At 44.5% G+C, this 559,642-nt stretch overlaps 27 protein-coding genes, 5 non-coding genes and 4 pseudogenes across 88 annotated transcripts in view; 19 read left to right on the forward strand and 17 right to left on the reverse strand.

Moving 5' to 3' along the window:
- Window positions 1-307: 307 nt before the first annotated feature.
- Window positions 308-45,156, reverse strand: UBAP2L (ubiquitin associated protein 2 like). Of its 16 annotated transcripts, none has more exons than XM_024573474.3 (29): window positions 45,038-45,156; window positions 40,529-40,658; window positions 38,992-39,069; window positions 38,322-38,432; window positions 33,402-33,570; window positions 32,920-33,015; window positions 32,459-32,504; window positions 31,810-31,922; window positions 29,682-29,741; window positions 27,854-27,906; window positions 26,183-26,268; window positions 24,001-24,172; window positions 18,776-18,974; window positions 17,440-17,717; window positions 17,132-17,304; window positions 14,738-14,927; window positions 13,978-14,032; window positions 13,395-13,569; window positions 13,017-13,089; window positions 11,643-11,838; window positions 11,462-11,550; window positions 10,277-10,330; window positions 9,571-9,652; window positions 8,612-8,829; window positions 8,051-8,156; window positions 3,274-3,341; window positions 2,207-2,404; window positions 1,740-1,790; window positions 308-930 (listed from the first exon to the last, which is right to left on the reverse strand). In XM_024573474.3, exons 2-29 carry the CDS (start codon window positions 40,616-40,618, stop codon window positions 835-837), a joined length of 3,375 nt encoding a protein of 1,124 aa, XP_024429242.1. In that variant the 5' UTR covers window positions 40,619-40,658; window positions 45,038-45,156; the 3' UTR covers window positions 308-834. The 16 variants fall into 16 exon arrangements, with proteins under 16 accessions (XP_024429242.1, XP_071075879.1, XP_024429251.1 ...); XM_071219778.1 differs by having other exon boundaries at window positions 2,207-2,401; window positions 44,973-45,064; XM_024573483.3 differs by having other exon boundaries at window positions 44,973-45,064.
- Window positions 9,736-9,871, reverse strand: LOC112318477 (small nucleolar RNA SNORA58). Its single transcript, XR_002976220.1, has one exon. It is a non-coding gene; the product is annotated as a small nucleolar RNA SNORA58 (small nucleolar RNA).
- Window positions 45,157-45,395: 239 nt separating the features above from the next.
- C12H1orf43 (chromosome 12 C1orf43 homolog) lies at window positions 45,396-55,264 on the forward strand. Of its 3 annotated transcripts, none has more exons than XM_024573452.3 (7): window positions 45,398-45,575; window positions 46,086-46,187; window positions 50,656-50,773; window positions 50,985-51,038; window positions 52,423-52,589; window positions 52,676-52,734; window positions 54,628-55,264. In XM_024573452.3, exons 2-7 carry the CDS (start codon window positions 46,125-46,127, stop codon window positions 54,821-54,823), a joined length of 657 nt encoding a protein of 218 aa, XP_024429220.1. In that variant the 5' UTR covers window positions 45,398-45,575; window positions 46,086-46,124; the 3' UTR covers window positions 54,824-55,264. The 3 variants fall into 3 exon arrangements, with proteins under 3 accessions (XP_024429211.1, XP_024429220.1, XP_024429204.1); XM_024573436.3 differs by having other exon boundaries at window positions 45,400-45,677; XM_024573443.3 differs by lacking the exon at window positions 46,086-46,187 and having other exon boundaries at window positions 45,396-45,677.
- Window positions 49,206-49,302, reverse strand: LOC112318441 (U6 spliceosomal RNA; annotated as a pseudogene).
- Window positions 55,265-55,410: 146 nt separating the features above from the next.
- On the forward strand, window positions 55,411-59,152 carry CFAP141 (cilia and flagella associated protein 141). Its single transcript, XM_024573463.4, has 4 exons — window positions 55,411-55,661; window positions 55,953-55,993; window positions 57,621-57,750; window positions 58,309-59,152. Exons 1-4 carry the CDS (start codon window positions 55,629-55,631, stop codon window positions 58,408-58,410), a joined length of 306 nt encoding a protein of 101 aa, XP_024429231.1. The 5' UTR covers window positions 55,411-55,628; the 3' UTR covers window positions 58,411-59,152.
- A 5,922-nt stretch (window positions 59,153-65,074) lies between these two features.
- On the forward strand, window positions 65,075-92,434 carry TPM3 (tropomyosin 3). 13 transcript variants are annotated; one of them, XM_024573357.4, is made up of 10 exons: window positions 65,090-65,253; window positions 65,865-65,990; window positions 77,339-77,472; window positions 79,114-79,231; window positions 79,350-79,420; window positions 80,070-80,145; window positions 81,623-81,685; window positions 81,853-81,922; window positions 82,944-83,022; window positions 89,866-90,007. In XM_024573357.4, the coding sequence occupies exons 1-10, from the start codon at window positions 65,140-65,142 to the stop codon at window positions 89,885-89,887; spliced, it is 873 nt and encodes a 290-aa protein (XP_024429125.2). In that variant the 5' UTR covers window positions 65,090-65,139; the 3' UTR covers window positions 89,888-90,007. The 13 variants fall into 13 exon arrangements, with proteins under 13 accessions (XP_071075933.1, XP_024429105.2, XP_024429138.1 ...); XM_071219832.1 differs by lacking the exons at window positions 80,070-80,145; window positions 82,944-83,022 and adding an exon at window positions 80,693-80,768 and having other exon boundaries at window positions 65,075-65,253; window positions 89,866-91,097; XM_024573337.4 differs by lacking the exons at window positions 80,070-80,145; window positions 89,866-90,007 and adding an exon at window positions 80,693-80,768 and having other exon boundaries at window positions 65,076-65,253; window positions 82,944-83,026.
- Window positions 92,435-92,590: 156 nt separating this feature from the next.
- On the forward strand, window positions 92,591-183,227 carry NUP210L (nucleoporin 210 like). The gene is made up of 40 exons (XM_024573299.4): window positions 92,591-93,652; window positions 95,120-95,256; window positions 102,061-102,192; window positions 103,107-103,197; window positions 103,790-103,940; window positions 110,142-110,274; window positions 110,915-111,073; window positions 114,965-115,033; window positions 115,523-115,629; window positions 116,333-116,473; window positions 118,705-118,842; window positions 121,865-122,020; window positions 126,559-126,757; window positions 130,259-130,404; window positions 135,452-135,673; window positions 136,958-137,131; window positions 137,850-138,042; window positions 141,039-141,127; window positions 146,549-146,653; window positions 147,343-147,444; window positions 148,492-148,620; window positions 149,182-149,309; window positions 150,168-150,300; window positions 151,047-151,109; window positions 151,631-151,810; window positions 152,160-152,240; window positions 152,329-152,460; window positions 155,507-155,665; window positions 156,597-156,688; window positions 158,052-158,226; window positions 160,247-160,422; window positions 162,869-163,086; window positions 164,908-165,044; window positions 170,238-170,364; window positions 176,408-176,557; window positions 178,258-178,508; window positions 178,951-179,155; window positions 182,372-182,473; window positions 182,935-183,009; window positions 183,101-183,227. Exons 1-40 carry the CDS (start codon window positions 93,453-93,455, stop codon window positions 183,199-183,201), a joined length of 5,658 nt encoding a protein of 1,885 aa, XP_024429067.2. The 5' UTR covers window positions 92,591-93,452; the 3' UTR covers window positions 183,202-183,227.
- On the forward strand, window positions 156,863-156,925 carry LOC112318465 (U7 small nuclear RNA). Its single transcript, XR_002976217.1, has one exon. It is a non-coding gene; the product is annotated as a U7 small nuclear RNA (small nuclear RNA).
- Window positions 183,228-183,638: 411 nt separating the features above from the next.
- Window positions 183,639-185,451, reverse strand: RPS27 (ribosomal protein S27). Of its 2 annotated transcripts, none has more exons than XM_024573319.3 (4): window positions 185,348-185,451; window positions 184,926-185,034; window positions 184,233-184,343; window positions 183,639-183,729 (listed from the first exon to the last, which is right to left on the reverse strand). In XM_024573319.3, exons 1-4 carry the CDS (start codon window positions 185,351-185,353, stop codon window positions 183,701-183,703), a joined length of 255 nt encoding a protein of 84 aa, XP_024429087.1. In that variant the 5' UTR covers window positions 185,354-185,451; the 3' UTR covers window positions 183,639-183,700. The 2 variants fall into 2 exon arrangements, with proteins under 2 accessions (XP_024429087.1, XP_024429095.1); XM_024573327.4 differs by lacking the exon at window positions 185,348-185,451 and adding an exon at window positions 185,115-185,323.
- Window positions 185,452-192,129: 6,678 nt separating this feature from the next.
- RAB13 (RAB13, member RAS oncogene family) lies at window positions 192,130-196,410 on the forward strand. Of its 2 annotated transcripts, XR_002975781.4 has the most exons (9): window positions 192,130-192,379; window positions 193,887-193,947; window positions 194,784-194,844; window positions 195,075-195,152; window positions 195,252-195,341; window positions 195,464-195,529; window positions 195,630-195,683; window positions 195,856-196,018; window positions 196,303-196,410. XR_002975781.4 is itself a non-coding variant. In XM_024570816.4 (8 exons), exons 1-8 carry the CDS (start codon window positions 192,256-192,258, stop codon window positions 195,931-195,933), a joined length of 612 nt encoding a protein of 203 aa, XP_024426584.1. In that variant the 5' UTR covers window positions 192,130-192,255; the 3' UTR covers window positions 195,934-196,410. The 2 variants fall into 2 exon arrangements, 1 of the variants encoding a protein (XP_024426584.1); XM_024570816.4 differs by having other exon boundaries at window positions 195,856-196,410.
- Window positions 196,411-200,274: 3,864 nt separating this feature from the next.
- Window positions 200,275-204,689, forward strand: JTB (jumping translocation breakpoint). The gene is made up of 6 exons (XM_024573287.4): window positions 200,275-200,379; window positions 200,471-200,681; window positions 200,831-200,868; window positions 201,068-201,150; window positions 203,634-203,713; window positions 204,353-204,689. The coding sequence occupies exons 2-6, from the start codon at window positions 200,599-200,601 to the stop codon at window positions 204,507-204,509; spliced, it is 441 nt and encodes a 146-aa protein (XP_024429055.1). The 5' UTR covers window positions 200,275-200,379; window positions 200,471-200,598; the 3' UTR covers window positions 204,510-204,689.
- On the forward strand, window positions 200,827-218,135 carry SLC39A1 (solute carrier family 39 member 1). Of its 4 annotated transcripts, none has more exons than XM_045203984.2 (5): window positions 200,827-200,868; window positions 201,068-201,150; window positions 214,887-215,105; window positions 215,278-215,408; window positions 216,552-218,135. In XM_045203984.2, exons 3-5 carry the CDS (start codon window positions 214,919-214,921, stop codon window positions 217,206-217,208), a joined length of 975 nt encoding a protein of 324 aa, XP_045059919.1. In that variant the 5' UTR covers window positions 200,827-200,868; window positions 201,068-201,150; window positions 214,887-214,918; the 3' UTR covers window positions 217,209-218,135. The 4 variants fall into 4 exon arrangements, with proteins under 4 accessions (XP_045059919.1, XP_024428993.1, XP_024428984.1 ...); XM_024573225.3 differs by lacking the exons at window positions 200,827-200,868; window positions 201,068-201,150 and adding exons at window positions 214,020-214,144; window positions 214,410-214,626; XM_024573216.3 differs by lacking the exons at window positions 200,827-200,868; window positions 201,068-201,150 and adding an exon at window positions 214,039-214,144.
- Window positions 201,362-201,785, reverse strand: LOC112315405 (putative small nuclear ribonucleoprotein G-like protein 15; annotated as a pseudogene).
- On the reverse strand, window positions 204,829-210,048 carry CREB3L4 (cAMP responsive element binding protein 3 like 4). 2 transcript variants are annotated; one of them, XM_024573245.4, is made up of 11 exons: window positions 209,523-210,048; window positions 209,206-209,377; window positions 208,709-208,955; window positions 208,430-208,551; window positions 206,341-206,433; window positions 206,100-206,206; window positions 205,906-205,974; window positions 205,723-205,807; window positions 205,450-205,546; window positions 205,106-205,295; window positions 204,829-205,014 (listed from the first exon to the last, which is right to left on the reverse strand). In XM_024573245.4, the coding sequence occupies exons 2-11, from the start codon at window positions 209,374-209,376 to the stop codon at window positions 204,885-204,887; spliced, it is 1,311 nt and encodes a 436-aa protein (XP_024429013.2). In that variant the 5' UTR covers window position 209,377; window positions 209,523-210,048; the 3' UTR covers window positions 204,829-204,884. The 2 variants fall into 2 exon arrangements, with proteins under 2 accessions (XP_024429013.2, XP_024429027.2); XM_024573259.3 differs by having other exon boundaries at window positions 204,829-205,295; window positions 209,523-210,047.
- Window positions 218,136-218,477: 342 nt separating the features above from the next.
- CRTC2 (CREB regulated transcription coactivator 2) lies at window positions 218,478-229,066 on the forward strand. Of its 5 annotated transcripts, none has more exons than XM_071219767.1 (15): window positions 218,478-218,767; window positions 221,928-222,029; window positions 222,105-222,218; window positions 222,799-222,863; window positions 224,093-224,161; window positions 224,315-224,418; window positions 224,519-224,548; window positions 224,720-224,784; window positions 224,885-224,934; window positions 225,065-225,309; window positions 225,656-226,059; window positions 227,379-227,648; window positions 227,848-227,928; window positions 228,124-228,310; window positions 228,414-229,066. In XM_071219767.1, the coding sequence occupies exons 3-15, from the start codon at window positions 222,189-222,191 to the stop codon at window positions 228,632-228,634; spliced, it is 1,821 nt and encodes a 606-aa protein (XP_071075868.1). In that variant the 5' UTR covers window positions 218,478-218,767; window positions 221,928-222,029; window positions 222,105-222,188; the 3' UTR covers window positions 228,635-229,066. The 5 variants fall into 5 exon arrangements, with proteins under 5 accessions (XP_071075868.1, XP_053772190.1, XP_053772191.1 ...); XM_053916215.2 differs by having other exon boundaries at window positions 218,484-218,862; XM_053916217.2 differs by lacking the exon at window positions 218,478-218,767 and adding an exon at window positions 218,925-219,139.
- A 960-nt stretch (window positions 229,067-230,026) lies between these two features.
- On the forward strand, window positions 230,027-245,307 carry DENND4B (DENN domain containing 4B). Of its 6 annotated transcripts, none has more exons than XM_053916213.2 (28): window positions 230,027-230,585; window positions 231,632-231,696; window positions 232,484-232,823; window positions 233,434-233,686; window positions 234,102-234,377; window positions 234,457-234,701; window positions 235,150-235,216; window positions 235,312-235,370; window positions 235,549-235,693; window positions 235,975-236,150; window positions 236,296-236,396; window positions 236,789-237,004; window positions 237,516-237,661; window positions 238,020-238,159; window positions 238,250-238,376; window positions 239,030-239,236; window positions 239,582-239,710; window positions 240,678-240,876; window positions 241,103-241,270; window positions 241,521-241,909; window positions 242,081-242,203; window positions 242,406-242,575; window positions 242,658-242,799; window positions 242,999-243,235; window positions 243,753-243,870; window positions 243,958-244,123; window positions 244,212-244,276; window positions 244,365-245,307. In XM_053916213.2, the coding sequence occupies exons 2-28, from the start codon at window positions 231,687-231,689 to the stop codon at window positions 244,508-244,510; spliced, it is 4,560 nt and encodes a 1,519-aa protein (XP_053772188.1). In that variant the 5' UTR covers window positions 230,027-230,585; window positions 231,632-231,686; the 3' UTR covers window positions 244,511-245,307. The 6 variants fall into 6 exon arrangements, 5 of the variants coding, with proteins under 5 accessions (XP_053772188.1, XP_053772189.1, XP_024428945.2 ...); XM_024573177.4 differs by lacking the exon at window positions 230,027-230,585 and adding an exon at window positions 233,944-234,013 and having other exon boundaries at window positions 230,615-231,696; window positions 234,208-234,377; XM_045203950.2 differs by lacking the exons at window positions 230,027-230,585; window positions 231,632-231,696 and adding exons at window positions 231,703-231,821; window positions 233,944-234,013 and having other exon boundaries at window positions 234,208-234,377.
- Window positions 245,308-249,869: 4,562 nt separating this feature from the next.
- GATAD2B (GATA zinc finger domain containing 2B) lies at window positions 249,870-337,547 on the forward strand. Its single transcript, XM_024573157.4, has 11 exons — window positions 249,870-250,109; window positions 320,586-320,921; window positions 325,613-325,742; window positions 327,001-327,132; window positions 327,492-327,623; window positions 328,077-328,247; window positions 328,763-329,078; window positions 332,150-332,352; window positions 333,293-333,403; window positions 333,564-333,681; window positions 334,360-337,547. Exons 2-11 carry the CDS (start codon window positions 320,587-320,589, stop codon window positions 334,491-334,493), a joined length of 1,782 nt encoding a protein of 593 aa, XP_024428925.1. The 5' UTR covers window positions 249,870-250,109; window position 320,586; the 3' UTR covers window positions 334,494-337,547.
- Window positions 337,548-341,749: 4,202 nt separating this feature from the next.
- Window positions 341,750-348,945, reverse strand: LOC112315470 (immunoglobulin superfamily DCC subclass member 3). The gene is given in 19 exon segments (XM_024572189.2): window positions 341,750-341,809; window positions 341,900-342,033; window positions 342,410-342,535; window positions 342,685-342,721; window positions 342,723-342,793; window positions 342,912-343,100; window positions 343,186-343,268; window positions 343,270-343,341; window positions 343,663-343,910; window positions 344,211-344,380; window positions 344,529-344,579; window positions 344,582-344,623; window positions 344,626-344,685; window positions 344,764-344,817; window positions 344,820-344,900; window positions 347,523-347,719; window positions 347,800-347,915; window positions 348,459-348,729; window positions 348,851-348,945. Coding segments are annotated over 19 exon segments (2,157 nt in total).
- Window positions 348,946-356,602: 7,657 nt separating this feature from the next.
- Window positions 356,603-356,667, reverse strand: LOC112318373 (U2 spliceosomal RNA; annotated as a pseudogene).
- A 5,456-nt stretch (window positions 356,668-362,123) lies between these two features.
- Window positions 362,124-366,865, reverse strand: SLC27A3 (solute carrier family 27 member 3). The gene is made up of 10 exons (XM_053915109.1): window positions 365,936-366,865; window positions 365,373-365,582; window positions 364,888-365,046; window positions 364,267-364,391; window positions 363,804-363,998; window positions 363,585-363,675; window positions 363,272-363,470; window positions 362,929-363,026; window positions 362,691-362,821; window positions 362,124-362,385 (listed from the first exon to the last, which is right to left on the reverse strand). Exons 1-10 carry the CDS (start codon window positions 366,543-366,545, stop codon window positions 362,209-362,211), a joined length of 1,995 nt encoding a protein of 664 aa, XP_053771084.1. The 5' UTR covers window positions 366,546-366,865; the 3' UTR covers window positions 362,124-362,208.
- A 330-nt stretch (window positions 366,866-367,195) lies between these two features.
- On the reverse strand, window positions 367,196-404,509 carry INTS3 (integrator complex subunit 3). The gene is made up of 31 exons (XM_045203947.2): window positions 404,250-404,509; window positions 403,698-403,892; window positions 396,351-396,434; window positions 395,486-395,569; window positions 390,654-390,767; window positions 390,409-390,493; window positions 388,999-389,065; window positions 386,508-386,652; window positions 385,453-385,582; window positions 384,071-384,168; window positions 382,190-382,381; window positions 381,176-381,263; window positions 380,588-380,667; window positions 379,940-380,031; window positions 379,495-379,601; window positions 378,639-378,758; window positions 378,186-378,315; window positions 377,683-377,737; window positions 377,361-377,464; window positions 376,834-376,878; window positions 376,515-376,634; window positions 374,125-374,278; window positions 373,021-373,089; window positions 372,149-372,224; window positions 371,487-371,600; window positions 371,064-371,112; window positions 369,866-370,033; window positions 369,425-369,525; window positions 369,181-369,253; window positions 368,836-368,992; window positions 367,196-368,731 (listed from the first exon to the last, which is right to left on the reverse strand). Exons 1-31 carry the CDS (start codon window positions 404,466-404,468, stop codon window positions 368,654-368,656), a joined length of 3,393 nt encoding a protein of 1,130 aa, XP_045059882.2. The 5' UTR covers window positions 404,469-404,509; the 3' UTR covers window positions 367,196-368,653.
- On the reverse strand, window positions 380,119-380,225 carry LOC112318418 (U6 spliceosomal RNA). The gene has a single exon (XR_002976212.2). It is a non-coding gene; the product is annotated as a U6 spliceosomal RNA (small nuclear RNA).
- A 6,184-nt stretch (window positions 404,510-410,693) lies between the features above and the next one.
- Window positions 410,694-410,796, forward strand: LOC112318426 (U6 spliceosomal RNA). The gene has a single exon (XR_002976213.2). It is a non-coding gene; the product is annotated as a U6 spliceosomal RNA (small nuclear RNA).
- Window positions 410,797-430,898: 20,102 nt separating this feature from the next.
- NPR1 (natriuretic peptide receptor 1) lies at window positions 430,899-444,017 on the reverse strand. Of its 2 annotated transcripts, none has more exons than XM_053915807.2 (22): window positions 442,811-444,017; window positions 441,848-442,047; window positions 441,373-441,486; window positions 440,823-440,958; window positions 440,367-440,458; window positions 439,478-439,613; window positions 439,193-439,277; window positions 438,247-438,367; window positions 437,751-437,825; window positions 437,530-437,607; window positions 437,020-437,124; window positions 436,696-436,770; window positions 436,437-436,593; window positions 436,003-436,158; window positions 435,567-435,735; window positions 434,718-434,864; window positions 434,514-434,637; window positions 434,295-434,363; window positions 433,804-433,978; window positions 433,506-433,604; window positions 431,715-431,806; window positions 430,899-431,559 (listed from the first exon to the last, which is right to left on the reverse strand). In XM_053915807.2, the coding sequence occupies exons 1-22, from the start codon at window positions 443,520-443,522 to the stop codon at window positions 431,497-431,499; spliced, it is 3,180 nt and encodes a 1,059-aa protein (XP_053771782.1). In that variant the 5' UTR covers window positions 443,523-444,017; the 3' UTR covers window positions 430,899-431,496. The 2 variants fall into 2 exon arrangements, with proteins under 2 accessions (XP_053771782.1, XP_053771783.1); XM_053915808.2 differs by having other exon boundaries at window positions 436,696-436,767; window positions 442,811-444,016.
- LOC112315453 (large ribosomal subunit protein uL11-like) lies at window positions 443,561-446,748 on the forward strand (annotated as a pseudogene). The gene is made up of 2 exons (XR_002975900.3): window positions 443,561-443,760; window positions 446,139-446,748. The product of XR_002975900.3 is annotated as a large ribosomal subunit protein uL11-like (transcript).
- A 6,717-nt stretch (window positions 446,749-453,465) lies between these two features.
- Window positions 453,466-453,537, reverse strand: TRNAM-CAU (transfer RNA methionine (anticodon CAU)). Its single transcript has one exon. It is a non-coding gene; the product is annotated as a tRNA-Met (tRNA).
- A 147-nt stretch (window positions 453,538-453,684) lies between these two features.
- On the forward strand, window positions 453,685-461,315 carry ILF2 (interleukin enhancer binding factor 2). Its single transcript, XM_024573124.4, has 14 exons — window positions 453,685-453,806; window positions 454,441-454,500; window positions 454,708-454,750; window positions 455,240-455,344; window positions 456,247-456,324; window positions 456,581-456,683; window positions 458,041-458,106; window positions 458,500-458,616; window positions 459,089-459,167; window positions 459,424-459,511; window positions 460,108-460,169; window positions 460,243-460,357; window positions 460,571-460,661; window positions 460,812-461,315. Exons 1-14 carry the CDS (start codon window positions 453,802-453,804, stop codon window positions 460,970-460,972), a joined length of 1,173 nt encoding a protein of 390 aa, XP_024428892.1. The 5' UTR covers window positions 453,685-453,801; the 3' UTR covers window positions 460,973-461,315.
- Window positions 461,316-461,712: 397 nt separating this feature from the next.
- On the reverse strand, window positions 461,713-463,921 carry SNAPIN (SNAP associated protein). The gene is made up of 4 exons (XM_024573134.4): window positions 463,719-463,921; window positions 463,404-463,450; window positions 463,037-463,155; window positions 461,713-462,472 (listed from the first exon to the last, which is right to left on the reverse strand). Exons 1-4 carry the CDS (start codon window positions 463,859-463,861, stop codon window positions 462,371-462,373), a joined length of 411 nt encoding a protein of 136 aa, XP_024428902.1. The 5' UTR covers window positions 463,862-463,921; the 3' UTR covers window positions 461,713-462,370.
- A 7,516-nt stretch (window positions 463,922-471,437) lies between these two features.
- CHTOP (chromatin target of PRMT1) lies at window positions 471,438-481,625 on the reverse strand. 4 transcript variants are annotated; one of them, XM_024573077.3, is made up of 6 exons: window positions 481,326-481,625; window positions 479,888-479,969; window positions 478,282-478,435; window positions 475,646-475,829; window positions 474,694-474,831; window positions 471,438-472,668 (listed from the first exon to the last, which is right to left on the reverse strand). In XM_024573077.3, the coding sequence occupies exons 2-6, from the start codon at window positions 479,950-479,952 to the stop codon at window positions 472,463-472,465; spliced, it is 747 nt and encodes a 248-aa protein (XP_024428845.1). In that variant the 5' UTR covers window positions 479,953-479,969; window positions 481,326-481,625; the 3' UTR covers window positions 471,438-472,462. The 4 variants fall into 4 exon arrangements, with proteins under 4 accessions (XP_024428845.1, XP_024428837.1, XP_024428861.1 ...); XM_024573069.3 differs by having other exon boundaries at window positions 475,646-475,832; XM_024573093.3 differs by lacking the exon at window positions 474,694-474,831.
- A 203-nt stretch (window positions 481,626-481,828) lies between these two features.
- Window positions 481,829-496,104, forward strand: S100A13 (S100 calcium binding protein A13). Of its 3 annotated transcripts, none has more exons than XM_045203890.3 (3): window positions 481,829-481,997; window positions 488,239-488,432; window positions 495,876-496,104. In XM_045203890.3, the coding sequence occupies exons 2-3, from the start codon at window positions 488,280-488,282 to the stop codon at window positions 496,017-496,019; spliced, it is 297 nt and encodes a 98-aa protein (XP_045059825.1). In that variant the 5' UTR covers window positions 481,829-481,997; window positions 488,239-488,279; the 3' UTR covers window positions 496,020-496,104. The 3 variants fall into 3 exon arrangements, with proteins under 3 accessions (XP_045059825.1, XP_024426561.1, XP_045059824.1); XM_024570793.3 differs by lacking the exon at window positions 481,829-481,997 and adding an exon at window positions 487,058-487,176; XM_045203889.2 differs by lacking the exon at window positions 481,829-481,997 and adding an exon at window positions 487,767-487,866.
- S100A1 (S100 calcium binding protein A1) lies at window positions 482,911-486,478 on the reverse strand. Of its 2 annotated transcripts, XM_024573049.4 has the most exons (4): window positions 486,326-486,442; window positions 485,028-485,069; window positions 484,177-484,329; window positions 482,911-483,238 (listed from the first exon to the last, which is right to left on the reverse strand). In XM_024573049.4, exons 3-4 carry the CDS (start codon window positions 484,315-484,317, stop codon window positions 483,095-483,097), a joined length of 285 nt encoding a protein of 94 aa, XP_024428817.1. In that variant the 5' UTR covers window positions 484,318-484,329; window positions 485,028-485,069; window positions 486,326-486,442; the 3' UTR covers window positions 482,911-483,094. The 2 variants fall into 2 exon arrangements, with proteins under 2 accessions (XP_024428817.1, XP_024428799.1); XM_024573031.3 differs by lacking the exon at window positions 485,028-485,069 and having other exon boundaries at window positions 486,326-486,478.
- Window positions 496,105-498,783: 2,679 nt separating the features above from the next.
- S100A14 (S100 calcium binding protein A14) lies at window positions 498,784-501,603 on the forward strand. Of its 2 annotated transcripts, none has more exons than XM_045183234.3 (4): window positions 498,784-498,961; window positions 499,885-499,996; window positions 500,451-500,597; window positions 500,821-501,603. In XM_045183234.3, the coding sequence occupies exons 2-4, from the start codon at window positions 499,967-499,969 to the stop codon at window positions 500,956-500,958; spliced, it is 315 nt and encodes a 104-aa protein (XP_045039169.1). In that variant the 5' UTR covers window positions 498,784-498,961; window positions 499,885-499,966; the 3' UTR covers window positions 500,959-501,603. The 2 variants fall into 2 exon arrangements, with proteins under 2 accessions (XP_045039169.1, XP_024428608.1); XM_024572840.4 differs by lacking the exon at window positions 498,784-498,961 and adding an exon at window positions 499,489-499,549.
- A 1,032-nt stretch (window positions 501,604-502,635) lies between these two features.
- On the forward strand, window positions 502,636-508,387 carry S100A16 (S100 calcium binding protein A16). Of its 3 annotated transcripts, none has more exons than XM_024573005.3 (3): window positions 502,636-502,837; window positions 507,176-507,353; window positions 507,631-508,387. In XM_024573005.3, exons 2-3 carry the CDS (start codon window positions 507,201-507,203, stop codon window positions 507,787-507,789), a joined length of 312 nt encoding a protein of 103 aa, XP_024428773.1. In that variant the 5' UTR covers window positions 502,636-502,837; window positions 507,176-507,200; the 3' UTR covers window positions 507,790-508,387. The 3 variants fall into 3 exon arrangements, with proteins under 3 accessions (XP_024428773.1, XP_024428781.1, XP_024428787.1); XM_024573013.4 differs by lacking the exon at window positions 502,636-502,837 and adding an exon at window positions 506,373-506,490; XM_024573019.4 differs by lacking the exon at window positions 502,636-502,837 and adding an exon at window positions 506,627-506,759.
- A 23,595-nt stretch (window positions 508,388-531,982) lies between these two features.
- On the reverse strand, window positions 531,983-532,348 carry LOC112314252 (ubiquitin). Its single transcript, XM_024570792.4, has one exon. It carries the CDS (start codon window positions 532,265-532,267, stop codon window positions 532,034-532,036), a length of 234 nt encoding a protein of 77 aa, XP_024426560.1. The 5' UTR covers window positions 532,268-532,348; the 3' UTR covers window positions 531,983-532,033.
- Window positions 532,349-549,230: 16,882 nt separating this feature from the next.
- S100A2 (S100 calcium binding protein A2) lies at window positions 549,231-551,252 on the forward strand. The gene is given in 5 exon segments (XM_024572157.3): window positions 549,231-549,315; window positions 549,318-549,341; window positions 549,344-549,369; window positions 550,797-550,901; window positions 550,904-551,252. Coding segments are annotated over 5 exon segments (291 nt in total). The 3' UTR covers window positions 550,955-551,252.
- Window positions 551,253-557,902: 6,650 nt separating this feature from the next.
- The window catches only part of S100A3 (S100 calcium binding protein A3), a 2,769-nt gene continuing 1,029 nt past the window's right edge, over window positions 557,903-559,642 (forward strand). The window contains exons 1-2 of one of the 2 annotated variants that reach the window (XM_045183208.2): window positions 557,903-557,943; window positions 559,570-559,642. The exon at window positions 559,570-559,642 is cut by the window's right edge and continues 73 nt beyond it. In XM_045183208.2, coding sequence (XP_045039143.1) covers window positions 559,575-559,642 — 68 coding nt within the window. In that variant the 5' untranslated portion in view covers window positions 557,903-557,943; window positions 559,570-559,574. Of the gene's footprint in view, window positions 557,944-558,757; window positions 558,935-559,569 lie in introns of those variants that run through there. The other variant, XM_024570784.3, reaches the window with a different exon arrangement.

The raw sequence follows: 559,642 nt of genomic DNA on the forward strand, positions 1-559,642 counted from the left end.
GGACCCAGCTACATTATACTTTTAATTTTACAAAGCCATTTCTTTCAGCTCCTTCTTAATCCCCTCCCCCTTCCACCCAATGTTCACCATCCCACTCCCTTTATATTGCCTAAAATCTGCCATAGACGTAGCAATTTCTGAAGGAAAGGGAAGCCCCTCAAGGTCAGAGGTGTTCTTCAAGGGCGAAGATTTTATTTTATTCCACTACCTGCTAGGGGAGGCCTAGTTGGTACAGTAATACTTATTCACCAAGCTGCTAATCGACGAGACTGAGGATGTTCTAGACGGTGCAAGAATGGGCAGAGGCTGAAGGTAGAGGTTTTCTTTTTATATATACAAGACACATTAATCCATTAAATTTGAGAACACAGTACAAAAAAAAAAACACTTCAACTAATTCATCTGACAATGCTGTTCATATTCATGACGCCATTTTGTTGTTGTTGTTTTGTTTCCTAATAATAAAGGAGGAGACACAGGGCTGTTGGGCTGATATATATTTGGGGCCCCCCCTCCGCACCTCACCCAAACACCACCAGGGTGAACAGGAAGAGAATGAAGGGCAGAGCCCACAGCAAAGTTTCATAATTTTGAATGCAAGGGGGGGAGGAGGAAAGGAAGAAAAAAAAGGAGAAAATACAAATCCTATAATACATACAACAGAGTGGGGATGGTATGGAAATGGACAGACATGAAGCTGAGGCATGGGGTGGGCCACTGGCGTGGGGGGGTGCAGCGGAACTCCCCCACATTCCTCTCTTTGATGCTGTTTCCATAGTTGCCAGGCTGAGAAGCCCTCTCAGAAGATGGGACCAGGAAGAGAGGGTCAGGGCCTCAGTTGGCCCCCCAGCTGTAGCTGTTGTAGGCAGACTTGTTGGTCTGGGGCTTCTGCGGGATGGAGCTGGTCTGGCTTCGTTGCCCGCTGCCCGTCTGCAGGGGAATGGGAGGATGATGGGGAGGAAAAAGGTATCTAGTTAGTGGGACAAATTTGTGACATCATAAGGTGATCTGGAAATCATCTTGCTCTCCCATCCCCCTTGCTTAGAATTACTCAACCACAGAAAATTTGATTTATATAGTTGCTAGAGCACCTCTGACAAAAAAAACAAAAACACTTCCAACCTTTCAATAGGGGAAAAATGAAGAGGGTAAGATACCTTCAGAGATCTGACAGTGAATCAGTTCCACTCATTTTCAATTCCACTTTCTCCCCACCCCCATTCCCCTTGCCGCTCTGACAAAAGGCAACTCTCTAGACATCTAGAGAGAATCATGGTCTCTTGGTACTGAGTGATCACAGGTGACTCCATTTTCATTGATCCCCAGGAAGACCGCAATTTGGAAAGCTGTCTTTGAGAGGAAAGAAGCCCTTCTTCCAGTATCCCAGCCACCTTTGGTGGAGGAGAGGTCACTTGTACCACCCCCCATGGCTCCCCACCACTACCACTTATGTCACATCTGAGGGAGGAGAGACAGTCTGAGACCCCAGGCTCCAGATGCTGCCAAGAATCTTTTCCACTGCAGTAACCAAGTGTTGAGTCGGGGAAAGGTAGAAAGAAAGAGGGCATTGAGGAGGGGAGGACAAGAGAGGAATGGGAGGCCAGAGAGCTCAGCAAGGTGTGTGTGTCTGTGTATCCCGATTTGTGATTGTACAATCTTTTCTCAAGTTCCCTAAGGCTGTGGAGGTGAAATGGGAACTGAAAAGGAGTGGGTTCAAGCATATCATTGAGTTTCATTACCTGCTCCTCCTGCTGGCGCTGGCAACAGAGAATCATCTGCAAATATGGTAGCTGAGGCAGAACCAGGATATATGGAAAATAAAGGGACAAACTTTGACAATAGAACTCCACCATTATTAGAAGGGAAAGCTATAATGTGAGGGAAGGGGGAGGGCTGGGTGAGGTAAGAGGGGAGGTGTGACCCAGATTTGATGGGATGAGGACAACTGTGCTACAGGAAGAGGTGGAGGAGAAAGGCACCAAAGAACTGGGCAAAAGAGGTTTCAATCTGGCCCCTTCTCTGACATCTCCTTTGCCGGCCACTCATGTTATGTGCGCTTGTGTCTGTAATGTGCTGTGTGCCCGTGGCTGGCGCTGGGGAGGACTGGGTGGAGGTGGTGGTAAGGAAGGGTAAGAAAAGGAAAAGGGCGGCAGTTTTAAGGGATAGGAAGGAAGACAAAGGAAAAGGACAGACTGAGGGTTATTACCTGGCCATCCTGCTGCAGGTGGTGGTGAAGGATCTGTGAGTGAGGCTGCTGATGGGGTGTCAGAATGTGCATAAAGGGAGCAGGTGGGTAGGCAGCAGCTGTGGCTGGATTGATGGGCCCCCCACTTCCTAGAGCTGAAGGCAAGTTGAAGGAGGCAGCAGGAGTACCGGAATGAAAACCTTGCTTCTCAAAGGACTGCTATCCAGGTGGAGGAAAGGAGAGAGAGTAAAAGGGATCAGCGAATGAATCTTTGGGATTTCAGCCCAAGCTCTCCCACCCTCAAAAAGCAGCATGGTGAGAAGAACACTGCACCTGAAGTCAGATATTCAGGTCCCAGCCTCGTAAGGACCAAAAGAGAGAGGATGGGTATGAAAGCACTCCAGAAACTCTGATGTCATATATGAACATAGTGAAATCTGCTAACTACTCTTAGCATCCCCACCTCTGAACTTGTGTAGAAATGAGAACTCCTTGGACAGTTCAAAAGAAATGAATACACACTGAGGTATCTTGAGTGTTAAAGATGTTGGCCATGAAGCACTCCACCATAACTCCTAATACTTTATATATATCAAACTTTTAACTATTCATGGTGGATTTGGGGGGGGGGGGGTGGACACAATACAAATCTGAGGATAATTCAAATGCCTCACTTTAGTTACTATGCTGGGCTCTGCCCCCTGTGTTATAGCTATAAAGAATGAAATGAGCTAGTTTTCTTCATTCCATACTCATTCTTTTGGGAAGTTACAAAAAACGTTGTGAGTGGGTAAATAAAGAACCAGGACAGTTACACAATAGATCACGACACTAAGTAAAGGACCAGCAACAGTTATGCAATAAATCATGACACACTACAATTTTCCAACCTTCCTATAACATATCTTGCACCACCCCTCAAGAGGGCTAAATTTAAATTTCCTCAAGAAACTGAAGTCTAGAGACCAATCATTGTCTAGTAGAATGGGTTTCCTAACATTTTTCTTAGGGTGTTCTGCTCCTATCAATGCAACTCCACCTTCTCTATGTCTCTCTTTTTCTACTTTAATCCAGAGCCAGGTACCTACCTGGGTTTTGGAGTACACAGAACCCGAGATATCTGGCACGCCCGTGTTACTGGAGGTGACTGATACACCTGGGGAGGAGGAAACAGATAGGAGTATTAGCTCAGCTAGCTGCCTGACCCTCTTCCTGGGAGGAGGTGACATGTGCCGTCTTTCTAGCTATTGCACTGCAAGGGAATTTTGGTCTGTTTTTTTCCAGCTTCAGTTCAGTCCTGAGGGATAAGAGCTCATGACACAAAGGCTAGCTAAGGGTTCTCTTGTCCTTTTCAGGTGTGTACTGAGTATATATGTGTGAGTGAGTTTTTGGGGGGCCAAGGGGATATAGCCAAAACTCACTAGCATGTACTTTTCAAAACACCAATCCACCCAATTCACTCACTCCTGCTCCAGAAGACAGGTAATCTAGCTCTTTCTGTTCATGAAGAGACACTTCTGGGCTCAATATCCATGCTTTCACAGCATAAGGGAAGTACTAGAGGAACAGTCCATCCAATTCAGCCCCCAAGAGCACTTTCATTCTCAGAGCTTCAGCTCACTTAGTCCAGCTTCTCCAGTCCTGGAGCTTCTAGGCTTTACACTTACGAGCTGGCACAAAGATGAATTTCCATTTACGCATTTTAAGGGAGGGGAGTAAAGAAGGTATATAGGAATAGGCTATCTCCTACAGTCTAGGTGGAACACAAAAATCTAAATGTTATTCTGGTTTACAACTTTAGCTTCTCCATGAGACAAAGGCTTTAAATTCATACACTTTCACAACTTGCATGTTTCCTTTGGAAAAACTCCCTACCACCACTACAACTTTAAGGAAACCAGAGTAATACAATTTCTCATTTTAATTTGTACTCCTTGAACTGAAATACACATACTCTACCTCCTGGGGCAAAAGGTCAAGGAGATAGGAAAAAGCCATCAGGTAAAATAAACCAGCAACTTACTACAGAGATTTTATGCAAAGATTTGAGGTAAAGTAACTCGAATTTAACTAGGAATTTAAAGCATGCTTTTCAGATACATTAATTCTCATGAAATGAGGTTAAAAAAAAAACTTTGCATTTCAGTCTGTGTCCTTGGATCCTTCTCTGCTGTCAGGAGCACTTTGATGGAAGAGTTTTTTAAAAGCACTATACTAAAGTGACCAAATCACAAATGAGGAATCCTCCATTCACCCACAATTAGGAGCAATCCCCTTTCAAATGCCAGAACCCAAATCCTCCCAATGCCTAGGACAAAGGCAGCCATCAAAAGTTAAGCCCACCTTAGACAGCCACTTTAGAATCTTCCCAATAGAAGTGGCATCTTAACCTGGAAACCCCTCCCACATCACAAGTCCAGATAGTTCCAGGGAGGAGCAAACACCAACTAGGAAAAAGAACAGAACTACAGAAAGCAAGCATGAGAAAATACTTTCCTGTGTCAAAGTATCAACTCTATACTACTTTCAAGGCACTGACGTAAAAGACAGGGACAATACATGAGCTGATAAAAAGTATTTTTTCCCCTTCCCTTTTCAAACCCCAGGTGCTCATCTGGCAAATCACTGGTAATAGGCCTCACTTTAAAAATATGCTCATTTACGGGAAGAGGCTAAGCCAATGAGGTTTGTATGGAAGGGTTGAGAGTAAGGTGAAATATATAGGATATAAATAGACCCTTTTTGAGGGAGGCAAGAGATGATTTGTCTTTACTGCAAAGGCTCAAATGGCTTGCCAACACCTCTTGGTCATCCCATGTAAATGGGAGAAATGGCTAACCTGACTCAAGTTGTGTGGTAGGAAGGACTTTAATTTCATTGTGCCCCTAGCTGGTCTCATTCTTTCCTGAGGTTGGACTAGCTTAAACCAGTTTATATAGTCCAGAGGCCTTAACTTGGATATTGGTTAAAGGGACTGGAAACGCAGAAGGGAAAAAAGAGAGTTCTCTTTGTAGTAGCCTTAATAGCCTCAGCGTAAGCATTAGAGGCACTGGAAAATAACGAGTATTGGTTTCCCTGCCTGCCCTTCACCAGTTATTAAGAAGCTCCTCAGACTAGTTTTCTTGCTTTCCTTCCAAGAGTCAAAATCCCCCTCTATCCCCCACTCCCGAATAGTGAAGATCATACAAACACCATGTGGATGGTAGGGAGGAGAAACAAGAACCAATTTCTCCCTTGGAAAGTTGGTCACACCCCCAGGACAAAATTACTCCAGAGGGCCTATTCTCACTGTTCAAGTGAACTCCGTAAACAAAGGGCTGGTGGTGTACTAGTTGGATTGAGTGGGGATGAGAATTCCATAGTCAAGATGTCTAACCAAACCTCTCCCACACATCCTTAGCTACACCCACAAGTGCAAAACGACTTAATAATCCACAATCCCTGAAAAGCCATCGAGGGACTAAGAACAATGTTCCAGGCTAGCACAGTTTCCACAGCCTGAGTCATCCACTAGCTGGTCACAAGACTTTATCAGATCTCCATCAGCTACGTGGCCTTGGGTAACCAAATGTGGGAATTAAGCCTTGGAAGATATTTCCCCATCAACAGCTCTGAACACCATCTCTTCTACCTTTCACCATGACATGACACTCTAAACGTTTTTCCGTACCCTCCCTGCTATGTCAGAGGCAAGGGGAAGATCTAAATGGAAAGTGAAGAGCTCCAATAAGCATGGAGAATCAGGGATTTTCTACAAATAGCTTTCTTTACCCCAATCAACAAGGTTGGAAAATGAGACTGTTTCTCCTCCCCCACCTTTATAAAATCACCATACTGAAAAGTTACCAGTTCTTTGGCTATGCTGGGGTTTGATTGAAAAGGCCACCCTCCACCCTTCCACTGCACAACATTGGCTCCTAGTGTCCAGAAAGACATGCACGGAAAGAACGCCAGAGTTAGCTAAAGAAATACCACAGTTTATTGAAGACTACAAATATTTTTGTTACAAGTTGAAACTACATGCCTTCCAGAAAACAAAAGCAACAGCAGGTGTGTGCATTGATGCTTCGGAGATGCTGCACCGCTTGAACTCGAAATGGGTAAGACAGGGTCAGACACATGGGGGAGAGGGAAATGGGGGAAGGGCAAGTTCAAAGCCCAGAAGGTATCCACCAACTCATTTCCCCAAGCCACGCAGGCCATGGCCCCAGCTCAGCAGGCTCTCCTCAGTGGTCTGGTTTCTGAAACAAGACTTCAGTGCAAATTTATACACACACACAAAACATAGCCCCCAGCCTTGGGCCAAATTAGCTCTCTGCCGTCCAGAAATGCTTGTAAGGGGGTGGATATTTTCTTCCTAAAAGGAATCAAATACATAAAAATAAATGAATTTAGAGGTTGATGAGGAATGGGATGACTAGAACCCTCTGTGGGGTTGGGAATTGGGGGTTCTCAAAAGGGATGTTACAGGAAGTTTCTGAAATCTTAAGGGAGTTAAGAAGCTAGAATTTCTAGGATCAGGTATGCCATCTCTTATGTATTATCAGTCACCTACCTCTTCAAATTCTTGAACGTGGTACAGCTCAAAACGTAAATCTAATATTCTTAGAATGGGGCCACTCCAAATCAGTGTCTATAATCCCTTCCCACCAAGGATTAGGATGGGTCTTAGTGAGAGGGACAACCACAAGAAGTCTAGGTATTAAATCTCAATGGGTATTTCAAAATTTTTTTAGTTTAAATCTTGACCTAACCATGTAACACCATTCAAAGCTTCACCTGGCTGTTAGTTCCCAGACCAACTGCCCTCTGTGCTCAGCTCAGAGTTCCCCAATTATTAAAAACCTTGGGCCCATACAAGGGTGAAGAACACATATGTAGTTCCATCCAAATCATCATGAAACCATAAATGAGGGGAGAATTTTGAAATACAATACTCAACCCCAACCTCCTCCCCCTCACTCATATTCACCTACAAATCACTGGAAAAAGTAGTTGGATGTTGTTTTATTCTAAATTCCTTTTCTTACTCCCTGTCCTCCAAAAGTGGAGCACAGGTGTCAGGTATAGGAGCAAGGGATGGGCTGAGAATTTTTTAGGTCAGTATCCATTCAGAAGATTCCTACATCTCCCTCCCTTCCATCACATGTGCAAATGGATTTTGAAAGAGACCAGCCAGGTCCAACTCTCCCATCCCAACTCTCACTTTATTGAGTTCAGGCATACCTCGTTTTATTACACCTCACAGGTGTTGTGTTGTGTTTTTTTTTTTTTTTTACAAAGTGAAGGCAAGTCCCTCCACCATCAAAGACTACTATTCACTTTATTATGGTAGTCTGGAAGTGAACCCACAGTATCTCTGAGGTATGCCTATATTCATGCCCTAATCCATTCTCCCCACATCTTAGCTCTCCTAGCTAGGGAATAAAAAGGGTCCACATGAGAATAGTAGTACTACAAAGAGATTTAAGAATGTTAGCGAAGAACCCACTTAACCCTCCTATTCAGTAAATATATCCCTTTTCATACTATCCGTACCATACATATTAATACCTCTACTGACATCTCAGTAAAATTTTGGGACCCCTTGCCCTGCTTTCCACCCAAATATTAGGCCAGCCAGCATATGCTAATAGCCAACACGTGACCCAGGGTATCCCTGTCAGGAGTACATGTGAGTATATGGTCTAGAATCAAGCTCCTCTGCTGGTGCTGCTCAGGCAGACACCCAAGTAGTCAAACATTAACAATCATACATGGAGCAGCAGCACACCATCACCAATGCTATTTTCTCAAGCACCAAGTTTTCCTCCCTGAAACTCATTTAGTAACACACACTGACAGCTGGGGTCAAGGTAAGCTTACCAGTGTTGTATCCATGAGACCCATATCCACTTGGCTGTTGAAAAGGGGTGGCTGATGCATTCACACTGACATTCACACCATGCTGCTTGGAAGAGGTAGGAGCCACCTGAAGAGCAAAAAACAGAACTACAGTGAAATGGCAACAGAGGAGCATTCACCCCACCCGCCTTCCGCCAGGGAGTGTGCATTCAGATGGCTACGCATAGCGATATAGGCTGACCACAGTTTGCTTAGTGAAATGGACTCTCCACTGAGCTTTCAAAAATCAAACAGTAAAGTCAAGAAATGGTTGTTTTAAAAGAAGTGGCAGCAGGGAATGAATGACAGTCTGTGGGAACAAAGCTATATGCTATCACCTCTCTCGTTCAATTAATTCTAAGAACAGGTAATCCCTATTCCAATACCCCCAAGTCCAGCCCCACTCCCTCTCCCCAGGCCAGAAACAGGCCAGAGGTAGAAACTGTTCCTCTTCATCCATTATTGAAGTCCTTGAAAGCAGCTAGGATAGTGTCCGGGGCTGGGATGCTTTACCACAAGGAAAGACCAAGCCCAGGTACTCACAGGGAACACAGCAGGCCCATACTGGAAGGTGCTGGGGAGGCCCGGAACCCCTGTGTAGTATGGCAGGCTGGTGTAACTGTAGCCAGGAGGCAGCGCCGGGTTCAGGAATGTCTGCTGCGTGGTGTGATGAGTCTGTGTCTGGTTCTGTTGGGGTTGGGCCAAGGTTGTGGCTGGGGCTGGGGAGGAGGCATCTCCACGGCCGAACTTTGTGAGGTCACCTGTGACAGGAGTGGCTTAATGTATCTGCCTCTTTTACCCCCACACCAATGCAGAATTACTACTTCTGGTTTCATGTGATTCCAGAAAATCCTGTTAAAAGGACTATTAAAGTTCAATTCTTTGGATTATATTTCTTTGCAGCTCCACTTAGCATTGCTCAGCACACAGCAAGAAGAGTGCTAGTCAAGTGCTAATGTTGAGTAACTGTGCAATGCTATGGCAGAAACAGGCTCCCAATATAAAATTCCTGCATGAATGCCCTGCCTACTTGTCTTCTTTCATCCTTCCCCCGCTCCACTACCTCTCCACAGGGAAGACTCCATTCTGCATTTGAAAAACAACGATAGATCAGTGAGGACAATAGGTCAGGCAAAAAAAAAAAAAGTCCATGGCCAAGCAAGGCAATGAGACTGCTACTGTGTATAGGGTACAGGAGCAGAGATGAACAGAGGAAGACCAGTTCAACCACTGCATTTCCTGGAAAAATGTGGAGAATGGCTGAGGAAAACAGTCAAAATGTCATCTGGAATCACAAGGCGACAACAGAAAATGAGATAAGGAAAAAATTGCCCCAATTCCATCTTTAGCAGGTTTCTGAATCTACCAATACTGACTCATCACATCCATTCTATACTTCTGCCAAAGATCTTAATTGAATTGGGTCCCCTCCTGCTACTAATCAGGTTTCTGCCACTGATCTCAATACAATCTCCCTTTATTTAGCCCTACCCCAGTCTTACCAGAATAAGGGTTGCTGGCCAGGCTACCATCCCTCCCAGTCAGCGGCGTGGTGGGTGTGGGAAATGGGATGCTGTAGTAATCCTAGAAGAGAGAAATTAAAAAGAGCAGAGATGCAATGTCACTCATTCTCCAGCAAGAGTAACTTCACAGCTTCAGAAGCAGGAGAATGTTGAAGCAATGCAACTTATCCAGCCATCAAATAAGATGGCTAGAGCTGGCACAAACTCCAAATTACTCTTGCATACACTGTCCCCCCTGCCTGGCCATGAGTACAGTCAGGCAGGGTCTACGGGTATGCCCAATGGAAAACACACCAAGTCCATCAGCACCACTAATATTCTCAAACCTCTAGATAATTATCCCTAATAGTCTACTACTACTGAGAAAATGGATCATTCTGGAATTTGAAGTTCTGAAACATACAGAAAGTATCCTGAGAACTCCAGGGTACCCTTAAGCTATAGAGTGCTTAAAATCTGTTTACTTCAAAGATGCCACAACCCTAATTTTTTTCTTTAAAGTTACCTTCTGTTAGAACCACCCCCTGAACTCCTCCCTATGTTCTGATATATCTTAAATCAAAGTGTGCTTATGAAGGTGTGGGAAAGAGTTGTCTATGACTTATCAACTGAACATGTGAAATAATCCCCACAACATTAATTTTAAGATTGCTCTCTTTTCCTAAGCTCTACACCACATACTCACCAATGGAAACCTTGTCTGAAGCATCTGCAAGTCATCATAACCATATACTTGTGGCTGAAAGATACAAGTATGTAATACTAATGTTGACTAGTCATAATGGTAGCAAACGAAAAAGCTAGGAGAGAAGATAAATCAACAAAACATTCAACCTCATTTTTAGGAAGAAGAGTAGTGATGCATGAAAGGTCTTGAAGCTTTCCTTTAGTTACATACCACTGATTCAACTAGACTGGAATCTGAGCAGCAGTGGGATAGTCACAAGTCATACATGAACAACCAGCTCTTACTTTCTATTCCACCAGTTTGCCTCTTACAGATTTCAAAACATAGCTTAAAATTTATCTCTTCAGAAGGATTTGATTTTTACTCATTTTTCTGATGTCTGGGTACTAAGGTGGCATTTGTTATTAAAAAATGTGAAGTACTATTGGCTATTCATCTAGACACTCTGGGAACAAGAACAGGTGTCTTTTTAAAAATTAATATATACTCTTGCCATGGGCAGTGTGGCTCACTTGGTTGGAGTGTTGTCCTGTACCCAAAAGGTCACCAGTTCAATTTCCAGTCAGCGTACATACCTAGGTTGCAGGTTAGATCCCCAGTTAGGGTGTGTATGGAAGGCAACCAATCAATGTTTCTCACATCGCTCTCTCTCTCTCTCTGCCCCCTCCCCCCCTTCCCCTAGCTCTAAAAATTGATGAGCATATACCCTCAAATGAGAATTAAAAAACCAAAACTTTTCATTTGAGAAAAAATTATAGATACTGTTCATCTTAACAGGCACTGAATACCTGAAGCTGACAGAAGATATACCAGGGCAAAAGAGCTACTGCTTTCAGCCACCTATTCTCAGTCCCAATCGTCAGGGAACCCTGCTCTGAACAGGTCAGAGCCAGCAAAGACCCTCAGAGATAGTGAATTGTCAACTAGAGAAAATAATTCTCTAAGAAATTGAAAGAGATTCCAGGTGGGACACTCTGGTCTTTGGCTTATGAGGCCCAGAATATGTTTCACAGAGAAAATCCACAATAGAGGGCCTGGTCTCAGTTCAGTCCTTCCTCTCTAAAAACTTATTTCCCCCTCAAACTACAAAGATTAAAACCTTGCTTTCTTGTAACAACCAGAGCTATAAAAAGTAGCTATACCACCTTCATCTTTTGGAGAAGACCTTTCAGTCTCACTTACCGGGTAGGCATGTAACAGCCCTGGAGCCATAATATACGGGTTAGGCAACAATGGCGGGACCCCAGGAGGGAGATTAGGAGGAGCTTTTCCTAAAAAAGAAATTACATTTTTTTATCCCATCACAGAATTACTTCTCTCCTTCATCCCAAAGGAATGCCCATCACCAACTACTCGGGGCTACCTGAAGTTGTAGCAACTGAGCTTCGAGTCGAGGCTGTGACGGTGGAGTTGCTGCCTAGGCTGAGGCCCAGGCTACTGCCACTATTGAGACTGGAGGAGACACTGACCACTGGGGGAGGTGCAGAGACTGTGCTGGATGTGGTGGAGAAAGTGCTGGAGGAAGAATGAAGATTCGCCTCACTCTCCACGCTTGTGTGCTTTAAAAAGATGGAGTGGTAGAAGAGGGGTGGAAATAGCAATTAGCCTAACAGGTTAGGAAAGATAAACAATCCCTGCTGTTGATTATATCATGTTAACTTCCCAATTTAAAAGGCTGAGGGAGGGTACCAGGGTGTCCGCTGTCAAAATAGTTATAAGAAATACTAAACACACTCCAGGTACACATTCCCTAAGATTCATTTGGCAAGGATGATAATGAAAGACCTACTGCAAACCATCAACCTGTTCAGAAAGGCAGCAGAGCCCTGGCTGGTGTGGCTCAATGGACTGAGCACTGGCCTGTGAGCTAAAAGGTCACCAGTTCTGACTTGCAGTCAGGCCTGGGTTGTGGGCCAGGTCCCTAGGTGGGGGCATGCAAGGCAACCAGTCCATGTATCTTTCCCTCTCTCCCTAAAAATAAATAGATAAAATCTTTAAAAAAAGAAAAAAAAGAAAGAAAGAAGTGAGTAAGGACAAACTCCCATAAACCAATGCTGGTTGGCCAGTAAGAAGATGAAAATAGTTTAAATGTGAAAAATGTATCATAGCTTTCTCTCCTACACTCTTCATTACATTCGTTCAACACAAGACCACCTTGTGGGATAAAAAAAGCACAAGTTCCAATAAGTTTAAACCTAAAGGCTCAGCCCAAAATTATCTTTCCCTAGGCTTCTGGTAAACTAGACACCTTTGCCCAAAATGGGTTCTTAGTTGTCTTCCTTACTATCTCAGTTTTTACACAAATAGTTGTTATACATCACAACAATGAAATTAATTTTTTGACCAAAAGCTCTTATCTGGTCTCTACTGTTATAGGATGCTCAGACTCACATGTTATTTTCAGGACTCCCATTCAGCATATCTCAGACCAAGGAATAAAAATGGCTGTACCAGTTAGAAAGGGATATTCTTCCAGAATTTATCATAGCATACAAAGCCCCATTCAGCTTCAGTGTTAACTTAGATAACTGACCCACAGCTCTGCAGTACTGGATTTTTCTGCCTCTCTTGTCTTCAAATATCCTTTCACTCTTTTCCTGTGACCTTAGATCAATTAGCATTTTACCACCTCAGAATCCCTTCTTAGGAAGAATCTAATGGTTGGATAGCTGTAAGTGTGAAACCCCCCCCCCCAAAAAAACACCACATTTCTTTGTTTAAGGCACTGTGCTTTTACCAAAAGAGTGGATGTTGAAGTGCGCCCAGAAGATGTTGATGATGAAAGGGTATTCTGCTGAGTAGGTAACGTGCTGTAACAAAAAAAGAGGTTGCCATAAGCCACAGTGACCTGAAAGTTCAGTCAAGAATACAGCCAGGAAATAAAGCAGAATATAGAACCAAGGAAATCTGAGATCGTATGGTAAGCACAATAACCAGCCAGGGGTAGTGAGCAGTTAAAGCTAGACTGGATGTTAAACAGGGAAAATAATCCTCCTCTGTCTTTACTTCCAATAGCTTTTAGATCATCCACTTAGCTAATGTGATCTCTGCCAGGTAGAGGGAGTAAGATAGATCCAAAGAGCTCTCACTAACCCCAATCCTCACCCCAAATCACCTGCTGTGTTGTGTGGTAGTAGTATTTGGAATCTCCTCACTGTGGCTCAAGCCACTCAAGGAAGATGAGTGCTGATTGGTTGTCGTCAATAAGGAAGCTGCAGACACCGTTTCACTGAGAGGAGGGATACTAGAAGTGGAAGGTGAGTCAGATTTCACTGCAGAGCCTGTAGCACCTGGAAATGAAAATAGAAAAGTCACCTCACCAGAGGAAAGGGAGTGTTTATAGGAGGAAGTGAGAGGTGACTATAGTGCTAGGTTGTCCCAAAGACAAGAGTGTGAGTTATTTAATAATGGATCATTTGTGTTTAGGTAGAATCCTTTCCTGTTTTTCAATTCCAAGCATTTCACAGTACTGATCTCTTTGTTCAGTAAAGGGAACCTAGGGGAATATCACCATTTTAAGACAGAGAACCTAAAATTTAGGATGGTTTGAAGTTAAACAGAAAGGTAGAACCAAGCTAAGACCAGATGTTTTGATCATTGAGTCAGGGCTATTTTCACTACAATCTAGGAAATGCAAAAACATTGTAAGGACAGCATAAACACTACACCTGGGAGGAGAAAGCCTGGAGAACACTCACCTTCAACAGATTGCGTGGTCTGTAACTGCGTGGCCTGCACAGAACTGAAGCCATTCTGATATGAAAAACAGAGGAGTAAGACACAAACTCAAGGGAACAGGATCAAGTTAGCACTGACTGACTTAGCTTACTAACCAGAGAAATTCTGTAAATTAGCCAAATGATTAACATAGACTAGCTAAACAAAGTAAAAACAAAAATTAAAAAAACAAAAACAAGATATGCCAACCTAGTATAACCAAAAGCAACAGAAAGCAACCCCAAACTGCCAATAGATCCCAAACCCAAAATAGATTCAGGAAAAGGCCCAAATCCAGTGATTCCCTGGGGGAGGATGTGGGTTACACCGGTTCAGCCAAGTCACCTGTTCTTCCGGTTGCATTTGACAGTCACTCCCCATCACCTCTGGCATATGCTATCCACCTCACCAAGCCAAGACATAGCAAGGTGAAGTCTACTGACATGCACCCAGAACTCTAGCAATCAGATCTTCCAGGAAGAGAAAACCAGTACTTGAGACTGATTCCACTAGAGAGAAGGAATCTTTAGTGCAAAGAGAATAGTTGTCTGGTTCTGAGTCTCCAGGCTTGCTAAAAATAACTTTTTAAATTTCATCAACCACAGAAATGTGTTTTCAGCTTCTCAATCAGCACTTCTGAGATGTCTCACACCATTTGTCAAATAAAATAAACTTGCCAGTATTAAAGGGACTTTGCCCACTATTTCCTAACCAATGCCCAGGGGCTTGTGAAGCCACTACCTTTGCCTGAGTCAGGTCCTTTTGGGGTGATGAAGAGATGGAGCTGGGGTACCGCCGAGTCTGTGTGGATCTCTGTTCATATAGAGGGCCCTGAGCATTGTTTTGGGAGGTATAGGTTGTCGACTGAATTGGGCCACTCTGATAACCGGACTCCTGACTCTGGTTAGATGAAATTGTGGATGAAGATTCACTGTGGGTAACGAAGAAGGAAACTCTCAGAGAAATGAAATAAAGCAGATCAACTGATACTAAGGAAATGGTGGAGGATCTACTACTAAAGTTCATTACAATCAAAAAGGAAATTTCCAGCAACAAAGAAGCTATCACCATTTTCTCCCGACAACAGAAGGCATTTTCATATTGTATAGAACCAGGTATCTGAATTTAGAATGGAGCTTAAAAACATTTTCAACTCTTGCCCTGGCTGGTATGGCTCACTGGATTGAGAGCCAGCCTGCAAACCAAAGGGTTGCTTGTTTTATTCTTGGTCCGGGCACATGCCTGGGTTGTGGGCCAGGTTCCCAGTGGGGGGTGCGCGAGAGGCAACCACACACTGAGGTTTCTCTCTCTTTTTCCCTCCCTTCCCCTCTCTCAGTAAATAAATAAAGAAAATCTTAAAACTTTTTTTTTCTACTCTTAAAGGAAGAGGAAAACCTCTTGTTATCCTGCCTTCTAAGAAAAAAGAGTCTAAAGGTCAGTAGAAAGAATACACTACTCTTGGTCCCTTCATAACATTTAGTGTGAGAATGTCATCTTTTGCTGTATGCATTTTAAGTAGCACGGGCTCTCTCAAAAACCCCATTAAATACGCAGATAAGGTTACTGGTAGAACTCTTTGACAGGACTTTTAAAATATTCTCATGCATTAAGTCATCTATATTTCTAAATCCTAAGGATTGAGAAAAACAGCCCAGTTCCCTGAAATTCCTCCAGTATTTTCTACTGTTTAAGGGCAGCCCTCCCTGATAGCTATTAGATGAGGTAAGAAAGTTTCTACTGTAAAGGTTCCTTTTAATCTGTGTAATACAAGGTCTGTCCGGAAAAAGGGCGAACATTATTAATATAATGAGAACAGTTCTCACAACATCAATGTAACCTGGAAGCCAAGGAGAGTGGACTGGAATGTGCATGCCTGAACAATGACGACTTCACTGTACTAGTCAGTGAGGGCTGTAGATGCCCTTGAGTGAGCACGTGTACTGTGTGGCTGTTGCACTCAAAATGACTGAGCGAGTAGAACAATGAATCTGCATTAAGTTTTGCATTTAAGCTTGAACATCCCTCATGGACACTATTTGGATGATTCAGAAGACCTCAGCTATGGGCAATTAGTGACTGGCAGCTTCTTCACTATAACACACCCACTCATGCATCACGACTTGTGCAGAGTTTTTTGGCAAACTATCCAAACACCCAGTGACTCAGCACCCCCTATAGCCCACATTTGTCATCCTGTGACTTCTGGCTTTTCCCGAAACTACAATCACCTTTGAAGAGATTTCAGACCATTAATGAGATTCAGGAAACTACTACAGGGCAAGCTGATGGTGATTGGGAGAACTGTGTGAGGGCCTAAGGTGCTACTTTGAAGGGGACTGAGGAGTCATTGTCCTATGCACAACGTTTCTTGTACTTTCTTCAATGTCTCTTATTTTCCACATTACATGGCTTGACACTTTCTGGACAGACCTCGTATGTCAATGTTATCTAGAAATTCAAAGTTATACCCTTTATAGGCCTAAGTCCCAAACCAAAGGACTAAAAGCATCAAAAGTATTTTTAGCTGTGGCAGATTCCAAGGTACTTTCCATTAGAAGTGCTGTACACATCTATAAAAACCTTGTTTTGCTACTACTCTAGAAGTACCCATGGGTATGGTATTTTGCCCTGTATAACGTGCCCTTTTTTGCCCAAATTTTTCAGGGAAAAAATGAGGATGCACATTATACATGGGTAGTACTAATTCCTCATCTATATAAATTTTTAAAACTTCTTATTGATGTTTATGTGTTAAAAGTGTAACTCTAGAAAAAAACAATATAATAATATCTGCATGCAAAATAATACTCCGCAATACAACATTTGGTTTTGTTCCTAAATATAAGTAAATAAAAAAAATGAATTAAAAAATTAAAACGGAAGTTTTTTTCCCTGAAAGTTTGGGCCAAAAACGTGGTTGTACATTATACACAGGAGCACATTATACATGACAAAATATGGTATATTTCTACCTGTTTAGTTACAGATAATCCTAGAAACAGTATTTTAAAGTGTTCAACAAATGCTACATTGGCTAGAGACTTGGTATCCCCAGAGTTCAAAGAATCAGCAAGATACTTATAGAAAGTGCCAAAAGCCTAATAAAAGCAGCCTTATGACTGACGTTTTCTCTACCTGGCCGTGCTGGTATAGAGGCTATTTGGAGCCTGGCTTGAAGAGGCGCTCGTGGTGGGAGTGGACTCATAATCAGAAAGGACAGGCTCTGACCCAAACTGCAGTGCCCCAAACTGTAGGTTTAGCCCTGAGATATCTGCTGAGCCAGGCATCTCCACAGCCAGAGCAGGAATCTGAAGAGAGGAGAAAATAATGGTTTAGTGCAACCTTATTCTAAAACTAATAAATTTTTGCTTCAATTTTCTAAATCAATTCCCAAATCACGCACCCCTCCCCCTAAGATAGTATCTATCTATAATTTCAAGTACCTTAGAAGTCAAGGAGGCTTTTTTCTTCTGCTGTTTCAGTTTTTGCTGAGCCGGCTGAGGGCTGGAGGACTGGTTGTCAGAAGACCCAGGAGACATTTGAGGAGCCGAGGTGGATTTGCTTGGCAGAGGAGAAGAGGGAGGTGGAGGTGCAGCTGTAGAGGTAGCCACTGCAGGTGGCTTCTCCTGAAGGAACACCTCCATCATGGTTGAAGATGGGGTAAAAGCCTGGCGCTTTGTAAAGGGGCTGTGCACTGTTGAATCGTTTGGGTTCTTCAAATCTGCATGAGGAAACCCAGCAGATACTAGTGAACCTCAAGAAAACGCTATCATCCTGTTCTAGAGCCATGAACTAGGGCCTCAGGAATCAGAGCCTCACAAAACAGATACTCTTTTAAAAGACAGTATCATTTCTGTAGGTGAAAACTCATTGGATCATATTTCTTCTTATGTAGAGCCTAGGAGCCCAACTGAATAAACTCTATTACCCTAACTGTGTAATCTAGGAACTGTCTATGTTCAGTGTATAAAGCCCTAAAATGACCAAGTCCACGAACCTTTCCAAAGGGAATACGATGTTCTCTTTTTAAATTTTTTCTTCTATTCTAGCCCTGGCTGGTGTAGCTCAGTGGATTGAGTGCAGGCCCATGAACCCAACAGTCGCTGGTTCAATTCCCAATCAGGGCACATGCCTGGGTTGTGGGCTGGGTCCCCTGTGGGGGGCACGCGAAAGGCAACCACACGTTAATGTTTCTCTCCCTCCTTTCCCCTCTCTCTAAAAATAAATAAAATTATTAAAAAAATAATTTTTTCTTCTGTAGTTTTCACTTTTTAAAAAACACTTTATTTTTAGAGAGAGGGGAAAGGAGGGAAAAAAAGAGGGGAGAGAAACACTGATCAACTGCCTCTAGTACATGCTCCATCTGGGGACCCAACCCTCAATACCGGTATGTGCCCTGACTAGGAACTGAACCGGCAACCTTTCACTTTGTAGGACGTCACCCAACCAAACCAACTGAGCCATATCCGTCAGCGTAGGAAAGAATATACTGTTTTAATTGCTAAAGATAAATCTATGGAAATCCAAAAAATCCCCAGGTCAACAGAAGACTACACCTATGTGTACAGCTGAACTTAATGAAAGAAATTTATAGCCATGACTTTTTATTACTCCCCTGCTTTCTGAAGTCAGCCCATCTGACCAGGAAAAATCAGTGTGGAAAACTAGCCAGTTGGCTGCTCTTCTTCAGAACACATGCTCCACCCTCTACTCCTGCCAGCCTCTTGACAGTAATGCTCCAATGCTTAAAGAATTCACTTCACTTTCCATCTTTCTCACCATACTGCACCAGCGATGGGGATTGTGTGGTGGAGCCCATGTCCCAAGAGGAGGTGGTGGTGGTTCCAGATTGAGAATGCTGAGCTGCCAACTGAGCCAGGGCCTGAGCAGTCTTGAACTGCTCCAAGAACTGGGAGCCTGTGGTGCTGCCACCTTTCGCTTCACCGACATCACCAAATCCTTTCCCTAGCATGCTCACCTGTAAATCAACACAGAGATTAGAGAAATCTACAACCAACAACGTTGTTCAGCTATTCAAAAAGACACTTATCCAGGGTAAGAGTCAGTATAAATGAGACAAGTAAAGACTGTCACCAGAATGAGTACACAGAATAGTCCATTTAGAGAGCAAGCTCCGGAGTCACTGTTTAGATTCAAACTCTGGCTATGTAACTGTGGGAAAGTAATTTTTCTGTACCTCATTTTCCTCATCTGAAAGTAGAAATAGAAGTAGTACCTCATAAAGTTGTAGGAATATGAAACAAATAATGTACGTAAAGCATGTAGTATGTGCATGGCACACAAGAGAAGTAAGAAGTATTAAAATTTATACCTTTAGCCCTCAGGACTACTACATCCCTCCATCTCAGAGATAAAGATCTAATGACTAGAGGATATTTTTCCCTTTTAAAGTTTTAAATCAACCAATACTTGATAATTAATGTGAAGTTAATAAAAAATTTCATTTTAGACATTAAGGTCCTTATTCTTAGGTCACTGCACAGCTAAATAGGAACAAAAACAGCTAACTGGAGCTTCATTTCAATGCCACTAATAATAACTAACAGAAGCAAAGGCAACTTTAGGGGCCATCCCAACTTCTGCACTAGACAATCAAATAACGAGTCAATGGTTTGATTGTCTTCCCTGTCTGTATCCAAATTCCATAGGGTAATCATGGTAACAAAACAAAATTTACTCTTCATGTTTTTGGGAGATTCTCCCCATTCCCTACTACCAAGCAAAATTATCAGCCTAGCCCAGAAGATAAACCATGTGACCTTGACTCTTCTAAGAAACCTCCAGGAGATTTATTCTCATTTTCCTTAAATTCTAATTTAACCATACCATCATCATCATGACTAAGCAATGCTTCTTATACAGAACCAGTCTGTCCAACACAAGGTTAAGACATTTTTTTCCCCACTTCAGTCTATATTCTAAGATTATACAAACAAAAACCATCAGAAGTCCAACTGAAACTATGGGATTGTGGCAGAGATGATCTTACACAGCTATGATTACCAAATATTCTACAAGCACGAAGCACTATAGTAAATGCATAGAAAATTACTTACACATATTGTACATGATAATAGGAGGCTTCTGTATTATTCACGTCTGTTATATTTTAAGGGAAATTAATCCTCTAACATTTATTCTCAATACAAAAGAAACATTAACTACCATAGTAATACAAAAAATCAGAAAGAACAGAAAAACATTTATGTTTAGTTTAACGTATCAAGCCACACACCTTACATAGAATGTTAGGATGGGTGAAAATATGCTGAAAAGTTTAAAAAGGCAATATAAGAGATACAGCCCTGGCTGGTGTGGCTTAGTGGATTGAGCACTGGACTGTGAAACAAAGGGTCACAGGTTCAATTTCCAGTCTGGGCAAGTGCCTGTGTTGTGGGCCAGGTCCTCAGTATGGGGAGCACCAGAGACAACCACATACTGATGCTTCTCTCCTGCTCTTTAAAAAAAAAAAAAAAAAAAGATACAGAACCCTTAACCACATTTTTAAGTCATATGCCTTAAGAGGTTAGTAGTTACTTCCTAATCTTTGTTTCATCTTCTTATGACCTTTGTCCCATTTTGTTTCTCTTGTCTTTTTAACCCGACATTCCTTTCCCTTTCACCTCTCCCCTACTTTTTCTCACCTGCCGCCTTTCATTTACGGCATAATATCAACCACCAAATTAGTTATTATCACAAAAAAAATTTAAGACGACAGTTAAAAACTGATAGAATTCTGGATCAGACACTAGATCAGCAGTTTTCTAGTTAAAATAATTACTATAATTCTATTACTGAAAAAATAAAATTATATGTACATGCATGGTTTTTTCTCTTAAATCTACAGTATCCCTACATCAAAAAACCAAAGAGACAGGAAAGGAAAAGCAAAGGAATAAAAGAGAAAGCAGTATTTCTTAATATTTACTGATTATAATAAAATTGGTCAAGCATTACCTGTTTAGCTTAAATGGTTCCGTTGCCATAGTTAATGACTTTCCACTTTAAAAAATGTCCTGAATCAACAAGTTACGTGCCATAAATGTTCTAGGTTATTTCATTTTATTTATTGATTTGAGAGAGAAAGAAAGAGAAACACTGATTTGTTTTTCTACTTATTTACAAACATTAATTGGTTGATTCTTGTTTGTGCCCTGACTGGGGTTCACCCCGCCCTTTGCCTTTATACACAATGCTCCAACCGAGCAACCCAGACGAGCAGTGCTCTAACTTATTAATAAATAACCCTACTACTGTCATCACATTTGTATAACCCTCACCCATTATCTTCCTAAGGCCAATAAGATAGGCAGAGCAAGCACTTAAAAGATTTTATTTATTTTTAGAGAAAGGGAAAGGAAGAGAGGAAGATAAATATTGACATGCAAGAGATACACCAATCAGATGCTTGTAGCATGCTCCCAACTGGAGACCTGGCCCATAACCCAGGCATGTGCCCTAACTGGGAATTGAACCCCCAACCTTTTGGTTTGTAGGCTGGCACTTAATCCACTGAGCCACACCAGCCAAGGGCAAATTTTTTAAATTAAATTTATTGGGGTGACACTGGTTAATAGAATTATATAGATTTCAAGTGTAATACATCATCTGTAGAGCAACCACTCTTCTCCCCACTTACAGAGTAAGGGAGAAACAGCTATTAAGTAGGCAGACTCAGACTCTTTTAGAGACTTCCAACCAAGATGGAGGCATAGGTAGACACACTGTGCCTCCTTACACAACCAAACGAAGGACAACAATTTAAAAACAAAAAACAACCAGAACTGACAGAAAATCCAACTGTATGGAAGTCCAACAACCAAGGAGATAAAGAAGAAACATTCATCCAGACTGGTAGGAGGGGCGGAGATGGGCAACCAGGCAGAGAGGACTTGCAGCAAGGCGGCAGCTGGTGGACCCAGCGAGGTGGCGGACTGTGGACCAGGCGTGCAGATAAACCAGGAAGAACAACTGGGGAGCAAGACAGACTGCGCACCCAGGGCTCCAGGTGGGGAAATAAAGCCTCAAACCTCTGACTGAAAACACTGGTGGGGGCTGAGGTGGAGCGGGAGAAACTCCCAGGCTCAGAGGAGAGTTCATTGGAGAGACCCACAGGGTCCTAGAACATACACAAGCCTACCCACATGGGAATCAACATCAGAAAGGCCCAATTTGATTGTGGATAGTGGGGGAAGTGACTAAAATCTGGCAGAGAGCAGAGTAAGCGCCACTGTTCCCTCTCGGACTCCTCCTCCACATACAGCATCACAGAGCAGCCCTTGTGAACATCTAAGGCTCCGCCCCTTACTACATAAGAGGCACACCGAGACCAAAAAATATGGCCCAAATGAAAGAACAGATCAAAGCTCCAGAAAAAATACAACTAAACAATGAAGAGATAGCCAACCTATCAGATGCACAGTTCAAAACACTGGTAATCAGGATGCTCACAGAATTGGTTGAATATGGTCACAAATTAGAGGAAAAAATGAAGGCTATGCAAAGTGAAATAAAGGAAAATGTACAGGGAACCAACAGTGAAGGGAAGGAAACGGACTCAAATCAACGGTGTGGACCAAAAGGAAGAAATAAACATTCAACCAGAACAGAATGAAGAAACAAGAATTCAAAAAAAAATGAGACAGCTTAGGAACCTCTAGGACATCTTTAAATATTCCAACATCTGAATCAGGGGTGCCAGAAGGAGAAGAGGAACAGCAAGAAATTGTAATCTTATATGAACAAATAATGGAGAACTTCCCTAGTTTGGTGAAGGAAATAAGACTTCCAGGAAGTTCAGGAAACTCAGAGAATCCCAAATAAGTTGGACCCAACGAAGCACACACCAAAGCACATCATAATTACATTACTCAAGATTAAAAATAAGGAGAGAATCTTAAAAGCAGCAAGAGAAAAGGAGACAGTTACCTACAAATGAGTGCCCATAAGACTGTCAGCTGATTTCTCAAAAGAAACCTTACAGGCAAGAAGGGGCTGGAAAGAAGTATTAGAAGTCATGAAAGGCAAGGACTTATATCCAAGATAACTTTATCCAGCATAGCTATCATTTAGAATGGAAGGGCAGATAAAGTGCTTCCCAGATAAGGTCAAGTTAAAGGAGTTCATCATCACCAAGCCATTATTACATGAAATGTTAAAAGGACTTATCTAAGAAAAAGAAGGTCAAAAATATATGAACAGTAAAATGACAACAAACTCACAATTATTAACAACCACACCTAAAACAAAAACAACAAAAAACTACGCAAATAACTAGAACAGGAACAGAACCACAGATATGGAGATCACATGGAAGGTTATCAGCAGGGGAGGGGGAAGAGAGGGGGGAAAAGGTACAGAGAATAAGTAGCATAAATGATAGGTAGAAAATAGACAGGGGGAGGTTAAGAATAGTATAGGAAATGTAGAAGCCAAAGAACTTATGCACAACCCGTGGACATGAACTAAAGGGGGAAATGTGGGTGGGAGGGTGTGCAGAGCAGAGGGGAATAAAGGGGAGGAAAATAGATGGACAACTGTAATAGCGCAATCAATAAAATAAATTTAAAAAATAAAAATAAATTTTAAAAAAAGACTTAAGGTTTTTGAAACCTAGTCCAGAAAGTTCTGGTTTAAATAAATATACATAGTAATTCTGCTTATCAAGAAATAGGGAAGTGCTACAACTCCCATCAAGGTTTAATTAGGACTGCAAAATGATTAAAATTTGTTGAGGTCATTGATTTTCTCTCTTCAAGAACAGTAAACAATGAGTACTCAATTATGTTAACTCATTTTTCTAAGGTTTAGTATGTCTAAAGCTAAGTCCTCTCCTAGAGCTATCCCTAACTACCCAACTCAGCATCTCTAAATCCAGGGCTGCTTTGGAGGACAAAAGAGGACCCTGCCCCAAACTTGTCACTGGAAGGAATTACTGTATGTATGGGTAGAATTTGATAGGATACACCATGTTTCCTACTTACCATATTGTGATGAGAAAATGTGTTCCCTGAAGCAGGCTGTGATATGGTACTCTGCTTCGAGTTACTGAACACCAAAGGCTGGGCAAGAGAAGGAGCCTGAGATGGATCCAGGTTAGATGAATCATTCTCCATTGAAGATGGTGTCTTCCCCAACAGAACAGCAAGGTCAATTCTAGTGGAGAGAGGCAAGTAAGACTGGCATTATAGTATTCCCCAACACTCGACTCAGATTATGGTTAGATTAAAATGAAGTCACATGTCAGAAATATAAAGTCCTGACTGAAATTAATTCACCAAAAGTAATTGACATATAAGAGCCACTATACTGCCTAGCTATGTTGTAATGATGTTGCCAACCATAGTAATGTTATCTAAATTTTGTATGTGTTTATTTCTTTTTAGAGAGAGAAGAAGGGAGAAAGAGAGGGAGAGAAACATCAATGTGTGAGAGAAACATCAATTAGTCGCCTCTCACATGCCCCCAACCGATGCATGTGCCCCAACTAGGAATTAAACTGGTAACCTTTTGGTTCACAGGCTGGCACACAATCCGCTGAGCCACATGAGACAGGGTTCAAAATTTTATTTTAGTGAAATTAATAAAATGACAAATGTTAGTTTTAATAAAGTAGTTCAAAATCTAGGACAAAAGTAACTTTTACCCATGATTTTTTAATACTGAATACCTGCTGTTACCAATTTCTCGTATGTGAAACCATATATTAAAATGTTGGCATCTTCAAGCAGCTATGGAACAAGAAAGGTTCGGGGCATTTTTCCCCCAACTTTTGTAAAATTTCAAAAATTATCCATGGTATAGTAAAAATGTATGTATTTCTGCTTTGCTCCCAGTTCTTGACACAGCTCCTAAAACCCTTAAAAAGTTCCTGAGTGATAGTGGTCTCTTGTTAATTAAGAGACCAACCATGAGGTTACTCAGGGTGGGGTCTCCCACACAGCTTCAAAACATGATCTGGCAACCACAAACACCAATAATGTGATAAGATGATTAGAACTTTTAGTCCTATTATTCTCCACCCACTTCTAAGGAGGGACCCCAGTGACTTAATCAATCATGTCTATGTAATAAAACTGATAAAAACTCTTGAACAATGAGATACAGTGAGCTCTGGGCAGGTGAACACAATCAATGTGCTGAGAGGGCAGCACAACCAGAGAGGGCACAGAAGCTTTGTACCCCACCCCCATACCCAGCTCTATGCATCTCTTCCACTAGACTGTTCCTGAGTATGGGTTATAATAAACTATTAATGGCAAGAAAAACTCTTTTCTGAGTACTATGAGTTATTCTAGGAAATTACAGAGCCTGAGGAGGGAGCTATGGGAACACCCCAAATTTGTAGTTAGTCGGGAAGAAGTGTGGGTAGCCTGGACATCCACTTGCAACCTGACCTCTGAAGCAAGGGCAGTTTTATGGGACTAAGCCATTAACTTGGGTCTGTGCTAACTCTGAACAGTTAGTATCACAGAACTTCAGAATTGGTGTGGATAAAATGATAGATATTTGGTGTCAGAAAGAAAAAATATATATTACCACTAGTAATGATATCCCTAACATACCATTCCTAAGACACTTCTCTTTAGGACCTTGTGAGTCAGCAGCTATCATACCCCGGTCTAGAAATAATCCAGGAGACTTTCGGGGAATGAAAGAATTCCCTGATGAGTGTATCTGCTCTACTGACCCCAATACCTAGGTTCATGTTCTTAAAAGTTCATTAGCCAGATCCTAGAAGAAAGAAACGATCACTATACTCAGTGGGCTTAATGTCCAAAGATCATAATTATAAAGCAACTGAGAAGCTACTGAACAGTTCTGCAAATTCAGAAATAAATGAAAACATGTGCACTTTTAGTTTTTCTGTGCAAGACAAATTATAGCATGTTAAGTTTTAATCAATGCCTCTGATACCTATCTATGCAATTAAATGGCTATTTGGGGGAGAATCCATTTTACAATTGTAATGCCTGGCTTTCCATTCAGTAGATTAACTAGTATCAACTCTTAAAAATCTATCAATCAACTAAAGAAGAACCTAATCTGGTTTGGTTATCGTAACTACCAACACCAAGGGAGCTTGTAAAGGCTCAGTGCCACTCTTCCTTAGAGCTGTCTCAGCAGATCCCTTCAGGTAAATAAGGAATTTTAGCACACACTTGCCTCTGACCAGCAGTGATTGTCACATTCTCTGCAGGCAGAGGCACTGAAGACACATTAGAGGCAGTGAAGATCTTGGTCTCAGAAAGCTAGAAAACAGAGAAATTAGTCACTCCTGGTGTTAGGTACGTTATAGTCAGAATCCTGATGTAAATATGGGGGAATTACCAAAACAAAACGAAAAGAAAAACCCTTTGAAGAGGAAACTACTCTGAGGAATCCTGAATGGATTAACTTTGAAGCCCCTTATATATATGCTCAATAATTTTATCAAAAGAGAGAAACAGAATTAAAAAAACCCAAAATATAGTCATATGATATGCACACTAAACTTAGAGGAAGGTGAACTAGACAGAAAAAATCCCATTATATTTCCCCATTACAATTTCCCATTCTCACCTCTACCCACCCATACTTCAACTTCTACTGCTCCTCTCAAAGAAAGTAAAATGACAGCCAAGATGAAGACAAATAAAACAAAAGTTAATTCTTGGCTTTTGAGCAGTCAGGGCCAAGTGCTGGTGAGTTAAGGTCTTTTCAAGGATCATTTTAACTATATGCAATTTTTGCCTTCATACTGACTTTATTACACCTAATCTTTCCACTACTAGAAACTCAAATCAGGAAAGCATTTATAGGGAATAATTCTTCATACTATGCAAAAACTAATTTGGTTTTGTTTTGGCTTTTTGATTAAAATCTCTCCACTGAAAACAGGGGATCCATTTCCCCAGATATATCATTCTCTGAAAGTTGCTTCAGCAGACAAGTCAAATCTTAGAAAATATTCACAAAGCAGTCTAGCTCAGCTACAACAGAAAATAACCACCCTGATGCTGATACACCTGAAATTTTTAAAACTCAGGCCTAACAACCAAAACAGTTTGACATATCATTTCCTCTTACCATAAAAGCTGTCTTGCCTGAACATACGAGTATAAGTAGGTTAAAAAATGTTAAAATGAAAGCTCATCCATGATCACTAAAAACTTTAACAGCAAAGCTTGACTGTGACCAGGAATCAGCAAAATTTTTTTACTCGGGTTCTACTCCAGTGGATTCAAAGCTTGTTTATGTGCCACCTTATGCCACCCATCCACAGGTTTCCAACTTGAGTAAAGCTGGAAAATAGCAAATTCTACATGTTCATCTCAATTACACTTATAGAGTTGGGCTTCAAGTAGCTTAAAAGGGTTCCAGGGCCAACCAGATTATAGACTTGCGGACTTGGCACTTTAACTCTCTCTTTGTACCCACCTCCAAGCCAATTACAGGATCATACACCAAGGCTTAAATATGAACTAAACAGCAAATTGTTCCAAGTAGAGTCATGTGCCACCAGCAGCTGTTAATGCACTACCTGCCTAACTCCGTTTCCAGTGCCCTACCCAACCACCATCTCTTCCTCGGACAAATCCAACAATCAGATATTTGGACTTACACAAGTGCACTTGCCCTTTCCATAGTCTGGTTCCACAGAGTCCTGTTCATGCCCAGTCTCCTTCATATAACATATGTGAAATGTTCTGGCTCAGAACACTATTTTGGATGTAAAAGTTTTGGGTCAGAATCTTAAGGATGAATTTTGAGGGGTAGAAACATACCCATTTTCTATCCCTAAACACCACTTAGGGATAGAAGGCACTGAAGAAAAAAAGACCTGGAAATACCTACATCTTCATTCCAATCTTCAGTTCCCCACTCCTCTGTTGTGGTCCTCCATGCACCTGGGAATAAAGGAAAGGCAGTGATTTTAAGTGCCAGTATGAAGCATGTGCAGAAAACACTAATGTATTAACAGTTTTGGCAGCTAAAAGTATAACCAGAATTAACCAGAAGGGATTCTTGGGCTTCAGAGGGAAGAAGACTGTTTAAAAAGGCATACCTCAGAACACCATGGTTTTATAATAAGATTATGATTTCACAGTTACTTTGTTTTTGTTACATGGCTGTACAGCAAAAAGAGCAAGAGTGAGAAAACTTGAGAGAGTGCAAGACCTCAACAAATCCAATGCTCCAAGTGATCTTTTAAGACACACAACCCTGTGAACTCAGTAATTCAGTGGAATGGCAGCAGCCAATTTAAATCAAAAAAACTCCACTATTTATCTGGCATAAGACAATAATGGGGCCAGTTTGAAGAAATGGCAGCAGTGAGAGAGGAACACAAATGGTGGCCCACATGACAGTGAAAGGGCAGTGAAGAAGGAAGGCTGGAATCCACAGTGAGCACTGACAACGTATCTGCTATTGGAACTGTATTTAAAAATGCACACTCAGAAGTTTATAAATCTTAGTGGTTTATAAGGGATCCCTACGGATCTGCCCTTTTCAGAAGACACTGGACAAGACTGAAAAATCAAGTATGTGTGATATCCTCCTAATTCCAATCATAGAAAATGTGAAATCGGACCTGACAAGGGCATAACGCAGACAATGGGGACCTACACACTCTTCATGTTGGTAACAACAAAGTCTCTCAACTTTTCCTACAGGAGAGATCCATAAGCAATCAAACTACCTTCCACATTCCCCTTGTTTTTGCTTCATGTATACATATATCCTCAGAAAAGGGAACTGCACTTTCTTAAGAAACATGGATGAGAGTTTCCATGAGAACCAGGATTCTTCCTTTTGACCAAAAGACCATGGTAAGAAATAAAAACCTGTCTGTAGAAGGGACAAGAACACACTTTATTTCCTTCTCTAGAACAACAGTATATACTGACATATTGAATAACTTAAAGACTTCTTTAAAATGGAGAAAACTTCTTACAAATTGCAAGTCTGGCATTCAGGTAGTTCATTGTCACTGAAGAGAACTATTCTAACACGTACAAAACACATCTGAAAAATCCTATTACCTAGAGAAAAATACGTTCGTTGTAATGCCCTTCCCAAGACAATGTTAAAATTGCACCAGGGAAATTCCAAATAGTTTACTAATGACAATGCTCTCCAAATCAAACGGAAATCCAATCTCAGTTTAAACAAGTTACAAACCACATTTTCCTCTCCCTCTCTAGTGATATCACCTAAGTTCTGAATTGAGACATACACACAATCCTCAAGTTGGAAGTGACCTGAGAAGTTATCTATTATTAAGAAGCAATCTCTCAATGCAAGAATTTTATTTTCTGCACTATGGCAATTACACCTGGGATAGAAAAGAATATAGATTCCTAGTTGATATTTTCTTATGTAGGATGTATGAAAATGACTGAGTAAGAGGACTATATTAGGAAAAAATAAGGAAGAGAAAGAGTACAAATGCCTGGAACAACAGATTAGGGTTTCCATTCCATCAGCAGAAAGCACAGTCAATGTAAATGTTAAATACTCATTAAATAAAATTTTTAAGAAGCAAAAATGTGCAGAAAATACAGAAGGAAAGGTAGAATGAGGAAAAGCGGAAAGACAAAAATGACATATCCACAGATATTTCAGTTCATAAAAATCTATAAAAATATCCGGGGCAGTTAGGCGCCTGGATGTATCATACCAGGAGCAGTCTCAAATTTTCGGGGATAATTTGACCCCTCAACCCCAATGAAATCAAGTCCTGAAACAAAAAAGAAAAGAAAAGAAAAAACAACCAGTGAAACTTTGCTTGTGAATGAGAACATTTGCCCCCAATACACAATTCCCAGTGTACCTGTGGATATTTTAAGGGTAGATTTGAATTTCATTTTAAATTAAACAGGGAATTTGAGGTTGCTATCATGAAAACACAAAAAGAGATTATCAAGGTAAGTACATATTGTGAAATTAACAATGATGAGAATGCGTGAAGCTATACCCAACACTTTCACACTAACAAGATAATAGCAAAAATCACATACATAATTTTTCATTCAGCCACACACCACCGATTTCTGATTCTAGCGTTCCAATCTACTCAGCAGAAATATACACCGCAACCTTCTGTTTTTTTCAACCAGGTCCTTGTTAAAAACAGATAAGGCTTGCAATCCAGGACTGGGACTCCATGCCTGATTTTTTTTATCCACAAGTGCAAATAAATCCCTTAACTTCTATCATCTTTTCTGATAAAAAACCAAACAAATACCCAAGCACAAAATAGTGGTAAAAAACAGTAACTTGTTATTCAGACTCCTAACACTGCCTCTTACAAAGCCACCGAGTGATAAAGAGCAGTTCTAATGCCCCCGGCATATAGGAATTTAAAACAGAAAAGGGTATTTCATAGCCAAATGGTCAAGGGAATTCTAACCTGCCAATTACATAACTTCAGCCTCCACCAGTTGTAAAGCTGTATTTCAAATGTGTTTATAAGACAAGTTGGTAAACAAAAAATAAGAAACATTCAGGACCTGAAGTATATGTATTATCTTGTGGACAGTAGATGGGAAGCTGTGCCAAAGACCCTACTAAAGACACAGATATAAATATCACCAATCATTAAAAAGGGGCAAGACAAATTTAAATGGAAAATGAGTCAAAGAGCTTATTTCATGTTCTACTATTAACTCATCACCCTTTAGAAAAGGAAAACAGTCTCAGGCTCTGTATGTGCTAGCTCAGCCAGAAGGAGGTAGCTGATCTCCTAAGAGGAAAGTACTCTGGAGCCCAGAGGCTGTATCTTACTCCCAAACACATTTTAGTGTATCCCATGAACCTAATGTACCCTTTAATATATACAGCCTATCCAGATACAGGCACCAAAGTCAGCTAATGAGAAAAGAAAACTTATTAAAATCCTACTGCCCTGGCTGGTGCGGCTCAGTGGATTGAGTGTCAGCCTGCAAACCAAAGGGTCGCCAGTTTGATTCCCAGTCAGGCACATGCCTGGGTGGTGGGCCAGATCCCCACAGTAGGGGTGCACAAGGGGCAACCACACATGGATGTTTCACTCCCTCTTTCTCCCTCCCTTCCCCTCTCTCTTTCTCTAAAAAAAGTAAAATCTTAAAATTCCCTAACACTCTACCACACCCAGAAGATTGTCCAACAAAGAGAAACAGCATATCTTGAAGTTTCCTTCTTTCTCAGATATTGAACTATCCTAAAAATGAAGGGAAAAAAGATACTCCTATCTTAGTATCAGAACACAAACTTGACAGTGGGCTGATTCTGGACCCTCTTCATCTCTACAAGTAGTGGCTTGCTTAATTTATTCAAGATTATCTTTTCAAACGCCAAAGCTAGGTACCCTAACAGGAACACTAGGAAATACAATTGGAGCCTAATGACAGCCACATGGTGTAATGGAAGACCATGGGCTTGTAGGCTCAAACAATTCTGAGTTCAAATACCAGCAAATCTCTTCACTGCTGTTTTTTTAAGATATTTTATTGTTTATGCTATTACATTTGTCCCACTTTTCACCCTTCTCATTGCTCTTTCAGTCTAAGTTTTGTCATTTGGAAAGTGATGATACATAACATCTATTTCATAAAATAGGGATGAAGATCAGGTGAGATGCTTTGTATAATATGTCTGTAGAGAAATAGTAAATATAGAGAATACATAGTAATTTCCATTGTAATTTTATCCCTTTCTCCCCTATCTCTGCACCCAAAAACTATTCTTCCACTTAATGTAACTATAACCTCAAAAAATTTTTTTCCTTAAGCTCCCAGACACAAAAAATTAATAATAAAGTCACTCACTCGTCCCATCATCTGGCTCGAAGTGGCCAGTGTTGTTCCATGTATTGCCGCTATTATTGCCATAGTTATCATCAGTATTGGCTGGCTCTGCATAATCAGCTGGGTTAAAGGTTCTAGGGGCAGGGGAGTGAACAACAAAAAAGTTTAAAAGAGTCTCCAACATCTAAGCAACACCAAGAAAAAATTAACTCAAAGAAGAGGGCAATCTTCACTGTCCTTTTCCTAGTACAAATCACACGGCCCCTTTCTCTTACCTAGGCTGTTAACTTCTCCTCACCTATCAGTATACCTAAAATTTCATGGTATACTCTCAATTTATATCTATTATCCATTTTGGGTTAGAATACCAATAATCATAATAAAATCCACATGAAGATTTTGAGGGGATAGTAGGTACATGCATTCAAATGAAGCTGTAAGATACAGACAATGATCCAGGTAGTAAATGCTTATCCCTAAAAAATAAGCCCTAAGTCTACACACCTTTCTGATTAAATACTCCAGATATCTTTATGTAGTCTTTTTAGACTACATTTTGGGTAAGGCTGCTTACTATTACCCTCAGGATATCAGGATATTAGCCACCCCAAAATATCATGGTGATAGAGGAAAAAAAATTAAAGACTAACATTAGATCAATGAAACTTACCCCATTCCTTGAGCAGAAAACCTTCCTCCCCGCCTACCAGACCCACCTAATCAAAGAGAAAATAAAGAAATATTTTAGAAGTTGACACAAAACTATCTTGTCAACTGAGGCAGCTCTGGAATATTAAGTGGTTGATATTATTATATGTTCTTTTTCTCACTCTGTAGTACATCAGTTAATGTAATGCAGTAGGACAATCATTACTATTGACAGATTGTTCTTTTGCTGATCATACTGCTGGGTCCTCAAGCAAATACAGTTAATAGCAATAATAAAGACTAGAGAAAATAACATAAACCTTCTCATTGCCCACTCAATAACCTCTAGAATTCACACGACACCTTAACAATTAAGGTACCTAGACACCATGTGAATTTGTTTTTAAATAATGTAGACCCCTACAAAACTAATAAAAGAGTACACCAAAATCCAGCCACCCCCCACCCCAACAAACTGATCACCTCTGCCTCGTCCACGACCTCTTCTGCCTCTTTCTGTGCCTCTTCCAGAAGAACCTCCACTCTTGGTGCCATCTAATCCATTTTCCTGACCTCGAACTGAAAAAAACAAACACAGATGCCCAGACCAGAGTCAACAGAATATATAAAAATATACAAATGGTATGTATATATGCTGGTGGGAAGACAAAAGCAAGACAAAAGGAACTAGAAGAATGGGACATGATGGTTACTAGAATAATGGTGATGATCCACAACAGCTATTTAAGTCAAACTTTACAATGGCTACATAATTTCATACCAAAATGGTGCCTGCTGCTAAAAAAGGCTCATGTAAGAGACACCAAGGTCTCAAAACAGATAATGGCAAGAAAAACCAAAAGTGTGTTATAATGGTTACTAGGTCCAGCCTAGCACAGCCTTGACATCCCTGAAATCTAGACATTACTGACCCACAGCTAGTTTTGTTAAAGCCCCATGCATACATTCTCGTCCACGGCTGGCACCTCTTCCCCGTCTTGGTGGCCCACCACGTCGCCGACTATAGTCTCTGTCCCGGTCTCGATTTTCTTTGCCTTCCTCGTTGGATTCCGTTTGGCCACCATCCTTCTGTCCTGAGACACCCTTCTTCTTCCCAACCATCTCCCAGGAATGCTAAAGAAGGGCAGAACATTCATATCTAATCAACATGAGTTGATACCAGGAAACCAGAGACAACAGCTGGTACAACCATTAACCATTCTCCTCCCAGCATCCAAATCTAATTAAAATACTTCTAACTAGTTAGTTTACTTACGTTTAAATGCAGGATACATAAAGTATCCTACAGAAAGGATTCATTCCTCAAGAAAGTGAGATTTATATATTCCAAGTATTAAACATACACATTCCTTGATTTACACGTATTTTTTTTTTCAAAAAATACATACAAATAACAGATTCAAGTCAAACAACCAAACCCAGATACTATCTAACTCAAACCACAATGTCCCTGGTGATCAGCAACAGCTATATAATATCAAATAGCTTTCAAGAATATGAGCCAGGTATAATGTGAAATTACAATTAATTTTCTCAGGGTTGATAATGTTATGGTCATAAAAAAGAGGAGCCCTCTTTAAGAGAAGTGTACTGAAATATTTAGGGAATAAAACAATATGCCTACAAGTTACTTCCAAATAATCCCAAGTGTCCATCAATGGATGAAGTGGATCAACAAAATGTAATTATCTACAAATATACTAGACTATCAAGCCTTAAAAAAAGTGGAATTCTAGCCCTGGCTGGTGTGGTTCAGTGGAATGAGTGTCAGCCTGCAAACCAAAAGGTCATTGGTTCGATTCCCAGTCAGAGCACATGTCTGGGTTGCAGACTAGGTCCCCAGTAGGGGGCTGTGAGAGGCAACCACACACTGATGTTTCTGTCCGTCTCTCTCTCTCTCCCTTCCCCTCTGTCTAAAAATAAATTAATTAAAATATATTTTTTTAAAAAGTGGAATTCTAATATATGCCACAATATAAACCTTGAAAACATTACACTGACATAAGACACAAAAGGACAATACTTACGAGGTACCTAGAATAATAAGCAATTCATAGGAACAGAAAATACAAGAGGCTACCAGGAGCTAACAGGAGGGGGAAATGAGGAGTTATATTCAATGAACACAGAAACTCCATTTTGAATTTAGTTTAAGAAATGAAAACGCTCCTGAAAGTGGAGAGAAGTAATGGTTGCACAACTCTATCAATGTACTTAATGCCACTGAATTATACCCTTAAAAACGGTCAAAACAGAGGATTTTACCACAATTTTAAAGTTTTTCAAGTTCAAAAAACCGATTTAAAATTATAGTAAAAACATACCTACATATTTTAAAGTATACAATAGTAATTTTAAAAAAAATATTAAGTATCTACCTAGGACTTAGAAGCTCCTTGCTGCCTACTCTTCCAACCCAAGCTGATTCCACATTATAGCCAGTGGATGTTTTATGCTCACAGTGGCTTCAATGTATAAGTTATCATAACCCTATAGCTAAATTTGCTATAGAGTTTTTGCATCTGTCTCAAAACCTGGCAAGTTTCAGAAACTTGCCACCTGACTTCTATAAAAAGAGAATTCCTATGATCGTCTCAAAGATACTGACAGTTTTCTGATATGTTCTTGTACAACCAAATATATCCAACATCCCTGGAAGCTGATTTTGCTTCCACTGATTTCAATAGTAGCTGGTTTATTTGTGGCATAAGTCTACATTCCTCAGTTTATTTTCTTTTTGATACTGTGGAAGTTCATATTTAAAGCACTAGGTAGAAGATGCTAGAAGGTGAAATAAAATGTGACTTGTACAAAAAAAAAATTAGACTTTTAAGAAGCATGAGTAGTCCCACCTCTCCACCCATTCCCCCCAAAATATCTTGAGACAATTATTCTAGAGTACCCTCAAAACGAACCAAAGGTACTGTTACTTAATTGTCCAGGCAATAATTTTCGAACAAGGTCAATAATGTAAAATCTAACCAAGGACCACACTTTTTAAGAGAAAAAAGCCACAAGTTTAAATACAATGATTAAAAAAAGTTTTCTTTCCACTATGATTTCCCATTGTTTCAAGGAAACTGAGAAACCTCCAACATTTAGTTAAAGTGACACTGTAACATCAGTAAGTTGATCACTCAAAGGATGAACTCTGGTTATCAATCCCAACCCAAAGTCCCCAGTGTAAGACCAAGTAAATGAAAATTACTTCAAAATGTTACACTGTTTGTTAAAAAAAAAAAAGTAAGTAAAATTGGGACTTCTGGCCAAGATGGAGGCGTAGATAGATAAGCTATGCCTCCTTGCACAATCAAAAGCAGCAAAACAAAAAATAACCAGAACTGCCAGAAAAATCGAACTGTATGGAAGTCTGACAACCACAGAGTTAAACAACAAACATCTATCCAGAGTGGTAGGAGGGGTGCAGACGGGCAGCTGGGTGGAGAGGACTCACAACAAGGGGGAGGCTGAAGGACTTGAGAAGGTGAGATGGTGATTGGCAGATAGGGCAAGGTGGTCGCTGGTGGAGCGGGTGGTCTCACATTTATGTGCAAATAAACCGGGAGGAACAACTAGGGAGCAAGACAGATAGCACAACCCAGGGTTCCAGTGAAGGGAAATAACGCCTCAAAACCTCTGACTAAAAAAACACCTGTGGGAGTTGAGGTGGCAGAAGAAACTCCCAACCTCACAGGAGAGTTCGGTTGGAGAGACCCACAGGGTCCTAGAAAACCACCCATCCAGGAATGCCCCTTACTACGTAACAAGCAAGTCAAGACCAAAAAAAAAAAAAAAAAAAAGGTCCAAATCAAAGTCCAGAAAAAATACACTAAACAATGAAGAGATAGCCAACCTATCAGATGCAGAGTTCAAAACAATGGTGATCATGATGCTCACAGAATTGGTTGAGTATGGTCACAAAAGTGAAGGCTATACAAAGTGAAATAAAGGAAAATGTACAGGGAACCAACAGTGAAGGGAAGGAAATCGGGACTCAAATCAACAATCTGGAGCAGAAGGAAGAAATAAACATTCAACCAGAACAGAATGAAGAAACAAGAATTCAGAAAAAATGAGGAGCGGCGCAGAAACCTCCAGGACAACTTTAAATGTTCGAACATCTGAATCATAGGGGTGTCAGAAGAAGAGGAACAGCAAGAAGTTGAAAATTTGTAATCACAATGAAGAACTTCCCTAATCTGGCAAAAGAAATAGACTTCCAGGAAGTCCAGGAAGCTCAGAGAGTCCCAAAGAAGTTGATTCCAAGGAAGCACACAAGGCACATCATAATTACAACATTAGCCAAGATTAAGATAAGGAGACAATCTTAAAAGCAGCAAAAGAAAGAGACAGTTACCCACTAAGGAGTTCCCATGAGACTATCAGTTGATTTCTCAAAAGAAACCTCGTAGACAAGAAGGACTGGAAAGAAGTATTCCAAGTCATGAAAGCAAGGACCTACATCCAAGACTACTTTATCCAGCAAAGCTATCATTCAGAATGGGAAGGCAGGTAAAGTGCTTCCCAGATAAGGTCAAGTTAAAAGAGTTCATCATCACAAAACCCTTATTACATGAAATGTTAAAAGGATTTATCTAAGAAAAACGTCAAAAATATGAATAGTAAAATGACAACAAACTCACAACTATCAACAACCAAATGTAAAAAAACAAAAACAAAAGCGAACTGAGCAAACAACTAGAACAGGAACAGACTCACAGAAATCGAGATCACATGGAGGGTTATCAGCGGGGAGGGGGAAAAAGTACAGGGAAGAAAGTAGCAGAAATGGTAGGTACAAAATAGACAGGGGCAAGTTAAGAATAGTATAGGAAATGTAGAAGCCAAAGAACTTATATGTCAAATCTATGGACATAAACTAAGGTTGGGGAAAGATGGTGGGGGCGGGGGGTATAGGGCAGAGGGGAATAAAGGGGAGGGAAAAAATGGGACAACAGGAATAGAATAATCAATAAAATAATATTTAAAAAAAGAAGTACAAATAGGCAGTTACAGAATAGCCACGGGGATATGAAGTACAGTATAGGAAAATGAGTAGCCAAAGAACTCACAGGCATGTCGCATGGACAGGACAAAGGTGGGGGGACTGCCTGAGGGAGTGGGGAATGCTGGGTGGAGGGGGTCAAAGGGGAAAAAAATCAGGACAACTGTTATAGCATAATCAATAAAATATAATTAAACAAACAAAAAAAAAGTGAAATTACAAGTTCTCTACTAAGCACTACAGAAATATCCCAAAGGTTAGTAAGGCAGAATCTCTGTTAAGGAACTTACAATTTGATACAACAGTAAGACAAGCACCAAAAACAATTGTGATTAAGTGGGAAGGAGAGGTCCTCCAAGATATCCCCTATCATCTCCAGGGATACTCAACAGACTGTAAACATTTTTCTCTCTGCCTCATCAGAAAACATTTATACGATGAAAAGGTATTTAAAAATACAAAGCTGATACTGATGGAAAAGTGCTGAAATCAGAATCCAGGAGCTTGTGACTTTGCACAATAGAAGTAAAAATGAGTGAGCAGAAATCTCCCATGATTAGCATGAAATAGCACCTCTAATTCAGACTAACGCAGGCCTGAAAACAGTCACTAGCGTAGAATGAATAATTTATCCCAGGCCATTTAGAAGAGACTGATTTTTATCTGTTTTCTCCTATTTATTGTACATTAATTTTAAGTATTTGCAACCTGCAGCAAACAATCTCCAAGGTAGTTCCCAGTTCTATTTAGAGAATAAAGTACTCTGCTTTAAGGTGAGTTACCCCACCTGCTATTTTTAGAATATTACTAGCCTCTAATCCAGGGACCCACTTTCTAGAACACTTTATTAGCATTGTACCGTATCTGGGTTTCCTTCCAGCAGTACATTGATGGCTCTGTTGACATCTCCATTGCAGTCATGCAAAGCAATGACACATTCATCCTGGTTCTTGCCTGTGATATCAATCAACTGAAAAACAAAGATCAGCAGTGATCATGAATAAGCTTGTACTACCTGCAAAAGAAAACTAGGTGAAGAAAAGGGAGAAAATACCAAGTGAATCTGAAAGAACCAGGCTTGAAAAAGCAAAATATGCAGTATTTTGGTGTTCTAGTTCCAAAAGCAAATACCTGTGACCAAAAATGGAGCCGAAAGGATTTACATACAAAGCAATCCGACAATAAAACATCTAACAGAGAATCAAACCCAGATACACACAGGCTTCAGATACCACAAATTTCCGCACTTCCTAGATGCCACAATTGCTCAAAGTTGCTATAAAATGACATCAACAAAGTCATTCATTAAACGAGAGGTTAAAATTAAGACAAAAACCTCTGAACAAGGTATCTGTCCAAAAGGATACAGTAAATCAGACAATGAAAGTATTTATTTATTGGCTTAACCTATATTTCAGGTCGTAATTCTTTTAATACCCACAGTAATAAGTGCCTCAGTAGGTATCTATGCATTAATCCTGGTATTTTTTTTTTCCCCACAGCTTACATCAAATTAGCAATATACTCACTTGTTTCACCTTTTCCTCAAAGTCAGCATCATTATGGTCCGAAATCATCTGTGCAAGTCGAATTTGTTCCGCAGTGGCCTGAGAATTCAGACAAGTTCAAAAAATCATGATCTATAGACAAACGTTTACAGAAATAAGAGGGACTCTACAGTCCTCTTATTTCTTTACCTCCCACCCCATTTTCCTTTTCCTTGTTACACAGGACCAAGTAATACAACACTACCAGCATTTAAGATGCTTAAATCAGCCCTGACTGGTACAGCTCAGTGGGTTGAGCATCATCCTGCAAACCAAAAGGTCACCGGTTCGACTCCCAGTCAGGGTACATGCCTGGGTTGCTGATCAAAGTCCCCAGTTGGGGGCGTGTGAGAGGCACGCAACCCATCAATGTTTCACACATCTATGTTTCTTTCCCTCTTTCTCCTCCCTGTCCCTCTATCTAAAAATAAATAAATAAAATCTTTAAAAAAAGAGTAAGATGCTTAAATCAGCACAATGACAAAAAGAAAAAAAAAGGATAATGCTATCATTATTTCACTGTACAATTCCTAAAAAAGCAGGAAGTTTTTCCACCAACGTTCACCATTAAGGAGGCTTTCACACTGGGAATTACAGCACCATTTTGAAACATCTACATTCACATTAATGTATTTGCAAAGTCATGTGTAAACCCTGTTCCTTTTTCTGCAATGACCAGTACTACCCTCCTATTCCTAGGTCTGACAATAATGACTGAGAGTAGACTCAACGTATTTTTTTGGATATCCAGTATATGTTTATAAGATACCACAAATGTACTGTTCCAGTTAAAATACTAAACTACTTAAGTACTAAAATTCTGCTAGAAGTTCACTTGGAAGGAAAAGTCAAGAAAAATGAATAAAAGGAAAATTCTAGTCTTATATATTTAATTCATCTGACAATAACCAAATAAGGAGTAAATTCACATTATATACCAACCAACACCAAACTGGTTATAGAAAACACATCGTACCTAAATTAAACTCAAAAAAACAAACAAAAACCCATAAACCACCACACCCAGGAGGCTAATTTACTCCTTAAAACTAAGCAATACTCTACGATGTCTCATTTGTTAGTTCTGAAGGAAAATAACCTCATGGAAAAGGAAATATCAGATTAGGCCTCAATGATACCAGACAGGAAGATAAAAGTTAGGAAAAATAAGAACAAAGGAAAGGGGAAAGGTGGTGAGACAAAGGTGGGCTAGAGAGACATCAAGGTGGAAGGCCTAGGAAACAAACGAATTGCTAAAACAAACCAGATAAAAGGGAAATGCTATCTTAGTCATACAAAGCACAAGAGCCATCCTTTCAAAGCCTCATAATTCAGTATTAAAGAACAAAAAGCAGGCACGTTATATCACAGCACGTCATTAACAGTTATCAGGCACCAAGTAAAACAAGGGCTGGATAATCAGAATGAAGAACCCAAATCAATAATCCAAAGCACAGAATGATGCTGCATGGGATGGAAACCAGAATCAACCCATATCCCTTGGGTTCCCCCCCTTTACCTGTGGCCGCTGCTTGTGCTGTGTCTGGTTTTGGTTTTGAGGTTGTTCCCAGTTTCCCCGGGCTCGGTTAGTGCCCACCGATGTCATCATTTACAGTATATACAAATAACAGTATTTACAAGGTAGAATACTGCAAGATTAAAAAAAAGTTTAGATGTTAAATGTGGGCAAAATGTTTCAACCTCTTTCATCAGCACCTTTAACTTTCATTTCTTCCAGGAAACAAACCAAGAGGATCCACCTTTTCTTCAGACATATTTAGTTTGATAAATTCCTTATGGAACTATGGATGTTAGCATTTTTATATAGTAAAAAACATATAAAGCACATGTGTTAAGTGACAGTTTTGTTTTTTTAGTTATGGGTACGGTTTGGTTACTAGTCCCCTACAAGCAGGTTTTCTGAAGTTTTGCTATCTTGATAGTAAGCCAAACAATGTTAGTAAGTCAAAAGCCTTCTATATAGGTAAGAATATTTAATGTCCCTTTGACAGAAGGAAAGATAATCAAAGCCTGGAAACAAAAGTCTTCCAGGAAGAGGATTGGTCTATAAACCAAATTTTAAAAAACTTTAAATACTGTATTCAATCTGCCTTATAACCCTTTAACTTGAATGTGACCTCCATCATTTGGAAAAGCACAAGCTCAAGTCTAGCCTCTTTCTCCCTTAACTTTCTCTCAACGTGTTGTGGGGGCTCCCACAGGCTTCCACAAAGCTTGTATTGGTCCCAGTTACTTTGTCCGGAATCTCAGTTCTCTGGAAAATAATTCCAACACATTGCTTTTGCAGGTGCTTCTGTAAGTCCCAAAATCCACAGTTCCAAGAAACCAGAGTTACAATGAACCTCCACCACTCACCTTAATGTATAAAGAACTCCAAATTTGTCCCAAACCCAAATCATCTAGCACAAGTTTTATTTGGAAAAAAGGCTTCTGGAAAGTCATTTTAAACTTGAGACATTACTGCAGGGCAAGAGTCACACAACACATAGGACCTTCCCTAAACCAGCAGTTTTTGTTGTAACACTTCTAATAAGCAAGGATTCTATAGAATTTAAGTTCTCTTCATTCACACTTTGCTTTATAATGCAATCTCAGCTACTGCATTTAGTAAACAAAGAAAACATTCTTATGAGGGAGTGCTAACAATAAGAGGTTACTTTGCACTGTATATTCCCTTCCAAAGAATACAAGTTTATACTTTTATGCTCTAAATTTATGTATTTACTTTTGGTTGATACTTTATACAGGGTAATTCTAGACTGCTCAGAAGATATTGCTGGATTTAAGGGCAAGTTAAGGTGGGCTCCTAAAGAAATATGTGAAGATTAACTATTAGGAAAGTAAATTTCACCTGTTTCTTGGTCACAAAGAAAGCTGACTTTTTGGGGATAAATTCTTCAACAAGTTGGGTCAATAGGTTGCATAGGTCTTCGATTTTTAATGCAGTAATTAAGAATTCTACATATTTTGCCCTGGCTGGTGTGCCTTAGACGATCGAGTGCTGGCCTGTGAACCAAAGGGTTGCCAGTTCAATTCCCAGTCAGGATACATGCCTGGGTTGGGGGCAGGCCCCCAGTGGAGGGGTGCACAAGACGTAACCACACATTGATGTTTCTCTTCCTCTCTTTCTCCCTCCCTTCCCCTCTCTCTAAAAATAAGTAAATAAAATCTTAAAAAAAAAAAAAAATTCTACATCTTCTATCACCAAGAGTTTTTAAGGGACTAATTTTTAATCATTACCCCTCCCCCTACATAAATGTATACACAAAGGCTTATAAATATTTCTAGCTAGTACAGGATTATTTGCTACACAGTAAGTGGTCCAGTTTCCCAGGCTGGCATTTTATTCAAGTTTCAACACCTAATTTAAAAAAAAATTTTTTTTTAAACCAAATACCCCTAGACTCAAATCAAAGTGGAAAAAAAATTTTAAACTAGAGGAAAATCGTTATGGAAATAATTGGCTCTAAGATGTAGTTTCTAATATGGGGGTAGCCATTCCTGTAACTTACAACTATTGACTTTCTACTCCACATATGATTTTCAATTTGTGAGCATGATTTACACTACAGCTATGAATTGTATGACTAGCTAACTCTATGGATAACTGCATATACTGTACTAATCAATATAAATATAAGTCAACTTGAAAGACGCATAAACACTCAGGAAAGAATAAATGAAATCCTCCTGATCACTCTTGCTATTAATTCCTATTTTCCTCTTACAAGTGATTTGAAAAGTGTGTCTAAGAAAATTTTACCATGTAAGCAGTTAAGAACACTGAGCAACAGGTAAGTGATCTGGGATGGATCACCGGAGGGATTTTCAGAATTCAGAGGGAAATCACAGAACTAGTAGCCTTTTAGCAGCAAGCAGAGGCACATACCCAAAGTTATCATAGTGGAGATGAAGAATCTTGTTAAATTTTCTTAAAAAAAAATAAAAATAAAAATTTTAAGGGTCCCTGGCTGGAGTAGCTCAGTGCTGCAAACCAAGGGGCCGCCGATTTGACTCCGAGTCAGGGCACATGCCTTGGGTTGTGGGCCAGGTCCCCACTGATGTTTTATTCCCCTCTTTCTCCCTCCCTTCCCCTCTCTCTAAAAATAAAATCTTAAAAAAAAAATGTTTAAGGAAGATAGGTGAGAAGTATTGGAGACCAAGGGTCTAGTGCAGGAACAAATACAGGTTTCAACAGGAGTGCCCTTGACCATATTTTGAAAACCAGCTACTTAAAAAAATAGCCAGAGAAATTTTACAGGAAAAAAAATAAATAGTAAGTATTTATTTATTGAGTATCTACTGTGTCCAGCACTTTAAGAAATACAAAAGCAATGTTACCTGGTTGCTGCCCTCAGGGAGCTTACAATCTAATTTGAGAAGCAATTCATAAACTCTGAAGCTGGATTGGGGTAAGGTTTACTACCTCTAACAGTGTCACTAACTCCACTGGAAGTTTTGTGTTAATGACCCCTTCATCCCCTTCCCCACCAACACGAATCTAATATTTAAAGAGTACTTCCCAGTTAGGACATATTAAATAAGGAGGGGCTTTAAAAAATAAAAACAGTACATTTTAAGGCCTTTCATCATTAGTTTACATGCCAGAAGTACTTCCTGTTCATAACGGAAATAATCACTGGCATATTCTAACCTGTAAGGACAATGGTGTAGGATCTCAAAGCAGTTTTATCAACCCTTACACAGCCAAAACGTTCCAGTTCTCTAGAAATGCTAGTTGTCACTGGCCCTCATCACCTCCCAGCAAGTTATATCAAATATTCCCAAAGCAAGAAATGGACGGTGGGAGGTAGATAGGGAGAAGACAAAAAGGAATTTCTCCATCTAATAATAATCAGGGACAGTCAAAGGCAACACGGTAACAATAACAAGAAAAACGTCTGCTCCTGTGGTGTTTTTCTTTCCACAATATCCTACACCAGCGGTGGCTACAATTCAAGAATGATGGAAAAGGAGCAGTCTCCTGTTTGTGACATCAGTTTGCAAAGCAAATTCAGGGACTGCCCTTAGGGTGAAGGGTCTGAAGAAATTTGGAATTCCTGTCCCATTATGAAAAGAGTGAACAAATATCCCAGTGCGCTAGTGCGTCCCTTAGGCGTAATGCATTCGATGGGGGCCTCCATGTCCAGCTTCCCAAACAACATCGTAATTGTTTGGGATACCCCAAACTACAGTATAAAAAACAGAAAGCTGAAGACAGAAGCAAAACATATATTCCAAAAGCTGGGGCGGTGAGAAAAAAAGGAAGGGTAATAAGAGAAGCTGACAAAGACGCTGGAAACGGAGAGGGGACGCAAGCCCACGCGTGGAGGATGGGAAGCTCACCCGCTCAGCGGCGCCACATCTCCTCCTTACCTCCCACCCGGAACAATTTAATCCCCCGCACTCCAAACTGAGGGCCACATGGGGGAGTTCGGGGCAGCTCCACCCCATCACCCTCCCTCAGCTCCGCCACCCCCCAGCCAGGCCGGATCCGGATAAGAGGCCCACAGAGGGTTGAAAAGGGAGAAGGCCCCCTCGTCTTCTCCACAGGAACCGGCCGGGGTAGAGAGGGCCCCACCTCAGGCGGGGCCCAGGCCTGGCTCGCTCGCGCTCTTTCTCGCTCTCCCCCACCTCAGGCTCTAGCCGCATGCCCCCCCCCCCCCGCGGCTGCCCCAAGCCCCGCCCCGGCCACGCTCCCAAATCGAGGCCCCGGCTCTGGTAAGGCCCACTAGGCCGCGAACCCAACCATAAACAAAATCTCCGGCAGCCGACTGGGGGATGGGGGTAATGGCCAGGGTTCGCACGACTGAGGGGGATGTACAGTGGGGGAACACACGGTGCGGGGGGGCCTACCAAAGGAGGGGAACACGGCGGGGTAAGAGAGAAAAGAGGGAGGGTAAAAAGGGGGATCGCGGATTTAAAGGGGCCGCGGACAATACCCGGCCCCGCCGCGCTGCCGCTGCTACCGCCGCCGCCGCCAAGACCGCTGCGCTCCCAACTTTACCTCAGTCTCCTCCACACTGACACCCCGGGCCGCGCCGCCCCTGTCACGTGATATAAGGTTCCCTCCACCCCGCCCCCATCCCTCCTTTTCCCTCTCGCGCTCGCTCTCGCGCCTTCCCCCTCCCACTTGCCTTCCTGCGTCCCTCAGCACGTGACGCTAAAGGGACGCGCACGCAAGCGTGCGCGTGCCGCCTCGCCACGAGACACCTCACTCTGGCTCCGCGTGTCCCTCTCCCTACCGCCTCCTCCACGGCGGTCACGCCCCCCACCACGTGACCCACGGCGCGGCGTGCGCTTCCTCTTACTGGCGTAGTTCCGCAAGACCGCGATCTCCGCTCCCGGCTGCCATTGCGTGCCTAAGTCACGTGTTGGGCGAAAGCGGGAAGGTGTCGTTCTTTTTTCCCAGAACTCCCTAATCCGCCATGTTTTCTGGCCGGGTCAGCTTTGGTCTTTCCCCGTAAGGAAATGGCCGGGGAGCTTCGGGGGACCAAGGCGCCTTTGCCCCGGAAGAGCCCGGGCTGACGAGGCAGGGCAGCAGGGTAAACTGGAGCAGTTCTGCGCGGGGTGGGGAGGCCATGGCGTCCGGCAGTAACTGGCTGTCGGGGGTGAATGTCGTGCTGGTGATGGCCTACGGGAGCCTGGTGAGGAGATTGCCCTAACCCATTCCTGCTGTTGGGTGTGACCCCGTAGACCTCCTCTTCGTAGAGCTCCTGCTTCGATTGAGGCAGTTCCTTGTCCTCCTTCTCTACCCACTCACCTCCGCTTTTTCTGGGTTTTGACTCCTATCCCAGGAGTACACTGCCCCACCCCCGGTCGAGAATCCTCCCTCTGAATTGTAAGGCTCGGACCGCGCCCCCCCCCCGCCACGCCTCCGCGCTCTTGGCTTCCTTTTATACACCCCATCTTTAATGGCCTTGCTACCCCAAGTTATACCCCTGAAACCTCCCTGAGAACCTGAATCTGGGGATCTAAAATGAGGGCATGATTTTTACTTGTTTTCACTGCTTTTTTATTTAAGATTCTTTATTTTTCTTACATCTTTTGGACAGGTGTTTGTACTACTCTTTATTTTTGTGAAGAGACAAATCATGCGCTTTGCAATGAAATCCCGAAGGGGACCTCATGTCCCTGTGGGACACAATGCCCCCAAGGTAGGTCCTTAAGGCACTGGATAGGCCTGGTTCTCCAGATCTGTTAAGGCGCAGAGTGAGATTTCTTTTGCCTTTGGAAATGACTTTTAAGTCCCTGCTTCCCTGTCCAGTTATCCACGTGCTTACCTTAGTAGATGGAGCAATAAAGGTTAGCTTGGGGCCTGGCTCACCAGTTTACTGCTCTGGCATAGCCTGTAGCTTACCCAGGAACTTGAGTTTTTGCATCTGCAGAATGAAGAGCTTGCAGGATTGAACAACTTTGGTGGTGGTTCCCGGTTCAGCTTAAACTACCCTGTGTTTTCTGTTTGTTTAAATTTTGTGTTAGAATGGGGTGAGGGTGGTAAAATTAGCCCCAGAATGATGAGAAAAGTTGCCTCCGCAGTATTTTAGATTTCTAAGGGCTCCACATACCATCTAGTTCCAATTTTCACGTTAGAAACTAAAACCTAAGAAAATGAAGCAGTGAATTACTAAATGGTTTTAAAAAGTGAATTACTAAATGGTTTCTTTGTATTTGCTTCTTAGGTAATTGCCTTCCTTTCCTTGGCCTGGTTATTTATGATGAAATTTTATCTCTATTCCCAACCTCTTGCCTGAGTTACATACTTACATACCCAATGGCCTACCTAACATTTAGATGTTTGATAGGCAGGCAGGCAAGTAACGTCTAAATCACAGCACTTGATAATCTACCACCAACCCCATCCTGCTGTTTCTGTCTTCCACTTCCAGGTTAAAGGTGCCTGTTGGCCTTACCAACATGCTTTTATATGATTCTCCCTTCATCACTGGGGCCTGGCTACAATGGTTGAATTTCCCACTTTACCTGTGCTGTTACTCTGACCTAGAATGATTTCTGGTCTTCACTTGACTAGCTCGTTTGTTCCTTAGGTCTTAGCATCTTAGCTTAAATTTTATTTCCTCCAAAGAGGAGTGCTTATTACCTATTTAAAATAGGTCATCCCCTTTGTTTTCTCATAGTCCCCTGATTTTTTTCTAAATAGAATTTTACCACAGATTTTCTTTTATGTTTAATTTTCTATTTATTTAATGCTTCTCTCACTAAACTGTAAGCTTCAAGAATGCAAGTACCATACCAGTTTTGTTCACCACTGTAAAACCAGGTCCTACACATACTAGGTACTCAATAATTTCTTTTAAGTGAAAAACAGGTTATTGGGAGCACTAGAACTAGTGTACAACTCCTCAACTCCTAGACCACTGTTCTTTCATTTAGCAGTGCTGTTAACCCTTCCCTCCATGTTCTTAGCTAATACATTTCATAGAAAACTTCAAGGAAGGTGGCATGGCCTGAAATGTCAACAGTGCTTCTTCCACATTCCCACAGTTCAAATGCCTGCTGCCTCCCATGAGAGGGATATAGGGCTGACTTCCAATACATTATTAACCAATCAGAACTTTTGACTACTGTATTTTGTCATGTATAATGTGCACTTTTTTGCCCAAATTTTTGAGGGAAAAATAAGAATGCACATTATTTCTGGGTAGTACTAATTCCGAATCTATATAAATGTTTTTAATTTTTTTATTTATGCTAATGCATTAAAAGTGTAACACTAGAAAGCAATGACAATTATCTGCAAGCAAAATAATACCCTGGAATACAATAATTGGTTTTGTTTCTAAATATAAATAAATTCATTAAATGAATTAAAAAATTGAAAGATTTTTTTTTCCTGAAATTTTGGGCCAAAAACGTGGGAGCACATTATACCCAGCAAAATACAGTATTTAGGAGCCCCCTGGCCTAGATGAGACCAAGGTTCCTTTTGCTTTTAACAATTCTCTTTATCTGAGTTCACATCCATTGTTGGTGGAAGTAAAAATTAGTTAAACTGCTGTGAGAAATAATTGGGCATTATCTTGTAAGATTGCACGTATACCTAATCCACAGCCCAGCGGTTCCACTCCTACCATAGAGAAATTAATTTTTACTCATGTGTACAGAAGACATGTATAAGACTATTCATGTTAGCATTCTTTGTAATGTTTTTAAAAGAAATTATTAATCCAAAGGTCTACTTGAGAAAGGCTATATAATTATATATTTGTATTTTGAAATACTATAAAGAATGAAAATAACCTTGGCTAGATAGCTAATTAAAGTTAATTAGACCAAGGTTGCGAGTTTGATCCCCAGTCAGGGCACATATAAAAATCAACCAAAGAATGCATAAATAAGTGGAACAACAAATCAATGTTTCTCTTTTTCCTTCCCTCTCTCTCTAAAATCAATTGAAAAATAAATAAAGCCGTGGCCAGTGTGTCTCAGTTGGTTGGAGCGTCATCCTGTTAACTGTAGGTTTGTGGGTTCAGTGCGTATGGCAGGTAGTCGATAGGTGTTTTTCTCTCACATCAATGTTTCTCTCCCTTCCTCTCTCTCTAAAAACAATGAAAAAATATCCTCAGGTGAGGGTTTAAAAAAAAAAATTTAAAAAGGATGAAAATAAACTGAAGATAAATGTATGAACACAATGAATCTCCAAAATATTTGTGAATGTAAGTCACAAACAGGAATGAATCTCAGAAACATGAGTGAAATTCAGAAACGAACACGTGCCATATGGTTCTATTACATTTATCTAAAATTCTAGAACAGGCAGAACTATATTGATAGAAAGCACATCACTGCAGCCTGGCAGGGAACATTAACTGCAGAAGGATATGAAGAATAAATGGGGGTAATGGAAATGTTTGTACCTCGATTGGAATGGATGCATTGTATTGCATGTAAATTCACACTCAGTAAAGGCTATTTAAAATTTTAAAAGACAGGTTGCAGAGGAATTCAAAAAGTATTTTACAATTTTATAAAGTTCAAAACTAGGCAAAGTTAAACATCTTGTTTAGGATGATGTTATAAAACTGAAGAAAATTAAGACTTGACAAATTAAGATTGGGGGGTTGCATTCAGAGATGGGCACACAAGGCTTCATACTCATCGGTAATGTTTCAGTTTGTAAACTGGGTATGGGATGCAGGTGCTCATCTTTTCTTTAAAACATGGAATGCTTCATGAATTTGCATGTTATCCTTGCACAGGGGCCATGCTAATCTGTGTATTATCATTTTAGTACATGTGCTGCCAAAGCAAATGTGCAAGTGTTTGTCTTGATATTTAAAACATACATACATGTATTAAAAGTTATCAAAAAAACCTTATTGGGGCTCTAGCAACCCCCATAAGTAAGAGATGAACATGAAATTTAACTGATTGCTTCTGGATAAGTGGCGGGGGCACTTTCAGTACCTTTTTTTTTTTAATCCTCACCTGAGAATACGTTTATTGATTTTGGGGGGGGGGGGGACACTGATGTGAGACAGAAACATTGATCAGTTGCCTCCTAGATGTACCCTGATCAGGAATGGAGCCCACAACCCAAGTATGTGCCCTGATGGGTAATTAGATCTGCAACCTTTTGGTGTAGGGGACAGTGCTCCAACCGACTGAGCCGCCCGGCCACGGCAGGTACCTTTTTAAATTTTATACCATGTACATGAGTTACCTACTTAAAAAATTAAATGTGCTCTAGAAGAAATTCTGTAGAATTTCTGTGGTCCACCTGATAAATGGTAGTTCTCAAATTATTATAAGACATATATAGGGCTCCTTATAGATTTTCAGAGTAGATTATGACTTCTAGTTGCTGATTTTTTTTTCCACCTTGGGAAATTCTTTTTTTTTTTTTTTTTTTTTTTAAATTTTTTTTTTTAAAGATTTTATTTATTTATTTTTAGAGAGAGGGGAAGGGGGGGAGAAAGAGAGGGAGAGAAAAGTCAGTGTGTGGTTGCCTCTCACACGCCCCCCCCACTGGGGACCAGACCTGTAGCCCAGGCATGTGCCTTGACTGGGAATCAAACTGGCGGCCCTTTGGTTCCCAGGTCTGCACTCAGTCCACTGAACTACACCAGCCAGGGCGGGAAATTCTTTATAATACCCAAACAGGAGTCCTCTAAATCCAGTTGAAAGTCAGAAATAATGTTGATGCTGTAGAGGTTGAAGGAATTCTGGCAAGTTAAAAGATCTAACTTAATAGACATAGTTTGGAGAAGTTCTTAAATCCAAATCCCATTGTTAAAATTTTTTTTTTTTTGTTAAGATTTTATGTATTTATTTTAGACAAGGAAAGAGAGGGAGAGAAACTGAATCAGTGTGTGGTTGCCTCTCGTGCGACCCCACTGGGGACCTGACCTGGTCCGCAACCCAGGCATGTGCCCTGACTGGGAATCAAACTAACGACCCTTTGGTTTGCAGGCCAGTACTCAGTCCACTGAGACACATCAGCCAGGGCCATTCTTCAGTTCTTGAGTCTTGCAATTTCATTAGCCAAGTGAACATTTTCTCTGCTCCTCTTGTCTTAGTTGCTCATTCGCTGTGCTCTATTTCCAGACTGATGAAAAGCAGAGTACAGGGTAAGTGATTGTGTGTTCTTTTCTCTGTGAACAGGATTTAAAAGAGGAGATTGATATTCGACTCTCCAGGGTTCAGGATATCAAGTACGAACCTCAGCTCCTTGCAGATGATGATGCAAGACTGCTGCAGCTGGAAACCCAGGGAAATCAGAGTATGTGGCATGTTCTTGGAGGATACTTCAGTGAAGAATCCCACAAGTTCAGAATTCTTTGCTCTCAGTTATAACATAGCTGTTTGCAAAACCAGCAGCTGTGGTTCCTCTGTTATTGGGTATATGACATGTGGGGAGGCAGTTTATTACCTTGTTGGAGTTCAGAGACATTTTTGAGGGTTATGTCTGAAACCACTCTCTTTCTCAACAGATTGCTACAACTATTTGTATAGGATGAAAGCTCTGGATGCCATCCGTGTGTCTGGTAAGGTCTACTTGACCAGCTATTCGGGATCCTGAAAGCTTATTTGGGGAAGACAGGGAGGAACTGACTTTATGTATGTTAGAATTTGTCATTTCTGCACACCCCTGGCTGGTAGGAATTTCCTAAGTTTTGAGAATACTGGGTAACTGTTTTGCATAAGAAAAATGATGTAGAATTCAGGGTGGGGGGAAGAAAAAAAGAAAAATGATGTAGGCAAGCTATTTCTTCTCCGGAGAGTCTGGGTTTGATTTGTTCTTTAGACCTTTAGTTTTACGCATTGGATGGTGGTAATTTACTTGTTTTCCACAAGACAAGCAATGTAAGCTTTTCTGCTAAACCAAAGATAGATGGTTCTTGAACGTCTTTTAGATACTTTATTTATTTTAAAATTTTTATTTATGGGGAGAAAATGCAGACAACTGTAATTGAATAACAATAAAAAAATTTTAAATCCAGAAATGCAAGCAAAAAAATTTTTTTAATTAGCTAAATAAAATCATTTTATATATAACAGGAAAAAAAATTATTTAAATTTATTTTCAGAGGGAAGGAAGGGTAAAAGAGAGGGAAACATCCATGTGTGAAAGATACATCTAACTTAGAGACATATAGTTTGGAGAAGTTCTTAAATCCAAATCCCATTCTTAAATTCTTTCTTTTTTTAAAGATTTTATGTATTTATTTTAGACAAGGAAAGAGAGGGAGAGAAACATCAGTGTGTGGTTGCCTCTTGCACACCCCCACCTGGGGACCTGGCGCACAACCCAGGCACGTGCCTTGACTGGAATCAAACCAGTGACCCTTTGGTTCACAGGCCGGCGCTCAATCCTCTGAGCCACACCAGTCAGAGCTTGAACATTTTTTATTCTATGACCATCATCATATATACTATGTCTCAACCAAAACATGGTTTATCAGGGGTGTCAAACTCATTTTCACCGGGGGGTCGCATCAGCCTTGAGATTGCCTTCAAAGGCCCTAATGTAACTTTGGGACTATATAAATGTAACTACTCCTTAACAGTTAAGCGAGAGCTTGGTGCTGCCACCAGGTAGAAACAAGGTGCCAGGCTAGATAAAACAAGGTAGAGGGCCGGATTTGGCCCATGGGCCTTGTGTTTGCCACCTTTGGTTTATATCTTAAAGGTAGGGTAGGTAAGTAGGAGGGTAAATTGGACAATGACACTATTGTGTATGATTGGTATAGTTTAGTGGGATTGCCACCACCAAATAACAACTCAGATACAGCTCTATACCTCTGGTCTTCTTAATTCTTTAGAATTTCCCTCCAACTCATTCATTGGACTCATTTCAAAGTTTGGGAAATTAAATACAAAGACTAACAAATAGAAGAAGGCGTATCATTGTGCTGTTTATCTTCTCAGAGATCCCATTTCTTGCTGAAGGCCGGCATCCCCGTTCCTTATTGGGCAAGAATTTTCGCTCCTACCTGCTAGATCTTCGAAACACTAGTACTCCTTTCAAGGGTGTGCGCAAGGCCCTCATTGATACCCTGCTGGATGGCTATGAGACAGCCCGCTATGGGACAGGGGTAAGTTGTGTGGCCACTTTTTCCTTCAGGGAACTAAAGGGATCCCCAGACGAAGAGAGCCTCACTCTTCCTTTGTTTTCCCTCAGGTCTTTGGCCAGAGAGAATACCTGCGCTATCAGGAAGCTCTGAGTGAGCTGGCCACAGTGTGAGTTTACAGAGGAACGTGTCACAATACACACAGGGTCTGGTTAGAGAATACAGTAGTGCTGGACTGTTCCCACAGTGTGATGGGTTTCATAAAACAATAGGAACAAACTCCATGATAACGTAAAAGTTGTTAGGTCCCAGACCACAAGTGGCAAACAAGGCCCTCGGGCCAAATCTGGCCCTCCCCCTTGTTTTATCGGTCTGGCACCTTGTTTCTACCCAGCGGCAGCACCAAGCTCTTGCTTAACTATTAAGGACTGGTTGCATTTATACAGTCCTAAAATTATATTCAGCCCTTTGAAGGCAACCACGAAGCTGCCCCAGTGAAATGAGTTTGACACCCCTGTCCTAGACTATTAGGACTGCCTTTCACCCACATTGGAAAGCAGATGCTGCTCTACAAGCTAATAAGGGAAACTTCTACTTTTGTGTACCTTTTTTTTTTTTTCTTGTTTTTGGCCCAGCTCAGTAAAATATCAGAATTGGTATTAAGAGAAAGTTTTTCAACACACAAAGATTCCTTGTCTTCCAGGGTTGTCCTTCAGTGTGTCCTGGTCTGATAAAAATAAGAATGAAATGCCACCCCCCTCCCTTTTTTTTTTTTTTTTACCACTTCAAGCATTAGTAACCCTCTTCTGAAACAAAGGACATCACTGCAGAGGAATCACAATTTTTGTCTGGGAATGTTTTAAATACATACTAGCTTCATTATATTGTTTGTGCAAATGTTAAAATGAAAGGGTAAAGAAGGAAGTCCAGTCTAGAATAAAAAGTTAATAGCCATGAAAAGAAAGAATACATGTCTTCTGCTGTGTTGAATGTGGATCTCCTCAAACGATAGTGTGTATGTCTATCCTGTTTTTTCTCCGTCCCTAAAAATAAACTACCTTGTTCCTAAAGATGAACGGTCCTAGCAAAAACTACTTACATGGGTAATGAAAATGAACATGCAGAGAGGATGGAAAATGGTATTTAGTCCAGAAGTCAGGCAGAAGGCCTGTTCGAAATTGCTTTTTTGAAAGACAAATACCATGTGATTCCGCTTAACTTGAACTGCCTAGAGTAGTCAAATTCATAGAGATTGAAAGGAGAATGGTAGTTGCCGGGGGTTGGAGGGAAGGGAGAATAGGGAGTTGTTTAGTAGGTAGTGTTTTTCAAATTGAAAAGAACTCTGGAGATCGGTTGCACAGCAGTATGAATTGAAATGTTTAGTGAATTGTAAACATTTAAAAATAGCTAAGATGGCAAATTTTATGTTTGTTTTACTACATTTTTCTTTTAATTTAGTCTCTGATCTCTAGCTTCTAGAAAGGTTCAGTGGGTATAGGGAAAATAGTACAGGCTCTGAAATCTGACAAACTTAGGTTTGACTCCCAGCTTTCTGTCACATACTAGCTTTGTGACATCAAGCAGGTTACTTAATGGACCCTCAGTTTCCTAACCTGCAAAATGGTGGTGATACCACCATGAAGGGATATTGGGATGGTAGTAAATTAATATTGGTAAAGCACAAAGTTTAATGTCCTAACATGTAAGTAGTACTCAGTAGTTACTTTTTTTCTTACTGTTTCATATTCCAATTTCAAGTGTGACTCTCTCTGGACTGGGAGTATATTAGCAGCGTACACATATTAGGTGACTTAAGAAGAATTAAAAGTTTTCTTTAAGCATAGTGAGATGAAAAGGTTGAGCCAGAGGCAGGAACCCAGTGGGAAAATTGGTTTCTCTGGTATTTCTAAGCTATCAGATGGGATTTTAGGAACTAGTTTATAAGATAGGACAAGAGACCATTTGTGGCTACAGCTGCATTTATGGGTTGCATGAGCCTTGAATTGTATCCTTCCATTAGTCCTTATCCTGTTTGTCATGATCTGTCCTCTATATTCTTCAGGGTCAAAGCACAAAGTGGGAGCTCTCAGCGACAACATCAGTCAGCAGCCAAAGACCTAACCCAGTCTCCTGAAGTTTCCCCAACAACCATCCAAGTGACATACCTCCCCTCCAGTCAGAAGAGTAAACGTGCCAAGCACTTTCTTGAATTGAAGAGTTTTAAGGACAACTATAACACACTGGAGAGTACTCTGTGATGGTGCAGAAGGACTCTTGCTGTTGATGGAGGCTGAGAGACTGAATTGTGCTTGCCAGTGCCCCTCAGGTCCTCCGGCTCAGCATGTCCAGACTGGATCAGCTGAAGCTCACGTGTGTCCAGAGATCTTAGAGCTCATCCCTAGAGGATCATTCTCCAAGCCTTTCTTATGGCCAGTTTCAAAACATCGGTTAAGACTTTTACTTTCCGTTGGTAGCCCTTTTTTCTGGAGTTGAATTGAGATATTTTTCTTAATGTTTCCGTCAAGCTTCCTTAAAAAATTCTCACTTGGTTTTGATCATAATTCATCTGCCCTTGTCCAGACTATAAATCCCCAGGGTGAGAGAATTGGGGTGATAGGACAAGAATGGTCAGACTGATACACTGGTCTGACTTCACAAATTAATAAAATGAACAATTAATAAAGCATATGATTAATTCATCTACAGTTGCTTTTTAGTAAAACAGGCATATGATACATTCTCTGCATCTGCCTAGTAAGGTACAGTGTGAGGATTTGCCTTCAGAAAATTGGTAGGACTGGGTACCGCACAGATACTCCATGGGATCCCAACAGAAGAAATCCTAAAATTGGGACTGTGGTTCTTGCTCATAAGATTGCCTGTGTCACTAATAGAAGCCTGGAGAACCAGGATTCCCTTCAGATCTCCAGGGCAACAGGCCAGGTGACCAACTAGTAGGGTCACTGTTGGAAGCGGAAATGTTGCTATGACAACTGAAACCTTGGTGACTGAACCAAACAGCCTGCTCAGTCTCCCAAGACCATATCAAGCAAGTTTGTAGACATGTCTACAGAAAAGGTGACAAAGGTAGAAGAGGTATGCACAGTTGGAAGGAGGGGTCAGATTGAAGGGGATTTCCCTTAAGGTTTGTGAGAGAGGCCCTTGATGTAACAGGGATGGGAGACTCTGTCTGGCACATACTAGGTATTCAAGTATTTATGCCATACCAAACCCTACCTATTCTCTTCGATCCATTCTGAAAAGAGCAGAGCTTTCTTCCCACCTCCCTTAGGAAACTGATCCTTCTCAAAAGAAAGATCTGTGTGTCCCCCACTAGGGGTGAGGTACTGGAGATAAAGACATCATCATAACTGCCTTTTCTTGCAGAGTTTTCAAAGGTCCCTGGGACTTAACAAGATGGTTGACAGGTAATCTCTGCTTCTATTTTTTCCCTTACCCTTCAGCTTGACCTTATTACCCTCCTGTCCTTGAGCCACCTCTCAGCTCTGCTTCATCTTGCTAGGGGCTCATCAATAAGGAAAGCAGGTATGGGGGGTGCCAGAAGCAGCTCTGTTCTCACTAGCAGAGATCAGCTTCCTAGTGCCTGCAGTGCTCGCTAGGTTAGGCTGTATAGACAATGGTTTTTATTGCCCTTTGCCTACCATTCTCTAAAGGAAAATTGGAGCAAGTAGTTGTTGCCTGGCATTGTACTAATCGTGTGGTAGGGATGCAGTATTTGTTGAATGAATGAGAAAACTCAAAAAAACAGGCTCTATATTTCCTTTACCTGGGGTTAAGATTTTATTTATTTTAGAGAGAGGGGAAGGGAGGGAGGAAGAGACGGAGAGAAACATCAATGTGTGGTTGCTCTTGCATGCCCCCCAACTGCGGACCTGGCCTGCAACCCCGGTGTGTGCCTTGACTGGGAATTGAGCCGGTGACCCTTTGGTTTGCAGGCCCACATTCAATCCACTGAGCTACACTAGCCAGGGCCCTGGAGAAGCTTTTTATAATACACATATTTAGGTCTTAACTCAGAAGATTCTCACTAAAATGATCCAGGATTAGATAGGATAAGTCTTTTTTAAGGTTTCACAGGTATACCCAGAGATAGCAAGGATTTGAGGTAACAAGGATGCATATAATTTTAGTGGGATTTGAGTTTGAGGTAGCCTTTTCTACAAAGGCAGTTTGGTAAAATTGATCGATTTCAATTTCATACATCCTTTGAACTGACAACTCCTAGGAATTTACCTTATATATACCTTCAGAAGCACTAGAATGTACATACACAAGCATATAACAGCACTGTTTATAAAAGTGAAAAAGCTAAAAATCACCCAACTAATATTATGATACAAAAATACTAGGCACCTTTAAATAGAATGAAGGAAATCTCTGTGCTGATATGAAAAGTCCAACTTGTTAAGCAATACTGCTTATATAAATACAATTTTATGTAAAAAGATACTTGCTGGTATATGAAAAAAACTTCCTAGAGATACACACACATGAAGCTGGTAACTGAGAAGGACTAGAGCAGAAGAATGAAGCTTTCACTTTTTATTTTATTTCTGTATGGATTTAATTTCCTTCTACTCTGTAAAAAATACTTGATTTTAAAAAACTCCACGGGGTTATCTGAGCAGAGGATACACACTGTATGATATATATGTATATTCCTTTTATGTATTAAAAACCTCAACAAATCATTCCAAAATGTGTCTAGCCAGGGTTGAGAATCAACTATATGATGGGAGGAATTAATCCTTAGATTGGATTTGATACCCAGGTCTGCCATTAAATGACCCTAGGCAATTCACCTGAACTTTAGTTTCCTTGTCCGTATAAAGCAAAAATTAGTATCTGTGACACATGGTTATGATGATGATTAAAGGACATAACGTACCTGATACTAGGTTTTAAGCCAGTTCTAGTTACCTTTTCAAGGAGTTTGCAGTCTTCTGACTCTTACTTCTGACTCTTTCTGGTGACAGGGTTTTTGTCTCCACTCCTAACTAATCAATTTAACCCGTACTGCTATACCTGAGGCAGGTGGCGAAATTCACATACTCACTGTCTGTGGCAGATGACATTGAGCCAGAGAAGAAACCCTTATGCCACCCTAAGGATGAGGGATATCATGGTACAGGAGCTGGCACTGGCAAACAAGCAACTTCTGATGGTGAGTTCTAGCAAGGGTGACCTTAAGTCTCATCCACTATTGTTCTGTGCCTATGCCCATTGGGATTCCCAAGCCCTTAGTCTCTGCCATTACTTACCCATTGTATTTTCCACTAAGGTTTTCACTTTTACACCAGAGCATTAACTCTTTAATTCTAAATGCCTAAATTCTCTTTTGTTAAGAGACTCTTTGCATTCAACTGAGGATGGAACATTATAAAGTTCCAAAGTTCAGTCTAGCCCTCATCTTGGTGAGATTCTGGGGTCTTCAATTGCTGTCATATCACCATCTTTGCATCCCAAGTGCTTGGCAGAGTTCCTGGTTAATGGTATGTTCTCAGCAAATGTTTGCTGAGCATGGGGCTTTGCCCCTGGAGAAAAATTGGCTTCCCCTCCAATGGTTTTGCCTCTTAGCTGCCTTTCTTTATGTCACAGCTAAGTGCAGATCCAAGAGAACATGATAGAATGATGGGAAAACAACCTGGGAAAGAGAATGAGAAAGGGGGAAGGGGAGGAAATAGAGGGCAAATATCACACTCTTTTCTGCCCTCCCCGCCAGGTCCGGCAGGCTGCTCTGCACCAACTGTTTGAAAAGGAGCATCAGCAGTACCAGCAGGAACTAAATCAGATGGGAAAAGCTTTTTATGTGGAGAGACTCTGATGCCATCCGAAACACTGACCTTCCATTTTCATCATGCGGAGTAACCTACCCTTCTTGAGCCCTTACCACCTGGAACTTCCTTTCTAAAACACACCTGGAGCTAGTCACATGCCCACTCACACCTCTCAAACCCTGGTGATATTTGGAAAACAATCTATAAAACTGGTAAAAACAAGAGTGACACCTTGTGGTCAGAATGAGATATGCAGTGTTGATGTAAGTGTGAGGCGGGGAGGTGGAGAGATGGACAATGGGAGAGAATCCTGATTTGATTTAACAAATAAAGTTAGCTCTTAAACGCTTGCAGAAGTATCCAACCCACGGCCCACCATAGCTATGAATGCAGCCCAACACAAAATCGTAAATTTACTTAAAACATTAGGAGATCTTTCTGTGATTACATGTTGCAGTGTATTTAACGTGTGGCCCAAGACAACTCTTACTCCGGTGGGGCTGAGATGCCAGAAGGCCGGACGCGCCTGTAAGGTTCATACTTAGACCACTTGACTCATTCTAGCAGCCCTAAATCTTGATGTATTTCAAGAGTTCTCATTCACTGTTGCCATAGTCTTAAATATCTAACCTGAATTTGGTCACCACCTCTCAGATCTCAACTAAACTGATTTTTTTCTGTACACTTGGACAAATAACTCCGAATGTAGCTATCAACTTACAGGCACTGTGGTGCTTGAGTGTCAGAAGGCCTGGGTTTTAGGTTTTGAGCCAGGCAGTTATTGTGGGATCTTGGGATAACTCTGTTTCCTCTGAGCCTGAATTCACACCTCTGCAAAATGACAGGGTTCCAATCTCAAATGCCTTCAGGAATCAGGCAGGTAATATAACAGATGTAAGGAAATAAGTGGTTGTGGAATTTATAGGGACTGGAAAGAGCATTAAATCTAAAGACATGCAAAATTTGAAAAATACTGAAAAGTACTGCATGTATGTGTGTGTGTGTGTATGCCACAAAGTACCTTATTTTACATACAAATGTATGTAAAGAGACACTTTACATTCAACTGACATCCCAAACCAGAGAAACATCCCCACTCCCCCCACCACTAAATAAAATAAAACTCCCATTTCCCACCCCTCCCCTTTGGGAACCATTAGCTTGTTCCTTATATCTATGGAAAGACCCCCATTTTGCAGTCAGTAGCAGTTGCCTCAGCACATCATCGCTCTGATGTAATCACTCAAAGGCTTTTCCTGTTCTCTCACCTTACCATCTACATCCAAATTGGTCACTGGTCCTTTCACATTGATCTTTTCCTGCCCTCAACTTGTGGCTATGTCTTCACTGCAAAACTCACACTTTTTCTTCCCTTTTTCCCACAAGTCTGTCTCCATCCCTCAATATATATTTTTCATGTCAACTTAGAGCTGCTCCTTCCTGCTCCCTACACACCCTACTGATGAGCACAGAGAAGCAGCAGGGTACAGGGGGAAGAACACGGGTTGGAAGTCACGTATGGATTCAAAGTCTAGCTTCCCCTAATTGTTGTCACCATTTGTAAGTTAATTCTCTGAGCCTCAATTTCCTCTTGTGAAAATGGGGACAATATCCATCTTATAGGACATTAAGAGGATTAAATAAGATAATGTATGTGGAGAGCAAGCCCAGTACTTGGCACACAGTAAGTATGCTCCCTTTTCCCTCTCAGGAGATTCCCTGTGACCCAGGCATACCACAGTTCCCATGTTAGTCCCTTTACGCAGCTCAAATGAAATTCTCCATTCTATGCCTGCCCCCATCTCTGTCCTATATATCCATTCATTCATCCTCTAGCCCCCATCAGCCCTGTTTCCCAAGCCCTCTTATCTATAGTCAATAACTACTCATGAGGTCTTACACCAAGCACAGGCTGGTGCGAAGGCAGGCGTTGAACAAGTAATGACAGGTATGAGTTGTTTTATAGGGGATGGAACCACATGCGTGGGGCCTGGATTCAAAGCACAAACCTGAGACAAGTCTCCAGTTTCTTCTGCCTGTCCCCCTGCCCTTGATTCCTGGCAGGTCCATCTTGCCTTCACTTTTCATCATCTCTCAAATCTCTCCCAGCTGCCCTCTGTCTCGTACACACCTGCAACATGGCCTGGCGTTAGAAGAGGCTTTAACATAACACATCTGGGTTTGAATCTTGGCTCTGTCACTTATTGCCTGTGTGGCCTTAAGCAAATTGCTTTAACTTTCTGGGTCACAGAAGTAATGCCTACCTTTTCGGGTTGCTTGTGGAGATTAAATAAAGTATTTAGCAGAGGGGTGGTGCATACTGTCCAATAAATGGTAACCCAAAATGACATTTTCTTGTTGAAGGGGACCAAAGTTTTGCCACTCAAAATGTGTCTTGGGATTTTGACTGTATGCTGATCATTATGAAACAAAATACTCAGAAAGAACCTTTGACCCTCCTCCTTTCCTGCCTAAGAGATTCGGATGGAAAAGCTGCTCTCAGAAGGAAATCTTAGCATATGTTCCTTAGCATTAGATAGGAAGGATCCAGAGGCCTGTTGCCTAGATTCCCCTGTGTAAAATCAATATCCCAGTGTGTTCCACTCTTCTCATCCACCTGTAAATTGCCCGTTTTTCCCACATGAAATCCCAGACCCCTGCTCCCTTTTCTCCTTTGTCCAGAATGGCATATAAGCCCCAACTGCCCAGTGTGTTTCTTGTCTCATTCTTATGGCACTCCCCAGCATGTGCATTTGTATAATAAACTTTGGACATTTTTTCCTGTTAACCTGTCTCTGTCAATTTATCAGCTCAGCTAGACTTAGAAGGTAAGAGGGAAATTACTTTTTTAAACCTCATCCTACCCCATGGTGAGTTTTCCTTTTTATTTCTTCTCCATTAATGGCTACCCCTCATCTCCCACCATACTTCCTCACCGACCCCTTTTTATTTCTATTTCCTGTGTTCATTTGGACCCACAGAATACCCCACCCTCTCTGCCTTGACCTTGGCCTCTCTCCCCAGGGCTTGTCAGTGCCAGGCTGGCTCTAGTATTGGCAGGCTGGCCCCCTACAGAGCCCATGGCCTCTGATCCTCTCTGCTCTGTCTGTTCTCATCACATCAGCTGAGTAGTTCACCCCATCATACCCATCCACTCGCTGTTCCCTCTGTGATTGGTGCCTTACCCAGCTCCTCTCGTTCAGAATGGCCTGGTCTTGTTTGAAATAGCTGCATAGATGGTAACTCCCAGGAGAGCTAGGAAGCTTTCATCAGAGGCCATCTGCTGTTTCTGCCTAGTTATGCCATCCAGAGTCTCCTTTTAAGAGAGCTGTTACTCTCCTACATCAATATTCCTGTCTCTACTTCTGTTCTCCTAGTGTTCCAAACACTGAAGTCCTTTCAATTCCTGCTAGTCCTTTTCCCAACCTCTCCCTTCAGCCTCTGGCTCTCCAGGATGGTTAAAGGTTCCCAGAGAAGAGAACTACAACTTAAGGAGTAAGGGTAAAAAGGAAGATCAGGAAAGTAACAATTACAACCCCCCACTGAGAGCCATAAAGGAGCCAGGACATTAGACAACACCATGGGTGCCTACCTTGGGGCTTATATCTCCATTTGTTAGTCTTCGCCTGGAAGGCAACAGCCACACAACAGGAATTGACTGGGGCTTGGGACAAGCTATTGATCTACATCAAGGGCACCTTGGAATTGGGGTGTGTGTGTGTGTGTGTGTGTGTGTGTGTGTGTGTGTGTGTGGAGGGAGGAGGGTGTTCAGACTAATGGGAACAAGGACTCATGGAACAGGCCTGGGGGCTAAAGCAGAGCATCCTCCTCCCACACCCAGACTCCACCCAAGTCCCCCAGCGCAGCTATAACTTGGGCTCCTCCCTGCCACAGTAGAAAGAAGCATCTGCGTGCCACATGACATTCAACAGACCTGATTCTCTTCAGAAGAAAGATCTCCCAGAAAGTAAATAGGCTGGAAGACCCTTAGAGAACCCAACCCAGGAGTTGTAAAAAGCCTCAGAAGAGGAGAGTCCTAAGGATTGCAGGTTGCTTCCTGACAGAGGGGGTTTCCTTCCTTACCTTTGCTCTTCCAAAGTCTTAGTTTCAATTAGCCAGGCAGAGGAGACCGTAAATCTTCTTTGGAGCCCAGGCTGGAGCCTGCCAGTAAGACAGGTCACTCTTCTCTTCTGGACATCCAAGGGTGACTTTAAGGAGGATGCCTGGAGGACATGGGGAGAAGGTGAGAAGGGACGAAATGATGGGAAGAAACAGCCAAGCATTCTAGAAGTTTCTCACTTTTACAGCTACTCGTTTGTAGTACTGAAGAGCAGAAAGGTTCCAGGACGATGTCCACTGGAAGGTCCTCAGCTATCTTGTGGAAGTGATTTGGAAAGGTTAGGAGTTCTGCTGGAAGGATAAAGTGGGATGTGCAAGCCCCCAATTGCCCCACCCCCAAAAAGCCCCAGGACAGCTGGAAGGGAGTTAAAGAGAGCAGGTGGCAAGGCTGACAAGGAGCTGCTGACACTCCTGATCCTCTGTGTGCTGGGGCCGTGACATCAAGGGGAGAAACTCTGAGTGGGAGCTTTTGGGAAGGATAAGTGCCCGGATGTGGAGCCCTGCCAAATCTCCTTCCTGGTTTAGGCCAACGTGATCTAGCAAAGGCCAGGCACTGGTAAGACAGGAGCTGAGACAGGGATGGCATGAAGGTCAGATGAGTAAGAACGGGCTGTCTTGGGAGGCAAAGGGGAGTCAGTGCCCTTCCCCAAGGAGATGGCCCTCATTTAGCCATGCTTGGTTCCTGGGGTCTCTTCTCTGTCCTTCCTTTGCAGTGGGGAAGAGGCAGATGACCACTAAAGCTCTCCTGCCTGTTTCTGTGTGATATGTTTGATATTGGGTTGTTTGACAGGAACCAACTAAATGTCAAACATATTCTTACAGCAGTGGGCAATTTGGCATCATACTCTCTTCTACCTCTGGGGCTTCTATCTTTTTTACCAAACCTCTTCTCTCCAGGACTCCTTTGGGAACAGCCTACATGGATTTCAGTCTTAAGCTGGAGGGCTGGTGTGATAGCAGGAGAGAGCTGGCATTTATCTGAGTATCAAATCTTCCTATATCTTGCCCTGGCTGGTGTGGCTTAGTGGACTGAGTGCCGGCCAGTGAGCCAAAGGGTCGCCAGTTTGATTCCCAGTCAGGGCACATGCCTGGGTTGCAGGCCAGGTCCCCAGTAGGCAGGGGGTGTGAGAGGCAACCACACATTGATGATTCTCTCCCTCTCTTTCTTCCTCCCTTCCCCTCTCTCTAAAATTAAATAAAATCTTTAAGAAGAAAAATCTTCCTATATCTTTCCCTTGTACCAAAAGTGATATATCTCTGATCTTCCCCTGTACTTGTGTTTTCCTCCTCTTTATTCAGTGTCTAACCCCCCACCTCTTTGTTACCCACCACTTCCTGAACCTGGGACTATCTTGCTCCTTAGTCCCACAATAGGAGTCTTTGGTTTCTCTTTCCTTCAAGAGTCAGACGATGGTGGCCTATCTGCCAACTACCTCTATTGACTGGAAGCTCTGAAGAGTGGACTCCAGTTTTGCCTTCTGTCTCAGTTTCCCCCATTGCTGTGGCTTAGTGTTAACACTACCCATCTATCCGTGACATAATGACAAATTAGAGCACTTACATTCTTCCCTCATAGCTCTGGTCACCTTGAAGAGTGTCTCCCTCTCCCCTGGCATATTCTCAGATTGCATGGTGCCAGTATGCTGCAATCAACTGCCACCTGTCAATAACAAGGCTCCAAGTGGAAGAATGAGCATGGCCTGGAACTGAGCTGGGGAGAACAGAACTGGTAATGATGATTAGGATGATGAGTGTGTGCGGGGTTGGGGTGGAGGATATGAAGGGAGCAGAGGGTGAGAAGAGTAGGGAGTGATACAGATCTTGGTCTGTGTGAGTATCACCATTCTATTTAAAGATCACTATGGGGAAAGAGGACATGATCCTATCTGGATTACTCTGACCCTGCCCTGATTCTCTCTGCCACCCCACCTGAAGCTCTGGGATGATGGCCTTCCAGATCTCCACCCTGCCCTGTTACTCCTCCCCTGTGGCTCTTAAGGGGGAGGAACATGTCTCCCTGCCAATTAAAGACTCTCAAAATAACACAGTAATTTGATCTGGGGGATCTGGGGAAATTGTCAAGGATCATGAGTGATCTCCCCTTTCACTATTGCTCAAGCTTCCTGAATACCAGGAATCAAAAGGTAAAACCCAACCAATGGAGTTTGATCAGATCCAACAGTCCAGGTGAGGGTAAGAGGAAATTGAAAAGCAACTAGGACCCTCTGAGTGAAAACTACCATTCTGGAATTGCCAAAGTACTCTCCTCTCTTTCAGTGTTCTCCCCTCCCCTCTCCCTGCTCTTTTAAAACACCCATAGAGTTGCCCAGAGTGAGTGGAAAGTCTCAGGGTCAGGATGAGCCTGTCCCCTCCCCCACTTTCCATTGTCTAAACTCAGCCTCAGCTGTTCTCAATTTTTTTCTTTGCTGCTGATGTCAGTCCATCAAAGTGTCTCACCCTGTGTTCCCCCAGGAGAACAATGATGGACTGGAAGGAGCCCGAAGGACCATATTAGGAACAAGAGGTGGAGCCATGAGCAGGGATAAAGGCTCAAGTCTGGGGGACTCCTAGTCACTCAGCCAGCAGCACCTCCTTTCTTGCCCTAGTCTCCAGTTCCCTGTGTTCACAGGTGAGCTCACCAACAGTCACTGCTCGTGATGGAGGCCATCAAGAAAAAAATGCAGATGCTGAAGCTGGACAAGGAGAATGCTCTGGATCGAGCAGAGCAAGCTGAAGCTGAGCAGAAGCAGGCAGAAGAAAGAAGTAAACAGGTAGGCACTGACATTGGTGTCTCTCACCTACTGGTGAGCAAGACTGTGCAATGGAAGAGAATTTTCATGGAAAAGGCAGTGACCACTGGTACCAGCTCCTTATTTGGGTGGGAGAAACTCATCTGCTTCCCTAGGCTTATTGGACAGGCAGAGGACAACTAGTGTATGTGACTCAGACTACTTGTGTGATCTTGGGAAAGTCAGTGGCTCCCTTCTGAGATACAGTGAGTCTGTCTCCTTGATTTAAGGGGGAGTAGATCACATTTTGGAAGAACACTTTTCTAGAGGAAAAGGTGGGAGCTTGGCATGCAGCATCTCTTTGCCCTTAGATGGAGTTATAGGCACCTACACCTTAATGTATTTATTATCCTATAGTCTTAGAAACCCAGCATGGCTTGATCATCTTAGGATCAGAGATAATTGGGTCATAGGCCAAACAAAGCCAGCATAATTCCTGGGACAATTGGCTAGAAGTGACTAGAGAGAAAGTATGTCTTTCTGGGGAAGATAAAGTAGAAGCTCAGTTGAGGGGTCTGTCAGGAAGATCCCAGGGTCTGAGCCTGAATTATTGTGTGTGTATGTCTTGTGTGTGACTCTTGGGCCTCCTATAGCTGGAAGATGAGTTGGCAGCTATGCAGAAGAAGCTGAAAGGGACTGAAGATGAGCTGGACAAGTATTCTGAAGCTTTGAAGGATGCCCAGGAGAAGCTGGAGCTGGCAGAGAAGAAGGCAGCTGATGTGAGTATTAGAGAGGTGGGGGGTGGGTTTCATCTACACATGTAAGATCTTCATGTTAATATGACTAAATTGCAGACACACTGGGACATATATATACTTGTGAATTCACAGAACATAAGACATAGATACCCACATACATTCTTGCGTATAATCACATGCTGACATACCTTTGTAATGGCATATACTTTCTTTCTTTAGACACAGAAGTATTTCTTTTTTGTCTCACTCCAACCTAGGAATTTAATTATCTTTCCAAGGACCTGGACAGAGGGAAGGGACTCTAAGTCCAGACTGCTATCACTTATCCCACCTCCTCCCCCGCACCACATTCTTAGCTTTTGTTTCCAAGGCTTGGCACATAGATATGTGTATTAATAGGGAAACTCTCATCTCTTAACTGCCCAGCAAAGCCAGCTCAGATTTCATAATGGGACAAAGAAGGTCACATTGACTCTGGCCCTATCTGGGTTTATGTATCTTGGCCAAGGTGGACATCTGCTTTTATGCTATGGAGATGCCATAGGTAGCATTGGTCATGGGCAGCAGAGAGGACCTTAGAATGACAGACTGTAATAGAAGTAAGATGGAATCTTAGATGTTGAGTAATCTTAGAGGGTAAAGGTATTGCTACCAGACCTTACTCTGTGGTCTTGACTTATTATTCAGCTTCTCCAGGGCTGAATTTTCCCATTTCAAAATAAGATAAATTCTCCATCCACTTTATTTTCTCCATAATCACCTACTTTCCTTCACCTTCAACCTTGAAGTTTACCACAAAGATAAATGAGAGACTACATAGAAAAGTACCATAGGAATCTTAACAGCAATAACACAGAAAATGTCCTGGTATTGATGGAAATAGTCACTTCTCAGTACTGAATTAATAGGAAAATAGGGCTCTGGCTGGATAGCTCAGTTGATTGGAGCATTGTTCCGATACACCAAGGTGTAGGTTTGATTCCCAGTCAGGGCACATACAAGAATCAACTAATTGATGCATAAATAAATGGAACAACAAATCGATGCTTCTCTCTCTCTCTTCCTCTCTCTCTAAAGAAATCAATAAATTTTTTAAAAATAGGAAAATAGGAGCATGTATTTTTAAAATTATATTTGGTTTTGGGAAATAGCTAGAAAGACAGAGTGGGACATTGACAGGTGTTTTCGAATCCTCACACTTGGCCTCTTTGCTGTTAGGTTTCTGATCTCCTCTGTGGTTTTCCACCACTTTCAGTGGCCTGGGGAAGTGGTGATGACTGTTGTTAAACATGCCATGCCAGAGGTCAGAGACACAAAGCAGATCATATACATTACACGTATTCATAATTTCCACAAAGTTATGCCACTATCAATTCACCCTTCTTGTAAAATTGCAACCCCCCCCCCCACAGGTTATACCCCTAGGGCTTTGGGCCAGTACTTGATGGCCTGCTGCAGTTGCCTAACCTAGGTTCTAGGTATAAATGGATAGATCGTTCCGGTTCTAATAAACAGGCATGGGGATAGTTTCTGCAAACTGGGACAATGCCAGGTTAATAACAGTTTTGTGAGATGTTGGGTAACAGATCTCTGGGAAAATCCTTAGGCTGAAATAGTATGTGGGCTTGAGTCGGTGTTTACAGGGGCAATGAAGAGAACAAATAAGTAAGTCTAACCTTGGGATCTTGGGAGAGAGTGACCTAGAGGCTCTAGACAATATGTAAATATCATTGGAAAGATACATAATTTCCTGGGGATGAATTCTGTCCTGTTTTACATGTGTGCACATACACGCGCACACGTCTTCCCCCATCTAGGTATACTCAGTATATTTGTTTGATATGCTCATATATGTACAGCAAATATATATATATATATATATATATATATATATCTCAAATGAATATACATTTGAAAAAAACTCATATTTCCATAGGACTCTACCAAAAACCATTTAAAAATTTTTTTAAAAGATTTTATTTATTTATTTTTAGAGAGAAGGCAAGGGAGGGAGAAAGAGAGGGAGAGAAACATGTGTGGTTGCCTCTTGCACTCCCCCTTCTTGGGACCCGCCCGCACCCAGGCATCCAACCAGCGACCCTTTGGTTTGCAGGCCGGCACTCAATCCACTGAGCCACACCAGCCAGGGCCAAAAACCATTAAATATGTAAACTGTGTTAAAAAGAAACTCATTCAACTTTTCTTGCCTTTGTTAGCTTTCCCACCAAGTCAGTAGGTACCCTCAAAGACATGAGGTACATGGAACAAGAAATGGGAAAGGAAGGCAGAGGGCAGGAGGCAAAAATCTCTTAGGTCTGGTTAAGATGCAGGAAGAAAGGTTTTTTTTTCTCAAAGCTGGGGTCAGCAAACAACCACCTGTGAGGTATTAAATCCTGTCCCAGCCTGGTTTTACACAAAGTTTTATTGGAACATTGCCATGCCCATTCACTTACATATCGTCGATTGGCTCTCTCCCTATGAGGGAGTAGTCAGCACACCCTATGGCCCACAAAGCCAGAAATGTTTACTGTCTGGCCCTTTACACAAAAATTTGCTGACTCCTGCCTCAAAGGGTCAAAGAAGGAAAATGAGGTGTTTATAGCAATTGGGAAATGCCCTGGATAAGGAGAAGGCAACAAGGTTTAAAGTAGACAGCAAGGGTCAGTCTTGCTGTCCGTTTGATACATTATGTTGCATATATCAGCAACATAATATATGCATCTTTGCGGGGAGGGTAATCTGTCCAATACAAAGGAAGTTCACAGAGCAGTTTCTGCCCTTGAGATTAATGAACAAGTAAACAGAGCATATTGCTTTGATACAGATAAAGGGAAGAGAGAAGACAGTCAATAACTGCATGTTTATACAGGGAGTTCTGGTTATCTGAGAAACCTTGCTGGAAAGCACAGCATTTGCTAGGTCTGCTTGAACAAAGAAAGGACAAGGGTATGGCAAGGTTAGTCCAAACATTTTTTTCTTTCCTGAGTTCATCTAAGATCCTCTTTTTTTTTTTAATTGTGGAAAAATGTATATAACATAAAATTGGCCATTTTAACCATTTAAAAATGTACAGTTCAGTGGCAGTTAGAACATTCACATTGCTTTGTTGTATAATCACGTCTAAGGTCCTTTTAATACAAAATGAAATCAGAAACCCATTAGGGTAAAACAAGGCCAAAGAGGAATGCAATGCTTTTGACATGGAGTCATTACGCCCTATTTTAAGTACAGGAGATGGGAGGGATGGGGAGAGGAGGGACAAGGACAGACCTGTTGATATATTGTTGTGTTGTTGGTCACCAGGAAAACAATAGCACTGGATACCATTCGGCCCATCCATCATGCTTTTAAAGGCTATCAGATTCAACCCACCTGTTTCCCTGGATCAAGAGAAGATTGTCCGTCTGTTCAAATCTAACAGCCTCAGGAATGCATGGTGTTCTCAACACCCCCTCTGGTTTGTCTAAGATGAGGTCTGCTTTTTTACTAGGGCAAAGGGAGGTACTATAGTACTCCCTACTGACCAGCACTCAGATGACAGACTTCTCTGAAGAAAGTTGGAAAAACCCTTAGACTATCAGGGTAGAGTTTACTGAGGCTCAGAACCCTTCTCTACCTTCTCAATTCCTGGGCTGGAAATCAAAGTATACAGGTTTCTCTACCCAGAAAACTAATTACTGTCTGTCTGAATTGACTCCTCTGAATAGTCTCATTGCTCAGTATTTCTAAAAGGAGATAGGAAGACAGAATCTCCAGAGGGAGTATCCTCAGAACCAGGCACTGAGGGCAGCAACTATCTTACCTACTAAACCTTTCGGGGGCTAGGAGTCTTAATTCCTGTTCCACACCCTAATTCTCTAGGGCAAAAGAGAGCTGCAACAGCGGAGAGATTTATTACTATTAGTTATTGGGAAGGCGGGAAGAAGAAGACAACATTTTCAAGTCTGTTTACCACTGTGCTTTGAAAAACCCTGCATGGCAGTGCCTGTATGGGCAGTTTCTAACTCATCCATAGCTCCTTGGAGTACCTGGAAGCAGAAGTTGCAGTGAAATGGGTGAAGGTTATAGCACAGAATGGAGACTCAGTCCCCCAATACAGTTTTCCAGGCACTCATATTTTGCTGTTGCACAAAAGATCTGGCAACAGTGATCCATCACAGAGGACCCCTTCCTGATAAAATACGGACATAAGATCTTCCTCACCCACAAAAGGAATTGTAAGCAATGATTAATTACCAAGTCCCAAGTCATTTAAGGTACGGAGGGGCTGGCAGGTTGGTAAATCGCTGGTGCATATTGACTCTATAAAGTAACAGGGGAAAGACTAGTATTCTAAACAGAAAACTTAAGTTCATAAGTGATGCCAAACAGAATGAGAACTTTGCCAACCTACCCATCTCTTCCACACCCATACTTTCCTTCACTGACTTTAAGGAGATGGGAGAGAACCTACCTGAGCTGGGTTTAAAAGGAGGTTGCTGAGTTGAGGCTCTTTTGAAGTCGAAGCCCAAAATGTCTAAGCTTTTTTTTAGCACCTGGTTTTGGAGCCAGCGTGGGATGAGTGGAAGCAGAGGCCTGTACGATATTTAGAGTATAGAACTACAGGGTGCCCTAGCGGATAGGTGGTTCTGGGTCAGCATTGGCTGGGGGTATGGGCAGTACAGCGGTTGGCCAACCATTGTGGGCAGCCTGCCTGGCCAGTGAGGCTAGACCACGCGCCTTCGGGTTACCATGGTAGCTTTCCTTCTTCCCAACCCCGCCCCCCTTTACTGGTCCAGGGAAAAGCCCGCGAGCGTCGCCTAGGACGACTGGGAGGCACCGCCCCTCGCTCCTCGCCGCAGGGCTCCCTCCAGTGGTCTACCTTCCCGCCTGCTTGGCGGTGGGAGGGCGCGGCGGCGGTGGCGTCACATCCGGCCGTGGGTGAGTTCCGGTATTTCAGGGCGGAGCAGGCGGAAGTAGGGTGAGGAGCGGCTGCAGCGCCGAGCGGAGGAGGCAGGAAGCTGAGCGGGACCAGGAGCTGGTTGGGCACCATGGCTGGGATCACCACCATCGAGGCGGTGAAACGCAAGATCCAGGTTCTGCAGCAACAGGCCGATGATGCAGAGGAGAGGGCTGAGCGTCTCCAGCGGGAAGTGGAGGGAGAAAGGCGGGCCCGGGAACAGGTACCGAGAGAGCAGGGCGCGTGAGGGAGGAGCAGGCGCTGGAACAGCTGGGACATGGAACTGGGTCCCTTTATTTGCAGTAGAGTACAGCCCTTAAGGGGATTGTAGAGTCCGGGATGAAGTTGGAGCCCGGAGGATGGGTGGGGCTTGGCTTCAATTGGACCTCAACTGGGCGAGGGGGAACTGGGTGCTCGGGCAAGCAGCCTTGACTTCCGAAGGATTCGAGTCTTACGGGGCCTGGGAAGAGATTTTCCTCTTCCTTTTCCAGCTCATTCATTCAATTCCCCGAAGCCGGGCGCGGCCGGGGGGAGGGGCTCAACGGCCTCTCCCTCCCCCACTCCCTGTAAAGAGGTGGGGGCACTTTGCTCTCCTTTGAGGTTTCCGGCCCAAGGGGTTAGAGGTGGGTTTTTCTCAGGTCTGGGATGGGCAGGGCCTCACGTACTGTGAAAGGGTGGGGCTTAGGGGTGGGAACCGCCGGAAAGCCCCCGGCCTGGCTCGCTGGCAGCTTTTCCGCTCCCTCCTCCTGCTCAGGAAATGAGGCAGCAGTCGGCCGAGAGGAAGCGCGGCGCCCTCCCTGAAGGAGGTTGAGGCCACAGCACCGCCTCCCATCCTCCGGTCTGGGGCCCTTTCCTCTAACTGGGAGCTCTTGCAGTAACTAAATCCACTCTCTCAATCGACTTGAAGCGAGAGGGGAGGAGGTGGTACTTCACCCCGTACGTTAGTGCAAATGTAGGAGCCTAAAAAACTGTGGCCCTACCCATGATGACCTGGAAGGCAGGACGTTCTGCCACATTCAGGCCTTTATTGCTGAAGTGTGATTGATCAGTGCAAGCTGAACCGGTTAAGGACACTTCTTCCAAGCAGAGCTGATAAGCGAGTGTATGTGGCAGAGAATCGGATGGAGTGCCAACTTACGTCAAGGTTTCTGGTTGACTAGGCACTTTGGTTGATGGAGACAGACTGATGAGTTCCTGGGCAGCTCTAATAGTATTATTTTCCTGATTATCTACCAGTGCCTTTTAAGTTCAATAAATACTTGTCAACGGAGAGTTGGAACATATAATGTTAATGGAATGAATGGTTATTCTTGAAACTGCTTTCTGTTTAGAAGAGGTGTAGTAGTTTTAGTGAGCCTTAAGATTTTCCAAGTTCTAGGGTGTAGTCTAGTGGGTGGAACTGATCTGCAGTTCCTGAGTTGAGGCTTTGGTTTTGGAGGATTGTGAGGGTGGAAACTTGCTAAAATTTGAAGACCCAATGAAAGAACTCTCTTATGGTGTTACTGGTGTTCCCTGTTGTTTTTACCCCTGGTAGGGTTTTTTTTTTCCTTTTTGGCTGCTGCTCTGGGGAGTGCCTGAGAATTAATTTTTTTTTGAGGGGGAAAAGGGTGGGGACAGCTGCCCTCTAGGTTAATGCTTAAGGATTGTTAGAATACTCATTTCTTTTTACAATTGGGCATGGAAATGCTGGGAGCCTGTCTTACTCAGTCACTTTTTTCTCAGTGGATTTTTCCTCTGTTCATTTTGCCAGTAACTTCTAATTATCAACTCAGTGAGATGGACTGGCTGGGTGACTTTATGACTAGTGACACTTTCTCATCTTTGTTTTGGAGACTAGATCCCCTTAAAGGGGAAGAGAAAGGGTGGCTGGAGGAAGTAGCCATAATTGTTCAGCTGCAGCCTTAGGCTCAACGTTTAAGTATAGGCATCCTAGAAAGGGTCTAGGATGTATTGATACGACATACACACACGCCACGCTTTCCAGGGTTTGGTAATTTCCCTTGTAGGAAAATCTGGCTCTCTTTTTCACCTTTGGTGATTTTGGGGTGACAGATGGCAGCTTCAGATGTTTCTTCAGCTACTCCCTCACTCAGAGCCTGTCACATTTGCTTACTGAACTGAGATCTAGGGAGGAAGTCCTCAGATGGGGAAGTCGGGTGATAGTTAAATATTTATGAAACTAGTATCTTTTACTCCCCAGCCTGAGGGAGTCTAATCTCTTGATTTCCTGCTTTGGTGCACTCTGAACCCCTCCTGAGGAGGAGACATCTGTGGGAAGGGTGGTGGGGTGCTTGGGCTACCTGTTACTCTCTTAGGACACTCTGGAATATGGATTTTGCAGGCACCTCCCTCTGGCACCAGAAGCTCTACACATCCCTGATGGCAGGCTGTTAATGAGATTGTTACTTAATGTTCTTTATGATTGATTGCATTGTGTGAACATTCAGCCCTTGTTGGGAAGCTGGCTATCTCCAGGCTCTGGAGTTGTTCTGGGATCCATCTTTCCTTCCTGCTTTGGCGCGGAGATTGATCTTTTATAATGTAGCACCTTGTCAGACCCACTTTCAATTTTTTAAGATTTTATTAAATTGATTTGAGAGAGTGACAGGAGGGGGGGGGAGGAGAGAAACATCAATTTGTTGTTCCGCTCATTTATGCATTCATTGGTTGAGTTCTTGTATGTGCCCTGACCAGGGATTGAACCCGCGACCTTAGCCTATCACCATGATGCTCTAACCAACTGAATTATCTGACCAGGGCCCACTTTCAATTTTGAGTCTCCTTTGCTGAACTTAAACAGATGGCAACATAATATTTAAATGCAGTCTTTTTTTCCTTATCTTTTTTTTTTTTTCCTGTGATGATGATGTTAAAAATACAGGGTCCGGCACAAATAACACCCCTTTTTTTATTATGAAATCGTAAGCGTGTAATTCCGTAACATAACAATATCACACTCAAGCATACCACATGACATTTTAGGTGAAATGTTCAAATTAAAACTATAAATTATTATACCCATATTATTACCCTACCAACCATAATCAAGTAGATGTTACTTCTGCCAGACCCTGTGTATACAACATAAAACTTACCATTTTTTTAGAAGATTTTATTTCTTTATTTTTAGGGGGAGGGGAGGGATAAAGAGAGGGAGAAAAACATCAATATGCTAGAGAAACATCAACTGGTTGCCTCTCGCACATCCCCAACTAGGGACGTGGCCTGCCACCTAGGCATGTGCCCTGACTGGGAATTGAACCAGCGACCTTTTGTCCTCTGTCAACGCTTAATCCACCAGCCAGGGCAGAAATTTACTTTTTTAAGCACTTGATTGTATTGTTCATCTTACATCTCTCCTACCCTCCCCTGGTATTTGTCTCTTCTTTTTGTGGTCTAAACACTTCAGGAATGCTATTGAGGGAGTCAGTGGGCTTTGAGCAGGAGCTTCGATTCTGGCCATATTCCCAAATTCCTAGTCTCTGGAGGGGTCGGGATGTCTGGAGGTTGTGTGGCTCTCTCCTATATGTGGGATCTGGAGGGCTAAGCAACAGGTTTTATCACCTTTCTTTGGTTCAGATTTGCTTTCCTGCTGATTACCTCACTTTTCCCTCTACTAGAGCACATACTCATAGGGGAGAGGCAAATAGCCCTTTGCTCTGAGTGCCTCCATTTAGACTCCACCTTTGTTTACTCTGGGGCTGATAGCTCTGCTCCCTTCCAGCTTGCCTTCCCCTTGGTGAAATTAAAGTCCCCAAGGACACAGTATCTCCCAGGATAGATATATTTGTGAACACAGTGAACTGGAGCAGTCCTTCACTCTCAGGGCTCAAGCCTAACTTCATTACTCATTTCCTTTGAGTTTTATCTGTGGCTTTTGTCTAAAAAGAGAAACCCCAGAGTAGCAGAACGCCAGATTTAGGCTAATTCCCCTTCTGTCCTTGGCCCTGATCTACCTCCTAACACCAGTGCCCTGTTGGTTTTGGTTTCTTGCCTTGCAGGGTGTAGTGTGCTGGGGGAACTTCTTTAGCATGGAGGATGGTAGTGTTTAAACCAAACTCATTTCACGCCTGAAGCTGTTGTCAGTCATCTTCTCTTGTGACTGAACTGCTTCTGTTTCCCTCCCTTTCCCCTTGGGATCTCTGTTTCCTGGGCAGTGGAGAATTCTATTCTTACCTATAGGAAGGATCTCGGAGTGTATCCTCCAAGCCGGGCAGCGGTGGGGGCCTGAAAAATCAAACTCACATCTGGTATGTTACTCGTAGGATGATTAGAATAGCATAAAACCTAACGTTTCCCAGGGCCACGTTCCCCGTTTCGGTTTGCAGAAGTTAGTCCCATTCCAGTCTCAGCAGGACTTTGACAGCCCTTTGGATAGGTCTGGTTTGAAGGAAAAGTCAGGTGTCTTTACTTTTTCCCTTTAAATATAGTAACAGATCCTGATTCAGCAAAACTTTTGTTTCATTTTAAAGAGAACTGATGCCTTGGGAGGAGGGGGTTGGGAATGGGAGAACAGCCACTGCACCCTGGGGGCGCGGGGTGTCTCTGAAAACTTCTGCGGGGACACCCATCCCATCCCGCCTTGGGTTTTGCTTTTGACACAGGCTTATTTAATGTGTGCATGCTCTCGCCAGGGCACCAAGATGTGTTTTCTCCTCCTCCCTTTTCAGCCTTGAGAAGAATTCTATTGTCAATGCTGATTTGTGGGAGAAACTGCCAGAGCCAGCTTGTTGTCATGGAAATTTTGCACCCCCGCCCCCATAGCCTGTTATCTTCTACTCCTTTTGGGTAACTACTGGTGAGCTGGAAGGGGACTGAGATACATGAATTTCCTCCAGATCTGGGTGGTTGGGTTTTTTTTTTTTTTTTTTTTTTTTTTAGTTCTAGGCATGGGGGTGGGTGAGATGAATTATACTGGCCATGCTTCATAGTTCTTGCCTGATAGGCTGGCCTGCTCTTGCGATCATGATTTTCTGGGCTTGTGGGGTGACATGGGTGTTGTCCTAGGAGACATCTGCTTTCCTGGAAGAAACACGGCCGGAGGATACTTGTCTTTGTGGTAGTTTGAATTGTATAGTTAGAGACACAAATGGTTTCTTAGTACATTCTGCTTATGTAGACTTCTCAATTTTCTTTGGCTGTAGGTTGGTGGTTATATATCCATCTAGCCCCCGCCTGACCCCTTGAATCTCCCATGTTTGTGTCAAATAACCTAATTCTTAACAGGAGTCTTTTTGGGCTATATCCTTCCCGATAGGGGCTCGTGGCCCAGATTATTTCTGTAGCTGCCCCCACCCCTGACTGCCAGGAAGAAATCAGGGTAATAGAATTCAGGCACAATCTGGGCTGTAGAAGAGAGATCGTGTTTACCAAGCACTTGGATAAGCATCTGAACTGGGTAGTGTGCAGGGCAGATTAAATTCTTCTATGGTTGTGGCAGTCAGCATACTTGCCACCAGTAAAGGTGTGGGGAAGGGAAAGGCAGTCATAGGAGGGAGGCTTTTCTACCAGTAGAATTTACCTACCTGCGGCTGCCTCTTTTTCTTGTTTCTCATTCCCTTACCAAGGAGGAGGCGTGGGATTTCTTGGACTCTAGTCTGTGCTTGATTACAGGGTGGAGGCCGGGGAGAGGATTGGCCTAAACTGTACTTGGAGGGTGAGGCCATGAGGCTAAGGGGACAACTAGTGGAATAGAAAGGAGTCAAAATTCAGAAATTTGGGAGCATGGTGGTGGACATGGAGAAGACATTCTCTTGCCCCCAGTTCTTTTTTGAAATGTCATCAAAGCAGGTAATTTCAGCCAGAAGAAGTTCCTTGTTGTCAACTTTAAAAAGGTAGGGAGTAGTAGATATCCCAGTGGACCATTCTTTCACTTTCTGATTTGGAAGGATATTTTGGAAACATTCTCTTGGCTGGTCATCCTTCTGCTGGGTTAGGGCAGGATAATCAGAGGTTAACAACTTGAGTTAAGTGCAAATTAGATAATCCAAGATTCCCTGTTTGAGAAACTTTGCTTATTTATTCCCCCTTTTGAAACACTTAAAAGAAAGTCACTGAAGTGTGAGAACACTTCTAAGCCAGAACTCAGAGACAGTAGGAACCCTTCACTGGCTACCATTTCTGACACTTGGGTGATGAGGAATTTGAACTGAGTCCAGAAAGGGGGGTAAGGAACTGAGTTAAAACACTTCCTGTGAACATCCAGGAGTTCGTTGATGGAAGAAGGCGGGAAATGCTGTGTGTGTGTGTGTGTGTGTGTGTGTGTGTGTGTGTGAAGTCATGTCTGCTAGATCTTACATCTAAGAGCTGAGACAGGTTCTACCCTGACTCTAGCTTCCTTCATGGTAGTCAACCCCAATCTTACCGTCATAGTTAGTTCTATCCTTTTCACCGTGTTTCTGCTTCCTTTTTCTGTTTTATTCAAACACAGGCTGAGGCTGAGGTGGCCTCCTTGAACCGTAGGATCCAGCTGGTTGAAGAGGAGCTGGACCGTGCTCAGGAGCGCCTGGCCACTGCCCTGCAAAAGCTGGAGGAAGCTGAGAAAGCTGCTGATGAAAGCGAGAGGTGTGTAGAGGGGATTGATAAAGCGTGCGCGTGTGCATTTCAACAAATTTCATAATGGCTGTAATCAAGATTTCCTTATAGATCTGCTTTTTAAAATAGCTATCTTGCAGGATCCTCATTCCTTCTGTTCTGCATATTCTCTGCACTCGAAGACAGAATAAGGGTTACCTGACCCTGTGACCCTTTTGTAATTGGTGTTTCTCTATGAATTGATTTTTTTTTAATTTTTAAAAGATTATTTTTTTATTTATTTTAGAGAGAGGGGAAGAGAGGGAGAGAAACATCAATGTGTGGTTGTCTCTCACAGTGGCCCCTACTGGGGACCTGGCCCACAACCCAGGCATGTTCCCTGACTGGGAATCAAACCAGTGACCCTTTGGTTTGCAGCCCGCGCTCAATCCACTGAGCTACCCCAGCCAGGGCTGAATTGATTCTTAAATGGGATCACTAGGATGACCTCCACTTAGTGAATCATAAGCTTATTTGTGAGATTAGTCCCTCTAAAGCAGTGGTTCTCAAAGTGGGATTCCATACCAATAGCACCTGGGAATTTAGTAGAAATTCGGATTCTCAGCCCCTACCCTCATCTGTGCGTCAGAAACTGGAGGTAGAGCCCAGCAGTCAGTGTTTTAATAAACTGTTGACTGCAGCTACACTGTTGGACACATGGGAGTCAGGGATGGGGATTATTGGGGGACTTTTAAAAGATCAAAATGCCTGGATCCCACCCCATTTCACTTAGAATCCATTGTGACAGGAGCCTTGGCGTGGATGTCTTTAAAGTTCCTCCAGTAATTTTAGTGTGTGCTCAAGGTTGAGAAGCATAGTCCTTGAACCAAAGCACAACTCATCTTTGTTGAAAATAGCCACTTGGCTGCTTGCCATACGTGACTTAAACTAGAACAGAGGTATGTGATGTCTTGCATGGGATCAAACTGAGGCTTTTCAGAATTCAAAAGGCCCTACTGGGAGTGCATTAACACAGTGCGGCTCATACGTGGCCCGCTGTGTATGCTGTTACAGAGTGGTGTCCGAATTACAGAAGTAAGGAAAACAAGTTGCAGAACAGTGAAGCATATGATTCCTTTAGGCAGGGGAAAAGTGGGGATGACGTTTTTGCATCTTATCTATGGAAAACACTTCTGGAACGATTGAGAAGTGACTAATTCTGATAAGCAGGACTACTTAACTTTCGCTTTGTGCCCTTTAACTACCACTTAAGTACTTAATTTTTTGCAAGTGTGTATTATTTTTATAAAAGTTTAAAACAAAATGAACTAAGGTGGGGATGTTATGGGAATTCTTTTTGAGTGGCAGAGAGGAGTGGTCTTTTTTTAAGATTTTGCTTATTTTTACAGAGAGGGGAAGGGAAGGAGGAGGGGGAGAGAAACACTAATCAGTTGCCTCTTGCATGCTATGGTCCCAACCGGAGGACCTGGTTGACAACCCAGGTATATGCCCTGACTGGGAATCGAACTGGCAACCTTTGGGTCTGTGAGATGATGCCCATCCAGCTGAGCCACACCAGTCAGGGCGAGAGGAGTGGTCTTTTATACATGCAATTCTGGGTCCCTTGGAGTGGAGCTGATGACAAATTCCTGAGACTATTGGTGCCACATTTGTCCTTACTGTTTCTCACAGAGGTATGAAGGTTATTGAAAACCGAGCATTAAAAGATGAAGAAAAGATGGAACTCCAGGAAATCCAACTCAAAGAAGCTAAGCACATTGCAGAAGAGGCAGATAGGAAGTATGAAGAGGTAAGACACTATTATTTGTCTTCCCTCGTCAGTGACATTGGCCTTCTGAAAAGAACCATGAGAAACGAAGTAGCTCCTCCTTTGCTTTGCTGAGCTGTACCTTGGTCTTCTCCCGTAGGTGGCTCGTAAGTTGGTGATTATTGAGGGAGATTTGGAACGCACAGAGGAACGAGCTGAGCTGGCAGAGTCGTGAGTATCTTGCTCCCCAAATCTTTACCCTACATTCTCTCCCTTCGCCTTTGGCTTGGGCACTAATGTGAATAAGCTAGCATTCATTCAACCTTGTTAAACAGGGCCTAGAGAGTGGGCATTATCTTTAGTCCTTTTATAGGCTCTATGAATGGCTTTGGACTTTTTTTATTCTTGGCTAGCGACAGGCTTTTTTATTTCTTGCAGGGAGGATTTATAAGTTGAAGGAAAATAAAGACTAATAAATGGTGAACACTTAATTGGAAGGCCCTACTGGGTTTTTCCATCTGAGAGTTGGGGGCTGTTTTCCTTGAGGCAGTGAAGTTGCCGCACTGACTTAAGGTCTGTCTGTTTTTACCACTTTGCCGGTTTGCTGGGGAACTTTAGGGCAGGGGCAGGCATGAACGGCCTCCCTGCTGGCACCTCTGGGCCTTGTGTAACAAAGTGCTGGTGCATATGTATTTGTGCTTACCTTGTATTCCCCTCTCTTCAGACATGACATATCATGACCGTTGTGGTGTTTTCTTCCCATTTTTTGAAAAAAATTTTTTTTTTCCGGTTTGCTGCTTGTTTTCTTGCTGTGTTCCCTTTTGACCTTTCTCCCTCCCCACAACCTGGCTTGTGCGACCCCCGTGACTATCACTAACAGCCGTTGCCGAGAGATGGATGAGCAGATCAGACTGATGGACCAGACCCTGAAGTGTCTGAGTGCTGCTGAAGAAAAGGTACTAACCATTAAACCCACGGAGAGGTTACATGTACGGTGTGGTTTTGTTTTTGTTTTGCAGCCGCCTCCCCTCCACTGGTTGACTTGTTGAGTGCTTTCTCATCTCTTCATGGAATGCTCCATTCTTTACCACTTCTTGGCATCTTTCTCCTTTTCTTTCCTAGTTGCTTCACTGCGTCTCCACAGGGTCTCTTCCTTCCCTTGGGCAATCTAGGGGACTCTTGGGTTGGGCATCTGTTCCTACCTCCACCCCAGGTAGAAGTTATGACTAGTTCCTGGTAGTGATTTCTCTCAAGAGTTTTCTTTATTGGTATCCAAACATTCTGAGTCCACACCCGTTGAGGGTCCAGCTCCTGACAGGGTCTGTGGCAGAGGGAGGAGGGTTGATGCTTGCTCAGATCATCTGGGACTTTCACTTTTCCCTGGTATGCCTTCCAACTCTTTCTACATATAGGTTCAATTCATGTCTGTGTGTCTCTCTCCCTTTTTTTTTTATTCTTTTCTTCTTCCCCTTTCCTCTCCTGCGGTATGTAAAATATTCACAGTAAGTGTTCTGAGCTGGAGGAGGAGCTGAAGAATGTCACCAACAACCTCAAGTCTCTTGAGGCTCAGGCGGAGAAGGTAGGGGCTGGTTTGTGAAAGTGACAGGCTTTGGGGGCCTGGGCCCAGCCCTACCCTTTTTTAAAAAAGATTTTATTTATTTATTTTTAGAGAGGGGGGGAGGGAGAAAGAGAAGGAGAGAAATAGCAGTGTGTGATTGCCTCTCGCACGCCCCCTACTGGGGACCTGGCCTGCAACCCAGGCATGTGCCCTGACTGGGAATCATTCCCATGACCCTTAGATTCACAAGCCGGCACTCAATCCACTGAGCCACAGCAGCCAGGTCCCAGCCCTACCCCTAATGAAAGACTGGAGAAACTCATTCCTTATATTATCTACTCAGTAGTGTTCTCTTCCTGAATGCCTGCCTTCTATCTGGGTTCTGGGTTTAATGTTAGTTCCTGTGCACTTTGATTGCTTTAGTTAAAATAACTTCACGGTCTCAGGTGCCTGGGGTCATGTTCTCAGGCTGTTACTGCTGTGCCAAATGGCAGTAATCATGGGTCCTAATAGGTTTTCTAGCAGACAGATGGGGGCAACAGATAGTATTAGATTGAGACCTACTAAGCAATCAAAACAGAAGACTTGTCTTTATTATCATGTGGGATTATTTCAGCCATGTGACTTGGGGTATCATTGTACCTACTCATTTAGTTGGTTGATCTGAATAAGATCAAAGCTTGGGTCCATTTAAAAAATAAGGGTATCATGGTCTGAGGACATTGATTAGTGGATTTTAAGGACCTGTTGTCCAGAAGTGGGCCTTGTTCAGCCCATTAAATCCAAGATATTCGATGTAAGAGTAAATGTGGGGCTGGGGAGGGTATTGTCTGTATAATTTCTACTCTGAAATTTTTATTCTACTTACCTTACAGTACTCTCAAAAAGAAGACAAATATGAGGAAGAGATAAAGATTCTTACCGATAAACTCAAGGAGGTGAGCTCAGGGGAAGAACCCAAACATTTAGACGTATATAAGGCATAATGTAGACTGCCTGGCTTTGGTTCTGAAAGGTATAAAAGTAGGCAGTGAAGAGATATAGACATTCTTCTCTCACTTGTCCTTCTCATCTCTCATTCTGACTGGTTTCATATTTCCCTTAGGCAGAGACCCGTGCTGAGTTTGCTGAGAGATCGGTAGCCAAGCTGGAAAAGACAATTGATGACTTGGAAGGTATGGAGTCTGGGAGAGGGATTAAAATATGGAAATATAGAGGAAGACCTTGTCCACTGACCATTAACCCCTTTCCCTGGACACCAAGGGGAGTCAGTACTGATGTGGCGTGCATCCTATGCCCTGTTACAACTAGCTGGAGTGGATCAAACCCTAGAATAGAATTGGCATTCTACATTTAATCTTTTCCTTTAGTAAGACTTTACCTAACATTCCGGAATTTGCATTCTTTTCTTGGATACTGATAATGGCTGCATTCATCACTAATTTAGTAGTCTTAAATCTTTAGTTTCTAGATTGAAATGATAGCCATATTTTAGGAAGGCAACAAGAACATGTGTCTCTCCATGGTTTCTTTTGGCAATTCTGGTCACCACTCAAGTTGTGGGGGACCTCTGCAAGAGAGGCAGCTGTGGAATAACCATGTCTCAGAGCTGACCAATGCCGGGGGCTTCTAAATACTTGCTGTGCCCACAATTTGGCAACTGTGTCTGCTTTAAAAAGGGTAATGTACTTTGCTCTGAGAACTATGAAATATGCTCCTTTGGTTGACTCTGGGTAGCAGAATATTCTTCGGGAGAGTTTGAGGAGGCAACCCATAGGGCAGAGGGGCCAAAGATACTGGTCATGCTTGGTAGCTAGAGAAGTATCTGATATTATTGTGTACTTTCTCTATTTTTAATTTTTGTTAAATTAAGCATTATCACTGCTAGAGATTGGGTTAACTGGATGGCAGTGGTAAGTGCCTAAGTGCCTTTAGTAATAGGAATTTCTATGGCTATGTCCAGGTTCTCAACCCTTGTTACAGTTGATTAGAGGTGTCAAGAAGTCCAGTTTGTCCTGGGGGACAGTGGATCTGAAAATGGCCACTAATGGCTGCCAGTATAGTTGTGCCCTTAACTGTGGTGTTAGACCCACAGTCATACTTTCCCTAATCGCTAATGATTCCCTCTCTTCATCTGCTTTTGAAACATTTCACTCTGTCCCCTCGTTCCTCCCTGTGGTTCCTGTGCCTGTCCAGATGAGCTCTATGCCCAGAAACTGAAGTACAAGGCCATTAGCGAGGAGCTGGACCACGCCCTCAATGACATGACCTCTATGTAACTATCTGACAGCAGATTGGGGCTGGGACCTTGGCTTGTGGGTGGGTGGGGCTATGGACTATGCATAGTATGCTTTGGTTTTATTCTTTGGACACTAGACTCTCCACCCTTATCTCTAAAACATTGGTGCTGGTTACTTATTGGCAAAAGCTGGGAAGGTATTTAATCTTGGATCATCTTCATGTAATTTGTATTCATGGTGCTTTCGTTAATACACTGATTTTACTGTTTCTCAAATCTGGTCTCAGAAGGGATATTGCTGAAGGTTGAATCATGTCATCATACAACTAAGGAAATAGGGCCCGGAGAACCAGTGACTTGGGCCCTGGCATTATATAACAAAACACAGGCTTCCTGTGTGTATTCGATTTGTGCCCTGATGCCAAAATTCAGAGGAAACACCCATAATTGGAAATAGTCAAATTTACCTACAACTTGAAGATGATTCCCAAACTTTAGGCCCAGAGCAAGCCAGGTAGTAAAAAGCACCAAAAAGAGTTGTTGGGAACCTCACCTGTTTGCCGTGGATCCCTGATCCTGATGCTAATCTGCCTCTGTGTCTTTCCCACTAACCCTGAAAAGCAGCCAAATTACTCAAGCTGTAGTGTCTGGCTCTCTTACCATTCCTATTGCTATCTCTTCCTTTTTCTCTGCTTCCTTTCTCCCAAATTGTTGCGTAGATTGATGCTAGTCCTTCTCACCTAGAGTCTCCTTACTTTTTTATACAGATAACTTTCCACCGTTTCTGCTCTGTTCTGGATCTGCCCCCGCTCTGCGGGGAACCCAACGCCCCACTCTCACTCTGGATTCCCTTTGGGTCAGCCTGACTCATCCCCAAGGTGTTAGGATGGGCAGGGGGCCACAAAGCAACTTATGTATTCTTGTTCACCCCCACCCCAAATTAAAATGTTAAGATGCTGGAAGCTTCATGCCACCCTGCATTTGGTCATTGACAAGGCTGCGGCTGTCCCTAAGAAGGAGCCTTGGTGTTCTGATGTGGGGAATAGATATCATAGGTTCTCCCTCCTCTGACTTACATAATCAAAGCCACTTTTGTGTGTGTGTCGATTTTTTTCTTGACATTTAAATTCAGCTAATCTGAGTCTATCAGAGAAGTGGGTGTGAAGAGGCACTCTAGTCTTACTCTTCAGGCTGAATAAGATGATCTAAATCACAGGTGGCAAACACAAGGCCCGCGGGCCGAATCCAGCCCTCCACCTTGTTTTACCCGGCCTGGCACCTTGTGTCTACCCAGCAGCAGTGCCGAGCTCTTGCTTAACTGCTCAGGAGTAGTGACATTTATACAGTCCTAAAATTACATTAGGCCCTTTGAAGGCAATCTCAAGGCTGATGTGGCCCCCAGTGAAAATGAGTTTGACATCCCTGATCTAAATCCTTTACTTCCAGGGCCCTAAATCATGCCATGTGGAGTGGTCCATCCTCTATTCAGGTTCTCCTCCTTTGTTAGAGTAAGGGCAAGAAACCATTGAAATGCCTCCCAGTACACATTTTCTACCTTTACCAGTGTTTCAGATGGTGCATTCTTAGAACATCTGGTGGACCCAAATATATTACCACTAAAACTAATTATCCCAAATCACAGAAAAACACATAATAGATAGAATTTTCAAGTCTTACATTTTCTTATTGAAACCATTCTTGGATATTTGAGGCTTACTGCCATTAGCCTCCTGCTGTATGCTAGGGGGCTATGAGACAAGTGGGAAATGATTATTACTGGAAAAGCTGAAACAACTGCCCTGGCTGGGTAGCTCAGTTGGTTGGAGCATTGTCCTGATGCACCAAGGTTGTGGGTTCCATCCCCAGTCAGGGAGCACGCAAGTGTTGATCTATGGGTGCATGAACAGGTAGAAAGTAGATTGGTTTCTCACCCTCCCTCCCTCTAGAATAAATAAAAAAAACTTTTTCTAAAGAAAGAAAAACTAAAACCTAAGCATACCTATTTCATGGGTGGTAGTGATTTATTACGTGTGTTAATACGATAAATTTGTATTAAAACAGAGATCAGCACTTTGGAAACTCCTAACCAGGTACAGGCAAGTAGAGAGGTTTTCCCGGATCTAAAACTTCAGGTCTCACTGAATTCAGGTTTTTTTCTATAGCATTTCTTCCTGCCACCCAGCCTTTGAGATTAAGGTACAGATTCAGTTATTCTGCTGACACTTACTGGTATCTCCTAGGCACAGGGTATTACGGTGGGGACAGAAATAAGCAAAGATGGAGACACCATCCCTACTCACAGGTTGTTCAGAGTCTAGTAGGGGAGAAAACATGTATAAAGCAAAAGATACATTGTAAGTGCCATGAATAATCAAGTGCTGTGGGAGGTAATGGGGGGAGGAGAATGACTTCTGACGGGGTGTTTAACAAAGACTCACGGAAGGAGGCACGTAAGAGGTACTTAATAAAGGGGTTAAAACTTGCCCCTTCATTTTTATTGGGTTCTAAAAGATTGGATTTTTGACGGGCAAACTTCAGTTGAGGTGTAGTGGACATTGAACATTTCAGTCAAAAGGAAGCAGAAGAACAAAGGCATAGAGGTGGGAAGGACACAGCGTCTGTAAAGGTAGACATAGAAGGAACACATGTATGCTGAAATCAAGCTAGGGGGCTTAATCTTATTTCGTAAGTTGGAATGTCATTAGAGATTTCGAACAAGGATATGTTCCGGTCTGTGTCGTATATGAGAAGAGTTAATTTGGCAGCTGAGTTAAGAATATATTGGGGGGGGAAATAAAAGAATATATTGGAAGCAAAGCAGACTATCAAAGTGACCCATTAAAACAGCAGCTTTCAAATTTCAGTAATTTGTATACCACTTGGAGACTTGCCATATTCACTTGCTGCCTACATGATTATTTTCTTTGAAAATTTACTCTTGTTTTCGAATTTGTTTTATTCTTACTCTACACAATTCTAACTTGAAATCAAAGGTTTGATGCGTGCTAGTGTTTTTGCTAAGGCGCATTAAAGTAATACAGCTAATAAAAATTGACAGATGCCTACTGCTTGACATCTCACCTACCATTAGCAGTGACCGTACACTTCGGGAAGTACTGGGTTAGTTTGTTGCAATTTCCCAGAGATGATCATCTGAACTAGGGTAATGGTGGTAAAGAGGTGGCAGTGAAGATGGGTATTTTGAAGGGCTTGGTTGCTAAATGTGAGCAGGAAAAGTCAAGGAGGACTGGTTTGAAGCATAGGAAAATGGCAAGGGTAAAGGTATAGGGAGGCCCTTTGGTACTAGTTTGGGGAGGCATGGAAGGGGGAGAAGAATGTACGCCTGAAAAACTGGTGAGTGTCCAGGAGAAACACTCCTGAGGCTTGTGGGGAAGGGGTTCATGAAAGATTTGGGAATTTACAAAGGTGACAGACAGTTTAGGCCATGGAAGTACATTGTAATCCTAAAAGATAATTGTAAATGTAAAAAGGAGAATTAAACAAGGAGGAAAATCTGGAGGAGGAAGCCAAATAAAATTGGTTGAAGGGATAGACCGAGAATGAGTAGCTTTGATACTTGACGAAGTTCAAGGCTGGATGATTTCCAGTGATTCCCTACTTTGACAGGTTAAAAAGGAAATGAAGTAGGATGTTGTCATTGATACTTTATTAATTTGAAGTGGTACATTTTGAGCCTTAAGAACAAGGAGAGGAGCCCGATTTCAAGGAGCAAAAGAGTGAGTGGTGAAAGTAGAATAGATACTAGTTACATATGGCTGTTGAGCATTCAAAATGCAGCTAATGTTACTGAGGGGCTAAACTTCTAATTTTATTACGTTTAGTTCATCTAAGTTTTATAAGCTGCATGTGGCTATTGGCTACTGCATTGGATAGTACAAACCTAGATGTTTTAGTATTTGGGCAGGAGTTGACTTTGACACACAGAAAGGCTTCTTAGAAAGGAAAGGAGAGAATGGGGAAGAGGTAAGGAGAAAAGTGAAGTGTTATTCTTCTGATAGCTCCATCTGTCCCCATAGCCATGACTGGTGTAAGCAAGGGTAGAGATCTGCAAGCCAGGGAAGCTGAGTAAAATTTCAAATACTGTGTCGTGTTAAATTCACTCATTTGATACTCTGTATCCTGTGATACCTAAGCCTGGCCAGCTATGGGAAGGGGGTCAGGCATCATTGGTAATTTCAGAGTAAAGTGTTTAACCTCTTAACTTTTTCCTCTTAATTTGTAAGAAAAAATCACAGTCTGATAATGCGTTTTCTTCACTTTCTCATTATCATTGTTGGGATGAAAAACAAAATGTGGCCGAACCCCAAGTTACCTGTTGGGTGGAACTGGCCTGTTACTTTGCAGCCTTACCTTAGCCCCACCCAAGCTCTTCCTTTTATGTGGTATTTGAATACTCCCCAGCCTTAACATAGGGCGAGGGGAGGGGGGGAACCCCCAAAGCAAAATTTGTTTGTTTCTTCTTTCTTTGAACTTTGAGGCTTTACAGCTGATACAGTTCCCTTTACTCTGAGCCTCTCACCTCTTCCTTTTATAGAATGAAATTGACCTAATTCCGATGATGAAGCCTAAGGATGTCTGGCATTCATAAGATTGATCCCTAATTAATTAGGCACAGCTAAAATGAACATCAGACCAAATGGATTCTAGGGATTGCCTTTTATTGTTTTATTTTGCTGTTACCAGAGAGCCAAGAACTTTAATGAGCTGGTATCTATCTGATCCTGAATTTTTGGTCACTAGAGAGATAGTAGAGTTAGAAACTTACTAAGTTCTGTGAGAGAACAACCACATTTACCTTTCTGACCCCATGTAGATTTTAGGCAACTGTGCATTCTGGAAATGAATCAGGCGATAAAATACTCCCACTTCTCTGTCTCTCTATTTCTCTTTTAGAAACCCTCATTGACCAGACTGTTTTGAGGGATAAGATTCTGATTACACCTTCTTTCCAAGACAGGAGTGGTAGTCACACTAACTTGGATATGGGTGCTACAGAGGAGTTCGGCTGCACATGGAATCTGTGTGTGGGGTGTCCCAGTGAATAAGACAGACCCAATTCCAGGCTTCACGGAGCTTATAGACTAGTATAATGTTTCTCAAAGGTGAACTTGTGTTATTGTGACAATTAAAGCCCGCCTCCACGCATTTCCAAATTTCCCTTTGTCGGGAGAGGTGGGGCAATATCACTTGTATTGAGAACCACAGGTTTAAAGGACAGTTCAATTTTAGAAATTCACTCTTAAGAATTCCTGCCCCTTTATAAAGCTACTATTTTGGGGTATTCCCTTCTAGGATCTCTTTTATACATACATACATTCTGTTTTGGTAGTGTACATAAAGTGGAAAAGTATTATTGGAACCATACTGGCCTCAGCTTCCAGGTGGAGCTGGGGAAAACCTCAGCCAAGAAGGCAAGGTGCCTGAGCAATGCCAATAGTCAGCCCACGTATCCAAATGATTTTACGGCAAAGAAGTTTGGGCTTTTTTCCATATTGAGATCTTGAGATAATTTTCAAACAGTCTGTAAAACATAGGAAGAAAAGTGTTTGTGAACTTCGAAGGCCAATACTAGTAGATTAGGAAAGAGTTTAGCCTTGCTGTCCCCCAAATTTCTGTTACCCCTCTGCTGGTCAGATGTATTTGGATTCTTCGTGACCTCTCGAAGGTGTGCTCCAAGTAGAAAATCCAGACAAAGCCAAGGGACTTGAGCACTTTAGCTACTTGTATTGGGAATGCTTTGGTGATAAAGAAACAGCTTAACAGTAGCCAAAATAAATGTAGGATTTATTTTTATTGCATAATTAAAAGTCTAGACTTGAGCAACTGTAGCCTGATATAGCTGGGCCTTCTGTGATTCTTTCATTCTTTTAAGGTTGAAATATGTAGTTCTAGTCATCACATCCGTGTTCAAAGGCAAGAAGGAAGGCTACAAATTTCCCAGAAGCTCCCAGCAGATTACCCCTACATCTCATTGGCCAGAATTGGATCACATGATCCTCCCTTAGCTGCAAAGGAGGTAGAAAAAACAGAATTGGATAGTTTTGATTGGCTTGTACCAGTAATTCACCTTCCCTGAGGCTGGGCACACTGTTAATGCCAGGGGAAGTTGGACCCTGACCAGTGTGGCTCAGTTCCCAGTCAGGGCACAGGCCTGGGTTGCTGGGTTTGGTCCTAGGTTGGGGTGTGTGCGAGAGGCAACCAATCAATATTTTTCTCATGTCAACGTTTCTCTCCCTCTCTTTCTCCCTCCCTCTCCCTTCTCTAAAAAAATAAATAAAAATTTTAAGAAAAAAGAAAGAGGAAAGATGGGTTTTGATTGAATTAATCACGGTGGTGGGTGGTCTATTCCAACACCCACAAGAAGCATTAGAAAGTATAGGATTGAGTAGGTATAAGGATATTTGTCCCAATCTACCATTCATAATACTGTATTAAATGTTTTTACAGAAGAAATGATCAACTGTTCACTTCAGTCCTTTCAAACCCTTAATTATTACAAATGTATGTCTTATACTTCAACTGTATTCTTTGCTTTGCCCTGTTTCACTTGTCTGTTCCTCAACCCAAGGAATAAATACTCTGAAGGAGATGTTTTTTCTCCCTCAAAATGTTATCCTTCCAACTTCTCGGTCTGAATTTTTTATTTTACTCCTCGGTTGGCCTTTCAGTTGGCTGACTGACTCTTAATTGCCCTCTGTCTGAATTCTGCTTGCATCCGTTCTGCCTTACAGATGCATGTTATGTATGCCAGCTAGTTGAAAGTCTCAAATTTATGTCTGGTACTCTACTAACCCTCCCTTTTTCTCTTTCTCCTTCTCTTTCTCCTTTCCTCTTGTCTTCTTCCTGTTGCTGCTGCAGAGCGTCTCTACAGCCAACTTGAGCGAAACCGCCTGCTTTCTAATGAGCTGAAGCTAACGCTGCATGATCTGTGTGACTGATGGCAGGGCTCCCTGATGCCCATTAAACTGAGCTTATTGCTCACACCACTGACCTGGACCCCAGCAAAAAAGCTGATTGTCTTTTTTAAAGTTACTAAATTGCCCTAAGCAAATGGCTTTCTCATTGGGGCAGTTACAGTATTGTTGACTTCCTAAGGGTACTGTTGGCGATAAAAGGGAGGGGCCTGAGGGATGATAGTGAATTGCCTGTTCTACACCCGTATTTGCTGCTCGTTCACTTGTGTACTGAATGTAGGATGCGTTCCTTTGCATGGATGTTTTCTAACAATAAAAGGAATGACTTGACAAGGTGTTGCAACTGCTTCATTGGCAGGCCCAGTGATGGGCCTTCTGACAGTACAAAAAAGGGAAGGGAAGGAAAAGGGTGTGGAGTATTAATGGGTCTGTGTGCCATCATCTTCTCTGAATTAAAGATTTGAGTATTTTCCTACCTCCCTAGAGCAGTCAGAGAGGTTTGCTTTCTGGGCAGATTAGATTTTCTTGGACATGTAGCTGCTGGTTTTCTTACTGACATTTCCCTCTTGCTTTCTCCTGATTTTGTGTTTAATTTTAAGTGTGTCACAGAGTAGTTTTGGGCAAAAACCTGGCAACAGTCTCAAGGTTTTGTTTACATGTGTATGTTTGGTAGTATCTTGGCTTTGTTTTCTTTACAGATTATTTAAATTAAATTATCTATGGGGGGTTCTTTTATTTATCCTATCAATTATTCCTTTCCTCTCTACCTTTTGGGGAAAGCTTGCAGTACATGAAACCCCCTGTATTCTTTTTCAGGTTGAGATCCTGATGTTTTTACTGGTAGAAATGTACCCATCCTTATTCTCAATGGTTAAACACCAGTAGGTTTTGTTCTCTGGGAGAAGCCTAAAGGAGTGGATGACTGATATTTAAGGCTGCATCCTCTGAAAGCTGTAAGGCTTGGTTGGGTGTGGGAGGGAGAGGAAATGACTGTGATAAGGTTCCCAAGTCCCTTTGAAGTACAGCAGCATCTGCAACTTCAGTAGGTTAAACCTGAGGCCCTGCAAAATGGAGTGATGCAATAGTTCACTTCTGTGGCTGAGAAGGCAGCTGCTTTATTAGTCTGCAGCTTCCCTGCAACAGGAGCAATTCTCAGAGTGGGTAGATCTTGAAATGTACTTCTGATTTTGTAATGTCTCTTTTACCCCCATTAGATAAACTGAAGTGCACCAAAGAGGAACACCTCTGTACACAAAGGATGCTGGACCAGACTCTGCTTGACCTGAATGAGATGTAGAGCACCCTAGTCCTGCCCTGCCGACGCTCCTCCCTCTTACCCTGACTCCGCCTGAGGCCAGCCTGCCAGAAGCTGACCTTTAAACTGAGGGCTGATCTTTAACTGGAAGGCTGCTTTCTCCTTTCGCTTCCCCCCACCCCACACCCCCACCCAATGTCTTTTTCGCCAAACTGTCTCTGCCTCTCCCAGAGATTCTGGTTGGGCTAGAGGCTGAGCACCTTTGGGAACAACATTTAAGGGAATGTGAGCACAATGCAAAGTGTCTTTACAAGCATGTTGTGATGTGCACATTTTGTAATAACCTTTTTTGTTGTTGTAGCAACCATTTGTAAAACATTCCAAATAATTCCACAGTTCTCAAGCAGCAGTCTAATCCCTTTCTCACTTTTAAAAGATAATTTTTCAACTTCATATTGCCTTCTCCATAGAGGAGGGAAAGAGGGAAGGGCCTGCCTTATTGAGAGCCAAACAGAGCCCAGAGAAAGACTCCACTAGGGGGTCATTGCTTTGTGCAGAGTACCAGCCAAACAGGAAAGGTGATTCCAGGAGGAGTTAGCCAAAAAAAAAGACATTCAGGTTTCAGCTTTAAGGTTGTTTTGTTTTGTTTTGTTTTTTAATCAGAAGTGACCAAACAAATTAAAATGATGATACCTCTCTGAGACCAAATCCTTGTCCCATCTCTGCCCCCTTCTCAGTGGTTCCCAAAATGGATTGTGTTGAAGTGACCAGTTATTTGTCTCCTTGAAAGAAAGAAAATTATGTTTTGCCACTGATTTAGCCATATGAAATCATCTCATCACCCTTTTCTGGGTCTGAAGCTGCTGTGTCTGAAAGTGCCATCTCATTGTGCTTCGCGTCAGTTAGTGCTGGAGAAATCTTGAATAGTTTATGTACAAAACTTTTTAAATTTTATATTATTTTGAAACTTTGCTTCTTTGGGGTTGGGGCACACTGGCCACCCCATCTGGCTGTGAAAGCTCTGGGCTGGCAGTGTGCTGATCTTTTAAGTTTCTTTCCTTACCCAGTACCCCCTTATTGGTGAGGTTTCTGTGAGGTCTGTTAGGTTCGAATCCTGCAGCTTCCTGGCTTAAAATGTCCTCTCCTTTGGTGTGGTCTCTTTGGGGGCCGATCGAGAGAAAGAGAAACCAATAGTGCAACTATTTTGATACTGAAAATTGACAAATGTCTTTTTAAAATAAAGAACCAGTCCCTCCAACCCTCAGACCTACTTGACTTTTATTTAACTAATCCAAGTGTACTTCTTCCACAGGAACTGAGGTTTTGGTTAAAAATCAAGAACTTTGTGAGTGGCAGCAACAGGACTTACGAGTGTACACTTTGGTAGCAGACCAGAACTGGGTTTGAAGCTAGGCTCTGAGATTCCCAGTTGTGTGTTCTGATATAAATCATTGAGTTTCAGCATCTAAAATAAAGACAATGTGTATTATGTAAATGTGATGTGAAACCATAATGTGCCAGACCTTTTGTAGGTTACTAAATTTAATACTGCATCTTCAGGGTGAGCAATACATTTTTCTTTACAACTCTTATTCTTATAAACCATGGAATTATTAGGCTCTGTGCTGCTTGAACAACTTTTAAATATATGACATTGATCACATACGCCTGTAATGTGTGGTTTTAGTAAATTGCCCTGAGAGCCTTTGAGCTGATACTCTGTTGGATATTTGGAGGAAACAAGTTGATTTGACAAGAAGTACTCTCAGTATTTGCTTAGAGACCTGCTGTGTGAGTGGATAACTTTCAAAGTTGCTTTTGAGACACCAGTGCCTGCATTTCCTACACCATGGCCTGAGGTGGACATGAACCTGACATCGTAGTAAAAATGACAGCTTCCTTGACAACGATCAGTTAAGTGTTTGTACTCAAGACTGGAAATTTTTTCTGTTAATAGGCGCAGACCAATGCTGAATAGAAATTAACTGCCAAAAAGAAAAAAGGTGGGTGGGGCTAGGTGGCAAATAATAAGGTAGGCAACAGAAGTTAAAATGGGAGAAAAACATTTTTAGATATGCCATCCAATATTTAAGTGGGTACCGTGGACTGTGCCTAACGTTCCTATAATACTGGCTAGCTGGAACCTTTAGTAAAGGGAATCCCACAATTCCCAGCCAGGAGAAGGCCCCACCTCCTGCTGACGTTTCGCCTGAGGATTGGCTGATGGAGCAGAGTGCGGTCGTAGTTGAACGGGGAACCTGAACGCAGCAGTCGCCATGACTAGCTCTGGGGTACCAGCATCCCGAGACTTGGGACTGGTTTTCTGCTTGTCTCTACATCGCCTCCTGTTGCTGCTTCTGGTTTTGCTTGTGACCCTGGCCCACAAGCTTAACGTGCCACAGGTGTTACTACCCTTCAGCCAGCAGCCCGGCCGAGTTCCCTTTCTGCTGGAGGCTCAGCGGGGCTGCTACACTTGGTGAGGGGGGATCCCAAGGGTACACATCCCACACCATCCAGTAAGGATGGGAGATTCACCCAATGGAAGACCCCACGGGAATGCTGTGTGCTCATTTGGTAACTTTACTGTAGGGAGGAGGGTGGAGTATTGGGTTGGAGTGGCCAGATTTTCTGCATGTGGCCTAACCTCGTTGTGTGCGAGATCTTCAGGTCATGTGCGGGGCCTTATATGAGAAATGTCCAGGATGTGACATTGGCCTGTTGTGTGTGTGTGTGTGTGTGTGTTGGGAGAGGTGGTCACTGTGGGAGTCCAGGGAAGCCCTGTTGGTAGCCTCAGGTATGGAGGCTACCAATGTGGGGAACTTCCAAAGTAAATAACTAGAGCGAGGAGTTCCCAAGGCCAGAGGAAATTTATTTAGGAGCAGAGAGGCTTGGGGTATGAGGGTCCCCACTAACTAAATAAGCTGGCGTTTTCAGTGTGAAACTATGTATTGTGCCCTTAACTAAGCACTTTGCGAGTATTAACTCATTTGGTTTTCAGTCAAGTAAGTACTATCACTCCCGTTCTACAGATAAGGGAACTGAGGCCCAGAGAACATGAAGTATAAATTCTTGTAATATGAAAAGATTTATTATGGGTGAAGACGAGATCTGTTAGATATGTTTCCCCCTTAAATGAGAGTACCCTCCTGAACTGTGAGGACGAGTGGTACTCAACTCTGGGGGGATGACTTCCTGACTGAGGATGGAAAGACATGATTTTCTTCTGTGGAGGACTCAACTACAGGGGGTGTGGTTACCTAAGGTGTGAGGGAGCCTAACTGAAGTGGGCTCCAAGGTATCAGAGGGTTCATCTTAAAAAGAGTAGATTTCCCTTTATCATCTCCTAAGAGAAGCACTAAGTTTTGTTCAGAGTGCAAGAAGTTCACCTCCCCCTTTTTAAAGGAAGTATAGGGGAAGAAAAATTGTAAGATAACCCAGTGTGATGTATTTTTTCAATGAGAGGATGATGCAAGGAACCTTTCCTGCATTCAAAGGCATTCCATCCATCCAAAAATATTAATGATGTTTTTTTTGAGGTGGACTCATACCTCATAATTTTGGCAACTTTTCCATCTTAGATACCAGATAGCAGCCAGTTTCTAGGACTGAAGGAAAATCATTTTCTCAGTATAAGAAAGCACCTTCTCTCCTTACTGGAAACAACATCAATCCTATTTTTATATACCGAGGGAAGAATGTTGCGATCTAATTTTAAATATTGAGGAAGAAATGCATCTTTGCCCATGGGATCATTGGGAAAACGTTCTGGTCAGTCTCTCCCACTTAACTCTTGTTTCCTAAGTAATGTTTCTGTTTTGAAGAGTGTCATTTAAATACACATGGTAGTATGTAATATGGACAAACTAAAGGAATCTGTGTTCCATCAAGTTCATTTTAACCCACTTATTCTTATTTCATACCCTTAAGCATTTTATTCTGACAGGCATTCCACCCATCATGATGCAGTAACTGTTGAGCCTTTATATGAAAACAGTACCTTGTGTTCCCAAAAAGCTGTACTCATTGCTGAATCTACCCAACCTATACGCCTAAGCAGTATTATTCTTGCTCGAGAGATAGGTATGTTGAGAGAAAACACACTTAAGTAACAGTAAAATGATTGTGGCGTCCTATTCTGTGATCCTTCCTTTCTTCCTTCCTCCCTCCCTCCCTCCCTCCCATGACATGGGGCCTGATACAAAGTAGGAATTCTAGTTGTTTGAATTGATGAGGAGGGGATAGCTTAGGTGTTAAGGTCTGAAATTGGTTTTGAGTGAGGCAAGAGGCAGTAGTGTAAAGACTAGTACTTCCCAAAATGTGTTCTTTGAACCGATATCATTAACATCACCTGGGAGCTTGTTAGACGTGTAAATTCTTAGGCCCCCTGTCAGTTCTGCTGTATCAGAATCTCTGGTGTGGGCCCAAAACCAGCTTTCTGGGAGAGTCTCATACATACTAAAATTTGGGAAGTACTGCACTAGACCAGAGCAGCTCAAGAAATGCTATTTATATCCAGAATCAGAGCAGGGCTCTTTGTGTCCCTGAGTTTGGCACTTCATCGCCATATCGATAGGCCAGAAATATCTGCATGACTTTTAAATATTTTGATAAATGACTATGCGATGTTATTAAAGAGAAGTTCAGGATGTTTGTTATACCATACTTCATATAGTTAAAGATGCCATCTGTTGTAAAGCTATTTTTAATGTACTCTAAGAAAGAGAAATATTGACAAACTATGCTTTTCTTCACTTAGAATTTATACTTTATGCCTACTGAAGAACTCTTTGATTTAATTAAATGCTTTATTTTATTTTGTTTTCTTCATTTCATTTCATTTTTTCTTAGAGGGAAAGGGAGGGAGAAAGAGAAACATCGATTGGTTGCCTCGCACACTTGACCTGACTGAGGAGAGAACTGGCAACCCAGGCGTGTTCCCTGACTAGGAATCCAACCAGCGACCTTTCGCTTTGTGGGACTGTGCCCAACCAACTGAGCCACACTGGTCAGGGCTAGATGGTTATTTTTATTATACATCACTCTCATGCCTAAGAAAAAGGAAAATATAAATAAAATGAACTGGTTAAGGTACTCCTAAATCCATCTTAACATTTCTGCCTCATCTGAATCACTTTTTGACTGGGAATCAACATCTGTGTTTATTCCCACGACATCTTCCTCTGTGCCACCAAGACTGTTCATGATGTGGCATTTATTAAAAGAATCAATTAAAAACAAAATCACCTAAAAGCTCTAAGTTCTGAACCCTTAAGTTGGCTTTGCAATCACAGAGAGCTAATGACTTTTTGTCTGCAGCGTTGGGAAGGCTCCTAGCACATGAGTCACTGGCTTTCCCACCCTGTCTCCCTACTATTTGGTTCCTAGGGGATAAAAAAAGTGTCCACTATTGTCCCCCAGATTTTCTTCCAACTGCTAATACCCAGTCTACAAGTTTTGGCGCTGGCCCTTTTCATGTTCAGTGACAGCTATGTCATGACTACTGCCTGGCTGGTGAAAATTGTAAGATGTCATCAGTTGTAAGATGAAATTCCAATTTCAGAGATAGTAAAATGTCAAAAAGTGAGACACTCATGGCTTAGAATCAATGAAATATTGCATGATATTTTCAAGGGTGAGACTCTGAGGATCATACCATGCAGAACATCTGCGGTGGATAGAGGAGAATACCAAGGTCAGAAAAGGAGCCTTGCTTTGGCCACATGGGCAATTTTTAATGTAGTTACTCTTAACTACATGAATTCTTTCTAATATCCAATGATTCATTCACACAATTGCTAGGAAAAATGTCAAGTCAGGCTCTTAGCTTAATTTTATCTGACTTGTAAATATTCCAAAGTTAAGTATCTTTTAAATCAACTTTCCCAAGATTAATATTTTGCTTTTAATACACTTGTGTATGTAGATGATGGAGCCTCCCAATGATCAGTGCCAGTGTCCTCCCAGGTGCACCTTCACCTGAGTGGGAACTGGCACACGGAAAGGGGAGGGGTTGGGGTGGAGAGGGAGAGAACATTTTGAAAGGGAAGTGCATGCCTGAAAGAAATTGTCCATTCATCTGGCAAATTGAATTGCCTGTTAATTATAAGGTATCTGTAAAGGTAAAAAGATTGAAGCACTACATTGGTATTTAGGTGCTTAGAATTTTCTTTACCTTTTTGGTGATAGTGTAGTAAAGAAAATTAGTGCCTATGACAGATATGATGGATAGAGGTGAGAGACTTGAGGTGGGCATACTCAATTTGCTAAGAGTGATGGATCTTTTCATTTTGGCGTGTGTGTGTGTGTGTTTTGATTAGGCATTACCTTCATTTGATAAAGCCTTCAAAGAATATAAAAGGTTACATAGTGAAGAGTCAATTTTTCTCCAGTTTCATTTCTCTAAGAGGCAACCACTTCTCTGTATTCTTCCAGATACAGTCTATAAATATATTAATATGCCTTTTGTAATAGGAAGTCTGGACTTTTGACCTTAGATTCAGGATAGTAGAGGAGTTTGAAGATAACTTTAGGAGAAAAATCTCTCACACCTACGATGAAAAAAGGGTTTGTACACCTGCAGGATTTCATCGAGGTGAAATGGGGTGATCAGTACTTTTTGCACTGTGCTCAGCATGTGGTTGATGTTTAATAAGTACTTACTGATTGATTAGTTGCTGCAGTAGCTTCTAATCATATTGTCAAGAGGAGTTGATTGGAAGCTAGAATAAATGAGAATCAGGGCAGCAGGGAACATTTGCCATTTCTGCTCCCTCTTTTTTTGCCTCTGGCTCTGCATTTCTTTGATTCTCTCATCCCGAGTTCATTATCTTTTTTTTTCTCCTTCCTTATTTATCTCCCTGGATTAACTCTCCTCCTCTCTATCTCATCCCTTTTTCTTTCTTTATCACCTCACCTCTGTATGGACCTGAAGTAATATGGACATGTAAATAAGAATATTCATTATATTATTTAATAAACATTTCTTTAAAAGTAGTTAAATCAAATGTTTCATAGTTCTCCTAATCACTCTCAGTTTACTTGTAATTCTCCAAGATAATTTTTTTCTTTTCTTTTTTAAAGATTTTATTTATTTACTTTCAGAGAGAGGGGAAGTGAGGGAGAAAGAAAGGGAGAGAAACATCAATGTGTGGTTGCCTCTCGTGTGCCCCTAAATGGGGACCCGGCCCTCAACCCAGGCATGTGCTGTGACTGGGAATTGAACTGCCAACCCTTTGGTCCACAGGCCAGCACTCAGTCTACTGAGCCACACCAGCCAGGGCATGCAAGGTAATTTTTTTCTTTATGGTCAGTGGCCCTGTATTGAAAAGCTTTCTGCTATTGAAGTAGTCAGGTAAGCAGACACTATTGCAGAAAGTTTTTCATATTTTATGTGAGCTCACAGCTGCTTCTATTTTGTCACTGCCCAGCACAATTCTCCACAGAAGAAAGGGATTTAATTCCCTATTTAATTAGTGCTAGATTCTCTAGTGCCTAGTTATATTACCTAAGCTCACCCTTTCTTCCTTTGTCATCCTTGGAATACTTCCTTAATGGTATATTCTACCAGCAGATCCTCTGAGATTTATTTTCTTGGTTCTTGTCCATACAGCATATATTTTGATCTTTAATTATTTTAACCTCAGGTTCTGTTCTTCAGGTAAATGTTAATTAAGTGGAATGTCAATTTAAAATATGAAACATTTTATTTCAAAGTAATTCTAGACTCACAGAAGAGATGCAGATAGTACAAGAGTTCCCATATACCCTTTACCCAGTTCCCCCTAATGATTCACTAATGTCCCTTCTCCCATTCTAGGAGTTGATCCAAGACACCACATTGCTAAAGTAACTTGTCATGTTTCCTTTGTCCTCTGATCTGTGACCGTTTCCCAGTGTTTCTTTGTCTTTCATGACCTTACATTTAATGTCTCTCAGTTTGGGTTTGTCTGGTACTTTCTGATGATTAGACTGAGTTATAGATTTTTAGGAAGAAAACCACAGAAGTGAAGAGCCTTTCTCATTGCATTATATCAGGGGAAATTGCATTGTATTAAATCTGTATATCAACAGATTTATTACTAGTGATCACTTGCTTAAGGTAGTGTCTATCAGGTTTCTCCACTATAAAGTTATCATTTTCCTCTTTCCATATGCTATTCATTAAAAAAAAAAATTCTCCAAGGGCCTTGACTAGTGTGGCTCAGTGGGTTGGGCTTCCTCTTGCAAAGCTTTGACGGAAAGGTCGTTGATTTCCCAGTCAGGGCACATGCCTGGGTTGCAGGCCAGGTCCCCAGTTGGGGCTTGTGAGAGGCAACTGATCAATGTCTCTCACACATTGATGTTTCTCCTTCCCTCCCCCCTCTCTAAAAATAAATAAATAAGATCTTTTTTTTTTTTTTTTAATAACCACCAAGTTCAGCTCACATTCAAAGGAAGTGAAATTAAGCTTCAGCTCCTGGAGTGAGAAATGTCAAAGGATTTGTGGATATATATTAAAACTACCACAGGAATTAATAAATATTTGGGAGAGACACTTTGATATATCCTGTTCTTTTAAAAGTTTCACCCACCAAGTTTAGCATTTATCCATGCATCTTGCCTGTAGCAATTATTACTGTGGTGTTACGGGTGATTTTCTATTTCCCTCATTCTTACCACACTTATTAATGGCATTCTTCTGTAAGAAAGATGTCTTTCAAATAACTTTTCAATTATTTATCCATTCATTATATAGTATGGACTTGTGGGTATTTGTTTTATTTTATTTTTTTAAGAATTTATTTATTTACTTTTTTAGAGAGAAGGGAAGGGAGGGAGAAAAACATCAATATGTGAGAGATACATGGTTGCCTCTCGCACACCCCTACCTGTGGACCTGGCTGGCAACCCAGGCAATGTGCTCCGACTGGGACTCTAACCAGTGAGTTTTTGGTTCATAGGCCGGTGCTTAATTCACTCAGCCACAACAGCCAGGGCTTATTTTTTGTTTATAATTCCATACTATCATATTTTGTTATTCCAGTTTTCCTAGTTTTGGCTATTGGGAGCTCTTTCAGGTTGTCCCTGTGTCCTTTGGGTTTGCCCTTGTCTTAATTAATTAATTAACTGATTGATTGATTCATTCATTTTAGTACTTTCTTACTTTTTAGCATTACAAAATGAGCCAGGCCCATCTTGTGTTTTCCCTGCCCATCCTTTTCCTCAAGGAATCCTGGTTCTTTTTGTTAGAGAACTGTATTTAGAAACCAAAATCTGGTTGGTGGTGCGCTTGTTGCTACTGGAGTGTCACTGCTTCTAGGCCCTCTCAGCAGACAGTGCTAGGAAACACATGTCTGTATACTAACCCATGTATATACACATATATATATTTCTGTGTCTGTCTACATATATATTAAAATAGACATGAGCTCATACAGATTTCTTTGGTTCCAATCCTTCACCACAGGGTAACATCTTTCTCCAACACTGAGAAACCAGACACTCATTTTCTACACTATACTTGTTGAACCCTAGTATAAATATAAAGTAGTTTCAGGATAATTAATTCAATTTTTATATTTCTTGTGAATGAAAGTATAGCTTTTACTGAAATAGCATTCTGATGCTTTTTACCCTTTTTTGAGGGGGTATTTACCTGTATGATAGCTGGGGATAGAGTTTACCCCTGATGTCCATTAGTAATTTTGGTATTACAATGGTAGTTACTTTGCTTTTTGTTTCTTAAAGATGAAACTAAACCTAAAAATATATAGTTAAAACAGCAGGATGGGGTGGCTATGTAGACGGTTCTGTGACAGATGGTAAATGTAACAGGAGGGAGTATTATTAAAAGATATAAAACAGCCCTAGCTGTGTAGTCAGTTTGTTGGAGCATCATCCCAATGTTCTAAGGTTGTGGGTTCAATTCCTGGTCAGGGCACATATAAGAATCAATGAATGCATAAATAAGTGAAAAAACAAATTGATATTTCTCTCTCTCTCTCTCTCTCTCTCTCTCTCTCTCTCTCTCTCTCCCCCTTCCTTCCTCTCCGCCTTCTCTCCCTGCCTCTCTCATATCAATAAATAAGAAAATTTAAAACAAGATAGAACAAAATTTTTATTTTGCCCTTATTTCATTCTGTACTGTTTCAAATATGGCTATATTGACTTAACTCTTGTTGCATCTAATACATGGTTCCCAAGCTTTTTAATCTCATGGTCCAGAAGGGAAAAAACTGAAAAAGTAGAAACTTTTTGGCAGGACTAATATATGGTTGCTACCATTTTACTTTCCTGAACACGTTTTTGAAATCTATTAACATAATTTCATAAAAAGTAAAACATTTGCCCTGACTGGTGTGGCTCAGTGGATTGAGTGTCAGTCTGCAAAACAAAGGGTTGCCAGTTCAATTCCCAGTCAGGGCATGTGCCTGGGTTGCAGGCCAGGTCCCCAGTAGGGGGCGCATTAGAGGCAACCACACATTGATGTTTCTCTGCCTCTCTCCCTCCCTTCCCTTCTATCTAAAAATAAATAAATAAATTTTAAAAATAAAGAGAAAAAGAAAAACATTTTAATACTTCAAAAGTAAGAACGTAAGAATAAAATAGAGTCCTTTAAAGTGAACAAATTTAATTCCTTGCTATTTTAAAATTACTTTCTTCATTTTTCCATGGATGAATGAAAACATCACAGTACATCAGTGTTTGGGAGCTACTGGTCTAGTGTCTCTTATTACAAACAGAAGCTGTTATATTTTGTCATTATGCTGTTTTCTTCCTTAGGGTGAAAGCAACTGTTACGACCTTTCTTTTTCATAATATTTAGAATAAGCTTCTGAATGTTTAAGACATTTAATAGATTCATGACCTGTTGAATTAAATTGTCAGTTTTTGGGTTCATCGTAGTGACTGACCACGAACTGCGCTGTGATGTTAAGGTTGATGTGATAAACAGCATTGAAATTATATCTCGAACTCGGGAACTGTATGTAGATGATTCACCCCTGGAACTGATGGTGAGGGCATTGGATGCTGAAGGTAAAGAACTTCATAGGATTCAACAAAATTACTTAAAATAAAGTAATACTCCTTTGTGTCTAGTACTTGGAAACAGAAGCTTGAGAGATAAAAGTTTTGAAATAATATTTGTTTTCTCATATATAGCCTATTACATGAAGAGTTAATAATTCTGAGTATAGTTCAGTGCATTAGCTAATACTTTCATAATTTTTCCTGCTATATTTAATTATTGGTTATCTTGGAAGTTTTCTTGAATATCCAAATTCTGCCACTTAACTTCTGCTAATGGTCCCTACATCAGCAATTAAGAACATTTTCTGATATTTATTGCTAGCTTTGTTCTGACCAGTCCATTTTGTATTGGCCAGGAGAATAAAATGTAAACCTGTGAAAAAGTTTTATGATGTTAAATTTTTCTTTCTTGACCCTGATTTTATATTGCTTTTAATACACTATGCTAATGTAATACATTTAAAACATACAAAGTTACTGCCTCTTTCTAAACTATTCAGTAAAGAATAATTTTTGTTTAAATCTGAAACATGAATGCATTAAACTATTCTAGTATCTCAATTTTATAAAATTTTTCTTGAAGGGACCAGAATTTAAGGGTGCTTATAAACCCTGAGGTAGACGACAGGTGGCCTTTATGTAAAAAGTAACAGAAAAAGTGGCATCATTTTTGTCAACCAGAAGTTAATCATCTTGAGTCCTTTTTGCTTTCAGAAAGGTTGTGCAGCAATAGCACTTACATTGTTTATGTGGGGATCTTCCTGGCATAAGTGTTTTAATTCATTAATGACAAGTGTTTCTATTTGTTAATGAAAGAGCCCTAAAATAAGTTTCCATTTAGGTTTTCCTTTCTAGCTAAAGATGCCTGAATGTTTTTGTATATGTAATTCTGTCTTGTCTGCTTTTGACTTGCTCTGCAGGAAATACTTTTAGTAGTTTGGCAGGGATGATGTTTGAGTGGCGCATTGCCCAGGATAACGAGTCATCAGGAGAACTGTCTAACAAAATTAGGTAACGCTGAAACCTAACCTAAACCATCTGACTCTGAAGGAGACACCAGCCTTTGTGGCACACTGAACAGCAACCATTTGTGTGGGCTTTGATAACCCTGTTGTCTAGACTTTTTTTGGAACATATACATTTACCAGAGGGAAGTGTCTTGGATACATATAGTAGGATGTAGGATATAGGATGCTATGGATATAGGTATGTTTATGACAGTTTAATTTACACTACTGCACCGGAGTTCATGCACTCAGGACTGTGCAATTATTTGAGTCAGGTGTATCTTGGGGCCATTCTGTTGTTCAAGCTATCTGTATGTGCTGAAGTACAATAAGTGGGAAATAGTATGAAATTTTGTCTTCAGTATCAAGAAATAGCTCTCAGACAGTCCAAGTTTTGGTCCAACAACAGTTTTAGCCAGAGGTACATTTTCTTCAGTCTAGTTCTTGTGAGAAACAAATTTAAAAATTTTTTACACTGTATAGATATTGAAGAGTACATGTTTAAAGTTGCTTAGTGCCTTTTGGAAGAAGACTGATCGATTGTTTGCTTTTAATAGAAAGGAAACAATAAGCAAACTTATTTTGAATCTCTTTAGGATTCTAAAATACTCTGAAGCAGAATATTCTCCCCCAGCGTATATAACTGAGATGGAAAAAGAAGGGAAACAAGGAGATATAATTTTAGTGTCTGGGATTAGAACTGGTGCTGCTGTTGTAAAAGTTCGAATATATGAATCATTTTATAAGGTAAAAAGTTTATGCTATAAACTTTCATTTACTAGTCTTGCCTACATAAAATAGTTTCTTATGTTTATCTATAGTAGAAGCTTTCTAACCTGATATAACTTGGGCCAATAGTTGTTCAATTAAAAAAGCTATTTGAGGAGGGTAAACATAAAAAAAAATTGTCTTTACATTTTATTACCTAATTACAAATTCAACTGTTGTTTTCTGTTAAAACATATAACTGCATTTTATTCACTAATCCTTTGGGGTACGTCCAAGACCTTTCTTTGACCACGAGTTCACTGGTTAGAAATAAACATACTCTTTCTTGCATAAATTACAGTTTCTAGTTTCTTTATGTTTTCATTTTCATTTTATTTCATAGTCAAGTGAAAAATTAGACATGTGTGAAGCAATTTAAGTACATAATTTTATATTCTTCAAGGATTTTTACATTTCTCACCTACACCTAATTTGATAGCAGCACATTTTAGCAACTTTCTTTTAGAATTTCTTTTTCTTTTTTTAAATTATATTTTATTGATAATGCTATTACAGTTGTCCTGTTTTTTCCCCTTCGCCCCCTCCACCCAGCAACCCCCACTCCCTCAGATAATCCCCACACCATTGTTCATGTCCATATGTCTTGCTAATAGGTTCTTGGGTTACTCAATTTTCTATACTGTACTTTATGTCCCCATGGTTATTCTGTAACTACCTACTTGTACTTCTTTGTTTTTTTCTTACTATTTATACTTCTTAGTCCCCTCACCTCTTCAGCCATTCCCCCACACCCCCTCCCACCTGGCAATCATCAAAACGCTCTCTGTACCCATGATACTGTCTGTTCTTCTTGTTTGCTTAATTTGTTTTTTAGATTCAATAGTTGATAGATATGTATTTTTTGCCATTTTATTGTTCATAGTTTTGATCTTCTTTTACTTAAATAAGTCCCTTTAACATTTCATATAATAATGGTTTGGTGATGATGAACTCCTTTAGTTTTTTGTCTGAGAAGCCCTTTATCTGCCCTTCCATTCTAAATGATAGTTTTGCTGAATAGAGAAATCTTGGCTGTGAATCTCCACTTTTCATGACTTTGAATATTTCTTGACAATCCCTTCTAGTCTGCAAAGTTTCTTTAGAGAAATCGGCTAACAGTCTTATGGAAACTCCCCTGTCGGTAACTAATTGCTTTTCTCTTTCTGCTTTTAAGATTCCCTCTTTATCTTTAACCTTTGGCATTTTAATTATGATGTGTCTTGGAGTGGTCCTCCTTGCATCCATCTTGTTTGGGACTCTGTGCTTCCTGGACTTGCATGTCTATTTCCTTCACCAAATTAGGAAAGTTTTCATTCATTATTTTTTCAGATAGAGTTCCAATTTCTTGCTCTTTTCGTCTTCTGGCACCCCTATGATGTGAATGTTGGAACTCTTGAAGTTGTCCCAGAGGCTGCTTATACTGTCCACATTTTTTTGTATTCTTTTTTTCTTCTTGGTTTTTTTTTTAAGATTTTATTTATTTATTTTTAGAATGATGGGAAGGGAGGGAAAAGAGAGGGAGAGAAACATCAATGTGTGGTTGCCTCTGATGCACCCCATACTGGGGACCTAGCCTGCAACCCAGGCATGTGCCCTGACTGGGAATCGAACCACCGACCCTTTGGTTCACAGACTGGCACTCAATCCACTGAGTCACACCAGCCAGGGCTCTTCTCTTTGTTCTGATCCAGTGTTTTTTGTTCCTTACATATCAAATCTTTGATTTGATTCTTGGCTTCATCCACTCTACTGTGGTTTCCCTGTAAATTATTCTTTGTTTCAATTAGTGTATCCTTTGTTTCTTACTAGATCTTTTTTATGCTGTTGAGATCCTCACTAAGTTCCTTCAGCATCCTTATAATCAGTGTTTTGAACTCTGCATCTGATAGATTGCTTACCTCCATTTTGTTTAGCTCTTTTTCTGGAGTTCTGATCTGTTCTTTCATTTGTGGCATGTTTCTTTGTCTCCTCATTTTGACAGTCTCTCCATATTTGTTTTTATGTATTACGTAAAGTTGCTATGACTCCCTGTTTTGGTAGTGTGGCCTAATGTAGTAGGTGTCCTGCAGGGTCCAGTGGCACAGCCCCCTTTATCACCCAAAGGGTACTCAAAGTGTACTCTTTGTGTGGGCTGTGTACACCCTCCTCTTGTAGTTGAGCCTTGGTTGCTGTTGTCAGGTCAATGGGAGGGATTTACCCAGGCCAGTCAGCTGCAAGGACTGGCTGTGACCACTGACCACCAATCTCTGCCCTCTGTGGAGGATCAGTTGTTTGGGGTCAGGGTGGTGGTTCTCCAACATGGTCTGTAGCTGCCCACTGAGTGCACAGGATCTGGGGTTTCCCAGGTAGTGCAGGCCATGGTCAGCCCTCACCTGTGTTTTGCTGAGGCCACCCTGCCTGAGCTATAAAGCAATATGAGATGATTGCTACTTGTGCTGGGCTTAGCAATTCCCAGGTTAAGCCAAGTTGTGAATCTAGGCTGGCAGCTGCTAGTGCTGGACCTGGGGCCACTTAGCAAGAGGTATGGGGGCTGGGGGCTCACTGAGACTGGCTGTTGCTCATTTGATAGGATTTAGGAATTGTGAAGCATGAGCCAAAGCCAGCCATTCATATGGAAAAGCAGTTTGGGTGGGCCTGTAAGTAGAGTGGAATGGAGTTTCTGGGGATCTCCAGGGTGGGGCAAACAGTGTTGGCCAGGTTGATGGAGTCTCTTATGACACCAGCCTGCCAGCTCTGTGGTTCCATGTGGGGAGGGTTCAGAAAAGGGACAGTGGCCTCAGCCTGCCTTTCTGTCTGGGAGAAAGCTGACCCCCAGCTCTTGCCTTGATGCCAGACACTTCAATTTCTCCCTGTATGCCACCTGTATCTTTCAAGCTGCTGTCCCAGTGCTGGAGCTCAGAGGGAGTAAGTCTGAGTAGGTCTTTGTGTGGGATCTTTAGAAGAACTGTTTGGGACTCCAGAAGTTTCTTCCACCAAGTCAATCCCTGCTGGTTTTTGCAGCCAGAAATTATGGGGACTTACCTTACTGGCTCTGGAACCCTGGGCTAGGAGACCTGGTGTGAGTCTGGGACTCCTTGGTCCTGAGATATTCTTCCTGAGATTTTATCTACCACACTTGGATATGGGTTCCAAATCTCTGCCTCTTCTACCAGTTTGGATGGATGTGGTTTCTTTAATTCTGTAGTTGTCAGACTTCCATTGAACTGAATTTCTGATGGTTCTCAGTGATGGTTGTTTAGTGATGGTATAGTTTAGTTGTAATTTTGATGTGGTTGTGCGAGGAGGCGAGCCATGTTTACCTATGCCACCATCTTGACTGGAAGTGTCTTTCCATAGGGCAGGTTGCTTTTAACTTTTCAAAACATTTAAATTTTTTTGTAGAAACAGCCTCTCTATTTTTGCATTCATGGTTTATTTAAATGTAATTATAATTAAAAGTGCAACTGGCATAAATCTGTTTGGGAAAAAACAAATGTCTTTGGGAAGCATTTAATGGAAGTGGAAGGAACACAAGTGTGTGGACATCCTAGAGAGCAGCCTACTATTCTTGTGTTGGGTAAGCCTTCACAAGAATCAAAATGTTCAACAGGGGATAGAGGGTAACTTAATCTGGAAAGTCAGTTGGAGTTTGGTTAAAAGAATTTCTGTGGTGTAACAGTCAAGTCTTACTTTTTCTCATTTTAGCATACTTGCCTTTTTATTTACCTACTCTTCTCCTTTAGAATGCTCATCATTTTTTTATTCTTAGTTTGAGTGACTTAGAAAGTTAATACAGTAGTCCTACGATGCTTGATTAATACCTCCACTGCAAGTATTTGAGGTTGTGGGCAGTTCCATGCAAAAAAACACCATTAAAAAGTAAACATTTTGAACTTCCAGCCAATATGGAGGCATAGGTAGACCCACTGTGCCTCCTCACACAACCAAAAGAAGGACAACAACAAATTTAAAAGCCAAAAAGAACCAGAACTGACAGAAAATCAAACTGTATGGAAGTCTGACAATCAAAGAGTCAAAGAAGAAACATTCATCCAGACCAGTAGGAGGGGCAGAGTCAGGCAGCCGGGTGGACAGGACTTGTGGCAAGGTGGTGGCTGGCAGTCCCACATTCCTGTGAAGATAAACTGGGAGAAACAACTGGGGAGCAAGACAGACAGCTCAACCCAGGGTTCCAGCAAGGGGAAATAAGGCCTCAAACCTCTGACTGAAAACACCTGTGGGGGTTGAGACAGCAGTGGGAGAAACTCCCAGCCTCACAGGAGAGTTCATTGGAGAGACCCACATGGTCCTAGAACTCACACAAACCCACCGACCAGGAATCAGCACCAGAAGGGCCTAATTTGCTTGTGGGTAGCGGAGGAAGTGACTGAAAACAAGCAGAGAGCAGAGCAAGTGGTATTGTTCCCTCTCAGACCCCTCCCCCACATACAGCATCACATTGCAGCAACGTGGGTTGCCCTGCCCTGGTGAACACCTAAGGCTCTGCCCCTACTACATAACAGGCGCACAGAGACAAAAAAAAAGGCCCAAATGAAAGAATAGTTCAAAGCTCTAGAAAAAATACAACTAAGCGACAAAGAGTTAGCCAACCTGTCAGATACACAGTTCAAAACACTGGTTATCAGGATGCTCCAGAAACTCACTGGGTACTTCAACAGCATAAAAAAGACCCAGGCAGCAATGAAGGTCGCATTATGTGAACTAAAGAAAAATCTACAGGGAACCAACTGAGATGGGAAGGAAACCAGGACTCAAATCAACGGTTTGGAGCAGAAGGAAGAAAGAAACATTCAACCAGGACAATGAAAAAACAAGAATTCAAAAAAATGAGGAGAGGCTTAGGAACCTGTGGGACAACTTTAAACGTTCCAACATCCAAATCGTAGGGGTGCCAGATGGAGAAAAGGAGGAGCAAGAAATTGAAAACTTATTTGAAAAAATAATGCAGGAGAACTTCCCCAATCTGGCAAAGGAAATAGACTTCCAGGAAGTCCAGGGAGCTCAGAGAGTCCCAAGGAAGCTGGACCCAAGGAGGAACACACCAAGGAACATCATAATTACATTAGCCAAGATTAAAAATAAGGAGAGAATCTTAAAAGCAGCAAAAGAAAAGGAGACAGTTACCTATTAAGGAGTACCCATAAGACTATCAGCTCAAAAGAGACCTTACAGGCAAGAAGGGACTGGCAAGAAGTATTCCAAGTCATGAAAGGCAAGGACCTACATCCAAGATTACTGTATCCAGCAAAGCTATCATTTAGAATGGAAGGGCAGATAAAGTGCTTCCCAGGTAAGGTCAAGTTAAAGGAGTTCATCATCACCAAGCCCTTATTATATGAAATGTTAAAGGGACTTATGTAAGAAAAAGAAGATAAAAAATATGAACACTAAAATGAAAACACAGCTATTAACAACCAAAACTAAAAAAAACAAAAACAAATTAAGCAAACAACTAGAACAGGAACAGAATCACAAAAGTGGAGATCACATGGATGGTTATCAGTGGGGGAGTGGGAACAGGGGAGGGGGGTAAAAGGTACAGAGAATAAGTAGCATAAATGGTAGGTAGAAAATAGACAGGGGGGAGGTTAAGAATAGTATAGGAAATGAAGAAGCCAAAGAATTTATATGTCTGATCCATGAACATGAACTAAAGTGGGGAATGCAAGTGGGAGGGGGTGTGCAGGCCAAAGGGGAATAAAGGGGGGGGGAATGGGACAACTCTAATAGCATAATCAATAAAATATATTTTTAAAAAGGTTAATACAGTATTAAGATTTATGATCATTTTTTAAGGTTAACTCAAATTATGATTTGTGATTAGGAAAGCATTTTTTAAGTCTTTATAAAATATTTTATTTTAAAAAATATTTTATTTATTTTTAGAGAGGGGAAGGGAGGGAGAAAAAGAAGGAGAGAAACATCAATGTGTGGTTACCTCTCATACACCACCTGCTGGATACCTGGCCCATAACCCAGGCATGTACCCTAGACTGGGAATTGAACTGGGGACTCTGATTTTCAGGCCAGCACTCAATCCACTGAGCTGCACCAGCCATGGCTCTTTATAAAATATTTTAACAGAAACTTACAAGAAGTAAACTTTAACAAGGAATATGGCCTTTAGGATTTTGCCTCAAGTTTGGAAACTTTGTTTTTTTTTCCTTCCTCTTTTAGAAGAAAGTGGCAGCAGCCTTGATACGTCTGCTTGTTTTGGAGAATGTATTTCTTATACCATCCCATGATATTTATCTCTTAGTAGGAACATACATTAAATACCGAGTTGCAAAAATGGTTCAGGGAAGAGTGACAGGTAATGTGATTTATCTTTTTCTAAGACTAACATTTCCCAAATCCTTTCTGCTGACAAGAGAAGCAACTCCATATTATGTATGCAAATGTTTTCAGATTTTGTTTTAAAGGATTCCCTGATTGCTATACTAGAGCTAATACTATACAGAGATAGTCCCCATAGCTTCAGTGATCACAAGCATCTGAATTCTGTGAACCAAAAATTTACTAGCTTCTATAAGGCAAGTGAAGAAACTTTACCAGAGGAACTTGAATGATCTTTGCAAATGTTGTTTCTTGAGAAATTCAGTTTATTAACTAAAAACTTAATACTCTATCGACCCTAAAAGTGCTATTGAGTTTATAAAGTGTGCATTGACTCCATTAACATTAATCTTTTTCTAACTTGCCTAGTGGGGATTCCTTCTGCTACTCTCAGTTCACTGGATGTACGAATACAAGCAATACCAACAATGAACTCATGCAGTAACCGCCCCCACCCGCAATGGCTACATGTAGAAATTCATCATAGTGGGAAGGAAATTGGAAGCAGATCATACTCTTCTCTAGGCCTGCTTCCTGATTTTCCTTGTATAATGCAACAATGTTCTATTGTCTGTTGGAATGGCTGCTCTCCTATTTTTGTTTCTTGTGTCTTACAGATATGGAATTTCCCCTGGAACATTATACACTGGAATTACAAGACCATAAAGTTGCATATAATGAGTCTCTTTCTGGAAAAGTGGCTTTACTGGATGAGAAAACAGTTGTGGTGACTGCTGTCCAACTGGGCCAAACTAATCTTATCTTTGTCCATAAAAGTATCCTTTTGTTCAAGTTTGGGCCACCAATCTACCTTTCCCTGAGCATGCTAGACATGCTCCTTGGTAAAATAATTTGTTGAAAGATTATAATGCTACTACACTTATTTTCTATAGGTGTTATTTTTAACAAACTATAAGTGATTATTGTCGTAATTTCTAACAAAGTGTAGGTACAGAAAAGAGTAGGTGGAACTTAGGGTCTGTTGCCTTAGTGCTTATTTGCAACCTCAGTCAAATTATGAGGCTGGGGAAAACAGAGTTTGGAGGAACTTATATGAGTTTTATTAATCTTTTCTTTACTATTTCTACATGAATAATTCAGAAAACATGGTTGGTTAATATTTGTTTCAGTTGAGAGTAATTTTTTAAAATTTACTAAACCTGCTGTGTAAGGGTATAACAAAGAAACATACATAGAACTCTGATACAGTTGATGGAAACAAAGCAGAATGAATGTTTAAATTCTCAGAAAATGGAAGCATTTGGATTCCATACCTCAGTGTTTGATTTTGAAATATTTCTTATTTTTAATATCTGTATCTGAAATGAATTAATTTTTAAAAATTATTTATGTATTTATTTACTTTTAGAGAAAGGGGAAGGGAGGGAGAAAGAGAGGGAGAGAAAGTACCCCCAACCTGGGACCTGGCCTGCAACCCAGGCATGTGCCCTTGACTGGGAATCAAACCGACGACCCCTTGGTTCACAGGCCAGCACTCAATCCACTGAGCTATCCCAGCCAGGGCTGAAAGAAATTAACTTATTCAGCAAATATTTTATTCCTACTATATGCAGAACAATTCTAAGCTCTGGGGATACAGACTACTATTTTACTGAGGGTAGTTAGGGGAGTCTTCTTTGATAAGGTGACATTGGAGCAGTAAGCCATTCAGATGTCTGGATGAAAGAGCCTCAGAAGGCTCTTCCTCCTCAGAAGGAGGAAGTAAAACTTGGAAAGGTTCTGAAGCAGGGGCATATTTGGCATGTTTAAAGAAGAGCAAGGAAGACACTGAGCCTGAAGTGCAGAGTCTGGGGAAAGTAGTAGCAGATGAACTAGAACAGGGGAGGGAGTGAATTATGTAGGGTCTAGTAGGCTCACTCAGAGTTAGAACCCATCAGACTTGAAAGACACAGCATTTCTTCTAGAATACTGTTAATTAGCTGATTATATTATCTGTCTGAAAAATATTAAGGAAGGTGTTTGAGCCAAAGTGCTTTGTTCTCTAGTAATTTTAAGGTGCCTAGAATATTAGTCAGTAAATACAATAAGATCTACAAAACAAAGTCATTAATATTACTGAGCCCAAACACACAGTTGGGGCTCAGTAACTATTAATGACTTTGAAGAGCCCCACTTTTCTGAATTCCCCAGGCAGACTTACAAGATCTTTTTTAAAAATTCTGTTTATATTTATTTTTCCAAAGTAGTAAATATTCAAATACATTATATTTATCTATTTATGTGTTTCTTGAGGACATGGATGGTGACTATTTATAATTTGTTCCAGCACCTGGCTTAGGGTGCTGGTGGTACTATTCATAAAGACGAGCAGTATAAGAGAAGGAACAGGTTTGAGGGAAAAGAAAACTAGTTCAGTTTTTTTGCATGTTGACTTGAATTATCTGCATGGCATTCAAGTAGAAATTTTTACTAGGTCTGGAGGAGAAAAATTCAGAATGAAGATAGATATTTGAAAGTTAATTAGTTTATAGATAGGTGATAGGTGAAGTTGTCGTTGTAGACAGAATCATCTATGAGGGATATAGAGTGGGAAGAGGAGAGGGCCAAAGACAAAACTGTTTCATACCAGCTTTTACGGTTCACATGGAAGAAGAGAAACTCTAGAGGAGGCTGAGAAGGAACGTTTGAAAAGTAATAGGAGAACCAGGAGAGAGGAGCTTCATGGTAACCAAGCGAAGAATGTACAGAGAATGTTCCTCCAGTGAAGCAGGTAGAGATAAAGACCGAGATAAAGATAGAGACTAAAGTACTAGGAAGTCTTGGCTTACTTTGTCAATTATAAACAGCTTGGCTTTGAAAAGGAGGAGAAAAACAAGGCAGAAGTTTGAAAAAGACATGAGAACTGTAAGGTAGGGGAACCTTGAACATATCTGTAAGGTAAATAGAGAGATGGCCGAGATATGGGAGAGAAGTGCAACATTTCTGAGGGGCAAGAGAGAATGAGATTCAGAGTAGGTGGAAGGATTAGATGGAAGGAAGATGTTTTATTTTGATAATAAAGAAATGAATTGGTTTAGAGACCTATGGAGATCTGTTTCCTCATTCTGTAAAATGAAAGGAATGTTGTATTTCTGGATTTCTTCTACTCTTATATTTTATGAGTATTATATTAGAGTATCTAATCAGAATCCAACCTAGATTGGTACAGAGTTGTTTATATAGTCTTTCAAAGATTTGCTTTAGCCCTAGTTGGTGTGGCTCAGTGGACTGAGTACCTGCCTGCCAACCAAAGAATCACCGGTTTGATGCCCAGTCAGGGCACATGCCTGGGTTTCGGGCCAGGTCCCCAGTGGGCGGCACACAAGAGCCAATCATACATTGAAGTTTCTCTCCCTCTCTTTCTCCCTCACTTCCCCTCTCTAAAAATATATAAATAAGATCTTAAAAAATTTAAAAAATTTTTTTTAAAGACTTGCTTTAATAAATAGATAAAAAATAAATAGGTAAAAATCATCTTTAATTAGCATATCAATTGTATGTATATCTGCAGCTCCTCTGGAGTACTGAGGCAGCTTTAAAAGTTTCATCCCTCAAGTAGATTAAATATTTTATTTCCATTATCACCATAGATAATGTAGTGCTAAATTGTAGCTTAGTGCATGACTGAATTAATACAACATCTAAATTAGTGTACTTTCAATTAATGAGTGTTTTCTGTTCAGTCATCTCAGTTATATATTTTTCAGAGCAGAAATAACTTCTTAGCTTTTTTTTTGTTTTGTATTTTTTTAGAAGATCTCATTTTTAAAATTTTTAAATATTTTATTGTTTGTGCTTTTACCGCTGTCTTCTTAGCTTTTGGATGCAGTATATTTTGAGAGGGAACTATGTTCCTAATTAGGTCTGTATATATGGATAGCAGAATAAATTTGTATTTCTGCTAGAATTTCACTGAAGGGAATAATGGGTAGTATAATGTATAAGTGACACATTAGTAACTTTGGTGGCAAAGAGAAAACATTTTGGTATTAAAGATTTGCTGCAGATAACAGAAAATCAATTAGTGATTTTTTAAAAACAGCCTGCAGAGCACAGGCTAGATGGCAAGTCATGCTTCACCATATTCCTCCATCTCCAGCGCTGCTCATCCCTTCAGCCAGCGCCATGCCACTTTGTCCTGTTTCCCACTGTGGGCTCCTGTGTAAGAATTTATTTGGAGAAAGGATTCTGCAGCTAAATGAATATTAAAAGCACAGAGCATGACCATTTTTCTCTCATTCCGTCTTCCTCAAATTTGAAATTCAAGAATACCTGATTCCGGTGATTACTGAGTCCCTCAGATTTGTCTCAGAAGTTCTCAGAAGTGTACAAGTTTTTGCTTTAATTTTTAAAGATTTTATTTATTTTTAGAGAGAGGGGAAGGGAGAGAGAAAGAGAGGGAGAGAAACATCAATGTGTGATTGCCTCCTGCGTGCTGCCCACTGGGGACCTGGCCTACAACCCAGGCACGTGCCCTGACTGGGAACCGAACCGGCTACCCCCTGCCTCGCAGTCTGGCACTCAGTCCACTGAACCACACCAGCCAGGGCAGTTTTTGCTTTTCAAAGGATAGAATTTTGTTGGTGAGTTTATTTTTTTCCTTTGGTAGCTCATGTTTTCTTTTCATCCAACTCTGGCTCATATGATTTCCTTAAGCAAAAATTAAGATGTCCATATGCGATCTGTGTCTGGACTTCCAAACTGCACCATATATGTTGTAGAGCCTGGCTTTTTAGGTATTTTTAGATAATGATTTTCTGAAAGCTAAATAGCTAAAGTGAATGCATTAAAAACTACAATGCTTCTTACACCTTCATTTTGAGACCTAATTAACTTCAACTTCACTTTGACATGTTTTCACACATTGTTCTGGTTATATGCTGTCTGCAAGAGTGAAGCACCTTGAAACAGATTGTGGAAAAATATAAAGATTCATGTATTAAAATGTTGTGTTAGGAAAAGAGACTTTATACAAGAGAAAGGAATCTGAATATCTTTAGACCATTCAAAACAACTTGACTGAAAATAGCTAAAATCTTTCTTGACACATTATGAGTGAACACAATTGTGGTTTGTTTTTATGTACAGATATAACAGAGTATTTCTTTGGCTCAGTTAAGCCAAGGATCTTTGGAACCCCAAATTATTATACAATTTGATAGAATGAAGTACAGGATTTACTTTGGAAACTCTCCTAATATTTTCATTTCTTGATTTGTGTATAGGTTTCACAGTCCAACCTGGAGACCGCTGGAGTCTAGAGGTGGGACAGGTGTATGTGATCACAGTAGAAGTGTTTGATAAAAGCAGCACGAAGGTCTACATTTCAGACGTGAGTCTCTCCTTCGTGTTTTTTCTGGCCCCTCCCTTGTATGGATAACTCTTTGAGTGAGGCTTTGTGTGTGTGTGTGTGTGTGCATGTGCGTGGCTGGGGAGCCAGTTTTTTCTTTTGCTTCCAGATTTTACCTTTGGAAATGCAAATTACTACATTATTATTATTATTATTATTATTATTAAATAGTTCTGTCCTTGAGGAATGCTAGTCAGAAGTAAAAGATAGGATTTGGTCAGAACTATAGAAAAGAACTGAAGGGAGCACCAGTGATGATGCTTTGGAGGGTACCCTCATTCTACAACTGCGTCCAGAGATGGTCACCAGTGTTGTAGTGATGAGAGTAGTAGTGTGAACATCAGATATGAAGTCTTCTACTCACTCTCCAGGATTCTTTTTCTTTTCCGGGAGAACTGTGAGATTATGGGATGGCAAAAACCGCATTAAAATTTACCGAAGCTTTGACTCTCTATTTCAGATTACTTGCCATTAACAAGTCTTTCAAAAACTGGTACCACTTTAAAATTACATCTTTCAAGCTTAGAATTTCATGAGAGAGAGCGAGCAAAGATTTTGTTCTTATTTATTTATTTTATCCCCAGAATGCATAGCCACACTTTTTTTCTTTAATGCTTTGGGATTAAGATGGCTTTAGGGAAAAAACATTTCTTCAGGTTTGTGTTGCTGTTGGGCTGATTTTCAGAACATGAGGATTATGTGCCAGTTCCTAAGGGAGTACTTTGAAGAGCAGCTAACTACTGTGAATGGATCTTACCACGTAGTGAAAGCCCTGAAAGATGGGGTCGTGGTGATAAATGCATCCCTGACTTCCATCATTTACCAGGTATGAGCTGACAAGGCTATCTTTAAATTCTGAGTACACTGATGTGGGGCAGGGGAAAAATTTCTGAGAACACTGATTTTTTTTTTTTTTTTTTTGGCTGTAAAAAACTAGAGTGGGCAAGGCATTCTGATTCTTGACTTGCAAGCAGATATATGGCATATCCCCCCTTTACCTTCCACATAAATACAAAACTGATAAACACTGCACTCCGTAGTTTATACCTCTGCCAGTTTTCTGTTCCAGTCTTTGTTATTGTACTTATGTGCATCGATGGTCACTGTGTATTTATACCACTTGAGGTTCCTTTAAATAATTATTTCATACGCACAGTTGTCATTAGGTCCACATAGAGTACTATCTATTCTAAAAAGCCGGAGGATTAATCTGCCAATTTAATTAACCATGCCTCCCACATTGAACTTTTGCCTTATTTCCAGTCTCTTACTATTGTAAATGGCATAGCAGTATTTTTCTATAATTTTTTCCTTTTGGTTAATTTTCATGTTATATATATAATATCAGAAATGAACTTACTGGGTAAAGAGATAGGAATGAATCAGTTTTTAAAAAAATATATATTTATTGATTATGCTATTACAGTTGTCCCATTTCCCCCCCGCCCTCATTCCACTCCATCCTGCCCACCCCCTCCCTCCCACATTCCCCCCTATAGTTCATGTCCATGGGTCATACTTATAAGTTCTTTGGCTTCTACATTTCCTACACTATTCTTACCCTCCCCCTGTCTATTTTTCACCTATCATCTAAGCTACTTATTCTCTGTACCTTTCCCCCCTCTCCCCCTCCCACTCCCCTATTGGCACCCCTCCATGTGATCTCTATCTCTATGGTCTGTTCCTGTTCTAGTTGTTTGCTTTTGTTTTTGCTTTTCCCCCCCAAATTTGGGAGGAAAACGGGGGTGCATCTTATAGTCCGAATGTAGCTTACCTGTCGGGGTGGGGGGTGGCCGTGTAGCGGGGTTTTTTTCCCTATTTTCCTCCTCTAAAACCTAGGTATGTCTTATGGTCCGGTGGGTCTTACAGTCTGAAAAATACAGTACCTCCTTTTTCCAGTTTGTTGTCATAGCTCTGCTTTTATCTCTTATTTCACATCCATATTTTCTAATGTACCAAAGCAGACACTGTTTAAAATATATGTCCCCTGCAGTAAAAATTTTTCAAGAGCATTTCATCCTTTGCCTTTTTAAGTACTACGTTCTCTCTTTTTCTATGTGTTATAAAATGTCTTCCCAGGACCAGCCCGTTTTGTACTATTACCTTCTTTTTGAGTGGTAAGAGTTCTATCCAGGCCCAGCATATGCTTCCTGTTCCAAATAGATTATTTCTTGTTTCTCTCAGTGGTCACCTAAATACCATCAGAATGATTCTCTCTGTCTTTCGTCTTAAGACAACACAAATTTATTCTCTTACAGTTTTGAAAGTCAAAAGTCTAAAATTAGTTTTAGTGGGCTAAAATAGAATAATGTTCTTTTAAACTGAAAGACTTATGGTATTGTCAGTTTATGACCCAGTTACCTTAAGAGAGTGTAGAGAAAATCCGAGCCACTATTGCACATGTGAGACTGTTGATAAATATTTCAGGGCTTCTTTAAAAGACACGCAGATAGGTAGGTAAGTAGGTAGGTAGGTAGGTAGGTAGGTAGGTAGGTAGGTAGATAGATAGATAGAGAGATAGAGAGATAGAGAGATAATAGCATTTTTGCCTTCAAAGAGAAAATACCAGTGTAGTTGAGTGTGAGGACTCTTTTTACCTGTATAGATTCCCTTACTCCCCAAACCCTGCTTTGTTTTTAAAAATGAGGGGGATGTCTTACCCCAGCATCTTTAAATGTTCTCTTTCTTTTCTTCTGAATAGCTTGTCATATCCCTTTGCCTTTACAGTTTATACATTTAACTGATGGATGTCCAAGAGTCTTTCTTTCTGAAACTATGATTTCCTTCCCTCTCTTGATAAAACTTTTATTTCAGGAAATTTTAACTACCTTCCCTGATTGTGATACTTACTTTAGGTCTAGCAAAATTCCTTTCATTATTAATGAACCATAGTAGTTGTGCTTCTTTAATGAATAGAAACATTTATTTATTTCTTTTATAGATAGAAACTGGTTGAGTAACTCATTAGCACACCATTTTGCCGATGCTCTATGAATGTGTATCATAAGAACAATTCTCATAAGATCTATTTTGCTCCCTTTTTTTCTGGCCTTCTAGAATAAAGATATTCAGCCTATAAAATTTTCAATTGTACATCAGCAAGAAGTGAAGATTTATTTTCCTATCAAGCTTACACCCAAGTTTCTGGCATTTCCTCATCATCCTATGGGAATATTATATCGTTATAAAGTAAAGGTATGTTATCCTATAATACAAGAATGCACAAGGAGATAAGTCAGTTTCTCTGATACCTTAATTTATTGATATTAGGCTAATTTAAAATTTTTTTCCCCCTAGTCCTAATATTGGGTTGGCCAAAAAGTCCATTTATTTTTTTTTGAGTAAAAGACACATATTTCATTTTCACCCATAACTATTGATTTAGATATTTTGAGTATGTTGGCTATCTCCCACATAGTATAATGTGGGTTTTTCTTGTTTTTTTTTTTCCTTTTGTTGTTGTTTTTTTTTTTACTTAATTGAATGTCTTTAAAATTCATCCATGTTGTGTCATATGTTAAATTTCCTTCCTTATTTTTTAATATATTTTATTGATTATGCTATTACAGTTGTACCATTTCCTCCCCCTCCCACCCCTTTATTCCTCTCTGGCCTGCACACCCCCTCCCACCCGCATTCCCCCCCTTTAGTTCATGTCCATGGATCATACATATAAGTTCTTTGGCTTCTACATTTCCTACACTATTATTAACCTCCCCCTGTCTGTTTTGTACCTACCATTTATGCTACTTATTCTCTGTACCTTTCCCCCCTCTCGCCACCCACTCCCCTACTGATAACCCTCCATGTGATCTCCATTTCTGTGATTCTGTTCCTGTTCTAGTTGTTTGCTTAGTTTGTTTTTGCTTTTTTTAGGTTCAGTTGTTAATAGCTGTGAGTTTGTTGTCATTTTACTGTTCACATTTTTTATCTTCTTTTTCTTAGATAAATCCCTTTAACATTTCATATAATAAGGGCTTGGTGATGATGAACTCCTTTAACTTGACCTTATCTGGGAAGCACTTTATCTGCCCTTCCATTCTAAATGATAGCTTTGTTGGACAGAGTAATCTTGGATGTAAGTCCTTGCCTTTCATGACTTGGAATACTTCTTTCCAGCCCCTTCTTGCCTTCAAGGTTTCTTTTGAGCTGATAGTCTTATGGGAACTCCTTTGTAAGTAACTGTCTCCTTTTCTCTTGCTGCTTTTAAGATTCTCTCCTTATTTTTAATCTTGGGTAATGTAATTATGATGTTCCTTGGTGTGTTCCTCCTTGGGTCCAACTTCTTTGGGATTCTCAGCTCCCTGGACTTCCTGGCAGTCTTATTTCCTTTGCCAGATTGGGGAACTTCTCCTTCATTATTTGTTCAAATAAGTTTTCCATTTATTGCTCCTCCTTTTCTCCTTCTGGCACCCCTATAATTTGGATGTTGGAACATTTAAAGTTGTCCCACAGGTTCCTAAGCCTCTCCTCATTTTTCCGAATTCTTGTTGCTTCATTCCGTTCTGGTTGGATGTTTCTTTCTTCCTTCTGGTCCACACCATTCATTTGAGTCCCAGTTTCCTTCCTTCCATTGTGGGTTCACTTTATTCCACTTTGCATAGCCTTCACTTTTTCCTCTATTTTGTAACTGTACTCAACCACTTCTGTGAGCATCCTGATTACTAGTGTTTTGAACTGTGCACCTGATAGGTTGGCTATCTCTTTGTCACTTAGTTGTATTTTTTTCTGGAGCTTTGATCTGTTCTTTCATTTGGGCTGTATTTTTTTGGCTCAGGGTGCCTGTTACATAGTAAGGGGTGGAGCCTTAGATATTCACCAGGGTGGGGCAATCCATGTCACTGTGTTGTGGCACTGTATGTGTGGGAGGGGTCCAAGAGGGAACAAGGCCAGCTCTCAGTCACTTTCTCAGCTACCCACAAGCAAATGGCACCCTTCTGGTGCTGATTCCTTGGTGGGTAGGTTGTGTATGTTCTAGGACCCTGTGGGTCTCTCCAATGAACTCTCCTGGAAGTTTCTCCTGTAGCCACAACCCCTACAGATTTTTTTCAGTCAGAGGTTTTGAGGTTTTATTTTCCCGCACTGGAACCTGGGTTGAGTGGTCTGTCTCACTCTCTAGTTGTTCCTCCTTGTTTATCCACACACCAATGTGGGACCACTGGGTCCGCCAGTAGTCACCTTGCCCACCCTGGTCCTCCAGCCACAGCCTTGCTTCGAGTCCTTTCTGCCCTGACTGCCCATCTCTGCCCCTCCTACCAGTCTGGATGAATGTTTCTTCTTTAACTCCTTGGTTGTCAGACTTCCTTACAGTTTGATTTTCCGGTAATTCTGGTTGTTTTTTGTTTTTAAATTTGTTGTTGTCCTTCTTTTGGTTGTGTGAGGAGGCAAAATGTATCTACCTACGCTTGCATCTTGGCCGGAAGTCCCCAAATTTTCTAATGTTGATTGTTATCAATTAATGTCTCAATTTGCTCGCTATCAACTTCAACCTGTCTACCCAACCGTGGAGCATTGTCCAATGAAAAATCTCCAGCATGGATCCTCACAAACCACTTTTGATACATTCAATCAGTCACAGCACTTTCTCCATATACTGCACTAATCTTTTTTTGCGTTTCAGTTGCATTTTTACCTTTTTTGAAATAATAAAGCATAATCTGCTGAAAATGTTGCTTATTTTCTTCCATCTTTAATATTAAAATGGCTACACAAATATTCAGCCATTTTGGTAAGTTTTTTAATGCACACTGATATGACAGCTGTCACAATACAATCTAACAAAATAGTTTAGAATGAAACTAAGACAACTAAGCACTAGTAGAGTCATTGTACAGAAAAAACAAATGAACTCTTTGGCCAACTCAATAGTATAATTCAGCTTTTGGTGACAACCAGATCATGCTCTTGAATACTGTCATCCTGACAAGACTCAGTGTACTTTCTGCCTTCCATTTATCCTTTCCTTGTGAGTTTTATAAAGTTTTGTCAAGCTTCCTTGTACCCTTTTTTGACATTTTGTGATACTGCTATTACATAACCTCCTTTCAGCATTTCCCTTTTGTTTTTTACTATAACATCCCAGTTTCTTCATGTGTCTAGAAATAATTAATTACATATTTTGAGTGTTTCTTAAACTTTACTTGACTGATTTTACAGCTTCACTTAAATTACATTTTTCACCTATAGTAATTCAATGTAAGTTGGCGTTTTTTCACAGGTAGAGGGTGGCAGTGGCAACTTCACCTGGACCTCTTCTAATGAAACAGTGGCCATGGTAACCACGAAAGGAGTGGTGACTGCAGGTCAGGTCAGGGGCAGCAGCACTGTTTTGGCCCGAGATGTACAAAATCTCTTTCGATATGGAGAAATTAAGGTAAACAATTCTCCAAAGAACCTTATTATGACCCCTGAGACACTGCTGTCTAATTTCTTTTTTCTTTCTCTCTCTCTCTCTCTTTTTTTTTTTTTTTTACTTTTTCTGCTGTCTAAATTAAGAATAGAGTAACACATTTAAATTTCTTTCTAGTCCAAATTGGCTTTTTTAAAAATGATGATCAAATTCAATCTGGAAGTGCATATTCCTTAAGTATTCTTGACCTGGATTGAATCCTGCTTCACTTAATAGCCAGTTATTTAATGTCTACGTTTGTTTTCTCCTCTCTAAAATGGAGATAATGATAGTATCACATCAGAGGATTATTGTCAGAATTAAATGAGAAGAGCCCTGGCTGGTGTGACTCAGTGGCTTGAGCACCGGGCTGTGAACCAAAGGGTCGCCAGTACATTGCCTGGGTTATGCGTCAGGTCCCCAGCAGGGGACACGTGAGAGGCAACCACACATCGATGTTTCTCCCCCTCCTTTCTCCTCTTTCTAAAAATAAATAAATAAAGTGTTAAAAAAAATTAAATGAAATGATGTTTACCCTAATGCTTCAGATATATTTATAACTTAATGTTACCTGTTTTTATTGTTGTGTTATGTTGTTATCATATATATGGCTTTTACAGTACCATGTTTTACTGTGTATAATGCACACTTTTTTGCCCCAGTATTTGAGGGAAAAATAATGGTGTGCATTATATATGGATATAATGATCACATATCATGGGAATAATAATTGGGGTACAATAATCCCGTGTATAGTGCGCACAAAAACGTGGGTGCACATTACACACACGACAAAATACAGTAACTTTATCTCTAATTCCTTTTTGTTTTTTACTTTTTTATCCTCACCTGAAGACATGCTTAGAGGGGAAGAGAGGGAGAGAGAGAGGGAGAGAAACATCGATTGGTTGCCTCTTGCACACATCCCAACTGGGAACTGAAACTGATCCTGACTGGGAATCGAACCTGCAACCTTTCTGTTTATGGGATGATGCTCCAACCAACGGGCCACACTGTCCAGGGCTCTAGTTTCATATTTTTGTCAGTCTTATTTCTAAAAGGTTGAAAAGTCTTTTTTACTATATTATATATAACTGTTTTTCTGGTTTTTCTCCCACTTTTTAATATATGTCAGTGTATGTTGCTGTTCCTTGCAGTATTTAGCATTTTGTTACCATTCAAATATTTATTGAGTACACTTAATACCATGCTAGGTATCATAAGACCTTCAAAGACACATATCCCTATTTTAAAGAATCTAAAGTCTAACTAGGAAGATATGTTTGCATGAAAAGTTAAATGACATTTTAAGAAAATGATATATGAGGTATTTTACCCTGAAAAAGTTAGACTTGATAGTTACTTGAATTAAAAAATAAAAGTATCATTAGTTTAGAAAAGAAAAATCCTTATAGATGTGACCAGTTGGAGACTGTCATGAAGAGGTGGGAATTTGAACAAGACTTCTAATGATGGATCTAAACTAAGGCTAAAGAGTCAAAAACTCAATCTGCTGCCTTTTGGTAAATAAAGTTTTACCAGAACACAGACACTTTCATTCATTTACATATTATCTATAGCTGCTTTCAAGCCACAGCTATGGAGTGGGTAGTTGCCATAGAGACCCTGTGGTCTCCAAAACCTAAAATACTTGCTATCTAGCCCTTTACAGAAAATGTTTGTTAGTCCTGGCTGGTGTGGTTCAGTGGACTGAGTGCCAGCCTGAGAGCCAAAGGGTTGCCAGTTCAATTCCCAGTCTAGGGCACCCACACAACTCAGGTTGCGGGCCAGGTCCCCAGTAGGGGGCGCACAAGAGGCAACCACATGTTGATGTTTCTCTCCCTCTCTTTCTCCTTCCCTTCCCCTCTCTAAAAATAAATAAATAAAATCTTTAAGAGAAAAGAAAAGAAAACATTTGCTGATCCTTGCTATAGACGGTGGGAAGCCAACACAGATTTTTAATAAGGCCAATATTATGGTAAAACCTGTGTTTAGAAAGATATGTAATTATTTTTATAGTTAGATAATAGCAACTACATTTTAAAAGGAACAAAAGATAGTTGCTGGTGCTATATACTAGTAAAGTAGAATGGATTAAAGGGAAAGGTAAAGGCAAGGTATCCAGTTAAGCCCGAGCTAATGAAATTGAGGGTTATTTAAAAGTAGCCTTAGTCAAATTTGATACCCATCGGGGTGGGGAAAAGTGAAAGATTTAAAGACACAGAGGTTTCCAGCTTTGGCAACTAAGTGGATAGAAACACAGGAAAAGGGAAAAAGAGGAAGGTGATGAATTCCGTTTCGGATACATTAGTGTGATACACCAATGGAGCAACCACGAAATAGGGTAAGCTATGGCAGGGTAGCTCAGTTGGTTAGAGCGTCGTCCCAATATGCCAAGGTTGCAGGTTTGATCCCCAATTACGGCACATACAGGAATCAACCAGTGAATGTATAAATAAGTAAAACAACAAATTGATGTTTCTGTCTGTCTCCTCCCCACTTTGTCCATGTCCCTAAAATCAATAAATAAAAAAAATTTTAAATAATAGAAAGTAGGGGTCTGAAAGACAACTGAAAGATTAAGGCTATAGATAAATATTTAGAGTTATCAGCATATGATTGGTTATTGAAGTTCTGGAACTAGATAAGATTTCCCAGGAAAGGCATATAGAGTCAAAATATGTGTTACTTTAAGAGACATAGGCAGAATAAGAGGAACTAGCAGAAGAAACATAGAAAGTGATCATAAAAAGACTTTGGGCTGCAATGATAAGATACCAAAGGCTGGGTGGCTTATAACCAGCGGAAATCTCTTTCTTTCCTTTTTTCCTTAAATCCTCACCCATGACCTGGCTGGTGTGGCTCAGTGGATTGAGTACTGGTCTGCAAACTGAAAGGTCACTGGTTTGATTCCCAGTCAGGGCACATGCCTGTGCTGAGGGCTGGATCCCCAGCTGGAGACATGCGAGAGGCAACTGATTCATGTTTCTCTTTCACATCAATGTTTCTCTCCCTCTCTTTCTCCCCCCTTCCCCTCTCTATAAAAATACATAAATAAAATCTAAAAAAAAAAAGTTAAATCCTTACCTGAGGATATATTTATTGATGCCAGAGGGAGACGAAGGGAGGGAGTGACAGAGGGAGAGAAACATCAATGTGAGAGAGAAACATCGACCAGTTGCCACCCATATATGCCCCAATCAAGGACCAAACCCACAACATAGGCAGGTGCTCTGACTGAGAATCAAACCTGCAACGTTTTGGTTTACAGCACAGGTGGCAAACACAAGGCCTGCGGGCCGAATCCGGCCCTCCACCTTGTTTTATCTGGCCCGGCACCTTGTTTCTACCCGGCGGCATCACCAAGCTCCTTGCCACAAGTTAAGGAGCAGTTACATTTATACAGTCCTAAAATTACATTTGGCCCTTTCAAGGCAACTGAGAGGCTGATATGGCCCCCAGTGAAAATGAATTTGACACCTGGTTTACAGGATGATGCTCCAACCAACTGAGCCACGCTGGCCAGGGCCAGCAGAAAGTTCTCACAATTTTGCAGTCTGGGGAGCCCAAAAGGAAGGCACCAGCAGATAGTGTCTGGTGAAGGGAAGCTTCCTGGTTCATAGAAGGCTGTGTTTTTGCTGTGAACTCACATGGTAGAAGGGACTAGGGATCTCTGTGGGGCCTCTTATATAAGAGCATGCATCCCATTAATAAGGCCTTGTCACCTCCCAAGGGCCTCACTTCCTAATATCATCACTTTGGGGATTGGGATTTCAACACATGAATTGTGTGGGGAACACAAGCAATCTATAGCAAAATCAAAATAAAAAATATTTTAAAAAAGACGTCAAGAAAGAGGAATATCTCTGTATCAGAGGTCAGCAAACTTTTTCTGTAAAGGGCCATATAGTAAATATCTTAGTATTTTGTAGGTCACATACAGTCTCTATCTTACATTCTTTTTTTTTAAGATTTTATTTATCTATTTGTAGAGAGAAGGGAAGGAAGGGAGAAAGGGAGGGGGAGAGAAACATCGATTTATGAGAGACACATCAATCAGTTGCCTGTCACACGCCCCCTGCTGGGGACCTGGCCTGCAACCCAGACACGTACCCTAACTGGGAATCAAACTGGTGACCCTTTGGTTCTCAGGCACTCAAGCCACTGAGCCACACCAACCAGGGCTATATTCTTCTTGCTATTGTTGTTGTTTCATCTTACAACCCTTTAAAAATGTAAAAACCATTTTTAGTTTACAAAAGCTAAGAAAATTGTACACTGGCCATAATTTGCCAGAACCTGCTGTATGATGTTAGACACTTTAGAGAGATCAATTGATCAAGGAATGAAATGAGTCACGTGTTCAGCACCTACTATACACACACATGTATATCTTGAACAGTATTTTTATATAAAACATATATACATGAACGTGTATGTATGTATTTAAATATTTACGTGATGTTTTCTTCTAAGACTTTTCTAATATAAATTTCTAGAAAGATGAATTTTCTCCCCTCTAGATATATGTCCTGAAACTGAGCAAAATGGAACTGTTACCATTTCATGCTGATGTGGAGATCGGCCAGCTTATAGAAATCCCCATTGCTATGTATCACATAAATAAGGAGACCAAAGAGGCCATCCCATTCACAGACTGCTCTCATTTATCCTTGGATCTAAACATGGATAAGAAAGGAGTCTTTACTCTTCTCAAAGAAGGTAAGTGTAGGCTGTTTATTTTCTCTTTGTCTTTAAATTAAAGGACAAATCATCAGTTCAGAAACTAAAAATTATAGTCTAAAAACTAAAAACTAAAAAATTCACATATTACCTTTTCTTTACAGTAGTTTTATTTATTCTGTCAACCCCTTTGTGGTCAGTGTTATAATGTGATGTAGAAAGAAACAGGCACAGAAATTGAATAACATGTGTAGGGTTCATTGTGGTCAGACAGTAGCAGTTTTTAGTTCATAGTATGGTCCTCTGTTTCTAGCTTCTAGCTCTTTTCCTTTAATATATGTACCATACTTCTTCTAAGAGTAATAGAGTTCCCTTTAATATATGTATGTATGTATGTATGTATGTATATGTATATACTAAATTTATTTTTAAAAGGAATTATTTGTATTTTTCTAATAAAGATGTGAATAAGTTATTCATGAAGATCAACATCATTTTCTGATATTGAACTTCATATTTAACCCTGATCACCATTGTTTTTCATCAATACGATGACAGTAGTAGCATCTGGAATTTACTTAGCATTTGCTGTTTCCTAGGCTTTTTTTCTGAATACTTTCATATATGAACTCATTTAATTCTCACAGTACATCTGTATGAGTGCCATCAACTTGGACTTCTCCCTTGCCCTTGCTAATTATAATACAGTGTCATTCATATCTCTCTCCTCTCCTCTATTCTCAAGTTATCTCTCCTAATTTTTAGACCCTCGTTATCTCTCACCTGGGATGTAACAATGTCCTCCTAACTTATTTTTGAGTGTGATACTCATGGCTATCAGATGGATCTTCATGAAACTTAACTTTGATATTACTTTTCCTGCTCAAAAATGGTGAGAGGGGGAGAACCAAGATGGAGGCGTAGGTAGACACACTGCGCCTCCTCGCACAACCAGAACTGACAGAAAATCGAACGGCAAGGAACACCAACACCAAGGAGATAAAAAAGAAACATTGATCCAGACCGGTAGGAGGGGCGGAGATGAGCAGCTGGGGTGGAGAGGACTCTCGTTGCTTTGGCGGGACTGAGACTGGCGGAGTGTGGGACAAACGGGGTAGGCAGTCTGACCACTAGCAGACCCTGCGGCCCTACATTCGCGCACAGATAAACCGAGAGGGCCAGACTCAAAGTGGCAGAGAACGGGGCAGGCAGAGCAGCGGGTAGCACCCCGAGGCCCCACATTCGCACAAAGATAAACCTGGACGAACCGGCGGGGAGCGAAGCAGACCTCACAACCCAGGGCTCCAGTGCAGGGAAATAAAGCCTCAAACCTCTGATTGAAAACACCCGTGGGGGTTGGGGCGGCAACAGGAGAAACTCCCAGCCTCACAGGAGAGGTTGTTGGAGAGACCCACAGGGGCCTAGAGCATGCACAAGCCCACCCACTCAGGAACCAGCACCAGAGGGGCCCAATTTGATTGTGGGTAGCAGAGGGAGTGACTAAAATCTGGTGGAGAGTGGAGTGGCGCCATTGCTCCCTCTCGGCCCCTCCCTCACGTACAGCGTCACAGCCCAGCGACCAGCGTTACCCCGCCCTGGGGAACACCTAAAGCTCTGCCCCTTTACGGAACAGATGCGCCAAGACAACCAAACAAACAAAAAAAATGGCCCAAAAGACAGAACACTTCAAGGCTCCAGAAATAATTCAACTAAGCACCGAACAGATAGCCAACCTATCAGATGCACAGTTCAAAACGCTGGTAATAAGGATGCTCACAGAATTGGTTGGATTTGGTCGAAAACTAGATGAAAAAATGAAGGCTATGCTAAGAGAGACAAAGGAAAATGTACAGGGAACCAATAGTGATGGGAAGGAAACTGGGACTCAAACCTATGGTGTGGACCAGAAGGAAGAAAGAAACATCCAACCAGAAAAGAATGAAGCAACAAGAATTCGGAAAAATGAGGAGAGGCTTAGGAACCTCCAGGACATCTCGAAACGTTCCAACATCCGAATTATAGGGGTGCCAGAAGGAGAAGAGGAGGAACAAAAAACTGAAAACTTATTTGCACAAATAATGAAGGAGAACTTCCCCAATCTGGCAAAGGAAATAGACTGCCAGGAAGGCCAGGAAGCTCAGAGAGTCCCAAAGAAGCTGGACCCAAGGAGGAACACCCCAAGGCACATCATAATTACATTACCCAAGATGAAACAGAAGGAGAGAATCTTAGAAGCAGCAAGAAATAAGGACACAGTTACCTACAAAGGAGTTCCCATAAGACTGTCAGCTGATTTCTCAAAAGAGACCTTACAGGCAAGAAGGGACTGGCAAGAAGTATTCCAAGTCATGAAAGGCAAGGACCTACATCCAAGATTACTGTATCCAGCAAAGCTATCATTTAGAATGGAAGGGCAGATAAAGTGCTTCTCAGGTAAGGTCAAGTTAAAGGAGTTCATCATCACCCAGCCCTTATTATATGAAATGTTAAAGGGATTTATCTAAGAAAAAGAAGATAAAAAATGTGAACAGTAAAATGACAGCAAACTCACAGTTATTAACAACCAAACCTAAAACAAAAACAAAAACAAACTAAGCAAACAACTAGAACAGGAACAGAACCACAGAAATGGAGACCACATGGAGGGTTATCAATAGGGGAGCAGGAGGGGGAGAGTGGGGGGAAAGGTACAGAGAATAAGTAGCATAAATGATAGGTGGAAAATAGACAGGGGGAGGGTAAGAATAGTGTAGGAAATGTAGAAGCCAAAGAAATTATAAGTATGACCCATGGACATGAACTATAGGGGGGGAATGTGGGAGGGAGGGGGTGGACAGGATGGAGTGAAGTGGGGGGGATGGGACAACTGTAATAGCATAATCAATAAATATATATATTTTAAAAATGGTGAGAGGGTTTCATTGCCAGTGGAATAGGGCTGGAACCCTTTTAATGTAGTATTCAGGGCCCTCTCCACGTAAAGCAATCTGCTTTTCATAAGTATATACTTTGGCTTCATATATGGCTCTAGCTAAACCAACCACTTTAGTTTGAATCCCATATATCTCTCCTATATATTCATTTGTGTCACATTTATATTTCTTTGTTCATTCATTTGTCAGCTTGAGAAACTCTCTTCTACATATCTAAACTTTCCTTGATCCCTCCAGCTAGAAATAACCTTACTGTTTTCTAGGCTTTTATAATACTTATAATTTTCTACTAAAATTTTAATTTGCATAAATGTGTACTCTCCTCTTCTAAGCTGTATATATAAGCTGTATACCTTGAGGTTAGGATCTTCATTCAAATTTGTATCCTCACTGTGCATAGAATTGTGGCTTACGTGATAAATACCTGTTAATGATAGGAACAGATTTTTATATCAGCTTGGTGCAAACAATTGGGGCCTAGTAGTTAGAGTGTGATATCAAGATTTTTAAAAAATGTATTAAGATTCTTTTATTTCTGTAGACTAATTTCCTTGGAAACTTACTGCTTATTTGATTTCCTACTGAAGTCATGCTGTTTGATTTGCAGGTATTCAAAGACCTGGGCCGAAGCACTGTTCCAGTACACACATAGCAGCCAGATCTCTGGGTCACACGCTGGTAACAGTGAGCGTAACTGAATACGAAGAGTACTTGGAAAGCACTGCTACATTTGCTGCTTACGAACCCCTAAAGGTGAGCTACTTCATGGTAAGGAACTGGCATATCTTTTCACGGACCCCATTATGCCCACTTTGGGGCTTCCTAGCTATCTGTGATCTCTATTAAAGATCAGTGATGTGTGTGTTCTCTTTCCTTAACACCCTCCTGTTTGTAGATCTACAGCTCTCTCACCAAACCTGAGTACCAGGGAGTTTACTTCCTCATTTTCTGCCACAGGAATATTTTTAAGTTGTATCAGCAAGTTTTAGATATTGCTCTTTCTTCTTTTTAATGAAGTATAAAATATGTATAGTAAAATACATATAATACACTAATCTTAAGGTACTATTTACATTTTTACATATGTGTGTATTTCTGAATAAGATACAAAATATTAGTACACTCTCTTTTGAAGAATTCTGAAATATCCTAGGGAGGGAAGTCATCATCTTTTACCCTTTGTACTTATGGATTTTTAGTACAACAGTATTATTTTGGTCCCTAAGTATTGATCCATCATACAGTCACACCTCAGTGCTCGTCGCTTCAGAACTCGTCAAACCCTGTACTCCTCGCATTTTGACGAGAAAAAACGTGTCAGCACTCGGTGCTTGCTCAGTGCCCATCACACTTGCTATAGGCAAGACACCGCCCCACAAGTGAAAATGCTTCATTGTTTGGTATTTGTCAGTTTTGGCACTTGTCACGAGTTCCAGAACGAATTAATGACAAGTACCGAGGTACCACTGTACCTCTGGTTCAGAATAAAAGTAGATAGAGCCTGGTATGCTTTCTCCATACTTGATCCCTTCAGGAACTAAAACTGATGTCTATAAGTTCATGCTGTAGACACTGGCAAACCCTAACTTAACGCTCTCCGCGTATGGAGGCACCCATAAGGAAACAGTTAACACTAACGCAAAAAGCAAGGTAAGTTATTAATTTTAAAAGGATAACTTGCTCATTAAAATTTGCATTTTAAATTGGCTTCATCACACATTGTGCATAAGTATTAAACATGTGGGATGGGTGTATTTCATTTGTTCTTTTAGTGAATTGCCTAGGTTTTTTCTTGCCTTTATCATCATCCATAGCCTTATTTCATATTTATTGTCCACAAATCAGATTTCCACTGAATAAAAACTATCCTTAAAGGAAAAGAAGTAGGACAATGATTTTCTTTCTCCACCTAGTGCTGTGGTTACACATAATTCCCTTTACCTGCTGAAAAAAAATATGTTCTGTCTTTGTTATCAATATTATGTTTCAGTACATGATATAGTTCCCAATTTGTCCTTTCACATATCATGCTGTGTCATTCAGCTGATCTGATTAGTTTTGGACTATACAGTAGGAGAAAGGAATAATTTTTCTTCCACTTTCTCAAGGAGGCCTTCAGTGAAGCCTCTCCTTGTATCAGAGGTTTGTGTGGCACACTGCACTTGGCTTTTCGTACCTCTCATTATACTCCTTACCTACTTCAAATCTGTCTCTCCAAGACTGTGAGCTCCACTGTGAGACACAGCCATATTTTTTAATTTATTTTTAAATCATAGTTAACATACAATATTGTATTGATTTCAGGCATGAAATATAGTGATTAGACACTTTCATACAGACAGGACCCTATTTGGCTTTTTTTAAATAAAGATTTTATTTATTTATTTTTAGGGAGGGGGAAGGGAGGGAGAAAGAGAGGAAGAGAAACACCGATTGGTTACCTTTCGAACGCCCCCAATGCACACCCCCAACCTGGGACCTGGCCTGCAACCCAGTCATATGCCCTGACCTGGAATCCAACCGGTGAGCTTTCGGTTTGCAGGATGATGCCCACCAGTCAGAGCTGACTTTTTGTTACTATATCACAGTGGGCTGTCAATGAATACATGTTGAATGGAATTATATGTACCTTATTTAAGAGAAAACTGCCATTAGACATAAGAATGTTTAATTTCAATCATGTTCAATGGTAAATGTGACTAACTAGTTCAGGAAAGAAATACTAAAGCATGGTTTGCTTACATTTTGAGTGATTGCTTCAACTCTGTACTTTATTTTGTGATTTAGTCACTCTTATAGACACTGTGCCACACAAAAATAACCTACAGTTTGAGAATACTTCATTCTCCTAAAACCCGTTTCCTCATCTATAAATGGGATATAACTGCTCTGTATACTGGAATGAGTAATACCTATCATGACTACCTTTTTTTGTGAGAGATCTTTGAGAAATAGGGTGTATGTATAGTGTATAGATATATTATTTTTATATTTTAAGGCAGAATTTCTTTGGTACTTTAGTAAAATATCCATTTAAGCCCTGGCCAGGTGGCTTAGTTGGTTGGAACATTGTCCCGTACACCAAAAGGTTGTAGGTTCCATTCCTGGTCAGAGCACATATGGAACGCAATTGATCGATGTTTCTCTCTTTCTCTCTCTCTCTGCCTTCCTTTCTAAAATCAATTTTAAAAAAACATGTCTTTGGGTGAGGATTTAGAAGAAAAAAATTGAAAATTCCATTTAAAATACTTACTCGGTATTTATTTATTCAATACCTTTTATATACACAACATTGTACTAAATCCCACTGAGGAATTGAAATTCTTTTTTAAAATTTGGATATAAGATACTTTCTTCTTTTAAGAAGTTTATATAACTAGAGAACATAACAAGAATTGTCAGACTTATACATATGAAGCATTTGACACATCTAAATAGCATTAGAATGTGAATAAGTATACAAATGAATGCTAGAGAAAAATACTGTAGGAGTTTAAAGGATGCAGAAGTAGGTGTGGTCTGGAATAATTAAACATAATGTAATGGGTAGTGACACATGAATTAGGCTTGAATGATCAGTAGGATCAAAATTAGTATGGAGAAAACCGAAAGAAAAATTATTTATTTATTTTTAAAATATATTTATTGATTATGCTATTACAGTTGTCCCATTTCCCGCCCCCCTCACTCCAATCCATCCTGCCCACCCCCTCCTTCCCACATTCCCCCCCTATAGTTCATGTCCATGGGTCATACTTATAATTTCTTTGGCTTCTACATTTCCTATACTATTCTTACCCTCCCCCTGTCTATTTTCTACCTACCATTTATGCTAATTATTCTCTGTACCTTTCCCTCCTCTCCCCCTCCCACTCCCCTGTTGATAACCCTCCATGTGATCTCCATTTCTGTGGTTCTGTCCCTGTTCTAGTTGTTTGCTTAGTTTGCTTTTGTTTTGGTTTTAGGTGTGGTTGTTAATATCTGTGAGTTTGCTGTCATTTTTACTGTTCATATTTTTTATCTTCTTTTTCTTAGATAAATCCCTTTAACATTTCATATAATAAGGGCTGGGTGATGATGAACTCCTTTAACTTGACCTTAACTGAGAAGCACTTTATCTGCCCTTCCATTCTAAATGATAGCTTTGCTGGATACAGTAATCTTGGATGTAGGTCCTTGCCTTTCATGACTTGGAATACTTCTTGCCAGTCCCTTCTTGCCTGTAAGGTCTCTTTGGAGAAATCAGCTGACAGTCTTATGGGAACTCCTTTGTAGGTAACTGTGTCCTTTTCTCTTGCTGCTTCTAAGATTCTCTCCTTCTGTTTCATCTTGGGTAATGTAATTATGATGTGCCTTGGGGTGTTCTTCCTTGGGTCCAGCTTCTTTGGGACTCTCTGAGCTTCCTGGCCTTCCTGGAAGTCTATTTCCTTTGCCAGATTGGGGAACTTCTCCTTCATTATTTGTGCAAATAAGTTTTCAGTTTTTTGTTCCTCCTCTTCTCCTTCTGGCACCCCTATAATTCGGATGTTGGAACGTTTCGAGATGTCCTGGAGGTTCCTAAGCCTCTCCTCATTTTTCTGAATTCTTGTTTCTTCATTCTTTTCTGGTTGGATGTTTCTTTCTTCCTTCTGGTCCACACTGTTGATTTGAGTCCCAGTTTCCTTCCCATCACTATTGGTTCCCTGTACATTTTCCTTTGTCTCTCTTAGCATAGCCTTCATTTTTTCATTTAATTTGCAACCAAATTCAACCAATTCTGTGAGCTTCCTCATTACCAGCGTTTTGAACTGTGCATCTGATAGGTTGGCTATGTCTTCGTCACTTAGTTGTATTTTTTGTAGGGCTTTGATCTGTTCTTTCATTTGGGTCATTCTTTTTTTTTGTCTCCACACACCTGTTAGGGGCGGAGCCTTAGGTGTTCACCAGGGCGGGGTAACGCTGGTCGCTGCACTGTGACACCGTACGTGGGGGAGGGGCTAAGAGGGAGCAGTGGCCCTTGCTCCGCTCTCTGTGGGATTTCAGTCACTTCCCCTGCTACCCACAATCAAATTGGGCCTCTCTGGTGCTGATTCCCGAGTGGGTGGGCTTGTGTATGTTCTAGGCTCCTGTGGGTCTCTCTAGCAAACTCTCCTGTGAGGCTGGGAGTTTCTCCTGCTGCCGCCTCACCCCCCACAGGTGTTTTCACTCAGAGGTTTGAGGCTTTATTTCCCCCGCTCTACAACTCTGGGTTGCGCGGTCTGCTTCACTCCCCCGCCTCTCCTCCCGGTTTATCTGTGAGCAAATGTGGGCCGCAGGGTCCCCCAGCCACAACCTTGTGGGGTCTTCTAGCTGCAGCTTTGCCCACCCCATTCCACAATCTGCCACCTCACTGGGTCCACCCGCCGCTGACTTGCTGTGAGTCCTCTCCGCCCGGCTGCCTGTCTCCGCCCCTCCTACCAGTCTGGATGAATGTTTCTTCTTTATCTCCTTGGTTCTCGGACTTCCATACAGTTCGATTTTCTGTCAGTTCTGGTTGGTTTTTGTTTTTAAATTGTTGCTGTCCTTCTTTTGGTTGTGAGAGGAGGCACAGTGTGTCTACCTACGCCTCCTTCTTGGCTGGAAGCTCAAGAAAAAATTTTTAAATAAAAAAAAATTAGTACAGAGGTTGAGAAGCATTCAAAGCGAGGCATGATGTGTATGTTTCTTAGTTTGGGAAATAAGTCTAATGTCATTTTCAGCAGAGTAAATAACCAGTTTTTCACTTTAGAAAACTGTTGCATTCCCTAACCAATGAGGAATTAATTTCTTTAACTGTCATCAGGCTGTGAACCCCATGGAAGTGGCATTGGTGACATGGCAGTCTGTGAAAGAAGTGGTGTTTGAAGGGGGCCCTCGGCCATGGGTCTTGGAGCCCTCCCATTTCTTTTCGGAGTTGAGCATGGAGAAGACAGAGAAAATTGGAATAACACAAGTCCGGCTGCCAGCGAAGACAAAACAGAACCAGTATATCTACCAGGTCCAGTGCCTGGATTTAGGGGAACAAGTAAGAAAATTGTCTTTTTCTAACATTTCTTTTAGCAATACGAATTCCAGCCTTTTGTACTTCCAGCCATTCCTTTTCATTCTAATGGATTTGGTTCATGGACTAGATAGGGTAATTCTAATTATTGATTAAAGGATTTTTTTTAAACCTTACTATCCTTTAAATATACCCAAAGGTTTTGGTTTGCTCACCTGAGGATTCTAATAGTTCATTAACTAAAAGGTTCAAGATCTTTTTGTAGTAATGAGCTTATTTCATTTACTTCATCACTATGATTTATTTCCTTGTTGTCTAGACTGAAAAACATCGGTTTTCCACCTCCAAAGAATGTGAGGAAGGAAAACTTAGTGTCATCTGTGGTTAGCAATTTTGAAGAAACAGGTCTGTGCTGATAAGAGTAACAAGTGTGTTGCCCTTTATGAGTTGAATTAGTTTTGATTATTTTGAGAGGTAGTGATGGATCAATCCACAGCTGTGCCCTGCTTCTGGCAAAACCAGTGTATTTTCGGTGCGGCTCAGTCAGTCGGCGTTGTGCTGCAAAGTGAAAGTTCGCCAGATCAGGGCACAGTCTGGGTTGTGGGTTCGGCCCCCTGACGGGGCACCTATGACAGGCAACATATTGATGTTTCTCTCACATCAGTGTTTGTCTCCCTCTCTGTCTCCCTCCCTTCCTCTCTCTAAAAATAAATAAATAAAAATCTTTAAAAAAAAAACAGTAACAAAGGTGTACAGTTTGACTAGTATTGAGAATGCACTGTATGGCTATGAAACAGCCCAGCTACGCAGGCTAACAGGACTATCAGGTATGACTTTAACTTAAGAACTATGCTATAATCAATTGAGCTTCTTTTTTGTATCTCCAGTGAACTTTATTGTATATTTGGCTAGTGTTAGTAATTTGAGGCCTAATTACCCCATTTTGAAGCTAACTTCTTATTTGTTTCCACATTCTGTTATTCATTAGTATTGCTACCAGAGACGAGTTGAAACAGAAATTAGTTTTTCTACTCTTTACCAACTGGTAACAAAAGATTTGGTGGAGGAAAAGACTTATTTGGTCAGTTATATTTGGTTAATGTTCCTTTTGTTTTCAAATTTCCATAATACTCTTGTTTCTCTTAGCACCAATAATTAAGAACTATAATGTCTTTAAGGAATTTGCCTGATTATAATGTCCAAAGGGACTTTATACCAGAATTTGAATAACCCTAACACATTTAGTTTAACACAACTGACGTCAAGCGTCAACCCACCATTATCTCTTGCTCTGGTGTTTCCTTAAAGGTTCTGACATTTCAAATTGGAAATCACCCAGGTGTCCTGAACCCTAGTCCAGCTGTAGAGGTTGTGCAGGTGCGCTTCATATGTGCCCACCCTGCCAGCATGGCAGTAACCCCTGTATATAAGGTGCCAGCTGGTGCCCAGCCATGTCCTCTGCCACAACACAGCAAACAACTGGTAAGTACGGTGTTTCCAGCCAACTCGCACTTTTGTCTTCCACGATGTAGAGATAAATGGTCTGAAATAATCTTTTGTCATATTAAACTTAAGGAGACTGTTTGGTTATTCACTCTCTGAAAGTGTCTGAGAAGATGTGATTGAACTAGGCCAGAATTGTCTGTGCTGAGTGACACAGTGACTCGATGACTTTGCTTACAGTACTTAGTCAGCTTGTAATTATTAGCAATAGACAATTGAGATCTCTTTAAATAACTTCCAAATAGTTTTGCCAATTTTCTTCTCTACCAAATCTGTTATTAGCATTATCAATAAGTAATAACATTTACTTCTACTCCAAATCCACCATGAAGAATAATGATAAGCAATAACATAGTTAGTAGGTCAGCAACTTAGGAGAATGTTCTCATTATTAGGAAAGGCATGTTGAAATATTTAGGGCAGCGTGCCATGATCCTTATGTAATTTCACAAAAAAAAATACACACAGACACACACAAGGAGGGTGAGAAAGTAGAGGAAGAGATAGAGAAAGCAAACGGTGATTCCAGATGAAGTGTGATAGGTATTCATCATCCATTCTTTCAACATATCTGGAGATTTGAAAATTGTCAAAGAATGAAACTGGGACAAAACATAATCCCCCTAGCTTCAGGGTTAGTTTACCACACCTCTTAAGATAATTTTTTTTTCTTTTCTTTCTTTTTATTTTAATGCAGATTCCTGTATCAAGCCTAAGGGACACAGTCCTGGAACTGGCAGTGTTTGATCAACACAGGAGAAAGTTTGATAATTTCAGTTCACTGATGCTAGAATGGAAATCTTCAAATGAAACACTAGCTCATTTTGAAAATTATAATTCAGTGGAGATGGTAGCAAAGGATGATGGCAGTGGGCAGACCCGATTACATGGTATTTTGAAAATTTATGAATGTTTTCATATACCTGCTCAGTGGTTCTGCATTAAGTATTTCCTTATGGGTGATGGTTTATTTCAGATTTGATCATATCTCACCTTTCATCTTTGATCTTTGTATTTTTTTTTTAAATGTAAAGGTAGATTTCCTTGTCTGCCAAGCTAAGGTTTAGGGTCCAATATTTCTCACAAGAACATAAAATTAAATTAATTTTAAGTATATTGATTGCCACTATTTGCATAAGATTATGGAAATATTATTCATTTGTCAGCCAATATTTATTGAATGGCATATCAGACTATGTGCTAGGCACTTGGAGATACAGTAGTAAATGAAGCAGTCACACCCTCTGCCTTCATAGACTTACAGTCTAATTGGTGAAGCCAGACTTTAATCATGGTATTTGTGTTAGTGTTTTGAAGGGCAAATACGGGGTGCTTGAAGAGCTTATAACAGGAGAACCTAACTTAGTTTAGAACAGAAAAGGCTACCCTGAAAAAGTAACATACATGCTGAGACCTGAAGGGATGTTGGAAAGAGAAAACAGGAAAAAATGAGCTGAATAAGGTAAGTGAGACTGACTGACTGACTTAAAGAGGGGACAAGAGTCACTCGATGAGGTTCTAAGAGGACAACGAGACCTCATGTGCAATCTGTCCTCAAGCCATTTGCTGATGTCCCATGCACCAAAGCAAGCCACCTGGCCAAAAGCAGAGTCAAGGTGGCTGAGAACCGCTCCAGGGCACAGATACCAGCAGGGATGATTCACTGCAAGCCATGAATACAACAATCTACTTCCCGAAAGTGAACAAGCCAGTGGTACAATGGGTAACTTTTAGTTTTCTGCCAAGAGCATTTGGATAGATGGTGTAACCATTCAGTGGAACAAGAAACACCAGAGAAAGAGAAATAAGATTTAGCCTTTCTTTACCCACAGGATCTTACATTCAGAACAAGTTTAAGACTTTAGATAGAGAACATGACAACATGATACTAATATGTAGCTAATAATGTAACACTATAATATTCATAGTATGATATAGTTAGTGTAAAAAGTGATAGAGAAGAAAAAGATGTCCCTTATATCCTATAACAATCAATTACCAAATAGCATCAGTGTATCTTGTGAATACTTTTTGATTTCATCCCTTCCTCTCCGCCGTTGGTGTCCTTATCACCTCTGTCCTGCATCACCACAGTAGACTCCCAACTGATCTCATTGTATCTGTGCTACTCTGTAATCCATCTCCACACTACTGTCCAGAATGATGTTTCAAAAAAACAAATCTGAATCTCTCTCTTAAAATTCTTATTTTGGCTACTGTCTACTGAACTCTTCTGAAATGTTAGATATAGCACTTAAAAAGCTTATATGCTTTTTCTCATATAATCTTCATAACAACAATGAGAGACTGGCATTATTTCCCTGATTTTTTTAAGTTTACTTATTCACCAGACATGTATTGCATTCTTACTATAACCTAGGCACAGTTTTAGGCCCTGAGATTATTACAGTAAATACGTGAAGCAATAAGCTCTCTGACATAAAGGCCTATACTCATGACCACTGACTCTTCTGCCATCATTTTGTCTCCAGGTACTCCCTGTATCTTTCAAGATAAAAATTCCTGTGTTGCAGTTTAACATACTGACTTGTGCCGTCTTCTTCGGCTTCACCTGTTATTACAGCCCACATATACCCTACACTTTTCTCATAGTCAACAACCTTATATTCTTAACCATGACAAGGTTTGTCATACCTCTTTCCTTTGTACATGTTGTATGTTCTCTTTTCTTGCATCTTCACTGGACTAAAATCCTCTAGTGACCTGGGAGTTTCCGGTCCTTCCGTATTCCCAATCTAAGGAAAACATTCCTTCCTCGTGCTGTTATATGTATGTGCTCTGTTCATACTTCTGTAATAGCACTGACCGCACTGGATCGCAGTGGTTGGTTTCCCTCTCAGTTGCCACACTGAGCTGTGGGCTTCTTTGAAGTGAAGTGTTACCAGTATGTTGTTTTCTTCTTCATCTCTGTATCCTAATTATCTGGCATACTACCTAGTATGTAGTAGGCCCTCAATAAATCTTTGCTGAATGAACGAATGAATGAGTGGACGAAACATCATGAGAAAGTGCTTCAAAGATTTAGGCATGATCGTCATGGGTTGAGGATAAAGTAACTGACCTATGTAAAGTGGCAGATTCATGTTAGTGAAGTTTTTGTAAAAAATGGAAAACACCCTGGCTGGTATGGCTCAGCGATTGAGTGCCGGCCTGAGAACCAAAGGGTCGCTGGTTTGATTCCCAGTCAGGGCACATGCTGGGGTTGCAGGCCAGGTCCCTGGTGTGGGGCATGTGAGAGGCAACCACACACTGATGTTTCTCTCCCTCTGTTTCTCCCTTCTTTCCCCTCTCTCTCTCTAAAAAAAAGGAAAACACAGTAAAGTAGGGTCAGATTATGAAAGGTTTCAAAACTAGTGTAAGGAGTTTGAATTGTTCTAATAAGGAATAGTTAGCCATTTTAAGTTTTTGAGTAAGGAACTGACATGACATTTACATATACAAAACAGTTTAGAAGAGCAAAAGGTCCCAAAGGACTATCTCTTTATTTCTCACTTCCATTTTTAAATCAAACAAAAATGTCCTCATACATTGTTGTCAGCCTAATTTTTGGACTCACAGACCATCAGAGCTGGAGAGACTTGGATTTTGCCTGGCCTAATCCCTCATTTAGTAAAGGAATTGAGAAATTAAGTGGTTGCTCAGGGTTTCATAGGAATATAGTGGCAGAGTCAACACAAAAACGCATTGGTGGGTTTCTTTGAAGCAAAGGGTTCCCGATTCTTGTGTGTTTCCCTATTCAGTGTTTTTTTTCTCCCTGCAATAAAACACCATTTGAAATAAATTAGGGTAGAATTTGGTTTTCTGGAGACACTTTTGTATTCTAAATGTTATTTTTCTCACAGGGTATTTTTCTGCATGTCTCCAGGTCATCAGATCCTTAAAGTACATCAGATAAAAGGGACTGTACTCATTCGAGTCAGTTTTGTGGGCTATTCAGAGAAGAAAAGTCCAAAGGTAAGTGAAGATTGTTATATAAGAAATACAGCATTTCCTGTTTCTCTGCGGTTTTCCCCAGCTGTGGGTGGTGGCCGCCGCTGGCCTTAGGCTTCCTGTTGGCGGAGGGCCAGGCAACATGGACGGTGCCCCAGCACTCCTTACCCCGCTGCCCTCTGGCCATCACCACACTGTTGTCTGGGTCTGTGGGTTATGCACGATGTTCTTGGCTGATCCCTTCACCTCCTTTCACGCATATCCCTGCCCCCCTTCTCTGACAGCTGTCATTCTGTTCCATGTATCCATGCCTCTTTCTGTTTTGTTTGTCAGTGTATTTTGTTCATTAGATTCCACACATAAGTGAGATCATATGGGATTTGTCTTTCTCTGACTGGCTTATTTTCACTTAGCATAATAGTCTCCTACCATCAATAAATGAACAAATAACAAGTGCTGGTGAGAGAATGTGGAGAAAAAGGACCTTACTGCACTGTTGGTGGGAATGCAGACTGGTATAGCCACTGTGGAAAACAGTATGGAGTTTCCTAAAAAAATTGAAAATGGAACTGCCTTTTGACCAACCGATTCCACTTCCGGGAATAGATCCCAAGAATTCTGAGACACCAGTTTGAAAGATTATATGCACCCTTATATGTTCCTAACAGCATTATTTACAATAGCCAAGATCTGGAAACAGCCCAAGTGCCCATTAGTAGATGAGTGGATAAAAAAAACTGTGGTACATTTACATAATGAAATAGTACATGGCTGTAAAAATGAAGGAAATCTTACCTTTTGTGACAGCATGGGTGGACTTGCAAATGTATTTTTCTTTTGTAAGATTTTATTTATTTATTTTTAGACAGAGGGGAAGGGAGAAAGAAAGAGAGGGAGAGAAACATCAATGTGTGGTTGCCTCTCGCGGGCCCCCCACTGGGGACCTGGCCTATAACCCAGGCATGTGCCCTAACTGGGAATCGAACTGGCAGCCCTTTGGTTTGCAGAATGGTGCTCAATCTACTGAGCCACACCAGCCAGGACTGCAGATGTATTTTTCATTTGCTTTTCTATTGTGAGTCCTGCATCATTTGAAAATGTTTGTGCAAAGTGGTATCCTGAAGTGAGACACCATCGTCCCAACACTCCCATTATCCTGGCGGGAGCTAAGCTTGATCTTAGGGATGATAAAGACATGACTGAGAAACTGAAGGAGAACAAGCTAACACCCTTCACGTACCACAGGGTTTAGCCAGGGCTAAGGAGATCGGTGCTATAAAATACCTGGAGTGCTCGGCTCTCACACAGCAAGGCCTCAGACAGTGTTTGATGAAGCTATTTGAGCCTTTCTCTAACCACCTTCCCACAAGAAGAGGGAGAAAAAATGCCTATTGTAAATGTCTGGGTCCCTCTCCCCTGCTTGCTAGTCCCTGGGAACTTTTGTGCGCTTTGCTCAAAGACAATGGAGACTTCACACTCAATGCCAAGTTTTTGTTACAGATTAGTTTTTCCATAAAATCTTGTTGAAGCAATCAGTACTTTTTAGGTTTTATTTAAACAAATAAGTGTAGAAGGTCAAACTTTCACATTCTGTTAAAATTTAAGATGATAAGCTTTCTTTTAAAAAAAAATAAATAAAAGGCTTTATTTATTTATTTTTAGAGAGAGGGGAAGGGAAGGAGAAAGAGAGGGAGAGAAACATCAGTATGTGGTTATCTCTCCTGCACCCCCCACTGGGGACCTAGCCCGCAACCCAGGCATGTGCCCTGACTGGGAATTGAGCTGGTGACCCTTTGGTTCGCAGGCTGGCACTCAATCCATGAAGCCACACCAGCCAGGGCAACAGGCTTTCTTCAAGCCTTAGTTTTCAAAAGCCCCTATTCTTGCTCAGATTAGGAGCTGCCAAAACACCTTGTGAACTAAGTTGCATTGCTGTGCTAAAAACACTGAGCACTACACCACTTAAAGAACTGTAAGAAGACTGTAGCTTCTGACGTTAGGGACAGCAGGCACTTTTTAATCAGTGTCATGTACAAGCAGCACAGCCTCCTTTATGAAATTTTGCCATTTAATGCATTGTTAATTTATCAGCCCATGTTTGTTACCTAACATTGTACTGTACATAATGGAATGAGTGTAACAACTCAACTCTTTGGATCGATCTTTTTGATTTTGTAGTGAGATTTTTTAAAAAATTAGTGTATTAGCTTTTGCTGAGATTTTGAACAGAACTCTTATGTTTTCCTTCCGATGAAGTGTTCAGCTCTAGCCATGGGGTAGGGTATGTGGGTCACTTGACATGATCAAAGGATGAAGACAATATTTTCACAAAATAGAAGTGGAGATTAGTTTACACTACATTTTACACATTAAATGAAATAAAAATGTCACGAGTAAAAATATATTTTTTGGATGAGAAGTGACCACCTTTTATTTTGCAGGAAAACATCCTGTCCCATCTTGGAAAACTTTTTTTTAAAGTATATTTTATTAATTATGTTATTACAGTTGTCCTATTTTTTTTCTCCCCTTTATTCCCCTCCGCCCTGCAGCCCCACTCCCACCGGCATTCCCTGTGTTAGTTCATGTCCATGGGTCATACATATAAGTTCTTTGGCTTCTCCATTTCCTATACCATTCTTAACCTCCCCCTGTCTAGTTTGTACCTACCAATTATGCTTCTTAATCCCGTACCTTTTCCACCATTCTCCCCATTCCTGCTCCCAGCCAATAACCCTCCATGTGATCTCCATTTCTGTGATTCTGTTCCTGTTCTAGTTGTTTGCTTAGTTTGTTTTTGTTTTTTTAGATTCAGTCGTTGATAGTTGTGAGTTTGTTGTCATTTTAATGTTCATAGTTTTGATCTTCTTTTTCTTAAATAAGTCCCTTTAGCATTTCATATAATAATGACTTGGTGATGATAAACTTATTTAGTTTTACCTTGTCTGGGAAGCACTTTATCTGCCTTTCCATTTTAAATGATAGCTTTACTGGATAGAGTAATCTTGGCTATAGGTCCTTGGTTTTCATCACTTTGAATACTTGACAGTCCTCTCTTGCCTCCAAAGTTTCTTTTGAGAAATTGGCTGCTAGTCTTATGGGAACTCCTTTGTACGTAACTCTGCTTTTCTCTTGTTGCTTTTAAGCTTCTCTTTATCTTTAACCTTTGGCATTTTAATTATGATGTGTCTTTGTGTGTTCCTCTTTGTGTCCAGCTTGTTTGGGACTCCATGTGATTCCTGGAATTGTAGATCTATTTCCTTTGCCAAAGTAGGGAAGTTTTTTCATTATTTTTTCAAATAAGTTTTCAGTAGTTCTCCTACTGGCACCCCTATGATTCGGATGTTGGCACTTTTGGAGATGTCCCAGAGTCTTCTTTTACTCTGCTCATTTTTTTTTGAATTCTTGTTTCTTCATTGTGTTCTGGTTGAATGTTTATTTCTTCCTTATGTTCTAAATCATTGATTTGAATCCTGGCTTCCTTCCCTTCACTGTTGGTTCCCTGTGGATTTTTCTTTATTTCACTTACTGTAGCCTTCATTTCTTCCTTTATGTTTTTGCCGTACTCAGTGATTTCTCTGAGCATCCTGATCATCAGTATTTTGAACTCTGCATCTGAAGTGGGCTATCTCCATTCCGCTTAGTTCTTTTTTCTGGGGTTTTGTTCTATTCTTTCATTTGGGCCACGTTTCTTTGTTCCAGTCTTGGCAGCCTCCCTGTGTTTGTTTCTGTGTATTAGGTAGAGCTGCTTTGACTCCCTGTCTTAGTGCACCCGTTAACTTGTAAGGCACTGAGCCTTAGGAATTTGCCAGGGTGGGGCAACCTGCTTTGTTTTGTGGCGCTGTGTGGGGGGGAGGGATCACAGAGGGGACAATGCCACTGCCTGGCCTCTGGAGCCTTGCCCTACACGTGCCCCATTTCCAGTCACTTCACTCACTTCCTGTGTGCAACTGGCACCCTTCTAGTGTCTGCCCTGGTGATGATTCCCAGAGTGGGTGGGTTTGCACACGTTCTAGGACCATGCGGGCCCTTTAAACGGACTCTCCTGAGAAACGCAGTTTCTTCCACTGTCCCAACCGCCCTGGTTTTTACGGCCAGAAGTTATGAGGCTTTATCTTCCCAGTACTAGAACCCTGGGCTATGTGGTTTGGCCTAGGGTTGGGATCGCTCACTCCCAAGATATCCCTCCCAATTTTTATCCACCACATGTGAATTATTCACATGGGACCACCTGTTCCAATGCCACTGCCATCTCTCCACGTCACCCCATGTCCTCTCTGCCCTGGCTCCCTGTCTCTGCCCCTCCTATCCTTCTGGATGGATATGGCTTCTTTAAATCTTTGGTTGTCAGCCTTCCAGTTTGATTTTCTGGCAGTTCTGGGTGTTTTTTGCTTTGAGGTTAGTTGTGATTCTTCTTATAGTTGTGCAAGGAGAGGAAGCATGTCTGCTTATGCCTCCATCTTGACCAGAAGTCTAATCAGTGATTTTTTAAGCTTTTTCTTTTTCTTAAACCTACAGTCCTTTCCAAAATTGGGCATTTAATTCATCTTTGAACTGGCCATTCCCATAGTTGCTAACTTGAAAAGTAAGTGCTTTTCTTTTTAGAAGCCCCTTTCAATGAGCAATATGCTTCCTTTATTATAAAATCTTTCTTTAAAAAAAAAGATTTTATTTATCTATTTTTAGAGAGAGGGGAAGGGAGGGAGAAAAACATCAATGTGTGAGAGATACAGCAATTGGTTACTTCTCACATGCCCCCAACTGGGGACCTGTCCTGCATCCCAGGCATGTTCCCTGACCAGGAATCAAACCAGCAACCTTTCAGTTTGGCAGGCTAGCACTCAATCACTGAGCCACACCAGCCAGGGCTAAAATCTTTCTTGATAGTGCATTAGAAGTTGTTTTGTAGATTAATAAAAATGCATTCATGTTTTCATTTTCCTTTATTCAAATCTAGTAGGGGCTTTCCTTAGTTTTTTGGTAACTAGATGAAAAAATCACGTGTTTTATCTTTACGGTTTTTAAAATATTTTAGATATTCTTAAACTATGAACCTTCTTAACATCACTGTCTTGCCACATCCCCAACTTTGTACCTTGACTGATGCTGGCCCTCCTCTGCCTCCCCCATGTGGACATGCTGTAAACTGACAGTTGCAGAATTGTGGAGTGTTTTTACATGATCTTTTGCTGATGCAATCAGCACCATGTTTTGCATGTATGACAATGAATCCTTCAATCATAAAATTATATGTGTGTGTGTGTGTATAAATTAACTGAAGTTTCAGGCTCTTCTTTAAAAGTTGTTCATAACTGATGTAAATCTGGCAACTGTGTACCCCTGTGATTCTGTTATCTTTGGCACTTGAACAAATAATAGAATCTTATCTCACCGAGTTGAATTAAAAGATTATATTCACCTTTGTTGTTCTCACTACATTTCCAGGAAATTTCCAGCTTGCCCATATCTGCAGCTGTGGAGTTGCTCCTGGTGGATGATGTAACTGTGTTGCCTGAGAGTGCTATGATCTATAACCACCCTGATGTGCAGGTAGAAGCTGTATGGGTCTAATTCAATGGAATCATATTGGACAGGAGAGTACTAGGTTATTAAAATTAATAGTATAACAATAGGAAAGCTAATTTATGTGTTCATTTTTACTTTATTTTTTTTTAAAATATTTTATTTATTTATTTTTAGAGAGAAGGGAAGGGAGGGAGAAAGAGAGGGAGAGAAACATCAATGTGTGGTTGCCTCTCCTGCAACCCAGGCATGTGCCCTGACTGGGAATTGAACCAGTGACCCTTTGGTTCGCAGGGCAGCACTCAATCCACTGAGCCACACTAGCCAGGGCTCATTGATTTTAGAGAGAGAGAAGGAGAAAGAAACACTGATTTGTTGTTCCACTTATTTATGTATTCATTGGTTGCTTCTTGCATGTGCCCTGACCAGGTATCGAACCTGCAACCTTGGTGTATCAGGACGACGCTCTTAACCAACTGAGCTACCAGGCCAGGGCCTCTCACTTATGTGTTTAAAATCACGGATGTACATATGCATGTATTGTAATTAGCTACAATGTCCTTAGGAGTTATACTTTTATAATCATATTTTGCTTTTAATCCATTTTTCTTAATCTTTTAATCATGTACTCTAGTTTCTTAGGTGGATGAGTTATTTTCTTTGAATTATTTATAAACCAAAGGGAATGGAATATTGTTTATCTGATTTTTCCATAGGAAATATTTAGCCTTGTGGAAGGGTCTGGTTACTTTTTAGTCAACAGCAGTGAACAGGACATTGCCACCATCACATACATGGAAGCAGAAAGCTCTGTGCAGGTGAGTTCTAGAGGCATTCCCAGACTGATGGCCTCTAGTCAAAGCCATTCTTAGGCGAACAATTGGGAAAATTCCATTGTGTGTTTCAAACTACTTACAAAAGTAACATTTGTTTCTTTTTTTTAGCCTATGTAAGTTCTTCAACCAAAAATGTGGGTTTTTTTGTTTTGTTTTGTTTTTGTAACTAGCTGTCGTCCTGGGCAATTGTTGGTTCTGGTTGAACTGAGACAGTATAAGAGACATCTAGTTACAAGATTTCCATTAAGAGAAGGTTCATTTCTATAAATGGATAGTTAGATATACTATTGACTATATGACTGGAGTATATGTTTTTAGGCAGAATATGACAACTCAAGATTTTAAGTTGACTCCGTAGTCAATGTGAAGGATTTGCTTTTAGTTGACTTATAGTAAAAGTAATACCTTACATTAACATATGCTTGTAATTCCTTTCCTTCTCAGAGCTCAAAGGAATTTAACTTACTTTAGTCATAATGTTTGTCCTTAAAAGGGGAGACTGAGGCACTAGGTGCAGGCGGGGGATGTGAAAACGTGCTGTTGTGCAGGAGCTGTACTTCAAGAAGGAAACAAAGTATCAGTCTGCCCAGTGCTTTCTCCCTCACTGACAACTGCAACATAAATGAACTTGATTTGTCTTATTTTATTACTTTTTTCCATCACCATTTATCCCCCCTATCCTCTCTCCCACCTCCATCCACCTCCCTCCCCCTGGACTTGACTTTCTTCATGAAGTCCTTTTTCCCTGTTTATAATTAAGAGCCTAGACATGTATGTTGGATTCTGCTTGAATTCAATCATCTTAAATTCTGCTCTTTATCAGTTATTAAAGGTACACATTTTGCCATTAACTGAAATATCATGTTAAGAGTCTATATTGTGTTATGCCTGAAACATGTAATGTGACCTCCCAAAGTATCCATCACAAAGGAAGTAAGATACTATATTTCCCACTTCGGATGAAAATAGTTGCCATGATTATGCTTAGAGCATGTTTTTTTCCTTACCTAGCTACCATCTTCTTTCTAGTTAGTTCCAGTACATTCTGGATTTCTCACACTGGAGGTCTATGATCTGTGCTTGGGTTTCCTGAGTCCAGCAGTAGCCCACCTCAGGGTGTCAGACATACAGGAGCTGGAGCTTGATCTGATTGATAAGGTAAGAGATATGTGTTTTATCTCATAAATGAAACAGGTCTCATTTTCACTGTCTAGCAACACTTAATATAATTTCTGCCCAACTACTATGTGTACACACTGTGTGTGGATACCAGGACCTTTGGTAATGCTGTTAGAAATACCTGTCCTTAAAGAACAACATTCCAACATTAAACATGGTACAGATAAATACAGTACGTCTACGTTAGTCTTGTTTGAACAAGGCTGACCAGGAACATTTAACATGAACAAAAAAGTTTACCACCCTCGCCCTGGCTGGTGTGGCTCAGTCGGTTGCGTGCCTGACTGCGAGTCAAAGGGTGGCTGTTTGATTTCTGGCCAAGGTACAAGCCTGGGTTGTGTGCCAGGTTTCCAGTAGGGGGCACGTGAGAGGCAACCAAACTTTGATGTTTCTCTCCCTCTCTTTCTCCCTCCCTTCCCCCCTCTCTAAAAATAAATAAATAAAATATTTTTAAAGAAAGTTTACCACCCTCTGAGAGTTAGGCTGTCCTTGGTGAATGAGACACCTCCACTAAAATTACCTTTTTTAAAAAACTACTAGGTTGAAATAGGTAAAACTGTGTTAGTAACTGTGAGGGTTCTTGGCTCTTCCAAATGTCCATTCCAAAATAAATACTTCCGAAACATGGAGCTCCAACTGCAGCTGGCGTCTTCGATTGTCACCCTGACGTGAGTACCATTTCAACACTTCTTTCTCCCTCTGCTTAATACCCTGAGAGTCTGTCTCCCAGTAACGTGGTCTGCTCTTCCTTGGGTTATTTCAGATTTTCCTCTTTCCTTTTTTGTCACAGTACCTTTCAGCCCTTACTCTTCCCCCGTGTTCAGCTCTCTACAAAGTACGCCTTCCAAGTCATCAGATGCCTTGTTTGGGGGCTAAAATCATGAGTCTCATTAATATTTCCATTTATGAAACTTCTCCCTGGATCGTATCCTTTGAGGGTGCTTCCAGCTCAAGGACGTTCAAAAATCTATTTAGAAGCAGAGGCACTGGTATTCCCCTCTGCAAAAGGGGAATTACAGGAATTCTAAGGCAGTTTAATATTTGCACTTTTGCCTGTCTATATTTATAGTGCCCTTATTTCTTTGGAGCCTTGCAACAAATTTTTACCCTTCAGGACATTCCTGCCATTGCCCTGAATTGTGTCTTCACTCTGGAAATTTATTTTCCGGCAGATATCCTTCTAACCAGTGTTAAAATTAGCAGAAAATGTTAGGTATTTTAGAAAGATGCATAACCGACCAGTTAAAATCAATTCTTTCTCGCCCTGGCCAGTGTGGCTCAATTGGCTGGAGCATCGTCCAGTACACCAAAAGATTGGGGGTTCTGTTTCTGGTCAGGGCACATAAGGGAGGCGGCCGATACATGTTTCTCTCTCTCATTTCACTCTCCCTCCCTCTTGGCTCTTAATCTCTCTCTCTCTCGCCCCACTTCCTCTCTAAAACCAATAAACCTATTTCTTTAATTTAAAAACAAACAAACAAAGAAACCCAAACCTTTCTCATCTGAAAACACATGGATCTTTGCAGGCTAATGGAGGAACAGGACAAATACTCTGAAAACTATGTCCTTCAAGCTGTCACTGTTGGGCAAACCACACTTGTGGCTATTGCCAGGGACAAGATGGGGCAAAAGTTCACGTCAGCCCCTCGGCAAATTGAAGTAAGAAAATTATCTCATCCAAAATTGTACTTCATCTTATTTAGCATTATTTATCTTTTTCTGTTTAGTTTGTACAAGTTGAAAATCACTTGACTGAAAAAAAATACTTGTCTAACTTTTGCAACAATATGTGATTTGTTTCAGGTTCTTTTTTTTCCTGTATAAAAATAATACACTTCTTTTAGAAATTGGAAAGCACAAAAATGTAACGATGCAGAATGAAAATCACCTATAATTCCACCACTTAGAGTCAATCATTTTTAAGATTTCAGTTTATTTATTCATTTTTTCCCTATACTTTGTGTAACATGGATGAATCATTCTGCTTTTTTTCATCTTAATCTTCTATCAGAAGTATTTTGTTATGTGCTTAAAAGCTAATCTTTAAGCCCATGTTGATAATTGTTGAAGCTGGGTAATAGGTACTTGAGAATTCTTTATACTGTTCTCTCTACTTTTATATATGTGTGAAAAAAACATAAAAAAGGAAGATAATTGTAAACATAATTTTAATGGACAGTTTTATTCCGGTGAGTGGATATGTAAGGGCTTATTTAAGCATTTTCACTCAAGTAATTTATAATTTTTGCTATATAAATAAAAGTTGTATCTGTAAATAATACACGTCTTTGTGTATAACTTTATTGTACATAATTAGGATTTTCCCTTAGAATAAGCTGCACGATCATCTGTTGTGAAATTGACTCTAGTTAGTCACTGTAGTCCTTTTGGTTTTCTCCTTCCAGGTGTTTCCTCCATTCAAACTTGTTCCAGAGAAAATGACGCTGATTCCAACTAACATGATGCAGGTGATCTTAAAGACAGAAAAATAAGATTTACCCTTTCTCCTCATCCCACCTCCGCCCACCCCAACACACACATAGACACACACAGCTCTTCCTGTTGGCGTCCTCCTGTGTACTCCCAGCCAACTACAATAGGGTCTGATAAAGAACGTTAGTGCCGTATTTTACTGTATATAATGTGTATCCACATTTTGTGCACATTATACATACACATTATATTACTCATAGTATATAAACATTACACCCATGTATAATGTGCATCCTCATTTTTCCCTCAAAAATGTGGGCAAAAAAAGTGTGCATTATACACGTCAAACTACGGTATTTTCCCAGCTCCATAATGAACGCCCTCTTAGAATCCCATGGATCCTGTGCAGCACTTCCATTTTTTCTGCACTTGAGTTGATGTGGGATATTGGGCAGTGGGAGAAGATGAAGAAGCCAAGTTGTTTGGACAAAACGTTCAGAACAGAGATGTGACTTCTCCCCATGCTCAGGCATTCACTGGTGTGTTTACATTCCAGGTAATGTCTGAAGGTGGCCCCCAGCCCCAATCTATCATTCACTTCTCCATCAGTAATCAGACTGTGGCTGTTGTTAATAGGAGGGGGCAAGTTACAGGGAAGGTGGTTGGCACAGCTGTGGTCCATGGCACCATCCAGACAGTGAACGAAGATACTGGCAAAGTCATTGTGTTTTCCCAGGTATTGGTTCTTTGTTCTGCTCTGCTTCTACTTCATCTGGGAATCATACTGGGAGGTGGGGGAAGGAATAATGATGAGGAAAACCTGTTTAGTCCCCTCATCTGGCATGCTTTTAACCAGGCGTGGGAAATATGTGATCTGCAGTGGAAAACCCACAGAGAGCTTGGCATTGTCATAGACATAATCCCTATCCTTAAGGAGTTGTTTAAAGAGCAGAAACATACTAGGTCATGCTTTGTTGTTGCTGAATGCCCAAATGACAACAAACCAACTAGTTATCACAAGCATCTCTGTCCACCTCACAGACACTCCCTCTTAGCCTAAACTGGTTCTCCACCCTGTTGAGCAGGATGAAGTGCAGATTGAGGTTGTTCAGCTGAGATCTGTTAGGATCCTTGCAGCTGCAACTCGACTCATCACAGCTACTGAGGTTGGTAGATGGCTCCACTCGGGGTTCGTTATCTTGATAAAGCCAGTTAGGCAAGATGTATCGCACAAAATCACTTCTTTCTTTTCAGATGCCAGTTTATGTCATGGGAGTGAGCAGTACCCAGACCCCTTTCTCTTTTAGCAATGCCAACCCTGGGCTCACATTCCACTGGTCCATGAGCAAAAGGGAGGTACTGGATCTAGTACCCAGGCATGCAGAGGTAGGAATTTATCTGTTCATTACATTATCTTAGGAATCTTAAGTTTATTTCATCATAAGTTTTGGATTGACTCACTTTCTAAACTACATAATATTATTACTTATCTCCTTTTCCTATTGTTCCATGAATGCTGGAAAACTGTAACTCATGAAAAATCCAAATTTGAGTACTCACATAATGTTATATGATTTTTAATATACTTTGCTAGAAAGATCTCTTGAAAGCAACGATTCCCTTAATATGTATTTGTTGTTGCATTTGTAAGCAGATGACTATGTTATATAAATAACACATTATTAATATAAAGTATGAGGGGAGACCCCAAAAGTATAGAATTTATTTATTTAAAAATTGTGTATTTATTCTTATATATTTAAACTTCAAAGTACTCTCCACTTGATGCAATATGCTTATCAAGACATTTTTTCCACTGCTCAAACAGTTTTTAAACTCATTGATTTTGATGTCTTTTAGTGCTTCTGCCATTTTTTGTTTCACCTCTTCCATATTGGCAGAATGTTTCCCTTTGAGGACTTTTTTCCTCCGGGGAAACAAAAATAGTTGCTCACAGCGAGATTGGGTGAATAGGGAGGAAGGAGCATGGGGGTCATGCTGGTTTTGGTCAAAAACTGCTCAACACTCAGTGCAGTGTGGGAAGGTATACTTGTAAATCACCCATCATGAAATGGGCAAACACGATGAAAGAGTCTTAAAAAGAATGCACTAATGCCAAATGCAGCCTCTCACAATGCCAGCTGGTGCACTGATACAGACGGGTTCCTAGAACACTCACCTAGCGGGGGAAGCCTGTACCACAAGGGGCCTGTTCTCCAGAAGATAATTCCATTTGGGGGGGTTCCCCCCTCATATGTATACATAGAGTTTAAATATTAACAATCTTTTTAACATGTTGAGACATAATTATAGTAAGAATCATGTTTGTGCTGCATTATGGGCAGTTGACATTAACAGTACAAAAAGTGGGTGCTGAGCAGATTCCTGGGCATGTGCTACCCAGAGCCGCATTCCTACTGTGAGCATGTGGAGTGCAAGGGGTGCCATGTGGCTGGTGTGGGCCACCAACTGGCAGCTGATTCCGGACTGAATGCCTTCTATCAACAACAAATGTGAGAAGGATGATTAATTAAACCGCTCCTCCATGTTTCCCATTAGTGGTGCTGGCTCCCTCTAATTCTGCATGTCCTGCATCTGGAATGGCTGGAGCCCTCAGGATGAGCATGGAGGAAATCCACAATGTGACCTAAGTCTCTGTTTATGAAAATAGTTTTGATGTCTTAATACACATATTTGAACCTTTACTCTGAAACTTGAGAAAGAAAAGTAGATGCTGCAGACAAACTTTACCTGATTCACAACATTGTTACCTGATCGTCATTTGGATGAAACCCACCCAAGGTGGTCTTGGGACAGTGGCAGCCACCTAGGTCTGGCCTTCACCTTAGGAAGAAGGAACCTGAGGTCAAGGTATCCAGCAGGTCACAATTCAGTGCCTATGAATACCAAGAATTAGAGTTAGACCTTGGGAGAGAATGGAGCATTTGCAGAAGCTAGAATTAGGGTATTTCTGGAGCCAGCCAAAATGAAAAGAGCAGGGTATGGGAAAAGTAAAATACCTATTTGTAATCTTTCTAAAAATACCCTAGGTCTATAACCTAGGGACATTCTGCTGGTTGGGTCTATCTGTCATGGGCTGCCCAAAGACGGGGTATAGTTGGAACTGAGGAGAGATTGAACTATACTTAGTTTGTAAAGTTCTGCAGAGGGATTTGCCTTTTTTTCTTGAAGACCAAATAAAAATTGTGTGAACGCAGGGGACAGCCTAGGCCTCCCTCAGCATCGGTTCTATACCTCTCTTTCCCCAATTTTCTTATCTAAAGCATCACTCTTTCCTCTAGGAGAAGAAATGACTAGAGCAATACAAAGATTTCTTCTGCTGCAGACCTGAATAGGCAAACTGTGTATGAAATAGATGATAGCCCTGGCTGGTGTAGCTCAGTGGATTGAGTGCCAGCCTGTAAACCAAAGGGTCGCCGGCTCAATTCCCAGTCTAGGGCATGCACACAACTCAGGTTGTAGGCCAGGTCCCAAGTAGGGGGCGTACAAGGGGCAACCACACATTGATGTTTCTCTCCCTCTCTTTAAAAATAAAAATATATGTATAAAAGAAATAAGCTCTAGCAAGGTCTCCAGTGCACCACAAGGTAGAATAGATTTCCTGTACTGCGGTGTCACCATTTAGAGATTCACTTGTATTAAACTATTATAAACCTCATTTTTTGGCATAAAATTCTCTTCCAAACAACTGATTGGGATCTGCTGAGATTTTCCACAAAGAAAATGGGAATTTTTATGTGGGGAGAAGGGAAAAGTGATTTGGAGCTTGGGGCGCTATGTGAGAAAGGAGAGCTAAAGGAAGATAGATAGTGAGGGCTCTGGGCAAACAAGAAGTCATGGGAGATAAGACGAGAAATGCATACCGAAACGTGTGCATTTCAGCATTTGCGTTAGTGGTCGCTCTACCTTCTCTGTCCCAGAAATCTGTCAAGATCTAGTCTAGAATTTTTTTCAATCTAGGCTAGAATGGTGAGTGAAGCAAGTTGGGAGATAGCCAGTTTTAGCATAATCTTAAAATAGAAGCTTCCCTTTCTTGTCTTCTTCCCTGCTTGGTACCAGTGAACTCCAGGAGCAGATTGCCTCACTTCTCTCTCATCTCACGTTCTACTGTCTGAACCCGTTTTACAAACCCCTTTCTCCATTTCCATTCTTCCAATCAATTGACTTTGAGACAACTTAAGGATTTTACAAAGGCATTCCAGAACTAGCTGAGCCCTGCAAAGAGAGGTTTCTCTAGGGGTGACTGTGTTGCTAAGAATATGGAAGGAAGTAATTATGAAAATAAGCCCTGGTACTCTAGTTCTTCTAGAGAGCTACTCCCCACATACATTTTCCTTACTGTTACAAAAAAAGAGAGATGGACACAGGGTTTATTCATAAATAGTTCTTAATCGGTCTCCTCACTGTCTAGGTGTTTCTACAGCTCCCAGTAGAAAATAACTTTGCCATGGTTGTCCACACAAAAGCAGCTGGTCGGACCAGTATCAAAGTCACTGTCCGCGGTATGAACAGTTCGTCTGGGCAGTTTGAGGGGAATTTGTTGGAACTGTCTGATGAAGTTCAGATCCTGGTAAGGATCCAAACCTAAATCTCGTATTTGTATATCAAGGAGAAAAAGTTTATAATTGCTTGTCATCCAGGAAGAGTTTTGCCTGAATAGACATAGAGAAATTGCTAGAGATAACCTAGAATGGGTTTATAGTTTCTAGATCTTTGTCATTTCTGCTAATTGCCTCCACATAAGTGTTGACATTAGAAACTATAGTATAAGCACTCCTCTCAGTTTCTACAAGGAGCACAGGGTGTGAGCACCATGACACCTAAAGAGAGATTAATTTGTGACTTATTCTGCCTAACATAGATATTATGATACAGTCCACTTAGTTATATTCGTAGGTAGAATGGAATCTAATCCTCACTTCCAGTAAGCTTTAGAGTATGAAAAGTTTCTACAGTGTTCTCAAGCTGAAAGTTAACTAACTCTACTGTTTTTAGAATTCAAAAGAAAATTTATCATTTGAGTGGGCAAATAAAATTCTCTCCCTCTGAATATGGGGCTGATTTCTTCTGTTTTGTTTTGGTTTTTTCTCCTTTATTTTGGCTTTGGTGCTCTGTGCAGTGGGACATAAAGGAAAAAACACTTTACTAGATGGAAGGCCTGAATAATGTCCCTTGTTAATTTAATATTATAGGATCTTTTTTTCTCAAATCTCTTTTCAGGTTATAGGAGCTAAAATTAGAAATTTCAAAATTATTTTACACCTTACATCTAAGTAATACAGAGGATGTAATAAGTGTAACTTGAAGCAGGGCTAATATTAGGTTATATATTCTAGGATACCTAGATAATGTTTTAAGTTCCTGACTCATTTTGGAAAGTACTGTGGAATGTTAGGCTAAATTGAAGTCAGGCAGACAGTTGATTTGTAGTTGTCCATATGTGAGTAAAGGTTACCATTTGTCTTTTCCAGAAATGAGGAAAAATTATTTTCTCATTATAGGTGTTTGAAAAACTCCATCTTTTCTATCCAGAGTGCCAACCCAAGCAAATTCTAATGCCCATGAACTCTCAACTGAAACTTCATACCAACAGGTAAGGATAACGGAGAAGAAGGACAGGCCAGGTTCTAACTTCACCCTCAGTAGAACATTGCACATGGAATGGACTATTGCCTTCTTGGTGATTTTTCTTACCAACAAATAATTTTGGGGGGGTTGATGAAAAATGCACATAACATAAAATTAACCGTTTTAAAGTGTACAATTCAAGCACTTACAGCTCTTTTTGAATTTGTCTAGTAGGTCTTCCAGTCTTTACCAGAAGACCCTCCACAAAAATAAAGTGTACAATTCAGTGGCATTTAATACATTCACAAAATTGTGCAACTATCACCTCTGTCTAGTTCCAAAACATTTTCATTACCACAAAATGGGATACCAAACCCATTAAGTAGTCACTCTCTAGCTCCCCTCGTCTCAGCCCCTGGCAACCACTAATCAGCTGTCTCTATGAATTTAACTGTTCTGTGTATTTCGTATCAATGGAATCATGCAATATGTGAGCTTTTGTGCTGGCTGCTTTCAGTTAACATAATGTTTCCAGGGTTCTTCCATGTTATAGCATGTATCAGTACTTTGTTCTTTTTTATGAGTAAATAATACTCCATTGTATGGATATAACATTTTGTTTATCCATTCATCCATTGATGGACATTTTGGTTGTTTTCACATTTTGGCTATTGTGAAGAGTGCTGCTATGAACATTCATGTACAAGTATTTAAGTACTTGTTTCAATTCTTTTGGCCAAATAATTATTAAAAACATTTATTTTCAGAGAAAGGGAAAGGGAAGGAGAAGGAGAGGGAAAGAAACATCAATGTGTGGTTACCTTGTGTGCACCCACTACTGGGAGCCTGGCCCACAACCTAGGCCTGTGCCCTGACTGGGAATTGAACGGGCTACCCTTTGGTTCACAGGCCAGCACTCAATCAACTAAGCCACACCAGCCAGTTTGGCCAGATAACTTTTAGTGATAAACATATAATAGGATTTGACTTTTTAAAAAGATAAGCCCTGGCCAAGTAGCTCAGTTGGTTAAGTGACATCCCTGATACTCCAAGGTTGTGGGTTCAATCCCCATTCAGGGCATATACAAGAATAAACTGGTAAGTGAATGAATGGGTGGACCAGTAGATTGATGTACTCTCTCTCTCCCCTCTTCCTCTCTTTCTGAAATCAGTCAATTAAAAAAGAAAAAAAAAAAAGGTAAAAAAAAAAAAAAAGGTAAGCATAATCCACAGGCAGACTTCTACCTGAGGAACAAATAAGCACACAATATGGAGAATGCAAGCAGGTTCCTCAGAGAACAGCCTTTAACAGTGTTCCTGGCAGTCTCTGCTCCTTCATTTCTGGTCAGAGTCCCCAAGAGATACCACTTGCTCTGTTTGCTCCCTAGGGAAGGGGCTGCCTTTGTGAGTTCCCGTGTTCTCAAGTGTTTCCCTAATTCATCTGTCATTGAAGAAGACGGTGAAGGGCTCCTGAAAGCTGGTTCCATTGCAGGTACTGCTGTGTTGGAAGTCACTTCTATAGAACCTTTTGGAGTCAACCAAACAACCATAACTGCAGTTCAGGTGAGTTCAAGGACTTACTCAAAACAAATAAACAAATAAGAGGAATACCATGGCCTTAAGAATCAGATTTCTTTTTTTAAGAACTAGAAACTTCTCTGGATGTCCAAAATGAACTATAAGATAAGAGGATAATATTGACATGATTCTAAACCATCAAATTAAAGTGAACTTTAGAGTTCGTGGGATTAACCTCAAATTGGTATGATTTTCTTCTAACAACTTGGTCAAGAGGGTTGGTGTGGGAGAAATGTAGAATTGTTGCTATTAAAATTTGGCAGTTTCAGAATGAAAAAATTTAGAATTAGCCCTGGCTGGTATGGCTCAGTGGATTGAGTGATGGCTTGCCAACTAGGGGGTCGCTGGTTCGATTCCCAGTCATGGCACATGCCTAGGTTGGGGGCCAGGTCCCCAGTGGGGGGCGCATCAGAGGCAACCACATATTGATGTTTCTCTCCCTCTCTCCCTCCCTTCCCCTCTCTCTAAAAATGAATAATAAAATCCTTTTAAAAAATTTAGAATTAGAAGATTCCTCAGCCCTGGCTGGTGTGGCTCAGTGGATTGAGTGCAAGCCTGTGAACCAAAGGGGTTGCCGGTTCAATTCCCAGTCAGGGAGATGCCTGGGTTTTGGGAAAGGTCCCCAGTTGGGGGTGCATGAGAGGCAACTACACTTTAATGTTTCTCTCTCTCTCTCTTTCTTCCCTCCCTCTCTCTCTGAAAATAAATAAATAAATAAATCTTTTAAAAAAAAGAAGAAGATTCCTCAGAGATAAGTTAGTCTAATATACACATCAGAACTGCCACCAAGAGCAGCAAGATGCTGCAGTACATCAACTACAGGATGAGGTGCATCCTGCAAGATGGTCCTATCTTCGTTGGCACTTTCAAGGCTTTCGACAAGCATATGAATTTGATCCTGTGACTGTGATGAATTCAGGAAGATCAAGCCAAAGAACTCAAAACAAGCAGAAAGAGAAGTGAGTCCTTGTCTGGTGCTGTTTTGAGGGGAAAACCTGGTTTCAATGACAGTAGAGAGACCTCCTCCCAAAAAGCTGCTGGGGGCCCAGGGATCAGCAGGGCTGCTGGCAGAGGAATCCCAGCAGGTGTTCCCAAGCCCCAGGCCCCTGCAAGACTTGCTGGACCAGTTTGTGGGGCTGGTGGGCCATCCCAACAGGGCCTCCTCCCCTAGGAATGTCCTCAACCAAGGCCCTAGACTCATCTTGGCCCTCCTTAGCTCCCTGTCTGTTTCCTGAAAGACTGTACATAGTCCTTTTATTTCAATGTGGTCTGTGAAACAAATTTATAATAAACTCTTATGTTCACCCTTTTATGTATATTATCTCTTCTAACTACCACAAAAACCCTCTATGAGGTAGGCATTATTATCCCTATTAAACTGAAGCTATGAAATGATGAAGCTAGGACTCAAAGCTGGACTTCTCTTACTGTTATCATAGCTTATCTCTTACAGTGTAAAAACAATCTATAATATTCTTTTTTTTTTTAAACATTTTATTTATTTATTTTTACAGAGAGGGTAGAGAGGGAGATAGAGAAGAAGAGAAACATCAATGTCTGAAGGAAACATTGATCGGTTGCCTCTTGCACTCCCTGAAATGGGGACCTGGCCCACAACCCAGGCATGTGCCCTGACCAGAACTGAACTGGAACCTTTCAGTTCACGGGCTGGGGCTCAATCCACTGAGCCACACCAGCCAGAGCTATAATATTCTTGATAAATGATCAATTATTTAACAATATTGAGTACTCTGCACAAAATAGATGAATTGCAGTCCTTTCCTCAAAAAGCTCCAGCTTCTCTTCACATTCCCACAACTTTTATAATTAAAAGCTATTTCTTGTAGTATCCTATTTTTCACTCTGATTTAAGTCATCTAAAATCAAGAGCTATTTCCTGTAAAAGAGAAACACTATTTTTATCATTGCCTATAAATCTCAGAGTATGGTCACAGCTCCTCTCCAGTGCGTTCTTGTCTGTACCAGTAAGTTTTATCTCCCACAGGTGGCACCTGTGACATACCTGCGAGTAAGCAGCCAACCCAAGCTATACACAGCTCAAGGAAGGACGCTGTCAGCCTTTCCCTTGGGCATGTCTCTCACCTTCACTGTTCAGTTCTATAATAGCATCGGAGAGAAATTTCACACACACAATACGCAGCTTTATCTGGCTCTAAACAGGTATGGAGGTCAAAGGAATGGTGTTGACACTGGTAGAAATTCTTTCAGAGTAGGCTAGTATTATATAGCAGCTCCAGTAAATTGCTCTCACATTCTGCACTTTGTTTGAATCTAATCTTTGTTTCTTTCATTAAAATGGAAAAAGACCAGAATGGTATTAGTTGTTCAATGAAGAAAAAGTTCAGGATATTTTGAATCTGGCAAGTCCTAGTTCACAGAAAGCTTCCATAGGGAGCTAAGTGGAGTATTATTAAAAGCCGTGCTGGGACTTCCGGCCAAGATGGAGGTGTAGGTAGACACAGTGTCTCCTTGCACAACCAAAAGAAGGACAACAACAAATTAAAAAAAAAACAAAAAACAAAAACAAAAAACAAAAAACAAAACCCAGAACTGACAGAAAGTCGAAGCATATGGAAGTCCGACTACCAAGGAGATAAAGAAGAAACATTCATCCAGACCGGTAGGAGAGGCAGAGATGAGCAGCTGGGCAGAGACAACTCGCGGCAAGGCAGCAGCTGGAAGACCCAGGGAGGCGGCACCTGGCCGAGCAGGTGGTCCCACATTCATGTGCAGCTAAACTGGGAGGAACAACTGGGGAGCGAGACAGACAGCACAACCCAGGGCTCCAGCGTGGGGAAATAAAGCCTCAAACCTCTGACTGAAAACACCTGTGGGGGTTGAGGCAGCAGCGGGAGAATCTCTCAGCCTCACAGGAGAGTTCCTTGGAGAGACCCACAGGGTCCTAGAACATACACAAACCCACCCACATGGGAATCAGCACCAGAAGGGCCCAATTTGATTGTGGGTAGCAGGGGAAGTTACTGAAAACCAGCAAGAGGGCAGAGCAAGAGGCATTGTTCCCTCTCAGATTCCTCCCCCACGTATAGAGTCACAGCACAGCATTGTGGGTTGCCCTGCCCTTGTGAACACCTAAGGCTCCACCCCTTTACGTAACAGGCATGCTGGAACAACAACAAAAATGTCCTGAATGGAAGATCAGGTCAAAGCTCCAGACAAAATACAACTAAGCAGCAAAGAGAAAGCCATCCTATCAGATTCACAGTTCAAAACACTGGTAATCAGGATGCTCACAGAATTGGTTGAATATGGTCGCAAATTAGAGAGAAAAATGAAAGCTATGCTAAGTGAAATAAAGGAAAATGTACAGGGAACCAATAGTGATGGGAAGAAACTGGGACTCAAATCAATGGTGTTGACAGAAGGAAGAAAGAAACATTCAACCAGAACAGAATGAAGAACTAAGAATTAAAAAAAAAATGAGAGACTTAGGAACCTCCAGGACATCTTTAAATGTTCCAAAATCTGAATCATAGGGGTACCAGAAGGAGAAGAGGAAGAGCAAGAAATTGAAAACCTACTTGACAGCATAATGAAGGAGAACTTCCCCAATCTGGCAAAGAAAACAGACTTCCAGGAAGTCCACGAAGCTCACAGAGTCCCCAACAAGTTGGACCCAAGGAAGCATACACCAAGGCACATCATAATTTTATTACCCAAGGTTAAAGATAAGGAGAGAATCTTAAAAGCAGCAAGAGAAAAAGGAGACAGTTACCTACAAAGGAGTTCCCATAAGACTATCAGCTGATTTCTCAAAAGAAACTTTGCAGGCAGCAAGAGTCTGGAAAGAAGTATTCCAAGTCATGAAAAGCAAGGACCTACATCCAAGATTACTCTATCCAGCAAAGCTATCATTTAGAATGGGAGGGCAGATAAAGTACTTCCCAGATAAGGTCAAGTTAAAGTTGTTCAGCATCACCAAGCCCTTATATGAAATGTTAAAGGGACTTATCTAAGAAAAAGAAGATAAAGAATATGAAAAGTAACATGACAACAAGCTCACAGTTATTAACAACTGAACCTAGAACAAAAACAAAAACAAACTAAGCAAACAACTAGAACAGGAACAGAATCACAGAAATGGAGATCACATGGAGGGTTATCAGTGAGGGAGTAGGTCAGGAGAGAGGGGGAAAAAGGTAAAGAGAATAAGTAGCATAAATGGTAGGTAGAAAATAGACAGGGGAAGCTAAGAATAGTATAGGAAATGTAGAAGCCAAAGAACTTATATGTATGACCCATGGACATGAACTAAAGGTGGGGAATGTGTGTGGGAGGGGGTGCACAGGGCAGAGGGGAATAAAAGGAGGAAAATGGGACAACTGTAATAGCATAATCAACAAAATGTATATTTTTTAAAAAGCCATGCTGAAAAAAATATTTAAATTAAAAAAAAAGCCTTACTGGGCACTATATATATGAAAGTAATAGACTAATCTCTGGTCCTTAGTTGCTCACACCCCACTGTAGAATTCCTTCTGAACTTTTGAGCTGTTGAATGTAAGATGTTGTAGGAGGGTCTGCCCTCAGGACTGGTTCCTAACTATTGCCTCTTTTCAGAGTTTCTGCCTTTCATGTCTCCTTTCAGAGATGACCTACTGCTTATTGGACCAGGGAACAAGAACTACACTTACGTGGCCCAGGCTGTGAACAGAGGGGTGACACTTGTGGGGCTCTGGGATCAGAGGCACCCAGGCATGGCAGACTATATTCCTGTCACTGTGGAGCATGCCATTGAGCCAGACACCAAGCTTACCTTTGTTGGAGATGTCATCTGCTTCAGTACTCACCTCCTCAACCAAAATGGTCTAGATACCTTCCCTTTCTTAACCTCACAACTGACTGGATTACGAAGCAACTCATCCCTTAGAGGATTTTTTCTAAATTATCTAAAATCTGAGGGCCTCTCTTAGAAGGAAAATATTTTTATGTATTTTATTATTTTCCATGCCCATTTCTCTCAATAGCCACTCATTATAGCAGACCATCATATTTATTAAGTGCCTATTGAATACATAGCTCTGTGTAGTATATTATGTAGACAGTATAGGGTACTGTGCCTTCTCCATTTCCAATTTCTGAAGGAGGGTAAATGCTAAGTTGAAGCGCAGTAAAGGATGAAATAAAAGGAAGGACAATAAGGCTTTAGTTCTAAGAACCAATTTTGTGTATAGTGTTTTGTGAGGCCCAGTGAAGGCCTAACTCCTACATATATCATCACTATAATAAGGTTTCACCTTACTATTTTCTTGATCAACAAGAGCATTTCTGTTCTAAGAAGTACTACTGAGTTAAAGAAAATCAGTCTTTCGCCCTGGCCAGTGTGGCTCAGTGGATTCAGTGCCAGCCTGCGAACCAAAGGGTCTCTGGTTTGATTCCCAGCTGGGGCACGTGCCTGGGTTGCAGGCCAGGTCCCCAGTAGGGGGCACGTGAGAGGCAACCATACATTGATGTTTCTCTCCCTCTCACCCTCCCCCTCTACCTAAAAATAAATAAATAAAATCTTAAGAAAAAGAAAATCAGTCTTTGGTTAACAAATAATGTTAATTCTTTGGGCTTACAGATAGCATATTTCTAAGTGGTACACACTGACTGGGTGTACGAATCCAAATAATCCACCCAAGTAAGGCTGGCTTTGGTTTTGTATCCTCTCTGGGAACTACAGGTATATGTGTTTAGGTAAAGTGATGTAATGTTGGACCTGACTTTAACTATATATTTTGGACTTGATACAAAGGGAGCTCTACTCAGACTAAGTCAAATTCTCCAATCCTGTAACAACTGCCTTGCAAGCACCCCGTACTACCATGTAATCCAGGGCTGGTGAGCTAACTGCTTTAAGGTTGACAGAATTATAATGCCATGATTGTTAATCTCTTGTCATTGAGGCAGAGGCTCTTTTACTCTCTTTTGCTAGGTTTTGTCAGGATTATCCCCCTGTCTCCATCTGGAATATTCTGGGCATCCCAAATCCATACCACTTTGGATGAAGAAGCAAAAGGGCCACAGGCCAGAATCAGTAATCTAGATTAACCTGTGGCATTCCTCTGCTACCTTGAGATTTAAGGCAAAATAAATCCTTTCTCTTGCCAGTTGTCACTTTCTTACAGTCTTTGTGCTGGTATCAATTGGTAGTACAAAGCAAAATTTATCCTTAGGAGGGTCTAAACAAAGTTTAACCAGAGAGTTATCCACGTGTAAAATGAGTTTTTCTTTAAGGAGAACTAAGTACCATTTATGATTATGAAGGTTAGCAAGTAGTTCTTATTTTATTTATTTATTTATTTAAATCCTCACCTGATGATAAGTTTGTTGATTTGAGAGAGAGACAGAAACAGCGATGGTTGCCTCCCTTACATGCCTAGACCAGGGATCGAACCCACAACAGGACAACGCTCCAACTGAGCCACCTGGACAGGGTGGTTTTTATTTTATTTTGCTAGGATGATATGTGAAGGGGATCCTGCCATTCAGAAAACAAAGTTATCCTCAAAGTTGGTGTTCCTCTTGGGGAGAGAGATCCAGTTGCTTGACTGGTCTAATGATTTGGAGTCTGAGTAAAGTTAAAGTGACTACCAATGTATATCAAAAAGTTGCAGTCAAGTGCTTTCTCTTGTCTTTTCCTAGGTGAACCCGGGATATGGATGATTTCCACTGACAGTATTTTACAAACAGACATTATCACTGGGGTAGGAGTGGCCAGGAGACCAGGAATAGCAACAATCTTTTATGACATCCCAGGACTGGTGAAAACATATCGAGAGGTAAACCTAATGATACCAGGGTTGAAGAGACAAGGGAGACCACTTCTATATATGGGAATATGCATATAGAAAAGAAATACACTCACATATCAGAGGTAAAAACAGCCAACAAGCTTTATTGGAACATGAATGGAAACACTATTAGGATTCTTAACCAGAAGAATGACTAAACTTATATCAGTATGACTACTGGTTGGTACTAAACTGTAGGGATGAGAGTAGAAGTTGAGAACCCAGTTGGGAGGTTATTATTGCAATAACCCAAGTGCGATATGATGGCAGATCAGGGTGGTAATAGAGGAGGTAATGAGTAGTTGAACTGATTCTAAATATATATTATAGGTAGAGCTAATAGAATTGCCTGACAGATTACATGTAGAATGTTAAGGCAGTCAAGAATGATTTGACGTTTTTGATTGGACAGCTGAAAGGTCAAAGTTGCCATCAAATGAAATGGGGAAACTGTAAGTGGAACAGTTTTGTAGAGAAGGTCAGCTCTGGACATGTAAAATTGGACATGAGGTAGCTGTGTATAAAAGTCTGGGAGTCATTGGCATAGAGATGACATGTAAAGCTATTCGATCACCAAGGGAATGAGTATAAACAGAAACAAGGTCCAAGGACTGAGCTCTGGGGACATTCCAATATTAAGAGTGATAAGAGAAGAAGAGGAACTAACAAGAGAGACTTAGAAGAAATGACCAGTGAAGTAGGAGGAAAACCCAAAGATTTAGGTGTCCTCTAAGCCAAGTGAAGACAGTTATTTCAAGAGGAAAGGAGTGATCAACCACGTCAAATGCTATTAATAGTTCAAGTAAGCTGAAAACCGAATCATGACTGAGGGTTTTTAGAACATGGAGACTGGAAACTGATGAGTAATTTCAGTGAAAGTGATGGGAGTGAAAGTTTGATTGGAGAATTGGAAAAGAGGACTTAAAGACAGTGGATAATAGGACAGCTCTTCAAGAAGTTAGAGTCAAAACTCTGTTTTGTTGATTATTTTTTAAAATTGGAGAAATAATGACAGGAATGATTCAGTAGAGAAGAAAAATTTGATGAAGGAGTAGGGAGAATTGCTGAAGTGATATTCTTGAGTAGGTGGGATGGGTGAACAAGTGACGAGGTTGGCTCGATGAAGCCTTTTCAGTTTTCCCTCAGATACAGGTACAGTCTCCTTCCTCTGTGCTCAACAAACTTGTTTGTTCCTCTTTTCATTCCTCAAATGTAATAGCTGTCATTCTTTGAGCATCTACTATGGGCTTGGCACTTTGCATCTATTTTTTTTATTTTGATTTTACATCCAGTATAACTATCATTTTTAATCTGCACAACCTGCAAAGTAAAGTATTTTATGCATGAGTAAATTGCCCAATAAATGCCTATATAGTATCTGGTGCATTCTTTTAAGGAGCTCATAGTCTAGTGGTGACCTAAATAATTACATGTAGACTGCATAAATAATGAAAACATAATTGATCACTGCTTTACTAGTGGTATATCAGATATCCTCTTAGAATACAGAATAAAGCCATTAATTCTGCCTAGACATTAAGCCTAAAGTTTTCAGAGGTGACGATTAAACTGAGTCTTGAGGATGAGGTATTTGTTTGGCAAGAAAAATGGGAGAAGGCATTTTAGACCAAAGACATAGATATGCAAAGGCAAATAAAAGTATATGTTTTGTTTCCTCTGTTTGGTGTGGCTCAGTTGGTTGGGCATCAGTCTGCAGAGAAGTTGCCAGTTCAATTCCCAGTCAAGGGCACATGCCTTGGTTGTAGGTTCAGTTCCCAGTCGGGGCATGTGCGAGAAGCAACCGATCAATGTTTCTCTCACACTGATGTTTCTCTCACTCTCCTTCTCCCTCCCTTACCCCCTCTATAAAAATAAATAAATAAAATCATATATATATATAATATGTTGTGTTTAAAGACCAACAAATAAATCAGGGTGGCTTTAGCATAAGTTTACAAGGGAAGAAAGGGAAAAAATTATTAACATCCAAAAAAAGAAATTGTATCGAGAGTAGATTAAGAGCCCTGCCTGGGAACTCAGTTGGTTAGAATGTCATCCCCATACAATTGTGGGTTCAATCTCCAGTTAGGGTACATACAAGAATCAACCAATGAATGCATAAATAAGTGGAACAAAGAATCGATGTTTCTCTCTCTCTCAAATCAATAAATTAAAGAAAAAAATGGTTTTTTTTTCAGTAGAGAAGAAAAGAATGTTGAGGACAGAGATAATATGAGAGGACAACCAGAAAAAAAGATTGAGAAGGGTCCAGGTACTACAAAACCAGGGAGAAACTTCTGGCCAAGATGGAGGCATATGTAGATACACTGTGCCTCCTCACACAATCAAAAGGACAATAACAAATTTAAAAACAAGAAGCAAACAGAACTTCCAGAAAATTGAACTGTATGGAAGTCTGACAACCTAGGAGTTAAAGAAGAAACATTCATCCAGACTGGTAGGAGGGGTGGAGACAGGCAACCAGGGCAGAGAGCACTCACAGCAAGGGGGCAACTGGAGGATCAGTGCAGGCAAGGCAGTGGCTGGCAGAGCCGGCAGTTCCACATTTGCATGTGAGTAAACCAGGAGGAATGACTGGGGAGCAAGACAGACCACTCAACCCAGGGTTCTAGCAAGGGGAAATAAAGCATTAAAACCTCTGACTGCAAAACCTGTGGGTGTTGTGGCAGCAGGAGAAACTCTCAGCCTCACAGGAGAGTTTGCTGAAGAGACCCACAGGGCCCTAGAATGTACACAAACCCACCCACTGGGGAATAAGCACCAGAAGGGCCCATTTTGCTTGTGGGTAGTGGGGAAAGTGACTGAAAGCCAGCCAAGAACCAAGCAAGTGGCATTGTTCCCTCTCTGACCCCTACGGGTGTGCTGAGACAAAAAAAAAAAAAAGCCCAAATGAAGGAACTGATCAAAAGTCCAGAAAAAATACAACTAAGTGATGAAGAGCTACCCAACCTAACAGATGTAGAATTCAAAACACTGGTAATCAGGATGCTCACAGAAATGGTTGAGTATGGTCACAAAATAGAGGAAAAAGTAAAGGCTATGCAAAGTGCAATAAAGGAAAATGTACAGGGAATCAACAGTGATGGGAAGGAAACCAGGACTCAAATCAATGGTTTGGAGCAGAAGGAAGAAATAAACATTCAACCAGAACAGAATAAAGAAACAAAAATTCAAAAAAAAAATGAGGAGAGGCTTAGGAACCTCCAGGACAACTTTAAATGTTCCAATATCTGAATTATAGGGGTACCAGAAGGAGAAGAGGAAGAGCCAGAAATTGAAAACTTATTTGAGAGCATAATGAAGGAGAACTTCCCCAATCTGGCAAAGAAAACAGACTTCCAGGAAGTCCACGAAGCTCACGGAGTCCCCAACAAGTGCAGCCCAAGGCAGTACACACCAAGGCACATCATAATCACATTACCCAAGGTTAAAAGACAAGGAGAGAATCTTAAAAGCAGCAAGAGAAAAGGAGACAGATACCTACAAAGGAGTTCCCATAAGACTATCAGCTGATTTCTCAAAAGAAATCCTTCAGTCAAGAAAAGGCTGGAAAGAAGTATTCAAAGCCATGAAAGGCAAGGATCTACAACCAAGATGACTCTATCCAGCAAAGCTATCATTTAGAATGGGAGGGCAGGTGAAGTGCTTCCCAGATAAGGTCAAGTTAAAGGAGTTCATCATCACCAAGCCCTTATGTGAAATGTTAAAGGGACTTATCTAAGAAAAAGAAGATTAAAAATATGAACAGTATAATGACAACAAACTCACAACTATCAATAACTGAATGTAAAACAAAAACAAACTAAAGAAACAACTAGAACAGGAACAGAATCACAGAAATGGAGATCACGTGGAGGGTTATCAGTGGGGAGAGGCTGAGGGGAGAATGAGGGAAAAGGTCAGGGAATAAGATGCATAAATGGTAGGTACAAACTAGACAGGGGGAGGTTAAGAATAGCATGGGAAATGGAGAAGCCAAAGAACTTACATGTACGACCCATGGACATGAACTAAGGGGGGTGGAATGCTGGTGGGAGAAGTGGTGGAGGGCAGAGGAGAATAAAGGGGGGAAATGGGACAACTGTAATAACATAATCAATAAAATATATTTTAAAAAAAAGAAAACCAAGGAGAAAGAGTGTCACAAAATGCAACAGAGGGAATGGGCTATGGTGTCAGAGGCTACAGAAGTTAAAAAGATCATTTACATTCCAATTTGTATACTTTGTAAAATCCTCATTTAATTATTCACTAACTAGCACACTCTCATTGAGGCCTCTTATATGTCAGCGATTGTGCTAGGCTCTGGAAATACAAAGATGAGAAAGACAAAACTCCTTCCCTTACTGAGCTCTTTATGTAACTGACTTGGTTTTAAGGCCCTTGAATATTTTTTTAAAATGTGGTAGTACCAAGGAGCCTGGACAGTATACTTCATTTGTTTATTTTTTAAAAAATTATTTACTTATTGATTTTAGAGAGTGAGGGGAAAGTGGGTGGGGGGTATATATATTCATTGGTTGATTGTGGTATGTGCCCTGACTGGGAATCAAGCCGCAACCTTGGCACATCAGGTAACACTCCAACCAACTGAGCTACCTGGCCAGGTATATATTGCATTTAAATTGAAGATATCTGAGGGGGAAGGCTCATCATCACCTCTCTTGCTAATGATTAAGCACTAGCCTTATATACAAGGCACAGTACAGGATACACAGGGATAAATTAGGATTCTAAGTTAAAGAACTTAGAACCTAATAGCAGGAAGTTTAACAAGTATAAAAATACCTACAATATAAAGCAGAACATTACAAGTATATTGAGAGAAACCAGAGTATCTTGAAGTTGAAGTTTCAGAAAAGGTTGAGATTATATGCAACTAAAGTGAGAGAAAACTTTCTAAAGTTGCAATTGTCTTCAAAAGCATTTTAATAGGGAGTCATACAAAGAGAAGATATGTCAGAAGGAATAATGAACAAGACCTCCTTTTTGAAAAAAATGTTATTTTCCCATAAGATTTTGAGGTTCTCAAACATGTGATCACTAGAAGGGCAATTTGTATGAAACGTACACTTTTGGTTAAATAAGTTATGAGGGATGGAGGAGGGAACCATATTCTGTAAGAAGTTAGGTACAGACTTTCCTTTGGTTTCCTAACAGGTGGTTGTCAATGCATCATCAAGATTAACACACAGTTATGACCTCAAGACTTACCTCACCAATGCCCGCAATTCAACTGTGTTTAAGTTCTTCATCATCACTGGCAGAAATGGTGTCAATCTTAAAGGTCAGGAATCTCTTCATAGGTGTGAGTGATTGTTCCCAATTCATTTACTCCTTTGGACTAGCAATACAAATTTCCTTTTATTTCAAAATTGACTCCACCTTAACAAATGAATCAGTTGGGAAGTATGAGAACTCAGAAATTATGACTGGATTAAGGATTTGAAACAGGCTCAACCTAGTCCCTATTGTCTTTCTAGGTATATAACCCTGCCTTAGAACAGGGGGTAGCCTAGATCAGAGATTTCCAAACATGGCTGATTTTCTGTTGGGTTTTTTTTTTAAGGTGTTATTTATTTATTTATTTTTTTTTGAGAGAGGGGAAGGGAGGGAGAAAGAGAGGAAGAGAAACATTGATGTGTGAGAGATACATTGATCAGTTTCCTTTCCCACATCCCCTACTGGGGACCTGGCTCTCAACCCAGACATGTGCTCTGACTGGGTATCGAACTCGAATGGGCAACATTTTCAGTTCACGGGGCCAGCACTCAATCCACTGAGCCACATCAGCCAGGGCGAAACATGGCTGGTCAAGGAAATTCTTTTTTTAAGAAAAGAATCTCTTAAAAATACAGATTCTTGCCCTGGCCAGTTTGGATCAGTTGGTTAGAGCGTCATCTTGTAACTGAAAGATTGCAGGTTCGATTCCCAGGACAGGACACATACCTACATTGGGGTTCCATTCCCAGTCTGGGTACGTATGGAAGGCAACTAATCAATGCTTCTCTCTCACATCAATGTTTCTCTCCTTTCCTCTCTCTCTGAAAGCAATGAAAAAATGTCCTCAGGTGAGGTAAAAAGAAAAACAAAACAAAACAATACAACAGAACCTTGGGCTCCATCCAAATTGGGCTCCATCCAGAAATATAATAAATTTGGGATAGGGCCTAAGATACAATTCTTTTAAAGCTTCCCCAGACTTAAGAATTGTTGGACTAGGTGACATTGGAAATGTTATTTGCTCAGCAAATTTACCTAGTATGCCTTTTTCTTTTTTGGGTTTTGTATTGCATTATGATGTACAGTCAAAAAAAAAATAGGTGGAGTAAAGAAAACTAAAATACTAGAAGCTCCTAATCAATTCCAGCTATGTTAGGAATTTTTATATATTTTATCTAACTTAACAATCTTGCTATGTAGTAATTATCATTATTTTAAAGATGAGAACACTGAGTCTAAGAGCAAGTAACTTAAACAAGGTGATATGGACAAATGTCTAGGAAAATATAATCTTCCAAAACTGAATGAAGAAGAAGCAGAAAGCCCAAACAGACCTATAACAGCTGTTGAAATTGAAGCAGTAATCAAAGAACTCCTAGCACACAAAAGCCCTGGACCAGATGGTTTCACAGGAGAATTTTACAAAACATTTGAGGAAGAGCTAACTCCTATCCTTCTCAGACTATTCCAAAAAATACAAGAAGACGGAAGACTCCCAAAATCTTTTTAGGAGGTCAGCATCATCTGAACCCCAAAACCAGATGAAGATACAACAAAGAAAAAAAACTACAGGCCAATATCGCTGATGAACATAGATGCTAAAATTCTCAACATGATATTGACAAACAGCATCCAGCAACACATTAAAAAGATCATACACCATGATCAAGTGGAATTCATCCCAGGGATGCAAGGATGGTACAATATATACAAATCAATAAACAATAATACATCACATAAACAAAAGGAAAGACAAAAATCACATGATCATTATCAATAGATATGGAAAAGACATTTGATAAAGTACAGCACCCATTTATGATAAAAACACTCAGCAAAGTGGGAGTAGAGGGAGCATACCTCAACATAATAAAGCCCATACATGAGAAACCTACAGCCAACATCATACTCAATGAGCAAAAACTAAAAGCTTTCCCACTAAGATCAGGAACAAGACAAGGGTGTCCACTTTCACCACTTCTATTGGACATAATATTGGAAGTCATAGCCACAGCAATCAGACAAGAAAAATAAATAAAAGGCATCCAAATTGGAAAGCAGGAAACAAAACTGTGATTGTTTGCAGACGACATGATAGTACAAAGAAAACCCTAGACACTCTACCAAAAAACTGCTGGACCTAATAAGTGAATTTGGCAAAGCAGTGGGATACAAAGTCACTATTCAGAAATCTAAGGCATCTTTGTACACCAACAACGTGTACATCAGAAATCTAAGCCATTTTTGTACACCAACAACGTGAAATATCAGAAACAGCAATCAGGAAAAAAATCCCATTTGCTGTAGCAACAAGAAAAATAAAGTACATAGGAATAAACCTAACCAAGGAGGTAAAAGACCTGTACTGAGAAAACTATACAATGCTGAAGAAAGAAATTAAAGAAGACACAAATAAATGAAAGCATACACTGTGTTTATGGATTGAAAGAATTAATATATCAAAATGTCTGTACTACCCAAAGCAATTTATAGATTCAACACAACCCCTATTAAAATACCAATGACATATTTCACAGATACAGAACAAACATTTCAAAAATTTATATGGAACCATAAATAACCCTGAATAGGTGCAACAATTTAGAGAAAGAAGAACAAAGTAGGAGAGATAACAATACCTGATGTAAAACTATATTACAAGGCCACTGTAATCAAAACAGTCTGGTACTGGCATAAGAACAGACACATAGATCAATGGAACAGAACAGAAAGCCCAGAAATAAACCCAATTCTCTATGGTCAATTAATATTTAACAAAGGGGGCAGAAGCATAAAATGGAGTAAAAATAGCCTCTTCAACAAATAGTGTTGAGAGATCTGGACAGCTACATGAAAAAAAAATGAACCTCGACCACCAATTTACACCATACACAAAAATAAACTCAAGAAGGATAAAAGACTTAAATATAAGTTGCAACACCATTAAAGTCTTATAGGAGAACATAGGCAGGAAACTCTCAGATATTCCACACAGCAATATTTTCACCAACATATCCCCTAGAGCTAGGGACATAAAGGAAAGAATAAACAAATGGGACCTCATCAAAATAAAAAGCTTCTTCACAGCTAAAGAAAACATCAGCAAAATGAAAAGGGAACTAACCGTATGGGAAAACATATTTGCCAATGATACTTCAGACAAGGGTTTGATCTCCAAAATATATAAAGAATTCACATGACTCCACTCCAGGAAGACAAACAATCCAATTTAAAAAATCAGCAAAGGACCTGAACAGACACTTCTTCAAGGAGGACATACAGAGGGCCCAGAGGCATATGAAAGGATGTTTGGCATCACTACCCATCAGAAATATGCAAATTAAAACCACAATGAGATACCATTTCACACCGGTCAGAATGGCCATCATAAACAAATCAACAAACAACAAGTGGTGGAGAGGTTGTGAAGAAAAGGGAACCGTAGTGCACTGTTGGTGGGAATGCAGACTGGTGCAGCCACTGTGGAAAACACTATGGAATTTCCTTAAAAAACTGAAAATGGAACTGCCGTTTGACCCAGCAATTCCACTGCTGGGATTATACCCTAAAAATCCTGAAACACCAGTTCAAAAGAACCTATGTACCCCAATGTTCATAGCAGCACAATTTACAATAGCCAAGTGCTGGAAGCAACCTAAGTGCCCATCAGTAAATGAGTGGGTAAAAAAACCTGATACATTTACACAATGGAATTCTATGCAGCAGAAAGAAAAACGGAGCTCCTATCCTTCGTGACAGCATGGATGGAACTGGAGAGCATTATGCTAAGTGAAATAAGCCAGGCAGTGAAAGAGAAATACCATATGATCTCACCTATAAGTGGAACCTAATCAACAAAACAAACAAGGAAGCAAGCAAAATATAAGCAAAGACATTTAAATAAAGAACAAACTGACAGTTACCAGAGGGAAAGGGGGAGGGGGATAACAGGGGAGAGAAGAGGAAGGGGTGTCAAAGATCATGTATAAAGGACTCATGGACAAAGGTGGGTAGGATTGAGGGTGGGGTGGAGGAGAGTGGTAGGGGGGAAATGGAGACAATTGTGCCTTAACAACAATTTTAAAAAAAGAACAGTATAGGAAATGGAGTAGCCAAAGAACTTTTATGCATGACCCATAGACATGAACTAAATGGGGGGATTGCCAGAGGAATAGGGTGTACCAGGTGGAGGGAGGAAGAGGGGAAAAAATCAAACAACTCTAATACCATAATCAATAAAATATATTTTTTACAAAACTGAGATACCACCTCAACAAGTATTAGAGAGGTTGTGGAGAAAAAGGAACCCTTATTCACTGATGGTGGGAATGTAAACTGATACAGCCACCATGGAAAACAGTATCACAGTTCCTCAAAAAATTATGAATAAACCACATGACCCAGCAATCCCTCTTCTGGCTGTCTATCTTAAAAACCTGAAAACATTTATTCATAAAGATATATGCACCCCTATGTTTGTTGCAGCATTACTCACAGTGACCAAAGCATGGAGACAACCAAAGCATCCTTCGGTAGAGGATTGTATGACGTAGATACAATACATATACAGTATACTATGGAACACTACTCAGCCATAAGAAAAGATGAAATACTGCGATTTGTGACAACATGGACAGACCTTGAGAATATTACGCTAAGCAAAATAAGTCAGTCAGAAAACTAAGAACCATATTATTTCAGTCATGTGTGGGAAATAAAACTGAAACTCGTGGACACAGCAATGTGGTGGTTGCCAGAAAGAAGGGGGTGGGAAGGGTAGTAAAGGGTAAAGGGGGCCAAATAAATGGTGATGGGAGATGATTTGACTTTGGGTGGTGGGCACACAATGCAATATACAGATCATGTATCATAGGAATGTGAACTTGAAACTTATATGATCCTATTAATCAATGTCTCTCCAAATAAGTTTAATTAAAATAAATAAAAATTTAAAAATAGAAAAAAATAGACTCAGAAAAAACATTTAAAAAAAGAAAAGAAGCCCTGACTGGCATGGGTTGGGCATCATCTTGCAAAGACAAATGTCACTGGTTCAATTCTCAGTCAGGCCTTGTGTTGCGGGCCAGCTCCCTGGTTGGGGGCATACAAGAGGCAACTGGTGTTTCTCTTGCACATTGAAGTTTCTCTCCCTCTCTTTCTCCCACCCTTCCCCTCTCTCTAAAAATAGAGAAATAAAATCTTAAAAAAAAATTCTGCCCTGGCTGGTGTGGCTCAGTGGAATGAGTGCCGGCCTGTGAACTGAAGAGTTGCCAGTTCAATTCCTGGTCAGGGCACACGCCCAGGTTGCAGGCTAGGTCCCCAGCTGGGGGCCTGCAAGAGGCAACCAATGATGTTTCTCTCCCTTTCTTTCTCCCTCCCTTCTCCTCTCTCTGAAAATAAATAAATAAAATCTTTTTTTTTAATCTCTTAAAAAAAAAAAGAGAAGAAAAAGAAACTGTGCAGGGGATAAATCTTAACAGGACACCAGTTCCTGTTTAGCTAGAATGCCATCCATTGCAACTGACTCAGTCATAGCGCCAGTCTATTTCTTTCCTTTCTTTTGAGAATTTTTATAGGAGTTAATTTGAACCAAACTGAGGACATATGCCAAGGAGCAATATCTCGAATGCTTCCAGTCTATTTCTTGCTGGCTATGTGACCCCTGTTTAAGGCATCACCTGTAATGAAGTTTTAGAGATCTTCGACTTGAGTCATATTTATATGGTTTTGAAAAACAAACCTAGACTTAAAAAAGCTCCTTCCCAGCTGCAGTGCTGTATTTCTAATAGTGTCCAATGTCCCTGTAATCTCTCTCCCACTGATAAATTCCAAAAACTTTGAAAGGGACACCATCTCTCATATTGATAATGGAAGCCCACTATAGTCGTTCACAAGCTAGCAAAGGCAAGGGTCTTCCACTACTACTCTTTCACCTTCGTTGTAGCAGAACTCAGCAAAGCTGGCAAGCAGACAGCTGTAGCAACAGCAAGTCAAGCACGGCGACTCCCTTTTTTGGCGGGCAGGGATACCAAACTGCATCCATACAATGGCCTCTCCTTTTACAAATTCTTTAGTGATAAAACTGTTTACCTCTTTTCTGCTATTAGGATCCTGCACCCCAAGTCAGGCAGTGGCCATTACAACAGTACTTCTTCCAGAGACCCTCATACTGTGCCATGTACAGTTCAGTAACAGTTTGCTGGACATTCCAGCAAGTAAAGTCTTTCACATCCATTCTGACTTCAGCGTGGAGAAAGGTGGGTTCCACCAACTGAATGTGGTTTCCCTCTTGTTTTGATATTTGTGCTCTATAACTGTGGACTCTTTCTCAATCAACACTTTTGTTCAATCCATTCAAACTTGTTAAACATGCCTCCATAACACCTTTTTATTGTTTACAACACAATAGAAAATGCTTTTCTGTTATAATTTTCTATTTTCTTTGTTAGTCTCTGTCGTCTCTGTGAGGGCTTGCCTTATGTCTCATTCATTTTATAGCCCGAGCAAGTAGCAGTGTTTGTTGAACTGAAAGCTATTCCAAGCAGAATAGCATTAACAAGCAGGCAGTGGAAACAGGCATGACGTTGGGATGACATTATATAAATCAACTACCTAAAATGGAAGATGCATGTCAAATGTAAATAGGATAGTGCTACCTCATGAGAGTTTCTACTCCGAGGCCAGGCAGCGTGAACGGTATGGGGAATGATTAAGCACTGAAGGAAGGTTCACTCAGCAAACTGTTGAGCACCGAATACAATGCCTGGTACCCAGACAGGCACCAGAGGTACAAAGAGGAGTGAGACAAGTCTCTTAAATTTTAACTCTTATAAAAACAAACTAAGCAAACAACTAAAACAGGAACAGAACCACAGAAATGGATATCACATGGAGGGTTATCAGTGGGGGAGGGGCGGGGAAAGGTACAGAGAATAAGTAGCATAAATGGTAGGTAGAAGATAGGCAGAGGGAGGTTAAGAATAGTATAGGAAATGTAGAAGCCAAAGAACTTACATGTGCGACCCATGGACATGAACTAAAGGGGGGGAATGTGGGTGGGAGGAGGTGTGCAGGGCAGAGGGGAATAAAGGGGGAAAATGGGACAACTGTAATAGCATGATCAATAAAATATATTTTTAAAAAATTAAAATAAAAAATTTTTTAACTCTTACTGGTACTGCACAGGGTGATTAGTTATAAAGATACCCGTGGGATCCCAGAAAGGCGGTGTGTGTACATTCAACATGGGCGTTAAAGTAAGGTTTCACAGAGTAAATAACCTTTTAGAAGATGGCTAGGAGTGAGCTAGATGTGAAGAAAAAACGACATTTCAGACAATATACAGCCCCGCAGAAGTTTACAAAAATATGATGAAAGCAGTTTTAAAGTATCTACTGGAAGTACATAGAATGGACAAGAATGAATGAATAATGGGAGGCAAGGAGAGTAGTAAATGGGGCCGTTGCAATACTCCAAGCATGAAGTGATAAGGGTCTAGACTAGAGTAACAGAAATACTAACAGGGCAGACAGATGTCAGAGGCATTTCGAAGGATGAGTTAGCAAGATTTGGAGAATGATTGGTTTTAAGAGTGATGTAAAAGATGTCAAAAGACATCTGATGTTCGAGCACTGTGGAGAGAAATAAGGCCATCAAGTGGTTGTTTGACAGAGAAGTGATTCAGCCATGCTCATAGCTTGCCTTTTACAAACCCTTTCTGATCTTACCAACTGACTACTTCACTCTATATCCCCGTAATTTGTTTGCACTGTATTATGTAATACTCCCTGACGTGTCCATATACCAATACTGGCATTCTTAAGCAACAAGTTCAATTGTAGGTTCCCTGGGACTGTTTTGTTTTGGTGGCCCACACCATTTTTACTTCCTATCCCTAATTCAGTTGGCTCAATAAAGCCTCTGAACATTCCTGCTCAGTTTTTCCTCTTTTCTTCAGGGGCTTATGTCTGCCTAATCAAGGTTCAACCCCAGTCAGAGGAGCTGCTCCAGGCCCTTAGCATGGCTGACACCTCAGTCTACGCGTGGGCCACACTGGTGGGTGAGCAGAGCAAGAATGGAATGCAAAGAACCCTCATTCCTTTCATCCCAGCCTTTTACATCAACCAGTCAGAATTGGTCCTCAGCCACAAACAAGACATCGGGGAGATAAGAGTACTGGGAGTGGACAGAGTTCTTGAGAAGCTAGAGGTATGTTGAGAACTGAACCAAAACAGAACAGTTTTGAAAAAGAGATTTTTGATTCCCAGTCTAAAGGTAAAGAGAGTTTCTCAATAATTTGATAAAATTCACCTATGAGATTCTTAAACAGAATGAAGAAAATGTGTCCCTTTCACAATGTCAGAGGGATTCCCAGAGCCCAAAATCTAGGTTATTAGCTGAAGATAACACCAATGCTATCTTAAAACAATCGTTAGAATTCTAGTTTAAAACTTTTTTGAAGCCTATTTTATTCTCAGAGATCACTTTTTCCCCTTATCATTCAACACATCTAAGTGTGAAAAAATAAATGGCTTATTGTCAGTTAGCTAGAACTAGAAATCCAGGTGTGTTACTGTGTCTGTTTAAGATTGGAATGTCTGATACAAACTGACTTTTCTTTCAAGCAAGTGCTGTTTTATCTTTTCTCAAGGTCTTCCCCAGCTCCCCAGTTCTAGTGGTCCCTGGCCATAGTCACTCTTCTCTCACACCTGGCCTCGCTATCTATTCTGTGAGAGTGGTCAACTTCACTTCCCTTCAGCAGATGACATCACCTGTTTTCATCAATATTTCCTGTGTGCTCACCAGTCAAAGTGAGGCTGTGCTAGTGAAAGCTATTAAGGAGAAGTCTGGTGCAGGTGAGCATTGGGGGCTCCTATTTTCAATCTAGAGGAGGAACGAGACAAATAACGAGACAATGCATTCAATTAGTTAATGGAAAACATTCAACCACTTGACCAAAAGTATTCAAAAGTATCTGAGGCATGGATCAATTTTCCAAGCCCACTCAAAACACAATCTTCAGATAGCTTTTTTTATCACTAGTTATATGTGATACTTAACATATACTTAAGAATAGCCCTGACTGATGGGGCTCAGTGGATTGAGTGCTGGCCTGCGAATCAAAAGGTCACCGGTTTGATTCCCAGTCTGGGGCACATGCCTGGGTTGCAGCCCAGGTCCCCAGTTGGGGGCTCACAAGAGGCAACCACACACTGATGTTCCCCTCCAAAACTAAATAAAATCTTTTTTAAAAATTCACATCAGTTTAACAAGAGTCTTGTCAGCTTCGTACATGTACTACTTTCCCTGTTTTAAACCTCTTGATGTTTCATTTTCTTCAAAAGTATTTAGCAGGTCTTTTTGCATCAAGCAAAGGGCAAATGGCAATTCTAGAAACACTTAGCTTCCCCAAATCCTGATTCTAGCCTTACCCACTTTAGAAATGATGCCAAGTTTGGGTGGGATAAGAACAGTTATAGAAAGAGATCTTAAAAAAGCCAGAGTCTCTGGCCGGGTTACTCAGTTGGTTAGAGCATCATCCCAATACACCAAAGTTATGGGTTTGACCCCTGGTTAGGACACATACAAGAAGCAACCAATGGCTGGTGTGGCTAGTGAATTGAGTGCCCACCTGCAAACCAAAAGGTTGCCAGTTTGATTCCGTGTCAGGGCACATGCCTGAGTTGCTGGCCAGGTCCCCAGATGGGGGCAAGCAAGTCAACCAATTGATGTTTTTCTCCCTCTCTCCCTCCCTTCTCCTCTCTCTGAAAATAAATATTTTTTTGTTAAAAGCAACCAATGAATACAATAAATACAATAAAGTGGAACCTCTCTCTATAAAAATCAATAAATTTAAAAAAATTGTTTAAGGCCACAGAACCATTCTCATTATATTTATCACTTCCACTTGCCCACCCCTCAAAGGAAACAACAGTACTTAATTACTAGGAGTGAATTAGGCTGAACCCTAGTACGTTGTTTACATGAGCACTTGATATGTACTGGTCAGCAAATATCCTAAGCATGTTTATATGCATTTTAATTCTTGTAACTCAAAAGGGTAGATGTAGTTTGCTCTTTAGAGTTGAAGAGTTGAGGTGTTCAAGGCCCCCCACTAGAAGGTTCAATCTGTGCTGTATTTGAGCAGTTTTTAAGTCGAGTTGATTCTAATAAACTCATTAGGAATACAGGCAACAAATCACAGCAGTCATCAACGGTATGTGAGTCTGTCACCAATGGAATCCAGATATTTTCATGTTCCAATTATCACATCTCAAAATATTTTTCAAAATTGCAATTATCAGACCTAAAGCTAGACTTTTGTTACTAAATAACATACATTACTGTATCACGAATTAGGGCCTTTAACATTTTGCTGTGTAACTATCACAAATTAGGTTTTTTCTATTTTGATTAACTTTTGATATAATTGGTTTCCTTTATTTCTAATATATTTTGCACTTAAAAATATTAAAAGATGTATAGATTTCACCAGCCAGCCAGCTATCCATGGCAAAGAAAAAAAAAATTGTTAAGAATTTCTGCTCTTCTCGGAGATGAGGGATCAGTGGGAACGGTACAACCATGGTGGGTAGGAGTGGTTAGATACAAATATCTGATCCAACCTTCGGCTCATCGACACAAGCATGTGAGAGCCTACTAGCGTACGCCAGCACGGTTCCCACTGCAGAATCCTAGGAACACAAGGCCCAGCTGGGGAAACAGTAGTTAGTTCAGTATACACCTAACAGTGGGATGCTACAAAATACACCCCGTTTTATTTGGACTTTCAACAGTGGGACCTGATCAGGGATTAGTATCTCTTTAGTATATGCACTTCAAGTAACCTTATTCTTCAGAGTAAAGCAGTTTGTCAACTGTGTGAAGCTGTGAGGCAGTTGTCAAGAGTAAAGTGAGACGTTTAAAACCAACTAGAAGACCACAGATAGAGGGCCTGTACTAGAGACGCAGAATAGGAACTAGGTATGAGGGCCTGGTCACAATTTCTAGTGGACGAACTGAAGTTCAGGGAGTTTAGTGGCAGAAAGGAGTTCTAGACACTAAAAAATTGAAATAACCAAAGGCAGATACCAAATATACTTCAGAAAGGAGTCTAAAGTTTTATTAAGGTCAAGGTTATCTACATATCAAAATGTTCCCTAGAAACATCATGAGTAAAAACGGTTAAGAAGCCCTTGGATTTAAGAGGTCATTAGGGATCCAAAAGAAATGTTTCATTTTACAGGGATTAGAATTAGACATCGTTATCACCAGATTGCCACTGATGTACAGAAGCGAAGTTATGTCACTTGGAGCTCAAGTGCACAGGAAATGTTAACAGCCATTTTCAGATGGCAGGGGTTTTAAACACTCTTACAAGCTGAGAACTAAGAGGCTCAAGAATTGGAGTTTATTGCTTTGGAAATAGGAAAAAGCCAAAAAGTTGGAGCCAAGTGTAATTTACCTCTTTACTCCAGTAAGAAGCTAAACGACTTCCCAGAGCAGCAATTTTCAACCTTTTTCATCTCATGGTACACATAATTAATAAAAATTTTGTGGCACACAAAAAAATATTCAGGGTCCGGCACAAGTAACACCTGTGTGACTGTGGTTGGTAGGGTGATAATATGGATGTAATAATGGTTTTAATTTGAACATTTCACCTAAAATGTCGTATCGTGTGCTAGAGGGTGATATTGTTAGAATTACATGCTTATGATTTTGTACTAAAAAAGGAGCATTATTTGTGCTGGACCGGTTTCTTCTTTTTTCTTGCCTATCTGACAAAAAAAAGGTGTAATTTTGATTCATTCACACCAGACAGCTATTGTGCTGGCTGTTGTCATTTTTTTAAAATGACAGTCTAAAGGAAAAAAGGTCAGTGGCCCTGTCTAAGCAGTCAAGTATTGCATGGTTTAAAAGTTCTTGCAGCCAGTTGAAAATCAATGTTCTAGAGGGCTGGATGTTGAGTGCTTCTGCTAGATACGTTTACGATGACAAGGTTTTAAATGCAGCATCTTCCCTGATGTGTTATGAAATAGCCATCTTCTTTTGTTCTGGCCAATGCATAGATCAATGTGAAGATTCAGGTGTCCTCCAGAAGTTCATGGGTTCTTACCAGATCCTCTTGACCCTCTTTGCAGTGTTGGCATCAACAGCTTTCATCTTTTTAGGTAATGGACTTTTGACTTGGAAAATGCCTTTATATTTCACAAACTAAATAAGGACGAGAATTAGTTGTTCATCACATCTAATTTGGGACAAGCAGTTGACACTGATTTAGCCTCTCTAACCCCAGTCACCTAGCAAAGGCCCTGCTCAAATTACAACTACCATAAAGTGGATGTGGCAAACAAGTACCATTCAGAAGTGTAAATCACTGCTAACCCCTAAGATAATGGCTAGTTTTGCTCAAATTCATAGGTTAAGGATGATGTGAGCAACACAACACACACTACTTTGTCTACACCTGCACTTTCCCCCTTCTTTTGGCCAGAAGAGTAAAGTATCTCTAAAAATAACTTAATAAAAATTTCCAAATTACTATCAAGTTACTTAATCTGAAATATTACTAAGGCCTTCTTCCAAAGACAAATCTGCTTCTTTACTGACATCTCCTTTGTTCTTATTCCAGCATACAATGCCTTCCTAAATAAGATACAGACAATTCCAGTTGTGTATGTACCAACTCTAGGAATACCAGAGTCAGGTAAAGAATCACCATCTTTATCTCTTCCAAATCTCAGATAATCCAGGTTTTATTCACCTTTCACCTATTTACCTTCTTCATTTATTTCTAGGTTCTTACACCTCCACTCGTTCTCCTCCTCCCTTCATGAGTCCACAACCCCCACCAGCCCAGAGCCGGCTACAATACTGGCTGTGGAGTATAAGGCACTAACCTCCACTTGGACAAGTCTCCTTAACTGTGGGAGACTGAAGGTTTCTAGCCCTTATCCACCAGGAACAGCCTAGCAACAACCTCTATATTCCTAAGCCTCTGAACAAGGTTTTGGACAACTGTAAATAAAGGATCCTGAGCTGTTTTGTATTAAAGTAGTGTGTTGGATTGTGTCTCAAAGATCAACTGCCAGTTCCTGTTCTTAGTTACAAGAAAACATAAAAGTGAAAGTAAGTATCTCATTTATATGGTATACCACATTTTTTCATCAACCTCTGAAGATTTACTTAATGAGCCCAGGTGGACAGAAATGTCCCAAATGGACTTTTTAAGTACTTGGCTACTTACTTGCCCTCAACGACTAGCAGTCCATTCTTCTGGTTGCCCCTGAATATTTGAGGTAAGAACTTCCTAGCAGTAAACTACAAGACAATAAGCAGGATGTATCCAAAATGTGTTTATTGGGATGGTTCCCCACTCATCTTGATTCAGGGTACTTTTAGTGCTGCTTCCTTCTGAAGGAGCATCCTGGAAGAAAAAGGTGCAAATGTTAACTGACAGCAGCCCACTTTCCTTGCCCCACCCTCACAGAACTGATGCCTCATGATCCACCCACAAGAAAGCTACACCTTTTCCTAATACCTAGCCACTTAAGGACCTTTTTGGCTACAGCTCCTATAAAGCCACTTTTTGAAATTAAGAAATATGTTGTTGGCCCTGGCCTAGTAGCTCAGTTGTGGTTAAGAGTGTCCTGATAAACCAAGGTTGCTAGTTCAATCCCCGGTCTGGACCCGTAACAATCAACCAATGAATGCATAAGTGGTTGACAAGAAATGTCAAGAGAGACAAGAAATGATTGTTTCTCTCTTTAAAAAAAAAAAGTCAGAAAAAAAAGTCATTTCTGCTAATATTTTGGGGGAAAAGACTATCAAATCCAAATCTCTTTCCAAGAGTCTGATAATTTACAGTACACATGGTCCTTCTATCACCGTAAGATTCAAAGCCCAAAATCTACTTGTTAAACCATTTACCTTCTGTCAGCCTTGCTTTTCCTCCCGTGGGCTGACAGAGGACAGTAGAGCAGCCCACACACAAAACTACCGTTTGTGCATGGCTAAAGACGGTGGTGATTTTATAGCATCCTGGAAAAATAAGTAGGGGTTATATTTCTTCCATGCCTTTCTTCACTTATACATATGCTATCATGTATTAACTGTTAAGACATGCATGCTATGTAAACTTTTGAAATTTACTATCCTATTCAAAACGTGACTACCTGGTCCTAGGTATACATTAAAGCCAACTCAGAAGCAATCTGGACAACCTGCCCCCACTTATGAATTTTTGGTTAATGTGTTACAACCATCCTAGAGTCTGAAAGGGAAAGGAGTGGAACCAACAATTACTCAGGGGTCCTCCACCTGGGAAAAAGGGATGGTTAGTACACAACACAACGACCCCCGTCTCTAGTTACAAATACTAAGCAACCAGGACAGACGCATAACACATCATCCCAGTTTCTTAACACAACGCAACGTTAGGGTTTGTACGTGGAGTTTTGATGGGAAATCACTCTGGATCACTCCTCCTAAAGTACAAAATTTTACCCATCTTCTACATTCCAATCTTAAGATATTGCGGCTGCTTCAAGGATACGGTACAGCTCACACTTTGTCCAATTCTGGACCCAGTGCTTTCTCGACTACTGCAAGCTATCTCCTCACCTGGGCATTTCACATCCATGAAGTAGGAATTGGGGCTCTGCACCAGGCGCTTCTTCTTGTGTTTCCGCTTCTCCTCTTCTGGAGAGGGATGAAGGAGATCCTTTGCGAGCTAAGAGAGGCAGACATGTAGAGATTTAGAAACCAACGACGAAAGTGGGACGATCGAAAACATGCCCCACTGCCACACACCGGGGAGAGCTCGCCCCTCGCCGCCCCTGGTGTCTGCGCAGCTGGGCCGCCATCTTATCTCCTCTCCGCTCCCGTCTATGCAGGGGGCCTCGCGGGCCTCTGCAGGCCCTGGAGTTAGTGTCCTAGGAAACGCGGAGGGCAAATGAGGGCCCTCTACCACTCGAAATCAGCGTGAGAGGAGCGTGCGGACCGAAGAGCGAGATCTCCGCCGAAACCTGCACCAAGGAACTCACAGGCATGTTGTCGTGGGGAGGTCGTCACCGCCGGAAAGGAGCGTAAACGGAAATCCTGCTCTTTATATCCGTCGTCCTGCAGGATGTGACGCCTGGGCCTTCGCCGCCATGTTGGGAAGGTCTGTCTCCCACGGTCTGTCCGCTGTGGGGCGAGGAGGGCGCTCCCATTTTCGGAAGGTCTCTAAATGATTGTTGTGACACGGATGTGGCGCCATGTTGAGAGTTAGCTTGCTATCTTAAAAAGGTTTGCGTTTGATCTGTATCGAGAGATAAATGGGCCCTGGCTGGTGGTGTTCAGTGGGTCGAGCAGCAGCCTGTGAAGGGAAGGTCGCTGAATGGAATCCCGGTCAGGGCTCAGGCCTGGGTGGCGGCCCAGGTCCGCATTTGGGGGCTCTCACATCGGTGTTTCTCTTCCTCTTTCTCCCTGCCTTCCCATCTCTCTAAAAATAAATAAAACCTTTGAAAAAATGTTAAAAAGGTAAAAAGAAAGATTAACTTTAAGAAAAAGATAAATGGACACTCTTAAAATTCCGTCCTGCACTTTGACAATTGGAGCCTAATAGGAACTTCTGAGGAAAACAGGACCTAGCCACGTCCAGACTACTTAAATTTCTTTATTATTTTTCAATTGGCTTAATTTGTTCATTTTAAATAATTAAGACATGTAAACATAAAAGTGTAGCCGGGGTTACAGTGGCTCAGTGGATGGAGTGCCAGCCTGCGAACCAAAGGGTCACGGGTTCAACTCCCAGTCAGGGCACATGCCTGGGTTACAGGCCAGGTCCCCAGTGGGGGGCCCGCGAGAGGCAACCACATATTGATGTTTCTCTCCCTCTCTTTCTCCCTCCCTTCCCCTCTCTAAAGAAAGAAATCAATAAAGTCTTTAAAAAAAACATAAAAGAGTAAAATCCTCATATTACCCCCACCCCCAACCTACTCCTATGGTGGTTGAATTTATTGTCAGTTTCCAATCTCTCCCTCTAATAATTACGGCAAACACATGGTGCTTACTAGGAGCACTGTTCATACTGCTTTACACGTGTTAATCTTCTCAATAACTCTTACCAGGTTGCTACTATTAATTTCCACATTTTACAGTTTAGGAAAGTGATGCAAAGAGAAATTGTCCAAAGTAATACCCAACTGCCTTCCAAAAAGGTTGTGTCAGTTTACATCCCTACATCCTTTCTCCACACTTTCACCAGCAATGCGTTTCCAAGATTTCTAATCTTGGCATTACTGACACTCAACACGGGAGAGGAGAACAAAGGAAAAATGAAGACTGAGGTATCATCCTCTGCAATAATAAAGGTTTAGAATGTCTGTTTGTCATAAAGGAGGGAGGAAGATGATGCAAATGGCATTTGGGGATCTGGTTAATTCCAAAGGAAAGGGATATGGCAAGGCATGTGAGTTTCAGTCAGGAATGTGCTGGTAAAAGTGTAACAACCAGTTCTGTGGAGGAAAGCCCTAATTTGTTGTCTTTGCTAATTTCAATGGTGCAAATATTCAAAATACCAGTTTGACATTAAACATGGAGTTGATCGAGATAGGTAGTCTGTTCTCATGAGCCAGTAAGACCTTGTTTCAATAGGTCAATTATAATTGAAAAATTGGGGAGTGGGGGCTGGACAGAGAACATACATTACAACCCTGGAAATAGTCACAGAAAGAATCAACCTGCCCCTTGTGTCAAATCTAGCCTGTCCACCTTTTACTGCAGTCGGGACACTGGGGAGGCTCCCCTATTGGCCAAGATAGCAGCAGGGGGAGGTTCTTACACTGAATCCCCGGAAAGCTAGAAAGGTGAATGGGCCCTAGCAGGGGTGGCTCAATGGATAGAGTGCTGGCCTGCCGACGGAAGGGTCGATTGTTCAATTCCCAGGCAGGGTACATGCTTGGGTTGTGGGTCAGGTCTACCTGGTTGGGGGTGAGCAAGAAGCAACAGATCCGTGTATCTCTCATACATTGATATTTCTCTCCCTATCTTCCTCCCACCCGTCCGCTCTCTAAAAGTAAATACAATGTTTGTTTGTTTTAAATAGGTAGGCCCTGGCTGGTGAGGCTCAGTGGATTGAGTGCTGGCCTGCGAACCAGAGGGTCACCGGTTGCATTTCCAGTCGGGGAACGTGCCTGGGTTGTGGGCTGGGATCCTGGTAGGGAGCACACCAGAAGCACTGGATCAGTGTTTTCTTTCCCTTCCTCCCCCTCTCTCTGAAAGTAAATACATAAAGTCTTTAAGAAAAGTAGGGGGGTGGGGGATGGGGGGGTGGGAGAGGGAGCTGACTAATGTTTCTACTACCTGGCCAGGGCCTCATCAGACTTTTCAATGTGTATCGTTCTCATTACCCTGGTTATGTGTGAAGTTGCACATTTTTCACACTTCACATGATTTCTTCTTGATTTGCCTCTTCATATTCTTTGCCCATTTTTCTACTTGGTCATTTGTCTTTTCCCTATTGATTTTTTCATTCTCTATATAATCTTTTATTGGTTTTATTTGTTACAAATACCTATACTAGTCTTAGGCTTGACTTTTCACTTTGTTTATAGTATAGTTCAATTTTTCTAAGAATCTTAAAATTTTGGTTTTTCACATTTAGGTCTTTAATACCCTAGGATTTCCTTCTCATATAACTTATGAAATTGGGATCAAATTTTATACTGATTTTGTCTAAACATCTCTTGTTGAGTAGTTCATCCTTTCCCCACTGAATTTTAGGGTCATTTTGGCTCCATATAGTTTGAACTGTTAATGGACTCAGTTTTATTCCTCTGTCTATCCCTGTGCCAAGACCACACTGTCTAAATTACCACATGAGTGTGTATATATATGCAAATATATATATAGAGAGAGTGAGACTTGTTTATCTTCAAATTTATCTTGCTCTCCCTTAGAAATTTTAGAATTGTTAATTATAAACACACCTCACTTTTGTGATTTTCACTGAAAGTGTACTGAATAAATAGATTAATTTGGAGATAACTGATATTTTAAAAAGGTTTTATTTATTTACTTTTAGAGCAAGGGGGATGGAAGAAGAAAGAGAGGGAGAGAGACATCAGTGTGAGAGAGATTCATCCATCAGTTGCTTCTCACATGCCCCCAACCAGGCAGACTTGACAAGCAACCCAAGCACGTGCCCTGACTGGGAATTGAACCCACAACCTTTCAGTTCACAGGCTGGTACTCAATCCACTGAGCTACACCAGCCAGGGCATATTTATTTATTGTTAGAGAGACAGACAGACAGACAGACAGACACAACCATGTGTGAGAGAAACATGGGCCAGTTGCCTCTCACACACCCCCAACCAGGGACTTGGCCTGCAACCTGGGCATGTGCTCTGAATCAAACTGGGCATGTGCTGGGAATCAAACTGGAAACCTTCCGGTTTGGGGGACAATGCCGTACCCACTGAGCCATACCAGTCAGGGTGATAAATGATATTTTAACAATCTTTTTAAATTACTTTTTCTTTTTAAAAAATATTTTATTTACTTTTAGAGAGAGGGGAAAGGAGGGAGAGAGAGGGAGAGAAGCATCAACGTGTGGTTGCCTCTCATGCATCCCCTCTTGAGAACCTGGCCTGCAACCCAGGCATGTGTCCTGACTGGGAATCGAACCGGCCACCCTTTGGTTTGCAGGCTGGCACTCAATCTACTGAGCCACACCAGTGTAGGTGATATTTTAACAGTCTTAATCCCAAATGGTACTTGAGTTTGGGAATATCTATCACAGATAAATGAAAGCCAGAGCTTGCTCTGAATAATGAAATGACGCCTGGCTTCTGCCTTGCAGCTCCCCTGTTGAATGGAAAGCTCTTTCCAAATGGCCATCCTCGACGAAACTTTGGGTTCGTTACAACAGATATTTTTCTCCATGGTGAACCGAGGGGGGGAATTATTATTGTAGTGCAATTTGCTAAAAAATCTTTTCTAGCTGAGTAATCAAATATATGTAATTAGCCCTGGCTGGTGTGGCTCAGTGGATTGAGTGCCAGCCTGTGAGCCAAGGAGTGGCTGGTTCGATTCCCACTCATGGCACATGCCTGGGTTGTGGGTCGGGTCCCCAGGGGGGTGGCAACCACACATTGATGGTTCTCTCCCTCTCTTTCTCCCTCCCTTCCCCTCTTTCTAAAAATAAATAAGATATTTTTTAAAATATATGTGTAATTAGGGGGAGAGAACATGTAAGAATAGTTCAAGGGCCAAGTCAGTTGGATTCCCATGGTAGCCTGCAAGAGAGCACTCAGTCTGCCAGGGAACAGTGAATAAACAGTCTTTGCAGGCTGGAAACAGGCAAGAGATTCAAAACAGAATAACGAGAAAACGAGAATAAGGTCTTCCAGCCTGCTGACTCTGATGTGCGTAAAGATGATTACCCTTTCCGTCTCATGAGTGATTTCCTCTTCCTCTCAGCTTTTCTGTCATAAATACCTAAGATTCAAGGAAAAACAATCCCTGAATTCTGAAGAGTAATAATGACAATTCTTTATTCTGAAAGGTTTTAATATTGTTAATGAGGATTTTTTAAAAAGATTTTTAAAAGATTTTATTTATTTCTAGAGAGGGAGATAGAGAGGGTGAAAACATCATCGTGTGGTTGCCTCCTGTGTGCCTCAGCCCCCAACCGGGGACCTGGCCAGCAACCCAGGCCTGTGCCCTGACTGGGAATTGAACCAGCGACCCCTTGGTTCTCAGGCCAGCACTCAATCCACTGAGTCATGCTAGCCAAGGTAGGACTTTTAAAGGATAAGAACATACTTATTTTAATTCTTATGATTTTTCAAGGAAATAAAATAAATAACTATTATAGAAAAAAATTAAGTTATTAAAAAAATAATTGGTTCCAGCACATTACAGATGGGCCAGTAAAACCTCTTAGGATACTAAAATCTCAGAGACAAGGAGTCAACCATGCAACAATCTGGGAAGAAAGACTGAGGGGAGAGCTTGTGAACACAAAACCCAAGGCCAGAGTGAGCCTGCCACAAGTGAGGGCGGGAAAGGGATTGTTGCCAAAGCTCTGAGAGCTTGGGGGAGAGTACTACAGAGACGATTCCAGTGAAAGCAGGTATACACCAGCATAAGTACATTTTATTCTTTATTTTTATTTTTTTAAAGATTTTATTTATTTGCTTTTAGACAGAGGGGAAGGGAGGGAGAAAGAGAGGGAGAGAAACATCAATAGGTGGTTGCCTCTTGCGGGCCCCCCACTGGGGACCTGGCCTGTAACCCAGGAATGTGCCCTGACTGAGTATAAAACCCATGACCCTTTGGTTCACAGGCTGACGCTCAATCCACTGAGCAACACCAGAGAGGGCCAGCATAAGTACCTTTTAGAGAGGTGAGTAAGAATAATAAATTGCAGGGGATGAACAGTCCAGACTCAGGCAAAATAAGATGAAAAGAAAAGGAACTGATGGATTTTTATCAGAACAATCCATGAAAATTGAACAGTAACTTAAAGGACTGATGAGAGGTGGTTTGGCCAATGAGGAGAAACAAAGAAGACTCAGGTTTCTGATACAGCTTGAAGACATACAGGAATTGAGAGAATGGACAAAAAAGGGGACTGAACAGTTGTGTTTGAGAAGGGACAAACAAGGGTACAGAAGCTGACAAAATAAGTGAAGTGACAAAAGAAGCCTTCTCACAGCCAATGCACTATTTTTACACAAGGACGATTCTACTGAGCCATGGTTAGAAAAGCAGATGGATGTTCTGAATTTTTTTCCACGGGCAAAGATAAACTTCTTTCTTTCTTTTTTATTTTTTAAATTTATTTTTTAATTTTTACTTTTTTAATAAACATATTTCTTTACAGCCATGTTCTCCACACTTCAGCTTTCTGGTTGCCATGGTTACCCATTCACAGCCCCTTCAGTGGGGTATCTGCTTCAGAGCTGTCTTCAAAGAGCCACATCTCTTTACAGGAACTACTATAAAGGACACATGGACAAAACCAAGGGGGAGGGTGGAGATGGGGGAGGGAGGTGGGTTCGGCTGGGGTGGGGTGGAGGGACGGGGAGAAAAGGCATACAACTGTAATTGAATAACAATAAAAATTTAAAAAAAAAGAGCCACATCTCATCAGAAAAATGAGAGCAGACATTTGTTCCAATCTCTGTCTTTCTAAGATGGCTTATCAGAGAAATCACACACAGTCCCACAAGGAAGTCTGTTCTTACTGAAGCCTCGGAAGGTGTCTAGGTGAAGGGACTGAGGGGGGGGAGAGGAGAGGGAGTGGTGTTGGGGTAGGGTGAGGCTGATTCTGTGCTACAACCAATGTCAATTTTCACCCTGTCCCACTAGGGGGCAGCATGAATCAACAAATAACCTACTCCAGGGCATCCCGCTTTCTTCAAAAGGAGTTGGGATTCTAGAACTAAGGGCTTGCAACACTAACACCAGAATTCTAGAACTGTCCCAGAAGGACCCTATCTTTCTCTTCCAAAAATAAGACTCCAGTTTCTGTCAGTTGCCAGCCCCGTCCCTGCCTCCACCTTTATTCCCCCAAATTTTGTCCTAATTCCTCTAAACTTCCTCCTTCACCTGGTCATCCAGGAGTCTCGGCGCCCGACTGGAAGAAAGAGGTCAAAAGACAAAGAGGGGAAGGACGGTAAGCTCTGGGAAAGAGCTAGGGAGACAGGCCGTCCTAGGCTGTGAAGGGGAAGGCCAGAGAACACAAGGCTGGGGCCGGCCTCTGCGTGGCTGAAAGGGGGGCGGGGGAGGCAGGGGGTGGGGCCGGGAGGAGTGCCGCCTCTCTTTCCCGGAGCCCAGGAGAAGAGGGACGAAAACTTCCTGGCTTGGGCTACCGGCGGCTCCGTCCGCCAACCCTCCAATCCCGCCCACTAGTGCCCAGCGCTTCCCCACCCCTCCCCCGGCTCTCTTAGTGTCCGCCATGGCCAAAGCCTACGACCACCTCTTCAAGCTGCTGCTGATCGGGGACTCGGGGGTGGGCAAGACTTGTCTGATCATTCGCTTTGCAGAGGACAACTTCAACAACACTTACATCTCCACCATCGGTGAGCTCACTGGCCCTATCCCAGACCCCTGATTCCCCCACACCCTCATCTCCAGGCTTCCGGATTACTGGTGGCCCCACCGTTCAGGCCCCCCAGAGTGAGGCTTCTAAACTCAGGTTTCTCAACCTCTGTTTCAGACCGTCCCCCATACATGTCTCTGGTTGGTACCCTAACTTCTACCCTCTCTGCAGTTTCCAGGTAACTCCTTGGTTGTGCCAGCCCTCACTTTCTTGGTACCATCCTCCTCCCCATATCCACGCGAACCGTTCTCTGTTTCCCTCTCAGCTCCTCTTCCCCTACCGCCACCCACCTAGGACTCTTCAACCACTCTGCACATTTCCTGTATTCCCTCTTCCTGAACATGTCTCCCAACTCCTCTAGCCTCTTTCTGTCCACTGAGCTCCACACTCTCCCACCGCACCTCCACCTGATCGTCTATTTCTCAGTTCCCTTGCCCCTCAACCTAATAGGGGTGGGGAGGGCGAGACAGAGTGGCTAGATGTGCTAGAGGGTGGCCCGAGCACTGTGACCCTGAATATGCTGTTAGCCTGGTAAAGAAGGTGGCAGTGGGGGGATTTTTGGGGTCTCTGAGTCAGCCTGGTGACTCAACCTCTTCTCTAGGGCTCCCAACAGGCTTGGGGGAGGTGTCCAAGTTTCCACTAAGAACAGTGTCTCCTCTCCTCCCCTCTTACCCTTCTTAACTCCTCTGGTCTGGGAAGTAAGACAAGGAGAGTCTCAAGACAATTATGGCTGAGACCCTGGCTGGATGGCTCAGTTGGTTAGAGTGTCACCCCTATAGGCCAAGTTTACAGGTTCAAACCCCGGTCAGGGCACACGCAAGACTCAACCAATGAATGTATAACTGAGTGGAACCACCAATTGGTGTCTCTCTCTCTCTCTCCCTCCCTCCTTCCCTCTCTGTCTCCTTTTCTCTCTAAAATAAATCAATAAATTTTTTTTTTTTTAAAGAAATTCTGGTTAGAAAGCAGAAGGAAAAATGCCCCTTTTTCCTAGTTCATTCTCAGGAGGAATCTTGTTTAGACTCAAACTTTCTTGGTTCCAAACCTGGCCTGCTAGTTAATTCACATAGACTGGCATTGGCTACCTTTTTCCTCAGTGAGTATGGAGAGCAGAGGGTTCTAGGAAAACAGAAGGGAAAAGGAATCTGAAAGTAATATTTTGGGAGAGACAGACTAAATTGAGAGAGTTGTCAGCTGGCGTGGTGAATGGACCCAAGAGGTGCCTTAGTGGCCTTAAGCCTCCCCACAGAATTTTTATTACCTTCTTCACCACAAAATCCATAAAACCTAAGTAAAAACAACATGCTTGCTATACAGATATAGTTTTGAGGGAATTCCCCTAGTTTTACACTTCGAACAAGCTGCTTCCTATGTTCCTCCCCTGCACACTTTCTGACACCGCCCCCACCCCGTCCTGTCTCTCCCACCACACACTTTACACGCACACGCCCATGTGTCTCAGCTTCATGTGCACTCTCCACCCCCAGGAATTGATTTCAAGATCCGTACCGTGGATATAGACGGGAAGAAGATCAAACTGCAGGTCTGGTGAGTGAATCCCCCAGGACTCCCTACCAGACTTCCTCATCTACACCCTATAAACCTTTTCCTTCTATTTTGCTTCATTGCTCTCCTTTTCCCTATTGCCCCTTCCAGCACTTCTAATCCTTCTGTCACTCACTCAGATGTCTTTCCATCTCTCTTCCTGCTTGCTCAACTATTTTCGGCTTTTTTGTAGCTCCCTTGCCTCTCCCGGCTCCAGAGCACTCTCTGAGCTTGACAACAGATGTTTGTTGCACTATAATATGGAAACGGGCTCTAAGCAGTTAAATAGCAAGGAGCAGAAATAAGACTTGACTCTACGGCTAGTGCTTTCTAAATTATGGAGAGCCCAGAAAGCCTCTTGTGGAGGTTTGACCTGTCATAAGGAAGCTGGAGACTCTGAGGATACGAGGCTTAATGGAGGCATCATGATACAACAGAGATGAGCAAACTCGTTCAAATTCTGGCTCTGTTACAGAGTGACCTTCATTAGTTATTTAGCCTCCTTAAATCTGTTTCCCCATATGTAAAATAGGGACAATAAAACAAGTCTCACAAGGATAGAATGGAGATTATGCAAAATGATACATATACAGTGCTTGGCACAGAGTAAGCATCCAATGAGTAAACCAGAGAGATCTTGGTTTATTCTTAGGCTCTACCATCTCTCAATATCAGCCCAAATGCCTTCCATCCCTTTCCCCCTTTTCTGCTTCCTGATTCTGTTCCTTTCAGCACCATCGTGTGAAAGCTAAGTTCTTAGCTGGTGGGAGATAGGGGAGAGTCTCTCTTTGGAGAACGCTTCCCTCTATCCTACCCCACAAAATATTCCACCTCCTCAGGGACACAGCTGGCCAAGAGCGATTCAAGACGATAACTACTGCCTATTACCGCGGAGCCATGGTACGAAGTATGGGTCTGGACAAGGGATGAGGTCATGAGGCAATGCAATGTAGGTTTATGAGGACAGAGAGGCAGGGGAAATGGGGTTGCACAGAGTGGGTTTCAGAGGGCCCCACATGACTTAGTGATTCGACTCGTGGAAAACACTTGCAGGGTCACTTAGAGGGCAATGGGAAACCTAAACAGGGAGTATGGTCCAAGGCTCCAATGTGAACCCTGCTATCCTCCAGGGCATTATTCTAGTGTATGACATCACAGATGAGAAATCCTTTGAGAATATTCAGAACTGGATGAAGAGCATCAAAGAGGTGAGGATCCTTCCACACAGATGGGGGAACTGGGTAGAACCTGGAGGATGAAGGGGATTGTGAGGATGAGCAGGACCCAACTTACCCTTTTACTCCCAGAATGCCTCAGCTGGGGTGGAGCGCCTGCTGCTGGGGAACAAGTGTGACATGGAGGCTAAGAGGAAGGTACAGAAGGAGCAGGCCGATAAGGTAAGGACCAGGTCGGGCAATGTTCGAGAACTGGGCTGGGAGGGCCAAGGTGAGGTCGGATTGCAGACGACTTGGCAGCTGCCCTTTATCCAACTCACTTCTTCCCACTTCACCCCTGATAGTTGGCTCGGGAGCATGGAATCCGATTTTTCGAGACTAGTGCCAAATCCAGTATGAATGTGGATGAGGTAAGACACACCCCCTCCCACCCTACGAAGAGACAGAGTATTCAGAAGATAGACTTATCCTTTCTCCAGTCTGTTCTGACGAATCTCCTTTCCCTGTTAGGCTTTCAGTTCCCTGGCCCGGGACATCTTGCTCAAGTCAGGAGGTCGGAGATTGGTGAGTTTTTTCTGCTGGGCTTATCACAACTTTGGGAATGTGAGGGGAGTAAACACTGAGGAGGGGAGCAGTGCTAAGAATTCCCATAAGGGTGGGTCCCCTTCACACAGTTTATAGCCTCAGACCCCGGCCAGCTTTTCTCACCCTGACTTCTGTGCCCTTCTGCCTCTAGGGAAATGGCAGCAAGCCCTCCAGCACTGATCTGAAAACTTGTGAAAAGAAGAACACCAACAAGTGCTCCCTGGGCTGAGGACCCCTTTCGGCCTCCCCTCCCAGCCTGGAGGCTGAACCTGAGGGAGGCAGGGCTGCGGGGCTTGGATGGGGAGAAACATCAGGTGGGGCATGGAGAGGTAAAGATGGGGAGATGGGGAGAGAATGGGGAGAAAATGGAGAAGAAAAAAAGGAAAGCGAGAGAAGGAATGAGCGAAGAAGGAAAGGAGAATAGAGAAAGAAGAAGCAAGAAGGGAAAGAAATGAGGAAGTGGAAAAACGTGAGAAAGACGTAGGAAGAGAGGGAGAAGAAAAGGAAGGTTAGCTGGCCCTGGGCCTCAGACCTTCCCTGGGATTTAGGGCAAACATAAATGTAAATAAATAATTGATTTATTTTGTTATTGGGTCAGGTTTTCAGGTCTTGTGAGAGGCTGGCTCAACACCACCCTTGAAAGTTTGGTTCTATCCTGTCACTCTGCATGGTTTTTCTCAGTATTAAAGCCCACCCTTTGCACAAATGTCCCTAGTTTGGGTAACGTTCATCATTGTCTGAATTGCTCTCTACTCAGAAACCTACTTCCCGCCTCTAAGTGGCTGGGCTGCCTGGATTTGGCTGGGTTCCTGTGATGTCAGGACTAGTCCTACAGCTTTCTCCCTTCCCCAGTGGTTTAGTTGATGAGGAAAACAAGGAACAGAGGTTCTGTGAACTTGAAGGCTTGGACATACTCTTTCCATTATGGATTTAGAGGGTCACCGTGGGCAGAGGTTTCTCCAGGAGATTGCAGGACCCTTTTTTTAAGGACTCTTTTTGGGTCTTCCCAGGGAAATGACATCCCCAGCCTCAGGGAAATAACAGGACCTTATATTGTTACGCAGTGACTTTGGCAAGCATCTTTGATTCTGCCAACAATGCCTTTAATTATGTAGTAGCATTATCTGCTTTTACAAGTGAGGAAAATGAGACCCAGAAGAGGTTCACTTATTCCTAAATATTTATTGAGCATCTAATGCATGTGTCAAGCACAGTGGTGAAGTTAACATAACCTTTGGGTGGTACTTAACAGATGTACAAGCAAATTTTAACAGAAACAGCCTCTAACTACTGAATACAAAGAAGCAAAAGTATTGGCATCCGAAAGAACCACCATCAAAAAATTCCGACTTGATACACAGCCCCCTTAGTATATACATAACCTCCTTTTACTATTATGCAATATATTTTTAAAAAGTGAAATTAACTCATGGACTTGATCTTTCATCAAGACGATGAAAATGTCAGATTTGGTTTAGACAAACTACTTTAAGAAGTTTTTTTTAAGACTTTATTTATTTTTAGAGAAAGGGTAAGGGAGGGAGAAAGAGAGGGAGAGAAACATCAAGGTGTGGTTGCCTCTCACGTGGCCCTCAATGGGGACCTGGCCTGCAACCCAGGCATGTGCTGACTAGGAATGAAACCGGCAACCCTTTGGTTCGCAGCCCACACTCAGTCCACTGAGCCACACCAGCCAGGGCTAGAAGTTTTTTTTTTATTCATGGATATGATCAAGGTGTTTAAGAAATCCCTAGGCCTGCAGTGTAGAAGTGGATGCACAACCCTGGGGCCAGCAGCAAAGCCTTTTTCGTACTGCTGTTTCCTTGGTAAAAGCTAACACTCAGAAAAAAATCTGACAGGGCTGGGAGAACTTGGAAATCAATTTGATAAATGCACTAAGTATGCAAGCTTCAATGGGGTAATGTCCTTATCTGTGGCTTATGTTTGAGCTCTGTAGTCAACTGTTCAGCTCGTTCAGTTTCCTTGAGATAAGGAAAGATGTGCTTTTTGTGAATCCCATGAAGACTGATATCTTCACACTCCAGAGCAGCTTGTTTTTTTGAAATCCTCGCTCGAGGATGTTTTTATTGATTTTTAGAGAAAAATATCAGTGTGAGAGAGAAGCATCAATTGGTTGCCTCCTGTTTGCACCCCGACCAGCAATCAAACCCACAACATAGGCATGTGCCCAGACTGGGAATCAAACCTGCAAACTTTTGGTGGACGGGTCAACGTTCCAACTAACCGAGCCACCAGGCCAGGGCCCAAAGCAAATATTATTATTTTTTTAAGATTTTATTTATTTATATTTTAGAGAGGGGAAGGAAGAAAGAAAGAGAGGGAGAGAAACATCAATGTGTGGTTGCCTCTCATGTGCCCCTTGTTGGGAACTTGGCCTGCAACCCAGGCATACACCCTGACTGGGAATCAAACCAGCAACCCTTTGGTTTGCAGGCTGGTGCTCAGCCCCCTGAGCCACACCAGTCAGGGCACAAAGCAAGTAGTCTTAAAATTCAGTCTCAGTGTAGAGACCTTAATCAGTTGCTTGGTATGGCTATTGGAAGTTAGATCTCACAAGATCTCACAGCTTTTCATGAGACATGGTAGGAATGGGTGAGGAGTTCAGCCAAAACTTTTATTATAGCTAAAAACTTCTGTAATGTACAACTATTGACACATACAAAAAAAAAAACACTTAAAAATAGTGACAACCAAAATTAAAACTCAGCCCTCAAAATTTGTTTTGTGTTTTCCCAATTCTTACCTAATGATCTTTCCAATCTTAATAGTTTCTGCTCTTGAGAAGCCACCTTTAAGTCTGGTGGGAAGTCAGAATTTATGGGCGGTAGCATCATATATACTGTTAATTCCAAAATAAAGTGTACTAGCCCTTAGGGGCAGAGGGGAGAGGAGCAGCTGTGGTCTCTAGGCTAGAAAGGCTTGTTGGGGGAGAACATAGAGCAGTCAACAAGAGAAAAGTATGGGGACCGGCCTTGAGATCTTACGTCCCCACACTTTTTTTCTTGTTAACTCTGCTCCATATTCTTCTGCCTCAATAAATCTTTCTGGCCAAAAGACTAGAAATTATTAATAAACAGATTATTAATAGTACATATATTCATATCAAGTTTATTTTAAGTACCTCCTATCTTCTGAGTGTCTAAGAAAATTCACATGGTCCAGTTGTCTGGGAGGCTGCAGGCATATGTATATGTAAAACTAGAAGGAGCCCTGAGCGGTATGGCTCACTGGGTTGGGCATCATCCCACAAACCTGAAAGGTGGTGGGTTTGATTCCTAGCCTGGGCACATGCCTGGGTTGCATGTGGGTCAGATTGTGGGCGTGTGAGAGGCAACCAATCGATGTTTCTGTCGCTCTGTTTCTCTCTCCCTTCTCCTCTCCGTAGAAATAAATAAAATCTTTTTTTTTTAAAAGAAAAAAACAGGAGGGAAATTCCAGCAGAATGAGAATAGTCACTATTAACTCAAAGTGTGGGTCAAGTCACTGCAGTTCTGGATATATGTCAAGGTCTAACTCCATGGAGATGGAAAGCAGGCCAAAATCTTTCACCTGGGAGTTGAAACTGTGCTGTAGCCTCAGCTCTCCCACTCACTAGCCAGGTGACTTTGGACAGAATCACTTCTATACTCTGAGCTTACCCGTAATACAGGGATAATACCTCCTCTTACTCATAACATAGGGACTATACCCAATCTGACACCTCAGGATTAATGAGGAGCATCAAATAAGATAAATGTTGACCAAAAGTATGACAGAGATGTGGTATTAAAAAATAGGTATTAGAGAATACTTATTTAGAGAATAAGTATTTATACACTTCATTTGCATCTCAACAAACAAAAAATCCTGAAGAAAATGCATATTAGCATTTCCATTTCACACAAACACAGGGCCAGATGCCGTCCTTAAGTCACGTAGCTAGTAAGCCCCTGAACGTAGCTACACTCAACACGTGTTGGAACGTCACGCTCTTACAGCGCTAAGGATTATTCCATTACGTAGGAGCAAGGGAGAGCTAACGTTTGAGGCTGTTATCATGGGGAGCAATTACCATGAAATGTGACATCTGAGCAGAGCTGAATGGGAGCCTAAAGTCAGGGAAAGGCTGCATGTTCCCTGTGTGTCTTGGTAATTCCTGCTCCAGGAGTGAGAAGAAAGTCCCTGAACCGCCAACCCAACTTGTCCCCATGACCATCTGGGACGGGAAGAATGAGATAGATAACAGTGTAAAAGAGGATGAACCTTAATGGCAAATCCCAGGGTTTTAAGAAAAGTGCACAGTCCTGAGAGTACGAAGTATTGTTCCTCTTTACGACTCGCTGCTCACCTAACCCAGATGGGCAAACTAGCGACAGAGAAAGGAGCCGAGAACACAGCTTCACCTCCGCCATTTCCCCCATTTCCACAAAAAGACTACCACGACCATAAAGCATCGGTGCGCCGAGCCAATGAGCTCCGTCTCGTGCCACAAAAGCAATGAGATCTTCCCAAGGAGCAGCGCGAGACGCCACCACCCCTGGAAGACTACAAGGTCCAGCAGGCCTCGCGCGCCTCCGCCGACCAGCCCAGCTCTGGAAAATCCGGCCCTGCGGTCCGGACCCGCGCCCGGGAGCCTTCGCAGGGCAAGATGGCTGCTCTGGGCGCCGAAGCGGAGGTGAGGGGGTGTTAGGGAACAAACGTATTGGTTTTTCTCGTCGTGGCCGTGGGTACCTCCCAGTAAAGCCTTTGTCGTGGGGCAACCCTAGCATTTCGCAGTTTTGACCTGGAACCTTCCGGAGGGCAGCAGAGTAAGCGCTTTCTCTGGGATACGACGGAGGCACTGGAACAGTCAAGCAGGCCTTTCTGTCCCGACAGGTGCGACATTGAACACTCAATGACTGTGGGCGCCGGGAGGCGTGGCCTCCCCCTTGGCCGCCACCTGTACTGGTTTCTCTGCGTGTTCACCTTAAAGCTCTGGTAAGGAGGGGCCGAGGGCACGGAAAAAAGAGGGGACCGAAGATCCGGTAGTCCCTGCCAGGGGATGAGGAGGATCGTGTCCCTTGACCGTGGGGGTGGGGTGTTTTCTGGCTTCTGACTTTTGCCCCTTTTCCCTGTCATCGCTGCAGCCAAGCAGAGGCTCCGGTGCGGGAGGAGAAGCTGTCAGGTAGGTGATGGTCTGGGAACCCAAAGCCCCCGTATGTTTTGTCGTGACATCCACCCATATACCTAGAGCACAGGTGGAAAAGGGCGGCGCCACGTGGAATGACTGCATCCAGTTGTGCTCGGAAGTTGAATGGGCAGAACCCTTTGGGAGAAATACTTTCTGAATGACGTCTGGGGCTGGCATTTCTCTCCCCTTTTAGTGAGCACCTCAAATTTGCCGTGCTGGCTGGTGGAAGAGTTTGTGGTGGCAGAAGAGTGTTCTCCATGTTCTAACTTCCAGGCTGTGAGTATCTATTTTCTCTTCCTTTTTTTCTCACATCTAATCAGCCCCTCAGTCTTTTTTTTTCCCTGACCAGTACAAAAGTTTATTTAACAAAAGTTCAATATGAAAAGGGACACGACTCGATTTTTATATTGTAGGAAAGCAGGTGCTGTGGACAGGGGACAGAGGACACATAGAAGGAATTGATTTCTCTGGTGAACACAACCATTTTTCATACTGGTCCCAAGGCTTCTAACATGATGATACTATTTCTTCATATTCCCACCATTCCAGTACTGTACTGTTGCCCGCTAGTCGCCACCTCCACACATTCTTCCATCACAAGTTTCATAAAAGGAGCAAATCTCCGCAATATTCCTTGGGCATGTCTGCCACCACTTAATTTCTTTTTCTTTTTTTAAAAAAATATTTTATTGACTATACTGTTATAGTTGTCCCAATTTTTCCTCCCCTTTATCCCCCTTCATCCTGCACCCCCCTCCCACTACTATTCCCCCCTCCCTCACATAGTTCATGTCCATGGGTCGTACATATAAGTTCTTTGGCTTCTCCATTTCCCTTACTATGCTAAACCTCCCCCTGTGTAGTTTGTGCCTACCAGTTATTCTTCTTATTCTCTGTACCTTTTCCCCCATTCCGCCCCTCACCCTCCCAGCTGATAACCCTCCATGTGATCTCCATTTCTGATTCTGTTCCCGTTCTAGTTGTTTGCTCAGTTTGGTTTTGTTTTTTTTTTTAGGTTCAGTTGTTGACAGTTGTGAGTTTGTTGTCATTTTACTGTTCATAGTTTTGATCTTTTTCTTGGATAAGTCCCTCTAACATTTCATATAATAAGGGCTTGGTGATGATGAACTCCTTTACCTTGACCTTACCTGAGAAGCACTTTATCTGCCCTTCCATTCTAAATGAGAGCTTTGCTGGATAGAGTAATCTTGGATGTAGGCCCTTGCTTTTCATGACTTGGAATACTTCTTTCCAGCCCCTTGTTGCCTGTAATGTCTCTTTTGAGAAATCAGCTGATAGTTTTATGGGAACTCCTTTGTAGCTAACTATCTCCTTTTGTCTTACTGCCTTTAAGATTCTCTCCTTACCTTTAATCTTGGGTAATGTAATTATGATGTGCCTTGGTGTGTACTACCCTGGGTCCAACTTCTTTGGGACGCTCTGAGCTTCCTGGACTTGTATGTCTGTTTCCTTTGTCAGATTAGGGAAGTTCTCCTCCATTATTTTTTCAAATAAGTTTTCAATTTCTTACTCTTCCTCTTCTCCTTCTGGCACCCTTATGATTCAAATATTGTAATGTTTAAAGTTGCCCCAGAGGTTCCTAAGCCTCTCCTCAGTTTTTTGAATTTTTGTTTCTTCATTCTGTTCCAGTTGAATGTTTATTTCTTTCTTCTCCAAATTGTTGATTTGAGTCCCAGTTTCTTTCTCGTCACTGTTAGTTCCCTGTATATTTTTCTTTATTTCACTTTGTATAACCTTCACTTTTTCCTCTATTTTGTATCCATACTCAGTCATTTCTGTGAGCATCCTGATTACCAGTGTTTTAAACTGTGCATCCGATAAGTTGGCTATGTCATCGTTGCTTAGTTCTTTTTTTGCAGTTTTGATCTGTTCCTTCATTTGGGCCGTATTTCTTTGTTTTGGTGTGACTGTTACGTTGTAAGGGGTAGAACCTTAGGTATTTGCCAGGGTGGGGCAACCCACCTTGCTGCACTGTGGCACTGTATGTGGGGGTGGGGTTAGAGAGGGAACAATGCCACTTGCTAGGCTTTCGCCCTGCTTTCAGTCACTTTCCCCACTACCCACAAGCAAATTGGGCCCTTCTGGTGCTTATTCCCAGGTGTGTGGGTTTGTGTACGTTTTAGGACCCTGTGGGTCTCTCCAGTGGACTCCTGTGAGGCTGGCCGCTGCCACAACCCCCACATATTTTTATAGCCAGAGGTTTTGAGGCCTTATTTTTCCCACACTGGAACTCTGGGTTGCAAGGTCTGTGACACTCCCCAGTTGTTACTCCTGGTTTATCTGCATGTGAACATGGGACTGACTGGTTCACCAACCGCTGCCTTGCCCACCTGGTTCGCCAGTAGCCACCTGGCCAGGTATCCTCTCCACCCCAGCTGCCTGTCTCTGCTCCTCCTACCGGCCTGGATGAATTTTCTTCTTTAACTCCTTGGTTGTCGGACTTATATACAGTTCTATTTTCTGGCAATTCTGGTGGTTTTTTGTTTTTAAATTCCTTCTTTTTGTTGTGTGAGGAAGCAAAGTGTATTTGAAATACACTTTGAAATATTTTTTCTAACACGTACTCCTAATTACACAACCACCACCTCCACCATCCCCATTAGAACTCTTCATTAGTTGTCTGTTGCCTGCCAGCTCTGAGCCTTAGCACTCAGTCACCTGCCCATTCTGCATGGCAGCCTTTCTGTTCCTCCTCCTGCCCCCTCCCGATACGTGCTTTGGTCCTTTTCTCCTGGCAGAAAGCCACCTCTGAATGTGGTTCCACAGGATATGTGGAGAAAATCACTTGCACCTTATCTAAGAGGAATGAGTTCAAAAGGTAAGTGCTGTTCTGTTCTCTCTCTCTCTTTTTTTAAAATTCCTAACCTGAGGATATGCTTATTGACTTGAATGATTGGGGAAGGGAGGGAGAGAGAGAGGAGAATCATCGATGTGAGAGAGAAACATGGGAATCGGTTGCCTCTTGTACATGTCCCAACTGGGACCGAACCCATGACCTTTTGGTTTATAGGACAATACTCCAACCGACTGAGCCACACCAGTCAGGGCTGTTTCACTTCGTGAAACCTCCTAGATCACCTTGTTTGCTGCTATGACATATAAATAGTCCTACCTCTTCCTCTTGGTCTGGAGGTAGTATGGCATATTGGAAAGAGAAAGGGATTTGGAACCAAATTACTTCAACCCAAGTCCCAACTCACCCTCTCAGCACTATATTATGGAGAAATATATTGGCCATAGTTTGTCAGTAAAATTGGTTAATACCTGCTTTGCTTATCTCACCAGAAAATAAGTTAAATGATACATCTGAGTGGGGTTTGTGCACTGTGAACACAGTGGATTGACTCTGATTTTCTCTTTTCCCCTTTGATATATCTTGGTTAGGCTGAAGTAGAAGGGAAGTTAGAGGGAGGCCAGACAGCCTTCCCTAGGAATAACTGTTTCTTCCTACCCTCAGCTGCCGCTCAGCTCTGATGGAACAACAATTATTCTGGAAATTTGAAGGGGCTGTTGTGGGTGTAGCCTTGGTCTTCGCTTGCCTTGTCGTCGTTCGTCAGCGACAGCTGGACAGAAGGGCTCTGGAAAAGGTCCGGAAGCAAATTGAATCCATATAGCTACCTTCCACCTTTTTATATGGGTCTTACAGACCCTACATCAGACAGAGAAAGTGGAATGGACTGACTTGTGCCCCTTAGTAATTTCTTGAGGGGGAAAAATCTCAAAAAGCCTTTCTTCTGTCTTCCTTATCTAGATCATTAATAAGCAGAATAAAAAGAGTAAAATAGAGTATACAATATTTTCCTTCCCTACTGTGATTTGGTTTGGGGCAGGAAGTTATGAAGGCAGGGAAAGAGGGTAGCAACTTCAGGCCCTAGTTTATCAAGTACATGTCTTCCTCCTTTTCTACAACTTATTTAAAATTCTGGGATATCATTTCAGAAAAAAAAAAAAAAAGTTTATTTCTCAGTAAAACCTATTTCCCCTCAATCCTATCTCCAAAGAAGAAATAAAATCACAGATATACCATAAAAGTATTTGAGGTGCCATCTCACATAGGTGGACTCAGGGTAGACATCTGGGGCATCTTGATGTGATTCAGATCCCTGAGGCCAGAGAAGCCTGAGTGGGAATTGCAGGGGGAAGCAAAGTCAGGGGAGCCTTGGAGTCCCTGGAGTGATTGGGTAGTGGGCTAGGAAGTATTCCAGCTCACATCTCATCTGCACGCGGCATAGTTCTGGTGTGCCCACTGGGGCCTGTCTTCACTCCCATCTTCTCCAGCAGTGTTTTCGTTGATCCATTTGCACTCCTAGCCCCAGGTGGCCCCCCCAATCTGGATTCTACCTCTGGGGTCTCCCAATTTTCTGTTATGTCCTTGTGGGTCAGGATATTTCTGGAAATAACTGTGGGGTGAAGGAAAAGAGCAGTAGTAGAGTGCTCCCTTGGGTGGGAAATCCTAGACAGGCCAAACCCTCCCTCACAGCTCTTGACTACTCTAGAGAAAGCCCCCATTTGCTCACTAGGTAAAAAGAGCCCTTCCCTGCCCTTGCCTCTCACCTCCATGAGGCTGGTAATCCTCGGACCCAGCTTCTGGTAGACCTTGAAAGGGGCTGAAACTGGGCAGGATGATGAGAGCCAGAGAAAAAAGAAGGATCTGGAAGGAAGCAAAAAGACCCTTGGGCTGTGAAGACAATTAAAGAAGAGGGCAGGGTGAATAGAAGACAGTTGGAGTCATTAGGGATGGGAAGATTCGTGTGGCTTGGGAGTTGGAGTATCAGGATGGCAGAACATGGTGGAAGTGGGAGGAGATGGGAAGTAGACTAATGGTACCAGAACACAAGTGCTGGTCTGGGCAGCTTTGTTGGAAGTTTGAGTAATGAGCATCTGCAGCTGGCGGAGCTGAGTCACCAAGGAGCTGGAAAAAAAGGATGAGTGAGACCTGGGAAGCAGGGCCCACGATTGGTGCCCCTGTGTGGTGCACACCCCCCATGTGCACACCATGCTTTCACTCACATGTTGTGTCTCTCCAGCTCCTGGACTTTTTTCTGTAGTTCCTGGTTCTGTGCAGAACAGGCAGCCACCCTAAAGAATTTGGAAAGGTAGGGCAAGCTTCTGCCATTATGTGAGTCCCTGACCTTGCCTGCCTTGGTAAGGGAGAGGTCGCAGACCTGGGCCACAGGAAGCCAGAAATGTGAGTTCAAACATACCTGCTTTCTAGTCCATCGATGTACTCTTTCTTCCGCCGCCGACTGTCCTGAGCTGACTGCTTGTTACGGATTTTCCTCCTGACCTTCTTGAGAACCCTTTCCTCTGCCTGGGGCCCCAAGGTGTATCAGTCCTGGCTCTTAATGCCCCCCACCCCAACTCCCCAATTCTCCTCTGTGATCCTGGCTCCTCAGAGGCATGGTGGAGCCATTAGGTTGAGATTCCTTTGGAGAAGCACGTTACCTTGGTGAGGGGCAGGTGAGAGGACAGGGAAATCCCTTCCTGCCTGAGAAGACGCTTCTCCTCATCTGTCAGGAACAAGGTTTGACAGGGCAGCTGGTGGGGGACAGGAGAAAATGAGAGTGGGGAGAGGGTCGTCCCATCTCCAGCACCCTGTCTGCTCCCCCTGCGTGCCTTCTAAAGAGAGTTTCCCATTTGCACTGAGGAATAACTAACCATGAAATGAAGTAAGGGTAGAGACCTTAATTCAGACAGGCTCTGGATCATACTTAAAGGGACTTCTGAGGCTGAGAAGGAAGAGGGGACATGGTTTTATCATATCCTTTGACCATAGACTCTGGGCTTTAGCACTTTGAGTAAGCTAGGGAGAGCCTGTTCTGGTCCACATCTCCCCAAACCTTAGAGGTATTTGAAGAGAATGTGGGGTAACTCACTAAGGTAGGGTTTGCTCAGTCTTCCAGCAGGCAAACGGTTCACTTTCAGCTATTCTGTTTGGCAGAGTGTGTTATCCAGTCACCTGTCAATAACAGGGAGCTACCTGGGGCAGTGGCCCTTTCTCCCCAGGATCTGATCCCCACCTTTCAGATTAAAGCCCTGTCTCCTGTCAAAGAAATCCCTAAGGGTAACCACTCTGAACAATTTCTCATAAAGTATGGGGGGAGGGGAAGCATTTTCTCAATCTGTTGAGATCTTGCTTACAGGCATATGCTCTGTTTGGCTCAAATAAATTATAAAAATTCTCAAAAAAAAAAAAAGTATGTAGGGAGCCTACATAGTGTCTGGTTAATGTGAGCACATCAACTGAGTGACTTGCTTTCTAATTTTTTCTTGAAAGATTTATGCTTCATTTTGTGACAGGAATTTGCTTTTGCTTCCTAATAGTCTTTGACTTTTAGCTAAACCATTTCTTCTCTCTATCTTTTTCTGATGCTCCCTTCTTGCTCCTGTGACTATGAGAGTGGTGTCCCTCCCAATCCACCTGATCAAAATTGGTGAGAATGGGGCCTAGAAGGTTTTATTGAAAAAGCAGAACTGCCCTGGCTGGTGTGGCTCAGTGGATTGAAAGCCGGCTTGTAAACCAAAGAGTTTCTGGTTCGATTCCCAGTCAGGGCACATGCCTGGGTTGTGGGCCAGGTCCCCAGGAGTAAGTGTGTGATAGGCAACCCCACACTGATGTTTCTCTCCCTCTCTTTCTCCCTCCCTTCCCCTCTCAAAAAATAAATAAGTAAAAAAAATAATAAAGCAAAACCACAAATTCCCCAGTGTTTTAAGGTCCCTCAACCCAAAATTTTAAGATGCCTGGCTTGGGCTTGGCTACTGGTCTAGCTTCAACACAGATTTTCAAGGAGGCTCAAAACTATTCCCTACCTTTTGCACACAAGTTCTTTCCACGATAAAGGCAGGGTCCCCTCCTCACCCCACTGGAGGAACCAGACCATAGCCTTGAGAAGTTATCTGATCTGCACCCTGGATAATCGCTCCAGTGGAAATGTAGTTGCGGTTTCTCCTCTTACACTCAGTGCCCAGTAATCAGTTGGATTCTCAGGCGGCTTGTCCCATTTCTGTGTCCTGACCCAAGACTGAGACAATAGCTGAGCAAACAATGTACACAGGGTTTGGACTTTTTCCTTTAGCCCTATCCTCAGATTCCCTCACCCCACCTTCTTAATTGAGTTATCACCACCTTACCCCCAAGTGTTTGTCCCCCTTGTCCTTTCCTGCTTTTTTTTAAAAAGATTTTATTTATTTTTAGAGAGAGGGGAAAGGAGAAAGAGGGAGAGACACATCAACGTGTGGTTGCCTCTCATGCACCCCCTACCAGGGACCTGGCCCACAACCCAGGCATGTGCCCTGACTGGGAATTGATCTGGTGACCCTTTGGTTTGCAGGCCGGCACTGAATCCACTGAGCCACACCAGCCATGGCCCTTTCCTCCTTTTAAATTGCCATGTCTCCCTGGCCTTCAGGCCTGATGGCACAAAAATTAGGCCAAAGACAGTTCAGCATCAGTTTTCCCCTCCTGTACCCCCATCTGTGTGGGTATATATGGGTGTATCAGGGAGGACTGGATCAGGCCAACCCCAAGACTCACCAGGGTAGCAGGAAGCACTGGGTTTACAGTGCCTGCCCTGGGCAGGATGCAGGCATGAGCATCAAGGGGCAGCTCGCTGACCGTGCAGGCATCAGGCACCATAAATGGTGGGCTCCACTGATCTGAAGGAGACATAGGTGGCTGGGAGAAAGGAAATGGAGGGCACATCTGCTGGCAGCAGGGCCTGGGTAGTGGCACAGATTGGGGAAACCCTCTTACCCCCAGGGCTAGGGCTGAATCTGAAGGGCCATTGTCCCCTTGCCGTAGAACACTACTGACCTAGCTGAATGGAGATGAACCCTACAGCTGGCCCAGCTTCCTCCTGCATCTTCTCCAGGACCTCTGCCTCATAAACAACCTCATAGAAGGCAGGGGAACTGGGTGCCTTGGGGACAGGGGGACTGTCTGGATGACCAGGGTCCTCAGAGATTCCACTGTCACTGCCAGGAGACGCTTCTGAGCAGTACACTTCATTGGGATCAATGAAAAGCTTTGGGAAATCTTCAGGCTCACTCTCTTGAAGGCCCTACATTAGAAGAGGGCATATATGTATATTTACAACGAAGAATTCTGGAAGTTCTTCCTGACATCAAACCTAGATCCTTCATGCTTGTTTCAGTCCTTTCTGTCCTTGGACATGGGGATACTTACAGTTGATGTCTATTTTAGGTGTATCATCTTCAGACCTCTTTCCAAGTATAGGCTGAAGCAAGCCTCTTGGGCTTCTTATCAGAGTTGTGTTTAAACCCACCCCTACTTCCATTCATCACACTCACACAGACATGGCCCCCACCGGACTCGCAGCCTTGCAAGCCCTGTTCTTGTAGCATCGTCACTGGGACCTCTGGAGGTGGACAGTGGTGTCCCAGCTCCAGGGAGGATCCTGTTAAGACTTCATCTGGGGGTTCCAGCCAGAAGTCCAGCAGGTCAGGGGTTCCGAAATCCATCCTGCAGGGAGGCATGTGGGGTGAGAGTATTGCAGGGGGATGATAGGTACCCCCTAACACACACACACATACACACATACACACACAGCATCTGGGTTCCTCTCCCTCTTCCATTATCCCCCTTCGTCACCTATGGAGCCCCTCACCTGTCAGCCGGAGATCTCTCCTCTTCCTGATCTCTGTGGTTCCCAAGAACAGGACCCCGGGTTATTACCTTTTCGGAAGAGCCCGGCCCTGACAAGCCAGCCTAGCCTGCTGACCAACCCGAACAATACACCTTTTCTTCCCTCCAGGATCTTGCATCCTGGACCTGCCCAGCCAAGCCCCACCCCCAGCCTTACACTAGGAAAGTGGGTTGCACCTAGTCGGAGCCAAGGTAGGGACGCTGAATCTCGGAGCAGGGGGTTAAGAGGCTTAGCGTCCGCAAACGACACCTGAAAAAAACATGCAGCTTCATCCTTTCTGCCTTAGTTTTTCCTAGCGATAGCAAATCTTCCTGAGGTGGCTCCCCAGGGAAGGACAGAGATGGCTGTGACCGGAGCACAGGATACTCGAGTGACTGTTCTCCGGCCATCAGTTCTATAAGGAGACCAAGGCAGGGTTGAAAACAAAGGAGGAACGAGTCAACTGGGTTGCCAAGATTTACGGTGGATCCCTTCCCCAGCCCGTGGCTCTCAGCCTACACGGAGTCTGCTGGGAAGTTGGAGACGTAGAGGTTTTGACGGGCAGGGCAGTGAGCGAATGGAATTACCCTCTCAAGGCCGGTTCCGCCGTAACTGGTCAGAATTGGCTGTCAGAGAGGGAGTAAGGCCAATGGGGCCGGGGCACTTAAATGTCCCTCGGGGATTGGGTTCTGCAGACCAAAGAGAGGGGTAAGAACCAGAAGAATTGCAGTGAAGGGGGAAAATTCAGGGAATGTGGGCGGCGGCTTGGTTTGGTTTCGCTTGCCATATGACTCGTAAACCCAGGTTATTACCCAGGTGAGGAGTGAATATCCTGTTAGCCCACGTTAAGAGCTTTGACTCAGCCGGCGGAAGGTCGCGCTATCGCGCGTTGTCAAAATCCGTAATTCGTGCACTATGCTACTAATGAAGATCAGCAATTATAGATACACACAGGACTGTTAACTAACGGAGGTGAGAGTCTGGAAAACTGCAAAACGTTAAAAAAAATCATTAGGGTTTGCTGCGGGAATATGTCTTGTTTGCATACAATTACCAACAAGAGTATGTGTCCTGCATGTGTATAGTATACAAAATATTTTCATTGGTCTCTCATTTAATCCGCAACAGCTCTGAGGGAGACAGGCCAGGAAATGTTTTACTAATTTTACGGATGAAGATACAAAAATCCATGAATAGAATGTAGTAATACCAAAACCCAGGATTTTTTTTGTTTGTTTGTTTTTGCCTTGGTCTAGTGACTGATGATCTAAGAATTCATTTTAAATAAAATAATGAAGCTATAATGATGTGGGTACTTTCATCTGCTTGCCTCTTCAATAGTACTTAAGAGAAGAAGTGGCTGGGTGAATAAAGCAACAAAGTTTGGGGTGTGGATCTGGAATTCAAACTGGTATTCTCATGAAAATTTGAGTGGGCTGAAGGTAAAGACAGGTACAGAAGCTAATATTTACTGGGTAACTGTTGCATGTTCAGGCATTTTCATGGTACTAATATAATTCTCATAGCAACGCACAGCAGGCAGAGAGAAGATAAGTAACTTTCTCAAGGTCACTCTATAAGTAGCTAAACCAAAATTTAGACACTTGAGCCCATATTCTTTGCACTATACTGAGATATCTTTCTGGAGCCTTCTCAGATTTCCCAACTCTGTCTTTTCTGCTCATCCTGCATCTTGCTCAAGTAATGAAAAGACAAAGCAGGTTCCTAGATTGATGCAGAGCTCTAAGGAAAACAGAACCATCCTTGCTTAGATTTTTCCCAAAGCAATAAAGGTTTCAAAGGGCTTCCTTCTGACTGCATGTACAGAGATGATTACATGGAAAATATAGTCAGCTTCCATTAACGTTAGAACTGGAAGGAGCCCTGACTGTTGTGCCTCAGTGAACTGAGCACCGGCCTGCAAATTGAAAGGTTGCCGGTTTGAGTCCCAGTCAGGGCACATGCCTGGGTTGTGGGTCAGGTCCCTGGTTGGGGGTGTGTGAGAGTCAACTGATTAATGTATCTTGATGTATCTTGATGTACTGATATTTCTCTCCCTTTCTTTCTCCCTCCCTTCCCCTCTCTCTAAAAAATAAATAAATAAAATCTTAAGAAAAAAGGAACTGGAAGGAACCCCTGGCATCATCTGCTAGACTACCTTCTCTCTTCCATTGGATTTATCAAGCTCCTGAGAAGAAAAATGACTTGCCTAAGATCACATACCGAATTAAGTTAGAGCTAGGACTAGCACCCAGGTGTCCTGGCTCCCAGTCCCTGATTCCTTCTTAATGTTACTAATTAGCAATAATCTTAGAAGCATAATTTGCCACAGACAAACCATAGTATGAATAATTTTCCCTTAAAAAATCTGGAGTTGCTTCTTAATAATAATTTTTATCTTTTAATTAAGAGCTTGAGCCCTGGCTGGTGTGGCTTAGTGAATTCAGCACCGGTCTACAAACCAAAGGGTCACTGGTTCGATTCCTAGTCAGGATACATGCCTGGGTTGCTGGCCGGGTCCCCAGTGGGGGATGTGTGAGAGGCAACCACACATGGATGTTTCCCTCTCTTTCTCTTTCCCTTCCCCTCTCTCTAAAAGTAAAAATAAAATATTTTTTTCTTTTAAGAGCTTGAGTCTTGACTGATGTGGTGCAACTGGTTGATTGTCCTCCTGCAAACTGAAAGGTTGATGGTTCGATTCCTCGTCAGGGCACGTGCCTGAGTTGTGGGGTTGATCCCCGGTTGGGGCGTGTGCAAGAGGCAACCAATCAATGTTTCTCTCATTCTCTCTCCCTTGCCCTCTGTCTAAAATAAATTTTAAAAAATATTTTTAAAAAGAGCTTGAAACATCAACGATTATTGTTATTAAACAATGGGACACTAGTACCCCATTTGACTTACATCCTGCTCTTAGGGTCTATATGATTGCTTTCTCCTAGACTATCTACCTCAAGAAATCTTCACATTCCCCTTTTCTTTTTTTTAAGATTTTATTTATTTTTAGACAGAGGGGAAGGGAAGGAGAAAGAGGGATAGAAACATCAATGTGTGGTTGCTTCTCATGCACCCCTCCCACTGGGGACCCAGCCTGCAACCCAGGCATGTGCCTTGACTGGGAATAAAACTGGCAACCCTTTGGTTCACAGGCTGCAGCTCAATCCACTGAGCCACAACATCCAGGGCACATTCCCTTTAAGGAAGTTGTTGGCCTTTGAAAGGGTAAAGCCAGAGCCATTTGCTACTGTGGCACCATTTGCTGAGCAGGCCTGTGACCTTGTTAAATATGACTCCCATTTTACTTTTCTGAGCTTGTCCCCAGGACCGGAAATTACTGGAAGGTAAGAATAGAACTAACTACTCCCTACAGCCACAGGCAGGTGATAACATTGGAACAAACTGCAGCCTCGAGTTACAACACCTGCAACAGCTCAGGGCCACACAACAGCAACCCTCCACCCCCTTTAAACAAACAAAAAAAGATTTTATTTATTTTTAGAGAAGGGAAGGGAGAAAGAGGGAGAGAAACATCAATGTGGGTTGCCTCTTGTGCACCCCCTACTGGGGACCTGGCCTGCAATCCAGGCATTTGTCCTGACTGGGATTGAACTAATGACCCTTTGGTTTGCAGGCTGGCACTCAATCCACTGAGCCACACCAGCCAGGGCTCCACCCTTTTTTAGTCCAATTATAATCCAATAAAAGCTCAAAGCCTCCACCCCTCAATGCTGGTGTATCTCTCCACACCATGCCCCTCTCCTTTCTTGGAGAGCGAATAAAAACTTTACTCGCAACACTTTCTTCTCTTTGTGAATTCTTTCAGTCAGTGTCACCAACCACCCTAACAGCCTTGATTTCCAAAGCCCTATCAAAGGCATCACTCTGTCCTTCTTTAGGGAATGAAGCCTTTTTACCTTTGCAAAAAAGAATAAGCTGAGCCCCCTTCTTTATTTTCCTCTTTTGTTCCCTACTCTCCCATGAGGACAGAAGAGGATTCTGACAGCACAGGGATGTGGGCCAAGAGGATCCAGGCTAAGGAAACAGTAAAGGTCCTCAGTTGAAAATACCTTGATTCATTCAAGGAACAGAAAACAGCAAAGAAATCCTAAGAAGGGAACGTTTTCTTTTCTTTGGCGCCAGGGTGCACAGAAGGGATCCAAGATCAGGCAGAGACACACAGTAAGGCGGAAGATTAGGGACTGAGTGGTGCGTATAAGACACCACCCCTGTCCGCTTCCCGTCCGGGTTTGTAGCTTCCTTTTTTAAAAATCTCTAAAACATCAAAGCCTCTGTTGAGCAGCCACCGCCTGCCAAGCAGAAAATCGCAGTAGCCCAGGCTGTCTGCACCTAGATACTCTCTTCCCTTCTCTCTGCTCTCGCGCATTCTCCTATCGTCACCGCCTCCACTCAGCTTCTGCTTCCCATCTCTGATTGGTCCTAGGTCACGCCACTCTTTGTATGGCTCCGCCCCCAGGATCTGTCATTGGCAGCAAGGGGAGGATTCGCGGAGGCTCTGAGTCGGGGAGGAGGGGCGCTGGGGAGGGGGGCGGGAATTCCCGACTGGAGGCCGGAACTCAGTGGGTGCCATGTAGTGAGACCCTCCCGAGGTGAGTGCGGACTTTATGGGAGCGGGATTCAGGTCAGCCGCCCAGGCCTCCTAGGAGACCTAGGAGCTGGAGTTTAGGCTCTCACATTTTTCTGCTTCACGGGACGCTGGTCGCCGCGGACCCCGCCTACTGAAGCCGGGACTTTCAGACGCCGCCCTCAGTTGTTTTGAGTCGGTCCCGGGACCCCAGACTCCTAGGGCCCTTTTTTGGTCATCTACCCCGACGTCCCAGACTGTGGCCTGAAGTGGTCGCTCTCTGCTTTCAGGGGGATGGCGCTGGGCAAACGGGAGCGGGAGAGGGATCCAGCACCCAAGTTCTCCCTGTTCAGATGGTCCACGAAGCTACCCACGCGCACCACTGCACAGCCCCCGCCGCCCCGCCCCCAACCTTAGCCTCATCTGTTCCTTCCCAGAAGGGGCCTGGCCTCCACTTTTCTTACAGGACCCCAGCTCCCTAGTTCTCTGGGAGCTCCAGGTGAAAGGGTAATGACATATCTACACAGTCCTCATGACTCTTTTTCCCCCTTCCAGGGCCCCTGAATAAGTCACTTGGAAGGGATAAAGTCTGAGGGGGAAGAGGAATGTTCCCAGTACAGGAGTGGATGGTGGATGAGTCACACTGGGTTGGGAAGGTCAGAAATTGTCTGGAGTGAGGGAACTGCACTCTTCTGACCAGTCTTTTCCTCTCCTTGGCCCCATCTTTCCTTATGTGACCATTTCCCCAACTCACTTTGTCTTCCTAGATCCGAGAGTGACTGGAGCAACCACATCCACCATGGGGCCCTGGGGAGAGCCAGAGCTCCTGGTGTGGCGCCCAGAGGCAGTAGCCTCGGAGTCCCCAGTGCCCGTGGGACTGGAGGTGAAGTTGGGAGCCCTGGTGCTACTGCTGGTGCTCACTCTCATCTGCAGTCTGGTGCCCATCTGTGTGCTACGCCAGCCAGGAGCTAACCCAGAAGCCTCAGGTAAGGCTCTCCTTTTCCCTGCTGCTATGGATGCTTGGGGTACTGAAGGCTTTGGCACTGAAGAAAGTGACCTAAGGAGGGGAAGGCAAGAGGGACCATTGCTTGGGTTGGGATAGTGGGGCCTGGAGAGGGTTCATTTCCTCATTCCCCTCTGTGCTTTACTCCTGCCTAGCCTCCCGCCAAAGAGCCCTGAGCCTAGTGAGCTGCTTTGCGGGGGGTGTCTTTCTGGCCACCTGTCTCCTGGACCTGCTACCTGACTACCTATCTGCCATAGATGAGGCCCTGGCAGCCCTGCATGTGACGGTGAGCACTGGCTGGCTGAATGTGTCTGTATTCAGTTGCATGCCTCTAGGAGAGGTGGTTTGTATGGATCTGTTCCTGTGTCTCTTCATGCATGACTGTGGGGAAGCCTTTTGGATGTGATCCTATGAATTATGATTTTTAGTTATAGAGCACAACTCTTTGTGGGTTCTCCCCTGGTCCCTATGTGACCACTATGTACCCTCTGAGACAGCGTGAGGAGCCTTATTAAGAGGTGTGTGACCTATTCTGTTGGTTTCTCAGTTCCAGCTTTAAGGAAACTAACAGCACTCCAAGAATCATCTTTACCCTCTCACCACTTTCTTGAAGGATTGGAGAAAGGGGTCCCTACAGGCCTGGGAAGGGTAGGAGGCAATCCCAGGGACTTGGTGTTGCTGACCAAAAAGGCCCAAATAAGTCAGATATGGGGAAGATCAAGTTCAAAGCATAGGAAGTCTCATAGGAAAAACTGAGATAGTTGGGTGGTGGTGCAAGGACAGCACCCTGGGCTCTTCCTTTAGTTCCCTGAGACTGAGGAAGTAACACTGGATATGACCTGTGTGTCTGTGACTGAGTGACCTGTGTCTTTGTGTGACTGTGTGTGAGTCTGTATGCCCCTGCAACAGTGTATGGCTCTGTGTGTGAGCATTTGGGAGGGTGGGCCAGGGTGTGGCTCTTTGTATGCCTACATGTGACACTTTGTGTATGTCTACATCAGTGGCTTTGAACTGGGGGTGGGGATTTTGACCCTCCCCCCAAAAAACATTTGGTAATGTCTGGAGACATTTTTGGTTGCCACAGCTCAGGGAGGGAGGGCGTTGCACTGCTACTGGCATCTAATGGGTAGAGGCTAGAGAGTCTCTGCACAGCACAGCCCTCCACAACAAAAAATCTAGCCCCAAATGTTAATACTGCCCAAGTTGAGAAATCTTGGTCTACATGTAACACTGGCACCAGAGACTTTGTGATTGTGGATCATTTTGTGTCTGTGTCACCAAGTGACTCCGTGTGTGACCACGAGTGGCCCTGTGTCAGTATGTGACCCCATGTCTGTGTAACTGGGACTCCACTTTGACTCTGCATCTGACTCCTCTTCCCCATACTTGGTCTGTCTCTTGAACTCCTTGCTGCTTCCTCTGCCCATAGCTCCAGTTCCCCCTACAAGAGTTCATCCTGGCTATGGGCTTCTTCCTGGTCCTGGTGATGGAGCAGATCATGCTGGCTTACAAGGAGCAGTCAGTGCCACCGCCTCGAGAGGAGACAAGGGCGCTGCTGGGAACAGTGAATGGTGGGCCGCAGCACTGGCATGACGGGCCAGGCGTCCCACAGGCAAGCGGAACTCTGGCAGCCCCCTCAGCCCTGCGTGCCTGTGTACTGGTCTTCTCCCTGGCCCTGCACTCGGTGTTTGAGGGGCTGGCGGTGGGGCTTCAGCGAGACCGGGCTCGAGCCATGGAGCTGTGCCTGGCTTTGCTGCTCCATAAGGGTATCCTGGCAGTCAGCTTGTCCCTGCGGCTGCTGCAGAGCCACCTGAGAGCAAAGGTGGTGGCTGGCTGTGGGATTCTCTTCTCGTGCATGACACCTCTGGGCATTGGGTTGGGTGCAGCTCTGGCAGAGTCAGCTGGGCCACTCCACCAGCTGGCCCAGTCTGTACTGGAGGGCATGGCAGCTGGCACCTTTCTCTATATCACCTTCCTGGAAATCCTGCCCCAGGAACTGGCCACTTCTGAGCAGAGGATCCTCAAGGTCATTCTGCTCCTGTCAGGCTTTGCCCTACTTACTGGTCTGCTTTTCATCCAAATCTAGGGGCCTCCTAGAGGAGCAGGGGAGACTGGGTACCAGGTGCTGTTGACCCACCTCCCCTCCTCAGGAGTGAGGAAGGCAAATATTGAGGGCCAAAGAGTTCTCTGAGAGGTGCAGGTGGAGCCTTTGGTACTTATTACCTGACCAATGAGAGGGAAGTGGGCAGACAAGAGCCTGACCCCCCAGGCCCAAGGAACAAGGCATGGTCAAGTCACTAAAGACATCAAGAGACATAGTATTAGAGAAGACACTACACAGGGACAAGCTGACACCGGGGAGGCTGGAGGTGGGAACCCAGATGCTGTGGGATAGGCGAGAGGGCCTAAGCCCAGAGTCAGCAGTTCTGTTTGTAGCCCATTTCAGCCCTCTGTAATTTGGAGTGGACCCCTTCTACTTTTCTTAGCTCCTACTCTCACATCTAGCTTCCTCTTCCCTTCTCCCAAGATATTAGTGCCAAGACACTTCTGCCAGTTTTGGTACCTTCTCTGGCTTCTCCAGTCTGCTCACTCCTCTATTTTTAAAGTGCCAAATAAAATCCCCTCCCTCTTTCTCAAAGCACAGTAATGCACTGAACCCTACCTGGCACTTCAGTGAAGGGGCTCTTTTGCTCTGTATTTTAGTCCAAGATTCTGAGGTGGAGCAGAAGTGTTTGCTGAGTTGTGGGGGGGGGGAGGGTTATCAGATCTGCGGGCCCCTACCACTGCTGCACCCTAGGTATACCGAACATGGACATGGTGCCCCATACCCAGATGATAAATACTGAGCTGCCAAAAATTTTTATACCATAGGAGGCCAAGGGGGGAGGGGGATATTCACCCCTGGGGTTATTTTTGGGGAGGTAGGGCCGTGCACAGGACCATATTCTCTAGAATCTATTTTACTTACTGATCTGTTTTGGGACATATTACCCAAATAAAAGATGTTTCTCTACATCTGTGCAGAATCTGATTCATTTGTATTGAGAAAGTGGTGGGCATGTGGCCAGCCTGAGAGGGCCTGAGTCCCAGATGTTTACAGTTGTTTTGGTAACATCCCTGGTCTCATTGTTTTCATTCAGGCCCTTCCCTGAAGATGACATTTTTCCTCTTTTGATTCTTCCTTCTTCCCTCCCAGTCTCCACCCCTTCCCCTTCCTCTCTTTTTTCCTTTCTTTCAATCCCTCTGCTCTTCGTGTTCCTAGGCTGCGGACCAATTTGGAACTACTTTTCCCAGTTTGCTGCGCGCAGGGAGGAGCAAAGTCTCCGGTTCCCCTAGTCCTCAGGGCTGCTGGGAATTGGTGTCCGTTTCCTCTTCGTACTGCGTGACTGGAGCTGTAAGAGGGTCACGTAAACAAACTACAATTCCCGGAAGACCCCGCGCGCTACAGGTCAGGGCTAGGCTGGGGCCGGGTTCGCGGTGCCCGCTGAGACGGCGGCTGCGGCTACGGCTGGAAGACCCGGGCGGGAGCCCGCGGCACAGGCCGTGGCTTGTGCGGGGAGGGTGGCGGGGAAGGACGGAGAAGGAAGATGGCGACGTCGGGGGCGAACGGGCCCGGATCGGCCACGGCCTCAGCTTCCAATCCGCGCAAGTTTAGTGAGAAGATCGCGCTGCAGAAGCAGCGTCAGGCCGAAGAGACGGCGGCCTTCGAGGAGGTGATGATGGACATCGGCTCCACCCGGGTGAGGGGCCGCGCCGGAGAACCGAGCGGAGCTATTACAGAGCGGGAGCCCAGAGGCGGGGCGGGGGTGAGAGCCACAGCCAAAGAGGCGGAACGGGGTAGCGGCTGCGGACGCCGCAGTCTGGGAAGCGGAGGGTGAGGGCCGTGGAGCAGGAAGGCGGGTTCTGTCGGGGGAGGCCAGAGCTCCCAGAGACACTGGGAGTTCGGGAAGACTAGGGACCAAATGAGGAGTGGGCGGAGATTGGAGACAGTTCCCTGGAACCAGGCGGAAGTCGAAGGTGGGTGGTCCTTGTGCATCCCTGATTGAGTCCTCTCGGGGATTCTACTGAAGCATCCCCGATGCTGGTTTATGGGGTGGGGGGGATGGTCTGCTTGCCCTACTCTTGTCTCCTCTGAGTTGGTAATCTCTTCCAACCTGGTTCCTCCGCCCTCTTGGCTACTCTCGGCACTTCAGTTCCTCTGGGAAAGGGCCCCTTGAGTGGTTTGAACGGCAGTGCCGGGTATAGTGGGGCAGGAAGTCCCCTCCTGCGTCCCGTCCCTTTGCTTCCTTTTTCAAATACTTCTTGTGGTTTCCTGACGTGAATGAAGGTGAGGTCCATTGCCCACAGACTGGTGCTTGGTGTTTTGCCGTGGTGGCCGTCTTGGAAGAGAGGTAGGGCTTTGAATCCTGAAAGCGGGAACCAGTGGCTGTAGGTTGTGTGGAACCCGATGGCTTTGTGTGGGTCACTTATGGATTGGTTTGGAGGGTCTTCTATGTGTAGGGAATATTAACTTCTAGGAAGCTCCAGAAAGAAGGCATCTTGGCAGAGTTGCCTCTGAAACCCCTCTGGCCTTAATTTCTTTCTATCAACTGGGTGCCTGAGGGACTGAGGGGTGGAAGTTTGCGCAGCTGGTATGCAGGCCTAATGTAGGGAGGCATTATTCTCAAAACAGCAGGTGAGGAGGATATTTCAGGAATTCCTCATGGCAGGGAGTTAGAAGGAATTTAAGGGGAGATGCAACAGAAATACCACATGTCAAAGCTCTTTCTCCTGGTTTGACTGGAATTGCAGCTGTCTATGACTGACTGTGGTTGTATTTGTGTGTGTGTGTCTCCCTTGACTTTGTTAGTCTTTTTTATGTTTATTTCCCCTTTTAGTCTCTAGAGACCATGTGTCCTAGTTTGTGGGAGATAGAACAGAGAGAGTTAGGTGGGGAAGCAAACCGTGTGTGTCCGTGTGTGTTTGTGCCTAGCTGCTACAATCTAACTGTTGACTGCTCCCCTTTAGGAGCTTGTGGTCTTGGGGGGGCAGAGGTGAGAAGGTGGGAGAGAGGCTGATCTCCAGCTGACACCTTGAGGTGACGCCTTGAGGTGACGCCTTGAGGTGACGCCTCTGGACTGTGACTGCAACAGAGACATGGTGGGACCTTAGGGCCGTATGTGCAGAGAAAGGCTGTGAGAAACTCCAAGCTGGGCCGTTGATCTTTGCAGCGTCTCGGTCTGTTCAAAGGCCCCCTCCACCTGCTTTGCCCCTGCTGGGTCACTTCTGTTGCACATAAAAGTGTAGTGGGCATACTTGGCCAGAGCCTGGGAAACTGGGCTCTGATACTTAACCTTTATTTGGCTAGCTGGGAGGGCTCATTTGCAGCAGATATGGCCACAGAGGCCTATACTGCTCTGAGGGTAGGGTTGTCATTCATTCATATATGTGTGTGTGTATATATATATATTATTAGCAGCCCTGAAGTGGCCCAAAAGTGAGCATAGTGCCTACTAAATTCACTGGGCTGACTTAGAACAGAAAGTTAATTCTGAGGGTATAGCCTGTGCACAATAATATGTCCTGGAAGTTCTCAGAATTTACCCCTCATCAGCTGCTCTAGGTCTCTCTTATTTAGCTGGTGACAGTGGCTGTCTCAGAAGTAGGTACTCACCTCGCACAGAGGGACTTGAGATCTGTAGACAGATTAAAACCATGCCAGGCTAAGGAATGTGGTATCTCACTCTGGTGCTAGGCTTATGTTCCCAGAGGGGATGAGGCTAGGGAGACAGCTCCGGCCCAGGCTGGAGTGGGCTGCTGTTCCCTCTCCCACTCCCATTCACCAGCTTTCCTGCCCATTCAGGGTCTTGCAACTAAGTAGAAGGATGTGCCTTGGTTTGTTTTTTATTTAAAGATTTTACTTACTTATTTTTAGACAGAGGGGGAGGGAGGGGTAAAGAGAGGGAAAGAAACGTCAGTGTGTGGTTGCCTCTCATGCGCCCCCCACCTGGGACCTGGTCTGCAACCCAGGCATGTCACCTGACTAGGAATCGAACCAGCAACCCTTTGGTTTGCAGGCCGGTGCTCCATCCACTGAGCCACACCAGCCAGGGCAGAATGCGCCTTGGTTTTGGCCCTGTTTTTCCATCTATGAGAGCCATCATTCCTTAGGTGTTCTAGTTTGGGAGGTGCAGGCTCTGGGTAGCCTTCTTGAGGCTGGGCAAGTGGCAGAGCCTGGAAGCCTGTGCTTCTTTCCTCTGCTAGAGGCAGGAAAGAGGCTGGTAGTAGTGGCTCTGTGGCATCCACCTGTGGCCTTTCCCTCATTTTCCAATCACACCAGGACACATCTGGAAGCAAAAGCATGGGTGTCTAATAAGCACCCCTTCTCAGGAGGTAAACCATACTACTGGTCTGGGGGCTCCTGGCAGCCCTGCAAGGACTCTTGTTTAGATGGATGACAACTGGGACAGACCCTGAACAGTGTCAGGCTTGTCAGGGTCTGTGCATGACAGAGTGATGCCAGGCATTAGTGATAGCATTGATGAGGGTCGCCTGCTGAAGAGCTGAGGCAGAGTGTTTGCACAGGTCTCAGTGGAGCTTTTCCCCAGCACTGTTCTTTGTTCTGTTCTCCTCTTCTTTTCTCTCCCCCTCTTCTCTTCTCTCTCTCTTTCTTTCTTCCTTTTTTTTTTCCCCCTTGGCAGATCTCTTAAAAGTAGTACCAGTAGTAGCATATCCTGGAGACTGGAGTGGCAAAGGCGGCCAAAGACCATGAACAGTGCTAAGCCTCCCCCACCCTGACATCCCCATTTTGCCCTTCATGTCTCAGTTACAGGCCCAAAAACTGCGACTGGCATACACAAGGAACTCTCATTACGGTGGTTCTCTGCCAAACGTGAACCAGATTAGCTGTGGCCTGGCTGAGTTTCAGGTGAGTGGACGCAGCCTCAGTAGAGTGCAGGCTGTTCGGCAGCTTCCCCGTTGACTTACCTGTGTGTTTTGGCAGAGCCCCCTCCACTCACCATTGGATTCATCCCGAAGCACTCGGCACCATGGGCTGGTGGAACGGGTGCAGCGAGATCCCCGAAGAATGGTGTCCCCACTCCGCCGCTACCCCCGCCACATATCCTTCACAGAGGGTTTGGGGAATTTGGAGGTGGTGGGTTGGGGTCCCTTGGGAACTCATGGTGGAAGGGGAGTTTAGGTGTTGCCCAGTCCCATCCTTCTCCGGGAGCTCTCCTTTACCCAGCCTCCCAGAAAAGTGACCATTTGGCCCATGTGTCAACGCTGGCTCCTGTGCAGGGGAGTGGCTGCTCCTGAGGTTGTGCCCTCTGTCTCTGGCTGGCCCTGACTGTCCTTATGCAGCTTGCTCTTTGCTGCCAGAGGCAGGGCTCTCTGATATTTCTCCTGCCTGAGGGGGTTTGGTTCCCTCCTCACATTTCTGTCCTTAGCTTTCAATCTCAGAGACCTCCACAGAAGTGCCTCCCCAGGCCCTGCCTAGATAGTCTCCTATGTTTTTCCACCTCTGCTGGGTCTCACCCTCTTCTCTTCCATTCTCTGACCTGATTGTTTCTCCTTGTCGAGGAGGAAGAAGGTATTTGTTTCTTAAAACAACTCACCTGCTGCCTCCGTTATTCTTCTGTCATCGGGTCTCTAGCCCATCCAGCCTCTCCTCACTTTTTACCTTAACCCGTGCCGTTCACATTGACAGCTCTCCCTACAGTCCTGCTTATTTATCTCCTCCCCCGGAGTCCAGCTGGCGGAGGTCAGTGCCCAGGGAGGTCAGGCTCTCCTGCCCACTCTGACATGTCTCTGGAGGGCGCTTGTGTTGGGGTTGGGCTTGTGGGGCTAGGCTTTCAGCAGTACCTCCTATCCTAAGGGCAGGGCTGGAAGGGGTGGGGGCAGGTAGAGTAGGTGGGTCAGAGTCCAGTCTCAGTCTTATTGACACGGGTGGCCAAGCCTCCCAGTCCAAGCAGGGCAGGACCAATGGTAGCCGTGGCTAGCTGGGGTGTGTGTATAAGGGGGAAGGGAGGACGGCTGCCTCCTATCAAGAGTAGGTGCCAGCCCTGGCTGGTGTGGCTCTGTGGATGGAGTGCTGGCCTTCAAACCTAAAGGTTGCTGGTTTGATTCCCAGTTAGGGCACATGCCTGGGTTGTGGGCCAGGTCCCCAGTAGGGGGCGTGGGAGAGGCAACTGATCAATGTATCTCTTGCACATAGACATTTCTCTGCATCTCTTTCTCCCTCCCTTCCTTTTTTTCTAAAAATAAGTAAATAAAAATGTTAAAAAAAAAAAAAAAAAGAGTGGATGCCGGATACAGTGTCCTGGCAGTCAGAGTCCTGAAGCCTTCTGTCCGCCTCATCGCTATACTCACACCTAGCAGAGTCGCTGGGCGCCGGGATTCCCATGCAGCTTGTCCTGGCAGATGGAAGTTGAGATTTCCCAGATCTAGATCAGTTTTCAACCTTTTTCATCTCATGGCACACACAAACTAGTTACAGTAATTACCTACCCTTTTTGTTCCAGTATGACTTTAAAAAAAATCAGGTGCCTATACTTATGTATAAGGACTTCTGGTGCAAAGAATTAACGCAACCTTGTTATGTGACGTGACCAATAGGATGCAGCTCTATTATATACGACCTGTATATTTACAGTTCAAGACAGCGCGTTCACACCAGGCTATTGTGTTGACTTGTCATTTTTTTACTTGACAATCCAAGGGATAAGAGGTCAGTGCTCCTGACTAAATAGTCAGGTATGGCATATTTTAAAAGTTCTTGTGGCACACTGGTTGAAAAATCACTGTCCTAATGGATTGGAGGAGAGGGTTCATGGGTCACAGATATTTGAAGGACCAGAAGGAAAAGAGGCATGGTCGTGGGTGCCTGGCCCTCTTTACCTCCACGTTGGCTGCCGCACATTTCCCAACTCCTGTGCCTGCCTTCATGTCCATTGGTGGCCTTCCTCCTTATGACTTTGTTTTTCATTCTAGGACGATGCCCTGGGGCAATTTCCCTGCAGAGAAGGGGCAGTTGTTTCGACTACCATCTGCACTTAACAGGTGATGACCCTTGCATTCTCTAGTCCACATATCTCATCTGTACTTTCGGGCCCCTACCCTGTTCCAGCCCAGCTAGTGTCTTCCCCTGCTAAGGAGGACGTGGGGGCCAGGAAGACCGTCACTGGTGTCAGCTGATCTCCGTTCCCTTCACAGGACAAGCTCTGATTCTGCCCTTCACACAAGTGTGATGAACCCCAGCCCTCAGGACACTTATCCAGGTCATGCACCTCCCAGTGTCCTGCCTGGCCACCGTGGAGGTAAGTGGCCGTGTCCTGGGGTAGGGGGTAATCCTGGGGCTTTGGTGTGAAGCAGGGAGGCAGGTGGCCACTGCAGCCAACTCCACCTCATCCTTTGCAGGTTATGTGGATGGTGAAATGGACTCCAAAGGTATATGTTTCTCACCGCTTGTGGATACTGAATGCCAAAGAATTTCTGGGCTGGTGTTGGGGGCTTTACTCAGGGCCAGGGAGCGGGACTCCCTCCCACCTGCCTCTGCGTCCTGTTCTGCCTTACTGGCTCCTTCTGCAACCCTCCACTCATCAGTCTTTCTCTTTCAAGTCCCTGCTATTGAGGAGAACTTACTAGATGACAAGCATTTGCTGAAGCCCTGGGATGCTAAGAAGGTAGATGTGGCCCGCTGTCCCTCTTCTTTCCATGGGCAGGCCTTCAGGGGCCCCTGTGGAGCACTGTCCTCATTCTTCTCTTTCTTCCTTCTCTCCTCAGCTGTCCTCATCCTCTTCCCGCCCACGGTCCTGCGAAGTCCCTGGAATTAAGTAAGTGCCTCTTTGATGTTGGCTGAGGGGATGGGTGAGGGAAGGAAAGGGAAATGTGGGAGGCCAATCTCTGCTCCTCCCTGACAAGTGGCCCGCCAGTTATGTCTTTCTCGTGCCCTCCTCCCCCCAGCATCTTTCCGTCTCCTGACCAGCCTGCCAATGTGCCTGTCCTCCCCCCTGCCATGAACACGGGAGGCTCCCTACCTGACCTCACCAACCTGCACTTTCCTCCACCGCTGCCCACGCCCCTGGACCCAGAGGAGACAGCGTACCCCAACCTGAGTGGAGGCAACAGTACCTCCAATTTGACCCACACCATGACCCACCTGGGCATCAGTGGAGGCCTGGGCCTGGGCCCAGGTTATGATGCACCAGGTGAGTGGCTGTCCTAACTGCGTCAAGAGTGCTGCCTGGCTGGAGGGGCCAGGGGGTGGGAGGCTTGAGCGCCAGTGACTGCCCATATCAACCCACCACCTGTCCACACTGGGTTCCCCTCACTATACTTTTCTGCCAGTGAGAACTGGTAGGTATGGCTTTTCCAAGAAAGAAATTGGAGAGCAGCCCCCAAGTGGACAAAGCCAACCTCACTGCCAGGGACAGTGTAGGGAGGACATTGTGTTGCCACTTCCATAGTCTGGTCACTGCTACCCATTCTGGGCAGAAAGGGGCCCAGTTCCCATCAGTAATGTTGGCATCTCTGGTTTTTTGTCTGTGCCTGCAGGATCTCATTCACCTCTCAGCCATCCATCCTTGCAATCCTCCCTAAGCAATCCCAACCTTCAGGCTTCCCTAAGCAGTCCTCAGCCCCAGCTCCAGGGGTCCCACAGTCACCCCTCACTGCCTGCGTCCTCCTTGGCCCACCATGCACTGCCCACCACCTCCCTGGGTCATCCCTCACTCAGTGCCCCAGCTCTCTCCTCCTCTTCTTCCTCCTCCACTTCATCTCCTGTGCTGGGTGCCCCCCCTTACCCAGCTTCTACCCCTGGGGCCTCCCCCCGCCACCGCCGTGTACCCCTCAGCCCCCTGAGTTTGCCCGCGGGCCCAGCCGACGCCAGAAGGCCCCAACAGCAGCTGCCCAAACAGTTTTCGCCAACAATGTCACCCACCTTGTCTTCCATCACTCAGGTATGCATGGCCGCCTTCCCTACGTGTGTCTGTCTCCCTTCCCCTTCTCTTTCTGCTAAGTTCTCTCCTTTCTGCCCTCCTTCCCTCAAATACCTCTTCTCCTTACTTCCCATACTTGTCTCATCCATTCCCTTTAATTCCCCTGTCTTGTACCTGCCCCATCTTTTATTTATCTTGTTTTCTCTTGGCTTAAGAGTGCAAACCCTAGGGTAAATCTTTCTGGCAAATCCGGGCCCCACCTCTACTTACAGTCTCCTTGTGGGCAGTTTCACTTCTCTGCGCTTAGCCTCCTCATCTATGAAACACAGATAGGATTGTAAGAATCAAAGGAAATCATGTATGGAAACCGCTCAGCACCATGCCCGGCCCAGGTGCAGGCTTGACATGTGGTAGCTTATCCTCTCCCTTTTCTCCTTTTTTTTGTTCCTGTCCTTCTTTTCTTGTCTTTTTTTCTCATGTCTATCCTGTCCCATCCCTTTTCCTACCTCCCTTCCTTCTTTTCTAGATTTCATAGACTCAGAGAAGCTCCGATCATGGAGCCCAATCCTTTCATTTTATAGACACAGAGATTGGGGCCCAGAGGGCAAGTGATTTTCCCACGCTTACACAGAATGTTGGGAAGAGTTGGGACCAGAACTAAAAACTCTTGAGTTTAGGGCCGTTCCTCAATGCTAAAGCTCCTAGCTCTTTCCTGCCCCCTGTCCTCCTCTTGTTTTCCTCTCCCTGTACCTTTCCTCCTGTCACCCTAAGGTTCGCTTTCCCTCCCCTCTGCCCTGCTTTCTCCTCCCCTCCATTAGTCCTCTCTGGATGTGTGTTGTGTGTTCCATCTGCCACAGGTCCCCTTCTCTGTAGGAAAGACTGAGATCCAGACCCAGCAAGGGCTGTGCTCTCTCGGAGCCTGAGCCTGCAGTGAACCTAACTTCCTTCCCTCCTTTCCTCCTTTCCTCCTTCCTCTCCTGTTCTCCCCGGCCTTGTCAGGGCTTTAGGACGGCAGTTCTCAAGTTCACTATTGTGCTGTTAAGCACTTGTTAGGTGTGTCACAAGTACTTGATTACTAATAATCGCTAAAGCACCAAGGTTTAGGAATAGTTCACTTCTGGACTGGATTCAAAATTATTCTTATGTTAGCCTCGCTCACTTGCTTTCATTCCGATGAGCAGTTTTGAGTGATTGCACCCAGTCCCAGGGACACCCATGGGAACGTTGTCTGGTTTGTGTGGAGGATGGTTGCATCTTCCAAGGGTGGGAACCCCTGACTGAGCGTTCTTCTTGGGGGCACACTGAAAGGTAAGCATCTCTTTCTCCTTGCTTCTCTTTAGGGCGTCCCCCTGGACACCAGTAAACTGCCCGCTGACCAGCGGCTGCCTTCATACCCATATAGCCCCCCAAGTCTGGTTCTTCCCACCCAGCCACCCACCCCAAAGCCTCTACCGCAGCCAGGGCTGCGCTCTCAGGCCTGCTCAGTGCAGTCCTCTGGTGGGCAGCCTGCAGGTCGGCAGCCACACTATGGGACACTGTACCCACCCAGCTCCAGTGGGCATGGGCAGCAGTCTTACCAACGGCCAGTGAGTGACTTCAGCCTGGGGAATGTGAGTACTCAGGTCCCTGGCTCTGAAGCAGCGGAGAGACTGGGATTGGGTCAGATGGGCCTGAGCGGTCTCACTGACGCAGTCTAAGTTGGGAGATCCTGGTGGGGGAGATCTTCCCACTCCCCAGGGGACATGGCCCTGCCAGCTTGGGGCTCCTCTAGTCCTGTGTTTGATCCTTCTTCCTGTCCCTCTCCCCCAGCTCTCTCTGCACAGCTTGCTCTTTGATGACTACTGTTTTGACCCATTCTCTTCCTGGCACGCACAAGCTCTGTCCCAGCAGGTACGGTGCCCACACCTACTTTGGGGCCCGTGCTCACCTCTGTCGCTCTGCTTGCTGCCATCTCCCTCTCTCTTTGCTTTTGGTCTGGGTGGAGGGGATTACTGGGCAAGGGCATGTGTCAGCAGGGCCGGACAGTGGCGGGCAGGCGCTCCTGTTCTGAGGCCCACTTCCTCAAGGCCTGTCTGTGTGTCCCAGCTGGAGCAGTTCAGCATGGAGAGTCCATCGACCAGTCTGGCGCCGGATCCCACTGGCTTTTCTGAAGGGTCTGGATTTTTAGGGAGTGAGGGATCAGTGAGTGTCCTCCAGGACCCCCATGCCCTCAACCACCAGAACTTGACACACTGTTCTCGCCATGGCTCAGGGCCTAACATCATCCTCACAGGTGAGAGGTGTGGGCAGTCACGGGGGATGGAAGGAGGGAGTGATACATTTGCTGGCACAGCAGGAGATGGAGGGGTCCTCACCCATTTCTTCTGCCCATACAGGAGACTCCTCCCCAGGTTTCTCTAAGGAGATTGCAGTGGCCCTCTCTGGGGTGCCTGGCTTCGAGGTGTCAACAGCTGGGTTAGAGCTAGGGCTGGGGCTGGAGGAGGAGCTGCGCATGGAACCGCTGGGCCTGGAAGGGCTCAACATGCTGAGTGACCCATGTGCCCTGCTGCCTGATCCTGCTGTGGAGGATTCATTCCGCAGTGACAGACTACAGTGAGGGGACTCATCATCCCTCTAATTGGCCCTGTTCCCCATCACTGTTCCTTTCCTCCCTTCCCCCTGGCCAGTAGAGACTACTCTCTGCCCCCAAATCCTCTTTCTAACATGAATGAGGGATCCCAAGAATGAGAAAAAGCAAGGGGTTAATCCAGGTGACCCTTGAATTCTGTACAAGGGGTGGGCCTGGGGGAGCTCAAGGGAGGGTCTAAAGCACTTGTAACTTTGAACCGTCTGTCTGGAGGTCAGAGCCTGGTAGAAAGCAGGGGGTAGAGGGGAGCCCCGGAGGCAGGGCTAGTTCGGGATGCCCAGGGGTGGGCAGTGCCAGCCCCTTGTCACCACTCTTCCCCCTTGTAATGGTGGAGAGAGCCAGAGTGGATATTATTTTTTATTAAATATATTATATGTTAATAAAAAAAATATATTAAACCCTTGGTGTGGTTGGCTACTGTCTGGGTTGTGGCTGGCGAGCTAGGGGATCTGCGGGGCACAGGCCCTTCCATCTATCATGCTTTTTACGTCTTCTGAGCGCCTTGTGGTTTGTGGAGCCCCCCACCCTGCCCTACCAGCCTGAGTTTGTACCCTGCATTGGACACGGGGGTCCAGGCTGCATGCTCCCATGGCAGCACAGGTTCTTCCGCATCTGTTCAGGGTCCTGCTGCAGCATCAGGGGACAGGGGCTCTGGCCAGATGAGTTACTGCTCTTCTTCACCCCTGTGGCCTGGCTGTGAGTCAAAGTGAGGAGGTGATTGCTGGCTGAACTTATACAGGTCTGATGCTTCGGGGAGAATGACCCCAGCTTTTGCCGGGGGTAGCTGGCCTCAGTGCTAGGGCTACCTAGGAGAGAGGCTATAACAAATAAACCAGCTAGGTCTTGGGTTGGCTCCCCTTCTCTATGGCCCTTTAAGCCTAGAGGTCATCAAAATTAGACAAGTCTTACCTGGCCAGCCTCTGATCCCATTCCTGTAAGTCTCAGGAAAGCTCCGAGGTCTCATTCCTGCCCTCGCACTAGCTGTGGCTCACCCTCTCCACTCTCTTCACTCATTCATTCTACAGATGCTTAAGTGATAACCACATTCTAAAGAGGTTTCCTCTCTGTGGCTTGGGTTGCTAGCACTCTGACCATCTAGCCTCACCCCTTTTCTCTTCCACTCTCAGCACAGTCAGAAGGGTCATGCCCCTCCTCAAGTTACCGACACCTACTGTTTCATACCCTATAGTTCTGGCCTTTTCCTCTTCCTCTTTCCAAAGCTCTTGCCATTTTCAGAAAAGAGAACTGAGAGCTTCTGGCTTAGGCCCAAAGGGAATGCAGTGTGCCCTAAACCTGGAAGTAGAAGGAGCCACCTGGGTGTCCACTGCCTAGACCTTCAGGCCCTTCCCCCAGGCATGCATATCTGACCCGGAGCACGCCTTGGACTTCAAGGGCTGCCCCATCAGCGTCCCACTGCACCTTCTGAGTGGTGAGATGCTCCTTGGGTGCAAGGAGCCCTCCCAGCCGCCAGGGGTCGCGCTGCAGGCCGCTGGGCGTTGGGCAGGCACCGCCAGGGTCACGGCCACAGGCCCAGGAGAGCGTGTGGGGAGCAGCTGCGCCCGCAGTCCTTGAAGGGGTTGTGGGGGTGGTGGAGAAAGCGGGGTGCGCAGGGAAGTACCCAGCCCCCAGCTCAGCGGGAGCTGGGAGGAGCGCGGGGTCCAAGCGAGCTGCACAGCAGCACAGTCCCCTGCGTGGCGCAGCGGCGGGGACGCAGGGATCACTCGGATTTCCATCCTCCGCGCCCCGGCGCCCTCGGCTGCCTCTCCTTCCTTCCCCGGCCACCCCGGAGGGAGTGGCGCCCAAGTCGGGTGCGCCATGTCCGGGGCCGGGTAGCCCGCCGTCCGCTGCCCGCCGGCCCGCCAGCCCACCCTCCGAGCCGCCCGCAGCGGGCCGGCCGGCCAGGGAGTCGCAGGGCAGGCAGGTAGGGGCCGGACCGGGCGGGGCAGCGGGCGGGGAAGGAAGGGAGTGGGTGCGGGGTGGGGGAGGTCCCCCAGCTGTTCTCTGGCGTGGCACATCTGGTTCCGGTTCCCCTCTCCTGGGGAAGTGAAAGTGGAGGGGAGTTCTGCGCCAGGCGCCCTGCAACCCCTTGCTCCTGCGGGTCCGAAGCTGGAGCACCCCTCCCTCTGGCTCGGGTCACGCGGCGGCTGGCGCTGCTGCCGTCACGTCCCCCGCGGACTGGTGCTCCTGCCCCTTTCTTAGCAGTCTCCTGCTCCATGCACCCTCTGCCCCAGCCCGAACTTCCCGTCGCCTGGCTTGCGGGTGTTGGGACCCCGAGTGGCACCCATGCCCCTTGCCTTCCCCAGGGAGCAAGGGCTGCCTTGTGCAGGGTTCTTCCCTGGCTGATTGAGGGAAGCTCTGGTGCACAGGTCCTGCGCAAGGTTGGGGCCACCCACTCGCTACTCAACTCGGCCCACCTAAAGGTGCCTGCCTGCTGCCTGGGGGACATAGGTCGCCCATTTGCCTGTAGTGGGTGAGGGATGAGGTTGTTCCCCAAGCTAAATTAGGAGGCTGACGGTGACTCCTGGCTTCACGTTCCAGACATGGAAGCTAAATTTAGCTAGAGTTTGTGTGTGTGTCGGTGGGCGCATGCTTGCGTGTCCAGAGGCCAGGTTGAGAAGAGAGCAAACCTTGCTCCATGAGATTGCCTTGCTCCCCGTGATTCCCTTGCTCCCCGTTCTCTGGGTATGGGTGGGAAGTTAAGTAGAACTGTACATCCTGGAGCCATTCTGAGCTTCCTCTACTTTGCTCGGGGTCCTTTAGTCTGAGGTTCCACTTGGCATGATGCTGTGTTGGCACCTTCAACAGTAACACCCCCCCCCAGACACACACCCATAGACTGACTTCCGCTGAGCTGCACTGAGCTGCAGCTTCCCCTCCACTGTTCCAGGAAGTCACCTCCCTTCTCCTCTGAAACACCCCCACTCATTCCGTCCTCTGCTGTAAGCCACCCACCACGCTCTTTCCTAGCTTCTGCATCTTTGGGCTCCCCAGGACCCTTGGGCTCCTACTCTCGGGTTGGGCCATGGAGGCAGGTGAGAACTCATTTACTGAAGACCAGTTGTGGGCCTGTTTTCATTTCTGGGCTCTGTGGAGGAAGGCATGGGGATGGCCGGGGCTGTCTCCCACAACCGCTTTTGTCCTCACCGAGTATACCGAGGTGGGTGGACATTATTTTGGGTTTTATTTGTTTGTTTTTTGGAGTATTTTTTCAGGTTAGTGGAATTAGGTGAGGAAAAAAGACACTTGAGTCTGGTGAAAGGACACCAAAGCTTGGGTTTTGTGGGCTTTCTGGACACTTGTGCCGTCTTCACAAAAACCTAGACGTGGGCTCTTTAAGAACATTAGCTGGCCCATGCAGTTCTTATGATGTCATAACTAGGGTAAGAAAGTCAGAAACTCTTAGAAAGACTGTGAGGTTGGCATGATGTCATGACCAGAATTAATGATGCAGTTAATCAGAAAAGACTGCGACCTGTTATAATTCTGTATGGGTAGGGGATGAGAAGAGGGAGGGTCTTTAAAAGGGTTACAGGATTAAGGTGATGTCAGAGCCTAGGTTAGCTGTGCAGTGGAGTTTGGGTTCTTTACTTTGGGAAAGGTCTAGTACCATGAAGAGAGGGTCCTGGTCTCTTTAAGGAGCTGTGGTGGACTCTGAGGGCCTGATGATGTCATAGGTGGGAGAGTTCGGGATTGGCTGACCACTGATACTGCCTTTCCTTGAAAGGACTAGGAAGAGGGGGGGAGCAAGAGGAGCACCCCCAGTTGCCATGGCAACACCAGCCTTCCTTTCTTCATCTCTCCCCTATTTGACCATTCCAGATGCAGTGAGTGAGGGGGGGGCCATGGCGGAGGAGCGGCCCCCCCGGCTGGTGGATTACTTCGTGATAGCTGGGCTTGCAGGGTCCGGAGCACCCATCCCTGAGGAAACATGGGTTCCTGAACCCAGTGGGCCGCTGCGCCCTCCCCGGCCAGCTGAGCCCATCACAGATGTGGCAGTCATCGCTAGGGCACTGGGCGAGGAGGTGCCCCAGGGCTACACATGCATCCAGGCCTCTGCAGGGGGTCACCCCTTGGAACTCAGTGCTGGGCTCCTGGGTGGAACTCAGCCCGTCATCTGCTACCGCAGAGGCCGTGACAAGCCCCCCCTCGTGGAGTTAGGGTGTGTGCTCCTACCCGTGTTGGCACTAGGGAAGACTGGGGGGGACTGTGGGGTGAGGCAGGGAGAGGTAGAGGTATGGGAAGATGAAGAATGGGCAATGGGAATGGGAATGAGCTGACTAGAGGCCAGGGAGAAGGGACTAAGGTTGTATCTAGTTAATCCTCACACCGCCTTGGGTTCCTGTACTAGTGTTGCTACTTGCTAGCTATGTGATCTTGGGCAGGGTTTGTTTCCTCTGGGCTTGTTTCCTCATCTGTAAAGTGGGGAAAATTATCCTCTTCATAGGGTGGTTGAGAAGATTAAATGCAATCATCCATAAAAGGGACTTAGCACAGAGTCAGTAAATGGTAACATTTTTCTTACCATTTATTAATGACTATGAGAGCCATGGAAGGCTTGAGGAGTTGTTGCTGATCAAGTGGAGACAAGGGTGGAAGAGGGGACACAGGATTCTGGAGAGCAGAGTGCAGCAGCAAGGGAGCTTGGGTCAGCGTGTGACGAGGCTGAGGGTACAAGGCAGGTGGGTAGGACTGAATAGGCAGATCTGGCAGGACTGGGGTCTTTCTGCTCTGCCCCCAACTTGACATGTCTCTCTGCTCTCTGTGCCAAGGGTGTTGTATGAAGGGAAGGAACGTCCCAAGCCTGGTTTTCAAGTCCTAGACACGACACCCTACAGCCACTCAGCCAACCTGGCCCCTCCAGGCCCTGGGCACCCTCGAACCTACCTCACTTACCGGCGGGCAGCAGAGGGGGCAGGGCTGCATGCCTTGGGCATCACTGACCTGTGCCTGGTACTGCCTAGCAAGGGTGAGGGCACTCCTCACACCTACTGCCGACTGCCCCGCAACCTCAACCCTGGCATGGTGAGTGGGGCTGGGGCCAAGGGCTGATACCTGTGCCACCCCGGCCTGAGGGTGTGGATACTGGGCACAAACAGTACTCTAGAGTGCCTGGGGCCTCCAGTGGCAGGCGTGGGCCCAGGGGGGTGACTCTGGCCTTAGGGGACTGGGAATAGTGGGAATTCTAAAGACAAAAGACCGCTTGGGGGTGGTGGAGAAAGTAGGCCCCAGAAACCTTTGTTAGCTGTGTGTCTGCTTGTCTCTTGCCATTTCTGGGGCAGTGGGGCCCGGCAGTGTACCTGTGCTACAAGGTGGGCCTGGCCAAGGCCAACACGCTTGTGTATGAGGCAGGTGAGTTGCCCTTTTGTCCCGCTAACCCCTTGGCCTTCCATGTTCCTCTGCCCTGGTGCCTCTTGGCTGGCACCTTCATTTTCTCCAGAACTCCCCTGGGCCTCTTGGTCCTTCTCTGGGATCCCTGGTTCCTTCCTCTGGAGCCTCATGGACCCTCCTCCTTTTGGGTGCTCCCCACTCTGCCGGGGGTGCAGAGCTGCTAGGCCGCTACCCAGAGGAGGACAATGAGGCGTTTCCGCTGCCTGAGTCAGTGCCCGTGTTCTGCCTGCCCATGGGGGCCACTATTGAGTGCTGGCCTGCCCAGACCAAGTACCCGGTGCCTGTCTTCTCCACCTTTGTGCTGACGGGTGCAGCTGGTGATAAGGTGGGTGTGTGGGTGTGTGGAGTGTGGGAACGGGTCGGAGCGGTGCAGGGCCCGCCTGACCGCTTTCTGCCTCCGGCAGGTGTACGGTGCTGCCCTGCAGTTCCATGAGGCATTCCCGCGGGCTAGGCTGTCGGAGCGGCAATCACGCGCCCTGGGCCTGCTGAGCGCTGTGGAACGAGGCCGGGCGCTGGGGGGCCGAGTGGTGCGCAGCCGGCGCGCCATTGCTGTGCTGTCCCGCTGGCCTGCCTTCCCGGCTTTCCGCGCCTTCCTCACCTTCCTCTACCGCTACTCCGTCTCGGGCCCCCACCGCCTGCCCTTGGAAGCGTGAGCATGGCTCCCCTGACTCTGGGAAGGAGTCTGACGGGGTCGGGAGGCCCCGGAGAGATGGAAGAGATTAGCATGGTGTGGAATGGGAGTCTGCGTGGGGGAGGTGGGCAGAGGAGCGGGAGGCAGGGTTGGAGTGTGTTTGCACTAAGCTGCAAAAGCACCAGTCGCTGAGGGGAAGAGGGGCCTGAAATCCAGTCTACACTTGTTAGCTGTCCTGGCAAGGAGCTGTGCATGCTTAGAGGGGATCTCTTTTCTCATTTGCATGAAGTCTGTATATAATAACAGCTCTGATGGCTGATGCAGGTCTCAAGAACTTGATTCCTCAAGAGGTCAGGGAGGAATCAAGTTTTTGGGACAGGTGACCCCAGGAATGTGAATGTGGTGGTAGAACAGGGATAGGTTGGGGGAATCTGCCTCTGACTGGTGTGTCCCTCTCCCCCCCCAGGCACATCTCCCACTTCATTCACAACGTCCCCTTCCCTTCCCCACAGAGACCCCGCATCCTGGTGCAGGTGAGGGCTGAGGCCAGGCTGGGGCTGGATGGGAGGAGGGCAGTTGGCAGGAACTAACCTCCATTATGGTGACCTGTGGCTCTTCTGCCTCCCAGATGTCTCCCTATGACAATCTGCTCCTCTGCCAGCCTGTATCTTCACCCCTACCACTCAGGTATGTGCCCAAGTTGGGAGGAGTTGATGCCCAAGGACATGGTAGGTGCCAGGCAGGTGGGCACAGCTGTTGAGGCCCATGTAGTCTGGGCCCAGGTGGTGTCTGTGCTCAGTGACTAGGAGAGGGTTTCCAGGGCCTCCTGGTGACTTGTCCCCCACTTTGGTATTGCTGCCCACAGTGGTGCCAGCTTCCTGCAGCTGCTGCAGAACCTGGGCCCTGAGCTGGCCATCACGCTGCTGCTGGCTGTGCTCACGGAGCACAAGCTACTAGTCCATTCACTGCGTCCAGACCTGCTCACCAGCGTCTGTGAGGCCCTTGTCTCTGTGAGTGCCCCCTTGCCCAGTGAGCCTCCCCCAGAATGTTCTCTTGGGTTACCCTGTCCCTCCCCAGACTATTCCTTGGGGAGGGTTCCTCAGCCTTCTCCTTGGGCACAGTGTTCAGGGACATACAGCTGCCACTAGGGGCTCTTCTTTGGAGCCCACCTCCAACAGTTTCTCTCAACGGGCACCGCCCACACCCAGTCAGTGACTCCCTGTCTCCTGCGCCCCCACTGCCGCTGCTGCCCCAGCCCCTGCTCACTGCTCCTCACTCCCTGGTGCTCCAGATGATCTTCCCGCTGCAGTGGCAGTGCCCCTACATTCCTCTGTGCCCGTTGGTGCTGGCCGACGTGCTGAGTGCCCCCGTGCCCTTCATTGTGGGTATCCACTCCAGCTACTTCGATCTGCATGACCCGCCTTCTGATGTCATCTGTGTTGATCTTGACACCAACACGTTATTCCAGTAAGAGGGCTGTTCTCATTCAGGGGGCCGCAGGGAGGAGGCATGAGGGCGGGTGTATAGAGTGGTGCCTTTTCAAAGCAGCCTCGGGCAAAAAGTAGGGGAGGCTGGTGAGCCCCATAGCCCTTTCTTCCTGCTTCTCTAATAGGACTGAAGAAAAGAAGCCCCTCTCCCCTCGGACCCTGCCCCGCAGACCCTACAAGGTTCTGCTGGCTACACTGACAAACCTATACCAGCAGCTGGATCAGAGTGAGAAGCCTGGGTGGGAGGCTGGAAACTCATTGACCGTAAGCCTCCAGTTTGGGGAGAGGCCTGTGGAGAGCTAGACCTTACTTGAGGAGGTTAGAGGAGTTAGGGTTTCATGTGGTGGAAGTGTGGGAAATTCAAATTCTAGTTTAAGCAACAGGGAGGGACATACAATATTAATATTCCTGAATATGCTTGAAAAGACGAGCTTGTCATTGCAGAGGCTTGAAACTGACCTCAGGGTAACTTCAGTCAATGTTGGTGCCAAGTCAGTTAGCAGCCGGAGGCGGAGGCGGTCCTGCGATGGTGGCGATGGTGGGGACTCGTGCGTAGAGCAGGGTTGGGGTTAGCCCTTAGGTGGCTGGCCCTGAGTCTCAGGTTACTGTGGTCTCCAGCATACACTGGTCCCGAGGAGGAGGCATCCCTGGAGTTCCTGCTGACAGACTATGAGGCTGTGTGCGGCCGCCGAGCCCGGCTGGAGCGTGAAGTCCAGGGGGCCTTCCTTCGCTTCATGTCCTGTCTGCTCAAGGGCTACCGGGACTTCCTGCGTCCACTCACCGAGCCCCCCTCTGAAGGGGTTCGTGATGTTGACAACCTCTTCTTCCTGCAGGGTAAAGAGGGCCTGTCTCTGCTTGGGGAGGGTATCACAGGAGGGGTGGCCAGGGGACCTGGAGACCACTCAGTTGCTTGTTCTTTCACTCAGTGGACATTTTTATGGGTACCAGCTTTGTGCCACACAGTCTTCTGGGCTTGGAGGGAGTACGGGTACAAAGAAGAACCAGCTGAGGCCCTGCCCTCTGGTGTCTTGGGCTTGGGGTGGGCACAGGGAGTCCTGTGGTGAGCTACTCCCGTGGTCAGGGCTCTCTTCAGGGACACTGGTCTTGGAAAAACCCCAGTCTGAGGGAGTAGGTACAGACGGCCAAAAGGGACTCCATGGGACCATGGTGCTGGGGGAGCTCAACCTCAGCTTGGAGTGGAGTATGGTTGGGCCAGATGGGCCAGAGAGAGGGTGGCTTTGATGGCCTTGGATGCCAGGAGGGCAGGGAGCCAGGAAAGGGCTTCAGGAAGGGTGCGGCTGTGCTGGGTAACCTTCCTCCCCTGCCCCATTCTCATCCCCCTCAGGCTTCCTCAAGTCCCGGGAGCGCTCTAGCCACAAGCTGTACTCTCAGCTGCTGCGCACGCAGATGTTCTCACAGTTCATCGAGGAGTGCTCGTTTGGCTCTGTTCGGCACGCTGCCCTTGAATTCTTTGACTCTTGCGTTGACAAGGTTTTGAGCATTGTCGCTTCTCTTGTCGTGCCCTTTGCCATCTGCTCTCCTCCTGGTTGTCTCTGTTACCCCAGGACCACTACAAATGCAACTCTGTGTCTTGTCTGTGACAGTGTGACAGGGATGGTGCCCCTGGATTTACTCAGTGCACAGCCTGTGTAGCCACACGTGGCTGGTTTACATTCATCCCGTCTTTCTTGACTCCATCCCCCAGCTGTACCTCCGGGACCTTGCTGGAGTCTCAGCACGCTTGCTCCTTTCCCATGGATGTGCTTTCTGGGGAGATGCCACCTTGCGGACGCCTGGCCCTGCTCCACACCCATGTCTTGATGCTCAGTCTCTCACCATCCTGCCCCAGGTCCACCCAGAGCAGGAGAAGCCTGAGCCAACACCCTTGGTGGAGCTGGAGGAGCTGTCAGGAAGTGAACTCACCGTCTTTATCACACCTCCGGAGGAGCCCCCCATGCCAGAGGGCAGTGAACCCTCTCCCCAGTACTGGTGAGAGCTGCTTGTGCCCTCCCTTGTTGCAGGGCCACACAGGCTAGCTTAGTGCTGACTGCTTCTGATGTTGCCTCTCTGCCCCTCCAGCTATGATGGATTTCCAGAGCTACGGGCCGAGCTGTTTGAGTCTCCCCAGGAGCAACCCGGGGCTCTGCCTGTGCCAGGCCCATCCCGTAGCGCCCCTAGCAGCCCTGCCCCTCGCCGTACCAAACAGGTAACCAGCAGGTGACCCCCAAAGGCACCTGGCTTGGCCAAGGGCTGCTGCTTCAGCTTCTTCGTGTGCCAACTGCATGTACTAGTACCTACCCCGTAAGGTTATTTGGGGGTTTACGTATGCCCAGCACAGGAAACATTAGCTATTGTTAACCATTGTCATCAGCATCATTGTCTTCATCTTCTGAGCGCTCTGGGAATCCAGGGGTGCGTTGCCTCTTCGGGGCATCTGCCCATGCTTATGGGGTAGGCCTCACTGTCCAGGGCTCAGGGCTGAAACCTGTATGGGCAGCAATCCTCCTGCCTCCTCCAAACACATCCCATTCCTTAGGGAGGGGGTTCCTTCTCACACACCATTTTAAAAATCTTATCTTATGTTTTTATTTCTAGGGGGGGGGGGGGAGGGAGAAAGAGAGGGAGAGAAACATCGATGATTGAGAGTAACATTGATCAGTTGCCTCTCACACGCCCGCAATGAGGAACCTGGCCCACAACCCAGGCATGTGCCCTGACTGGGAATCAAAAAAGTGACCTTTCAGTTTGCAGACCGGTGCTCAACTCACTGAGCCACACCAGCCAGGGCTTGCACACCATTTTAAGGCCTGCCCTGCCCTGGCATTGTATTCACTCAGGTGTGTCCCCTGCCCCACTTAGGAGATGAAGGTCGCGCAGCGGGTGGCGCAGAAATCTGCAGCAGTGCCTGAGCTGTGGGCCCGGTGCCTGCTGGGACACTGCTACGGGCTGTGGTTCCTGTGTTTGCCTGCCTATGTACGGTCAGCACCATCCCGGGTGCAGGCATTGCACACGGCCTACCAGGTGCTCCGCCAGATGGAGAACCACAAGGTGGTGCTGCCTGATGAGGTGGGTACCTGTGCTCAGTCTCAGGGGTGCTTGTGTAGCTGTGGGTGCTGCTGACAGGGAGACTCACTGGAGACCTGGGAAGGCCGATGGAGAGCATGGGCAAAGCCCTGGAGTTGGCAGGTGCTCCAGAACATTTATTGAATGAATGAGCACGATCAGGGATGAGCAGCAGGGACTGGAGGGTGGTGGGGTCAGCAGGAGCAGAGGGTGGCTCTCAGGCAGCTTCAGGGGCTTCCAGAGGCCAGTGAAGCCTGTGAGAACCGGAGAGGCTGGAAAGATGCTTGCCGAGACTCGAGGGTTTGGGTTGGGAGTGAGTCCCCTCATCCTGTACCTCTGCTGGACCAGGTGTGCTACCGGGTGCTGATGCAGCTCTGCTCGCACTATGGGCAGCCTGTGCTGTCTGTGCGGGTCATGCTGGAGATGCGGCAGGCAGGCATCGTGCCCAACACCATCACCTACGGCTACTACAACAAGGTGCCAGGTTTGGGGCTAGGGTGGGACAGCAGCATGTGCCGGGTGTGTGTGGGGAGGATGCTGCTCCCTGAAGCCTGCTACTCTCTCCTCCTGTTGGTGACTGGGCCTGCGTGATCCACCGGGTCCTGTGAGCATTGTTGTTTGGGTGTCCCTGCAGTGTCTTAGTGTCTACCTTGGGTTTGCTCACACTTGGCTGCTTTGTTTCACAACAACCCTGACGCGGGTGGGCAAGTACTGGACAGTGTTAGCCAGTGTGCCAGGGTGCATTTCACACCGCTTCGTCTTCACCACGGCCTTCACAGGTGGAGGAATTATTCTCCCTGCCTTACAGAGGAGGAAATGAGGTTGCGGAGTTAGCAACCGGTCCAAGGTCCCCCAGTTAGAGAAGTCAGATATGAATACAGGCATATTGTTGTCTCCTGAATTCAGGTCCTAAACTGTGACATTAAACTGCCTCCTGTTTTTTATTTTAAAAATACTTTTATTTATTTTTAGAGAGAGGGGAAGGGAGGGAGAAAGAGAGGGAGAAGAACGTCAATGTGTGGCTGCCTCTCAAGCACCCCATACTGGGGACCTGGCCTGCAACCCAGGCACGTGTCCTGACTGGGAATCGAACCAGTGACCCTTGGCGCTCAACCCACTGAGCCACACCAGCCAGGGCTCCCTTCTGTTTTTCAGATGAGGAAACTAATGACCAAAAAGAGTGAAATGATTTCTTCAAAGCTATTTAGGTTATAAGTAATAAAGTCTGGAAACTGCTTCTGGCTTCCTGTAGACCCCTCTCAGAGGTGGCTGCTGCCAACTGCCTCTTCTGGGCTTTTGTTCCTGACTGAGCCATTGGCAGGACAGTCCCAGGCAGCAGATCTGGAGGGGAAAGTGGTCCCTGGGGCTCCAGGACAAGCAGTAGGTGTCAGGCTAGGGCTGGGGTGTGAAAGTAGGCCATCTTGATGGGCACTGTGCTTGGCAGGCTGTGCTGGAAAGCAAGTGGCCGTCTGGTACACCGGGTGGGCGTCTGCGCTGGGCCAAGCTTCGGAATGTTGTCCTGGGGGCTGCTCAGTTTCGCCAGCCCTTGAGAGAACGGCGGCAGCAGCAGCAGCAGCAGCAGCAGCAGAAACAGCAGCCGCAACAAGCAGCAGCAGCACAAGAGGCAGGCAGCTCCCAGACAGGTAGGCTGGGATTGGTGATTCGGGCAAGGAGAGGCATGGAGACTAGGGTGGCTAGTGTTTGGCACTGGGTGTTCTGGGGATGGATCAACTACACTTGGCTGGTCACAAAAGAGATGAAGTTCTGCAAGGAACCTTACAAACCCATGGCCATGAGAGGAGTTCTGATTTGGAATAGAGGGCTGGGCTTCTAGCCGGCTGCCTTTCAGTCCTTCCCTGTCTTTTACAGGGCCCTATCTGGAGCGTCTCTCCCCTACCCGCCCCCTTCATCGCCAGACTACTTGGGCTGGGCGGAGCCTGCGGGACTCGGCCTCACCCACGGGGCGTCTGGTGAAGAGTGGCAGCCTGGGCAGTGCCCGAGGAGCACAGCCCACTGTGGAGGCTGGCGTGGCCCACAGTGAGTGCTCTTGACTGACCAACACCCCAGTCAGCTTTCCTAACCATTTGCCAGTGAGAGAGGAAGACAAGAGCCAGAATGGAGGGATGACCTTCTGTGGTGGGGGCTGCAGACCCTGAGGGAATCTTGCCCACAATGCCGTCATGATAGGGGTCGTGATGCCAGAGTTTGTGCAGCCAGGAACTGTGTTTACTTAATTTCTGGAGGAGGGGCTGGGCTTCACCTTCCCTGACTTTCTCCTGCCCTGCAGTGATAGAGGCCTTGGGGGTACTGGAGCCCCAGGGATCACCTGCTCGCTGGCACGATGGAAGCCTCTCAGACCTGAGCCTGGCCGGGGAGGAGCTGGCAGCTGGTGGCAGCCCAGGAGACTCAGGCTCAGCCCTGAGTACCCAGTCCACTGAAGCCCCAGAAGGGCTACGTGGACATTTGGCCAAGGCTAGTAGGCGTCAGGATGAGGCCAGCACCCCACGACGCGGGCTGGGTGCCCGCCTCCAACAGTTGCTCACTCCTTCCCGCCGCTCCTCTGCCTCTCGCATCGCCCCACCTGAGTTGCCTTCCGACCTGCCTCCCTCAACTCGCCGCAGCCCCATGGATAGCCTCCTGCACCCTCGGGAGCGCCCTGGATCCACTGCCTCTGAGGTAGCCAGCGAGGGGAGGGTCCAGACATTTAAGCACCCTTGGGCCTGGGTGGGGGCGTTGCTAACGGGAGAAGAGCCCCCACCCAGAGGGCCCTGAGGGGTGGTCGAAGTCAGCACCCTGGGTGAAGAGGAGCATGGGATTGGCTGATCAGGCTTTCTTGTGTCCTGGCAGAGCTCCGCCTCTCTAGGCAGTGAGTGGGACCTCTCAGAATCTTCTGTCAGTAGCCTGAGCCTTCCTCGTTCCTCAGAGCGCCTCAGTGAAACCCCCGGATCCTTTCAGCCACCTTCCCTGGAAGTGAGGATAACCTCCCACACAGATGTGCTTGAATACACACCCCCTTCGCCCTCTACCATTCACTCTGTCAAAGGCAGGGCCCGGGAGGAGGTGGAAGGAGGCTTGGCTGGGATTTGGAAGTGAGAGGGGCTCGGGAAAGAGCCTCCGCTCCTGAGCCTGCAGGTCAAGCGGGGCTTGCTTCCTGGGATCTTCTTGCCTGCAGATTCTGCTGTCTAGCTGCTCCTTGTGCCGTGCCTGTGACTCGCTGGTATATGATGAGGAGATTATGGCTGGCTGGGCACCTGATGACTCCAACCTCAACACAACCTGCCCCTTCTGTGCCTGCCCCTTTGTGCCCCTGCTCAGCGTCCAGACTCTTGATTTCCGCCCCAGGTGCCCAAAGCAGGGCAAGTGCTTTGGGTGGGACAGGGATGTGGAGGTTTAAGGTCTGACCCCTCCTGCTATCCCCCTGCAGTGTCCCCAGCCCTAAGCCTGTTCCTGCTGGTGCCTGTGGCAGCAAAGATGCTCCTGACCCTGGGGGCCCAGGCCCTGTGCTCAGTGACCGCAGGCTCTGCCTTGCCCTAGATGAGCCCCAGCTCTGCAACGGGCACATGGGGGTAAGGGCTGGGCCAGAGGGGCATGAAGATTGGGTGTGTGTTGCCCTGTGGGGGGTCCCCAGTGGTGATGGGCAGAGATGGACATTGAAGGCAAGGGCATCCCATGAGATGCTGGAAATGTGACTCAGTGGGAAGCATGGCTCTGAGGACGAGGCCATGGCACATGCCCTCTACTGCCCTCCCTATTTGTGCCCAACAGGGTGCCTCCCGGCGGGTCGAGGGTGGGGCATGGGCATACCTGAGCCCCCTGGTGCTGCGTAAAGAGCTGGAGTCACTGGTAGAGAATGAGGGCAGTGAAGTACTGGCGTTGCCTGAGCTGCCTGCTGCCCACCCCATTATCTTCTGGAACCTTCTGTGGTATTTCCAGCGGCTGCGCCTGCCCAGTATTCTGCCATGCCTGGTGCTGGCCTCCTGCGATGGGCCCTCAACCTCCCAGGTCAGTGTCCTCATGTGGTCCCTGCTTCCCAAGTGCCTCCCTCCTCATCTCCCAGCTCTCCATCTCTCAGTCCTCTGTGACCTTGGTACTGTGGAAAGAGCACATGCTTTCGAGTCAGGTGTACTTGGTCTTACTCCTTGCCCTTTCACGTCACCACTGAGCCTTGATTTTCTCATCTGTAAAATGGCATGAGTGTCCCCCTCATAGGACTATTGTTAGATACCTTGTGTAATGCCTAGAACTTAGACGGTGATTCATTAATGTCTGTCTGCACATTTCACCAACATTTACTGAGCGCTATTAGATTCCAGGCACAGTTTTTACATACTAGGGGCATAGTAGGTTACAGGAAAAAATGCTTATTCTCAAGGAGCTTGCATTCTCATGGTGGGTGAGAGTTCCTTTCGCTCCTCTCTTTGGCTATATCCTGTGATATCCCTGTGTCTTTTGGAGCATCACCTGTCCACAGCCTATCCTCCACGAGTTTCACTGTTTCCTTTTTCTTGGCCTCCCGCAGGCCCCGTCTCCTTGGCTAATGCCTGATCCAGCGTCTGTGCAGGTGCGGCTGCTGTGGGATGTCCTGACCCCTGACCCCAATAGCTGCCCCCCTCTCTATGTGCTCTGGAGGGTCCACAGTGAGTCTTGTATTTGGCCTAGGGTAGGCAGGAGTGGGTCCTATGCCCAGAGAGCTCAATAATCCTGGTTATCTTCCTTTCACCCAGGCCAGATCCCCCAACGGGTGGCATGGCCAGGCCCAGCGCCTGCATCCCTTAGCCTGGATTTGCTGGAGTCGGTGCTGCGTTATGTTGGTCTCAATGAGGTGCACAAGGCTATAGGGCTCCTGCTAGAAACTCTAGGACCCCCTCCCACAGGCCTGCACCTGCAGAGGTATGGGGCTCCCACCTGGGAGTTTTCTGGCCTGTGCTATGCTCTCCAACCCCTTTCTCTTACTCATGCCCTTCTTCCTTCACTCCAGGGGCATCTACCGTGAGATCTTATTCCTGACAATGGCTGCTTTGGGCAAGGACCATGTGGACATAGGTGAGGGTACAGGCAGGGGGCTCAAGAGTTTAGGAATCTGGGAGGTTGGAATTCTTATATGTTGACCTCCCTTTTCCCTCTTCCCTAGCATCCTTCGACAAGAGGTACAAGTCTGCCTTTAACAAGCTGGCCAGCAGCATGGGCAAGGAAGAGCTGAGACAGCGGCGGGCACAGATGCCCACTCCAAAGGCCATTGATTGCCGAAAATATTTTGGAGCACCTCTGGAATGCTAGGGATCGTTAAGCTTCCCCCTCCAGCCTGGGGTGGGGAGGTAAGAGAGAAAGAATTCTAGAGATAATCTGCTTCCCTTGTTCCTTTCATAGAGGAGTTGGGAACAGCCTGGGAGACATGCCCAGCCATAGGCTCCAAGTGGGGGCAGCAGGAAGAGGGACCCACTATTACCAAAAGTCACAATTCCCTGTCTCCAACCTGCCCACTAAGCTCATGCTGATGTTGGAGGAGGCCTGGGGGCAGTTGGCACAGCTCTGTTTCTCCCCGTCCTATACTAGGAACTCCAATCAGGGTACCCACAGGTCTGTACTGCCCTGGTCATTTTATAAGTTTTTGTTTTAAAAAACAACTGGAAAGATACAGAGCTACTGAGCCTTTGCCTTGAGTGGGAGGGAAGGATAACATTCCCCATCAATGATGGTCCCTCTTCGCTGGAATTGCTGAAGGAGTCCAAGGCTCTCAATGCCTTTCTACCTTAGAGTTTGAATTTTATTTTAACTTATTTATTCTGGAGACACAGCCCCCTTGCTTATAAGGTTATTATGAATGGTGAAAAAGAGAAGGGAAATGGGGCACCATGGTTCAGTGGTTTGCAGCTCTTTAAAAGTCAGGAGTTGGGAGCTAGAGGAGTCCCAAACTCCCCTTAGGAAGAATTGGTGCCCCTTCTAGTTCTAATTCTTCTTGTCCACTCCACCTGGGGAATGCCTCACCTATCCAGGGCCCTGACTGTGCAATAAGGATTATTCCTTGCAAAGTTTTGTTGGATGTAAATATAGTAAAAGCTGCTTCTGTCTTTTTCCTTCTGGCTCCTGTTTCCTGAGTCTGGGATCATGAAGGGGGTTACATCTTTGTTTTGTTTTGTTTGGTTTTTTTACCCTGGCTGTACATCCCCCTTTCCACGTTTCCACTCCTTGTAGTCTTCAGGCACACCTTGCTTTTCCTGACCAGGTCTGCCACTGGTCCCTTGAGGCACAAGGAGTTCTCAGAGCAGGAGAGGGGTGAATCTGGTGTTGGCTATGGTGGTGCCAGTCTGTGTGGCACTTCCGGCCCTCCCACACAATCACCCCCTTGTCCCTCATCTGTACCCCACACAAAGGCTTCATTCTCTGGGGGCCCTGAGCTCATCCCTGCCTTCTTTCCTCTCCCCCAGCTTCCCCCTCCCAACTTCTCCAGTACCTCCACAAGGATGACAACACTCTCCCCAGTAGTTGCTGTTGGTGGCCCTCATGCATCCTGGGAGCCCTGGCATGGCTCCCAGGGTGCATGAGGTTGTTCTCCTTGGTAGTTCTAGCTGGAAGAAGTACTTTTCCAACCAGGGCCTCAGCCTGGGGACAGTGTCAGGAAGACAGGGACAAGGATTAAGGGGCTCACTGCCTGTGGGCATCAGAGAGATAGGCATCCTTTTTCTAATTCCTTTGGCCTACTTAGAATCCTCTTTTTTTCCTGTATAATGAAATAGACACAGAAACAGCTCCTAACAGAGCTGCAAAACCAATTACCAACAGGGAATTAACCAACAAAACCGAAATGCCTTGGGGAAGGAGGGTGGGAGTGTCAGTGGAGGAAATAACTTACATGAGTCTTTGGTGCACATTCCTGGGGGTGAGATCAGTGGATGGAGAGAAACTACTTCTGAATTCTAGGACCTTCAAGCCAGAGGACCCTGCACCATACTGTCTTGAGCATGGTAGGACACTCTTCCGGAGTCCTAAAGAAGCTGTGCAGGAGGGAAGCAAGGGCTTAGGAAATGCCATCTGTTTTGCCAGGGACTAGGAAATGCCTTCTTCAGAGGGAACTCACATGTCACCCAAGGTTCTAATGAGACCTCATTTGCCAGAATCAACCTCTCCCTCTATCATCCTCAAGGACCTTCTGCAAGGGAGCCACTACCTTCCTAAAATCATAAGATTCTGTTGACTGTAATGTACCCAGCAATATGCTAAACCATCTGTAATTGGAGAGAATTTTAGGGTGATTCCCTACCTTAATAGACCTTATAATCTTACTGGTATAGAGTGCTTCTTGGTTCACAAACATTAATGATAATCAACCCTGCTTCTAGCTTATGTTTCTCACTTTGGGGCTTCCTTCTACAGGTCTACAGTCAGATGTGCAGAGCTATAGAATTCTTTAACTGCAAGATATGAGTATTTGAGAATTCCAGTAATAAAGTACTCACCATGGCATCTGTTATCCCTCTGTTTTGTAGCTTAGGGAGCTGTATGAAGGGAAGGATATGTACATACTACCCGGCCCAATTTCTCTTCCCAGACTTTATAGGCTCAAGTATGAAAATTTTTAGTTAAATCTTGTCTCTGCCACTTAGTAATTTTTTTTTTATATCTGACAAGTTAGTTAACTGTTATGCCTCAGTCTTTCCTCATCTGCAAATTGGGGGGGGGGGTTGTTCAAAGATTAATTATATACCAGGGGTGGGGGGAACAAAAGAAAACCAAAACCAAAACAGAATTATCTCCTGGAGGGCAGGCTGCTTATAGTACAGACTTCCCCTGCTAGGTGAGTGTTCTAGGAACCCATCTGTATCAGTGTACCAGTGATGGTGTGGGAGGCTGCATTCAGTTTCAATGAATTTTTTTGAAGACTCAACTTGTTTGCCCATTTCATGATGTGTGATTTACAAGTGCACCTGCCCATACCGTACAGAGTGTTCCGCAGTTTTAAACCAAAAAACGGCATGACTCCCCATGCCCCACCTCCCTGTTCATCAGATCTTGCCCTGAGTGACATTTTTCTTGTTTCCCTGGATGAAAAAAGTCCTCAAAAGGAAATGCTTTGCCGATGTGGAAGAGGTGAAACAAAAAATGGCAGAAGAACTAAAAGGCATCAAAATCGATGAGTTCAAAAACTGTTTTGAGCAATGGAAAAAGCATCTCGATAGGTGTATTACATCAAATGGAGAGTACTGTGAAGGTGACTAAAGCTTAAATATGTAAGAATAAATGCACAACTTTTTATAAATAAATTCCAGGGTTTTTTGGATCTCCCTTGTAATCCACATAAAATGCTAAGCACACTTAATAAATGTTATCTCCAAAAAGAAAACAAACAGCCCTAACTGGCCTGGCTCAAATGGTTGGACGTCATCCTGCAAAGTGAAAAGTCACCAGTTCAATTCCCAGTTGGGACACATGCCTGGGTTGTGGGCCAAGTCCCTGTTTGAGGGTGTGCAAGAGGCAACGGATTGATGTTTCTCTCCTTTTCTTTTTGCCTCTCTTTTCCTCTAAAAATAAATAAATAAAATCTTAGGGGAAAAAAAAAAACCAACCCGAACAGACTGCATATCCACCACAACAGTGGTGTCACTTGTCTTCTTTGGAACTTGATCACTTCATATTGAAACCCTCTCCATGGCCTCATTTTTATTTTGTTAGAAGGCATTTTCCAAGGCCTCACTGGCATCTTCTTTGGGCTGGTATCTTTCACCAACGTATTCTTGTATCTCCTCACAGCTCTTGAAGAATGGGCCTTCAGACAGCAGAGAATGAATTGGACTGATCATGCATGGGTAAAGCAGCAGGTTAGCGAAAGAGGACTGTTCCTTGCGTGAGGGCAATGATTACCTCATGTACTGTTATAGCCCCAGTACATAGAAGAGTGCCTGATGACACAGTAGATCCTTAATTGTGTATTAAATAACAGTCAGTGAAAGCATTAGAATTGGTAGAGAAATAATTTTTGGTTTGGTACCAGACAACTACTACCAGTAGAATGTGAACAGATGCTAAATTTTGAATTAAGAGGGTAAAATTGTTGGAGAAGTGAGGAAAACCCATAACAGTTACTATTTATTATGTTTATCAAGTACTTACTATATCCTTGGCATTGTCCTGGGCATTTAAAATGGACTATTTTATAATCCTCACAATTACCCTATGAGCTAGATATTCTTATCAGTCATTCCCATTTTATAGACAAGGAAACTAAAACATAGAGAGTAGAGATGAAATAAACTGCACTAAATCACACAACTGGTAAGACGTAGAGCAAAGATCCAAACCCAGGTACTTCAGAGACCATGTTCTTTACCTGGACACTATACTAGAAACATTTTTTGCCCACTTAAAATAAGAACTGGGGCATGCCTTTGTGTGTGTGTCTTCAGGGTCCTTCATTAATTTCCAGTGCAGAGCATGACATCTAAAACATTTGAAAAACATGTTGTAGTGCTTCTGGAACCAGTTGTTTCGGGGTTCAAACCACTGCTCAGCTACTAATTAGCTGCCTGACCTCTGGAAGTTACTTAACCTCTCTGAGCCTGTTTCTTGATCTACCTGAATTCAAACTTCAGCTCTGCCACTTAGCATTTGCAACTTTGGTTAAGTCATTCGATCTGTACCTCTTCTTCATCCATAAATGAGAATAACAATAATTACTCCAGTTATGACAAATAAGATAATCCATGTAAAGCTATTAAAAGAATAATGTATGTATAGCACAATGCCTCGCAGTCTCTTTCCCCAGACATTAGCTATTATAATTCTCTCAATACACTGTAATACGTGCTCGAGACATGCTAAGAAAGTTTAGGTGAGCCTAATAGCTTCCAGGAAGTAGAGAGGCTAGCAAGAGGAGTTTGGCCTTGAGTTGATTAGGTGGAGTGGGGTGGGAGGGTGTTTCTTTCACTGTGTACCTAACCAGACCAGATCCCGGGAGGAGGTAGGAAGGATTTGCACACCGTAATTTCTCAGCTTTCTGGCTAGCTGCCTTTTTTCTTCTGCTGTCGTGGTTTAGTCACGACAGGACCGTGCTGGGGTACGATGAAGACCAGGAAGCTCAAGGCCTTTGGGCAAACGGAAACAGGCCACGCCCCAAACAGACAGCAAGGCCCAAGCGCCTACAGCTACTTCTATCGTGAAATTCCTGGATTTTATCGAGATGAAACACCACCTAATGCAGAACCCAGCACTGTTCTTTAGTCTCCATCTTTAGAATTGGAAGAATGAGAACTGGCCAAACGGGAATCCCGGTTTTGGGATACTGGGGTACGGCGGCTGCCTGGGGACCAAAACGTCTCCAAGGTAAAGTTGCAGCCTGAAGCGATTTTTTGACCCCCGACACTTAATGGGCTGCTGAAGACCCGGATGTGTCTGGGACTGGCCGAGGTACCCATTAACGCGCCCCCGCTAGACCATCCCCCTCCTCCGTTTAGGATTGGGTCTCAAGTACGCCAACCATCACTTCGCCAGCCACTTACTCTTCAAAGGTGGGGTGTAGTCCCGGCATCACCCCTTCTATTGGCATAGCATAGAAGAATAGGGCGGGGAGGCCGGCTCAGATCGCCCAATGGGCGTCGTGGCGTGTGGAGAAGGCGGAGCCGAGGCGCTTGGCAGCTGCCCAATCAGCGTCCTTGTTTGTGTGGTGCCGCCGCCGGTGCAGCCGCCGCCGCCGCCGCCGCTGCCCCCGTCTGTACCGCAGTGTCTGCTCCGCCCGCCCGCCCGGTCCGGCCCGCCCCCATCTCTCACCCCCACCCGAGGTCCCGTCAGCGGGGTTCGGAACCCACTGTGCCATCGCCTCTTCCTTTTTCGACGCCTCCGCCGCCTGAGGAGGCGAGCTAGCCGGGAGTTACCCCGCCACCGCCAGGTGAGGAGCTCTGGCCTAGGCCAGCCTGGCCGCCCGCCCGCCCGGGGGCGGTGAGAAGCGAGAAAGGGAGGGAGGCTGAGAGGAGGCGGTGGTGGCGGCGGTGGGGGAAGGGAAAGGTGGAGGGGCGGGGGAGGGGAAGCGCCCGCGAGCCGACGCCCGCCCGCGCGCCCCCGCCTTGCGTCCCCCTCCCCCCACCCCGGCACCGCGCGCCCCCGCCTCGCGCTCCCACTTCACCTCATCCCCTCCCCCCCCTCCGTGCGCGCGCCCCGGTCTTTCACTTCGGCCTGGCGCGCCCCCAGCTCGTGTCCCTTCATTCCTTCTCGTTTTACTCTTTCTCCCCTCCCTCGCGTCCCGTTTCCCCCGCCATCCCCGCTTTCACTCACTGCCTCATGCCCGCCATGCTCCCCTTCTTTCCTCTCTACGCGCCCCCCTTTTTAACCCTCCACCCCCAGTGGTGCCCTCAGGGTGCGGGGGCCGCTCCCCGCTTTCAGTCTAGTGTTCGGCGTCGGTTGGGACAAATGGGGTATCCTGAAGGGTAAAGGAACCACGAGATAATTATCTTTATTTAGGTAAGATCAGGAGCACAGAACCCGACCCCTTTATTTCGTCGTCCACGGTTCCTTCGCCCTCCCTCAGGAGAAGGGAATTGTCTTAGTTTGCGTGGATACTTCTCTTCTATAGCAATTAAACCACTCCTTTCCTCTGCTGGGCTTCGGGGACACACCGGATCTGTAGCCCAGTTCAGTGCCAGAGGGTCTGTGGAACTAGAACTTACCCTTCCCTAACCACTCGAGACTTAAGAGTACTTTTTGCTTCCCTGCTCTTAATTACATCAAGCTAGCTACTTCTGTGAGTTCAGAGGTTTGGGTGCCACTCGCTGGCCCGGGACCTTTCCCCTCTCATGAAGGTATGGTACCCTCTTTGGACGGTTTCCGAGCATCAACTTGCCTCCAAACAGGAGATGTTAGTTCAGAGAGCTGGTACTGAGCTGGAGATGGAAGCACTGTGGTGAGTGGGTGGCTACTCTCAACCTTTTCTTCTACCGTCATCTGGAGAATCAGGTAGCCTCTCACCCAGTTTTCTCATTTCTGATCAATGAGTATCGAAGGCCTTTTGTGCCTGAGAGAGCTCAGCAAATTAATAAATTTCAGCAAAGCAAAAGAGCAGACTGCAACAGAGAGATTTGGACTTGCAGCAGCTAGAGTAAAAGCAGGTTTAAAAGATACACGTTGGAGAAGAGCTGATGCTTTTGAGTTTTTGAACATTTTTCTTTCTAAAAATTTATTTTTTGAATAGACTGTGCATATATGTGACGCGAAATGAAAAGAAATGTTGCTTCTCACCTCTGTCCTTCAGCCGTCCAGTCCCCCTTTCAGTGTAGATGCCTTCTGATGGTTTTCTGGCAGCAACATGGTGTCTGCATGTTGTCCGTATGTTGGAGATTCACCTGTTTGAGAGTTCAGTGGTAACTTTATTGCTTTTTCTTTGATACACTGACTCTGTCTTCCTGGAAACCTTATAACCACTTGGATTCCTATTTTTGGTGCTGGAGCAGTCTTGATAAGAGTATTGTTCTAGAGTAGCATTTCTGTTGGTACCTGACTGGGAAGGAGGCTACTTCTGGAGCTGCGAAAGGTAGTACTGAGGAGGGGCTCAGTATATTTTGAGGGGAAGCACACACCTGTTGGAAATGGTGCTGCTTTTTTTGTGACTGATAGCCAGTCCCTGACGGTCTTGGGATGGGCTGGATCATGGATAGTCTTTCCTTGGGCTTCTTGAGCAAGTAGGTTGAATGAATAATGAGTTAATGAGAGTACTGATCTGGTGGTGCTGTCTTCTGTCTTTAGAGGAATATAGTTTTTAGTCTAGTGGCAGTGATAGTCATCACAGTAAAGAATGAAGATAAGTATTAATCAGCAGGAATCAGAAGGCTGGACCTGTGGGCTGAGTGACCCAATTTGAGAAGATGTGAAGCTTATGGACTTCTGTCCTACCTGTTTCTTACTTGAAAACACTTTCCATGAGGTGGGAGTGATTTGTAGCTGACAGCAGCATCCATCTTTATTTTATGACACTGTGGTTTGCTTTCCCTGACTGTGTGTGATGTCTGTTAACTTCCTGTTTAGAGGCAGTCCAAATAGGGTCTGAATAGAGGCAGTATATAAATACTTATCTAGGAACAATGTTAAACCAGGTTCCCAGATCAGCCCTTCACATCTAAGTTCTGGAAGTAACTTTCATTGCTGTGTTTAGCATAAGGCCACAGGGAGGTGGGGGAGGGAGCGGTGAGAAATTCGTTGTGGACCTCATAGTTTCAAAGTATATTCAAAAGCCTTTGTGTTGCCCCCTCCCTTTGGGGGACAAATGTCTTCCTCCACACCTTTTTCTGCCTGGGCCTGGCCTCCAGGTTTTGGTTAGAGAACAGCAGTGTGGATGAAGGGTCATTGTGTCAATAATAGTATCCTAATCGTTTGGGGGGACCTCCAGGTTCATACTAGTTATAAGCAGTATCTTGTGTGTAAACCAGTCCTCTTGTTTCAGTTTACTGATTTTTTTCCTTTTTTGAATCTCACACCCACCAAACTGGAGGTTCATGTGTAGGGGAACAGTATCTGTGCTATTCTGGCTTCTAGACTGTGGACCATATTGCACGTTAGCCACCTCATTGGGAGTCACACTGACAAGCAGCCCCTCTGCACTCAGCTCAAAGTGCTCGTGTTTGGCTTATTGAGAAAAGCCAAACCAGCTTTGGTTGATTAAAACATGCTATAGAAATCATAAGATTGGAACCATAACTTGGACTGCGGGACTTTCTTTTTTAGATCCTTTTGCAGTACTTAAAGCCCTGCCTCATTACTTATCAAGACACAATAGCTGGGCATTTTCTGAGGCAGTTTCAAGGAGAAGGGGGAAAAAAAAGACACACACCCAGATTGACTGTAAATCTAATCCTGGCGTAAAGCTGTCCACTTCTTGCTCAGAAAAAATGCAACCTATCAGACAATGCCACACAAAGTTGCAGTTCCCCTGCATTGGCTAAGCCTGGGAAAAGGTAACATAAGGAAGTTCAATTTCTGTTGAAAAGCACTGGCTTTTGGGGAGGAAAGCTTCTGTTATCCATATTATTTGATTTATCCTTAGTAATCCCTGTGATGCTTTTTCTGTAGGTTACTGGTTGGGGATTTTGGTGGTTCCAGGGTCCCTGAAGCTGAAAGCCTCTTATATTTGTGTAGTAATGCTGAAAGCCTCTGAAGAATAGATCTGATACAGAATGCTCCCTCTTCGTGTTCCATCTTCTACCTTCTCTCTTATGGATAAGTGAAATATTCCTCGTCCAACAGGAAAGGACTGACCCAGGGCCATTAAGGGCTTGTTTCATATATATACTTCATAGATGGTCTCTCTCTCAAAATCCTCTAATCTTTTCCCTTGTCTTAAGTTGCCATCAACTGGCAAGAAACTATGAAGAGCTTTGGGTTATAGTTCCAAAAACAACAGATGAATAGGAATATCTATTTTGTTACTTAAAAGAAAATTATTTTTTGCCCTGGCTGGTGTGGCTCAGTGGATTGAGTGCTGGCCCGTGAACCGAAAGGTCGCTGGTTTGATTCCCAGTCAGGGCACAGACCTGTGTTACAGGTCAGGTCCCCAGTTGGGGGTGTGCGAGAGGCAACCTATCAATGTATCTCTTGCACATCAGTATCTTTTGCACATCAGTGTTTCTCTCCCTCTCTTTCTCTTTCTCCTTCCCTTCCCCTCTTTCTAAAAATAAATAAAATCTTTAAAAAAAATAAAAATAGTTTCTAGAAAGAGGGGAAGGGAGGGAGAGAACCTTTGATGTGAGAGAAACATCGATCAGTTGCCTCTCATACGTGCCCCAACCAGGGACCGAAACCTCAACCAAGGCATGTGCTCTAACCAGGAATTGAACTGGCAACCTTTCACTTTGTGGGATGATGCCCTATCAACTGAGCCACACTGGTCAGGGCTATTTTGTTACTTTTGAGGTATGAAGTGGTCAAATCCCAGACCTCAAAGAGTTGTTAGTAATTGCAAAAGCTTCTTTGACAACATAATTGTTATTAATACTAACCAGTGAACTATTAAGGGAAATGACAATACTTCCTCAGCCATTCTTTTGTTGCTTTTCGTATCTGGCTAGTATACATTTTAAAAATAATTCAGGTTACTGTTACTCGAACCTGAAATTCACACTTTAAGCCTTCTGAACAAAGCTTTCTTGATCTTGTTTCATTTGGGAGGAAGGTGGGATTTGTAATCTCCTAAAATATAGGTTGCAAAGTTAGTAGGATTTTAAATTAGGCATTAGGATTAATAAATTCCCATTATGGTTGTGAGGGATTAGAAATGTTAACTGGAAAGCTTGTATTTATGAATTTAGATTTTTGAGAGTATTTTAATTTAGACTTTCCTGGGAGGGAGATTGTGCGCTAGTAAGTGGCAAATAGGAATAGTAGAACGCAGGTGTAGAGTCTAGAAATCCTGGTTTAAATCCTAGCTATTTTGCCACTTAGCAGCTATATGACTTTGGGAAAGGCTCATAATTTTTGAATTCTCATTTCCCTCAGAGTAAAAGCCAGTTTTTACAATAATATATAAGGTCTTACATAATCTGCCTGCTCTTTCCACTCCTGTTTTTGATCACCTATCATCCTTCCTCTTCGCTCATTCCATTCCAGCCACATTGACCTGTTCCTTAAACACAGGTGGTTGGCAAAAGCAGGTTTACAGTTGGGAGTACGTGAAACAGTTTATTCTTGTATTAGTTATTAATGTATTATTTGTTTATGTTATATCGATAAACCTACTTTTGCCCATTCCTCTATATCAGCCACACTCTTCATCTTAGGACCTTTACACTAGTTATTCCCTCCAGTGAAAAACTGAGAAATAGTGATTTTTTTCCTACAGAGATACAAATGAATAATTTTCTAACATCCTTCCAGTCTTTGCTTAAATATCACCTCTTTTTAAGTATATGTTATTGATTATGCTGTTACAGTTGTTCCAGTTTTTTTCTCCCCTTTCTCCCCCTCCTCCCTGCACCACCCCACCCTCCAGCATTTCCCTCCCTCCTTACTTCATGTCCATGGGTTGTACATACAAGTTCTTAGGCTTTTCCATTTCCTATACTGTTCTTAACCTCCCCCTGTCTATTTTGTGCCTACAATTTATGCTACTTATTCTCTGTACCTTTGCCCCCCTTTTTCCCCTCCACCCCCCCCCACTAATAACCCTCCATGTGATGTCCATTTCTGTGATTCTGTTCCTGTTCTAATTGTTTGCTTAGTTTTAGTTTTTGGGGGTTTTTTTTAGGTTCAGTTATAGACAGTTGTGAGTTGGCGTTTTACTGTTCACAGTTTTTTATCTTCTATTTCTTAGATAAGTCCCTTTAACATTTCATATAATAAGGGATTGGTGATGATGAAGTCCTTTTACTTGACCTTATCTGGGAAGCACTTTATCTGCCCTTCCATTTTAAATGATAACTTTGCTGGCTAGAGTAATCTTGTAAATGTCACCTTTTCAGTGGGACCTTATTCTACCCCTACTTAAAATTTTACCTTCAACTACCACCCCTCGTCTAATTCTTCCATATTCTATTTCCTTTTTCATAGCACTTACAACTTTATACCATCCTTATTTGTTGCATTTATTACTTTTTGGTTCCCTTTCTATTATATAAAGTCTGTGAAGGCATGGATTCATTTTGTTTTGTTTAGTGCTTAGTACGGTACCTAACGTGACATATAGTTAATACTTGTTGTATTTGTCAAATATTTGTTGATCAAAGTAGGAATAACTTTTCCTAACCTTATGTATGTTTATAATGACAAAATGAAATGTGATAAACATAATGTGATATCTTAAAATGTTTTGTGAACTTGGAAGCATTATACAAGTAATGATTATGTAACAGTTGCCTTCCCATTAAAATGGTAAATAATCTTGATTACCGAAAAAAAAATCTTCGTCTCTCCTAAACTCCAGTTGTCTGTTGTGTGCTAGACATAGCCACTGCTATTCCATTGGTACCTCAAACTAAACATTTTTATCATCTCCCCTTATGTGATTCTTTGAGTCACCTAAGCCAAAAATGTGAGCATCGTTGTCAGTTCTCTCTTTCTTATCCACTACTTTCTAAATATTTCTGAATCTATAAGTTTTCTTTTATTTCCATTGTGGTCTTCTCATTGATCCCCACAGCAACACTTATTTGGAATATTGGAATCTCTTGTAGTTCTCTCTGTTTTTAGTCTTGTTCCTTTTAAAATCTCAATCATACTATCTTCAAAATGGTCTAACACAGAGATTTGATTATTCTGCTTCCCCTTCTCAAAAGTATTCAATAGTTTCCAGTCATTTAAAGGTAAAATATGAAACTTTAGATAGTATTCAAGGCCCTTTATAATTTTGGTCTTCGCCTTTCTATCCAGCCTTACTTTTCTCCCTTACAGTTTATACATGAGCAGATAACAGTTCTTTTAGTTCCCAGCTCAGCTCCCAAATTTCATTTCAAATGCTGCTTTCTCTGGGAAGCCTTCCCTGACTTGCCCAGAGACTTAGATATGCTGCTTTCTTTTTTGCTCTCACTCTAGTTTAGAAATAATGTCTCTCCCCAGTGGTCTTTTAACATCCTGAAAGAAGATGCTGTGTCTTTTTACTACTGTGTCTCCAGTGCCTAGCATGGTGCCTGTTACTTAAAAGATATTTTAAAATATAAGTAATTTTGTGGGTTGAGAAAATGCTGCATACATTCAGAAGATTCTCCTTTTGTTATGTTCTGAAGGCAGAAGAGCAAGGTTAGAGTTTTAGTTCTGCCATTTATCATCTTTGTGACTTAGGTTGAGTCACTTGAAGTCTCCCAAGTTGTGGTTTCCTCAGGTGAGAAATGAGGATCAATAGGTGCTTTATCTGTTTCACTAGGTTTCTTTTGTCAGTCAAAGTAGATAATACATATAAAGGTGCTTTATAAACTGTAAAGCACTATATAATTTTTAATTGTTATAAGCTGATACAAACTTAATTTTCCTCACAACTCATTTTTCCTCATATTGATATGAGGCCCTTTCTATCATTGAAGCCATAAATACTCTTGTACAACATGTATGCTCTTTATATTCATTGTCATCAATAGGTGTTGTATACTCCTGTATATCATCTTAAATTTGTCAAATTTAAAGGCTTTGTCAATATCCCAGTGGATAAAAAGGTTGCAAAATCCTGAGAAGTTAACACTTCTCATGGAGTCTCTTAGTCATGAATTCTATAATCTCAGATTTAAAAGAAATTTGCACTTTTTTCAACTTTCAGAACTGAAAATGAATTTTAAAAATGTAAATGTGAACTCACTTATCGAGCGCTTTGTTTGTGTAAGGATTTTTACTATTTTAATTCTTACAGTAACTCTGTGATGGAGATCTTTTTATAGACGAGAAAAAACGTAATCCAGAGATGTAATTTTGCTGGAACCTCACAGATTAACGGTGAATCCAATATTACTTGAATAACTCTAACTGACTCCAGAAGATGTGATTTTATACTCCTAACATTTCTTATAGAGTTGTTTTGCCTTAAAAAAAAAAGCCACCACAAAAACCCCATGATAGTTCTCAGTATTAATAGGTTTTATGTTAAAAAAAAAAAAGTTATGTAATCAAATAGGGTTCAGAAAAATTCTGGGTTAAATTAAAGCAGGTTTCTGGTTTTTTTAAAAAACCTTCACCTGAGGACATTTTTTCATTGCTTTTGGAGCGAGAGGGAGGGGGTGGTGGTGGGGGGAGAGCTGGAGATAGGGAGAGAATGAGAGAGAACATCAATTGGTTGCCGCCTTATATATGTTCTCAGTGAGGAATCAAATACTCAACCTTTACATCCATGGGACGAAACTCCAACCAACTGAGCCACTCTGGCCCGGGCTATCTAAGGCAGATTTCTTTACTGCATGACTTTCCATAGCCTTGCAGGTCTAAATATACATTGTACATTGGGGATGATAAAAGGTTGCAGGGCTGCTCAAAATTATTTGCGAAAAAAAAATATTTGACTGCGAAGGAGCATCTTAGAGTACTAGTGATCTCACTGAATGCTTTGAGAATACTGCATTTAGCTATTCTGCTTCCCTGTAGTCCTCTGTGGGTTGAATTTTTCTAAAGGGTTGCAACTCTGGAATGAGGGAATTGACTGCTTTTGTGTGCTGGTTTTGCAGAGAACTGGTATGGTGGCATTAGGCCAGATATTTTTTAGAAACTTTACTGAGACTTTGCTGCATTTTTCCCCTATGAATTTTCTAAGGCAAGTGTCACAGCTTATCTAACTTGGCCCTCCCTTCATTGAGTTCCCAGATGGATAACTGTAACTAAGCTGCTACCCACACCTTCTTTCATCTAACCTGCTAGAAGCAGGAGAGTAAGGTTTCCACTTTTGCCAGTGAGCAGAAACCCTTTCTTTTTGTTAAGATGGTTGTATCACAGTAAGAAATCTGTAAAGCCCATGATTCTTTATTTTTTGTGAGACATGCAGACAGACCTGGGGATTGGGGGAGAGAAAGAAGGTCAATACCTTTTACTTTTCAGTTTCTTTAAGGTGATATGTTGATCTTGAAATTAAAACAAAACTTTCACGTATTTGTTCTGTATCATTTAAAGGCATAAAGGTTGCCCGAATGGCTTTCAACCCCAAATTCAAAACTTTTATAGCTTGAGCTACCAGTGAAAAATATTGAAAATATTTCCTCAATAGGATAACATTGTTTGGATGGGGGGCAGTTTTCTAATCACTCTTTAACATTTATATGACTAGATTGACGTGTTGCTATAGAAGAGATTGAAGCAATTGGTCATGTGCATTGCTACTGTCTAGGACAGGTTGGCTAGAGCAGTCTATATTAAGTTCTATCTTTTTAAAAGATTTTATTTATTTATTTTTAGATAGAGAGGAAGGGAGGGAGAAAGAGAGGGAGAGAAATATCAATGCGTGGTTGCCTTTACTGGGGAATCTGGCCTGCAACCCAGGCATGTGCCCTGACTGGGAATTGAACTGGCGACCCTTTGGTTCTCAGGCCAGTGCTCAGTCTACTGAGCCACACCGGCCAGGGCTTAAGTTCTATTTTGATGTGAATAGTATCACAAGCTTCCCATGTACTAGAGGTTAGCCTATAAATTTCCATGAATAAATTAATGTTACTCTGATGCCATTTTTCTCTCATTTCGTAATTCAGGTAGTAAAGAATGCTCAGTTCCTTAGCTGAGTGCATTGTGAATTTGAACCTTTTGCTTTTTTAGAGTATTTTAAATCCAGATATTTTCTGCCAAATGAATGGAAACTAGAAAATGGATCTCTTACTGCACTAAGATCCAATCTGAAGTTTTCATTAGCCTGCGTTTAAAAAAAACTTTTTTTAAAGAGAGTTTATTTATTTTCAGAGAGGGGAAGGGAGGGAGAAAGAGAGGAAGAGAAACATCAGTTGGTTGCCTCTTGCATGCCCCCAACTGGGACCTGGTCCACAACCCAGTCATGTGTCTTGACTGGGAATTGAATCTGTGACCTCTCAGTTCACAGGCCAGTGCTCAATCCACTGAGCCACACCAACCAGGGCCATTTTTAATTCTTCACCTTCTGCTTGGAGAGCTATTTCCCAGTTGAATTCTGTATAATGCGTTCATATTGAACTAAAGGCTTTCAAGGAATGCAGGTGACCGGAAAAAGATCTTTTATAGCTGTATTTTGCAGTGGACAGAAGCATCTTAAAAATAGCTAGTCATCTTTAAGAAACCTTGAGAAATCAAAAGAATAAGATGTTTTTAGCCTAAATAATAGTGAAAAAGTTTCTTTGAGATCTAATTGATTACTATGTATACATAGGTACCACCTGTTACGAATTATTTTGATTGTTGCATGACTTTGTACTGCCAAGGGTTTGATGGCTATCTGGTATTAAATTATAGCTTCCCAATTTTGTCAAATACAGAGTGGTAGATGTCACAAAAGAGTATAAACCAAGGTTAGAATCTGGGCAGTCTTCATTTCCAAATTAAACCTTCTATTCTGGCTTACTGAGTACCCAATAATGTTCACAGAGGGAGTAAGACATAATATGATAAACTTGTACCAAAACAAACAAAAATATCTGTGGTTACATGTGACTTTTGTGCTGTGTTCTGGATTCAGTTGGGTTGGTGGTGTGGAAAGGACCGTGCAAGGGGTACCGTTACAGTGCAGTTATTAAAAAGCAGTGAGATTTTTACTCATTGTTATATAGCTTTGTGAATTAACTGAAGAAACCTTTGGAAATTGGCATTTTAATTTTGTTGTTAATGGGGCTGTTCAGCACATCTTCCATGTGTTGCCTAAACTGGCACATTAGCTTTTGCTGGTTATTCTGAAAATCTTTGGTTGGTTGGTTTCTTGCTCTCTTTTTTTCTCTTTGTTTCTCTCAGAACTAACCATTCTCAGTGTTGTGCATAAATTGAATTCTGGTGTCTGGATATGACAAAATAAGTCTAGTATTGGCACTACTCTTAGTGGATATTTTTCACTTAATTACATGAAAGCTTTCCTTCTTTGGTTGAGCTAGAATAACTTCTGGTCACTAATGATTAAAAGTATAGCTCTTCAGTTAGAATGTCCTGGGTTCAAATTTCTCTACCACTAACTTGTTGTAAAACCTTTTACTCCTTTGTGACTGGCAGATAGTAACTATTCAGTAAACGTTAGACATTCTTATAAAAGACCATGGTAAATCTAGGCCATAGTGTGTATGTGCATGTGGTAAAATGTGCATAACTTAAATTTACCATTTAAAACATTTTTCTTTTTATTTATTAATTTTTAGAGACGAGGAAAAGAGGGAGAGAAACATTGATGTGCGCCCTGGCTAGTGTAGCTCAGTGGATTGAGCACAGGCCTGCAAACCAAAGGGTCACTGGTTTGATTCCCAGTCACAGCACATGACTAGGTTGCCGGCCAAGCCCCCAGTGGGGGGTATGCAAGAGGCAACCACACATTGATGTTTCTCTCCCTCCCTTTCCCAGCTGTTTAAAAATAAATAAATAAAATATTTAAAAAAAAATCAATGTGCAAGAGATACATCAGTTGGTTGTGTCTCGCATTCCCCCGACTGAGGACCTGGCCTGAAACCCAGGCATGGCCCTGACTGGGAATTGTTGGTGACCTTTCAGTCCACTGAGCCACACCAGCTAGTGCCCATTTAAAACATTTTTAAGTTTACAGTTCATTGGCATTACGTACATGCACATTTTTTGTAATCATCACCACTATTCATCTCCAGAACTTTTTCAACTTCTCCAATCTGAAATTCTGTGCTCATTAAAAACGTAATTCCCCATTATCCCTCCCCCAGCACCTTCTGTCGATGGACACCTGGGTTGATTCTACCTTTGGGCTATTGTGAATAATGCTGCTCTGAACATGAGTATATAGATATCTGTTTTGAGTCCCTGCTTTCAATTCTTTTGGGTATACATTCAGAATTGGAATTGCAGGATCATACGGCAATTCTGTGTTTAATTTTTTGGGAATTGCAATGCTGTTTTCTACAGTGATTATACTATTTATATTCCCTTGTATATCAGCAGTGTATAAGAATTCTAGTTTCTGTACATTCTTACCAACATTTGTTATTTTGTTTGTTTTTTTAAAGATTTTATTTGTTTACTTTTAGAAAGAGGGGAAGGGATGGAGAAAGAGGGAGAGAAAGAAACATGAATGTGTTGAGAGATACATGTATCAATAGCCTCTCACGCCCCCAACTGGGGACCCAGCTCACAACCCAGGCATGTGCCCTGACCGTGAAATCGAACTGGGAGCCCCTGGGTTCACAGGCTGGCACTCAATCCACTGAGCCACACCAGGCAGGGCTCTTTTTTTAGAAAAATAAAAGTCACCTGAATTGGTGTGAAGTAGTATCTCATTGTGGTTTTTATTTTCATTTCACATATCGGTCATTGTATATCTTCTTTGGAGAAATACCTATTCAAGTCTTTGCCCATTTTTTTTTAAGATTTTTTTTTTTTAATTTTTAGAAGGGAAGGGAAGGAGGAAGAGAGGGATAGAAACATTAATGTGTGGTTGTTTCTCGTTCACATGCCCCCTTCTGGGGACTTGGCCCACAATCCAGTCATGTGTCCTGACTGGAAGTCGAACCAGTGACATTTCAGTTTGCAGGCCGACACTCAGTCCACTGAGCCATACCAGCCAGGGCTCACCTGTCTAGTTTTAAACCTCATCACTGTTACTCCTCTATTATTTCAAAGTGTGTGTGGAATTTATTTATTTATTTATTTATTTAAAATATTTTATTTATTTTTAGACAGAGGGGAAGGGAGGGAGAAGGAGATGGAGAGAAACATCAATGTTTGGTTGCCTCTTGTATGCCCCACACTGGGGAACCTGGCCCGCAACCCAGGCATGTGCCCTGACTGGAAATCGAACCAGCAACCCCTTGGTTCACGGGTCAGTGCTCAATCCACTGAGCTACACCAGTCGGGGCTAGAATGTATATATTTAAACAAATACGGATTTATTTTTAGTTTTTCTTTTTATGCAAAGGATGGTATACTTTTTTCCCATTTAATATTATAGATTTTTTTCAAATTTGCACGTAGAAAATTTACTTGTTTTTTAAGTGAAAATTTTATGGGTAAAACTCTTTTTATGGATATCAGAAATTCACTGAGGAATAAATATTTGGCCCTGGCTCTTGTGGCTCAGTAGATTGAGCTCTGGCCTGTGAACCAAAGGGTTGCTGGTTCAATTCCTGGTCAGGACACATGCTTGGGTTATGAGCCAGGTCCCCTGTTGGGGGTGTGTGAGAAACCAATCGATGTACCTCTCACATCAGTGTTTCTCTCCCTGTCTTTCTCCCTCCCTTCTCCTCTCTCTAAAAATAAAGAAATAAAATCTTAAAAAAAATAAATAGTTGGGCTTATGGCTTTGTACCTTTTCTGTTGCCTTCAGGTCTTGCTCTTTTTGACTTTCATTGCTGTTCTTCTTTTAGCCAACATTGAATTAACAATTTGAGTACTACTGGGTTATTGAACTTAAGAATGCTGATTATCTAGTTCATGAAGTCTGTCTTGTAATTTTTTATTTTTTAAAGATTTTATTCTTAGAGATTGGAGATGGGAGGGACAAAGAGAGGAAGAGAAACATTGATGCAAGTGAGGAACCCTGTTCGGTTGCCACTTGTAGAACCAAGCCTGCAATCCAGGCACATGCCCTAACTGGGTATCAAACCCATGACCTTTCACAATGTTGCCCAACCAACTTAGCCACATAGGTCAGGACCTGTCTTGCAATTTCATCTGTAGTTCTAAATTCCAAATTATATCAGAAAATCCTAGCCTCTGATCAGTGATATGGGGTTATTTTTTAATTCCTGGAGTATAGAGGACAGGTGGTTTTCTCTGTCCTAGACAGATTCAGTGTAGGAAAATGATAGTTAATTATTCTGAGAAAGAGAAAATTTGGATCCTACCTGTCAGAGCTCTATTACTTTGTAACCACTTATACCCACTAGTTTTGGGGAACTGAAAAGGCCTGACCATTTATATATTCACAGAACTTTTGTTGTATACCTACTATGTAAAATATATATACATAGGTGTTGTAGAGTATATAAAGATGAATGTCATTATCGCAGTCTTCTAGAAGATACATAGTCCAGAGGAGAGAAAACATGTATGAAAATAACTATAATACTAAATACAATGTGTTTATAAATTAAGTAGTCAACATATTAGGAACAAGGGCCTCTTATATAGGAACATTACATTTATTCAGCACTTTTTGCAATTTGGGTCTGAGTGTGAGACAGGCTTACCAAATCCTGAAAATTCTATTTCCATCATTTCTCTGTCTTCCATCTATTTGTGTCTATGCCAACTTCTCTTGCTCTGATGTTAGCTATTGTGTTTGCTTGCCCATAGCCATTTAATACCTTGGGTATGCTTTTAATAACTAACACTTAATTGGGCTTTTCTGTGTGACAGAGACTTTTCTAAGCACTTCACATTAATTAATTTGTTTAATCCTCACAATAGTCTAAAGGTAGATGCTATTATCATTCCCATTTTACAGGTGAAAAAACCTGAGGTGCAGAGACGTGTTAAGTGGTTTGCCTAAGGTCACATGTCTAGTTAATTATAAGAGCTCAGATACACAATCAGGAAATTTGACTTTTAAGCTCAAACTCTGGAGTATTATTCTGTACTCTTACCTCTGTGTGTCTCCTGTGTGTGTGTGTGTGTGTGTGTGTGTGTGTGTAAAGGGTATCTATATATAACCCTTGAGACACATGTATGTCATTGTTTTTATTTATTTTCAATTAGATTTTATTTATTTAGAGGGGAAGGGAGGGAGAAAGAAATATCAATGTGTGGTTGCCTCTCACACGCCCCCTACTGGGGACCTGACATGGTCCGCCACCCAGGCATGTGCCCTGACTAGGAATCGAACGGGAGAGAACAGGAGACTCTTTGGTTCTCAGGCCAGAGCTCAATCCATTCAGCCACACCAGCCACGGTTGTCATTGTTTTAATAGCTTTTTAACATGTTATTATATGAATATACTTTAATTTACCTCATCTGTCCCTTCTGAGGAATATTTAAGATGTTCCCAGTTTGTATTGTGTGTGTGTGTACTGTCATAACCGAGGTTCTAGTGAAACATCTTACATACATCTTTTTGATGTAAGAAATGTCAAAACCTGTAGAGAATTTTTATAAGAGTTTATTTGAGCCAAAACTGACAACAGTTGCTGGGAAGCAAGATCTCAAATGCTCTGGAAAACAACAGTTTTGTATTTTCTTTTATGCATTTCAAATTGAGGGAACTAGGAAGATTACACGAAGGTAGGAGAAAGCAAGGCAGGGATTGGATTACAAGATAGTTAACAAGATTACTCTCTTGAGGGTGGTTACTTTAAAGGTGTATGAACCTAGATACACAAGAACAATGGACAGGGCTTGCTTAATGCAAAAATAAACTTTTTACTAGAGAAGTTATATGCCAGTGGCATGACTACCCACCCGTGACCTGTCCAGTTAGGAATTTATAATCAGATCACCCTGTGAGGTTACTTTCCATAGAGCTCCTTTTTTCGTCCACAATCTTTACATTAATTTTAGTTTATCTGTAGGTAAAGTTCCTAGAAATATAATTACTGGACCAAAGGGCTTGCACTTTTAAAGTTTCTTTAGATAGTATTAAATTATCCTTCAACTTTCACACCAACAGACTATGAGAGTTTCTGAAACACTGGTAGCAAACACAAGGCCTGTGGGCCGAATATGGCCCTCAACCTTATTTTATCTGGCCTGGCACCTTGTTTCTTCCAGGTGGCAGCCAGGAGTTCTCGCTTAACTGTTAAAGAGCAGTTACATTTATACAGTCCTAAAATTACATTCGTCCCTTTGAAGGCAACCGTGAGGCTGATGTGGCCCTTGATGAAAGTGAGTTTGACACCCCTGTTCTAAACTCAATTAAATCTAAATTTGAGGAAAGTAGTATAACTGTCAAGTGTCTTTAGGAACACTCATGTACCTTATCAGCATTTCCTTTCTTAAAAGCAGATACGTTTGGATTTTGATTATTGGCCATGTGACTGTAACCAGTTGCTGGAAAGAGGAGTAGGCATTTTCAAGGAAAATTTTTCTTCCTTGAAATGCCTCCCAAACCTCTCAATTGTTGATCTTTTTCTTTTTTTTTTAATTCTCACCTGAGGACATTTTTTCCATTGGTTTTTAGAGAGAGAGGAAGGGAGAAAGACATACTGATGTGAGAGAGAAGCATCAGTTGGTTGCCTCCTGTACACACCTGGATTGGGGATCGTACATGTCTGGACTTGGAGTTGCATGTGCCCCCACTTGGAAGGGGGAATGAACCCGCAACCAAGGCATGTGCCCTGACGGAGAATTGAACCCACAACTTTTCAAGACGATGCTCCAACTAACTGAGTTACACTGGGCAGGGCTCAATTGTTGATCTAAATGTAAAAGTTTTGATAAATTGATTTCTTGTCACCATAGTCTTTTTAAATCAGGGCAACTTCAGGAGTAAGGAGCACGTACAATTCCCGGGTGATTGCTTACATAGAAACTCCTCTAGTTCTTATTGAATTCCTAGTAAGCAGAGGCAGAGAGCCAGCAGAGCTACACCTGCAGGGTCGTAAGTGTTTTCAGGGAATGGGAATGTTAAGATGGATAAATGCCTTATATGACTTAGATTTCCTTTCTGACTAGTTTTTCTTTTCAGTGGGCCACTTATTTGTCTTCCTCCTTATCCCTCCCATTTCTCTGCTTTAAGGTGGAGATTTATTTTATTCAGTTGATTTAAATTTTGTTTAGTGAACTTAGGAGGCTTTGACCTGCCCAGGGTAGGGTCAGAGTGTATGTGGGGAGTTACCACAACCCTACATAAATTCTTTCATCGCATATTCAGGGCCTACCTTCAGGAGTACAATGAAACAGACTTAGTTTTCATAAACATTCTTAAGGAGTAACAGGAAGTTTGGCTAATTCAGGGGTATGAGAGGTGTTCAAAGTTACCATCTTCTTTGAGATTAAAAGAGCACTGGACACTGTTGGTGGTAGTGTCTTGCTTCATTCTTATTCAGGAAGTCATTTTACTTCCCAGGAGGAAAACTTGTCTTCTGGGCCTGTTTCTTTCTCTCTCTCTCTCTGTGTCTTTTAAAAATATATATTTTATTTATTTATTTTTAGGAAGGGGAAGTAAGGGAGAAAAACATCGATGTGCGAGAGAAACACCCATCAGTTGCCTCTCGCACACTTCCAATGGGGACCTGGCCCACAACCCAGGCATGTGCCCTGACTGGGAATCGAACTGGCCACCGTTCGGTTCTCAGGCAGGCACGCAACCTTCAGAGCCACACCAGCCAGGTCTAATATTAGTTCTCTTAAATTTTGGATTACTAAGGTATTTCCTTCTGTTGATTGATACAACATTGAGACCCACTGCTGATCTTTATCCTTACTGCTTGATACTGGGTTTTGGAAGTGAAGAGGAAAAGAAGCTGGAAACTTCAGTTGTTTTACCACTACTGATCTGCTTATAATTTAAGCCTGAGTGAATGCAACTGTGAAGGAGGTTCTAATTCTAAAATGTTGAAAGCTTAATGATTCTGATATTTGGGGTGAAAGTTATTCTTGAATTTTCCTTTATCCCTTAGTTTATGAAGTATCTTTAAATAAGCATTAATGAAGGGGAAAGGATTTCTCTTCAATTTACTTAAATTGATGGCTTTCCCCCCTTCACATTCTTCATTTTTTTAATGCAAAACAATACAGTATTGTTTTAAAAGATTTTATTTATTTATTTTTAGAGAGAGGGGAAGGGAGGAAGAAAGAGAGGAAGAGAAACATTGATGTGTGAGAGATACATCAGTCAGTTGCCTCTCACACACCCCCAACTGGGGACCTGGCCCACAACTTAGGCATGTCCCCTGACTGGGAATCAAACCAGTAACCCTTTACTGGTGCAAGCGGGCACTCAATCCACTGAGCCACACCAACCAGGGCAATACAACATTTTTTATATAGCTATACCTGCACACATAAACTAAAGTACTAAGAAAAAGCATGACAATGATAAACACCAAGTTCAGTACAGTGGTTAACTTTGAGGAAAAGAGGGAGGGAAATGGGACTGGAATAATTACTCAAAGAAGTTCTGTTTTGTTTGTGATGTTTTATTTCTTCAACTAGATGATAAGTAAATGGTTGTTTGCTATATTATTCTGTATACTTTTTCATAAATTTGAAATGTTTAATAAAAATAAACGAGAGAGTATTGGTCAGGGGTCAGCAAACTAAGGGCTGGTAGGCCAAATTATGCTTGCTATCTGTTTTGGTCCTGCTGATGAGCTAAGAATTATTAATGACTTTATAATTTTTTATTTTTTTAAGATTATTTATTTATTTATTTATTTATTTATTTATTTTTAGACAGAGGGGATGGGAGGGAGAAGGAAAGGGAGAGAAACATCAATGTGTGGTTGCCTCTTGTGCATCCCCAACTGAGACCTGGCCCATAACACAGGGTTGTGCCCTGAATTGGAATTGAACTGGTGACCCTTTGGTTCACAGGCCAGTGCTCAATCCACTGAGCCACACCAGCCAGGGCAGCTTTTATAATTTTAAATGGTTGGAAAAAATAAAACAAGGATATTTCGTGATATGCAAAAATTATACAAAATTCATATTTTGGTGTCTGTAAATAAAGTTTCATTGGAAATAATCACACTCATTCTTTACATATTTTCTCTAGCTGCTTTCCCACTGCTACTGTGTCAGAGTTAGTAGTCACAAAGGTAAGACCCCTCCCCAAAGCCTAAACTATTTACTATCTAGTACTTTACAGAAAAAGGGCAATCTGTGGTGTAGCTTAATCTGGTCCTAAATTAATAGTGGTGTAACTGGGTAAATGAGCTATATTATTTGGTGAATACTTGTAAGTTGGGGGTAGTTATCTCCAGATTATGTTTTTGAAAGAAAATTTTAATCATAAGAAAACCAGTCAGCTGGATATTGAACTTTCATGGAAGTTTCAAAATGGTTGCCCATTAGTAGTCTCATCTTGTTGAATAAGTCTAAATCTTTAATTTGCTTAGTCCTGACTCTAATTTAATCTTGGGTATTTGACAGTTGACAGTTTTATTATTTTTTAAAAAAATTTTTTTACATTTATTTTTAGAGAGGGGAAGGGAGGGAGAAACATCAATGTGTGATTGCCTCTCATGCACTCCCTAATGGGGACCTGGCCTACAACCCAGGAGTGTGCCCTGACTGGGCATTGAACCAGCGACCCTTTGGTTCACAGTCCAGTGCTCAATCCACTGAACCATACCGGCCAGGGCAGATTTAGAGAGAAGGACGAGAGGGAGAGAAACATCAACGTGTGGTTGCCTTTCTTGTGGCCCCCACTGGGAACCTTGCCAGCAACCCACGCATGTGCCTTGACTGGGAATCCAAACAGCGACCCTTTGGTTCGCAGCTCGCGCTCAATCCACTGAGCTACACCAGCCAGGCACTCAGCCTTTTAAAGATGCAGGATTGCATCTTTTAGTTTTAAGATGTGTTAAACTTCGGCCAAGTGTTTAGATTTGGGAACTTGACATACATAGCAGGAATGGTGATTAGAATCCATTACAGTGTAGTTGGCATTTTTTAAAGACATAATGCTGGGTCCCTATAGAAGAAATTTTTCTTAAGCAGATACTTGCACTTCAGAGTAACATGATGTAATTTTAATTATTTGTAGAAAAATACTGACTTACTTAGTAATTAGTATTTCCCTAAGAAGCAACTAATCTTTTCTTTGAATTCCATTCAGTAGTCTGAGATTCTTAGTAATGAAAGAAAAGTAATCCTATTTGAGGTAACTCTTCACATTCTCACCAGTTTGCATAAGATTATTCTGCTCTCATCTTTTCATGAAGAAATAGAAAAGGCAAAATCAGATGACTTAAGTGCTCTTATAAAGTGTTTTAAAAAGATACTGATTTAGTTTTCAAAGCCATACCCACAATATTTTTTAATTAACTGGCAGTCCTTTTTTAACCCAATTTCTCTTTTTAAAAGACCCTTCAAAAAGGTATCTTAATAAAGTTGCCCTGGATATCAAAAGCAATGAAACATAAAATATCTAGTCTAATGACTTTTATTTTCCTCTAGGAAATTTTATGCATGTATGAGTGGAATGAATATAGGAAGATCTTCTAAATTCTTCTATAGTTAATATTTCTGTCAATATTGGGAATAGCTTCCTTGGTCTGAAAATTTTTCTATCTACTCTTAAAGCCCACAGGCCATTCTCTTTTATGGTCCCTCGTACTCCCCCTCCCCCTCATTATCCCCTTTGTCTGCTGCACTCATACTTGTACACATTGGAGTAGAGAATTTAGTTCTTGTTTGAGTGATGTTTTTGCTTGGGAATAGGCAACTGTCTTGCTATTGGAGCCCAGTATGTTTCACACCTGATTTCATGCAGACTTCTTTAATGTTATTTAGAGACTCTTTTTTTTATTAGAAGGATTTTCAAGGAGTCTTTTTTAACTTCCAGAGTCAAAGGTATAAAAGTCTCAGTGAACATGATACATTGACCCTGACCTCAGATATGATTATCAATCTTAGAAAGCTTTATAAGTAAAAAGGAATGGGTAACTGGAGCTGCGTGGCTAAAGGAAGCACCTGAATACTGTGAAGTATCTTGATTTCAAGGGTAAATCATTGCATTATCAAGAAATATTTAGGAACTTGTTTTCCTGCCCCTCAGATATCTGGGTTCTGTGATTATAGCGGCATTGAGGCAAGGAATACCATCTCTTGTTTATCAATTTTTGTTTTGTTGTATTTTTTGGTAAACTTACTTTTTTACTGTGGTATAATATATTGGGTTGTCCAAAAAGTTTGTTTAGCTTTTTCCATATGATAGCTCTAGTAGTGCTTAGTTGTCTTTAACTTCATTTGAAACAATTTTATTAGATTGTATTATGACAGCTGTCATATCAGCATGCATTTTTTAAAAAACTTATCAAAATTGGTGAATCTTGTCCAGCTATTTTAATATTGAAGGTGGAAGAATGTATGCAGTAGTTTGGTATATTATGCTTTATTATTTCAAGAATGTTAAAAACAAAACTGAAATGCAAAAAATATTTGTGCAGTGTATAGAGAAGCTGTTGTAACTGATTGAAGGTGTTGTGACTGATTGAACATGTCAAAAGTGGTTTGAAAAGTATCTTGGAACTATGACATTTGGCCAGACATTTTGGCCAGATAATTCCATGTGGGGCTGTCTTACGCATTCATTGGAAGATGTTTAGCATCACCTCTGGCCCCTCCCACTAGAAGCCAAAAGTGGGAGATAGCCAACATACTCAAAATATCCAAATCAGTAAAGTTATTGATGAAAATGAAAAGTGTGTGTTTTATTTTATGGAAAAAAAACTAAATGGACTTTTGGGCCAACCACACACATATAGAAAAAGTGCTATAAAGGACCAAGATAGTAATATGGAAGATTACCTCCACCCAGAAGCCTTTTTTATGCTCCCTCCTAGTCATTATGATTCCTGACCTCCAGAGGTAACCACTTGATTTCTCTGGTAGTTTTTGTGTCCAAGGGTTGAAAATGTTGGTTATAATAGCCACAGACCTCCTTGTTGGTAAAATCATGCTGCTGCTATTTAATATAATTGTTCTCAACTGGGAGGATTTTGCCGCCTTCTCCTTCCTCCTGAGGGCATTTGGCTGTGTTTGGGGACATTTTTGGTATTCAAAACTGGGGAATTAGGGTGATACTGGCATCTAGTGTGTAGAGGCCAGAGGTGCTGCTAAGAGTCCTACGCTGCACAGGACAGCTTCCAGCAACAAAGAATTATCTGGCTCAAAGTGTCAGTTGATAGAACTGAGGTTGAGAAACCCTGTTCTTATAACTGGGGCCTGTTGAAGTGATTATGGCAATAAGTGATACATTAAATTGTTGAAAACCTATTTTGCTTTTGAAACTTTTTTGAGAAAGCATCAAAAATCTCTGTTTGCAAGGAACTCTTAAGGGTAAACTTACTAAGGTAAAATTTTATTGCTTGGTAAAATGATAAACCTCTGGCTAGTATAGCATGTCCTTCCAATAGTCCCAGATCTTTGTCCCTGAATTGAAGAAAAGTGACATCTTTTGTCCTATAGGCTGCATTTGCTTCCCCTCCCCCCGCCTTAAAAAAAATTATTTAGTTTTAGAGAGGGGGGGAAGGGAGGTAGTAAGAGAGGGAAAGAAACATCAATTGGTTGCCTCTTGCATATACCCCAACCAGGAACTGGCCTGCAACCCAGGCATGTGCCCTGACCAGAAATTGAACCAGCGACCTTTCACTTTGCAGGATGATGCCCAACCAACTGAGCCACACTGGTCAGGGCTACATGTGCTTTTTAATGTTAATAGGCAAATCTCAGCTAATAGACTTCCAGAAGCTCCCCCTAGGTAAAATCCATTTCAGCTAAATTCTTCCCTTTTGGACCGTTGTAGGTCCAATTTCAGAGCACTTTATCCATGTTTGTATAAATATGATCTCCCCTCATTTCAGTAAAGAATATTCTTTGCAAGTTACTGGATGAAATATACATCTAATCCTGGGGCCATTTTGATGCCCAACTATATGGGAACGATGACAGTTCACAGTGCTCCACTGGAATATTTCATCCATCAATTCTGATTTTACATTTCTTGACCATACACAAATTAATTGTCTGAGCAGATAGAGATTAGTGCAGCCCCGTAAAGTGTTGTCAATTCAAGGTGAGTAATGCTCTAACCCTGAAAAACCCCTTTAACTTATCAGTATATTTAGTATTTGGTTAGCTAGATCTTCTTTCCTAGATCTCTGATCTTTGACCTTATGGTTAAAGGTATCTTTGCTAGTGTTCTGTATGCTATAGTATACTGATGTTCTTTCTCTTGAGTTTTGCTGGTGGCTTATTCCCCTTCTGACTAGGCTTGAGAAATGTGTCTCTTCCTTTTATTGTGCATATATGGCTTTTTAAATTATGTTAAGTTCAACTGCTATTTTTATTTTTAAAGTTTACTGAATTTTTGGATAGATAGTGTATGCACATGGTACAGTATTCACAGTTGGAAAAAGAATTTCAGTAAAACAAGACTTCTTTGGAGGCAGAACTTAACCTGTTTCTTGATATCTTTCTATAGATAATTTAGGTGTTATAAGCTTAAAATGACTTTTTAAAAAACTTTTTTATTCTGAAGAATTTAAAATGCACACCCAAATAGAGAATATAAAGTAATGAACTTTCATGTACCCACCACCAAACTTCAGAAATATCAACGTATTGCCGTTCTTTATTTTTCAAAGATTTAATTTTATTTATTTTTAAAGAGAGGAGAAGGGGGGAGAAAGGGAGAGAAACATCAGTGTGTGGTTGCCTCTCATGCACCCCCAACTAGGGGCCTGGCCCATAACGCAGGCATGTGTCTTGACTGGGAATCGAACTGGCAACCCTTGAGTTCACAGTCCGGTACTCAATCCACTGAGCCACACCAGCCAAGGCAACATATTGTCATTCTTTACAGTTAATTTTAGTGTTGAAAATACAGAGAAAGAACATATTTTAAAGATATGTAGAATTTAGCACATAAGCCCTGCTGGGTGGCTCAGTTGGAACGTTGTCTCCTACACCAGAAGTTCGATTCCTGGTCAGGTCACATACCTAGGTTATGAGTTTGATACCCAGTTGCGATGCATATGACAGGCAACCAATGTTTCTCTTCCCTTCCTCTGTCTCTAAAAGCAGTTTTAAAAAAATTCTTGGGTGAGGATGAAAAGGAAAAAAACTTTTGTAGCATGAAAGTTTACTTTAAATTTGACAATCACACATGTACCACTTCTCTCTTTCCAGATCTTCCCTTTTATATTGACCTCCCATCTTTCTCATGTAATATGAGGAGATAATTATGTGGTTGTCCTGAAATTCTGGTAACTGGATGCCTCATTAGTATACCAAGATTGTCACAGAAATCTGAGTGAAGTGAATTCTGAACTTTAAAATAGTGAGCTATGCCCTGGCTGGTACCTCAGTGGATTGAGTGCCAGCCTGCGAACCAAAGGGTAGTCTGTTCGATTCCCAGTCAGGGCACATGCCTGGGTTGTGGGCCAGGTCCCCAGTACGGTGTGCATGAGAGGCAACCACACCTTGATGTTTCTCTCCTTCTCTTTCTCCTTTTGTTCCACTCTCTCTAAAAATAAATAAAGTCTAAGAAGATAAAGGACATCACATTAAAATATAAAAATAAAATAGCTAGATTCCAGAGTGATTTCTCCATCTGTAATCATCAGTAGATGTGTAATTCTAGCATTGTCTGTTGAGCATAGAAATCCAGTGTGATAAATATTAAAGTGGAGAATAGATTAAAAAGTTTACAGAAGTTATATTCATTCATTCATTCATTCATTCATCCCTCCCTCACCTGAGGGCATTTTTTTCATTGCTTTAGACAGAGAGGAAGGGAGAGGGAGAAACGATGTAAGGGAGACATTGAGTAGGGAGGGGGGAGGGGACAACGGGAGGAAGGGTTTTCAGGAACTACTATAAAGGACACATGGACAAAATCAAGGGGGAGGGTGGAAGCAAGGGAGGGAAGTGGGTTTGGCTGAGGTGGGGAGGGAGTAGTGGGGGGAAAATGCAGACAGCTGTAATTGAACAACAATAAAATAATTAAAAAAACAAAAACAAAAACGAGGAGACACTGATTGGTAGCCTCCTGTAGGCGCCAGGACGGGGATTGTACACGCCAGAACCGTGAGAACCAGGGATTGAACCTGCGACCTAGATATGTGCCCCAGCCTGGAATCAAACCTGCAACCCTTTGGTTATAGGACGATGTTCCAATGAAATAAGCCATGCCAGCCATGGCAAAAGCTTATGGAAATTCTTGACTGTGTAGCTGTGATAATTTATTTTCTTATCTTAGAGTCTTTTTCTCTTTTCCCCACCCTGGTTGGAGGCTCTATTTAAAGTCAGAGAGCCCTGGCTGGTGTGGCTCAGTGGATTGAGTGCTGGCCTGTGAACCAGAAGGTCACCACCAGGTTGATTCCCAGTCTAGGGCGCATGCCTGGGTTGTGGGCCAGGTCTCCAGTCAGGGGTGCTGGAGGGACAGCCATACATTGATGTTTTTCTCCCTTTCTTTCTTCCTCCCTTTCCCTCTCAATAATTAATTAATTAATTAAATAGTAAGTTAGCCAGAGATGATGGGGACCGCAGCATATACAGGGTAGCTGGGGGGGGGTTGGGGTTTTTTTTTGCTTCATAAACTATGAAAGTAAGAGCAGTCTTAACAAGTCAAAGATGAGCAGCATAATATAAATATCTGAATCTCTCAGTGAGGCTCATTGACTGGAAGTTCTACCATTGGAAAGCTACAGAGTGAGAGACACTGGTGGGTACTTAGTAACAGAAAAAAAGGCAGGTTAAAAAGTGCCCTGGGCCTGTGGCTTAGTTGGTCGGAGTGTGGTCCCATACACCAAAAAGTCAGGAGTTCAATCCCCACTCAAGGCCCATACTTGGATTGCAGGTTTGATCCCAGAGGCAACTGGTCAGTGTTTCTCTCCCACCCCCACCACACCCCCCGCTCTATAAAAAAATCAATGAACGTGTCCTCTGATGAGAAAAAAACAAAAGTAGAATACAAGTGCCTAGAAAAGCTGTGACAAAACATTAATATACTACTAAAACATGGCTTGTTTCTCTTCCTCTGTGGACATAGTTGATGACAGGGGTTAGCACATAGAGATGTTTGAGTCAAATTTTTATTTCAGAAAAGTATGAACGCTTGTGACTTGCCTGAAAAGAACTTGGTACCCCTACAGAGGTACAGGGAATGTACAAATAGGAAAGAATAAAAATAATCAGCAATCAAATATTAAGAAATAAGATGTTCTCAGGCCTGGTTACTGGGAATCAACTGCAGGCTGCTGCTATAAGGATGCGAATAAGTTAGGAATTCAAGATTATCCCAGTTAGGTACATTGTTAGGTGTTAAATACTAACTTAATGCTCTAGATGATTTTCATGTTTCTGTTTTCTGTGGGTGGGCAGTGGAACTCCCCATTGCCCTTGGGAAAGTAAACTACCCTCATAGAAAAGACTGGTGTAGAAATATCTTATGTCACGTGAGAAATGAAATAGTTGATGTAATTTACTTTCTCTGCTTTTATTTATCTTATTTTTAGACAGGGAGGGACAGAGAAAGAGAGGAAGACAAACATCAACCTGTGGTTGCCACTCACGTGCCCCCTACTGGGGACCTGGTATGCAACCCAAGCATGTGCCCTGACTGGGAATCAAACTGGGCACTCTTTGGTTCGCAGGCCAGCACTCAGTCCACTGAGCCACACCAGTCAGGGTAGTAGATGTCTTTATGGCCTCCACAACAAACTTGTTTCCTGTAAACCCAGAAGTAGCGAACACACTAAGGAATACTACATCATGGTATAGGGGAACTAGTGTGGCCTTTTCAGTCAGCATCTACTATTGTTAGTTGAATGAGTGACTTCATTTAACTTTCCTGATTTCACTGAGTTAATATCCATATCTATAAACAGGAAAAGGACTCTGCCTTCTTGGTTTGTTGTGTGTATTAAATAGTGCACTAAATGCTTGTGAATGTTAGGTATTTTTTTTTCTTAAGATTTTTTTTTAAGATTTTATTTATTTTTAGAGAGAGAGGAAGAGAGAGTGAAAGAGAGGAAGAGAAATATTAATGTGCAAGGGAAACATTGATCGTTGCCTCTAGTATGTGCCCTGACTGGCGACCTTTCAGTTTGTGGGATGACATCCAACCCACTGAGCTATACCAGTCAGGGCAGATATTTTCTTTTCCTTAAAGAATTTTATATTCTTCAGAGCATTACAACTTGGATAACATTTACCAAGAAGTATTTTTAAGTTTACAGTTTTCAGTTCACACAATTAATTGCACCTTTATGTTTTGGGTGATTACAGTTTAACTGAAAAGAGCTGGCTACCATATAGTTCCTTTTTTTTTTTTTTTTTTGATTTTAACTTTCTTTTATTTATTTATTTTTTAATATATTTATTGATTATGCTATTTCAGTTCTCCCATTTCCCCCCCTTCACTCCACTCCATCCTGCCCACCTCCTCCCTCCCACATTCCCCCCTATAGTTCATGTCCATGGGTCATACATATAAGTTCTTTGGCTTCTACATCTCCTATGCTATTCTTACCCTCCTCCTGTTTATTTTCTACCTACCATTTATGCTACTTACTCTCTGTACCTTTCCCCCCTCTCTCCCCCTCCCACTCCTCTGTTGATAACCCTCCATGTGATCTCCATTTCTGTGGTTCTGTTCCTGTTCTAGTTGTTTGCTTAGTTTGCTTTTGTTTTTGTTTTAGGTGTGATTGTTAATATCTGTAAGTTTGCTGTCATTTTTACTGTTTATATTTTTTATTTCTTTTCCTTACATAAATCCCTTTAATATTTCATATAATAAGGGCTTAATGATGATGAACTCCTTTAACTTGACCTTATCTGAGAAGCACATTATCTGCCCTTCCATTCTAAATGATAGTTTTGCTGGATAGAGCAGTCTCGGATGTAGGTCCTTGCCTTTCATGACTTTGAATACTTCTTGCCAGCCCCTTCTTGCCTGCCTGTAAGGTCTCTTTTGAGAAATCAGCTGACAGTCTTATGGGAACTCCTTTGTAGGTAACTGTCTCCTTTTCTCTTGCTGCTTCTAAGATTCTCTCCTTATCTTTCATCTTGGGTAATGTAATTATGATGTGCCTTGGTGTGTTCCTCCTTGGGTCCAGCTTTCTTGGGACTCTCTGAGCTTCCTGGACTTCCTGGAAGTCTATTTCCTTTGCCAGGTTAGGGAAGTTCTCCTTCATTATTTGTTCAAATAACTTTTCAATTTTTTGTTCTTCCTCTTCTCCTTCTGGCACCCCTATAATTCGGATGTTGGAACGTTTAAAGATGTCCTGGAGGTTCCTAAGCCTCTCCTCATTTTTTGAATTCTTGTTTCTTCATTCTTTTCTGGTTGGATGTTTGTTTCTTCCTTTTGGACCATACCATTGACTTGAGTCCCAGTTTCCTTCCCATCACTATTGGTTCCCTGTACATTTTCCTTTGTTTCTCTTAGCATAGCCTTCAGTTTTTCATCTAATTTGTGACCAAATTCAACCAATTCTGTGAGCATCCTGATTATCAGTGTTTTGAACTGTGCATCTGATAGGTTGGCTATCTCTTCGTCGCTCAGTTGTATTATTTCTGGAGTTTTGATCTGTTCTTTCATTGGGGCCATTCTTTTTTTTTGGTCTCCACACTCCTGTTACATAAAGGGGAGGAGCCTTAGGTGTTCACCAGGGCGGGGTAATGCTGGTGGCTGTGATGCTGTATGTGGGGGAGGGGCCGAGAGGGAGCAACGGCACCTGCTCTGCTCTCTGTGAGATTTCAGTTACTCCCTCCGCTACCCACAATCAAACTGGGCCCCTCCAGTGTTGATTCCTGAGTGGGTGGGTTTGTGTAAGTTCTAGGCCCCTGTGGGTCTCCCCAGCGACCTCTCCTGTGAGGCTGGGAGTTTCTCCTGCTGCCACCTCAACCCCCACTGGTGTTTTCAATCAGGGGTTTGAGGCTTTATTTCCCCGCACTGGAGCCTTGGGTTGCACTGTCTGCCTCGCTCCCCCACTGTTCCTCCTGGTTTGTCTGTGCGCGAATGTGGGGTCTCGGGGTCTGCTAGTCGCACTGTGTGCCCCGTTCCACAATCCGCCACCACTGGACGCCAGTCCCCTCTGCCCTGGCTGCCCGTCCCCCCCCCCCCCCGCTTTCTACCGGTCTGGATGAATGAGTCTTCTTTATCTCCTTGGTTGTCGGACTTCCATGCAGTTCGATTTTCTCTCAGTTCTGGTTGTTTTTTGTTTTTAAATTGTTGTTGTCCTTCTTTTGGTTGTGCGAGGAGATGCAGTATGTCTACCTACGCCTCCATCTTGGCCAGAAGCCCCATATATAGTTCTTAATGTTACAGGATTCTGAAGAAAAATACCTGTTGGTTTAAGAGCAACTCTGGTACCTCTGGATTACTAATCAATTTAATATACGGAAGCAGATATTGTGGTAAACATAGTGTACTGCTTTAGCTTATGCAATTGTTGGAGAATTAATTAATTGGTGGCTAATGGTAATCACTACTGACAGTGTAATTGTATATAAGCTTTTTATGTAATGTAAAGACTGATAAAAATTGACCAGTGTTTAAATGCAGTCAGATGTATTCAGTGGAATTAAATGGGCATGATCTGTGAATGATTGCTGAAAGGTAAAACAGTTTTCCCTGCCCTGATTAAACTAGTGAGCTTCAGTTTCAAATTCACAGTTGGTTTCTTGTGGAAATGTTTTTAATAAGAGAAAAATGGGTTATTTTATTTGTACCATGTATCACAGATATAATTTTTTCCTTTAGCTCCTAAAATGATAACAGTACATAGATCTGAAGACCTCTGATGGGCTCCCATTACGTACAGCCTAACGTGACTGAGATGGTACAATATCAACAACTTGAAGCTTAGCCGGTGTAGATGTAGGGTTTTCCTTCCTTTGTAGTTTGTAAATTACTGAATTCCTTATGCCAGTGACCGGTACTTTATTTCAGATTTAGCTCAGTATTCATTTTCTGAAAACTGAAATTAAGATTAGATTGCCCAGGAAAACTTTTGTTTACAAATCAGTATCTTTGGATATGCTGTTGATTATTTTTCTCTATATTCTCAAGGAGCTTTAATATTTGGAAAAAGCAAGTGTTTCCGAGAGATTGTCATGGAGTCAGTACGATTATGATTTGAGTTTCAGAGGCCCCAGTGAGGCAGGCATTTGTATATGTTGATAGGAGATATCAATTGAAAAGTAAGGAAATCTCCCTTATACCCTTGTTGTTCACTGTTACTGTTTATAAAGAATTTATTTCCTCAAACAGAGGAAGGTCCTAGAGTTAAGGTCCCTAGTCAGTAGATTTCCAAAACACTTACCACTGCCTTACGTCTTCAGTTTGCTTGAGTGTCTTCCCCACCAGTTTCAGACCCCTTATCAGTACTTTTGGGAAAGGAAAACTTATAAAGTGATTGGAAACAGTTACTCCAAAACAGAAAAAGGAAAGTTAATCAGGAGACTAGGCTCAGATATGTCTAGAGTCTTGATCTGTCTATAGAATAACATAGGTGTGGTAAATGGAGCAAAGGTATGGGTATGGAGTTTGCTGGAATATGAAGAGAAGAGGTTCTTCTAGCTGGGACAATAATATTGTAACCATAATATGGCTGGGTTTCAGCCATTTAAAATTTATTAGTATTATTTTTTAAGTTGTAAATGCATACATAACAAGGGCCTATGCCATTTCTATAGTGTGCATATACTGTCATGACTACCTTGCTGTGAAAGCTTGCTATAATTTGTATTAGATGTGGATTCATTTGCCCTGAGCAGTGTGTATACTGATAGGACTAAATCAGATATCTACCATGGGACAACTTAAGGAAAAAAAATCTTTAATGAACACATCTACTGTCATAGCGGTGTCTGTTCTCTAGCACTAGCAGTAAGGGATAAAGAAAAGGAGCTTGGTTGGCAATATGTCGTCGTTGTCGTCTTTTTTTGTAATTTGAGATATGTTTTGGTATTGATGCAGTGATTTCCTGTCTTGAATGTTGGCTTTGGAAACTAAACAGTTAAAGCATCATGATTTGAGAGGAAACTAGCTCTCATGAATGAAGGCAAAGTTTGGCATTAGGCCAGAATAATTCGAGGCAGGGGAGGGTATAGTTAGGGTGGGGAGACTAGACTGACTTTTGTACCATAAATGACTTTAAAAAATTAAGAGATAATTCCCTGTCCTGAGGTTATAAACCGGCTACAACTGGTTTTTCTTCCCCCTCCCCTGCCCCCGCTAGGCATCATGGGTAAAAGTAAGCATCCCCCTGTTTCTTTTGTTTAATATAACAGTACGCCATGTGATTGGCAGGGCAGTGCCCGCTTGGAGAGACTGGGTTTGTGCAGGTCTCTCAAGGGGGCTGGCATGTATGGGGCCACCCTGTGCCATAAAAAGAGCTTCTCTTATGACAGAAAAGAAAAAGGGAACCTTCCCTCTCCTCCCCCCACCAAAAACAACCCCAAAACCAAAACCTGAACCCATCTCTTATTATTACTTTTCCTCCTTTTTCTGTTACCCCCCTTTTCTTGTCTCCAGCTTTCCTGGCAGCTAGAGGAGGGAGCAGAAAAATGTATACCTGTAAGTACTTCTAACTGTCTTGCTCCCCCCTTTTTCTTCCCCCCTTTTCTTTTTCTAAAAGCAGAAACTCAAAATTGTTCTGGGTTCCTAACAGCCTTTTCCTTTGTGTAGAGGTGATATACTGAGGTTTTGGATGAGATTGAAGTAATAAATTCTGTTGCTTTTAAAAATTTGTTGGAGAGTGATTGTTTCTCATACAAAGCTCCTTTCGGTTTGGAGCTGCAGCCCTTCTGCTTTATCCTTTTGCTGTAATGGTCTCTGGCTTCTAGTTTTCTTTGAGCTGAAGCTGTTAGAGGAATGTTATGCTAGGATTTTCTTCTTCTTTTAAAAATTTCTTTTGTCTGTAGCAATGATGGTTCTAGTTCCCCCTTACCCTCACTACCCACCCCCTCCCCTTTTCCATGTCAGCTCCAACCCTGCTCTGTGAATGGAATCAACCAGCTGACTGAGTGCTGGCATCATGCCAGGGGCTGCAAAGCAATGAGAATGTGTGCGCGCTCGCGTGTGTAAGTGTATACAGAACACAAAGGGAAAGGCCTGCAGTCTAGGAAATCACAGGCTATTATATAAGGAAGTCTGCGTCATCTCTGCTTACTTGGGCTGATGGACGAGGAAAAAGGACTTAGGGAAGAAAAATATCCTTTTGACACAAACACATGCACACTTTTTCCTTGCCATCTTGAACAGATACTTGTGTTGTGGCAATATGAAAGAGAACTTCTCTTTCCAGTGGTAGTGACTATGTTCCTAGTGGAAGTAGTAACTCTTTTGGGAGGTGAAGCAGTTTGTTTTGGGTCTTTTCTTCCTGCTCCCATTCAGAGATGTGTTTACTTGAAAAAGAGGGGTGACTAAAAGAAAAATGTCTCCTGGATTGAACAGCTGTAATTTGTTAAGATTTTTTTTTTTACAGACTGCTTCTAATCATTCAGGGTATAGGGGTAGGTGGGCAAGGGATGCGCTTAAGGAGAAACAAAGGGCATATAATAGAGCAAAAAATACTTACTAGCTACTCCTTTGAGTTTTCCTCCTTTTTTTAAATTTCTTGTTCTGTTTAGTGTATTATAAAGATGCTGTAATCCCCACTCCCACCATCTGCTGCAGAGTTACAGTTGTACAAAAGGAAAGATGGAAAAATTAATTGGAGATCTGATCTTCCAGGCATTGCAGGTGTCACAATTTTAGTACTCAGTTGGAATAATTGTATCTTTCATTGGCCACTAGGAATTTAACATTCATTCAGAAATTACATATCAATTCACCACCCGTTTGGTCTGGTGCCCTTTTTCTTAACTCCTCTTTATGTGCTTCCTAGGTGTGATACATATATGAAATAGCTCATTGTTAGATGGAAATGTGAAATAAAGTATATTATTGAATAAAAGAAGGTCATATTGTAACAATTGTTTTATGAGAGTTTATTTTTGCCCCTGGCTGACCACTCAGAATAATGGTGCTGATATGCAGTAATTGGGTATGGAGAGTTTGGAGTGGGAGAGAACTGTTTTGTTTTTTTTTTTTTTTTTTAAAGTATTTATTTATTTTTAGAAAGAGGGAAAGGCAGAGAGAAAGAGAGGGAGAGAACGATCAATGTGTGAGAGAAACGTTGATCAGTTGCCTCTTGATGTGCTCCGGCTGGGGACTGACTTAAACCCAGGCATGTGCCCTGACTAGGAATTGAACCAGCGACCTTTTTGATTCTCAGGCTGGTGCTCGATCCACTGAGCCACATCAACCAGGGCTGTGGGAGGGAACTTTTGAACTAGTTTATCCTGTAATAAGGTTTGTCAGGTTATGGTCTAGAGGTGGCTTCTTAATTTAATCTTTTTTATAGCCTGTGAATTTGTGTTCTAACCATATTTTCATAAGCAACAATTTTTGAATATTTGTATATTTTTTCCTTTGGTATGTGAGTTTTGGTGCAAGTGTTAGAAAATAAGTATGAGATTATGCTTTCTTTAAGGGTTGCGGGATGAGATTTACAGGAGTGACTGGACTACTCATTCCCTAGATGGCCCTCAGTTATTTCCCCACGAAAAGTAGCTGGAGCCCACTCTTTCAAGTTTACTTTATAAATGAATCAAGGGAGATCATTTCGCAGTCAGTTGAATATTAGAAGACCAAACAGCAACAGTCCAGCCTAGATCAAACCTAGAAGTAGAAGATACATGCAGAGTTATGAGATTCCCTACTTGTGAGATTCCCTAGTTCTTACAAATAATAATTACTGACTTCCAGCCAAGATGGAGGTTTAGGTAGATACACTGTGCCTCCTCACACAACCAAAAGAAGGACAACACAAATTTCAAAACAAATAATAACCAGAATTGCCAGAAAATTGAGTCGTATGGAAGTCCGACAACCAAGGAGTTAAAGAAGAAATATTCATCCAGACTGGTAGGAAGGGTGGAGACAGGCAGCTGGGGCAAAGAAGACTGGCGGCAAGACGGTGGCTGGTGGACCAGCAGGAACAACTAGGGAGCGAGACAGAGTGCACAACCCAGGTGGGGAAATAAGGCCTCAAAACCTCTGACTGAAAAAACCCATGGGGGTTGTGGTGGAGGGAGAATCTCCCAGCCTCACAGGAGAATTTGTTGGAGGGACCCACAGGGTCCTAGAACGTACACAAATCCATCCACCCACCCAGGAATCAGCACCAGAAGGGATCAATTTGTTTGTGGGTATTGGGGAAAGTGACTGAAAGCTGGTGAGAGCCAAGCAAGCGGCATTGTTCCCACTTGGACCCCTCCCCCACATACAGTACCACAATGCAGCAACCTGGGTTGCCCCGCCCTGGCAAATACCTAAGACTCTACCTCTTACTACGTAACAGGTATGCCAAGACAAAAAAAAATATAGCCCAAATGAAAGAACAGATCAGAGCTCCAAAAATAGAACTAAGTGATGAAGAGATAGCCCACCTATCAGATATCAGACTCAGAGTTCAAAACACTGGTAATCAGGATGCTCACAGAAATGGTTGAGTATGGTCTCAAAAGAGAGGAGGAAGTGAAGGTTATGCAAAGTAAAATAAAGAAAAATGTACAGGGAACCAATAGTGAAGGGAAGGAAACCAGGACTCAAATCAGCAGTTTGTAGCAGGAGGAAGAAATAGACATTCAACTAGAACAGAATGAAGAAAGAAGAATTCAAAAGAATGGGGAGAGGCTTAGGAACCTCTGGGAGAACTTTATACATTCTAACATCTGAATCATAGGGGTGCCAGAAGGAGAAGAGGAAGACCAAGAAATTGAAAACTTATTTGAAAAAATAATGAAGAACTTCCCTAGTCTGGCAAAGGAAATAGACTTTCAGGAAGTCCAGGAAGCTCAAGGGATTCCCAAAGAATTTGGACCCACAGAAGCAACCACCAAGGCATATCATGATTAAAAGCAGCAAGAGAAAAGGAGACAGTTACGTACAAAGGAGTTCCCATGAGACTATCAGCTGATTTCTCAGAAGACACCTTGCAGGCAAGAAGGGGCTGGAAAGAAGTATTCCAAGTCATGAAAGGCAAGGACCTACATCCAAGATTTCTCAATCCAGCAAAGCTCTCATTTAGAATGGGAGGGCAGGCAAAGTGCTTCCCAGATAAGGTCAAGTTAAAGGAGTTCATCATCACCAAGCCCTTATTATATGAAATGTTAGAGGGACTTATCTAAGAAATAGCAGATAAAAAATATGAACAGTAAAATGACAACAAGCTCACAACTATCAACAGCTGAACCTAAAACAAAAATGAACTAAGCAAACAACTAGAACAGGAACAGAGTCACAGAAATGGAGATCATATGGAGGTTTATCCGTAGGGGGGGAGGGTAGTAGGGGAAAAAAATACAAATGGTCAGTACAAAATAGACAGGGGGAGGTTAAGAATAGTATGGGAAATGGAGAAGCCAAAGAACTTGTAGAACCCATGGACATAAACCAAGGTGGGGGAATGCTGGTGGTGGGGGGTGCAGGGCAGGGGGAAATAAAGGGGAGAAAAAAGGGACTACTAATAGCATAATCAATAAAATATATTTAAAAAACAATAACTTTCTGAGTTGATTTTTTTTTTTTTGGTAAAATTTTATTTATTTATTTTTAGACAGGGGAAGGGAGAAAAAGGGAAAGAAATATCAGTGTATGGTTGCCTCTCGTGCACCCCCTACTGGGGACCTGGCCTGGAATTCAGATATGTGCCCTAACCAGGACTCAAACCAGCGACCCTATGAGTCTTGGGCCAGAGCTCAGTCCACTGAGCCACACCAGCCAGGGCTGAGCTGGTTTTGTTTCTTATACTATTATTTTGTAATGACATGGGAAGCAGCCATTTTACATGTGTTTTATGTGTGGTATTGTCATGTTTTATCTTTTATATTGGTTTACATTAAATATGAAGGAAAAGGAAGATTTAAGGATTTTTCATTTCTTCCTTCCTCTCTAAGGTTTTGTCTGTGTACATTGTTTATCAGACTGATGGGTTTCTAAAAGTATCTTCTGCAGCCTTTTACTTTTTTTAAAAATATATTTATTGATTATGCTATTACAGTTGTCCCATTCCCCCCCCCTCACTCCACTCCATCCTGCCCACCCCCTCCCTCCTAAATTCCCCCCCTAATAGTTCATGTCCATGGGTCATACTTATAAGTTCTTTTGCAGCCTTTTACTTTTAACTGTTCTCTTGGTGCCTGGAAGCAGATTAGAAGGAATAATCTCATGGTTAGATAGTTATCATCAGTGAGGCATAAATTAGCACATTCTGTTAGTTAGGCAGATTTTTTTCTTTTTTCCTTTTTTCCCCTTTCTTTTTGCCTAATTCTCATAGGCCCTTGTTACTGTTTAGGGATATCTGAAGAGTAGTTTTGAAAGATGAGTGAAATCTGCCCTTCGACCATGCCTGTCCCCTTTATTCTAGTATCACCTGTTTTAAATGATATCTGGCAGATTTCCTTTGGTATGTGTCAAAATTTTTGTGCTGACATTATTATAATATATAACATTAGTATAACATTATATTGTTGCTGATTTATAAGGTGACAGTGTGAAAAGGCTGCTTACCTCCTAATTCGTTAGTTTCTTAGCATATTTTAACTTGTCACATTTAAGCGTATGATCCTTAGTGCATTATTACTAAACAGTATGTCACCTAAAGCCAGATCACCTAGGCTCTTTCATTTAGGATGTGAGCCAAGGTTTGTGTAGTAAACTCAGTATTATAGAAAAGACACTGTAAGAGCAAGTAAACAACAATAGGCTGTCCTTTTTAATTTAGAATTATTATCTTACCAGTTTGGATCAAAAAACCAAAATGACAGTATAGCTACATAACATAGTAGGATTAAGAATGTGGACCTTGAAGTAAGAAAGACCCGTGTTTGAATTAGGCTTAGCCGTTTACAGACTGTGAGACCTTGGAAAGTTACTTATTGTATGTGTTCTGTTTTCTCTTCTGTAAAAACTATTTAAATTATTAAAGCCCTTTTTTAAAGGTCTTAAATGAGATAATGCATTGTAAAGCACTTTAGCAGTGCCTAGCCAATAATAAGAGCTTAGTGAATGTTAGCTGCTATTAGTAATATGCCTTATTACTGGGTTTATTTACTTCTGTTTTCAATATTCTTATTAGTTGCTTTTAGCCGGTTTGTGACTACCTCCTTTTTTTACTTTTGGCAGATCTTTTGAATTAGACTGGATTGGTTGACCTGTACGTTGAAAGAATCTAGATCAGAAATCAGCAAACTATAGCCACTGCCTGTTCTTGTAAATAAAGTTGTATTGGAACATAGCCACACTCATTTACTCACAACAGCAGAGTTGAGTAGTTGGCCCACAAGGTCTGAAATATTTACTCTGTGGCCCTTTATAGAAAAAGTTTCCAGACCCCGCACCTAGATCGAGTCTTTTTTTCCTAGAAGAATGAGCCAGGGAGCAAATTCTAGAAATTAAAAGGGAAGTAATTAAAATAGACTAGATTTTATTTGTTAAGATTTTATTTATTTTTAGGGAGAGGTAAGGGAGAGAGAAAGAGACGGAGAGAAACATCAACTGGTTGCCTCCTTTATGTCCCCAACCTGCCCACAACTCAGGCATGTACCTTGACTGGGAACCAAACAAGCGAGGCCAATTCTCAGTCCATTGAGCCATACCAGCCAGGGCAAAATGGTCTAGTTTAAATGGACAAGAATGAATTAGTCATTTCAGATTTTGTAGAAATGGATTTTGTAGCTTGGGGAATAGTAGGAAGAAGGTCCATTAATACAGGTGATACCAGTTAGGTGAAAAGTGTGTACTGTTTGGAGTTGGTTAGGGAATAATGATACTTATGTAGTCTAATAGGGTTATTTCATAGTATTGGGTATTAAAGGGAAATATAAAGAAGAAAAGTTTGCTGCTAAGTAGTTTGCAATTAGACCTGGAAAATAATATTAATTATTGGGTTACCTATTAGACAAGTGTATTAATTTGAGTACAGAAGCGGTTTTCAAAGTGGTCTGTGACTCCTGGTGGTTCTAGACCAGGGATGTCAAACTCATTTTCACCGGGGGCCACATCAGCCTCATGGTTGCCTTCAAAGGGCTGAATGTCATTTTAGGACTGTATAAATGTAACTACTCCTTAACAGTTAAGTGAGAGCTCTGGCACAGCTGCCAGGTAGAAACAAGGTGCCGGGCCGATAAAACAAGGTGGAAGGCCGGATTCGCCCTGTGAGCCTTGTGTTTGTCACCTGTGTCCTATTCCCTTTCAGAGAGCCTGAGATCAGAACTATTCCATAATAATACTAAGGCATTATTTGCCCTTTTCACTGTGTTGACATTTGCACTTACGATCCAGGAGCAATAGTGAGTAAAACTGCTAGTGCCATAGCATGAATCAGACAGTAGCACCAAACTGTACAAACAGTTATTGTATTCTTTGTTGCCTTGCAGTTTAAATTTCAGTAAAAAACGATCCACTTTCATGAAGAATGTTCTTGATGAAACAGTAAAAATGAATTTTATGTAATTTCGACCTTTCAGAACATGGCTTTTGAATATTTTGTGTGATGAAATGGGAAATACTCATTATACTTTAACTAATATTGAAATACAATGGTGTCTCGAGGAATTAAGTACAATTGAGTTGTAAGCTCACTAGCTGCTTTCTTCATAGAACATTGTTTTTACTTGATGAAAGAATAATCAATGAACTATGGTTTTAGATTTGGGTATCTGGCAGGCATATTCTTGAAAATTTTTCAGGAAAATAACTGACTGTGTTTGTGCCCAGAGGTAAAATTCAAGTAAGTTAAACTATGAGTTTGACCGCTTCCTAGAACTTAAATACTTTCCTGATGATGTTAGTGGTGATGTTAACAAATGTGATTTTTTTAAATTTTGTATAATGAGCCCTGACTGGTGTGGCTCAGTGGATTGAGAGCTGGCCTCTGAACCAAACGCCAGTTCAGTTTCCAATCAGGGCACATGCCTGTTGTGGGCCAGGTACCCAGTTGGGGGTATGCCAGAGGCAATCACACATTGATGTTTCTCTCCCTCTCTCTTCCTCACTTCCCCTCTCTTTGAAAATAAATGAAATCTTAAAAAAATTGTATAATGAATTATGTCAACATTGAAATCTACATGACATAGTGGACCAGTATTTGCCAGATGGCCAATGGTTGATATATCGCGAAATCATGTTTGGATAAAAGATGCATTAAAAGTATAGGATAGACCATTGGATTTTTTTTTTTCTTTTTTCACATCAATGTGTGGTTGCCTCCCACATGCCCCCTACTGGGGGCCTGGCCTGCAACCCAGGCATGTGCCCTAGACTGGGAATCGAACTGGCAACCCTTTGCTTCACAGGCCCGTTCTCAATCCACCTAGCTGCACCAGCCAGAACAACCATTGGGTTTTAATATAAGTTATGATAAGGTATAGATTTCACATTGCAGCTGACCTTTAGAAACTACGTACTGTGTCGTTTTTTTAATAAGATAAAACCCACATAACATATAATTAAACATTTTAAGTTGTATAATCCATTGTCATTTAGTATATTCACAGTGTTGTGCAATCACCACCTAAATTAAATTTCAAAACATTTTCATCATTCTGCAAGGGAACCTGTACACGTTAAGCAGTTGTTCCCTATTTCTCTGTCCCCCAGCACCTGGCAAACATTAAGCTGCCTTCTGTCTTGATGGATTTATCTATTCTAGGTATTTCATATAAATGGAATCATACAATGTATGACTTTTTGTATCTGGCTATTTCACTTAGCATAATGTTTTTGAGATTTCATCCACGTTGTACCATGTATCATTACTTTACTCCTTTTTATGCCTGAATAATATTCCGCTATAGTAATACAGCAGTCCTCAATAACGTGTCATTATTATGTTGATGAGGGGGAAAAAATATCTGGCCGGGATCACTGTTTGGAGTTTGCATGCTCTCCCCATTTCTGTATGCATTTTCTCCAGGTAGTATGGTTTCCTTCCACACCCCAGATTTGTTCATGTTAGGTTAATTGGCATGTCTAAATTATCTCAGTCTGAGTGGGTGTGGGTGTGAGTACATTCTGTAATGGAAGGGTCTTATATCCAGGGTTGGTTCCCACCTTATGCCCTGAGCTGTAGGGATAGGCTCTGGCCACTTGTGATCCTGAACTGGGATAACTGGATTGGAAAATAATTATCTTGTTTTTAATTAATCTTTCTTAATTGTATGTATAGCTCATATTTATTTCAGTGTTTAATATTAGAAGTGTTTTGGGGGTCTTCATAATTTAGAAGTTCTGTGATGTTTTTGTGACCAGAAATATGCCATAGGAACTTAACTGTGGTTTATATCAATTAGGTTATCTCAAAATTAGTTTTGTCATAAAGTTACAATTTCCAAGAACCTATCCATGTTGTTAAGTGTAAGAACTTACTGCCCTGACCAGTGTAGCTCAGTTGGTTCAGCATTGTCCCCCAAAGTGAAAGGTTGCTGATTTGATTCCCAGTCAGGGTACATGCTTGGTTGTGGGTACATGTGAAAGGCGGCTAATAGATGTTTCGCTCTCACATCAATGTTTTTCTCTTTCTGCCTCCCTTGCCCTCAAAAAATAAATAAAATCTTTTTTAAAAAATGAGTTACTGTATATCACATTTTGTTTATCTATTCATCACTTGATGGACATAAGGGTTGTTTCCACATTTTTTGCCTATTGTGAATAGTGCTGCTGTGAACATTTTTGTGTGGTTGCTTCTCATGTGCTCCCTACTGGGGTCCCGGCCTGCAACCCAGGCATGTGCCCCAACAGGGAATTGAACTGGCGACTCCTTGGTTTGCAGGCTAGCAGTCAGTCCACTGAGCCACACCAGCCAGTTGCTGTGAACATTTTTGTGTAAGGTTTTGTTTGAATATCTGTCTTCAGTTCTTTTGGATATTTATCTATGAATGGAATTCCTGGGTCATATGATTATTCTCTGTTTTTTATTATTCTAACTTTTTGAGGAACCACCAAACCATTTTCCAAAGCAGCTGTACCATTTTACACTCCCACTAGCAGCATACTAGGGTTCTACTTTCTCTACATCCTTATCAACACTTGTTATTTTCTATCTTTTTGATTGCAGCCATCCTAGTGGGTGTGAATTGCTCTCACTGTGGTTTTGATTTACAGTTCTCTAATGACTAATGATGTTGAGCATATTTTTATGTGCTTACTGGCTATTAGTATAACTTCTTCGGATAAATGTCTGTCAATATACTTTGCTCACATGTATTGAGTTTTCACTATACCAAAGACAGTATCTACAAAGCCAGTCATTTGAAAAAGATTATCAAAATATCCTTCTCTGGTATCAGTATGAACTCATGAGTTTTAATATGTACACATATTTTGCACATGTACACATACATTTAGAAATAGATATGGACATGTGTGCATAAATACAAGTTCGGACCGGAAAAAGTCCAAATGTTGTTAATATAATAAGAATGGTGCCATATCAATGTAACCTGTCAGCCAGGGAGAGTGCACTGGAATTCATATGGGTGAACAATGATGACTTCATTATACTAGTCAGTGGGGGCAGTAGATGCCCTTGAATGAGCACATGTACTGTGTGGCCCTTGCATTCAAAATGACTGAGCAAGTAGAACAACGAATCTGCATCAAATTTTGTGTTCAGCTTGAACATTTCTCCCGGGAAACTATTTGGATACTTTAGAAGGCTACAGCTATGGCCAACTGATGATTGGCAGCTTCATCACAACAATGTGCCCACTCATGCATCATGTCTTGTGTAGGGTTTTTGGTGAAACATCAAATCACCCAGGTGACTCAGCCCTGCTGCAGCCCAGATTTGGCACCCTGTGACTTCTGGCTTTTCCCAAAACTAAAATCACCTTTGAAAGGAAAGAGATTTCAGACCTTAGATGAGATTCAGGAAAATACAATGGAGCAGCTGATAGAGACTGGGAGAACTGTGTGAGGTCCCAAGGTGCCTACTTTGAAGAGGACTGAGGTGTTATTGTCCTATGTACAATGTTTCTTCTATCTTGTATCTTCTTCAAAAAATGTCTCTATTTTTCATTTTACATGTCTAGATACCCTCTAGACAGACCTCGTATATTTCCTTGTTCTAAGACAACTTGGAAGCAATGACATCACTATAACAATGAGCACACTTGACACCAGATCTTGATTTCTAAATGCTGTTCTCCAATAAAAGGAACCAGAGCTCCTTGGAGAAATGTCTACAGCAGCGAAACAAAATCAGATGAACTTGAAACATCATGTGGTACCAGAAAGTAATAAAATGCTAAAAAAAAAAAAAAAAAAAAAATAGAGAACCAACTTGGAGGAGCTTCCAGTGACTAGATCTGAGACAGTTTGAAGAACAAAAATAAATAATGACAGTAATGGATTATAACCCATGAGATAAAATAAATATTCACAAGTCTGTACAGCTCTAAATAAATATTTGACTAAATAGGGAGAGCGGATAGCTGTTTATTACATAAAATTTAAATTAATAAATATCGAAGGAATGATGGAAACATTAGGCAAATACTATAGTAATTGTTACAGGTAAGAATTATCTATGAGCCTGGCTGGTGGCTCAGTTGGTTGGAGTGTTGTTCCATAGACCAAAAGGTTATGGATTTGATCCCTGGTTGGGGCGCATGTGGGAGGCAGCCAGTCAATGTTTCTCTCTCCCATTGCTGTTTCTATCTCTCTTTCCCTTCCTCTCTTTTAAAATCAATAAAACATATCCTTGGGTGAGGATTAAAACCACAGACATACACACAACCCCTTTCTAATCATGAAAAAACATCAGGCGAACCTAAATTGGGGGGCGTTTTATAAAAGAACTGGACAGTACTCTTCAAAAATGTGAAGGTGAGGGAAGACTAAGAAGCTGTCACAGATTAGAGGAGATCAAGTAGACCCAACAGCTGAATGCAGTGTGGGATTGTGAATTGTATCCTGGATCTAAAAAGGATGTTAGTAGGAAAACTGGTAAAATTTGAATAAGGCCTGTAAAGTAGTTGAAAGTATTGTATCATTGCTATATAAGATGCTCACATTATGGGGAGCAGAATGAAGAGTATATGGAACTTTTCTGAACTGTTTTTTCACCTTTTAGGTAAGTTTATAAAACCTTTTGCAAGCTAATATGGTTTTTTAAAAATAATGAGCTCATTAAAGATTTTAAATCTAAGTTAAAAAAACATTCTTCCCTTTCTAACTATAGTACATATAATCTAAGATCAGATTTTTTTCCATATACTTCAACTAAAACATATTGTAGCAGATTGAATGCAGAAAAAGCTAAGAGAATCCAGCTGTCTTTTATTAAGCCCGACATTAAGGAGATTTGCAAAAATGTTAAATAATGCCACTCTTTTTAAATGTTTTTTTAATCCTCACCCAAGGACATTTTTTCATTGCTTTTAGAGAGAGAGGATGGTGGGTGGAGGAGAGATAGGAAGAGAGAAAAAAACGTTGATGTGAGAGAAAAACATGCATTGGTTGCCTTCTTGTATGAGTCCTGACAGGGATTGAACCCGCAACCTGGCTATGTGCCCTGACTGGTGATCAAATCTTTGACCTTTTAGTCTGTGGGACGATACCCAACCAGTTAGGGTAATATGGTAACTGTTGATAGCTATAGCCCAGAAGCCAAATCTCTTTGGAGTCTGTGATTTTTGGGAGTGTTCTCTTAAAGGGATCCTGAGACCAAAAAGTTTTGAGACCCAGGAGAGTGTGCCTAACAGCTGCAACAAAATAAAAAAATATTCAAACATGATAAAATATTTCTTTCATATAATCGCCCAAGGTGAGTATTTCCCATTTTCTGTTCCATATGATGATTCAGGGACTCAATTTTTTTACACTAATTTTTCTACTGATCCCTAATACAGTAGTTCTCACACTTTAGTGTGCATCAGAAGTTCCTGCAGTGCTTATTAAAATACAGTACCTAGTCCCCATAATCCCCAAAATTTCTGATTCATAGGTCCGGGGATGGGGCTTGCGAGTTTGTACAGTGTAGGCAAAAGTAGATTTATAGTTTTGTTTATATGGAAAATAATACAATAATAAATAATACAGGAGTAAACTCTGTTTCTCATACTCACAACTATAAGCCTTTGCCCACCTCTGTGTATCCAATAAATTCCCAAGAGTTTCTGATGCTACTAGCAGGGGAATCAACTTTCAGGGTTTTGTCTTCCTCTGCTGTGTTGAAACTGGGTTGCAGCTAATGTGATGGGGAAAGAATGTGGTAGATTTTGCCTACCTTTTATCGTTCTTAATCTGGAAGTGACATCTATCACTTGTTTCTTGTTCCGTAGTCAAGAATTTAGCCTAACAATCAGCAAGGGAGGCTAGGAAATGTAGTGTAGCTGAAAAGGTATGTGGCCAGTACTTCCATACTGTAAAAGAAAGGGAGAATTAATTTTGATGGGCAGTGAGCAACAATATCAAGACTTTGGAAGAATAAGTACTTGGATGGTATTAATTAACTATGGAATATGTTTTATTAGATAAAGAACAGGAATTAACTTGGAAGTGTGGCAGGGGAAGGTCTAGGAGGGTGGTATATGCAAATATGGAAATGAGACTGTTTTGGAAGATAAGGATAGAATAACTTGTTTGGGAGGGCAGAGCAGAGGAGGTCAGGCAGTGAATAATAGTGGGAGGTATTACAACATATTGCCAGAAGGCTTATCAGATTTATATGGCAAGTTGAGGCAGCAAGAAGCCAGCTGCTAAACTGTTGTGCTATAAGGGTCTTGAGGTTCTTTTCTGCTGGTGATGCTCTGTGTTATTTTCCCTTTCTAAGTCATAGTTACAAAAAACATTTTAGGGACTCTTGGTGTCCTGGTGTTAATTACTCAAATATATGTATCTGATTCATACTTTTCCCTAATGTGACCCTAGGGCATGGTAGTGGCATATACATGCCCTTACCTCCTTGGACCACAAACCCAAATGAAAAATGGGAAGCTAAAACTTAGCTGACTACCTGCAGTAGGGTAGGGATATTGTACAGGGGTTGAGGCTTCTTGCTTTAGAAATGGGAAGATGTTTATATACCAAATAACCATCAGAAATCTCCATCTAGTAAGAAGGCTGAATAATCCTGAAATACCAGAAATAAATCAGTTCTCTTTGCCCTTGAAATTAGAATTCTGTAGCATTTACTCACTCTTATGCTCCATCCTTGTTCCTACCAAAACGGTGCAGATAAACGGTCCATTTGTTCATTTGACAATTATTGAGTAATATTTTGAGTGCCAGGATATATCAGTGAACAAAGTAGACAAGTCCCTCATTCAATTGAGTTTAAAATTTAGTGGAGGAAGGAGATACACAATGAACAAATGTATACATCAGAAAAATAGAGTAGGGTTTAGGTAAAAGGGTTAACATGCCTTTGTTTTCAGGGTAGGAGATCAGTTTAAATAGAACCCATGATATCCTACCTAAGAAGGGCTTAAGACAAATTCTAATTTATTGTCATATATAATTTTTACAGCTTTAATTTGGAGAAGTAAATTTTGGCTCAGCAGGAAGTTGATAAATGTGAATTATACTTTTTTTTGGACCCACCTCTTCCTTCAGGCTTGATGCTTTCTAGCAGCTTTATTGATATGCATGGTAATCTGCGATTGTCTTCGATAGTTGTGTCAGGTTATTTTCTCTAATTCGTTAGATTTATTTCTAACCTCTGGGTCATAATCTTGCCAGATAACACTGTAATCTAATAATCACTTACTTTAGGGTCAGGTATGTCCTGTGTGTTTCTATCCTATGCAGACACAGAGATCAGGGTGGTCTGTTTTGGTTCCATGTTATCTGAATCTCTTAATGAGTAATCGTTAATAGAGTTTAAATATCCACATTTATGCATATTCTTTTATTCCACCAGTTGCTGAATTCTAAAGATTGCTATGTCTAAGATGATCCAATAAAATGGTACATTTGAAGATAATTTCACTCTTGTAGCAATCTAAGATAAAATGTTTTATAGCCATTTTGTTTTCCCTTAGGGACTTTTCCCCCCATTTAAGTAAATTTGTTTTGCACTTTGGGAGTGTGTGTGTGTGTGTGTGTGTGTGTGAGAGAGAGAGAGAGAGAGAGAGAGAGTTTCTATAGGGAACTGAAATAGGTAACATTCTTAGAAAAGTGCAGAGTTAATTTTGCTGGAAATGATTGACAGTAGGAAGCATTAAGTAGCTTGGAAGTTGCTCAACTATCTGGTTTGCTCAGCTATCTGAAGTGCAGAACAAGACCATTGCTCTATGATCTTTACTAGAGCCTGGAAGTGCAGTTTGCTTCCAGTTTTATGGGAGACAAATGACCATTTTATCAGACATACAGTTGCAAGTAGAGGGCATGAGCCCAGTCATCTCTCAAGCACTGCTGACATGGAATTTATTTGTATGATCATGTTTGTCCCTTTAAAGTAAAAGAATTGGCATTAGAGAAACTTTATTAGGCCTGCTCTTTGTGGAATAAATATCTAGCTAGGCTGCTATTTATAACATTCTCCCTTCTCTGTTATGACTAATTTAGCTATGAATATTGTTGAGGGTTATTTTGGAGAAATTTTTGTGAGCCCAAAAACCTTTGTGAGGCTTTCCTAAGGCTTGTAGATTATTGCTGTTTCCCTGTTATGTCCATCTTCCAGCTCTTGTTTCCTCAAAGTACAAAAATGTGGTTATCCTCACAGGCCTTATTTGTATGATTATGATAGTATGGATTTGGTAAATACTTGGTTTATATGTGTGCTGCTGTTTTAATTTGTGATACCTGTGGCAGACAGTAATTGAACAAAAGTCTTTACTGATGGAACAGAATGTTATAGGTGACTACTATCAATAAAATGAAGTTGGCATGAAGTTGAAACCTACTTACCCATCTTTGGTGTGGTGGAAGGGGAGTGTCCTGGGCATTGGAATTAGACTTAGGTTTTTTTGTTTTTGTGGCGTTTTTTAAATTTATTTTTAGAGGGGGGAAGGTAGGGAGAAAGAGAGGGAGAGAAACATCAGTGTGTGGTTGCCTCTCTCGGGGCCTGGCCTGCAACCCAGGCATGTGCTCTAGACTGGGAGTCAAACTGGCTGCCTTTTGGTTCGCAGGCCAGCATTCAATACATTCAGCCACACCAACCAGGGCTAGACCTAGGTTTTAATTATGACTCTTCTATTTATTTTGTGACTCTTGGGCAGGTTTATTTAGTCTTTCTGATAGGATTGGGATAATATGGACCTCACAGGGATGTTCTAAGAATTAAATGGAATATTTCTGTGGTTCTTAGCCCACAGTTTTGATTTTTAGCTGTCACTCAAATGCTATTCTCTTTTCCCCTATTTCCCCTTCCCCTTTGCCCCCAATACACAGCTTGTTACTTCCTGTTAAATTATACTTCCCCCACAGTGATTATCAGATTTTTGTGATGAATGTTTGAACCCTTGAACCCTTGAAAAATGGTTTTTCTGAGCAGAGGCTCTCCTGGGTATGTATGAAATGTACCTAGCAGAGCATGTTTTTCAGAGCAATGTGAAGGATCACAACCGTTTAAAAACTCTTCTTTGCCCCACCCTAAGATATTTGTTTATTACTTTGAAATACACATTTTAAATACATATCTGATGTAATTCTAATGTAGATTATCTAAAATGATACTTAAAGAAAAATTGATTTAAAATAAAAAAAAATGACTCAACTAAACTTACTGGGTTCCGTCCATGGGTCATACATTGGTAAACAACATCCTCTATGGTGATATTTCTCTGTGTCTTTTGTGTTAAAGGACCAGTTTTTTATTATGTTTTCTGATGTACCATGGCCAATACTTGGGTAAATACAATGAAATGAGTTGCTTAGAAAAGAGGAATAAAAAAGACAAAATATAAACCCAGTATTTTTTATTTTATTTTTTTAGGTTTTTCTTTTTAAAATATATTTTATTGATTATTCTATTACAGTTGTCCCATTTCCTCCCCTTCACTCCCCTCCGCCCTGTCCCACCCACATTCCCTGCCCCACCGTCTCTGCCCCCGCATTTAGTTCATGTCCATGGGTCATATATATAACTCCTTTGGCTTCTACATTTCTTATACTATTCTTACCCTCCCCCTGTCTATTTTCTACCTACCATTTATGCTACTTATTCTCTGTACCTTTTCCCCCTCTCTCCCACTCCCACTCCCCTGTTGATAACCCTCCATGTGATCTCCATTTCTGTGGTTCTGTCCCTGTTCTAGTTGTTTGCTTAGTTTGCTGTTGTTTCTGTTTTAGGTGTGGTGTTAATAACTGTGAGTTTGCTGTCATTTTACTGTTCATATTTTTTATCTTCTTTTTCTTAGATAAGTCCCTTTAACATTTCATATAATAAGGGCTTAATGATGATGAACTCCTTTAACTTGACCTTATCTGAGAATCACTTTATTTGCCCTTCCATTCTAAATGAAAGCTTTGCTGGATAGAGTAATCTTGGATATAATCCTTGCCTTTCATGACTTGGAATACTTCTTTCCAGCCCCTTGTTGCCTGTAAGGTCTCTTTTGAGAAATCAGCTGACAGTCTTACGGGAACTCCTTTGTAGGTAGCTGTCTCCTTTTCTTTTGCTGCTTCTAAGATTCTCTCCTTATCTTTCACCTAGGGTAATGTAATTATGATGTGCCTTGGTGTGTGCTTCCTTGGGTCCAGCTTCTTTGGGACTCTCTGAGCTTCCTGGACTTCCTGGAAGTCTATTTCCTTTGCCAGATTAGGGAAGTTTTCCTTCCTTATTTGTTTAAATAAGTTTTCAGATTTTTTGCTTTTCCTCTTCTCCTTCTGGTACCCCTATAATTCAGATGTTGGAACGTTTAAAGATGTCCTGGAGGTTCCTAAGCCTCTCCTCATTTTTTAAAAATTCTTCTTCCTTCATTCTTTTCTGGTTGGATGTTTCTTTCTTTCTTCCTTCTGGTCCACACCGTTGATTTGAGTTCCAGTTTCTTTCCCATCACTATTGGTTCCCTGTACATTTTCCTTTGTTTTACTTAGCATAGCCTTCATTGTTTCATCTAATTTGTGACCAAATTCAACCAATTCTGTGAGCATCCTGATTATTAGTGTTTTGAACTGTGCATCTGATAGGTTGGCTATCTCTTTGTCACTTAGTTATATTTTTTCTAGAGCTTTGATCTGTTTTTCCATTTGGGCCTTTTGTTGTTGTTGGTGGTGGTCTTTAAGTGCCTGTTATGTAAAGGCGTGGAGCCTTAGGTGTTCACCAGGGCGGGGCAACCCACGTTGCTGCATTGTTGCACTGTATGTGGGGGAGGAGTGCAAGAGGTTGCTGTGGCGCTTGCTCTGCTCTCTGCCCAATTTCAGTCACTCTCCCCCGCTACCCACAATCAAATTGGGCCCTTTTGGTGCTGATTCCTGGGTTGGTGAGTTTGTGTAAGTTCTAGGCCCCTGTGGGTCTCTCCAGCGAACTCTCCTGTGAGGCTGGGAGTTTCTCCTGCTGTCACCTCATCCCCCACAGGTGTTTTCGATCAGTGGTTTGAGGCTTTATTTCCCGGAGCTGGAGCCCTGGGTCGCCAGCCACCTTCTTGCCATGAGTCCTCTCCACTGGACTGCCCATCTCTGCCCCTCCTACTGGTCTGGATGAATGTGTCTTCGTTATCTCCTTGGTTGACAGACTTCCATAGAGTTCGATTTTCTGTCATTTCTTGTTGTTTTTTTGTTTTTAAATTGTTGTTGTCCTTCTTTTGGTTGTGGGAGGATGCACAGTGTGTCTACCTACGCCTCCATCTTGGCCAGAAGTCCAGTATTTTTTATTTTTAGATTTAACAGGCATAAAATTATGCTGTCAAATAAAAATAAAAGTTTCTAAATGCTTATTCTCAACTTCTTCGCTTATTTCACTGCAGAGTGCTAATAGTTCATGGACCAGCACTAGTGCATGGACCACACTTTCAGTAACATTGCTTTTTGCTCTTCAGAAAATGAAAATGCTTTTGTATTGAAACTGGCAAGCTAGAATTCCAGGAAGCCTGATTTTTTCATCAACAAAATTGAGACAGTTTTACTACTTTGCCTGTCTTATAGAGGTGTTATGAGGATCATATAAAATATAATTCCAAGCCTTGGCTGGTGTGTCTCAGTGGATTGAGCGCAGGCTGTGAACCAAAGGGACATCAGTTCAATTCCCAGTCAGAGCACATGCCTGGGTTGCGGGCCAGGTCCCCAGTGGGGGCCATGTGAGAGGCAACCACACACTGATGTTTCTCTTTCTCCCTCCCTTCCCCTCTCTTTAAAGACAAATAAGTAGAATCTTAAAAAAAAGTAATACCTTTAAAAATAAAATAAAATGTAATTCTGTAAAAGTACATTGCAAACTAAAAAAAAACACTAATGTAAGTTATATTAATCATCACAAACATTTATTCAACATACTATTATTGAGCAGAGACTTTGTCAGCAACTAGGGACATAGAGAGATATGACAAGGAGTTCACCATTCAGTTATATATTTGCTGCATATGGTTGACAATGTGCAGAGCTGATCAAATTCCAGCTTCATAGAAATTTTTCTAGATGTGTGCAGTCTTTTTCTGAACTCCAGTAGCATGTTTATATTTTTAAATATATAAATTTATGGTGTTTCTTTGTAATGTTTGAAATATGAACCTTTTGGCCCTGGTTGGTTAGCTCAGCAGATTGAGTGCAGGCTTGTGAACCGGAAGGTCGCTGGTTCAATTCCCTTTCAGGGCACTTGCCTGGGTTGCAGGCCAGGTCCCCATTTGGGTGGATGCAAGAGGCAACTGATGATTGATGTATCTCTTGCACATTGATGTTTTTCTCCCTCTCTTTGTCTCTCCCTTCCCCTTTCTCTAAAAAAAAGAAGTAAATAAATAAAATCTTTTAAAAAAACACCTTTTGAAGGTGTATAACATTTTCTAATAAATTGGAAGCACTTTGGAGTTATGTACCCTTTTGAGTTGAAGTTTCTGGTACTTCTTGTATATGGGTCCTTTCCTGTTTACCCTGGAGCAGAGTACTTCCATCTTCCAACTGGCTTCCAGTCTCAGGCTTGCTGCCCTACCACATACCCTTTCTCTCTTCTGCCTAGTTCCTCTTCTCAGAGTTTGCAGGAGGCACAGATTCTTGAAGCCAGGAGTTTATTCAACAAAATTTTTGAGTGCCTATTACATACAGGTTAAGTGCAAGGGATAAGAAAATGAATAATACCTATAGTTTTGACCTCTGGGAGCTCGCAATATTTTAAGGGAAACGGACATCTTATTCAGTAATGAGACAAGTACTGACATGTTCAAAATGTTTTGAGAATACAGAGAAGGGAAAAACTGCCCATGGTAATGGAGACGTTTTCATAGGGTGACCTCCTAATAATTTACCCTTGAAATAGACACTATTAAAGGTGAAAGGGACATTGTTAATCATCATGAGGGAGAAACAGGTATAAACTGTGACTGTCCCATGCAAACTAGGACATATTTTTACCCTATTCATAAATGTCTTTGTATAATCTTTTTTTTTTAAAGTTTGTATTTATTTATTTTTAGAGAGGGGAAAGGAGGGAGAGAGAGAGGGAGAGAAATATCAGTGTGTAGTTGCCTCTCACGTACCTCCTCCTGGTGCGTGAGAGGCAATCTCTGGCCCGCAACCCAGGCATGTGCCCAGACTGGGAATGGAACCAGAAACCCTTGTCCTGGATTATCTCTCCTATCTCATTTCCTACCACTCTCCCTCTTGGGTACTTCATCATCACCTTTTTACTGTTTCTTGTACATACTAAGCACACACTCAAGCAGCTTTCTTGTTGTTGCTTTTACATGTTAAGTTGTCTCCCAGATACATTCAGAGCTCACTTTCTCACTTAATTTAGGACTTAGTTCAAATACTATCTCACCTTGGCTAGTGTGGCTCTGGGGATTGAGCACCAGCCTACACACTGAAAGGTCACCAGTTCGATTCGCAGTCAGGGTACATGCCGGGGTTGAGGGCCAGGTCGTGTCCACAACCCATTTGGGGGTATGCAAGAGGCAACTTAATCGATGTTTCTGTCCCTCTTTCCCTCTCTCCCTTCTCCTCTCTCTAAATGTAAATAAATAAAATCTTTAAACAAACAAAAAAAGCTGTCTGCTGTACATACAATGTTTTACATAGTTGATCTGAACTTTGTTCACATTGACTTAAGTGGGTTGTATTTGGGTTGTCTATGGTCAGAACTGCTCAGTTGCTGCTGTTGCCATTGGTTTTCTTTCAGGATCAAGGTGGGAACTTTCATATAAAATTTTGTTTTTAGTTTCTCTTCTGGCAGTTCTTTCCTGGATTCCTAGCTTTTCATAACTTTATACCTACAGTGGAACCAGCATCATAAAGTCACCAAGTTAAATCCTGCTCTAACATTGCATGAGCTTCTAATACTACTAGTTAAGAAATGTTTAAGGCCAGCAACAACATATCCTGATGAACCATAAAATACTGAGTCCCATGCACAGGGAATGTTTTCAACATCTAAAATTCATATGAGCTTGAAGGGCTAGGATAACAAAAAAGAACCTTCCCTTTCATGGGCTTGCTATGCTCTGGTGCAGCCATGGGGACAAGTTAGTGCTTATATTCTATTCTTGAGGTCTTCCACATTTTAATGTCCTTATTACTAGGTTTCTTATTCTCTATTTGGGGATAAACATGTTTCCAGATTTCTCAATTATTATATGATCCTTGAGTTTTTCTTCCAATTACTTGTATTTCTTACAATATTATGTACATAGTAGATGCTTTAAAACTGTTTGATTGATTTCAGGAGAATCTTCACCCTGCCACTTCAGTGAGATAGAGGTCTTTATTTCCATCCTTCTTTCTGTGTTGTTGGATTGTCTAATTTGGAGTTATTTAAAATATTATATGGGAGTGTACAGGTATTAAGCTTTGGCTGATTGATGTCTCCCAGTGGCCGAAAGCAAACCAGGAATTGCCTCTTAAAATACAAGAATGGATGATGGTTTCAGTACTTCTGTTTGTACATGTCAAAAGAATTTATTTACTCGTTCTATCCTATTCTGATCCCTGTAAATTTCTATAGTCTGAATTCTCCCTCTCTCTCTTCCTTTTTACCACTCCACTTGCTGACTTGAATAGATGAATAGAATAAATTTGGTAATTAACCTTTGCATGTTTTATCAACATGAAAATTTTCATCAGGTGTAACTAATTTTATTTTATTTTTTTTAATCCTCACTCAGGGATATGTTCATTGATTTTATAGAGAGAGGAAGGGGCGTGCGGGGGGGAGAGAGAGGGAAAGGGAAAGAGAAACATCAGTGTGAGATGGGACAACCCTCCATGCAGCTGAGCCACCCAGGTAGGATGGGTGTAACTAATTTCATTAGTGCCTACAGTAGAAAAAGGAATCTTTCTCCTATAAAAGAACAGTACAGCAAAGGCAAGCCAGGGCTACATGTATTTTTTAAAAGTTGTATTTCTAGCCCTGACTGGTATGGCTTTAGTAGGTTGGGCATCATCCTGCAAACTGAAAGGTCACTGGCTCAGTTCTGGTCAGTGCACATGCCTGGGTTGCAGGCCAGGTCTCAGGTTGGGGGCATGCGAGAGACAACCAATAGATGTTTCTCTCCCTCTCTCTCTCTCTCCACCTCTCTCTAAAAATAAATAAATAAATCTTTAGTAAAAATAAATAAAAGTTATATTTATAAAGAATTAGAAAGCATACTGTTTATTCCTTTTAAATATAAAAACAACATAAGGAGTTCGGATTTCTTATGTGTTTTTCCCTCAAGACAATTAGTAGGACTGTGACAACTAACATACAGAATAATCTCACTCATCAGGTGGGACCTTGTTTTTGTGTGTAAAGAATATCTTAATCCCCAATGAGCCCAGCAGGTAACTATATCCATAGTATTGGGAGGGCTACATGTATTTCATCTTAATATTGTTGCTCAACTGAATGTCATACATTATCTGTATTCTTCTGCCACATTACTTTCCTGTTCTCTGTGGTCAAATTAAAGGCTTCCTTTTGAAAATGGTGTCTGTTTTGTTCTGCTTATTTATTAAAATTAAAACTATAAAAATTTTCAATTTTTAAATTGAAAATGTTTAAGTATGTAGCAAATATTAAAAATAGTTCAATTAACAGTTATTTAACTACCATCTTAAGTCAACAATGTTTTGCCGTATTTACTTTATTGGTATGTAACATATACATATTTTTCTGAACCATTTCAAAGTGAGTTTTATACTTAAATACTTAAAGTATTTAAATACTTTAAAGATTTTACTCTAAATACTTAAAGATTCCTGTATTAGGCAAAATAATGCCCCTTGCCCTGAGATGTCCACATACTAGTTCCCAGAATCTGTGAATACTTAGTTTCATGGTAAAGGGGAATTACATGGTAAAGGGTATAGCAGATGGAATTAAGGTCGCTGATCAGCTGACCTTAAAATATGGCACATCAGCCCTGCTGGTATGTCTCAGTGGATTGAGTGGTGGCCTGCAAACCAAAGGGTCGCTGGTTCAATTCCCAGTCAGGGCACATGCCTGGGTTGTGGGCCAGATACCTAATATGGGGCATACAAGGGACAACCACACACTGATGTTTCTCTCCCTCTCTTTCTGCCTCCCTTCCCCTCTCTTGAAAAGAAATAAAATCTTTAAAAATACGTATATGGTAGATCATCAAGGTGAATTCAGTGTATCACAAACAATCCTTAAAATGGAGGAAGGCAGAAGAAAGATAGGAGCATGAGGAAGGGGAGTGGGTCCAACATTGATGACTTTGCTTTGAAGATGGAGAAATGGCTAAGAGCCAAGGAAAACAGGTGATCTCTAGCTGGAAAAGGCAAGAAAATGGATTCTTCTCTAAAAACTCCAGAGGGAGTTTTAGAAGCCCTGCTGATGCTCTGAATTTAGCCCATTTCAGACTTCTGACTTCCAGACTATAGGAAAATAAATTTGTATTGTTTAAGCCACCAAGTTTGTGGTATTTGTTAAAACAACCATGGAAAACTAAAACAGTTGCTTCTCAAAAAAATAAAGACAATTTTCTGTTCAACCACAATACCATTATCACACCTAAACAGAATTCACAGTAATTTTCTAATTTTATCTAATATACCCAGTCCATTTGAAATTTTGCCAGTTGTTTCCACATAATATCTTCTGTAGCTTTTCTTTTTAAACCAAGATCCAATTAAATATACATTGCATTGGTATCTCCATAAGTCTTTCTTAATCTAGAACAATCCATACTCCTCTCCCCCTTTTTTATATCAACATTTGAAGAGACCAGGCTCATTGGTTTGCAGTGTGTAAATACATTGTAGATTTATCAGATTGTTTCTGTGTGGTGGTATTTAGCTTGTTCTGATTCTCTGTATTTTCTGTAAACTGGACTTTAGTATTAAGTTAACGCTTCTGACAAACAGTTAACGGGAGCTATTCTGTACTTCATTCTGCATCACATCAAGTGGCACATATGTCTAACTGTCTTACTGTTTGTACTGCCAAGTTTTACCTCTGGCTTAAGGTGTAAGATCTTTCCATTGTTAAGGTATGTTTTTCTTTGTCATTTGAAGCTAGGAAACCTATTTGCTCTGAAAGAATACTGAACTAATTATTATGAAAATAAATTTTAAACTTATAGGCCATCATTTTTGACTCGAGTATGGCAGACCATATAACCTTAAAGACGCTTGCAATTCCATTACAGAACACCTAGTAATACTAGATAACATATATCAAACTTTTAAAAAACAAATATCCACCCTGATTGGTGTAGCACAATGGATTGAGTGCCAGCCTGGGAACCATAAAAAGTCACTAGTTTGATTCCTGGTCAGGGCACATGCCTGTTTTGCAGGCCAGGTCCCTAGTTGGGGAAGTGCAAGAGGCAACAGATAGCTGTATCTCTCACACATTGATGTTTCTCTCCTTCTCCTTCTCCCTCTCTTCCCCCCTCTCTAAAAATAAATTAATAAAATATTTTAAAAAACAAATTTCCTTTTAAACACATATCTGAGCCTAAAGTAAGGAAAATCCTCAGGGGCCACAAAAGAAAGAGAAACTGAAAATGATCAGTGTGCATGTGACTTAATGCTATGGCAGTTCTGGTAGCTTTTCTAGTCTCAATACCAAGCAGAAGACTTGATTTTCAGGTTCATGAGGAGTTAGGATACAAAATGTTAGGCCTATATAGAGCAGAATTACAGATGAGAATCCATATATGAAGCCTGGAGCCTTTAAGGTTCATGCTCAGGGATAGGAGGTGACCATAAAAAAAAATTCCATCCCCTAGTTCAAGAAAACTTTTCTATCTCAGCCTGGGCTCTGATTATGTTGGGCCTTACAGACTATGGTAAAGACTTGGAATGCTATTCTGATACAACAAATTACTCCTAAATTTAGTAGCTTAAAACAGGTAGGGGTAGGTGAGAGGATCCCCTGGAAATTTAATTATGGGCCTACTCACATGTGGGTTTAAATTATTTTCATCTGAGATTCCTCAAGCTGAGAAATAAAAAAAAAATTATTCAGAACCCTTTATACCCTTGGGGTAATTGGCAGAAGCCTATGAAAAACTACTGTAGAGGAGTACGTCCACAGTCCAAGCTGCACAGAATTTCTACAGGAAAATTCCCATTGAAGACTAGTGAAGACCAGGCTCACAATTAAAAAGGGACAAAAAGCATTAAAAAAGTTATTTACCATGAACAATAGTCACGGGCATAATAAGAAGCAAGAACTGAAACCTTTAGGTAATAGGTCTATTCACTATAGTCCATATAATAAGTATATTTTAACTGTTAAATACAAAGATATGAAAAAATCAGAAAAAATATTTGGAGGAGACAGATTTGAAAAAGAACCAAATAGAATACCTAAAAATGCAGAATATGGTCCTCTATTCAGGTATTTCTCTAGAATATGTTACAGGCCAAGCACTGAGTAAAACAGAAAAAATGACAACAAAACCGTGTCCCAATAAGCTTACATTTTAGTCGGTGGGAAACAACAACATATACAAAGATAATATGCCTGGTGGTAATAATAAACATGAAGAAGAGTAAAGTATTGTAAGGGTGTGACAGTAATGATGGAGGGTGCTTTTGTTTTCCTTAATAGATACATTAGAGAAAGGCTTTCTGGGGTCTGAAGGAAGTAAGGTATCAAGCCATATGGCTATCAGGAGAACAAGGGGGCTAAAATGACTGAAAAGTGAGTGATGGGCAGGTAATGGGAGATAAAAGGCAAGCTAAAGTGGGCCAGATTATGTACACCCTTACAGACTATAATAATGACCTGGAGTGCTAATCTGGTGTAACAAATTACACCAAAATTTAGTAACTTAAAACAGACATTTTATTATGTTCTTGGATTCTGTTGGTCAGGAATTAATTAAAATGGGGAACAGCAATGATGGCTTTTTGGCTTCACAATATCTGGGGCTGCAGTTGAGATGATGCAAGAGCTTGGAAGACATATTAGTGGGGGGCTGGAATCATCTGAGGGCTCACTTACATGTCTGGTGCCTGGGCTGCAATAACTCAAAGAATAGGACTACCATCTGAAGTGTTCACATGTGACCTTTCCCTGAGACTTTGCCTCTTCACAACATGGTGGCCTCAGGGTAATTGCATTTCTCAGAGAGCAGTTCAGGACTTCACACTCAGTGTTCCAGCAGATAAAGTGGAGGCTGCATTGCTTTTTATGACCTAGTGGCAGAAGTCACCCAGCACCACCACTTCTATAGTCTACTGGTTGAAACAGTCACAAACCCACCCAGCCTCAAAGGAAATGGACATAGACTGCCCTACTCTTGATGTATGAAGAATATCAAAGAATGTGTCGGAAGAGTGTATGTAAACCACCACAGATGCCAGACAGATTCATAAAATGCCTGTTGGACATCCAAGTGGAGATATCAGTTAGGCAGTTGATTATATAAAGAGTCTATTGGAGGAGCGATGAAGGCTAGAAATACAAATTTTGGGATAAGCATAAAGATGCTGTTTAAACACATAGGAATAGTTGATACTATGTAAGGAGTGTGTGCAAGTGAAGTAAAGGTACAAGTTTGAGCCTGAGGGCATACCTAGAGTTAGAAGTTAGGAAGATGACTACAAACTACCGAAGGATAATAAGAATAAATGATTATGAAGACATACAGATGGTCAAGAAGTACATGAAAAGGTACTCAACATCACTAGTCATCAGGGAAATTCAAATCAAAACCACAGCGAGATATCACCTCACACTTGGTTAGAGTGCTTGTTATCAAAAGGTCAATAAAAAAGTGTTAAGGATATGGAGAAAAAAGATCCATTGTACACTGTTGGTTGGAATATAAACTGAAGCAGCTGCTATTGAAAACAGTATGGAGGTTTCTTTAAAAATTAAGTGCAGAACTTCTGGGCAGGAAGGCAGCATAAGCAAACATGGCTCACCTCCTCACACAACCACATGAAAATTACAACTAAAATATAGAACAATCATCACTCAGAACCATCAGAAATAGAGTTGAATGGAAGTCTGACAACTACAGAGTCAAAGAAACCACCTCCATCCAGACTGAGATGGTAAGCTGGTGCCGTATCTCATACTGCTTCAACCCGGGTAACACTGACCAACCTTGGAGATCCCTGGAGATTCTGCCTCATCCAATTTACTGACCCACCCAGGCTGCTTTTCCATATGAATGGCTGGTTTTGGCTCATGCTTCACAACTTCCTAAATCAAGGGTGTCAGACTCATTTTGACCAGTGGCGGGGCCACATCAGCCTCGCAGTTGCCTTCAAAGGGCCAAATGTAGAGCTCCTTGCTTCTACTTAAGGAGGAGTTACATTTATACAGTCCTAAAATTACATTCGGCCCTTTGAAGGCAACCATGAGGCTGATGATGTGGCCCCTGGTAAAAATGAGTTTGACAACCCTGTCCTAAATCTTCTCAAACAAGCAACAGCAGGCCTGTGTGAGCCTCAGGCCCAGTGCTAGCAGCAGCCAGCTGAGATTCACAGCTTGCCTTCACCTGAGAAGCTCCAAGCTCAGCACAAGTAGCAGCCATCTCAGATTGCTTTATACCTCAGGCAGGGTGGCCTTGGGCAAAACACAAGTGGGGACTGACCTTGGCCTCCACCACTGGGGAAACCCCAGGGCCAGAACACGTGGTGAACAGCTACAGACTGTGGTGGAGCACCACTACACAGCCCCTGCATAGCCGATACTCCACAGCATGCAGAGGTTGATGGTAAGTGGTCACAGCCAATCCTTGCTGCTGACCGGCTTGGGTAAATCAATCCCATTGATCTGCCAATAGCAACCAAGGCTCCACTACAAGAGGAGAGTGTACTCAGCCAACTAACACTATCAGATGCAGAGTTCAAAACGCTGGTAATCAGGATGCTCACAGAAATGGTTGAGTATGGTCAAGAAATAGAGGAAAAATGAAGGCTATGAAAAGTGAAATAAAGTAAAATTCACAGAGAACCAACAGTGATAGGAAGGAAACTGGCACTCAAATCAATGGTTTGGAGCAGAAGGAAGAAATAAACGTTCAACCAAAACAGAATGAAGAAGCAGGAATTCAAAAAAAAAAAAAAATGAGGAGAGGCTTAGGAACCTCCAGGACAACTTTAAACGTTCCAACATTCGAATCTTAGGGGTGCCAGGAGGAGAAGAGGAAGAGCAGAAAATTTGAAAATTTAATGAAGGAGAACTTCCCCAATCTGGCAAAGGAAATAGACTTCCAGAAGTACGGGAAGCTCAGAGTGTCCCAAAGAAGTTGGATGTAAGGAAGCACACACCAAAGCACATCATAATTGTATTACCCAAGATTAAAGATGAGGGAATCTTAGAAGCAGCAAGAGAAAAGGAGACAGCTACCTACCAAGGAGTTCCCATAAGACTGTCAGCTGATTTCTCAAAAGAAACCTTGCAGGCAACAAGGGGCTGGAAAGAAATATTCGAAGTCGTGAAAGGCAAGGACCTACATCCAAGATTACTCTATCCAGCAAAGCTATCATTTGTAGTGGAAGGGCAAATAAAGTGCTTCCCAGATAAGGTCAAGTTAAAGGAGTTCATCAACACCAAGCCCTTATTATGAAATGTTAAAGTGACTTAACTAAGAAAAAGAAGATCAATAATATGATCAGTAAAGTGACAACAGACTCACAACTATCAACAACTGAACCTAAAAAAAACAAAGACAAACAAGGCAAACAACTAGAACAAGAACAAAGTCATAGAAATGGAGATCACATGGAGGGTTATCAATGGGAAGGTGGAGAGGGGAGGAAAATGTACAGAAAATAAGGAGCATAAATGGTAGGTACAAAATAGGGGAAGGTTGAGAACAATATAGGAAATGGAGAAGCCAAAGAACCTACATACGTGACCCATGGATGTGAACCAAGGGAGAGGTGATGTTGGTGGGAGGGGGGTGTGGGGCGGATGGGAATAAAGTGGGGGGGAATGGGACAACTATAATAGCATAATAAAATATATTTAAAAGAAAAAGCTATTTAAATATTTGTCATTATAACTACATAGGTTCAAGAACTGAAAATAACACACAAAAATCTGTTCACAGTGCTGCATATTACCACCAAGATCTTTGAAAATAATGACAAGTTTCTGCCTGAAAGCCGGTGTCCTCTAAGACATCCAAAGAAAAATCACTCTGTCACCTTCTGCCAGCTCAGTTCAAGGTTGTGCCCGGAACCTCTTCTCTCACCCCAAAATATCATAAATATTGGTGGCTTAGCTGATCTCCGGTCACTGTCTAGCTCCAAGCATCTTTTGGTGCCTGTGTCCCTAGGCCTGCACTCACAGGCCTGCACTGACCACTGTTGGCCGGCCTGCTGGCATCCCTTGACATGCCCTCCTCCAGAGGAGGGGAAAGAACCAACTAATTTTTTGCTTCCTGGCGCACTCTATTTTAAAAGCCCTCTCTTGGAAGCCCAAGCACAACCAAAGCCAGTGGGAGCATCCAGCTTTCCAGCCAATGAGGGCCAGTGTTGGCCATGTTTTCCTTTGCACCTTTTCCAGCCGCCATGTTTGAGCAATGGGGCAAAGTCTCCAGTCATGCATGCTCTGTACAAGCTCCCTTCTCTGGCTGCCCCTGCCTTCACAAGGTGGACAGGCTGCTTCTAACCTTCAAGTTTGCCTTGGGGTTTTCTCCCTACCCCCTGCCTTCTCTTGCTGATATGGCCTGATGACCCTTTTGTTACAAATAGATTAGGACAAGAGGTCAAGAGAAGATTTTTTTCCAAGGTGAGAAATATTATTCCAAGATGGTGTGAAAATGGGATGATTCTTAACACTGGCTGTATAATAGAACCAACTAGGGAGTTTATTGAAGTACGGATGCTTGAGTCCCATGGTGGACCAATTAAATCAGAATCTTATGAGTGGGACCCATGGTATCAATTTTTTTTTATACTTCCGTGGTGGTTTCTTATGTACATCCAAAACTTATCTGTTTTGTAGTAGATCAGTGAAATTTAATACTCAGGAGGTGTGTTTGTTAAACAAGGCTGAAGAGAGAATTAGGAACAATAGGAGGAAATTACACAGAACTGAGGATAGGGATACAAAAAAATGGAAAATATGAAAGAAGGTTGAGACATGGAGACCACAGTAAGGTGGCCCAAAATATAACTTATAATAAGAGTTTTAGTATACAGTAAAGAAAATGGAGAGAGTAGCAATATTCAATGATACAGTGGCTGAGAATTTTTTAGATTTTTTAAATACATGAATTTTCAATTTCAGGAAATAAAAGAAACATAGAATCCTGAAAAGATAAATAAAACTAAACATATTAGTGGTCCTGTAGTTTTATAGAACATCAAAGACAAAGACCTTAGGAAAGCAGCCAGAGAGGAGAAAACATCACTCCAAAGAAATGAAAATTAGAGTTAAGCCAAACTTCTCAACAAGAGCAAGAAAAGATATGTAGCAGGAAAAAGGAATTTGAATTCAGTAAGAATGGCAGGCCAAAAAAAAATTGTAAATCTACCTTTGACTATATTTAACACACTAATTAATGATGACCAGTTTGATAGGAGCTAGAAACAAGATAGTCTGAGTAAAAGAGAAAAAATGAATACAGAAAGCTTAAGTCATTTTATTAGAAGCACAAAGAGCATATACAGCACAGAACAAGCAAGATAGTAGAGTAAATACAAGATGGTAGAATTAAAAACAAGTATATTAGTAATGTTAACAATTGTAAATGGACTAAACTAACCAGCTAAAGAAACATTATCAGATTGAATAGAAAAATCAGGTTAATACTGTCAAAAAGGCACAGAAATTGAAGAATGGAAAAAGATGTTCCAAGCAAATACTAACCAGGAAGTCGATAAGCTCATATTAATAACACAAAATAATCTTTGAGGCCATAATTAGAGGAAATTGGAAAAATGCAAATTAATATAAATTGTAAAGGAGGAGATAGGTAACGGAATTTTAAATGATTGAAAAGGTCTTTATTTCACCTTTGCTTTCAAAAGATACATTTTTATGGTTATGGTATTCTAGGTTGTCAAGGTTTTTTTCTTTTAGTATTTTAAAGATGTTGCTGTCTTCCCTTTTGCATTGTTTCTAAAAAATCTGATGGTATTCTTGTTTTCATATAACATGTTGCTACCCCTTCCCCTTCAGCTGCTTTTAAGATTTTGTAGTAGTTTTGACCAATTTGACTATGATGCCCCTTGGTATAATTTTCTTTGTTTCTTGAGCTTCTTGGATTTGTAGGTTTATAGTTTTTATTTTTTCATTCATTTTTGGCCATTATTTCTTCATATATTTCTTCTGTTCACTCCTCCTCTCTCCTTTCTTTAAGGAACTCCAATTATCTATATTCGACTCCTTATAGTTATCCCCTAGTTCCCCTGAGGCTCTTATTTTTTCTTTTCTATCTTCTTTGAGTTTTGATCATTTTTATTCCTCTGTCGTCTTTTTCACAAATATTTTTTGTAACATTGAACCTGTTGTTAGTATCATCCCTTGTCTTTTTTAATATCTTTATTGAGACATATTTCACATACTGTAAAATTTACCCACTTAAAGTGTACAATTCAAGCCCCAGCCAGTGGGGCTCAGTTGGTTGGGTGCCATCCTGCAAACGTAAGTTTCTCTGGTTGGATTCCTGGTGGGGACACATGCCTGGGTTGCGGGTTTGGTCCCAGGTCAGGGCGTACGCAGAAGGTAGTCGATAGATATTTCTCTCTCACATCAGTGTTTCTCTCCCTCTCTTTTTCCCTTCTTTTCCCTCTCTCTAAAAAATAATTTAAAAAAAGATTTTAAAGTGTACAATTCAGTGATGTTGGTACAGTTATGCAGCTATCACCACACTCTAAAATCCGGACATTTTCATCACCCTAAAAAGAAGCTCTCTACCATTAGCAGTTATTCCTTATTTTTCTTCTCCCCTTAGCCCTAGAAACCACTCCTGTTTATGTATGTATTTATTTATTTTTAGAGAGAGGGGAAGGAAGAGAGAAAGGGAGAAAGAGAAACATCAATGTGTAAGAGACGCATTAACCGGTTGCCTCTCACACGCCCCCAACCAGGGACCTGGCCCACTACCAGGCATGTGCCCTGACCAGGAATCGAACTGTTGACCTTTTGGTTCTCAGGTTGACAGTCAATCCACTGAGCCACACCAGCAGGGCTTAAGACATATTTTTTAAAAATATACAAACTATACTATGTATTACTCATGGATTATTATTATATATACGTGAAATTAGCTTATGCAAATATTAATGAGATGATAATAAATTCATCATGCCCTGTCGAGTGTGGCTGAGTTGGTTGAAATGTCATCCTATACCTGAAGGGCTGTGGGTTCAATTCACGGTTACTGCACATACTTGGTTTGATCCCCAGTCTGGACATGTGCAGTCCCTGGTCCAGGAGCATACTTGGTCTGTGCGTATAGGAGGCAGCTGCTCAATGCTTCTCTCTCACATTGATGTTTCTCTCTCCCTTCCTCTCTCTAAAAGAAATGAAAACAAATGTCCTTGGGTGAGGATAAAAAATAAATTCATCATAATGCCTTTCTTTGGGGAGGGAAGGAAAAGGGAGGGTAAAAAATAGTTTGTGGGTAAAGTTACAAGGGTGCTTCAACTGTATCTGTAGTGCTTAATTTCACTGAAAATAAATTAGGAAGCCACATGTATGACAGATGATTAGTGTTTAGAATATGTAAAGAACTCTCAAAACTCCACAGTAAAAAATAAAAGTTTAAAAACCTAAACAATTCAATTAAAAAATGGGCAAAAGATATGAACAAAAGAGGATTTACAGATGGCAGTAAACACATAAAAAGATACTCAACATCATTAGCCATTAGGAAAGTGCAAATTAAAACCACAGTGAAATATTACAACACACCTATCAGAATGACTTAAATAAAAAATAATGACAACACTAAATGCTAGTGAAGATATAAAGAAACTGGATTTCTCAAACATTGCTTGTGGAACTATATGATGGTACAACTACTCTGGGAAACAGATTGGCAGTTTCTTCTAAAACTAAACATTCATTTGCCATATGACTCAGCAGTTGCACTCTTGGGCATTTATCCCAGATAAATGAAAACTTATGTTTCTATAAAAACTTGTATATGAATGTTTGTAGCAGCTTTATTTATTCTAGCAAAAAATCTAGAAACAACTCAGTTGTCCTTCAGCAGATGAACTATTCAGCAATAAGAAGGAACAGACTATTGGTACATGCAACAACTTGAATGAATCTCAAGGGAATAATGCTGAGTGAGGGGGAAAAAAAAAAATCCAAAAGTTATATAATGTATGTAATTCCAGTAAGTACTTTTGAAAAGAAAAAATTTTAGGTATAGAAAACAGATTAGTAATCACCAGAGTTTAGGGTGTGGTTGGGTGGCTGGGGGAAAGGATGTATATGGTTATGAAAAGGCAACATGAGGGATCCTTGAGGTGATGGAACTGTTCTGTATCTTGATTGTGGTGGATATTTGAACCTACAAATATAAAATTGTATAGAACTAAGCACACACAAATGAGTGCAAATAAAACTGGGGAAATCTGAATATATTTGTAGATTATGTCAGTGTCGATATGCTGGTTATGATGTACGATAGTTTTGTAAGATGGTACCATTAGGGAAAACTAGGTAAAGGTACATAGAATCTTTATTATTTTTTTTTAAGATTTTATTTATTTATTTTTAGAGAGGGGGGGAAGGAGGGAGAGAGAGAGGAAGAGAAGCATCAGTGTGTGGTTGCCTCTCGTGCATCCCCTCCTGAGAATCTGGCCTGCAACCCAGCATGTGCCCTCTGATCAGGAATCGAACCAGTGACCTTTGGTTCGTAGCCTGGCTCTTAATCCCCTGAGCCGCACCAGCCAGAGTAGGGCTGTATTATTTCTTAAAACTTCATATGAATGTATAATTATCTCAGAGTAAAAAATAGAATTAAAAATAAAATAGAGACAAAATATTAAGATGTAATCTTTGTTTATTATCATCTATACATATTTCCATGTTGGAAACATTTCATAACAAAGAGAATAGACAATCTCCTCCGTGTGTGTGTACAATAAAATTCTCAGCTGTATATTGCAATCATTTGGAAGATAGATCAGAGGGAGGGAAATCAGGAAGAAAAAATAAGTGAAACTATAAGAAATGAATAGCCCTAGCCGGTGTGGCTCAGATGATTAGAGCATCGTCCCATAAACTGAAAGGTCATGGGTTCGATTCCCAATCAGGGCACATGCCTAAGGTTATGGGTTCGATCAGTGGTTGAGGTGCATACAAGAGACAGACAATCTATGTCATGCTTTCCCAGTTTTCCCTTAGCTCTCTGACGAGCCAGTCCTTAAATATAGGTATTGCCTTGTCCATGGTTCTATCCTTGGCTGTATATTCTGACTATATATTCACTTTTTTTTCTGGGCTGTTTTATCCCATACGTTACTTCAGTCACCTCCTTGACTGATTCAAATACTTATCTCCAGCTCTGGTCTGAGCTCTGGCTCTTTTGTTTATGTCATGTATCCACCTGTTTATTGGATATCTTCACCTTGATTTGATATTGGCACTTACAACAGAGTTTTCTGTTAGAATATTTTCAGTTTAAATAGCAAAAAACCTAGCTCATACTGGCTTAAACATTAAGGAAATTTATTGGCTATATAACAGGAATCCAGAGACTAGCTTTAGGGTAATTTGATCTGGTGGCATAGCTGTATAATTAGCTCTCATCTCAGTGTTCTACTGTGCAGTGTCTGCTGTATCTGCAAGCTCTCTGCCTTCATGGTCACAAGGTAGCTGCCAGTAGCAGTGCACCAGGGCTCCATATTTTCTCATTTAGTATTCAGAGGAAGGGAATAGAATTGATTGGACTTGGTGAGTTAGATTTAAGATCCAGGAAAAGTCAAAGGTGATTCCCAGGATTGTAGTTTTGCCTCTGGATAAAATGAATTCTCTTCAAAGAAAAGCAGGATATAAGAAGGCAGAAAAACTAGATCATGTGAACATCTAAGAACTTATTTTAATTACATGCACATCTGTCTCCTATCAGAATGAAGTTGTTAAAGACAGTGACTTAATCTTTTTTCACCTTTATTCCTAACACCTAACTCTGAACTTGGCCCATAGTATATACTTAATATTTAGGGTGAGAGGTAATCAATAGATACGTACATAGTAAATATACAACACTGCTTCTTCAGATTATCTAGCTCTGTCCTGAGCAGACCCCAAAACACTGAAGAGTTCCTACTTAAAAATTATTAGGTGGATACTGTCACTAATTATAATCGTAACGGTAGTAAGGCAGTATTTATACAAAACCCCAAGACAGGGTTTACCTGAGTTTTCAGTGGCCATATGTTCAGAATTCTGTTAAGTAGAGTCACATAGAATCCAAACTCATATTTCTGATATATGTGTTTATATTTTACACAACCAAAATGCCTTGACATTACCAGCTGTTGAATTATTTAAATCATTTGGCATTTGGGGTTTTGTGGAGTGATCATGGTGTTTGAATGTGAGTTCTAACACAGTTTACACTGTAGACTCTTAACTACACAGTTTATGGTGTGGAAGGTAAGTGGAGGGGGCATATGTCAGCCAGAATTCACCTTAGAGACTCTGTTCCCATTGAATAGTAATTCCTTACTCCCTTTGTCTCCCAACTCCAGCCACTGGTAGCCTCTGTTCTGTTTTCTGTCCCTGTGAATTTGCCTATTCTAGGTGCCTCATATAAGTGGAACCATAAAATATTTGTCCTTTACTTAGCATAATGTTTCAAGATTCATTCATGTTTCCTTGGATTTTGAGGCATGCATGGCTGTAGGTACATGAAGTTGGGGCTTATAGACAGACAGTAAAGTCAAGAGTAGGCAAGGAATTTGCAACATGGATGGGCCTTGAGAGTATTATGCTAAGTGGAAAAAACCCATGTGATCTCACTCACATGTGAAATATAAAACAAAGCAAAACAAATAAATGAAACAAAAACAAACTCATAGATGCAGACAACAGCTTAGTGGGTTACCAGAGGGAAGGGTAAAAGGGGTCAATTGCATGGGGACTGGTGAAAACTAGACATTTGGTAGTAAGCACACTGACATCTATAACATGTCAAATTACAATGTTTACACCCGAAACTTATATAATGTTATAAACCAATGTTACCTTAATTCTTTAACAAAGAGAGTGGGCAAGGAAAATTTCGTCAGAGTTCTCAAGCCATCTACTGGGGAAAATTACCTTAGGTATTCAAATATCTGGTTCTGGTTTCTCCCAACTTCCAATGTATCTGTTTGTGTCCTTAGAGTATAATAAGGAGGAATTGTTTGACTGCTTTTACCTGTTTGTATAACTGTCAGTTGAAGAAGCCAGGATGATGATGGCATCCCAAACTCCATTCAGCTTTAGGTTACTGAGTTTCGTCATACACTTTCAGTGCTCATGAATATAATTTATCTCAAAACTTAAAACACTGTATTGCATTGAATTTATATTTGTATATCTTGCTGTGTACTTACTACTCTAAAGATCTTTTTGCATCTAGGTGTATAATCAGTTGAGTGACACACTTTTCCCCTCCTTTGCAACTCCTTGTGGTATTTCCAATTATACTCTCAACATGAGGCGTTGATTAAGTTACCTGAGACATTGTTACTGTGGAGTTAGTTAGGGCTTAATTTTTTATATTCTATATAGCATTCAACTTTGCAGCTCCATCAGGGGCTATTTTTCAGAGGTAAACCACTTCAGAAGTAACGCATGTCAAAAGAATAAATGTTTGGGGGACCTGTAGCTAACGATGTTTATATAAGGGGGGACCCCCCCAAAAAAAGCGAAATCATCTTCTGGAGGACAGGCCCCTTGTAGTACAGGCTTCCCCTGCTAGGTGATTGTTCTGGGAACCCATCCGTATCAGTGTACCAGTTGGCATTGTTGTGAGAGGCTACATTAGGTTTCATTGAATTTTTTTTTTGAAGGCTCTTTCAATGTGTTCACCCATTTCATGATGGGTGATTTACGAGCGCACCTGCCCACACCCATGCTGAGTCTTCAGCAGTTTTTGACCAAAACAGCACCACCCTGGTGCCCCAACCTCCCTGTTCACCCAATCTTGAACCCCCCAGCAACTTTTTTTTTGTTTTCCCCATTGAAAAAGTCCTCTAAGGGAAACGTGTTGCCAGTGTGGAAGAGGTGAAACAAAAACCAGCAGAAGCACTAAAAGGCATCAGAATTAATCAGTTCAGAAACTGTTTTGAGCAGTGGAAAAAATGTCTCAATTGGTGTATTGTGTCAAATGGAAAGTACTTTGAAGGTGACTGAAGTTAAAACATGTGAGAATACCTGGCTGGTGTGGCTCAGTGGATTGAACACTGGACTGTGAACCAAAGGGTTGCCAGTTCAATTCCCAGTCAGGCCACATGCCTGGGTTGTGAGTCAAATCGTGCCCCCAGTTGGGGGCATGTGAGAGGCAACCACGCATTGATGTTTCTCTCCCTCTCTTTCTCCCTCCCTTCCCCTCTCTCTAAAAATAAATATTTTTAAAAACCATGTAAGAATAAATATATAATATTTTATAAATAAATTTTGGTTTTTTTGGGTTCCCCCCTCATATATGCTATAATAGCTCATATCTGATGCTGTTAACAGAGGACTAAGAGAATATGGAGAAATTGGAACCCTCCTACACTGCTGGTTTTAATATAAAATGGTGCAGCTACTTTGGAAAGGAGTCCTTCAAAATGTTAAACAGAGAGTTACCATAGGACCCAGCAGTTCTGTTTCTAGGTATATCCCCAGGAGAATTGAAAACATATGTTCACTCGAATACCTGTATACAAAAGTTCATAGCAGTGTTATTCATAATAGCAAAAAGGGGGAAAAACAAATATTCAGTTGATAAATGAATAAACAAAATGTGATTATGTCCATACAATGGAATATCATTCAGCTTTAAAAAGATGCAAAGTCATGATATATGCTATAATATGAATGAACCTTTAAAAACATAATGCTAAGTGGAAGAAGCCAGTCACAAAAGACCACATATGATTTCATTTATATAAAAAGTTCTAAATAGGGGCGGCCGGAGGGGGGGAGTTCTAAATAGGTAAAGAGACAGAAAGTAAATTAGTGGGGACTAGAGATGGGGGTGGGATGAAGAAAATGACTGCTAATGGGTATGGATTTTTTAGGAGGAGATGATGAAATATTCTAAATTTGACTGGTGATAGTTTTATAACTCTGTGAATATATTAAAAACCATTGGATTATATACTTTAAATCAGTGAATTGTATGATATGTGAATTATATCTCAATAAAGCCGTTCTTTCAAAAATGAGAATTGAGAAACATTACTTAAATTTAGAGCTCAGGGTTCTGACTTTTCTCTGGTGTTAAAAAGATCTGTTTCCTTTTATTGGACATTTTTTTGTTGGTTACTCTTTTTCTTCATTATAACCAGAAAAGAATTGAATAGTTGTTATTTTACTGTACATTAAAGGAAGGAAGATGTCTCAAGCACATACATGCTTTTTAAAAAAAAATTTTTTTTTTTTTGCAAGAATACCAATTAACATTGGTAGCCTTTGCCATCCTACTGCTTGAGTCTGTGAATTATTGGGCTTAATCTCATACCTTAGGTATGAAAGTCATAGCCCAAGGGTATATAAGTTACATTTTGTTTAGCGCCTAAGTGCCCACTTTTACAGATGAAATTGAGACTTGGGAGGTAAAGTAACTTCTAAATATTTTATCTTGTAAAATAAGTAGCAGTTTGAACCTATGTTTCTGTGACTCAAAAATTTTCTTTCTGGTGCCTCAGCTATTTCTTACCAAAACAGCCCTGGATTTAAAAGTGTTGGAGAAATTCTGCATTTAGATTTTGTTAGTGTAAAAAATTAAAGTGAGAAGGGGAAATGATAATTAGCTTGTCTTTAATAATTTTGCTGTATGAGTAGAGAAAATACCACCTGTTACCTGCTTCAGTACCTGAGTCCATTAAGCAAAGCCCGGTATCTTAAGATACCGAATCCATTATCTGTTGAATTGAGGGCAAATTAACAGTGGACCCCTCTGATCCTTGTTATATTCAGGCAACTCAGGCTTCCTGTTACATGCCCTTTCTCTAATTCATCTTCCTCTTATTTCTTCATTTATAAGATAGGCCAATTTAAGATAATGGCAAGCATGACCTGAGGAACTTCCCGTTCATAAGTCTTTTCCAGGAGACAAATTTGGTATGAGAGTTAAAACCAAAGCATCTTACTTTGAGTATGCATGCACAAAAGCCAGTCATAAAGGAATGTTTCTTTTTTGAGAGATGTAGGCTCTCCATTGACTATCCAGGTGAGTGTAGTGTTTGGTTTCCGGGATTTATACAGTAAGTACCTAATTGACTGGAGAGTATTTATAGTTTCTTTAGTTTCTAGGAAGATACAGGGTGGGCTAGCCGAGTTAACTTTGAGCCTCCATGTCCCTATCTATGATTTTTCTTAATACCTTCACTACCTACCCTCTTTCCTTATGGATTATTTAAGGGACTTTATTCTGATCTCACTTGTATTTTTCTTTCCATAGGATGGATAGAATGACAGAAGATGCTCTTCGCTTGAATCTGTTGAAGCGGAGCTTGGACCCAGCAGATGAGCGAGATGATGTCCTGGCCAAGCGACTCAAAATGGAGGGGCATGAGGCCATGGAACGTCTGAAAATGTTAGCGCTGCTCAAACGGAAGGATTTGGCAAATCTTGAAATGCCACATGAGTTACCCACCAAACAGGATGGCAGTGGTGTCAAGGGCTTTGAAGAGAAACTCAATGGGAATCTCAGGCCTCATGGAGACAACAGGACTGCTGGAAGGCCAGGCAAAGAAAACATCAATGATGAGCCTGTGGATATGAGTGCTAGACGGAGGTATGGCTTGATTCAGCTGCCTCCAGGGATAGGGTCTTCTCATAAATGAAGCCTATGAAAATGGAATGAATTCTAATGAGAGGAGGGATTTTTCATCCTAAGTTTCTTGAAAGAAGACAGATCTGTGCCATATGACTTGACCCTGAATTCTTCTCATTTCCAAATGAAACCAGGTGCCTCAAAAATTTGCTTAGCATACAGAGAACCATAGTTCTTACCTTAAAATAAAGTGACCATTTCTGGATAAAGGAGGCACTATAGTACTGACACCCCAATTAAGAGTGAGTTAATAATACACTTTTATTCTAATCTTACAGCTATTTTAGGAGGAAAACAGTCTTCAGATCATTCCAGGAGTTTTAGGGTCTGTTTGTTATGGAGTCCCAGCTTTATTTATTTTTTGTACCTACCAATTATGCTGCTGCTTTTCTTTCTTTCTTTTTTTTTTGATTTTATTTATTTATTTTTAGAGAGGGGAAGGGAAGGAGAAAGAGAGGGAGAGAAACATCAATGTGTGGTTGCCTCTAAAGGCATCCCTTACTGGGGAACCAGCCTGCAACCCAGGCATGTTCCCAGGTTGGGAATCAGACCGGTGACCTTTGCGTTTTCTAGCCAGCACTCAATCCACTGAGCCACACCAGCCACAGCCACAGCTTTTGTAACATCAAAAAAAATATGGGCCCAGCTTTTCTTATGTCAACAAGGCGATTATCTTCATGCGGTAATTCTCTACATTTTTGCTTCATTTGTGCCCCTTTTCCCAACATATGTATACACATTCACTTGTACACTCATGCTTGTGCGCTCTCATACACACACACAACACAACACAAGCAAACGTTTTCACTGGCCTTTTTTCTGGTGTCTGTCAAATGAGTACCTTGAAACTGTGGAGCACATACTAAGAGGTGCCTAGGACTGGCTGAGGGTAGAGCCTACCTTGACATTGAATCACAGTATAGAAAAACTCTAGTTTTAAGAACATTCAGTTTGTTATGGTTCAGAAACAGCTGGTAGGCATGAGAATTACTCTTCAGTGTTCAGTTGCCTTCCAGCTGACCTTCTAACTTTGTCCTTATAACTTCTAACTGATCCAAAGCAGAATCTTTTAAACTGGACTGATGGAGAAAGAAAAAGAAAGGAGGAATGGTTATAATCTTATCTGAGTTTCTTTCTCTACCTTTTAACATTTAACTAGTATTTTTCCAGGTTTATCTTTTTAAAATAAAACGCCCAATGAGGGAACATTATTCTTGGTATAGCATTAATAAAAACCCTTAGGAAATTTCAGATAAGTTCCCTACTGGTCCTGGAAGAGGAAAAAAATTCTTGGGAGCTATAGGTAATGCCAGCAGAATGTTATGAAAGCAGGTTAATCCTTAGATCTTTTGGGGAAGAAAGAAAGTGGATGAATGAGATCATGTACCTGAGCAACCCACTTCTTCCATAATCACTCTTACCCTTCTGGAGCTAGTGACTAATTCTGTTTCAGTGGGGAGGAAGAAGAGGGAAAATGTTAGGTAGATTTCTCACATCCCAAATTGGAGCTGAAAATGTATTTTTCATAGAAACATTGTTGCACATATTGGTAAGATCTCATTGGTGCTATTGGAATTATAAAATATCACAGATAAAATTCCATGTTAAAAAGTCAGTCTACCCTGAAAACCCTACTATTGCTTTTAATTTTACTTTAGAGGGATGGCCTTTTGAAATGATCCTCTAGAAACTGGAAAGCTTTTTTAATAGTCTCCAGGGAAAGAGGCTTGATGTAAACCATCTAGAGCCCCATTGCAATGGAAAAATAAGGCCCTGTTGGACAATGTCTTTTTCCCATTCACCAGATATACTGACAGCTATTTCCACTTAGTCCCAAGGTTTTTATGAGAATGAATAAGATTAATAGAGTGCTCAGCAAGAACAATGGTTTAGTTGATATGGATAAAAGGAGAGAATTTAAAAGCAGAAAGAAGGAAGTGCTCTTGATATCATAGCCATATCATAATTGCCTAAGTATCTTTTTTTTAATCATTTGGGCAAATTATATCTACTATGAAATAAGGTAAATATGAAACCAGAGCTGCTTATAGTTTGTAATGCCAGTTAACATGGCAGTTTTTGGGGGTTTTTGTTGTTGTTTAGTTTTTATTACTGTGGCCTTAAGAATTAGCCATTTTATAGCTTCTGGGAATCTGCCAGTCTCAGTCACAAGTGATGTCAGCAGCAGGTCTGGCTTTTATAATGTCTCTTAACAGGTAGTGTTTCATACTTAAGAATACAAAATACTATAAATCATACATACGAATTTCTGTCCCTGGAGAATTTAATAAATGAGACCAGAATTTTAGGTCAAAAGTTAATTAAAAACTTGAGGAATGAAATTTGATTTGAGCTTTGTCTTACCTGTGCTGTCTTCCTAATGTGGGTCTGATTATATCTGGGAATAAAACACCATTTAGAGCCGTGGCTCAACTGGTTGGAGCGTTGTTTCATAGCTGAAGGATTGCAGGTTTGATTTGCTGGTCAGGGCACATGCCGGGGTCCCTGGTCCGGACATGTATGATCCTCCGTCCCGGTGACCCCTGGTACAGGCGGACACCTTCGGTTATGCAACTGATTGATGCTTCTGTCTTGCATCAGTGCTTCTCTCTCTCCCTTCCTCTCTCTCTAAAAAACAATGAAAAAATGCCCTCAAGTGAAAATAGGTAAAAAAGAAAAAAATATATCATTCAAGGTTCTCAGATATAGCTCCCTAATGGATGGCACTCAATTGCAAAATCTCCATCCAGAAACATCTCTGCCTGTCTTGTTGCTGGACAATCCCTAAGCAGTTGGTAGGTGGCACTCAGTTGAGCAAGGAAGAATTCCTTAACTTAGAAATAATGTGTGGTGTATGTATCCAGCAAGGACCAAAATGGAAAGAGCTCATGAAGTGTTGATGTAAACACTGTTGATTCCACTGTTGGGGAATCAAGTAAAAGAAGTAGAAATCTACCAGAGCTCAAAATTGTTCACCCATGTAAGTGTTGGGGAAGGTGGAAAGATAAAAGAATATAGAAATAATAAATAAAATCACCAAAAAAATGAATTCACTTTATTTAGGCCTGACCATTACTTTAGGAACTTGGGGTTAGAGAATGAAAGGTTCTTTTCTTCCATTATTGGCTTCTTTTTCTGTAACCCCACATTCTCAGCTTGCTATGCCTGTGGCCAGTGATTATAGAGTAATGCAGGAGAATTTAATAGTTCCCAAGATATTCTTATTATTCTGTCCCCTGATTCTATTTCCTGAGCTAAATTTGGTTGATTTTGTAACTCACTTCTACCGTGTAGAGAAGCTGAATGCCTATCCAACCATCCAGGGTGCCTAGTTTAAAAGGGACATGTGAACCCTGGCCAGCGTGGCTCAGTTGGTTGGAGTGTCATCCCATAACTGAAAGGTTGCAGGTTTGCTCCCTAGTCTGGGTACATAGGGGAGACAACCAATTGATGTTTCTCTCTCTCCCTTCCTCTCTCTGAAAGCAGTGAAAAAGTGTCCCCCAGTGAGGAATTTAAAAGGGGGGGGCACTGTGCCAACAGCAACTGAGTCAAGAAGCCCCGAGAAATGGTAGGCTCTCAGGACTAAAGATCTGTGGGTGTTAAGAGTTTGAGTTACATGTTTAAAAAGACCTAAGAACACATTGCTTTAGACCTGAATACTCCAAAGTACAGTGAAGAACTCAGGGAAATAGGGTCTGGGAAGATACTTTGAGTTGAGAAAGTAGAGGAGAGGAAGAAGATCTGCATTGACTTGGAAACCTAGTCAGTTAGAATTTCCAGGATTCTTGTTACCCAGGTCTTAAGCAGTGAGTGCCATTTTTCATCATCTTAGAGAAACAAGTATGATTCTTTTAAGGCTAACCCCACAAAGACCAAAGCTAGAGTTGTTTCATAAATAGGCTCCAAGGAAACCAATGTGGAAGATTTATATTTGAAAGTTATTTCTAGACAGTTTCTTTCTAAGTAGAACTCTGGCAAGTAGATGCAAGTTCCATATATATTTACATCTGAAGTTTCAGTCCTCTAGAAGGCTGTAGACATTGTACTTGGCGTTGTCCATTCCCTCAAGCCAATGAGAACAGTACCTTCTTTTGCCTTAACTCTTGACAGGATAGACTATCATGGAGTTGTAATACAACCTCCTTTCTTGTAAATCCTCAGAGAGCCAAGACCATGTTGTGACTGGTATAATGAGTTGCCTCCTTTAACAGTGTATCAGCTGTACCTAGAGTGGGCAACTAGGCTTTACTGCCTTTGCCCTTCTTCCCCTGTCAAGCTAACCATTTTCTTCTTGCCCCTATGTAAGTAATGAGACAACCCAAAGGAGAGTGAGGTACAGGAAAAACATTTAGAATTTTTATTTAATCAGTATGAAATGAACACTCCTTTCCATTTCTAAACCCATTGTCTTTGTTTCTGCATCCTCTGTGAGGAATTTAGACAGAAAAAGTACCTTTGCAGAGGTTTTACCGTCACTCACATTTTAGTGTCATCTTTATTCTAGGATGTGAGTTCTTTGTCTTCCCTTGGTAAATTGGGACAAACCTAAGTTCCCTTGGATTTTTTGTTGGGTGTAGAAAAGAAGTTTCTTATACTTTTCTGTGAACCTTCACTGTTGGACATACCGTAATTTTTTCTTGTGTGTTGTTTAGTGAGCCAGACCGAGGAAGGCTGACTCCCTCCCCAGACATCATCGTTTTATCTGATAATGAGGCTTCCAGTCCTCGCTCCAGCTCCCGAATGGAAGAAAGACTCAAAGCAGCCAACCTAGAGATGTTTAAGGTAAAAAAAAAAAAAGAGAGAAAGGTTTTTTTCTTACTACTTCTATTCTCTCTAATTCTGTAAGAGTCCCAGTTCTGGGTTTTTTATGGTTTACTTTTTAGATCTAAATACCTACCCATCGATGATACTTTATAAATAGTTATTAACCTCAGGGGAACTTTTGGAGGGAACTGTTAGAATCAAGTGGAAAAGATAGTTTGAAATAGCATATTCAATAGAATTTATCTTTGGAAAACGAAAGCAAAACTTCATAATTCAAGTCATATAAAATAAACTCTTGTCTGAAAGGATACCTTCTATCCTCTGTCCTGGGTCTCAAAATATGGAGGGTTTCCTAAATTTTTATGTATGTCTAGAGGAAATACGGCTTTTAAAAGATTTAGAAACATTATTTTAAAGGAAAGCAGTCTCTCCCTTTGGCCATTCTTATATTTTGCCAGTAATATGGTTGATCAGCATTTATATATGGTCTCTCCTTTCATCTGTAAGTATTTTGGAGTATAGCAAGGCCTTGAATAACATCATTCCATTCAATGTCATTATCTTACAGTGTTGATGAGAAGGGAAAAAAATGAATTCCCAGCCTGGGCCAGTGTCTGTGTGGAGTTTGCCTATCCTCCCCATGTCTGTGTACGTTTTCTCTGGGTACTCTGGTTTCCTCCCACATCCCAAAGATGTGCACATTAGGTTAAATGGTGTGACTCATTTGTCAGTCTGAGTGGCCTGTGGGTGTGGGTTTGAGTGTGCCCTCCGATGGAAAGGTATCCTGTGCAGGGTCAGCTCCCTCCTTGTACCCTGAGCTGCCAGGATAGGTTCTGGCCACTGCCAACCCTGAATTGAAATAAGTGAATTGGAAAATAATTACCTTATTTGTTTTTATTAATCTTTCTTAAATATGTATAGAGCTTACATTTATTTTAGCATTTAATAATGGAAGTGTTTTGGTCTTTATTTAAAAGTTTGGTAATGTTTTTGTGACCAGAAATATGGTATAAGAACTACACTCTTGTTTATATCAGCCTATGGCAAAATTGGTTCCATTAAACACCATTTTGCTTAAAGTCATAGTTTTCAAGCCCCTCCTGACGATGTTAAGTTAGGACTTAACTGTACCTATTGAATACCAGGCACTGTGCCAGACCCCAATGACACAAAGATAACAGTCCCATCAACACTTCTGCTGCTTGTGAAGGATGAGGGTTTCAGACCTAAAAGAAGATACCATCTTGCAGAGCTGACAGTCTCCATGGTTTTTTAGGGGAAAGGCATCGAGGAACGGCAGCAGCTCATCAAGCAGCTGAGGGATGAGCTGCGATTGGAAGAAGCTCGACTGGTACTGTTAAAGAAACTGAGACAGAGTCAGCTACAGAAAGAGAATGTGGTGCAGAAGGTAATGTGCCCAAGAACAGAGGGGTGGGGAAAGGAACAAAAAGCTGGTTTGAGAATGGGCCACTCTAGGTAGATTAAGCTGAGTGGCTTGTTATTCTCTTTTTCCATGGTTTTTAGTCTCTAGAAAGTGTTTTTTATGTTAGGCCTTAATCAAGAAAATTTTGATTCTTTTTTTTTTTTTTCCTCTTGGAGTTTCACATTACCAAAGAACTTTAGAAGTGGGGTGGGGTAGGGAGACGGGGAGAAAAGGCAGAGAACTGTAAATGAATAACAATAAAAATTAAAAAAAAAAAGTTTAGAAGTGTACCTAATTTCTGTCTCTTTAGCCTTTTCCAACAGTTTCATTTTCTGTTTTCCCAGACTCCGGTTGTACAGAATGCAGCATCTATTGTTCAGCCATCTCCTGCTCATGTGGGACAGCAGGGCCTCTCCAAGCTTCCCTCCCGGCCTGGGGCCCAAGGGGTTGAACCTCAGAATTTGAGAACATTACAGGTATGTGACCCATAGAGGGATCTTACTGTCAGAGGGCCCTGTATAATTATCTTCTCTCTGTTTTAGGACTTTTGTGAAAATTGTAGAAGAGTCCAGCCATGACAAAGGTGTTATTTCTACAGACAGCCCTGTTGGTCCTTTGTGGCCTGATTTAGTCTGCAGTAGAAGGATGGACAACGTTCATCTTCCCACTGTGTTTTTTCTTTAGAGAATGTTTTCAGTTTAGCCCTTTTTCATATAGGGTTGGATAGCTTACACCAAAAAAAAAAAAAAAAAAAAAAGACCAGGAAATTCCTAGCCACTAATCAGGTTTACAGTGATGACTTATCTCATAGGTCATTAGGCATAATTACTAAGTCTATGTTTCTGTATTTCTACTCAGCTGTGTGTTAAAGGCAATGTATTCTCTTTAGCATTTTACCACCTATGACTAGTTCTTGTCTTCTCTTTCAGGGTCATAGTGTCATCCGTTCAGCAACCAATACCACCCTCCCACACATGTTGATGTCTCAGCGTGTTATTGCACCAAACCCAGCCCAGCTACAGGGCCAGCGGGGCCCACCTAAGCCTGGCCTCGTACGCACCACAACACCCAATATGAATCCCACCATCAATTACCAACCGGTAAGAGAAAGCCCTAATGTGAAAACACAGAAATCTTCTGGTTGCTGTCTCAGTTGAAAGAACCATAGTTTTTATGTTTTTGGACATAGAGAAACTAGGACAACAAGGATAATTTTGGTGGAACTTGGACAACTATCCCAAAAGCAGAGGCATTGAAGAATTATATGAAAGTAGAGATGGAAAAGGGAGGTTATACAGCACAGCACCGATAAGCTAAATCTGCCCAGAAGAAAGATAGAGGGATCTGAGGAATGAATAAGCGCAAGGATGTATGACAGAAAGCATCTTTAATTTTTTTCCCCTTAGCAGTTTTAGCTCATAGCCACTATCATTCTCCTTTCCTCTGTGCTGCAGTTCTTTTTCAGTGAAGAAGTTGGACACCTCCTCTCTTTTCCGGAGTTTTGGGGAAGCTGAGTAGTCCAGACTAAGATCAAATAGTGTTGTCTGCCACAAAAGCAAAAATTGGTCCTTTTTCCCATATATCATCACTGATCCCTGTACTCGATCTATTTCAGCAGTCAAGTTCTTCTGTTCCCTGTCAGCGCACAACATCCTCTGCCATCTATATGAACCTTGCCTCCCATATCCAGCCAGGGACCGTGAACAGAGTGTCCTCACCACTTCCTAGCCCCAGCGCCATGACTGATGCTGCCAACTCACAGGCTGCAGCCAAGTTGGCTCTTCGCAAACAGCTGGAAAAGACACTCCTGGAGATTCCACCCCCTAAACCTCCTGCTCCCTTGCTTCACTTCCTGCCTAGTGCAGCCAACAGTGAGTTCATCTACATGGTAGGCTTGGAAGAAGTCGTACAGAGTGTTATCGACAGCCAAGGTAAGACTGTGTTTTATCTGGTCAGTCTTTTATTGAAGCAAGAGGTTACCAAGCCTGATTGACATAAGCAGAGTATCACAGGGTATTATGTAATATTAAATAACCTCTTATTATGTGTTAGGTATTTTGTCTGTGTATTTTTTGCAGTGTATTGTTTAGTTCTTTTAAATGGTGCCTAGCATGATTCATGTATAATTTGATGACTGGAACACTTACTATTTTTAAAATTTATTTATTTTTAGAGAGAGGGAAAAAATATTGATTTGTTGTTCCACTTACTTATGCATTCATTGGTTGATTCTTTTTTTTTTTTTAAATATATTTATTGATTATGCTATTACAGTTGTCCCATTTCCCCCCCCACTCCACTCCATCCTGCCCACCCCCCTCCCTCCCACATTCCCCCCCGCATAGTTCATGTCCATGGGTCATACTTATAAGTTCTTTGGCTTCTACATTTCCTACACTATTCTTACCCTCCCCCTGTCTATTTTCCACCTATCATCTATGCTACTTATTCTCTGAACCTTTCCCCCCCTCTCCCCCTCCCACTCCCCTATTGACAACCCTCCATGTGATCTCCATCTCTATGGTTCTGTTCCTGTTCTAGTTGTTTGCCTAGTTTGCTCTTGTTTTTGTTTTAGGTGTGGTCGTTAATAACTGTGAATTTGCTGTCATTTTTACTGTTCCTATTTTTGATCTTCTTTTTCTCAGGTAACTCCCTTTAACATTTCATATAATAAGGGCTTGGTGATGATGAGCTTCTTTAACTTGACCTTATCTGAGAAGCACTTTATCTTCCCTTCCATTCTAAATGATAGCTTTGCTGGATACAGTAATCTTGGATGTAGGTCCTTGCGTTTAATCTTGGGTAATGTAATTATGATGTGTCTTGTTGTGTTCCTCCTTGGGTCCAGCTTCTTTGGGACTCTCTGAGCTTCCTGGACTTTCCGGAAGTCTATTTCCTTTGCCAGATCGGGGAAGTTCTCCATTATTTGTTCAAATAAGTTTTCAATTTTTTGTTCTTCCTCTTCTCCTTCTGGCACCCCTATAATTCGGATGTTGGAACGTTTCAAGGTGTCCTGGAGGTTTCTAAGCCTCTCTTCATTTTTCCAAGTTCTTATTTCTTCATTCTTTTTTGGTTGGATGTTTGTTTCTTCCTTCTGGTCCATACCATTGATTTGAGCCCCAGTTTCCTTCTCATCACTATTGGTTCCCTGTACATTTTCCTTTGTTTCTCTTAGCATAGGCTTCATTTTTTCATCTGTTTTTCGAACAGATTCAACCAAGTCTGTGAGCATATTGATAACCAGTGCTTTGAACTGTGCATCCGATAGGTTGGCTATCTCTTCGTCACTTAGTTGTATTTTTTCTGGAGCTTTGAAGTGTTCTGTCATTTGGGCCATTTTTTGTTTGTTTGTCTTGGCGCGTCTGTTACTTTAAGGGGCGGAGCCTTAGGTGTTCACCGGGGCCGGGTAATGCTGGTCGCTGCACTGTGACGCTGTACGTGAGGGAGGGGCCAAGTGGGAGCAATGGCGCCCGCCTCACTCTCCTCCGGCTTTCAATCTTTCACTCCGATACCCACAATCAACCTGGGCCACTCTGGTGCTGGTTCCCGAGTAAGTGGGCCTGTGCACACTCTAGGCCCCTGTGGGTCTCTGCAACAACCTCTCCTGTGAGGCTGGGAGTCTCTCCTGCTGCTGCCCCAACCCCCAGGGGCGCTTTCAATCAGAGGTTTGAGGCTTTATTTCCCCGAGCTGGAGCCCTGGGTTGCGCGGTATGCTTCGCTCCCCACCGTTCGTCGGGTTTATCTGCGGGCGAATGTAGTGCCACGGGGTGCTACCCGCCGCTCTGCCTGCCCCGCTCTCCGCCACTCTGAGTCCGGCCCTCTGGGTTTATCTGTGCCAATGTGGGGCCGCTGGGTCTGCTTGTGCTTGGACTGCCTGCCCCGGTCGTCCCACACTCCACCACAGCCACTCGAGTCCTCTCCACCCTGGTGCCTGTCTCCGCCCCTCCTACCAGTCTGGATGTATGTTTATTTTCTATTTCCTTGGTGTTGGTCCCCCTTGCTGTTCGATTCTCTGTCAGTTCTGGTTGTGCGAGGAGGCGCAGTGTGTCTACTTACGCCGCCATCTTGGTTCCTCTCCCATTGGTTGATTCTTGTTTGTGCCCTGACTGTGAATCGAACCTGCAACCTTGGTGGATCAGGACGATACTCTAACCAACTGAGCCACCTGGCCAGAGTTAGAACACTTACTTTTTGACGTCAGTATTTATGGGGTATTATGCTACATGATTGTATTCAGTCTCTGCCATTTGAATGTTTATAGTTGAGAAAATAGACATACTGCTGTAGATAACTATGACCACATAAAAGCTTATAAACTAATACTGAACCAGACTATAAAGTATTAACACTGTACAGTCTATACAAACAGAAGTTATTAGTAAGCCAGAATTTTTAAACATATGGACTTAGGGGAATACCTAATAGTAAAGTGCCTAAAGGGCTCAATATTGGCTAGAAACAGATCACAAAGTGAATAATTTAAGCACTGATAACTAAAACTTACAAACATATGTGACAAAGATAAATGCAGTCTGAGATAGAGATGCTAAGAAGTGCCCTGACTGCTGTGGCTTAGGGGGTTAGGCATAGTCCCGCAAACATAAGAGAGAGAGATGCTAAGAAGCAAAGGTGTTGGCTGAGTTAGCTGGAGTCCTTTGAGTCTGAATTGATGGGGTTTTTTTAATCACTGTAATATAATAGGAAATCAGAAGACTTGGGTTCTTGTGCCATCTTTGTCACTTAGGAGCTATGTTTCTTGGACTCCATTTTCTCCTTTGTAAATGGGGATGGTGGTATCTGAATCCACTAAAGTAATGTTACAATCGAAGGAAATAAACACATTTTATAAACTATAGAGTAGGGTTTTTTGTTTTTTTTTTTGGTAGAGTTTCTTTCTTAATTCAGCAGAATAAACTCCTGGAGAAAGATTCATTTGATGAAAAGAAACAGTAGATAGGGAGGAAATGTGAAACCACTCATTATTCTTCTTGTTGGCATCTAGGCAAAAGCTGTGCCTCACTTCTGCGGGTCGAACCCTTTGTTTGTGCCCAGTGCCGCACAGATTTCACCCCTCACTGGAAGCAAGAGAAGAATGGTAAGATTCTATGTGAGCAATGTATGACCTCCAACCAGAAGAAGGCTCTAAAAGCTGAACACACCAACAGGCTGAAAAATGCTTTTGTTAAAGCCCTACAGCAGGAACAGGTAAGAATTCTGACTTCTCACCAGCTACTTGCCCAGGCTGTTTTTTCCCAAAAGATAGTTACTTCTAGTTTAGAGGAGCTGTCTCTGTTATCCCCACAGTCCTGGTGACTGGTTTCCTGGATCTAGGTTTCTAGAACCTGGAGGCCTGGCTTCCCTTTTTTCCTACTTACCATTCTGTCTTTCCCATTGCCATTTGATTATTTCTGATTGGGTAAGAGTTATACTAGTAAGTGTTACATAATGGCTGAGGTGAAGGGAAAGGAGCAGAAAGCTTGAGACTCTTGGCTTTCCCTGTTTCCTTGTCTTCATTTCCTCAGACAAATGGATTTTGATGGGAGGGATTTGTGTTTATATTAGATATCTCTTTGAGAGAAGTTATTATCTGCAGTCTATATTTGATAATGAGATGACAGTAGAAGGGTAGATTATAAAGTGGCCTAGTGAAGATTAGTGGTACTAGAGTATGTGAACACCTCCTGTAGTATTAATACAATGAGTCTTATCTTGAAGGAGGGAGGGTGTGTTGAGAAGCTCAGATTCTTTTCCTCTGTCCTACTTCCCACCCCACCACCCATCAGACCCTTTTGGGTAGCATCATCAACCTTCTGGCAAATGGGTAGACAGGAACCAAAAAAAAAAAAAAAAACCTTCAGTAACTCATCAGCCTTAATTATATCAGTCAGCTCATCGCCACTACCCAGGTCTCTCCAGTTAACTTCTGAGAGCCAGCTTTTTTTGAGAGAGGGACCCCTTAATCAGTGAAGCATCTTGGCTACTTGTACCAGAGATATTAATACACCTACCCTCCCCCCCCAAATTCTTCTGCCTCTTTCATATTCCTCTAACTAGTTGGCAGCATTAGAGATAAGAAGACCTCTAGGTTTTCTGGTTAGGAAATTGGGTGCTGCCCTGCCCAACTTGACCTGGTGACTCCCAACAGGAAATCGAACAGCGATTACAGCAGCAGGCAGCCCTCTCCCCCACTACGGCTCCAGCTGTATCCAGTGTCAGTAAACAAGAGACCATAATGAGACATCATACACTTCGGCAGGTAAGGATTTCTCTCAAGGGTTTGTCAGCCATTTGTCCCAACTTGTTTTTCCTTCTATGGGAAATCATACTGTAATCCTGTACTCCTATATCCCTACCTCCCTCTCCCTTAACCTTCTGTCATGGCAGAGTTGTGTTGAACTGTCTCCTCGTCGTTGCAGGCTCCGCAGCCCCAAAGCAGCCTCCAGCGTGGCATACCCACATCTGCCCGTTCCATGCTTTCCAACTTTGCACAGGCACCTCAGCTGTCTGTGCCAGGTGGCCTCCTTGGTATGCCAGGTAAGAAGGGTTGATCTGAGAACTTTTCTGAGGGATTGACTAGTTAGTACACAATTCTTTAGCAGCTTCTTTAAATGAATCGTTCCTTCTTTTGTTTTCTGCTCTTTCGTTAGGTCCTACTCCATTCACTCTTTTGTTACTCAGCAGGTGTTTGCTAAATTCATATTACATGCTAGGCACAGTGCAGCAGGGTCTTGATGGTAAAAATGGCACAGTCTCTGCCATTGGAGATTTAGTGTCTCATTTGCACCCTTGGTGGGCATATGGTTATTGACCCCTTTTGGCCACAACAGCAGTATGAATTGTCCTAATCCTGTTTGAATGATCCAGGGATGCCTCTCCACAGTCAGCAGCCCCAAAACCAAAGCAGATTCAGTGATTTCATCTCTTTGTCTTGGTTATTTTCTTCTCTCAACTGTTTTTTCCGACTCTCCTATATCATCAAGACACCATGTGTATTGTTCCTGATAGAATTGAAGTTTCAGGAAGACCTCTTTCCCTAAAGCTTGAGAACAGAGGAGTAGTTGCTACTGAAATAAAGTTCAACCAAGTCTAGACAGAAGTAGGCATCTTCTAATATTTTCTCCCCATCTCCAACTCTGTAGCCCCAAGTGTAGCAGAAGAAGGCGTTATTTCCTTTTTTAATACCTGCCCTCCAATTTTGTCTCTTGGGTCTAGGTGTCAACATTGCATACTTGAACACTGGCATCGGAGGACACAAAGCCCCCAGTTTGGCAGACCGACAGCGGGAATACCTTTTAGACATGATCCCTCCCCGGTCTATATCGCAGTCCATCAGTGGACAGAAATAACGCCTGTTCCACTTGTACTGCCCCACCCTTGAATCTTTTACCCTTCTCCTCCCTGTTGGCCCCAACTTCCGTCGCATGCAGTGCCTGTACTGGTGCCTACCATACACGGAAAACAAAACAGAAAAACAGAAGACAAAAAAATAGAAATCAAGAAAATGTATGCCCTGCCCCACTACCTCCCCTTTATTTCACACTGCTGCAATCTGTTCTTCTGCCGCTCTGTCTCCTCTCTTCAGTTTAACAGTTTGCTGGATCTTCGCCTCTGGTAGAGGTCAGAGTGAGGTCCCGGGGAGAAATCTAAGCCCTCTGACGAGTGTTTCTAAAGTTTGTTTTTATGCTATAATTATTATTTTTAATGATGTTGTGTGTCCTCCCTTCGTTCAGTGGACGGTTAAACCTTTTTATTTTCCCCCAATATTTTTGTTTCTGTTTTTGTTTTTTTTTCTTTTATATATATATATAAACACAAATGACATTCAATTAAATGATAGGAGCATTGCATTAGGGTCCCAGCTGCCAGGTAGGACGTGACTAGGAGTGTTAGGGCAGAAGCTTTTATGCACTTAACCAGGGGAGGGGGTGGGGAGTGGTGGCACCAAACCAAGAGAAACAGCACACCCGCCATGGAGTCTCTGGGCTGGGCAGTTTGGGAGGCAGTGTTTGGTAGTGAATTTGGGCTCCTGTGAATGAGGGGAAAGAGCCTAGAGGGAGAAGCTTTAAAACTTAACCACCCTGGAAGTGACTCGTAGAGGAGGAGGAGAAAGGGGCATGATGATGAGCATAATGTTGAGCCAAGGAGGACTGAGACCACTTCCTGGCCTTCTGGATGCTGGGGGGATAAGACTGGTCTCCTGACCCCAGTGGAAACATGAAAGTCTCTTCCAGGCCTACTAGCCCAAAATAATTATTTCATCTTACTTTCTTCATAAAAAGTTTTCCGTACCCCTACTTTTTTTTTAATCCTGATCTGCCCCTGGTAACCACAGCCCCATTTGTACTATAGAGGAATGGCTGTTCCCTGCCTGAATTTGCTGGGAACCCTAGAGCTGGAATGGGCATGAATGAGTGAAATGACAAAGGGAGGAAATAGACTTAGAAGAAGGAAGAAGGGCTTTCTCTCCTGAAAACCGAGGCTCACATTTGTCTCCCTTCACCCTCTGAGTGCCAGGAGGTGAGCGTGAGGGCACCTGCTCAGGTGGAGTCCTGCCGTGACCCTGCTGCACTAACTGCAGAGCCAGCGGCTCAGAACCAGAGGACGGGTGTCCAAACCAGCTTTGGGCCTCCACTAGAAAAGTATTTGTCACCACCCCTCCTCCCCCATTCCCAAGTTCACTTAATTTTGCTTTTTTTTTTCCTTTTCTCTCTTAAGCGCTACTAATGTAGAGAATGAATTGAATCGTGCAATGTTGCTGTTCTGGGAATTGGGGGGATTAGCATCCCATTTGCCCATACCATGGGGGAGGGGCAGGGGACCAGGCTGTTTTTGAGGTAAGGGAAGTCCTGTAAAGGTGGGGTTTCTGCTCTCACAGTGTATACCCATCTGCCTCTCCAGCTCTAGAAGCTAACTACAGTGCGAGGAAGGGATACTCTCAGCAGAGAGATGTGAAGAGGACTTTAACATTTTGCCCTTGAAAGCCACCTGGGGAAGATCCCCCACTTTTATTTCTTAAAGTTTATTTTTTAAAAGTAAGAAGGCACTTTTAAAATTAACACACACACAAACTGCACATCTTCCCTGAAGTTTGGGGACGGGATGGGAGAAAGAGCTAGAATCAGGCTCAGTTCTCCCCACTCTGGCCTCTATTCCCCATACCCCAGAGCCACTGTGGGTGATTATACTGGCCCTATAGGCCTTCCTGGCTTTTGTCTTTCTTCCCTTCCCTCAATTCATTGAGCACTTAATAAAGGAGCAGAGATGCAGCCTGTGTCTGGGCTCCCCCAATGGTGAAATGATCTGGAAGCTAGACACTAGTAACAGGTAGTGATGGGGTCATTTTGAGTATTTTTCTGGGGAATGTGGTACCCCTGACTGTAAGTGGTGGTGGGCGGGGAGTAATGGAACTGGGTGTGGGATTATTTTAAAATTATATATATATATATATATATATATAAAAAGATATATTCTTACATCTTTTCTTTGCCCTCTGTGCTTTGAAAGCACTGGATAAATCGTTTGGTTTTGCTTTTCTCTCTTCCATGAAATTGGAAGCTTTTTTTAAAAATATATTTCCCTACAAGTCATCTTGCCTTGTGGCATGTCTGTTTAGCCTCTTCCTCTCCCCCCCACCCATGATGAAGTGCCATTTCTGTTGTCTCCCCTCCCCCAGCTCAGAGGCACTCGAGGTATGATGTGCCCAGGTTTGTCAGTTGAGATTAAAAGTAAGGAACAGAGAATGTGCAATATCGTTTGGCTGGGGGCTGTCCCTGCCCTGAGCTGAGCCCCTTCCCTGGGAGCCAGGCCACCTTTGAATGGGGTTTGGAAGTAAGATGTGTAGAGAAGGGGGAATGATGGGGAAGGAAAGCCTGTAGTTGGGTGCCTGCCAAGATGCTGAGGCGTTGGGGGAGAGGGTGGAGTCTTCCCTGTTTTTATCCCCTCAGGGTCAATTACATAGAGGCTGCTTATTAACTAGTATAGCTCCATGACCCTTGGCTCAATCACTGAGGTTTAATTTCTTACTCTCCCCATTTTCATACCCTTCCCAGGGATTAGTGATGGGGGTGAGGTTTCCCTAATCATGGTAAAGTACTAGCCTTCCACCTTCTTCCTTCCCTCCCTCTCCCCTGTCCTTCTGTCTTCCTCATTTCTTTACATTTTCATCACTGATTGCTTTGTGTCCCTCCAGGCCTGTTGTTGCTGTCCATCCCTAGGCCTTGGGCCCCATAGACACTAAACCTCATGCTCTAAAAGATAGGAGGACAGATTCTCTGTTCAGAGTTATCCTTTACCCTCTAGAGCTCTGAAGCTCAGGGTCATATAGTGAGGATCCCACTAGTTCTGCCTGGCTTTCTCCATCTCCAGAGACTCTCAAAGTAGCTATGGACAGTGGCTTATTCCCTAGAAGCTTGAAACGGGTGGATGAGTGATGAGGCTTGGGTAAAGCTGAGGGACAGAGGTCCTTATTTGTCTCTCTCTCTCTCTCTCTCTCTTTTTTTTTTTTTTTTTTAATTTTTGTTGTTGTTACTTGACCACAGCATCTGAACTTCCTTTCCTTCATCCTTGGAATAAGTATTTTTTTCCACATTTTTGGATGTATGTATGGTAGACATTTTTTTTTTAAGACAGAGATAAATGTGTTCCTGCTTTGGTTACCTTTCCTTTTCCCCTTTAAAAACAATTAGCTATAGAACTGCTTTGTAAAGATGCTTCTTGATATTTTACGTTTGTTCCTTTTCCCCAACCATTCCCTTTTCTCTCCACTCCTCCAGAAGGCATAACCCTTCTCTCCACCCACCCTGACCCCAGTCCTAGGTCCATTCCCCTCCAACAAGACCTTCATTAGCTTATGATATTTGCTGCGGAGATGTTATAACAAGGACTCATTCGTGTATATAAGCTATTTCTTGATCCATTTAAAAGGAATTGTACATTGTGTAGAAAAAAAAAACTGAAAAAGAGAAAAAAAAAGCCCTAGCCATGGATATTGTGAAACCGTGTTACGTCATTTTGTAATGTGCCCGTTTGTGTATGATCCGTGCAAAAGGGTTTCTGGGGAAGGGGTGGGGGTTGGGAGGCAGGGCTGTGGAGGGTGGGTAGGGGAGTGGGCCGGGCCCAGCACACTGAGACTGGCAGCTGCTCCAACCCCATCCCTCCTTAGAGATGCCACCTCCCCCACCACCCACCCCTCATTTGTGCCTTGCCTCCCCACCCTGGAGTATTCCCTCCGGGTCACCAGCACTGCCTTGGCAGAGCCCACTCCCTATTCTAACCTGCCCACCCTCCCTAGCCCCCAGCATTAGGTTGATACTGTGGGGAAGTGCTGGGGGTTGGGAGGTAGCCGAGGAATGGGGCCGTTCCCCGGGGGCATTGAAACCAAGTATTATTATGAATTGTAATTGTATTTGCACTGTTTTTTTCCTCTTATTGCATCAGCATATATACAATATACCTATATAACAAAATTTAGTGTCAAGCTTTCTTATGCAAGGGATTTCCCCTACCTCACCTTCCCCCCTAAAAAAAAGAAAACCTAGTTTCATGGGCCTCTGAGGGGGAATTGTCAGGGGATGATAGAAAGGACTTTAACAAGTCATCCTAAGAAAGTCTCACCTAGGGAGAGCCACATCCATCAGGATTTTAGGCTTTGTAATTGGGGTGAGGCTGGGCTAGCATGAAAGCTAAGGCTCCTAGTCCAGACTGGAGAGTAGAGAACCACAACACAAAGGCGGGTGGGGTGGTGGCACAGTCTGGAGACCTGGGGTCTCGTCCCAAACTTTCCTACTTGGTATGGTAGAGTTAATTTTCTGGATCTCAGTTTTCTTATTTGTGAAATGACAGTGGAACTCATCTCACTACCAAGTTAATTCCATGCTTCTTCCCCAAACTGCAAAACAACTTGAGGTGAGGAAAATGTTGGGCTGAAAAACCAGAGAGGAAACCAGAGCTGACTAGTGCTGAAGTGGTTACATGTGTGACAATGCCCTTGGAGAGCTGCCAGGCCTCTGCTGTTAACTTTTGGTTTGGGAAAGGCAGCAGTGATGTCTAGGACATCGGTAGACCTGTGACCTTTGCCCTTAGCCTCTAGTCATTGGAGGACAGGGACCAGGCCTCAAAGCCCGCCTCACAGGGCCCTGAAGGGCGGTAGACTAGTGAGTGCCCCGGGTTAGTGGTCTGGTGACTTGTACCCTTTGTGAGCTCCCCTGTCATCTTGGCGACACGGCAGGAGAGCTCAGATGCGCAGTTCTCATCTTGTCTCCTTCCCTCACGTCCCGTCTGAGCCCCCTAAAGGCAGCTGTCTCACACGCAGTCTGTCTCCTTCAGGGGCCCAATTTCCCCACAGCCTGGGTTGAGTACTCCCAAATGCTTTAGGTTCTTGGCTGGTAAAGCCTGGAGAGGACACAGGGTGATGGGTGAGGCCCTGGTGAAGGTGGAAGGATAGACTGGGGTGGGGGGCGGGGAGCAGGGAGGTGGGATGGGGAATGGCCTTCTCTGAATGGGGTGGGTGGGAGGGGAACAAGACCCTTTTGCACAACTCTCTTTTAAGTTTCCTTTTTTTTTTTTTTTTAACTCATTCTGATTTTCTGCATTGTGTTTGGGAATTAAAATGAAAAAAACTAAGACCAATAGAAACTGGTTTTCAAAAAGGCAAATACACTCCCATCTGTTTCAGATGCTGCTGAGCATTTCAGCAGTGACAGATTCAAATAATAAGCTAATTTTTGGAGAAAGGATTAAAAGAAAAAAAAAACTTTGTAATATTTATCACTTGCAAGCTATGTTTAATAAAGAAAGGAATGGTTTCTAAACTTTCCTGTGGCTTGTGCTTTAGTCACGGTGGCGGTGGCGGTTTGGTGGGAGAATTGTAGGGGTGACTGGGAGATGCGCTCTGGGTTTACTCTCTGCAGTCATAGGGTACCTTGGGTTTGTACCTTCTCCTTCAATTGTGATTATTATTTAAACCTCTACCTGCTTTTGTATTCATGTTCTTCTCCACCTTATGTGGAAACAGTATTCCGGAAGCCATTGACCCCACTTTAGTTTCCTGGTGATTTAGGGTCTAAAGATATTTGGAAGGAAGTAGCAGTTGATCCAGTCTGGGTCTCCATTCTGTCCTGGGAAGAGGTGTTCCCTAGCCATCCTCAGCCCTTCCCACCACACTGCTCCAGTCCGCAGTGACTGAGTGCTTTGTAACATGCGGTTTCTCCATGTGGGGACCTTAAAAACAACAGCTCGCTCTGCTCTTTCTTAGCAAACTGCAAAATAGTTCCTTACTGTGCACGAACCATCCCCTGAAAGACCTGGAATGCTCCGTCTTACCACCTCATCAACCCACTCCCTCAAGTTTGCCTTTCAACCCAGAACATTAACCAGATCCCAATTTATTTTTCCATTTTGTTTTTTTATTTCCATCAAAGCACTTAGACCAGGCCCACCCAGAGGAGAGGATGTCATTTCCCCCAAGGACTTGAAGTTTGGGGCTATTCTTAAGCTCTGGTCCCCTGCTACATGCTTATTCCCCTCACAGGGAAGAACAGTTCAGGGGGCAGGGTGGGGAGGCAGGCAGGTGGGGCCCAGCCTTACTGGAGTCTCGTCATTGGTACAAGTATCACTTTATAAGAGCACAGGGGAGATGATGTTTAGGGGCCCCTAAACCCTGGGTTTTCCTTCCTCCAAGATCCTCCTCACCTTTTTGGCACAATACTGGACAGCCCTGGAGGGAGAGGCTGTTTGAGGGAGAGCCTGGGACTTTGGCTTTAGGGGAAGGTAGAGCAGGATGAGGAGGGAAAGTGGCGCCCTGGGTGCCATAGGCTCGCAGAGGGGAGAATGGAGAAGAGGCATTCTTAGGACACCTGGAATTAAGAGGAATAGATGGGTGGGATCCTTCATACCCTCTGTGTCCACTCTACAAGGGATTCAAGACCACCAAAAATCCAATTCAAATTAATAACTTTCAAAAATAGAAATCAAGTTAGGGAGGGAGGCCCCCTGAAAAGGTGGCCAATGCTTTTGGATCTGGAAAGGGAGAGGTGCATACTCGGTTGCTCAGAGAAGCAGCTTAGGTGAGCTCAGATGTTCAGCACTCTTACGGAGCTGGGACAAGTGGATGAGGAACTCAGTGTTCTCGTTGCCCACCTGCCCACTCAGACCACAAGGAAAGCATGTTGCCCCAAGTCATACCTCATCGTGGGCACAAGTAGACAGATCTCAGACTAGGGATTCTGGTTCTGAAATGCAGGCAGTGACAGAGCCCCTGATCCTGCCTCCCCCCTTTGGGAGGAATCCTTAAAGCTATATGTCTTTGGGTAGGCTCATACATTTGGAACAAGAAGATACACTGGATGGGGTTATGAGGCAGGAGTGATGCGGTTGGGGATAACTCCCAGCTGGTTTAGTTTGAGTTTATTTGATGTATTAGGGAGGACAAAGATTCTCCCATTTCTTGAGGAGGAGGGAGGAACAGAGAAACCACACCCTCTGCTCTCTCCCTGTGCTCAGGCCTGCTCCTCCCTGGAGAAGGACTGAAGGACCTTTGGTTCTTTCCTGACTCTGGGTGGCAGGGAGAGATGAGGTAGATTCTTCGGTGGGGCTGGAGTTAGTGTCAAGTAGGAGGAAGTGAACTTGGAGAGCCCCAGGCTAAGCGTGGCTGTTCCATGGTCACCTGAAGAGGAAGGAGGTAGTCAGGTCTTGGTCCCAGGGCCTCAAGCACACCACTTTCCCCTACCCACTCCCCTCACTTGAATCCCCTCACCTGCAGGATGAGTTCAGTCTTCTCCCCTGGCTTCCCTCCACTCGGAGTCTGGCCTTGGTGGCCCCCAGCTCCGTTGGGGGCAGTCTGAGGCACTGCCCAGCACTCTCGGGACCACTGATTGCCGAAGAGGCTGTCTGGATAGGAAGGGTCAGCACCATAACATGTCTGGGTCCTCCCTCTGGCTTAGCGCCTGCCCTTCATTCTGTTCCAAGGATGGAGAGGCAGGGCCCCTGCGCCGGACGGCAGCACTGTTGCCCACTTCCACCACCTGTCTCCTGCCTTGGGAGCCCAGTGCTGTCTACCCTGCTTCCTGCTGCCCACCAGGCCTTTCACTCCTGATACCGCACAGCTCTGAGGAGAACGGGTTTTCCCATTCAGCCTCAGTCTCCTCAGTCATAAAGTGGACTAGTAGTACGTAAGGTCTCTTTCCTACTCTTTAGCCCTAACCCACAGTTACGCAGGCTGTCTTCCTAGCAATTTTCCAAACTAGCCATCTTGGTCCTTACCTACGCTTCCAGCCCAGGAGGAGACATAGGAGGCAAACAGGGTGAGCAGCGAGGCCCGCGTGGATGCCCACCACAAGCCCAATCGGTGAGCTGCTCTCGCCCTGGCCGCACGAGCACCCAGCTGTGGATGCTGCAGGCAGACACAGTGCCGTTTGTCAGAGGACAAGGGCGGAGGCAAAGCCCAGCCCCTCCTCCTGCCTGAAGACTGACAGCCACGGTCTTACACTAGGGGCCTTCTCTGGCACCAGGCCTCCTGCCCCCCTGCTGGACCCCACTCACCAGCAGGGGCCAGGGGCACATCATGCAAAGAGGCAAAGCAAAGCACTGCTGCCGCCATCCCCATTGCCGCTGAAAGCCTGGAGCTTGATCTCATAGAGGGCTCTGGGCTCTGTGGGGAGCAGGAGATTATGAGGGAGACAGGCCTTTCTGGGCCAGGGAACTCAGTGCCTGGGGCAATACCACACTGAGAAGGGGGCCCTGGGGCACAAGAAGATTCAGGGCCTCACCCAAATCTGTGTAGAGGAAGGAGCTGATGATACTGCTAGCCAAGAGCAGGGGTCCCTCAACATGGGTGGCCGGCAGCTTGTGGTGAAAGAGTTTGAAGCCCTGGGTCCCCAACTGGGGTGGCAGCTCCCAGGAGGCCTGCAGCGAGGTGGCATTGAGCACTTCAGTGGAGAAGCCCAGAGCAGCAGTGGCTGCAGAGGAAATGGGATGAGCTGCTTGGCAACCCCTGTCTGCTTGAGGCCAGGGGCTCCAGGGCTGCGAGGGGCTGTCGCTCGCTGCTGCCCACGGTGGAGGCATGGATGGAGGCAGAGTCCTGGCTGGCGCCCTCCACAGAGTAGGCTCACAGGTGGATGGAGTAGACTGGCAGGCTCCAGGTTGGAGAAGATACGCTCAAAGGTGCCTTTGCCCATGCCTCTTGGAGTCCCAGGCCAGCTGGCTGTAGGAGCAGGGCAGCCTGGCAACTCAGCATCCCACTTCCTCACTACAGACATCCCCTCCCCCATACAGTGGGCATGGAGCCCCTCCTGGTGCCTAGCTGGAGAGCATGGAAGTGGCTGCAGGAGTTGGAGTTAGGATGAGAAAGGCTGAGAGGGAGAAAGGGCCAAGGAGCACAAAGAAGCACCAGAGGACCACAGCCCCAGCAGCCTGGAAAGAGACAGACAGGCCTGGGGTTGTGAAGAGAGAAGTATTTGCCAAGGGACACACCAATCACAGGTATAGGTGGGCTGGAACCAGGGACCCTTGTTCACCCACCCATACCCACCTCCCACCGGCTGAAGGTGCAGCACATAGCCAATGATGTCCCTGTCGGAGTGGGATGGTTCCCAAGACACTCGAGTGGCAGAGGTGGAGAGAGTCATTGCCCACAGGCCCCTGGGGGCAGGGGGTGGTCCTGGGTCCCCTGTCACAGCCAGGCGGGCACCAGCCTGGTTGGAGCCCGCAGTGTTCTCTCCTACACATTGGTAGATGGCCTCGTCCTTGGCTGAGACCCCCACCGGTGTCTGTGTGCTAGGGAGAGACAGTACAGCTGCTGGGGGCTCCTCCCCACCAAGCCCCCCGCCTGGTAGGGTGGCTTTCATTGCAGAGACCCACAGCTGCCCAGGGACAGAAGGACACCACCTGTGTGTGGAGATTTGCTATAGCGAATCAGGCGGGGCAGTCTCCTGTGGGTGGGGGCACTTGCTGGGGGTGTATGTGAATTCTAGAGAGTAGGTTTAGGTAGGGTTATGTGTAGGTGGGAAAGGGGCAGGTGAAGGTACCTACTCTGGCAGACAGACGGGCAGGGGGAGGAGGTGAGATACCAGTACCTGTTGTGGGGTCAGCCGAATGTTATCCCCAGGACTCAGCACCCTCCCATTCTTTAACCAGACCAGATGGGGCTCAGGAGCACCCTGTGCCATGCAGGTGCAGATGGTGCTGCTGCCTGGAGGTTTGGACAAGGACTATGGCCACTGGACAAACTCGGGGGGCGGGGGGGAGCTGGGCAGGCAACAGCGGGAGGGAAGGTGCCATGAGGCCTGGTCTCTTGTCCCATCCCTGCACTACCTCTCTCCCCATCCAGGTGCCCATGGGGGGATGGGGTGCCCCAGGGCCCTCCACACCGGGCCCTCAGGGCTCACCCTGCACAAGCAGAACCGCCTGTGCTGTGTGCTGAACACGGTACCCAGCTAGTTGGCAGCACAGACATAGACGCCTGAGTGCTGGGCTGACAGTTGGAGGTCATGAGGTTCCCGGTGCCCAGGATTTGGATGCCCTCCACACCAATGGAGCAGCCATCTGCAGGGAGGCGAGGTCAGGACTGGCCAAGGGTGAGGGGCTGGGGGCTCTGGGGAGTAGGACAGAGCAGCTTCATACCCAGGCGGCTCCAGGAGACAAGTGGCCTCGGGTGACCAGTGGCAATGCACTCAGCACTGCCGTGTGGTGCCCTGTGAGCGTTAGGTTCGGAGGCCCCAACAGGATCTCGGGCTCTTGGAGCAGCCGTGGGGATCCCACTATAAGGTGGAAACAGCAACTTGAGAGATCGAGGAACAGAACACCTTTCACACCCAGTCCATACTTCTGCTCCCAGAGCCCCTTCTAGTCTTCAAGTTACCAGACCTCAGAGTGGCACTGAGCAGCTGTTATTTTATGCCCGGTTTACAAAAAAGACAATGACTTGCCCAAGGTCCTATGGCAGCATCCTCCAAGTTAAACCAGTGGGGAGGGAGAGGAAAAACTGTAAGTTGCTCCCCTTGTGTACCCTGGGATGGCCTACACTAGTGTCAGAACATGAACTGCCCCACCCTCCTCAGGAACCTCTGGGGTGGGGGGAGCCTAGGGACAGGGCCTAGTCCCCTTCCCTAAGTCACCCACAAATCTGGCAGGAAGCCCGTCCCTCAGAAAGAAAGCTAGGCCTCTTAAGAACTCAGTGAGTCTCTACTGCTTGGAAGGGATGTTTTTGAAATACACCGTGTGGGTCTAAACCGCATCCTTGTTTTAAGCCACCCTCTCTCATTGTGCACCGGGAGTGTAGGTGTGACAGCCATGGATGAACAGGCCTTTGTTTTCCTTCATCCTGTCACCTTCATTTTTGTTTTTCCACTTGGTACCTTGTGAGATTTTGTAAGATATCTTTATTAACCCTCTCATATATGTCCCTTATTAAGAACTCATACAAAATTTTGTGTGTCTGAAATGAAAGTTTCTCAAGGAGTCGTATAGAGTCTTACAAATCTTTAACTATTCCTCAAGGCCTAGAATAGTCTCCCTCCCTCCCTCCCTCCCTTCCTTCCTTCCTTCCCTTTTCTCTCTTTTCTCTCTTTCTTTCTTCATTCATTCATTCATACATCCATTCATTCCCTGACCATGTATTGAGGGCCTTCTTAGGGCCAGGCCCTCCTCACTTTGCTTCTTTGAAGCTCTAGTTCAGCTGTGGGCTGTCCTGGAATGTCCCAGCCTTGACCAAGGAGGCTGTGTGCTGCCTGGTCAGATCGTTCAGAGGGTAGAACCTGGAGCATACCACACCTTGCCCACCAGTGCCCCAAACCCCTCTTCCTTGCCCTCATTGCCCTGTGAGCCCACGCATCTTGTCTCACCTCATCCTCACTGCAGCGTGCGAGGCAAGCGCTTTAATTTCTCCAGCCTACAGATGAGAAAACTGTGCATCAGAGAAGTTGAATAACTTATCCAGTGTCAGTGGGACTGGCAGAAACGGGACTCTAACCTGGGCCTTGGAAGCCAGCTGACAACATACCTGTCCTGCCACTGTCTGCACCTGCAGAGTCTGGGAAATCCCATCTCCCTGGTGCCTCCCCAGGGTGAGGCCCACCCCAGGGGAGTACTGTAGGAGTGAATGGTTCAGGGCCTCGGTCCCCAGCTCCTGTCCCTGGGAACAAGTCTTCACTGACCCCAGTCCCTTCTTGATATTTAGGAAACCCACACACCCTCTGTTACTGGTTGACCCTCTGCTCCCAGCAGAGCCTGCTCCGCCTCCTGACCTGCCTGAGACTCTGGCCATTCATTTCCCTGCTTCTGTGGGTAGCAGGAGGGAGGGCCATGCCTGCCCCATACCCTGGCATTCGATCAGGAGCACGGAGCATCGCAGAAGCACAGCACCCTGCCCTGTGTTCCTGCCCCAGGTGGTTGATGGGACATGGAACAGGGAGGTCGGAGGAACCCCACGCGGACTCCCCAATGCTCTGGGGGTAGGGGGAGCCCCCTGAGCCCCTCTCTGCTTTTAGTCTCTAAGTTGGTTCCAGATCAGAAACCCAATAGCTCCCTCCCTTCCCCTTGCAGTCTTCAATGTAAAAGTTATACATCCTTTGGTGAAATTTTGTCACAAATGTTTTGCAAGTCTATGCCAGGATCCCTGATGCTTTCCCAAGGTCCACTTGTTATTTCTACTATGGAGCCCCCTAGTGGACAGTTCAGGTGCGCGTTCCCCTTAGACACCTGCAGCTTCCTGGCTTCAAACTGAGGGGTCCGTCTCACTCCCCTCTCTTTGCTAGGTACCAGCTCTTCACCGGCTCTGCTGCGACCCTCCCATTGGGCACAAAACTCTCCCACCCCACTAGGCCTGCACTTGGAGTCATCCTGGGCGTTTCATCCCAGGTACAAAGCTGTTTTTATCCTCACCCCAAGGAGGAAACGTGTAAGCACGCACATCCAAACACAGACACACCCTGAAGTACATGCACGCACGCAACTGCACCCGGGCATCCGCTCCCAGCCAAGACACAGGCTGACTCTGAGCCCCCATCTAAAGCCATCAAGGGTTCCCAATGCCCTCCAGATCAAGTCCCAGCTGCCTTCCACGGTGGGCCTGGCCCACCTCCACTCTGTCGGCCCTGGGTTCGGCCCACTCTGTTCTTGCCCTGTGCTTTTAGCACAAGGGAATGTCAGGAACACCACCCTCTCCACCTTCCTGACCTTGGCTGCCTCTCTCCTGTCACCCTTCAACACCCAGTCATCTTGGCCCACAGCCCAAGGCTGGGTTAGAGGCCCCTGCCCTGGGTCCCCACGGCCCCTCCCTCAGTGGGGGGGATGCTCCGTCTGTGCGCTGCTGCACCGCACACTCAGCAGGGCCTCACAGACACAGTGTCTGTGCCACCCACAGCCACGGTGGCCACACCTACTCCCGTCGGCGCCAGCTCCCATGCCCTCCTCTCGGCCTGGTGCCCACTCTGATTCCCCTGGTTTTTGCTTCAGGGTCAGCTGGGCATCCTGGCTGTGCCAAGTATTGGCCACATTGTGTGCCATGCAGCGGTAGGTGCCCACGTCAGCCCGGCTTACGCTGGTGATGTGGAGGATGCCACCAGGCAGCAGTGTGACCCTGAGGATGCAGAAGTGAGGGGTCCATGGCTGTTCCCCGGCCCCCAGCCTGCCATTCCAACACACCTGGCTGGCGCTCACCTGTGGTTGGCCGTGCTCAGGGCTGTTCCATTGTGCTCCCAGGAGATAGAAGGCTCAGGCACCTCCCGGATCAGGCACTGGAAATGGGCGACTCCACCCCGCTCCACCTCGATGGACTGTGGATGTTGGTGGAAGAGGGAAAGACCTAGGGCACAGGGGACCACCTGAGCACCCCAGAGCTGGCCCTGGGCTTTGCTCCCAGAAACTAAGTCCCAGAGCCCCACTCCCACCTCTGTGCCCAAGTGTGTCCTCCCTGCCTCCTGCTTCACTACGCAAGTCCGCAGTCTGATTTCTGTGACTTTTGTAGGCTGTAAGCACTTTGCCTTCCTCCATAAAAAAAATTAAAAATTACGTTTTACGTTTGCATTATAAAAGACAAATATAATCCAGGCTGGGCTCACTATTATGTATTCATTATTACAGTCTTTTTTTCTTCTGGTTTTAAAGAAATTAGAATTAAACCATTTCCGTGGGTCCCTGAATGTACCCTGGGCCCTAGGCCCTATGCATACTGTGTCTACCGGCTAAGTTGACACTGCCCAGGTCAACTCTGTGCCCCGTGGGCATCCTCTATGGGTGCCCCTGTACACTCTTATCCCCCACCCGAAGAAACAGCCTGGTCACTTACTCGTCAGCCGTATCTGGGCCCTCCGGCTCACCTGCCACCCGTAGCGGCTCTGGGACACACAGTGGTACTCGTGGGCACAGGAAGGGAGGCTCCGCTGGGTGGCCAGGGCAGCCAGATGCAGGGAGCCATCTGGCATCAGGATGGCACCGCTGTCACTGGCCAGGTCCAGTCCATCCCACTGCCAGGAGATGGACGCAAGCGGCTCACCCTCCACCCAACAGGGCAGCACCAACGGGTGCTCCCTCACAGCCTCCACCTCTCCCGGCTCCTGCACGAAAGCCGGCTCAGAGCTGCAGCGTGGCCTGGGGAACAGCCAGCGAGGCCTGGGCGTGGCAACTGCCTGTGGCCCCCTGCCTCCCCTCAGCTTTGATTCCCTTCCAGCCCAGGCGAGGGGTGAGAGGCAGGACTTTTCTTTGGGGAGACCTTGGGGCAGCAAGGGAGGAGCAAGGCTGGCAGTCTGGGGAGCAGCGGCCACTGTCCAGCTGGGCTGGCGGCGAAGGCCAAGCCTGGCGGGCCATCGTGATTGATGGTCCCTTTCAGCTAGGCCCTGGCAACGGGAGGGGGTGGGGCGGGCACAATGGCGAGGTCAGGGGCCCAGGCATGGGCATTGTGCTCCCCGAGGGACAATGGGGTCGTCCCCTCCTTCCCCCGCCAGCCCATCTGCCTGTCTGCCCGCAGGGTCAGCTTCCCAGGACTCCCGGCTCTCCCTCTCCCCGTCCCCTGCCACCAGGACCCCAGCCTCTGAACAGGGAAGGAACACTCCAACACTCACACACACTCCTACACACACACACACAGTCAGACACACACATTTGGACTAAAAACCCTGACCTCACACACCATCCCACCTCCTAACACAGGCAGTTGTATACTGGACACACATGCAGTAGAGGACACAAACGCAGGTCACACACTGATGTCCCTACAGGCTCAAAGTCACAAATACACAAACACAGGGCAACAGACACCAATGTCACAGGCCCAGAAATGCCTGAGCAGAGCTGTGCCACCCACATGCAGGCCAGCCAACCATGCCTGCAAGGCTGAGCCAGGACCTGCCCGGTAGAGGAGGGTGGATAGAGGGGCAGACAGTGGCCTCTGTGGGGCCAGATCCCACAGGCTCAGGACTCATCCAGCCTTGGTACCTCGGGGGTATCTGGGGAAACTGCTTGGTCCCTGCCTTTCCAAGACCCTCTGCCTGACAGCCCCTCCTAACCACTCAGCACATGACCCCGGCTCCCCTTCCAGCCGGCGCAGCCTCAGCGCTGTCGCCAAAGCCTTGGCTCTGCAGAGGCTATCCCTCCACATGGCTCTTTTACACGCACACACACTCCTGTCCCCTGTCTCTGTCCTACAGGGCTTCTGCCCCTCTGTTCCTACACTCCTGTCCTTCCATCTCCCCTTCCCCCATTTTGCCCCCAATTCTCCCACCCCAATGTCCTCTAATTCTTCCATTTGCCTCTCCTACTTGGTCCCCTCTGACATCTCCCCCATCGCCCTCATATTCCTTCTCCCCGCACGCCCAGCAGGCCCCACTCCCTTACCCACTCTCGGAGCAGCCGCAGCAGCCGCACGCAGCAGCCCCAGCCCCATGTCCCCACCGGCCTACTTCCCAAGCAGCCCTGGTCTTCTACCGTCAGCCTGGGGGCCCCTGGGTTGTGGCATTCCCCACCCCACCCTCGGGGAACAGCGTGGAGGCTCTGGCCTTGTTTTGGGGAGCCCAGGATCTGGGGAGACCAAGGTCTGGGGTCGAGGCTGGAAGCTGCTGTCCTTCGCTCCGTCCTCCCAGGAGCTGAGTCTTTCTGCTTTCAGCCTGAGCCTCCTCCCCACCCCCATCCCCACTGTCCTCTCCTCCCGGGACCCAGACACCAAGACAATTGGGGTGGGGAAAGGGGAGGGGCAGGGGGCCAACGAGAGCAGAGCAAAGTTGGGGGGTCAAGCGCGCCCCTTTCCCAGCCTCCCGAGTCCTCTGCCAGCCCACTGGACCCACCCCTTACCCCCTCCCAAAATCTGATTGAATACGAGTGAAGTTCTAAGGGCAGCTGGGGCATCTGCTTCCCTAAGCTCATCTCTGGAGATTCAAGGCCTAGACAGGGGTGGCCTGGAGTCTGATTTGAGGGTCCCAGGGAGGAGCACAGAGCCCCCATCCTTCTTGCGGGGTCGCTGTCCCAGGTGCTGAGCCAGAGCCCAGCACGGGGGAGCTCACCCCATTAGTCTGGTAGCAGCCCTGGCAGCCCTTCCCCGTTCATAGTGTCGCTTTCCAAAGCTGCTCTCTCTATTCTTGTTGGGACAATGGGTCAGGGCCACCAGGGGCTGGGAAGCGGCCAGCCGGCGGGAGGTGCGAAGCCAGCCTCCACTGCCCCATCTTCCCAAGAAGAAAGAGGCCCAGCCTCCTCCCCTTACCTTGCTGATCATCTAAGGCACGCAAAGGGTGGGGAGAGGGGGCACCCCTTTTGCCAAAGGAGTGCAGCACCCAAAAAAGCACTGATTTTGAGACTCACTCTTTGTGTAGGACCACCTCCCCAAGTAACAGCTCCTCAAAAAGCGGAGCTTATGGGAGACTGAGGAAGTTGGGGGGAGGGTCTGTGAGAGAGGACAGGGAGCAAAAGCAGGGCCGAGGAATCTGGCCAGGGCAGGACACCAAGGCCACCGGTGTCCAGGGGTCTGCCCACAGGAGTCCAGCCAGTCTGACTCTTGACCCTGACTCTCCTTGAGGCCTCTTCCCCTCACTCCGTCCCTTCGGCTTCTTGTGTCTGGCTTTGCCCTGTACAGCTGCAACAGTGTCCCTGCCTCTCCACCCTCAGTCTTCACCCCAACATGCTCAGCCTTCTCCATCCAGACCAGCAGTCCTGGGTGTGCCTCCGGGGCCTGGGCCACCCTGAAAGGAGAGTGCCTTGTGGGAACAGACCTTGCAGCCTCCCCACTGGGCTGTCCTCACCCAGCCCTGTGTCGCTCTGGTTTCCCACCCCTTCCATGGAGCAGCCTCCTGAGCCAGAGCAGCCTGGTAAGGAAAGGGGTCACAGGCCCTGTGGTCAGGAGGACATGGCCCAAATCACTTACGAGCTGTGTGTCCTTTGCAGGCAATTTTACCTCTCTGGGCCTGCTCCATCTGTAAAATGGGAGTGGACGTGTGATAGAAACAATTTCCCCTCATGAGTGCGAGGGTGGGATTAAGTAAGGGCTGAGGACAGAGTCTGATCACACCCCTTTGCCCTACCTGGCTTTGCCTGATGCTGTTGGAACTGGCCCCTCGCCAATAACTGCTGAGAAGATGCCTCCTTATCTGCAGCATTTGCCTTGTCACCTCCGAATTCATACTCCAGTGTGGCCCACAGCACAGAGAACAACCGATACAGAGGACCTGGGTTCAAGTCCAAGCTTTGTCACTAAACAGCCATGTTGCCTTGGGCTGGTATCCCTTAGCTCTGAGATTGCCCGTCTGTGATATGGGAGGAGGGCCAGGTCTGTCTTTCAGGCCTGTGAGGCCAAGTGAAATGCGCTGCACTAAAGGGCCAGGCACGGCTTTCCGCTCCTGCTCCTCCTTTGTGTGGCCCGTCTAAGATGTAACTCATACACCATGAGTTTGCCTGCCCCATAATCTATTTTAGAACACTTTCTTCGCCCACCCCAAAAGAAACATTGGACCCAGTACATTCACTCCCCGCTGCCTCCTGCCCCCAAACCACTAATCTACTTTCGTCTTTGCCTGTTCTGCACGTCTCATGTCAATGGCATCATACTTCATGTAGGCTTTTATGTCTGGCTTCTTTCATTTAGCATAATACCTTTTTTCAAAGATTTTATTTACTTATTTTTAGAGAGAGTGGGAGGGAGAGAGAGAGAGAGGGAAAGAAACATCAATGTGTGGTTGCCTCTTGTGTGCCACGCCCCCCACAGGGGACCTGGCCCACAACCCAGGCGTGTGCCCTGACTGGGAATCGAACTGGTGACCCTTTGGTTTGCAGGCTGGTGCTCAATCCACTGAGCCACAGCAGTCTGAGCTAGCATGATGTTTTCAAGGTTCTTTTGCATGGTGGTGTGCATCAGTACCTCATCCCTTTTTGTGCTCAAGTGCTGTTTCATTATATGGCTGCACCACAGTGTGCTTATCCGTTCATCAGATGACAGTGCCCACTTTTTTACTATTATGAACAATGCTGCTATGTACATTTGTATACAGGGTTTTTTTTAAGATTTTATTTATTTATTTTTAGAGAGGGGGAAGGGAGAGAGAAAGAGAGGGAGAAAAACATCAGTGTGTGGTTGCCTCTCACGTGCCCCCTACTGGGGACCTGGTCTGCAACCCAGGCATGTGCCCTGACAGGGAATCGAACCGGGCGCTCTTTCGTTTGCAGTCCAACGCTCAGTCCACTGAGCCACACCGGCCAGGGCTTGTGAAGATGATATGTTTTCAGTTCTCATAGGTATATATTGTACCTAGAAATGGAGTTTCTGGGTCATATGGTAACTTCGCATTTTGAGGAACTGCCAAGTTGTTTCCAAAGTGACTGCAGTATTTTATATTCCAGGCACTTCTCTTTTATAACCGTCCAGCTAGGAGTTAACTTTTGATTGTTCCCAGGCCCCTTTGAGAATCTGATGAAAGCTTCCTGCAACCCCCACCAAGGAGAGCTGCTCAGAGTCTGTGAATATTTGCATATGCCCTCTGAATCCCAGGCAGGGAAGTGCCGTCCCAGCCCCAGCGATGGAGTCCCCAGTAGCTTTGACACTCAGGAAGTGATGGCAGAATTGGTTTGCTGCCACCTGTCCCTCTTCTGTCCCCAACAATTAACTATCAGCCCAACCCTGAACAGCCCCAGGCTTTTCTGGAACAAGTTCGCTGGAAGGTTTCCCCTGAAGATGAAACCCTCAGAGCACACCTGGGACAGTGTCTCCTTTGTGTCTCCCCAAACCCTTTTTCTGCCTCTACCTTTCTCTGTCTCCATCTGTCCCCCATCTGTGGCAGGCAGGGTGATGGCTTCTGGAGAGAACCATGTCCTAACCCCTGGAACCTAACCTTACCTAGCAAGAAGGGTTAAGGTTGCAGATGGAATTAAGGTGACTAATCAGCTGGCCTTAAATAGAGTATCCTGGTTTATCCAGGTGGGCCCACTATAAGCTCAAGGGTCCCTAAAAGTGGAAGAAGCTGGCAGAAGTGACGTGAGAAGTGACGGGAGAAGGTCAGAGTGACGTGACCTGCGGAGGACCCGGCCTGACAGCGCAGACTGAAGGTGAAGGGAGCAGAGCGCTAAGGAATGAGGCTGACTTCTAGAAGCTGGAAAAAGCAAAGAACGGATTCTCCCCTGGAGCCTCTGGAAAGGACCTCAGCCCTGCCTAACCTTGAGTTAGCCCGGAAACCTGTGTCTGAAACCCGGCGTACAGAGCTAGCTATGAGATAGTAACCGTGTGTTGTCTGAGGCCATCACATTAGTGGTAACTGGTCGACATTGTCACTATGTGACGTTTTGTTTCACATCTCCTCGTTTGGGTTGTGTGTCTCTTCCACTGGAGTGTAACTTCTACGAGAGCAGGTCCTTTGCATGTTCTTGGCTGTGTGCCCAAAGTCCGGAGCACAGGCCAGGCTCTTGGTCAACATTCGTCAAAGGGAGGATGGAAGAAGAGCCGACTGCCTTGCAAACCTGTGCCCAGGATACCCTTGGCTCTGGTGCATGTCCTTTTTCTGAATCCCTGTGCGGCCACCCTAATGCAGAGCCAAAGCCACTGTCTCCCTGCCGGTCTCTGGCCCCAGGCTGTCCCCTCACCTCCGCCCTACTGCTGCCTGAAACTGTGCCACAACTCATGGTCCTGCGCCCCCCGGGCTTCGTGGTCCCTCCCGAGTTGGGTGCCCCACGCTGGCAGGGTAACATTCCAAATCCGGAAGTTCCTTGCATGCTCTGCAGGACCCAGTCCCAGACAGTCCCGCCTCTCCCACCTGCTCCCAGGTGCCGTAGTTAGCCCCTGAGTTGCTGGAGCATGGCATGCACTGATTCCCCTGTGGGGACAACTTTCCTCAGCCTCCCTTCTCTCTTTGCTGAAGTATTTCAAATAAATCCCAGACGTCATCTCATTCCACATCTGTATACTTATGGGCATCTTTTAAAGAACTCATTTTTTTTCATAACAATGTCATTACCACATCTAATAAAAGTAACAATTATTTCTTTTCTTTTAATATTTATTTCTTTAGTTATTTATTTTTAGAAAGAGGGGAAAGAAGGGAGAAAGAGCAGGAGAAAAGCACTGATGTGTGAGAGAAACATCCATCAGTTGCCCCTCGCAGGCCCCAACTAGGGACCTGGCCCGCAACCCAGGCATATGCCCTGACAGGGAATTGAACCTACAGCCTTTTGGTTTGCAAGCCAGCACTCAATTCACTGAGCCACATCTGCCAGGGCCAATTATTTCTTAATATTACTTAATACCTAGTCCATAATCAAATTTTCCTGATTGTCTCCAAAATGTCTTTTTTTTTTTTTTAAAGTCAGGAACAAGGTCCATACGCCACATTTGGTTACGTCTTTTAAGGATCTAATTAGAGCACCCCCTTATATATCATTGAACTGTTGCAGAGAATGGAGAAATTTCCCCATGTTCTGGGTCTTTTTGGCTTCGCCGGTGTCATTGAATATATTCCTCTACAAATGGGCGTTGGCCTTGGAGGCGCGGTGGGACTCTGGCTCCACTTCCTCCACTTCCAGGGAAGACAGCCGGGCCGGTGGTGGGTGTGCCGTTAGGGGGCACGTATGGGATCGCGGCCACTTAATTTGGAGATTTGGATTCGCAGGCAATAAGAACCCCAAGTCAAAGGTGAATAGCTAAGTACTTTATTAAGCGAGAGCAAAGAGAAAGCAACACCCAAACTTAAGACCCTGGGGAATCCAAGAGACAGCATTCGGGGTCCGCCTGGGAAAGTTCCCAGCGAAGTGTCCTTCGCTCGGGTGAGATTCCAAAGTCTCACTTAGAGGCTCTGCTTAAATATGTTTTAGACAAAAGTGGCTACGGGCGCCAAGGGCCTTTCGTGACTCGATTGACCAACCGTTTTCTCCGGGAGAATAGCCAGTTCTTCCCCAAGGGACCGATCAGTGTTTACAGGTACTGAGATAAAAAGTAATGGTGCTCAGTCTTCCATGGAGAAGGGGCAGTTCATCCCCGGGAGACAGCACACCTATATTTCATTCTTACAGTAAAAGGTCACGGCTCCGGCATAAACAGGGAGGGTTCTCACTATTTCTTTAACCCGTCAGCTGCTTGAGGCATGTCTCCAGGAGATAATGTCTCATGGTTCCATGTTGTGTCTCTAAGATAGGGTAGGGGCTTTGGGTGGTGACATCCTGATCCCTCCATTGTAAAATTCCCCATTAACCTTTCACCGATCATTTTATTCATTGATGATAATTGCCTGACTCAATGATTTCATTAGGGGTTGCAAAAATGGTGATTATTAAAATTCTATCATTCCTTTCTAATTTACTAACTGGAAGCCTCTTTTTTTAAAAAAGATTTTTTAATTTACTTCTTTTTAGAGAGAGGGGAAGGGAGGGAGAAGGAGGGAGAGAAACATCAATGTGTGGTTGCTTTTCATGTGCCACTCTACTGAGGACCTGGCCTGCAACCCAGGCATATGCTCTGACTGGGAATCAAACCTGCAACCCTTTGGTTCACAGGCCGGCACTCAATCCACTGAGCCACACCAGCCAGGGCTGGAAGTCTTCTGTAAAGAACTTTTCCTCATCAACTAGAACAGTTTGGTAATGCTGAAATACAGTTCACACAAGGACGAATGTTTAAGCCCTTCCTTTAAACTGCTAGTTTTCAGAGTAAGTTGTTGGTTCGCCATCCCCCCTCCCCCCCATTTCCCTGTGTCCTCTTGTCCCCTTTAGTGTCACTCTGACAGCTACATGTTGCATATTCAGTGTTTCAAGTGCATTCACTAATCTTTGTGACATTCAGATCGCCCTATTTAGGCGGTGGGAGCTCTGTGTGCTTTTGCTGTTATCCCATTCTTTGATATTTTTGCTTTCTGGCACAAGATACCTCAACCTCACCCTGAGTGTTTCCTGTCCTAGACCTGGGATCAGCCCTCCCTCCAAGGAGCTGGGCACCAGGACATCTCATGGCTGTTGGATCGTTTACTGCTTCCAGGCTTTCTCAGTGAAACACAAAGAAAATTTTTGCAAAGATTTTATGTATTAATTTAAAATTTTTTACACTTGATCTTAGCCAAAAGGCCGAGAAGCGATATATTAGTTTAAAATTTTAAAAAATATTTTATATATTTACTTTTAGAGAGAAGGGAAGAAAGGGAGAAAGAGAGGGAGAGAAACATCAGTGTGTCAGAGAAACAGGCATCACCTCTCGCATGCCCCCAACTGGGGACCTGGCCTGCAACTCGAGCATGTGCCCTGAACAGGAATTGAACCGGTGATCCTTTGGTTTCCGGTATGATGCCCAACCCACTGAGCCACACCAGTCAGGGCATGAGAAACAAACTTTTTACTTTACTAATTTTATTATATATTTTTTATTCTTTTGCTCTGGAAACAGTGACTCCTAATGTGTGTATTAATATATACAATATGCCAAAAAATAGTTTCAAATAATAACACTAATACTACTAACAAGTACACTCCCCAATGAAATGTAACATCTTTGTTTGTCCTTTGGAACAATTAACTTGCAACATTCCCTCTGTACAAAAAAAATAGATAAACCGTACTTTGTTGAAATTTGAAATCTTTGTTTTTCAAAGGACACTATCGAAGAAGTCAAAAAACCACCCACAGAATGAGAGGAAATATTTGTATACTACATATCTGATATGAAACTTGAGCCCACAATACGTTAGGGGAAATAAAACCCTCTCACAACTCAACAGTAAAAAGGCAAATAACCCAAATGAAAAAACAAGGAAAGAATTTGAATAGATATTTCTCCAAGGCAAATATACAAATGGCTGGTAAGCACGTGAAAAGATGCTCAACATTGCCAGCCATTAGGGAAATGCAAATCAAAACCACAATTGAGATGCCACATCGCACCCACTAGGACTGCTAAATAGGAAGTGTTAGTGAGCAAATGGAAAAATTGGAACTCTCACACAATGCTTGTGGGAATGCAAAAGGGTGCAGCCACTGGGGGCAATAGTTTGGCAGTTTCTCATGCAGTTAAATGAGTTTCTCTAGGACCCAGCGATCCCACTCCTAGCTGTCCACCCAAGAGAACTGAAAATATGTGTCCATACAACAACTTGTACACTAACATTTGTAGCAGTATCATTCAAATAGCCAAAATTCCATCACCTGATAAGCGAGTTGTGGTACGTACAGCCAATAGAATATTATTTGGCCATAAAAAGAATGCAGTACTGATACATGCGGCAACAGGGATGACCCTCGAAAACGTTATGGGAAGTGGGAGTCACCAAACACAAAAACTCACATATTGTATGTTGTATGATTCCAACAATATGTAATATCCAGAATAGATTAATCCATAGAAACAATGCAGATTGGTGGTTGCTAGAGGCTTAGCGGGAGGGGAATGGAGAGTGACTGCTAATGGGTAAGGGTTTCTTTTTGGGGTGATGAAAATGTTCTAAATTAGATAGTGGCTATGGTTGTACTAGTTTATGAATACTCTAACAACTCAACTTTACACTTTATTTTTTAAAAACATTTTCTTTTTAGAGAGGGGAAGGGCGGGAGAAAGAGAGAGAGAAATATTAATGTGTGGTTGCCTCTCACGTGGCCCCCACTGGGGACCTGGCCCACAACCGAGGCATGTGCCCTGACTGGGAATCAAACCAGTGACTCTTTGGTTTGCAGTCCGCGCTCAATCCACTGAGTTACACCAACCAGGGCATCAACTTTACACTTTAGAGGCGTGAATTTTATAGTATATGCATTATATCTCTATTAAAAAAAGAATTGCTCCCCGCAGTTGTCCCCGAGAGCCCAAAGAACTCCAGGTACTTCGGCCCCGCCCTTCCTTTTTTCTCCTACTTTCGGCCAGTGTGGAGACAGCAGCGCCCAAATGCGCAGGCGCCCCTCTGGGTCGCGAGCGCGCAGGGCTGGTGTGGCCCATGTAGTGACTTGGCCTATGTAGTGACTCCTCCCACTCCCCTGGGCCGCGCCTCCGCCTGCACGCAGGGACGTGGCCATGCTTGGGGGCCTGCTGGCGGGTGGGCTCCCTGGAGTGAGCGGGGCTGCTCACGGATTAGTTCCGTTACCCTCGAGCTCAAGCAGAGCCCGGGGCTGGGAACTTTCTGTCGAGCCCCGCGGGGAGCAGCTGCGGGGCCTGGCCCGCGCGGGCTCACTCCCCTGTGCCGGGGAAGCTGCGGCCCGCTGCCCGGAGGGCGGGCGCCCTGAGACGGGTTGGCAGGGTGTTTCTGTCAAGGGCCACATAGTATTTCGTGTTTTGCAGGCCATACAGTCTCCGTCACTACTCGTCTCTGCTTTTGTAACACAGAAGCAGCCACAGACAATGTATGAAGGAATGCATGTGGCTTGTCCCAGTAAAACTACTTATAAACACTAAAATCTGAACCCCAATTTTTACGTCATGAAATATTCTTTTGATTTATTTAACCATGTGAGAATATCATTCTTAGCCTGCTGGCTGAGAAAAACCGGTAGTGTCTTTCTGACCCCACTGTCCCTTTTCTGGCTCCTACAGGCACTAAGCAGAGAATGTAGCCATGATTCGAGGCGGGGAGACAAGTTCTCTCGTTCCACCGCTCCCGGTTCCAGGACCAGCCTCCTGAGAAGGGGAACTAACCACCCGGGGACCAACCTATTTCATCTCTGCAAACTATCACATAATTCCTTGTTTTAAGATTTATTTATTTTAAAGATTTTACTTATTTTTAGACAGAGGGGAAGAGAGGGAGAAAGAAACATCAATGTGTGGTTGCCTCTCCCACGCTCCCACTGGGGACCTGGCCCGCAATCCAGGCATGTGCCCTGACTGGGAATCAAACCTGCTACCCTCTGGTTCGCAGGCTGGCGCTCAATCCACTGAGCCACACCAGCCAGAGATATAATGATTTTTTTAAAAGCAGGAAAAACTAGTTCTTTTACATATTTATTTACTTATACCCTCAATGGAGAACATGCCCATTGATCCTAGAGAGGGGGGAAGGGAGGGAGAGACAGAGGGAGAGAAACATTGACGTGAGAGAGAAGTATCAATCGGTTCCCTCTTGTATACGCCTTGACGGGGACCAAACCCACAAGCTTTCAGTTTACGGGATGACACTTCAACCATCTGAGCCACACCAGCCAGAGCTTTTTTTCTCTTTAAAGATTTTATTTATTTCTAGAGCGAGGGGAAGGGAGGGAGAGAGAGGAACATCAATGTGTGGTTGCCTCCCCCACGCATCCCCACTGGGGACATGGCCTGCTATGCAGGCATGTGCCCTCACCGGGAATTGAACCAGCATCCCTTTGGTTCACAGGCCGGTACTCAATCCACTGAGCCACATGAGCCAGGACCAGAGTTTATTTTTAATTGTATAAATGGGAAACCTAATTCTTTTGGGTGAAAAGTGTGCCTTCTTGCTGCTCTCAATTTCTACCTCTAGCTATAGCCTCTGTGACAAAGCTGGTTCAAAGAGCTGAAGCTCTGTCGGGAGAGCACAGTGCCAGCTCAGCCACCTGGCTCCGCCCATTGGAACAGACAGCCCTCTGCCCAGCTGCTCTTGCTCACTCAAGAGTCGTCATCATATAGGTACAACTGACCTGTTGCACCTGGTATTTGTGAGTCTTCAGAGTGAGATTCGGAGACAGGATTTAGATCAGTGCTGTTCAGTAGAAATACAACGCGGTTCATGTGTTATTCTCAATTTTCTAGTAGCGATGTTTATAAAGTAAAAATAAGTGAAATTCATTTTAAACATGATTTTTGAAAAGATTTTATTCATTTAAGATAGAGGGGAAAGGTGGGAGAGAGAGGGAGGGAAACATCAAGGTGTGGTTGCCTCTCACGTGGCCCCTGCTGGGGACTTGGCCCACAACCCAGGCATGTGCCCTGACTGGGAATTGGACTGGCGACCCTTTGCTTCACAGTCTGACGCTCAAGCCATTGAGCCACACCAGCCAGGGCTAAAGAAATCTTTTAATTCTCTTTCTGGTACTAAGTCTGAAGTCTGGTGTGTAGCTTACACTCGAAGCACACCTTGCTCAGACTAGCCACATTCCGAGTGCGTAATACTCACGTGAGGCTGGCAGCTACCACACTGGACGGAGCATATTTAGACCAATTGAAACAGGAATTGTGGGGGAAACTTGTGTGATTCCACAAGCAGAGATGCCTGCTCAACCTAAAGTCCTGGGAAACCTGAGCTGAGTTAAGGTTGTAAGGGGGCCAGTGCAGAGGTGCCCCCTGCCGGCCAAGAGAAAGAGCTACCAAGCCCACCTCGTGCCACCCCACCCCCAGACAGACCCTAAGCAGATTCCAGAGGTGAACAGATTGAGCGAATTTCCTCATTTATTGGTCAGTGTGGGAAGATGTCACCTACACCCGTGTGTGCCTCAACTAGTCAGTGACACGGAACTGGGTTTGCTGGTGGAGGGTGGGGCAAGGTGTGCGTTTTGGAACAGGAGGGTTAGCCATAAGGACCCCAGGTTGGTGGTAGGGTGCTGCCTCTGACCTCTCATGTTGGGGTCAGGGGTTGGAAGGGAAAGGACAAGCCAAGGGAGAGTAGCAGAAAATGTCAAGGACCCACAACTGAAAACAGAGGGGACTTTAGTTCTAGGAGAAGCAGGAGTTTCATCACTTCAGGCTTTTAAATGACAACTTTTTGGGCTCTGACTGATGTGCCTCAGTGGATTAAGTGCTGGCCTACGAACCAAAGGGTCACCGGTTCAATTCCCAATCAGGGCACATGCCTGGGTTGCAGGCCAGGTCCCCGGTGGGGGGCATGTGAGAGGCAGCCACACATTGATGTTTCTCTCTTTCTCCCTCCCTTCCTCTCTCTCTATAAATAAATGATCAACTTTTTGATGCTCCACTTGGGGGTGGTGGGCAAGGAGAGGCCTTTTTCCATTCGATCCCTCCATCCCTCTTGCTACCACAGGCGACATGCTCTCCAAGCCCGACTCCAAGGAAGGGCTTCAGTCAAGCTCTCCCCAGAACCTGTGGGGCCCCAGCCTAGGGTGCCACTCTGGGGAACATATGACTAAGATTAGGGAAAATTGGGAACATCTGATTTGCGGAGGACGTATGGCCCCACTCTTCCCCCTCACTGGCTGGCTTATCGGAGACAGCTGTGAGGGGAGGGGGGCGCCTGGAGTGTCTCCCCCCACCCAATCAAACCCTTGTTTTGCCTGATGGAGATGCTTCCCCAGGCCCCACCACGCCCGAGTCAGTAAGACAGTCTGGGGCAGTGCTTCTGACCACTGCTGCCCTTCAAGCCGCCCCCCAGGGGCCCGCAGCTCACGGGAGAAAGCAGTGGGGCCCTGAACTCAGGGAGTGAAACTGCGACCAGATACACACACGCACAGACAGACATCAGTCACCAGGGTTCTCTGAGGACAAGGATCACCCAGGGACACCTGAGAGGAAACACCGAGGCCCACAGGAAGTCAGGGCAGGAGGCTGGGCTGTGGGCCGGGAGCGAACGTCCGAGAGAAAAGCAGTTCCACAGCAGAGAGGGAAGACGTACCGGAGATGAGAAAGACAACCAAACTGGCTCTGGCCACATTTATTACAAAACTGCGATTACAAATCTAGTATAGAAAAGATCCCCGACAGCCCCTCCCTCAGCTGAGCATGGAGGGCTCTCAGATTCGAAGGTCCCCAGCCAGGAGGGCTCCATACCGGGCAGGTGTGAGGGGCAGGTAGGCGCCCCTGGCCTGGTCTAGAATGTACAGTGGGTCGGACAGTGTGCTTGGGTCAAAGCCCTCCTTTGCCATCCGAACCTTCTGCTGCTTGAAGGTCTCTGTGGTGGCCAGAGACTCCTGGGGAGAGGGCGTCAAAGGGGTTTGAAGAAAGGGGTACTCTACCCAGATGGCTCAGGTGAGTTGCCTAAATTTTATTAAGGGGCATGTCTGGGGACAGTGGGTAATGAGGTCAGGGTTTAGAGGAGGAGGTGACAGGGAAGAGGAGGGGCCAAACCTAGACAAATGAAGGGGTGAGGAGCATGTCTGGGAAGGTGTTCATTCTCTTCAGAGAATATTATGTGGGGGCCCCTTTCTGCGGTTTGGGAGCTACCAACTGCTATGCATATATGGGGTGAGAGATCACAGCAGGAGTGGATGGTTACCTGGAGCCTGAGGAACCGGGGCCAGGCATAAGGTGGCAAGTTCTCAGAAACATGGGCGTAGAGCTGCACAAGGTCCACGGAGTGCGGGGGACGCAGAGCCAGGGCCGCCATTCCAGCCCTGCCTTCGTGCCCTGGGGTTGGGGGGGCAAGGCTCAGCCTCACGTTCCCTGCGCCCAGGTCATACCAATTCAGGGAGAGGGGCCAGGTATCCCCCCCCCCACCTCCCACGGCTGGGCACCTGGCACGGTGACTCCGTAGACGTTCACCTCCTGCAGAAAATCCAGGGCCTCCAAGGCCTCTGCCACCTCTGTCGTGGCCACATTCTCCCCCTTCCACCTGCCAGAGCGCAGAGATACAAAACCAGGAGTCAGCGGGCAGGGTCGTAAGAGCTGGGAGGGAAAGAATGTCAAGGGAGGAGGTCAGGGTGCCAGATGGTCACTGGGAAGTGGTATCTAGGAGCGCTGAGGTGAGAGGGGAGGTGAGGAGTGGGTTGGGGCAGATTATCAAGCTGAGGTTTTAGGGGCCTGGGCCGGAGTTCAGACGCCCAGGAAGGAAGGAGTCAGAAAGTTAGGGACAGAGACCTGAAGGTGTCCCCGGTGCGATCATGGAAGCGAAGGAAGCCTTGGTCATCGCAGACCAGCAGGTCCCCAGTATTGAAGAAAACATCCCCAGGCCGGAAGACATCCTCGAGCAGCTTTCCCTTGGCCAGCTCTGGGTCCCCAGCATAGCCCAGGAATGGGGACTGCTGGCTCACCGGGGTCACCAGCAGCCCTGGTTCACCTGGCAGAGTCACTGGGGTCAGGGGTGGCTGCCCCCCTCGCCCCTCATCACACTCTTCAACGCTAATCCTCCTTTGCCAGCTTCATCACCCCACCCACCCGCCTGAGCACAAACCTGGAGATGTGGCCACACAGTGCCCTCGGGCGTCCCGAAGCGGCTCGCCTGTGGTGACATCATAGCGAATCAAGGAGAAGGGGAAGACATGCTGGGGGAAGGGAGAGCCAGGCATTGAGTCATTTCAGTAGCACGAGTGCCTTCCCAGCCAACCCCCCCCACCCCCCTCCACCCCCCACCCCCGGTCACAGGGAGTCTCGTTTCCTTCCTACTCCTCACCTTGTAAAGCCAGGAAGCTCGGCCCACAGCACCTCGCTGTCCTGTGTAGTTGAAAGTGGCCACATTGCCCTCTGTCAGTCCATATGTCTCCAGCACCTGCAGGGGCCCAAAGCGCCGCACAAAACGATCCCAGGTGTCTGGGCGCAGCCCGCTGCCCACTGCCAGCCGGACCTTATGTCCACGTTCTGCCTGACTCTGTGAGTGCAGAGAGGGGCAGGAGCTTCAACACCAATGTGCCAGCTCCCCAAAGTGAAGTCCTGTTCCCCATTCCCTAGAAACCCTTTCCACTGTGATGCTCAACACCCTGAGTGTCAAGGCCCCACAGCGCCAGGCTCCCTACCCGACCCTGCTACTCTCTTCTTGCTGCCTCTCCTTCCGACCCCCAGACAACTGTCGCAGTGCCTCCTGTCAACTGCCCCTCTTTCTGCCTCTGCGGCTCAGCCCAGCACCTGTGCCCACGCACCGGGGGCTGGTTGACAAGATATCGGCACAATTCCCCGATGTACTGGAACACGGTCACCCTGTGTTTCTGGCAGTCCTCCCAGAACTGACCAGCCGAGAACTTGGACTTCAGCACCACTGTGGCCCCTGCCAAAGTGGGGAGGGAGGAAGGAGGTGAGGTTAAGGGCTGCAGGAGCCCTGACCCCCTTCCTCCCAACACTAGCCTTCACTGTAGTGCAGCTTCCCTGTGGCATTCCCCCTCGTGGGTGGGCAGGCCAAGTTGGCCCTCTGCCATTTCCACAAATGCCCTTTACCTCTCCCCGTCCCCAAACAGTCCATCTCTGTTCCCTGCCCCAAGTCCCAGCCCTCTTCTTTTGCCTCCTACTGGGCTGACACTTCCAGCCCCTTTGCCCCTGGACTTGAGTTCTGTGACCCATGTGACCTCTCAAATCGCTCAGTCTGCAGGTCTGTGCAGGTGACATTTCTCCATTGTACCAGGAGCTCCTGGAGAGTAGGCCCTGCCTCCTCCTTGCTCCGGATTCTCTACCGGAAGGACTCAGGGGCACCCCAGGCTAGCAGCACAGCAGGTGCTTGCTAAACGTGTTCTAAAGGACTGAAAGGGGATCGGGTGAGGGAGACTGACCAATGCCCAAGCAGCCCACAATGCCCAACAGGGAACCGGACATGTGGTAGAGTGGGAGGGCCAGGTAGATCACGTCCTCCTGGTGGGCACCACACAGCTGGTAGAACCCCTGGCACTGCAGGACCTTCAGGTGACTGATCCGAGCAGCCTTGGGGAGGCCTAAGGGGTGGGAAGAAACCAGGGAAGGGGCTCAGCTCCAAGCTCTGCCTCCCTCTCTGCCCCTGCTGGGTTTCCCACAGAAAGAGGCAGGAATGAAGCTGAGAAGGGAAGCCAGATTGCCTTGGAAATATGGGGAGTTCAGGGAGGTGGAGAAATCATCAGGGGGTGGGAGAATTGGCAAGGGAGGGTATGGAAGCTGGGGCTAGTACCTCCTGGGGGGGGGGGCGGCTTGGAGGGGTAGCCTGGAGCTGAGGGTTCCCTGTTCCCAGACCCTTGCCTTCCTCTGCCTTAGTTTCTGGGAAGTAAGCATGGTGTCCAGCCCTCACCAGTAGTGCCAGAGGTGAAGATGTACAGGCACGTGTCCATTATGCTCTGGGGAGCAGATAAGTACCCAGGCACAGGCCCATCCAATTCAGCCGAGACGTCAGCCAGCAAATCGCTGATTCCAGCAGAATGGGTTTCAGGCCCTGCAGCCCACAGGTGGAGCCCCATGGCCCTCAGGGCCGGCAGGTCGGGCTCCAGTGACTCCAGGAACTCTGGATACGGTAGGAAAGCGCCAAGCTCCATGGCTCCACCTCCGGTCACCCAGAAGCCTTCCCTACCCTCTAGCCCATTTGTGCCGCCACTCTCCCCACACCCCCTGCTCCGCACTGTTCTTGGGTGAGAGTGAGTATGGACATCCCATCACAGACTTGAGATCTGGAGCCTGACTTTTTGGGAATTTGGGGGGAACCAAAGACCCAGCTTCATCCCTTCGCAAATCCAGCGATGTATCCCCAACCTTGCGAACCCCAGGGTAACTTCCTCGGTCCCTTCGGAGCCCCACCCTTCCAACCTGCGGCACGCCCCTTTCCTGCGGGCCCCGCCCCGCGGGGCGCTCCAGCCTTACCTGGCGCCAGCACCAGCGCGCTCGCGCCGCAGCTGCGGAGGCAGTGCAGTAGGGGTCCCCGGCGCAGGGCGGTGGGCACAAAGGCCGTACGCAGGCCAGCCTTGGCTAGCCCGAACCAAAGCCACAAGAACTCCGGGGAGGCAGGAAGGAGCAGCGCCACGGTGGCTCCGGGTGCCAGAAGGGCCGCGCCATTCCCAACCGTCGTGGCCAGCACCTCGCCGCTTCCGGCTGCTCCCTCGCCCTCCCGGGTGCCCCCTGAAGCGCAGCCACTGACCCCTTCCCAGCCCCGTGCGCGCAGGAAAGCGCGTGCCGCCCGATTGCTCTGGCGCTCGGCCTCAGCGTAGCTGAAGCACTGCGCACCGTGGATGAGGAAGGTGTGCGCCGGCCGCTGGCGAGCCAGTTGCTCGAGGCGCCAGGCCAGGCTGCAACCCCCCTCGGGACCCTGCGGGTCGGCTGTGGCCGCGGCCAAGGCGCGTGCTCGGAGCGTGCGTTTGCAGCGTAGGGCACGCACTGTGAAGGCCAAGTCTGCTGCCAGCCAGCGCCACTGAGGCCAGAGGTGCAGCAGCAGCGGCAACAGCAGCAACAGGAGCAGCAGCAGGAGGGTAGCCATGGTGCCCTCTTCTTCTTCTCGGCGCCGACTGGCCCCAGCCGTTCGCAGTCAGCCCTGCTACTGGCTTCCGAAAAACTGGGGCCTCTCGTTCTGAGACCGCTCCTTCACGGGAGCGCGCGTGCGCTGGCACACGCCCCTTCCCCCTGGAGGGGAGCGGGGGCGGAGGGGGGGACGGCCCCAGCACTCCTGGCCTCTCCACCCCCAAGCTCCGCCCTGGGAGCGCTCCCTCCCGACAACTCGCCCGCACCCCACCAGGTCCTGGGCGGTGCTCACACCTTCCCTCAATCCCAGGGTCATCTCCTTTTAGGTTCCTTCTCCTCAAGGGCGGTTTAGGCATCTGGCTGGACTTTGGCATCCCGGTCTGAGAACCAGGGCGTTTGGATCAAAGTCCATCTGTCCCCCTTCTATCTCATTGGCACCCGGAACGGGAGGGTGCCACTGCTCTGTCCCAAAAGACTGAAGTCGACCCCTTGCCTGTTTGGTGCTGCTAAATCCCAGCATGGCAGCCAGACCCACGCCCGAGGGGATAGGTGGGGGCTGAGAGTTAGGTAGGGTTAAGGTGGAGGCCCCGCCAGCCAGACTTCTGGAGGGGCTACGACGGAGGCCCCTCCCTTTGGACAAGCGTACAATAATTGGGGCCAGCCAGCCAATGCTTTCCATCCTGGTTTTAATTGGGGCAGAGGAAACTGGGGAAGGAGAGAGGAAGGAAAAGAGGCCTCGGGCGGTTTAGACTTTGAAAAGGAGGAGCCGCAGCGTTGAGGGAGTGGAGAACCCGGATTCTGAGACAAGCTTGCAGGCTGAACTGGAGCTGTCTGCATCAGCCTGAACTTCACTTCTCTCTTCACCTGGCCACTCAAACTCCCTGGACAGCAGGGGAACGAAGGCACAGCCAAGGAGCTCTTCCTGCTGGTGCAGACTGTGAAGGAGGACCTCCTCCCTGGTCACTGAAAACTCTCTCCACGTGTCCTTCGGGATCGGATGGGAGCATGCCTCCACCCTGGGCACTTAGTCCTCTCAGAGTTGGCATTCGTCCTTACTAAATGGAGTATGACAAATTCTGGCTTTTGGAAGTCTCTAATTCTTGAGAGATCGTTAAGGACAGGCCTCATCCTACCAGGAACTGGTACATCAATTTCTGCCTAGACAGGCCAGCGCAGGGCCTGAAGGCTGGTGGCAGCTGGAATGATGGGGGGTGCAGGAGGGCAAAGCCAGGCCCCCTCTGCTTCAGACAAAAGAGGGGAAGACAGGAAGGGAAAAGGGAAATTGTGAAGCCACAGGAGGGGTGCCGATTGAGACTACCTGTATGTGCATAGGGCAAATGGGGGCAGCAACTCTGAAACAAAAGAGGTTCTGGCTTGTTTTATTGTCATTTAAAAACAGCTTTTAAAACACGATTATCTCTGGGGGAAAAGAAAAAACCCACAAGGAAATGGGACCAATCGACAGTTCTGTGGAACGTGCTTCTGCCACTCCCTGGGGCTCCGGGCAGCAACCTCAGGCCAGCACAAGCCTCCTGGGCACACCCGGTGGGGTTGTGGCCTCCCTGTCAGGTTCCTTCCTTAACACTTGTGGCATTTACCCCATGGAAAGAAACAGGCAGCAAGAAATTGTCACTGATTAAGTGCCCCTTTCATTCCGGTGTATGGAGAGCAACTATAAAATGCCTTTTCAGGGCAAATCAAGGCCTGAAGGGGGGACATGAGAGGGGGCATCAGAAAGGACACTTGCACACTTGAGTCTTTCCTCTCCTCCTTGTCTCTCTGGCCAGCTACCCCTTTGCCATTTCTCCTCTTGGTTTAAATAGCTCTTTGGGAGGCTGGGGGACGGGCAAGGTCCTGAGGACTTCCTCCACCATCCAGGTTTTGTACAACCTCTGGCTTTAGCAGGAACCCCAGTATGGGTGGGGGCAGCAGTGTGATGAGTTGGAGGCCCCAGGAAGGGTGGGGGGGGGCTGGGGGCTGCGTGGCAGCTCATCAGGCTTCCCACCAGGTGAGTGTTGGGATGGGGGAGAAGGTGTCTCCCCTACGATCTCCCCAGCCCCTATTAAACCTTTGATTCACCAAGGAGGGGAGGGTAGTCCAGCTAGGGGTGGGACAGGAGCACGAGCCTCAGTCACTGTCAGATCCCACTGCAGAAGACCCCTTCCGTTTCCTCTTGGTGGGCTTCGGTTTTGTGTCTTCTTCCTCCTGAAAGAGACGGAAGGGGTGGGTGTCATTAGCCTAACAGCTGCTGCCCCAACTCTACCTGCACCCCACGCTCCTTCTCCTGTGCGCTGGGTAGGGGGTCTCACTGAGGCACTGCTGGAGCCAGACTCTTCCTCGGCATTAGGGGGCTGTGTGGCATTCTTCCGGCTCCGTGGGCTGGACAGAGCTGCTTTTCGCCGGCTCTTGGGTGGCTTGGTGGAAGAGTCCTCATATTCCTCGGCCAGGGAGAAGAGGTCACTGAACCTGAGGGAAGGGAGATCTGTGCTCAGAGTGGGGGCCTCTGGCCCTCTGACCTTCCTTCCATGTTCTTCTCTGCCCCATGCCCAGGTCTCTATTTCTCTTCAACCCCACAGTCTTACTGGTCATGAAGTTTGTGTCCCCAGCTGGCCCCCTCCCTAGGCCTTCTCCCACCACTTCCCAAGGAGCCTCACTTCATCTTGTGGGCTTCATCACAGCTCGCCTGGACATGCTGCAGAGCCTGGAGAATTGGGGTCTGGCTGAAAACTAGAGGGAGAAGGAAGGGACAGCAGGCAAGGAAGAGCGGTCAGATTTCTGGGAGCTTAATAATCAGTACCCAGGGGTGATTTTCTCCTCCCCTGCCCCACCCGACTTGGGGTGGTCTGAGCCAGGGCAGCACCAAGGCATGCTGGACTCAGGGAGGGCTGGAAAGCATACAGTTCTGCTTGGTGTTGGTCAGGTTAAGACGAAGGTTGTCCAGATGCTCCAGGATCTGCTCCAGAGTCAGCTGGGCCAGCTTGCTGCTGGAGCTTCTCAGGCTGCAGGGAAGTCAGGAGAACCAGATTCTGAGCTGGACGTGAGGACACCAGGAGTGCAAGACACTCTCCCCAACCAGGGTCCCTCCTGAAGTAGGAAGCAGCTCGTACAGGGAGGACACAGAGGGCTGGGAGGGGTAGGGTGGGATCAGGGAGGTGAATTAGAACAGGGACCAACCACCAAGCACTAGGAAGAGGGGAAGGGGCCACAATGATCCTGCATGCCATGAAACTTCAGACCACTAGATGTCACCCACAAGCTAGGCAGGGACAGCATGGACTCCAATGGCCCTGGAATAGTGGCAGCTTGGCCTGGAGGGTCCCCCGCAGGGCCTACTCCCACCTCTGCCTCTTTCGTGGGAGGCTATTGTTCTTGATGAGCAGGGACTTGATGTGTTCCGCCAGCAGCTCGTCGTGCTTCATGCACCAATGTCGCAGGATGCTGGTGGTGAACTGGTCATCGGGGTGGCAGGGCCGGCTCAGCACCATCTTTACCATCTCTTCACTGGGCCTGGGGGTGTGAGAGGGGCAATGGGCATCCTGCTCACAAAACTGGCCTCAGGAACCGCTGGGCCTCTGCCACGTACTTGTTTCCCAAACCGCAGCCTGCCCCACCCCTGCCCCACCCAAGTCCTGCTGCAGCTTCCTACTCTCACATCCCTCTCCCTCTTCTCTTTGGGCAAGAATGCCTGGTTTCATCCTTTGCAGAAGGCAGGAGACAAGAAGTGAGACTCTTTAGTTTCTGTGGTATATAGAAGGTGTGTGTGTGTGGAAGGAAGCCTCCACATATCCCCCACTTTGCCCAAAACAGTCAGGAAATGGGCCAAGGAGGCAAAAGGACAGCACGTGGCACGTGAACGTGGCCCCACTCCTACATGCCAGATCTGTGGACCACGCTGGTGTCCTGCCCTGGGGAGGCACAGGGGGAGGGATGCGAAGCCACAGCCCCCACTGGGCCCTCCAACCTTTCTACTTCTTTTAGGACACTCTGTACCATTTCTGGTCTCTCAGGCAAGAGAGGAGAAAAGGTGGAAGGAAGACAAGGTAGGAAGGGAAAGACACACGCAGCTGTTGCCCCTTTATGTGGGGCTGTTGCAACAGTGCCTCTGATGGAGGGAGGGGCCTTGGCCTTCTCTGCCTCTCTGTTCTACCCCAGCCGGGAGCACAGCCTGTTGAGGAAGGGGGTGGTGTGAGACCCCTCTGCTCTGACCCTTCCTCTTGGATTAGCCCTGTGGTGGCCTCAGGAGCCTGGGGGAGGGGAGCAGAAGCCACCGGGATTAGAACTGCTGTGGCAGCAGGAAACAGGGATGTCCGGTCCCCACCTCCAGGGCAGCTCCTGGTGGGCAGGGGGGTAAAGTCAAGAGGAAGCCCAGATCCCAGGGGAGCTGCTTATTTGTAAATCACTATGGGAAGGGCAGAATAAGCTTGTGTCAACAATGGGGAAAAAACATGGCCAAAGGAGCAGGAACTAAAGCCCTGGATTCAGTAGCATCTCTTGGTGCATTGGACTGGCAGTCGTTAACTCCTGGGGTAGAACTCACTTCTCTCTCCGGAGCTGAAGCAGGAGGCAAGACAAGGCCTCTGGGTGCTCTGTGGGGAAAGGGTAGAGGCCATTCAGAGGGATATATAATTCCAGGAAGACAACCTGGCACCTCTCCCATCCCCCAACCAACAGCCACTGGGAGGAGCAAAAATAATCTTCAGGAGCCAGGAAGAACAATCTACCCCATTCCTGTAAAACCCCTGGCCACCTGAGCCCCAGCCCGGCGCCTGGCTCAGAAAGGGCCTGCAGGACTCTGCTAAGAGCGCAAGTGACTGTCTGGGAGCCTGCCCCTCCACGGGGTACTTCAGTGAGAAAGGGAGCAGTGGGTCTGGGCTCATGTAGATGTCTACAGGCCTCAGCCTTGCTCCAGCCAGACTGGGAGTGTCCCATCACCACGCTCCCTACCCATGACCCTACTCACCCTTATATTTGAGGTGCTGCAAGATGGGGATGATGGTCTCTAGAGGGATGTTGTGGGCCAGGAAGAGCTGCCAGGCACAGTACTGCTCAAAGGTTTCCCAGTCTAGGCTCTGGACTGAGAGAGACAGTGAAGAGACAGTTTTTAAAATCTTTTTTTATTTTTTATTTTTCTATTTTAGAGACAGGAAGGGAGAGAGAAAAAAACATTAATTTCTTGTTCCACTTACTTATGCATTCACTGGTTGATTCTTGTTTGTGCCCTGACCAGCGGTTGAACCCACAACCTTGGCGTATCAGGGATGACGCTCTAACCAACTGAGCTACCCGGCCAGGGCATGAAGAGACATTTAATTTTCTACCCCCTGCATCTCTCCCCTAACAACCAGCACCCCAATCCTAAGCCTACAGATACTCTCCCTTTCCACAAAAAGCACATTTCCAAAGCCTTCAGATAGCTTCTGTAGTCCCATCAGCCCTGAGGCTGGAGGGTATCTTTCCATTTTATAGAGCGAGAAACAGACTCAGAGAGACATGGCCCAAGACTACCCAGCAGGGCGCAACACCATTCTATCCCAGTCTCAGCCCCAGAAGCAGCTTTCCTGCTACTGCACGAGGGCTGCCGCCCCATTTCTCCCAGGGTTACTAGACGGTCTGCTCACTTACTGAGTATGTTGAGGACTGAGTCTTTTCGAAACATGACCAGGTTCCCCATCATCACATGGCAGACCAGCTCCTGGAGCTGAGGAGGAGGAGGAAGAAGGCATAACCCATTGGTTCTAAAAGGGGTTGGGAAGATGGTATGGAAGGAGAAGCAGGAGGGCTCATATGGGGAAAAATCAGAGCAAGTGAAAACCTGGTTTAAAAGGACGAGGAGGAAACGGCATATGATGCTGGGGTCTCAGTAGTAACCACAGCCCATTTGGGGCAAACACAGTTACGAAAAACCACCCCTCACGCTCCGAAGCAAGGTAATGGGCAACTTCTCCTCTCTCTGACTATAGTCTAGGCCTCTGACCCCTTCCAGCCTGTGCCTGAGGAGGGAAAGGCCGCGGGAGGCGGAGCTTTGGATTTCAGATTTGGGGAAAAGCAAAGCAAAGGAAGGGCTCTTGAATGTTAAGTTTCCTCCTTTACGGATGAGTGGGGAGGAGGAAAAGAAATAAGACCCCAGGTCAGGCCTGCGAATGGACATAAGCAAAGCTACAGCCTCTTGGGACCTATGCATAGCGGAAAGGTCAAACAGAAATGGCCATAGATGGTCTGACCATTTTCACCCTGAGTCAAGGGGAAGACCTGTTTCGATCAAAAAGCAATCCCTTCACCTTCCCTGTGGAACCAAAGTGCCCAAAGAATAGGGAGAAGGGGAACTCCTGAAGGACTGCCAGCCCAACCTGCCTCTCCAGGGCTCTGCTTTCCTTCCTAGTCCTACTGGGAAAAGCGCACACCACGGCAGCCTGCAGCAGCTCGGGCTCTGTCGGAAGCCCTGATTTCCCCAGCCCTGCCTCCCACACCTCTCAGAATGACAGCTCGATGTTCACCTGCGCAGAATCAATAACAGCCACAATCATGTTCAGCAACTCCCCACTCCGCAGGGTCTCGTCTGGAAACTGGAGAGAGAAAGAGGGAAAGTAGGGCAGGAGTCCAGGGTGCACCCCTTGGTTCTCACTTCACAACCCACCTTACCAAATGCTGGGGGCAGGGGGGGTGCGGCTGGGTTAGCCAGACACGGGGTCCTAACAACTATGAAGCTAGGAAACTAACCACTGAGAACCAGGTTGTGCTCTTTGTATGTGCACACCATGGCAGAGAGTGTGTGTGTGTGTAAGGAAAGGAAAGGAAGGGGAGCTACGTAGAGACAGAGCTAGAGCTGAAAGGGACTGGACGGTTCATTCTGTCTGGTGACAGAATACGCATTTGTATCTCTGGCAGCAAAGAAAGAAATCCGATTAACTCTGACCCTCGGCCAAAGAAGGGAAGGTATAGAGAGTGTGTGTGTGTTCAGCGAATGGGGGGTAGGCAGGACCCCTTCTGAGGAATACAGTTCACCAGGGAGGGACAGGGAGGGAAACTGCCATCTGCTGGGTGCCTGCACCTCTCCCCTGTCCAGTTTGGGCTAAGATCACAGTTCGTCCTGTCACGCCTATACCCCGTATGCACTGATTTCCCAGCTCTGTGAGTTTTCACCAGGGGAGGAAGAGCCGATACCTCCTATGTGCCAGTTCCCAGAGAAGACCGAGGGTGAGCTGGGGAAATGAAAGTTGAATCTCTACCAGAGACCCTGGTTTTTTGGGAACCATTAGAAAGAACCCAAGTGTGAGCTGTCAGCTGGCAAGAGGGCTGAGACCTGAGGACATGGGTCTGGTTGGGAGACCTGTCCTGGGTCCAGCAGATAGGCCCAAAGCCACGAAGCCAAGTATACAGGCTCATATCCAAACTCACACAGCAAAGCACAGGACATAAACTTGAGGGCTTTTTAGACACTTTTAAATCTTTAATAAAGACAGGTAGGAGGAGACAGCTGTGGTGTGGGGAGAAACGGCCCACCAAGGCCAGTGGGGGTGCGTGAAGGAGGGGCAGGGCTGTGTGCAATGAGAGGGGGCCCGCTGCTGCCTCACCCCAGGGATACGGGCAGAGGCACTGACCTCTGTGTAGATGGAGGGTGTGAGGTGGCACAGCAGCCGCACGTCGTCCTCCTGGCAGGCCTTCATGTCCATCATTAAGCAGGTGTGCAGATCGCCCAGCTGGGTGGCCTGAGCAAACGACTCGTACAGGTTCATCTTCCCTGCGGCAGCTTTGCTGCAAGACCAGTTGGGCCTAAGCCAGCAGCCTGGCCCCAGCAGCCAGCCTCAAACATCCCTCAAGTAGGTTCCCACTGCAATCCCTTTGCTACCCTAGGTGCCCAGGGATGATCTGTTTCATGGCTTTTCCTGCTTCCCCAGGGGCTTGGTAACTTATGGGAACAAGGAGACACACTTCTTTCTCCCTACCCTTCCCCAGTGCTCTGGACAGGGCTCTGACCACAGTGAGTCAGCTCCTAAGTGGTGAGAGTCAAGAACAGGAGAAAGAGGACTCAGGTCAGGCTACAGAAGGTTGCTTTCCTGCTTTCTGGGCTCTGAGCAATGAGGGCATCAACGCATGGACACCCTTACCTCTTATCATACACAAAACCGAACCCAAAATGGGTCAGAGGCCTACATGTAAAAATGAAAAACTATATACGTCTTAGAATACATAAAAGCATAAATCTTTTTTTTATAAAGTATTTTTCTTTTTTTAAGTTTTTATTTATTTACTTTGAGAGAAAGGGGAAAGGAGGGAGAAAGAGAGGGAGAGAAACATCAATGTGTGAGAGATACATTGTTCGGTTGCCTCTCACATGCCCCCAACTGGGGACCTGGCCCACAAGTCGGACAGGCGCCCTGACTGGGAATCGAAGCAGAGACCCTTCGGTTTGCAGGCCGGCGCTCAGCCCACTGACCAGCACATGCCAGAGCCATAAGCATAAATCTTCATGATACCAAAATCACAGGTGACAACAGAAAAAAATAAAATGGACTATCAAAATTTAAAACTTTTGTGTTTCGAAGGGTGCCAAAAAGTAAAAAGATAACTCACAGAATGGGAGAAAAATATATGCAAACCATATATTTGATAAGGAACTTGTATTAGGAATATATAGAAAACTCTTAAAAATTAACAATAGCCCTGGCTGGTGTGGCTCAGTGGATTGAGTGCTGGCCTGCAAACCCTAAGGGTCGCCAGTTCAATTCCCGGTCAGGGCACAAGCCTGGGTCGCAGGCCGGGTCCCCAGTAGGGGGCACATGAGAGGCAACCACACATTGATGTTTCTCTCCTTTCTTTCTCCTTCCCTTCCCCTCTCTCTAAAAATAAATAAAATCTTTAAAAAAACATTAACAATAAAGACAACCCAATTTTAAAAATAGGAATGGATTTAGATATTTCTCCAAAGAAAATATGCAAATGTCAGTAAGTTCATGAAAAGATCCTTGCCCTGGCTGGTGTGGCTCAGTGGATTGAGCACCAGCCTGAGAACCAAAGGGTGTCCAGTTCGATTCCCAGTCAGGGTATATGCCTGGGTTTCAGGCAAGGTTCCCAGCAGGGGGCGCATGAAAGGCAACCACACATTGATCTTTCACTCCCTCTTTCTCCCTCCCTTCTCCTCTAAAAATAAGTTAATTAATTAAATTTAAAAAAAAATAAAAATCTTAAAAAAAAAAAAAGAAGATGCTCAACATTATTAGTCATCAGGAAAATGCAAATCAAGACCACAGTGAGATCCCACTTCACGCCCATTAGTATGGCTATAATCAAAATGCCACACAGTAAGAAGAACTGGGGAGCATGCGGAGAAATCAGAACTCACACATTGCTGGTGAGAATGTAAAATGGCTGTAGTCACTTCGGAAAATAGTTTGGCAGTTCCTCACAAATTTAAAAATAGAGTTATCATTTGACTCAGCAATTCCATTCCTAGGTACACACCCAGGAAAACTGAGAACGCATCAGCCCACAAAGTTGTACGTGAATGTTCACAACAACTCAATTCACAACACAGGCGTGGAAAGGACGGACATGCCCACCACCGAGGGAATGGGCACAGAACAGGAACGGAGCGCTGACACACGCTGCAGAGGGGATAAACCCCGAAAATGTGAAGTCAGGCATGGAAAATCACAGACTGTACGATCCCATTTATAGGGAATATCCAGAATAAGTAAATCTACAGATAGAAAACAAATCAGTGGGTAACAGGGAGACTGGGAAATGACTGCCAAAGGGCACGGGTTTCTTTTCAGGGTCATAAAACTGTTCTGAATTAGACAGTAGCGCAACTTTGCGAACATAGCAAAAACCACTGAATTGGACACTTTAACGCTGTTTTTTTAAATATGAGAAAACACATGGAAGGCCCTGGTGATGACGGACAACGGTGGAGGAACCAGCGTGTGCTCGGAGAGAGGCTCTCCAGAATGCTTCCGGACTCCTTCTCAAATGTGGTGGCCATACCCACCTGGCCCTCAGGTAGTAGAGCAGGTGGTAGCCAATCTTGGGCTGCTTCTGATACAGCTCGGAGAGAAGGTCCAGAAGCAGCGAGAAGCTGCTGTTGTCTTCCTGCATCTGGCATAGGTTCCTGGAGGTGGGAGACGGGAGGAAGGGAGCAGAGCTTTACCTAGGGCAGACTCTCCTATGGAGCCTGAGGAGGCATAGTCTACTTGCGCCCACTGCATATCCCTTCCTTCCTAGAAAGGGGGTCCCATTACCCCAGGACAGAGGCACATGTGTGCTACGGATGGATGGCAGAGTAGTGTCTCCTACAGTTGGATACTTACCTAAATATTAGGTAGAGAGGCTTCCCCACAGATTCCTCCAGGGACCTACGAGAGGAAAGTGGTCTATGAGAATCCAGGCAGAGAGGGTGGGCTGCAGGCAGCTACCATGGAGGACCAGCTTGAGGCAAGATGCTGGCCTGCTCCTCTCCTAACTGAAAGTAAGCATCCTGCTGCTCTAGAGGATCTGTCCCAGGGGAAACTATGTCTGGGTTGTCATCGTCATTGAAAGTAAGATTCTCGCCCTTCAAGAAGGATCCAGGAAAGGGTCCAGTCCCACCTGAAGGGTTGCCGGGTGCAGTGGGGGGCAGGGCACACAAGGTGAGGGGTGCTAGTCCGTTGCCCCAGTATGCTCAGCATTCAGCAGGCAAAACTAAAGCCTTGTTTAAATGAATCAGTACATGTGAGAATAAAAAGTCAGTTGAACAGACCATTTTTCTCCAGTCCTCAGCAAGGTGCCCCTTGGACTCAGGCTATTAGAGCACCCTTCTGGCTGCCAAAGGCCCGGGGGTCAGAAAGACAAGTCTTACTCCTCTGTGACCTCCTCGGGCAGCACCTCCCCTCGGAAGTGGGCCTTGAAGAGCTCCTGTAGGCAGGACGCAAGGACGGACAGCTGCTCCGAGTCAAAGTCTTCCTGGGTAGTGAGACAAGGGACGGACTGTCACCACCAGATCCAAGCCTCACTGCCCCCACTACCCAGACTCATCAGCTTCTGCCTCCAGGATCAACCAGCCCCTCTGCCCAGCAGAAGGGACCCACTGGGCGACAGAAAGGAGGGGGTCAGTTGCTAGAGGGGCTCAAAGCTGGGGAGGCTGGGCTGCTTCCTCCCTAAAGTGATGGGTTCCTTCTTACCTCCAGGACCTGGTCCACAATTTCCTGCATGACCTCACACTGGGCCTCCGTATCACTGCAGTGCAGAAGTGAGAGGAAGTCTCAGGGACGTAAAGGACAGCAGAGGGCAGGACACATACCCGGAACAGCAAGTACACTCACACGCAGAGAGACAAAACAAAGGAGCTCTGTGTAAATCCGGGCTTGTGTGGGGAGGCTTGGGGCAGAATTTGCTGCTCTCCTGGCAGAGGCCCATACAGAAGAGAAATCCCCATAATCCTGCTTCAGAATTCAGAGGCTCAGAACATACGGAATGAGAACCCTGGGTGCTGAGGAATGAGGCAGCCCCATGCCAAGTCCATACCCCCGTACATAAATTTGCAGAAGGCATCCTCATGTAGCTTCAACTACCTCTCCATATACTTACCACATCCCCTCCACCCCACCATCCTACCACCCCACTACGAACCAGATAAAGAGGCTGGGGCTGGATGTCCCAGGGCTGAGAACAGGGGTGCACCTACCTGCCCTTCTGTAGCTGGAGCACTTTGTCCCTTAGGGACTCATCCAGCTGGTCAAGGTAAGGGGTGATATCAACTGGCTCCTCCACAACTGTCTCCTTGATAGGGTGGAAGCGAAACTCTCTCTTCTTTCCTGAAGGAAGTGATGTGGGAAAGAAGTCACTTTGCCTAGACACCAGCAACAGACACAGGACCCCTGAACCACCTGTACTTCTCACACCGCACTCAGTGCTGTGTGCATGCCCTAGCCCCGAGGAGCAAATAAGGCCAGAGACCACTTCCCTCCTGCTTCAGTGCCAAGTGCAGGGCTCGGCACCTTGGAGTCTCAGACAGTATCCCTGTTAACGAAACTAACTCACAGAGGCAAAGGCGATAGACAAACCACGGAGAGGCTGCTCCTGCCAGTGGGTCCTCTGAGGGTAACACACCCTCAACTTTTCTTGCTTATGGCCTCACCTTTGCTGTTGAGATCCTCCTCATCGTCACTGAAAGCTGCCTCTGCGTTGTCATAGCAACTCTCATCCTTGTCTGACATATGGTTGTCCATCTCCATGGAAACTGGCTCCTCAATTTTGACTTGGGAAAGAAAGACGAGATATTTAATGATCTCCCGTGTCTTCTAACATGTCCCAAGCTTAGAGAAGAGGACTGAAGGGCAAGTGAGAAAATAAACAGTTCATGACCTAAATGGAATACGAACCCTGGAAGGATAAAGGTCTTACCCTCCCAACCCTCCAGGACTTGCAGTGAGATTCTGCCAGGAGTAAAACCGTGCAGGTCATGACTTCTCTATGCTCAGCTCAGGATCAGTGTGTAGATAAGACCAAGGACAGTCCCAAGTGCTCTTTAATTTTAAACCAAATTGGGAAGTTTTGCTTGGCTTAACCCCTCCCCCAAAACAAAAAATGTGTGTGTCTGGAATTGGGAGTAAGACTTGAGACCCAACATGACCACCTCTCCCCAAGGCCAGGGCCCTGGCCTGGGAAGAGAAGAGGCGGACAAGGTTCAAGTAAGGTAAACACATTCCATGAATGTCTCTCCCTACCAAAGACACGTTAATAAGAGGTAAAATAAGAGTTAAGAGAGCAAGAGAGATTAGCTCAAGTCAGATAAGACTAGATGGAGAGGGAGAGCCAGGAAGACAACATAAAAATTAGTTAAGAAGAGTCCTGGGGAAGGGAAAACAGAGTAGAGTGTCAGAGAGGTAGAGAGCTGCAAAGGGAGGGCCCCTAACCAAGGGCTCTATTTGCCTCCCAGAGCTCTGAATGCCTCCGTCTTTTGGAGCAGGTGATGAAATGGGAGGGTTCCATACCTTCCACAGGTGGGCTGGGCGAACTGCAGAACTCAGGAAACTTCTCCCTCAGCATCGCCCGCAGCTCCTTATCCAATTTAGGGTTGTCAAACAGGGGAGCCAGATGCCTAACAGGAAAATGAATGATGGTCAACATCAGAGCTCCTCACTTCTAACTCGACACAGAGGTAACAGTCTAAGCCAACAAGTACAACTGGGCGATACTCAGATCCTTGGAAAGGTAACAAGGGGACAGGGAAGGCACTTGACACCCTTTGTAGTATGGCAGGAGAGACGTTTCTTTAAGAGTCAGGAGAACATATGCCTAGCTGTTTGAGGTAGAGCCAGTACTTTCTATACCTCTCAAGGTAAAGGCTCAGCGGTGGCACGGCAATATCTGGATGTGCCTGACTTAGTGAAAAAGGGACAACCCTTCCCTCTGCCCACAGACACCGCAAGTCCTTACGCCAAGACCCGTTTCTCCACAATGTGGTTGAGGGAGGAAAAGACGCCCTGTCGTACATGGCCCTCCAGTGGTGGATAGAAGTTGGGGATGATCTGGAAGGGAAGAAGGGGTGGGCAGAATGAGTAGGGGCTTTCCATCCAGAGCATCCTGCTGAACTAGACCAAAAAAGCTGCTTTAAAAAAAAAACGGAACACTTCATGAGTTTGCATGTCACTCTTGCACAGGGGACATGCTAATCTTCTCTGAATAGTTCCAATTCTAGTGTCTGTGCTGCCAAAGAGAGCACAAGCTGCTTTGCTTTTGCTCGGGGGACACAAGAGTATGCCCGCAGAAAGGGCTGGACTGTTCCTGACCGTTCCAGACTGTTAAATGGGAAACTTACTGGACCTGGTTGCTCCTCAGGGAGACTAGATTCTATGTTAAGTCATCATCCCTGAGGCTGAGAAACCGCATGGAGACATGGCAGGACCCAGCTGGAGACGGTGGGAATGAGAGAAGCATTCATTAACTTGGGGGGATGGGAACTACAACTACTTCTGCTCCCACAGTCAAGGGCCATTAGGAAGACCTCTTCACTGACCTAGAAAGTTCGAGAGGACACACACTTAACTCTGCTCAGCCAGGCATGAGAAGAGTGATGGCACTTACACGACACATGAAGTCCAAGAGTGTGGCAGTGATGGCTGGGTGGGGCTTCATGGAGTGATGCATAACCAGGATGGCTGGCTCTGGAGAATGTGGAATTAAAAGGGCCCCCATATCAGAGAGTCTGTTCCCAGCTCTATAAACCAAGTGATCAATATATATGAATGGCTCCAGAGAGCTGGGTCTATCCTTGCCCCCAATTCCCACTGAGCAAATCCAAAAGCAGACAGCCCCCCAAACAGCTGGTAGGCCTCATCTCTCCTCTTGTCCCCAGTACTCAGCTTGGAGGAGGGAGGTAGCAGGAGAGGAAAAGCAGGATGCCATGCAGCCTTTTCCTCTGCAGAGAACCCCTGCCCCCACCCTGAAGTCCAAGCATCAGTCTACAGGGAAAAGCGGGTGGAGTGTTGGCCTCATCAAAGCAACTTTCCTTCTAGGTCAAGGGAACACTGATGAGGAACAACGGAACTGCTCCCAGATAAGCTGCCTCCAGTCACGCTGCTCTGTGATTTATGACAGCTATCACTGAGACTTGGGGTGAGAGGGGTGGAGGGGAGGGCTGGAGGGTGACACTGCCTGGTCTCAGTCACATACCTATGTTCATAATGCTATCCTTGTCTGGGCTAAAGAACAGCCAGTCGTAAAACAAAGCCAGCTTGGCATTAGAGGCAGCAACATTGGACTAGAAGAGAGAGGGGGGAAAAGAGGGCTAGCTTCAACAACCAGCTTCCTTCCCTTCAGGAGCCCAAGACAGATTCCAGGGCCCACAATACTGCTCCATCTACAAAATTCAGTTCCTAGTGAGACAGGGAGGAACCTCCACAGGGGTAAGGGACACCCAAGCCCATACAGGATGTGAGTACCCTGTGGCCTCACCAACCTAGGGGCTAAGTCTCGGCTGGGGTCTCGCACCATCAGTAGAACACACCCTGACCCCATCAGGGAGGACACCTGGGCCTTCGAGTCCCTGGTCATCCCTGAGCTGAGACAGCACTAGTCTGGGCCCTTGTTGGACTCCCCAGGCACACTCCTGAGGAGAGACCCCCTAGGAATCGCCCACTGTTCTGTCTGAATCAGCACATTCCAAGGACCCAGTCATCAGATGGGGGAGCGGGAGCCCTGTTAAAAGAGGTCAGAGGGCAACTAAACGCCAGGAAACATAGTGTCCCACCCTGGACACAGGAGGAAAACACTGGGAAGGAGATGGCTCCATTGTGAATCCACTGCTTGGAGAAGAGAGATCCAAAGCCGATCCCAAAAGGCACGGAAGTGAGGGTCTGAGGAGCACAAGCCCTGGATCTTAGAGGGGCACGGCCAGGTGTGATTTCTGGAAGCAGGGATGCCTGGTAACTCAAGCTTGGGGACTGGTGGTAAAGGCACAGACGAACCTGTTCAACCTCAAACCCAGATGGGAAATAATGAGAGCAAGTAAATTTCTAGAGACATGAAGGGAAGGGGGCGAAGGCTGAGACAGTCAGGAGGTGGAGAGTGAAGGAGGGCCACTGGGGGTCGGGGGCTCGGGGAGTCAGGAAGAAGTGTGGATATATGGGAACATGAGGAAAGAGGGACCCTTCGCCACCCAACAGCCTCCATGGTCCAGCCTCTCACCGTGCATGTTGTCAGCAGCCAACCAATGATGGCCCATCGGGGCAAGATATCTGAACTCAGCACTTCATTGGAAGGGTGAACAACCCCACAGATGTAGCGAATGAGGTCACAGCGCAGAGACTGACTGTCTGGGGTTGACAGGTACTGGCGCTGGAACCAATCCTGGTACCGCTTTTGTTGACCAAACCGCACCTGGGGGAAGGGGACACGGGAAAAGAAACCTTGGAAGGGAGGGTGGGGTCTCTGGGCAGAGGAAAATGAGCACCATTCAACTCAAGGCTTGACCTAGACCTCAACTTCTTCCCATACCTTATTCATTATCTAATACTGTCTCTCAAGTCTCCCCTCCTTTGGGAAGACTCCCTGATTTAAATATTCCTTACTTTTATTTTTATTATTATTTATTTATTTTAATTAATTTATTTTTAGAGAGGGGAAGGGAGAAAGAGAGGGAAAGAAACATCAACATGTGGTTGCCTCTCAAGTGCCTCCCACTAGGGATCTGGCCCGCAACCCAGGCATGTGCCCTGACTGGGAATCAAACCGTACACCCTTTGGTTTGCAGTCCTGCGCCCAATCCACTGAGCCACACCAGACAGGGCTGTTTATTGATTTTAGAAAGAGAGAGAGGGAGAAAGAAAGAAACATTGTTTGGGTGCTTCCCATATGTGCTCTGTGATTGGGGATCGAACCCACAACTTTTTGGTTGATGCTCCAGCCAACTTAGCCACACCAGCCAATGCAATAGTCCTTGTTTTTAAATAAATGCTAAAAGTCACTTGCCAGTGATGCATTCATTCTTGCCACTGATCTGATGTCACATTATCTGCAATTGCAGTCCACTTTTGACTCCTTACTCCTGTACTAGTCACTGATTCTACAGTCACAAGCATAATCTTTTATTTTCTTGAGCTACTTGTGAACAGCAAGCAATGTTCCTTGAGAACAAGAGCTGAGTCTGTTCACCACTCAGCAATGACTGAAGGCTTTCTGACACTAAATGACTTAATAGGATCATTATCCAAGGTACGTGGAACCTCCAGATCTTCTTGCAGTTAAGTCCTTCCCCAAACACAATGAAGGTGGTTACAAACAGCAACACTAATTAAGGGGAAAGTTCTGGTTTTCCTCTTCTATTTCCCAAACTCAACCAAAATAGAGAGCAGAAGAGTTAAAACACACACACACACACACACACACAAATCGAGACCGACATTGTCCAATAAAGCTTTCCATAATGATGGTGGCTATTGAACACTTTAAATGTAGCTACTGCAACTGAAGTACTGGATTTTTAATTTTACTTAGTTTTAACTATTTAAATTGCAGCACATGGCTAGTGCTACCACATGGGACAGCACAGATCAGGACAGTCCTCCTGGATGGCTTGCAGTTGTTGCCTAGAAACAACTATTCTGTTAGAAATACAGGTTCTTCAGATTCTCTGGGAGGGTAAGATGCAGAAAGATGGAGTTTTTAGATTCTACGCAAGCAATTCTGCCGTGAGTTGGCCGTCTTCGGAAACCAAAAGACCAGAGCTCTCTTCCCGAGAGCTCATGGTTCACCCAGAGGAACAGTGGGTTTGGCAGAATGAACATTCTCACTCTACCCTTTTACAGCACAGTTCGAAGTTGTAAATTACATTACTCGTTTACAGTTACTAGTTTCATGACTGCTTCAGATAGGCTGGAAGCTTCACAAGAGTTGGAATTGTCTCTTTCTTAGTCAACACTGTATCCCAGTTCTTAGCAATGCCAGGTAGACCACAGGCACCCACCTGACCAGCATTCCACCAGTCAATACTCAATGGTGACCAACTGGCAGGCTGTAGGAAGAAGCCCGGCTAGTGCCTGCAACTTCTGCCAAAATAGGTGAGCTTACCCGGGAGGTCATGAAGAGGAGCTTAGTCTCCATGTCTGGGGTTAGACGACATGCTAGGAATTTCCGGGATGTCCTTGACTGAAGAAGCTGCAGGATACCTGAACCAAGTGTAGAAGGAAAGAGAAAAGAGAGAAGCTTGGGGACCAGGAAGAATGGAAGGCAGGTGGGGAACCTGGGCCAAGTACTGATGGCCAAATTGTAAGACAGGCCAACAGAAGTCAAGCGCAGGCCCAAGTCGGGGTTCTAACCAGCATCTGTATGCTCTGCTGCAATGAACCACCATCTCCAGCATCCAGATATATTAATTCTCTTCTGCTGGCCATCACATTATTGCAGTTGACAACATGTGGGAAAGTCAGGGGAAAATACGGGAAATCCTAGCCTCTCTTCCTGCTCCTGATGGTCCCATCACCGGATCTGGGACCGATGGGGTGCTGTGGCATAAGCACGAGCTCTGGAGGCAGGCAGACCTAGATCCTGCATCGGACACTTACTAAAACTATGTGGCCTTGGGCAAATTACTTAATCTCCTTCAACCTCATTTTTCTTTATCTGTAAATAAAGAAAGTAAAATATCCATCTTACAGGGAGGTTCTGAAGATTAAATGAGTTAATATACATGTGCCTAGCACACAGGGGGCACTCAAAACAACTCGACGCGTGTTCAGTGTAAGAGCTGCACAATATAGGGCAGAACCAGGACTTGCCTCTCTTCTTTCTTGACCTTCCAGATCCTGACCTACTGCTTCCATGTGATGTGTGTGCACGCACATACATGCGCATTGGAGGTGGGGGGGAGCAAAGCTGTATAGTGATTATTCAGAACATAAGCAGGAACCCAAGAAGGAGAAAGGGACATGGAAAGGACCTTGTCAGAGGAGGTACACAGAGCCTCTTTCCCTCCCGCAAAGAGGATTTTGACCAAGCTGGATCCTTGGAATTCAGAGGCAAGATAGCTCCCGGGAGGGGCCTTCTCTTACAAGACTAATTCCAGCCCCTTGCTGACTCAGTCTCACGAGCTGACCTCTGACTCCCCTGCTGGACTCAGTGAATCTGGAAACTGGTCATAAACTCACCTCCTGAGCCAAACAGCTGCCAGGAGAGGGGGAGGAGAAAGGTCCCAGTTCTCCGTTTCACATTTTCTTAGGAGTAATGATAGCTGAAGCCTGTCAAGTAGGGGCTATTTGGGAACCACATGGATTGTTCTGTAACTCTGCCATTCCCATATCCATCTGTACTTGGCAGAGCCTGTCTGGTCCCTAGCTTCCTATATCTGACTGCCAAAGCCCCTCCTACCCACCAATCTCTGCCCTCTTGTTTCAAGCAATATACATATACTGACCTCCCACCTCTCAAGGACAGAATGCCTAGCCCTTACTTACCTGTGAACTGAGGACTCAAGGCCTGGGGGTTATGGATAATATCTTTCCAAAGCAGTTCAAATTCTGGTATCCTGGCGACATTCTGAAGTAGTCTTACAAGGTCCCGGCCAATCATCAAACATTCCATGAACTTGATGGGGGTGCGGGGTGAAACAGGAAAGAGAATAAAAACATGGATTGTTTACCTGCTACAGGGAGGACAAAGGAACAACATGTTCTAGGAGGGAAGGAAAGAGGGTCGAAGGGATTATATGATTTCTGCTGGAACCAGGGAACTGGCTCCTTGCAGTTGAGGGGAAGACAGCTGGAAGTTGGGGACTGATATCAAGGATGAGAGGTTACTGGAAACTGCTGAAGCCCTGGTGGCTTTCACATTAATCTCTTGCCTGCTCCTCCCAAAACAGTTTCAATTCAGGTCAAGAGAGACAAGATTTTAAAAGTAGGATTGGAAATTGGGCCTTAGACACCTTACCCCAAAACCCACTTGGTCCAACAGAACATTCTGTGGTAATGGAAATGACCTATATCTGTGCCGTCCAAATGGATACCCATTAGCAACCTGTGGCTAATGAACATGTGAAACGTGGCTAATTAAACCAGGGAACTAAATAAAGTTTTATCTGATTTTAATTTAAATTACCACATGTGGACACAGGCTACTACATTACAGAATGTAGCCTAGAGTCATTCACTCTTGGGAGATCCGATAGTGGACAATTCACAGTCCGCCTGACCAGGCAATTACCCAGCTAGGTAGGTGTCGGGGGTGACCCCAGTGAGCATACAAGAACGGTCTGTGTCTGTGGTGTACAAGTGTCCGTGAAGTTCACCAGGAAAATCCCTAGGGTGCCAGAGTAACAGGCAGCATTTCTAGAACTCGGGCCATTCCATACTGATTCTCCTACCCTTTTACCATCATTCGTCTTAGCATGAGGAAAAGACCAGACCTAAACCACCTCCATCACTCCAACATGACACCCCTGGCCCAGGTCACTGCATAAAACCCATACAGGTGTTCTGTCTTGGTTTCATTCCCCATACTGTGTTGTCCTCACCCGTTCCCGAAGCAGTGAGATGCAGAAGTCCACCTCCTTCTGCCGCAGGGCCTGAAGCTGGGCGGTCCCGTGGTGGTCGACAATGAGGCGGAGGTATGTGTAAACAGCCATGGCAATGAGGATGCTACTCTTCAACACCCACTCCCTGCAGAAAGGGAAGACACTGGCACCTGCACTCTGCTCCTGTCCCCCTCCCAATTCACCCCATACTTGGCTCCAGGACCTTAGAAATGTCTGATGATTAGCACTGGGAGTAGGTTCTTTGGTTCCCTGAATGCTCACTCATGCTGTCATTACCTGGGACTATCAACTGGCAAACGTGGAGACAATTTCCTGCCGCGCTACCAGGTGCCCAATAAAGACAAACGCTGATGAAAGCGGTCTCTCTTTACCACGTAACTACTTAGCTTCCAATCAAATAATTTTGATGACTTACTCATTCAAACTTGTACTGAGTGCAAGTGAAGTGAACTTCACGGACACTTTTATGTGCCAAGCACATGTGAGGTTCTGGGGACAGAGATAAGCCATAGCTTCTCCCCAGCTCAGACACGGGGAAAAACGCTTGCCAGCAGTTCTTAAAGTGCAGTCTGAGCACCTCTAAGGGTTACCAGGACCCTCGGAGGACCCTGGAGGTTTTAGAACACACCATTTGCGCCCTTCCACCATGCTCCTCTGGCAGCCCGCCGTGTCACAAACCTGGCTCGCTCTCTAGCCACTGATACCACTTCCAAATGATGAATCACCGGCCCTAAATCACAACCTGAAAAGAACTTGATTTTGGATGGCAAAGCCCATTTTCCCAGGAGTTTTAGAATTTCTCTGGGGAAAAGGGGGTAATAAAAGAACTGAGTGCCCTGCTGCTTTAAAAGGGGTAGAAAGACACAGTGGGGAGATTCCAAAAAGTCCAATGCTGTCTCCAAGTGCCAAGACTGGGGAGCTGTCTTCCCTAAGCAAGTAGTCTGTAACTGCTTTGGCACCCCTGCTGGAAGAAAGGAACCAGAGGAACACAGGGAGTTTAATTAATCCAACCAGGCACCATCCTGACTCCGGAAAAGTGCCTGAGCCACCTAATTAAGAGACTCTGCCCTTTTTCTTGCACAGAATGAAAGCAGCAGCCAAGAACACTGAGGAGGGTCCCCCTCCCTACCTGCTACCTTTTAATTCCATAGCCCTAGACACACTTGGGAGGGAGGGAGGGGGTGGGTGTGGAAGAAGACACTTTTAAACTTCTATGGACTCGCACCAAAGGACATGAGTGTTTTGGAGGGCAGGAGAAAAGGTACAACAGTTATTTGACACTTGTACACTAAGACTGCACTTTAATTGACCAAATGAGGGAAATTCAGCTTTAAGCTATGGGAACGGGGAGTATCTGGCATCAGGAACAAAACAAGAAAAATCACTTCTGAGGAAGATTGCTAGCAGAGGCAATGAATGTATCTGACTCTTGGGATGGGGTGATAAAGAGAAAGAGAGAAAGGAGATCCTCTGACCAGGACAGAGACCCTCTGCACAAAGACCTAAGAGAAGCAGAGGCCTGGTAATAAACGGCTAGGTTCTCATGTGTTATGTGATGGCACCAATAATGAATAAGAGAGTGACTCGAGCTGCAGCTGCATGTCCATGCCCAGGGCGCTAGGTGGCACTGTACAGCAGACCTGGCACAGCTCTCCAGCTTGGGCAGAGCAGAATACAGCCTTCTCTTTAATAAGGGTGAATAAGGGAGGAATCTATTATTCTAAACGTAGGAAATATGGAAACTATTAGCCCTCTCAATTATTTGACTACTATGGTGTCCTTACCCAGAAATAGATTCTGAAATCAAGCAACAGGAAGATTAAGGCCACAGGATCAAGAAGAAGGCCTCACCATCAAACAAGTTCAGCTATGGAACAGCCCTCAAAATTTCTGGTCCTTTCATGGGGAAGGGAAAAAAATCAGCGAGATAACCCAATATGCCCCGCCTATGCCCTCTCCACCACTGGAGCCTCCAAACCCTATATGCAAACTCTAGCAGGTCTCGATTACCTCCTCATTCTCGCCTCACCCATGCCACTTACACAAAAGGAGAGTATGGGTTGGATGGAAAGTCTTGGGAGAAAAGGGGTACTTGCCAGGCCTGGGTACTTGGCTGGCCCTATTCTGCTGAGCTCATTCTCCCCTCCTCCCCCCAAAGATAAACATTCCAAGGAGGTCTGGATCAAAAATAAACCCTTATCAGATGAAACTAGTTTTTCCTGGGCTCTGAGATATTTCAACGAAGACCTTCTTTCCCACTCCTTCATTCCTTGGGCCATATCATGGCATTAATTCCTTCATTTGCCACCAATACAATTGCCTCTGCCTCTTCTGCCTCAGTCTCTCTGCCCCAAGGTGTTCGGGGCTACCTAAAAGTCTTCATACAATCCTTTCACCCCCATTTCCCAAACTCGCAACCAACAAGGAAGGCCATATCTGGCTTTGCCCCACCCTTCGTGGTAGACTCTACCTCTGCTCCGTCAGGATATCCAGAACACTTTCTGCCAACCAGATATTTTTTGCCGTAACATCCCCACCTGATCAAAGGGGGAAAAAATAGAGAATCAGAATGGCTCTACTTATATATTCTTCATTCATCCTGCTGGTCCATTCCTAAATGTTATCTCATCAATGAGATTCTGAGTGTTGGGAAAAACTGCCTTTTGTTCTGTCAGGCTTTCAAGTTTCCCCCTTTACCTCCAGAGAGAAGGGAAGGGAAGTTTCTGGGTTTCTCCAGAAACTAAAGCTGCAACTTTTCCATAGACTTGGGCTGGAGTGGGAATACTTTGACCCTTGAAAAGGAATGTCTGGGAAGGAGACATGAAAAGCCCATGGATGGAAAGAAAGGACGGTATCTCAGACAGGGCCTGAGAGGTGCAGGTGGATAGTAACAGCTGCAGTCCAGCATGTGGATGCTCCAAATCCCGAGTCAGACTCATGACAGGCCAAGGGCTTCTTGTCTCCAGGGGTCACAGTCTTCAGGGCTTGCGAAGGAACTTCTTGGGGCACAATTAACGTGCAGCAACACCAGACCAAAGTCTAAGGATGAGAAGTGGGGACTGGGAGTGCCAGACAGGGAAGAAAACGCCAGGAGAGTGGGTAAAAATAGCCAGCATAATGCTATGTCTTGCCCCAGGTCCTAATTTAAAAATTCAATCTTCACATAGTCACATATCACATAAATTAAGGTTTGTACACATCAAAACAAGAGCATCAGTGTTATATAAAATCCTAAAGAAGAAGCAAAGACCCACTGGGCAACGGTGAGAGAGAGGTAGGGTCACTTTTAAACAAGCACATGCGATCTTGGGAGCATAAGAGGTAGCACAGGCAGGCCTTCTGGATATTCAGTGGCATAGACAGATGTCACCAATGCCAAGAAGATAATAAAACCTAAATGTCAGGGTCTGTTCTGTGACATAGTGCGTCCCTCAAACTGGCCCTAATCAGAGGTCATAATTATTAGGGAGCAAGTAGTCAGAACATGGGGTGGCGCCAGGGAAGATGTCTACATTTCTAAAAGCACAATGTGACACGAACAAATTATTTGCTCTCACTTCTCTTCCCATTCCTTCCGGCTCCTTTCAGATCCAATACACCATGATATACCAGAAATGACTGGCTAAAACTGGCCAATTATTCTATGTCAGGCCCCAAGTTTGGCAGGAAGGAAAATGAAGCAAGACTTAGTGCTTCAAAATGCTACCCACGATTTTTTAATTTCTTTCTCATCATATGTGGCCAGAAGATGCCTATATCAGAAGGAGACTCTAAATGACCCAGGAATTGAGTCCCTTAGACACTCAATCATTCTCCCTTGCTTGGATTTAGTGACTGGGCTCCTCTCCTTTCTTCTTTATGCTCTTGCCATCAAACTCACCGGCAATCTGCTTCATGAAAGTCATGCAAACACCATCGGCTCCCAGAACCCCACTCTTCACTAGTTCCCGCACCAACCACACCAACTAAAAGAGAAGAAACGACAGATGAAGAGAAGAGCCCGTAAGTTTGAGAAATGGGCTAATCCAATAACGTTATAATTTAGGAGTAGAAAGGTGGGGGTATGTTACCCCCAATTCCTCCCATTATGTCTTTGAGCTGGATTTCTTTTGTTTCTGGCCTTACCTGAGTACGGCAGGTGTCCTGCAACTTCAAGTACTTCTCCATAAGTATCTGGTTGATTTTATTCAGGACAATATTCATGCCATCACGACTCACCAGAGCCAAGTCCCGGTAACACTGAGAAGAGAGGTTTGTGAGTAGCCAGGAAGCTGACCACACCCAAAGGGGGCTCCCTGGCCTCCTCAGTTTAAACGCCAATACGAGTGGCAACAAAAGACATCCACACTGGATGCTATTCTTCCATAGGGCTCCTCCATCCCAAACCTGTCCCTTGCTTCATCACGTGGGGGGTGGTGAGCTATTTTGTAATGAAGCAGAAAAGCCTGCTAAGAAAGGCTCCCTGTTCCCCTACCTCCCTTCTTAGGAAATGTCACACTGATGCCACAAGCTGAGCAAACCAGGTGGAGGCCATCTGCTTTTCATCTGCCAGTAAAAGGTCACTGTAGAATGGGTTTGGTTAATAGGCCAGAAAGGATCGCAAATTTCTAAACCTGTACTGACCCAGCCAGATGAAGCAAATGGCTAGGAATATTAAAGAAAGAGATCCAGGGACCTGGGCCCTAGAAAGAAAGGGCAGAACCAAACTGAACTTCCTTAACTAAATGTCTTCCTTCTTTTTTCTGGGCTGCCCTTTGCTTCTGCCAAGTATTGAAAAATGAGGGGTCTTTATGCATACTCACCCCAGGGAGTGGTGAAGGAGGGCATTCTAATTTCCTCGGAGAGTTCTTGCTTCCCTTTCCCCTAGAGCTTTTCTCACCCGTTCTCTCTAGAGACCAGACTCCTAGAGGAATACCTTAGGGGACCTCATTAACAACCTCCTCAGCCTGCTGAGTTCTATGCTGTCAGGGTTTCGGCACAAAGGGTAAAATTAGGTAGGTAGCATTCCACGACCTTGAAAGGCTGGCAGAAGAGTGGTATCAACCGTAATAGCAAATATAGCAGCAATTATAATGCACTGGCACTATGTACAAACTTTGTATTATATATATAATTGCATTTGAATTACATAACAACCCTTTGAAATAGGTACTATTTATTCTCATCTCTATGTTTATGGGTGAGGGAACAGGCATAGAGAGGTTAAAACAATTCAACCCACGTCACAAAAGAGATAAGAGGAAGAACCAGGATTCAAGTCCAGACAGATCAACTCTCGATTCCGTGCTCTCAACCACCTCTACACCGCTGTTAGTGAGAACCACAAGAAGAGGCTGCTGGGGATGGAAATAAGAGATTATGGTGGCTTTGATACTACATTTCTAAACTCTTTCATCCTAAGTGGTCAAAAGAGAAGTACTCCTCAAGACCAGCTACTCCCTGGCCTTGGTGTGACTAGGGACTCCTAAGTGATTAGCTACTGTCACTTCCTCCTGTCTCTAGCATCCTTACATCAAACCAATTAAAACAATAAAAATACCAATACTTAGGGAATCCCACCATATGACACAAACTTTTCATACCCAAAGGAGAATCTGATTATCCTCTGACTCCATCTGGAGGGAGGACAGAGAGATCAAAAGTACAAGCAAGGGAACAAGAAAGAGATAAGGGAGCCCAGTGAACTACTGCCAACTTGCCATCAGTAAATGTTGGTATTTTAGCCCTGGAGCTTCCCCCAGAGGTGTGAGCCACGGAATGGGCAGAGAGAATGAGGGAGACAGAAGGAAAAATCTATGTCAGACCAAAGACGGATACTACTAACCAGAGAAAAGCCCTGTCTATTCAAAAGAAAGCAGAAATCCCAAAAATGCAGAACAGACCCAGAGCAGGGAAAGAGGACGAGTCTCTCAGGAGACAGAGGTCAGATGGAGGAAGCAGATACTGTCTGCCTAAGTTCATGCTCCCTCTGGGACCTTATCTGCCACAACATGGCAGCTGGGAGCCAGGAGTATCATTTTCCTGAGGCTGCCCCTTTTCTCACCAATCTCTATGCCTGTCTGCTGACTGGCTTGGAAGATAGATTGGGGGGTGGGGGAAACTCAGTAGGGAACAGAGAAGAGGAGAGTCTCAAAGAAAGGAAAAGTGACAGGATGGCACTGTGGCAGCACATCCGTCCTGACTCTGTTGAGGGGAGATCTTCCAGCCTTGGCCCTCACAGCCCCGACTTTCTGGAGCCGCCTGCCTAAGGAACTGTATCTGGACCAAGAACTGCCAGCATCTGGGTCTCTGACCCCTTGATGAGACCTTGGCATTGATGTTAGACACTTCCCTTCATCTACTGACTGCTAGAGCCTGCACAGAAGATCAGGCCTACAGCTTAGCTTCTTCTCTCACCACAGTCCTTCAGCAAGGCCTGCTGCCAGCTATTCAGTTCAGACATCAAGTAAGAAATAAAGTCAAAGAATATAAACATTCCTAAGGGTTTCCAAGAAGGCATATAAGTGAAGGTACAACTAGAACAAAATCCACCCCATATTCCACTCTGCACCAATACCTGATCTGTTTGCTCCTTAACGGAGTTCTCTTCCTCAGTCTACCCAAATTCCACCCACTGAGAAGTCCTAGAGAGCTGGCCCTAACTTCTTGAACCTGCCGGCACTGACACAGGCCCCTCACCTCGCTTTCCCAGAGCAAATTTCTCATGTGTTCAAGACTTAGTTTCTATCACCACCTTCTCCATTATCCCCCGTGAAGACGCAGGAAAAACTGAATCTCCAATACATTCTGAGATTTGTTCCAGAGATAGAATAAACCTCAAATAAACCCTCAGAAAATACTTCCCTTGTTTTAGGCTGAACCCAAGGATCAGTCCCCATCAGAAATTCCCACCTAAAACTTCTGCAGGACAGAAATATTTCACAACATAATCACTCTCATAGCGGGGAGGATCAAACATGATGGGAGATATGTCACTAATTCTTCCACCATAATCTGACCTGGCTTAAGGTCTCTGAATGAATCACTGATGGTTCTTCACTCGCCTAAAACTGTGTCCTCCTGTTACCCATCTTCACCCTCTTCGTCTGAAGAGGCCTGACCTGGGGGCCTATCCACCTAGCGGGCTTCCAGGTAGAGGATTTATTTAGAAACCTTTAACATGTGAACACGAGCCTGGTGCAGCCATCAACCATCAATGAGACCTAAGCTGAGGGCCAGGGGACCCTCCCAGGGCTGTCATAGGATAAAAAGACAAGGTACTCTAGTCCTTTGCTGTGCCTAGATGGCCAAATTCACAAGATAATAAGCATTCATAATGCAGAGCTCTGGAACTAGAAATGCCCCCAACACTGCTACCTTGACTAAGGTTTACTTATTTACCTTCGCTGATTCAGATCCTACCAGAAACAAATTTAAAAAACCAGTGAGCAAGATACCTTTGCATTAAGATGACTAAATGAGATTTTAATTGTATTTATGAAACCCACAGAAGAGAAAATTAAACCTTAACTCCAACCCCTTCGTTCCCATCTTTGTCAACAATTTCTTTAAAATAGAGTGGCTGGATTGGATCATATCACCATTTAACACCACCAAACTGGAGATACTCATTTGTCCTTAAGGATCTTGATGATAAATTCAGTATGAAAATGAAATGCCAATTTAATTCCACAAGGTCCCAGACATGGCCTGTGAAACCAAGGACTTGTGAGTGCTTGCTGCCCGCCCACCCTCCGACCCTGACACACACACACCAGACCAGCTGGCATCAGAAGAGCACAAATACACCGGTCGCCATGCCCGTAAATCCTGCCACTGTCCTTGTCCCTGGGAGTAACTTTTCTTTAGTTCTCCTTGAACAAACAACGATGTCTCTGACCTCCGGCTACCTTACAGGTAAAACTGGGAACAGTTTGGGGAGAGGGGACAAAGCCACCAACCTCATAGGGCTTTTTGGGAGGATTAAGTGAGATCCTGGCTGGATAGAGCCTAATGCAATGCTGGGCACAGAGCATATCTGTTTCTTTCCACGCGCCCCTTGCTCAGGAAAGGGCCAGGGAGAATATTAAATCCCCCACCCCAAGTTCTTCTCTGTTAGTGACACACAGTTAGTGCCAGATATCAGACACACACTTTTTTTTTCCACATTTTGTTTTTATTATTGTTTAACTACAGTTGTCTCCATTTCCCCCCACTACTCCCCCTCAGACATACACTTCTAAACCAACATGCCAAGACTCAAGGGACACAAAATTGCTAGAAAGGGGAAATGTGAAGAGGCAAAAGACAGAATTTTGCTACTTTATTACAGAAAGAACAGAATCCAATGAGATCATCCTTCCCAGTCACTCACCTCAAGGAAGCACCCCATTTAAACCATTCTACACTCTACATACAGGAAGCTCTGTTTGTGAAGAACCCGACAGGTTTTGATACAGTATTTCTCAGGAAGTCTAATTCCAGTTACTCCAGTGTTCTCGTACTCACTGCCTTATTACTGCATCAATCACCCAACATTAAGCTGTCTGACTTGAGTCCTTCCTGCTGCGATGGCAAGCCTGCTTTCTAGTCGCCTGGCAATACGGAGCCTGAAAACTACAGATCACGCCGTTCTAGGTAGGAACTCTCTTGGTTACAGTTGTTCTCTCCTATTTTCTGGCTTACATCCCAACTCTTCTAGCCTTGATTAGTAAACCTCCAATTTGAAACTCTTGAAATGCTTTTTCACTTTCATAACTGCCTTTTCTTGCCTTTCAGCTTCAGAATCTTCAGCGATAGAAAAAGGACTTTAGTCAGAGAATGACTAAATTCACTAAGAGTAAAAAACTATATTTAGAGAAAGACATGGCCCAGCTCGGTCAGAGGGTCTGGTAGTATGCCAATGAAGCCAGAGTTATGTCCCACACTCCTAGACCTTATCTGAGAGGGGTTTATGGGTCCAGAGCAGGGTGTCTTACCTTCTGGGCTTGAGCAGGCTCAGTGAGGACAAGGGTGAAGAGACCCAGGCAGATTTCCTCATGCTGGGGCGGGCCTTTGCATACCTGGAATGTGAAGAAGGAAAAAACTGTCACTCACAGGAGGAAAGTTCTCAAGCACAGTTTCTCCCAGAAAACTTGGGACTCCTAAAAGGAGAATATTCTGCAAAGGAGAGTCATCAACTCTTAAACCTGACGATTTCCTTCTAAAAGTGATGGGGTATCTGTTCTAAGGGAGAGGTAACGGGAAAGGATGGATCCTTGCCTTCTCCAAGTCTTGATGCAGACCAAGGGCAGAAAATAAAGTGTTTAAAACGAAAAACAAAACGTCTTCCTCCACCTCCTTCACCAGATCTTAAAAGCCTTCAGTAAAGCAGGACCTGCAAAGAGTCAGTCATGGAGTGACAAGCACAACTACCAAGCCAAGATCTCGGGCAAATCATTGAACCTCTGGCACTTGTAAGCTGAAGACGTAAGAATAAAATAATAGCAAGTAGGTAATACTTATGGAACATTCACTATGTGCCATTATTCTAAGTTCTCTATACATACTACTTAAAATCCTTTCAACCTCACAGATCAGGAAATGTAAAAGGTCACAAATGTAAGAGTGGTTTACAAAGAAAAAAGTCACTATAGAACTATGAGTTATTACTTAAAGTTGTTATTTAAAGACACCTAAAGGCTTGCAAAGATGAACTCTCACAGTGAGAAAGAAGAGTTGCTAAACCTGGTTTGGGGAGCCAATACACTGACTTCAGTTCCCTAACTCCTAGCCACTTAAATCTTTCCATCTTTCTGATCATGTCTCAGAGCTTTCTGGATATGGGGGCGGCATTATACTCACGTAGGCATTAAGGGCATCATTGGCCTCTCTCTCTGAGACACCAGCAGTCATTGATGTGACGATGCTCATACATCTTTCCAATCTCTGTGAATGAATTGAGGAGAAATTAAGAGTGTTTCACACCACCACCAATAAAATACTTCTGGCCCCCAAAAAAGTTTTAGAAAATTCAACCGTATCATGTTTCTAGAGCTAACTACCAGGTTATAAGTAATATCATCATGGGAATACAATCAACAAAGTCCAGAATGTAGAAAACATGACAGGTGACTTGGTCTCTTTAACACGTAAATAGCAAGGAAAAAAAGGCAGGGAGAGGGAAACCCATATATTAAAAGAGACTTAAGCCCTGGCTGGTATGGCTCAGTGGACTGAGAGCTGGCCTGGACTGCAAAACCAAAGGGTCGCTAGTTTGATTCCCAGTCAGGGCATATGCCTGGGTTGCAGGCCAGGTCTCCAGCAGGGGGCGCTGGAGAGACAACAACACGTTTCCCTTTTTCTCCCACCCTTCCCTTCTTTCTAAAGTAAATAAAATCTTAAAAAAAAATAGAGAGACTTAAAATTATAACCCATTAAATAAAATAAGAATCTACGAGTCCATGATGATAGATACATACATAATAAAGAAGGGAGAGCTCTTCTGTATGTGGAATGCCAACTAATAAATGCAGAAGGAATGATAGGAGTAATAATTAATCCAGGCAAATATCATCAATTGGTTGCTAAAAGCAGAGGTAAAATTTTCACAGGAAAGAGGATATTTACATAGGTTCAAAATACTTATTAATTACAAAGGGAAAATAGTAACTGTAGGAAACCCTGGAGGATACCACCTTAACCAAGTGACCAAAGTTATTACTGCCAATAACGAGGCAAAATGATACCTGATACTCATGCCTCTGATGTGATACACTGAAAAGCCTATCACGTCACCTCTCCGATTTTCTTGCCAAAAATGAATCATCTCAGTCTAATCATGAAGAAACTTCAAACAATCCAAACTGAAAGACAGTCTACATAATAACTGGCCTGTCACAGTGTTTAAGGTCGTAAAAGACAAGGATAGACTAGGTATCTGTTTCCGATTAAAGATTTAAAGAGACGGCATACCAAAATACAACGTGTCATTCTGGACCGCTATAATGGACATTACTGGAACTGGTAAAACTTGAATATGTACTATAAATTAGGTAATGGTAACTTATCAGTGTTAGATGTTCCGATCTTAGTAGTGTAACGGTGGTTCTGTAACAGAAGATCCTTGTTCTTAGGAAATATACACTGAAGTATTTAAATCTAAAGAGGCATCATGGTTGCAATTTACTCTCGAAAGGTTAATATAGAGAGATATGACAAAGTAAATGTGGCAAATGTTAAATTATTGGTGAATCTGGGTGAATGATATAGGAGAGTTCTATGTATTATAATTTTTCCCTAAGCTTGCACTTATTTTAAAATAGTTATTTAAAAATTTAAAAGATGCTCCCTTCTTCCCCAGCTCCCCTCCCTGAGCCTCACTCCTCCCTTCTCCCTCTTCCCTTGGGGAAAAATTTTTTTTAAAAGACAAAAAATTTAAAAACATAGCAAGGGAATGCAACGTGTAGTCCTTGTCTGATTACTGATATGAACAAACCAATTATAAAAAGGATTTATGATCAAGAGAAATTTGAGCCCTGACCAGTGTGGCTCAGTTGGTTGGGCATTGTTTTGCAAAGCGAAAGGTCACCAGTTGGATTCCTGGTCAGGGCACATGCCTGGGTTGCAATCCATTGATGTTTCTCTTCTCTCTTTCTCCCTCCCTTCCCCTCTCTCTAAAAATAAAGTTTTTTTTCTTAAAGGAGAGAAATTTGAACACTGAATATTTTATTATATTAAGGAATTGTCAATATTTTTAGGTATGGTATTGAAGTTACTTTCTTAAAAAAGTCTCTCTCTCATAGGCACATGAAGTACCTACAGATGAAATGATGTCTTGGATTTGCTTCAAAATAATCCAGACAGACTAGGGGAGATAAAACAAGATTGCTGTGTGCTAATGAGTACTGAAGCAGAGTGATGGCTACATGGAAATTATACTATTCTCTTTACTTTTTTATGTTTGAAAGGTCCCCTTCAAAAAGTTAAAAACAAACTTAACAAAATGCATGTAAGGAAAGAAAAGGACTAATGGAAAACAAAAGGCCAAACTGAAACCTGCCAGCACCTCTAGTCAAACAAAGGTGGGGTCTGCTGCGTTAAAGCCCATTCAGAAGCCACTCTGATGTCAAAGGTCAACTCTCTAACGTGACACATGATCAACATTCTAAGGAGATTTTAGCCACTGGTCCCTGTTCCAAAGAAGCATTTAATACTAAATAGTGAGAAAATATTGGCAAAATAGATCCATGTTAAGTCAGTGGGCCTCTTCATTATCACCACCTAAACTACTGCCTGAGTCTTTTAATTTGAGGATTAACCCAAAAACTTTTTAAGGAAAATCACTTCCCAATTCCCAGGAATGATGATTCCGGATAAACAAGGACAACAGCAGGCCATTTACTTCCCCCTGATCCTAGAGGTCATCACAACACATCGTGCTGAAAACTGGTTGTACTGCAGCATTGTAAGGAACTGGCAAATAAGGACGATGGAAAAGAGGCCTAGGGATGAAGACAATCATCTTTCTCCTTTGATGGTCATCCCTGTCTAAAAGTGTAGTGCGACACAGGGTAGAACTGAGTGTTTAGGCAAGGAGGTCCCATAACCACAAAACTTCAACCTAAAATAGGCCCGAAGCCACTCAGGATTGAAGATATTACAACTTCACCATCCAACATCAGGACTATCCCTCAAATTAGGTCAGATCAGAGTGCTCAGCCTTAATCAACAGCACCTGCGTACTTGTGACAAGGAGCTGTGAGATCACATGAAAGCTGAGCTGTGACTCTCACAACCACCTCACACACAAGCTGAGATACATTGTTACCTAGTCTAGCTCCTATATAAGGGGAGGGAAAGAAAACCTCAGCATGGATTTTCTCTTCTTAAATCTTATCCCTCTCTACCCAAGGTAGTTACCAATGACAGTAGCATTGGTGCCTCCAGCAGCTAGTACACACTGTTTTTGCTGGCAGCTCTTCGAGGACCTGCTTACCCGGCCTAGGTTAACAAGGAGTAACAGTGAAGACAGATGGGGAACAAGCAGCAGCACAGTATCCTAGAATTCTAGATATTGCTTCCTCTTCAAAGGAAGAAATCTGCCGAGTTGTCGAGAGATACAAGTTAAATAGCAGCAAGCTAATGAGCAAACTGACAAGGAGAACCCCTCCACCACTTGCTAGGCTTGGGCTCATCTGGGGTGAATTACTTAGCCTCTCTAAACCCTGGTCTTCTCATCTGAAAATATAGACAAAGCCGACAAAGCCTGTATCACGAGGTTGCTCTGAGGATTAAATGAGATAACACAATGTGAAGGCACCTAACGTATAGCCTCAGTAGAATTAGAATCTATTCCTTTTGTGAGAGGAATTAATTAACTTAATTAATTCAGCAACTGCACAACTAAATCTATGAGGACCAGACTGACCACCACATCCCCTGCCACTATGGGTAACGGCTCATCCTTAAAGATTCCTGAAAACTGAACCTGCTACTACAGGACATGGGTTAAGTCCCTGGCCAGGCTGAAAAAGCATAGGGGAGAATGGAGGAAGCCTGACTGATGAATCCTGCACCAAGATCCTAGTGCAAAGCCAGATAGCCCTACGGCTGGCCAAGTCTTGGCTGTGATGAGAGAGACCTTGGATTGAACTAGGTTCTCCTAGTTTAGTCTTCAATATTCTAAGCTTCACTCCATATTCTAAGCTCCACTCAGAGGCTTGAGGCAATTCTATGGGTCACGGCTCAACAAGAAAACAAGTGGCTTCTTGGAACATCCCAGCTAAGGATGTACAAAGTGGGAGAGTCTAGGATTTGGATGTGTATATAAAAGCAGTGAGGAAGGGAATGTGAGAGTCAGTCCCTCCAAGCAACACAAGTATAAAAGATGCTATGATTTCCGAACTACAAAAATTACTTATCCAAACAGGGATGGGAGAACTAACTACAAATCATTCAGGGAGACAAGGGCCACCTTGCCTCAAAGCAGGCTGTAGTTCAAATCTCTACAATCAAGTAGCAGTACCCCTCTTCCCCCTGTTTCCAGAGGCCCCAGCTGCTGGCAGAACAACTCTGTTCAGAGCAAGTCCTCTACAACAGCACCTCAGAGAGCTGAGTAAATATTTGCCATCTCTAGGAACTTCTGAATTAATTTTTCTAGTACTAAGAGTACCTGAACATGGTTTCCATGACAGCAGCAGGAGGTGGGGGAGGGGATGGGAGGTGGCCTTCCAGTTTGCCAATAGACACCTGAAGCTGGAGATTGAAGGCAGAGGGATCCCTCTAACCTCTCAGTTTCCCCTCTCAGCAGGGGAATATAGATTCTGGTAAAAAGTGTGTATTAAGTACTACCCCTTATGGAAGATAGTGAGTGGCCTTGAAGGACTAAATTCCACAATCTTCACAAAAAGAACATGTGATCCAACCTGCAAAATCCCAAGGACCCACATTAGTAGTTATTGAACAAGCTGGGTTCCAAGTATTCCACAAGTGAGTCACTTGTATGTGAAATGAGGATTTAAGGGGAAAAAATCAGAGATGACTCAAAGCCCATTCCTTAGAGATTCCTCACAAACAAGATAAGAATTATTCCTTGGAGAAAACCTGGGACATACCTCTAATCAAAGGCAACTCAGACCTGTCTCTAGCTTAAGAGGAAGTTTTGACTTGTTTGGGCCACAGCTCCTGCTTTCGGCCTGACCTCCAAGTGGACAGAGTCCTCAGCAGAGGAAAGACCTGGAACTGAGAAGGCTTATGAGACTAGGAGCTACATGTTCTAAACGCCTCCAACTTCTGGCACTATTTTTATCTCATTCCCCAAATGGGGATGGGAAGGGGCAAGAATTCCCTCTTCAAAGACAGGAATGGGGCCAAGGAGAAGAAAGGATACAACAAATGCTCCCTTGGGTAGAAGAGTCAGTCCCTGCCTGGGATGCTCCTCACCAGTGCTTCATCCTCCAGCTCATCCTTTTCTCATCAAGCCAGCTTTAATGACCCGTCTCTCCACTACCATAACGTTTTTTAGTTGTTGTTTTGTTAACCTTCTTACGGGTGTAAAAACTCAGTCTTTAGATGATAAGCTCTGGAAAACAGACCTTGGGTCTCCCTCACCCTACTTTCCTATCAGACTCGGCACACAGTAAGCACATATGGTCTTTCCGACCACTGTCTGTGTTCCTGGGCAACAGGTAGGCCTATGTAAGAAAATAACCAAACCAGAACACTCAGAGGTCAGTCAACATCAGGTTTGGTTAACTTGTGTGTGCAGACATCTGTGGGGAGAGCCAGAAGAAGCCAGTAAGTCTTGCCCTTAGAGACACTCTGGCCTAATGGGAACCACACACATGGGGTTAAAAACAGTGTGGCAAGGCTTGCTGGAAAATTCAAATGCAAAGGACAAAGTGCAAAGAAAGCAAGGGGGGAGCCCAAGACATGTTGGGAAATATCCATACCACAAAGGATTTCAGAAAAAAAGAGACCCTCCTCCCCCTTCTCCCTGGAAACAGTTGAAAGTTCACTCTCAGACAGTCCAAAAAAGCAAGAAATGCTTCCTCTCTTTTGTGGTCCCCTCCTGCCATACCAGTTCGTTTACTGGCAAACACGTCACTCCTCGGAAGAACAGGATGCTGTACTGTTCTGTGGCACAAAGCAGAGCAGCGGCAGGATGACCCCTCTAGCAATCAGGGAAATAAATAGATTGTCATCCAACCTTTGGGGTCTTTTCCTCTCCACTCAAACTGGTGGAGGAATCAAAGGCAGTCAGCTATTTTCTTTCTACAATTCTAGAGCTCCAGTATTAGAACAAAGGGCTCAATAAATATTTTGATGACGACAGTGCCCATTTCTAAGTAAGTGGACAACTAAACTGCCAAGCAATCCTAACATCGTCATTTGGGACTATAATATTTTTAGAAGCACTGTTTATGTTCCTAACTATATCTACCTTAAATGATAGAAGTAACAGCAGAAAATTTTGATTTACCTAAAAACACAAAGAATTATGGGGGAGAAGCATGATAGGAAGCCAGCCTGTGAGTAGACATTTGCTGATGGATAATCTGCAAAGTTGCTATCCAGGCACCTCTTGATTCACAAAGTTCATTTTTGCACATATGTTCCACATCTCTGTCTGAATGAACATTTTTTTTCAAATACAAATTATGAATTCCACTGATCTGCCTGCCCTCCCTCTAGTACCTGATAAAGGGCAATGACAGTTAGAAGCAGGGAAATGACCAGTGAAGAGCCGCAGCCTAACTCATCCTGTCCCTGGATAAGCACCAATTGCACCCAGGTCCTATAAACAATTCAACAATCGCATCCCAGTTCTGGATCTCATATTCCTAGGTATGTGTCTCAGTGTGTGGCAGTGGCAAGAGATGCATGATCACCTCTGCCTTGTCAAGGGACAGGGGAAGAGGAACAAGTGGGGGAGGGGAGGGGAGGGTCAACTATCCCTAGTTTAAAATCCCCATTAAGGTCCATTCCATCACCTCATTCCACCCTCTTTCTCAGCATCTATGTGCTCTTTCTTCTGTGTGTGCTATCTGGTTCTGAAGGAGCCCCCTAGGTCCCATTCACCCTCTACCCCACCCTGCAGGTGATGCTAACTAAACACTACTCACTTTTCCTTAAGTCTTCACTCATTTTAAATTCCCAGTTAAGGGAGCATTTGAGATCTTGCTCCCTGGCGTGCCATCAGTTTGGCTCAAATAAACTATTATAACAATTCATAAACAAATAAAAGCCCAGTTAACATCACTGTCAATTGATTGTGTCTACGTGAAGTCAATACTGTTTTGACAGAAGGGTCCAAGATCTGCTGCACGTTCCCCTATCGGCCCCTGAACACCTACACACACATGCACTACTTCTCAACTCTACGTATGGCCTAAACTGAAACAGGGCAAACATTAAGAATAGCTGTGGCCTGTATGTGGAAAGGTATGTCGAAAATAAATTCGGTAGATCTGGATGCTGTATCATCAACACCCCCCCAACCCATTTTCATACTAATGGTTTCTGTCGCTATGACAACCTGTCCAGGAAGTTGGCCCACACTTCTTCCTCGAGGAGCAGGAAGTCTGGAATAGTGTTTGTGTTACCTTAGAAAAAACTTAAAGGCCTCCTCCCCCACCCCCACCCCGTATCCGCTCCAGTATCCCTCCTCAACCCAATTTCTTAGCTCCCTTCCCCACCCCTCACACCTACCTCCTCTAACTCATCCTTGGCATCCAAACTGGTTGAAAGTAGCAGCCTCCCCCCTCCTGGGGCTCCTGCTCCCGCTCCTCCTGCACCTCCCGCTGCTCCCGAAGCAGCAGCTGCTGCTGCCCCCTTTCCCTTCTGTAACTCCATGGCTGCAGCCAGGAGACGGGAAAAGGCCAAGGAACGGATGGGTGGGAAGTCCTAAAAACGAGGAACTCTGGGTTGCCAGGGACTGGGGGGCAAGAGGGACTAGTGGGGGAGGGGAGGGAATGGGCCCCTGTCCTCTCCACTCCTCCCTCCTTTCCGAAAGGCCGCTCTGGGGAGCTTAAGGCTGACGGCCCTGTAGAGTGGCACCGCTGAGAAAAAGCGGTTTGCTCCTCAGTATGCTGAGGTAAGGGTCTGCTCCCCTACAGGTGTGGTAGGAGGCTTCCGCCCTGAAGAAGTGGAAGGTGAGCCCCTTCTGACTTCTGACCCTAAGAGAAGTAGGGAAAACCCTAAGTTTCTGCCTCAGGAGGTGGGCGAAAGAGGAGTCCTGCCCCGAAGTAGGGGGTCGGAAACCTTCTTGGCTGATGCCCCAAAAGTTGGAGAGCGAGGTTCCTTTGGATCCGGCCCCCTAGGGCTGAGGGTGAGGCAATAAGCGCTACAGAAGGGCACCCAGGGCCAGCTTCTTCCTACACCATAGAGAGGCGGCCATGGTGGAAGGGCGGGGGATGGGAAAGCTGAGGGCGACGGCTGGGGAGGGGATGAATCGTGGGGAACCGCGCCGGAAATGAGCATTCGCGGTCGCCGGCCTCCACCAATAGCGGCTTCCTCGGTGGCGCTGAGTCTCAAAGGAGTAGGCACACGACAGCTGTCCAGCCTTTTCCCCGGGTGCCAATGGTATCGAGGAGAAGGGAGACCGCTATGATTGACAACTGAAATACCCAGCCGTATCCCTCCTTTGGCCTTGGAAGGCGGGTCGGGCCGACTTCCGGAGGTGGGGCAGGAGTGCAAGGTGACCAGGAAGGAGCAAGGCTGCGCCTGCGCGCTCTGACGCGCATGCATGGCGTCAGCCTACGCCTTTTCCTCCCTCCATCTGGAGTTTGGAAGGGTAGGTAACTGGGTACTGTCTGCGGTTGCTTTGGGAAGCCGCAAGCCTAGCTGCGAATTGGCAGTACAGTGAGAGAGTGCGAAGTTCTAACTTTAAGCATTCCCGGAGTAAATTCTGTCAGATGGTATGGTGCCATGTCCCGGCGCTAAAAGTGTACCTCACGAGCCTAGTGTCTGCGCTCATGCAAGTGCAGTTAGCAAGACGTTGCAAAAATAAATAAATAAATAAAGTGCATGGAACCACTTGTGCAAATCATACAGTCGTGCCAGCACTAGATCTCGCAAAATTAAGTGACGAAATCATTTCCATTTTTGAGTATCTGGGACTGACCCCTGTCCCTCTAGTCATTGTGCTGTCAACCACAACCCAGTGAGGGATGTTACCATCTGTTGTAAACAGTGTAGGCTTGATTGCACTGAGTCCGATTCTCCGTGGTTCCCCATTTGTGCGTCTCAGCAGCATTTCCCACTTTTTTCAGGAGCACTTTATCCAAAGGCAGGTCAAATTTAACTTTTTAATACCTACTATACCTTTGAAAAATCCTTATCTCCTGTTTTACTTATAAAATGAGGCAAGGTCTGAGTGGATTAAGGTCTGTAAGTAGACTAATGTGTATGAGCTCTTTTTTTTTTTTTTTTTTTTTTTTTGAGAGAAGAGATACCAATTTGTTGTTCCACTTAGGTATTTATTGGTTGATTCTTTTATGTGCCCTGACTGGGAATGAAGCCTGAAACCTTGGTGCATCCAGACAACACACTAATCAGCTGAGCTACTTGGCCAGGGCTTGAGCTTTTCAAATTGGAAAACATTGCACAGATATTAGTTATCACTATGGATGATCTTATTTGTTGAATGGCTTAACATTTTAAGTATATATACAAGTTATGTCCAGAAGATATCCAGCCATGTAATGTGAGAAATAGAGACATTTATTGAAGAAGATACAAGAAATATTGTACATAGGACAATGACGCCGCAATCCCCTTCAAAGCTTTGGGATCTCATATGATTCACCCAGTCACCATCAGCTGTCCTGTCATATTTTCTTGATTCTCATTGATCATCTGAAACCTCTTCCCATTCAAAGGTGATTCTAGCCCTGGCTGATGTGGCTCAATGGAGTGAGTGCTGGCCTGCAAAACAAAGGGTTGCTGGTTTGATTCCCAGTCCGGACACATGCCTGGGTTGCAGCTAGGTCCCAGTACGGGGTGTGTGAGAGGCAACCACACTTTAATGTTTCTCTTCCTTCCCCTCTCTCTAAAAATAAATAAATAAATAATTTTTTTAAAGTGACTTTAGTTTTGGGAAAAGTCAGGAGTCACAGGACACCAAATCTGGGCTATAGTGGGGCTGAGTCACCTGGGTGGTTGGACGTTTCGCCAAAAAACTACACAAAACGTGATGCGTGAGCAGGCACATTGTCGTGATGGGGGGGAAATGGGGACAACTGTAACTGAACAATAATAAAAAATTGAAAAGGACAAAAAAGAAAGAAGAACTAAACAAATGAAAAAAAGTTTGTGGTTAGGAAGACAATATTGTTAAGATGTCAGTACTACCCAAAGTAATCTACAGATTCAATGCACTTCATATCAAAATTCCAACAGCTATTTTTGAGAAATAAAAACAATGCACAAATTCACATGGAATTGGAAGGGGCTGTGAATAGTCAAAATAATCTTGAAAAGGAACAAAGTCCAATGGCTCACACTTCCCAATTTCAGAACTTACTACAATAATAGAAACATTGTTTTACTGACATAAAGGTAGACATATAGGTCAATGAAATAGAATTGAGAGTCCATAAATAAAATTAAAAATCTATGGCAATCAGTTTTTGAAAAAGGTACCAAGTTCACTCAATGGTGGAAAGAATAGTCCCTTTAAGTGGTGCTGGGGCAACTGGATTTCCACATGCAAAATGTGAAATTGGATCCCCTACCTCAAAATGAATCAGCAACCTAAACATCAGAGATAAAATCACAAAGGTCTTAGAAGAAAATATAGGGGTAAACCTTCATGACTTTGAATTTGGCAGTGAATTCTTAGCTATGACAACAAAAACATGAACAAGAGAAAAAATAGATAAATGACTTTATTAAAATTAAAAACATTAGTACATCAAGAAAGGAAATTACCAAGTTAAAAGACAGCCCACAGAATAGGAGAAAATATTTGCAAATCATATGAGGGTTTAATATGTGGAATACATAAAGAACTATTAAAACTCAAAAACACCTGGCTAGTGTGGCTCAGTGGGTTGAGTGCTGGCCTGAGAACCAAGGGGTCACTTGTTCAATTCCTAGTCGGGACACATGCCTGGGTTGCGGGCCAGGTTCCCAAAGCGGGGTGCTTAGGGGGTGGCTACACACTGATGGTTCTCTCCCTCTTTCTCTGTCCCTTCCTCTCTCTAAAAATAAATAAACAAAATCTTAAAAAACAACAACAACAAAACAACCCTCCAAAACAAGTCCCCACAACTTGTGGCTGCAAAAAACCAGCGGGTCTCCAAGCAGTTCCTCTTAAAGAACCCACACACGGACTCAGCTACTCAGACTCACTTCCTCTGAGCTCAAGTACCGAGGTAGCTGCTTGAAAGGCACCAGTGCTATGCAGGGAGAAACTGAAGTGTCTGGCATCAAGGCAAGCAGAAGCCATTATCCCTTTTCTTTCTTTTTTAAAAGATTTTATTTATTTATTTTTAGAGAGAGGGGGAAGCAGGGAGAAAGGGAGGGAGAGAAACATCAATGTGTAGTTGCCTCTCACACGCCTCCCACTGGGGACCCTGCTGAAACCCAGGCATGCACCCAGACTGGGAATCCAATCAACGACCCTTTGATTCGCAGGCCATTGCTCAATCCGCTGAGCCACACGAGCCAGGACCCATTGTCCCTTCTCTAAACCCTCTCCTGACAGCTGGCAAGCTGGTGCCCTATCTGAGACCCCATCAACCTGGTGAACACTGTTTGGCCTGCCTTGGAGATCCCCAGAAAGTCCACTCCACCCAATTTAGGGGCCCACCCAAGCTGCTTTTCCATATGAATGGCTGGTCTTGGCTCATGCTTCACATGAGCCAATCAAACAAGCAACATCTGGCCTGCTGAGCAGCCAGCTTAGATTCACAGCTTGCCATCACCTGGGAATCTCAAAGCCCAGTACAAGTAGCAGCCATCTCAGATTGCTTTATAGCTCAGGCAGGATGGCCTCAGGCAAAACACAGGGGGGGGCTCACCTTGGCCTGCACCACTCAGGAAACCCCAGGGCCAGAACACTCATTGGAAAGCTACAGACCACATTGGAGCACCACCACACTGCCCCTGCACAGCTGATCTTCCACGGAGGGCAGAGGTTGGTGGTAAGTGGTCATAGCCAATCCTTGCAGCTGACTGGCCTGGGTAAATCCATCCCATTGATCTGTCAACAGCAACCAAGGCCCCACTACAAGAGCAGATTGTACTCAGCCCACACAAAGGGTGCACCTCGAGTACCCAGCCTGGGTGAAGGGGAGGCTGTGCCCTGGACCCTACAGGATACCTACTACATGAGGACACACTACCAAGAGACAGAGTCAAAGCAGCTCTACCTAATACATAGAAACAAATACAGGGAGGCTGCCAAAATGAGGAGACAAAGAAACATGGCCCAATGAAAGAACAGATCAAAACTCCAGAAAAAGAGGTAAACAAAATGGAGACAAGCAATCTACTAGATGCAGAGTTCAAAACACTGGTTATAAGGATGCTCGATTCTCAAGGAACTTGGTGAGGACCTCAGCAGCATAAAAAAGGTCCAGTCAGAAATGAAGGATACACTAATTAAAATAAATAACAATTTGCAGGGAAATAACAATAGAGCGGATGAAGCAGAGAATCAAGTCAATGATTTGGAACATAAGAAAGCACAAAACAACCAATCAGAACAACAAGAAGAAAAAAAGGATCCAAAAAAATGAGGATAGTGTAAGCAGCCTCTGGGACAACATCAAGTGGTCCAACGTGTGCATCATAGGAGTGCCAGGAGGAGAAGAGAAAGAGCAAGAAATTGGACCTCTATTTGAAAAAAAATGGAAAAAAACATCCCTAATTTGGTGAAGGAAATAGACATGCAAGTCTGGGAAGCACAGAGAGTCCCAAACAAGATGGATACAAAGAGGCTCACTCCAAGAAAAATCATAATTAAAATGCCAAAGGTTAAAGATAAAGAGAATCTTAAAAGCAGCAAGAGATAAGCGGTTAGTTACCTACAGGGGAGTTCCCATAAGGCCATCAGCTGACTTCTCAAAAGAAACTTTTCAGCCTAGAAGGGATTGGCAAGAAATATTCAAAATCATAAAAAGCAGGAACCTACAGCCAAGATTGCTCTACCCAGCAAAGCTATCATTTAGAATGGAAGGGTGAATAAAGAGCTTCCTAGACAAGAAAAAACTAAAGGAGTTCATCATCACTAAACCATTAGTATACGAAATGTTAAAGGAAGTTATTTAAGAAAAAGATTAAATATATGAGCAATAAAATGACAAAAAATACAAATCTATCAACAATTGAATCTAAAAAACTAAGCAAACCCTGGCTGGTGTGGCTCAGTGGACTGAGAGACGTGACAACCAAATACAACGTGTGATCCCAGACTCAGTCTTGGACTAAAAAGAAAAAGTTTCCTGTATCGTACATTACTGGGACAATTGGAAACTGAAATTATTTGAATATATACTGTAGATTAGATAACAGTAAATTTCCTGATTTTGAAAAATTAACACTGGTTATTTAAGATTATGTCCTTGTTCTTTAGAAGTTTATATATACTACATATAATTTACACATGTATATATATTTATACATATGCATAAAACCCTGACCCATAACCCTAACCCTTGATATTATATATTATGTATTATGTTTTATATTTACTAGAGAGAGACAGAAAACGTTAATTAGTAAATATGGTTAAAGAGTGTACAGAAGTTCTTTGTACTCTTCTTGCAACATTTCTATAAGTTTGAAATTACATCAAAATTAAAATTATTGGCCCTGGCTGGGTAGCTCACTTGGTTGGAGCATTGTCCCTATGCGTGCCAAGGTTGTGGGTTTGATTCCCAGTCAGGGCACGTACAAGAATCAACTGATGGATGCATGGGTAAGTGGAACTGTGGGTCAATGTTTCTTCCCCACCTCTCTCTCTCTAAAATCAATAATTATTTCTGGCTGGTGTGGCTCAGTTGGTGTTAGTGTCCCCCCATAAGGGCTGAAAGGTTGCTGGTTCAGTTCCTGGTCAGAGCACATGTCCATAGTGCAGATTCGATCCCCCATCAGGACGCATCTGGGATGCAACCTATGAATGTTTCCCTCTCACACTGGTGTTTCTCTCTCTCAATCTCTATCACTCTAAAAAAAAAAGAAAAAGAAAAAGAAAAAGAAAAAATTTGTATATATATAAAAAGAATGGTCATCGTAGCATTATTTTTTACAGTCAAAAACTAGAAATAATTGTGAACCTAAAATGCTCTTAAAAAAAGAAAGTCTCGTTCTGGCCGGATAGCTTAGCTGGTTAGAGCATCTTCCTGATACGCCAAGGTTGTGGGTTTGATCTCCGGTCAGGGCACATAAAAGAAGCAACCAGTGAATGCATAAATAAGTGGAACAACAAATCAATATTCCTCTCTTTCTCTCTCTCTTCCTTCATCTCTCTCTCTAAAATCAATCAATAAAAAATTTTTTAAGTTTAAAAAGCATACTAGACACTATCCATAGGTCCATCAAAATACAAAGGGTAAATAATTATAGCTATATTTATACAATGGAACAGTATACAAGTAAAAAAGAACAAACTCTGTTACTTTCATAACATTGCATTCATCTTTCAGACAATGTTAACTGAAAGAATCCAGACACAGCACTAAAAAGAAATTAGTGTGCTTGCTTCCGCAGCATATGTACTAAAATTGGAAGGATACAGAGGAGATTAGCACGGCCCCTTCGCAGGGACAATTTGCGAATTCATGACGCGTTCCATATTTTTAAAAAAGGAAGAAAGAAATGAGCTATTAAGCCATGAAAAGACATGGAGGAAAATTAAGTGCATATTGCACAGTGAAAGAAACCAATCCAAACAGCCTTCAGACTGTATGATTGCAACTATATGACATTCTGGAAAAGGTAAAACTGTGGAGACAATAAAAAAAAAATTGTTGGTTGCCAGGGATAGAGGGTAGAATGGAGGGATGAATTTGTGGAGGTGTGGACAAAAAGGGGCCACATACTACCTGACAAGCTCAGGGGAGGCCTGCGGGAGGGCCTTACATATTCAACAGACCTAGAGTAGCCACAGAGGATGGTCTGAAATTAAAAGTTTTCTAACTAAAAGCAAGTCATGGCAGGCAGTCATGCCTTAGGCCAGAATTTTCCCTGACAAAAGTCAATCTTTACCTTAATCGAGCCTATTGTCTTTTTTTGCATTGATGATGACAACCTTTGGAATGTCAAATTTCCTTTTTAGGCCCTGGCTGGTGCTACTCAGTGGACTGAATGCTGGCCTGCGAACCAAATGGTTGCCTATTCATTTCCCAGTCAGGCCACATGCCTGGGTTGTGGGCCAGGTCCCCAGTAGGGGGTGCACGAGAGGCAACCACACCTTGATGTTTCCCGTCCTCTCTTTCTCCCTCCCCTCCACTCCCCTCTCCCTAAAAATAAATAAATTAAATCTTTTTTAAAAATTCCTTTTTTAGACCCCCTCAAAGCACAGGCACTGCACCAGAGGGAGACCACGAATTCCCATGTTCTTACTGTTATCATGTTAATCGTTGACTGTTAATTATCCTGTACCCACCTATGTAAAAGAAGTAGGTGTCTATCATTTTACTTTTTAAGCCAGTCCCAGAGGTTCCCCTCACCTTTGCTTTCTCCCACTGTCCTAATCTATCACCAGTGGATTTCAACTTAACCCACTTACATCTTCGTCTTCTCTTTTGATTATAGTATATAAAATAAGGTGCAAAACTGACATTCTTTGAAGCCTTTTTCAATCCGTTGAGGTTTTGCGTCCTGGCAATTGTCATCAGTTTGACTCAAATGAACTAAGAAATTCTTACAGGTTTGGATATTTCCTACATTGACATTACCTAGTGTAGTGCATCAGGATTCCAAAGGACCCCACCCAGGACCACCTAGCAGCCCCAGACTCATGGTAGGTATGTGTCGAGGCCCATTTTGCTTAACTGGCTCCTCATTTTGCAAAGGAGGAAGGTCCAGAATTCAACTGGAATTCTGGAACTTCCTGTTTTAAGTTAAGAGACCCTGATTTTTTTTTGTCTGTTTCTGTTCTGCTTGTTTGTTTGTTATATATTTATTTTTTAAAGGTTTCATTTATTTGTTTTTAGAGAGAAGGGAAGGGAGGGAGAAAGAGAGGGACAGAAACATCAATGTGTGGTTGCCTTTCACATGGCCCCCACTTGGGACCTGGCCTGCAACCCAGGCATGCGCCCTGACTGGGAATCAAACCAGCGACCCTTTGGTTCACAGCACATACTCAATCCACTGAGCTACACCAGCCAGGATCTATTTATGTTTTTTAAATATTTTATTCATTTATTTTTAGGGAGGGGGGAAAGGAGGGAGAAAGAAAAGGAGAGAAACATTGATGTGAGAGAGAAACATCAATCAGTTGCCTCAACTGGTTAACTGGGGACTTGGGCTGCAACCTAGGCATGTGCCCTGACTGGGGATTGAACCAGAGACCCTTTGGTTCACAGGCCAGCGCTCAACCCACTGAGCCATACCAGCCAGGGCTGTTTTTCATATTTTTTAGTTTCAACTGTTGATAGTTATGTACTTATTGCCATTTTGTTGTTCATAGTTTTGATCTTCTTCTTAAAGAAGGCCCTTTAACATTTCTTATAATACTGATTTGGTGGTGATGAAAAACTGTAGATTTTTTCTTGTTTGGAAAGCTATTTATCTGTCCTGGTTTTATCTGAGCTGTTTTTTTAAACTCCCCAAGGTGGTTAAGGATGGAGAGAGAACTCAGGCTAAGGTGGGAGTGGAGGAAAAATGGGCGGCTGGTTTTTAATTTTGGCTTTTCAGTTGGCATTGCTTTCTGACATCCTGAACAAAACCCTTTTGCTGGATAAATGAGAGCCTGAACTTGTTCGGCTCTCAAGACAAAGGGCACTTCCTCCCTCCAGCTCGAATCCCACATATTCTTAGCTGACTAAGCATCTCTGTAGAGATGTATGTAAGAGGGAGCCCCTTAGGGAATTCCAACTGAACTGTGATTAAACAATTGACTCATCCAGAGACACACACCTAAAGGTTGATCGCCTGATCACCTAGTGCTCCAGGTCCTTGTAGCTGCATTAGACAGCTGAGGAGGAAAACCAAGGCACCTAAGAGGTCTGATGCGATGACTCCAAGGGTGAGAGCCTCGTGGAGCCCAACCCATAAGCAGCACACTTTGTCCCACTGCACAAAACCCTAGTAATCTGTGCCGACTCTACAGACCCCAAAATAAAACTAAAATTAACATGGGAAGGTGTGGCAAGGCCAGAAACTCCCAGCCCCCAGCCCCCAGCCCTCAGCCCCCAGTCCCCATTAATACTCCTGGAGATATAGGAAGCCTTTACTGCAAGTGCTTTACAGAAATGGGAAGATTTAACTAGAAATGATATCAACTTAAAATGGCCAATATGCAGGGGATTTTTTGGCACCTAAATTAATTTTTTTGCATGCAAAATTAGAAAATGCTGGCTTTAAAAACTAAACTGAATAAATGGGAAGTATATATTGACTTGGAAACTACAAGCTTCTAGGAGGAGCACAGATAAATACTTAAAAAAAATAAGAAGCTTTAGAGACTGTCTCTGAGCTACAGAAGGCTTCTGAAGCTAATAAATGCTGACTACTCATTCCTCCCCCTTCTACAGCTCCTCTACTATGTTTGCTCTCTGAGCTTCCTTGTTTGGACTTGCCCTCCCCCTCCCTTTTTCCTCTCCTTTCTATCTTCTCTACATCTCCACTACATCTCCACTCCCACTCGCTACTGACCTAGGGGAAAATGAGAATAGGAATTCAGACAAGGATAATCCAGGAATTCTAGCAGCTCCCTTTGGAGAAAAGCTGGTCTCAAGCAGAAGGGAACCAGCAATTATATACACTTCTTGGACTAGAACAGAAATAAGCAATCTACCTAAGAATTTCCCCAATTTTATTTGGGATCCTGATGGGTTCGCAAAGGAATTTAATTTAAAAGGTGTTAGACTATGTAAACCTGGCCCTGGCTGGTTTGGCTCAGTAGATTGAACACCAGCCTGTGAACTGAAAGGTCGCTGGTTTGATTCCCAGTCAGGGCACAAGCCTGGGTTGCAGGCCAGGTCCCCACCTGGGGGCGTGTGAGAGGCAACCAATTGATGTTTCTGTCCCTTTCTTTCTCCCTCCCTTCTCCTCTCTCTAAAAGTAAATAAATAAAGTCTTAAAAAAAAAAAGGATATGTAATCCTGGCTATTCTGACCTATTCCATATTCCGATTATTATAATTCCATATTCCAATTAATATACCTACTGGTTCCTGGAAGCAAAAGCAACAGAATTACTAAATAGTTTTCATAGGAAGACTGCTATAGGGGATTCTGTTCACCTTAAAAAGAATGATAGGAAACTGAAGTGGGATTTAGAAAGAGAAAAGAAACAGAGGCAAGCATAGGGCTGCTCTGAGGACGATGAGAAGGCATTTCCCCTTCTCCTTACTAGTAATTTAGGAGAAATTAAACTAAGTTGCCTCCTCCTTTAGAGTAAAGCTTCTGTGCAGATGGTAAGGCTATCTAAGCAACCAATGTCTGTTTTTTAAATCAGAATCTGTTCTCTTCCAACTAGTGAATGTTCTGGGGCACTATATATGTATGTTAATCAAATCTGCCCCAAATCACCTCATAGGGTGAGATTTTCTTAAAACCAATGATGCCCACATATCCTTTTTCCAGGAGGGTGAAATGTATTTAGAAATAAGTAAATTGGATACTGGACCAATTAGGAAAATACTGATTATCCTCAAGAGGAAAACAGTCTTGAGACTAAATGGTTGTCGCAGGACGTTCTGATGCAACTTCAGGCCTTTTTCAGTCACGGATATACTTTATTCATAAGCTGGAATTGAACCCATTATACAAGATTACTTAAAAGGGGATTTGTAATTCCATGTACATGTCCGTGTAATTCTCCTATCCGTCCAGCAAAGAAACTCAATGGAAAAGAATGGAGATTTGTGCAGAATCGCATAGCTATAAATAGAATAGTTATTCCCAAACATCCCGTGGTTCCAAATCCACAAAACATATTATCAGCTATTCCTGTGGGCTGCTCTTATTATTCAGTAATAGATTCATGTAGTGCCTTTTTCAGCATTCCAGCAAAAAGGGACAGAAATACCTATTTGTTTTCATGTGGGAATATTACAAATTTACTTGAACAGTAAGTAATGCCCCAGGGATATATGGAGTGTCCCACTTATTTTCTTACATAGCAAAAGCTGATTTAAATGATGTTAAATTTCCTAGAGATTCCACTCTAATCCAGTATGTGGATGATTTCATTTCTGCTCTAGGAAATCACTAGACTCCCAAAAGGACACAATTTACCTATTACAGCAACTAGCTGTAAAGGGACATACGATATCAAGGGACAAGCTCTGATTCTGTTTACCCCAGGTAAAATACTTTGGTTATCTAATATCTAAAGATGGGCTACTAATTAACCCTGAAAGACTCACAGGAATCTTATCTTTCTTCCAAAACAAGAAAGCAGCTTGGAGGATTCCTGGGTTTGACTGGATATTGTCGCAATTAGATTCCAGATTTTTATTAATGGCCCAGCCTCTACATGTCTTATTAAAATCAAATTGACCTGATCCAATTCAGTAACACCCATAAGGGAAATGAGCTGTAAAAAATCTAAAGAATTATTTAAAACTCCCATTCTAGGAAACCTTAAAAATAAAGGAAATAGTTTTAGAAGTTTCAACTCAAACTAGTGATCACAGACCTACAGGCTAATTATGGTCAGCAGCTAGACTCTGTAGCCAAAGGGCTCCCTCTCTGCGCGACTGCCATCTCCGCTATGCACATGTGTAAGCAAACAGAAAAGCTAGTTATGGGCCCTCCTTTGTTTATGTTCCTCATTCTGTTCACTCTCCACTGAATTCTCCTCACAGTCGACACTTCGGTCAGTCTTGCCTTCTGCACCTAATTTGACTAAAACTTGATATAAGCCTTTTAAAAAATATATATATTTTATTGATTATGCTATTTCAGTTGGCCCATTTTTTTCCTCCCCTTTATTCCCCTCCTCCCTGCACCCTCCCTCCCACGCAAATCCCCCCCACCCCTTAGTTCATGTCCATGGAATATACAGACAAGTTCTTTGGCTTCTCCATTTCCTATACTATTCTTAACCTCCCACCGTCTAGTTTGTACCTACCATTTATGGTCCTTATTCCCTGTACCTTTTCCCCCATTCTTCCTCATCCCCCTCACTGATGATAATCTTCCATGTGATCTCCATTTCTGTTATTCTGTTCCTGGTCTAGTTGTTGGTTTAGTTTGTTTTTGTTTTTGTTTTAGGTTCATTTGTTGATAGTTTTGAGTTTATTGTCATTTTACTGTTCATATTTTTGATCATCTTCTTTTTCTTAGATAAGTAAGTCCCTTTAACATTTCATATAATAAGGGTTTGGTGATGATGAACTCCTGTAAATTGACCTTATCTGGGAAGCACTTTATCTGCTCTCCCATTCTAAATGGTAGATTTGCTGGATAATCTTGGATGTAGGTCCTTGCCTTTCATGACTTGGAATACTTCTTTCCAGCCCCTTCTTGCCTGCAAGGTTTTTTTTTTAAAGAAATCAGCTGATAGTCTTATGGGCACTCCTTTGTAGGTAACTGTGTCCTTTTCTCTTGCTGTTTTTAAGGTTCTCTCCTTATCTTTAATCTTGGGTAATGTAATTGTGATGTGCCTTGGTGTCTGTTCCTTGGGTCCAACTTCTTTGGGGCTCTCTGAGCTTCCCAGACTTCCTGGAAGTCTATTTCCTTTGCCAGATTGAGGAAGTTCTCCATTATTTTTTCAAATAAGTTGTCAATTTGTTTCTATTCCACTTCTCTGTCTGGTTCAGATGTTATAATGTGTAAAGTTGTCACCAAGGTTCCTAAGCCTCTCCTCATTTTTTAAAAGATTTTTATTTATATTTTTAGAGAAGGGGAGGGAGGGAGAAAAGGAGAGAAATATCAATGTGTGGTTGCCTCCTGCACACCACTCACTGGGATCCTGGCCCAAAACCAAGGCATGTGCCCTGACTGGGAATTGAGCCAGAGACCCTTTGATTTGCAGGCCAGCACTCAATCCATTGAGCCACACCAGCCAAGGCTCTCTCCTCATTTTTTTGAATTCTTGTTTCTTCATTCTGTTCTGGTTGAATGTTTATTTCTTCCTTCTGCTCCAAATTGTTGGTTTGAGTCCCAGTTTCCTTCCCTTCACTGTTGGTTCCCTCTACATTTTTCTTTATTTCACTTTGTATAGCCTTCACTTTTTCCTCTATTTTATGACCATACTCAACCATTTCTGTGAGTATCCTAATTACCAGTGTTTTGAACTCTGCATTGGACAGGTTGGCTATCTCTTCATTGCTTACTTCTATTTTTGGAGCTTTGATCTGTTCTTTCATTTGGGCCATATTTTTTTGTCTTGGCGCTCCTATTATTTTGTAAGGGGTGGAGCCTTAGGTATTCACCAGGGAGGAGCAACCCAGGTCACTGTGTTTTGGTGCTGTCTGTAGGGGAGGGGTCCAAGAGGGAACAATGCCACTTGCTAGGCTCTCAGCTGGTTTTCAGTCACTTCCCCCGCTATCCACAAGCAAATTGAGCCCTTCTGGTGCTGATTTCCAGGGGGGTGGGCTTGTGTACATTCTAGGACCCTGTGGGTCTCTCCAACAAACTCTCCTGTGAGGCTGGGAGTTTCTCTTGCCACCAAAACCCCCACATATTTTTACAGCCAGAAATTTTGAGGCTTTATTTCCCCATCTGGAACCCTGGGTTACATGGTCTGCCTCACTCTCCAGTTGTTCCTCCCAGTTTATCCACATAAATGTGGGAACTCCTGGTCTGCCAGCCACTGCCTTGCCTGCCCCAATCCTCCAGCCACTTGCCTTGCTGCACATCCTCTCTGCCCCGGCTGCCCATCTCCAGCCCTCCTACCAGTCTGAATGAATGTTTCTTCTTAGTCCTTGGTTGTGGGACTTCCATAAAGTTCGATTTTCTGGCAGTTCTGGGTTTTTTTTTTTTTAATTTGTTGTTGTCTTTCTTTTGGTTGTACAAGGAGGCACAGTGTATCTACCTGCCCCTCCACCTTGGCCAGAAGTCCCTCATATAACAGTCTTAACCCAGCAACTTTGCCACTACTTTCTTTGCAGGATGAAAACATCCATGATTATGTTTTGCTTACTGACCACCTTCTTGTTCCCAGGAATGGTTTATAAGAGACTTCTTGATAATGCTGACTTAATGTGGTTTACAGATGGATCTTTGAAAGATAAACAGGGATGTTACTGAGCTGGATATGCAATAACTTCCATGGTGGACATAATTGAAAATTCGTATTTACCTGAATAAGATCTGCCCAATAGTCTAATTAATTTTTCTAACTCAGACTTGTCAATTGGCCAAAGATTAAATAGCAAATATTTACGCTAATAATAGCTCTGCTTTTGGTGTGGCTCACAACTTTAGGATATTGTTGAAGCAGTGAGGCTTGTCAATTTTCTGAGGGCAGCCCATAAAGAAATGGGAAATGGTTTGCAAAATTATTACATGTCATACAGCAATTGAAACAATTGGCAATTATTAAAATTCCAGGGCTTTCTAAAGCTACCACTATGGAAGCAAAAAGAAATTATTTAGCTGGTGCTGTAGCTAGACAGGCAGCATTAAACAGCCAAATTATCCAGATTTGAGAATGCTTCTTACTTCCTGTTAAATCCTAATAAAAGACTCTCTTTTACAGTTCCCTGTGACATAGGGCCCTGTGACATATGGACAGCTGCAGAGGAAAAGAGGGTATGGCAATGGAAGGGGGAACCTTTGTCCCAGGCGAACAGATATGGTTGGACCCAATCAGAAGCCAATATTACCTATAGGGGCTTAATTACCTGTACTTTAACATGTACATGAGCTAAAACATGAAAGTCCTAAAAGATTTCATGAAGTAAACAATATTACTGCTACGGTTGCTCATAAAGTATATAACAGATGTTCTATCTGTCCAAATATATACCTGGACAATCGTTCCATGGGTTCCAAGGACATTTCCCACTTCCTTTAGATCTTTTTGAGGTATGGTAATTGGATTGTATCATTCCTTCATCTCAGGAATTCAAATACATGTATTTATAATTTTGTATGGGTTGAGGCATTCCCTTGAAGGAGAGCAACAGCCTTATTGGCAGGTGGGAAAAAAATCCCAATTGGAGAATTTCCTCTGAGTTCCAGTGACTCATTTTACTAGATAAATAATGCAAGGCATTTGTAATATTTGGCCTATTCTACAGTATTTTTATTGTGCCTGTCACCCCCAGTTCTTTGGATTGGTAGAACATAGAAATGATACAATTAAAACTGAACAAGGTAAATTTTCAGGTTTTAATCTTGGCCAAAAGCTCTTCTTATCATACTCCTCAACCAGAAATTTATGTTGAGCGTAGCCTTTCTCCTTGTGAAATAGTCACCAGCCACCCTATGAATCTAGATGAAGGGACATATAAATCAACTTTACTAAAAGGAGACATTCTGTATTATTATCGAAGGCTCATTAAGCAACCTATAAGGACTGATAAATTAGTAACATTCATTTTGAAACATAACCACTCTGGGTTCTATTGCCTGCCACCCTCCCCCCCCAAAAAAACGTGACTCCCAAATGCCAGAGTCTTATGAAAAGGAAAGGAACTATTTATTCAAAAGTTGTACAGGATTAAAATAATGGTGGAAATTTTCCATTAAATCCTACTCCCTTAAAGACAAAGAAATACTCACAAACACAATCCTGCCTCCCTTTCTAAACCAGGCCAGACAGAGTTACTATCTCTCAGGAGAAGAAATAGAAGTCTGTAGCTTAGCCAGGCAGTTCCTGTTTTAACGTTCTGGCTTCTCCCAGTCGTCCATGCTCAGCTAGGCTCCTGCTCTTAATCCAAAACCACATGGCCCCTCCTTATGGTGAGCAGGTGGAGGTCCTTCTGCATCCTTTCCAACCCTGTGGCCAAGATCTTGCACTGCTGCTACATGGTCAAGAGACTTTGCCTTCCCAAGCCGAATGGTTAAAAGACCCTGCATGGCTAAGAGAGCACATGGCTGCCACGCACTTGGGTTAAAATCTTTGGGGTAAATCTTCCTCTATAACCCCATTTCTGACTCCTCCCACAAAAGGTTACACCTGCCAGTACTCTAGCAGTCTCTTCTGCCTTTATCAGCTGCCATTGTTAGTCCAGGCAAGCTTGGCCCTGTGACATAGGAACCACCTCCAAGCTGCTCAAAGGCGCCCAGTTACCACGTGACCGCCTCCCAGCTGCATCACGGGTTAGAGCGGTATGCAAGGTAACTCTCAATGGTCCTACTCCGCTTCCCCTTTCCCCAGCTCGGTTAGTGGAAGACTTCCCATTTTGGGGACCTCGATATTCCCTGATACAATTTCACAGTGTGCTCCTTGGAGATGAAGACTTCAAAGACCATGACTTACAACCAGGAGATTTTTGTCCATTGGAAGAGACATGAATGAAAGGCTCTCTCTCTAACATCCTTGAAAGGGTACCTTATTAGGTGCGGAACTGCAAATGGACTCCTGCCCCGTCTCTGACACTTGCCTCCACCTACAGTGGAAATCAAAGACTTCTCAAGGATGAGAAGCAGCCGACATCAGAGATAGACAGCTACCCTAAGACATCAGACCTGCATAACCTACAAGTTGATGTTGAACTTTATTTATTTATTTGATTGTCTTTACCCACCTGCTAATGTTATTAATAATAATTATACTTGTCCTTTAGACTTTTCTCAAACCTTGTGTATATAGCCCATCTGTTAATAATTGTGGAAGGTGTATAAGATAATTTTGTATTATCAACAATACTCTTTCTATGGTTTCTCTTTTGAAATTTAGAAGAAATGCTATTACAAAAGTAAGGAAGGGGATGTGTCTGTGTACATACATATATGTTTAAAGATTTTCCTTATATATTTTTAGAGAGAGAGGAAGGGAGGGAGAAAGAGAGGGAGAGAAACACCTAGGTGAGAGAGAAACATTGACTGGTTGCCCCTCGTAAACACCCCAACTGGGGACTGAACCTGCAACCCAGGCATGTTCTCTAACAGGGAATAAAACTGGCGATCTTTTGCTTTGCAGGACAACGCCCAACCAGCTGAGCCACACCAGTCAGGGCAATGTGTATATTATTTTTAATATAATATTATATTAAATATAATATAATAATATTTTGTCCTAATGAATTGGTTACTTCTATATGAAATAAATAAATAAATACGAACTAAGGAAGTTGTAGAAAGTTAGTGGAAAAGAAGTATGAAATAAGGAATTTTATGTATAAGCACTAGAATCCAGTTATGGGCATGTGCTTACCCCCTAACCCAACAAGGACAGCTAACTATATTAGTTCAAATAGAAGCTGAAATGGCTCTAAAAACATGGCCCTCTAACTGCTGCTGAGGCACAGAAAATTTATTTTATTTTAAAGATTTTTATTTATTTTCAGAGAGAGGTAGAAGGGAGGAAGAAAGGGAGAGAAATACTAGTTGGCTGCCTCTTGCAGGCCCCAACCAGGGGCCCACAACCCAGGCACGTGCCCTGACAGGGACTCAAACCAGCAACCTTTCAGCTCACAGGCCAAAGCTCAATCCACTGAGCCACACAAGCCAGGGCTGAGGCACAGAAAATTTACTTATGAAACTTACTGTCTCCTCCTGGTCTCTGGAATTTCAAGTAATTGTACCTTACACATTGTGTTCTTACAGCCTTGGCCCTGCTTAAAATTTAAGATTTCAGCTTCCAATTGCGCAACTAGCAGGAATCAGATTGAAAACAGCACGTGAGTGCTTCCAAGGGGAAGTAGAGGGGCCATAAAAAATAGGAACCCATCTCATGGTCATACTGGGAGAACTGAAGAGGTGTATGGCGCGCCCTCAAACTATAAGGAAATGTTATACTACATGCAAAATATAAAAAAGTGAGACAGGCAACAAAACCTGGATCGTGATAGTTTATAGGTTAGAAATGATCCAGAGTGTTTTTCTTAATGAAGGCCCCTAAGACCTGACTGTCTCCCACGTACTTTTCACTTTTAAGAAAAATTTGACCTTGACTTCCATCCAAGGTTATAGTCTTGCCCCATCCCCAGTGGTCCATTGTTCAGCAAGACAAATGCTGACACTGAGACTTCCTAGGAATGAGCCTTCCCAGCACTCCAGGACCTCGTTATCAACCAAAACGTTGGACATCAGTGCATCCTTTGGATTGATTTATGACCAAAAGGGGAGGCATGTGGACGAAAAGGGGCCATACACTAAACCTGACAAGCTCAGGGGAGGCCTGCCAGACGGCTTTACAAACTCAGAGGCCTACAGTAGCCACAGAGGATGGTCTCAAATTGAAAATTTTCTAACTAAAAGCAGGTCAGGCAGGCAGTTGTGCCCTAGGCTAGAATCTTCCCTGACAAAAGTCAATCTTTACCTTAATTGAGCCTGTCTATTGTCTTTTTGCATCGATGTGACATACCTGTAGAATGTCAAATTTCCTTTTTCGGACCCCCTCAAACCATAGGCACCACACGGGAGGGAGACCACAAATTCCCATGTTCTTGCTGTTATCATGTTAACGGTTGAGTGTTAACTCTCCTGTACCCACCAGTGTGAAAGAAGTATGTGTCTGTCATTTTACTTTTTAGCCAATCCCAGATGTTCCCCCAACCTTTGCTTTCTCCCACTGTCCTAGTCTATCACCAGTGGATTTCATGTAACCCACTTACGTCTTCTCTTTTGATTGTAATGTATAAAATAATGTACAAAATTGCCATTTCTAAAATTTTTTATTTTTTCTTAAAATTTTTATTTGTTCATTTCCAGAGAGAGGGAGAAAGAGAGGAAGAGAAACATCAATGTGTGGTTGCCTCTCGTGTGCCCCCTACTGGGAACCTGGCCCACAACCCAGGTACGTGCCCTGACTGGGAAGTGAACCAGTGACCCTTCTGTTTGCAGGCCAGCATTCAATCCACTGAGCCATACAGCCAGGGCACAAAACTGCCATTTTCTGGAGCACTTTTCAGTCCACTGAGGTTTTGCTTCCCATCAATTGTCATTGGTTTGGCTCAAATAAACTCATACAAATTCTTACAGGTTTAAATATTTCTTATGTTGACAGAGCACAGAGGATTTTTAAGGCAATAAAAAATACTCTGTGTGATTTTATAATGATGGACACATGTCATTATACAAACACATAGAATGGGTAACACCATGAATGAGCCATAATGCAAACAATGAACTGTAAGAGGCTATGATCTGTCAATGTAGGTTCATCAGTTGTAACAAATGTACCATTCCTGCGAGGGATATTAATAATGGGATAGATAGTCTATGCATGGGTCCGGGCAGAGGGTATATGGAAAATGTCTGCATCTTTCCCTCAATGTTACTGGGAGCCTTAAACCAATCTTTGAAAAGTAGTTTTAAAAACAAACAAACAAAGAATTCAGACACATTAAGTATATATCATTTCATGTATATGAAGTTCAAGAACACTACAAGTTATCTGTATCAGTAGAAGTAAGGCCGTAGCTGGTGTGTCTGGCCTGTGATTGAGTGCTGGCCTGTGAACTGAAAGGTCGAAGGTTCGATGCCCCATCAGGGCGCATGCCTGGGTTGCAGGCCAATCCCCAGCTGCGGGTGTGTGAGAAGCAACTGATTGATGTATCTCTCACACACCAAAGTTTCTCTCCCTCTCTTTCACCCTTCCTTCCTCTCTCTCTAAAAATAAAATAAAAAGAAGTAAGAGTAATAGTTAGTTCTGAGGAGTGAGGTTTGGGGGAGGTATTGTTTCAGAAGGGGCATTAACGAGACTTCCAAGATACTGGGAACAATCACATCTTTATTTGGGTGATGGTTGGATAGTTTATTTGGGTGGTTGCATACATAGGTTAAAATTTGTTGAGCTGTTTATTTTACTATATGTATGTTTAAACTCAACTTTATCTTTATTTTTTTAAAGATTTTATTTATTTACTTTTAGAGAGAGGGGAAGGGAGGGAGGAAGAGAGGGAGAGGAACAGCAATGTGTGAGAAATACATTGATCTACACTGATTGGTTTGCAGGCTGGTACTCAATCCACGGAGCCACACCAGCCAAAGCTAAACTCAACTTTAAAAAATTGGAACAAATAAAACTAAACTGAGACACCACTTTTCTTTTGTCAGATTGGCAAAAATCCCAAAATTTGAAAAGTTGTCAAAGTTTTAGGGAATTAGTCACCCTCATTGCATTGCTGGTGGGTGTGCAAGTTGGTAAACCCTACAGAGCAGCACTTCAGAGTGGACGTAAGAAGTGCAAATGCATATCTGAGCGGGCAAGCCCACTGCTAGGAGTTTAGCTGCAGATACTCTGCATGGAACGTGACAGAGGCATGAGATTACACGTCAGGCGTAGGTGAGAGATTAAAGTTGACAGCATTGTATACAATAGCAAGAGATTGAAAACATGTAAATGTCCATCAACTAGGTTAATAGATTATGGTATATGCACAAAATTAATACTATGCAGCTGCAAAAAGAAGAAGGAAGCTCTTAGTAAATTGATATGCAAAGAGTTAAAGATATTAGGTGAGCTGAGGAAGATGCTACTTTTTGTATAAGAAAGGGGAAAACGATATATATTTGTATGTGCTCATATTCACACAAAGAAACCCAGGAATAGGGGGAGAGAGGCGGGTGGAGGTGGAAGAGGGTATAAGGTGGATAAATGGTAGTAGAAAAAAATACAATAAAAACCAACTATTAAAACAAAAACAAACAGAAAAGAAACCCAGGGGGGACCAAAAAGAAGGTTAAAAAAGTGCTTACTTACATGTATATAGGTATAGATGACAATGGGGAAGATGCAAAAGAAATTTTTCATTATATATCATATATACATAATTTTTCAACAGTGTAATTGTTAATTTTCAAATTAATTTAAAAGAGAGACAGACTACTATATGATCCAGCAATTCTGTTATCAGTAGGAGTGGAGTTCTCACGATGACCCAAGGAAAAGAATTTCCTGAGGCCCACATGGGAGGATGGGGTTCTGTGGTAAACTTGATTGATGATGTAAAATTAAGGGGGGTTCCCCTCCTGACTTCCCCATGTCCCATCTCCGTCCATCTGGCCATGGAAAAGGTCCAGCCTTGTCCTCAGCAAGGCCAAGACAACAGTCAGTGTTCAGAGTTTCTGCTCCATATTAATGTCCAGTCCAGCCCAGTCCAGCACCCGCCAGCTTAGCCTGTGTTTCCAGCTGCAGTCCACGGCTGTGCTGCAGTACGAAGGCTCCCCCCTGGAGCCGGCGTGTGGAGTCCTCACAGCCATGGCCATGTGGCTGCTAGGGCCACAGGGCCACAGAGAGAACAAACGAGTGCCCCCTGAGTGTGGGTCACGGGGGTTGGGGGGAGAGAGAGTGCACACAGGCACAGGCTTCTTTGTTCCCCTGGGATTATATATCTCGGGCTTGGAAAAGACCAGGAGGTTTTTTCAAAATGACCAATCAGCTTCCGAAGTTTCCATGGGCTTTGGATGGGTCCACACCCCCTAGTAAGACTGGCAGGCCACTATGGTCAGCATCTCCCCCTGTGTCCCCAAAAATGCGCTACAGAGGGTGGGGGAGGGAGGAGTGTTAATTCCCTTGGTGGAGAAATGCTGTGGCCCCTGCAGTGTGCAGCTGTAGCTTCCTGGCTAAGCAAGCAAGCTCATGCTTCCCATTTTATTAAGTTCCTTTCTTACAATTAATAATTGGTTAAACACCAACGGTAACAATTCCAGTTCTGAAAACACTAACTCAAAAAGATGTCTGTACCCCCATGTGCACTGCAGCATTACAAAAGCCAATACAAAATTTGAGAAAATATTGTTTTTCTAGGTTTTCATGTTTAGATATTTATCAGGTTTTTTTTGAAAGTTTACGTTGTAATTTATTTTCACATTCTAATTAAATATTTATTTCATAATCAATTTTGTATTCTTTCTCTTAAAGAGGACCCACCAAGCTGCATAAGATTCTGGCCTCACAAAACTTGGATCGTCCCTGGCTGGGGGCTGGCCGGAGACGGAGACGGACTTTGAGGAGGCAGTAAACCTGTCTCACAGAGTTTTTAGATAGAAATATTGTGCTCTGTGTGACATAACCCTCCTCTTCCCCATCTCCTGTATGAAATCCTTAGGAAAATGGGGGCTTTGTGCCCTGATTGGCATGGCTTAGTGGGTTGGATGTCATGCCGCAAACTGAAAGGTCATCCCCAACTCGATTCCTGGTCGGGGCACCTGCCTGGGCTGTGGGCCAAGTCCTTACTTGGGGGCCAGAGTGAGAGAGGCAACCAATTCATGTTTCTCTCGCACATAGGTGTTTTTCTCTTCCCCCTTCCTCTCTCTCTAAAAATAAAAGAAATCTTAAAAACAATAGAAAATAGGCATTTTTTGTTTTAAAATTTAACAGAGAACAAGGTGGGAAGCACTTGGATTAACATCAGCAACGTGAGAAAAACATTTTGAGGATACAGGGAGGAGTTGTTTACATATGGCTGCAAGTTCCGTAGCGGCCCATTGTGTGACCAAGATGCCTGCTCCTTGCGCTCCTCAGGCCGCATCTGGACAGATTTTGCTCCAGATGGGGAGGCAGGTAGTTACCGAAAGAATACTGACACATTAGGATGCACCTACAGGAGCTCACTCAGAATGAATGGGAAAGAGTTTAGAGTCCGATCTTGGAGGAATCTCTAAAAACTAGTGATGTCGTGTGGCTGAGACTCCTACATGTGGGTGGAGGCAGGGGAGGCAGCAGGCACTGTTGTTGGAAGACAGAGGAGACTTGTGTTTAGCTAGGAAGGGCAGTGCTAGGACCAGTGGACCAGGCAGATTGGCTTCTCAGTAAATGTAAAGGGAGTTGATATTAAATACCCACCAAACAATTTATAATTCATATTGGAAAGATGTCCATCAAATGTTAACTATTTTGGTGGTAGAATTTTAGGTGACTTTAATTTCTTCTCTGTGCTGCTTTCTAAGTGACACAGCACATAAGTCTGTGTCATTTCTAGAAAACAACAGCCATTAGTCTTTTTTAAGTCTCTATTAGATATAGCTAGTCTCCAAAGAACCAGTTCAGTTACTGAAATCCTGCTTCCCTTGCTGCTTCTCTCAGCTGTCACACAAGTGGATTTAGTTCATTCTGAGCCTCACAACTTCTGTAAAAACTCAGTTCCAAGCTCAGCAAAACAAAGATGCTCCTTCTGTAGATGGCAGTCGAAGGGATAAGCTCTCTTGTCCATAGACAAAATATTCCCTCAAAAGGACTTTTAATGATTGAAATATCTCCATCTTCTTATATCAGGAAGAATATTCTAGTTACAGCTGTTCAAAAATAGAATGGTCAGAGTTCCAAGTTCCTGGAGGTTTTTCCGATAGAACGTAGAGGAATACACAGACATTTTTAAAAAGATGTTGGGCCTGGGTAGGCAGCTGGATTGCACAACCTCTACTTTTTCTTCTAAGATGTTTAGATCTCACCAGTACTTCTCACTGCAGGTTTTAATCGTGTGCTGCATTTCACTTCCCCCTCTTCTCTGGACAGCAGGAACTCCTTACATGCGGCATTGTGGTTTGCATAAAGGAGCTCTTCATAACACTAGCAGACCCTTATCTAGTTCTCATTACTTGCTAATCAGCACTCTAAACATGTAACGGGGAGAATTAACTCATGTAATCTTCAAAGCGACCCTATGAGATAGGTCCTCTGATCATTCCTGTGTTACAGAGCAGAAAATTGAGGTTTAGAAGAGTTGAGGGATTTGCCCAAGATTACATAGATTATGAGGGGCAGAACTGGGATTTGAATCCAGGCAGCCTGTCTCCAGAGTTAGCCTCTTCTTAACCAACGTCACACTGCCTCTCACTTGATAGAGGTTCGAAATTGCTTCAATTCTGAACACTGAGATCTATGTGGTATTCTAGCCTGGTCCTTGCCTGCTGGGAGTTTGGTGGGCTGACCTGGTCACGGGACATACCAGCAGCCTAGGTATGCCATGTGCAGTCCACATCTGAAAGCCAAAGGCAGAGAATACTAATGGGATAGCGTCATCAATTTCAGAAGGGGTGCAGTAGTGATTGACACATGAACTCAACAATGGAATCTTTGCTATGGAAAGGTTCTTAAAGGGCAAGCAGCCCAGCCACTCACTCAGTGGTGCAATGTGTGTCGTAGGGGAGCGAGTGGTTGGGGTTTTTCCTACCTGGACCCTTTCACTAAGTTTGGGGTTAGCCCTGCAGTCAAGGAGGTTCCTGCCCCCCACCTCCCCTGTTTCTTAGTCTCCTCCTCCTCCTTGGCATCCTTGCCTCTGCTTTGTGTCTAACCATATCCATCCCCACCCTGGCCCTTCATCTTGGTGGTAAACAACTTGCCAGTAACCCCGCTTGCCTTCTAACTCAATAAGATGACATCTCCCTGGACAGCATTAGGTATTCTTTTATGGTTAATTTATTTATTTGTATATTTTTACAGCTCCTGCAATTTAATTAAAAAATGACTTTCAGGCTGCAAAATTAGCCTCCACTGCTAATTAAATTCCATGGATCTGGCCTGAAAGGCATAAATCATTAAAAAAACAAAACACAACTATTACCAAATGTACTGTTATGATAAATAAATTACCCAAGCTCTTTGACGGAGAGAAAGAGGGGGTGGGGAAGAGCTTATTTGTCTTGCGAACTCTTATTTTTTTTTTCCAGGCTCCGGCCTTGTTCCCGGCTGGAGTTCCCTTTGCACACTGTCTACAGTGGGCCCTCCTACCCCAGCCGGCCCGCGGCTGAGCTCTCCTACCCCTAGCTGCGTGGCCTGACCCCCCTTTCCAAGGGTGTCACGTGGGCTGATGAGATAATATACGCGAAAGCCTTTGTCAACTGCAGGACACAACTGAATGCCAATGATTACTGTTATCACTGTTATCCTACTCCAGGGAAACCCTGCTGCCACCTCGCCCCTGCCAGACCTACTCGGCTGGACAGCCCGGGAAACTGCCCCGCCGGACTGCCCCTCCCACGTGGGCGGCGGCTCCCGGCACAAATCCGCCTCCACGCCTCGCGGGAGAGGCGCTATCGCTACCCTCGGACCTCCCCACCCCTCGGTCAGTAATGGCTTTCCCAGTTCTTCCTGGCTTCAGGGGCCTTCCTCCGGAAGGAAATCTCCTCCGTCCCAGTGAAAGTTCTCGAGCTGCTGAAACCGTCCACTCCTCGGGCCTCTCCCGACGCCCACCCCTAGCGCCCTCCCCTCGAGCGCCCGCGGCGGAGCCGGGCTGCCCCGGAAGGATCTGACCGGCGATTTCCTACAATTGTCCTCCTGCAGCTCCTCCGTCGTTCCGCTCCCCGCCCCACTCCCCAGCGCCTCTCGTCTGCCCCCTTCCCGCCCCAAAGCCCAGGCTCTAGGCACCCAGCCCCACGCCCAACTTCCCAGGCCCCTCGGTCCTCCTTGGCTTACGCGCTCTCCTGGGGGCGGCCTACCACCCTTGGGGGGAGGAACTGGGGCCTGGGAGTCCACGTGGCCCCCAGGGCCCACCGGGAAGTTGAGTGTGCTGCGTTACCACGGCAACCATCCTTGTGTCAGGCCCTCTCAGTGCTTGCTCTTCATCCCCAGCTGAGGAGGGTGAGGACTTAACCGTGCAAGCTCCCTCTCCCAATAAATCAGATCTGACCGAGGCCAAAAAGGGTGGGCAGGGAGCACAGAACGTCAAGTCCACTGGACAAGAGAGAGGACAATTTTATCCTTTCTTCATCCCAGACCACTATCAGCGACCGCTGCCCTGGAGACAGACCTCCAAGCTGTCCACCCGTACCTCCAGGTCCCACTGGGCGTGGACTCCAGGAAGAGGCTTGGGGAGGTGGGAGGAGGGGCCTGTCTGCACTTGATGGATGGTACTGAAGAAATGTCTGGCACTTTCTTCCCCCTTGGGGGAGGTAAAGCTGTAGCGGCCTCTCCCCCTCATCTGCATTCCTGCCTGCCTGCCTGCTCAGGAGGGGGGTGGGGTGAGCCCCTGGACCTGGACAGGGGCCCTTAGCCTGGCTGAGAGTCATGTTGCAAACTACCACTCACATTTGTCTACACGGGCATGGAAATGGAAAGACATGTGGACAATCCCAAAATCTCAAGTCAGGTAAAAAGGGATCCGTATGTTCCCACTCCCATCCCTCCTTCTCTGTTCAGCCATCACTCCTCTTCCGGCGGTGTGCCGGGCATTGGGTTATAAAGCAGCTGTTTTCAAGGTGTGGTCCGCAGCCCCTGGGGAGTCCCCAAAACCCTTTCAAGGGAGGCATGAGGCCCAACTGACTTCCATGCTCTGAGGGTGCTCCAGCAGCCGGGGTGAAACGCCCGGAGTCTCAGCAGGAGTCAAGGCAGTAGCGCCACACGCATCATTGAAGTCTTCATTACCACATATTGGCAGTTAAAAATAAAAATAAAAAGCAAGCCAGTTTCTCTTAAAAATGTCCTTGATAAAGCGGTAAAAAGTTACTAACATGTGATGGGTTTCTTATCGTTATTTTAAATGAGTTAATAGGGCTTGTTTTAATGTCTAATATGGTATATATCAATAGATATAAACCCACGTAAACAAAAGCTCTTTGGGGCCCTCAGTAACCCCTAAGGGTATGAATGGGTCCTTGGACCAAAATGTTGGCACTGCTTGGGTCATTCTTAGGCTGTTTCCAGCTTGAGAAAAATGTTTTATCTGACAGAAAGGGTGGAGAACATGGCTGAGTCTTCTGGCAACCTTCTCTCCCTCAAAAACAGACACTGTCACTAGAATAAAAATTTTAATGGTCTCCACTCACAGGAGAAGCAAGGCATACAGGCCTTCAGCCCCTCCATGCCACGCCTCTCCCCTCCACAGTGTATCCAATGATGGGTGGTGGGAGATAGAGGGGTGTTTGTGGCCTGTGTGGGCTAGGCCCAGGTGTGGACTCCCCCCACCCCCTAGATTCACCTATAGTCCCTTTTCCTATTCCCCCCTACGGTGGCTCTTCCCCCTCCCCATAAAAGTCACAGTGTAGCAAAGTTGAGGGAAGAGGGCACAGGAAGGGGCAGGTGGGTCCAGGAATCCACACCGCAGGCTGGCCTGAGTCAGGGCGGATAGCCGGTGTGTGTGCCTATGTGTGTGCCACTGGGCATGACTGTGTGCTCTGGTCTGGTCCTGTGAGCTTCGAGTTCTCTCTCCCCTACACCAGTCCTCTTTCAGAGGTCACATGGTGTCTCCACTGGAGTCAGCACACCTGAGCTGTTCACACCACTCCTCTGATCCTTTGGCAACGGTGGGGCTGCTGTGGGTGAGGGTGGGACCTCTCTGTCACTTCTGGCACAGGGAAGAGAGGTATGGAAGGCCAGCAGGAGAGGCAGGTCAGCCTCGGGTGCTATTTCCCCGCTCCCCCAGGAGCCAGTAAGTCCGAACTTTGCCTTTGCCCTGGTGGGAAAAAGAAAAGGAGGTTGGGATGGGGAGTGGCAAGCCTGCTTTCCCAAATGATGGGAGCGAGAATGGGTACTTGAGAAGGGGCCTCGGGGAGAGGAGCTCCCTCTGGGACCTCAAGGGGTGGTGAGGGTAGGGACTTCCTTCTCTACCTTCATTTCTACATCCCCTCGAAGCTCCAGCTCGAAACCACCAAACTCCTCCAGGACAGCCTTGGTCTCAGAAGACAAGTGGATCTTAAGGGCTGAGTAGGATAAGGAGAAGAAGGGAAGGTGAAGGATGCAGTGGAAGGGAGCAGGGCAAATCAGGGACTTGCCCTGTGGGGGTAGAAAGATGCTCTTCCTTTTCTGTCCAGAAAGCTTCCTAATTCAGAGTCCCACCCTCTCCATGTGGTGTCTGACCATACTGGCCTCTCCCCTAGAACTTGAGAGCTGTGTTATCCATCTTGGTAGGGAAGAGTAGAGTCACGGTAGCTATTTAAATTAATTAAAACTAAATGCAGTTAATTCAATGCATCAGTTGCAAAACCACATTTCAAGTGATCAAGAGCCCCCTGTGAAAAGGCTACCAGATTGGGCGGCACACATTAGAGAACATTTTCATCACTGCCGAAAGTTCTATTGGCACTCCAGAGCATCACCAGGCTCTAGACAAACATCATATAGCACAGCTGGTCGGGAGCTCAGGCTTTGGATCCTGCTCTGCCAAGTGTGAACACTTGCTTGGGGGAGTAATAGGAACTCTCTGGGCCTCATTTTCCTAGTCTGTAGAGTGGCGATAGTGACAATGCCCATCTCAGAGCCTTGCTGTGAGGATTAAATTCAACATTCATAAAGTAAACACAATCTGGCACATGGGAAGCACTGTATTAGCGGTTGCTGTCTGCTAATTAACTCACCATCCTCATTTTCTAGCTAAGGTAACTGAGGCCTAGGGGAGACGATCTTCCCAGGCTGCTGAGGTCACACCCAGGCCTCTGGACTTCTGACGGGGCATCCCCACACCCCTTCTCTTCTGTGACCTCCCTCTGGACACACCCCCTGTACTCCTGGGGTCTGCATCACAGTGAGCTTGTTCTGTTGTTTAACCATTTCTGAAAAGGTGCTCCGTCAGGACTGGGCCTCAGTGAGAGGCTTTTCTCTACCTCAGTGCCCAGGGAATGCCTGCTGCACCAGAGCCCCTCTCAGCTCCCAGGAGCCCTTCTCCCGCATGCGGCTTGGAAGGGATCTGCATGTCCCCTCCAGCTAACTGTGGGTCTGGGTCTTCTCAGTACGCCAGGGCCTGGCACTCAGTAGTTGCTCAATAAATGTTTACTTGATTGAATTGTGTTGAATATAGCAGGAGGGCAGAAGATCAACTTAGGAAGCAGGACCAAAGGAAGGGGCGGGAGCAAGCATTAGGTCCCTACTGTGTGTCAGGGGCTGTGCTAGGTTTTTTACAACCTGAGACAGGCATCATTTTACAGATAAACAGCTGAGGCTCAGACAAGCTGAATGACAATTACGTGTTCCTCATGTTTATGGCTTTCTCATACAACTCCACTGAGGCAGGTATTTTGTTCTCATTTGTGCAGATGAGGAAAACTGAAACTCAGAGCCAGGTTAGTTGCAGAGCTGAGATTCACACGCAAATGAGCAGCTCTGAGTCTTCTATACCACCCCCAAGAGGAGCAAAGGGGCTCTTAATGTGGGATTCCTGCTGGCAACTGGTGAACACTGGCCTGGAAAGACTTTCCAAACATTTGGAAAGATGGGGCAGCTAAGATCTGAGTCTCTGATTAGACTTCAAGGTGATCTACCCAGGCTGAGCCCTTAGGAGCGGGAGCCTGGGAGGACAGAGGGCTAGGAGCTGGGACAGGAATTGGATAGGCACAAGCTGTCCAGGGGGACTTTCCTGGACTCCAGCTACGCTGCCCTCCTTTCCCATCTAGAGGGCCACCATACCTTCTCCGTTAGACTCCATTCTTGAGGCCGTGTTGACTGTGTCCCCAAAGAGACAGTAACGGGGCATCTTCAACCCTACCACACCAGCGCACACAGGTCCTGGAGAGAACGGAAGCCCATCAGCTGGGGGGCTGGAGGTTGTTAAGGGAGGGAGGTGGGAGCCTACAGGGTGGCCACAGGGCGGGGCTAGGGCACTCATGGAGAGGTGGGAGGTGGAATCTTGAGGCTGGTGGGAACGAGCCTCACTTTCGCAGCTCGGCCTCCCGGAGCCCCCTCCCCGCACTGTCGGTGGCTTCACCTGTGTGGATGCCGATGCGCAAGCGCAACTGCTCCTGGGGCCGGTGGCGGATTCGGAAAGAGCTCACAGCGTCCAGCAGCGCCAGGGCCATGCGGGCCACCTCTCGGGCGTGCAGCAGCCCGTTCCGCACTGGGAGCCCCGACACCACCATGTAGGCATCGCCGATCGTCTCCACCTGTGAGGGCAGGGAGAGGGTTCAGGACTTGCAGGCTGGAACTGTCTCTTCCCTGTGCCGCTCCCAACACTTCGTGCACTGCCATCGTCATTCTGTACCCCCATCCGCTAGTCGCTGGCTTTCCCTCCCACCTCCCTTCCTCCATCCTCCCCACCCCCCAGCGGTTTCTCTGCCTGCTCCTGGTCTCCTTGTGACACTGTCTCTCCCCATGTGCCTTGGTCTCCTCTCTTAAAGACTGATTCATTCTGCCCTTCACTTTTCTCTGACCCTGTCCAGAAGACTCTCTGTCCCTTCCCATCCACACTCCCACTCTCACCTTGTACACATCAAAGTTGTCTATGACGGCATCAAAGCAAGTGTACAGGTCATTGAGCAGGGTTACTACCTGGCAGGGAAGAGAGCCAAAAGGAGTGGGGAGTAAAGACCCCACCTGGGCTTGGGTGGGGAAAGCAGAACCAGAAGGTAGGCCTATGGGATGGAAACTAGGCCAAGCACACCAGCCTGGTCTTCACCAGTGGGCTGCTCCCTGACTCACCTGCATGGGTGTGCTCGCTGCTGACAGGGCTGTGAAACCCACAATGTCACTGAAGTAGATAGTAACGCTGTCAAAGGCTTCGGCCTGGACTGTCTCCCCGCGCTTCAGCTGCTCAGCCACTGAGCTGAGGGGTCAGGGATCAGAGGGTGAGGTGGGGTTGGCACAGGGGTGGCACGGTGCACATCACCAGACACGGGCACTCACTGAGGCAGGATCTGGTAGAGCAGGGCCTCAGCCTTACGCTTCTCTTCCAGGTAGGCCTGGGTCCGCTCTTCTACCAGCTCCTCCAGGTTGTTGGCATACTGCTCCATGCGAGACAGCAGGTTGTCCAGGATGTTGCTGCTGTTCTCTCTGAGGGCCAAGGGGCAGCGGGCAGGGGTGAGAGGGGAGCAGCAAGTCCTACCCCAAGTGCCCGCCCCGGGCCTTCACCCCACCAACTGCAGTGGGGACCCTGGAGGGAGTGCAGGTTGAGGGGCACAGCAGGATGGTGTGGCAGTGGCAAAGGGTAGGAGGAGAGTTCAGCTCATCTTTGAGATGCCAGGGTTAAGTATGAAGCTTTAGGCATACTGGCTGTTTTGTTCAACTTTGTCAAACAGTGAGTTAGAAGGAAGTGGAGGAGGAGGAAAGGGACAGGGGTGACTGAGAACAGTGGGAGGGCACACAGGCTTAGTGGAGTCTGGAGGCACCGGGCCAGGCGGCACGCTGGGAAGGTGAGCTCACAGGGTGAGCTCCTGCAGAGGGCAGAGAGGCCCCATTTATGCTGCACACCATTGGAGACTAGGGACCCTGGAGGCCAGGCAGGAAGGGTGTGGGGTGACTTCCTTGCTGGAGGAGAGGAGTATGAGAGGTAAGGGACTGTGGGGACAGCTGGGTCATTCAGTATTCACAACGGGGACTGTGAGGCTGTGGTGGCTTCAGTAGGCTATGTAAGGGGGGCTGTGAGTGGCTCCCTCTGCCGCTGCAGGGGTGAGACTAAATGCCCTCACTTAGGGCACTTATTGGTGGTGGAGGGGCACGGGAGGCTGGGGCTGCTCTATGACTAAGGCGGGTGACCTGTTAAACTTTCGCAGCATCAGACGGATCTGCTGGAAGGGCGGACGCTCCTGTGGGTCCTCTGCCCAACACCTCTGCATCAGGTGCCCCAGTCCCTCCAGGTGACTCTGCAGGGCTAGGGACGGCCGAAAGGGTGGCTGCTCGCCCCTAGTCACACGCTCGATGATCTCTGTGTGGTGGGGGGAAGCAGCTCAGCAGTGGGTCAGCCAAAGGCCTGTTAACATATGGGGTGGGGAAGTCCAGGACCAGGGCATGGGGCAGGGGAGCCCTGTAGGGTCCTGGGCCAGTCATGAGTCAGGGTCACTGGCAGCAATGGAGCAATGGGTGGCTGAACTTTCCAGAAGGAAGATGTGGTGGTATCTCCAGGGGTCTCTCTCTGTAGGGCTGGGGTTAGTTGAGACTGTGGCAGGGCTAGGAGACAGCATGGTCCTCTCACCTTTGGGGCTGAGATCCAAACCTTCCACATGGAATACACCACTCCTCAGGGCAATCTCCTGAAGGATGATCCCAAAGCTGTACACATCACCAGCCTGAGAGCCCCGGGTTGGGGGCGAGGCCATTCGCAGGAGCTCGGGCGCTGTCCACAGCTTTTCTGCAGGTCAGAGGTAAGGAGACACAGGGTGAAGGGCCCCAAAGCTAAAGGCAAACAAGGATGTAACTAGATTTGGCTGGGACTGATGTAGAGACACCACACTGAGTGCTAGAGCTAGAAGAGGCCTGGACACCACTTCGTCTGACTCTTCTTTCTGTTGGTGAATGAACTGAGCAGGGGTCCAGAGAGGCATGCTCAAGCCCATTGAGGCCAGGCCTCAGTCTCCCTGCTGGGCTGGGCTGTGGTCAGGGTTGGGGACAGAGTGGGTCTGAGCTCACTGGCATAGAGGATGTGTCCTTGCTCTGGCTCTGGGTCCCTGAAGCTCTCCAGGCCATAGTCAGTGATCTTCAGCACAAACCGGCTGTCTACCACGCAGTTGGATGACTTGAGGTTCCCATGGGAGCAAATGGCCCCATTGTGCAGGAACAGCATCCCCTGGAGAATGTGGGAAGCAGGGGTCTTGGGTATGGGCGGGACACACAACCACAGCCAGAGAAGCATGCCTCCCCCACATCCAGTGGGCTCTCCTGGACCTGCCTTGACGATGTCATTGGTGAGAGAGTACCGGAACATCCAGTCCAGGGTGATGCTCTCATTTTCCAGAATGTCCTGCTGGGCAGTGAGAGTCAGACCTGTGCCCTGCAGAGCCCCCCAAGGGGCACAGAGCCCTCTGCTGTGCAGGGCTGCCAGAACAAGACATAGCTTTGCATTTACTCTAGTGCCATTGCCCTCCCCACTCCCATTTGACAGATGGAGCAAATAAAGGTCAGAAAGAGACAGGCTTGCCTGGGGTCAGAAAACTGGCCAGGGTCAGAGCCAGGGCTAGACCCAGGTTTCCGGACACCCCTTTTGTCACCTCACCTGTAGGCTCCCACGGGGACAGTACTCTGTGATGATACAGATGTTGGGGGGGTCAGTGCAGGCACCCACAAACCTGGTCAGGTGTTCATTCTGTACATCCCGCATCTACAGGTGGAAGCCAGCATCAGGAGCCTGACAGAGACCTCACTCCTCACCAAGTTGTCCCCCTTTCTCAAGGACCCCTCACCCTTCTTAACTCTGTTCATTCTCCGCAGACATTCCAGGACCTTCCCTGGTGATTCCCAGCCATGCTCTTTCGCCTACCTTCCCCCCAGATCTGTTCCCTTCTCCCTCAGCCTCCTAAGCCCTCCACTCCCCAGGGGCATCAAATATGGCCCCTCAAGCACCTTCCTCCATCTATGATCCCCTCCCACCACACACAATACTCAGAGGCCCATCCTAAGGCTACTGATAACCCTGAGGTCCCCCTTAAGCAGTGTTGTTGGCCAACCTCCCTGTGTCCCCCAGGTGGGACACTCCCCCAGGCTACTGCCTCACTCCCCACATTACATGCTTCAGTTCAAACAGGACTTTTCGCGTCAGCTCAATGCGTTTGCGGTTCACACATTTCACAGCCACGAGGTTGCCCTGGGCAAGAAATGGAGACCGTCACTGTGAGGAGATGGCCCAGTGCCCTGGGACTCCAGCTGCTCCTCACAGCCCACCCCTGTCTCTGGCACCCTCCCCCATCTTCTGTTAGAGAACACCCTGCCCCAGCCCCCCAGGCCCACCTTATAATACGCTGTCTTGGCAAAGATTTGGAACTGGCCCTCTGTGGTGAGCAGGGAGCCATAATTGGAGCCTCTCTGGAGGAATGGAGAGCAGAAGGGATGTCAGCCCACAGGCCCTACGGGGGCCTGGATCTCCCTGCTGGTAGCTTGAGCTCTGGTCTCCCCTACCCTGCCTTATCTTTGTTCTCCCTGCTTCTCATTCCACACCATGAAGTCCTCTACTCAGTTACTTTTTTCTTTTAATGTATTTTCACATATACTATCATCAACCTTTGAAAGAGCTCTCTGAGGGAGGCTCTGTAAATATAATCATTACCCGAGGTCGTCTCAGAGAAGGACTGTCACTTGTCCAAAGTCACACAGCAAGTGAAGACAGAGCTGGGACTAGAACCCTGCTCCCTGCTCTCTCCCCTACCCATCAGACACTGCCCTCCCCCTGCCCCATACCCAGGTACCCAGCTGCCCCCCACTTCCCCCCCAGTACCAGTGTTCTTACCCCACTCAAGGTCAGCCGGCTGCCTGCACTCCGGAGGTGCCGCTCAAGGCTACTGGGCTCCAAGTCCTCCCAACGCACCCGCCACAGCTCTGAGGCCAGTTCCTTTTCCAGCTGCATCTTCCTGGAGCAGGAAACTGGCAACTGAGCCCCTGAGCCGGGGAAAGTGCTCTGTCCCGCAGCCCCTTCATAGAGCCCTGGGACCACTGTGTGTGCTGACAGCCCCACTGCTATGCTAAGAGGCAGATTTCAGGATTGTCGTCGGTGCTAAACGTTTGGAGAATTCTGCCTCACTGGGACCTGGGTAGTCACTTCTTTTCTTTGAGTTTCATGTCTTCATGTCCAAATGTCCTCATTTGGAAACTGGGGACTCGATACTTATTGCAAAGCATTGTTATAGGAATGAAAGAACATTGTGTGGAAGTGTCTGCACAGAGCATATGATCGATGAGCACTGATTTTCTTCCCTCCCTCCTCGCTTCCCTCTGCCCTTAACTTCTCCTGAACTTTCATTTCAGCTCCACTGGAAGGCAGGAGCAGGGCTCCTTTAACTCTCTTGGTGCACACAGGGCTCATCACCCCTGCTCTGCTAACGGGGCCCAATCCCAAAGGGTCTGAACCATTGCTTCTCATCCGGTCTACAAGAGTAGGGAGGACAAACCAGCCCCTGGGCCAGAATCCAGGCCTTTATGATACCACTCCCCCAACTGCTCTGCTCCTCCGGGATTGCCATGCTTTCCTGGCCGCTCCTTCCCCTGTTTCCTCCTCCTCCTCCTCGCTTCCTTGTATCCTAAGGTTTTTCAGTCTCTTTTCTCCCCCATCTCCATGGGCCTTGCCCTGCTGTACCCTCACTCTTCCCTCTCCCTTCTTGATCCCTGCCACCCCCCCTGAGGTAGGTTAGTGCTCCAGGTCTCCCAGCCTCACTCACCACCCTCATCCCAAGGCTCACCTGTATATGAAGATGGAGACGACCAGGATGCTGAGCAGGGAGAGACTGCCCACCAAAGCCAGCACCTCCAGGGTGGAAAAGCGGGCTGTAGGAGACAGTCCAAGTTGCAGCAAGAAAGATTTTGGTTAGACAGAGAAGAAAGAACCTCCTAAGAGTCACCCAGTGAACTAGGATGATGGATAAAGGGAAGAAAACGCTCAGTGTGGGAAAGGAGTGCTTCTTTGACCCCTCGTGGGGGGAACCAGTGGCTCCAGAACAGAGGCCTGGGTGGCAAGGGGCAGGCACCTTGGCTGCAGGTGGGATCCTCATTTTCAAAGCCGCATGTGGGGATGTCAGGAGGCGGGTATCCCCGGGGCCAGTGCAGTGTGCGCCCTGATACAGCCACCAGCTCCTGGGAGGTCCCATTGTAATTCAGAACGACCTACAGGGGTGAGGGCAGGAATGGTGGTGGGGGCAAGGCCTCCTGTCCCGTGGAAGAGTCCTGCCTCCCACCTACCCCATCTCTGCTTCCAGGCCCTGTGTCTGGGCTGTCAGCTATGCACCAGATCCCTCCTCTGAGTGGATGCATTCCATACCAATGCCCCATGTTATCAGAATGGAAAAATTTGAAAACTCTTCAAAGGGGAAAAAAAAACCTCCATATAAGAAAAACTCCATACAAAGAGAATTCAATATGGAACCCTAGCCCTATACACAGGCAGTTTGGAGCACATAGAAAACAGGAAAAGGCAGTGTTCTCAGTCCACATTCTTGGCCTTATCCATGTATTCTTCCTCCAAGAAGCCTTCCCTGGATGACCCGCTCCTTGGAGCCTGTGCTCGGCCCCTTCCTGTTCCCGACGGTGCTGACAGCTGCACATGTGTGTCCATCTTGGCCCTGAGCTGCCTGTCTCTGTGGGAGGGCTTCTGCTGACCTTAGGAGACACCGGGCTTCCAGGGAGCGGGGCTGCGCTGCCTCCTCAGACATGGGGTTCCCCAAGGGTATTGCCCGTGAGCCCCTAACATTCTGGCTGCTCCCCCAGACTAGAGCAGATCTCTTCAATCCAGAGCTCCCCATAAGTGACCAAGCATGGCAGGTCACAGAGCAGACAGATCCCCTGGCAGGGCTGTGGGGGGAGTCAGAAGGGCGAGACGTCTTTCTCTGTTGGCCCTGTCTTCTCTGGACACAGCCTTACCCTGAAGGCACTAGTCTCAGGATCCATATCCCAGAGGGAGAAGTCAGTCTCCCGATCTCCACTGCTGTCCATTTTCAGGTACCCTGTCACACCTAGGGGCATGGAGAAAGACTGCTGTGTTTTGAGCGAGTGGAAGGAAGTGCAGGGACCACTGCCCTACCTCGTCTCCATCCCTTGATGGCCTCTGCCTTGCCCTCCTAACACATATATATGGAATGATAACAAAAGGGACAGACACTTCAGCAGCAGGAATGATTGGGGCTGGACACGCAGAAGGACTTCTTGATGGAGCAAGAGAGATGGGGCAGGAGGGCCTAAAGAAAGCTGCGGAGGTTTCTTGTGGAAGAGCGGAAAAGACTGGTGTAACTAGCTCTGCTGCAAGACTAGAGGCTTCTCGTGGTCTCCTGCTTGGTGCATGCACCACAAGGCAGCCCACTGCTACCTCCACGTCCTGACCTTGGAAGCTTCGGTTCCACATCCGCTGAGTGATGCCCTCCCCATCGGTGACGGTTCCCCCTTGTGCCAGAGTCTCTCTCACTGCCTGGACAAAGAGCAGGAGCCCATCGTGGAAGGATGCTGGGATGGTGTTCACCTGCAGGGACCAGCAGAGCCTGCCTGAGGTGGGGTACAGAGTCACGTGCTGAGGGGAGGGGAGGAATGGGAGGTGCTGGGAACTTGGAAGAGGATGGGAGAAAACACCCCCACGTGACAGATTTTGCTACTGATAAGATGCCTCTGCATATAACACCTTTGAATCTTGCTAGGCAGATAGGGCAGGACACATCGTCCCCATTTGACTGATAAGGACAGGAGATGCAGAGGCTGAACAACTTGTTAAAGCCACACCTTGCCCCCATCAGCAGGAGAGACACAGAAACAGTGGGAAGGGAGAGAAAGGAGTATCTGGGGATACTGGGGTGCCTGAGAAAACAGGGTGGAGACTGGCAGAGGGCCATGGAGTGGGGGCTGAAGGTCCACACTGGAGGGTCCTAGGACCCCCTCCTACCAGGCCATCCTCCATGGTGAAGTTGAACTGTTCATGGGCCAAGTGTTTTAGTTGCTGCAGGAATTCCAAGTACTCAGGATTATCTGGCTCTTTATATGTAATGATTTTGGCAGCCTGAGGAAGGGGTCAGTGGAGAGGGGTGAGCTGGGTGCTGACCGATCCTCCCAGTACCCTGGTGCCCACCTCAACTGGACCCCATGTCCTGGGTGAGGCGTTATCTGCTCCAAAGCAGGGGATCCAGTGGGATGGCTTCTCCAAGTCCAGCCTATTCTCTCAAATCTCATTATCCCAGCTCTGAGTCCTCTGGCCCTCCATTCACCCCTGGCCCCAGATCCCTGCTCTTCGTCACCTAACTCCCTGGGAGCATCAGGAAACTCGTTTCTAGAATCCTTTCAGACACGGCAGGACCCAGTGCCCAGAACTATGCGTCACCAGCTCAGAGTCCCACAGCTGGGCTTCCGACCTGGACACTCACCTGAAAGGCACGGTGGGCACTGCCATCCTGCCCATCCCCTCTCTCCCAGGGCCTGCGGGGAGCAAGGCCATGCGCACCTTGCAGGCTTTGCCCAAAGAGATCCAGGTGGAAGAAAACATAGTCCTCCCCACTCAGACCAGTTTCCAGGGCCAGAAGCATCAGGGTTCTGAAGGCATCTGGGGAGCTGCAGATGTAGATAACTGGGGAAGAAGAGGGGTGGTCAGGAAGAAAAGCAGCCTAGGTCTTGGAGGAGGGAGCTCCTCAGACAGGGAAGCTGGGGCACTCAGGGGATGTTCAGAGACCCTGTGGCAGTCAGGTGGAACCCCTGGCTCCCTAAGTCTAGGCTGTGGCAGCAGGAAGATGGAGAAGGGTGGGAGGAGAAGGTGGGAGGGGAGAAGGAGCAGAGGCAGCGGGAGCAGGAACTGCTGAGCTGAAGGTAGGGAAGGTGGGGTCAGGAGTGGAGGTGGGAGGGAGAGGAGGGTCAGCTGGGGAGCGGCGGGTGTGTGGGAGCAATGGGAAGAGAAGATGGAGGAGGGGGTAAGAAATAGGGTAGAAATAGGCTGTTGGGTAGAAATAGAAAATAGGCGAGATAAAGGGATGGGAACTAAGCCGGGGACCTACTGCAAGTGTCAGGGTGGCAGCAGGCGTTCCTTCCCTCCGGATACCTCAGGAGGAACTGGTGAGCGGGAGGAGGGAGAGTGGGGGAGGTGAGAAGAGAAGGGCGTAGTATCAGGAAAAGAGGGGGATAGAGAAAGAGAAGGAAATAGAAACTTAGAGATGAAAAAGGCCAAAAAAGGCTGAGATTGGAATGAGGAGCCGTGAGGAGGAGGAGGGGGAGGGGGAGGGAAAGGGGAAGGGGAGGAGGAGGAGGAGAGGAAGAAGAATGGCCAGAGAAGATGGAGGACTTCCGAAGGCACCTCCGAAGACTCTGGAGCAAAGCGACGGACCCCTGTGCCCGCTCACCTCGGCCCTTGCGCGGCACGGTCCGCAGCACGATAGAGTACTGGTGGAGGTCGCCCTCGGCGAACTCCAGGTGTTCTATCGTGACGTTGAGGCGGTCTCGGACCCTCACGTAGAGCCCCTCCACCATGAAAAAGCAGCGCTGGTCGTCCTGCGGCCGGTAGGCGTAGATCACGAGCGCCCGGCGCTCCCAGCCCAGCCGTCGGTGCAGCGCCGCCACGAAGTCGCCCAGCTTGGCGTGGCTGGGCCCCGCGCGCGTGGTCAGCGCGTACTCGCCCTTTTCCCTGAAGCCCAACGCCGGGGCGCCGGCCGTCAGCAGCGGCACCCGCCAGTGCGCGGTGAAGCGCGCCACCGGAGCCGCGGCGTACACGCAGCCGGGGCCCAGGAACACCGCGGGCTCGTGCTCCCACTTGAGGTCCACCGCGGCCAGAGGGGCGGCGGTGTCGGAGCAGACGCCCCGCGCGTCCTCGCTGCTGCCCAGCACCGTGCGGACCGTCCAGCCGGGCAGCAAGTCGGGCTGCGCCTTAACCCTGGCCAGGGCCAGTTCCACGGCCGGGCCCACGCGCGCCCACGACCACGGATAGGAGGTGTTGGCCAGCGGCAGCACGGCGGCCACCGTCAGGTTGCCCGCGTGGCTGCCCCGGAGCAGCAGCAGTGGCGGCAGGAGCAGCAGCAGGCGCAAGTGGGCGCCGGTGGGGCACCTGGGGCGCGGCATGGCCTCAGAGGGCACCGCAACGGGCGGGGACTCCCACCATGGCTTCCGCGGTCCCCTCGGGCTCAGGGTGCGCCCTGATGAGAGTGAGGCAGAGCGGGGCGATCACCCGGGGCACTCAGTCCCCACCGGCTGCGACGGTCACCATCAGGGTCGCCAAGGGTGCACTGCGGGCGGGAGAGCGGGCGGACCCCCAGCGGGGCGCGCGACGGCGGGGTGCGTGGAGGGCGCTGCGGAGCAGGTGAGCGCGAGAAGCAGAAGGTCGGAGCCCGGCCCGAGTGAGAGTGTGTGTGTGTGTGTGTGTGTGTGTGTGTGTGTGTGTTAGGAGAGAGAAAAAGAGTGCTCGCTGGGGCTCTGGAGAGAAGGTGAGAGATGGCGCGAGGGAAGGAGAAAGGGGAGTGAGTGTCGTGTGCGTGCGGGAGCGCTGCCCCAGCGAGTGTGCCAGAAGGGGTGTCCGGCCGGCCCAAGTCTCCGGCTGTCCGGGGGGGACTGGGGAGGACCTGAGCCAAGCTCCAAACCCTCCCTCCCGGACGCTTCCCCTCCCATACTCGGTGACAGCAGAGCCAATCCCCGATCTTTAACTCTTTCCTCCCCGCCTCCAAGTCGCGGGCTCTCCCGTGACCACAGCCTGCGCGCTGTCTGCATAGATCCTCTTCCAGCTTCTCTGCCGCCTAACACGCACCCCATCAGACAGGTGGCAGCGCGGAAGGGGCTCCTTCGCAGAAATGTGAAGGGGAACTGAACAGAAAAGTGTGTGGGAACAACCAGAGGTCTCTTGCACTCCTACCTTCTTCCTCCGTTTTCACCGGTTCTGTCTGGGGAGGAAGGACGGGCTGGTTTGGGATCTCCGCGGGAAAATATGTGTGTGTCTGAGACAGACATGTTTCTGGAAACGACGTTAAAGTAGGTGAGCCCAAGGTCCCAGTGATCCAGCCCATCTAAGACACCCCTCACTCCCCCATTAAGCGAATCGGCGGAGAAAAAGGACCAGGTGGAAGTGTGGAGTTAACTCTTTAGTTCCCAAAGTGGTGTAGGCAGTGGAGGGAGAGCGCGCGGGTGGTTGGAGGCGAGAGGGGGGTGACCTCAGGGCCGCTCTGGGAATGTGACTGTGTATGTGTTTTGTGTTGAGAAAGGTTGTTAAAATGAGTTTTGTGGTGGCGGTGAGAAATAGTGCTGGAAACGACCCGCAGAGGAGGAGGTTTGGCCGCCCTGGACGGCTGCGCGGCTGGTCAGGACCGCTGTGGAATCAGTCTGCCCTCTAATGGTCAGCAGGCGTCATTGACCGTATGCTGCCACAACCTCTCCAACCCTGCGCCCAGGCCTGGACCCAAGGTCAGCAAACTTGTTCCGGTCAGCAAACAGTTGCAGGGGACCTAGTACGCATTAAGCAATGACTAGAAGCTGAGGGTAAAAAGAGAAATACATATTCAGTCTCTACCTCTGAGGACCTCTATTGGGGGTATATAACCATAACGTACTGTCGTTAAGCACTACAATATAGAGACGGATACATTGCTAAAAGGCCCAGATGAGGACTATTCTGCTTGCCTTGGCACCAGGAAAAACTCCAAAGAGAAATCATTCAACAAGGGTAGAGGATGAGAAAAGTATTCTAAAGAGAGCATAATACTGAAGTATATTTCTTATATAGAGAATTTTAGGAAATTTTTGAATACTTTTATGGGTAAGAGCCAACAGTAGCCCATGGACCAACTTCAGATGGCAGGCATGTTTTGTTTGGCCTGCATGCTCCCCTTCTCCATGTATATATGATTTTATTTATTTTATTTTTAGAGAGGAGAAGGGAGGGACAATATGCGAAAGAAACATCAACAGGCCGCCTCTCTTGGGCCCCCAACTGGTCCTCTCGCAACCCAGGCACTAGCCTGGACCAGGAGCCAAACAGCAACACCTTGGTTCCCAGGCCAATGCTCAATCCACTGAGCCACACCAGCCAGAGGTGTATATATGTTTAATTTAATAACCCAAGCTTAAACATCAGTAGATGACATGTGAGTATTTGGAGTTATGACTTGTCTCGACATACTGGAGAGCTGCTAATAGAAGTCCTGCATCTCTCCATGATAACTCAGCAGGAATCAGTATCCATTACCTCTCTGAGATGTCTAGTTCATCTGGTTCTTTTCCACCCTGTTCACTCATTGACATTTCTGACTGTAGTAAGGAATTATGATTTCAACACTGGTTTATGGTGTAAGGTGTGTACATGTAGGAATGAATGAGGAAGAGGTAAAAAACGGCAGCAGAGGGCAACTCATGCAAGCTTTTCTGTGATAGGAATGTCTTTTTCCTGTAAGGGGAGCTCCAGAGGCTATAGAGGTGGATAAGAGATTGGAAGATTTTAATTTTTTTTGATGTACCAATTTTTTATTGATATGCAACAAGTCACTTAAAATTTTATATTAGTCCTGGCTGGTGTGTCTCAGTTGGTTGGAACGTGTCTGGTAGATGAAAAGATCGCAGTTTTGATTCCCAGTCAGGAGGCGGCGACCAATTGATGTTTCTCCAATCAACCTTTTTTTCCCTCTCTGCCTCCTTTTCTCTCTTAAAAAAAAAACAATAACAGAGAAACATGTAAAAATTTATTTTTACCTTTAGGCTTTCGGCTCGGAGGAGGCAAAGGTGCAACTTTCTTCGGTCGTCCCGAATCCGGGTTCATCCGACACCAGCCGCCTCCACCATGCCGCCGAAGTTCGATCAAAGTCGTTTACCTGAGGTGCACCGGTGGGGAAGTCGGTGCCACGTCCGCCCTGGCCCCCAAGATCGGCCCCTTGGGCCTGTCTCCAAAAAAGGTTGGTGATGACATCGCCAAAGCAACCGGTGAGTGGAAGGGTTTGAGGATCCCGGTGAAACTGACCATTCAGAACAGACAGGCCCAGATTGAGGTAGTGCCTTCTGCCTCTGCCCTGATCGTCAAAGGCCTCAAAGAACCACCACGAGACAGAAAGAAGCAAAAAAACATTAAGCACAGTGGAAATATCACCTTTGATGAGATCGTCAACATTGCCCGACAGATGCGGCACCGATCTTTGGCTAGAGAACTCTCTGGAACCATGAAAGAGATCCTGGGGACCCAGTCTGTGGGCTGCAATGCCGATGGCCGCCACCCTCATGACATCATAGATGACATCAGTAGTGGTGCAGTGGAGTGCCCGGCTAGTTAAGAACTACAAAGGAAAATATTTCAATTAAAGATCACTTAACGACCCCCCCAAAATTATTTTAAAACATTTGGAGAATGTAGTAAGTTTCCTTGATAAAATGTTAGCCTCAAAGTACACCACCAGGCACACTCTTGGGGAGATCACAAAACAAAAGTTCATAGGCGATAGAAAATTGCTTGAAGGACATAGATTATTAAATCTTAAAATTTCTTCAACTTTTTTACTAGGGAGATTTTTTAAAAAGTTTTATTGAGCTATAATTGATGCACCAGAAACTATACATTTAATCTATACAGTTTGATGTGTTTGGCCATATGTATACACCCATGAAACCATCACCATAATATCTAGGTAATAAACATATCTGTCAACTCCAAACGTTTCTCTGTGTTTTTGTATGTGCATATATGTGTGTTAAGAATACTTAACATGAGCTCTACCCTCTTAAATTTTTAAAGGCATAAATTATTGTAAGTACAATCAATTGGACTTCACGGAGAGAAGACACTATACAGATAAATGAAGTCTAGATGATATTGGCCCATTCGTTGAGAAGTTGAAGAAGCAGGTTTTGGGGAGACGATAAAATTTTTAGTTTATTGGGTTTGGGGTGACTGTAGAAACCTAAATGGAAGTGTCCAATAGGTCATAGGATTCGTGGAGCTGGACTTCAGGAGCAATGACTGTGCTACAAATCTAATGTAATAACTGAGCTCCTCCATCAATAATGGTGGACTAAACAATTGGTCTAATTTCTGAGCTGAACACAAATGAAAACATTAGATGAAATACTTTTTTTTTACATCTACTAAGATGGTTTAATTTAAAAAAACAAATCATAGGTATACAAAATATACTAAATGTTATTGAATTGTACACTTGAAATTTTGTGTTATGTGGATTTTACCTCAGTTTTTTCTTTTTTGGCATTAAATTTTTTTTATTTTAATTTTTTATTTTTGTAAGTATATTTTATTGATTATGCTATTATAGTTTTCCCATTTTTCTCTCTCCTTTATGCCCCTCTGCCCATTTTTTCTCCACCCTCCCCTCCTTAGTTCATGTCCATGGTTCATACATATAAGTTCTTTGGCTTCTCCATTTCCTATACCATTCTTAACCTCCCCCTGTCTATTTTGTACCTACCATTTATGCTCCTTATTCCCTGTACCTTTTCTCCCATTCTCTCCCCTCCCCTGCCCCTCCGCACTGATAACCCTCCATGTGATCTCCATTTCTGTGATTCTGTTCCTGTTCTAGTTGTTTGCTTGGTTTGTTTTGTTTTTTAGGTTTGGTTGTTGATAGTTTTGAGTTTATTGTCATTTTACTGTTCATAGTTTTGATCTTCTTTTTCTTAGGTAAGTTCCTTTAACATTTCATATAATAAGGGCTTGGTGATAATGAACTCCTTTAACTTTACCTTGTCTGGGAAGCACTTTATCTGCCCTTCCATTCTAAATGAGAGCTTTGCTGGATACAGTAATCTTGGATGTAGGTCCTTGCCTTTCTTGACTTCGAATACTTTCCAGCCCTTTCTTGCCTGCAAAGTTTTTTTTGAGATGGTAACTCCTTTGTAGGTAAACTGTCTCCTTTTTTCTTGCTGCCTTTAAGATTTTCTCCTTATCTTTAATCTTTTTAATTTTATTTATTTCTGGAGATAAGGGGAAGAGAAGGGAAGGGAAGGAGAAAGAGAAGGAGAGAAATATCAGTGTGTGGTTGCCTCTCCCACACCCACCCTGCTACTGGGGACCTGGCCTGCAATCCAGGCATGTGCCCTGATTGGGCATCGAACTGGTGACCCTCACGATCAATCCACCGAGTTACAGCAGCCAAGGCTCCTTATCTTTAATCTTGGATAACGCAATTATGATGTGTCTTGGTGTGCTCCTCCTTGGGTTCAACTTCTTTGGGACTCTTTGAGCTTCCTGGACTTACATGTCTATTTCCTTCACCAGATTGGGGAAGTTTTCCTTCATTATTTTTTCAAATAAGTTTTCAATTTCTTGCCTTTCCTCTTCTCCTTCTGGCACCCCTATGATTTGGATGTTGGATGTTTGAATTTTGGAATAAAGTTGTCCCAGAGGTTCCTAAGCTTCTCATTTTTTTGAATTCTTGTTTCTTCATTCTGTTCTGATCAAATGTTTATTTCTTCCTTCTGTTCCAAATCATTTATCTGAGTACCAGTTTCCTTCCCTTCACTGTTAGTTCCCTGTATATTTACCTTTATTTCACTTTGCATAGCCTTCACTTCTTCCTCTATTTTGTGACCATACTCAATGATTTCTGTGAGCATCCTGATTACCATTGTTTTGAACTGTGCATCTTGATAGATTGGCTATCTCCTCATCACTTAGTTCTTCTGGAGTTTTGATCTGTTCTTTCACTTGGGCCATATTTCTTTGTCTCAGCTCACCTGTTATGTAGTAAGGGGCAGAACCTTAGGTATTCACCAGGGAGGGGCAACCCAGGTCGCTGCCTTGTGCCTCTGTATGTGGGAGAGGGGTCTGAGAAGGAACAATGCCACTTGCTCAGCTCTGTTGTCTTTCAGTCACTTCCCCTGCTACCTGCAAGTGTATCGGGCCCTTCTGGTGCTGATTCCCGGGTGGGTGAGTTTGTGTATGTTCTAGGACTCTGTGGATCCCTCCAAAGGACTCTCCTGTGAGACTAGGAGTTTCTCTTGCCACCACAACCCCCTCAGATTTTTACAGATTTTTCAAGGCTTTATGTCTCTATGTTGGAACTCTGAGTTGCTCAGTTTGTCTCATTCCCCAGTTGTTCCTACCTCAAGCTCTCTCTGCCCCAAGCTGCCCATCTCCATCCCTCCTACCAGTCTGGATGAATGTTTCTTCTTTAACTCCTTGGTTGTCAGACTTCCATACAGTTCAATATTCTGGCAGGTCTGTTTTTTTTTTTTTAATTGGTGGTTGTTGTGTTTTTTGGTTGTATGAGGAAGTGAAGTGTATCTACCTATGCCTCCATCTTGGCCAGAATTCCAGACAAAATTCCTTTAAAAATCAAGAACTAGTACAATGGTGAGGAATTATTGGTGTTCAAGCATGAAAGGACAGGAAAGCAGAGTTGAGACCAGCAGTGGAACTGTTTTTACTCTGCGGCCATTTGCTGATGAGGAATTGGTGGAAGAAAATGAGTTGTGTGGGGCAAGTGAGACAAAAATTGGAGTCCAAATGTCCCCAAAGGTGAGAGCCTTAGTAAACCACTCTCCTGTTTTGGGTGAGGATCCTGGAAGGCTGCACTCATGGGGAAAACCTAAGAATAGTGTAAACTATAAATAGAAAACCCAGACCCAAAATATTCTAAAGCCAAAATTAAGAATATATTGATGGATTTAACAGCAAGTTAGACTGACTGAGGATTGAGTAATGATTCCGAAGAAAGGGCATAAGAAATTACCTGGAATGAAGCATGGATAAAAAGGAATGAGCCCTGGCTGGTGTGGCTCAGTGGATTGAGTGCCAGCCTGGGAAACAATGGGTCACAGGTTTGATTCCCAGTCAGGGCACATGCCTGGGTTGCGGACCAGGTCCCCAGTTGGGGGCCTGCGAGAGGCAACCACACATTGATGTTTCTCTCCCTCTTTCTCCCTTCCCCTCTAAAACTAAATAAATAAAAATATTTTTTAAAATCTTTTTTTAGATTTAAAGGAATGAAAAACATGAGACATAGGGGATACCTTAATAAAGTCTGACACACCTTTATTTGGAGCCCAGGAAGGAGGGAAATAATAGGATAGAAGCAATATGTGAAAAAATAATGGCTGAGAATCTGAAAATGAAATATGTCAAGCCACAAATTCAAGGTCAACAAAACTCAGACAAGTTATTTGAAAAATCCATATTTAGACCCATCAGAATGAAACTGCAGGAACTTAAATAAAAAAATAAAAAATTTAAAATATGAAAAAGAGGGTTGGGGGTAAATACAGACAACTGTAAAATATGAAAAAGAGGGTGGGGAGTAAATACAGACAACTGTAACTGAACAACGATAAAATATTAAAAATAAAATATGAAAATATTAATTACCTTCAAAGGAGAAATTGACAGCTTTTTTTGTACAGTAAAAAGGGAAGCCATAGACAGTAAAATAATATTGTAAATGAGCTGAAAGAAAATAACTCCTGCTCTGGCTCTGTGGCTCAGTTGGTTAGAGCATTGTCTGGATAAGCCCAATGTTGTGGGTTCCATTTTCGGACAGGGCACACACAAGAATTAGCGGATGAATGCATAAATCAGTGGATTGACAAATCAATGTTTCCCTCTCTCTCTCTTGCTCTTGCTCTCGCTCTCTCTCCCTCCTTTCTCTAAAATCAATAAATTTAAAAAAATTCCTAATCAAAAACACAGGTGAGGGCAGAGTGGAGCCAGTGAGCTGAGACAGTTCTGCTAGAGAGTGAGCAGTTCCTGACGGGGTTGACCAGGCTCTTCGAGAAGGGCTCTATGAGAAGTGCCGGTTGTCCAGCAATGTGTTCATCATCCTGAAGAAGTATTGTGGTGGAAACTAAACCCATTCCAAGGAAAGGTTCTGTAGAGTGTTTTGAGTCCCCAGACAAGTGTCTGTTAAGAGCTACTGGTAGGAAAAAGATCAGCACAGTGGTGAGCTCCAAAGAAGTGAATACGTTTCAGATGGCTTATTCAAACCTATTGAGAGCTAACATGAATGGGCTGCAGAGGGACAAAAAGTGCAAGAGTAAAAAGAGCACAGTAGCACACTGAAGGGCACCAGATTCCCTGATTTCACCAACTAACCACCACATTGCTATTTTTTTCCTTTGGTTTTTACTTTTGGCCATAAAGCTAGGTTTCTAGTTCCCCTACATGAACTGTTTTCATGTGATTAGAGTCATTTTGGATGGAAGAAGAGTTGTGATGTTTACAGGGTAGTTAGAAGAAGCCATTTTATTTTTGTTTTAAAAGATTTTACTTACTTCTTTAGAGAAGGGAAGGGAGGAAGAGGGAGAGAGACATCAATGTGTGGTTGCTTCTTACATGCCCCGCACTGGGTTCCTGACCCACAACCCAGATATGTGCCCTGACTAGGAATTGAACTGGTGATCCTTTGGTTCACAGGCCAGTGCTCAGCCACTGAGCCACACCAGCCAGAGATTCATTCACTTTTGATCTGGCTAATTGCTCTGTGTTGCATAGTTGTACATTCCTGGATTATAATTTAAAGCCTCTGCAGCCATCTGTGTGAAGAGCAATGTATCATTAAACCTGTCTACCAAGAAAAAAAAAAAAAAAGAAGAAAAGAAAAAGAAATACAGGTGAAATAAAGATTTATTCATACAAATGAAAACCAAGAAAGCCACTAGCAGATGGGCAGTAATTCCTGAGCAGAAGGAATATTATACCAGGTCAATGGTTGGAGTGGCAGGAAGGAATAAAGAACATTAAAAACGCTAAATCTATATGACCACTAGTTTAATTAATAAACACTAATGCCTTATGGTATTAAAAATATAGAGAGAATTAAATTCTGTGCACATATACACCTAAACCTACCCAAGAGAAGTGAATGCATCTGCACCACAAGAATCTTGTACAAAAATGTTCAGAGCAGCTTTACTCATACTGTCTCCAAACTTGAAACAACCCAAATGTGTTTGCGTGCATCTCAGCCAGTTGGAGTTTCTGAATTCATCAAAAGGAGAAAGGACAAACTGTGGTATAATTATGCAATGGAATGCTACTCATAATAAAAAGGGAAAAATTGCCGATAAACGCAAAAACACGGAAGAATCTTGAAACGTGCCATGCAAAATAAGTTAGGCAGAAAAAGCACATACAATGTGGGTTCACTTATGTGAAGTTCAAGAAGAGACAAAACTATTCTATGATAATAGAAATCAGAGTAGTGATTGCCTCTAGGGGCAGGGTAAAAGGGTATGAGTGAGCTTTCTGAGGTGATAAAAATGTTCTTTATCTTAACCTGGGTGTTCGTTAAATAGACGTAATAATTACTCAAACATAATTGAGTTGTGGGATTAAGATCTGTGCATTTTGTTGTAATAAATCATATATCAATAAAGTATTTAAAAGACTCACACAACAGCAATAGTATATAATTCTAGAGACAGTGATGGTGGTAAATGGAATTAAATTATTCCTGCATTTTCCACGAGGAGGGTAAAAGTATTACGTAAAATTAGACTTTGCTAAGTCAAGGGTGCGTGTTGTAATTTTTAGGGTAGTCACTATAAGAGGAGAAAAAGAGTGTAACTGTCAATTAACAGGCGGGGAGGGAATAATAAACTATTCAGTGCAAAAGAAGGCAAACGGGAAGGAAGTATTACAGGAGGGACAAAGCACAGAGTAATCTGATTAATCTAAATGCAAATACAGTATACCCGTGTACGTGGATGGTGAAACCTCGCATAAAGGTGAAATCTGCCAGTTTATCGAGTGAGGAAAGAAGAAAAAAGGGGGGAAATTGGGCAACGGGGATGGGTAGGGTCCTTCCCACCTTGCTATTTCCCTTGCTTTTTTTCTGAATTGTCTCAGAAGCTGTGTCAGTTTCCCTTCTGGTCCCTCACCATCACTGCTTTCCCCGCTCCGATTCAACCAACACACTGCTTCCCTTTCTCAAAGCCGCTTCTTCTGCGTATTGCCCCATTTCACTTACTGATGGGGAAAACAGCTTCAAAAGGCTGCATTTTTGAGGGAGGAAAAAAGTAGAGAGATGGCGTTAATTTTTACTGAAAAAGTAGATATTCTGATCGGGGGGTGAAAAAGGGACACCGATAGCAGAGGATGGTTTCGATCCATCGACCTCTGGGTTATGGGCCCAGCACGCTTCCGCTGCGCCACTCTGCTCCTAGTCGTTAAAGTGTTCTTCTGATTCCTAGAGAACATTTTCTGCTTGGTCGCTGTCCTGACTTTTTACACAGTGCCATCTAGTGTCTAGTAAAGAAAATGATCATTTTCGGGGTAAACCAATAGGCACACGCGGAGGGTAAGGCGGGAGCCAATGGCAACAGAGTTTGTTGGGATACGCCGGCAAGCGTCCTCTCCGGGTGTCGGCTCCTCGGAGAAGAGGGGCGGTTGGTGTGCTTTCCATTGTTCGGGATTTAGGGCGCCATGAGGTAAGGGCTCTGGGTGCTCTGGGAAGATTTAGGGTATTTGGCCCGAAACTTTGGGAAGGTGGGCGGAAGGGAGTCGGAGGACCTGAAAGGACCACGTGTCTGGGGGTGCCCTAAAACCTGAGAACCCGAGGCCGCGAAGGCGGGGAAACCTGGGCCTGGGATGGCAGTGGGGCTCAGGCGTGGGGTGGCGGGTTCAGCAACTCTGTTTCTGAGGGGCTTAGGCGGGGGGATGTCCTCAGGTCCCAGGAGGAGCACCCCTCTTGCTCCCCATATAGCCTGAGAAGGCTTAAACGTGCCTCATTCATCCTCTGCCAACTACGTTAATAAATCAGTAATTAGTCTCTGAAGTGTTAGGGTTGGCGTGTCCTGGGATTATGGGTATTTCTTATAGGGGCTCAGTGTTTGAGCCCCGTCATAGTTTGGTGTGGGCTGTGATTAAATCATCCAGAACAAGGAGGTAAAGGGGTGAGGCTGGGCTGTTGGAATGGAGAGAAGTGTAAGTGGGAATGGGGATACTTGGCTTCCAAAGGGAAGTTCAGAGCGATGGAAGTAGGCAAACTTGAAATGGTGTGGCCAGTATGGAGAGATTTCTTTAACGAGGTCAAAACAAGTTAGTCTGTTTATGCACCTACAGGGGCGACAGAGGCCGAGGTCGTGGTGGGCGCTTTGGTTCCAGAGGAGGCCCAGGAGGAGGGTGAGTGCCAGCTGTTAGCATCTCTGCGCTGGTTAGTTTCCATTTCAGTCATCTAGATAGGAGCCTGGAGTGGACTAATGCTCCCTGCTTTTGTGAGATCCCGCTGTGATTTAGAAACCAGAAGCTCTCCTGCTACATGAATGTGGCTGAATTGTGCTGAGTCACTTGGTATCTGTGGTTAATAACTCACTGTTTCTCGTGTTTTAGGTTCAGGCCCTTTGTGCCACATATCCCATTTGATTTCTACTTGGTGAGTACCATGGCCCCTGTTCACTCGTGGACATAGCAATGGAGCCTGGCCACTTGTCACGTGTAGTTTCCAGGAGCTCAGCAGTAGGAAAAGGAATTAGTGTGTAGAGTTGGGGTTTTGAGTCAGCTGAGTTGCTTTACCTGCAAAAACAGTGTAAGCAGGGTGGGTAAGCTACTTTGAACATCTTAAGGAATAGAAACAAGTGTGAAATATTCCATATTTTCTTTTGTAGCAACAAAAAACAATTTCTCCTATATATAATTTAAAAAATATATTTTATTCATTTATTTTTATAGAGAGGGAAGAGAGGGAGAAAGAGGGACAGAAACATTGATCTATTGCCTTTCATACGTGCCTGGACCAGGGACAGAACCTGAACCTGTGCACGTGCCCTCGCTTTGTGGAACGATGCCCAGCCAACTGAGCCACACTGGTCAGGGCACCTATATATTATTTTTTATAAATAACAGTCGTTTGCTTCTGGTTTAGTGTGAAATGGCCTTCCCCCGGGTCAAGCCAGCACCTGATGAAACTTCCTTCAGTGAGGCCTTGCTGAAGAGAAATCAGGACCTTGCTCCTAATTCTGCTGAACAGGTATATCCTTTTGGCTTTCTTCCTGCGATTTCTCAAAGACAGCTAGAGAAGTGAGTAACTACTGGTGAGGTTACGGTTATCAGGGCCTAAACTCCACAGTTTTATATTAGCTCCGCCCCCCCCCCCTTTGTTCATAGGGGGTGTGTTCTAAGACCCCCACTGGATGCTGACACTGCGGATAGTACCAAACCCTGTGTGTACTGCTTTTTTCTCTATACATGCACAACTCTGATAATGTTTAATTTATAAACCAGACACAATATGAGCTTAACAGCAATAACTATAATTAATAAAGTGGAACACTGATAACAGTATACTGTAATAAAAGTTATAGTGCCTACACGATGAAATGAAGGGAGGTATATGATGGAGGCAGGCGCTGTGATATAGGCTTAGGCTGCTTACTGTAAGGGTTACTTGAACCCAAGCACTATGACACCTTAACAGTTGATCTGATAACCAAGAGGGCTTTGGGCAGGTAGCATATACAGCGTGCATATGCTGGCCAGAGGGATGCTTCATGTCCTGACGGGGGTGGTACACAATTTAAAACTTACGAATTGTTAATTTCTGGAATTTTCCATATAAAATTTTTCAACTGTAGTTGACTGGGTAACTGAAACCATGGCTAGGGGGGACTACTCTAATTGTTCTCCTTGTTTCTCATTGTGGGTGGAGGGACAGTGCTAGATCACACATATTTTCGTTTTTATTACTGCGGAATCTGTCTTTGAGATCAAAAAGTTGATTTTTTTTAGTTCAAGGCTAGACAGTTCAGAGTGTTTGCAAAGAACGGTGTCGGTATTGATTCAGTTTGTACGGAAGGGATTAGGGGGAAATAAAACTGAGAAATTGCTTACAATTTTTCACCTTAGGTTATTTTTATTCCTGCTGTTTTTCAGGCCTCTATCCTTTCTCTGGTGACAAAAATAAACAATGTGATCGACAATTTGATTGTGGCTCCAGGAACATTTGAAGTGGTGAGTTTTTGATGATTTAGCCCTAGAAAAGGGCAGCCTTAGTAGGATGGGAGTTTCATTGGCTCCTTTGTGGTACTGATTTTGGAGACAAGACCTGAATCATTGTTATCAGCTAGGCGTGGTGTATCAGGCTTTTCTGTGGTTTTGGGATATGATTTGCCCTCTGCAACTTCCAAATCTGAGTAACAAGCTATGTTCAAACTCTAAGAGGACTAGGCAGTCTTTTGCCTTTTTTCTGAAATCCTTTTTCCAACAGCAAATTGAAGAAGTCCGACAGGTCGGATCATACAAAAAGGGAACGATGACAACGGGACACAACGTGGCTGACCTGGTGGTGATCCTAAAGATTCTGCCAACATGTGAGTGTACTTCTTTCTGGCCATGGGAACAGAACACAGCAGTTGGAGTTGAGGCACATTTTGCCAGCACCAATGTTGACCTTTGTAGTCTCCCTGACTTTCTTCATTCTGTTCTTGCATTCCTTTCTCTGTTTTGTTGGGGGGTCTTGTCATATAGGCCCATGTCTTGCAAGTCTGTGTCTGGGTTCATTTTTGTTAGCATAATCCAAGGAATCATAAGTCATGCGAAAGCCAGTTGTCCTGCCACCACCAAAATAGGTTCTGAATACAAATACAAAGATGACATCTGGTGTGGGGTCTTATACATCTTGGCTAGTTTCTCCAGATTTTCTCCTGTAGGTCCTGTTGTTGCCTTCTCAGGGTGAGGGATGTCAATGATCAGTTGTTTCCACTGAAGTAGTCTGTTGGTCTGAACTTCCTGGTCACAATAGTTCCTGTGTTGTTCACGATGGTGGACAATCTTCAAATAGCCAGGGAGGAAAAAAGCAGAAAATTTACTTTTTTAATGTGTGGGGGTAATAAGGGACAAACTGTGGGGTATGTGTCTGAAAGAAGGTATGGCAATCTAGCCGGGTAGCTCATTTGGTTAGGGTGTTGTCCCTGAGACACCAAGTTTGCGGGTTCCATCCCTGGTTGGGCACAAACAAGAATCAACCAATGAGCCCAGGCTGGTGTGGCTCAGTGGATTGAGCACCAGTCTGGGAATGGAAAGGTCACTGGTTCAATTCCTAGTCAGTGCATGTGCCTGGGTTGCCGGCCAGGTCCTCAGTTGGGGACATGTGGGAGGCAACTGATGGATGTGTCTCTCACACATTGATGTTTCTCTCCCTGTCTTTCTCCCTCCCTTCCTCAGTAAAATAAAAAACAAACAAGAATCAGCCAATGAATGCATAAATAAGTGGAACAGCAAATGTTTCTTTCCCCCCTTCCTCTATCCCTTTCTCTCTCTCAAAATCAATAAATAATTAAAAAAATATATATATGGCCAGTTACTATAGGGCAGTGTTATTAAAATGGGAGTGATTTTGCCCCCCAGGGGACATTTGGCAGTGTCTGGAGATATGTTTGGGCTACTGGCATCAAGTGGGATGCAGGATGGACCCTACCCCTCAACTTCCAAAGAATTATCCAGCCCAAAATAGCATTAGGGCTACCCTCCTGTAGAAAAAGGTTGTTGGACGGAGTAAGTGTCCTGTGCCCTGAGTCTTCTAATTTCTCTGTCCAGCTATTAGCTTCCCTATTGTAAAAGTGTTTTTTTTCTATTGCTTACTCTTACTCCAGCCTTGAACTTGGGACAGAAGTCAGAGTACTTAGTAGAGAATTGTAATATTTATTATCTCCTTTTCTCTCATTCTAGTGGAAGCTGTTGCTGCCCTAGGGAACAAAGTCGTGGAAAGCCTAAGAGCACAGGATCCTTCTGAAGGTTTGAGTTTGTTGCCGAGCATATATTTAGTGATCATAGGAGCCAGGTCTGTAATTCTAACAAGTACATAGCTAACAAAGTGTGGTCAGGCCAGAAGGAAGAGTGAATGAAGAATTTTATGTTGGGGGAGTTTTGGCAGAGATCTCCAGTGTTCAAAATCCAGATGATCTCCCTTACTTTTAAAACTCTGTATTGTAAATTCTCATTTTGAACTTCTGCTGCTTTTAAGAATCTATTTATCCCCTCACCCTGGATATATCTTTGATCATCTAATGCAAATGTGAGAGTTAGAGCTTTTACTTTTTTTTAAATTATTTTTCCCTCTACCACTCTCCCCCTTTCCTCTTATACCTCCACCCTCCCTACCCCCACCCACGTTTTCTTTTCTTTCAGTTTTGACCATGCTGACCAATGAAACTGGCTTTGAGATCAGTTCTTCTGATGCTACAGTGAAGATTCTCATTACAACAGTGCCACCCAATCTCCGAAAACTGGATCCAGAACTCCATTGTTAGTACTTTTATTCCATTGCTGGGAAATTTGGGGGAAATTCAAAACATAGTATAAAGTTGCCGTTGAGTTTACTTAATTTGTTGCTATTCCACATGAAACCATCTAGGACCTAAGTTTACTCTCAAAATTTGCTACCTCCATCTGTATTGTGGAGACGGGTTTGCTAGTGAAATTGTCAAAGATCGGATGGCCAGAAAAGCAATTTGAGGACTTAAGAAAAAGAACCAAGGAAATGTTTATAGAGGTGGGTTAGGCTTTCAGAGAAGACTGTGGACCTTGTATGCTTGTAGATTTGATCTAGGGGACTAGTAGCGAGTTTCAGGTAAGTGATTTGCTGATCTGAGGAACATGGAGTGGTATAAGGAATTAAATTATCCTGTCCTCTTTCCAAGTTACTGAACTATGGCAATGGGATTGAATTGCTTGCTTAATAACAGAAATGTTTCATCTTGGCCTGTTCCGCTTCTAGTGGATATCAAGGTGTTGCAGAGTGCCTTAGCAGCCATCCGACATGCCCGCTGGTTTGAGGAAAATGCTTCTCAGTCCACGTGAGTCCCTCCCTCGGTATTAAGGTAACCTGACCCTTCTAAGTATAGTGAATAGCAGGATACCCCTGTACTTCATCTGACAACGTTTCTGGCTCCCAATTTTCTGTTTGGATTTTGAATTTTACCTTCAGTAAGCAAATTTAAATTGAGGAAAAAAAGAGAATGCATAGTTCTGGAAATAGCTTCAGCTGTATACCTCAGGTGTGGAAGTACATGGTCATACTACTTTTAATCCCTGGGTTCCTCTTACCTTCAGAGTTAAAGTTCTCATCAGACTTCTGAAGGACCTGAGGATTCGTTTTCCTGGCTTTGAGCCCCTCACCCCTTGGATCCTTGACCTCCTCGTAAGTAAAGAAGGGCAGCTGGAGTTTCTTCCTGGTCATTCCTATTTAACAGTAGTTACTCTGATGTCTACCAGCATCTGAAATTTGGTGAAGCTTAAAAGAAACCTCAATGGTGGACAACTAACCCAATAAAGATTCAGTGTTTGCCTGGCTGGTATGACTCGGTTGGTTGGAGTGTTGTCCCGTGCACTGAAGGGTTGGGGTTTGATTCCTGGTTGGGGCATATGCCTAGGTTGCAGGTTTGGACCCTGGTTGGGGCACATACAAGAGGCATGTGATTTATGTTTCTTTCATCAAATATGTATTAAAAAAAAAAAAAGATTCAGTGCTTATTATTACTACTTTACAGAGATTTTTAGAGCATTAAATAAATACTTATTACTGCCCCTTTGTCTTTTTTATTATGCTGTCATTTCATTAACATGATAATGGAGAGAACATACCAGATGAGCAGTCACTTCAGAATCACTTCTGAACATGAAAATTTTGCCTAGGCCTTAATAACCAGTTTTCCTCATAATGGCTTATGGTTTTAGTTTGTTTGAAGATAGCTAGCTATTTTTTATGGTATACTTACCAGATTCATTGTTTCCCAGGGGCACTATGCCGTGATGAACAACCCCACCAGACAGCCTTTGGCCCTAAACGTGGCATACAGGTAGAGCATGCTTCTCTGGGTTTGGGGCTGGATGTAAACCGTCTCGATGTTTTAATACCTCCCTGTGTTTCAGGCGTTGCTTGCAGATTCTGGCTGCAGGACTGTTCCTGCCAGGGTCAATGGGTATCACAGATCCCTGTGAGAGTGGCAACTTCAGAGTACACACAGTCATGACTCTGGAACAGCAGGTATTAGGACAGCTCTTAAATGGTCTGTTCTTGAATATCCTTGGGTTGGAAGGCAAAGGGAATGTGGTTTTTAGGGGTCAAGGATTTGGGGGTTCTCATACTTTGGTCTTGAAATTAAAAAGTTGCCTTTATCTCTACTTTCATGAGAATGTTAGTCATATAAAGGTACTTCGATTCTCCTTGTTTATCTGCCTTCACTTTGTTCTCTTTCAGGACATGGTCTGCTACACAGCTCAGACTCTGGTCCGAATCCTCTCACATGGTGGCTTTAGGAAGATCCTTGGCCAGGAGGGTGATGCCAGCTGTGAGTGACCACTGGGCCAGGGGTTCCTTGGAGTATTCTGTGTTCTACAAAGCAGCTCTACACTACTCAGATATCTTAACATTTCCTCTGTGTAGATCATGACTTCTGTGTTGGGCTACTTGTCTGAAACCACCTTTTTTACTCTCCTAGATCTTGCTTCTGAAATATCTACCTGGGATGGGGTGATAGTGACACCTTCAGAAAAGGCTTATGAGAAGCCACCAGAGAAGAAGGAAGGAGAGGAAGAGGAGGAGAATACAGAAGAACCACCTCAAGGAGAGGAGGAGGAAAGCATGGAGACTCAGGAGTGACCGACCGTCCCTTATCTTCACCCTTTGTTACCCAGAGGGAAGACTGGAGCTGAATTAAGCTAACTGCTACTGGGCTTTACATGGTGGCATTTCTGAGGGAATGGGGAGACAGAAAGGGAAATAAACATAAACTCTATGGAAGGAAGTGTCATCCCACTTAGTTCTTACATTGACGTAATAGAAGTCTCCCATCTGTAGTGAAGCAGGATTATAACTTTTCATAATACTGTACAATCCCCAGCTCCTGGAAACCTCTCAACCAGTACTTTGTTGTTGAAATGTCAACTGTTCATGCCTCGAATTTTTTTTTCTAAGAAAAATGATTAAAGTACTTCCTAGTAGGGCTCTTGGTCTTGTTTTTCTGTGGTATCTGGCCACTTTTTTGCTTTCTTTTTCTTTCTATAGTTTTCACTGAAAATGCTACTCAAGTCCCTGGCTGGTGTGGCTCAGTGGATTGAGTGCTGGCCTGGGAACCAAAAGGTTGCTGGTTTGATTCCCAGTCAGGGCACTTGCCTGGGTTGTGGGCCAGGCCCCCATCTGGGGGCGTGCGAGGCAACCAACCCATGTATCACACTGCTGTTTCTCTCCTCCCCTCCCTTCTGTAAAAATAATAAATAGAATCTAAAAAAAGAAAACCCTAAAGTATTTTCATTGTGAACACTAGATCACAACAATTTGTATTTGGATTGAATTGAAGTACAAAGACTTGGAACTTTTCCATGTACCAGAGTAAATTAGAATACTGTTTGAGCATTTATTAAACGGTTTTAGCAACACTGCTACTGCATTCAAGCTAGTGAAATCCACAAGAGGGTAGCTAGGTCATTCACATTGACTTTGCCTGCCCTCCAAATCCTCAGTATAAATAGAAAAATGAGAAGTCATAGGCAGAGCACATGCTGCCCAAGCAGCCAACCACCAGTCATGTAACAGGAAGCCCCTCCCTGGTTAACTAGGCTTGAGGGTAAAGGTGGGCCTGAATTATGTACCTTTAAAAAAAGTCAAATGTAGCCTTAGCCTCTGTGGCTTGGAGTAGAGACCAAAAGGTTATGGATTGGATTCCAGGTCAGGTCACGTACCCAAGTTAGGAGTTTGATCCCCGGTTGGCGCACATTCTCTAAAAGCAATGAAAACAATGTCCTCAGGTGAGGGTAAAAAAAAAAAAATCAAATGTAGAAGTCTTAGCTCATTCTTGGAAGGAAGCAAGAGCTGTAATAAATCCTCGGGATCCTGAGTTCTGTATGTAGGCTTCTTTGGACTCCCACTTAAATGGGTAGGTGCTTCAAACACAAATGACAGGACTGTCCTTATTATGTCCTAGGATATCCTGGAGGAAATGAGGCAGTTGGAAAATAGTACTTGTGCTATCCTGAGGCCATGGGACCATCTTTTGGCCTATTACTTGCTTGGGGAGCCAGGGGGGTAAACTCCTGAATCCAGCATTGCCCTCCTTCGAGCTGTTTCCTTGGCAACACTGTGGTTGAGTCGCCTCAGCCGTTCCTACAAGACAAGATTTGGAGTCACTTTAGCAACACCTCTGTGGAAGGCTTTAGAGTCCACTGTCATCCAGGCACTGGAAAGTATCAGATTTGCTCCATCTCAATGTAGGTCCTCTAAGGTACACAAGAATGTAAATGACAGCAACTGGGTTTTGAGAACAAACATTTCTATCACGACAGACACTAATTTAGTTGACAACTCTCCTTCCCTAATTGAAAAATTACAGTTTTTGCCCTAGCTGGTGTGGTTCAGTAGACTGAACACCAGCATGCGAATCAAAGAGTTGCCGGTTTGATTCCCAGTCAGGACACATGCCTGGGTTGAGGGCCAGGTCCCCAGCGGGGGGCATGAGAGAGGCAACCGCACATTGATGTTTCTCTTCCCCCTCTTTCTCCCTCCCTCTCTCTTCCCCTGTCTCTAAAAATAAATACAATCTTTAAAAAAAAGAAAAGTTATGTCTTTCATTGTGTTGGAGACTTTGAGACATCCCTTAAAAATTGGAGCCATATCCTGAAAACTTAGAAAGCAGAGCAAAGATTCACTATTGGTAGGAACTTCTTTTACCTGGGCATTCTGTAGAATGTTGTTGACCAAGACAACTCGTCGCCGGGCATTAAGTAGCTTCTTCACGTAGGGGTCAAGATCCAGGGCCACTTTCTGATCCTCATTGATACGGCACAGTTCTGAGTGGAAGTAACGTGCAACTAACACCTACTGGCTCATTTCTTGTTCTTAGGCAAAACAGGCTAGTAAATGGGATGGAAAACATTCTTGCGCCCACATGGGCCACAGTCACTAGAAACTTAAGGAATCTGTTGGCAGGCTTGCTGTGCTGCAAGGAAGTGACAGTAAACCCAGCCCAGAGGGCGGCAAAACATATGGTTCTGAAAGTGAGCTGGAGAATTCCGGATACACAGGGATGCTTACTCACCAGTAGCTAGGTTGTCAATTTGTTCCCGCAGCTCTACCTGGCTCTCTCTGCAAAGTAGTACAAGGCCTACAGGGTCAATCAATGGAATTCAAGAAACCCATTCCCCTACGTGTTTCCCAACTGCAGAGGGAAGGCAGCCTCACACCCTACTACTTCCCACCCCACCGAGGCCGTTCCGCCCTCCTCCAGCTTCCGAAATTTATTCTTACTCTCTTCGGAACCTTGGCGGAAACCCATCTTGTCTCCGCCCTTTCTTGGCCCCGCCCCTACAAAGCCAAATCGAAAGGCCCCGCCGCAACCTCCCCTCTGCGGCACCTGACGGCGTGAACGTGAGAGTCGAGCTGCTGCACAGCCGGTCGCAGGAACTCGAGGAGCCCTTCGGCGAAAAGGTCGCGGCCCGCGGGCCCGGCCACCGGGGTCCCCGCCCTGGACACAGCAGCGGAACCAGCCCCCGCCATCTCGAATTGCCCTTTCGCCGGAATCTGCCGCGAGGGCCGCCGGGAACTGAAGCCCAGCTGAAATGGCCGCGAGGGGGCGCCCGGGAAATGCCGGCTCCCACCCAGCCTCCGGGATTTCTGGGAAATGGAGTCTGGCGCCCGCAGGGAGGCGAGAAGGGCCGGGTCTTAAAGCTCTCGGTAGTTGTAGTTCTTCATAAGCCTCGAAGGGGCGGATAGTTTTTAAATCTCCAGACTTAAGGAGCTAGGGGAAGGAATGATTTTGGGAGGGGTGGGTACTTTTTGTTTTCTCCAAAGGTAAAAAATAAATTCTTCTATCCCTAATTGTCCATAGCCTTGCTATGCTAACTTTGTGAGAAAACCAGAATACATTCATAGTATAGTTTTATATTTCTAAATTTATGAGTATATTTTAATGGCACTAAAATATGTACAAAACCGTGTATGAATATTATTCGCCCTTAAAAAGGAATGAAATTCTACTACCTGCTACCATATAGGTCAACCTCGCAGACATTGTGCTAGGTGAAATAAGCCAGACACAAAAGGACAGATATTTTATGATTCCATTTATATGCAGTGCATACAGCAGTCAAACTCATGGAGATAACATGTTTATCTCCGTATCAGAACAGTGTTGCCAAGGGCTGTGGAGAAGGGAGAATGGGGAGTTACTGTTTGATGGGTACAGTCTCAGTGTGGGGTGAGTAGTAGTGACCGTTGTACAATAATGTAATTTACTTAATACTATTGAACTGTACACTTAAAAATGATTAAAGTGGTACATTTTATGTTATGCATATTTTGTTACAGTAAAAAAAGAAAGAAAGAAAGAAAGAAAGTAGCCCCGGCAGGGTGACTCGGCTAGTTGGAGCGTCCTCCTGTGCAACCCATGCACCAGAGGGTGGCGGCTTTGGTTCCCTGTCAGGCCACATACTTGGGTTGCTGAATCGACCCCCAGTCTGGGGGGTAGGGGTGCAGGAGACGGTTGAATGATCCCATCCTCTCTTTCTAAGGTCAGTAAACATGTCCTTGGGTGAGGATTAAAAAATACATAAATAATTAAAATTTAAAAAATAAAACTTGCATGTGTTTCCATATTTTCATTGTTCTTCCTTCCAAAAGTTTCCTAAGTTTTGTCTCATTTTTATGGCTTTTCAGAAAAGTTACATCTCTTACAATCTTGTTGATTTTTCTCTGTCCCAGTGGCTCGCAGTTCTGTGGGCCATTGGATGAGATGTGCCTGTAGAGATGCATGGACATCAGGGGTTCAGCCTTGAGTTCATTCTCAGGAGTAAAGGAGGAGATGTTTAAATCACTCTGAGAGAATGCTGGTCAGCAGCTGTACACCTGAGACCCTAACTGGTCATTTTAAAGCTTTGTACACTTTTTGTTTGTCTCCCATTTCCCTGCATTTTTCTCTCGTGATTAGAGGTGAAATTCTCATGAGAGGCTTGGGACTTATTTTGGGAGTAAGTAGTAAGGACGTGAGTAACTAGGGCAATTGCAGCCTACTTCAGTCAGGCCTTTGGAAGGGGAAGCCCAGGAGGTGGGAAAAAGTGGTGACATTGTTGAAAAGGAAAGAGAAGAGGACCAAGTCCTTCAGGCCTGAGAGAGAACAAAGACTGGCCTGGACTGGGAGAGAAAGTTGAGGGCCTAGTATCTAGACACAAAGCCCCTGTATTATGCCGCAATTCTTTCTTTCAGGTACCTCTTTGAAGTAGTGTTGCCAAATTTAGAAAATAACAAACAAAAAAACCTTGGGACAGTAGGTGAATTTGAATTTTAGATAAACAACAAATAATTTTTAGTATAAGTTACCCTACTTCAAAGGCTGGTTCTCTGAGGAAAATTACTTTGGTTTTTTTTTTAAGCTTTCCTTTCCACTCCTGTTCTTATCACCTTGAGTTAGCTGTTATCTCTCAGGAAGGCATTGCAACACCCTCCTGATTGATCTTGCCTCTAGTCTTTCTATTCTCCGGTCACTCTGCATTCTAAAATACCAGTCAGATGACATAATAACCTTGCTCTGAGAAAGTAAGTCCTGAAAGGGACTTTTAGAGTCCTTGTTTCCTGGGTTCCTTGGACACCTCTGTGAGGAAGACTGGACAAGGGTCTTACAGAAACCCCGAAGTCTGGTAACAGGTTGAAGGCCAGTGCTGGTTCAATTATTCATTGTCTAAACACTTATCAAATTCCAGGCATCATGACACAAGGTATTCATATTCAGCACAAAACCCCCCTCCTCCCCGTTTGCACCCATATCACATTGCAGTGGCCTTCCAGTCCTTGGCTTTTCCATAGAGGCTGAAGGAGATGTAGGTCATAAGAACTCCCCCTCTCTTCTGTCTCCCATCTTCCCAGCCCCTGGGTGGTGCTTACATTTACCCCCTCAGTGCTGGTGACTTCAAGGTGGGTTTTGGGGTAGGTCCATGAGGAAACTTTGTAGGAACAGCTGTTCTGGCTCATGCAGTACAGCCACACAGCGCCCTCTGCCTAGGCTAGCTGCACCCCTGTACCCAATGTGGACCATGGATGGGGCAAAGGGTTAGTAGTCAGGGTTATCAGAGGGTCCTTCTTGTGGTGGTGTGCACAGATACTGGCATCTGGTGATGGCTTTAACTGGGGAGAGGGACCTGAGAGTTAGACTTCTTCGGGCCTGCTAAGTCCAGGTAAGGGACAGGGATTTCCTGGTCTACCCTGCTTTCTGGGAGGTCAGAACTTTGTTTAGGGAGCCCAACAATGCTTCAGAGGCAGAGTGGAAGGGGGCAGCAGTAATGGTAGGAACAGAGACGACAGAGACGGGGTAGGATGGGCAGTCAGGAGGCCTGAGACTCCAGCTGTTTTATTAACTGGTGCTCCTGGAGAGCTGCCATCTCACCTCCCCCATGGGTGAGTTCTCTGGTCAAACCAATATCAGGTCAGACTCTAGTACTCCTGCTTATCACGGAGGAGAGGCTGAAGGTGGGGTCCTGGCATTGGCAGCACTGGGAACTGCAAAGTGGCTGAGGAGGCCTGTCCTCTTCTTTTATCTTGTCTTTCTCCCATCTCTTCCTTTTCCAGTTGCTGACCTGGCTTTCCCCCTGAAATTCCTTTAAAGGATGTACTTTTTATTGAAGTCCAAATGGTAAAGTTTTAGGAATTTTGGGAGACTTTGGTGTTACGGATAACTTCACTCTGTGTGTCTGCCATCCCTGTGTTTTTGGGTCCCTGGACCCAATTCCAACATGTGTTTATGTGTTCCCTCACACCTCTATTAAAGAACAAAATTCAATTGAGTAAATCTGAACACTAATTAGCTTTATTAAGCAATTCATAAATTTCATGAATTGGGCAGCATCCCATCTGGTAACTAGAAGGATGCTCCCAGGAGTTGTATGAATTAGATTTTCATAGGCAGAAAGAGGGTGGAACGAGAAAATTAAGAATGCAGTACTTCAAGAAAGGTCACCTTCCCTTAGGGTAAGGCATGGGGTCTTATCAGGCAGATTACCTCACTAGTACTGACCAGGTAATTCCAGACTGATGGGTTTAAAATTCAGCTCGTGGAAGAAACTGAAACTCCAATTAAATTAGTTACTAAATTTTGGTTTGGTGATGTAGCTTAGCAAGAGTGACTCCGTTTTGGTCTGTTCTATTTTTAAACACCTCTAACAAGCAATTCTTAGACACCAGCTGAGTGTCTTGAGAGTTGAACTCAATTCTGACACTATCTACCTGGGCAGCCCACCAGACAGGAGCGTCAGATCCCACCGGTTGAGGGTTCAGTCCTGTAAGACCCACCGCCATCCCCATCCCATTTCCGATGCCATTTGAAAGTCCAGGTTGTTACCTGTGCGTCTGACTTATTGGCTGTAATTCAGAAGTTCCCCGTGATGTCCTCCTAGGGTCCCATTAATTTGCTAGAGCAGTTCACAGAACTCAAACATTTTACTTACTAGATTACCAGTTTATTATAAAAGGAGGTAACTCAGCAAACAGCTGGATGGAAGAGATGAGAGAAAGCAAAATATGGTAAAACAGCACACGGGCTCTGTGACCTCCCTTGGTGCTCTTCTCTTCTCCAGTCTCCACATGTTCACCAACTTGGAAGCTCTCCAAACCCTTCCTTTGGGTTATTATAGAGGCTTCATTACATAGGCATGTTTGATTAAATCACTGGCTATTGGTGCTTGAACTCAAACTCCACCCCTCTTCCCTGGGATGGGGGTGAGGAGGAGGGGAGAGGGGATTGAAATCTCCAGCTCTTTAATCACAAGATTAGTTCTCCTGGCAACCAGCCTTCACCTTCAGATGGGGTCCAAAATCTCCTCATTAATATAACTCAACCTCTAGTTTCTGTCACCTCTCCAGAGGTCTGGGAGTGGGACTGAACGCTTCAATCTTCTAATCACCTGGTTGGCTCCACTAGCCACCAGCCCCCATCCTGAGGGGCTCATCAACATAAAAAGACACCATTATTGCTCTTATCACATGAAATTCCTCGGGTTTTAGCTCTGTGCCAGGAACAGCATTCAAGACCAAATATATATTTCTCATATATCACATATCACATCATACATGTGTTTAAATCTTAAGCCAATAATCACGTTACCCTAAAGGGCAAAGGAATTAAATAAATCAAGCCTAAATGGAGAATCAAGTTGTCAAACTCAAAGAGAGTCTGGCGGTTTTGCAAGAAATAAATGATATTTATTAAAGGATCTTAAAATTTGCAAACTTGGAACACAGGCAAAAACGCAGAAGTGTTCCGAAGAAAGAAAAATTAAGAGTTTTTAGAGTAAAATACACATTCTTGCATTCTTAGCCCCAGGATTGGTCCAGGATGTCAAGTGGTCTGGAAGATGGGCACCAGGAGGTCTGGTGAAGTCCAGCGCTGTGGCTATGTGAGTCCTTCAAAGCATAATCCGAGGGCTACCTGGAGGTCCAGATGTATTTATAGGCATTGATGCAGGACTGAGAAGTTCAAAGTGTAAGTCCCTGGGCTAGTTAGAACAAGAACCCTCTTTCACAGTGTTGATAATTGCGACTTGATTAAAGCAACTCCATTTTTTTAATTCTCAATTGTTCACTCTTTCCTCAAAACAAATCCTTTAGAGCAGTGGTCCCCAAACTTTTTGGACCAGGGACCAATTTTGTGGAAGACAATTTTTCCACAGATGGGGGAGAGGGGGCGGTAGGGTAGGGGGTTGGAGCTCAGGCAGTAATTTGAGCAATGGGAGCTGCATGAAGTTTTGCTTGCCCACCTCTCACCTCTTCTTGCTTTAGAGGCCCCATGGGGCCTCAGCTGCCCCAGGCCTACTGGCCTGCCAGCCCTTCAGGGTAAGAAGCCCATGACTAGGGGCCGCTGCCACCATCACAGTTCCCAGAGTTCCTGGGCCAATCTCCACTTAACACTCACTTTCCTTGGCATACGACATACTCTTTTAGGTCTGGATACCTTTGCTATTTGTTGTTGCCTCTATTTGGTAAAAGGCGAGATATATATGATAGAGAAACCAGAGTATTGTTGCCTCTATTTGGAATATTCTCCCTTGTCTGTTAAATTTTACTATGACTTTCAAGATTCAGTTTATTTCTCTTCTGTGCTCCCTATGCCTTTCTAACAGTGCCTTGTTTGTGTCTGTATGGCAAGCCCTCCACAGACTGTGGCTGAATAAGTGAAAGGCTTACCCAGGAGCCAGGCTGTCTCTCCTTGGCTCACTCTACCTGGGACACTCACCAGGGACAGAGAGCAGAAACAGGATAAAAGCCCCAGGAGATGCTAGAACTGCAGTGAGCAACAGGTAGGGCTAGAGAGCTCATGAACTGTAGGGGAGTTCCCTGTACCCACTTTAGGGAATGGAGGAGGAATATAGAGAAGGGAGAAAGGAAGAGGAGCTTAGGCTCCAGTGGTCACTTCATTGCCTATCTCTACTGAGACCCTCAAAGCCCCCACACTCCACCCCACTAGGATGCCTCAGTGTTCCCTGACCACCAGGCCATGCCTTGACATTTTCGTAGTAGTAAAGATTCAGATTCTAGAACACGAGCCCCTATACTGCCAAGTGGAGCCAGTGCAAAAAATGGGTGTAGAAGACATGGGGCAAGTCTTTTTGCACAACCTGGCCATGTAGCTCAGTTGGTTAGTCATCCCGATGTGCCAAGGCTACAGAGTTTGATCTCCTGTCAGGGCACATCCCAGAAGCAACCAATGAATGAGTACGTAGAATAAAGCATTTTTTTTTCCAGATCAATAAATTTAAAAAAAAAAAAAAGTTCTTTTGGACAACCAGTCCCCATGGGCACTAAGAGCAATGAGTCAGCAGAGTGGGGTGGGATTGGAAGCACCTGGGCAGGGGGAGCCAGAGTTAGAAAAGGGTGACCTAGGAGACAGAGCAGCTCAGGTATACCCAGCACCTTGGAAGTTCCTGTCTCAAAAGACATATTCTGGCCCCAGCATATTCTCCTCAGCCCCTATATTCCCTCCAGTTTTTATCCTGGAAATCTTGCCAAGTGTGCAGAGAGCTCCAAATAAGGGAAGACCAGCATGAGCAGAGGTAGAATGGGGCATTCTTTAGGAATTGGACAGCTGGAGGGCTCCACTAGCCCCTTCTAGACACAGCCAGGTTCCCTTTCCCTTTGTGCCCCTTTCACTCCTTACACAGATGGATTCTCTCGTATTATCGGGGATGGATCGAGCCACTAGATAAAAATATTGAGGGAAAGTTCTAATTAAAAAACAAAAAACAAACCACGTCATTTTGAGGGAACTTACTAGTTGCCTTAAGGGAGGGGTCAAGCACTAGGGAGGGATGAGGGTCATCCCAGGTTGTATGAAGAGGATAAGGAACCCAACTCACCTTGCAGCTCCCTCTCCCTCTTCTCAATGGTTTCTTAGAGGCCCTCAGGAGGGGCTTGATGCAAGGCAACCAGGGGATGTTTTTAGGGTAGCCTGCCCATGGCCAATCAGCACCACCCTCACAGAAACCTTGGGGGCTGCCAAAGGAGATATCCTTATCACTAGCCGTGCCCACAGAAAAATATGGTCCATCCTTACTAGTACACTTTGAATCCAGGTCAGCTTGGTTATGTCAGCATAATCAAGACCTCTACTCCTACATGGTCTTCTCAAGCTCCCCCAAGTGGAGTCAAAGGGACAGGATTCAAATTCAGGATGTCCTAACCAAAATTTCCTTCCCAGCATGCAGTAAACCCCACCTTCTCAACATATCAGGGTACTAGGTAGCTCAATGGTGTAATTAGTTTGGTTGGTGGTAGTTAAGGTTCCTGCCCCTTAAATAGTACAGGGAAAAAGGGGTACTAGTGCCAGGTCCAAGGTATTGCCCCAAGACCACCTTGCCTGAGCTTTCTATGGATCGAATGGGTCAGTACATTACTTTGTGTGGTTAATCTTTCTGCAAGGCTTACTCAAAGGTGGACAAATTCTCCACTTTCTATATCAAATCCACAGTATCCCCTCCTCAGAATTTCAACACCACTATGAAGGACTCAGCTCTACAAGGGGTATGTGTATCAAGATATTGTTATAATAGCCACAGCATTTAAAGAACACAACAAATAAAGAGAAAGTCCTGGCTGGATCCAAGAGAATTTCTTGTTATAATAAACCAGAAATACAAGATTTCATCGAAACTGGGACAGTTGACAGGATACGGTTGAACTTACAAATCTTCAAGGAAAATAAGATGGTCAAACAAAGCCAATGTATGGAAAAGCCCAAGACTGGTTTAGGATAAACGTAAGAATTATGTTCAGAATGGGTATCTTCTGAACCCTCCCCAGCAGGTATCTACCATATTTCTCCCATTCCTTCTGTAGCACCTACTTAACCAAATGGCTTTTCCCTCTCTATTTCATATTTCAGGCATAAGCCAACCCAATAGGACCCCTTTGGATGTGACACAAAGCCACGAGGAAGGTTTTAAACCTTGTTCAAGGGTACAGAGTATGCACACACCCAAGCCAGCACACATTATGTGGTGTCAATGCACATGGTGGCAACTTTAATCAAATCAGAGCTGCTACCATGTATATAACTTGTTATGTGGCCTTGTAGCTAGGTCAATGTCCCTAACTTACTACATTAAAATATCAATGTGGCAGAGTGCATTTTGAACTCCAGATTTTCTCAACACTTCTAAGAGGCTATTAGAGTGATACAGAACAAAACTATATCTCAGAAACCTAGGCGTTAGGGAAGAACACTGATGGATTATTTCTGGGACTTTTCCCAGAGGGTATAGAGATGTTAGAATGTCAGGGCATATATAACAGGTGAGGGGAGGCAGAGGTGGAAAGAGGGCAAAAATAATTCATGTTCGAAGAGAAGTCTGGGAGAAGGAGGAAAAAAAACCCCAAACCCTAAAACAACAAAACGAAACCAAATCCAAGTCAGAGGAAAAAAGGGTTTCATACAATATAGTATCAAAAAAGTAAAAGGAACACACTAAATGCACAAACTGGTGGCAAGTTAAGCCCATAGTCTATTCTGATAGGTCCTTCCAGCATCAATCAGGTAGGTTTCTTCTCATCTGTTATCTCAAGGTTATTTACAGACGTGATAACTTTAATAAGAGTCTCTCACAGGAGGGCAGGCAGGCTTCAATCATTAGTTTCCGGATCTGTCTGTGCCATGTAGGCATCCAACTCGGCATCCAGGTGTCCTTTTGTTTTCGACATGTACGCATCCAATTGGTTGTCCAGCTGCTCCTTGGTCAGTACAGGGCGAGAAAGGGCACCTCTCCCTCGTCCACGGCCTCGGCCTCTGCCTCCAAAGCCCCCTCTTCCCCGACCTATCATACCCCGACCTGGCCCAAAGGAAAAAAAGACAGTTACAAGTAGGTTTAACAGGTGCTATAGTAAATGCCCCTTAGAGCAGAGAGGCCTAGCTGAAATGCTGAAGGGCAGGGCAAGGAGGAGAAATCTGGAAAAACAGTAAACACACTGGGTAGCAAGCAACACATGGAAAGCACACATAATGAATCCCTTATTATATGCTCATCTCTAAATGTTACTTAAAATTTTTCTTCTATTAACAAAGGGAAACTGATACTTTAAAAAATCTTAATCTTTTCTAAAACAAATGATCTAAAGTTTGAAGCCCACTGTAAGTTCCTCATTAAATTACATATAAACCTATTTAGTAAGACAGAAGTAATAAAGGCACAGAGCAACATGGGTGTGAAGCCAGGCAATTTTCAAACCTAAAGACATAACGAGCTGACCCCATGTCAGGAGACTGAGGAGTTATTTTACACAGGAACAATGTGGGGAGATGGAAAAAAACATCTTGAGTAGTGCCAGCCACTTTTATTTCCTATTCTAAAGACTTATGGTTATCTGAGAGGTGGTTTCAATTCACTCAGCAAAACATACCCAGTTAAGACTTTAGACTTCCCCACCTGTGTCATTGCTCAGAAACCAAGTCAAGATAATTTGGAAACATGCCATTTCATCCTGAAACCCAAACTAGCTTGCACTTCACTCAATAAGCCAAGCAACATACAATGGGAGAGAAGAAAACAAGCCCTCAGTTATCAAATTTCCTAAGTTTTTATCCCTTGGCAACTTCAAGGTCATAAATTATGGAATACGCACCACATACTTTAAAAGTATCAAAGCAAATATACAGAGGGGCTAACAGAATAAAAACTTTTTCTTGTACAGGTGCTGTTGGGAGTTTTCCGCTAAACTCTATGCCAGAAAACTCCTGAGATTTGACATTTTAACAGCAACATCATTAAACTCCTCCAATCTGGGTCATGAGGTCACAAAAGAATTATCATTAAGTCTCAAAGGTAAGTATTATCAACTTGATGTGGGGAGGTATAAGGGAACTAAAAGATAATAAAAAAAGATATGATTCATTAAAATGCTAATTAAATCTAATCCTAAACTAAAAGAAGGAAAAAAAGATTATTAATATGAGTCAGTTAACTGACAGACGGCATTTTGCGCCCCTGTGTATAATGTGCACCCACAGTTTTTATGCACATTACACACGGAATTATTATACCCGTGTATAGTGCGCATCCTTATTTCCCCCTCAAAAATCTGGGCCAAAAAGTGTGCATTACACATGGCAAAACATGGTAGTGCCATATTGCTTTCTACCTTGATCAAAAAAGGTCATCTCTGCTCTGACCAGTGCAGCTCAGTTTGGTTGAGCATTGTCCCACAAAGCAAAAGGTCACTGGTTCAAATCCCAGTCAGGGCATGTACCTGGGTTGTGGGCCAGTCCCTGGTTGAGGTGTGTGTGAGAGGCAACCAATTGATGTTTTTGTCCCTCCCTTCCCCTCTCTCTAAAAATAAACAAAGTTTAAAAAATAAAAGGTCATCTCTGGTTTCCTACAGGCACAACTTTACCTTGGATTTACTTGGTTTCAGAGTCAATACCCAGCTCCAAGTCTCACTATCTTATCCTTAAGTCTGCTTCATTTTTGTACATCTTCCTCTTTTGGATTCTTAAGATTTAAAAGTGGGGTTCTGAGTTATGGGGTGGGTTGTATGTGGTGGTGGGGCAGGGACAGAGTAAGGTAAAACCCCAAACTGACCACTTTATCATTTTAACAATACAATTTAAATTTATGAGTCTGGGAGAAGTCTGCAGATAATCTGGCTCTGTAACATGTACCTGACTAGTTCTTGGAAAACCCATGACAGACTTTTGCACTACCACCACGTGAATTCAGAAAATAAGCCAGTTTCAAAAAACAAAACAAGACAAACAAATAAGCCTGCCTATGACTTAAAGCTGTGCAGAAAGGTGGCTCTGAGTTTTGAAGGGAGAGAAATAAGAGGGAGCTACTCTCTGAAGTTGGTAGCTGACTAACCTCTACCACCGATTCCGCCACGACCCATAGCTCCACGCCCTAGGCCCCCTCTCCCAGGACCTCCACGACCTCGAACACCACCTCTTCTTAAGCCCATTCGGGGAGCTACGGCTCGTCCACCTCGGAGCAGGTTTTGACCTTGGAGAGGAGGCATACAATGTATATGCAGGTAAGTCCAAGAGAGACAAAGTAGATTCTAACCAAAGGAAGGTGGTGAGGGTTAGATGAGTTAATTCAGGTAATTTTTAGGTTGGGTGGGGCAAGTTGCATACTGAGTGTGAATAGGTTAAGATGCTCTTTACTCAATCAATTCAACAAGTCTGATCAAAAATCCGTTTTTGGAAGAACCTGGGAGGAGTTAAAGTAATCAGTAAGCACATACATTTAATAAATATCTGTTGAATAATCAGATAGGCATCTAACATTATAATAGATTTACAAATAAATGACATGGTTCCTGCTCTCAATATACTCTTGTAGGAGCCAAGAACTATATAGGGAATGGTAAAACAGTGCCCCAAATGTAATAATAAGTAAGTGCTGTGGGTCCAACTTGTCTTGCCTTTTTCACAAATATAAGTATTTCGCTAGCACCAGGAAAAGAGATGATTGGTTAAGACATAGGCCAACAGACCCATACATTTCTTAGACTTATTTCTAGAACTTGAATGTGCTTTGATTCAAGCAGCAGCAGGGTGTTTTAAATGGAATGGAGATGACATGGATTACCAGTTGTTATGCAGGTCATACTCTCTCACCACTGCACATTATCAGAAAAGGAATGGTATTGATAAAAGGACATGCAGCACTATTAAATATATGTGATTTCAAGTTATTAATTATGTTAATATAAATTCAGGCTTAAAGACATTAAACCAATGTGTCCATAAGCAGCCCAAGAGAAAAAGAAAAGGGGGTGGGACCCAACAATTATCAGGTATGCAGCACTGACCTCGGAGCGACATCCCGCCCCTAAGTAGGGTTCTTGTGGCACGTCCCCCACGTAGTCCTCCTCTGGGCAAGCCTCTCTGGATTATGGGCAGGCCTCGTCCTCCGATTGCTCCCCTGGCCAGGGCCCCTATGGGTCGGCCTAACCGTGCCTGGATGTTACTCTTACCCAGGCGCTGCTTTAAGCTCTTCTGGAAAAAAAGGCGTTGGGGGATTGAGATCAAAAAAAGCAATCCAGTGGGATGTGGTAACTCAAAGTGCAGAGAAAAGGAAGCCAGTGAGATGTCTGTGTGAGGGATTTAAACCTGCTGTGGGTATCATAAGGATTCTATACCAGAAGCAGGCCTTCGCCTCAAAACATGGTATAAAAGAATTCTGATTGAACTTCTAAGAAGCTTGAGTACGGTCCCACGAAATTGGCATCACCACAAATTATCTTGCTTGTTTGGCTAAGTCATACACCACTACTTGAAACTTAAGTTTTAATAAGAACACTATGTATTTCAAATCCTGATTCTGTTGTTTTTAAACCATGGGTTGACAATGTATGACTTGATTCATACCTGCCTAAAAACTACCACTCTCCTCAAAGGTTTACTCAAACACCATAGGAAGTTCATCACACACTGGGCACAATTTAAATTAAAATTTCACCCGACTTCTTCCAACTTAAGAACAACATCTGATTTCTCAATAAATTCCATTTTTCCTGAGTATGTATATCTAGACAGTCTACTTTCTACCACATGATGTAAATAAACACAAAAAAGTCAAACTTCCTTTTCCTACATTTCTTAAATAGCCACAATTCCATCTCTACCCTTGCAAACAGCTCCATTAAACCAGTGTAATGACCTTTTATTCAAAATAAACATATAACTCAAGTGTATCTCCATAGAGAGCCAGCCAAATTTGCATTAGCATAAAGACAAGCTACAATCATAAAACTCAGGGCCACACGTGAGGACAAGGACATACCAGAGATGAAGATTTTCAACAATCTGTCCCTAAAAGAAAAACCATGAAGACCACATTGCAAATAATTAAATTCCTTCAAAGAAGGTGACTGTGTAGCCTTGAACACAACCAAGGCCTTAGCAAACCTGTTTTCCTATAAACCCATCAGTCAATATAAATGAAAATAAATTCTATGTACCTTCAGACTTCACCCATAAGCAACCACCAATGTTTTCTTTTGCAACCGTATGTTCTTAAGTTAGTTATTATTATTAGCTTTCTAGCACAAGATCATAAACTGTTTCTAATCAGAAGGGCAGGCTCTGAACACTAGGCACATAGTGTGAGGAGGTGTAGGCAATCATAAAAGGCCGTTAAATCACTCCCCCGGCTGCATACTTCATCTACACGTCATTTGTGTTCCGTCATCCTGAGAATATTCTCCCCTTCCCAAGCCCTACTTGCCACCAATACTGGTCCTCTAACATTGATAGGAAGCTTAAGGAAGTCCACTATTGTCATCCAGTTTCTACTCTAGAGCTGTTCTGTGTGCAAAGATAGCAACTAGCCACATGTGGCTATTCAAATTATAATTAAAAAAAAAAATCAAGTCCCTCAATTGCACTAGCTGCATTTTGAATGCTCAGAAGTCACACGTGGACTAGCGGCTACTGTATTGGAGAGCACAAACACAGGACATTTCTACCACTGTAGAAAGTTCTACTGGACAGCACCACTCAGGGGCTATTTCTCCATTTAAAGCTTCTTAAAAGATCCTTTGGAATAATCTTTCAGAGACATATCTTCAGCAAGTTTTGTATTTACTCTTGGAAAATGGTGGTGCCTTTTACTACTTTCCTTTGTCAGGGATGAACGCAGTCACTCCAAGGCTTAAGGTAGCTGAAGCAGAAGGCCTTGTTTATTTTTGGTCAGTGAGCCCAACAGTTCTGGGTGAGGGTTATATTTAACTGCTGAATTTATGCACAGCCATGCAGTGCTACCAGTTAAAGTCCTTACAGTTGCATGGCACCGCCCTCCAGACGCCCAGCCACAGCTTGGACATATCCTTCCACAGCCACTGTCCGGACTTGCATAAAAAGTCTATGAATAATAAAGAGCAGGTTTTATTTCAGGTCTGAATAGGATTATCTCTTACTGAAAATTTGAAAGAGAACCCATTAACTTTTAAATTAACTACTCAGAGCTCTTGCTCTACTGAGAAAATTTTAGGTGCTGTGGAAATGAGGGTCACCCTACATTTTCTACATTTTAGCACTAAAAGCCATTGACTAAGGCCATTAAGACTCCCTAGACTAGGGGAGAAGTAACAATATCATTTCCCTAATTTGTAAATGATTTAACAAGTAATAAAGGATTTTTTTTAAGGTCATCTAAAACAGCAACTAAAATTTCTTTGTGGAAAAAGCCAGTTAATTTACTTTAAGGCAAAGGATCAGAAAATAACAGATTAACATTCACTGATAACAAAGAAACAGGCCACATTGATGGCAAACTTCCTAAAAGAGAAAAACAAAAAGTTACTTATTGGTACCTGCCAAAATGGGAATTCTCTGAAACTTCTCTTTCTTCCAGAGAAGTTTCAGCTTTTACTCCTGACAGCCTTAGTGGACTGCCTGACAGAGATCACCAGCTGCGTCTGGAACGTTAAACCTGTTCTCTCACCTGCTTAATTTTTAATGCTGCCTGGACAGAGGGTCTATTCTCCATCTGCTGGGCCAGTCTTCTGTTTCTGGCACTGGCTAGCTGCTGTTGTTGCTGCATCGAAGCCCGAATATTCACTGGCATCGGCTGTTTGTTCTTCAGCATATTAGTAAAGCTTCAAGGTCGAACAAAATGGATGTTTAAATAAAAGCTTTATTATAAAACATTTATTGGCATTTTCATGGCTTGCTAGACCAGGAACTCCAGATCCCACGAACTTTTAAGTAAAGTGGTACACTTAGATCAAGGTTGATGTGGGTGAAAGACTCCTCTGCTTCCACAAACTTGCAAGAATCAGAAACTTAGAAATGCAGCTAAGTGCAGCACATTCAATCAAAAGTGATAACAAGGGCTCAAGTAACAGCTTTTAGAGAGGCGGAAGGTATGAAAAACACGCAATAAGCAGATATGATGACAACACGAGACAGGAGATGTAGTTTCAAAGACAAAAGAAGAAAGCCAAAACCCTGGAGAACTGAGGGTGCATTTTAAGGGCAAATGTAAGGAAGGACTAGAGCATCTCCGAAACTTATGAAAATAACGCACCCATGTAAGACAGAAGTGCATCATATTTTCTTATACATATATGTTTGCCTGCTTATGTGAATATGAAGAATTAGTGCATCATACCCTAAGAGAAAAGGAACAATACGCTTCAGAAAAGGTAAAAATATACAATGGTCGAATATCAACTTACTAAAATCACAGGTCAAAGGCACTCAATGAACTCTCATCAACAGAAACTGCCTTTGAATATCTTCGCTTTTCTTAGACTCAAATGATTACTTTTTCTGACTTCAACTGATTACTTCTGAGAAAGTTAGATTAGTTCAACTGTTTAAAGCTGGTGAAGACACTCTTCTAGCCCTGGCCAGGTAGCTCAGTTGTTGGAGCGTCATCCCAATACGCCAAGGTTGCAGGTTAAATCCCTGGTCAGGGCACATAACAGGATTCAACTAATGAATGCAGAGATAAGTGGAACAACAAATTGATGTGTCTCTCCAGAAAAAAAGTAAGCTTAACAGAATGGAAGAGAAGAACACTTAACTGTAAGAGAACCCAAAACAAAAACAAACTAAAAGCAGAATGGAAAGAAAGTGAAATGGAGCAAAAGCAAGTGCCTCTTACAAGGCCCAAGAATGGCATTCAAGGGCCTTTGGACATATTTAAAGCTTGCTACCTGCCTCTTACAGGCCAGACCCAACACTGCTGGCCTTGGACTGGGCAGCAAGCCTACTGCAGCCAGGGTACTGTGCTACCAAGCTGCACCATCCCTGTATCAATGTTAAAAATATGTGAAGAAAAGGGAGGGTATGAGGAGTCTTTTTAAAATACATCCCACCAGATTAATATTTCAGACAGCTTAACATAAACATCTACTGATAAGGGGTTTTGAAACAACCGCCCAATTTGCTGTGTACCACATAAATAAGATGCAATTATGAACAGAGGTCTGTAGCCTTCTGTTGGTATTTAGTTTAAAACTGGTTTTTGTGCATTGGACCCCAGGGCCAATTTAAGTAATGTTTTCTTATCAATGAGCTGAAGTTGCTGTTGGCTGCCTCACCGCTCATTTAGAGACATCTTGGTGGTGCTTTTTAGCACAACTTTCGGCGCTGACTGTGCAGCCATCTTCAAATCCCGAGGATCTACAAAGGACAATAGGCAGAACAGGCAAATCAGAATAACAACAGGCCCAAAACAATAATGAACGAGAGGCCTGTATCAAAGACTACTTAACGGCACACTGAAACTCATTTCAGGTGCTTATGTTTATAAAATAGCTGTCAAATACACTTCAAGGCCACGGCACAGGACAGAAAATAATCTGCCAAAGCCTCCAAAATGGCAGACTTAGACCTAGCTAACCGTGTGTTAGAGGTTTGGTTTTTCATCCAGCATAATCCTTTTTCAACAACCTTGGCTGCAAGCAGCTTTTTAAAAAGCGCAGAAGCAGCCCTGACTCTGTGGCTCAGTGGACTGAGTGCCGGTAGGAGAACCAAAGGGTCACAGGTTCGATTCTCAGTGAGAGCACATGCCTGGATTGCGGGCCAGGTCCCCAGCAGGGTGTTTGCGAGAAGCAACCACACATTGATGTTTCTCTCCCTCTATTTCTCCCTCCCTTCCTCTAAAACACAATCTTAAAGAAAAAAGTGCAGCCCTGGCTGGTGTAGCTCAATGGATTGAGCGCGGGCTGTGAATCGGGGGGTCACCAGTTCGGTTCCCAGTCGGGGCACGTGCCTGGGTTGTGGGCCAGGTTTCTCATGGGGGCCACATGAGAGGCAACCACACATTGGTATTTCTCTACCTTTCTTTCTCCCTCCCTTCTCCTCTCTATAAAAAATAAATAAAATCTTTAAAAAAAAAAAAAAAAAAAAAAAAAAAGAAAAAAGTGCAGAAGCGGCCCTGATCAGTGTGGTTCAGTTGGTTGAGTGTCTTCCCACAGAGCGAAAAGGTCGATCCCCAGTCGGGGTTGCAGGGTGGGTCCCTGCAGCCGAAATCAAGAACCATTCATCTAGAGATGACACAGGCATACCCAGTTTCAAAACTGACATTCGATTCCAAAATCAGATAGGGGCCTGAGCAAGGGACTGGGGACCTGGGGGTGGGAGCAGACAAAGTTTCCTAATGGGGCACTCACCTGGAGTTTTACCAGACAGCGCGCTCTACGAAATTTAACCCTAAAGCCGCCATTACTTTCTAACGTTCCCCAAAGCCCCGTAATCCTCACTTCATCTCCCTACCATCTCAAAGCCCTGGCAAGACCATCAACTTTGCTCAATCTCCCTATTTTCCTTTCTATCCATTTCAAATCCCAACCTTTTTGAGCAATCCCGCCACCAGTTTCCAATTCAGGCCCGCCCCACTCTCCCTCCCCGGGGCTCCGCCCCCTCCTCGGGGCCTCCACACCCCAGCACCGTATCTGCTTCCACAGCCCACCACCCCGGCCGGTCCGCCCACCCCTTCTGCTCCCCAAGACTTTCGTTATCACTGTAGAAACTTACCGAAGGAAAAGGACGCCAGTGCTCCTCCCGGGGCTGCCACGACTGCTGCGGAAGGCGGGCCGGAAGCCGGCCGAACCTGAGTTGATGGTGGAGGGGCTCGGGTTATCTTGTTCGGCGGTTGGCTAGATGTGTAAACGGTGGACTGCTAGGTTAGTTCGGTTTTTTTTTGGCTGGCTGTCTGGTCAACCGGTCCACCTGCTCGCCTGGCCTGCCCTTTCCTGTCTTTCGTCTGTGTCACCACAGCCACTGCCGCCAACTCCCGCTCGGTGCCCAAACAAAATGGCCGCCACGCCCAGTGCGGAGTGGGACCGGCTAAAATGGCGTCGACGCAATTACGTCACGCGTCAGACCCGCGCACGACAAGGGGAAAAGGGAAGGTTTGTGTTACGCCTGCGCAGGAATCGCGGAGTCCTAAGGAGAAGGCGGGCCTTTAGCAAAGTCCGGGTCTGAGGGCTCACACGTCACGAAGGGGCGTGGCCAAGGCCTCGCAGTTGGGTCTGCGAGAGACTTCACCTTCCTGGCCTGGACAGGCTAAGGCACACTGTCTAAAATTCTTTTATTATTATTTTTAAAGATATTATTCACTTTTAGAGAGGGGGGTAGAGAAGGAGAGAAATATCAATGTGTGTTTGCCTCTCGCGCCCTGTACTGGGGACCTGGCCTGCAAACCAGGTATGTGCCCTGATTGAGAATCCAAACAGTGACCGTTTGGTTTGCGGCCCACGCTCAATCCACTGAGCTACACCAGCAAGGGCCGTTTAAAGTTCTTAACGTGGGACTGGCATCGGTCTCTAACAGCCCACTGGGAGTGGGTAATTTGCATTGGCTCTCCTCTCTTCATTCCCATTCACTCTCATTCACAGTTAATAGAATGCTGTGAACGCCCTAGGAAAGGCCTGTGGGGGCCAGTGCTGACAGCCCATATCTACTGGATTCTGCTCCAGTTACCATCGTCTGTCCATATTTTCTTGTTCACTTTCTCCCCTCCCCAACTTGGCTTGAATATTGTTAAATTCTTATTCGGGTGGGATCCCTATCTGCCATCCATGTGGGTTTTGATAGACATATACGGGATTTTTCTAAAGCCTGGGTACACAAAATGTTTAAATGTTTGATGAATGAGTTGAATGAACACATTTTCAACCTTCCCACACGTCCCCTCCCCACCACCCCTATGTATGGCGGTCTGAATCCTTTCGTTTTCCTTCCTAGCATTTATGTGTAATGGTTTAGTGGTTTGATGCCCTTACTGGAGTTTACCTGTATGAGGGTAAGGGTCGTGTTTGTTTTGTTCACTGCTGTATCCCATGTTCCTACACAATGTCTAGCACATGGAAGGTCCTCTAAATATTCTTTGAAGGGAAATTCTTTTTCTGGCTTTATAGCTGAGAAACTAAGGTCTCATCCACTTCCAGCTGGAACTTTGAACCCCTACCTTCCTGGACCTTGAGCATTCCTCAGGTAGGAAGATGTAATGGTCCTTTGACTTCTTTTCAAATAAGATCCTGCCCCAAATTAGGCAAGTTGGGAGTGAGCCACCTTCACTTCCCCACCCACTTCCAGGGTCCAAAGGAGACACGGCAGCTGGCGAGAGAGGAGCCTTTAATGAAAGACGAGTTGCAGGACTGGCCCACTACTCTTGCGCCCTTGTTGGAGGGTGGGCAAAGGTGGGATTGTGGGGAGGGAAAAGTGGGGTGAAAGGAAAGCAGGGTGTAGAGGCAGGTGTGGCAGTACAGAGGGGAAGGGCGCTGCCCACTGGGGCTGTCCGCTCAACTGTTCTCCCAGAAGAAGTTGTTACAGGCCACTGTGAGGGCAGCCACCAGCACCACGTACTCCTGGAAGTCCACCTCCCCATCTCCATTCTCGTCTAGCTCCTTCATCACCTTGTCCACAGCATCTGCATCCTTCTGGGCCTGTGAAGTGAGGAGATGGAGAGGTAGTTGTATAGAGACGTGTAGAACTAAGTCAGAGCCGTGGGTGTTGGTTGGTTGGGGAGAGGGAGGCATAGATAAGCAAGGAGAACTACATCTAATGGGACTCTTCTGCCTTCCTCCTCAAAACTAACACTTGTGGTCTCCTGTTGCCTACAGAATAAGCTCAACAAGAGAGTAATAACATTAGTTATTACATGTTGAGTGCCTACAATGGGATAAGCACTATGCCAGGAGTTTACAAGTATTGTCTAATTTAATTGTAACACAAACAGTATGAAGTAGATTTCATTATTCTCATTCTAAAAAAGAAACAAATGGACAGTCGGCGGTTAAATGTGTCCAAAGCCACACAGCTAGAAAGTAGCAGTGTCAGAATTTGAACCCAGGTTTAATAAAACCTCAAAACTGGTGCCTTTCTACTTCTCCTTTAGCCTACTTTTCTACATCCCTCACTCCCGTCAAAACTACTGAGCACGCTGCATATTCTTTCTGCCCTGCTTTTATTCATGCAGATACCTCCTGAAAGGCCTACATTTATCCTAATAATCTTCCATTGGAAATCTATGGCTCAAGTGCCACATCTTTGGAGAAGCTGTCCCACTTCAGCCAGGTTGATACTCTCCCATAATCCTTTCTGCCACCTCTGTTAAGGCTCTGTGTGCTTCCTGGTTTTCAGGCTTTACATTCAAATGTCAGTCTTTTCCTTCTAGACTGTGAGCCTTGTTACTGATGCATTTACAGAAGGCCTGGCACTTAACAGGTGATCAATATATCAGGGCGTTTTGACTTGAACCAAGAGAGTAAGGAGATGGATGAGCTGTGCTGGGAGGGGGTGGGAGATGGCAGGGAGATGCCCACTCTGTTCCCCCACCCCTCACCCAGTCCACCCTGTACCCCCACCCTGGCCCTGTGCTCACGTCCAGGAAGCCGGAGAGCTCGGTCTGCAGCAGCTCTTTCAGCTCCTTCTTGCTCAGCTTGTACTTGTCCCCCTCCTTGCCCGAGTGGGCATGGAACACATTGATGAGAGTTTCCATCGCCGTCTCCAGCTCAGAACCCATTGCGCAGCTCACCTACCCACCCCCCACCATGGAAGTGAGCTGGGAACCGTGGTCAGAATATCTGGGGTCAGGGTGAGGGGAGCCCTCAGACCTGGCCCTGGTCCCACAGCCCAAATAGCCATGAGATTGGACTTCCATTGCCACCGCAATTTACCTCTCACTGGGATTTTATGATGTAGGAGAACCCAAATATATCTAAGTGCACAGCTGTTCTATGTGTCTCTCAGTCCATACTCCAGCCAGAGGGAGTCACGGTTAAGAGCATGGAGGTAGAACAGGTGGAGCAGGTCTGGTTCTAGAGACCTGCAGTGGACTTTGCAATGTCTCCTGGCTGCCTGAGCAGACACTGAGGAGGGTGTGGGAGGCAGGCAGGGAGGCAGGGGTGGTCACAGGACCCAGCCAGGCTTCCTCTGGCTCTATTTTTACCCTGGACATTGCTTGCCAAGCATAGCCAAGCTCTGCCGTTGGGTGTGGTGGGCTGGGCTCCTCTCTATAGACTCTGCTGCCCACCCCTAGCAAGGAGTCAGTCTGGTGCCCTTGGACACCTGATGGAGAGGGTGCCAGCCTGAGTGGGCGGCCCAGGGTTCATGGGGAGAGAGTCTCATTGCCTCTGAGCTTCCTGTCAGCAGACTGGGGGGCCTCTTTTGGTCCTTCAACTCTGTTCTGTCCTGAACATGGCCCATTGGCTCCCTGGGGTATGCCTCCATTACCTCTAGTTTGGTTCCTCTTACTCCTCTGCAGAATCAGCCCTTCTGTTGGGTGGTGGTGAGAAGGGAGAGAGGAATGTCTGAGCCTTTGCCCTGGAGCCAGAGCTTCCAGGGAAGAGGAGAGGAGACTTGTGTCTCCAGTTGCTGGCCCTCCTATCCCAAGGCCCAGCCTGGTAGGTGTGGGGACAGTGGCCTCAGGGAGAAGGGGTTGGTATGCAGTGGGGGAGATGAGGAACTCTTGAGTTCAAGGGGCTGGGAGAGAGGAGGAGAAAAATGGAGGGGTCTGTTGAGGAGAGGAAACTGCCAAGCCAGGGGGCTCTTTCCCTTGGTCCTGGGACAGTCAACCCCTCCACAGCCTCAGGGGGCAGCTCAGGTATCTCAGATCAGGTGTCCCCATCCTGTCGCAGGCCTGAGGGGCTGGACAATGGGCCCTGATCAAATGACATCCCAGCTCTTCAATGGGGCCCTTGTGAGTGTCACCTGAACTCCGGACATGAGAAGTGGTTGTCACAGAGACATGGGGGAGATGGAATCCAAGCCTGGCTGATAGAGGGGATAAGGGGCATATGAGGGAGGGGTGCTGGTGGCTCAGTTACTGGCCCCGTCTAGGAGGGGCACCTGGAGGTTGCCTGGAGCTCTTGAGCAGCCAGGTATTTTATGTAGGAGCAGTTCTGAGAGGATCTTGGCAGGGAGGAGGAAGAGGGAAAAACAAAAAAGAATTGGGGGGAAGAGGAATCTAGAGGTCTGGGCAAGGAAAGAGGAGGAGGAGAAAGGGGAGGTTATATGAAGTGAGAGTTGGGAGTGGGCTTAGCACCCTACTGCCCCCTCTTCTGAAATCTCATGGTCCGTGCTCTGCCACCCCCAGACTTCCCTGGGCCCTGAGATCTTGGCAAGGCTGGGTGGGGGTGGCAGAGGCCGAGACTGCAGGGTTGTGGGCAGAAACAGCTGTTCCATCTGCATAATCTTACCTCACTGGAAGTGAGCCAAGGGTCAGGGCCCTTCCCCAGGACCTGGGAGATGGAGGAAGCCTTGGGAGAGCACTTGAGGGCTACCTGCTAGGAGGGCCTGGCCTTTTGGAAGCCTGGTGGCCAGATTCCCCTCTGGCTTCCTTGCTCACCTCATTCCCAGACATTCCTCTGTCCTTTGTTTGCCTCCAAATCCTGTCTCCCTCAAGTCCCAAACTGCCATCATCCAAACTCTTCCTCACCTCAGTGCACCACGATGCCATTTCCCCAAAGCCTCGACCCCCGCTGAAGTCCCCTTTCCCCCAAGCTGGCCAGGGCCGGGGGCAGGATACTCACTGTCAGCCTGGGCCTGAGGTGGGAGCAGGTTCTGGACAGACAGACAAGGCTGAAATGTGGCTGCTGGAGCTGTGTCGGGAGACCTGTCTTCAGTCCTCCTTCCCCCACTGACCCCACCTCTCCACCAGCTCCACCCCTTCACAGACACCCAGTGGGGCAAGGGGCCAGGAGTGGACAGAGGCGCCCTCTGTGCTGGAACAAACTGCCCTGTGTCTTCTTCTCCAGTCTTGGTCATGTCTCCCCCACTGCTGGCCCCCAGCAGGCAGGGCCCAGGAGTAAGGGCAGGGGGATGGTGGCGGGGAAAGGTCCTGGGAAGGACACTGAGAGCCCCTCACTCCCCACAGTACCCAGTTGTCGCCAGCTAGGCAGGGAAGGGGAGGAGCCCACTGAGGGGGTCTCAGTGAGGGGACCCCTCAGTGAATAACTTAGTTTTGGAAGTCTCCCTCAGAGGTTTCAGTATGAGGCCCCACTGAGGGATTTCAATCTGGGGTCTCCTCTGTGGGGTCTCATTTCCATTCCCCTGTTTGTGGGGTCTCTGTCTGGAATCCTCTGAGGGGATGATCTTGGGCTGCAGGGTCCTTTGTGGGATCTCATTCTGAGACGGGTGTTTCTTAGATTGGGCCTCTTAGTGCTCCCTCTGTTGGTTCTTTCCATCGGCAATCTGCAGCCTCCCCCCCCCCCCCCCCGCCCCCTCCCCCTCCCCCCACCCTGTCTCTATCTGGGCGTCTCCCGTCTTCAGAATCAACCAGGAAACTTGACACCTCTGGGCTTGGGAGCAGTTCGCCTCCCAGCCTGGCAGGCTTGTAAACCTCAGCTCCGCATGCTTCACCCCATCTCTGTGACTTGTCCTGGTGAGTGCCCCTAACTCTGAAGGGAGCCTGGGAGCTTTTTTCTTTTCTTAAAAAAGATTTTATTTATTTTTAGAGAGAAGGGAAGGGAGGGAGAAACATCAGTCAGCTGCCCCTTGAGCCCCAACCAGGGACAGCCCAGGCATGTGCTCTGACCAGGAATCGAACTGGTGACCCTTTGTGGGACAACACTCAACCAACTGAGCCAAGCAGGTCAGGGCATGGGAAGCCTTTTTCCTCTTGGGGATCTCAGGTCCCTCCCTAGGAGCCCGCTCAGATTGGGAAGTGGCCTGGGGAAAGGCCACAGTCCCTTGGGGGAGAGTAGGGGGTGTCTGAAAAGGGAGGATTAGTGGGCACATCCCCTACATCAAGCCCTCTCCCTGCCGTGGGGCTGTGAGTGCCTGGACGAAGACCTTCCTGGGAGGCGGCAGTCGGAGAGGCCCATCCAGGACCCCTGTTACCCGGAAATGGGCGTGGGGTCTGGTGGGTCCTGTGCGCTGCCCAGCTGTCCCTGTGTGGAAGCAGGGAGGGGCCACCGGGGGGCGGGCCTGGCCTGAAGGAGCCAGCCCTGACCACAGCTGGGCATTTGCCAGATTCCGGCAGCTCTGCTGGGAGGAGCAGGCTGCGGGTGAAGACCCAGGTTCCCGAACAAACGAGCTTTGGAGACAAACAACCTTCTGACTCTGAGGCCGGGTGAGATTCCAGGAAAGGACCCTTGGGACTGAACCCCACAGATGGGCCAGGAGACTGAGAGGGCTCCAAAGACCACGCTCAGACTGAAAGCCTCTCCCTGAGAGGGGAGTCTTCAGGCTGAGGGACCACCACAGAGGGGCCCTTAAGACACAGGCACTTCAAAAGATTGAGATCTAGAGAGGAAGGGGTCTGGAAATGAATACCGCTTCTCCTACCTACGCTGGGGTACTCCTCTGCCCCAAGCTCCATCCCTGTCCCCTCCTTCCTTCCGCATAATGCCTCCTCCAGGCAGAGGCGTGAGATGGTGACCCAGGGCAGGGGCACTCCCGCCTGTCCTGACTGTTCCTTTCTCTCCTTACCCTTCCATGGCAGGTCAGCCCCGTGAGGCCATCAGCTGCAGTCCCAGGGTCCTAATGGCAGCAGAGCCACTGACTGAGCTGGAGGCGGCCATTGAGACAGTGGTCACCACCTTCTTCACCTTTGCAGGGCGAGAGGGCCGGAAGGGCAGCCTCAGCATCAACGAGTTTAAGGAACTGGCCACTCAGCAGTTGCCTCACCTGCTCAAGGTAGGTGTGGGTCTCTGGGCCTGAGGTTTTGGGAGACAGTGGCTGTGGGACACTGTGTGTGTGATGTGATATTGCAGACACGATAACGTGACCACAGGTGTGTTGTGGTGAAGGGTGTAGGTGACTGCTTGTGTAAGTGGTTCTGGGTATTCTTGCCTGGCGTGTGTGTAACTAGGTAACACTGTCTGAGGGGAAGTGTGTTACTGGGCTTTGTGCTGCCATCAGAAGATGCTGTTAGGTTCCTGTGCCTGCTTGGTGCTTCTCTGGTCTCATTTCACGAACACAAGACTGGACCCAGAGCTGCTTCTAGGAGGTTCATAAAACATCAGAGCTGGGCGGGCAAGAGAAAACAGGGCCTATATTCCTCACTTAACAGTTAATGGAAACTGAGGTCCAGCTGTGGGAAGAAGTTTGTCAAACACACACCCAAACCCTGCAGCCTAGTTCATATAGTCATAGAATATCAGTGACCTATGGTGACCTCCCACCCTCTCTGGGAACACCCTCAATAATGCGCCCGACAAGGTCATTCCTTCTTTCCTCACTGGACAGAGTAGGGATTTAAATTTCATCCACTCTGGGTTGGTACATCATCCAAGGCTGCTAACAGTTATCTTTTACTTTTTTCCTGAAAATTCACAGGCACATAAAAGTGTGGGAAGACAGATTTAAAAGCAAAACAAACAGCCCTGACTAGCATGGCTCAGTTGGTTGTGCGTCATCTCGCAAAGCGAGAGGTTGCTGGTACCCTCTCAGGTCACATACCCTGGGTTGCAGATTCCGTCCCCGGTCAGGGTGCTTGTGAGAGGCAACCGATGAATGTTTCTCTTTCACACTGATGTTTCTCTCCCTTTTTTTCTCCCTCCCTTCCCCTCTCTCTAAAATAAATAAAATCTTTAAAAAAAAAGTAAAAGGAAAAAAAAACCAAACAGGTCTCTGAAACTCATAGTCTGTCATTTGTGAAGTCCCCCATATCCTTAGACTTCCTGGACTTTTTCCCTTTCTCTTCTCACGGGAACCTGTAGACTCTTTCCTGAAAGTACAGCATTTCCTGTAGCTTTGTCAAATAATGTAATGACTGGTTTTTCTTCCAAATACAACTTTCTCTGGGCCTGGAAGTACAGGAGTGAACTCTTTGCTTTTCATCGCTACTTCCAGATCTTAGTACTTTTCTTCTTCCTAAGATGCCTGGTTCCTTGGAAGCTCATATACCTCCTGCCTTCCTTACAGCTCTTCAGGTGCTAGCTTACTGTTTCTCTTCTCACCACTGGTACTGTCGTTATCCTCAGTATCCACACAGACTATTCATCCAACACCTGGCCTTTCCATTTCTTAAGCTCCTCCCTTCCAAAGATTCTGTCTTCTTGCATCTCAGCATTCCACTCCTCTGTTTATGCTTCAGATTTTGTCATTACCAAAATAAGCACACCACCTCCAAAATCTCAGTTTTAAGCCTCCCTTTCTTTATCTTCTACCCCCATCATTCCGATTTTCTTCCTCTGTAGGGGAGTAAAAATGAAATTTTCGCCTGCCCTTCTGTGTTCTTCTGGCTAGCGTAATAATCAAGTTAACACGAGACAGAGGAACAGGCAGAAATAACCAAATTTCATACACATGTACACACGGGGGTTCCAAAGAAAGTGGGCTTTGAAGACACCCTGGGCAGTTGAGGCTTCTGTGCCATTCTGGAGCTAAGCAGAAGGGTGAGTGGGTTGTGGTTTTGGACTCGAAAGGGCAGGAAGGCAGTTCACATGGAGACAGAAGAGCAGATGTTTGCTGGGCCATCTTTAACGTGGGACGCAGAGAGGACTATTAGCAAATGGGCCTCTCTATCACACCTAATTCATATAAACTATAGTAATCTATAATGATAGCTCCCTTCCTGTAGCAGGTCCTCTGTCTAAATTCTTTTAGGCTTTTGGGGGAAAGTCAAAGGTTTTTCCTGAGTTTGTTTTTTGAAAATAACCAGTCTAAAGTATTCAGTTTCCATCCCCAAAAGCATATTTTGGGGTGGCGAACTCTGCTTCCCCTTACTTCTAGCTAGTTCCTCTACTCCAGCTTGTCCTTGACTCCGTATTGCGTTTTTGTCTTCTATCGTTACCCCTTGTGTCCGCATTTCCCCTTACTCAGCTGGGTGCTAAGGCTCATCATCACAACCACACGCTCAACCCTTGATTCTGTTTCTCTCTATCCTTGTCTGGCAAAATCCCAACCTAGGTTAAATCCAACATTCCATCTTTATCACCTTGCCAGTTAAATCCTCCGTTCTGTGTCCGCATGCAAGTAGCAGAATCCAGCCGGAGAAAAAGGTGTGGCCAGGTTCTTTCGTCTCACTTGAGATCTATAACCACAACCCCAAGGCGACCCTCAATGATGCCTGCTAATTCTACTGTATTTCCCTGGTTGATTCACTTGTTAGCTCTTTCAGATGACTATTTCACAACTTTTCCTTTCTCTTCAAACTCTAGTACCTCTTTCCACATTCTCCCTCTCATTAAGAAATTTTCTCACTGAGAAAATAAGAGCAATCAGCAGCATCTGTGTACTCCCTGCCCCAAATCTACCAATGATCAACACGTACCCTGCCTGCCTGCCCGTTTCCATGAATGATCCATATGTGCTCCCAAGGACAGACCCTCCGCTGGTGCCCTGGATCTCATCCCTTTTCACCTACTTAAGACTTTACCCTTTCAATTCTTCTTTCCTGTCTTGCATCATCAAAATTTCCCTTTCTACTAGATTGTTCTGATCAGTTTCCAGATACGCTGCAATATCCCCCCATCTTTAAAAGAAAAAAAAGAACCTCTCTTGATTCTATAACTCCCTCTGGCTACGCCATAGACCTCTATTTCTCTTTTATAGCAAAACTCCTCAAAAGCAATGTGAGTTATTTATACTAGCTGTCTTCACTTTTCGTCTCCTGGTCTAGAATGCTCATCCCTCAGGTATTTGCTAGGTTTACTCCTTACTTTACTCAGATTTCTGCTCAAACAGCAAATCCTCAGCATGGTCTTCCTTTACCACTGAATACAAAGATCATCTCCCTCGTGCTCTGTTACTTTATTCTGCTTTATTTTCCTTTAGAACACTTCTCTCACAACTTGACCTGCACTGTCTGCTCATACATGACTAAGACTGTAAGTCCCATGAGGAAAGGAATCTACTGTTTTATCTCTACTTACAGCAGTATCTGACTAGGAGTAGGTGCTCAATAAAATATTGATTGAGCGAGCCCTGGTTGGTGTGGCCTAGTGGATTGAGTGCCGGCATGTGAATCAAAGGGTGGCTGGTTCGATTCCCAGTCAGGGCAGATGCCTGGGTTGCAGGCCAGGTGCTCAGTGGGGGGCATGTGAGAGGCAACCACACATTGATGTTTCTCTCCCTCTCTTTCTCCTTCCCTTCCCCTCTCTCTAAAAATAAATAAAATCTTTTAAAAAATGAAATGAGATAGTAAAAAAAAAACAACTAAAAATTGTTGAGTGAGTGAATGAATAAATGCATCTTATCTACTATTCTATAAATAACTTAAACAAAAAAATGTAACAGCCCTAGCTGATGTGGCACAATGGATTGAGTGCCAACCTATGAACCCAAAGTTACCAGTTCACTTCCCAGTGTAGGGCACATGCCTGGGTTGCAGGCCATGTCCCTGTTGGGGGTCAGGTGAGAGGCAACCACACACTGATGTCTCTCTCCCTCTTTTTTCCCTCCCTTCACCTCTCTCTAAAAATAAATAAATAAATCTTAAAAAAGAAAAGGACCATCAAATCGCTAAAAAGGACATTCCCTGGTATTTAAAAACAAAAGAAAGAAAGAAAGAAATAACTAGCTTCAAATAATCAGTACCTCCGGGATATTTTAGGGTGGCAAATTCTGCTCCCCCTTACAGTGCATAAAGGATATTTTCCCATTTTTAAAAATTGATGCACTGGCCCTGGCTGTGTGGCTCAGTGGATTGAGTGCCAGCCTGGGAACCAAAGGGTCACTGATTTAATTCCCAGTCAGGGCACATGCCTGGATTGCAGGCCAGGTCCCTGGTATGGGATGCGAGAGGCAACCACACATTGATGTTTCTCTCCTTCTCTCCTCCCTCGCTTTTCCTCTGTCTAAAAATAAATAAATAAAATCTTTAAATAAAAATGTATGCACTGTATTCTAATATAGGTTAACACAAATTTATGCAGCCAATCTTTTATTGGAGTTTTCTCTTATGTACATTTTCCCCCTTTTGCAAACATCCTTGTTTATATATCTTTACGTACTTGAGGGAAAGGTCTGACAGCAGAAATATTAGGTCAAAAGGCATGTCTGTTCTTAATTTTTGTAGGTGTTGCCAATTTGCTTCCTAACAAGTTTGTATCCCATTATATGGCTGCCAGCAGTGCATGTGAATGCCTGTTTCCCAGGTCCTTGCCCAAAATGAGTCTCCACCCCCCACCCCCAGCTAATCTATTTATTTCAGTAATGAAAGAAGAAAGATTAATTTTCTTTAGATGCATAATTAAAGCCCAAACTGAGTTTCACTAAGCTTTTTAAAAAATGTCTGATCTTATTTATTACTCTTTCTTTTTTAAATTGTCACCCGAAGGTATGTTTTTAATTGACTTTAGAGAGAGGAAGGGAGAGAGAGAAAACATTGATATGAGGTGTTAGGGTCATCAGTGATGCAGGCTATGAAAGAACTCACAGAGAGCCCTGGCTGGTGTGGCTCAGTGGGTTGAGCACCGGCCTTCGAACCAAGGCGTGGTTGGTTTGATTCCCAGTCAAGGTACACGCCTGGGTTGCGGGCCAGGTTCCCAGTAGGGGGTCTGTGAGAGGCAACCACACATTGATGTTTCTCTTCCTCTCTCTCCCTCCCTTCTCCTCTCTAAAAATAAATAAATAAAATCTTTAAAAAAACATATTTAAAAAAATAAGAGAACAAAATGCAGAAAGAAAAGTTCAAAACACTGATAATCAGGATGCTCACAGCAATGGTTGAGGGTGGTCGGTCGCAAAATAGAGGAAGCAGTGAAGGCTATGAACAGTGAAATAAACCAAGAGTGGAAAGGGGCATGGTGTGGAGACATAAACCAGCACTGAGGGGTGGGAGGTTTGAGCTTTTTTTGGATTATAATTAGATTAAAAAAGGGTGTTGGGGTTGCTGTTGTGTGGCCCCTGGGCTGTTTGGGGGTGTCGCAGCACAGATTTGGGTAGTTTGGGTAGATTTGGGCGTAAACTGCACTTTGCTTCAATGTTATCTTTTGTCTGCAACTGTGGGGGGTGGTTAGTCACATTCTGCTCTTGCTTTCGAGTTATTTCCGGTCTTGGGGACATAAACTTAGAAGAATAAAATGGCAGTCCTGTTTAACAAGGTCATAGGCTTGCTTTGCAAATGTTGCCCACTTTATCCCTTCACGAGAGAAACATTGATTGGTTGCCTCCCGTACATTCCCTGACCAGGGATTGCACCCGCATTATTTTTAAAAAACAGTTAAGTTTTTAGAGAGTGGGGGAAGGAGGAAGAAAAGAGGGGCAGAAACATCAATCAGTTGCTTTCATTGGCTCCCCCGCCAGGGACTGAACTGAACCGAGCTCACAACCCAGGTATGTGCCTTGACTGGGAATCAAACCAGTCCTTTTGCTTTGCAGGACAGACAATGTCCAACCAACTGAGCTGCATTGGTCAGGGCTAGATCATTTTTGACTGTACTCAGAGGTGGACTCTCGTCTCTTGGCAATCTGTTCCTGGCGGTTTTCTTTGGCTTCCTTCACTCTCTTAGCCAAGTGTTTAGCATATTCTGCTGCCTCCTCCTTATTTTTCTTAGTACCCTGTTTCTTTAGAGCGATTCACTGACATTTGTATTAGAGGACGTGTGCAGTAACAAGACACTGAATCTTGGCTGCTTTGTTCCTGTGTTTCTTGCCTTCTTTGTTTAGGGGCTTTCTCACAACATATTGACGGATATAATCAATCTTCTTTAGAGACTGAAAAGTTTGCGGATTCTGCTAGCTCTTTTGGACTCCAGTCCACGAGTCACAGTAGTATCAGTGAGATCAGGAGTATCTTTCTCCCCCTTTTTCACAATGGCCAAGTTGAGAACACGGAGATTGGTCTCCACGGTGCAGCCCTGCGTAGTTTTGTGCTTTCTTCAGTCCTCTTTGGTCTGTACCAGGAATCCCCCTTTCTCCTAGCAGGAGAACAGGGTCAGGGCAAGACACCCTGCCTCCTGGGGAGACCTTGTTTGTTTTTCCCACCACTGATTTGAACGACATAACCCCTCCATTCTTCACCCAGAGCATCAGCGGTAACTTCTGTGTTCATGCATGTCTCATATGTATGAGACATGAACGGTACAATGTTTGTGTTCGTCTCCACATCAGTGAGTTTCTGGCACCCGGTGGCTGGGAAAGATGTTCAACTTCATCCTGAAGTAACTGACCGCCGCTGGGGAGCCCTGGAAAGGAGTCCCCAAGCTTTTAACTTTTGCCAGCCTTATAGGCGAAGATGGTACTTGTTCTGATTTATACTACTTTTAAAATTCTCAGTGAAATACAACATTGAAAAAACTTTTTCGTGGACATGTATATTGCTTTTTCTGTGAACCGCTTGTTTATTTCTTTTATCAAAGAGTTTTTCTTTCTCACATTGATTTTTTTCTAGCTCTTTATAGAATGAAGAAATCAGCTTTTGTCTATTTTGTGTGTTGTGAATATTTCCCCCTAATTTGCCCTTTGTCCTTTGACTTTATTTTGGGTAGTTTTTTGCCATACAGAATATAAAACATGTTCATGTAGTCAAGTTATCCAACTTTTCCTGAATGGCTTCTGTGTTTCATGTCATGCTTAGAAAGATCTCCCCCGACTTAACATATTAAAAAAAAACCCACTTTATTCTATTAAAATTTTCCTGCTGATGAGAAATGCTACCTTTATTATTTGTCCAATTCCCATGTGTGTTTTGGGTGTCTTTATCCTGTTTCATTTATCTGTTTGTTATTTAGTAACAATCTCATTTACTGTAGTGTTTTTTAAAAGTTAGATTTTATTTATTTATTTTGAGAGAGAGGGGAAGGGAAGGAGAAAGAGAGGGAGAGAAACATCAATGTGTGGTTGCTTCTCATGTGCCCTCCAGTGTGCCACCTGAACTTGCAGGCGGGGGCCCATTGTGTGCATCTCTTCCCAGCTCTGCATTCAATGACGTTTGTGGTTCATAATCTGCTGTGGCGGGAGTATTTATACCCCAGCAAGCGCTATGAATCACGTCCTCCACCTCCCTGTGCTGCTGCCTCTTGGAGTTGCGCACCACTACAGCTCTGTCTTGGGGCCACAGCCTCCTCCTGAAGGTGTGGGGCAGGTCCTCACGGTCCCTGAGGGAAGGGAATGACAACTAGCAGTTCTTCCCTCTCTCCGTCTGGAGAACCCTCGTTTCTAACCCCACCCTTCCCTTTGGTGTCTCCTCAGGATGTGGGCTCCTTGGATGACAAGATGAAGAGCTTGGATGTGAATCAGGACTCAGAGCTCAAGTTCAATGAGTACTGGAGGCTGATTGGAGAGTTGGCCAAGGAGATCAGGAAGGAGAAGGCCCTGGAGATCCGGAAGAAGTAATACCTGCTGGCCAGGATGGGGTGGGCAGGGCAGGACCAGGCAGAACCCCATTCCCCCAAATAAAACTTCCTCCTTAAAACATGAATGTTTCTTATTCACATCTACCCTGATTTCTTCTCTTGAGACTAAGGGCTGGGACAGCTCTGCCCTGACTTGAGGGTGGGTCTAAAAATTATGAGCTCCTTGAGGACAAGGAATGTTACTCATCTTCGAATATTATGCAGCATCTAGCACTTAGATCTTGTGCTCAGGGTAGGTTGCTCAATAAATAAACGGTTGGTGAATGAGTATGTGAAAGACAGAGACAGATCTCCGGAGCAGGTGAGGTGACTCATATCCTACCAGGTGCCTCCTAGGGCTCAGGGGCGTGGGCTTGGCTCCCATTTTTCTTACTCCTAGGGTTTGTGTCATTGAATGATAATGAAAGCAGTGAACATGTGTTGAAGGCTTGCTATTTCTTGTATTATCTTAGTTAATTCTCACAGCCCTTTGAGGTAGATTCTATTTTTAAGTCCCATATTAAAGAGGAAGAAACAGATTTTAGAGAGGTTAAGTCACAAAGACAAGATCAGGTGGAACTGGGTTGAAATTCCAGAGCTTCTGATGAGTGCTTGGGAACACTGGACCCTCCTTCCCTCCCCCTCCCTGGAGAGCAGGGGTGAAGCAGAAGGATGAACACAAGGTCCTGGTTCAAGGACTGGGTGAGGGTGGTGGAGTTCCTGCGGGAAGCAGAACTTTAGAGTGCCATGGTGCCCTTCTCCCTGTCCTTGGCTTCAGGGGTATATGGCTTGCACTGCCTGCCACCAGAGGGAGCAAGGGTGGGGCAGCCTAATGGGTACCACTTCCAGGGGCTGACACTGCATACCCTCAGGTGTCCATCTGGGGCAGCTCTTAGTCCAGAGGAACATGTAAGCTCTCTACCTCACACCATGAAAGGGTCGTAGATTGAGACCTTCTATCTAAGTGCCCCCAGACTGAGAGACCTGACAGGGACCCTCAGATTGAGATTCCTGGGGGCCATTTGAGATATTCCAGAGAGGTACCCACTCTGAGGGGCTCCTACACTGAGGGGATCTCCCATAGTGAGAGACACTCGCAGGGATCCCCAGACTAAGATTCCTCAGAGGGACCCAGGTTGAGGCACTCTTGGAGAAGCCCTCAGATTGAGAGACTTCCAGAGTGTCCCCAGTTTGAGACTTCCCACAGGAGCCCTCAGAATGACACTCTTGGAAGGGCCTCATTGAGACCCTAACAGATGCCTCTCATGAAGGCCACAAATACAGGGGAGCCCTAAAAAGGGCCTTGGAGGGGCATCCGGATTGGTCACTGAAAAATAAAAGGACAAAGTGAGACAACAAACATTTATTTGAGATCCAAAAGAATAAATGTTCTGGAAGCATTGATTTAGGCAGAAACTCAAAGAGTGTTCCACTTGGGGTTGAGGGGAGTATTTACAGGAAAGAAGGGGAATAATTACAGGTGGAGAGATTGAAAGATTTTTTATTTTTAAAGATTTTATTTATTTGTTTTTAGATAGAGAGGAAGGGAGGGAAAAAGAAAGGGGGAGAAACATTGATGTGTGGTTGCTTCTTGTGTGCCCCCTCCTGGGGACCTGGCCCGTAACACAGGCATGTGCCCTGACTAGGAATTGAACCAGTGACCTTTTGGTTGGCAAGCCAGTATTCAATCCACTGAGCCACACCAGCCAGGGCTAGAGGGTTTTTTAATGATGTTAATATGCTAAGGAGGGAATTTCTGTGAGTGCAGATAAGCTAACATAATGATGCGAATTCTTGGGAATGTCTTCAATTTTCAATCTTTCTTGTTATCTCTGCAAACAGTTGTTTGGATTACAATGCTTTAGGCCCATCCCAAAGGTTATTTGTCCAGTTTTAACATTCCAAAGGTTTGAAGGGTGAGAAAAACAAGGCAGTTCCTCTGAGGTGGCACCTTGACTCCATTTATTTTATTTTTTATTAAAAAAAATTTTTTATTGTTATTCAATTACAGTTGTATGCCTTTTCTCCCCATCCCTCCACCCCACCCCAGCTAAACCCACCTCCACCCTCCCCCTTGATTTTGTCCACGTGTCCTTTATAGTAGTTCCTGTACATTTATTTTATTTTTATTTGTTAAAATATTTTATTTATTTTTAGAGGAGAAGGAAGGAGAAAGAGAGGGAGAGAAACATCAATCTGTGGTTGCCTCGTGAGCACCCCCTACTGGGGACCTGGCCTGAAACCCAGGCATGTGCCCTGACTGGGAAGCAAGACCGCAACCCCTTTGTTTGCAGGCCTGCGCTCAATCACTGAGGTATACCAGCCAGAGCTGGACTTCATTTTAAAGTGGCTCCTTTTAAACTAAATATAATAAATATAAATTTTTATAATAAAAATAAATTTTTAAAGAAATAAAAATAAAATGGCTCTTTTATTTATTTATTTTTTCCTCAGGTATGCTCTGAGCTTAGGGTTTAGGAAAGGAACCCAGGAGCTTTGACTCTGGGCCCCACCCTATTCTTGCCCTGACCCCCTGCCCTTCTCCCTTCCTCCTCCCCATCAGGTGAGGAGAGCTGAGTCCCTGGATCTGCTCGCTGAGATGACATCCTCCGTACTGGATTGTGTGTTTGTGTGTATGTGGTTGCTGTGGAGTGGCTGGGTTGGGGAAGGCTTGGGGCTCTGAGAGAGGGAGGAGCAGGCAGCCCAACCAGTTTGGAGAGGCCATTAGCTGCCAGATAGCTCATTTGGGCCTTGCACATGTGCATGCTGGTTGAGGGGAGCTGGAGGGAAGTCAGGACAGCACCCAGCCTGGCCCCTCTACCAGGCTGCCCCTCTCTGGCTCCTTCCTGATCCGGTCCTCATTCATCTCTCTGCCATCCTGACTGAGGAAGGCTGGGCTATGGGATCTGGGCAGGCTGAGTGTCACTGACCACAGTGGTCCAGGTGAGATACGCGCACGCGCGCGTGCGTGCCCGCGCGCGTGCGTGCGTGCGTGTGTGTGTGTGTGTGTGTGTGTGTGTGTGTGTGACATCAAAGTACAGAAGGGTCCCTGACAACCTCTCTCAACCCACGTGTCCCTGATTTCCTCTGTACCACAAACACTGCCTTGATCAGCATCTGCTTCTCCTGTTTCTTGACTCAGGGCGCCTCCATTTTCTTGCCCTACAATTCCTGCAGCCAGGCCTTTCCTCCCAAGCTTGACCCTACAGTATCGCCACACCTTCCTCCTCTCCCTTCCCTACCTTTCCTCCCCTATCTTTTTTTGGGACTCTGCCTCCTGGTCTGGGGCCAGGGACACCTCAGACCCAGCCTTCCATGGCTCCCTCTTCTTGGCAGGGATGGCAGCAGGCTCTGGAGCTCTGGCCAATGGAGGGTGGGGCCCATACAGCTGGCTCACCACCCAAGCAGCCGAAATAGCAGGGGTGGTTTAGGGATGAGGCCCAGCCCCTGCCTCCCCTCCCTTCCCCCAGGTATAAGAGCTGAGCTCAGGTGAGCTGGCTCATCCTGTCCTGTCTCAGAGGCTGTCAGCAGGTAAGGCTACCTAGGGCTTTTCACCCAAAATGGGCTTCCCCCTGTCCAAAGGGCATGATTAGCCTCTCCTACCCTAGACTACCAGGGAAAGGACTGGAGGGCGGGCACTGGAAGCTGGAGTGTGTGCATGGAACTGAATGGGTGTTTGGAGGAGGAGGAAGGAATGAAGCTAAGGTGAGGCCCAAGGGATTCTCTCTAAATAGGTTGGCTTGGGGGTGGTGACCTTTGCTCCTGGAGCCTGGGTGCCAGACTACCTGGGGTGGAGCCAAAGGGGCTAGTTTGAAAAGAAATCCCAGGATCTGCCCTCTCCTCGACCTCCTCACTCCTCTCTCTAGGCAGATCATGAACCATCGGCTCCTCCAGGGGGGACAGTAGGACGACACAACTCTCACCAAAGGACCAAGCATACCAGGCACCATGGGACAGTGTCGGTCAGCCAATGCTGAGGTGGGCCCATTCATTCCTGGTCTGTCTTTCTATTCTCACACTCTTCTCCTCTCCTCTGAGGGTCTGTGTTCCACGATGGGCTTCTACCTCACATTGGCCTTGGCCTACCCTCCAGACTCTGCCTATGAGACCGGACCCCCCATTTCTGGTGCCCACACAGGGTGATGCAGATGGAGGCCTCCCGGGAAGAGGATGCCCGGGCCATGTGCTGAGACCTGCTCTGCCTGGGGAGGAGGGGCTTGGGTGCTGGGAAGGAAGCCTTGTCCAACCTGTAGCTCAGGGCAGAGGCCAGTGGGGGTGAGGAGGGCTGGATGCTGAGCTCTGGCGTGGGCGGGAGCCTGTGTGCCTTCCAGCTGTCTTCTGCCCTGTTGGCATGGCTAGGTTCTTGGGGAAAGCAGGGCGTGGTAGGGTGGGGTAGAGACTCCCTGATGTGGGTGATGTCTCTTGCCCTCAGGATGCCCAGGAATTGAGTGACGTGGAAAGGGCCATTGAGACTCTCATCAAGAACTTCCACCAGTACTCGGTGGAGGGTGGGAAGGAGACGCTAACCCCCTCTGAATTACATGACCTGGTGACCCAGCAGCTGCCTCACCTCATGCCGGTACTGAGGGGGTGACCCCACACCAAGCAGAACACTGATTTCCTAAGCAAGTGCTTCAAGGCCCCACCCACACAGTCACAGCCCCTGGCACTAGCAACCCCTAGCCCTTCCCCCTTGCCAGTGCCAAGTAGGCTCAGGCCCTGCTTCCGGCCCCTGGGCAGGGTGGGGTGGGAAGATTGGAAGGTGCTGCCTCCCTGAGCTGTGGTGTCTTTCCTCCCTTCAGAGCAACTGTGGACTGGAAGAGAGAATAGCCAACCTGGGCAGCTGTAACGACTCTAAACTAAAGTTTGGGAGTTTCTGGGAGCTGATTGGAGAAGCAGCCAAGAGTGTGAAGCTGGGGAGCCCTGTCCCGGGGAGCTGAGAACGTTCCCCTGGGATTCATGGGGGGATGTTGGGGAAGGGGGAGCTTAGAGACTGTGGGACGGAAATAAAACTCCTCTCTTTACCATCACCACACTGTTCCCCACTTGCACCTGTCTCACCTCTGCAAAGTTCAGGTTCATTATAGTACATCCTGGGGGGCTCTGCACTTCACCCCTGGGAGCTCCATGGAGCTAATGGGTCTAGGAATCCCCACCAGAGGAGGGCTCACAGGTCAGGTTGGGGCCAGGGATGGATGTGGAGGGGTAAGGATGGGGTAAGGGCCACCCTTTTGGTAGTGGGTGCAAGGCAGAGAGGAGCTGGGCTATGGGAAATGAATTGAAAGGGGCTGAAAATAGGGCTGGATATTTTGTATTAAAAATGGTCTCCAAGAACCTACCCCTCCTAATCTCTTCCCCAGCCCAAATTAGCTGTCTGTCCAATGCTATCTCTTCCTGCCTCCAGCTCTGCCCCAGCCTCCTCCCAGGACTGTCCTTGGGCTAGGGCATGGGAAGTGGGAGAGCAGGGTAGGGGGCAGGCTAAGGAGGGTGCAACCTTGGGAGTGAGAGGACCAGTTGGGTGCTTGGGCATTTAAAGAATGATGGTTATTTTGTAAAATTTGATTAATAAAAAATGGAAACATGAATGATGTCTTGACTGGACACCGTCCCTCCAGGCCCACTGAGCCATGGGTGAGGGGTGGCTGGAGTGAATGGCAGAGTCTTCGGTGGGTGGTACACGTGGCGCTGCAGTGGTTGTCAGTGAAGTGAATGCGGACCCACTTCACTCCATGGATTCGGGCCCAAAAGGTGGGCAGCCTAGTCCTCTCTGAGGGACAAGCTCCTCTTTGCTGGTAGAACAGCCCTCTGATTGGAGGGGAAGGCATGAGTGCACACCTGGGGATATGAACCCAGGGGTGCTGGAGCCTGGCTGATGAGCAAGGGAAATGTGAGGCCAATAGCCTGGGTGTGAACCTTTGGACAGGTGGGCATGCTCTCAGTATCAGTTCCCTCGTCTCAGAAATGGGGATATTGGTAGTTCTTCCCCCAAGGGATGGTTAGGAGGCTAACTCAAGGCATCATGTCCTTAGCAAAGAGCCTGACACAGTGGGTGTCTGGTGAGCTGAAGTCACAACTGTCGGAGCTGGTGAATGGGTCCCCTCTGGTTTCAGCTCTGCCTCCCCATGTGGATATGGAACTGGCCAGTTTCCTTGATTAGATTGGAGACGAGCTAGAGGGTGTTTCCAGAGGAATCCTCTGCTGTACTTGAGAGGTCCCAGGGATGGGGGTTAGGAGAACTCCTGGTAGGCGGACCCGGAGCTGGAAGTGGGTGGGGTGGGGGGCCAGAGTCTGGTCCCTGGTGTCTGCCTTCTGACTTGAACGCACAAAAATCAAGCATAACCCCTGAAATCCCAAGAGCAAGGAAATTCCTGTGGCTAGCCAAGCTGGCCTGGAATGCTAACTGAACTTGTCTGTTTGGGGCCCCTGAAACTGAGCTCCCAGTGACCCAGGTGAGAAGGGCAGGTGACAGTCCTTCCCTTCCTTTTTCCACCGGTAAGTTCTGTCAGGCCCTGCGGGTCTAGGAGGGTGGGGTTGGGGGAGTGCCAGCTTCCACCACTCCTTCTGAGGTGGGGGCGGAGGGGTGTTAAAAAAGGTGTGTATCCCTTTAACGAGGGCCCAATCCCAGGGCCAAGTGAAAGGGAGTTCAGTCACTACCTCCCCACTGAGCCAGCTCAGCCAGGCAGGGAAGGAGGGAGTGGGACACGTTCTGGGAGTGCGGCGGGGAGGAGTCCTGGCTGGGCTGAGCGAGGGTTGCTGCTTGGCCGTGCCAGAGCCCAGGCCCCAGAGCCTTGCTGGAGAGGAGGTGAATCCAGGAGGCAGGTGAGCACCCCAGGCCCGTCCTGGGAGGTCTGGGGCTACCCAAGAAGCCCCACAGGCTTGGGAGGCCAGGAGAAGGGACAGTGAAGAGGTCCTGGGGAGGGGGGCCTGCCAGTAACTGAGCGGGGGAGGTTTTGTTCATGATTAACTTTACTAAAAGGCTGGTTTTCGAATGGAGAATTCTGGTGGGATTGGGGACTTGGAGAGGCCTTCAGAGGAGTGGAGGGTTGGTGAGACCCCTCCCCAGCCCAGCAGCTGCCTGGGCTCCTCTCCAGGGGCTGGGCCACTGGGCAGGGTGTTTGGAAGCTTTGCCCGCAGCTGCTCTGATCTTCCCCTAACAGAAGAAAAAGGCAAGTGCCTGCTGGTGGGGTTTGGAGGGTGGTCAGACCCTGGACACAGGCCTCGGTGGCCTCTGGGAGCTGTGTTCTGGGAGAGGTGTTGGGGTCCAGGAAGAGCCAGGGAGGGTCCAGGAAGCCTGAGAGCCTGAGGGGTGCTGAGGTGGCTTCTCTCCACCTCAGGACTCAGGAAGGTCCCTGGACGCAGGTGCCATTGTGCTCTGAGAGCAGTTCCTCGGGAGGGCAGATGGAACCTGGAGGAACCTGGGTGATATCCCAGGGGAGCTTGGGAGCTCCAGGAGAGGGGCCAGGAGTCTGGGCAGCTTCTCATCCACCTCAGGACCCAGGCAGGTTCTGGCTTGACTGGCTTTGTTTGGTGGAGCCACTTGCACTATGGGAGCATTCCCTTGCCCAGCCCTGTCCGGGTGGGGGTGAGGCTCTGTGGGGGCGAGGGCAGGGGTGCTGGGGGAGGGAGCACTGGACGTTCTGATGTGTGGGGCTCAGCCTTTCCCCATCCACAAGTAAAGAGCTCTCTGGGTGTTGGTGAGGCCGGGGACAGCAGTGGTGTGTGTGCATGTGTGTGTCCACCCAAAACTCCTCCAACTTCACTTTTCTAGAAAAAAACATTCAGAGGAGCTGGCTTCTTTTTCTTCAGCTACATTCTCCAAAAACACAAGTGGGTAGAAGGTAGATGGGTTCCCCAAGCAGAGGGGATCAGGAGTGGCAGAACCCTCACTCTGTGTATTTAAATGCAGTGAGATGTGTGGATTTAAATGTGTGAATTAAATGCAGTGAGTCCTGTGATGTGGGGAAGGTGCGGCAGGGCACTTGTGTGAGGTAGTAGCCTCTGGAACTGGGAAAAGAACATGGAGCAGAAAGTGGGGATATCGAGGCTGAAGAGGTTAGTGTGAAACAGCCTTGGAAATTGAGTAAAGCATTACCGGAGCACTCCAGGTTATACCTTCCCCGTACATTGACGTGAATTAAGGAAATGCGTGAGTGAGTGAGAATGAATGAATGAGTCAATAAATGAATGCATGAGTCAATGAATGAATAAACAAATGAATGGTGAATAAATGAATGAAAAGATTTGAAGTATTGGAAAGAACACAGAGCATGCCCACTTTAGGCTTGAGAGTGGGCTAGGCTATAAAAGGATGGTGACTAGGAGGGATAGGAGTCCAGGGACATATCCCAACTCTTGGAAACAGTTTAAGGCTCAAGAAGTGTTTGTGGAGGTGGGAGAGGAAGGTGAATTTTGGAGAGTATGTGGATGTTCAGGCTGCAGATCAAAGGGGACTAGAGAGATGAGATGGAGGATGATTAGCAGGCACTTGGAGGGGTGGGGCCCAGAACTGGGGTTGGTGTGGGAGGGTGGGGCTGGAGTGGCTGGAGCCCAGGAGCGTGGTGGCAGGCAATTTGGGCTTTTGGAGAAGTCATCAAGTCATCAAGTTGAGCTGAGGTGAGCAGAATGGGGATGGGGGCCTCTTGGTTGCTCAGTGATGAATCAGCCAAGGAGAAGACAATGAGAACATTGCTGGAGGGGTGAGGGCCCCAGGTGAGGGGGCTCTTGGGAAAATCAGTGGTCTCCCCATTTTTGGGGAGGGCTCCAATGTACATCTCTACCGACTCGCAAGTCAATGCAGGACAACACGCTGCCTACCTCCCACCTCGCCTCAATCCTGTGCCTGGGACCATCCAGCCTGGTCGGTGGGAGGATGGGACAGGCAGGAGGAGCAGGTGGCTATGACATCAGTGTAGTGGCAGAGCCTGTCTCCTGGCCCCCAGGGGAGGGAGGAAGGGCGGAAGAGGGCAGAGTCATCTGACTATCTCACTCTGACATTCTTTCTTCAGAGAGGCGCTTACCCAGATGTATCTCCAGCAGTGTCCATTTGACTACAAGGTGCAGGGGTGGGGCTGACCATTGGGAGGCCTGGGCACTGCTGAAGCTACCTCTCTGGGGTGATCTGAACACCTGACAGCAGGTGGATGATTACCACCTAGGTGCTCACCTGGGTCCTGCCTACTTGGCTGCCAGAGGTTCGGTAGGGATTGGGGATTAGTATCAAGGAAGGGTGGGGGGTTCCTCTGGTCAGAGAAATAGGCTCCAAGAAGGCAGGTGGTGGGTGGACTTTGGGAAAAGGGGCAAGACGTATCACCCTCCAAAACAGATTTCTTTCCCTTTCCTCCTCCTATTTCCTACAAAATTCCTCACTCAGAGAACAAGGTCTGGGATGAGTAAGGTTGAGGGCATTCTCTGAATTCTCTTGCGACTCACAAAGCTTGGTTGGGAGTTGCCTGGGCACAGTCCTTGCTGAAATGGGCACAACTTTTAGAATCCTGCAGTGCTGGTTTCATACTTCATCCTTTTGGCCACAGACCAGGGGAGAGAAGGACTGGATTCGTGGTCAGAGATGACGAAGCCTGATCCCTCACCCTCAACTCTCTTTCCTTCCTGTATCCTGGCCTAGTCTCATTCTTCCTTCCGAAAAAACTTGGGAAAAAACAAACAACCTTAGAAGGTTGGTCAGGGGCTTTGCATACCTGGTTTCAGGGCTGGAAGGAAGTAGGGCATTTATAGACCATCTTCCCTGAGCAAAGCACTGGGCTAGGCCAGATGCAGAGATTCAAAAAGCAGGGAGGTTTTCTATGCAGGATTAAAAAAAAAAAAAAAAAGGTCCCAAAGCCTCATCTTTCTGTGTGGTTCAGAAAACACACTGGCTGTGTGTCAGAAACACTTTCCTTGCTTCTAGTAATAGCTGGTGTCTGGGGAGACAAGACCCAGGAAAAGGCTGCAGCCACACCAGTTAGTGGCGCTGGACCGTGCTGACTGAGAGTTTGTAGGAGCCAGGGAAAGAAGAATGGCATGGAGGGTAGGGGTCTGGGCAGCCTTCCTGTAGGAGGTGCGGTTCCAGCAGGCTTCAGCTGGATGATGAGGGCATGGAGGAAGAGGGCCCCAAGGGGATTAGAGAGCAGGTGGCAAGGGCAGGGACTGAAACTGTGGATGCCCAAACTCTTACAGTGGCTGTGTTTACCTTTCCTAGCCAGGACCTGATGGGCAGGGTGGCCATAGCTCATTCCTAGGCTTGGGGGTGTGAGGGGAGGCTCATTTGCCTGGGTTCACTTGGGGGGGCACTGGGCATGGGCGGCGACTCAGAGTAGATCCGCCTGTTCCCTTCATATCCTGTTATTCAGAAGGCTGTATCCGCTGGGAATGTTTGTGAGTGTCTTTTGTCCTCGGATAAGGGGATGACTGTGTGGCCTCTGGCTGGCCACGGCTCTGTCTCCAGCTGGGGCAGACCGGGCCTGTCTCCTCTTTAGGTAATGGGGTGTCGGGTCCTTGAGTCTTGCTGTATATTGCTGGGTGGGTTTGAGGGAGGCTAGGCCAGTGGGGTGTGGCTGGGAGTCTGCTGAATGTCTGCCTCAGTGAATCAGGACATTGTCCTTTCCCAGGAGCGGCCACGGCCTGAGACTCCAGAGTCACTGTCTTGGAGCCTGGCCGAAGGGACTGCGGAGGGCCTAGGTCCCGGCCTCCTGCTTTGTTGCCTGGGGCTCGGGTCTCGGACAATCTTGGTGTCTTGGTGAGGGAGGTGAGGGAACATGGCCCCTACCCTCCACCCCTCAGCCTTCTTGGCTCATCCTAGCAGTTCCTAGTGGTGTTTGCCCCTCGGGCAGGGGGCCTGAATAGGCCAGATGTGCAGAGGGTGGAGTGATGGGCATTTACTCTCCTCTTCCCACGGCAACCTCTTGCTGTCACTGGAATTCTGACAAGCCCAGTGCCTGGGGCTGGGGAAGGGCCCGGAGAACCTGTTAAGGCTGTTGAGCTGGGGAACACCTGGGTTAGAAGAGCCACATAGTTCTCATTCCAGGGCTACCCTGTTCCCCACTTTCCTTGTCTCCTCCTCCTGGGGGACCTGCCAGCCTGGAGGACCCAGGGCCCAGATGGGTGCGGGAGGAGGTTTGGCCTGTGGGGTCTCTTCTCATCTGTGCTTCTCTTGGTGCCCAGGCCCCTCGAGGAGTGAGGCAGTGAGATGGCAGACTGCTACACAGAGCTGGAGAAGGCAGTTGTGGTTCTGGTGGAAAACTTTTACAAGTATGTGTCTAAGCACAGTCTAGTCAAGAACAAGATCAGCAAGAGCAGCTTCCGAAAGATGCTTCAGAAAGAGCTGAATCACATGCTGACGGTAAGGCCCCCACCCAAGGGCCTTTTTCTCTCCAGCCCCCAAAGCCCTGTCCTCTCAGGGTGTCGCCTCTGTTCTGAGTTAACCCTCCTAACCAGGGTCTTGACTCGACTCAGGCCTCTGTCCTCTTGGGGCACCCAGGCCTGAGCCAGTGAGGGCTCTGTTCCTGTCTGCCAAGGGCAGCAGCTGCTGAGGCCAGATCCTGGGCCTCTGCCTGGGGCCCTGCCTGGGGCTCTGTGAGACTGCCACTCTCAGCATCGCTGACCCCGTTTCTTCCCAGGACACTGGGAACCGCAAGGCTGCTGACAAGCTCATCCAGAACTTGGACGCCAACCATGACGGACGCATCAGCTTCGATGAGTACTGGACCTTGATAGGCGGCATCACCAGCCCCATTGCCAACCTCATCCGTGAGCAGGAGCAGCAGAGCAGCAGCTAAAGGACCCCCACTGTCCCCTCACAGCACTGCCTGCATGCCCGGCCCCTCACACTCTTCCTAGCCTCCTGCCCACCCAGGCCCTGTCCTCACTTTTCCCTCCAGACCCTCTCCTGACCCTTGCTGAACAGGGGGAGGTGGTGATGTTAGGGCCTCTGTGAGCATCTCAGTCTGGGGTCGCTTCCCTCAGGGTCTCAGTCCCTGGAGCCAGCAGACCCTGGGGGTCTGGGCCCTCAGAGATCTCAGTGCTGTTTGGGGACCCCAAGAATTTCCTCAGTCCCCCTATCCTTCCAACATCTGATGTTCCTGCCCAATTTTAGGTCTCTCCTGACCTCTGGAGGTCAGCTCACTGCTCCAGGTATTCCTGCTCCTGGCACCAGCAGCAGAGACCTCTCCCCTTCCCCTCACCCATCTGCTGGGAAAAGACTTCCAGGGACTGCCCTCCAGCTGCCTCTGGGTCTGGGAAGAGATAAGCAGGATTGAGCCCTCCCTCCTGCTCAGCCCCTGAAGCGTGGCAATAAAGGCTGGATTTGAGATTTGTATACCCCTCACCCAGTCCCTTTGTGATGCTCATTAAAACCTTCCCGCTCCTTGGAACCTCCTCAAGCTTGGTGGTCTTTGCTTGAGGCCCCTAGCAGAGCAACAACGAAGTAGAACTGCATCTCAGCAGGGCTGTCAGCCCTGGGCCAGCAGCTCCTTCCCTCCAGCTCCGTGAAGGTCTGAAGACCACATGTCACCATCTGGGTCCCTCCTGGCCCAGACCCAGACTCATACTCACCTACCAGACACACAGTCTGTCCCAGGTAGTCCTTACTGCAGTTCAGTAAGGACTGCAGAGAGAGGCCATGATTCTCGGTCTTTTTATTTTTATTTTTTTAATTTTTGATTATAGAGAGGGGAAGGGGGACAGAGAGGGAAGGAAACATTGATGTGAGAGAGAAACACTAATCAGCTTGCTCTCTGTTTGTGCTCCGACTGGAGAATGAACCTGCAACCCAGGCATGTTCCCTGACCGGGAATTGAACTGGTGGCCTTTTGGTTTTCCAGCTAACGCCCAACCTACTGAGCCACACTGGCCTGGCTGACCCTCAGTCTTGAGCCATGAGTTGTACTGAGGCCCTGAATGTTCATCAACAGGTTATTCTAATACACAGAATTTGGTGGGATGGGAAAATAGGGGTGCAAGGAGAGAGGGGTGCGGGAGGCCAGAGTTGGAACTGGGAGGGGTAATCTAAGCTTGTAGCTGCTGGAGGGGTAATGCCAGCGTCTCCATTTCTCCCCTGTTCTTCCACCGATGAAGCCCCTGCCGTGGAGAGGAGGCCTTTGCTCCGCAGGAAGTCAGGGAAACAGCAAAGTCCAGTCTGCAGGGCTCTGCAGCCGTGGTTTTCAACCTGGGGCAGCGTGTGCCAAGGTTTAAAGATACACAGGCACAGGCAGTTTTCCTGGAGCCCATCAGTAGATCCTCAACCTTCTGAAATCGACCTGCCTCAGAACAAGCCTGCAGACCAGGTAGCAGGCTGGTGTCTTCCACCCTTTCCCTGGGTACAAATGAAAGGGGTTACAATGCTACCCTGACTGAATGGTGAAGAACTCATTCACATTTTTGAGAGGATCCACACACACTCACACAGGGGTGGGCAAAGGTAGGTTTACAGTTCGTATGGGAAAAATAGCTTTACTAACTCAAAAATGTCATAATGGCACAGTGCACCCAGGTACAATCTCATAACCAGTGCTCAAACTGCCGGCCTTCATTATTTACACACTCTTGTAGGGTACTCGCTGTAATAAATCCTGTGCTTAGTGTACTCACAACTGTAAACCTACTTTTGCCAACCCCTCTCTCTATGTGTATACACGTATGTATACACACCTGTATGTATACATATATAATAATTGTGGTAAACACACATCACAGTCTACCCCCAACACATCTTAAGTGGACATTATAGGACTGTTAGCTGTATGCACGCGCAGAACTTTTTCATCTTGCATGGCTGAAACTGCCCCCTGAACAACATCTCCCCACTCCCCCTCCCCCCAGCCCCTGGCAACCTCCGTTCTACTTTCCGCTTCCGTGAGTTTGACTACTTTAGATACTTCACACAAGCGGAATCCCACAGTCTTTGTCCTGTGACTGGCTTATTTCACACAGCATAATCCCAAATGTTATCCATGTTGTCCCATATAACACAATTTCCTTTTTTCTAAAAGGCTGAATAATATTCTATTGTATGTATAGGCCACAGTTTCTTTGTCCATTCATTTGCCCATGGCCATCGAGGTTGGTTCTACATATTGGTTATTGCGGATAATGCTGCAGCAAACGTGGGAGTGTTGATATGCCTTTGAGATCCTGTTTTCAACTGTTTTGTGTATGTACCCAGAAGTGGAATTGCTGGGTCATGTGGTAGTTACATTTGAGAATTTTTGAGAAACTTCCATACTGTTTTCCATAGTGGCTGCATTGATGTTTTTCTGTCTTCCTTCCTCTCTGTCTAAAAGCAATGGAAAAAAAAAAAAAAAGTCCTTGGGTGAGGATAAAAAGAAAAAAAATGACTTGTTTTGCAGCCTAACATGTGACCTGTTCGTGAGAAGGTACCACGTGTACTTGAGAAGTATGTATATTCTGCTGCTGTTAGGTAGAATGTTTGTATATGTCTGTTAGGTCCGTTGGTGTAGAGTGTCGTCCAAGTCCTCTGCTTCCTTACTAATTTTCTGTCTGGTTGTTCTACTGTGGGGGTTCAGAACAAGCCAACCCAAGGTGGCTCTGTGGTGTGTGTATTGTTTTGACCTAAAGTCAGCTTTAGCCATGGGCTCAAGAGAAACTTCTGCCTCTTTGTTAACTCCCCAGAAGACCTTGAATTAGGAGCCTTGTTCATAATAAGAGATTATCAGAGGTAGACTCTTCTGACCTATTACAGGGCAGGACAAACTTCTATTTACTAACCTTCTGTTCTTCTTATCATCCTGCAATGATCCTTTGAAGCCCCCAAAGCACCTTACCTCATTCCTGGCTCAGAATGCATTATATATTGAACACCCCGGCTGGTGTTTCTCAGTGGATTGAGTGCTGGCCTGTGAACTGAAAGGTTGCTGGTTTGATTCTAAGTTAGGGCACATGCCTGGGCTGTGGGCCAGGCGTCTAGTTGGGGGCTGTGATGTATTTCTTTCACGTTGATGTTTCTCTCCCTCTTTCTACCTTCCTTCCCCTCTCACTAAAAATAAATAAATAAAATCTTTTTTTAAAAAAGAGTATGTGCCCTGGCTAGTGTGGCTCAGAGGATTGAGTGCCAGCCTGTGAACCAAAAGGTAACTGTTCAATTCCTAGTCAGGGCACATGTCTGGGTTGCAGGCCAGGTCCCCAGTAGGGGGTGCACAAGAGGCAACCACACACTGATGTTTCTCTCCCTTCCCCTCTCTCTAAAAATAAATAATAAAATCTTTTAAAAAATTAAAATAAAAACGTATGTTATATGCCCATTTTCTCTTTCTGTCTCTGAACCTTTTGTGCAAGGGAGGTCTCTGACTCTTATGTATGTGAGCTTCCATATATATGTATGTATTACATTTGATTATTTCCTCTTGTTAATCTGTCTCATGCCTATTTGATTATTAGACCAGCTAAAGGAACCTTGAAGGTAGAGGAAGTTTCTTCTTCCCCACAACATTGTCATATATATATATACACACACACACATAAATTATTTTTTCAATTACAGTTGACATTTGATATTATATATATCTAAATGGATAATAGAGGGCATCACACCATTGTGATGTTTAGATGTCATCAAGGACACATTTAAAATAGTCTTAATGGTTTTATTTTAAAAGTCACAATATTTAAAGCATTCCAGAAATTATACACTCTGCAATGATTTTAACTTATAACAAAATATCTTAGCTGTGAAATTAAAATACATGTGAAGCAGTACATAGTTTTTCTTCAAAAAAATTTTTTTAAAAATTTCATTAATTTAATTTTTATATATATTTTATTGATTATGCTATTACAATTGTTCAATTTTTCCCCCTTTATCCCCCTGTACCCTGTACCCCTCTTCACTCCAACATTCTTCCCCTTTAGTTCATGTCCATGGGTTGTATATATAAGTTCTTTGGCTATTCCATTTCCTATACTAATTTTAACCTCCCCCGGTGTATTTTGTACCTATCAATTATGCTTCTTTAAAAAAAAAAAAAAAGACTTTATTTTTAGAGAGGGGAAGGAAGGGAGGAAGAGAGGGACAGAAACATCAACGTGTGGTTGCCTCTTAAGCACCCTTTACTGGGGTCCTGGCCCACAACCCAGGCATGTGCCCTGACTGGGAAGTGAGCCAGCAACCCTTTGGTTTGTAGTCTAGCACTCAATCCACTGAGCCTCACCAGCCAGGGCTGATTATGCTTCTTATTCTCTGTACCTTTTCTCCCATTTTCCTTCCTCCCCCTCCCCACTGATAACCCTCCATGTGATCTCCATTTATGTGATTCTGTTCCTGTTCTGGTTGTTTGTTCTTTGTTTTTATTTTTTTTTAGGTTCAGGTGTTGATATTTGTGAGTTTGTTGTCATTTTACTGTTCATGTTTTGATCATCTTCTTTTTCTTAGATAAGTCCCTTTAACGTTTCATATAATAAGGGCTTGGTGAGGACGAACTCCTTTAACTTGACCTTATCTGGGAAGCACTTTATCTGCCTTCCCATTCCAAATGATAGCTTTGCTGGATAGAGTCATCTTGGATGTAGGTCTTTGCCTTTCATGACTTTGAATACTTCTTGCCAGGCCCTTCTTGCCTGCAAGATTTCTTTTGAGAAATCAGCTGATAGTCTTATGGGAACTCCTTTGTAGGTAACTCTCTTTTTCTATTGCTGCTTTTAAGATTTTCTCCTTATCTTCAATCTTGGGTAATTTAATTATTATGTGTATGGTGTGCTCCTCTTTGGGTCCAACTTGTTTGGGATTCTCTGAGCTTCCTGGACTTATATGTTTATTTCTTTTGTCAGACTGTGAAAGTTTTCTTTCATTATTTTTTTCAAATAAGTTTTCGATTTCTTGCTGTTCCTCTTCTCTTTCTGGTACCCCTATGATTCGGATGTTGGAATGTTTAAAGTTGTTGCAGAGGTTCCTAACTCTCTCCTCGTTTTTTCAAAATCTCGTTTCTTCATTCTGTTCTGGTTGAAGGCTTATTTCTTCCTTTTATTCCAAATAAATGATTTGAATCCCGGGTTTTCCCCTTTCACTGTTAGTTCCCTGTATATTTTTCCTTATTTCACTTTGTATAGCCTTCACGTCTTTCTTCATTTTGCAGCCATACTCAATCATTTCTGTGAGCATCTTGATTACCAGTGTTTTGAACTCTACGTCTGATAGACTGGCTATCTCTTTGTTGCTTGGTTCTTTCTCTGGAGTTTTGATCTGTCTTTTCATTTGGGCCATACTTCCTTGTCTTAGTGCACCTGTTACGTTGTAAGGGGCGGAGCTGTAGGTATTCACCAGGGTGGGGCAACCCACATTGCTGCATTGTTGCACTGTATGTGGGGGAGGGGTCAGAGAGGGAACAGTGACACTTGCTCTGCTCTCAGCTGACTTTCAGTCACTTCTCCCACTACCCACAAGCAAATTGGGCCCTTCTGGGTGGATACCTGGGTGGCTGGGTTTGTGTACATTCTAGGACCCTGTGGGTCTCCCCAAGGAACTCCCCTGTGAGGTTGGGAGTTTCTCCTGCCACCTCAACCCTCACAGGTATTTTCAGTCAGAGGTTTTGAGGCTTTATTTCCCCAGGCTGGAACCCTGGGTTGTGTGGTCTTCCTTGTTCCCCAGTTGTTCCTCCTGGTTTATCTGCATGCAAATGTGGGACCGCTCACTCTGCCAGCCACCGCCTCGCCTGCCTTGCTGCAAGTACTCTCCACCCCGGCTGCCCGTGTCTGCCCCTCCTACAGGTTTGGATGAATGTTTCTCCTTTAACTCCTTGGTTGTCGTACTTCCATACAGTTTGATTCTGGAAGTTGTGGTTACTTTTTGTTTTTAAATTTGTCGTTGTCCTTCTTTTGGTTGTGCGAGGAGGCAAAGTCATGACTGGAAGCCAACATTTCTTTAGGGAGCACAGGAGAAAACCCCATGAAGACCATTGCTTTAGAGAGAATCGGGGGCATTGGGGATGTAGAGTGGGGCTACCTGGGTGGGCTTTGGAGGAGGGATGAGCTGAACTGGAATGGAAACAGGAGAGAAGCAGATCAAGTAGGGGGATAACGGGGCCTTGGAGAACAAGACAGAGACAACACTCAGGTGCCAAGGCCTTGGCAGAGTGGAGGAGGTGGCTTCTCAAAGCCACAGATCAGTCCCCGGATGCCATGAGAAATACTGGAGGTACTTCCTCCCTTCCGCCTCCCTTACAATGACTGGCTCATTTTTCAATCTCCCACATTGAATCTTTCTTAAAAGAGGTGTGTGGGGGAGTAGTGGGTGAGAGTCTGAGGGCCAACCCCAGCCCTGTGCCTGAGAACCCTGCTGCTGCTTCTTTGAGAGAAGTGGCTGTGCCCCCCTTCAGTACTCTGGTATGTCTGGAGCTCAGCACTTCATGCTTCCAACACTTCAGAACAGCTGGCAGGAAATGAGAGAGCATGTGACCCCAGTTAGAAGACTGTTTCTAGGAGACTTTAGCTCCAACCTAAAGTGTTGGGGAAAACACTGAGCTTCAGTGGAGGTCAGAGAATCTTAACAGCAGTCAGGACTTGGGCTGCAGGGCCTAGAGCCAAATAGGCCCCAGAGGGACAAAAGCTGCCACTGCAGGATCAGGCAGCTCAGCCTGAGACCTCCCTGGGGAGTGGTGAGGCCAGAGAAGGGCAAGCCTTCCTCCCTCACCCAGGAGTCCAGGGACCAGACAGCCTGAGCAAGGCCTGAGCAGAGCAGGGGAGAGAGGGTCAGAAGTAGGTCCCACAGTAGTATTGAGAAGGGTCTCTCTGTCTGGGGTCTCACACGGGCCTGACCTAGTATTTAAACCATTTGGGTATAAGGTGGTGGGTGCCCAATAAATTTTGCCTGTCAAACCCATCTGTAGCCAGACTTGTCATTCCTTAGGGTGAGAACCTGGTTTATTTTGCTCTATTGGGGTAGGAAACCAAACACCATGTGTGTCAGTTTTTGTACTTCCTGTACATTTGGTTTTTCTTTCCATTTAGATTTCTAGTCATTCCGTTTGAAAAACTAAACAAAAACTTTCTGTTTGTCCAATGTTAAAAGTTTTAAAAACACTTTCTCATTCAAGTCTCATTGGTCCTCCTGACAGCCCTGTGAAACAGGAATCATGATCACATTTTACAGATGAAGATATCAGAGGTGACATGACTTAGTCAAGGACACACTGCTGGTGACCATTAGCCCTGTGACTCAGACACCATCTTTTACTAACTCTGTGTGGACTGCCTGAAGGGCTGAGGCTCTTGCTGTGTCTTAGTTCCAATAACTATGAAGGACCAAGAGTGCCCTTTAAATGCCCTATATGGTGACTGTGGTTGCTTCTGTGTAGACTCATTTGTGCATTTATTGATTCATTCATTCATTCAAAATGGTACCCTGTAGGTACCACTCACAGTAGATGCTAGAATAAAAAGAATAGCAACATATATATTTTCTGATTTTATGGGGCTTTCAGTTTAGAGGTAGAGGAGAAGACAACAAATAGATACATGATCACAAAACAAGTAGATAATTACAAAGTAAGAGAATATTGGAGGGATCACATTTGTGGTAATTTTTAACAAAGAAACCTGACTTAGACTGGGAGTGGAGCATATCCTTGTGGAAGTGACACTTGAGCTCAAATATGCAAGATGAACAGAAGTTGTCCAGGTAAAGAGAAGAGGTGAGAGTGGAGTTGGTGGGAAGAAGGGCTTCTCATCATATGTAAAGGCCCTGAGTTACTGAGGGAAAGTGAGTGTGGGTAAAGCCCAAGAGCAAGGTGGAAGCAAGAGAAAAGGCTGGAGAGGTGGGAAAGATCTTGGGGGACATGCTAAGGATTGGTAGCCACTAAATGGTTTGTTTTTTTTTTCAGTGATATGAGTACATGTGTGTGCACTTGTTTGTATGATATAATCAGGTTGGCATTTTGAAAAATCTGTTTTCAATATGGAAAAGAGAGAGGGGCAGAGTAGATGAAGGGAGACTAATGGGAGGTAATTTTAAGCAAATAATAGCTAATTTTTAACCAAATGTTTAATCTCTACCAGGTGCTGTTCTGAATGTTTTGTATGTATTAACTCCCTACAATGCAATGAAGGAAGTGCTTCTGTTATTTCCATTTTGCAGACAGGGAAACCAAGACACAGAGAAATTACAAAACTTGCCGGAGATGATAAAACTGATAAGAGCTAGAATCCAGGAAGTCTGGTTTTAGGGATGCTGCTCTAAACTACAGCTGTCCCCTGAACTAGGGTGGTGAAAATGGACACTCATCCCTTCAGTCAGCATGTATGCATTTAGTACTTATGATGTCCAGGCACTGTTCTAGCTTTGTCCTCATGGCCCTTGCGGTCTATCCAGGTGGAGACGTCGTATGGTGTATAAAGAACAACAAAGCAGGTGAAAGGAACAGTGAGCTCTGGGGAATGAGGTAGTGGGGAGATGTGAGAAGGGGATGGATTCGTGAGAGACTTAGGCTATAAAATAGCGAGGCCTTGAGGGACTGGATATGATGGACCAGGGAGAGGAAGAGGCCCGGATTGTTGGGGGAGGGGGTGGGTATGTAGATATTGCAAGTTTAGTTTTAGACATTCCTTTGAAATAGTTATGTGGGAATATCAAAGAAGTAGTTGGATATACATATGCATAGTTCAGAGGGTGGGGCTGGCTTGGCAGCTTGAGCCAGAAACATACAGATGGAAACCTATGCATTGGGCCTGGATAAACTTGCCAAGGGATAGAGCATGGAGTAAAAACAGAAGAGGTTTTGTCTAAAGGCATCTCTAAGATAAATAAATAAATAAATAGCGTCTCTAATTCTGACATCAATTCTAATTCCTCTGTGTTTTTTTCCCCTATGCCAAAGCAATTTCTCCACCAGTGAGGTGTCCTACAATTCAACTCAATTCTGACACAAGCTACCTGGAGATAGTGTAGATCCCACAGGTTAAGGACTTAGTCTTATTGAATCCACATTCACTTCTGCTGCCAAACAGGTCGCTACCTGTGCTTCTGACCCACTGGCTATGTAACAGGGGTTCCCACAACCTTCTCTTTGAGTTTGATTAATTTGCTATGGTGGCCCACAGAACTCAGAGAAACAGTTTACTTACTGGATAACTGGTATTATAAAGTAATATAACTCAGGAACAGTCAGCTGGAAGAGATGATGTGGCATTTATGTGGGAGAGGGTGTATGCCTCCCAGGTGTGGCACATCTCTGAATCTCCACATGTTCACCAACCCAGAAGCTCTCTGAACACTGACCTTTCTCTCTTTTTTTAAATGTAAGCTTTATTACGCAGGCATGATTGATTAAATCATTGGACAGTGAGGATCATTCAACTTCCTGCCCCCTCTCACATCCTGATGTGGACACCGGCCTGCAGTGTCTGTGGCATTGTGGCTGAGACGAGACAAATTCAGATGGACTACTGAGTCCTGTGGAGGAAAAGGGACAGCATAGCCACTCTCTCAAGGGGAGAGCACCCCGACCCTTGCATTGACAGACTTTTATTGCTTTCTGTGCACATTACATTGAGGATGGTCCTCATTTACTATGCACAGGTTCGCTTTAGGTGGTTACCTTTTACAGAAAACAAAGGAGAGGATGTTGCTAATTACATCAAAAAGGAAGAATATTTGCAAATGTAAAGGGAAAAGTGGTTGAACTGGTTACACTCCTCCTTAGAAGGTTTAGCATAGATTTTAGGAAGTTACCTTAAAGATATGCAGTAAACATTTGCTGCCTCAATTCAGGGTATGGGAGTTTTAGCAAAAAGCAAGTCTCAAATTGGCCTAGGTACAATGCAGGCCTGATTCCCTGTGGGAGAACCTGTCTGTGGCCTTGGTCCTGTGGGCCAGACTTGGTTTTCCATTGGCCTTTTTGAGTGGGAGATGAGCCCACTCAGAAAGGCCACGCAGAATGGTCTCCTATAGCATCCCATGGGAGAGTTCTAACCCTCTAATCACAGGGCTGGTTTCCCTGGCAACCGGCCTTCATCCACTGTCACTTCATTAACTGAACTGAGTTGTGATCAAGAGGGTTTTGTTAGAAATATCATGACACCTTTATTGCTTTTATCACTTAGGAATTCCAAGGGTTTTGAGAACTCTGCCAGAAATGGGACCACCAAATATATATTTCTTATTATAAATCACAATATCACAGCATCTTAAGCTTAACATGTCCCAAACTACCACCTTTTGTTTGCCCTCAGTCGCTCCTCCTATGCTTTCCCCACTCTCAAGTCAATTGGCAACTTCATTCTTCCCATGCTAAGGACCGATGTGGAGCCACCTTCAGTTCTGTTAACAACAACAACAACAACAAAAAGGCAAGGTGAGAGGCAACAAACATTTATTTGAGATACAAAAGAATAGCTATTTGAGAAGCACTGATGCAGGCAACAACTCAAAAAGTGTTCCCATTAGGGGGCGAAGACAAGGGTTTTTTAATATGAGAATGGTCAAGGGGATAATTAGTACATTGACAAAAGGAAGGAATTTCTATAGGTGCAGATAGGCTAATACAGCAAAGCTCATTCTAAAGAATATGTTGCCCTGGAGGTTAGCTCAGATGGTCAGACTGTCAACTTGATAAGTCAAGGTTGTGGGTTCGATCCCTTGTCAGGGCACATATAAGAATCAACCAGTGAATGCATAAATAAGTGGAACAACAAATTGATGTTTCTCTCTCTCTCTCTAGAAGTCAATAAGAAGAAAAAGTTAGAAAAATAAAGAATGGCTCTGGCTGCTGTTGCTCAGTGGATTGAGTGCCAACCTGTGAACCAAAGGGCGGCCAGTTCGGTTCCCAGTCAGGGCACATGCCTGGGTTGCAGGCCAGGTCCCCAGTGGGGGGGCGTGCAAGAGGCAACCACACATTGCTGTTTCTCTCCCTCTCTTTCTCTCTCCCTTCCCCTCTTTCTAAAAATAAATAAATAAAATCTTAAAAAAAAAAAGAATGTTTTAATTTTCAGTCAGGTAGCCATAATGTCTGCTTTCCTGTTATATTCGCAAACAGGGAGATAACAGGAAAGCAGACATGTTGGTAGGACCCAGTTCAAAGATTGTTTTGCTCGGTTTTAACATTCCAAAGGTTTGAGGAGTAAGGCCTGCAAGGCAGTTCCTTTGGGATGGCAGCTCTGACTCCATTTTAAAGTGACTCTATTGACATTGAAGTTAAGAGCAATCTAACAATAGCGGGGGTGGGGGGCGGGGAGAAGCGTTTTTAGGAACTACTATAAAGGATACACGGACAAAACCAAGGGAGAGGGTGGAAGCAGGGGACGGAGGTGGGTTTGGCTGGGGTGGGGTAAAGAGGTGGGGAGAAAATGCAGACAACTGTAATTGAACAACAATAAAATAATTAAAAAAATAAAGTGACACTGTTTATATTGTTATTATTATCTATTATTTTAATAACAACTTTTCAATGTCAAAAGTTTTCTGAAATATGACACATGAATTAATTTCCATCAAGCCTTCTCACATTATTTACGTTTTTATTTCTTTTTGGTGGGAGTTTTACATGTAAGGCTGAGGGCTAATTGAAGTCTTTCCTATACTAAACTAGAGGTTTGATCCAGTGAGTCCTTTTATGTCTTTGGAAAAAATAGAATGACTGAAGATTTTTCCACACTTTTCACATTTGTATGATTTCTCTGCAGTGTGCACTTTCATGTTGCAATTTTTGAAAAAAATTGTTACAAATGAAGGCTTTTCCACATTCCTTACATTCATAGGACTTTTCTCAGGTGTGAGTTCTTTCGTGTTTTTGTAAGGAACTGGGTTCTCTGTAGGCTTTACCTGCAATGTTTAGGGTTTTTTCCTGTGTGAATCTTTCTTGGGTTTATAAGGAGCTATAAGATCTGAAGGCTTTTGCATATGTTTTACGTTCATAGGGTTTCTTTCCACTGTAGTTCTTTCGTGTATTTGAAGACTACTGGGCCACCTGAATGCTTTACCACACGTTCTGCATCTACAGCATTTCTCTTCAGTGTGAGTCCTTCTGTGCATTTGTCACACTGGAATATCTAAGGTTTTCCCACACTTTTTACATCCATACTGTTTCTCTGCAATGTGGGCTCTTTTATTTAAAAAAAATATTGATTTGAGAGAGAGAGAGAGAGAGAGAGAGAGAGAGGAGAGAAACATTGATGTGAGAGAGAAACATCAGTCGGTTTCCTCACATATTCACCCTTGGGACCGGGAATCGAACCCACAACCTTTTGGTGCACAGAACAACACTCCAACCAACTGAGCCATCTGGCCAGGGAAGTTCTTTCACATATTTGAAGAAGACTGGGAACATTCAATGCTTTACTTATTATTATTATTTTTTACATTCATAGGATTTCTTTCCAGTGTGAAACATTTGATATCCTGGTAAGGAATTGTAGTGTCTGAAACTCCTTTGATGTGTTTGTAAGGAACTGGAATATCTTAAGGCCTTTCCACATTCCTTACATTCATAGAGTTTCTCTGCACTGTGATTTCTATATCTTTAAAGATGACTGGGATACCTGAATGCTTTATTGCATTTTTTTTACACTGATAAGGCTCTTCATTGTGGGGTTGTTGTTGTTTTTTTAATTTTCACCTGAAGATATTTTTTTCATTGCTTTTTTAGAGAGAAAAGAAGGGAGAGAGGAAGAGACAGAGAGAAACATCAATGCAAAAGAGAAACATCGAACAGTTACTTCTAGTATGTGCCCAGAACCCAGAATTGTTTGTGCCAGACCAGGGATTGAACCCACAACCTAAGCATGTGTCCTGACTCGGAATCATACTCACAAATCTTTGGTTATGAGACAATGCTCCAACCAACTGAGCCACACCAGCCAGGGCTTCAGTGTGGGGTTTTTTTTTTTTGCATATTAGAAATGAAGTTGAAGAACTAAAGGTTTCCCCTTATATTTATAAGGACCTTATATTAATGAAGACCTTCTGCAGTATGGCTGATGGATTTGGAGCCACATGAGAGCTTTCCTGCGTTCCTTACATTTATAGGGTTTTTCTTTATTGTAATTTCTGTCATGATTTCCAAAGCACTGGAGAAAACTGAAGATCTCTCCCACATGCATTGCATCTACATGGCTCCTCTCCATATTTCTTGTTTTGAAAAAAAAAAATTATTGTATTTTTTCCATTCCCACTTATCCCCCTTATACTCTTTTCCACCTCCACCCATCTCCCTCCCCTCCATAGTCACCACACTATTGTCCATGTCCATGGGCCTTTTTTTCCCCTTGATCTTTCCACCTCCTAACCACCCCACCTACAGCTGTCAGCCTGCTCCCTATGCGTCTGCCTCTATTTTGCTTGTTAGTTCATTAGATTCTACATATGAGTGAAATCATACGGAATTTGTCTTTCTCTGACTGGCTTATTTCGCTTAGCATAATGTTCTCCAGGTCCATCCATACTCTCACAAAGGGTAAATTTTTCTTCTTTTTTATGGCTGAGTAATATTCCATTGTGTAAATGTCCCATAGTTGTTTTATCCACTCATCTAGTGATGGACACTTGGGCTGCTTCCATACCTTGGTGATTGTAAATAACACTGCAGTGAACATAGGGGTGCTTATGTTCTTTTGAATTAATGTTTTGGGTTCCTTCAGATCTATGCCTAGAAGTGGGATTGCTGGGTCAAAAGGCAGATCCATTTTAATTTTTTGAGTTATCTCCATACTGCTTTTCACAGTTGCCATACCAGTCTGCATTCTCACCAACAGTGAAAAAGCGTTCCCCTTTCTCCACATCCTCACCAGCACTTGTTTGTTGATTTATTGATGATAGCTATTCTGACAAGTGTGAGATGGTATCTCATTGTGGTTTTAATTTGGATTTCTCTGGAGATTAGAGATGTTGAGCATCTTTTCATATGGCTACTGGCCATTGGTACATCCTCTTGGAGAAGTGTCTATTCAGGTCCTTTGCCCATTTTTTAATTGGGTTTGTTTGTTTGGTGATGAGTTTTGTAAGTACTTTATAAATTTTGTCTATCAGATGTATCGACAAATATGTTCTCCCATTCTGTGGGTTGTCTTTTTATTTTGTTGATGATTTCCTTTGCTGTGCAAAAACTTTTTAGTTTGAGGTAGTCCTGTTTGTTTGTTTTTTCATTTGTTTCCCTCACCTGAGGAGATACATCCGATAAAATATTGCCACCAGCAATGTCTGAGATTTTGCTGCCTATGTTTTTTTCTAGGATTTTTATGGTTTTGGATCTAACATTTAAGTCTTTGATTCATTTTGAATTTATTCTTGTGTGTGGCATAGCAAGGTGGTCTAGTTTCATTTTTCTGCACATATCTGTCCAATTTTCCCAACACCACTTATTGAATAAACTACCTTTAGTCCATTGTAGGTGCTTGCTTCCTCTGTCAAATATTATTTAACTATAAAGGTGTGGGTTAATTTCTGGGCTCTCTATTCTGTGCCATTGATCTATGCATTTATTTTTATGCCAGTACCGTGCTGTATTGATTACTATGGTTTTATAGTATAGTTTCATATTAGGTAGTGTGATTCCTCCAACTTTGTTCTTCTTTCTCAGGATTGCTATTGCTATGTGGGTCCTTTTGTGGTTCCATATAAATTTTTGAAATATTTATTCTACTGTGAAATATGTCATTGGAATGTTGATAAGAATTGTGTTGAATCTATAGATTGTTTTGGGTAGTATGGACATTTTAATGATGTTAATTCTTCCTATCCATGAACAAGTTATGTGCTTTCACTTATTTGTATCTTCTTCAATTTCTTTCTTCAGTGTCTTATAATTTTCCAAGTACAGGTCTTTTAGAACCTTGGTTAGGCTTATTCCTAGGTATTTTATTCTTTTTGAAGGAATTGTGAATGTGATTTTATTCTTAATTTCTCTTTATGTTAGTTCATTATTGACATATAAAAATGCAACTGATTTCTGGATATTAATTTTGTATCCTGCTACTTTGCTGAATTTATTGATTGGTTCTAGTAGTTTCTTGGTGGAGTCTTTGGGGTTCTCTATGTACAGTATGATGTCATCTGCAAATAAAGACAGTTTTACTACTTCTTTTTCAAGTTGGATGCCTTTTATTTCTTCTCTAATAGCTGTGGCTAGGACTTCTAGTACTATGTTAAATAAGAGATGTAAAAGCTTACATCCCTGTCTTGTTCCCGATCTTAAGGGGAATGCTTGTAGTTTTTGCCCATTGAGTATGATGCTGGCAGTGGGGTTGTCATATATAGCCTATATTATGTTTAGGTATGTTCCCTTATTCCCATTTTGCCAAGAGTTTTTACCAAATGAGTGCTGGATTTTATCAAATGCTTTTTCTGCATCTATTGATATGATCATATGGTTTTTATCTTTCATTTTGTTTGTGTGGTGAATCACATTATTGATTTGTAAATGTTGTACCAAACTTGCATCCTTGGAATAAATCCCACTTGATCATGGTGTATGATCTTTTTGATGCATTGCTGTATTTGGTTTGCTAATATTTTGTTGAGGATTTTGGCATTTATGTTCATCAGGGATATTGGCCTATAATTTTCTTTTGTTGTAGTGTTTTTACCTGGTTTTGGAATTAGGATAAAGCTGGCCTTTTAAAATGAGTTTGGGAGCCTTCCCTCCTCTTTTATTTTATGAAATAGTTTGAGAAGGAGAGGTGTTAGTTCTTCTCAGAATGTTTGGTAAAATTCACCTGAGAAGCCATACAGTCCAGGGCTTCTGTTTCTTAGGATTTTTTTTTTTTTTAAATTCCTGTTCAGATTCACTAGGTGTAATCTGTCTATTCAGATTCTCTGATTTTTCCTGATTTAGTTTTGGAAGATTGTATATTTCTAGGAATTTATCCATTTTGTCCAGGTTGTTGGCATATTGTTGTTCATAATATTTTCTACAACCCTTTGTATTTCTTTGGTGTCAGTTGTTATTTCTCCTCTTTCATTTCTGATTTTATTTATTTGGGTCCTTTCTCTTTATTTCTTGAAGAGTCTTGTTAAAGTTTGTCAATTTGCATATATTTTCAAAGAACCAACTTTTGGATTCATTGATCTCTTATATCATTTTTTAAGACTTTATTTTTAAATTTCTGCTCTGATCTCTATTATTTCCTTCCTTCTACTCACTTTGGGCTTTGTTGTTCTTTTTCAAGTTCCTTTAAGTGTAAAGTTAGATTGCTTATTGGAGATTTTTCTTGTTTTTTGAGATAGGCCTTAATGCTATGAATATCCCTCTTAGGATTGCTTTCCCAGTGCCAAACAGATTTTGGATTGCTGTGTCCTCATTTTCATTTGTTTCAAGGTATCTTTTGGTTTCTTCCTTGATCTTGTTGTTGACCCATTCATTGTTTAATAAAATGTTATTTAGATTCCATGTCTTTGTGTGTTTTTCAGTGTTCTTGTGATTGATTTCTTATTTCATAGCGTTGTGGTCAGAGAAGATGCTTGATATGATTTCAATCTTCTTAAATTTATTGAGATTTGTTTTGTGTCCTAACATGTAGTCTATCCTAGAAAACATTCCATGTGCACTTAAAAAAATATGTATATTCTGCTGCTTTGGAATGAAATGCTCTGAAGATATCAATTAAATCCATTTGATCTAGTTTGTTATTTCAGGCTCTGTCTCCTTGTTGATTTTCTGCCTGGAAGATCTACCTACTGAAGTCAATGGGGTGTTAAAATCCTCAAGTATGACTGTATTTTTGTCCATCTCTCCCCAATATATTTCCATCAAGATTTGCTTTACATACATATTTAGGTGCTCGTATATTGGGTGTATAAATGTTTACTAGGGTTATATCCTCTTTTTGGATTATTCCCTTTATAATTATGTAGTGTCCTTCTTTGTCTCTTACTTTAGCCTTGGTTTTAAAGTTTATTTTGTCAGATATAAGTACCGCTACGCCAGCTTTTTTTTTTTCTTTTCCATTTGCATTAAATATCGTTTTCCATCCTTTTACTTTTAGTCTGTGTGTATCTTTCAGTCTGAGATGGGTCTCTTAGAGGCAGCATATATTTGGGTCTTGGTTTTTTTTTTTATCCATTCAGCTATGTCTTTTGGTTGGAGCATTTAAACCATTTACACTTAAGGTAATTATTGATAGATACATATATAGTGTCATTTTATTGTTAGGCTATTTTCCTCTGTTTTTTTTCCTTCTCTTTCACTTCCTCCTTCTTCTCCTCCTCCTCCTTTTTCTTCTAGCAAGCCCTTTAACACATGTTGCAGTACAGGTTTGATGTTAACAAATTCCCTTAGCTTTTTCTTGTCTGGGAAGCTCCTTATTCTCCTTCAATTTTAAATGATAGCTTTGCTGAGTAAAGTAGCCTTGGTTGCAGGTCCTTGTTTTTCATCACCTTGAATATTTCATGCCACTCCCTTCTGGCCTGAAATGTTTCTGTTGAGTAATCTGATGATAATCTAATTGGTGCTCCCTTGTAGGTAACTACCTGCTTTTCTCTTGCAGCTTTTAGGATTCTCTCTTTGTCTTTAAGCCTGTCATTTTAATTATGATGTGTCTCAGTGTAGACCTCTTTGGGACCAACTTGTTTGGGACTCTCTGAGCTTCCTGAGCTTGTATGTCTTTTTCCTTCACCAGATTAGGGAAGTTTTGGTCATTATTTCTTCAAATAGGTTCTTGATCCCTTACTCATTCTCTTCTCCTTCTGGTATTCCCATTATGCAAATGCTATTATGCTTCATGTTGTCCAAAATGTTTCTTAAGCGCTCTTCATTATTTCTTTTTCTATTTTTAAAAATTTTATTGTTGTTCAAGTACAAGCTCTCCAGTATTTTAAGTTATTGTTTTCTTTTTGCAGCTCTGCCTGGGTGTTTTTTCTTACTTTGTCTTCCAAATCGCTGATTTAATTCTTAACTTCATGTAACTTACTGTTTATTCTCTCCAATGTATTATTTGTTTCAGATATTGCATTCCTTATTTCTTACTGGCCCTTTTTTATGGTTTCTATGTCTTTTTTCCTGCTATTGAGTATCCTGATAATCATTACTCTAAACTCTTTATCTAATGAATTGCTTGCCTCCACGTTATCTAGTTCTTCTTCTGGAGAATTCTTTTGTTCTTACATTTGAGGTCTGTTTCTTCATCTTCCCATTTTGGCTGCTTTGTATTTTCTGCCTTAGCTGTTAAACTGATCAGTTGTTAATCTAATCAAGCTGTAATCAGCAGCCCAGCTTAAGCACCACAGGGTGGGGCAGAGTAATTTCTGCAGGCAGGGCTATTGCTTCCCCTCAGGCTGATGCCTTTTGGAGAGGAGTGCTCTGCCTGAGAAGGATCATTTCTGTAATGCAGGGAATGACTCAGCACAGGGATCCTGGTGGCTGTTCCTTTAGTTCTCTCCCCATAGCCACCAACCCCAGACTCTCCTCAAGTGTCTCTAGTTCACTTTGCCCTCTTTCTACCAGAGCCCAGGGTAAGTGGCTGCAAACCAAATTTTGTGCATTGGCCCTTTAAGAGGTTCTCTGCATCTCCAGTCATCTTTCCCTGGCAGACAGAAACCCTGTTGCTTTTCACAGCTGGAGGTTATCTGGGTTCCTTTCTGGCTACGGTGTTGCAGGCTGGGGAGCCAGCTTGAGGGTTAGACCCCTCTGGATGCTTCTCAGCAGACCCCCCTGGATGCTGAAATATTCCCCTGGAATTTCAACTGATGTTCATGGGAGCCCAGCCAGCCCTCTCACCTATCCTCTGCACTCCCTACCAATCTTGTTGTGGTGAAGTGACTTCTTATATCTGTCCTTGGTTATAAGGCTTCTCTCTAGGAAATGTTCAGTTGGTTATTCAGGATGATTTCTCTACAATTTAGTTGTAATTTCAGATTTGTCCTGGGAGTGGTTAGTATAGCTTCTACCTACTCCTCCACCATCTTGGATTTCTCAACTTCTCTGTAGAGTTTCTTCTGGGATGGATCCAGCAATGCTCACTCCTCCAGGGTGAAGTTTACAACCATTCCCTCAAAGGCACAGAGTCAACTCAGAGTCCTCTGTACACAGAACTGAGGCTTGGCGGGGTCAACAAAGCTACACAGGGCAGCACAGTGCACAAGAGGGGCTCCCAGCAAGCAGCAGCTCAGAGAGCAGGCGTCTCCAGGCTTCCTTAGTAGCCATTTCTAGGTTTGCTGGGGCCCCCTGAGTCTTGCCTATGACTCCCACAACCAGTGCTATCCATAGACTATGTTATTTTTTATATTTCCTTTCTGTATCTCACATCCCACATATAGTCTGTCTTCAAGTCCTGCCAGTTCCACCTTTAAAATGCATCCAAGATTGATTGTTTCTCTCCCCTCCACTGCGGCCACATTGGTCCAAATAATGTACATCTTGCACTTGGGCTTTTGTAACAGTTTTCTAATTATGTTTCAGCTTTTCTTCTTGTCCTTTTATGGGGACTATGTACTACATACTTATCTTATATACTCATACAGCAGTCAGCATGATTCTTTTAAAAATCAGATCTCTTTTGACCTTGTGAGGATACAACGAGAAGTTGGCAGTCTGCAACATGGAGGAGGGCTCTTGCCAGAACCTGACCATGCTGGCACCCTGATCTTGGACTTCCAGTTTCCAGAATTGCTGAGAAATAAATTTCTGTTGTTTATAAATAAAAACCAAAAATGTAAATCAGGTCATATCCCTGCTCTGCTCAAAATCTCCCAGTGGCTTCCCATTTCCCTGAGTGAAAGCCGAAGTCCTTCCAATGGCTCCAACGCCCTTGTTAGTACTTCCACTTGTTCATTCTCTCTCCTGCAATCCTCTTCCCCAGATATTCACATGGTTCTTCTCTCATCTACTTCAGGTCTTTTTTTTTTTTTTTAAACGTTTTCATCAGTGTAGAAGTATTTTATTTTTTTTACACTTATGAATTCATAGGGAATGGGTTCCAACAACTCAGGCTCCTTCCCATTAGTTCTCATGAAGTGTGCTTCTCTGGGTGGAGCAGACTGACACTTCAGTTGAACCCAGGTACCTTTCACTTTGGCTTCCTTCTTTTTCTGATCATTTCCTTCACATGTTTCAGGAAGCTATCTCAACTCTTAGGGTGCTTAATATGCTCAATTTGTACATTAATTCTCTTGGCAAGAATCTTGCCCTTAACTTGTTTGTTTATAACAATGCCCACTGCATGCTGGGTGACATTGTAGACTCTTCCGGTTTTGCCATGGTAACATTTGTGGGGCATTTCTTTTTGAACAGTGCCCATTCCCTTGATATCTACAATATTACTTTTCTTGTACATTCACATGTATGTAGCCAAAGGAACAACTCTATGTTTTCTAAAAGACCTAGGGAACGTAGAGAGCATAGGTGGCAAACACAAGGCCCACGGGCTAAGTCCAGCCCTCTACCTCGTTTTATTCCACCTGGCACCTTGATTCTACCTGACAGCAGTGCTGAGCTCCTTGCCCCTAGTTAAGGAGTAGTTACATGTATACAGTCCTAAAATTACATTCAGCCCTTTGAAGGCAACCACGAGGCTGATGTAGCCTCCAGTGAAAACGAGTTTGATACCCTTGATATAGTGGGTACCTCTCCTCTTTCCCTTTGTGTTAGTCATTTTGGTGAATTACTGGAAGATGGTGGTTCCAGCCGAAAAGAAAAAAGACTTCAGGTCTTTGTTTAAATGTTGTTCTGAGTAGAACCTTCCTTGACCACTTTAGTTAAAATTGAAACTTCCCGTGAGCTGGTATGCCCTGTCCTTTATCCCTGCTTTATTTTTTTCTACACAGCATTTATAACCTCTAAAATACTATATGTTTTACTTGTTGTTTATTTTTTCCCCCCATTACAACACAAGCTCCATGAGGGAAGATTTTGTTACCTGCTCGGTCACTGGAGTGTCCCAGTGCCTAGGACATAGCAAGTGCTCAGAATTTGTTGAATAAATGACCTTCTATGTGAATATCTCAGTGCCTGAAACTGAACAAGTCCAAAAACAAACTCTTAGTTTTCCCTCCAAATCCATCTCCCGATATTAATGGTGCTCAGTTAATTTACTCATAAGCATTAATTTATTAGTTGCTCAAGTCAAATCTAGAAGACTTCTTGGGTTCTTCCTTACCCCCTGCTCCACATATCCAATTGACCAACAAGTCCTATTGGTTATACTTCAAAAATAAACATCTAATCTTTCCAGTTATTTCCTTCTTCACTCGCCCTCCTATCATTTCAAACCCACCACCATCTCCTCCGTATAAGAGCCAGTCTTCTCTGTTTCCCACAAGTTCTGCTTCAATCTATCCTTAGAAATACCTGCCACGGTCATATTTTCTGCATCTTTTTTAGAATGTCCAGGCCTTGGCTGGTGTGGCTCAGTGGATTGAGCACTGACCTGTGGACCAAAAGGTTGCTGGTTTGATTCCTGGTCGGGGCTCATGCCTGGGTTGCCAGCCAGCTACCCAGTTGGGGTCATGTGAGAAACAACTGATCAATGTTTCTCTCACATATCAATGTCCCCTTCCCTCTCTTTCTCCCTCCCTCTCTCAAAAAATAAATAAATAAAATCTTAAATAGAATGTTCAGGGCTCACATCCTTTAGCAATGCCACCACTAATAAGTTAAACAATGCAGCAAAGTACAGAGAAAGAAGAAAAAGTTTAATAAGTGCCACACAGAAATAAGCATTAACATTAAATGAACACCATTTGGCTCTCTATCAGTATATATAGTTAGAAAGACTCAGACAGATGTACTGAAAAAATGTTACAAAAATGGAACAATAATATTGTTCTTTATTATAAAAAGTACAATTTCAGTTTTACTTATAGGTAACAAAAAGGAAAAATATTGAAGGAAAATGAACAATTACTGAACTTCAGATAAATCTTTTGTCATCATGAGAAATATTAATTTGTAAAAGATTCTAGAGGTTAAAAAAAATGCCTCTCCACATGTTTTCATTTTAGACAGAATCTTTGTACTCTTCCAGAAGACTGAGGAAAACAGTACCTTTACACTTAACTCCCATTTCTCCTGTTCAAATCTACCAATTTCTGATAATTATGTTAATTTAAAAATATTGACAGTCACAGTATTTACATTCTGTTCTGTAACCATGATTTCCAATGAAAGTTTAGTCTCAGTTCTATAAACTCCGTGCTCATTAATAGACCTTCTAGCCTGGCTTCTTTGTTCCTTCCTACTTTATTTGATTCATCATTTGGTCGGTTGGATTTCAAAGGACTCTTGGCTTATGTATTCCCTGAGTTCTTTCAGCCTGAGATTGTTGCTGTTTGGCAGAGCATAAAATTCTATGGTCATGAATTCTTTCTTTCTGAGCCCCAAAGATATGGCAACCCTGTTTGTGGCCATTGCGAGTTCCATGGGAAAATTCCAGGCTTTTTGTTGTTTGGTTCTTTTTCTTTTTTTCTTTCTTGCTTTCCATTGGACAGAGGCAACTTTCTTCTTATGTTTTGAGTTACACAGTCTGTATTTTATTTTTTTTAAATTTATTTATTTAGAAGGGAGGGAGGGAGAAAGAGAGGGAGAGAAACATTGATGTTCGATCTGGTTGCCCTTCATACACATCCCAACTGGGGATGGAATCTGCAGCCTAAACACGTGCCCCAACTGGGGATCGAACCTGCAAAGTTTTGGTTTGTGGAATGACACCCAACCAACTGAGCCACACTGGCCAGGGCTACATTCTATGTTTTTATTTATTTATTTTATTTTTGTAAAAGTATCTTTAATTTTTATTTATTTTTAGAGAGAAGGGATGGGAGGGAGAAACATCAATGTGTGGTTGCCTCTCATGCACCCTCTACTGGGGACCTCGCCCGCAACCCAGGCATGTGCTCTGACTAGGAATTGAACTAACAACCCTTTGGTTTGCAGGCCAGAACTCAATCCACTGAGCCACACCAGCCGGGGCAATGTTTTTAAAATGTTGTTGTTGTTACTCCATGTTACTCCTTTGAATAATTTCTAAGTGTACCACTCATTTGATATTTCCCTTAACAGGAGAAGTGTTTTTTCATACCCTCATATCCCTTCAGTCTTGCCCTTTCTTTTCTCTAATTTCCCATCATTTTACAATTCTTAAATTCAGGCTGATTCTTCTTTTGTGTAAGTCGCCAACCAAAGGCTAGCTCTCGTGTCCTTCAACTACTTTTCCTCGTGCTGCTAATAAAATTCTGTGCTAAGCTGTTTTTGCTTTCAGCTCATCTGCTGACAGACTCCAGCTGCAAATACCATCTGTAGCAGCTAGAGACTGCTCTCCAACCAACCATTCCATTCTGATTCTCTCTCTCTCTCTTTCTCCCCCTATTCTCCCTCCTACTTTAGCCTTTTAAAACAATCAATTTTCTTATATTTAACCAATTTTACTCTCCATTTCTCAGGTATGACTGTGATTTATTTCTCATTTGAGTACTGTCTCTAAGAGTGTTAATCTTCTTCTGGTTCTGTTGAGAAGTCTGATGTCAATTTAATTCTTGTTCCTTTGTATTGCTTTTGGAGGTGTTAAAATTTTGATGTTCTTAAATTTGATGTTTGACTTTGATGGTCTTGCAGTTCCATGTAGTGAGTCTGGATGTGTTGTTTCTCCCTTTGCTACCCTGTGTAGCATTCTGGGAGCCATTTCAATCTGAGGTCTTCTTTCTATCTTCTTCGAATTCTCAGAAATTTATCACCATCATTTCAACTATTTTTTCTCTTTTTTTTTCTTCTTCCCTTCTTTGGGAAATCTTATTATCTTGATAGCCACACTCCTTCTTATGTCATGTAGCTTATTTAAACATATGTTATGTCTTTAAACTTTTTTTTTCTCTTTGGGAGATTTTCTTAATCTGATCTTCCAGCTCACCCATTTGTTCCCTAGCTGTGTGCATTCTTTCTTTTTACCAATTGTTAATATGCTTTATGTCAACTAATATTTTCTATATCTAGTATGTCTGCTTTTTAATTTTTTTGTTTTAATTTTGTTGTTTTATTCTTTAATCTTTATTGCATTATTTTTTTTATTTTTATTTTTATTTTATTTATTTATTTTTTGGAATGCAACAACTTTATTGAAACAAAGTGCAATTAAATGTGTTGAAAGCTTAAAAGGGGAAACTTAGAAACCTCCCCTCAAGCGCAGGACCAGGTGCAGGGTGGACTCTTTCTGGATGTTGTAGTCGGACAGGGTGCGCCCATCTTCCAGCTGCTCCCCGGCGAAGATCAGACGCTGCTGGTCGGGGGGGATGCCCTCCTTGTCTTGGATCTTGGCCTTGACATTCTCGATGGTGTCACTGGGCTCGACCTCTAGGGTGATGGTCTTGCCGGTCAAGGTCTTCACGAAGATCTGCATTGTCAAGTGACGGCGGCAGCAATACACAGAGGACTACAGCGACAGAACTCTGGATCTGCACGGAACTCTTTGTTGCATTTTTTCCACTACCATTTAGTTCCCCTATACCCTCCTCCCTGTCTACTTTTTAAAATGATGTCTTATTCTTATTTGTGTCACTAATCTTCTCCTTTATCTTTTGGAGAATATTATCTTGTTTTAACTTCTTGGTCCAACAATTCTGCTTCAAATGGTTTATGTCCCTCCTTTTGGGCTCATTATTGTAATAGCTATACCCCTCAGGTTCTGATTATTTAGGCTTGTGAGCACACGTTTTCTGGGCTGGGGTAAGGGTTGTTCTCAGTTACTGTATCTAGTAATGGGTGCTAGGGATAACTCTCAGTGTGGACAGCTAAAGACAGACACCAGAGAGCTAATGTCATCATTCTTTTTGTTGCCATTCTGAAACGGGGTACAGAGTTGGGCGATGACCCCCAGAAAACCTCCACAGCCCATGGTTGGGGAATGGGGGAAGGAGATGGTACAGCATTTAAGATACTTTGCATTACAATGGCAGGTAGATAGCTGAGTCCCTCCTGAAGGGAAGCTGTGCTGTCACCTGGGTAAAGGTGTATGTGACCTTCAGTATGTATAGTGCCGAGCATGAAGTCATGTAGGGGACCCTGGGTTAGCATTCAAAATTAGGATGGCCAGCCATGAATGGGGTGATGCGGTTTAAAGGGGTAGAAGGGCCCCCACTGGCCTGCCATGTGCTGGTGTCTAAGGAGGTGCCACATGGTTTTGGGTTAAGAGCTGGAGGAAGAAACAGGAGACCCGCTGGGAAACCTGCCTGAGGGACTTGCTGGGACCTGCCTGGCCAAGCACGGATTAATGGGAGATGCCTGGAATGCTGAACTGTGACCAGCAGTGCTGAGCCTCCGGTTTCTGCTTTTTTGAAAGAGGGTGCCTCTGAATGGCATACTCTGAAACAGGCCTGGTTTGGCAAAGAGAGGCAGGACTGTGTGTTTGTGCGTGTTTTAAAGGGAGTGGGACTTAATGGCAGAATTCCGCCATTATTCAAAATCTGTATAACTTTTAAAAATATATATTTTAAAGATTTTAGAGGGAAAATGCAGACAACTGTAATTGAACAACAATAAAATAATTTAAAAAAGATTTTTAAAATTTATTTTTAGAGAGCGGGGAAGGGGAGGAGAAAGAGAGAGAAACATCAATGTGTGGTTGCCTCTTGTGCAACCCCCACTGGGGACCTGGCCTGCAACCCAGGCACGTGCCCTGACTGGGTATTTAACAGGTAACGCTTCGGTTCGCAGGCCCACACTCAATCCACTGAGCCACACCAGCCAGGGCTAAATCTGTACAATTTTTTAATAAACAATTCCTTTCTTCTTTACCAAACTCTGGCGTTGGGCATCATGCTTCTTGGCAGCGGGCAATAGGGCCCCACAGCTGTTCAAGAGCAGCATAGGCTGGGGTTCTGTAACAACTCCATTGAACAACATCCTGTCCAGAGATTTGCCTTTAAGTTTAACTTTAAAATGCAGCTCTGGGAAGAGGCAATGTCTTTGGATTGTAATCTTCCAGCTCTGGGAAATTACAGGGGGAGGAGACTTGGCTGCCCCAAGTCATCTTGATGGGGGACTGGAAAGTTGGAAAATTATAGTTTAGGTAATAGCTAATAAGCTTAGTAATCAATTCATGTAAAAGCTATTGTTCCAGGAACTGACTCCAGAAGACCATAAGCAGATCCACCTGTGTGCCTCAGGAGGCCTTCAAGCAGTCAAGATTGTATCTGAACCATTGTACTGAGGGTGAGATGACCACCACCCAGGATACAATTAAAGAGCACCGCCTGAGACACAGCTACAGACCGTCGCCCAGGGCGAGAGTGCTGCAGTTTTTTGAAATCTAATTAATTTTCCCTTGAATTCCAACCCCCTTACCTACACTTTGTCTCCTTATAAAAAGGGCCATTTGAAAATGGAGTTTAAGACGGGGTGTTAGGGTGCAGACCCTCTGTCTTCTCAGATCAGTGACCATCTGAATAAAGCACCATAAAGATTCAATCCTGATCTCTGCTTATTGGGTCTGGTAGGTGACAGGCAGCACGAACGCCAGCTTTTCCGATTACAATCCCATACCTGTCTTCATCAGCTTCTTTCCCAAGAAGGCTTTGTGCTGCTCTGCAGTCAGCTGTCAGGGTTCTTGTCTTTTCTATGGAGGTAATCATATCATCTTATTTTTTTCCAATCCTTAAGAGACACCACAGTAAGAAATTGGGAAAATTCCTGGGCCAGTGGAATGAGGAAACTGAGGCAAGGAAATTAAACAAAGCCAAACAGTTTGAGCAATTTACAAGCCAGCTGGTGAATGGCAAGAATTTATCTTTGTTAACCAGAGAATACATAACCTCCCTGGCCATAAACCCCGCAGGCTTCCAGGGAAGGGAGGAATTCTAATGCAAACAGGAGAGATAAGCCAGTCTGGGAAGAAGCCACGCTTCCCTTTCAGCTCCCCCTAGGAACTTCCCCCTTCCAAATGCTCTGTATAAACTCTCTTCTGAAAGCTCAAGGGAAGGTGGATGTTAGGGTTTTTACCTGCCACTTTCTCAGACTGCTGGCCTCTGGTATTAATAAAGGCGCAGTTATAATCCAGTCCTTGTCTTTGCGGTTTGGCTGAGCAGTAACAGGCAGCACGAGCCCCAGACTTGGTTGCCCTCTGGTTTTACTTGAACCTGAAGAAAATGTTTTTCTTGCTGAAGTGGCCATAATCTTCAATCCAATGTTGAGTAAAGTGATAATAGCAAGAATCCTTTCCCTGTCCTTGACTTTAGCAAGAATACTTTAAAGCTTTCACCGTTTTCCTGACTGGTGTGACTCAGTAGGTTGGGCATCGTCCTGCAAACCGAAAAGTCCCATTTGATTCTCCGTCAGGGCACGTGCCTGGGTTGTGGGCCAGGTCCTCGGCTGGGGTGCCACAGGAGGCAACCGATTGATGTTTCTCTCTCACATTGATGTTTCCCTCTCTCTCTCTTTCCCTTCTTTTCTTTCTAAAAGCAATGAAAACATATACTTGTGTGAGGATTAAAAAAAAAAGACACATTTGGTAGTGTATTAACTATACAAAAAAGGACACTGTATAATTCACAGGAAATGTTACAGGAAAGAAATGAACCTTGGTGGGGCTGCTTTAGCTAACTAAGAAGTCAGAGAAAAGGGGGCCTTGGGGACAGGGTCCGGGATTGTTAGCCTGGACTAGCTGCTGCTGCCCACCGCTCGCTCCCTGGTTGCCAGCCCTGTGGAGTGCCTTATAGTTTAGAGGAAGCATGCCTATGAGGAAAGAAGATGAGGAAGGGAAAGGCATGTGGTGTGTTCCTGGGAGGGAGAGCACGCTTGGGGATCTTTGTCCTGAGGATTTAAAATAAAAAAGATTTTATTTACTTATTTCTAGAGAGGGGGGAGGAGAGAGAGAAACATTGATGTGTGAGAGATACATCTATTGGTTGTGTCTGGCACACCCCCAACTGGGGGCCTGGCCCACAACCCAGGCATGCGCCCTGACTAGGAATTGAACTGGTGGACCTTCTGGTTTGCCAGTCTGTGCTCAATCCAGAGACACACCAGCCAGGGCGCTGAGGGGTTTTAAAGGCTGGGAGTTTAGGGGAGGTCTTAGAGAAGGAACTTAATAGAATGTTCACCGGCTTTATGCTAATATGCCAAAGTGAAATTTATTCCCTTAAAATCATCTGTCCTTGTGTGGTTGGCAAATGGCACTAATCGGATTTCTGCTATTTACCTACCTGAGTAGAGTGATTTAAGCTATTCTCTTTCTGGTTGGTTGGAGAGAAGCGCAAATCATTTACTCTGAAGTGTCCTTGGTTTAGGGAAGGTAGGATTTACTAGTTGGCTGCGAACTGCTGTTTAACTATCTGTCCCAGTTTCCCTAATCTACTTGCCAAGGGATTTTCCTGGCTTTTTACTCTCCTGCCTCAGCACCACCACTGGTTAGGCTGGGGAGCTCTCCTTTGATTTGGGGGCAATACAAAACAAGAAAAAGGCCAAAGGAGGCCTCTTGGGTGCATGGGATCCTTGGACTTCTGTTTTGCTTCCCCTTTAGGAGGGATACATTTTCATTTTTCTTTCATAATGGGCCTTGCCTGCCTTTGCTACATCTTCACATTTATTTTCCTTTCTCTTTAACAGACGCGGTCTTCCACCTCTCTGAGCACTGAGAAAACTCTTGAGAAGTTGACTGGAGAATCTGGGTGCTCCTTGTGCTCCTCCTGGCAAGTTTGCACAAAGAATGCACGTGGTGACATGTTTGCTTCTTACAGATTTAGCACCATTTTAATATTAATTTTTTGTTTTGGGATTTTCTGACCCATGCTTGTCATGTAAACTAAAATCTCAAATCTGCATGAAGGCAGGCCATGGTTAAAATTTCTCTAAGAAAATGATTTTTCCCATCCAGAGCCCAGGACAACATACACAAACCTCCCTGTAGTCTCATTTTGCTAGTGGGAGATGGTGTCATCCTTTGAAAGTCTTGGCTTCGTGTAGGGGCTTTCCAATTCCTATCTACTTGCAAATACAAAGACTCATCTCTTTCCAATTGGTACTTAAAAACTGAAGCCCCTTGTTTCTCATACTGGACAACACCCTTTCCCAGGGACAGCTGTGGCATTAACTCATGCTTACTAGGTTTTTAGTTCCTCCTTTGCTTTGAGGAAATCTGGTTTCCTGTGGTACTTCGAATAAAACCCAGACTCCTTACACTGGCCTATAAACCCGTGCATGATTTAACCCTCCCAACTTCTCCGCTTCATCTTGTGCCATTCTTTCCTTCATCATTCATGCCCCGCTCACACGGTTCTTCTTTTACTTCTTTCACACCCCAAACTCCTTCCTTTCTTTGGGCTGCTGCCTGAAATGCACAGCCTCTACTCCCTGTGTAGGTAATTCCTCATCTTTTAGGTCTCAGATGGAAGATACCCTCCTTAGCAAGCCCGTTTCTGAGCACCCTGCTCAGGTGGTGATTCTCAGTCATTATACTCTTGCTTTCATTCACAACACTTACTTCCACTTGTAATTATACATATATTTCCTGTCTTCCCCACTTGATTACATGCTCTACCAGGGCAGAGAATATGTCTGTTTTATTCACCAATGTATCCCCAGGGCTTAGTGCTGTGTCAATGCCTAATAAACATTTGTTGAGTATATGAATGAAGAATGAATTGAAGAGTTGTATCCTTGAGAGCCACACCGAAGAGTTTAATTGATAAGGAGATCAGTAGAGAGAACCAGAAGGTTTTTGAGCAAGTGACTGACAAAATGAATAGGTATGATCAGACTGAATGAGGGAGAGACTGGAGTCCAGGAGAAGATTGGTCAGGAGGTGGCTGTCTCAGGACAGCTGGGATGAAGCAGTAACTGCAGGTACTGAGAGGAAGGGCCTGTCTGGCTAGGTGAGGTTACAAGGAAAACTCTACAGCACTTGGGGAGGTGGCTGGCAAGGCTGCTTGGCCAGATCTGGGGTTCTACAGAGCAAGGCAGAGATGATGTGGATGGGGCCTGGATGACTAGGGGAGCAGCGAGAGCTTGGGGCTGGGAGGATGGGGCTGGCTGAGTGCAGATTCAATCCCTTCGATTTTTAGAGTTCTCTAAACTGAGATGGTGTTGTTGTGAGACTGAGGGAAAAAGGGAAAGGAGTCTGCGAGAAGCTAGAAGCAATTAAGAGAGAAAAGATAGGCCCACCCACGGAGGTAGGGAGAGGAGGAGGAACCAGGGAAGTGGCTAAGGAAGGAACCTGGGGTGAGGGAGCAGTTGCTGGGGTGATTGAGGAGTGGCACTCTCCAGCCAGGCCAACCTGAGTTCAAACCCTGGCTCAATGCTTACTTGCTTGAGCTTCTGTTTCCTGATCTATTAATCATAGACACTGCCCACATTATAAAGTGGTTGGGAAGATTAAATTAGATGATGTATACAGAGTGTTAGAACAATGTCTACACAGAGTAAACACTCAGTAAACTTTAGTTTATTCTCTCTTATCTGTCTGCCACCCTCTTCCCTTCTTGGAAGACGTTTATCTGGCCAAAGCTGGGCAGGTTCAGAAAGTCATTTTTTAAATCACTTCCCTTAGGGATGATCTTGTTCTGAGAGGCGAATCTTGTTTATTCTTATGGCTGCATGGTAAACACAAACATTCCAGGAATCAGCTCGATTTCTTGCCAGAAGGAAAGTCCCTTTGAGAATCTAAGTGCAAACTGGAGGTTGGTTGGTGAATAGAGAGCTGAGGTGACTGGAAGTGCAAGATCTTAAAGGGTTACACAGATACGCCAGGATGGCCGTGTGTGTTAACCACACCACAAAAGGAATTGATTTCCTTATCTGTGAAATGGGGTATGGAGAGGCATTGACCTAGATCAGGCTAAGTTGTCATCATTCTCCACTATTTTTGAGGACAGCCTAGGGTTTTCATCAATTGCTATAATGGGAAATATATGACAATTTCCAAGCTAGGAGAAAGAATGAAGCAAATACACAGACTTCTCAGCTTGAAGGTTTTCTTTATTTTTTCTTAAACTGTTAACACTTGCTGTTAGCAGATGACAACATGAGGGTTCAAAGGATAAATACATATTGACAGGAAACCAGGAGTAAACGACTGTTCTTTATGTTAGCAGATGTGTGGCGTTTGATCGCGGTTAAGTGCTGCTGACATGTCCGACAGCCTCATCTCAGCAAGGATGTCGGTTCTCACTGTGTGTCATGGTTTCTTTTTCTACTGCTGGATCTAATAACATACACTGAGTGCTCACGGTGTACCTCGCATGTGTTATCTCATTTGACCTGCGTGGTGAGTGATAATATCCTGGTGTTACAGAATAGCAAACTGATGCCTAGTGGGAGGTTAAGTAACGCTAGTAAGGTCACTTGGTGCGGTAACTTGCTTTATTTTTTTGGTGAGAGATCCTTGACCATGGGGCTGAGTACCTGACCATACTGGTCAATCATAGCACCCTGGCCTCCTGGAAACAGGGACTGGTTCGTGGCTGAGTACATGGACCAAGCAGGGCCACTCAAGGCTCTTCCTGGGATACAGGAACACTGGGTTTACAAAGCTGGAACAGTCTGTGACCATGTTTGTCATAATTTAGAGAGGTCCTGCTACGGTAAGAGTAAAGCCAACAAGCAAAGAGAGACAAACAGTGGTAGGCAAAGGATGGACAGAGGGAAGGAAGGAAGAAAGGATGGCTGTTGTGGAGTTCCTTGAAGTAGCCTCCAGTGTGCGGTGCATCGATCCTGCGCATTATCAAAGTGACCTTAGCAGTTATGCAACACGGGACTTTCCTCCCCCTTCCTGTGCGTCAGTGGGCATTGACGGGACTGCAACACGGGGGAGTCAAGATTCAAACCCAAAATCCACCCTCTTCTCTGCAACAAACGTTTTCTACTACTACACGTTGATCTCTTAAAACAGCGCTTTAAACCACTTCCTCATGAGCAACACCCTATAATTTTTAAAGTCACTGCTCACTCCCCTGAGTCACCTTTCTTTTCTTGAAGCTGGCCTTAGTACCTTTCTGAGATTTGTGAAGTTCCCTGGGTTTATCAGGACATATCAGAACATGTCTCTCAAGCTGAGTCTTCTGGGAAGGTGGTTAATCACTCTGTTTTATGTTGATTCCTGTTAGCACCCGTTTCACCAAGTGACATTTTCCATCCTTGGCCTTCCATTCTAGCAAGTGGCAGAGCCCAACTTCAGACCCAAGTCTGCCTGACACCCAGGCCTGAGCGTTTGCTGGGACACTGCTGGCCTCCAGGCTGTGGCAGGCTGAGGAGCCTATAGGTTGGGGTGGAAGTGTCCTGGGGTCCCGAGTCAGGTGTCAGGCCTCAGAAACCACAGTCTCTGTACCCGAGTTTCTATAACGCTGTGGGCTGAGGAGGCAAGTCTCCAAATCTGAGCTGTGCGGGAGATGGCCCAGAGTGGCTGTGGTCCTGCGAGCCTGTTTCACGAGGACACAAATGGATGTTGGGGACACAAGGAATGGTTTGTTCTTGACCAGATTCTCTGCGTCAAGACCCTGGTTAATGGCATAGATGACAACAGAAGGGCCAAGGAGGAGGAGGCCTGGACATCGGGGTTTCCAAGGGTGCCGATTGTCCACACCCCTCTTCCTTTTGAGTTCTGATAAAATCTCCAAATCTCAGCTGTGGACCAGAGAATGTAATTTGGAGCTGAAGCCAAAATAATCTTTGTATTCTAATGTTGCTGCTTCCTTACTGACCTTCCTCAACTCATCACAGAGAGCAGCTGCCCGACTGCACCCTGCCCCTTGGGGTGGTGGCGTCACCTGGGAGGTAAGGAGGGGGAGGGGCTGGCTGTTGAGAAAGAGGGAGCTGGTAACCTAGAACGGGCAGAGCCTCACCGCTCTTCCTTCAGAGCAGGGGGAGTGATGGAGAGGAGTGAACTGGCTCCTCCCCCTGAAGAGCCCTCTGAGGAGCTGGTGTTATATTGTCCCCTCCCCAAAACACTGCCACTGGCAAGAAGGAAATTTCTAGTACCACTGGAGAAAGTTTGTCCATAGAGTGTAACAAGTGAGCTTTTAGAAGTTTCAAGGGTGGGGGTAGAGAATTTAGGCCCAGGTCTGGAAATGTGGTATGGAAGGGAGGAGAAGGATGGTGGCCATCGGGACAGCTCTGGTGCCCCCCTCTGGCCATTCACCAAACACCTGCTCTGTGTCAGGCACCAGGGACGGGTGGCAATTAATGGTAAGTGTGTTTCCCAGCAGCCCAGTCTAGTGGGGGACACACATAAATAATCGCAATTAAATTTTAAAAAATTTAAAAAATTAATTTATTGATGAGAGAGAGCAATTTGTTGTTCCACTCATTTACGTTGTTCTACTGGTTGAGTCTTGTATTTGCCCTGATGGGGAATTGAACCCTTAACTTTGGCAATTCAGGACAACACTCCAAACAACTAAGCTACCTGACCGGGGTGGGGGGATATATATATATATATATACATATATATATATGTATATATATATATATTTTAATGTTTCAGTTGCAGTTGACATTCATCATTATTTTATATTAGTTTCAGGAGTACAGTACAGTAGCCAGACACCCATATAACCCACAAAGTGATCCCCCCAATAACTCCAGTGCTCACTATACAGAGTTGTTACGATACCGCCGACTACACTCTCCATGCTACACTCCACATCCCTGTGACCACCCAGCAACGCCAATTTGTACTTCTCAATCCCCAATCTCCACCCAGCCCCCCCCCCCCCGCCACCTGGCAACCATCAGTCTGCTCCCTGTGTCTATGAGTCTACAATTAAACTTAAAGGGTGATGGGCAAGGGGCTGCAAAAGTACATAAAGGAAACACCTAACTCTGTGTGTGCATGTGTGCATGCTCGTGTGTACACTCACGAGTTCGGGTGTGTGGGAAGTAGATTCAGGGATGCTGTACAGAGGAGATGATATATGAGCTAAGTTTAGAAGGTGGCGAGGAGATTGATGGGGGACAAACTGAGGAAAGGCTTTCCAAGAGAACTGATGGCGTAGGCAGGGCTCGGAGGCATGGACGGGCCTGGCACGTGCAGAGTGAAGTTTCATACCTGAGAAGTCGCGCCATGCTCTGTAGCCTTCTCCTGAAAGTTATGAAGGTTCACTCAGTGTTTTCACCTGGGGGAAGATGTGCTCAGGTTTCAATATTAAGATTACCCTGGTGGCAGAGCTGAGAAGGGGTCAGAATGGGGGGCAATGGTAGAGTAGGGGAGAGAGTCCAGATGTGTTTGGAGCATCCAGGGGCTGCAGAAGCACAGGCAGAGTGGACAGAGCTGAGCAGTATGTAGAAGGCAGGATGAAAAGGTCGAGTGATCAGAGATACCTGGAGGGCAGCAAGGGGGAAACAAGGGTCTAGGAGGATGGTCAAGTTTCTGCTTTAGGTCATTGGGTGGGTGATGGTGTTATTTGCGGCAAAGAGGAGGGTAAGGGAGGTGGGAAATATGAGGAAGGACTCTTTCAAGGTTATTTTAAATCCAGCCCAGAGGATTTGGAGGCAAGAGGAGAGAGGGTCCTTGAAGATGACAGACCAGAACAGGCAGTGAAGATGGGCTCCTGAGCACCAGGGCAGGTTGAGAAATGAGACTTAATGTGTGGATGGGGAGAGGCTGGGCAGAGAGGAATCGGGAAGTTAGGGAGCTTGGGGGTTCTCAGTGATCGGGGCTATAGAGGAGGTTTAACATTGTGACTACCTGTGTCCATCATGTCGTGTTAGTTGTGCGAACTTGGGCAAACTTTCCTGAGCCTCAATTTCCTCCTCTGTGAAGTGAGGTGAGATTGTACCAATTTGTTGGGATTGTTGTGTAAATTGAAGGGGAAAATACACAGAAATCACCTAGCACACAGTAGGTGCTCCGTAACATCACACGCACAAACCCATTACACACAGCAAGTCCAGAATGACACAGACCCACTGTGACAACACTGCCATGTTGATCATGTTACCAGGGGGTAGTTAGATAAATTATTGCCATCATTTTTAAAGATTTTTAAAGATTTCATTTATTTTCAGAGATGGGGAAGAGAGGGAGAAAGAGAGGGAAGGAAACATCCATGTGTGAGAGAAACATCAGTTAGTTGCCTCTTGCACACCCCCAACCAGGGACCTGGGCCTCAATCCAGGCACGTGCCCTGATTGGGAATCGAACTGGCATCCTTTCGGTTTGTAGACTGACACTCAATCCACTGAACCATACCAGCCAGGGCCAGATAACTTATTTAATGCAGTTTCTAGGGGAAAATGTTTCAAAGCATATTTCTGAGGGCAGAGAAATAATCAGAGTGATCCTTGCAGTGAAGAAGTTTAAGCTCAGAGGTGTGGTGCAACTCACCTAAGGGGGGGTGGTGAGTACCAGGGAACACCAGGACTTAAACCTGGGGCCCCAACAGTGCGGCCATTTCCCTTTGCACATAACTGCACCAAGGAAAGGGGTGAGTGGGCAGTGTTTGGCCCCTGGCTTCTGCCACCTCGTTCTCTTATACCCTTATCCTAAGGCTTTTAAAATAGCTTCCAGGCATTTGTCTTACTTCCAAAAGGCCACCTGGGACTGTTCAGGAAACATGTTATACTGAACGTGAGGCAGATATGAGGGGTGTGGGTGTGGGAAGGCTCCTTGCAGATGAATCTGCACAGCGTCCTCCTGTGTGAGTCAGGAGCAGGGCATGTCAAGGGCTGGCCAGCCCCCAAGAGGAAGGGAAAGAGAGAGCAGGGAACCACCAGGGGGCACAAATCAGGCAGGCAAAAACAAGCAGCTGCTGGTAGAAAAACTGGTGTGTGTGCTGGACAGAGTGAGGACCCCATTTATTTATTTTTCTTTTTAAATATTTTTATTGATTATGCTATTACAGTTGTCCCATTTTCCCCTTTTTATTCCCGTTCGCCCTGCACACCCCCTCCCACCCACATTCCCCCACTTTAGTTCATGTCCATGGGTCATACATATAAGTTCTTTGGCTTCTCCATTTCCTATACTATTCTTACCCTCCCCCTGTCTATCTTCTACCTGCCATTTATGCTACTTATTCCCTGTACCTTTTCCCCTTCTATCTCCCTCCTCCTCCCTGCTGATAACCCTCCATGTGATCTCCATTTCTGTGATTCTGTTCCTGTTCTAGTTTTTTGCTTAGTTTTTTTTTGTTGTTGTTGTTGTTTGTTGTTTTTTTAGGTTTGGTTGTTGATAGTTGTGAGTTTCTTGCCATTTTACTGTTCATGTTTTGGTTGTCTTTTTCTTAGATAAGTCCCTTTAACATTTCATATAAGGGCTTGGTGATGATGAACTCCTTTATCCTGACCTTATCTGAGAAGCACTTTATCTGCCCTTCCATTCTAAACATAGCTTTGCTGGATAGAGTGATCTTGGATGTGGGTCCTTGCCTTTCATGACTTTGAATACTTCTTTCCAGCCCCTTCTTGCCTACAAGGTTTCTTTTGAGAAATCAGCTGATAGTCTAATGGGATCTCCTTTGTAGGTAATTCTCTCCTTTCCTCTTGCTGCTTTTAAGATTCTCTCCTTATCTTTAATCTTGGCTAATGTAATTATGATGTGCCTTGGTGTGTGCTTCTTTGAGGACCCTGCTTCTTAGGCTGGGCATGGACTGTATCACTGCCAGGAATGTGCCCACTGCCTGTCTGTGTCCTGGCTTCTGTGCCTTCATGGAGAAGTGAAAAGTCAAGAGAGGGGATTGGATTCTAGGGTTGGTTCTATCCAAATCTTCCTATTCTGCCGATGGGGAGGGAGTGGCTCAAGATCACATAGCATGTTAGTGGCAAATTAATGTGATTTTCACCAGTCTCAGGCATATGGCCACTTGATGGACACCCTCTAGCCTCAGTTCTTAGGTTAGGGACAGGTCTCTAGGTAGGGCCCTTAGTAATCTTCGGCTCAGCTTCTCTTTCTCTGTCTCTGTCTCTGTCTCTGTCTGTCTGTCTGTCTGTCTCTCTCTCACGTTATTGCATTCTCTGTCACGTTTCCTTTGTTTCTGTAACTATTTTTCTCCGATCTTTTCTCCCAGTTTCCACCTGTCTGCCTCTGTGTTTCTCGTTTCTGTCTCCATCTCTCCCTGATGGGGAGATTGTTCATTGGGTCCCTGGAGTGAGATGTTTCCTGCAGTCACTCTTCAGGGATTTGTAGCTCTCTGAAGCTCTGTTTTCCAACCCAGTGTCTCAGTTCCACTCCTGGGATCCAGAGACGTTATGACCTGGTAGCATAACTTGGGGAGGTGAGAAGGCCTCCTGCCTCCTAAATGCTACCCCTAGTGCTCCCCAATCCCTGTTGCCATGTAGTAACCACAAACACTAGTTGGCAGCGGGTGTGGGAGAGACCCTTTCCACATGCAGAAATGAATAAGACCCAGTCCCTGCCCAGTGAGCTCACCACGTGGGGCAAGGGCAAGAGAAGACATGTACACAAGTCATTCAATCTAAAGCAGAATGCTCCAAGTACACAGGGACAAAAGGAGTGCTTTGTATGGGACAGAGCAGGTAGAGATGGAATCCAGTTGGGCCTGGGGAGGCTCCGTGAAGTAAATGGCATATACCTGGCTTTTGAAGGATAGGTGGGATTTCAACAGGATCCCTCCGCACATTCTGATCAGAGGGATCAGCATATGCAAAGGGTCTGGGCCACCCCAGGTACAGTATCTACACGTTCAGGAGCAATGAGCAAGGGAGTTAGGGCATACGCAGGGGAGGTTGGAAAGCAGGTGGGCCTCATTGCTGAGCTTTGTAGAACAGCCAGGGGACACCACTGTAATTCTGAGCAGGACAGGCATCTGCTAAAATCCTCAGTTAAATGGAAGAACTGCTGAGAAAAATAATGCACCTGTTGATGAGCACAAAGGAGGCTCGGGCAAGAAAATAACGACAAAGATTTATTCAAGGGTCTTAGGATTTGCAAATTGAAAACACAACTAAGCAATACCCAGAGTGTTCTGAAGAAGAAAGAAAAGCTGAGAGTTCTTGTCGGAAAAAGTGCATTCTTGAGAACAATCAGTTCTGCATTCTCAGCCTCTGGCCTGCTCTGTGATGGTAATCTTCCAGATGCTCAGTGGTCTGGCTAATGGATGCCAGGTGGTCTGGACTAGTGAACATTCTTTCCTAAGTTTTTCATTCTTTCCTAAGTCCTTCAGAGGGCTCTCGGTGGGAATTTATATATCTCCAGACATTGATGTATAACTGGAAAGTTCAAACTTTAAGTAATCAGGCTAGTTAAAGTAAAATAAAATTTATTCCTCATGCTTCAGTCCATTTGGTCTGAACCAGTTTTGTCAGATTGACTATAAAGAATCCATTTTAAGTCAGCTTAGCTGCACTGACTCCATCTTGTTTTCTTCACTCATTTCTCACACCCCATTGGTCTTAACGCTCAGGGTAAAGAATTTTTACTCCAAGCTCCATGTGATAGGTTTTGATGAGGAAGTGCAGTAGCATGGGAGGTTCAGGCGCCTTGGGAAGGAGGGGACACTGGGTGGTGTGCAAAAGTGTAGAAGAGGACGTTGGGGCTCCAGGGCCTGACTTTATCTATGGTGCTTGGCTGCCCCCCAAGTCCAAAGGTGACCCCCAGGAAGTGGCCAGTTGGCTTCATAGCTGATCCTAGTCAGTTCTCAGCCTGAACTTCTCTCTTGTGTGGTAATCCATAGCTCTCCGGGGTGGGCCACTGAAGGGTCTCAGGCAGGGTTGGGCTTCTCTGCCTGCTGCCCTGGCCCTGGGAGAGGAGGGCGGTGAGGGAGCTGCTGAGTCACTGCCTGGGGCATCTGGGCCTGCGCCACGGGTGAGTCATGAATCACGCAGGACTAGGGGAAGTGTAGGGGGCTGGGCTAGGGGAAAATCTGCTGGACATCTGGAGGGGGGAAGGGAGCTGGGCCTGCAGGAAGGGCAGTGCCCAGACTGAGTTTGGGAGAGACCAAGAGAGCAGGCTGGAAGGGGGCAGCATGAATCCTGCTGTGCCCCAGGAGCCTGCACCCTGGGCTGGGTCCTGAGAGTCCACAATGTCCACCTTTCTCTAGGTGTAGGTACTGCCTGTAGGAGAAGGCTGAGGGAGAGCTGGGGTCTGTAGCCTCTGCCCTAGGACTGGCCTCCAGGCTTAGAAAGCTGTCCCACCCCTCCTCACTCACCCATCCCCTAGTCTGGAGAAGAAGAGGTCCAAACACTCTGCTCTCCCTTTCAGCTCTGGACTCCCTTACACTTGGAACTGTCTATTGCTCACCAACTCTGATGATAAACAGAGCCATCTCCATCTCTCACTGCATCCCTGTCTCCTTCCAGACCTTTTCCGACCCAGCGTGGGCCTTTCCAGGTATTTTTAAGCAAACCCACTTTCCTGATTACCTCATTAACCTCATAACTGCTGGTGGCTGTAAAGAGTAACTTTGTCCCCGCTCTGTGAAGTCAGCCCTACTCTCCTCCTCCTCCTGCAGTCTCCCCGCCTTTTTTGGCCCCCAGCTTTCTAAGGGTGATCCCAAACTGCTTTAAACACACACACACACACACACACACACACACACACACACACGCCTGTGAAGTCCCAGTGTGCCTTTGTAGCCTGTGACACATGAATGAGCTGTGACTCACAGGCATATCATGAGAACAAGGCCTAACATGAGTCTCCAAGCCCCACAAACCCTGGGCCCAGGCTGCTCCTTCTCCATGATGCCTTCCACTCCCTCTGGGGCCTGGTTGTGCCCAGGGGCTGCCTTCTGGGCCTTGAGCTGTCCTTTGGGTGGTGGCAGAGCTGGCAGTCTCTGAGAGGGAGGGTACCAGGTGGGAGGGCATGGAGGTGGCTGAAGGCCAGGCTTTGGCAGGATCAGGTTAGGACAGGTTCAGTTTCCTGGAAATGCCAAGTTGAGGGCCAGTGGGGCTGGCATATAAATCTCCACTCTGGGCACCTAGCCTTATACCTTCTTTCCTGAGTCTCTCTGCCATCTGATCTGGTCAGTACCTCTGTCTTGCTGAGGGCTGGATGGGGAGGACCCCCATGAGTCTCTGCCTTTGCCTCTTTGTCCTGATTTTTTCTCCGTAGTTTTCTGTCCCTGGTTTCCTGATAGATCAGCTTGGGGCCTCTCTGCATCTCTCCCACTTGGGCAGAACTTTTATAAAGGATCAGTTTGAAGGTTTCTTTCCAGTTCCTCTGTGAGGTCTCAGTTTCGGGGTTACTCTGAGGCCTTCTCTTGGGTCTCAGCCTGGGGGCTCCCCAGGGGTCTCTCAGTCTAGAAGTCCCCCTGTGGGTCTCTCAGTCTGAATGTTTCAGGCTAGAGGCCCTTCTTGGGGATCCAGGACTAGGAGTGAGAGGTGTGGGGGTGGTGCTTCAATGAGAATCCTAAGTTTGTTTGGTTGTGTTTTTTGCAAAGTTCTGGATTCTAGCAGGACTAAGGAGCGAGAGCCAGGGATCTCAAATGTGTGGGCCCACTGGGTCTCTGCGCCAGTAGCAGCATAGCTCTGCCCACTGCAGCTTCCTGTCTACTTCTGCCCGCCCCTTGCTGGCAGGATGGGCCCTGGGGTGGGGGTGGGGATTTCTTGCCTCCCTCACCAGCTCCGTTGGCCTCATCCTGGGACCTGCTGAACCTTCCTGGGCTGGTCTGAGCATTTTCAGAGATAGGACTTTGGGAAAGACGACCTCTGAGGTCTGCCTTTGTGTCCCAGGGCTCACCGTGATCCCAGGGCACTGGACATTTAATTTCTTTAATTCCAAACCCAACAAGATCCTTCCTGGTGCAGAAGTTGTTCAAGTTCAAGTCCCATCTGCAAGGAGCCAGCACCCTGGCTCAGGGGCCTCTGATATGAAGAGAGGCTTAGTTCCTACCCTCTGAAAGTCCTTAGTCTGAGGGAGGAAACATCCCTGCCTGAGGGGGTTTCCATTTAAATGGGAGAGTGACAACTTTGGGCCTTAGGAGACCCTGTCTGAGGAGGGAAACAGCTCCTTGGGGAACTTTGTACCCCTAGGCTGTAGCCATGGTTACTGCCCCAGCCCAGTGATCGTCCACTAACTAGCCCACGGAGATGCCTGTCACTCCATTGCTGTCAGAGAGTCCACTGGACTGAGAAGGAGCCAAATGTGAGAAGGGGCACTCTGGTGCCCCTGTCATTTCCCTTCCCACAGACACTCAAAGGCGGGAGCCCTACCCTCAGAGGTATGCCCCAAGAGTGATAAGAGGAAGCTTGAGGCCCTGCCCTTGGGGACTTCCATACACAGGGGAAGATTTAGGATCTGCTCTCAGTGTGAGGTGGAGGTGTGGCCCCTGCCCAAGGAACCAGTCTGAGGGGGAGACACAGCCTCTGCCTTCCCCATTTGGAGGGGCAGTTTGGGGCACAAGGGCAGAAGTGGGTCCTGCAGGTTGGTCTGATGTGTCTCCATCACCATTCACCTATTTGGCCCCAGATCCAAGATGTCCATTTCTCTGGAGTAGGCGTTGGCTGTGATGGTCACTACCTTCCGCAAGTACTCCAGCCGAGAGGGTGACAAGTTCAAGATGAGAAGAAGGAGCTGAAGGAACTTCTGAAAAAGAGCTGCCCAGCTTTGTAGGGGTGAGTGGGGCTGGCCTGGGGTGGCAGGGTTCTGCTTTGTGAGTGTGGGGCCACCGGTTAAATCTCTTCTCCCCTCCTCCAGGAGGTGCCTGCTGACACAAACACCAGGATGGGGCCAGGCCCTTCATGGCCTTACTGGAGTGGGAGAGAGGCCCATGTGTGAGAGCCCATTACTGGCTGTTTACTGCAGCTCTCCAGAGAATGGACGTGCTGTCAGTGCCTTCAAAGTCTGTCTGTTCTATCGTCCTCACTGGGGAGTTGAGCAAACCAGAGCCCAGAGAAGGGAAGTGCCTGGTGCAAGGTTGCGCAGTGTGCTCTCTCTCCCATTTTTATTATATATATATATATATATATATATATATATATATATATATGCCACAGTAAGGTGTGCTGGGGGAGAAAGGTCCAGCTAAGACACACCCCTGAGACATTTGCAGAGAAACGCAGTCAACTTTTCAACTTTCAACTTTCGTTTGACCCTCGCCTTCCCCAAGCCAGGTCTCAGACTCTGAACCTACGAGGTATGTCCTTCTTTCCTTTAAAAAAATTTTGGGCCCTGGCCAGGTGGCTCAGTTGGTTAGAGCATTGTCTCAATATGCCAAGATTGTGGGTTCAATCCTCAGTCAAGGCACATATAAAAATCAACCAATAAATGCATAAATAAGTAGGACAACAAATCAATGTTCCTACCCCCTACCACTGCACTTCCTCTGTCTCTCTAAAATCAATTAAAAGTTAATTAAAAATCGTTTTGACCAAACTTTTAAAATTTGGTTTCATTTTGGCTAGTATTAAAAAGTTTGCCTTGCCTCCCTTGGCTGGGTTGCTCAGTTGGTTGAATCTTCGTCCCATACACCAAAACGTTGTGTGTTCTATCCCCAGTTAGGGCAAATACCTGGGTTGTGGGTTTGATCCCCAGTCAGGAGGCAACCAATTGGTGTTTCTTTCTCACATCAGTGTCTCTCTCTCCCTTCCTACCTCTCACTCTGAGATCAATAAACATACCCTTGAGTAAGGATTTAAAAAAGAAGTTTGCTTTCTTGTGAAGTTAACTTGCTGATAATGGAGAGTGGTGGTGGCTCCAGAAAGCTTCAGTTTCTTTGTCAGCAAAATGGGGGTTATGATACCCACCTCACTGGGCTCCTGTGGGGAGTAGAGCCGAACCTGTGCTTAGCGGGTGACTGGCATGCCCCCCTCTCCCAGCAGGAAGAGCTGGATGCTCTCACCAATGAGCATCCATCTGTCCTCACTCACAGGGCCTCTGAGCAGCTCCCAGGCGCTCTCTGTGCACCTCGCCACGCCACTCATCCCTCGCTTACCAAGCTTTCCAGTTCACGGGGAGAGCTGCGCTCTGACCAGTGAGTGTGTTTGGGGTAGAGGTGGGTGGAGAGCCACCTGGTGATGACTCCACTCTCTCTTGCCTTCAGGAGAAGGTGGATGAGGAGAGCCTGAAGAAACTCATGGACGACCTGGATGATAACAGCGACCAGGAGGTGGACTTCTGGAAGTATGGTATTTTTCTGCCCCCAATCATTGTACTATTATGTACAATGACTTCTTTCAGGGCTCCCCCAACCGGTCCTGAAGCAGAGCTCTGAGCTCCCTTCCATGGGTCTCTTGGGCCCAGGAAGACTTCCTATCTTTTTAGTTTTGTATTCAATAAACTTTTTTGTTTGTTGATAATATTTTAATTATCCAGTGATGCCCTGTAACCTGGCTAGCTTAGTTGGAGTGCTGAAAACTGAGGGCCTCCTAGATCTCACCCCCTTCTGGGCCCTGACTCTCCTTCTAGAAGTCTCCCCAAGGCCTGAGTTCCCATACTTTGGGGTTTCAAATACCAGTAAAAATTTGGAAATTGAGATAGTTTGCTAACTTTTTTTTTTTTTGCCAAATAAAGATATTAAAAAAGGCAAATCCTGTCTACTCTCACTATCATTAATAAAAAAAAGAAAATTCCAACAAAGAAGGAAGATATAATCTCAGAACAAAGGATAGACTTTGACATTTAATACTGTGAGCAGTCACGGTGTTAGGATCTGCTCAAGAGACATGAGTTAGTCTAATCAACCAGCAAAGCTTCATATTAAGGACTTCTTGTCTAATTGCAGGCCATAGGCTGTGTCCCTGTTTTCAGCAAAGCTGTATTTCCTTTTCCATCTGCTTTCAGATTGGCTAGCTCTAGTCAGAGTTCATTCCTATCCTGTTGGTCTCTGCTGAAAGCTACTAGGACCTAGTTCATAACAACATTCTGATTTTTTCTACTATTTTCCCTAAAATTGCCATATATTTTGCATCCTATGGTGCATTATCAGATGATGGTTTGGCCATGCTTTGCCATCTCATAACAAGGTCACCAACTTTCCAGTTTGCAAAGGTTAGGTCCTTATATTTATTCTTTTCTCTCTTCATCCAATTCCACATTTTTGGTTCCCTTTTTTCTTTCTTTTTTTAATGGATTTCACTTCTAGTTGCCAAATTCTCTACCAGTTAGGAATATATTCAGTTGTGAGTTACAGGAAACCTTATTAAATGTTGTCATTTAAATGCCTTATACAATAGCAAGTTTGGTGTATGCAATTCAGGTTTGGTTCAGTGACTCAAAGATACTCTTCTGGTTACCTGTTATTATATAACAAACCACCCCAACACTTGGTGAATTAAAATGTAAATTTATTATCTCTTAAGGTTCTGTGAGTAGACTGGGATTATTACTGAACAGAAATGGGGTTCTACTACCCGCTGCCCATAGGCAAACTCCGGAGGCAGAGGCTTGGTGAAAAAGGAAAGAGGTTGTTTATTCAAAAGATGCACAACTTTGGGAGAATGGCAGGCTTCAGAGCCCATTCCCTCTAAAACACCCAGAGAAAAACCCCACCACCCTTTGCCAGATTAGTTCAAGGCTGTGCCTGGAGTTTCTTCTCCCCAGAGATGGAGAGGAGACGAATGAGGAGGTGCTGGGACAACTTGTTTGTTCTCACTTACTCTTCTGCCTTAACTGCATGTCTGGGGCTGGTGAGGCAAGGCCAGGTATGTTCTAGCAATAAAAAAGTGAGAAGCCTACTTTCCTAATATTCTCTAGGAAAGGGAGCCAGTGAATATAGGTCAGGGAATCACGATAATGGTAATTAACATTTCCACAGCAGTTCTCAAAGCTCTGTTAGTGTACATTGTCATTTCAGCCTCATGGTAACAGCAGGAGGAGCTATCATTAGGTCCTTTTACAGATGAGGACACTGGGAGGGAAGAGCACCTGCCACTCATGGAGCACTTCCTCTGGCCCGGCTCTGTGCTGGGCCTGTTTGAGCACAGAGCACTGTCTCACTGACTCCTCAGCATTGGATGAGGGATTTGCCATCAGTTCTTGCACTTCACAGAGAGGAAACAGGGGCTGGGAGAGGTGAAGAAGAGCCATGCTGGGTCTTGACCTGGGTCTCTGAGAAAAGAAAAGGTTTCACTCCTATGCAACTTAGGGGTGGCAGTCTGTGCCTTCCTCCCCTTCCCCGAACCACCTCCAAAGCCTTGGCTTTGTGTCAGGTGAAAGGGACCCTAGGTGAGCAGAGTCCAGATGCTCTGGATCAATGGGGAACAAGGACCAATTACAGGTGGTGGCCTATTATAGTCTGACTGTTCACCGTGGACCCCAGCCTCTGTTGGGGCTCAGTTCCAGGTTCTGGGGCTTAGTTGGCTGGTGGAGACTGGCCTCAGCTGGCCAGCTGCCTCTGGGGACTGAACAGGACTAATTTCTTTTCCTTCTGCACATTTGACAATCTATCAAACGTCAGCCTTTCTTAACTGATCTCAACAATCTTTCCTTGTCCTGACCCTCCCCTCACACCTCTGTGCCGGTGCAGAGAGCAGGAGGATCAGGAAAATGGCACTGTGTGCAAGACCGTCGACCAGGTTCTCTCTCACCTCCCACTGGGATTATGGTTGGGAGGAGAGCCTTGGGTATACGCATCTCACCTCCCATCGGCTCCTACTGTCACTTTGGCCTTTGGTCTTTTAGGTAAGCCCTGGCAGCCTATTGACCCTCTAAGAAAAGAGAGACTTAAAGCAAAGGTGGGTTCTGAGACAGGGGAATGACTGAAATAGGGCTCTCCCTATTTAGAGCTCCCTGTCTTTAGATCACTTGATCTCCCCACCAACTCACTGCTCCATTCTGGGAAATGGGCATAATTGGGCATTGACTTGGCAGTCAAGAGGGGTGGTAGGTCTAAGCCCCACAGGCTCTCTTTGATCCCATTTCAGATCCTCTGCCCACCCCTACCCCCCCAGTCCTGGAGCGAAGGCCTCCCTGGCTCTAGCCCAGGGAATCAAACACCCTTTCCCCCACTTTCTCTATACTTGGCTCAGGTAATAGAGAAGGAGGTGAATCAGTGTGACAAGGTTCATTGGCCCCATGGATCATCCTGTCCCTCAGGCCCAGGTCCTTCTGGCACGAGCACGTGAACACCCGGGGTGCTCTGGGACACTTCATCTGCTTTCTTTCTGATGTGCAGCTCTAGACCTGACCTTCAGGGGGCAAGGCAGCTTCCCGGGAGGCCTTTGTGAGGCGATGGTGGTGATAGTGGGAGACAGAGGCAGTGAGAGTCGGGGAGAGGGTCAGTGCTGTAAGAAGTCCTGCCAGGCAAGATAGCATCTGCTCTCACCCCTTATACTCTGGTGCTCCTTCTGCGGGGAGAGACCCTCCCCACGTGGTGTACTTCTCACAGTCATCTCCATATCTTACCCGGGAGTTCTGGTGAGATGCCAAGGGCAGGGCTCCACCCCAGGGTAGAGGACCAAGTGGACATTGTAGACAGTGTGGGTGGGAAAGGAGGATTGGTCCCTGTCAGGGCCTCAGAGGGGCAGTTAGTGTGACATGCATTTGGAACCACTGTGGAAAGGGGGATTCAGGTGGACTCTGGGCAGCACTTCCAGCCATGCAGGAAGATTCTAGTTACTGTGAGAAGAGCTTGGAAAGCAAGGGAACAGAGGTTGCAGCTTTACCCCCTGCCTGTGTGGAGGTAGAAAGCTGGACAAAATGGCCCGGTGAGGAGGGCCTGGTTCTCTCCCTCCGCCTCCCTTCTCCCTGGTGCCTCCATTGTGCTGCCTCCATCAAGGGGACCATGTGTGCGCGACTGCTGAGTGTGACTCAGAGACCTCTGCTCTGAATTGTCTACGGTAACAGCAAGATTTTCACATCAGAGTCTTGCCATAGGAGCCTTCCCAACACATTTTGGAGAAAAGGAAATTAAAGTCCAAACTAGGTAGAGGGTGTGCTCAAATCAGGTGGGCAAGAGGGTGCTGGAGCTTGGAGTAAGTGTCCCACCAAAGGTTCTTTCCCTGATGGTCCTCCAACCCCAAAATGCCTGTACTCAGACGCCCCTCTCCATCCCCCCACCTGCTCTGGCCTGCGGCTCTGGAAGTCTCAGCCTCTCCCATTGGGCAAACAAAGGTGAGATATCCGGGCTGAGAAACATGAGAGGCTCAGGGATGAGGATGTATCTCGGGAGCCTGGTGACCCAGCCCTGCTCGGACCGACCACCTATATAAAGTTCCCTGGGCCCTACCACCACTTTCTTTCCCTGAACCCTGCTTATTGTTCTCCCCGGCATTTACTCTGTCTACTTACAGTGCAGCGTACATGTATTTGTTACTGTCTGATTTCTCCATTCAATTGTCATCTTCACAGAACAGGGACTATGTCAGTTTTGTTTATGGCTATATCCTCAATGCCTTGGACAGGTGTCTCTAAATATTTGTATGAATAACAAATGGCTCTTAGTCCTGCTGCTGATTAGTTATGTGACCTTGGGCAAGATACCCACCTCTCAGTTTACATTTCTGCCCTTACCAAAAGCCAGGCACTACTCATATAGGAACTTTGTGTAGATGAATTCATTTAAGCCCCACAGCAACCCTATGAAGTGGTCCCCATTATTATCCTTGGTCACCGACAGATGAGGAAATGAGGGATGGTGGTGGTAAGGGAGAGACCTGCTTCCAAGAGGTGGCTGGTGGTGAAGCTGGGCTATCAGAGGTGAGAATAAGTGCTCGACCTAGAACTGAGTTAATTGCCGGTCCTCGCTGGCACCCACTTAATGTGCCCTGCTCCTCGTAATTCCTTGCCTATAAAACAAGGCTAATCACAGCCCCCGTTTCCCTCCCGTTGTTCACTCCCCTCGGCCACAGGGGCTGAATCTCCAAGGAGATGATGGCACAGGCAGGGTTTGGGTGCTTGGGGCCCAGGGTGAGCTCATGGTATCATTTCTCTGGCTACCTCCATGAGCACGGGGGCTTCTTCAGATGCCTGGCACGTGACCTCTCCTCCCTCTCCCACACTTTTCTGGGTCTTGGGTTCTCTGTCTGTGAAATGGGATGGGGTCTCTCAGGCTCAGGGATAAGGAATGGAGGAGGAATATGAAGTGTGGGGAAGAAGAAACTTTCCTTTACCCATTTTAGGTTCTTCCAGCTGGTCTAATAATTAAATCAACATGAGCCTGATTAACAAAAGAAATAGCCAAATTTAATTACAGATGTACACATGGAAACCCCACATACACGAGAGAGTCAGAGACCCCACATACATGTAGGGCTCAGAGACAGAAAGTTAAAATGAGGTATGTATGACATTCTGAGCTAAGGATGGGGTCAGGAGGCGGGGCTTCAGGGGGGAGGGTTATTGGTAGGATGATAAAAAGAGCTGGTGTTCCGTAATTAGATGTTTGCACTGCCATATAGGGAGGTCATAAAAGTTATTTCTGGGGATACTCTTATTATGGACAAAGCCCCTAATTTAAATTCTTTAAGGGAGAGGTAAAATCTTCTCATGAGCCCACAGGGTCTCGATTGTCTTCAGCTCAAAATAAATCACATGCTCAAGTGGTACCTCTTGGGGAGGCCTGTTCTGAGCCCCACAGGAGGGCTTTCCATTTCTGGTAGCATGGTAATCTGTGCTTGCTCCAGCTAAAAACATCAAAAAATGCTGCGCAGAATTAAAAAAAAAAAAACTTTTTCAAGCATGTAAGTGCTGACAAAGCAGTAAGGAATGAAGAAATCACAGGCTAAGTAAAAGCAGACTCCATGAGGTGAGCAGGGCACCAGGGCCCCTTGTGCCCTGGAGCATTGAGAACTCTGCCAAAATGAACTTTAGTTTTGTTGGTTTGTGGAGTGAAGAAGACAGAGTTAAAGCCCAGGGTCCACTCAAGGTGGGCAGACAAGGGGGACTCCTCTCCATTATGCTGTGACCCGAAATGGCTATGTGTTTAAGCTAAAAACCAGAGGAAACCCATCCCGCCTCATGGGATTGCAAGGAATGGTGGTGCTGAACCGAGCTGGGGAAGACAGGAAATAGGCCGCCCAGGCAGGAGTCGGCAGTCCACATTAATTTTGGCACCCTGGTGGTGGTGAGGGCTGGGGGTGCAGGGGTTGGTGAGAGAAATCAGCCCAGCTAGACCACTGTGAGTACCCCTATGAACAACACACCCTCCTCCTGTGCCTCAAAGACATCTGGAGGGGTTCAGAATGAGTGTCCCCAGAATGCACCACCCTGGCATGAGGGTTCTTTGAGCTGAAGACAATTGAGGTCCAAAAGTCTCAGGAAGAGTATTTATGTCCCCCTTAGCTACCTAAAACAATTTAAATAAAGGGGCTGGTCCAGGAAGAGCGCTATTACCAGAAAGGTCTGCAAAGAATGTGGGCTGGGTGCAGGAGGGGAGACTCAGGGGGCTTGGAGACAGAGTCCTCTCTGTGTCCCATTGTCTCTTCCTGGCCCAGCAAATATTTGTTTTTCCACCTGCATGTGAATTGCCTTCTCCCCTTTGAAGTCCCAGGCCCTAGCCCCCTTCTCTTTCATTCCTAATAGCTTATCACCCCACTTGTCTGACCACCTGAGGACCCCATATTCTCATGGAGGCCCCTGTACATACAAAGTTAATTTTTTTCCTCCTGTTAATTGGTCTTATTTTAATTTGACTATTAGACTAGCCAAAGAACTTAGGAGGGTAAAATGAAATTTTTTCCTTCCTGACACATCCTACAGATGGTCTCTCCAGGGAAGTGAGTAGTTAGTTACCAGCCCAAAGCAAAGCAATATGGAGATCAGGCAGGGGGGTGTCCCCTGGCTTCCTTCTTGTCACCTGTAAATGACAGGCTCAGCTAGATGTTCCAAGATCCCCCTGGCACAGGGGTTCTCTGGGGTACAGACCTACTCCAGGTAGAGTGTGTTCCCACTTTGTATTCTGTGGTGCCTGTCCAGAGTGAAGTGTAGGGGATGGATGTGATGGACTGGCCCAGAGGACGATGGGTGAGAGTCTGTCCCCAGTTCCCAGCTCTGGCGTGGGGGGGGGGGGCAGAGGAGGAAGGAAGGGGGTGATGACTGAGGCCCAGACTAGGCCTTTGATGTGTGCGTGGATAGGTGGGTGGGTGACAACCCCAGTAATAGGTGCTGCTGGAGAAGATGGAGAGCCCCTGGGGGCATCCTCCGCTTGACCTGCTTGGGCTCTCCTATAATTGCCCTCTTCCTTCCTTGGCAGACTACAAATAGGGGTATGCTGCTTCTAGGCTCCTACAGTTGAAACACCAACACCAGTGGTAAGTGCCAGCTGCTTGGGTCCTGCTCAGGTTGGGGGTTAGGCAGCTCAGGGTCTGTCTCCTGGCCCAGGGTCCGGCATGGGGCTGGCGGGATAACCACAGCAGGGGTTGATGAGGTGAGGGAAGTCAGATGTAGTGGACTCAGGGGTTCCCTTGTATGGTGAGGGGCTGTTGGGAAGTTTGGGTTAGGGGGTGTGCGGAGCTGAGGTCTGGGCCTGGGGTGGGGGCAATGGGTTAAAAGCACTGGTGCTACCCTCAGTTAGCTCCCTCCTCCCTGCCCCCTTGCCTCCTTCCTTCCCTGACTGCGGGTTGAGACAAGCCAGACTGCTTGGGGAAGAGAGGATTCCCTCCAGTTTCCAGGCACCGAGCTTCTGGAAAAGCAACAGTGGTGGCACCAGGCAGGCTGGCAGGAGCCCAGAAGGGCAGCTGAGCACCTCTGAGATTCCTTTCCCTGGGATCATGGCCCTTTCCTCTCCTGGGAACCTGGGCACCCTGCTCCCATCCTGAGATGCCACGAGGACCCCTGGGAGTACTTGGCCCCATCTCCCCCTGCCTTCTCTTCCCCCACAGCCACAATCATTTGCTGGCCCTTTGTTCCATAGGCCTAGTAGAGGGGGAATCATTAGAGGGAGAGAGGCTTGGCCCTGGGTCTCTTATGTTGCAAGACTCCTATCCCCTGGGGGAACCAGGAATGAGTCATGGGGCTCACAGGAAAACAACACTTGGCTCCCTGGCTGCCTTATGGTTTCACCAGGCTGGAAGTGTCCTCCCAGAAGGGCGGTGAAAGGAGCCAGTGGAATGGGGTGGAGGGAAATTCCAGAAAGGGTTTCCCCTCTAACAGAACAGGGTACCCCTATGCAGAGCCTTCTGTTTTAAGACCCCCCAGGGGTCAGGGGCATGGCCTCAGATGGGGAAGATTAGAGAGGCAAATACCTGTTCTAGCTCCCTGTCTAGGCCTGTGAGATAGGATTGACCCCACTTTACAGATAAGGTGCCTGAGACCCAGGCAGGGTAAATGGCTCATCCAGCGTTGGACAGCTAGTGAGAGGCAAGAGGGTCTCAGAAGTATTTCCTTTGGATGCAGCTTCCCTGAGTCAGGGGAGGAGGGATGGTGAGGAGTGGTGAGGCAGTGGGAGTCTCTCTTGGACCTGACCCTTCCTAAGAATGGCCAGCTTCTTCAAGAACCTGATGACAGAGAGCAAGGGTCAAGGGTCTCTTTGAGCAAGTTCCTACAGAAGCTCTGGGGTCCTGAAGGGGAGGAAGCTTCCAGGGCCAAGGACTGTATGTCCTGGGGTGCACAGAGGGAACTGAGCTTTTCCTAGGTGTCTGGAATAAGAAAATATGGAGAGAATCAGGGAGTTCCTTGGGGGCTTTGCAGGGATGTTGGGGAAATGAAACCTCTGTCCAGGAAAATAACAATGCAGTGGAGGGGATGGGCAGTAGGGAAGTAGATTAGGTGACACTGGTATAATCAGGGTGGGCTGCTCAGAGGAGGAGGGGCTTGTAGGACCAGAAGCCTGGTGGAGATTAAGACAGGCCTGGGAGCAGTCCCAAAAACATGGGGGGGTAGAGGTGCTGGGGGTGACCGGGGCTTCTGCTGTGGGTCACACTCTTGTTCTGTAACAGTGAGGATGGCTAGGCCTCTGGAGCAGGCGGTGGCTGCCATCGTGTGCACCTTCCGAGAATATGCGGGTCGCTG

The sequence above is a fragment of the Desmodus rotundus genome, chromosome 12, assembly GCF_022682495.2.
Source record: "Desmodus rotundus isolate HL8 chromosome 12, HLdesRot8A.1, whole genome shotgun sequence".
Classification (NCBI taxonomy): domain Eukaryota; kingdom Metazoa; phylum Chordata; class Mammalia; order Chiroptera; family Phyllostomidae; genus Desmodus; species Desmodus rotundus.

Bases quoted from the DNA above. Each gene is read 5' to 3' on its own strand.
- UBAP2L (XM_024573474.3), bottom strand. From the start codon at position 40,618: ATGATGACATCGGTGGGCACTAACCGAGCCCGGGGAAACTGGGAACAA. The intron at 29,742-31,809 runs GTGAGTGACTTT...TTTTTGTTTCAG, and splicing joins CGAGCCAGATGATGGGACGA to GACTTGATTTCATTGGGGTT. The intron at 931-1,739 runs GTAATGAAACTC...ATTCCCCTGCAG, and splicing joins AGCGCCAGCAGGAGGAGCAG to ACGGGCAGCGGGCAACGAAG.
- C12H1orf43 (XM_024573436.3), top strand. From the start codon at position 45,612: ATGGCGTCCGGCAGTAACTGGCTGTCGGGGGTGAATGTCGTGCTGGTG. The intron at 50,774-50,984 runs GTATGTGGCATG...CTTTCTCAACAG, and splicing joins GGAAACCCAGGGAAATCAGA to ATTGCTACAACTATTTGTAT. The intron at 52,590-52,675 runs GTAAGTTGTGTG...GTTTTCCCTCAG, and splicing joins CAGCCCGCTATGGGACAGGG to GTCTTTGGCCAGAGAGAATA.
- CFAP141 (XM_024573463.4), top strand. From the start codon at position 55,629: ATGTCTACAGAAAAGGTGACAAAGGTAGAAGAG. The intron at 55,662-55,952 runs GTATGCACAGTT...CTTTTCTTGCAG, and splicing joins AGGTGACAAAGGTAGAAGAG to AGTTTTCAAAGGTCCCTGGG. The intron at 55,994-57,620 runs GTAATCTCTGCT...TACCTGAGGCAG, and splicing joins CTTAACAAGATGGTTGACAG to GTGGCGAAATTCACATACTC.
- TPM3 (XM_024573357.4), top strand. From the start codon at position 65,140: ATGGAGGCCATCAAGAAAAAAATGCAGATGCTGAAGCTGGACAAGGAG. The intron at 65,991-77,338 runs GTGAGTATTAGA...ATTCAAACACAG, and splicing joins CAGAGAAGAAGGCAGCTGAT to GCTGAGGCTGAGGTGGCCTC. The intron at 83,023-89,865 runs GTAACTATCTGA...TTGCTGCTGCAG, and splicing joins CTCAATGACATGACCTCTAT to AGCGTCTCTACAGCCAACTT.
- NUP210L (XM_024573299.4), top strand. From the start codon at position 93,453: ATGACTAGCTCTGGGGTACCAGCATCCCGAGACTTGGGACTGGTTTTC. The intron at 103,941-110,141 runs GTAAAAAGTTTA...CTCTTTTAGAAG, and splicing joins TATATGAATCATTTTATAAG to AAAGTGGCAGCAGCCTTGAT. The intron at 151,811-152,159 runs GTATTGGTTCTT...CCTGTTGAGCAG, and splicing joins AAGTCATTGTGTTTTCCCAG to GATGAAGTGCAGATTGAGGT.
- RPS27 (XM_024573319.3), bottom strand. The intron at 184,344-184,925 runs GTGAGGAGATAG...TTATTTTTCCAG, and splicing joins CATGGATGTGAAATGCCCAG to GATGCTATAAAATCACCACC. The intron at 183,730-184,232 runs GTAAATGGTTTA...TTTTTCTTCCAG, and splicing joins AAAAGCAAGGCTGACAGAAG to GATGCTCCTTCAGAAGGAAG.
- RAB13 (XM_024570816.4), top strand. From the start codon at position 192,256: ATGGCCAAAGCCTACGACCACCTCTTCAAGCTGCTGCTGATCGGGGAC. The intron at 195,153-195,251 runs GTGAGGATCCTT...TTTTACTCCCAG, and splicing joins GGATGAAGAGCATCAAAGAG to AATGCCTCAGCTGGGGTGGA. The intron at 195,684-195,855 runs GTGAGTTTTTTC...TTCTGCCTCTAG, and splicing joins AGTCAGGAGGTCGGAGATTG to GGAAATGGCAGCAAGCCCTC.
- JTB (XM_024573287.4), top strand. From the start codon at position 200,599: ATGACTGTGGGCGCCGGGAGGCGTGGCCTCCCCCTTGGCCGCCACCTG. The intron at 200,682-200,830 runs GTAAGGAGGGGC...TCATCGCTGCAG, and splicing joins GTGTTCACCTTAAAGCTCTG to CCAAGCAGAGGCTCCGGTGC. The intron at 200,869-201,067 runs GTAGGTGATGGT...CTCCCCTTTTAG, and splicing joins GCGGGAGGAGAAGCTGTCAG to TGAGCACCTCAAATTTGCCG.
- CREB3L4 (XM_024573245.4), bottom strand. From the start codon at position 209,376: ATGGATTTCGGAACCCCTGACCTGCTGGACTTCTGGCTGGAACCCCCA. The intron at 205,296-205,449 runs GTGAGAGGCAAG...TTCACCCCACAG, and splicing joins GGATTACCAGCCTCATGGAG to TTATTTCCAGAAATATCCTG. The intron at 205,015-205,105 runs GTGAGCTGGAAT...ATTCCCACTCAG, and splicing joins ATGCCGCGTGCAGATGAGAT to GCTTCTCTGGCCTCAGGGAT.
- SLC39A1 (XM_045203984.2), top strand. From the start codon at position 214,919: ATGGGGCCCTGGGGAGAGCCAGAGCTCCTGGTGTGGCGCCCAGAGGCA. The intron at 215,106-215,277 runs GTAAGGCTCTCC...ACTCCTGCCTAG, and splicing joins AGCTAACCCAGAAGCCTCAG to CCTCCCGCCAAAGAGCCCTG. The intron at 215,409-216,551 runs GTGAGCACTGGC...CTCTGCCCATAG, and splicing joins TGGCAGCCCTGCATGTGACG to CTCCAGTTCCCCCTACAAGA.
- CRTC2 (XM_053916215.2), top strand. From the start codon at position 218,710: ATGGCGACGTCGGGGGCGAACGGGCCCGGATCGGCCACGGCCTCAGCT. The intron at 224,419-224,518 runs GTAAGTGGCCGT...CATCCTTTGCAG, and splicing joins CCTGCCTGGCCACCGTGGAG to GTTATGTGGATGGTGAAATG. The intron at 226,060-227,378 runs GTATGCATGGCC...GCTTCTCTTTAG, and splicing joins CCTTGTCTTCCATCACTCAG to GGCGTCCCCCTGGACACCAG.
- DENND4B (XM_053916212.1), top strand. From the start codon at position 231,764: ATGGGGATGGCCGGGGCTGTCTCCCACAACCGCTTTTGTCCTCACCGA. The intron at 239,237-239,581 runs GTGGGTACCTGT...CTGCTGGACCAG, and splicing joins AGGTGGTGCTGCCTGATGAG to GTGTGCTACCGGGTGCTGAT. The intron at 240,877-241,102 runs GTAGGCTGGGAT...TGTCTTTTACAG, and splicing joins GGCAGGCAGCTCCCAGACAG to GGCCCTATCTGGAGCGTCTC.
- GATAD2B (XM_024573157.4), top strand. From the start codon at position 320,587: ATGGATAGAATGACAGAAGATGCTCTTCGCTTGAATCTGTTGAAGCGG. The intron at 325,743-327,000 runs GTAAAAAAAAAA...ATGGTTTTTTAG, and splicing joins CCAACCTAGAGATGTTTAAG to GGGAAAGGCATCGAGGAACG. The intron at 333,682-334,359 runs GTAAGAAGGGTT...TCTTGGGTCTAG, and splicing joins TGGCCTCCTTGGTATGCCAG to GTGTCAACATTGCATACTTG.
- SLC27A3 (XM_053915109.1), bottom strand. From the start codon at position 366,545: ATGGCTACCCTCCTGCTGCTGCTCCTGTTGCTGCTGTTGCCGCTGCTG. The intron at 364,392-364,887 runs GTCAGTCTCCCT...CCACTTTGGCAG, and splicing joins TGTGGGCTGCTTGGGCATTG to GGGCCACAGTGGTGCTGAAG. The intron at 362,822-362,928 runs GTGCCCAGCCGT...CCCCAACCCCAG, and splicing joins CTACGGAGTCACCGTGCCAG to GGCACGAAGGCAGGGCTGGA.
- INTS3 (XM_045203947.2), bottom strand. From the start codon at position 404,468: ATGCTCATTTCCGGCGCGGTTCCCCACGATTCATCCCCTCCCCAGCCG. The intron at 384,169-385,452 runs GTAAGTAAGGGC...CACTTGGTTCAG, and splicing joins CTTGAGTCCTCAGTTCACAG to GTATCCTGCAGCTTCTTCAG. The intron at 369,254-369,424 runs GTATGCTTTCCA...TTCTCCCTCTAG, and splicing joins GACCAACACCAAGCAGAACT to TTTTCAGCCAGACCCCAATT.
- NPR1 (XM_053915807.2), bottom strand. From the start codon at position 443,522: ATGCCGCGCCCCAGGTGCCCCACCGGCGCCCACTTGCGCCTGCTGCTG. The intron at 436,159-436,436 runs GTGAGCTCAGAC...TCTGACCTGCAG, and splicing joins AGGACACATCCTCTATGCCA to AAAAGCTGTGGACAGCGCCC. The intron at 434,364-434,513 runs GTGAGTCAGGGA...CTTCCCTGCCAG, and splicing joins CAGCGAGCACACCCATGCAG to GTAGTAACCCTGCTCAATGA.
- ILF2 (XM_024573124.4), top strand. The intron at 456,684-458,040 runs GTGAGTGTACTT...CTCTCATTCTAG, and splicing joins CCTAAAGATTCTGCCAACAT to TGGAAGCTGTTGCTGCCCTA. The intron at 459,168-459,423 runs GTGAGTCCCTCC...TCTTACCTTCAG, and splicing joins GAAAATGCTTCTCAGTCCAC to AGTTAAAGTTCTCATCAGAC.
- SNAPIN (XM_024573134.4), bottom strand. From the start codon at position 463,861: ATGGCGGGGGCTGGTTCCGCTGCTGTGTCCAGGGCGGGGACCCCGGTG. The intron at 463,451-463,718 runs GTGCCGCAGAGG...ACTACTTTGCAG, and splicing joins TCTCACGTTCACGCCGTCAG to AGAGAGCCAGGTAGAGCTGC. The intron at 462,473-463,036 runs GTAAAAGAAGTT...CTTGTCTTGTAG, and splicing joins ACATTCTACAGAATGCCCAG to GAACGGCTGAGGCGACTCAA.
- CHTOP (XM_024573069.3), bottom strand. From the start codon at position 479,952: ATGGCTGCACAGTCAGCGCCGAAAGTTGTGCTAAAAAGCACCACCAAG. The intron at 478,436-479,887 runs GTGAGGCAGCCA...TCGACCTTGAAG, and splicing joins AAGATGTCTCTAAATGAGCG to CTTTACTAATATGCTGAAGA. The intron at 475,833-478,281 runs GTGAGAGAACAG...CTTTTTTTCCAG, and splicing joins CAGCATTAAAAATTAAGCAG to AAGAGCTTAAAGCAGCGCCT.
- S100A1 (XM_024573031.3), bottom strand. From the start codon at position 484,317: ATGGGTTCTGAGCTGGAGACGGCGATGGAAACTCTCATCAATGTGTTC. The intron at 483,239-484,176 runs GTGAGCACAGGG...CTCACTTCACAG, and splicing joins AGCTCTCCGGCTTCCTGGAC to GCCCAGAAGGATGCAGATGC.
- S100A13 (XM_024570793.3), top strand. From the start codon at position 487,146: ATGCTTCACCCCATCTCTGTGACTTGTCCTG. The intron at 487,177-488,238 runs GTGAGTGCCCCT...CTTCCATGGCAG, and splicing joins CATCTCTGTGACTTGTCCTG to GTCAGCCCCGTGAGGCCATC. The intron at 488,433-495,875 runs GTAGGTGTGGGT...GTGTCTCCTCAG, and splicing joins AGTTGCCTCACCTGCTCAAG to GATGTGGGCTCCTTGGATGA.
- S100A14 (XM_045183234.3), top strand. From the start codon at position 499,967: ATGGGACAGTGTCGGTCAGCCAATGCTGAG. The intron at 499,997-500,450 runs GTGGGCCCATTC...TCTTGCCCTCAG, and splicing joins GTCGGTCAGCCAATGCTGAG to GATGCCCAGGAATTGAGTGA. The intron at 500,598-500,820 runs GTACTGAGGGGG...TCCTCCCTTCAG, and splicing joins AGCTGCCTCACCTCATGCCG to AGCAACTGTGGACTGGAAGA.
- S100A16 (XM_024573005.3), top strand. From the start codon at position 507,201: ATGGCAGACTGCTACACAGAGCTGGAGAAGGCAGTTGTGGTTCTGGTG. The intron at 507,354-507,630 runs GTAAGGCCCCCA...GTTTCTTCCCAG, and splicing joins AGCTGAATCACATGCTGACG to GACACTGGGAACCGCAAGGC.
- LOC112314252 (XM_024570792.4), bottom strand. From the start codon at position 532,267: ATGCAGATCTTCGTGAAGACCTTGACCGGCAAGACCATCACCCTAGAG.